Source organism: Phocoena phocoena, chromosome 10 (genome assembly GCF_963924675.1).
Source record: "Phocoena phocoena chromosome 10, mPhoPho1.1, whole genome shotgun sequence".
In the NCBI taxonomy this organism is placed as follows: Eukaryota; Metazoa; Chordata; class Mammalia; order Artiodactyla; family Phocoenidae; genus Phocoena; species Phocoena phocoena.
Window position 1 is genome coordinate 93,353,180 of NC_089228.1, and position 576,716 is coordinate 93,929,895.

The window sequence follows — 576,716 nt, forward strand, 5'->3', positions numbered from 1 at the left end:
TTCTCTAGTTGTGACGAGCGAGGGCTACTCTTCGCTGTGTTGCACGGACTTTTCACTGCGGTGGCTTCTCTTGTTGCGGAGCACGGGCTCTAGGCGTGCAGGCTCAGTAGTTGTGGCTCGCGGGCTTTAGAGCGCAGGCTCAGTAGTTGTGGCGCACGGGCTTAGCTGCTCCATGGCATGTAGGATCTTCCCAGACCAGGGATCGAATCCGTGTCCCCTGCATTGGCAGGTGGATTCTTAACCACTGCACCATCAGGGAAGCCCAGTAAAACCATTTTTATTAATTTATTCCTGTATTTCTCTTCCTCCAACAGCAACAGCACTTCTCCTTCACTAATTGTCCCACAGTAAATTGCTGGGAAGGGTCAGCCTCAGGACTCCTTAGTGAGTTAATGTTAACATTTCCATAAGCCATGCAAAAAACAAATATACACTGTGAGATTTTATTGCCAGTTATAGCACCATCCCCACAGACCAAGCATTGTAGTGTCCAAGGGTCATGGAGAAGGAAGCCTCAAGAATGCAGATGTGCCCAGAAACGGCCTCGCTACTGGGTCCATACACCACTCATGCCCACTAGCATGCTTTCAGAACTTGACTTAAGATGCTGTTGTAGGCAGAATTCTCATATGTGGCCTGGTGTACACACCCCTTTGCCCAGTTATTTGATCAGACACTAATCCAAGTGCTGCTGTGAAGGGATTTTGCAGATGTAATTAGATTCCCAGTCATTCGACCTTAGGAAAGGGAGATTACCTTCAGTGGGCCTGACCTAATCAGGTGGTCTCTTCAGTGTGATAGGACTATTCTTGGCCAGAAAGATTTGAATCATGAAGGACATTCTCCATCCCTGACTTTGGAGATGGAGGAGACCACAAGGCAAGGAATGCAGGTGGCCACTGGCTAAGAGCCAGCAAAGAAATAGGACCACAGTCCTACAACTACAAGGAACTGAATTCCACAACAACCTGAATGAGCTTTGGAAGCAGAACCTTCCTTAGTCAAGCCTCCTGATGAGAGCACAGCCCAGCCAATACCTTGATTTCAGCCTTCTGGAACCCTGAACAGAGAACCCAGACACGCTATGCCCAAACTTCTGACCAACAGAACCGTGAGTTAATGAATGGGTATTGCTTTAAGCTGCTAAATGTGTGGGTAATTTCTTACACAGCGATAGGAGACTAACAGAGGTGCTAATAGGTAACAGCCCTCTCCTTCACCCTAAAATGTAGGTCTGCCCTTACCACACAGATACCTCATACACTCCACGCCTACCCCCAGTTCCATTCTTAACCCTGCCAGAGAAGGTTCTAGAAACACAAAATATAACAACTCCCCCATTATAACAGAAGGCAAATACAACATGTGAGGACAGGAAGAGACCAAGCTGTTCTGTGACAGACAGGATCACCCCTACAGTCCCTGCTTTGCCCCTGAGTGTGACTATCACGTGCTTTCTGCAAACAATCCATTATTTCTATGCGCGCAGTCATCTAGCATATAACCTCTCACCCTCACTCCAAAGCTGTCCTGTACTCAGTGCCCCGAAATATCACAGGTGGTGCCAACTGCCTTATGGCTTCCACGACCCTCGAAGTGTCTGCTTCATTTTACTGGCTGTAATAGATGGCCTGGTCTTGCTGCACCACAAAGTTGAGACAGGCCGTATCCTTCAAATTCCTTCCCGTGCACGCTGTTGGAAAGGGAGAGTCATTTATGGTCTATCCTACTGGATTGTCTGTAAATGATAGGGCTGCATTTATAGGTTAAATTTTCCACAGGAATATCCAGCTCAAGGCTGAGAAATTTCCCTGCAGGGCAGATTACAGGGAAAGTGTGGGTGTCTTTTTTTTTTTTAACTTTCTGGTCTTGGCAATTAACGTTTAATGTAATACATCACCATGAATCACTGGGGGAGGCTCTCCTACAGTACTCATTGGCTTATTAAAATGAACATAACTGGGCTTCCCTGGTGGCGCAGTGGTTGAGAGTCCGCCTGCCGATGCAGGGGACGCGGGTTCGTGCCCCGGTCCGGGAAGATCCCACATGCCGCGGAGCGGCTGGGCCCGTGAGCCATGGCCGCTGGGCCTGCGTGTCCGGAGGCTGTGCTCCACAACGGGAGAGGCCACAACAGTGAGAGGCCTGCATATCGCAAAAAGAAAAAAAAAAAAAATGAACACAACTGTTCTGGCTGATCTAAATTGTAGAATGATGATAAAAATAACAATAATAATAAATCTCATATCAATTTCATCCTGTCTTCTGTAATATTTCAGCTTGCCCTCTCCAGAGTCTGCGGGGTAGGGATGAGAACTTGAAACTAAAAGGGAGACCTACCACCACAGCCTCAAGACTGTCATCCTCTCTGCTCAGCATGGCTCCCACCTGGGAAGCTCTGCTCTGTACCTGAGGGAGCAGGAAGGGGTGAACACTCTCTCCTACACACCCCAGGCCATCACTTGGCCACTTCAACCTACTTCTGAGAGTCAATATAGCCTAGTAAGTCATTCCCAAAATTGCTGCACACCAGAAACAGCTGCAGGTCTCTAAACAATACTAAAGCCTGGCTCTCATCTGAGACACTCTAATGTCATCAAGTCTGGGCTGTAACCCGGGGATTTGGGGGGTTTTCAAAGCTCCCCAAGTGATCCCAATGTGCAGCCATATGTGGGAACCACTGACCCAATAGTCAAGGCACGCTTCGGGTTAAGGCTGTACCACCAATAGCAGGACAACTTTGAGCAAGTCACATATTCTTTCTACGCCTCAGTTTCCTAATCTGTAAAATGGACCTAGTCATGGTATCTACCTCACAGGTATTAGTAAATGAAAGCATGCATGCTGATGGTTTACCCCAGTGCCTAGCACACAGTAAGCAGGCAGTATGTGTTACTGACATTCTAATTGTTGCCATTATTATTATTTCTCTTGGCCTCTCTGGAGATCATGGAACCAAAGATTCTTTTGTTAGCAAGGACTTGAGGAGTCATCTACGTTCAGGAATTACTGTTCAAAAGTCCCCAGCAGGTGTCCATCCAGTTTGGCTTGCTAGCACTTTCTCCACCCAGTGGAGCTCATCGTGATTGTTAGATTCCCACATAGACAATTTGAGGGTATGATGGGAGAGGGGGGAATTGGGGGTTCAAATTTGACAAAGTAGGTAGTATCGTAAAGCTTCATTCACTCAACAAGCATTTATTGAACATCTGCACCAAGTACTGTGCCGGGACCACTAAGAGAAAGACATAAGCTCATGGCCCTGGTCACCCCACAGCCAGTTAAAGCTGAGAAGTCCAGATGATCCATTGGTAAATTAATTCTTTTGCTGGGGCTTTTCTGTTTGCTTGGAATCCCTCAGAGCCATGGTGGTGGCCCAGTTCTTCAGCCATCCCGACCTCTCCTATCCATCCCCTCACGCCCTACCTTGGATCAGTTTCTTCCCACTCCTTTCCCCTACCCTGTGCCTCTACTTTGTGTTCTCAGACTAGCTGTGTCATTCAAATATCCCAACTCTTGTGCCTCTTCCAGTACTACTTCTCTGCCTTTCCTCGTGGGTTACTATCTTTCTGTATGACTTGTTCATCATGACCACGCAATACATACCTGCTCTTCCAAAACAGCTCATATGGATGCCTGTCTAGGATTTTATCCCCTTATAAACTGATAATCAGTATTTTAGAGAAGTTTAGTATAATCCTGTCATCCCATTTTTCTGTTCCTCTTCCCAACAAAATGCCCCGAAGTTGTCTATTCTTGAGTCTTCACATATTTCTTGAAATTTTCTTCTAAACCCTCTATTCTCACGTTTCCACCCCTAGCACACCACTCATCCATGCTACTGGTGGACCCCTGCCATAAGTGCAGTTCTGATGCTAACCACCCAGAGTTAGTGCAGACACCAAAGTTAAGGGCTCAGTCTCCAGAAGACTGCTGCAAGATCAGGGGTCCCTAGGCCACCCACACTTACGACCAGTGGTGTGGTCATCAGTGTGACCCCTACACATTCAGGGGTTCCCGCAACTCTCAGGTTTCATAATTCACTAGAAGGACTCACAGAAGTCTGGAAAGCACTATGCTTGTGATTATACAATAGTTTTATTATGAAGGATATAAATCAGAAGAAGCCAAATGAAGGAACTCACAGAGCGAGGTCTGGGAGAGTCCTAAACACAGAGTTTGTGTGCCCCTCTCCATGGAATCAGGGCATGTCACCCTCACAGTACATCAATGTGGCCACCAACCAGAAAGTTCCAGCCAGCTTCAGTAATAGACATGACTGATTGAATCACTGGCCTCGTGATTAAATGCAACCTCCAGCCCTTCTCCACTCCCCAAGGTCAGAAAATTAGGCTGCTCTCACAGGGCTCAAAGCTCCAACCCTCCAAACACAGGGTTGATCTTTCTGGCATGGGTGACCCCCATCGTGAATCATCTCATTAGCGTAAGCTATCTAGGAGCCCACCCCGAGTCACCTCTTTAGCATAAATTATCAAGGCACACCATGAATAAAAAAGACATGCCTACCACTTGGATAATTCCAAGGAACCCAGGAGAAGGGCAAGCCATATTTTATTATACAGCAACGTCCATCTTGCAGATCCAAGAGTGTGGGAAGCCGGTGTTCTGCCATGGGAAGCCGTTGTTCTGCCATGTCGCAGATAACGCTTATCAGGGAGTAGCCCAAAAGGCTATGTGCCACACATGCGCCACGACGAGCCAATATGCTAATGAAGGATCAGAATTGCAACCAATAAATTGTGAACAGCACATATCTTGTTGAGTTAACCAGCCAACCACAGGTTGCCACGGGTTATAGTGCATTATAAAAAGCCAGTGCGAACAAGGCTCGGGGTCTTCCCTCCATCTGTCTGAAACCAAGCTGTACTCCAATAAAGTGTGATACGAGAAGAATCTAGCGTGTGGTGACTCGTCTTTCTGCTGGTCAGAAGCGGCTCGCCGCACAAGAGCAGTGTTGTACTTCTTAGCAGTGTTTGACAATTGATCACTTCTTTATTCTTGAGAGTTTTCTCACTGAGCTCTCTGGCCATGCCTTCTCCCTCACTGGAGGCTACTCCCCTTCTTAGCCTCTAAGTCTAGAGTGCCCAGACCCCTTCTCGAGCTCTACCTTCTTTCGCCCAGTCCCAGGCCTGTAATTAAAAGAAGTACATTGAGCCACAGCTGCGTCTTGTCATCCTGGGGCCTGTGTCACTGCAGCAAGCCCCAGAAACCCAGACCTCTGTTCTACAGGAGATCCGCACAGCCCAGCACCTCAGACACAGGTGCCACTGCTGCAGCAAGCGCACCTGTGCCTCAGGACCGAGGTGCTATGCCGGTTCGGCAGGCACCTCAATCCCAGCACCCTGACTCCACTGCCGCTCTGAGTGCCAACATGGCTGACCTGGTGCAAAGAAGAATCCCCTCGGCTAGAACTCACTCCCACGGGCAAAAAAAAGGAGACTAGGTAGTTCCCAGCAGCCTTTTCCTCCAAGGTCCCTAATAACTCTAGCAATCACTACCACCTGCAGGACCTTCCAAGTCTTGGCTAAAGAAGACGATGCACGCTTGGGGGATGTTGATTTTGGCTGTCACAGCTGCGTGGAGCCTACACCACCGTGCCCTCCCAGGAATCCCTGACGCTGACCCCACCCAGCTGGTGCCCTCTTAGCCACCTTCAAGAGAAGTTCTTTCCCCACTGAAGAAAGTCTCAGAAGACTGGGGGAGGTGACCGCTTCCTCGCCTTACTACTCTGGCTAGCAGTAAGCCTCTGAGGCTACAGGCTGCGCACGGTAAGTCAGCCCTGTTTTTACCCTAAATGTTCAAAGGTGAACCAGACACAGAACTGTATCAGCAGTCAACCCACCAGGCAGGTCCCCCTCATTGCATCTGTACCTCTTTTCAATTCCTTCCAAATATTTGTACAACCGCAGGCACTAGCGGGCCCGGGCAAAACTAAGAGGCCACCTAGAGCCCAGACAGGAAGAGAATCCAACACGAGTTGTTTAAAAATAGTGCCACAGCAACAAAAACTTGTGACTTCCATTTCTGTGACATCTCCAAATTGTTTTGGAATTTATCAAAAACACTTGGAAGATGTAAACACTGGGCAAGTAAAAGCTATGGATGTGCCGAGCTGGCTCGAGTCTCCTGTAGACCAAGCTAAGCTGTTTAAATGCTCGTGGCTGGCTGCAATTGGGGACTTCTGTTCCTCTGGCAGGGGGGCTGGATCAGAACGAAAATTATGCCTTGACCTGACTCAAAGGTGTGCATTCCTAGTTCAGTGCCTTGGTCCTTGAGCTTATCTAGACGGTGAGATTTTTGAGGGCTGGGAGCTTGTCCTTGGCATCTTTGAAGCTCTTGCGATTCTTACTGCTCAGCCGCCTTTATAACTGGAGCCCCATAAACATGGACTGGTTCCTTACTGCACGTTACTAAAATGTGACTGGGCTTCTGGGAGCTTGACACGTTATCAAGTGGAAGTAGTATTTTGTATAATAATATGAATAGCTTATAGGTTGTGCAAAGGGAGTCTATAACAGGCAAAAAGAATGTTCTGGAAAAAATTTTAATTTATAGCACCGAAGAAGAGAAGAAATGGCACAATTTCAAATAAGGAAAACCAGGTGTCTTGCTGTTGCTAGTAGAACTGTTCTGACTGGTCCCAACATCAGTCTCTTTCACTTGGCTGGGGAGAGAGTCCACCCACAGTAGAATCACGCACTGACCCCTGGGGGTTCAGCAGATAGGACAGTGACCTAGAAGCCTGACCAGGCTGCAGGAGCAACCAGCAGATACTCTGCATGCTGGAAATGATGAGTTACTATAAACTGCGCCGCGAGCCACATACAGAAGCAATTTGTAAACGCTTCCTTACAAAGTTGGGGGACATTGAGGACAAGCCAGAACACACAGGAAGGATGGAAACTCACGTCATCCTCTTATGCCTCCAACCTGATGATGAGCTTTTATCCCGCAAGATGCAGAAGCTAGACCCCTTTGTCACGGAGCTAAACCGCCGCCTGGCCCAGGGGTTTGAAAAGCTGAGGGAGGGTCCCAGAGAAGGTGAGGTAGCTGCAGGCCAGCCACTGTCCTACACCAACAATACGTGCCAGCAGATAAGTGATAATGTGCGTGGGCTGCTAAGCACAAAGGCAGTGTGGATGTCTCCGGTCTTGCGTAAAATGGCACCGTGGGCCACCCTAACTGGAAATATGCAGGGAGGGGGACATCTGGGACGCACAGTGCAGACTAGCCACATTGACACATGGCAAAGCCACCACACTTTTCTGAGACCAGCTCCTCCCTGCAGGGCTACATGCGTCTTTGGCACAAGCAACCTGTCCCTGCCCTTCTCCGTCTTCTCCCGCAGTCCCCTTCCCACCTGATTCCCTCCTTGCTTCTTTTCATTTTCCCCATTATCCGTGAAGGTCAAAGTGTCTGATGATTGGATGTTTCAGAGACTGTTAGGATCAAGAAGGGCCCAAAAGGGCCCAGCAAATACCTAACCAGGCTGTGGGGACCACTGCTCTTCAGTGGGATGGAAACCTGGGGTGCAGACCCCAGACCCAGGGTTTCTGACACCCTCTAACCAGACTGAAATAGGCCTGGACTGTTTTTTTGGTTCTATCCTTCGGAGCCCAAGAAAATGAAAGTGAGGCAGATTATAATGGTAATTTTACTTTCTCATATTTGGAACCATATCTACCCAACATTGAACAATATTCTGGAAATGCAGAGGTTTTTTTTTTTTTTTCTCTTCTTTCCACAACGGGATAAGTATCTTATTATCACAAATGAAACCTTAACAGATTCAGAGAAAGGGCTGTACCACCCTTAGGAATCTAAATCCAGATCTTTTACACATTTTCCATGGATACAAATCTCAATTGTTCACCACCCCTCATTGATCATAATCAAAAGATAGACGAGACAAATTTCCAAGGGGAGGCTTGGTCCTTAAATAGAAATACCTGTTTCCATGGTGACATCCTATTAAGTTATAGTTTGGAACAGGGAACTGAAAAAAGTAGTTGACTAGAGATTCTGAATTTTAAATCCATATCATCAGTTAGAGCATTGAGGGATTTGAACGCCTCCAGAATAATTTCACACGCTGGGAAGGGTGAGTCACCAGTCATTTCATGAGGGCCATTCCTCGCTCAGGCAGGCAGCTTTGTATCTAGGCCTACCAGGAAGAGCTGAGGAGATACACGTGAGTTTAGTCACTGACCCCGAATTGGGAAAGTTCTTTGTCCACAGAATTTAAACTCCTCTGAAGCATGACTTAAGAATTAGTTATTCAACACGTGGATTTTCCTCTCCTGGGGTCGATTAAATACTCATTAGAGGAATGGTTCACAGCCTTGGCTGTAAGTTAGCATAACCTGGAGAGCTTCTTAAACAATACTGATGCCAGAGTCCCATCCCTAGAGATTCTGATTCAGTCCGATTGGACCTGGGCCCAGGCGATGGTATGTTTTCAAAGCTCCCCAATGAGCCTAAAGTGCATCGGGGGTCTAGGGTCTCTCTCCTCTCCTGGTTAAATAGTTTCCATGGTGGCTTAAGAAGAGGCAGGTCTCCACTGCTCATACTTCCATTTAATGGGTGTTTGTTAAGGAGCAGACGGAGGAATGAATTAACTTATCTGACTTAACCTGTCAGCAGCCCCCTGGGATAGATGTTATTATGATCTCCATTTTGTAAGTGAGAAAACTAAAGTGTAGAAAGGTTAAATTGTTGCCTGAGTTTGCAAAGCTACAAAGCATAGAGCTGGCTTTAAACTCTTACCTGGTGTCAACCAAGCCCATGCTGTTAGCCACCATTATACTTCCCGCCCCATCACTGGATGGTCCACCGGCCACTGAGAAGACACCCAGTTGCCCAATTCTCACCACTTCACAGAAGAGGCAGAAGCAAGGAGAGAAAAATAAATGCATCTCATAGGCTATACTTTAGAGGTCTGAGAATAAGTTCATAGAGCCTTAGTCCTGGCAGAGAAGGTCAAGGACACCAGGTGTAACCACTTTATTTTCTAGATGAGGAAACATAAATCCAGAAAGAGTAAGTGATTTCCAAGTTCATAAGTAGGTTGACTTAAGAGTCCCATCTCCTCGTTCTAAGTGAAGTCATTTTCTCCAGCACCCATTAGTTTCCTATTTACCATCTAGTAGAGGAGAGAGCACAAGGGGACCGGCCAACTCAACTGGCAGCGTGAACGTGAGCGAACGTGTTCGCAGAGGCTAGTGTGGTGTCATAGGCGGGGAGTACCGAAGAGGAGGAATTGCTTGTGGCCGGTGAGATTGGGGAAAACTTCACGGAGGAAGTGGCTTTTAAGTTGAGCACAAATCAGGTGGGCTTCCATCTTGCTGAACTGAAAGAACATTCCATAGGGAGGGAAGAGTGTACGCAAAGGCAGGAAGACGGGAGATTTGTTGACCATCAGGTGGCCTGAATTGTCTTAAGTGGAGGACACCTGTGAGGAAAAGAAACAAGAGACAAGATGAGGAAGTGGGAGCTAGGGCGCCGACCGAGGGGGCTGGACCCTAATCCAAGGGCAGTGGGACCATGGCTACTGAGTCCAGTGAGTGGAGACTGTGCTTCCGAGGCAACACAGTGCGGACTCAAGCGGACAGTGTCGAGGGTCAGAGACAAGTCATAGAATCCGGCCTCTCACAAGGTAAGGGAGACTGAGCTACTGATGAGGTCTTGGGAAAGGAGAGGATCGAGAGAAAGGGGTGGGGGGCAGAGAGCTGCAGCGGGGATGTGGGTGAGGGCGGGGGTGATGAGGCTGTGAGAGACAGAAACCAGAGAAAAAAGAGAAGGTGGGATGATAAAATCCTTCTGGTCAAGGTGAGAGCTGAGCGGGAGAGGGAAGCCCGCAGGAAAGGGGATGGGGCTGAGGTGAGCTGCGGACGGGAGGAGAGGAGAGGGCGGAGGTAGAGGGGAAGCGGCTGCAGAGGACGTGCGTGCGCCGGGAGGGGACGAGCGTCCGAGGAAAGCCTCCACTGTCCGCCCCGGGCCTGGTCGGACAGGTGACCAGAGTGGTCTCAAAAGGGACAGTAAGCGGCGAGAACAAAGCTCTGGGGGAATGTTATGAACCCAACTGCACTGAATCAAATCCTCTTGAACACAAGCATAGTCCACGGAATCGGTTGAGATCATGCCAAGAGAGAGAATTCCATTTAGTGAGGATTTAGCTTAATTAAAGTTTGATTTGCATTCAATTTATGTAAGGTATACTCTTGCAATCCTTATTGGGCAGGAGTTAAGTAAATTATACTTGCTTAGGGCTTTGAAGCCTCTTGGTCTGATCTCACCTAAACTCCTGTAGTAAGACGGGGAGTGTTGGTGTGAGAGGTAGGAGTATTGTGGATATTACGATTGCTGTTGGTAGAAGAGTTGTTCCTTTCGTGGAGTGAAACTGTCATTTTATTTTTAGGGAGTAGGTAGTTTAACTGCAGAGACTTTAAAGCAGGTGTGGGCATGGCTAAATATACCAACCCCCAGAGACCAGAAACATTAGAAGCCACACCACCCATGGGCCTGAGCAGAGAGCAATGAAGGCAGGGCTGCAGTCCCAGAGAGGACGGTCATCGATGCGCTGCCAGCGCAGGGATGGGCAGAGAAGAAACACCCTGACTTCTCTGCCGCTGCCAGGCTCCTGTGCGATTCCCATTGGCTGCTCACAACAGGAAGTGGAGGGCAGGGCAGCCCGGGTGATGATTGTTAAGGACCAGCCTTCCCAAGCGCAGAGTACGGCAGAGAAGTGATTTGGGGGTAGGGCAAATGGAGACAAACTAGCAAGCCCAGCAAGCAAACAGCCTTGGTCCTGAGTCCGTCAGAGTCCGCAGGCGTGTGACAGACACTGCTCTTCTCTCCGTGCCGGTGAATGATGGGCCGAACCTTCTACGGGAGGAGGGAACTCCGGGCTCCGCACAGCTTTGCTGCTGCAACTCACCAGCTGCTTCTTCCCAAATGTCTGAAAACTAGCATCTTTGGAATCTTGCATGAATGCTTTGTATTGTAAAAATGACAACCGGATGAGCATGAACCTTTTCTGTGATGGCAAACCTTCTCCTCTTATGCCCATATTTTCCATAAACTAAACTCTGACAAAGTATTTTTGTACTAAGTGTGAGAGGAAGCTTGGGAGATGTGGTTTGGCAGGTGAATTATGGGAATTCCCAGATATTTGGTCTTTGAAAATAAGAGGAAAATTATTGCATCCCTCATAAAGCCCTTTGCCACACCCAATACCAGAAAATTTAAATGGACAGGTTTGGAGCAGGAGAAAGGAAATGCAGGGAATGACTAGAGATCGAAATGTAAAGTTGTAAAGGATTAGAAAAGATACTTACAGCTGAAACGGTTTGTTGCAAAACCCGGGGAAGGTGAATTATTTGCATAATAACAGAAAGCATCCCTCCAGGACTTGACTTCACTCACTCCGCACTGCCCAGTTGCCCAGCCTCAGGAGATCAGTGCCCTCGTGACAGCCTCGAGCCTCCTTGGCAGGCCTGACATAACACCCCCAGGCCTGCTAGCCCTTCATCCTAAGTTTGACAGGGTGCTAAGATTCCATCAAATCAAAATTGTATTGTCAATTTAAAAACAGCTTTTTTTCAGGGGAAAAAGACATTACCAAATCATATGCTCACATCGATTTTCAGAAACATAAAACTAGAAGAAACACCTTCCATCAAATTTCAAATCTTCCAACTTCCAGGGTATCAGCTAGAAGTTGTTTTCCTGATCACAGTAATTCTCATGAAAGTACCAATGAATCTGAATTCACTTAAGGAGAATTTTTCTCTTCCAAAGAGGATCCTGCTAACCTAAATGACTCTCTCATTTGTGGAACAGGGAAAAGGAGATACTTTTGACCCAGGAAAAACGTCTTCAGCCATTTGGTATCCTATTTCCAAATATTATTGCCACCAGACTTTTGAGCTCAAGAACTCAAAAGAGCTTTTCTGAATCACCAGTTGTTTTCCAAGAATATCAGCTAAGGAAACAGTAGAAAGGGATGGGGTTCAATCCCTATTTCCAACTCAGCATCAGTGAGACCTCTCAAAGTCAACTAATTATAGGAACCACCTATGATTTTTGGCAAAATGACACTGATGACAGGAGAAATAAGTCCTCTTTAACGTAAAGTACCCCACTACCCTCTAAACTAAGACGAAGGCTCACGTGTGACCAGTGCTAAGGAGAGGAGTATACAATGCAGGACAGAAGATTAGGAGATTTGGTTTGTCAAAAAGGCCAGGGAAGTCTTTTTTCTCTTTTTTTAATTGAATTGTAGCTGATTCACAATGTGTTAATTTCTGCTGCATGGCAAAGTGACTCAGTTATACACATATATACATTCTTTTTTATATTCTCTTCCATTATGGTTTATCCAAGGGTATTGCATATAGTTCCCGGTGCTATACAGTAGGACCTCGTTGTTTATCCATTCTGTGTGTAATAGGTTGCATCCACTAACCCCAAACTCCCAGTCCATCCCTCCCCCATGCCCCCTCCCCTTTGGCAACCACAAGTCTGTTCTCTATGTCTGTGAGTCTATTTCTGTTTCATAGATAGGTTAATTTGTGGCATATTTTAGATTCCACATATAAGTGATATCATCTGGTATTTGTCTTTCTGACTTACTTCACTTAGTAGGATAATCTCTAGTTGCACCCATGTTGCTGCAAATGGCATTATTTCATTCTTTTTTATGGCTGAGTAGTAGTACCCCACTGTATATGTGTACCACATCTCCTTTATCCGTTCACCTATCGATGGACATTTGGGTTGTTTCCATGTCTTGGCTATTGTGAATAGTGCTGCTATGAACATAGGGGTAAGGCCAGGGAAGTCTTGACCTGAGATCTGAAGGATAATTAGAAGTCAACTAGGCAAAGAAGGTAGGGAAAGTATGTTCAAAGGCCCTGTGGTAGAAAGGACCATGGCAGGTAGGTGAAATTAAAAGTAGTCACTATTGACTGGGACCGAGATTGTGAGGAGGTAGGGAGTTTCTGGGCCAAGAAAGTCCACAGGTCCATGCAGCGTCTGTAGCCAGGGTTCAGGAGTTGTTTTTTGTTTCTTTGCTTGCTTGCTTATTTGTTCTCTATCTTTCAAGCAGTGGAGGGAAGGAGGGAAGATGGCACTCACAGGCTTGCCTTTTAAGACAGTCACTCTGACTATAGTATAGAGAATGGAATACAGGGGCAAGGGTGATGGGGAAGACCAGTTAAGAAACCATTGCAATAGTCAAGGCAAGAGATGATGGGAGCTTAAGCCAGAGTGGAGACAATGACCAGATCTGAGAGATATTTAGAAGAAAAAAATCATTGAACCTGGCAACATTGGAAATGGGAGTGTAGCGGGGAGGGATCAAGGATGGCACCTACATTTCTAGCTTGTGTAACAGGTGGAACCATTCACCAAAATTGGAAATACTGGAAAGAAGACCAGGTTGGAGGGGAAAGATGATGAGTTTGGGTTGAGGCATGCTGTGTTCAGATGCCCTTGAGAAATCCAAGAGGAAATATGTAGGAGGAAGTTGGGCAAGCAGGTCAGAAGAGAGGTCAAGATTGGAAGTGGAAATATGGGAATCAACTGCATGAAGTCAATTAAAGCTGTGGGTATAAGTAACAAAAGTATAGAATTAAAGGAGAAAATGGGGCTGGATAGAGTAGAACATGGTACGAAGGACAGAGTGTGGTCAGAGAGGTAGAAGAAAATACTGAGGGGCAAGAAGCCTCCCAGAAACCTAGTAAAGAGCATTTCAAGAAGGACATGGTCAATGTTTCCAGAACAATTGGAGAGGTCAAGAAAGGTAAGGCCTGAAAATAAGTGCTTTGAATTGGTTGATACAGAAACCATTGTGATCTTGGTCAGAAATAATACAAGAATACCTACGCACAGTTCTCTGATTGAAAAAAATATATATTATTTTGGAGAAAAAGTATATAGTCTGCAAACATTTGTTTTTCCTAAATTTGCTCTTACGGAAAAAAAAAAATCTGTACTTTAGCCATCTAGGGTCAACCAGATTGGAGGCTTGTAGGTAATTCAGTGGGTGATGAGGAGAAGGGTGGAACCAGCTGAGGAAAGAAAGGAGGTCTCTGGGCACTGGGTTGGCAGAGCTGACTCCTGGCAGCTCCTTACCCTCTGTCCTGTGTCCTGTCCTGTGTTGGTTTCCTAGGGCTCTGTAATAAATTACTACATGCTGGGTGGCTTAAAACAACAGACATTTATTCTCACAGCTCTGGAGGCTAGAAGTCCCAAATCAAGGTGTTGACAGCACCACGCTCCCTCCAAAAGCTCTGGGAGGGGATCCTTCCTTGCTTCCTCCAGCTTTGGGAACTCCCGGTGTCCTTGGCTCATGGCTGCTTCCATTATCATGTGGTCTCCTCTTGAATCTTCCCCCTTCTCTTCTTTTCTAATGACACCTACCACTGGATTTAGAGCCCACTCTATTCCAGGGTGATCCCATCTCAAGATCCTTAACGTAATTACTTCTGCAAAGACTCTTTTTCTAAATAAGGTCACAACCACAGGTTCCAATGGACATATCTTTGTAGGGACCACCATTCAACTCACTCCACCCTCCCATTCCTGTCTCCTGGAGTATCATTTCATCTAATCTGAATGTCCCCATCCCCAAACTGAAGAGCCAACAATCCTATCCCTGCCCATTTAATACCCAGCCCCAACCTTACCCAGCCAGGTCATAGGAGCCACCAAATTCCATGTAGAGCTGAGTGTCCTCCTTCCCTGGTCAGCTGCTCCAGACTATTCTTTTTTCTAGAGGAAGGTAGGTGTCCCAGACCCCAGAGCTCACTGCGGCTGGTAGGTAATTTTACTGTGCTGGATGTATTTCCCCATAGACACATTGCTAAACTGCATCACTAGGTTCTATCCCCTTCTTCATTCAAGACTTTAGGTGTCGCTTAGGTTAAATGGTATTTTATGGATGTGGGGGAGGGGAGGGGAACCAACGATAGTTTAAATACATTGTGTTGATAGTTTTCCAAGTTCCAAATGAACTTTTGAGACAACGTCCATTTGCACACCAGGGATTCTGTGAAGGTTTCCTATATCAGCTACTGAATCAGAATTAGAACTCAGGAGTATTGATGAATAATTGGTCACTGTAACCAATGAGGGAAAGACACGTGAGGCTACATCACATGTCTGTGAGGTGGGCGGGGGCTCTTGCTGGCTGCTTTCTCCATTGAGGATAGCGAACCATGCACGTGGCTCTAAGTAGTTTCCCATGAAAGAGATTTTTATGGGCTTCATGACTGAAGAACTGTATCTTCTTTCCAAACTGATGAAGAACAAAAAGTGGCACTTTATTGAGCTACTACAGTAAATGCTGTTTCAATAATGACAGGTGGAATTCCTCTCCTCCTAAGAGCTCATGTATTCTATTATGCATTTAACTTATCTTTACAAGAGTTCAGAAAAGCACTTTCAGATACCACTTCAAGGTGCATTTGGGGAAATCAAGGCACGGAGTTGATAAATGACTGCTGGGCCACGTTTTGCCCACCCATGAGGCAATTCATCCCTTCTCACCATCACAAAAGACTCTTAAGACTTAAAATTGTCCTTCAAAACTGTGTCTGTAGCTGAGAAAGAAATAGGATGCAGGCCTCATTTTCCAGGTTTTGTGTCTTATCTTGTAAATCAGTGGTTCCCAAATTGGGTAGTGATTAAATTGACTTGTTAAAAGTCTACTTTCTGTTCTGCCTCAGACCCACAGCATCAGAATCACCAGAGGGTGAGACTAGGGTGCTGTTGGCTGCATCCCTCCCCCCCTTTTCTGATACTCAGTCACATTTGGGTCCCCCTGCTATGGATCTCCTGGGAAGCTTTGCTCGGCTGTCTCTAGGCCCTCTGGTTTCTGGACCTTCCAGTAGTACAGGGTGCTGTCTGGAGACATTTGGTCTTTGGTAACCACATCTGGGCCCAAGTTGTCTCCTGGAGGATGAAGCTGTGCTAAAGAACTGTCCGTCTGTGAGCTTCCCTAGTCACAAAAATTAGAAGGTAATTGCCATGTAACAGGGTCTGCCTCGGACAAACTAATGAAGCCAGTTCTCTGTGTCCTAGCCTTCAGTCAGCATAGGGGATAAAGCATGGAGTCAGACAGCCATGTGAACTTAGGCAAGCCTTCAATTTCTCCCTGGGCTTGAGCCACAGTTTCCTCATCTGTACAATGGATGGGGTTGGGGCTGGGTAGTGGAACAGCAATGTAAAATGAGGGTTACTAAAAGAATCAAATGGTATCTGTTAAATGCCTGGCATGGTTTTCAACAAATGGCAATTCTCTTTTCCTTTCCCTAGAAGGTCTCCATTTCTGTCACGTGAATTCTGGGAATCTCTGTTCCTTCTTTCTATTAGAACAAGGGTGTGGCATAACTTTCTGTGTGTGTGTACATTTAAGTTTTTTACCTTTTTGCAAGTTTTTAGCTTTTTAAGTAAAAAGTTAAGTTTTTAACTTTTGCATTTTACAATTAACTACCTGATTTTCCCATGTTGGCTGAGGAGAAGCATTAACTGTAGTTCCTAGTTAAATAAGCAACTCTCTACGATTCTCACCCAGCAGAGTTAACCAGGTGGGAAGTAGTTTGATTGCAAATCTACTGCAGTTTGGAGCGTCATTCAGGAGCTTGTCGGAGCCCATTGTTTATTGCTTTTGTTTGTGAGGTTGTATCTGTGGCATTGCTTTTCCAACCAATAATCACAAGGCTTCTCGCTATATCCAGGTTGGGGCTCATTTGAGCGTCCTCCTGCCCCAAAGCCCCAAAATGAATTTTGGATACTCCACAGGCATCTCTATTTTGCAGCCAACAATCTTAAACACAACCTCCAAATTCGATGAGGTAACATCTCAACAGGCAGAGATGTGATTTTATTTATATTGTAGATGGAATGGAAGGCTTATCTGCCCAGATACAGAGATTCAGAGCTCAGGAAACTGTAGTGTGACCAGCCATCCCAGTTTGCCTGGGACAGTGGTGTTTGCTGAACCTGGGAGTTCCAGGTTTAAAACTGACAACATCCCAGGCAAATTGGGACAAATTGACCTCCCTAGCAGGGAAGGGATGGGCACAATAGAAGACCTTTCCATCCTCTTTCAACACCTGGAAGTAGGTGAGGTTCTCATCAGCTGGTCTTCCACCCCCACCTATGGGTAAAGTGGTCCAGGTAAGGCGTGCTCCTTGGCAGTCTCTGGTACAACTGCACCTTTGTGCTGGACTCCAGGGTCTAGAGAAATCCTCACTCTTTGAATTCTAAAAATTGTTGGAGAATAGCAAACAGAGCAGCTGGGACTTCCCACTTCTGGAATCCTGGGAATTCGCTCAGAATTATCTTTCAGTCAGACATTATGCTCCACGGCCAGTCTTACTGCAGACAGAGAATGGGGAAGTTGACAGACTCTCCCATTTACTAGCAGTGTGGCTTGGGCAAGTCCTCTCTAAATGTGAATTTCCTCACCTGCACTTTGGTGATGACAACATCTCCTTCAAAGAGCAATGGTGAAGGACTTCCCTGATGGCGCAGTGGTTAAGAATCCGCCAGCCAATGCAAGGGACACGGGTTCGAGCCCTGGTCCAGGAATATCCCACATGCCGTGGAGCAACTAAGCCATGCACCACAGCTACTGAGCTCATGTGCCTAGAGCCCGTGCTCCCCAACAGAATAAGCCACTGCAAGGAGAAGCCTGCACACCACAACGAGTAGCAGCCCCCGCTCGCCACAATTAGAAAAAGCCTGCACAAAGCAACAAAGACCCAACACAGCCATAAAAAAATTTTTAAATCTTAAATAAAAGAAGAGCAATGGTGAGAATCCTGCAGGTACCAAGCACTCACTAACAAAGGCATTGAACTCATGCCCGTTTCTCTCTCCATCTCCGTGCCCTTGATGAGATATATATTTAGGGATGGTGTGATGACAGCCTCCAAACGTTCCTCCAGGAGTTTAGATTCTAACACTCACTGTTAGAATTACAGAACATTGAGTTGGAAAAAAATTTTTCAATGTTCTGCTCTCCTCTTCTCCAAAATGAGTATCATTAATGATCCATGAGCCTATGAGTTATAAAAATCCAGATTCTCCAATTTAGCCATCCAACAGATAAACTGAGGTCCAGAGTGGACGGGTGGGTGACACACCTGCTACATAGCAGATCTGGAATCCAGCCCTCTAACTTCTAATCTTCAGATTCAGTGGCTCCTCCATCACACTGTCTCCTAATCCCTTTCCTCAAGGATTTGGTCTCTGGCAATGGAAAGAGTTGGGAGAACAAGAATAAAAGCCTTAAGAAGATACTAGCACTTTACTGATTCTTGATTAAAGGGGGCAAAAGCTGGTTTTACTAGAAGAAAGTGGGAAGGCCAATGGGGGAGGGACAAGAAGACAGGGTTTAGAAGAAACACTAACTAGAAAGAAGAAAGCAAACTTTACCCAACTAGTCTACGTCAAGGTGACCCCGATCAAGAGACTCTGCCTGACTGCTTGATGATAGTGACCCAAACGTGGCTACTTTTTTTAAGGGGTCCAATTCTAGCTCCTGTGACAATTACTAAGACATAGGACTCCCTGATGTGGAAAAGTGGAAACAGCAGCCCCCTCATAAAATGGGGTGCTGGCACCAGCTTTCCCAGGCTATCAGACGAGGCTCTTTTGTATCTAGGGCACAGGTAATAGCAGGCTCACCCTGTTTCATTATATCTGTGATTCTGCAGTGCTTCTGCTTTCACCTCGGGGCTGCCTCTGTAATTTAGACTTGTGTCTTAAGACGGCTCTCCCCTTGATAACTTGTGCTGGTGATGTGAAATCACTTTGTAAGCTGGGAGCGAATGGAATGCATAATCGAAAAGCTGTACCCAATTTGCCCAGCCTGAGAATCTGACAGTTGGAAAGGTAGAAAGTGCTTCTTGCCAAGAATGGATTGTGAAATGGATTAGAAAATGAAGGCTGTTTGGCATTCACCCCTTTGCAGCTCACAGGTAGCCTTGAGGGCTGCAGTGTAACCCCACCACTTTGCCCAAGAGGGAACTATGACTATGATTTCAAGTTACTTTAACTGTAGATTATTTTGTCCTACACTGTAGATAAGAATTAGGATTCAGACTTAATTCCCACCTCCTTACTAATCTGTGGAGAAAAATAAGCCTGTTTATCAGGTCCTTGGGAAGTTGGAGATTTAGCTAGATTTAGTCATGCCCTATGACAAAGATAAAGTCTTTCCAAGAATAATAGAAGCAATATAGAATGTGATATTCTAAAAAGTGTGTTCAATTATGCATTAGATTAAAGTGGAAAATAAATTATAGGTGAAATTGCACATAACAAAGATTTCTGAGCTCTGTCCCTGACCCAGTTATTAAGAACTGTATTCAGTGGGTCAGAATTTCATTAAAACCAAAAGAAGTTAATGATTTCTTGAAGTTTGTCAAAATGGGTTTGACACGGAGTGAGAAAATAATAATAATATCAATAGTAATAACTTATGTAAATGCTTATCTTGTGTCAAGGGAGAAACCAGTCACTTCCATGCATCTTATAGTTGACACAAAAATAAGCATACAATAAATGTTAGGTATTGTTATAGTCATCACACTTAACCATTACAATCCTATAAGTTATGTACCTTTATCATTCCCATTTTGTACATGAGCAAACTGAGGTCCCAAGACATCGGTAATTTGTCCAGCCTCCCACAGATGTATGTGTTGGACATGAGGTATTAGTTCATTTCTATCTAACTGGGAGGCCATGCTTCGGACTGCTATGCTTTAGTACCTCCCTGCTGTCCACATTGCCCTTGTTTATGGCCTTTGTCCACGTGGCAAAATCAATTATGCAACTAAAGATAAGAAGCACATATAGGTTACATGTGTGAATTTTTAGCATTGTGTATGGATAAGAGTGTGGGCTTTGGAACCAACCCTACTACTTACCAGCTGTGTGGTAAGTTACTAGAATCCCTGTGTCTTGGTTTCCTTGTCTGTAAAATGAGATAATACCTCACACACAGGGCTGTTGGAGGGAAAAAATTAACACCAGATAACTCCTCTGTAAATGTTACCTATTATTATTACTAAATGAACCTGCTATCTTTTTTTTTTTTTTTTAATTTTTTGGCCGTGTGGCACGTTATGTAGGACCTTAGTTCACCGACCAGGGATCGAACCCACACCCCCTGCGTTGGAAGCACGGAATCTTGGCTACTGGGCCACCAGGGAAGTCCTGAACCTGCTATCTTAAATGAAAATAGCCTCTCGATGACAATACTTGCCTACACAATTTTTTTTACACAATTTTAACACAATATCTTGTAAAAAGTGTAAAAGTCTTGAGATATTTTTCCAGCTAGGGAAGACACCATCGTCCTAGCTGACAGCTGTAAATCCTAGGACACTGAGCTTGCCCCAGCCCTGTGAGTGATGGTTCTAGAGTGTCTTAAACCACAAGGAATGGAGAGTCAATTGTATCAAGTACTTTTTCCCTTTGCGATTTGCACACACTGATGATTCCGCGTTGTGTGAAGGTGACTGAAATGATCAGAGTCCTTTTCACATGGAGCAGGTGTGAAGCTGTCATTGCTGTCGTGGCCACAGCTACTGTTTTCAGAACAGCCAGGTTGGTCAGCTTCCGGTTAGGCAGGAGGCTCCTGCTTTCATTGGAGAGACATGAAACTCCCCAGACAGGCTCTCCTGCCAGAAAGTATGAACTCCACATCTGTCGTTCCACCATTATAGCTTCATCTCTAGCTCTCAAAGGCCCTTTCTCCTGAAGAAGCCACTAATAGGATTTAAATACACCTGGAGGGTTCCAAGATTTTAGCAGAACCCACCCTGATTGCCAAATCAGTTGACACCTTCTGCAAGCATCCACATGAAAGGTAAAATACGCCTGACTGGACCCTGGAGGGTGAGGGAGCAGGCAGTTCAGCCAACCTAAGAGTCTCTGTCCTGGTGGGTCTCCAAGGCCCTTGAGGCACTAACAACCTGTCTTGCCCTTAAAGAGACATCCATTAATTGAATTAGCTGTTTGTGCCTTTGTCTACAAGATTATACAGAAAAGCTTCTGAGATGCATAATTCCCACAGTCTTTATTTGCCTTCACTGAAGGGCCTGGTTATTAAATTATGTTTGTCATTAAACCATTAGTGATTCGCACATTTAAGTCTAATTAAAAATGGGCTACTCTGCTTAATGATTGTTGCAAAGGAGATAACTCCTCAGTAATTCTAAACATTTACCCTCCATCTAGTGGGAAATACAGTTTTTACCAGGGGCTGAGCCACCAGGAGCTTTCTCAGTACATGCAGGTCCCTCTCAGGCGGGTTGAACTGTCCTCCTGTTAAGGACACTATCTTCAGATGTTACTCAATTATCTTCAAGGCGAGGAGACAAGAGGGGAAATGAGGTCAGTGCATAGGACCACAGAAGATGGTCCCTCTCCACTTCTCTGTAGTTCAAATGAAAAAATTTCCTTACTCAACAACGAAGGATTTAAGATTCATACCTAAATGTTAATTTTGTGAAAATCAAAATTGTTTTATCTTCCATTGTATTGTATTTGCTTCCCCCCCCCCCCAAAGTATATTTACTTATTTTAAAATCTAAAGTGTCGTAATTAGTTTTCACAAAAAACGTACTGTCTTTTGGGCTTCGGGGTTTTTTGTTTGGGTTTGTTTTTTTTGTTTTTGGTTTTGGTTTTTTTTTATTTATTGAAGCAAAACTGATTACAAAATTGTTATGCTGATACCTTCATACATCCTTGCTCAATCCCCTGCCCTGGAAAATCACATTTGGATTTTTCAAGCCTGTCCTGCCTGTTCAGTTCTCTAGTTATGGAGATACAACGATAGTGATAATGCATAAAGGTGGGTGACAGAGAGGACCACTGTTCAAAAGTATTTCTTTCTTCTCCTGTCCATATATAAAATCCAGGAATTATTAGCCTAGACCAAGGACCCAGCTCTTGCCAAATCCCTAAGAGTTCTGTACCCTCTTCTCCCCGGGGGAGCCCAGCAGAGGGAGGACACAAGCATGTGCTGGCTCAGAGGCACCAGATGTACCGGAGATCCCCTGTCCTGCTAGAGAAGCAGCACTCTTGGTGAGACAGGAGCCAGAGTTTGGCCTTGAATCTTGGCTCAGCTCTTAGTATTTGGTGGGACTTGGGAATGTTACCCAGCTTCTTGAACCTCTATTTCCCCACTTACAGAAGCAAAGTTTAAAATAGATTTGTAATGAGAATTGAATGAGACCACGTTTCAAAGCAAATGGAAGAAGATATTTTAGCCAACGTTAATTTCCTTTCTCTCATCTAACTATTGATTATGAGTTTCTAACTCCCTCTATAAACCATTCTCCTTTTCAGAATTTTAATCTAGTCTTATCTTTGGCAGCTGTCCCCAGAGGAGTTATGATTTATGAAGTTTCAGGACAGAATGCTAATTTTAAAATCTTTGTAGCTGCTAGCAAGTATGACTTAAGGCACACACAGAGAACAATAAATATTTGATGTGTAGTGGGTTGAATGGTGGCCCTCCACAAAGATATGTGTTTGCCCTTATCCCAGGAACCTGTGAATGTGACCTTATTGGGGAAAAAAAGATGCAATGAAGTTAAGGATCTTGAGATGAGATCATCCCGGATTATCCAGGGAGGCCCTAGATGCCGTGGTAAGTGTCCCTATATAAGTAAGACTTAGGGAGAGAACACAGACAGAAGAAGAGGAGGCGATGTGACCATTGAGGCAGAGACTGGAGTCTTGTGACCACAAGTCAAGGAACACTGACAGTCACCAGACACTGGAAGAGGGAGAGAATAGATTCTCCCCTAGAGTTCCCAGAGGGAGTTCGTCCTGCTGGACTTAGAGCTTCTAGCCTCCAAACTAGAAGTGAGAGACAAAATTTCTGTTGTTTTAAGTCACCAAATTTGTGGTGCCTTGTTACAGTAGCCACAGGAACCTAATACAACGTGCTACTATTATTAATAAATATAGATTTCCTTCCTCTCAATTTTGTTGTAAACCTAAAACTTCTCTAAAAAGTAAAGTCTTAAACATATATATGCATATATATATGTGTATGTGTGTGTATATACATATGTTTTTTATTTTATTTTAAACCATTACTTTTTTAGCTTTGATACAGAGAAGTTAGAAAAGCCCCTTCTCTTGGTATTTTTCTAATAACAATCTTTACTAAAACAAAGGCAGTCAAGGGTGGAAGGAAGAGTTTCTCGGGACATTGAAGTCCTATTAAGTCATTCTGCTTGTAATCCCCAAAAATGTGCCGTGAGTACTATGGAAAAATCAGAAGAGAAACCACTTTTTAAAAAGTGTTTGCCTTTATACTCTTGCATGTCAACACTGACGGTGCCAGGGAGCCGCAAATACCAATGCACTTGACGTTGTTACCAGTGGGGGACTTCCCATCCTCACCCTCACAGCCACCCCAAATCCAGTAAACAAGCATAATGAAGACATCTGTTGACTCCATCACCCCTCTTGCAATGCTTGCAATGCTGGTAACCTCCAGTACTTTATGGACAAAAGTAAAACTTTGGCTCAGTTCTCTGTTCTTTAAAAAGCCCATATATCACCATTTGGCATCTCGAGGTTTGACTCATTCAAGATATTGTATTCTTTTCATGAGTACACAATGAGCTAAAGTCCTCTCAAGGGTACAGGTGTGCATTCAGGAAGAAAAGTTTATGAGATTTTCTTCTTAATTCTGATCACTGAAAATTAGGTTTCTCATAAAAAAACAATATCCCTTTTTCCTAAGGGTGTTGTACAACTGGAAGATCAGAGCACATCATGAACAAAGTATCAAATTGAATGTAAAATGGATTAAAGGTGATTTAGAAATTTGAGCAGCAGCAGGGAAGCTGTGGTACCTGTGATAGTATTAAGACTCGAGTTTGGGGCGATTATCTTACATCTCAGTTCAAATGAGGTTAATGGGCTTTCAAATCATCACTGGGGGAGGGCAGGCAGAACCAGCATCTTTCATGTGAGAAGTCCAAGTTCCTTGGCTTGTTTTACAAATCCTTTAGTATGTGACCTTTTACTTAAGTCAATACTCCCTTTTTTTTTTCCCCATTTCTTCCACTTATTTGGTACATTCTGTTGCTCTCTTCCACAAGAGTAAAGAAAGCATTGCATAGAACAGAATTTTGACCTAATTTTGCCTTTCTTCAGGAAAAAATTTATGCAGTCATTTCCTGCTTTTAAATACAAGCTATCCCTGGAGATTAAGTGGCTCATTACGGGACAGAATAGTAACTTCACATATTCCTGTATCTTTGTTCCCAGCACATAGTAGGTACTCAATAAATACTGACTACTGAATGAATATGTTTAAATGTACATTTTTGAGCATCATAAGTAAAAAGTATCAAATGAGTAAGTCATGAAGCAAAAATAAGTCCTTATTAGGCAGCATGGAAAAAGAACCAATAAATGATCAATATTTAATCAGCACCTACTACATGTCAGGCACTTTTTAGGCACTGGGAATGCAGTGAATGAAACAGTCTCTTCCCTCATGGCACTGTCATTCTAGCTGGAAGAACAGACAATAAACAAACAAGTATAAGGCAAAGTTATGATCTCTACTTGAGAGGCATATAGGCATTCACCCAAAGCCAAACCTAAGTGCTGGTTAACTTCCAGGTCAACTGACTCTGGTCCTTTTGACTCCTTATTTTACCCCCCAACCATCACCAAATTTTAAGTGCAGTATATTTTAACTGGAAAAGGCTCATGTCTGCAAACCTGCATTTAGAGCTGCCATCTTCCTAAGGCCTTTTCAGGCTCTATATCACTGCCCAGAAGCAGATAAACCAGCTTCCTAAGGGGTGTCCTGCAGATCTAAGAATGAGAGTTATTTATTTATTCAGTTCTTCAACAAAACATTTATTGCATGCCACATAGTCTCCTAAATACTGATGCTGAGGATACAGCAGTAAATAAGTCAAAATCCCTCTCTTCTCATGGAGCTTCTGTGCTGGTTGGGGAAGTGAAGGGGGCAGATAGTAAGGAAATACTTACACACACGTTCACAGTGCTATGGAAAAACGCAAAGCAAATATATTTTAAATAAGATGGCCTAGTGAGTGGTCATTTGAGCTGAGACCCTAAAGAAGTGAGGGAGTGAGCCATGCTGATGTCTGAGGAAGAGCATTTCAGGCAGAGGCAGGTACAAAGGCCATAAGACAGGAGGTCCATGTGACTGGCACACAGTGACAGAAGGGGTAGGTGGTCGGAGATGAGGTCAGAGAAGTAATGGAGGGCCAGATTAGGTAGCGTCTCACAGGCCACTGTAATTGTCATGCTACACTCTCTGACGTGTAGAATCAAATATCGAGAGTTAGAATAAGCAGCTGGTAGAGCGGAAAGGAATCCTCTTTGGAATCAGAAAAATGTGGGTTCAAATTCTATCACCACTATTTGTAGTTGAGTAATCTTGGAGAGTCACAGAAACTCTCTGAGCCTCAGTTTCCTTGCCTGTAGAGTGGGCTGGTCATAGAAGCACACAGGGCTGCTGGGGGCATTAAATGATAGGACCTTTGCGATGCACCTAGCACAGTGCCAGGCCCCATCAGGGATCTCAGCATACGGTAACACGGTACTTCCTTTGCCTCTTTTATCTCAAGCTCTTCAGCTTTTACTGTGACTGAGATGGGAAGAGACGTTGGAAGATTTTGAGCCAAGGAATGGTGTGACTTGACTTGAGGTTTTAGAAGCTGCGATGTGGAGGGTAGATTATGGGGAGTGAGGGTGGAAGCGGGGAGGTAAGTGGCTAACGCAACAATCCAGGAAGAAGATGGTGGGATTTTGGACAAGGATGGTTGACGTGGAACTGGTGACAAGTGGTTAGATGTGGGATGTGTTTTCATGGAGCTAATAGGATTTGCTGATTTTTGCACGCAAAGTATTAGAAAAAGAGAGGTGCCTCCAAGATTTGGGGACCAAGAAACTGGAGAGTGAAGTTACCATTGACTAAGGTGGGGAAGATTTGAAATCGGCTTGGAGAGGCAGGTGCCAAGAGTCTGTTTCTGAACATGTTAGGTTTGAGATGTCTGTTACATACTCAAGAGGAGCTATCAATTGCACAGATAGACGAGGCCAGGCCAGAAGTGAGAGCTGGTATCGTGGGTGAGAGAGCTCCATGGCAAAGGACTTAGGGATGCTGGGCTAGGGGTAATGGGTTGCTTTACTCTAGGGCTCCTTACAGCTTTTAACACAAGCGTACTTTGTGAACATCCAAGAGAAGGATTTAAGGTTTACCAAACTTATTTAACTTACTTATTAAGTTTTACCGCACTTAGTTTAGGGAGCTTCCGGTCACACTATTATTCTATAGGACACCCTTTGGAGAATACTGTTGAAGACAGTAAGTATTAGTTTTATAATAGAATGATCTCCCTCTTGCAGCAAGACGGCACAAAAAACAATAAGAGTTGGAAATGTGTATCGTTTAATCAGTACCTGACAACTTTTGTGCTTCTTCGCATTTTCCCTTGTGAATTAATAGAACCCCATTCTAGTTTGGAAAGCAGATTGCTTTGAGGTTGGTTATATGAATTAAACCCTAAGATCTTGATCAGCTCACCCCTTGGGTGAACTAATAAACTCAGGTTTCTAAACCTGCAGGGCTAAGGGCTCAACCTTCTGAATTCCAGGCTGAAATAGTTCAACTTGCCTTTATCCTTTACTCTTCTTCAATTCAGTGGGTCTTATAGATTCAGGCCACCACCTCCTATACTCCTCTCGATCAATTTTAGCCTAGAACCTCTTATCCGATCACCATCACAGTACTCTTCCCTGATGATCTCGTGTTTTCCCGTAACTTAAACCACATACAGACTGATGGCTCCCAAATCCACATCTCGCACTTCCAGCTTTCTCCTGAATCCTAGGATGGTATTTCCTACTGCTGTCGGCATCTCTATTGTGGTATCCTAGAAGCATCTCCAACTCAGTGTTTCCCAAACTGACATCAACCTTTCCCTCAAAACTTGTTCTTCCTCCTGCAATGTTTACTTCCATCTACAGCACCACTGTGCTCCTGCTGCCCTACAGAGTAGCCTGGAGTCATCCTTCCCTAGTGGCCTCCATCTGCTTTCTGCTGCCCCACCCAGGCCCCCAGCGTGCAGTCATTCATGAAGTCATGTCATCACTACTTTCTAAATCTCCCCCAGGCTTCATCCTCTTCGCCCTCCGCTGACACCTCTCATTTCAGGTGCTCATCCTGTTCTACCTGAATTGTTTCGTTAGCCTCCAGGTGTCTTCCTGCCATCTACATGGGGCCACCACCACCACCAACTGGTCCTCCTCGCTGCTGCCGAGGTTACCTTGTCAAACGGAAAACTAGTCACGTGACTTCTCTGGCTAAAAGCCACCAACGGTGTCACACTACCTTCAGAATAAAACCCGTGTGTTCAGGGCCTTTCACAGTCTGGTCCAACCCACCTCACTCCCACTGTGCCCCCAGGACACACAGAACAAATCTTTCTCCCCATGACATGACCTGTGATACCTCGGTGCCTTTGCACGCGCCAGAGCCTTGCCTTTACTGGGAGCGTGTCCCATCTCTCTTCACCCCTATCCAAAATAGCATCCCCTATCAGGCTTGTCGAAAATGAAGCCTTCTTTGAGAGCCTTCCTAATGGACCCCTCAAGCAGGCAGATCTCTTTGGTACTTAGAACTTTTATATGTAACCCAGATTTCCCTGGGCCTTGGCAGCCTGGAGGAACAAGGGAAGAATACGGTAAACTCAGTGAATGTTTCCTACCAATGAAAGTTAGGCATTTGCAGCTGGGATGAACTCTCTGTAGGTGAGTGTTTTTAAGGCTAATGATACAATGATTCTTAACAGCTTTCCAGGCCGAAGAAGCAAACCCATGGAGAACTGAAAAGAGCACAGCGAGGTCCTACAGAGACTGGAGTTGAGAGTTCGTTCAGGAACCGAAGGGAGCTGAGTTGTCTTTTTGTCCCACAGTAGCTAGAGTTCATGAAGCTTATTCTACTTTTTCTGTCTACCTGTCTCTGGAGCCATCCATATCTGCTGCTCTACCGGTTGCCAGATATCTCTCTATCTCACATTCATACTCAACAACTGAGACTCTGACCTCAGAGGCCCCTGGAAACCCTTGAAAATGCTTCCCTCGGGTCAGGCACACAGTTATAATCATAGGGGTTACAAGCACAGAGCACTCAGAAGTGACTGGAGCCGTGACAAGTATTACAATGGCTTGTCAAGTTCAAGTACCTTCCTTGTGTTTCAGAAATCCCTAATGTGTCCACATGTGTTGCCAAACACCCATGATGGTCTTCTGCATCCACATTTCTCTTTCCCTGTTACCCAGAGGCTCCATCTCTGGCTCCTTGGTCTGTGCAAAGATAGGTGTCTCTTTCCTTACACAGATGGTGTCCTGTGGTCCCTGCCTTCTCCAGCCTCACTGGTATTAGTTTGGTCTGCAACCATGCTTGTGTCAGAGCACAACTGTCCTCCTCCAACTCATGCTAAAACCTGTTAGACCACAAAAGGGAGTTTCTAGTGGCACCTCTTGTGATTCGAGTCTTTTCCTTTAATTTGCTTGTTTGCTTTCTGACAGCTCACCCCTTCACAAGGCACCTGACAAACTCAGGAGGTGAGACCAGAAGACACTTTGACCACCACCCTCAAAAGCATTCTTCCTTGCCAGTATCCCAAACCAGACTGTACGTTTCAACTCTCTCCTCAGGGTGAGTTCCTTCTTTATCAAGTGCAGCACCAGGGAGTAAATCGCTTATAAATCTTAGCATGAGACCAAAGCCCTTGCCAATTTCTCCATGGAGTTATTGTCTGTCCCAGGAGGCTCATCGAACCCCCATAACCCATGACATTAGCACCCTATGGCCCAGGAAGCTTATCAAATTCCCATAAGCCATGACATTAGCACCCTACGGCCCAGGAAGCTTATCAAATTCCCATAACCCATGACATTAGCACCCTGTGACCCCAGGAAACTTAGCAAACTCCCATAACCCATGACATCAGTGCCCCATGTCTCGCCTATCCCACCACCACGCTCACTGTGCCCCTGGGTAGGTGGAGGCTCAGAGCCCAGGTCCTCTCTCTTGCTCCAGGAATATACAATTCTGATTATCCTAACACTTGCCATGTTATACTGTAATTATCAGAGACAGAAGGAAACCAATATTTACTGATAACTAGTATGACCCAGATTTTTTATTAGATGCTTTACATGCATGATAATCTTTAATCTTCACGTCCACCCTTTAAGAAGGGAATAATTATCTATATATTACAAGTAAGAAAGTAACTCAGAGAAGTGACATGTCCTATCACAAGATCTCACGGCTAATGAGGGCCACCCTCTCTCCTGCCCCCAACTACTGTGAACTCCTCCTTGGCAGTGACGGTCTGTAATTCATCACTGTATCTCCGCGGCATCTGTCACACTCTAAGTAGGGGCTCAAACAACAGTTTTCTAAGGAAAGAAGTAAGGGAAGGAAGAATGGAGGAAGGAAAAATAAAGGCTTTGATTTCACCTTGCACTGAGTAAGCACTTAATATATGTTTATGAATGAATACTAAGGTTTGAGAGAAGCCCTCCAAGTTTCCCCTGAGGCAATCGAGTGATGTGATTGGCAGGACTCAATTTATCAGCCTCCTCCAGGCAAGCTTGTGAAACAGAGCAAGAATGATGGGGCTGGAGCTAATGTAATTTCAGATGAATCCATTAGAGTCCCTGTACTGCTGAAAACTGGGACGCAGAATTAAAGTGCCCTTTATAATTTATACTCAAACACAAATGGGATGTGGAAAGTTGAACCTTTGCTTTATATTCTGATACCTTTTCCTCTGGCCCTCGAATCGGTTATTAAATGAAGAGAGCTTCAATAAGGGCAGAAAGCTGGGGTGATTTAGGAGCGATCCTTACCCCAGCCCAAGAGCTAGATGAGCTGACTTACCGAGCTGTTCTCCAGTCTCTCAATTTTACGATTATGTTATTTGGGTAACAGGAGACAGGAGAGAAGAGACGGCCACACTGGGGAAGTGCTGTCTGATGAGAAGATGTCAGGTCCGAGGGAGTAGAGAGAGAGGCTGGGAGTCTATTTCATCATGGCCCTACACCCCGTCACTGAGACACTAATAAATAAACCATTGGCTATGAATGTGTCGATGTTTCCATAGCCTCTGTGCATAAGAGGGGTCAGCTGGAAAAGTACGAGGTCCGCAGCCATGGAGTTCTCTTATTTATCATTCACAAAGAGATAAAGAGGATAGCCCAGGGATTTCTGCTTGGGGCAGAAATGGAGAGAGAGTGAGAGAGGGCATATTTTAAATTTATACCATTATCTCATCTCTAGGAAGAAATCAGGGGGATCAAAAAGTTAAAGACTGCAATGCGAAGCTCCATCTCTCCAAACCTCAAGGGTTTTAGGATCCTAGGATTTTAGAGCCAGAAGAGCTCTTCCGGGCATCTGATTATTCTGTAGGTGAGGGAGCTGGGGCCTACCAGGTGGAGGCTGGCGTCAGTGAGAGGCAGAGCCCAGGTCACACTCAGACCACCTGGGGCCTCCCTGGTCCTGCTCTCTTCCTCTGGTGCAGGAGAGACTGCCCGTTCAGTAGTTTTCAGTTCATGGTATTCTATCTCAGTTCTACCAGCATCTCAGGATTCAGCACCCTCCACAAAATAAGCGTAACACTGCCTGCTCTTTACAGACTTGTTTTAACTTATCAAATGAGATAGTACATGTGGAATGAAAACGTTTTGCAAACTTTAAGAATCAAATGAGATAACAGATGTCAGATGAGAATGTTTTGCAAATTGTAAGCCCTGGAATGTGCTATCAACCTCTGTGTGAATAAAAGCATCATTAACATTGATGACATTAAAAAGTATCTACCCCATCGTATAGCATCAGGGTAAATAATAATAACAGATTTCCAGTCTTTGTACATGACTTTTCAATTGACATCTCCTTTTCTTTTTCTTTTTTTAACATCTTTATTGGAGTATAGTCGCTTTACAGTGTTGTGTTAGTTTCTGCTGTAAAACAAAGTGAATCAGCTATACGTATACATACATCCCCATATCTCCTCCCTCTTGCATTTCCCTCCCATCCTCCCTATCCCACCCCTCTAGATGCTCACAAAGCACGGAGCTGATCTGCCTGTGCTATGTAGCTGTTTCCCACTAGCTATTTTACATTTGGTAGTGTATTTATGTCAATGCCACTCTCTCACTTTGTCCCAGCTTGCCCTTCCCCCTCCCCGTGTCCTCAAGCCCATTCTCCTTGTCTGTGTCTTTATTCCTGTCCTGCCCTTAGGTTCATCAGAACTTTTTTTTTTTAGATTCCGTATATATGTGTTTGCATATAGTATTTGTTTTTCTCTTTCTGACTTACTTAAACCTGTATGACAGACTCTAGGTCCATCCACCTCACTACAAATAACTCAATTTCATTTCTTTTTATGGCTGAGTAATATTCCATTGTATATATGTGCCACATCTTCCATATCCATTCATCTATCGATGGACACTTAGGTTGCTTCCATGTCCTGGGTGTTGTAAATAGAGCTGCAGTGAACATTGTGATACATGTCTCTTTTTGAATTATGGTTTTCTCAGGGTATATGCCCAGTAGTGGGATTGCTGGGTCGTATGGTAGTTCTATTTTTAGTTTTTTAAGGAACTTCCATACTGTTCTCCACAGTGGCTGTATCAATTTACATTCCCACCAACAGTGCAAGAGGGTTCTCTTTTCTTCACACCCTCTCCAGCATTTATTGTTTGTAGATTTTTTGATGATGGCCATTCTGACCCGTGTGAGGTGATACCTCATTGTAGTTTTGATTTGCATTTCTCTAATGATTAGTGATGTTGAACATCCTTTCATGTGTTTGTTGGCAATCTGTATATCTTCTTTGGAGAAATGTCTATTTAGATCTTCTGCCCATTTTTGGATTGGGTTGTTTGTTTTTTTGATACTGAGCTGCATGAGCTGCTTGTATATTTTGGAAATTAATCCTTTGTCCATTGCTTCGTTTGCAAACCCTCTAATAAAAATTCCTCTAACTTTTTTTTATAAGTTCTTTTTTCTCATTAGACAAAGTAATATATGCTCATTATAGACCATTTTATAAATAAATTTATTTATTTCTTTATATTTTATTTTTGGCTGCATTGGGTCTTCGTTGCCGCACGGGGGCTTTCTCTAGTTGCAGCGAGCAGGGGCTTCTCTTCGTTGTGGTGCGCGGGCTTCTCATTGCAGTGGCTTCTCTTGTTGCAGAGCATGGGCTCTAGGTGTGCGGGTGTCAGTAGTTGTGGCATGCAGGCTCAGTGGTTGTGGCTCGCGGGCTCTAGAGCACAGGCTCAGTAGTTGTGGCACCCAGGCTTAGTTGCTCTGTGGCATGTAGGATCTTCCCAGACCAGGGCTGAAACCTGTATCCTCTGCATTGGCAGGCGGATTCTTTTTTTTTTTTTTTTTTTTTTGCAGTACATGGGCCTCTCACTGTTGTGGCCTCTCCCATCGTGGAGCACAGGCTCCGGACTCGCAGGCTCAGCGGCCATGGCTCACGGGCCCAGCCGCTCTGCAGCATGTGGGATCTTCCCAGACCGGGGCACGAACCCGTGTCCCCTGCATTGGCAGGCGGACTCTCAACCACTGCACCACCAGGGAAGCCCAGCAAGCGGATTCTTAACCACTGCACCACCAGGGAAGTCCTAGACAATTTTAAATACCAAAAGACATAAAGAAAAAAATGTCACTCATAGTCCCAAAACCCAAAGATAATCACCATTAATCTTCTGATATCTTTCCTTCCAGTTATTTGTCATGCGTATTTTAGTGAGTTATCATCATATTGATTTGAATACTCTCTTCCCTGATTTTTTTCATTTAACATTATAACTTAGATACTTTTCCATGTTACTAAAAATCATTAAAATGTCTTAATGGTTGTATAACATTTTATCCTATGGATATACCATAGTCTATTTAATCATTCCTTCTTATGAGCTATTAGGTCGTTTCCTTTTGAAAGATATTATACATAATGCAACAATTGTGAATAAATCTTTCATGTATCTCAATCTATAAACAGTATTTTAGGATAGTTTAGTAGAAATAGGACTCATGAGAAGAGGAATTTTTAAAGTTTTGATACATTTGTTGAATTATTTTCAAGAAGATTTTATCAATTCACCTTTGCCCATCAGGGATGCAGTAACAAACTACCACAAGTTGGGCGGCTTAAAACAACAGAAATTTATTCTCTCCTAGTTCTGGAAGTCAGAGTCCAAAATCAGGGTTTTGGCACTGCCTTTTCCCTGTGAAGGCTCCAGGGAAGAATACTGCCTTGCCTCTTCTAGCTTCTGATGATGGTCAGCAGTTCTTGGTGTTCCTTGGTTAATGGCAGCGTAATTCCAATCTCAGCCTCCATCTTCACATGGCTTTCTTCCCTATGTATCCGTGTGTCTCCAAATGTCTCTTTCCTTGTAAGGACACCAGTCTTTTGTCTTCCACCCTAATTCAATATAACCTCATCTTAACTTGATTGCGTCTGCAAAGACTCTATTTCCAAATCTGACCCCATTCACAGGTTCTTGGGTATCAGGACCTCAACATGCCTTTTGAGAGGACACAATTTAACCCACAACAAATGGTACATGAGTGTTCCCATCCCATCCTGTGGTCCCCAGCCATATCACTTCACATTTTAATTGTATTATGTATATCCTCAAAACAGAAATAGATTTCCATAAAGGTCTTCACCAATGTTGAGCATGGTGGAGTGATTACTTTTCAGGGTTTTTTTTTTTAGGTTAGTCTTCTTTACGTAACCAAGATTGATATTTATTTATGTTAATTTTGGGAAGAGCACTGATCTGCTTTTGATGTCCCCCTGAGCTATCTCTGCTATGGGCCCAGGCCTCCCCCAGAACCTCAGGGAGGGAACTTTTATCAGGAGCCACCCTGAAGAGGGGGAAGCTCATGAGCTTGGGAATAAGACAGATCTGGGTTCAAATCCCAGCTCTGACACTTAGCACTGCATCACCTTGAACATGTACTTCGTCTCTCTATTTTCTCCTCTGTTAAATAAGGATAGAAAACATGGAAGGGTCAAGCACTTAGCCCATTACATGGTAGTTACTCAGTACATGTTAGCTGTGGTTATTCATGTTGATTAAGGTTGTAGCCATTGGTACTATTATCATACTGCTGTTGGTCCTTCCCAGTTTTTATGTAATAGGGTTCTGTCTCTCTGCCTAGGTACCTGTGTCTGGGCACTATTCCTGGAGCTCAAGCATTTTCTGACTATGTCTCTCTCCTACCCAATCATTTATTGTGTGGATTCCTCAAATGCACATTGCATGCCTGGATTCTACCCTGATGTCCTTAGTTCCCTTGCAGGTCCTTGCTTACTGCCACCAAATTGTCCCCTCATGTCACGGCATATCCTCTGCTACAGAGCCAAGTCCAGACAGTTTGGTTTCCCCTGGTGCCCCATCACATTTCAGTCCTTCAAACCTGACCTGCATATCCAGAACTTGCTTTTCATATGAGCCCTCTTGCACAGCCTGACATCAGATATTGCATGGCATCTCCCTTTAGCCAGGCTTCTCTTCCATCAGTGTGGTATATAGTGACTTTCGCATAAGTGATAACCTTTTCTGGACCACCCCAGGCCCAGCTCCTTTCTCTTAGCCTGTCCAGTCTCTTCTGTTCAAGTCCTGGTTTTAAGAATTAACCTTATTAGAATCATCCACCTTCTCCTCTTCAAAAAGATTCTTCAGTACCATATGCAATGATTCTTAGAATACAAAACCCATATGACATTTCCCTCAAATTCATTAGTTTTCTGTTCCTCAAGTATTTTGTATTCAACAGGATCAATCATGGGGAATGGAATGGGAAGAGAGGTAACAGTCAATGCTAAAGTGGTCTGGGGCACATTTTCTCCCACTTCTAATCGGGTGGCAAATTACTTATTCCACTTAATATGGTAAGGGAATTATAAAACTCATCTATACGTATTTTGTCCTGTGTATTTATGTTACTTTGGGGTGCCTGCTTACAGTAACCACAGTCAAATCCATTAAAGATGACTTTTACCTCTTAATGTCAGAGCCATCTCCTTGACCCACCTTGATGCATATTCATGGTGTCATTAACAGCTGGGCCATGCCCTTCAAGATAGCAGGCATAGAATAATGGGTCCTCCATGACCTGGAATTGCGTGGTAAAATACCACACTTTAAATGATGTTGCACGCAAGCAAGATTTAGTCCTATGAGTCAGAAATAGCCTCTTTGCCCTCCAGCACTACGAAAGAAGTTCTCCTGAACATTGCAGAACATCTTCAAGCTGGCAGACAGCAGTGCATTCTTTGTCCCCTCCCGCATCTCACAGGAATCAAATCTCTTAATTCAAGAAAACAGCCAAGACTTTGGTTCTGATCAAGGCAAATCTCTAGAGGCAAGGGAAGATACCATACTGGGTCTGATCCAGTTTCTCTAGTTGTACAGCTCATTTCCATGATTTGTAACTCATAGCTATGAATGTTATATTACATGCCTATATATTGGCTTACGTACATGTGTACGCCTAGTGAAAACCTCTAATGTGACATTCCCAGACTCAAATTCACTAACTGGCAATGGTGCTGTTCAAGGACCTGATCTTATCGTATTTTATCAGGTAGGGCAGTGATATAGCTCTAGGAATGAGAGAACCTTCCATCTGGGCCCTTGGAGTCACTCAACCTTTTTAATTAGGAGAGAGACTTGGGACCTTCTTGGGGTAGCAACCACTACCTACGGGGTTGCATCCAACATGGTGCTGAGTTCAAGCTCAGGTTAAGAAAATGACTCCAGGGTAGAATTCTAGGAAACTGGGAGCTTAATTCATAAAGGATAGCATCTCATGGGAAACCAGATGCCATGGGAGACTCACACGACTGAAAAAATATAAGCAGATGAAGGAATGTAAGGCAATTGGGAATGAAATTAGAGTCGCCTTAAATCTGACTGAGGTTAACAGCTAGGACTTGATAATTTAAAGAATATTTACTTTTATTGCCTTAAAGGAAATGGAGTTGTGCTGAAGTACAGGCAGTCAAGGAAAATCTTATTCACGGCACCTACAGCGCGGCTTGACATACGTGAATTATTTGCTTCAATCAGGGAAATGCAGGGAGAGATGGCAATGGAGTGAAGGATGCTGAGCTCTTCACCCTTTGGAAGACGAGGACCTCAGAGCTGAGCTCCACAGCCAAGTCCAGCTATGATTTGGTTTTAGAGAAACTTTGAGACTAGGTAGGAATCAGGTCTCCAACTCAGGGTTGCAGCCCTTACGTCAAAGGGAATTTTGTTCCCTCCCCAATATACTGATGGGCTCATAAGTCAGTCACCCTTCCCCCTCCTTTTTTGGGGCAGTCTGTCTGGACTGAATCCCAGGGCTCTCACTGGCCTCTTGCCTCCATCAAACGCTGGAATGTTGCGCTTCTCAACAGCAGGGGGCAACTTATTGTCATTTGCTGGAAAGTGGGAAAAATTATTTTCTCATGCTTCTGGGCCTCTCAGCAAGGGTGACAAAATGAAACATGAGTTTCACTCTGCTTCTGAATAAATAAAAGCTTATTAGCCTACAATTCTTAATTAAATTTTTTTCTGCATCATATTCTCCCTACCGGGAATTGAGACCTATTTTAATCTCCCCTTTCCTTGAAACCAACGTCCATCCCTTCATTCTTGAGGGTGTTCCTTATGTCAGAGAACTGTCGTCAGTTCACTTCATATTGCTCAATAACTACTGTGCATTGACTTAGCTGCACTGTGCGTGAGACTGAAAAATGTGTGGCTGGTCCTAAAGTTCAGCCCCTATTCGTTCATTTGATCTTTTAGCCAACATTCCTTCAACTCCCCCTCGCTGTTCTGCGGATTACAGATTCAGTGCTACAGATACACAGCTGACACCCTCAAAAAGTTCAGATTCGTACAGAGAGGGTGGGGGGTAGGAAAGTTTAAAATAAATCAGAAAGGTTATCTACCAGATATGCAACATAATTTCAGGAGTCTCAGAAACCATATAAGAGCCTTAATTAATGCCCCAAATTCCTACATGTCCTCAAAAATACTTTATATTATGAAAATAAAGAAAATTCCCTATAGGCATTCAGAAGGGGGGGAAGAAAAAGGAAAGCTTGCCCAAATAAGAACAGAAATCAGACTCCACAGTAACAGAAGATAATGGTGCATCCTTCTCAGGATTTTGACAGGAAAAGCTATAGCCCAAGAATTCTATACTCAGTCCAAAAAACAACAAAAACAAAACAGTAGGGTTGCCAGATTTAACAAATAAAAACACAGGACACTCAAATTAAATTTGAATTTCAGATAAACAATATGTTTTTAGTATAAATATGTTCTATGCAGTATTAGGGACACACATACTAAAAACATGTTTAGTGTTTATCTGAAATTCAAATTTAACTGAGTGTCCTGTATTTTATCTGTCAACCCCAATATAAAAAACATTTATACTTCAGACATTTCAGACATCAACGAGCTAGAAGACTTAGCACGCCCCGTATTTTCTAAAACAGTTGCTTGGGATATTCACAATGTAAAGAATTTTAAAATTTGAATAAGAAAGTCACGATTAAAGGAGACTAATGACTAGCAGTGAGCACCAATTACTAAAAAATTTTAAATTGGTGTAAATATGGTTAAAATTCTAGGAGAAGCTACATAATATTAAAAAGTAATGATTTAAAACTAATACATATACTAGTCATTCGAAGTCTATAATCTTAGATAGTATTACCAAGAAGTGGATGCAGTCAATGGCTGGGGACAAATTTTAAGCATATTCAGAGCACAGTTCACACAGCGTAGCAAGGTTAGAGAGAGGAATGACAACACACCTCCTTATTTTGTAGAGTGCTGTTGTATGTATGATGTCATTCGAACATGATCTCATTTGGGTCTCACATGACCCTGGGAAAGTTGAGAGAATTAATAAGGTCAGTAAGCACATGTTTCTCATCTATACCATTGGAAAAAACAAGGCGGAGGGAGCATTAATGGATCACCCCATATTTAGCCACTAGCCAAGTAGCAAGATCTTGTCTCCAAGTTCAGAGGGTGATTCCAGACCAAACTGAGGTGTACTGTCGGGTTTGTCCAACTCTCAAATCCAGTTTATTGCTAACTACGAGGTCAGAGAAGCCACTCCCACTCAACATTTGTTGATTAATTAACATTTTTCCAGTCAAGTCAACTGATTATTGATTGAGTTTCATGTTCTCAATCATATTCTCTGGGGTACGTAGAAACGGTGTGAAACATGACCTTTGTCTTCTGGATTTAAAATCTACTTAGAGAGGAAACCAACATACATGGGACAACCTGATAACTTCAGGGGATGGCTAGGTTTCTGAGCTAGAACATTGCAAAATAGTATAACAGAATGCTTCTAATTTTTAAAATCTATATATTTTTAGTTATGCTTAGGAAAAAAACCTGGAATGTTGGAATACTGGGGAGTTTTATTTTCTTCTCTGTAATTTTCTGCATTTTCCAAGTTTTTTACAGGGAATAGAAAATACTTTAGACATCAAGAAAAGACATCTTGTTTTGTTGAGTTTAAATTAGATATTTCACAGAAGACCAGAACTTGGAAATGTGGTCTTCTAAAAGGTTGTAATTCCAGACCTGCATTATCAGATATGCAGCTGTTGGACACCTGAAATTCAGCTAGCCCACGTTTCCAGGTGGTGTGAGTATAAATTACACTCCATATTTTGAAGACAGTACCAAAAAAAGATGTCTCAATCATTTTTATATTTATTACATGTTGAAATGATAATATTTTGGATATATTGAGTTAAGGAAAATACACTATTGGGTTAAATAAGATAAAATTAATTTCACTTGTTTCTTTTTACTTTTTAAATACAGTCACTTTAGAAAATTTTAAACTTACATGAGTGGCTTGCATTTGTTGCTCAGAGTGCATTTCCACTAGACAGACAGTGCTGCTGTAGATGGACAGAACACCTACGTAGAGGCTACATGGAAATCAGATTTTCTAGATAATGCCATCAGTGTACCTACACAGCCCAGAGAATTTTTAACTGGACACGTTACCAAAAAAACGTGAGTTAATTCTATTTAAAATTAGGGAGAAATCTCAGTAACAAGAATCAGTGCTTCCTCAGAATCAGGAATCACTGAGTAGGGTACTTGGGACTTGTTTTTGTTTTTATTAATCTTCCTCTACATGGTATATTCTTTTCCAATAATGTTTTGAATTTTAAAAATTACAAAGCAGAATCTAATTTCTACAGTTTGTGAAACAGATTCTGCCTACAATTTACAAGGCGTTCAGAGGCAGGTGACAGATAGGTATGCAAGAGAGGCTCGTGGAGAAGGTGGTACACACGTGGAGTCTGGAAGGATGGTGAGTTTTACACAAGCAGATGAGAGAACAAGGCTCTCAGACAGCCCTGCTAGTGTCGTAGCCGGCGGACACACACTGAGCACTAAAGCCTGTGGCTGGGAGCAAGAACATGTTGCTCAGACAGGCAGCTCTTTAACTTCTTTGGGCCTCAGTTTCCCCATCCGTAAAGTAAGGATAATAATGCCCACCTCAGTGCAGTTGTTGCAAGGGTGGAGTGTAATACTCTCTATAAACTGCTCAGCAAAACAAAGCACTCGAGTGGTTGTTATCATTACTGTTATTATTACTAACGGAAACTAAAGCTGCACTGGTTGGAGAGAGGACCAGATTATAGAAAGTTTTGAAACCCACGCAGAGGAGTTAAGGAAAATTAAGTGTGCAGGGTGGGCTCGAGAGGCAAGAACTAGTCTCCCAAGAAGTCAGTTGTGAGGCTGATGTGATGAGGGTGAGAGGTGGTGCGATTCGTTTTCTGGAGCTGCTGGAACAAATGACCACAAACTGGGTGGCTAAGGACACTAAGGTACTGTCTCAGAGTTCTGGAGGTTGGGAGTCAGAGATCAAGGTATTAGCAGGGCCACACTTCCCCCCCTGAGGCTTTAGGGGAGGATCGTTCCTTGCCTCTTTCAGCTGCTGGTGCCTCCAGCATGCTTTGGCTTGTGGTTATGTCATTCCAAATGTGAAGGCCAACATCTTCAAATCTCTCTCTGTTGTCTTCACATCGCCTTCTCCTCTCTGTATCATCCGTCAGATCTCCCTCTGCCTCCCTTTTTTTTTTGTGGTACGCGGGCCTCTCACTGCTGTGGCCTCTCCCGTTGCGGAGCACAGGCTCCAGACGCGCAGGCTCAGCGGCCATGGCTCACGGGCCCAGCCGCTCTGCGGCATGTGGGATCTTCCCGGACCGGGGCACGAACCCGTGTCCCCTGCATCAGCAGGCGGACTCTCAACCACTGCACCACCAGGGAAGCCTGAGATTATTTCTTGATGATCTTTTTCTGATATTTATTAGACATCAGTACAAGGTTCAGTGATCTAGCAAATCCACGTCTGGTATTTTCAATGAGAAAATGATATGAATGCTCATTAAAAGTGCATAATTTGACCCAAAGGCCAGGAAATTGAGAACTAAGTTCAGCAGACCTACTTAGACTCCCTTCTTTGCATAGATAGATGAGTAATCATGATGAGGACTCTAGGCTTGATCAGAACCCCTCTGGTGAGCATCACAGAAGAAGAATAGCATACGTGCAATTTACCCTTACTGCAAAATTTGAGTTTGCTTTTGCCATAAACATGGGATTAGCGATAACAGGATGTGGTAAGGCCACGCCTTGTCCCACCCACCCCAGCCCCAACATGATCAATGTGAATTTATTTATTTTTGCTGTTACGCAGCCATGGAAAGAAAGCTCAAATCCCAGTGGATTCACCACCAAAGAGCAACCAAGTCCTGCTCTGTACCACACCCACTAAATGTCACACAGCTTCAGAAAAACAACCCTTGCCTTCCAGGAGTTAACAGTTTAACAGTCCTCAACTTTTCCTTGCCTAGGCAAAAATTATTTCCATTCATTACGTTCATTTGTTACAGAGGCTTACATTTGATTTCTCAAGAGAATAGGAATAAAAGACGGAAGAAAATGCTTCAACCTGTATTTTCTGAATCCCTGTCGTTAGCAAATCCCACACTTCCCCCTTCACAGCCAAATGCTTCGTTAGTTTTGTTTTGTTTTATTCTTAAGACATGTGTAGTAAATCCCAGGAATCAGGACTGTTTAATACTTAGCCAAACACTTTTCATGAAGTGCCCTAAGGTTAGTCTAATTGCCTGGGCAAACAGCAGCTCCACCTGCTTGCCTGTAGACACCCCGGAACAGCCTTCACCTCCAAGCATCCCCACCATCTACTCCTGATAAAGCTTGTCCTGACTGAACAGAAACCAGTCACTGGACAGAAGAGGTACCTCAAGAAGGCTCCTGGCCTTAGTTATTTTTCACACTCCAAAAGAGGAAGACGGGCTGAGTCTGAGCCCTGATCTGAGCAACAAATGAGAATGAGGGAGCGCAGCAGCCATGAGAGTGGCCCTTCAAATCTTCTTCTGCCGGGAGTGCAGTTAACCGAGGGCCGGACGGTTGTGCTCCGAAATCCATCTCCAGGGTTCCCTGCAGGCTGCACTTCCCAAGGCTGCTCTGGGGTGGCTAGGCACAGCAGGGATACTAAGGCCGGTCTGCCTGTGGGAAACGCGGGACTCTTCAGACAGGAAGCTTTGCCGAACTTTCTGTAGAATTGGATTGCAGTCTAAGTCACTTCTACCCACTCTTCATTTCTTCCTTCTCTGGGGTCAGACTTGCCTCACTGTCTTTTCAAGCCCCTATTGGCTTTCTCCACGTTTTCTTTCACAGTTTTTTCCCCTAATAAATTTCTTGCACCTTTAACCAATCTGGGTGTCTGCTTCTCAGAGGACTTGGAGTATCAAAAGCCGGGATCCGCTAAGAGAAGCAGAAAACAGCTGAGGGGAGGAGAGGAGGGGGAGCATGGTATTGATTTAAAGACCAGACTCACTTCTTGAGATGTGGGCCGTGAGGCCTCAGTGAGGCTTCACTCAAAGCTTATAGTGATGGCTTTGTAATGTGCCTACTTGGCCAGGCTGAACTACATTTCCCAGAATTCCTTTTTCTCGTGTGTTTCAGGTTAGGACAGACTCCAAGGAATATTCTCTCACGAGAGTTGGAAGGACGCATAGTAGCGGCCTCCAGTTTGTAGTGGGGCAAAAACTCGCTGCTGGTCTGCTGAGTCGCTACATTGAGATGAAACAGCTCTGGGCCTGCCATTACCACCCATCCCCCAAATCTTCCTTCAGTTTCCCTGCACCCTGGGCCAGGTGTCTACGTGTTCAACAACATGACACAGGGCCTCAGCTTCTGCAGAATACCCGCACCAGCAAGGCCAGAGGGAACAAAAAAGGATGTGGGTTTCCACCTGCCCACGCGGGGTTCCAGCCCCTGCTCACACGAGCTTCCCTTCCGTCTGCTTCTGGACTTCGGGCTCCAACACTTGTCAAGAAGACAGCCTCGTGGAGACTGCCATAATTGTGTAAGCCAATGCCTAATAATTCATATTTTTTCAGTCATATATACATGTAAATATTCTTCATGGTTAAACCCTGAGTGATGCACTGATTACGTGCTCTCTCCCCAGTTTCCTTCCTGGCAGGGGTTCAGAGTAGGAACTAGGGTAGGCGCTGAGGCTCCGAAGAGCTCGCAATGCCAACCCTCTGCTGCTTTAGGTCAGAGCTGGACATCTACAACATGAAGATGAAACTGCGTCATGCAGACAGGTATGCATTCACAGCCCACCTGGCAGAGGTGGAAGATGGATGATTTGGTTTTGTTTTTTAAATTATACCCAGGCTTTGTGGCCCCACCTCCCCGCCTGGGAAACCAGCCAAGAACAGTTGTTATTGGGACACCTACTACCACCACTACTTCCCTACTGTATAGAACAGGAATCCTGGGGCTCTCAGAAATGGGGTGGCGTCTAGCCCTTACACCAGGGAGGTTGCTAGCCCTTCTCTTCCTGATTTCCCAGTGCCATTGTTGAGACTGGTCTTCTGTCATCTGTGGAGCATAGCTGCCAGGGAGAAGCCTCTGACATTCCAGTCTGCCTCAGCGTGGGTGACGAGGCTCCAAAGCCAAGAAGTCCAGTGATGAGTTCCAAGGAGCCATGTACTGCATCATCGGAGATCCTGACACCTTGAGGGGTGCATGGGACAGGTACCATCCTCTCCACTTCTGTCCTCTAAGTCTCAGAGAACCCAGTTCTTCCTGGGTCCAGCTACTTCTCTACCCGCTCTTTACCTCCTGTAAGTGTCAATTATTCAAAATAACAGCCTCTTTATTCCCCCTGGGTTTAGAAAAACCCCAAGGGGATGTGTTATCTTCTACTTCGCTCATGGTAAGTCTGTAAATATTTATTTCTTTTAAAATTTTAATCGTGGATTAAGAATCAGTCTAACTTTGGGAGGAAGGATGGAGGTAGAAATTGGAGGGGTCACAAGGTGGGCTTCTGGGGTGCAGACAATGTGTTATTTCTTGATCTGTATTCATTGAGCTGTACTTTTATGTTTTGTGTGCTTATCTCTGTTATACTTCAGGCTTTAAACGTTTAAGACAATCCAAATGCTATCAAAGTTGCATACAGTAAAAAAAAAAAAAAAAAAATCCCTTTCCCACACTTATTTCCTATACGTCACTTACCCTCCTCAGGTGAGTAGCCCTATTTAGGAGCCCCAGTACCTTGTAGGCTTTGCGGTCATTAGTGCTGTTCCACAGCTCCTTCCGGGCACCTGGTCCATTGCCTCTGGCATTTCCCGGCCCTCCTGTGGTTGGACAGGACTGCATGACTAGTTCTGGCCAGTGAGTTGTAAGCGGAAATGATGCATGTCACTTTGGGGCCAGGGCATTCCATCGCCGGTATAAGGTCCTCTGGACTTCTCTCTTTTCCTCTGCCGCAGTGACATGCTGCGTTTTTTGGTTACTGTTCCCCTTCAGCTTTGGTCTCAAAGGAATTATGACAAAGAGCCACTTCACAATGGATGCGGGCAAGAGACATGAGCAAGAAGTAAATGTGTGATGTTTTTAAGCCACTGAGATTGGGGGCATTGTTGGGTACTGCACTGACTCATAGTGAGACCTCCTGTGTGTGTGTGCATGTGTGTGTGTGCGTGTGTGTGTGTTCTGCATGTGTATATCTCTGAAGAGTACCCCAAGACAAGAAAGTTGAAATAGAAATATATGGGGAAATACGAGTATAGTTAATGTATCTGTATCTGTTAAGATATTTTCAGCTCCAAGTATAGAAACCCAAAGTGGAAGTTACCTACACAATAAGACTCTTGCTTATGTAAGAGAGGTGTGGTGATTCCAGGATTGGTTGAGCTCAGCTGCTCAGCTGTGCCATCAAAACCCCAGATTCTTTCCCCTCTGCCATCCCCAGTGTTTTGGCTGCCTCCCCTCTTGGCGCAAGATAGATGACTGCAGTGCATTCAGTCGTGTGTCTCCCTCGGGCTCTCATAATCTGTCTGTCTCAGACACACACACCAATACACACAGATAGGCAGACACAAATCAGAGACTATTCAACATGTTCAGATTGAAAAAGGAAACAAGGCTTGAGCCATTATGATCATTTTAGCAGTTCTCTGACGGTGATTTCAAAGCTCTTTGAATGGTGTGGTGTGTTTATTATTAGAGTTTTTAACGCAACATAAAGTGTTCTTTTGTTAGTAGGCCACAAAATCAGGTAGGACCTGTGGCAGCCAAGAACAAAGAAAAGTGATAGAATGACACTTGCTATTTCCTGGTACCTTGATTTTGCGTGATGCTGAGCTTTGTAATCTTAAGCAAGTTTAACTTCTCTCAAGCTCACTTTCCTTCTCCTCCCTGTAAAGGGGTTAACAATTGTACCTTCATCACAGATCTGCTGTGAGACGTAAATGAATTAATACATATAAAGTGCTTAAACACTTTCTGGCCCCTAGTAAATACTATGGAACCAGTAGCTATTGACATTATAATAGGGTTTTGGGAGAATTAAATGAGTCAATGCATGTAAAGGACTTAGAATAACATGTAGTGAGCACTCAATATAGCTTTGCTACTGATGCTACCACTACTATTACAGTTTTAAGCAAGAAGACTGAAGAAGTTAAGGAGAGTAAAACATATAGTTAATTCTTTTAAACTGAATTTATCAGTACGAAATACCATTGTCATCTTCTTATTTATCATGATCCAATAATAAAATGTCACTGACCAGCTACAGCGTAACTGATCCGTAAGAAAAGAGGTCATCATCCTAAATATGCTCTGGCAGTTTTCTAAGAGACCTGAATTGTGCAGACTGTCCCTTTAAAACCTTTCTATGAAAGATAACTAAAGCTGCCCAGGAAATACTTAATTGATTCTTATTGCCATCAGCGTACTTCCTATTGATTAGTTATAATACTGGATTTAAAAAATGTTTTTACAGAGTTTACAGTTCATTAGGGTACTTTATATAATCTTACTATTTTTTAAACTAGATCTTGGAAACGTACCATTTGGGTTGAACATCTAGTTTGTAGCCTTGGGGTTATACAAGTATTATTTAGTGTGAAGCCCTGGTATCTGTTGTTAATGGGTTAAGAAGGCTCTGTGGCCCATAGGAAACTGAAGGAAACAAGGACACGAGCATTTATTAAGTGCTTCTGTGTGTGTTTATGTCATGGTTATTTATACATTATTTTATCTAATCCACACCACAACCCTGCTTTGTGGTATCATCATCTCCATCTTCCCAGGTGAGGGGACTGAGACAGAGAAGTTATGTGACTTAAAAAAAGTAGGAACCAGGAATTAGACAATGGAAGACCAGAGATGGGAGAGCGATCAGGGTGTAGTCCAGGTGACTAAGGGATGGGTGTTGTACCCAGCTGCCTTTTAGGGGATCACAACTCTGCTGTGCTTGAAAGCCTTGACATTTAGAAAATGGGTTTTCTGTAAATCCACCCTTTATAAGGCAGTGTCTAAAAATATACCTACAGGAACAAATGTGAATTTCCTGTTTTCTGAGTGGACATATAATAAATGCTAACTGGCATTGCTTACAGGTGTAAAATTAATAATGGAGTTGGATCTGATTAGGAGAACAAAATCAGAGCTCTCAATTTCCTGTGGCTACAGCCCAAGAAGCCCAGCTTAGGAGTCCCACACCGACTTAGGCCAGCTTGAAAGAAGATGGTTTGTCATTTCTCCACCAAAAAAGCATTCATTAACCACGTCAAGTAACTTAACATAGTACATTGTCATCTAATGAACAAACGAGTACAATAAACCAACAAGAGCATTTCCTGAGTGTGCGAGCCGTTGTGCTAGGCACCCGGACCACTAAGGCAAAGATTCATTGTCTCATGGAGCAGAAGTGAGCAGGTAACAACTGTGAAAAGGCCTTTTCTGTTTGTTTGTTTGCTTTTTATTTTTTGGCCGCACTGCATGGTATGAAGGATCTTAGTTCCCTGACCAGGGATCGAACCTGCGCCCCCTGCAGTGAAAGTGTGGAGTCTTAACCACTGGACGGCCAGGGAAGTCCCTGAGTACAATACTACTAATTAAACAATAAACCTTATTCCAGTTTCATGTACTTTTCCATAAAAAAATTGAAATGCACAGGGACAAAAACTTGAAGAGAGTATGCAGAAATGAAAATTGTGTGTGTGTGTTTCAAATGGTCAGTATTATGCACTGATTTTTTTCCATGAAAAACTGTCTTTAATATCTTTATTTTATTGTTCAATTTTTAAAAAAAAACATAAATTACCAGGATTCTTCTCTTTTCTACTCAGTAGGCTTAAGTAGGCACTTTCCAAGGGAAATAAGGTCATCAAATTTAGCAAAAATTAATATAGGATACATAATTAAATTTGAATTTCAGATATATTAATACAGTGAATAATATTTTTTAGTATTAATATGTCCCATACAGTAGTTGGAATATGCTTCTATTAAAATATTATATTTTTTCTCTGAAATTCAAATTTAACTGGGCTTCCTATATTTTATCTGGCAACCCAACAGGAAAATGACACATAGGGACAAGTGTAGCTTAGTGTACTGCACCTGGGGTCCTGTGTCATGGGAAGGGAGATGGCAGGATGTCTTGCAGTAAGAAGATGCAGAAATTATTTTTCCACCATTCTTACCATGTTCTGCTAGAGAGAAGATTTCCCTAAGATAGAAAGAGGCTGCAGGGAAAGGGCACCCATTAAGCTATTTCAGAAGATGTTTAATGCAGCTGTTACCTTGGCCTGACCCACCTCAACCAAACCTAATGTTGGGGGAGGGGTATGAAAGGGTAAGATGGGGGGGAATGGATGTGGGCCAGGGTTAAGCGTGGGGGCCTGAGAGTGCAAGGGGAGAAGCAAATGCCCTCAGAATCAAAAGCAAGGTAAAGAGACCTGTCTCTACCCCCCGGCACCCCTACTTCTCCCACGCCCACCTCCACCTCCCTCGTTGGCCTTAAAATGAATAAAACCGTGGGCCCATTTGAAGTGAAACTTGAAATATATGCCCGTCGGGGCCAGTGCCAGTTTTCTGTTACTGCCTCTGGGACCAAGCTGTAGTCCTAAGCAGACTACTCAAGATCTATTTCCAGTGAGCTTGCTGCAGTGCCTAGTTCCAGTATAAAATTTCTGGAATCCAAAGCAGTAATTTAGGAAGCACCATAAAAAGCACCTTGAGGCTTTAACCAGTGAAAATCCCGTAATCTGACAGGTTTACTTTGCATGGGAAATGTTGGCTGCTGCCTTACTTAAACTCTCGCACCAGCAATGCATGGAGTGTCTGTGCTCTGGCCAGGAAGGGTCTCTTCCCCTCTCCCATCACTGGTCCCCTGTCCAGCTCCACTGTACTCCATCCACCCTGGATGAGAGGCACATGACAAACGTAGAAATTCACTACGGTGCCCTTGAAGGCCCCTTTAGTTACCACATGGAAGTTGCTGCTACCACCTGAGAGCTGCCCATCATTTGGGAACCATCTCCTACCAGGCTATTTTTCATTTCAAATGAAAAATTTCCTGGGGCTTCCCTGGTGGTGCAGTGGTTAAGAATCTGCCTGCCAAGGCAGGGGACACGGGTTCGAGCCCTGGTCCGGGAAGATCCCACGTGCCGCGAAGCAACTAAGCCCGTGCGCCACAACTACAGAGCCTGCACTCTAGAGCCTGTGAGCCACAACTACTGAAGCCCGCGTGCCACAACTACTGAGCCCATGTGCCACAACTACTGAGCCTGCACACCACTACGACTGAAGCCTGCGTGCCACAACTACTGAGCCTGAACACCACAACTACTGAAGCCCACGTACCACAACTACTGAGCCTGTGCTCTAGAGCCCATGAGCCACAACTACTGAAGCCCGCACACCTAGAGCCCATGCTCCGCAACAAGAGAAGCCACCGCAGTGAGAAGCCCACGCACCGCAACGAAGAGTAGCCCCCACTTGACGCAACTAAAGAAAGCCCTCGTGCAGCAACAAAGACCCAACGCAGCCAAAAATAAATAAATTCATTTAAAAAAAAATTTCCTTACTGTGCCGCAGGTTTTCCTTTCTGTATATAAATTCTGTTTTTCTTCCTGCTTCTGCTGCTTCTCTTGGAAGCCCTAAATTTTAAGTGATTTGCTCCCACCATATATGAACACGTGTTGACATCTAACCCTCAGAATAGTCCTTGAAAACTATTCCTCCTGCTTAGAGGATCCCAGAGGCATTGTGGGTAGTAGGATCAACACAGGATCTTGAGGCAGAAAACCTGATTTATGCACTAGCTTTTTCCCTCACTACCTGCATGACTGTGGGCGACTCACTTAAGCTCTTCAGATTCCCTGTCTGTTGAAGTGGACACAGTTCCTCCTGCTTATGTCACAGCTTGGTTATATGGAAGAAATGGAAGGAAATGAGACTGGTTTATAAACTATAAACCTGCTGTGCTAATAATAGCAAACATTTCTCAGTGTCTATTATGTGCTAGGCGCTGAGTTTTACATGCTTATCTCATTGAATTCTCACAATAACTTCACAGGATAAATATTATTACCATTTTACAGATGACTATACTGGGGCACAGTCCTTAAGTATCTTCCCAAGCATCATACTGGTAGTAAATGGTGGCCTTGGGATTTGAACCCAGGCCATCTGGCAGCCAAGCCTACTTTTTTGCCACAGGGCTGAGTTACTTCTCAGTTTCGTTACTGTATTAAAATCATTGTTAGAAAGTGAGGCTAAAGATGCTTCTGTCCTGGCCTCACTGGGGTGGAAGGCAGTGCCATTGCCATGGGCACTACTGTGAGTCTTTCCTTTTGAACCCTTCACTGTAGATCCCCTTGTGAGGCTGAGTTGGAGGAATCAAAACTACTCGCTGCTTAAAATGTCTTTTCTGGGGCTTCCCTGGTGGCGCAGTGGTTGAGAGTCCGCCTGCCGATGCAGGGGACATGGGTTCGTGCCGCGGTCCGGGAAGATCCCACATGCCGCGGAGCGCCTGGGCCCGTGAGCCATGGCCACTGAGCCTGCGCGTCCGGAGCCTGTGCTCCACAACGGGAGAGGCCACAACAGTGAGAGGCCCGCGTACCACAAAAAAAAAAAAAAAAAAAAAGTCTTTTCTGTTTCTCCCTGTGATGTTTCAGGGGATATATCTGGCTAACAGTATATCCTGAATTGAATGCTAGTGAGGGTGCTGTAACAGAGTCCTCCTTTTCTAAGACAACAAGGCAGAAACAACATATTTATGGCTGTGAAACTTCAGACAGTCAGCTGGTAGCTGGGCGTAGCATGGGAGTCCTCGAATGTCAGTAAGTAGGACATGTTCTAAAGGAACAGTATTCTCGTGGATCATGAAGACCAGTTCCATGGACCCCCAATTTGAGAGATGCTGTTGTGTACTAGAAAGCACCGCCGAACCTGCACTTAGGAAACCCAGGTTCTCCTGCCATCACCACTACCCAGCCAGGTCAATGTTGACTAAACTGTAAGATGAGATCAGCCAGATCTGCGCTCACAGAGGCCATCAGCCCAAATGGGCGGGCAGGTGACCAAATGAGTGAGTGCCCGGAGCTGGTGAGGGGCCACGGGGAGCAGCTGCTTGGCCTCTGTGCACCGCAGCTGTGAGGGATTGCCTGTGCCGTCTCTTCCCAGTTTCTGAGTTTTGAAGAGGAGCCTGACATTTCATGCCTTTATGAAAAATCTACTGATTTTTGTGTTTGGATTCTAAGTGTTGGAAATGAATACAACAATGCTTAAAGTACTGGGAGAACCAGACAAAAAACAGCTCTGTGAGCGAGAGCCGTGGCTGGAAAACCACCAGCCTGAGACCCTGAACAAGGTCAGGAGTTTTGCAGTGACGTCTGTCAGAGTGCCTTAGAGCCTCGGTGAGGCTCCGGCAGGGGGTCCGGGGCAGCTCTTCCCCCATTTCAACCAGAACACGTCTGTCTGCTTCTCTAGTGACATCCCGCCGATTTGTTTTGAGAAATGCTCCCACTGTTAACAACTGGAAGAGTTGAGATTTAAGAGCAACTCTAGTGGTTGGTGTAGATAGAACTGTGTAGGTAGAAATGGTGTGCTTTTTAAAAAAGAAACCATTCAGTGGGTCCAGCGGGCTGGAGTGAGGAGGTGTCATCCCTCTCCAGGGAGCAACTCACTGCTTCTGCTTCTGGATTCACTGGGTGGTTTCAGTTTTAGCAGGAACCTCTTCTGCGCCTTTGCGTTTCACCAAGACTGAAGCATGAAATAGCGGTTCTAGAAAGAAAAGCCTAGCTCAGAAGAAGTGCCAAGTTCAGCCAGCCAGCCTGTTGGTCCCACTTTAGTTCTCTGAGCTTATTTAGCAGCAAAGGGTGGTGGTGTTACTGTCCCGGAAATGCCTCTGTAAGAGGCAGTTCGTCTCGGAGTGCAGTCTCCCCCTGGTAAAGCTTGTCTTAGACCTTTCACTGCCTGTGTGTTTATTCTGTGGAGAAAGAGGCTGTCGTGTTCAGGATTGCACACAGCACAGGAGCTGGAAGTGACACAATAATACAAGAGTTTGGGAGCCTCCCCTGAAAACATGTGAGGGAGTTTTTGCTGCATTCGACAGTTGAAAAGATGTAGGGTGTTGACAGTCCTGGCAGACCCAACAGATAAAAACCGCCACTTGGATATGGCAGGGAACCAGTGTGTGTGTGTGTGTGTGTGTGTGTTTGTGTGTGTGTGTGTGTGTGTGTGTGTGTTGGGAGGGGTGGTGGTTACAGACTTGTCTACCTTCATTCTCTCAGTGATAATTCAAGTGGTTCAATGATTATTTTACCATGTTATCAAACCTCTACCCTAAGCACGGGGGAGGATTATTTGGAATGTTCTAAGGAAACTAAAGGGAATGTAAGAGAATATAAATGAAGGAAAGATATATGAAGATATCAGCAGGAAAATCTCTTGATCACTGCAGTATGATTTAGCTTAATAAGTTTCTCAAAGGGAAAGAGCTGGAAGGTCCATCATAGAGAATGGTGCACACCTGAGAGACAACCGTCCCCGGGCGTTTCATTTGAACAGGGCTTTATGTGGAGAGGGTGGGAGGAGAAGGGAAAGGGGTATGTGACGTTTGCCTAAACCTGCACATGCCTCTGACCCTCAGCCCTGCAAACCTGGAACGTCAGTCAGTGAGATTTCCAGGATTTGCTTCACTTCCCACAGCAACTTCTCTGAGAGGGAAGCTGTGCTGACTCCCTGTATCATCTTTCAGTTTGATACAGCTGGTCCCGCATCTGGCCTGAGGTGGACACTGCTTTCCAGCACTGGGCTGGTCTTCTACACTTTAGCGTCCGTTCAGCTAAGTGAAGCCTGTGGTGGCACAGATATCACCAACTTTCCTGAAGGTCAGGCTAGATGGTGTTCTTTTTTCAGAGGGACTCATGTATCTGGTAATAGAGACATTACAATGACGCCTTTGATAATTTTCTGTACAGAAATCCTCTCCCACAATGTGGCATGCTTTTCATTCTCAAAGCCTTTGAGACTGTTGTGCTTCTAAATGAGATCAACGGCATAACCTTTCTTTGCTTTTGATGCAAACTCATAACTATAGGCAGTCTCGGAAGCAGGAGGTACGCCTCGCTTTTCTGTCCTCACTGTTTGGGATGACACAAAGGCAGCACTATTAGTGTGTCGTGAACTGGAGCTCAAATGAGAGGACTCTAACTCAACCCTCATCTCTTCCGAGTTCCTAGACGTATGTATTTTAAGTATAAACCTAAGCACAGAAGTTGCTGAGAAAAGCACTGTTATTTAGATGTTCTTTGACAGGCTCTGTATATTAGATGTTCTTTTGCCATTTCACACAAATTGATGTTTTGACAGGTGCCATTTTATTTAGTTGGCAGGACTCACTTGACTGTTTTTCTCTTCAGCTCTCTTTGAATTTCCTCTACCAGATGCAAATACCAAGCTGGCGTTGGCCAGAAGTGATCATATAAAAGACAAAATTAACAAGTTCTAGAAAAGACCCCAACCATTCTTGTACAAGCTGTTTCATGGTGTTTTACAACGTGGTTTAAATTTACTTTATTTAATTCTTTTTCTTTCCTCTGGTGAATTACTGATTCCTAGGCCTTGAAATGGAGATTCAAATAAGTACTTGGCAAAGAAGATTTGATGACTGTCCATTATACTGGAAGGGAAACAGCATCCTTTCTCTAATAGCTCCGTGGGCTTCACTGAAGTGTTATTTACTAGCCTCTCTGGAGAATCATTAACACTCACTCGCTCAGCTATAATACCCTGAGGAGAATTCTGCTTCTTTCTTTCTTTTAATGTAAGGAGATGAATGTCATGGAAGAATGGTTATTTGGACAACTCTTGGCCTCCTCAATTCGTTTAAGACAAAGAGAATAGGTACATTTCATTAGTAATATCTCTGGGCACTAAAATGTTCTAAGTTTCTTTACTAGGGGAGAAAGAACCTAGAACCCCCTTCCCCCCATTTTTCTAAGCTTTTCTCTCGCAAGAAGGTGCTTCCGTTTGCATTCTGCCACTTAGGTACTTAATTTCTCTATTTGAAGCTACACCCTGAATTCCTAAGTTAGAATGCACCACCTATACCCTCATTTGCTCTCATAATCTTAAAGATCTTGGGATATGGTCATGCCTGTGGAACTTGATAGACTTCAGGTCTCTCAGAGCTTGTACTTTTCATACATTTTCCTCTATCGGTCACCCTCAGCCTTTGCTCAGGTTCTTTTGACAGTGTTGTAGGGAGCTTGTCTGCATTCTGTCCTTCTCCCCTGATTCATTTACTCAGAGGTGGGAGATGCTTTTCAGTCGGGAACAAGATACCTCCTTCTCCCTTACAAATCATTGTATACCTTCCTTACAAATCTCTCAATCTTCCCTAGGAACTGCTAATAAAAGAATTAGAAGGAACTTGATAATGTGACATTCTCTGTGTCTGGAAAGGGAGGAAAGCCACCAGAGAAAGAGCTCATCTTCATAGGATGTGGTGCATAGACAGTGGTACCCGGCCCAGACCCCCTTCCGCGGAGGAGGTCAGGGATTCCTCAGCTGCGGAGAACCCCTTGACTAAGGCCACTTCCCTTCCCACGTGCCTTGACTGATGGATGTGGGAGTGTCAAGGCCAGGCCGTCTCAGCCCAACTCGGGATGATTCTGAAGGGCCTTCTAGCTCCAGGACTCCCAGTAGGCTGAGGCTGCCGTGAGGCCTGCATCCCAGTCAGCTTCTCCCTCAGCCCGCACCTGCTTCCTTCCACAGATACTGATCCAAGGGCAGCTCCTAATGTACATCCTACACACTAAACTCTGGGGAGCCCAGTCTGTGACAGAGAGTGATGTTACTGTCTGCACAGAGGAAAGCACGTCCCCACGGAATTTCGTCTTCTTTGTCATCATCAGATGTTAGTCTGTTACAACTAGCAACAGTTCTAACTGCTGAAATAACACTGAGATGAAACTGGACTGAGAATAAGCTAATTATGAAGGAGGAAAATCTGTAGATTCTAAGTCCATTAACAGCAGTGTCAATGACGTTAAATTAGCAGGCCTTTCATTTCTATTATTTTATTTAACCCTCACAAGAATTCTGTGAAGTAGACATTATCCTCATTTTGTGAATAAGGAAATGTACTTGGAGATGTGAAATAACTTGAAAATATTACAAGGCCAAACTGGATCTGAAACTCCAGTCTGTCTGACTGCACACAGCTGAATTCTCATTCTTGCCTGGAATGTCCCTCCTTCAGCCCCTCCTACTCATTTGCTGCCCAGCGAAAATGCTGCTGTTCTCACCTTATAGTTAACTCAGAGAGTGCCTTAAAAGTGTAAATTTTGAAAACTGAGCCTTGCCTAAGAAAGATATTGCTCTCAAATAAAGCTATATTCTACTGTACTAGTATAAGTTTATTTCATGGTTTAGGACAGTATCTAATTAAAGTACTTAAATGAACCTCTCTGTGTAATGTGGAAGTCTAATCCGGTTGAATCCTGTAAAATCCATTGAATAGACAGGATATTCTGTCTCTATGCTACACTGTCTTCTAGTAATTAACCAACAAGCTACATATAAGGATTCATCAGCATACTTGTTCTCAGAACTCTTTCGTAAAAATGTGGCTCAATGTTTTGACCCCTTACCTCTGGCTCCCCCTTTATACCTTTATTGTTGCTTTGTTGACTTTCCTTCATTATTTAATTATTTGCTTCATCTTTTAACATGCTGTATATGTTCCTCTCAGCTGTTTTAAATCCTTTTTAGAAAATCAGTTCCATCTTCTTTATTATTTAACTCCATCTTTTCCCTGGTCTCTTTTCCTGTGATAATGGTACCATAGCTGTAACAACCATAATGGGATATAAAAATATCTCTGATTTCTGTTAGTAATCGGTGCTCCAGAAACTACTGGGGATTGTTTCCTACACTCAGAACTGAAGAAAATGCTAAATTTTCCCTTAGAGGTTAGTGAAAATAAAGATGTAATTTTTTTGCACTCTAGTTTGTGGGCCCCCTGAAATCTCCCCATAGACCCCATGGTAGTCTGTGGATTCCAAGCTGGGGACTCGCAGAAGTAGACTGACTCCTAAAAATAATTTCATACCTTTACCTTTGCATTACCTTCCATTTGTTCTATACACATTTATTGAACACCTAGTATATGCTAGGCATTGTGCTGAGAACTGGGTATGCCAGATTTGAATAAGACTATGTGCCTATCCCCATTGCCCACTAAGAGAATCCAATGTATAAACTGATAATATACATTACAATATAGTACCAAAGTATAAACAAATTATTGTGGATATGCTTGTTTTTGATTCCTAAGTATAAACTGTAGTCTGTATACTCCCTCTATTCCCTCTGTAGAAGTCTGAAATAGACTTCTACAATTATATCACTTTTCTCTTTTCTTTCATTTCTCATAAATGTCTTCCACTATGCATCCATGCTAAATTTCGGGGTTTTCCATTAATCATTCATTAGGGTCTAAGTATCTAAAAACAGAGGATATTTAATGCACGGAATTGGTCACACAGATGATGGAAGAGCTGAGAAGACAATAGGGAATAGTGAAGCAACTGAGAGATTAGAGATGGAAACCCTTAACCCTGGGTTGGCTGGAGGAACAAAGGCAGGAGGTCATGTTACCAGAACCCAGAGGCTGGGATAGCCCACTCGAAGTTGGAACCATAGTGCCTCAGCATTCAGCAGGAGTTGGAGCCACAGAAAATACACAGCCATGGCAGAGAGAGAGGAGAAGAAAGATACTTTGGCTTTTTTATTCTTCCTATCTTCCAGTCTCCTGCCAGTGCCTCCCACTGGACAAATCCAGCTGGAGGACTGCTGACGTGACAGCCTGAGAGGTGCAGAGTGAGAGCCGACCTCTTACTGTATAGATTAAAGCTGGGGGAAAGCAAGGGGTAGATCCAAAGGCAGACATGCCCACGAGCAGCATAGTTGCCTTCCTTCTTGACAGGCAGCTCTCCTTCCTGTCCCTTCTCCTAGATATATGACTTCTATTGAACTGTCTCAGGTCTACATTCGATCGCCCCCAGAACCAATAGCAAACACCAGACTGTGTGTCTTTTTGTTGCGTCTGTAAGAGGATATCTCAAACCTGTCAGTGCTTGTGAATCTTCATTTTGCTCCAGAACCTTAGGTACTACTTCCTTTTTTGAATATCTGAAATAACCCACTATGGGGCAAGTTTCTCTTCTGTTCTATACTCCAAAGCATGTATTCCCAAAAGGGGTGATATCACCCTCAAAAGGGCAAAACTTAATTCTTGGGGGAGGGCAGAGGAACAGGTTTTTAAAAGCCTTAGATTTGATAATGCTTTGGGATCCTCCAAAGCTCAACCTATCTGACATCTTATTCCTTAGTATTTAATTTCTTTTGTCAGGGAGATATTTGATATAATTTTAAACTTTAAATAATTAATTTCCCCCCTCAGGGGGGCAAGAATGAAAGAAAAAAAAGGGGAAAAAAAGGTAGAGAAACATTGCTCCAAAGGATGAAGAGTAATTTCTTCTTAACTTTCATCTCCTTGACATATTCTTATACCAATAGAATTTTTTTGACTTCCCTTCTGAATTTTTTTTCATGTATTATTATTTTCATCCTGCTTAGAAACTCTTCTTTAAAACTAGAACTATGAGTTCTGTTGTAAACAATAAAAATCAGCTTTGGTGGATTTAACCAAAAAAATTGTTTTTATTAATAGGTTATTGGGATCTTAAGAAAATTTCCAAATTACAACAAAATAATTTGAAAGAAACCAAGAAAAATAATTTGATAAAGAAAAAAAGCAAAAATTTATGAAAATAAGAACAAGTTTTAAAAAATAAATCCAAAAGCCAGTTTTTTGAAAGGAATGACAAAATAAACATTTCTGAAATTAAAGGAGAAATTAAATAGAATTATAAATGAATACTACATGCAACTCCATCGCATTTTAAAATTTAGAAGACATGAATAATTTTCTAGAAAAATTAAAATTAGAAAACTCACTAATAAGAAGAAAGCTTGAATAAACCAGTTACCATAACAGATACTGAAAGGTAATTAGAATCTACCACTGGACAAAATACCAGAACTAGATGGCCTCATAGCTGAGCTTTATCTAACCCCTTAAGAACAAATTATTCCAATGTTATTTAAAATATTCCAGTCCTTGAAAAAAGATGAAACCCCCTCCAATTTATTTTATGAAGATAGCATAACTTTAATGCCAAATCCAGAAAATAATTACAAAAAAAAACCTTTTGGATCAAACTCATATGTGTATAGAAGCGTATAAATTCGAAATAAAACCTTAACAAATAAAATCCAGCAAACATGTCAAAGAAATAATAAATGTATAAAAAAGCAGAGCTAATTTTTAGAAAACCTAAAAATAATAAAGCAGGATTTGTGTAAAGTGCAAATGAATATTAGGAATGGTATTAACGTAGCCTATTACATGAGCAGATTAGAGGGAAAAAGGCAGATGTTTAAAGGTCTTTTGATGAAATTTATCACATAACCTTTATAAAAAATCAGAATAAGGTAGAAATAGAAGGAAATAACAAATGTAATAAAAACTAATTAACAAAAAATACTATCCTAAATGATAAAACACTATAACCATTTCTATTAAAATCAGAAACTAGACTGCTATGTCACCATTGCCATTTTTATTTAATACTGTCTTGGAAATTTTAACAATTGAAATAAGATTAGAAAATGAAATAATTGATATAAACATTGGAAAAGAAGAAGTAGAAGTAAAAAACCCAAGAGAACCTGTTACCAAAAAAGATAGATTTACCAAAAAAAAAAAAAAAAATCCAGAAGCTATCCTGGAAGTAAGCCTAAAAATAGATATGAAAGAAATTATTCCATTCACGATAGAAATAACTAAAATGCTTAAGAATGGATTTTTAAAAAGAGAGTATAGGAAATTATAAAAATCTTAAGGATATAATAAGCTAAGATACGCACAATTGGAAAGGTAAACCATGACTTTAGGATGGATAAAATTTTAATATAATAAAAACCTCAATCCTCCTAAATTAATATATAAATTTAATGAAATTCTAATTATAATTTGAACAGGAATTCTTTCTCAGCGAAAGGAAGGAGGAGAGGAAAGGAGAATTAAATAAATAATATTAGGGACTTCCCTGGTGGCACAGTGATAAGACTCCACGCTCCCAATGCAGGGGACTCGGGTTCGATCCCTGGTCAGGGAACTAGATCCACATGCATGCCTCAAGTAAGGAGCCTGCCTGCAACTAAGACCGGGTGCAACCAAATAAATAAATAAATATTTTAAACAATAATAAATAAAATAAATAATATTACAGTCTATACCAATGGATAAGTATCCAACAATAACCAAGAAAATATGAAAAGTAAAATTGGTGAAGGGGAGAGGACATGCTTTAATGGTTATAAGAACACAACATAATCTGCTCTAATAAAATAAATATGTTATTGGCATAGAATAGACAAATCAAAATGCAACAGCACAGACAACCCATAATTTAAATCCAGTTACGAATATATGATGGCATTTCATTTAAGTGGGAAAAAGTGAGTTATTTAATAATTGGTGGTGATACAGATATTTATCCAACTGAAAGAAAGTAAAATTGGACTGCTATCTTATACAGTATATAGAAATAAAGTCATACGGCTAAAAGACTTAAATGTAGAATTTTTTTTAAATTCCACAAGAAAATCTAAGAAACAACGTGTAGGCAAGACTGGAAAAATAGACATAAAAAATAGACATTTTATTATATATAAATTTAAAACTATTTTATAGCTAAAACACAAAGTCAGTAACATAATAAGCTTAGGAGACTACTTGCAATGCAGAGAACATATGGGAGTTAATTATACTCTGAAAAAATCTCTTTCAAATTGGAAGAAAGGAATCAACAACAACAACAAAAACTAGGCAAAAGATACAAAGAGATCATTCATAGAGGGCAAGTTCAAATAGTCAATAACATATGGAAAGATCAAACCTATTAACCATTGAGAAAAGTAATAATAAGGTATCATTTTACACCCAACAGAATGGCAAATATTTTCAAGTATTGTAACACCTATTGCTGGCAAAAATGCTGATAGAAAAGTGAGTTGTTTCAGCTTTTTAGGAAAGAAGTCTGACAACATCTATTATATTTCAATACACACACACACACACCTGTTTTGACTATTTATGGGGGGAAAAACAGAAAACCTCATGCTTAATGGGAAAACATTGAAAGCACTCCCTTTGAAATTTAAAAAAAAAACCCAAGGATTTCTGATAATACTTCTCTAGTTGAGCATTATAATAGGTTCTAGCCAGACTAGTAAAGCAGGTAAAATAAGAGAAAGTTGTAAGAATTGTCAGAGAGGACTGTCATTATTTGTAGATAACAAAATTTATGTCTAGAAAATTTGGAAGAATCCTCAGAGAAATTACAAGCATTAAAGTTTAGCAAGTTTGCTTGATACAAAATTAATATATACAATCATATTTCTAAATGCTTGCTACTAAATAGTTAAAAAATAAATAATTTTAAAAACTTATAATAGTATCAAAGATACTAGATGTCAAGGAGATATCTATCAGAAAATATGCAGGACTATTATGCAGAAAACTAAATTTTTGAGAGAACTTAAAAACTACATAGGAGAGGGACATACTGTTTTTATGGTTTGGAATACTCACGCCATTTCTCCTCAGTTTAATAGATATGGTGTGATCTCAGTCAAAATTCAAACAAATTTTTTTTCATAGAACTTGGCAAGTTGATTCCAAAATTTATATAAAAATACAAAGGCCCAAGAATAGTTAAAACCCTCTTGAAGAAGAACAAGGTGAGTGGCTAGCTCTTCCAGATATCACAAATTTTTATAAAAACCAAGAATGTGTAGATAGTGTTGGCATAGAGATAGACAGATAGACTAATGGAATAGAATAGTCTAGAAATAGAAGCATGCACTAGAACTCATTATCGAGTTACAAATTTTTCTCAAAAGAAGAATTATTACTTGCCCAGAGAGGTGTGGCTTTGTTTAAAACGCAAGGGTCCTCCACTGTAGTTCTCCTAACATATATCCCAAAGAATCCATACAATGTATTTTCTGGCTCTAGCACTTTGAGCACCTTTGGATATTCTGGAAATGGGAGCCAATGGGGAAACTGCCTGGACCAACGCCTTGACAAGGTGGAAAGGTTTGCTCTGGGCCCCAGCTCAAAGCTAGCAGCTTTTCTAGCCACCCATTAAGTGAGCAGCACAAGACGTTTGTATCAGCTAGGAATTGTATTAGGGACGGGAAATCCAACCATAATAGTTTAACCAAATGGGGGGTTATTTTTGTCAGGTTAAGAAGTATGGAGGTAAACAGCCCAGGGCTGGTGCAGTGGCTCCCTATTATCAGTAGTGTCTCAGGATCCTTCTATCTTTCGGCTCCACCATCCTTCACCTGTGATTTGTGCTCATGCATATTGCCTCATAGTCATGGTCACAGGTTGGCTACCACAGCTCCAGATAGGAAGAAGGAGGGAAACAGAGGTGGTACATTTTCCAGAAATCCTGAGCTTTGTGCCACAGTAGCCAATTAGCCATGCGCTGATACTTGGTGACTCTTAGCTGCAAGGGAATCTGAATATTTTTAACTGGACACATTGCTACTCAAACAGAATTAGGGTTCCATCAAAAAAGAAGAAATCCATATTGGTAGACAATTAGTAGTGTCTGCCACAGCATCCAAATGTGGTACATATGATTTCTAAAATTTAAAAAGGCCTATAAAGCCTTGTGCCTCTCTTGCTCAGTGGGAAGAAGGGCAGTTGACAGCTACTTTCATTTTGTAGGAAAAGATCCCAACATCCCCCAGTTCCCCAGGGTGCTCATTCACTCGTGCTCGCTCTCTTTCTCTCCCCCGCCCCCCCTTCCTCCGTCCCTAGTCCCCCCACCCCCCCCAATGCGCCTGCAAACACATGGAACTTTAGCAAGATAACAAGCCCCATAACTCCATGGGACGTATTCTACCCCCCTCACACACATGATATACCAAGGCACCCAGGTTGCATGTTACTTCCTGTTTCCAAGTTTATCAGTATGATGTCATTAATATAGTGAGCCAGCTCCATGTTCTGTCGACTACATTTGATATAAACCCAGAGAACTGGCATAAGCTTGAGGCCCTGTGGTGAAAGTATACTGCTGACTCTGACAAATGAAAACAAATTTCTTATGATGTCCCTTATTATAGGGATAGAGGGAAAAAGCAAAGGGCACTCAATGGGGATTCAAGGATATTGTGAGCAAACCAGGGTATACTTCAGAGGCTGGTCTAGATTAAAAACTAGTGAGAATGACTATTCAGATTTGGATGAAATTATTTTAACTTGGGTTTTGTTTTTGTTTTGTTTTTGTTTTTTTTTTTTTTTGCGGTACGTGGGCCTCTCACTGTTGTGGCCTCTCCCGTTGCGGAGCACAGACTCCGGACGCGCAGGCTCAGTGGCCATGGCTCACGGGCCCAGCCGCTCCGCAGCACATGGGATCTTCCCAGACCGGGAAACGAACCCGTGTCCCCTGCATCGGCAGGCAGACTCTCAACCACTGAGCCACCAGGGAAGCCCTAACTCAGTTTTATTATTTCGCAGGAGTGCAAAAATAAAATTTTAAAGTTTGCAAAAAGTTAGAGTCTCAGTAGACCTCATGGATAAGGATTTTGATCTGCCATTTATTCTGTTTTGCTCTTGTAGAGGCATGGAATAACACATTAGTATTCAAGGGTTCATCACATCACTACGTAAGGAAATTATGTTCCACAATTACACACTCCTGTGTTCTATTTTTGAATTAGGTAATTGGGTCTTTTCATGAGTTCAGTCCAGCATGCCCTGCCATGGCCTACATGAATCATCTAAATCTTCCCACTGAAATTCTCCAGGCCCTCACTTCTCCTATCAATGGTCTGACTTTCTCTTTAGAGACCAGCTGAGGATGTGACTTCAGCTCTTTTTAATTCAGAAACTTTCAGGATCAAACTGTACATTTGATATTTGGCTCTCTGCACACTTCAGTGGCAAGCGATAAATTCTTCTGACAAAGCCATGGAAGCCTCTGGTTTTCAGCATGTGCTTTGAACTGAGAATTTGGAAATTTGAGCATGTCTTTTTATTTAAGCTATCAATTATCATTAGAAGATACCACCTCATCCCGTAGTCCTTGAATTCCCTGTGACCTTCATATTCCATAGCATTGATCTCTCAGTTCCCCTAATCTTAGCCTTCGGTGGCAATTCAGTTTAGGTGCGCACAGGTGATAATCTGATTAACCACTTCACCAGATCGTGACTAGAACCCTTAAGAAAATCATCTGGATTTTCATTGCCCTCAATTTCAAAGCCAGATAACAGATATTTCTACATACATCCCAATGTTTCTCTGGAATATTCACAGTTCTTAGTTGCAAAGACTAGAATCCAGCTCTGTCTGATTGAAGCAGAAAATTAATTTATTGAAGGATACTGGGTGGCTCATAAAATTTCTAGAAAGGCTAAGAGCCAAGTTTGCAGTGAGGTAGCCAGGAAATATACTCCTGAGAAGGGACGTGATGACTTGAATAGTCAATAGGCTAATTGAGCCCCTTTAGCACTGCTACCCCAGAACTTGATCACTCTGCCACCTCTGACCCTGAGAGACAATGGAGGGTTTCTTATGGTTCCCCCAACGTCAAGACTTCATCTCATAAGTGGATGCTGTGACTCAGACCTGCCTCTCTCAGTGGAGACTGGGAAAGCAAGTATCTGACATTTCAGTTTCTATAGTGGAAGATGTGTTCTGTCTTTCACTGATACAAGATAGGAAAATCCAAACATGCAAAAGGGGTTCTAGATACGGAACAGCCAATAGGAAAGACAGATGTTCATTTTACCTTTTAATAAACCAGAAGAAGGAGGAGTATTCAAACCTCTTTCTCTTCTTCTCCAGTAGGGAGACAAGATCATATCCAGCAAGAAGACAAACACAGCACACATCCTGGAGGTCACTGAAACGCCTTCATAACTGTGCCTATTTCCTGGGTCTCATGTTAAATTACAGCATTTTGAAGTCTCCCCCATTAGTGTCAATAGCCAAGTCACCTCTTCTCTTCACCGGGGATTTGTCATAACACAAGAGCTTACTTGGCCGCTTTCATCCCTTTGGGTTCCATCCAGTTCTGATCTACTAACTATTAGTATTTCACACCAGATTTTACCACAACCTTGCCTTTCTCTATACTCGATCGAGTTTTTATTTAGTCAACACTTATTGAATATCTACGTATGCTAGGTGACATGCTAGTATTTGAGGACACATTCTCCAAAAAGGAAGAGTTAAGTACGGACAATTTTTGATTAGAAAAATGTAAATGCTCAGATCCTAGATAGAAACATTCAACATTTAAAGTATCTGTGTCTGAAAACAAACAAAAATAACTAAAACTAAAAGCCCAACAACTCCAGTGAACTCCCCTTGCATTAGAATAAGCCCAAACTCCGAACCATGCTGAGCCTTACAGGCCCTACAAGAGTGGGCTCTGTCTTTCAGCTGACCTCATCTCCCACTACATTTCTCTCCTCACTGATCCAACCCCCTCAGCCTTCTTTCTCTTCCTTGAACAGACCAAGTTCATTCTCACCTAATTCTGCACTTCTCCATGGCTGGCTTCTCAGAGAGGACGTCCCTGACCACTCTATGTAAGACAGCCACTCTCTCTTCCCAGTCACTCTGTCTGATTACTCATATTTCCATTATGTTATATACCTACCACCCACTTGCCCAGTAAGAGCCTGTGCTAACAGAGAGCAGGACCTTGCCTGTCACGTTCATTGCTATCCCCAGCACCTGCACATTGTAAGCCATCAGAAAAGGTTTAATATATGAATTAAAGTAAGGACTGGCAGAGTCCAAACTAATAGCAAGGACAACCATGGGCCTATCAGTAGATCAGAATACTTAATGGTGCAGATCTCCAAGGTATGCTAGTACATCTTGGATTTTCACATTTTCTGCAGATCTCTCTCCCCCTTTATAAGTTTTCCCAGAAGGTAGAAAGGAAAAACGGAAGTATCTTTGGTTCAATCTAGAAGGATCACAGGGACACTGTGGCATTAAATGCTGGGGAGACCTGGATTTGGTTATCATTTAAAAAGGCGATTTTTTCCAATAGAAGGAAAGTACTTGCCTGTTAGGTAAATCTCACCAAAAGGGAAGGTAAATTGGGAAGACCCCATTCTGGCTTTTTCTATGTGGTCAGATATGGCAACATCCAGCCTCTTATCTGGTCGAGTGAAAACAACAACAGTGTACTCAGTCTCAGTAAATTTCAGGACTAACAGCCAGTAGCGGTACAGACTCCAAATCGGCTGCTTCTCTTGTCAGTGTAGCAATAGCCTTGGCAACTTCCTTTTTATCTCAGTACTCTAAAGCTATTTATACACTGGCATAGGAAAACATATTATTTGCAGAAATGCCTCCGGATCCTATGTCATTTATACAGGGACAGAAGACGTTTTCAAAGGACCATATTTCTGTAGTATTTTTTGCGGCAAAGACTGTACAGCAATGATCTGCCAGGTTGTGTGGGTGTAAAAACAGCCTCCGGTAACTAACCTTCAGTTCTACTTTGGCTCTTTAAATATCTATTCAAGTTTTTCAGTCTGCCCATATTTAGATTTGGAATTTAGTCATGATTAATTTGCAGGCTTTAAGAATACGAGTGCCTAGGAGTTCCTTTCTCAATCCTCTCCTCCTCTCTGTTGGGTTATTGGAATCGTGCCAATATCAGTGCACTTTGGAACTCTTACTTTAGCTAATCTGGAAATAAGGCAATTATAGGGATAATGCTGCTTCACTTCCATAGACTCTTGTGTTAGTTCGGGTCCTTCTAGGAGCAGATGCAAAGACAGGATTAGACATGCAAGAAATTTATCAAGGGAGATGCCAATGAGGGAAAAAGGGGAGGGAGCTGAAGGAGGTGAGGATGGCTGGGAAGGATGAGAGGGAAGTAATAAGGCGGGGCCGGATGGGCAGTCTCAGATCGCCCCAGAGCCTTAAGAATGTTTCAGACAGGTTGATGACAAGCCTTTGAGCCGACGTCGCCCATCAGAGGAGTCCCCCATCTTGCAGGAACAGGCCTGCATAAGCAACCCTGTCACATTCAGTCGTTGGCCAGAAGCAGCCCACGGGGAGTAGGGACTCACGCACACGCTGTGCGAGTCCCCATCTGTCACTGTGCTCTCTGTGGCAGGAGACCTGGGCGGTGCGTTGTCAGTGCCGCCACAGCTCCCACCCAGTTTTCTTAACACAAGTAAAAGGTGGTAGCTTTTAACTTTCTTGAAAGCTCTGGGGTCCTGAAGTGGGCCATCAGTCTACACAGGGAGGGACCGAGAGGTTAGGAACTACTGCAGGCCCTAGGCCTTCTTCACCCAGAGAGGCTTTTTACTATTGTATGCATTGGGGGTTCTACGTAGGACTTCCTTAGGAGGAAAATGAGTCCACTGCTTTCTAAATAGTTTCAAAAGAGTTAAAGGAATATCACTGGTGCGGAGGTTCCCCTTTGAACACAAATCCTTGATTTGTGGGTCGTTGGAAGAAAAAAAGATAATTTCTACTTAATACTTATTTCCCCAGACCATGTTCTTCTACACACTGGGCTTTCTATATGCTGTTCCATGTGCCTACAATGCCCTTCTCCCCCTTTTCTACCTAGAAAATTCTTCATCCTTCATGACCCATATCAACTGCCATGTTCCTCTGAAGTCTTCCCTGGTTTCCTGAGGCACAGAAAACAGTTCCTACCACTGTTCCCATGGTGCTTTGTATCTTGATTACAGCATTTATTACATTTTATAATAATTTATTGATACATTTGTGTCCTCCACATTGTGAAGTTTTTATATTTTATTCTTTCCCTCTTTCTCTAAAGAGGGAAACATTGGCATCATTCCATAAATATAGTGGTAAATTCTCTTGTTTTACAACTGTGACTAATATCTCTAGCTGGTCAAGAGAAAGCCATGTACTTTCTAAGTAATTTTGAATTTCCACTGCATGTTTTTAGAAGGAATAAAACCCTGACAAAAGCAAAAACAAAAAAAAAAATTGGGCATCCAAAAGGTGGCTGTAAACTGATCATCAGTATTAGATCATTTGTATTACAACTTTGTGAGAACTATAAAAAGCAAACATGAAAAGAAAAACTTACCTCTAATTAATTTATCCATTTATTCCACACATACTTATTGAGAAGCTACTGTGTGCCAGGCAATGTTGCAGGTGCCACCATAGCTAAAGCCTATGATGAAAATAAAAGAGTGAAGTGGGGTGGGGGTGATAGAGAGGCTACTCTAGGTGGGTGATCAGGAGAGGGGCTTCCTCTGGTCTGTTAGGACATGTACAGCTTCAGGGGGATAACATCCCTTGCAGAGAAAACGGCTAGTGCCAATGGCGCAAGATGGACCCACACCAAAGCCGGGGTTATGAGACTTTGGTCTCAGGGAGGCAGGCAGGAGTCAGGTAGGTAGGGCTTTGAGGAGCAATATATGTATTTTGAAGTTTTTCTTAGGTGGAACAGGATGTCATTGGAGGATTGTAAGCAGGCAGCTGATATGATCTGATCATATCTGGTCATATCAAGCTCACTATGGATGCTGTGTATAAAACGGATTGTAGCAGGTTAGGACTAGTGAGGAGTCATTGGAGAAGTCGAGAAGAGGATGAGGGGTCAGCAGTGGAGTGTTAATAAATACCGTATATGGACACAAGCACATGTGTGTGCAAGTACATATACACAGAAACATACACATCATAATGAAAGCAAAAAAAATTAATTCTGTGACCTCGGACCTCTATAATATCCCAGTCATGCTCACATGAGAAACAATTAAACATGGCTTATAAACGCACTTCTACCCCTGCTCTTTGCTCTCCGTTTCCTAGTTTATAGGAAATGATTAAACTGAGCAGAGAGGGTGGGAATTTCCGGTTGAGGGTCTGGAAGGACACAGGTGACAGAAACAGGAAGTCTGATCTGTAAGGCTGCTTTTCTTTTTTACTGCCCAAGTCCGCATCCATGAATTAGAGGTGATATATAGTCGTGTCCCCTGAGCAAACACTAGTTAGAATATTCTGACAGAATTAATGAGGAGGCGGGGGTTGAATGTTTAATTAGTTGACCATCTGTTCTATTAAATCATCTCTTACCTTGACAGAGCACAGGTTCTTAAGTGAGCTCCCTCTCTCCAGTGTAAGCCTCCCAAATCCATTCACCACATTGTTGCTAGAGTACTGGAGCTAACAGACAACTCTGCGCCCCGCCCTGCTATGAAACCTCCAAGAGCTCTCCATCAGCTGAAGGATGGTTTCAGCCCCTTTCCTGCACGCGAGCCCCTCTGTATCGCTCGCATCCGGGCTCTGGCACGTGCCCTCACTGCACTCTTTGCTTGACCAAAACTGAGGAAAGGAGACCTGCTGTTCCCACCTCGTGCCTTCGCTCCTGCTGTTGCCTTTGTCGATACAGCAAGCCTTTACTCACACGTGTGTCCATGGAGCCTCAGCGCAGGCTTCACTCTCAATAAAGCCTCCAGGTATCCTTCCAGGTTGCCCTTTTGTACCCTTAAAGCAATGATTCTTAAAGCGTGGCCCGTGGAACCCTGGGAGGGAGAGAGTTCCCTAAGTTATCATGGGGAGTCCACAAGGTCAAAACTATTTTTTTTCATAATAATACTAGGATGTTAATTGCCTTTTCCATGGTTGTTGATATTGGGTGACAACAGTGCAAGAGGAACGGTGAGTTAAACTGCTGGCATCTTCACATAGGTCAAGGCAGTGGCACCAAGGTACATGAGTAGACACCGTAATTCTTCACCACCACACACTCGCAACAGCAACAGAAGGCCAGTTGCACTTAACAACGCCGTTGATGAGGCAGCAAACGATACTGATTTTATTAAACCTCAGCCATTGAATACGCAACCTGTTAATACTCTACGCGATGAAATGTGAAGTACAAACTCAAGCACTTCAGCTGTACATCAAATAACAAGGGTTGTCCCAAGAAAAAGCACCTGTGTTTGAGTCGTGAGCTGAGCTAGCTGCTTTTCTGTTGTTGTTTTCACAGAACACCACTTTCATTTGAAAGAACGACTGACAGACAAACTAGGATTATCAGGCTTGGTTATTTGGCAGACATTTTCTGAAAAAGGAACCAAGTGAGTCTGTCACTTCAGGGAAAACAACTGAAGGTATTAGTTGCCAATGATAAAATGTATGCTGTCCCGCAAAATTCTGAATTTTTGGAAAGCATGTATCTGCCAGTGATATGAAGTTGACAGCTTCCCTGTTCTTATAGATGTTTCTGATGAAATTGGTGGAATTATTAATGAATAACGTTTTATTAATATATTATATAATAAAATGTGTAAACATTTGGAAGATCTGCATGACCCAGTGAACCAGTATTTGCCAAATGACCAATGCATGATGTTACAAAGTCACGTGTGGGTGAAATCCATTCACAGTACAAGATAACCAATGTATTTTAATGTAACAAAGTATAGAATGTCTATTGCTATCACCCAAATGGATCTATAGAATTAGTGTAATATCAGTCAAAATCCTAATAGGCTTTATTTTTGTAAAACTTGAGAAGCTAATTCTAAAATTTATATGGAAATGCAAGGAAACTAGAGCAGCCAAAGCAATTTGAAAAAGAAGTTGAAGAGGGCTTCCCTGGTGGCGCAGTGGTTGAGAGTCCGCCTGCCAATGCAGGGGACACAGGTTCGTGCCCTGGCCCGGGGAAGATCCCACATGCCGCGGAGCGGCTGGGCCTGTGAGCCATGGCTGCTGAGCCTGTGCGTCCAGAGCCTGTGCTCTGCAGCGGGAGAGGCCACGGCAGTGAGAGGCCCGCGTACCGCGCAAAAAAAAAAAAAGAAGTTGAAGAATTTTCTACCTGATTTTAAGACTTATGATTAAGCTATAGTAATCAAGATAGAGTGATATTGGTATAAAGAGAGACATATAGATCAATGGAACCTATAGAATAGAGGTTCTAGAAATAATTCTACACATATGTTGGCAGAATATTTTTAACAAAGATGCCAAGGCAGTGCAGTGGGGTAAAGATAATCTTTTCGGCAAATGTAACAACTGGATGGTCATTAAAAAAAAAAAAGGAACCTCAATCATTATCTCATAATATATACAAAAATTAACTCAAACTTAATTTGAGTATCCATGTCTTGAATGTAAGAGTCAAAATTACAAAACTTCTAAAGGAATTCATAGGAGAATTTAGTTTCTCAAGGTTTGCAAAGATTTCTTAAATAGGAAATAGGAAAAGCACAAACTCTTAAAGTCAATAAATTAATCAAAATGTAAAGCTTTTGCTTTTCAAAATGCCATGAAAATGAAAAGGCAAGCCATAGATTGGAGGAAAATATTTGCAAAACATATATTTGACAAAACGCTGGGATCTAGAATATATAAATAGCTCTTACAGCGATAAGAAGACAAGTTACCTAATGAAAAATAGGCAAATAGTTTGCACAGACATGTCACTGAAAAAGATCTATGAAAGGCAAGTAATACATGAAAAGGTGCTCAGTGTGATCAGTCATTATGGAAATGAAAATTGTAACCACAAAGAGATATCACTGTACATCCAGTAGAATGGCTAACGTTAAAAAGACTGACAATACCAAGTATTAGAGGGGATGTAAAACATCGGAACTTTCATAAGTTGCTAAGGGAATGGTAAATGGTACAGCCACTGTGGATAACAGTTTGACAGTTTTATAAAAAGCTGAACATATACTGCATGACCCAGCCATCTTACTCCTAGGTATTTTCACAAGAGAAATGAAAATATATGTCCACACTAAGACTTGAATATGAAAATTCATAGCAGAGTTATTTATAATAGCCAAAACCTTGGCCAGGGTGGGGAGGAAGTAAATGACCATCAGCAGGGGAAAGAATAAACAATTTGTGTCATATTCAAACAATGGAATACTACTCAGCAATAAAAAGGAACAAACTACTGATACATGCTAAATCATGGATACATTTCATAATTATGCTGGGTGGAAGAAGCTAGACAAAAAAGACTACATACTTTATAGTCCCATTTAGATACAGTTCTAGACCTGTACTGTCAAATGTCGTAGCCACTAACCATATATGTCAGTTGAGCACTTGAAATGTTACTAGTTCAAATTGAGAGATTCTGTATGTATGAAATACATACCAGATTTCAAAGACTTCATATGAAAAGAAAGAAAATGTAAAGTATCTGTCTTAGTCTGTTCAGGCTACTATAACAAAAACACCATAGACTGGGTGGTTTATAAACAACAGAGATTTATTTCTCACAGTTCTGGAGACTGAGAAGTCCAGGATCAAGGTGCCGGCAGGTTCGATGTCTGGTGAAGCCCTGCTTCCTGCTCAATAGGTGGCAGTCTCCTTCCTGTGTCCTCACATGGTGGAAAGGGCAAGGAAGCTCTCTGGGGTCTCTTTTAAAGGGCACTAATCCCATTCATGAGGGCTCCACTCTTATGATGTAATACCTCCCAAAGGCTCCACCTTCAAATACCATCACATTGCAGATTAGGTTTCAACATATGAATTTTGGAGAGGACACAAACATTCAGGCTTTGGCAATATCTCAGTAATTTTATGTTGATTACATGGCAAAATGGTAATATTTTATATATTGTGTTAAATGAAATATGCAAGTAGAAAATTTACAATTGTACATGTGGCTCACATTTGTAGCTCATGTTATATTTCCTTTGGGCAGTGCTCTTATAGAAAAATACAAAGTAATCTGTAGTGACAGAAAACACATCAGTGATTGCCTGGGAATGGTTTGGGGGACATAGGAAGGAGGAATGGACTACAAAGGGACACAGAGACACTTTTGAAGGTAATAAAAAAATGTTTATTATTTTGACTTTAGTGATATATACATGAATGTATTCATATGTCAAAACTCATCAAATTGTACATTTCAAATATGTATGACTTATTGTAAGTCAGTTATATCTCAACAGATCTGTAAAAAATCTGTTTATTGATATGTTTTCAGATTGAACATTGCAACTAACCTTTAAGAAACTATCACTTAAAAAAAGAAACTGTCACTTGTCAAGCTTTTGTGTAATAGTAAAGAATAGCCACAATTATTTGGAAAGGCTATTAAGATACTATTCCCATTTCAAACTATATATCTATGTGTGGCTATTTTTTTTTCATATACATCACAAAAACAACATATCTCAACAGATTGAATGTGAGGCATATATGAGAATCTAGCTGTCTTCTATTAAGCCAGATATATTTTAAAGATTTGCCAAATTTTAAAATATGCTAGTCTTCTGACTAAATATTTTGTTTTGGAAAATATAATTATTTTCCATTAAAATATCTGATTTATATTAACACATAATAAGTTTATTATTGGTTACTTTTTACTGATTTAATAAATACTTAAAACATTTTCTGTTTAACTCATTGTATTTTAAAGATGGAGCCAATGAGACTTTGTTTATACACATAAACACTGTTTTTTAAACATGTCATTGGAATCATATAGAATGTCTGGATGCATCACATGATTTACAGGAATAGGAATTTCTACAAGAAGCTTTTATGAATGTAAATTTTATGAAAAAATTTACATGTGTATTTTTTAAATCAGCTAGATAGCTGATTAAATATGTTTATTTCTAAATTAGTTTCTATATAGCCCAGTCAGTTGAGCTTTAGGAAAAGTCTCTGAGCTAGAAACAAAGAAGTAATTTTTTTCTCTTTTCTGTAGGAAGTAATCAGCAGCCAGCCTTGTGTATTTTATGAGGATAACATTGACCCCAATCTTACTGTTCTAGAAAGCTGTATCATTACGATCCAGAAAGAAGACAGAAATCACACTAGCTATTTTAACAGAGAAAACGTAATGTAAGGGATTGCTAGACAGATCCTGGAGAACCAAAAAGGCAGAAAAGGAGCAGTTCAGGTATTGTGGAGATGGCATCCACAGGATGCAGCTACTACCCCTAGGACTGAGGAATGAAAGATCAGTAATAACATTTCCTGAGGACATATTATGTGTATACTCTCTGCTGTTCTCTACATATGTTATTTCTAAACCATGTGGTCAATGAGCTATTACTATTCCCATTCTATTGATGAAGAAACTAAAGCTCAGAGAGGCTAAAGCTGGGATTAGAACCTAAGTCTGTCTCATTCCAGAATCTAAGCAAGCTTTTATTTTCTTTGTAGTTGTTTTAATAAAATGTGACATACATACAAGCAGCACATAGAAATATGTGACATGAGAAAATAAACACCATTGCACTGTCAATTTACCTATACCTTAGAAGACCCCTATGTGCTACTCCTTATGGCATCTCCCCTACCTCCCAGGTTGCCTCGCTTCTGAATTCTGTGTGACTAATTTGCTTCCTTTTTTAAAATAATCTTATTTCATATGTCTGTATCCCTAAACACTATATTTTAAAGTTTTGTCTGCTTTATATTTTATCTATTTGGAAGTCATGAATAATGTCAGTCTTTCTCAGAAAAATTCCTTTGACAAAGGAATTAATCACAGACCTCTTACTGTATCTATAGTTCTGGAGTTTTAAAACCAGAGTAAGTAGAAGGTCTTGATTCATAGTTTTAAGGTAGGACTGCCAGATTTAGCAAATAAAAGTATAAATAACAATTCAGCATGTGTACTTCATGTAATATTTGGGACATACTTACACTTTAAAAGTATTTGTTTTTATCTAAAACTCAAATTTAACTGGGCATCTTGTATTTCATCTGGCAACTCAGTTTTAAGAGGACTTACTACATCAATCTTGATAGCCAAACACCACGCACTGGCAACGCTGGGGGGTAATCAGCATTGTTCTAGTCGCTCCCACAACATAGGGGTGGAAATTACACGGATTCTAAACTTAGAAGACGCAAGTCCTAATTTCTACTTTATCGGTTCTAGGTTATGTGAACTTGAACAAGTCCCTTAAACTTCCTGAGCTTTGGTGTTTTTATCTTCAAACCTGGGATCATGAGAGGCTTCCTTAAAAAAGCTAAATTCTCATCTATTATTAAAGAAATTCAATTGCTAACATTTAGGCTTGATAAACCAAGAAATAATAGCATAAGAACATTACTTAGAGATATGCGGGGGGCCCCGAGAAATCCTGAAAATGGTAGCAGTTCAGAATTCCAAATGGTCGCCTCTGAGTTGCAGAGCCAGGGGTGAGTGTGGGAAGGGGTAGAGAGGGAGAGCTGCTTCTCGTGATCAGATCGCTAGTGGCATTTCATGTTTTTAACGTCAACTTTACTTGGGAAAACTTTTCATTGTTAAAGTAGAAATTGCATGGAAAAAACTGAGATTGAGTTTCAAGGTAATAAAATCGTGATAATCCTCATAGAATTGAGGATACAATGAGAATATATGTGTAAGGATTCTAAGAAAATTCCAGAGCTGATATCATGCCTGTCTTTTTAGAAAAAGGAAAGGAATAGAATCACCCTGCTGTCCCTGAAGAAATTGACTGTTAGCAGGAGAATTTCCCCCAGCGTCTTTTGATAAATCACTCAACCTTGACCAGCCAGCGAGTCCTGGTTAGTCTTTCTAGTTCAATGCTCAGAAGAGTTACGGCACCCCGAAGGACTTTGTAAGTATTTTTTATGACAGTGATGAATTCAAGTTACTGAATTTAATTCCACAAAAGAAAACTCCTCCTGGGCTTCTGATGCCGGGCAGTGTCTTGAAGAAGATAAGTCGCCCCTCCCAACTTTGCCTCTGAAATAAGGTAGACTTTCACTACAGCTCAGATGAGGAACCTGCAGGGAGCTGGGGCTGGCAGCGCGAATGATCAGGTGTTAGGCAACTTAAGACAGCAGCAGCGCCTTCTGGGGACACACGGGAGATGCGATGAAGTGACTGGTACTGCAGCTGAGGAAACTACATCCTCAGGCTTAGGTCTGCCCTCTAGTGGCTTCATATGCTAATTTCTCTCCAAAAATGCTTGTTTCTCTCCCACAGGAGTGAGAACTTTGAGTTCCAAATAACTAAAGAAGTAACTAGGGAGACAGAAATGACAAACAGTTCAGACAGCACATGTTGTTGAGATGCGGGTTAGAGATTGGGTTACGGCTTCTTTGGATGCCTCTCCTCTGAGCTAGTGGTTCTCTAGAAATTAGAAAAATAAGGCCAATAGTCAAAGCAAAAATGCATTTAAGTTAAAGGATCGTCTTTCATTCTATGATCTTTGTTCTGCCGAATTTGGGGCACTTTATAAAATGATGATGATTGTAAATGGTAATTTTCTTTTAATGTCCCATGTCAGCTTCCAAATGTTTTGGAAATTTTTACTCATTTGTTACATCTCTCCTTCTAGGAACCATTGTTCCAAGTCACCTTTCAAATTCACACTCACAGAATGATTTTTCAGTTGGAATGGATGTCCAAGATCATCATTTTCCAGAAAAATTAGGTATTCTCTCCATGATACAGATTTAAGACCTAAGCAGGATAAGTGATCTGTTCCCATAATTTAGTACCTGCACATGGCAGGAATTCAGTGGGGAATGCTGAAAAGAATGAAGTTCTTAGGTGATAGGCATGGCCTGGAACCCAGATATTCTGCCACCTAGTATGGTGTCCTTTTCACCACACGAGGCGATCTGCTTGATTGAAACACTGCTAGGTTTTCATAACAGGAAGGGGTTGGCCGGTGCCCGGAATAGCAGGAATCCAGCAGGGAGAATCTGTGTTTGCTGTGCTCAGGTGAGCCTTGGGATGTTTCTTTAGAGAGTCTAGACTAGACTAGGGGAAGTTTGGGGCCGTTGGTAACTCCTCTGGTGGCTTTTCCTCCTGGCTGGCATATGACTGAGACTGGGGGGTTGGGTAGGAGTTACTGGGTGAGGGTGGGGACAAAGGCCTGGTGTGCTGCAGGGAGAAAATAGGGAAATAAAGGCCTATGTGAAAATGGGAATGTTCTACAACATGGAGAGAGCAAGGAGGGGCAGAGGGAGGTTTCCTTAAAAGTAGCCGAGAGATCAAACACATGGGGCTCCCAGAATAACAAGGTGCTCTGAGTACTACAGAGAAGTACCCAGTAACTCTGCCTGGATAACAACTTTAAAATCCAAGCAGTGTGTCAAAATGTGCTCAGAGAAAGTTCTGTAAATTTGAACTTTCATAAATTCTGTCTTAACAGCTCCAGAAAAACTATTCTCAAATATATATTTAATGATGTTGGTGAGGACATAGAGAAATTGGAATCCTCGTGCATTGCTGATAGGAATGTAAAATGATGCAGTCCCTATGGAAATCCATTTAGTAGTTCCTCAAAAGGTTAAACATAGTATTACTATAGGTGACCCCTGAGCAGTACAGGTTTGAACTGCAAGGGTCCACTTATATGCAGATTTTTTTCGGTAGCAAATACTACAGTACTGCACAATCCACCTGTTGGTTGAATCCTCAAATGCAGAACCATGGATACAGAGGAACCTCGGATATGGTGGGCAAGTTATAAGTTAAACTTAGAATTTTGACTAAGAGGAAAGTCCACGCCCCTAACACCCATGCTGTTCAAGGGTCAACTCTATTTAATCCAGCAATTCCACTCCTAGGTATATACCCCAAAGAATTGAAAAACAGTGCTTATAGTAACTCTATTCATAATAGCCAAAAGGTAGAAGCAACCCAAATACCTACCAACTGATAAATGGATTAGCAAATTGTGGTATATCCATATAATGGAATATTACTCAGCAGAAACAAGATATGAAGTACTGACACATGCTACAACATGAATAAACCTCAAAAACATTATGCTAAGTGAAAGAAGACAGACATAAAAGGTCATATGTTGTGTGATTCCATTTATATGAAATAGCCAGAATAAGAAATTTCCATAGAGACAGAAGTCAGATTAGTGGTTGCTAGGGGCTGGCGACAGGGGAGAAAGGGGAAGAGACTGCTTAATGGGTACAGAATTTCCTTTTGGGGTGATGAAAATGTTTTACATCTAGATAGAGGTGATAGTTGTAAATGTACTTAATGCTGTTGAATTGTATACTTTTAAATGGTAAATTGTATATTCTGTGAATTTTACCTCAATAAAAATACGATACATTTTTAAATGGTTTAAAAATATATTTAATGACAAGACACTTTATTTTTTTTAATTTTTTAAAAATTTATTTCATTTATCTATTTTGGCTGCATTGGGTCTTCATTGTGGTGCACAGTCTTCTCATTGCAGTGGCTTCTCTTGTTGCAGAGCACGGGCTGTAGAGCGCAGGCTCACTAGGTGCGGTACACAGGCTCAGTAGTTGTGGCTTATGGGCTCTGTCTGGAGTGCAGGCTCAGTAACTGTGGTGCACAGGCTTAGTTGCTCCGTGGCATGTGGGATCCTCCCGGACCAGGGCCTGAACCCGTTTTCCCCTGCATTGGCAGGCGGATTCTTAACCACTGCGCCACCAGGGAAGCCCTGACAAGTCACTTTAACTAGTTACTAGTTAAAGAGATAATGAAAAGAAGATTGAAGTCTAATTTTCACATGTCCTGCTTGGATTAAAATAATCAAAATTTTAAAATGTTCTTTTCTCAACTGGTTGTATTTAAATTGTTATCAACTGTTAATAATTTTATGATTACTGCTGCAATTCACTTTCATGACCTGTGGTTATCATTGTGCAAATATTGAGGATGAATGTAAATGAAAAGATTTCTTGACCTCCATGTGCTGTAGACGAATTGCCATAGTTAATAAGATTTACCTATTCCACAATACTGGAGAGAAAGAAGTTAGAATTGGTTAAAAAAAAAAGATCATTAAGGCCTTTGGAAAGGGGTGTGTCATCGCATTCCTATTTCATTGATTCTAAGCTGTACATTTTTTCACATTTTAGTATTGCTGAAATTGAGATGCCTCTTATAGCCACTGAGGCCAGGTGGCTGTCAGGATGCAGCTATCACTGCCTGCACTTGTATATCAAAAAGTGCTAACTGGTTGTCAGAGACCTGGGGAAAAATCCGAGACATGAGTGTGGGGCAGTCTTTTAAGAACATTCTTATTCACAAAACATGGACACTAATGACTCATTGTAGTAAAATGATTCCAAAGATTTGGATTCATTTCAATTCTATTTTTTAATATTGTACAAACATGATATAGAATAATATCTATGCTAAAGAAATCTTTAAAAACCCTTTCAATAAGTGTAAAATGAAAATTCAAGTGATAAAAAAGCATTTTGTTATAGTTATGGACAGCATTTTGTTATAGACAGTTATTTTGTTATGTTATAGACAGCATTTTTTCCCCGTCTCCATAGAACATAAAATAATGGTGTGTTATATATTCAGTGATGTCTTAGATTTATCAAATGTGGTAATTATTTTCTATAAAAAATCTTAAATATTTGCATTATTTTAGAAAATTATCCATAGTTCCAAATATTAACACTAGTGCACCTTCTTATTTTTAAAAGTGAGCATATTTTAATTCAGTGGAATTTATCTCCTTCAATAGATGTTTACTGAAAACCCTCGAAAAAAGAACTGTATTAGCTTCAATGTGGAATATTAAAATAAATAAGACAGCCCCTGAACTAAAGGAATTTACAGTCTAGTAGATAAGTGATATTACTCCTCTGGTGTGTTTCATTCCTTTATTCATTCAAAAAATATTTACTGAGCAATTTCTTTATATCAGGGCCTGTTCCAGGGGCTGGAAATGTAACAGTTAACAAAACAAAATCCTCCACCCTCCTGGAACATATATTCCAGAAGGAAGACATTCAATAAAAAGGATAAACAAGTAAATGTATATTATGTTAGATAATGATAGGGACTAAGGAAAACAAAAGAGACGAGAGGAAGGCTATGAAATATTGAGAGGAGGCTGAAGTTTTATATCTAGAAAGCCCTCACTGAGGAGGAAAACCTGATGGAAGTAGGAGCTAACAATGAGAAGATCTGGCTAAAGAAGCGCCTTCCAGGCAGAGGACACAGCAAAGGCCCTGAGGCAGGAATGATGAGGAAGGAGGCAGACAGTCTGAAGCAGTGGAGAAAACAAAGAGTAGGCGGTGGGGACTTCCCTGGCGGTGCAGTGGTTAAGAATCCGCCTGCCAGTGCAGGGGACACAGGTTCGAGCCCTGGTCCAGGAAGATCCCACATGCTGCAGAGCAACTAAGGCCATGCACCACAACTACTGAGCCCGCGTGCCACAACTACTGAAGCCCGCGCGCCTAGAGCCCGTGCTCCGCAACAAGAGAAGCCACCGCAATGAGAAGCCCACGCACCGCAATGAAGACCCAATACAGCCAAAAATAAATAAATAAAATAAAAAATAAAAATAAAAGAGCAGGTGGTGGTGCAACGAGAGAAGCAGGAGAGCCCAGATCTACAGAGCCTGTAGGTCAGGAGCCTGTAGGAGCCTTTTCTTGTGAGTGAGATGAGGTGTTTGAGCAGAGAAGTGACACGATATGATTCATCTTTAATAGGAACGTTTTGACTGCTGTGTTGAGAGAAGGCTGAAAGGGGAAGAGCAGAAGCAGGGGAGCCAATTAGGAAGACGTTGAAATAACCAGGTGAGAGGTGAGGGTGTCTTGGATCCGAATAGTGTGAGTGAGCACGATGAGAGGCAGTGGAATTCTGAGTAGATTCTGAAGGTGGCACTCACAGGATGTGTAGATGGACTAGAGGCGGGGCGTGAGATAAAGAGGAGTCACGGAGGACGCCGTGGTTTTCGGCCTGAGTGAATAGAATGGAACCGTCATGGACAAGATGAGGAAGAATCTAGGAGGTAATGACAAGACCTCAGCTGGGGAAATGTTAAGCTTGAGATTCTCTGAGAGTCCACTCTAGAGAAGCACACCTGCAGGGCACTGGCCCCTCCTGAAGACAGGACACACACTGATTGCTTTGTAACCATGGGTCCATGGGATTTCTGGACAGTTTGTGCCAGCCGGTCAACATTGTTCAGTGATCGTGGTGAGGTCGGTGATTTGCATCTGGTCTCAGTGAGACCCCCAGAAGGCTCTGCCATTGGGCCTGGTTACATGGGGGCACTAAGGCCATGTGTGAGGCCTGCGGAATGTAAGAAACCCCAGCCATTTGGGGCTGCCTGGTTGTAAGGTGTCCCACGCACACATCAGTGGCTCCTGCTCCAAGAGAGAAAATACGTTCAGCACAGCCCTTAGGGAGAGAGCCTGTGCCTGGCCTCTCTGGGCCCCCAGCTGTGAGGCAGCCTTCCGTGCCCCTAGTTTAAGGCTGTTGCTGCATTGTGTCCTTTTCCGGCGATAAACTGTAGATTTGTAAGCGCTGTCATTCTGGGTCCTATGAGTGTGCGCCAGCTCTCTGCCTGTGGTGATAGAAGTGCCTGGAAATGTACTCCTCCCCTGGGACAACCCTTGACCAGTGGCTGACACACGTGCAGGGCTGGGGGCTGGGGGTCATGTCTAAGAGCCCAGCTCCCTTGTCTCTGGAAAACTCTGAGGCATAACTGAAGCCGCAGTTTCCTCACACCCAGGATCGGGTTAAAACTACCCTCTACAAGAATGCCTGAGGTTGTCCCTTTGCCTGGCTTCCTCTCCTCCCACTTTGTGTCTCCCTCTCCAGTCCTGGGAGCACCTCCTCACTAAATCATCTGCATGCGAATCCTTGTCTCAGTATCTGCTTCTGGGCACCCAACCTAAGACAAACACGTAAATGATAGTTGAAGCCGTGAGTCTGGGTGAATTGTAAAATATCAAGAGACTTGATATTCATAGTTACTCTCTATATTTAATGTTTTAAGGGATTTTGTTGTTACTGTTTTTTTTTGGAACTAAAGCAATTCTGAATGTTTCCAAGTTTAAAGTCTGCCCTTGCGTTGCTGCATTTATGTAACAAATATTCAAGATTCAGCTGGAATAGGATCTCCTAACGAGGTCATCACCCCTTGATACATAAATACTGGCTTCTGGATGCAAATATAAAAATGAATAGAGGAGTATGAGGGTATGAGTGTGTGTTTAAGTGTGTGTTGATGTCGGGGTACAAGGCAAGGACAAAGGAGTCCTATGTGTGTTGTTGGCCATCAGGCAAAGTGAGGAACGGCCTCAGTGGAACTAGACTAGAGAATACATTCTGGAATGTTCTGCCCAACATTAAGAGTAATATGGTCGGGCTTCCCTGGTGGCGCAGTGGTTGAGAGTCCACCTGCCGATGCAGGGGACGCAGGTTCGTGCCCTGGTCCGGGAAGATCCCACGTGCCGCGGAGCGGCTGGGCCCGTGAGCCATGGCCACTGAGCCTGCGTGTCCGGAGCCTGTGCTCCGCAACGGGAGAGGCCACAGCAGTGAGAGGCCCGTGTACCACAAGGAAAAAAAAAGAGTAATATGGTCATGCTGCAAAAAGGGAAAATGACCATAAATACATATCATTATTAATTCAAAAATATGTATTTTAGGTCATTTATGACATGTCTGGAACTGTGCTGAGGGGGGATTTGTGAACTGGCAGGTATAAGCCTGCCCTCACTGCACTTAAAGTTTGAGGCTGGGGAGAAGGAGAGATGGACCTTGAATGATTACCTAAATAATTATCTTCTTAAAATTATTTGTGTTAGAAAGAAACAGTACAAGGCATTATTAGAGTAAATAACTGGGGATTGGACTAACAGGAGAGGCCTCTCTGGAGAGGTGACCCCCAAGCTGAGCCTGAAGGATGGATAGAGCTCAGCAGACACAAAGAGTGTGTGCTCTGGATTTGGGGCCAGGAAAGAAGGAGTTCTCCTCAAACTCAAGTCCTGCACATTGTTAAAGTTGTGCTCCAGCCACAAGAACCATCCCACCAAGATCCTGTGTGCTTTGCCCCCCACCCCCGGGCCCTTTCTTCTGAGCATGGACTTTGTCCTTGCTTGAAATTCCCCACTTGGAGGCCTTCTGATCCTCTCAAGATTCAGTTAATGCCTCTTCCTCTTTGAAGCTTTTGCTGACTCTGGGAAACGTTAGACACTCCGGCCACCATATGCCTTGAACATTCCTGGCACATCATAGGTACTTGTGAAATATTCTTTGGGTATCTAGTAAATAAATATAACAGCACATTATTCAGTAACTTTTTGTAAATGTTTAACCCATCTCCAGACTCTGAGCTCCCTGGAAGCAGAGGCTGTGTCTTGCTTCTCCATCCAGTGCTTGATTCTGCAGCACTCTTTTTTTTTTTTTTTTCCGGTACGCGGGCCTCTCACTGCTGTGGCCTCTCCCGTTGCGGAGCACAGGCTCCGGACGCGCAGGCTCAGCGGCCATGGCTCACGGACCCAGCCGCTCCGCGGCATGTGGGATCTTCCTGGACCGAGGCACGAACCCGTGTCCCCTGCATCGGCAGGCAGACTCTCAACCACTGCGCCACCAGGGAAGCCTTGCAGCACTTTTAAAATGTTTATTAAATGAATGTATGAGGTTAAGGAATTGGGGCTGTGATAACAGAAACCTAGGAGGTGAAGTTTCAACGTAAAGTGAGGTCAAATTATGGAAGGCCTTAAATGTTTGAAGGAGTCTGGACCTTGGGTAGGATGTGTGGGGCCACTGAGAGTGAGCGAGAGACTGGCTGTTTAGACCTGTGCTCTACTAAGATGGCTGTCAGCAGAGTGCGCGACAGACGAAAGTGGGGCGAGACTGGAGGCGCGCAGGCCAGGTGGGAAGGTCCCTAGATTAGTGCTAGTAGAAAGGGACAGGAGGGAGGAGACGCTGGGAAGGGAGAAATGGCTACGTCAGGACCTGAGAACTAATTTCACGTGGGAGATACACGCTGGGGCCTTTGCCACGAGAGGCTGCAGTTTGCGTGAACTCTCTGTAATGTTTCCTAAGCATTCTCCAGAGGCACATGAGTTTTCTAGTTAGGTAATTAAGAAACAGTATGTTCTCCAGAGAACAGCTGAATGCCCTAGATAATTTCTCCAATTTTGATTTAGCAAACGGGTGAGCTAGCTAGGCCATCAGTTTTTTGGGGTTTGGTTTTTTGGTTTTTGGTTTTTTGGTTGAATGCCCACAAAATAACCATGTACGTAACACCCCAGCAGCATCAGTAGCCCAAGTGACTGCTGGAAGCTTCACCATCTCGTCTCCTAGATTCTGGCTTCCCTTTGATAACTAGAGTTAATGTTTCATTTTTGTTGAATGAATAAAATAAATAACTAAAATAAATAAATATATATGAATGTATAAATAAATTAAAAATAAAATAAATTTTTATTGAATGAATAAAATAAATAAGTAAAATAAATAAATAAAATAAAATAACTCCCCCTGCAGCTTTAATTACCAATATGGTTGAAAATTCTGTGGGTTTATTTGTTCATTAAAGGTAAACAAAAGGAAAAGAAAAAAAAAAAAAAAAAAAAGGAAAAGAAAAGGGAGCTTACAAAAAACTTAAACTGCGTTACAAATTTTATACCAGAAGTCAGGAAATAGAAAATTTAAGATTCTCAAGGCATGTGAATATTAATTTATCTGCTCTGCATATGTTTTAAAAGATGTTTCAAATCTAATCCTGAGGGCAAACTAATCATCCATAATGTGGGTGGGTTAACATTAGCATAAGTTATCTTTTGATTTTTTTAACTTCCTGAACAAGTTTATGAGTGACTGTTCTGTATACCCCTAAACATTTATGAGGACCCATTGTATGTCAAGCACTGTATTTTATATCTTTATGTATCTAAAACTTTAATTTTGCAAAACTCGTGCAAGACGTTGTACTATTATCTCCATTTTGCAGTTGATGAAACAGGCTCAGAGTGGCTCAGTGACTTGCCTGAGACCACACAGCTCATAGGCAATGGACGCTGTTGGGATTTCAAATCTGCTTGCCTCCAGGCCTTCCCACCCTGCTGCCGCTAAGACTGAACCACAGAGCAGGTCGGCTGTAACATAGCAACACGACTCTATGAAAATGTTGAAAATTGTCCTAAATGGGCAAGAAGAATTAAAGCCGTCTTTCATGTTGTCCTGTGGTAAAAGCAGAGAATAAGCCTCAGAACGCTTAGTAGTTTCAATGAGCGAAAGAAACTGATTCCCAACAGCAAACAGTACAACCACCACATAGTGTACACTCGCTTTGAAATCATTTCCTCTTTCTAATATAACTGTTTTCTTAGAAGCCCGTGGCCCTGTGTCAAATGTCACTGGACAATACTGTTGCAGGAAAATGGGACACGAGAGGATAGGCATGTCCCTGGTCTCGGCTGAGTCCCTGGGCCGGGGCCGCCAAGTGAGGGTCCTTGGCTTCGCGCAGGAAGGACTTCAAGAGTGAGCCATAGTAAAGTGAAAGCAAGTTTATTTAGGGAAACACATTCCACAGACAGAATGTGGTCCATCTCAGAAGGTGAGAGCAGCCCCGAGATATGGGGTGGTTAGTTTTCAAGGGCTGGGTAATTTCATAGACTAAGGAGTGGGTGGATTATTCCAACTATTTGGGGGAAGGGGCGGGGATTTCCAGGAATTGGGCCACCGCCCACTTTTTGGCCTTTTATGGTCAGCCTCAGAACTGTCCCGGCACCTGTGGGTGTGTCATTTAGCTAATGCATTATAACCAGTGTATAATGAGGCTCAAGGTCTACCTAAGTCAAATCTTCCACTATCTTGGGCCAAGTTGGTTCTAACCAGTTTATATCGTATCCTCAACGGCTCTGTCATTCTTTTAAAGGTTGTGTCCTGCCCCCTTCCCTCCTGTCCCAGTACTACTGTAACAATATTTCAGGCTTCAGTGGACTGTTTCATAAGAACTTTCACACTTTACAGATAAAGCTTTTTCTCTGTGTACATAATGATAATTTTTTTATTGTGCAGAACAATTCTCCAAATCATGTAAAGGTAATTGATCGCTTATTAATATTTACAGCAACCCTACAAGTGGTTTGGAGCTGAATGTTGCCATTTGTATTTTCTTTCCGGTGATGACTGACATCTAGAAAAGTCAAGGAGTCCCAGCTGGACTCTGAAATTAAATGCTGGCCTGTGGCTCCAAGCCTAGTGCCCTTTTGTGCACTTGAAGATGATCATTTGCTAGTAAATCTAAGAAAATAATAAGCATAGATATGTTCCTTAAGACTGCAGGATGGAATTGCTACCCTATCTTCTTTTCCACCTCTGAAGTTAGGAGGAAGGGAACTCGTGGCTTCTTGTCCTCCTGCTATGTATGCCGCGGGGCCGGACACAGACTGTCATCCATTGTGTAATTTGAACCTTCACAACAGCACCTGCTGTTGGTGTTATTACCTCCATTTTACAGGCAGGGAAACAGAATCTCAGAGACATTAAGGAAATTTCCCAACCTCACTCACCTAGCAAATGATAGATCCAGGGTTTAAACCCAGGTCAAGCCAAGCCCATGCTTATCCCACCCCGTCTGTCCCACCTCTCTTACTTTTTTTTTTAATACTGACATCTGTCAGGAAATTTTAGAAACAGGCATGAGAAAATACGAATAGTTAAAATTCACAGATAACTGCCAATTCTTATTTTAGCATTCTGCCAGATCTTTAATTAGAAAGTCAAGACTGTTACGTTGTCAGATTGGCTGGTTTGAAATTCCCTGCTTTCCCCAAGCCTCTGCTCTGCTGGAGGTGAAAACTGCCAAAAGGTGAATGTCACGGCACACCAGGCAATATGTTTATGTATGATCAGGATATGCTTTTATATATGTGCTCCTGTTTAAAGAGTACGTTCCAGATTTCATAATTTTACATTTTAAACAGGAAATTCATAATATCACTTGGAAGCAACATCGTCTTTTTTCTTTTTTTTTTGGTCATGGAATTTCAGGGTGAATGTTTTGAATCATCTAACAGACTAACTTCTCTCATTTCTCTCCCCAAAGCATACCTGCATTATGACACAAATGTGCCAGGAGAATGCTAAATGGTTTTGTTCCCTTTTTAAAAGGAATATAGATAAAAAGCTGATCAGGAAAGGTTAGCAAGCAACTGCTGGCATCAAAAAGAGAGAGAAAGAATCAGAACCCAATCTCCTTTTCTTGTCAAGTATTTTGTACCTGGCTTTATAATACACAGAAGCATCCTTTATTATTAAAAGGTATCGTTCCAAGATAGCCTTTGAATGTTATCTTCTTTGTAGGTTCTGTCAAACTAGTTGCTTTAAAGCTCGATAGATCACAACAGAATTGAAATTATAAAGGACACATAACCAAGTTTTAAGAAATTACATTATCTGACACTCATGTGTGCCATTTTTTAAAACGTGCTTTTAGAAACTGTTAAGAAACTCAGGTTGTGGTACATTAACAAAACACAGTGAAGTATAGACTGCCTCTGATTTTTAAAATAGCTAACCTTACATGTACGAATATTTACTGCCTTGTCTTCCCCACTTTCACAGCCCTCTCAGGATCCCCAGTGACGCTGCCATGACATGCAATGAAGTGCTTCAGGAGCAGAAGAAAGGACAGTGCTATGAAGAGAAGTTACAGTACTAGGGAGCTGACCCAGAATGGTGAGGTGGAAATTCATGGGCTTTGGAGTCAGCGGGGCTGGATTTAAAAATCAGCCTTACTGCTTACTACCATATCACCTTAAACAAGTCACATAACCTCTCTGAGCCTTAGTTTCTAAATCTATAAAACAAGGACAATAATACACACCTCGTGAAAGTCTTGAAAGAATTAAATAGATGATACATGTAGCCATAATTGAAGCCATAAGCCATGTGGTTCAGTTCCAGAGGAAACAGGATTTACGGGCTAAATATCATGGAAAAGCAATTCCAATTTTATTCAAGTTTCTTAGCATTGAAGAGAATCCAATCATAACCGATTGCAGTATTTCTCATAGCTGCTTGATTCTTCTACCTAATTCACTTGTGTCCTCAGTGTCTGGAGTTCCTCATTTACCACCAAAGAACATTCTCTACCCCTCCTTGCTTTTTCTATCACTCCCACTTCACCTCCCACCTATCCAATTCATCTCTTTCCCAGACTTTATTACAAAGATGACTTAACTTCTTCTGAAAAGCCCTTTCTTATTAACTCCAGTCTCTCCAACTCTGTGTTTCTCTGGCCATTCTGCATCACAAGTATAAAGAAACCATTCTGAAGAAGAAAGCCCAGTGGTTTGTTTTGGGAGATAAGTTTGGTTGATAAGGTGGTTTAAATGAAGCTGGAACTTACGGGCTTTTTCCTTGTCGATATGGGAGAGTGATGTGGAAGAAATTGGCCAACATTCCATGTTGATAATTTTCACCCCATGATTTACGTGAAGCAAGTAGCACAGGGTCTGGTACAAAGTATGATCTCAATATTTGTCTCTTCCGTTCAGCATCTGTTCCAGATATCTCCTGCTGCATAACATCATACTATGCCAAAAGTAAGGAACTTAAAACTACAGTTACTCTTCTCCCTCATGGCTCTGTGGCTGGCTGAGCTCACCTGGCCAGTTAGCACTTGGGGCCTCTCACGTGACAGCATTCAGATGTCACCTAGGCCTGGAGTTGTCTGAAAACTCAAGTAGACACTCCGATATCTCGGCTGGGAAGAGTGGAAGAGCCAAAGGCTGGCCAGGTGTCTGTCTGTTTGTCTGTCCGTATGGTCCCTCTATGTGACTGACTTGGGCTTCCTCCCAGCATGGCCATCGCAAGGGGGTCAGACTACTTACATTGTGTCTGGCTCCCTCAGAGTGAGCATTTCAAGAGTCCCAGGTAGAAGCTACAAGGCTCCTTATGAAGTAGCCTCAGAATTTACACAGGCATCAAGTTTGCAAGTTAAAAGAAGCAAGTCTTAAAGCCAGCTCAGATTCAAGTGGAGGAAACTACACGAGGGCATGAAAACTGGGATGCACAGTTGATTGGGAGGCTGTCTTTGGAGACTGTCTATCACATAGCCCACTCAACTTACCCAGAAACATTTTTTTCCTCATTTTGGAAATGTAGAAATATTTTGTTACACTTTATAGTTACTTTTGCTAAAGAATAGAGAATTTGGGTCACACTGGCAGCCTCCTACATTAAGCTGACAAAGTTCAGTATTAAAACACCCAATCCCTTCATTCTTGGAGAGACAGTGTAGCCCTAAAATCAGACTGCCTGAATTTGACTGTACAAGACAGTCTGGTAAGGAAACACCTTAAGCTCACCCAGGAATTCTAGACAGTTGACAGTAGCTTCAAAAAGTATAGGTAGTGTAATTTGTAATGTGAATATAGTGAATAAATGGCAGGTTACTGGCAAGCATGTTTATGGATGAATGAAACTTGCACTTATTTGGATTTGTGGCATCTCCAAATCCTTTTGTCTTTGGCTTCATTGGGAAATGAATGCAAAGCAGCACCCAACTTGCCCTAAACTTTTAAAATTCATTTTATTATACTGGCAGGAATTCAGCCAATAACATATTCTTTTGGGTGAACAAGTGTAACCAAAGCTTTGCAGACAAACGCAATAAAATCTGCTAAGTAATTCTGGGAAGCATGGCTGGCTAGGAGTGAACAGAATGTGGGGGGACTGGTTTCCAAGGTGGGTGAGAGGCAAGGGAAGACCCTCCTCACCGTTCACAGGGAGGAGGCAGACCAGGCTTCCCTGGCCTTCCAGCAAACCTCCAGAAATCAAACAACAGAAGCACCAAAGGGGTCCAAAGACTTACGAGGTTTGGCCATGGGGTGGGGTATTAGGATAAGATTTGGGGTAGGAGTGAGGTACCTCAGTGGAATAAGAAGTATGTCATTCTTTTGAGACCTTGTCCCAAGTTCATGGTGCAGATAGAGCATGAGAGGCCGAGGAGAGCTGTGTCAGTCAGGGTTGTTTGTTTCAAGCAACTGAAACCAACTCTGGCCAACTTGAACAAAAGGGATTCTTTCAGCAGGATACAGGGCAGATTCAGAACAGACTGCCCCAGGCACCTCCAGAAGGCCTCAGTAGCAGGGATTACTAAATGGTCTTGTCTGGACATCTTCCCTAGAAAGGATGAATCCGCCCAACCATTTTTAGTCTTTTCATCACTAAGTTCAAGGAGAATGACAGCAATTATCCTCGCAGGGGTAGTTTGCCCAGCCATTGGCCAGAAAAAGGATGACCACCGTTTAAATATATCCCATTTGGATATATCCAATGGGAGAGAGGTGGTCCTTCCATATGAGTGGTTTTGCCCCAAGACAACACGTAAAAGTTTCTACTATAAAAGTCAGTATTGACACACAAGAACAATAATACCAGTAGCAAAATGAGGGGTCTTGCCTTAGAATAGTCAGGCAGGTGGATGGAGGGCGGGGTGTGGAGGTGGGCAGTAATGTGCTGATGTGCTGCTGGAAGTGGCTTGTTCTGCCCCAAGAGGCTAAAAGGCAGTTGAGAAAGAGGGATAATTACAGTCTGAGACAACATTTGAGAATAATAAATCTATTATTATCTTGTACCCTGTTTGATCCTCCAGACTCCTGCAGCCAGGTGAGATCCCAAACACAGAGCATCCTTTTCCAAAGGCCTAAACTCTCACAGAAAGGAAGGAGCGCTAGAAAATCAAATGTTAGTTTGAATGAATTAATTGCTTTCTTGTTCATCTCAGGGAGGGTTGAGTAAAGTGGTGGAGGAGGAGGTTGGGGATCTGGGTGTACTAGATGAGTCAGGCTGACCCAGGTCAAGTGCAAGGGCTCAGGGCAAGTGGAAGTTCAGATGCCAGGAGAAGGGGAGCTCCGAGGTGGAGGAGGACCGTGAGGACTGGCCTTGGACCCAGGAAAGGGGAAGAGCGCTCTTTCCCCTCCTGAACACAGAGGCCGTGGTTCCCCACTCCAGACCCAGAACTCAGGCTCCAATTGTCATTCGGCCACCTTAGGGGTTAACCAGCTTCCGTAGAACAGGCCTATCGACCAAACCACCATTTGTAACTTTGTGGTTAGGGGGAAGATCCATCTTGGGTTTCTAAACACTGATGTAAACCTTAGGAGCGTGGCTCTTTCAACTGCAGCGTTGTCTGTAACGCATCGTTTATACTCTGTGATTTTGTTGGTGGGATTTATTCTGAGCGATCTGGCCTGGGGAGTTCCGTCATCAAGTGAACATTCATCTCTAGCGAATGTAATTTGGTTAAGCCCTTAATAATGCACAGTGGCTTTTATCATGTCTGCCTGGAGTCTATTTAGTCTGCTGATTAACTAACTGGCTCAAATACCCTGCCTCTGTGGAGTACAGATAAGCAAGGGCTTAATAAACTCAAGGGTACCTTACAGTCTCCTGCGGGGCCATGAGAGATGTGGGGAGCTCCTCTGAGGGGTTCCCATCAGAGGGCTTTCTGCCGGGTAACCAGAGGCTAAGTGGGAAAGAGAGGAGTCGGATTGCCCAGGTCAGGGCACTGCCGGGGGGCAGGGGGTGGGAGGGGGACCTCAGGGCCTCTGGGGAGGATTATATCCATGCCCTGGTAAATAGAACATCCTTCCCCTTTCCTGTAGTTCATCTGCTGGCTCCCTGCCTGACCAAGGAGAACCTAAAAGCGGAAGGGGGAGGAAGAAGAAAAGTGAAAGCACAGACCAGCCCTTATCTGTCTGTCCATCTTCCTCTCTGTGGAGGGTCCAATGAGCCTAGGCCAGGCCTGCACCTCCGGAGGGAAGGAGCCAAGGATGGAGCTTTTAAGCTGGACTGGATTTGTGTGTGTCTGTTTGTGTGTGTGTGTGTGTGTGTGTGTGTGTGTGTGTGTGAGATGAAAGTTTTAAGAAAGCCACACCTATGACAACTTTATAATGTAAAAAATTGAAACTGTGTGTCCCCTTCAGTTAATTGATCTTATTGTTCTATCAATTTTTAAAAACTATAAAAGGTGAGAACACGGCCTGATATATTTTGACCTTAAATCATCCACATGACTGATCATGAGGTCCACTAAGAACAGTCAGAACATTGACGTGGCTCTTGGAAATTCAGCCAAAAATTATTCCAGTTTTGCAGAGTGAGAATTTTAAAAGTTCCAGTTTATGACATTCATCTTTCTGTACCTCAAGTTTTTGTATTGGCAAACACTGTAGATTTTTAAAATAAACATGAAGAGCTGTTTTTGGCAGCTGGCATGTGTGCACCCAAGGTGCAGCAGCAGTAGTATCAGTTCATCTCTACACGTCATCCTAGCTCAGAACTCCAAAACACTACTGCTGTGAAGAAGCATTGTGGCTTCCCAAATGCCAGCCTCCAGGCTGAGGGAACAAGGTGCCACGGGGTCACCATCTGGCATGACAGTGACTCAGATCAGGAGAACAGTAGATGATTTAGGTTGTTTGTTGTTGACTGTTGACAAATTGGCAACTAATAGTAGAGTTCTCCAGAGTCGTCTATGTGTCAAATGAACACTTAGACTAAAGTCATGACCAAGAGCTGTGCCTTTAATGTACCATCTAGAAATGAATTACTTAATTTTACTGCTGGGCAAAATAGAGGACATAGAACTAAAATATCAATGGGTAGTAAGTTTAAAAACAAAATCCAGACTCCCCCTTGACATTTGATCTTTTGCAATAACTTAAAACTTACGATCGAACCTTTTAGGTGACAGTCTTAAAAATACAAGGAATTGGGGACTTCCCTGGTGACACAGTGGTTAAGACTCCACACTCCCAATGCAGGGAGCCTGGGTTCGATCCCTGGTCAGGGAACTAGATCCCACATGCATGCCACAAGTAAGGAGCCGGCGAGCTGCAACTAACAAGCCTGCCGGCCACAACTGAGACCTGGCACGACCAAATAAACGAATGAATTAATTAAATAAATATCAAAAAATGCAAGGAATTGGATAGCATTACTATTACTATTGTATAGCATTACTATTCCTATCAAAATTACTATGGGATATGTGAAAAATGTTTGAAGATGACCTATTCTATGTGTGTGTGTACATGTAATTATTCCATTGAGACAATTTTTTACCTTCCTTAAGTCCATGGAAATATAGAAGTCAAGTATATGTTCTAGATCTTTTTTTTTTCTATGGCAGGGATCCCCAGTCTTTTCCTGGTGTTATGGACTGAATTGTGTTCCCCCCAAATACATTAAATCTACATTAGAAGGCCTACTGAATGCCAGTGCAGGGAATTCTACTGCAACCCCCTCGTTTCTCAGTTTCTTTAAATGATGTGTGTGTGTGTGTGTGTGTGTGTGTGTGTGTGTGTGTGTGTGTAGTTTAAGAATCCTGGAAATTTCAGTTTTGTGAGAAATGAACAAAAGACTGACATGTTATTTTGATTGCTGGAACGTAAGGTTTCATTTCAACAGGATGTATTTAGCATAAACCATTGTAGTTTAACATTTTTACTAAAAGTTGATAAGGCACATTGTACTGAGTTTATTGACAGGAAGCCTATCATTAATATTTGTTTTCTTTTTCAAAAAAATTTGTATAAGGTCAAAATTCCAAAGGAAAATTGGCCAGTTTTCCAAAACATTTGAGAGGGTGAGTAGTGCCCCACTGAGACTGTGCTCTCTAGTGTTCACTAATGTGTGTAAATTCTGATTGGGAAGAGTGGTGATGTGTCTGGATCCTGCCCCTCACAGGGTGGATGCAAAGGCCAAGCCAGGGTAGAACAAGGGGACTTTATTGGCCTTTAACATCAGTGGGTTTCTGATGACACCACAGCTGACACTGATCCTCGCCTGTGCTCTCATTTCAGCCCTGAGCTATTTTTAGGGCAAAGAACTTGAGACTTTACATCGGAGGTTAAATTTAGTGATGGTGAAATAGGGGATTAATGGAAACTCTCTCCCCACTCAAAACACATCATCAGGTTTGGCTAAAATGTAAGTAGAACATAAAGAAATGACAGTGAAGAGAAAAAAAGAGGTCCAGTTTGAAGGCTGGATCTGATCCTTGGCTGAATCCCATTTGGCCTGTAGGACAAGCTCCCAGATCTGATTTGATTTAGGGCTGCAATTGTGAAGATGCAATAAGGTATTGCAAACACTTAGTGACAATGCTCTGTATTAAAAGATGAAGACAGGATGGTTTATGTTCCCCCAAGGGTAGACAAGGCACTTCAAAAAGAGAAAATAGTCAGTGTGACCCATGTTTCCCAGACTGTACCCCACAGGAGCACAAACAAGGGGTGGGGACAGTAACGCATTTCTGACTTGCTACCCCTCCAAGATGCCAGGATATTCTGCTTCCCCAGCTTGGGGTAAAATTATTATTCAAGTCAGCCTCCAACTCATATATCACCTGAATGGTTCTTCTTCTCTCTGTAGGGACCCTCCCCTCATAATAAATCCCCAAACTCAGAGATCATCTTAGTTCAAGGAGCCAGATTTGCTTTATCTTGGCTGGAGTCAAAATTCAGCTTTACCCCCATGAGGCTAGAGGATAACCGCTACTTACTAGGTATTGGTTGTTCCTTGCTAAAGGCATCTGGGCTCCCAGCGAGATCATCTACGTGACTCAGGTCTCTGTTTACACACACACACACACACACACACACACACACACACACACAATCTCCACTGTGCCCAAAGTAGCCCTTTTTGGATAGAATTCAGGCTGTGCCGTGGGCCCAGGTGACCAGCACAAACCTCTCTTCCCCAGCCTCCCCCATTCCCTTTCCACCAAGATGATTTCCCCTGGGCTGTCTCTAGTCTGAAGTCTTTCTGTTATCTGACCTCAGTGAGATACCCTGACGCACCTGAGATGTTTTATAATGTCGGATGACTTTGAAAGGGAAGGAGTTAGGGGCTCTACTATATCTGCCCTTTCAGAGGCACCATAGATTTTATGCAAATTTGTGAACCTCTTCACCACAACCTTTAAGATCTATCTACCAAAATGTATTACACCCTTCCTCTGGAACAAGCGATGCCTGTTTGCATTGGTCTACATAAAAGGCCATGCAAATGATTCTTCTAGAAGACCTGCTCCAAGATGACATGCTGTCTCCACCATCTGAACCCGGGTAAAATGATACAGACCCTTGTGAAGCATGCCCAGCTCCTCCTGAAAATCCTTTCTCAGAGAGTGTGAAACAGGTAAAAGTTAGATGGGGATTTGGAGAGGCTGTTTATACCAGTGAACACTGGTGGGCTCTGTGTGCCCTGCTCAGATTCCCGTGCCATGGAGGGGACTCAGAATGCTGGCTGTCCTCCTGCAGTCAGATGGGCAGTGCCTTAGTTCTGTGAGTTTGAGGAAGTGAAGCTGGTAATGACCTGGGGTGACCCACTGTGTGTGACTAACGGCAGAAGCAGGGTGTGTCGGTTTGGCCAATAAGGAGGACAGATTCCCCAGCCTGGGCCTCCCTCCTCTCCTCCTTCACCCCCAGAGTTGGGACTCAACACCCACCCTCCCAGGTCTCTGATTCACATTTACCCTGGGAAGCCTTTTGTTCCCATTTAGGGGAGTCTCCTTCTCTCTGACCCTGAGTCTCTACAGTGGGATCCCAGGCAGGGGCTGTGTAACCCTCTCCCACTCCCTTCCAGAGGGCAGAGGGCAAGGGTGCCTGGCATGGGCAGGGTCCACCCCTCCCCTGCTCTGGTCCTAACACCAGTGGGCTCTCTGTCTTCTCTATTCTCTCCCTCTAGGGTCTTGCCAGTCTGTGAGGAAGGAAGTGTCACAGATCGGGCCAGCTGGGCTCAGCCCCCTGACGGGGGGCTGTAACTGCCACGTAACCTGGCACCATTTGCCAAGAGCTGCCCGGGAAGGCTGGGCCAGATGCCAAGCTTCACCAACCAATCACATGCACCTTCCAGGAGTTCGTGCTGACGCACCTGGATTTAAATTTCTCAGGGGCGCTCAACACCAGGCCCCCTTTCATGACTCTTTCTTCCAAAGCAAAGTCAAGGTGAGTCACCCTTCGTCTGGGCTGTCATCACCACAGGTAAAACGCTGATCGCCTCACCTAGATTAGAAACTCTTCACGGGTTTGTAGGTGCCTTATTGTCCTTCATTTCCTCATCTGCAAAATGGGCAAAATAATATGCGTAAAGTGCTTAGAATCCTGCCTAAGTGAGCTCTCAGTAGGTAACAGCCATCATTGTCATTACAGTAAGATAAAGTCAGTACGTTAGTATGTGATTGGCATCTGGTAGAGCGCCGGGCATAGGCAGGGCCTCAGCAGTCGCTCTCATTGAGTAGATAATGTTGCAGAAAACCACGAGGACTCAGCCTTGCAGGACTGAGGGGGGCACGTTAGGAAGCAGTGGGGAATCGGTAGATGGATGGCACTCCTGGATCCCCCAGACTGATCTTACTGTTAGCCTAAGAGCCCAGTGTTTCCTCTTCACGGTAGCCTCCAGGAGAGGAAGAATGGGGCTCCTGTTTGGGGTACTTTTCCTCCTGTGACATTTCCACTATTTTAAAAAGTTGAGGTTTCACAAAAAGTCTTCCATCGATGAGCTCATTCTCTCTCAATGCCGTGTTCCCTGGCTGGGTACCACCAGGTAATGAGTGGTGGCTAATTAGCAGTTGGACTCGCTTCAGGAACAGACTTCCAATAATGGAGGAAACAAACCATTCATCGTATGCCACGAGCTTTCCATTGGTATATACAATGGTTTATTAAGACAACAAATACATCTGTTCACTTGCATTTCTGTGAATAAACAGAGACAATACACTAGTTACAGCAGAGGAAGCCAGTGTTTCTGTACATGAGAACTACTTTCTTTCTCCCCCTCCCCTTGTCGAGATTCTCGGCACATCATAAAGGCAATGTTTGGAAACTTACCACTTATTATATGTAAACCTCGAATTGAAGCAACATAAGCAAAAACATTACCAGGTACACTGGGTACGTTTTCTCTAATTTAGCTATTAGAGGCTTATTGCCCCCTTGCATGGGTCTAAGAAATAGCCCCTCATAATCCCCTTCTAGGGGAATAAAAGGCCGAAAGCAGTTCTTTTTTTTTTTTTATTTTTTTATTTTTTGCGGTACGCGGGCCTCTCACTGCTGCGGCCTCTCCCGTTGCGGAGCACAGGCTCCGGACGGGCAGGCTCAGCGGCCATGACCCACGGGCCCAGCCGCTCCGCGGCATGTGGGACCCTCCTGGACCGGGGCCCAAACCCGTGTCCCCCGCACCGGCAGGCAGACTCTCAACCACTGCGCCACCAGGGAAGCCCTCCCCAAAGCAGTTCTTGCGCATGTTTTGTGTTGCTTGACCCTGCAACCTGGGTCACAGTAGATTGGGCTGGGGACTGGTACTTGGCCTACAAGCAGACATGTATAGCACGAGGTGGTCTCGTGCAAGAGCTTTGCTTATGTGAGGCATTTTCTGTTAAATGAAGGACTGGAGAAAGCATTTAGAGCCTTCTTCTGGTCACTCAGGGAGGGGCAGAGTTGGCAGCAATGGCAGTAGCCAAAAGGCATGGAGAGAGGGCTTTAAGCTGAAGTCAGCAGGCGGCATATGGTGGAGCAGAGCTTAGAAGGAGTGACAAACGAAAGCAGAGGGAGTCAGAGACAGAGAGATAAATGGGACTGGAAGAGTCACCAGGAGAGGGGACAAGGGACATTTTTTTTCCCTGAAATGACAGCTACTGAGAGCTGCTGGGACACTTGAACGTTTGTTGTTTCCTGAAAGGCAACAAGAAGCTTCCAGTTCCACCAGGCCAGGTCTCAAGACACAGCCAGCTCCTGGGGTTCCCTCCGTTCGCTGTGTAGCATCCTTACAGAAAGACCGCATGCCTTGGGGGTGGCCTGAGCACGCCAGACAGAGCCTGGCCTCCCCAGTGCAGTGCCCAGATTCACTCGCTCTCTCCTCCCCTTCACACCACTGCCTCCAGCGTCAGCCAGCGCCGTTTGGGCAGAGGCTGCAGGGGCTCAGGCCCACGTACCAAATGTTACAAACTAAGTGATGGGGCTGGTGCCTGTTTGAAGGAGCTGGGAGAGTGGGGACCAGCTTCAGCCTGGAATCCTGAAGTCAGGGAGAGGTCTGGTGGACTCTGAGGTCACAGTCACTGTTCTAGCCAGAGTTTCTGCTTCCTTTCCCTGCAAGCAGCTCAGGTTGCAAAGCTAAGCTCAGTTGTTCCCGGCCCAACTGCTGATTAGAATCAGCTGGGAAACTTTTGAAACAGTGTGGCTGCGGAGGTGTGGCCTCAAACCAGTTAAACCTGAGATTTAATCTCCAGAGATTGGGCCCAGGTATTGGTATTTTTTAAATGCTCTCCAAGTGATTCTAAAGTGCAACCAGGGTTGAGAACCATCCACTAAACTGCATTTAAAGGACTCTCTCTAGTTTCCTCCTAGAATCAGTTTCTCAGTATCAGTTTCCACTGACATGGGCAACTCCTGCGGACAGAGAGGAACTCTCAGGGCACTGGGACCTTATATTTGCCCTTCTCCTCAATCCTTTTCAATTATTAGGACTCCCCCCACCTATATTAAGCTGATACTTAACTATAGGTAATAATTGTCTCAATCATCTTTTTATAATTCTTATTAAAAAGTTTCCATTTGAGTTAAATTCTCCCACTTGAAGAGATTTCTATTCTATAATGGTTCAGAAGGTGTAACTTCTGAGATATACTTTCTCCAGGGAAAACCATTTATTTGTGGTCTCCTCTATTCATGTAGGGTCCCTACATTTTAATGAATGGAGTCACTTGGTTTTTTATGAATATTTCATAGATCATATAGATCCATACATAGATTAACGAAAAATAAAAGAGGTTTCCTCCTCTAATGCACTGTGTAGTACCTTTCTTTTCTCCATCTGAGCAAAAAGACGAGGTTAGGTGCCTGATTACATTTTATTATAGTGTGATAAAATTTCAAAACAAATAGATGCAGCTGAGCTGCCTCTCACTGTTCTCTCAATGTGGTTCATGTTGAAAATATTCTTTCCCAACTGCTGGGAGTGTCACTCCACACACTGCTTGCCTTCTTGGTCTGTTAGCTTCTGTCTTCAGACTTTGATTCCCACCTCACCTCAGCCTGCTCCCCCAATACCCTCTTCTTCTGTGTTCTTCAGCTGGGCTCTCATCTTTGCTCTGCGTGTTGGAATTCCCCTCCTCCACCTCTCAGGTTCCCGTCTGTTTTCCTTTTCAAAATGCCATGCTGATGTTACCTTCCAGCTTTATTTAGCTTACTTTATTCTTAGAAGGACTCATTGTTTCACAAGAAACATTTACAGCTTTTAATTGGTTTCTTTCTTCTGGCATCTTTAAATTCTTAAAGATATCAAAAATCTTGGTTTTTTAAAATTATAAATAAGTTAATAACAACACGTAGATGCCTTTACAAATCTGTTAGATTCCTGTAACTCAAATGGCAGTAGTGCCTTTCCAATTACTCTAAAAGATCTGTGCCAAAAAAGTGGTATGAAATCTGGGTCCTATGGCTTCTTCTTTAATAGCATCTTTTCTTTGGTTCCAATTCCACCAAATCCTCATTCATCACCTTATCTACTGTAAAAATCCGCTGAGACAAGGAAACCCCTTTCCTTAGCGAGTGTCCTAGAGCAGTGCTTCTCACATGTTAAATGAATATGAGTCACCTGGGGATCTTGTTCAGATTCAGATTCTGATTCAGTAGGTCTGGGTGGGGCCTGAGATTCCGCATTTGCAACAAGCTCCCAGGTGATGCTGCTGCGGCTGCTCCAGGGCAGCACCACCAGAGGGAGCTTCTTAAGCAGCTTTGGTGCTTTTGCCCCAAATGTTTTATCATCACAGGCTTCTCCCTGCTTAGCTATTATGTTCTCAAATCAACTCTCAACCAATTGCTGAATTAAGATTAGGTCAGTAGCCTCCACTATTGATGCTGGTTCAAAACTTTTTTTTTTCATTTTGCCCGTCAGTCTTCCTAGTTTCTGGCCGATTACTGTTACTTAAATTGACACAACGTGTCGCATGTTTCAACTCTTGGTCCTTAATCATTCCTACAAAACAACTCAGGTGCAACAGTAGTCATTTTCTTTCTCTTTACTTTCATTTTTACAATTTACTTTTGTTTCCTTGTAATTATCTCTTCTTATTAGCACTTTTAAAACTGTTACTGTTTTGGGGTTTATCAGACATGGGGTTAAGAATGTTCATAAAACACCTCAAAACGAAGGACAAACATGCCATAGACTAATGAACAATGCAATGGTCAAGATAAAAATGATTGGGCACAAGTAAATCTATTTTCTAGTGACAGGCATACACTTTTTGATCTGATTTGGTACTTTACTGGAATGTATGAAACTTAGTAAATTGAAAACATATGAGCAGAGGAGTTTATTTCAATTGAAAACAATGAAAAAGATTTATTACTTCTCAGTACATGTGGTTTCCACATCTACTAGACAGTGAGGGATCTGTCTCTGTAGACCTGATCATTTGATCGCTTACTCTGTACCAGGTACTGTTTCCGGGTGGTGGAAAAAGACCCAATAAACAGCACCCCTCTAAACCAACTTGTCTCAACCTACTAAGAAATAAGAAAGTCAGCATAAAGCACCCAAAACATCACTTTCGTTTCTGGGAAGGGTGATGAAGCACATAACTTATGTTCATGGGCAAGCAGAACTCCTATTACTGTACCTCAGGTTAAAACTTGCCCACCCAGTCACAGAAAGCACTGGGTCACTGCAGCCTGCTCACCTGGCAGCCTGTCCTTATGGAGTAGAATGGCTGTTCTTTACTGGATGTTTGCACCCAAGGGAAAGAAGAAAGGATGGGGCCAGGCTCCTTATTCCCTAGATCAGTGATCCCCAACGTTTTTTGGCACCAGGGACCAGTTTCGTGGAAGACAATTTTTCCATGGACTGGGGGCAACTCACCTGCTGCTGACCTCCTGCTTTGCGGCCTGGTTCCTAACAGGGCTCAGACCGGTACCAGTCCGAGGCCCGGGGGTTGGGGACCCCTGCTCTAGATCACTAATCAGAATAGTCACTTCTGCTCTGCCAGGAAAAGCCTATCCTCACACAGCTCATCTCGTTTGACTCATTCAATCCCAGCCCTATCATATCCTGTCTTCTGTTTTTTTTAATTTTTGGCTGTGTCGGGTCTTTAGTTGTGGCACAAGAGATCTTCCGCTGCAGCGCTTGGCCTTCTCTCTAGATGTGGCGTGCGGGTTTTCTCTCTCTAGTTGAGGCACACAAGCTCAGTAGTTGTGGCGCGTGGGCTAGTTGTCCCTCAGCATGTGGGATCTTAGTTCCCTGACCAGGGATCGAACCTGCGTCCTTTGCATTGCAGGATGGATTCTTTACCACTGGCACAGTCTTTAAAATAAAGACAGATCCTGTCTGTCTTAAAACTTAAAATTTTGTTCATCACAAAATTTTTCATTAATTTAAAGTTTTTTGAATATTGCATTAAAATATTATTCATCTTGATTACTAAGGGTTTTGGCTTCCCCTTAAGTTTTACACCTGAGGTGAATGCCTTGCCCACCTCAGCCTAGTCTCAGAGCTGGTTTTAAAATAAATGTGTAAGCAAATAAATAAACAACTTTTTCTTAAACAATTATTAAATAAATTATCAGACAGTGTTATGTACTAAGTTGAAAAACAGAGTGTATAGGAAGTGATTGGGCCGGTAACTGGAATGATCAGGGAAGATCTACCTGAGCGGATGATGTTTAAGCTGAGATCTGAATGCCACAAAGGAGCCAGCCATAGGACAATTTGGAGAAAAGGTTGTGAACAGGCCTCAAGGAAATGAATCCAGGATTTTCAGGGAACACACAACATACCAAAGGTTACTATGGCTTAAATGTCAAGGAATGATAGGTGAGTAGTACTTACTTTGGATAGAGTGTCAGGAAGCGTTCAAATTTTAGGACTTCATAAGCCGAGTAAGGAGTTTGACTTTTTTTCTAAGGGCACAGAAGGATTTAATGCAGGAAAGCAACACAATATGATTGCTCTTTTAAATAATTCTCTTGGCTGCTGTATCAAGGATGAGTTACAGGTGTGTGCATGGCAAAAGAGTAGAGTAAGGAGACTTGTCAGTATTCCTGGTGAAAGATGATGGTTCCTTGGACCAGGGTGATTATAGTGAAAAGAGGAGCAGGTTCTAGCAATACTTTAGAAATAGAGTTGATTGGACTTGATGAATTAATATTCAGCAGGTGGGGAAAATAGGAAATGGTAATTTCAGGTGGCTTAACTTGAGCAACTTGGTGTATGGTGGTGCCACTTACTGAAATGGAAGAGATTGGGATTAGGTTCGAAAGTGAGTTTGCAATAAAACTTTCAATTTTTGGTATTTTGGGTTTGAGATGCCTGTTGGATACAGGTGGAGTAAGCAACTGGTATGAATTGAAGGAGGGGGAGGGAGGACAGGGCTGAAGATGGAGATTTGGGCGTCACCGGTGCCTCAATAGAATTTACAGCATCGTAATGGATAGAATAACCTAGGAGAGGGCCATACATGGAGAAGAGCAGGAGCCTGCAAATGTGGCCTTGGGAGCAGCTGCTGAAGTAGGAGGAGGAGTGGACAGGAAGGGAGAGTGCATGAATGGAGTGCTTGAAAGAAAGAGAAGAACGTGTCTTGAGAATGGGATAAGGAATTGCTTGAGAGCCACCGAGAGGTCGAGAAAAAAATCAGGGCAGGTAAGTAACAAATGGTGTCGGCAACATGGCGGTACTGGTGACTCGACAAAGGCCACCTCCTTTGGTATGAAGGGCACAAAAGCTTGATGGGGTAGGTTGAAAAGAGAATGGAAAGTAAAGATGTCGGAACAGTTGATTTTTGCCACTTTATCAATGAAGAAACCGAGGCTTAGAATGGTTAATTTGCTCATCCAAGGTCAAAGCCAGCGGGGTCAGATCCTGGAACCAGAGTCCACGAAAGTGTTTGCTACAGGGGAGGTGCACGCTATGTAAGAAATTGATCAATCTCTCTTCCAAACTGTGAAAACAAACGCTGCACTCACTCAAAGAAGCGCTGGTTTTAAAGCATTCTTTCACGTGGCCACTTCAATTTTAAAGAGGAAAAGGAGAGGGCCTGGCTTTGGGCTAGGAAAAAGCATCCGAGCCGCTCAGTTTCTCGACTAGGAGAGAAGGACCGCCCTTTTTCCGTAGCCCGAGCCCGGCGGGGCCCACTGCGGCTGCGCGAGCCTGGGCGCGGCGGGGGCGGGGCGGGAGCGCGCGAGCGGGGCGGGAACGCGGAAGGGGCCGCGGCGCGGAGGCGAGAGCGGGCCGGGGGCGGGGCCGGCTGCGAGAGTGCGGGCGCGCCGTGACAGGTGTGGCGCGGTGTCTACGCGGGACTAAGGGCGGCGGCGGCAGCGGCGATGATGCTGGAGACCCTGCGCGAGCGGCTGCTGAGCGTGCAGCAGGATTTCACCTCCGGGTAGGTACACGGTGGGGGACGGAAAGGGAACCCGTGGGCCGGGCCGAGGAGCGGGGGGCACTGGGACGCGGCCTCCGCGCACCCCGGTCAGGTCTCTCTCCCTCCCTCTCCCCCCACTCCCCCCCCGCCCCTCACCTCCCGTCCCAGCCAGATCGAGGAAAGTAACGAACTTTCCGGCGTCTGTCCGGCCGCACAAAGTAACTTAGGTCCCACTGGGCAGGCTCTGACCCGCGCCCCGGGCCCGGAAGGGGGTCGGGAAGGCTGCGGGCGCGCCGGGGATCGTGCAACCCCCTCCTGGCAGCCCTGGCCGGCCCAGGGGTGTGTCTTGTGAGGGGCGAGCGCGCCTCCCTGCTCCTCTGCCCCGGGGGGACGGTGACCCTGAGCCCCCTCCCACGCCGCCGAGACCCCTGCCCTCTCGGGCCTCGGAGCTTCTGCGGCCCCGCCTGCAGCCGGACCGCCGCCCCTCCCCAGGCCGGAGGACGCGGGCGCGGCAGCCGTCACCCACCGGGGCCCGGCCGCGCGTCCTGTCCAACCTCGCGCTCGGTTCGCTCGCTGAACCTTTGCCAAGGCTTGGTGCCTCTTTCCCTTTTGCTTTCTCTCTCTACCTTTGCCTCGGGTTTAACGCCTCAGTGAAGAAACTCTAGGGCCACAGAAACAACAGAACTATGGCAGTACTATTAATGCCTAGTGGTGAAGCGCACACGGCCCAAGCGGTTCCCGAACTTTGCTTAGAATCACCTGGGAACCTTTAACCATCTTGATGCCTGGGTCGCAAACAACACTAATTACATCAGACTGGCGATGGGGTTTTAAAGACCCCCAGGTGATTCCTGTGTGCGGCAAACTCTGGGAACCGCGGGCATAGACTTTAACGCCAGAAACTCGCAACGTGTTTCTGCAAGTTTCTCTGCCTCAGTTTCCACGACTGGACAACGAGGGTGAAGATGGTACTCATAGGGTTATTGTGAGGATGAATGAATTAACATGTAAAACAGCGCAGTCACACTATGTCACTATTGTTATTTAGTGCTTAATTCATTTTAGTTTTTCCATTACTTTAGAAAGGGTGTCACTTTGATAAAGGATTTGTCTGTCACCTTTAGATTACGAATCCTTTGGAGAATGCTCTGAATATGAGGGCCTCTCCATCATATTTTAAATTTCTAATGAGAAAGATGTTAGCTAAAATTTTATGGGACAAAAATGTTTATATTGTTTGCCTCTTGGGTGCTGCATAGTAACAAACTGTCAAATACTTGCACACTTACATGTAAAGCATTTTTGGTAATCTTGGTTTGGTGTCCTTAAGAATATTAGTTGTAGATGCTGTAGCAGTCATTCACTGATGCTGTGCTTGCACACTTGCATTTCCTCCCCCCCTTTAAATTTAAAAAGTAACTTCCTTTCAGAACGTAAATTATTGTATTGAAAAATTGGGGTATAATGCTGGAATGATAGCGTGAGAATGATCACAGATAAACACATCTGGGACAGCCCTGTTGTCATCACCTCAAGGAATTCCTTGATGGCGAAACAGTCTATCTTTTGGGAGTTACAACTATGGTAACTCCCTAGGTCATGTGGTTGCCTTTGAACCCATTCATTCTCCTGACATTGGCTTGAGAAGGTTCAGCTTACCAAGGAATATAGATTCTGGACCCAAACCTTCCTGAGAGAGCTGGAAAACCTGAGTTTAGATAGGTAGAGGGTTGAGGGTAGAACGCCTTGGAAACGGACCTTACCTCTTGAAGATGCCATAAACTGGGGCAGTTTGGGATTAGACATCCTGAGAGGGCTTTCATTCCGTTTAGGCCCTTCATTGGCTTCCTTGTACAGGTCATTTTCAGCTGACAAAGCACTGGACTGTCAGTGTGTGCCATTAGCCTGTCACCTGGCAGAGAAATAACTCATCTTCAAGGGATGTCTGTGACTGGCACCTTTAAACTCTGATGTTCACCTTTGTCAGGTCCACCAATTCCTAGGCGATTCTTTTTTTTAATTTTTTTTATTCAAACAGTCACAAAAATTATAATCATCCTCATCAGTTCACTCAGTCCCATGTAATTAATTTTTTTATCTTGATTTTTTGTTAGCACTTTTATGAATTCATCAGTTTTCCATTAGAGTTCTGAAAATGCTTATTTATTCAGTTCAGCAGTACAGTCAGTTACCAGAAACCTGTACTTGTCAGAGTCTTTTCCATGAATTCCTTGAAGATGAAACCCTTTTACAGGAACATTTTTGCAAAAGCATCAGAGTACACCCAGAACTGTCTGTAAATGACAAAAGACTTACAAATGACCACGGTTAAAGATTTGATGAAAGTTCATAATAATGCAATTGACAAGGAAATTTAGTTATTTCTGAGATATACATTTTAAAGTAATACCTAGAATTATGACTTACAACATTATACCAGAACATATAAGATTTTTAGAAATTTCATGTGATGTCTGAAACATTTATATTAACATTTTCATAGAAATAACCCAAAGAAAGTTTAGTATTAGTTTTTTGTTTGTTTATACTGCAGGTTCTTATTAGTCATCAATTTTATACACATCAGTGTATACATGTCAGTCCCAATCACTCAATTCAGCACACCACCATCCCCACCTCACCGTGGTTTTCCCCCCTTGGTGTCCATACATTTGTTCTCTACATCTGTGTCTCAACTTCTGCCCTGCAAACCGGTTCATCTGTACCATTTTTCTAGGTTCCACATACATGCGTTAATATACGATATTTGTTTTTCTCTTTCTGACTTACTTCACTCTGTATGACAGTCTCTAGATGCATCCACATCTCAACAAATGACTCAATTTCGTTCCTTTTTATGGCTGAGTAATATTCCGTTGTATGTATGTACCACAACTTCTTTATCCATTTGTCTGTCAATGGGCATTTAGGTTGCTTCCATGACCTGGCTATTGTAAATAGTGCTGCAATGAACATTGGGGTGCATGTGTCTTTTTGAATTATGGTTTTCTCTGGGTATATGCCCAGTAGTGGGATTGCTGGATCATATGGTAATTCTATTTTTAGTTTTTTAAGGAACCTCCATACTGTTCTCCATAGTGGCTGTATCAATTTACATTCCTACCAGCAGGGCAAGAGGGTTCCCTTTTCTCCACACCCTCTCCAGCATTTGTTGTTTGTAGCTTTTCTGATGATGCCCATTCTAACTGGTGTGAGGTGATACCTCATTGTAGTTTTGATTTGCATTTCTCTAATAATGAGTGACGTTGAGTAGCTTTTCATGTGCTTCTTGGCCATCTATACGTCTTCTTTGGAGAAATGTCTGTTTAGGTCTTCTGCCCATTTTTGGATTGGGTTGTTTGTTTCTTTAATATTGAGCTGCATGAGATGTTTATATATTTTGGAGATTAGTCCTTTGTCCATTGATTCATTTGCAAATATTTTCTCCCATTCTGAGGGTTGTCTTTTCGTCTTGTTTATGGTTTCCTTTGCTGTGCAAAAGCTTTGAAGTTTCATTAAGTCCCATTTGTTTATTTTTGTTTTTATTTCCATTACTCTAGGAGGTGGGTCAAAAAAGATCTTGCTGTGATTTATGTCAAAGAGTGTTCTGCCTATGTTTTCCTCTAAGAGTTTTATAGTGTCCGGTCTTACATTTAGATTTCGAATCCATTTTGAGTTTATTTTTGTGTATGCTGTTAGGGAGTTTTCTAACTTCATTCTTTTACATGTAGCTATCCAGTTTTCCCAGCACCACTTATTGAAGAGACTGTCTTTTCTCCATTGTATATCTTTGTCTCCTTTGTCATAGATTAGTTGACCATAGGTGCATGGACCATAGGTTTATCTCTGGGCTTTCTATCTTGTTCCATTGATCTATGTTCCTGTTTTTGTGCCAGTACCATATTGTCTTGATTACTGTAGCTTTGTAGTATAGTCTGAAGTCAGGGCGTCTGATTCCTCCAGCTCCGTTTTTTTCCCTCAAGACTGCTTTGGCTATTCGGGGTCTTTTATGTCTCCATACAAATTTTAAGATGATTTGTTCTAGTTCTGTAAAAAATGCCATTGGTAATTTGATAGGGATTGCATTGAATCTCTAGATTGCTTTGGGTAGTATAGTCATTTTCACAATATTGATTCTTCCAATCTAAGAACATGGTATATCTCTCCATCTGTTGATATCATCTTTAATTTCTTTCATCAGTGTCTTATAGTTTTCTGCATACAGGTCTTTTGTTTCCCTAGGTAGGTTTATTCCTAAGTATTTTATTCTTTTTGTTGCAATGGTAAATGGGAGTGTTTCCATAATTTCTCTTTCAAATTTTTCATCATTAGTGTATAGGAATGCAAGAGATTTCTGTGCATTAATTTTGTATCCTGCAACTTTACCAGATTCATTGATTAGCTCTAGTAGTTTTCTGGTGGCATTTTTAGGATTCTCTATGTATAGTATCATGTCATCTGCAAACAGTGCCAGGTTTACTTCTTCTTTTCCAATTTGTATTCCTTTTATTTCTTTTTCTTCTCTGATTGCCGTGGCTAGGACTTCCAAAACTGTGTTGAATAATAGTGGTGAGAGTGGACATCCTTGTCTTGTTCCTGATCTTAGAGGAAATGCTTTCAGTTTTTCACCATTGAGAATGATGTTTGCTGTGGGTTTGTCATATATGGCCTTTATTATGTTGAGGTAGGTTCTCTCTATGCCCACTTTCTGGAGAGTTTTTATCATAAATGGGTGTTGAATTTTGTCAAAAGCTTTTTCTGCATCTGTAGAGATGATCATATGGTTTTTATTCTTCAGTTTGTTAATATGGTATATCACATTGATTGATTTGCGTATATTGAAGAATCCTTGTATCCCTGGGATGAATCCCACTTGATCGTGATGTATGATCCTTTTAATGTGTTGTTGGATTCTGTTTGCTAGTATTTTGTTGAGAATTTTTGCATCTATGTTCATCAGTGATATTGGTCTGTAGTTTTCTTTTTTGGTAATATATTTGTCTGGTTTTGGTATCGGGGTGATGGTGGCCTCATAGAATGAGTTTGGAAGTGTTCCTTCCTCTGTAATTTTTTGGAGGAGTTTGAGAAGGATGGGTGTTAGCTCTTCTCTAAATGTTTGATAGAATTCACTTGTGAAGCCATCTGGTCTTGGACTTTTGTTTGTTGGAAGATTTTTAATCACAGTTTCAATTTCATTACTTGTGATTGGTCTGTTCATATTTTCTGTTTCTTCCTGGTTCATTCTTGGAAGGTTATACCTTTCTAAGAATTTGTCCATTTCTTCCAGGTTGTCCATTTTATTGGCATAGAGTTGCTTGTAGTAGTCTCTTAGAATGCTTTGTTTTTCTGTGGTGTCTGTCGTAACTTCTCCTTTTTCATTTCTAATTTTATTGATTTGAGTCCTCTCCCTCTTGAGGAGTCTGGTAATGGTTTATCAATTTTGTTTATCTTCTCAAAGAACCAGCTTTTAGTTTTATTGATCTTTGCTAGTATTTCATTTATATCTGCTCTGATCCTTATGATTTCTTTTTTTTGCTAACTTCGGGGTTTGTTTGTTGTTCTTTCTCTAGTTCCTTTAGGTGTAAGGTTAGATTGTTTATTTGAGATTTTTCTTGTTTCTTGAGGTAGGCTTGCATAGCTGTAAACTTCCGTCTTAGAACTGCTTTTGCTGCATCCCATAGGTTTTGGATCATCATGTTTTCATTGTCATTTGTCTCTAGGTATTTTTTGATTTCCTCTTTGATTTCTTCAGGGATCTCTTGTTTATTTAATTACGTATTGTTCAGCCTCCATGTGTTTGTGAGTTTTACGTTTTTTTCCCTGTAATTTATTTCTAATCTCATAGCGTTGTGGTCAGAAAAGATACTTGATATAACTTCAATTTTCTTAAATTTACTGAGGCTTGATTTGTGACCCAAGATGTGATCTATCCTGGAGAATGTTCTGTGTGCACTTGAGAAGAAAGTGTAATCTGCTGGTTTTGGATGGAATGTCCTATAAATATCTATTAAATCTGTCTGGTCTATTGTGTCATTTAAAGCTTCTGTTTCCTTATTTATTTTCATTTTGGATAATCTGTCCATTTGTGTAAGTGAGGTGTTAAAGTCCCGCAATAGTATTTTGTTACTGTCGATTTCCTCTTTTATAGCCCTTAGCAGTTGCCTTATGTATTGAGGTGCTCTCCTAGGCGATTCTTAACAAGAAAAAATCCATGTAATTCCTTTTAGTAAACTGTTTCATATTCAGCCTAAGATCAACGTATTTTTGAATATTTTGCCAGGCTGAGAAAAGGTGACATTAAACACAGCTTCATGTATATATTGCATGAAGGCACTGAGGGATTCAGGGATGAAAGCAACATGGCCCTACCTCTCAAAACTACCCAACTGGACCTGGCATGCCTTTAGAACTTGCTGTTAGTGCCCGCAGAAGCCAGAGCAGCTGGCTTACAAAATAATTGGAAACTTCATCTGTTTGGGTTGCCCCAGGAGCTCAGTAGAAGAAAGGCCCGGTGCTTTCCTAAGCTCCTTCACGTGGATCTTCTCAGCAGCCCATAGCAGCGGCCTCTCCTCAGGGCTTTTCTGCTCATTTTCAGTTTCTGAAATTCGTATATCTGGAGCTGGAATGTAGGCAATTTTTTTTTTTAAGTAAAATAGGAATTTTCTTTATCAGCCTGTAAGAGAATGTCACATTAGTGATTAAAGCATATTTGATGGACATAAAAAATTTCAACTTTCCATTCAAACTTAGAAAAAATGAAGCTTGAGGGCCATGGAAAGATTGCTGCTGGCCTTCAAGGGACTGTAAATCGTCCATGGACTCGTGATCTTTCTTGTAATTTTTAATTTTTTATTCATAATAATAGCTATGTCAAAATCGAGATAAACCTAGAAATAATGTTGCTTTCTTTCTGGCCTAACTAGGTGGCCAGCTAGTCCAAAGGCCACGGGAGGGGACTGCCTCCCAGCTTCGCTCTTTCCCCCACACCTACATGAATCCTCATCTGATTTAACTCCCTCGGAGCTCTAGGAGCCTTTCGGAGAGTTCACACAGGACATCCACTTTTTAGGGACTGGCTTGAGCTCTGAGGGAGACTTTTGGACCCACCGAAGCATTTACTTCAAATCCACTCTGGTCTTTGATTTTTTACCTTCTGAGCAGTTGTGACCCACGACCTCAGGACTGAAGTCTGCAGGCGTGTAAAACCCTTCAGGAAACTGACAATCAGATCTACCAAGGGTTTGCAGCTGCCTGTCACTGCCTGGCGTTTCCTGTCTGTAATGCTCTGGGTGCTTTTGGATATGGATACAAGTGTTGCAACTAGATAGTGGGTGCTTCCTCCTCAAAGCCACCTCTGCCCTGACGTCCAGCCCTGCCCACTGCATTCATTTCCTCTTCTTCCCTCCTGTAGTATCAAAACCTCAAAGGAGAGGAGCTAACATTGTAATTCACAGTGTGGTAAAATGGTGAGGTTTTGCCTAAAATGTTGACTCTTCCATGATTACTTACCTTTAGCAGGAAAAAAAATCTCAATATTCAACTTGACTTAATAAACATTTACTGAGTTCCTACCAAGTGGCAAACACTAGGCTAGGAACTCAGTCTTCTTTATCATAGAAGCTTTTTTCATTTCTTAAAAAAAAAAAAAAAGATTTAAGAGGCCACAGGCTCAGTTTTGCCTGCTCTTTGCCAGCGTCTATATATTGGACTAGATCTTGGGGCTACAAAGTTAACTAAAACCGTTTCTGCCCTCTGGATGCCCTAGACTGGTGGTAACATAAAGCAAAGCAGAAGGAACTGAATGTGAAAGATGGAAGTGATGTGGTTTTTGAGCCCAGAGGAAAGAGTCATTAGTTCAGATGCATTATGGAAGGCTTCAAAGAGGAGGTGGATTCTAGACTGGGCCTTGAAGAATGAGGAGGATAGATTTGGGTGAGGGATTTCAGAGATGACGCTCTTGTGGGAGAGGAACCTAGAAAGGAAGTTTAGTGTCTGATAATAGAGGGTCTTCAGTGCTTTGCTAAATTAATTCATTTATGAAATATTTATTGAGTGCTTACGCGTTGACAGGCACTGGGGTTACAGTGGAGAATGCATACACCGGACAGCAGATAACGTCCCTGCACTCATTCTACTGGCAGGAGGCAGAATATCTAGAAGGTCATAAGTACTGTCGCTAAAAATAAAGCAGGTTAAGGGGTTTTGGGGTGGGGGGTTGCTATCTTATATAGGGTGGTCTTGCTTATTTTTAGGTTGACTGAATCTTCTGAATCTTCTGAAGGTTTTTGTGGAGGGGAGCAGCCTGAGCCTACCTATATTTCTGGAAGAATAATTTGGGAGGCGATGTGATGGGAGGTTTAGAGATGGGGAACAGGGAGAGTATTAAGAAGGCTATAATTAGGGGGCAGGCGAGAAAGAATAGAAATTGAAGGAGGGAATAGTCCTGACATGACAGGCACTGGTCGATTTCATAAATGTGAGACTAGGAAGTGAAAAAGGTGGAGAAATTGAGGATGTTAATTTTGCAGTATCTTAGATAATGATGTCATTTACCAACAGGAGAGAAGTTGAGTAGTTTTGAGAGAGAAGGAGCAGTTGACAGTGAATGTGCTGTGAGGTCCAAGAAGCAGCTGGAAATTTATGAAACACTCAGGAGAGAGGTCAGGACCGAAGTGGTGTGTCTGGGGGTGATTAGGATAGAGATAGGGTATAGTCCTCTCTCCTCTTCCTGAGTTTCTGGCTTTTGTGTGAATCTCTCAGCCTTTAGAGCTTTGGGGTCATGTGCACTCTTAGGTGTGGTTAATGCTTTCGTGTTTCCTGATCTTGGCTTTAGAAAAGAAAGAAAAAATGATAAACATTAATGGAAAAATATAATAGATTGGATTTTTATTCATAAACAGAATTTAAAGTTGGAATAATGGAGACATGAAAATGAGCCTTAAAGGACAAAATATGGTAATTAATACATTTTGTGGTGTTTTAAAGCAGCCATCCTCACCTTTCATAATAGCTGATGGGGTTAGATGAGTAGGAAATTGAAGTGAGGATAAATGGAATGCCGTCAAGTTCCCTCATGCCATCGAGTCAGGTCCAGAAAGCACATTTCCTGCTCATCAGTCATTGTCGTGCTCCACCTCTCATTCTGTGTAACTACTTTTTAAACTTTTTGTCTAAGCAATTTTGCTAGTTATCTCCATTTCGTAGTAAGATGCCTCCATCTTAGTATTTTCTGTAAAGTTTAAAAAAATAAATGTGCTGGGGTCAAATTAAGGTAAGTCTTTGCAACAATCTAAAAATAAAATATTGTGGTGTCATGAATTTGAAGGTAAGTGCTTTGAACTCTGAAGTGTGCATTAGTTGCTTCCGGTAGAAAATAATTGTCAGGTGGCTCACTTAGAAGTCTGTGTATTAATATACTCACACAGCAGCACTCACGTCTCCCTGGGGGTATGCGGGATTGTGAAGAAGATTAGGAACGGTGGAGAAGGCTTTTATGGGAACTGGTGCATCGGGGGACCTCTACTTTATTTTACTTTGACCCTGTAATGTACATAGCTTGTTACCTTTATTTTTTTTTTTTTTGGCTTCTTACCTTTCATGATGGTGATAATTTTTACTAAATTTGGAGATAGTTTTTTTTTTTTTTTTTTTGTGGTACGCGGGCCTCTCACTGTTGGGGCCTCTCCCGTTGCTGAGCACAGGCTCCAGACGCGCAGGCCCAGCGGCCATGGCTCACGGGCCCAGCCGCTCCACGGCATGTGGGATCCTCCCGGACTGGGGCACGAACCCGTGTCCCCTGCATTGGCAGGCGGACTCTCAACCACTGTGCCACCAGGGAAGCCCTGGAGATAGTTTTTATTATACTTTTTGTTTGAATTGGTTTTATAATTTACAATTATAGTTTGCTGCCAAAGTCATATTTTCTTTACTTATTGTGGCAAGTCATTATGGTAAGTACAATACTCCTATTTTATAGTTTAGGAAACTGGGGTATTTCACTCAGATCAGTATTTCCTTCTCAGTGTGTCAAGACATTGTGGGACATTAGTAGCGGGTTGTTTCCAGCACAGACTCACTGTGAGAAACTTAAATAGAGTTATCCCCAAATAAAAATGGTAAAAGCTACTTTCAGTTGAATTCTGTGTTTTGAGTATATAGTTCAGAAAGGACTGTCTTGCTTTTTTGGGGGTCTGACCTTATTTTTTTTCGACTTAAAGTGTTACATTGACTATTATTCTTATTTTATCTTTTTCTCTCCTGAACTTTCTTCACTGTTTCCAACATTGTTCTTGCTACTTTGTTTTCTACAGCAGTTTTATTCTGAATTTTGACATATTGATGATGTATATGGAGAAGGTGTGATGAGAAAAGATGAATATATAAGACTTTTTTGTTATTAAAACTTTGTTTACAAAGTTTTAAACATATACAGAAATAGAATAACACAGCGAGTCCCATATATTCATTATTCAGATTCAACAGTTGTCGACTACTACCACATTTGCTTTGTCTCTCCCTTATTTATAAAGTAAACCTCAGACTAAGCTCTTACATCTCTCATACATCAGCTTTCATCTCTAAAAAAAAATACATAAATGCAATGCCAATATCATACCTAGCAAAATTAACACTAATTCTTTGATATTATCAGTTCTCCAGTCCATAATCAAATTTCCTGGTTCTTAGAAATGTCTTTGTACAGTTGATTTGTTCAAATCCACATCAGATAAATTCCACACATTACATTTGGTTAAAGACCAATTTTTAAATTAGGTGGTTGTTAAGGAGCCACCTGGGGAAGCTCTTACTGACCTTCCAACAATTTTATTTTCAGCTCCCTATAAGCTTCCTCCTTTCTCTTTTATTCCAAACTATTTTTTTTTCTTTCTTTCTTTTGGGGAAGTGTGGAGGAGAACCCCACATTTCATATCTTACAATTGAGAAATTTAACATTTTTTTCAGAAATAAATACTTGAAATAGTAACCTAAAGATTTGCTAGGTCCTATAATGAATGGTTCAAAGAGGGTCTTAGCAGTGAGCTTTCAATATCCTTGTAACACCTAATGATATGGAATTGTCCCAAATCACTGAATATAATACTAGAATCATTTTGAGTATAATGCACTGCTGTGTCTGCCTCTCTTAGTATAATTCTACCTCGGATGTCACAACTAAGTGCCTTTCTCAGCTTTTGGAGTGGAAATGGTTGAATGGCTATTAAAATACCTTTCTGTAGCTGTTGCTTAATCTTAGTTTAAACCGGATTTACTAGTTTCCAAGCTAAGCTTGAAAATTTATATTGTTTTTCTGGGACAGGTTAGACTTTGTAAATTCAACTCATCTGGAGAGATATATACAAATAGTTTTGTACTAAAGAGATTGCTAAGTCTTTTTAACATCATATTGGAATTGATCTCATCAATAGTTTTGGCAAAAGAGCATAGAACAATATAAAAAAAATCTTAGTATGAAATTGACACTGCAACTTGTTTAAAAAAAAATGACTTGACACTAGAAGTCCCTTTCTGGTTTTAAGCCACGCATTATTGACCAAAAAGTTGTTATCCTCTGTCAGGGCTTGCACATACAACTGTGCACAGCAAAGCGTTGGGGCATTCATAGGAGAGTCACCTTGTATGCTAGGACAGTTTCTGACTGAGTGCAGTAAAGTGTCTTGAGAAAGGAGCACCTGTGTCTAGCTTTACAAATGCTTCGTGGAGCTAGCTGGGGTACTGTGGCCTATGCTTCAGACTCTATTTAGAAATGAATATTTGTGGAAGTAATCAGATTAAGAAGAACATGTCCAGATATCTCATTTTATGTGAGATTATCTCATAATTTAGCATTTGCTTTTTGGCAGTCTGTTATATGATACAGAGTCCACAGTTAAAGGTAGGTAAAAATTGGGCTGGTGAAGTGAAAAAACATAGAAGTTTATGAACTTCATATTTTATATATAGAAGAGCCTATTTATTTTATTTTACATATGTATTTCTAGCCCGTTTATGTTTCCCAGCCCAATAATTTAAAAAAGCAAATAGAATAGGGAGTAGGCTGCTATAGTTAAATAGCTAGCAGAAGCAGTAAGCGGTAGCTGATACCAGATGACCAATGGTAGAGATGGAAAATTTAAATTTTGAAGAAATAGGTGTAGGATCCTGAACAAACTCAGAAAACCACTTTAGATTGGTTTCGAGTTGGTAAATGAAGAGACATTCCTAGTTCAGAAACATCTAAGGAGAGTACTGTTTTGCCACGAAATGCAGTCACTGGTATTCATGATAATGATGCCGAGTTATCAGAAAATGTTCAATAGAATGTACCAAGACCTCTTTAATGAAGGAGGTTTGTAATGTATTTTAGAAAGCCTTTTATCAATAGCTAAAATTTCTCAGAATGTTGGCACTTAGTGCCTGGCATAGTTATCTACTTAAAAATGTGCTGCTTAAGACGCAAGAGGGAAGAGATATGGGAACATGTGTATATGTATAACTGATTCACTTTGTTATAAAGCAGAAACTAACACACCATTGTAAAGCAATTATACTCCAATAAAGATGTAAAAAAAAAAATGTGCTGCTTAGATATCTTTGTTGCTGATCAAGTTCACCTATGGAGACCACTTTTTTTTTCTGATGTTGCCAGAGTAGTGAGGTTTTCTAGTCCAGTCATATTTAGGAAATGTTTCTAGAAAAGGGATTTGGGGCAAGAAAAATATAAAAATATTTGCTATAAATTTTCCATTTGTGATGTCTGATATATAGTAAACAAATATTTGTTGTCTGTAGAGGTGCTTAATTCTTGCTAAAAAAAATTAGCTTATCCAACCCAAAGTTTTATGAGCTGTGAAATTTGCATTTGAAAGAAATCTCTTAAGCTGTAAAAATACGATATTTTATACTTGTTGAATTATAGGCTGAAGACTTTAAGTGACAGATCAAGAGAAGCTAAAGTAAAAAACAAACCCAGGTAAGCTTGTCCTGATTTAATTTACTATGACTTAAATTTCATACAACTTTTGGTTGTAGTCATGATAGCATAATTACTTTAATTGATTTTATATCTGTTGAATGCATCTGACTAAACAATTTATTGATTCTTTCTAAATTTTGTAACACTGGAAATTTTTCTGATAAAATTGTAAAATGGTTGAAAAATGGTGACATGTAATTGTTTTACTCCATGACAGTCAATGACTATTTGATCACAATTAATCATTTTTATTTGTATATTAAGAGCACAGTAAAAGTTCTCCATTATTGAGAAGCAAATTGATAATGAAACAGTACTTGGCAAGTGAGCCTCTTTAGCTGTGTTATCTGTTTTATATGAAAACACTAGTATAATTTGTGCAGTTTTTCATTTTTAATAAAGTAAAGCACATGACCAAATTTCACTTTAAACCTAGAGATTAGGAGCTTTTAAAAAATTTTCTTGTTAGCTAACATTCTATTAAAGTGTTTATTCTTGTGTGCTAAAAATCTGTAGGGCAGGGCTTCCCTGGTGGCGCAGTGGTTGAGAGTCCACCTGCCGATGCAGGGGATGCGGGTTCGTGCCCCGGTCCGGGAGGGTCCCGCGTGCCGTGGAGCGGCTGGGCCCGTGAGCCATGGCCGCTGAGCCTGCGCGTCCGGAGCCTGTGCTCCTAGGCGGGAGAGACCACAGCAGTGAGAAGCCCGCGTGCCCCCCCCCCCAAAAAAAAAAATCTATAGGGCAAATTGATGGTTGATAGTATATTGCAGTATATTAACTTTGGAATAACAATACATTTTTCTAAAAGTTTAGATCAGTTGCCATTAGTGATTTAAAAATATTCCACGTTATGATTGACAGCATCAAAATTATTATACGTAACTTTTTTTTTTAAGTTGGCCTAAATCAGCAGCAGTTTTTAATAAAACAAGTGTTTCTTTTGGCAGGACTGTTCCATATTTGCCAAAGTGCTCTGCTGGACTAGAATTACTTAGCAGGTGAGTGTTTTCATTTAAATAAAAAGGTTATACTTCTGACTGTTGTCTAAAAGTATTTTATAACCTTATAGAGAGAAACCTTAAAATAACTAAATTTTACCTTAACAAGGAGATTGGAAATTATTTACTTATTTGTGTTCCTGGAGGGGCTTTTGCATTTCACTGATTAATACAAAGGCCATTCAGACTTTGAGCATATTGATCACTGTTGTGTTTACTAATCAATAACTTTATCACGTGCATGTATTATGGTTTCTTTGTTGCAAGAAAATCAATTCTGGATTTGAGTCCCCAATAATTTTCTTTTCTTTTTTACTTTGATTCTTAATTTTTTTTACCATTTCTTCTCCAATCCATTTCTCTTGACATGCAGATTAATATTAAAATACGTGATTTTCTTAGATGACATCAAAAGCATGAGTAACAAAGAGAAAAAAGATAAATTGGACTTTATCAAAATTAAAAACTTTTGCTCTTTAAAGAACACTATCAAGAAAGTGAAACAACAGTCCACAGAATGGGAGAAAATATTTGCAAATTATACATCTATTGAGGTACTTGTATCTAGAATGTATAAATAACTTTTATAACTCAACAGTAAAAACACAAATAATCCAGTGAAGAAATAGGCAAAGGATTTGAATAGACATTTCCATAAAAAAGATAGGCAAATGGCCAATAAGCACATGATAAAATTCTCATCCTTAGTCATCAGGGAAGTGCAGACCAAAGTCACGATGAAATACCGCTTCATACCCACTAGCATGGCTATAATCAAAAAGACAAACAATAACAAGTGTTGGCAGTGATGTGGAAAAATTGGAACCCTTATGCTCTGCTGGTGGGATTGTAAAATCACTGCCTTGGAAAATAGTTTGGTAGTTTCTCAAAAAGTTAAAGTAGAATTACCATGTGACCTAGCAGTTTCACACCAAGAAAATTGAAAACTTATGTCCACATAAAAAATTGTACACAAATGTGCATAATAGCAGTATCATTCATAAAGCAATATTATTCATAATGGCCAAAAAGTAAAACAGTGTAGATATTCATTAGTCAATGAATGAATAACAAAATTTCATATCTCCATACAATGGAATATTATTCAGCCATGAAAAGGAATGAAGTACTGAGGTATGCTACATCTTGGATGAATTATGCACTTTAAGATTTTTTTTTTTTGATGTGGACCTTTTTTAAAGTCTTTATTGAATTTGTTACAATACTGCTTCTGTTTTATGTTTTGGTTTTTTGGCTGGGAGGCATGTGGGATCTTAGCTCCCCAACCAGGGATCGAACCCACACCTCCTGCATTGGAAGGCGAAGTCTTAACTGCTGGACCGCCAGGGAAGTCCTGAATTACGCACTTTAAAAGCATGAATTTTGGGACTTCCCTGGCAGTCCAGTGGTTAAAACTTCGAGCTTCCACTGCAGGGGGCGCAGGTTTGATCCCTGGTTGGGGAACTATGATCCCCTCATGCCACATGGTGTGGCCAAGAAAAAAAAAAACAACATGAATTTTATGGTGTATCAAACCTCAATAAAGCTGTTATAAAAATAAGTATATGGTTTGCATATATTGTTGCATATGTTATATGTTGTTATATGCATATATTGTTGTTGCATATGTTGTTATATGCATTTCTGTACCTCGTAACATGGCATCTGATGGATAAGTGGGAGCCATGTGTACAGTAGAGGGTGTGCTCCTTCGCCTTATCAGCTTGTGTTAGGACACAATCACCTATACCTACATTTTGCTTTCTCTTTTCTAACTTTTTATTCGGTTTCTTTTTATGGTTGCAAAATCTGGGGATTTTCCTTCTCTGAGTGCTTAATTTGACGTTAATTTCCTGCTTGGTTTTGTTGAGTGAGGAACATAAGTGAACATGAAAGGAGATATAGTAAAAATTAATCAGTGGTGTACTGTTTGCTTGATATCTTTATTTTTTTAATCTAGGAATTTAGTTGAAAGAACTTCATTGGAAGATTTACTTTAGACTTATGTGTATGGTAGTTTTGGGAAATGGGGTGCATTTGGGGACTTAACATGAAAAATTTGCAGCCATAGGAACGTCTGTAATGTGTCTATTCATTGCACTGAAGCACAGTCTTTTCTCTTTGGAACTAGTATTGAGTGGAGGAAAGACCATTTTAAATAGCATATACCTAAATCGTAAAATGTTTTTAATTGTTAAAAAATTGTGTAAGATACATATAGCATAAAATTTGCCATCTTAACCATTATTAGGTACAATTCACTACTACTGAGTATATTTGCATTGCTGTGTATCCAGTCTCCAAAACTCGTTTGATCTTGCAAATATCTGCCACTGGCAGCCATCATTCTACTTTCTCTTTCTATGAATTTGACTACTTTAGGTACCTCTTAGAAGTGCCATCATACAGTATTTGGCTTTTTGTGATTAGCTTATTTCACTTAACATAATTTCAAGTTTCATCCATGTAGCTTGTTAGAATTTCTTCCTTTTTGGTCTTCCAGTTTTATTGAGATATTGGCATACAGTACTGTATAAGTTTAAGATATTGCAACATAATGACTTGACTTACATACATCATGAGATGATTGCCACAGTAAGTTTAGTGAACATCCATATCTCATATAGGTACAAAATAAAAGAAAAAGAATTTTTTTTCCTTGTGACAAGAACTTAGACTTTAACAACATTCATATAGAACATACAGCCGTGTTAATTATATTCATCCTGTTGTATATTACATCCCTGGTACTTATGTTACAAACTGGAAGTTTGTACCTTTTCGCTGCCTTCATTCCATTCCCCTCCCTCCACACCCCACCCACCCGCCTCTGGTAACCATACATCTGATCTCTTTTTCTATTCGTTTGTTTGCTCGCTTGTTTTTAAAGTATAATTGATCTACAAAACTATGTTAGTACCTGGTGCACCACATAGTTTTTCCATATTTCTGTATATTATAAAATGATCACCACGAATTCAAAGGAATTTCCTTCCTTTTTAAGGCTGAATAATGTTCCATTGTATGAATGTACCGTATTTTGCTTATTCATCCATCCAATAATGGACATTTGGGTTGCTTCCATTTTTTGGCTATTGTAAACAATGTTGCTATGAACGTGGGTGTGCAGATATCTCTTCATGACCCAGCTTTCAGTTATTTGGCAGTATATACTGAAAGAAGGAAATGCTGAATCGTATGGTAATTCTACTTTAATATTTTGAAGAACCCCTATACTGTTTTCCGTAGCAGCTGCACCATTTTACATTCCCCTAACAGTGCACATTTCTCTGGTTGCCATTTCTCCACATTCTCACCAAAACTTGTTTTGGGGGTCTTTTGTTTGGCTGGTTGGGTTTTTTTGCCATTCTCATTGGTATGAAGTGGTATCTCATTGTGGTTTTGATTTTCATTTCCCTAATGACTGATGAGGGTGAGTTTGTCATGTGTTTATTGGCTATTTATGTATCTTCTTTAGAGAAATATCTATTCAAGTCCTTTGCCTGTTTTTGGATAGAGTGGTTTTGTGTTGTTGAGTGTTAGGAGTTTTCTGTATATTCTGGATATTAATCCCTTATCAGGTATGTGATTTGTAAATATTTTCTCCCGTTTTATTGGTTGCCTTTTTTTTTTTTTTTTTTTTGTGGTACGCGGGCCTTTCACTGTTGTGGCTTCTCCCGTTGTGGAGCACAGGCTCTGGACGCACAGGCCCAGCGGCCATGGCTCACGGGCCCAGCCACTCCGCGGTATGTGGGATCTTCCCAAACCGGGGCACGAACCCGTGTCCCCTGCATCGGCAGGCGGACTCTCAACCACTGCGCCACCAGGGAAGCCCTATTGGTTGCCTTTTTATCTGTTGATTGTGTTCTTTCATGCACAAAAGTTTCTAATTTTGATTAAGTCCAATTTGTCTGTTTTCTTTGTGGCCTGTGTGTTTGGTGTTATATCCAAGAAATCATTGTTAAATCTCATGTCGTGAAGCTTTTCCCCATGTTTTCTTCAAAGAGTTTTAGTTCTTATGTTTGGATTTTTTGATCCATTTTTAGTTAATTTTTGTGTATGGTGTTAAAATAAGAGTCCAACGTCATTCTTTTGCATGTGGATATCCACTTTCCCAGCACCCTACCGTATTTGTTGAAAAGACTATCCTTTCCCCATTGAATGATCTTGGCACAGTTGTCGAAAATTATTTGACCGTACATGCAAGTGTTTATTTCTGGGCTCTCTATTTCATTGGCCTATATGTCTCCCTTTATGCCAGTGCCACACTGTTTTGATTATTATTTGATTTTGATTATTGTAGCTTTGTAGTAAGTTTTGAAATCAAGAAGTGTGAGTCTTTCAACTTTGTTCTTCTTTTCAAGATTGTTTTGGCTTTTCAGGATCCCTTGACCTTCCATATGAATTTTACGATGGACTTTTTTCTACTACTACAAAGAATGCCATTGGGATTTTGATAGGGATTACACTGAATTTGTAGATTACTTTGGGTGCTATTGACAACATCTTAACCATATTAAGTCTTCCATTCCATGAACGTGGGACATCTTTCCATCTATTTATGTCTTTTTAAAAATTTCTTTCAGCAATATGTTGTAGTCTTCATTGTACAAGTATTCACCTCCTTGGTTAATTCCTAAAATTTTTTTGATGCTACTGTAGATGGAATTGTTTTCTTAGTTCTCTTTGTTGTCTCCTTCCTACTGCCAGCTATAGGTTCAGTTTGTTCTTTTCCTAGTTCCTTAAGTTGTGAAGTTAGATTGTTGATCTGAGATCTTTTTTCTTTTTTCTTAAGCCTGAACTTTTTTTTTGAGAGATAATTGACATATGACATTATATTAGTTTTAGGTGTATAGCATAATGACTCAATATTTGTATATATTGCAAAATAATCACCACAATAAATCTGCTTAACATCCATTATCACACATAGCTTAAAAAATATTTCTTGTGATGAGGACTTTTATGTTTTACTCTCTTAGGAACTTTCAAATATACAATATAGTATTATTAACTGTAGTCACCGTGTTGTATGTTATGTATAACTACAAGTTTATACCTTTGACCACCTTCACCCATTTCTCTCTCACACACACACCCCCACACCCAATCCCTCACCCCCTGCCTTTGGTAACCCCCAGTTTGTTCTCTGTACCTGTGAGTTCAGGTTTATTTTGTTTTCTATTTATTTATTTAAATTTTTTTTGTTGAGGTATGGTTGATTTACAATATTAATTTCAGGGGTACAACATCGTGATTCAAACTTTTTATAGATTATACTCCATTTAAAGTTATTATAAATTATTGGCTGTATTCCCTGTGCTATACCCTTGTAGCTTACTTATTTCATACATAGTAGTTTGTACCTCTTAATCCCCTACCCCTTTCTTGCCCCTCCCCCTCTTCACTCTCCCCACTGGTAACTACTAATTTGTTCTGGGCATCTGTGAGTCTGTTTCTATTTTGTTATGTTCATTCATTTGTTGTATTTTTTAGATTCCATATATAAGTGATAACATACAGTATTTGTCTTTCTCTGTCTGACTTATTTCACTAAGCATAATGCCCTCCAAGTCCATCCATGTTGTTGCAGGTGGCAGAGGGGTTGCTCCCATGTCCTGGCTCTTGTGAGTAGTGCTGCCGTGAACATTGGGTGCACGTGTCTTATCGAGTTATAGTTTTGTCTGGGTATGTGCCCACAGGTGGGATTGCTGGATCATATGGTAGTTTTATTTTTAATTTTTTGAGGAACCTCCATACTGTTTTCCATAGTGGCTGCACCAGTTTACATTCCCACCAACAGTATACTAAAGGTTCCCTTTTCTTCACATCCTCACCAACACTTATTATTTGCTGTAGTTTTGAGAATAGCCATCTAACGGGGGTGAGGCAATATCTCATTGTGGTTTTGATTTGCACTTTTTGATGATTAGTGAAGTGAGCAACTTTTCATGTACCTGTTGGTTATGTGTATGTCTTTGGAAAAATATCTGTTCAGAGCCTCTACCTGTTTTTTAATCAGATTGTTTTTTGCTATTGAGTTGTATGATTTCTTTACATATTTTGGGTATTAGCTCTTTATTACATGTATGATTTGCAGGTATTTTCTCGCATTCAGTAGGTTGCCATTTCATTTTGTTGATGGTTTCCTTTGCTGTGCAGAAGCTTTTTTGTTTGATGTAGTTCTACTTGTTTGTTTTTGCTCTTTTTGCCTTTGCTTTTGGTATCAGATCCAAAAAATCATCACAAGACCGATGTCAAGGAGCTTACTGCCTATGTTTTTTCATAGGAGTTTTATGGTTTCAGGTCCTACATTCAGGTCTTTAATCCATTTTGAGTTAATTTTGGGGTGTGGTATAAGATAATTGTCCAGTTTCATTCTTTTGCATGGGGCTGTCCAGTTTTTCCTACACCATTTATTGAAGAGACTCTCCTTTCCCTATTGTATATTCTTGACTCCTTTGTTGTGAAGTAATTGAGCCATATATGCACGGGTTTACTTCTGGCTAGTTATTTTGCAAAATATCCCTCATTTTGGGTTTATCTGCTGTTTTCTCATGATTAAATTCAAGTTAGTGCTTTTATGGTGAGAATAACAGAAGAATAATGTTGCGTCCTCCAGTGCATTGTATCAGTAGACACATGATGTTGATATGTCTCCTTACTGCTGGTGTTAATATTGACCACTTGGTTAAGGAAGTGTCTGCCAGGTTTCTCCACTTTAATACTGTTTCCCCCTTTTAAATTAATAAGTATCCTGTGGGGAGATACTTAGAGACTATGAAAATATCCTGTTTCTCTTTATACTCTCACCCACTAATTTTAGCATCTATTAGAATTCTTGCCTGAAATAATTAGTATTGTGTTTACCAAATGGTGATTTTCTATTTTTCTCATTTTTTTCTATCATTATTAATTGGAATTCTACTGCAAGGAAGAATTTTTCCCTTCTGCCCCATTCAACTGTTTATTTAAATCACTATGAACTCATGGCTGTTGGTTTTAGTCCATGAATCATAACCCATTTCCACCATTATTTGTTTTGTTGCTCAGGTTGTCCCAGATTTGGCAATTGGAAGCCCCTTGAAGTTGACTTCTGTGTGTTTACAATGTGTATCCATTAATTTTTGAGCTTTCCTTTCTGACACCACAGGGTGTAACAGGTTCATCTTTAGGTAGAATTTTTTAAATTAATTTTTATTGGAGTGCAGTTGCTTTACAATATTGTGTTAGCTTCTACTGCACAGCAAAATGAATCAGCCATACGTATACATAGGTAGGATTTTTTTAATGTGTGGTTTGTATTTTGAATTATTTTTTGCTTTTCTTAGGTATGAAGATACGTGGGCTGCACTCCACAGAAGAGCCCAGGAATGCGCAAGTGCTGGCGAGGTAAAGAATCGGCTAATCTTATACTCACGGGGAAAATATCCTTTTGCAGTCTTAAATGCTAGTTTTTAAGAAATTAAATTTGTAGTTGTGTTAAAACGTTTTGCAGGATATCTGAAATTAAACTTAGTAGTTGATTATGAAACTCCCTAAATAAAGCACTTTTTCATAATTTCTCAGTCAAGTAATTTAGTTAGCGTAGAGAGTTTGTAACTTTTATTCTAGAGTTGCAAGTAAATATTTGGTTCATCCAGGTATAATGCTTTGAATTTGAGTCTGATACCTTTGCAGTTTATGTAAATTATGTCATTTCTTTCTACTCACTATTTAAGAATTCCTTTTTTGGGGGGCAAAAGTTTAACTTTGCTCAGTCTACTTAAAATCATTAATTTGCTTATTAGTAAATAAATATAAAAATCTCAGGAGTCAACCTCAGTTACTTAGAAGAACAACCTGTTTTCTAGCTCTATAGAGTGTGTAATGAATAAAAGAGACTTGTAATTTAAATTATTTGGTATATGTACTTAAAGCTTTTTTAGCCAAGATGAAATATAGCCTGTGTTATTGATAGCAATCAAACGTTCTTTCTTTCTAAAAACTCTTCTGTGATTCTGACTTTTAATTAATTTAGACTGACTTCACCATTTACCTAATTAATGAAACTGTAATAGTTACATGTACAGAACATGGTAATACATATGATAACATTTAGACATTAATGTTTCTCTTAGAAATTACTGAAAAGGAAGGTTATAGGTTTCTGTTAGTAAGGCAGACTAGATACTTTGAAAAGCCCTTTAGGTGTAAAACACCTAAATGCTGGATAGATTTTTTTTTTTAATTTTTAAATGCAGTAAGTGTACAAAAATTAAAGGAAATCCTAAAGGCAGAAAACAAACAAAAACACCAGGGAACTGAAATGAGAGTGGTTAAAAAAATAACATGGAAGCTGGGGTCAAATAGTAAAACAAAAGCTTTAGAGATTTGGGTGACAGGAGATTTTCGTCTATGGGGAACTGAGTCTAAGACTCCTGCATAAAGCTCTTGGATGTTTGAAGTGACTACATCTCTTGGTGAAAGGGTAATCTAGGACATTTAAAAAAAGAAAGAAAAGATGAAAGAAAAGCTACTTGTTGGCAAAAGGAGACAACAAGGAAACTTGTCTTCATAACAACTTGGAATAAATATAGTCTCCATTTTGAATTTGTTTATATGGTCTTGGCCTCACATGAGTGTTGGGCTCTAGTTTATACTTCCTGCACGATCAAGGAACCACTAACTTAAGAAATGAAAGGGCTACAGGTGACTGTGTCTTTGACATTCAACAGAAACAAATACCAGTTCTTCATGGATGAAACTTGTAAACCCAGGCCCTTCAAGAGTCCCACAGATTCATCCCCTAACCACCCGCCTCCCCCTGCCAAAGATCAGCAAACACACAAAGAAATATATTACCAAAAGTTGGAGTCACTAGAACCAAAGAGTAAGATTTAGACCTGTAAGGCACTTTGGATATTGCACTCTTGTATATAGACAATTAAATAGGAACATACAAAGTTTTTTAGAGAGATGAAAGATGGATGAAAATGAGTAAGGAATAAGAGAGTATGAAACATGACTTTAAAACATGACTTTTAAAAGTCATTGAGATTAAAAACCCAAAGGATGTGCTTAACAGCAGGTATCTGTAGCTGAAGAGAGTACATTGAAGTAGGAGATAAAGTCAGACATTACCCAGAATGGATTTCTGAGATATGAAAATGGAAGAAAAGAGGAGTTAATAGAAAATAGTTATAAAAGGTCTATAGGTTGAACCAAGTAAGATTACCAATATGAGACCTTTTTGATCTGTAAAATTACAGTTTCATGTAGCTCAGCTTAATATATCTAATAATCTAGAAGGAGAATGAGGGAAAGACAATTAGGAAAATGTAAATGGCTGAGAATTTTCCAGAAATGAGATCTGTAAATCCTTAGATCCAAAAAGTATTACAAGCAAGCAAGGTAAGTAATTATCCACACCTAGACATATCATGTTGAAGCTACAGAACACCAAAGGCAAAGAGAAGATCTCAAAGTAACTAAAGAGAAAAGATAGATCACTTACAAATGAATGAGTTTCCATTAGACTTCTCAAACTGTTGTCAAGAATGAGGGCAAAGTGAGACATTTTCAGATAAAAATAGTTTTCTATCAACAGTTGTCCAATAAAGGAACTTCTAAAAAATGTATTTCTGGATAAAAGAAATGATTTTGGGAGGTAAGTCTCAGGTATAGGAAGGAATAGTGAGCAAAGAAAATGGTAAACCATAGGTAAATATAAACAGTGACTATGTATTTCTATCAGTTATCTAGTTTGTGGAATTAAAAATGATAGAATAAAAATGCTAGATAAGAATAGCATGCAATCTGGAAGGCAGATTATCAGAGTTCAAGTATTTTAAAAGCCCTTGCATTATTAATGGAGAGGGTATAGATATTAATTAATCTTAGATGTAAAGTTAAATATGGAGGGCAGAATTTCAAGGGTAACCACTAAAGAACAGAAATAGTGTATATCTTTTAAACCTGTAGAAGAAACTAGAATACTGAGAATGAATTAAATAGGAAACAAAGGATCACTCTATAAGATTCAGTTCCCTAAGGGGAAGAAGTCTAAACCTGTGTGTCTAGTAAGTCTACGTATATCAAAGACAAGTTATAAGGAAAAAATGGATAAATCTATCATCAAAATGGGGGGATGTTAATACGTTCCTCTTAATTGATAGGGAAAAAACCCAAATAAAATAAGTATGGATATAGGACATGCGACTAATGTGATTTACAAACTTGACCAGATAGGCAAATACAGAATCTGCCCCAACAAATACAGAATACGATTCTTCAAAGCACACCTGGAACACATAAAAATTGACCATGTACTGGGCCGCAAAGCGGTTCTCAAGTTTCACGTAAATAGACAAGTTTCATGTAAATCAAGTCATACAGAATATTCTCTGATCCTGGTGCAAATGAAGATGGAAGTCAGTATAGGTAAACAATTTTGAAAATTCCATACGTTTGCAAATTAAAAATATATATTATGCATTGGGACTTCCCTGGTGGCACAGTGGTTGGGAATCAGCCTGCCAATGCAGGCGACATGGGTTCGAGCCCTGGGCTGGGAAGATCCCACTTGCTGCAGAACAACTAAGCCCATGTGCCATGACTACTGAGCCTGTGCCCTAGAGCCCGCGAGCCACAACTTTGAGCCCGCATGCCACAGCTACTGAAGCCCACGTGCCTAGAGCCTGTGCTCTGCCACAAGAGAAGCCACCGCAATGAGAAGCCCGCACACCACAACAAAAGGTAGCCCCCTCTCCCCACAACTAGAGAAAGCCCATGTGCAGCAACGAAGACAACACAGCCAAAAATAAATAAATTTATTTTTTAAAAAACTATTAAAAAATATGCATAATTTATGGTTCAAAGAAGGAAATAATACTGAAAATTTTTAAATAGAACTGAATTATAATTACTACACATAAATTGTCTAATTTGCCAAAGACTACTTAGAGGGAAATTTTATAGGGGAAAAATTAGACTGAAAGTCAGTGAGCTAATCTAACCTAAGAATTAGAGAACAGAATAAATCATAAAGGAAGAATGAAAGAGATAATAAAGGTGAAAAAAGTAAATGAAATAGAATATAAAGAATACAATAGAAGCCAGACACAGCCACAGTTCTTAGAAAAGACTAATAAAATTTGGTAGATAGATGTCTGGTGATATGGATCAAGAAAAGAAGGATAAATAATTTTAAGAATTAAAGAATATAACTACAGCTACAGCAGAGTGAAAGATAAGAGCTTGTGAGCAACTCTATGACAAATTTGAAAGCTTGGACAAAATGGAAAAACCCTGGAAATTTTTACTAAAACCAATTTAAAAGTAGTACAAATCCTGAATAGTCCTATAGCCACTAAAGAAACAGTATTAGTGATTAATCTTTTAACTAAGAAAGCACCAGGTCCACAGAGTTTCATAGGAGAGTTCTATCAAACTTTCAGAGAGACTACCATTTCAATGTTAGACAAACTCCTGCAGCAAGTGAAAAAAGGGGAAACTGCCCAGCTCATTTCATGAGGCTAGAATAACTGATACTGAACCCCAACAAGGGAAGTATGAGAAGGTGAAATTGGAGCCCAGTCCCATTCATGAATACAGTTACAAAAATTACAAGCAAAATGGAGGCATTATCTCTCACTTAACTTTAGTTGTTCTGTGCCAGCACTCTATCCAGGAACCTATTTGTCACATTCTAAATTGGAAAAGTCATAATGTGTTACACGTCCACCCAAAGCCCTTAACCAATTTCTTAAATATATTTAAGAATATATTATAATATATATATACAACCAGCAAAACGTCTATAGATGGTAGCAATCTGTTAGGTAGTAAAGTGCTTCAAACATAGCTTTCTGCTTACCAAACCTGTGATACACTCGTTGACAGACAGCTGCCTCGTGTGTAGTAACGTGACCTCTCAACACTCACAGTATGCAGGGCTTGCCTCTCCTTTATAGATGGGCTCCTTGTACCGTCTTGTGATTCTCATATTCTACCAATGTTATTTGAAATTTCACTTGAGAATATTCTCACACATTGTTATAAAATGTGTATCAAGCTTAAATGTAAAGTTTTCCTGTATAACTGTTAGCCAAAACTTGGTGTATGTGTTTGTATATGTGCTTGTTCTGTGAATGTTGGATGATAAGCAAGAGGCATTCTGCCTGGGAGACATCCTGCTGTATATATGGCTGTGATGGCAGACCAAATCCAGCCAGGCATAAACACCCCAGATTTATTCCAGGATTATAAAGTTGGTTTGACATTAGAAAATCTTTTGTATGCCGTTGATCACGCTAACAAATTAAAAGAGAAAAATATATAATCATCAGATGCAGAAAATGCATTCAGTAAAATTATTCAGAGTAAAACGTTTTAGCAAGTTTCTAATAGAAGTTAACTTTTGTCCTAATATCTACCAAAACCTGCAGTATTTGACTTGTAGTATTTTGATCCCATGGTCAATCGTCTTGCTAAATCCTCTTATTCTAATAATTTGCGTTCAGGGATAGGAGTTGTTTTGTGTGGATGGAAGGGAAGAAGAAAAACCTACCAGTCTTTCTTCAGGTCTTTTTACAGTGGGTAGAACCTCCAATGTAATGTTGAATAAAAGTAGTTGAGGGGCTTCCCTGGTGGCGCAGTGGTTGAGAGTCCGCCTGCCGATGCAGGGGACACGGGTTCGTGCCCGCTCCTGGAAGATCCCACGTGCCGCGGAGCTGCTGGGCCCGTGAGCCGTGGCCGCTGAGCCTGCGCGTCCGGAGCCTGTGCTCCGCAACGGGAGAGGCCACAGCAGTGAGAGGCCCGTGTACCGCAAAAAAAAAAAAAAAAAGTAGTTGAAGATCGTGGTTCAGATTTTGGCTCCATCAGGCTTAAATGTGAAAGGAAAAATTATGTATCTTTTAGAAAATAGTAGAAAAGCTAAGACCTCAGGGTAGAGAAAGAGTTCTTCAACAAGGCGTAATAAGCACCAACCATAAATGAAAATATTGATAATTTTTATCAAATCTTCTGTTCATCAAACAACACCATGAAAAAGTTAAGCATTTCACAAAACAGAGGATTAGTGTTCAAAACATATGAAAAACCTCTACAAACCAATAAAAAGAGAACAATAACCCATTAAAAAGTGAGCAAAATATATGACCAGGTATTACACTGAAGAAAAAACATGAGTGACCAGTAAATGTGAAAATGTTCAAAATTGATTAGTAGTCAAGGAAATACAAATGAAAACCTCAAATTCACACTCGTTAGATTACCAAACATTTAAGAAGCCGTGAATTTTCTTTGCAGTCAGTCATTATTCACTGATGACAGTTGTCCCTTAGAAGAAACTGATGAGAACTAGGGAGTATAAATCCATTGGCACAGTCACATTAGAAAAACGAGCTTCCGCGAAGTGGAAATTGGAATTCCACATACGTTTCAAACAACAGTTTGGCCCCTAGGGATATTTTGTGGCATTGTTTCCCAAGCTTTCCCCTGGGGCTGCTGGTATGGCTCACATTTCAGCAGATAACATTGGCATGGTGTCATCTATTCATTATGTAACAAATAGATGAGAGTACTTGAAGTCAGAGGTGGCTAGGCTGGGGGAGGTCTACTTCAGCCCTGTGGAGCCTCCCCAGGGGGTGAGGAACTCAATACTTTAGATACATCGGTAACTAATTTGTGAAAATTGCTGTGTGCAACAGGAGATTTGTACCAGAACGTTTATAGCAGGTTTTGTTGCGTCTTTAGACAGTCCCAGAGTCCACCTATAGAGTAAACTATTAGTATTCATAAAATCAAATACCACACGGCAGTGAAAAATTAGTGAACTACTGTACCTACATGTATCAGCATGGATGAATCCCACAATATTCAGTGAAGACCATATCCCATAGAGGAGCTTTTTTTTTTTTTAATTTTATTTATTTATTTTTAGCTGCCGTTGGGTCTTCGTTGCTGCGCGTGGGCTTTCTCTAGTTGCAGCGAGCGAGGGCTACTCTTCGTTGCGGTGTGCGGGCTTCTCATTGCGGTGGCTTCTCTTGTTGCAGAGCATGGGCTCTAGGTGTGCGGGCTTCAATAGTTGTGGCTCGTGGATTCAGTAGTTGTGGCTCACTCCATGGCATATGGGATCTTCCCGGAACAGGGCTCGAACCCATGTCCCCTGTATTGACACGAGGATTCTTAACTGCTGTGCCACCAGGGAAGTCCTGTAGAGGAGCTTTAACAAAAATTATTATTTTTTTAATTTTAAGAAGTGTTTCATAATAAAATATATAGGAGAAAGAATTTCCTGTAAGATCTGTTGCTGAATGCTACATTTTTTCATAGTCGAGTATTTGGTTATTTTAAGACCCATATCTGATCAAAAGTGCCTCTGTTCATTTTCAGAAATATAGTTCTCAGCTTTAAAGATGGAAATTTATTTTAAAGCTCTCTGGGGCTTCCCTGGTGGTGCAGTGGTTGAGAGTCCGCCTGCCGATGCAGGGGACACGGGTTCGTGCCCCGGTCCGGGAAGATCCCACGTGCCGCAGAGCGGCTGGGCCCGTGAGCCATGGCCGCTGAGCCTGCGCGTCCGGAGCCTGTGCTCTGCAACGGGAGAGGCCACAGCAGTGAGAGGCCCATGTACTGCAAAAAAAAAAAACCACCAAAAAGCTCTCTGACGTATTGTTGAGACATATGTAAATATTTAAAATGTATATCTTTAATATGCAAAGTGTTTTATCATGTGTTTGTTTTGTCAGGCCATGCTCATGTGTCTTTAGTGGCCTTTAACCAAAGAGTATCAACCTGCCAGGGCAAATATACCTAAGGACAATTCAGTTTTCTTTGACAAATTATTTTATACTCAATTACTTTAAAGCTAATTCTTACTATATAGTCTTAAAATTCAAAGCAATATCTTAGAAAACAGGTTGGTCAATGGTAACTTTGTTGTCTAGACATTTTCCACAAGTTTTTTCTTTTCTTTTTTAACAAGTTTTTTGATTTGTTTTTCCCTCCCTTAGCAATATATAAATGAGTACATAATTGATAGTGACTTAGGGGTTAGATTCTGAGGGTACCTTTTTAAATTAGACTTCCAGTGCATTATTTGCTTATAATTTTTATTACTGTGAAATATTTGCCTTCAAATTGAACTTTTAAGATTCATGTTTTAACAATTTGGTGCGTAAGCTGCTTAAATTAGGCATGCTTCACTCTCTTTGTGTTCCAGGTTGGATCTCTTCTGCCTGTGGTGGGAAGTGAACTAAACTGGGTGTGGGAATGCCTACTTTCTGCAGTAATACATTTTGACCTTGGGCAGATAAACGGAGTCTCTCTATTTTTAGTTTCCTCACATATAAAATGGTATAACACCACTTACACTGCTTACCGAAGTTGTTTGAAAATCACATGAAATAACATGCCCCCAAAACACAGAACTGTTTTATACAAAGTAAGGTCCTAATGTTACCTATTTACTTGTATCCCTGCCTTTTCTTTGTTCTCCTAACTTCAGTGTCCACCAGAAGGAATTTTGGAATGACTTGTAATTTGGGCAACAAACCCAAACTGTGGGTTTGTCTTGCTACTTAAACTTGATTTCCTGGTGTTAAATCTGGATTTATTCAGAATTGTTTACTTGGAGGAGAAAAATTGGCCTTATGGAGATAGCTCCTTTCTTATTAAGTAAAGTTGAAGTACAGTTTTTCAGAACCTTTTCTTTTGCTAGCTTTTCACTTCTTCCTTTCATGTCCCCTTATACACAATCCCTAGAATATCAATTAAGGGCATGGGCTTAAGTGTCGAATTCCCTGGGATTGAATCTAGGTCTTCTGTGGCCCTTGGGAAAGTGACTCAGCTTCATTGTGCCTTGGTTTCTTCTTCTGTAAAATGGAAGTGGTAATATTGCTCTGTTTACAAGGTTGCTGTGTAGTTAAATGAGATAATATATGTAAATTGCTTAGCACAGGGCCTGGCACATAGAAATGCTCAAAATGTTTTATTATTCTTATATTACACTTGACAATGATTTCTGAGAATCCATTCAACATCCCATTCTTTTAAATTAAAATAGTATTTTGATGTATTCTGATATATTCTTTCTGTGCACGCTTCTTATAATTCTATATACAGAATATAATTTTCAATTTTGTGGAAGACATGAACTATACTGTACTTAAGTTTTAATACTGAAGTATGTTTCACTTTACTTTTCAGTAAGAAATGGTTCATATCTAAAAATTGTTTACTCTAGATTTTTCAAATTTTTAACATAATTAACCAGAGTAATTAAGATTTAACAAACTTTTTAAAAGATATGCCATGTACCAGGAAAAATATCTTTCTTATCATCAGTTCAGCCCTGTGATACAGGAATTATTTTTTCTTTTTTGGAATTTAAAAACTGCAGTTAAGAAAATTTGTGAGACCTACACCAGACTAAAGCACCAAGAGTGCAGGGATCTTTTTTTCTGTTTTGTTCACCATGGTATCTCCAGCGCCTGAAACAGTGCTGGGCAAAGAGCGGGCAGTCAGTAGAAACTTGTTGGATATTACAGATGAACCCTATGGGCACGGATCCTTGTTTCAAGCCCAGTTTCCTTACTATTGCATCACAGCTGTGTCTGTTAGCAATGCTCAGTATCTTTTAAACTCCTCTTCAGGATCTTTACAAAACCCGTTGGCACGGACATTTTGAAGTATACAGAATTAATGAGACATGCACTTGGAGTAACGCTTGGTGTCACCTCCCCAGCTCAGCTGAGGCTTGTATGAGACGATGTGGTTACCCCTCTAATGTGGGCTGACTGACAATGGGGAGGTGTGCGTTAAGTGGGGATAATGTGAGGAAACAGGGCAGCTTTCTAACCTCTTTATTGTAGCTTAATTTTTTTATTTCAATGTTGTGAATTCCTAGAATATTAAAATGTGGAAGCTAAAATGATCTAGCGCCACATGCAAATAATTTTGTATCTTATTTTGATATTTTTATTCCTCTAAAAGTTATTTCTGTAGTGAGATTCAGTAAAAATCAGTTGTATTCATGTTTCAGCTCTTAAAGAATCTTAATCTTGGGATGCGTAAATTGTCCCTTTTTTAATATAAGTTAACTATGAACTCTGATTTTACATATAAAATTCAAATACACTTTCTTCTTTTATATAATGAATTTTGAAGTCTTTATTGTATAAAATATGGGTATCTTTCACAGTTCTTATTATTGGTGATGTTTTCAAAAGATAACCTCTCCATGCTCCTCCTAAGTCTTATTCTAGGTCCTTTCCTCTCTCACCATGTTAAAACCAAAACAAAATTGACTGGGAGAAACCGCTGTCTGTCACTGTCTTTACAGTCTTCAGGAAAACAAGTTAGAATTATTTTAGGCTAGTCTGGCATCTCACCACCCTGCTGTTGAGAACCTTTCACCTCCGAATGTCTTTGTTAGTATAAATCCTTTTCTCCTTTTGCTGGAATTGATCAATTGCCTCAGTAATTCCTCCGTATACAAGTACCATTTATCTTACTTTATGCAGTGAGTGTTCCTGTTTAAATGGAAATTGAATCATAATATATTCTAAATGCATTAGGGAACTTTTCTTTTAAAAGAATTCCTTTTGTAAAGCAAATAATTACCCATTCATTATGTTTTGGGTTTGTTTTTGTTTGTTTTCTTTTCGGTTGTTAGTGGTTGTTTTTTGTTTTATTTTTTCTAGATTTGAATTTTCAAATACATGGTTTACTTAAAAATAGGGTATAGTTAGAAGTGACTTCTAAGGTCACTGATGACCTTCCTCTTTCCTGGGTTAAGATGCACTGATAAAAGCTGTAGTTTGAGGTTTTCTGCACTGGATGTTACGGAGGTTGTTTTCTCAGAAAGAAAACAGCTCCAGTCTCTTTAGAGTCTCCTGTTGTCTGTACTCAGTCGGAGGGTTTTTGAAGGTAACGTGGGCTGACTCTCATTATGCTGGCTGTAATCTCTGTGCCTGCGGTCTGGTTTTACTTTAACCCGCCTCTTCCTTGTTGCAGCTGGTCGACAGCGAGGTGGTGGTGCTCTCCGCGCACTGGGAGAAGAAGCAGGCGAGCCTGATAGAGCTACAGCAGCAGCTTCGGCAGCTTCCAGGCCTGAAGGCAGATTTAGAATCCCTGACGGCAAGTCTGAGTAAGTTCCATGTTTGCCTCTGCACATTACTTCTAGGAATGAAAATAATTTGGTGTAATTCCAAAGCTTTCTAAGACTACATTAAATTATTGCGTAACAGGATGTGGGGGGAAATAGTTCTAATTAATTTCATATTCTGATTAACTGATGATTTGACAGAAAACGATGATTTAAAGTGTAGAAGTGATTTCTAAAGTATACCACCAACTTTTTCTGCCTCATTTCTGCTCAGAAAACATAATTTTGTTGATTCTTTAAAGGGACTCAGGGTGGTCTCTGTGACTTTAGGTCTCTGTTTAAAAGTGTAAATGTAGGAAATAAAAAGGATTAGGGTGGCTTTGTTACGACTAAAGGATATACTCTGGAAGTTGTTGCTTTTAAAATTAGGTCTGCTCAGAGCTTCATGTCTTGAAATATGCTTTTTTTTCCTCTTTAAACTGATGAGAGATCAAACCCTCGTTAAATTAGGTTACCTGTTTGGCTAAATTTATACCTTGTGGAAATTTATATTTTTTTGTTGTTTTCATTGGGATGAATTATGCTGATATTTATTTCTTGAGTTTATATTCAGAAAATTAACTCTTTTTTTTTTTGTGGTACGCGGGCCTCTCACTGTCGTGGCCTCTCCCGCTGCGGCGCACAGGCTCCGGGTGTGCAGGCTCAGCGGCCATGGCTCACGGGCCCAGCCACTCCGTGGCATGTGGGATCCTCCCGGACCCGGGCACGAACCCGTGTCCCCCGCATCAGCAGGCGGACTCTCAACCACTGCGCCACCAGGGAAGCCCCAGAAAATTCACTTTTATGCTTGACAGTTGCCACATCTCAGGATTATATTGTGGCTTATTATTTTCTAACCAAGCTTAAGATCCTAGTGAAGAGGTAGGGATTATCTACATAGGAGTTGAATTTCTTGAGCTGATAACCTGACCCAGTCTTAATAGGTAAGGAGGTAAGGATACCCCACCATCTCTTCTGTTTTTCAGTACTGCCTTTTTGAAAGCAAAGCTGATTTACAAAGCAAGTAATTAGCAAATCATAAAACGTGTGTGTGTGTGTGTGTGAATAAAATAGACACGAATGGTATTTGGAATGCTGTTGCTGATAACAATAGCTAATGTTTATAGCACCCACTATATGTCAGGGATTGTTAGGCGCTTTACAAACATTTTCAATCCTCCCAAGATCCCTGCAGAGGTAGCTTTTATTATCGCACTTTACAGCTAAGGAAAGTTAGCCTTGGAGAGGTTGTGACTTGCTCAGGGTCACACAGTTAATAAGGTGTGAATCCAGGATCTCAGTCACGATGACGATGTACTCAGTGAGGGATGAGGCAGTTAGGGTGGCAGCTGTCAATAGGCCTCATGAACTGCATTCTTGAAACCCTGGCCTTAGTGTTCGGTTATTTCTGAAGGCAGGGTGTGGAAAAGAGATTCCGGGTCTTAGGAGGAAGGCCCTCCGCATTATTTCCCTCTTGCAAGTATAGGAATGATTCTTCTCAAGGCTTTGATAACTAACTGATGGGAAAAGCCTCCAAGATATTTGGAATATTGCTTTTAGCCACTTTCTTTTTAGCTTCTCTTCCTGTATCTCTCTGAGTCGCTTGCTTTTCATTGGTTATGTATTTCTTTGCAGAGATATTCACCTCTGATACCATTCCCCCTTTTCTTTCCAGCTGAGAGTAAATTCTGTTTATAAATGTTATTTGTTTGATACTACTCTTCTGATTAAATGCATTTGCCACAATTCTAATTATTTTCATAGTTAATTCTGCTTAGGACATGCAGTATATATAAGTTTTTCTTAAGGGAGAATATACTGTATTTTCATTCTCAATTAGGATTCTAATATCCTGAAAAAATAATAGTTAGTGACATAATACCGTCTTCTTTAGAAACTGCATTTTGGCTTCTTAAATGAATGGAGCAGGCTTCCCAAATGCTCGCTTGAATTTTCTCTCTTTACTAATCTGAGAACATTGACCACTAAAGGCAAATTAAAGCTAAAGGATTCTCTGAAGTCCTATTCTAGACGGTCACTTCCAAATAATTTGATTCTTTTTTTTCATTGAAGTGTAGTTGATACATAATATTAGTTTCAGGTGTACAACATAGTGATTCAACATTTATATACATTATGAATTGATCACCATTGTGAGTGTAGTAACCATCTGCCGCAATACAGTTATTACAGTATTATTGATGTATTCCTTTTGCTGTGCATTACATCCCCATGACTAACTTATTTTATAACTGGACATTTGTACCTCTTAATCCCCTTCACCTATTTCATCCAGCTACCCCACTGCCCTCCCCTCTGACAACCACCAGTTTGTCCTCTGTATCTGTGAGTCTTCTTCTGTTTTGTTTATTCATTTTGTTTTTTAGATTCCATATGTAGGTGAAATCATATGGTATTTTTCTGTCTGACTTATTTCACGTAACATAATACCCCCCAGGTCTATCCATGTTGTTGCAAATAGCGAGATTTCGTTATTTTTTATGGCTGAGTAATACTCCATTGCGTTTATCTATATATCATCTTTTCCCATTCATCAGTTGATGGACACTTAGGTTGCCTCCATATCTGGGCTATTTTTACTAAAGCTGCAGTGAACATGGGGGTGCATGTATCTTTCCTAACTGGTGTTTTCATTGTCTTCAGATAAACACCAAGGAGTAGAATTGCTGGATCCTATGGTAGTTCTCTTTTTAATTTTTTGAGGAATCCATACTGTTTTCCATAGTGGCTGCACCAACTTACATTCCCACCAACAGTGCACGAGGGCTCCCTTTTTTCCACATCGTCACCAACACTTGTTAACTGTCTTTTTGGTAATAGCTATTCCGACAGGTGTGAGGTGATATTGTGGTTTTGATTCTCATTTTCCTGATGATTAGCGGTGCTGAGCATCTTTTCATGTATGTTGGCCATCGGTATGGCTTCCTTGGAAAAATGTTTATTCAGGTCATCTGCCTATTTTTTAATCAGATTGTTTTTGGTTTTGATACTGAGTTGTGTGAGGTCTTTATATATTTTCAATATTAACCCTTTATCAGATATATCATTTGCAATATCTTCTCCCATTTAGGAGGTTGGCTTTTCGTTTTGTTGAGGGTTTCCTTTGCTGTACAAATGCTTTTGAATTTGATATAGGCCCATTTGTTTATTTTTGCTTTCGTTGCCTTTGTCTCAGGAAAATATTTTGAAGCCAAATCTGGTAGGTTGTATAAATATATATCTATATCACTAATGTATTTTGCGAATTCATCTTAATGAGTTTATGGATCATTCTTAGGTATTCGAATCATTTGGTTTTAAATGCTTGCTCATAAACTGTGGATTCCTTTATTTTTGGGTAGCTTCCAAAGACTCCTTATCATCACCTAAATACCTTGATACAATATTACAAGGTTTAGTCAAGCAATAATAAAAAATAAAAATAATTTAGAAGAAAATGGTAACTGACCTATATGTTAGGATTCTTTTAGCTTCTTTGAACTTTTTACCCTTTCACTGTCAAATCTAATACCATATCCAGTCAGTCGCTCCATTTCCCAGGCTACTTAATTCTTTTGAGTCTTGTCTTGCTCTCTAGAGGGTCTGCCCTTATTAAAGAATAAGGGATTAATATGATGTGAACAATTTGAACCTTTGGTGATGCTTTTAGCTGTGTTGTCCTATGGCTTAATAAATATGACTTCTGATTACATGCTCCCTCAGGAATTAAGAACGAACAGATAATCCACTCATGTTTTTTTTAATGGGGTGTGATCCATCCAGCTTACAAAAGCCTGTGTAATAGATAATTACTGGTAAGGCTTGTCATTTAAAAAAGAAATGATAAAGGTATGCTGGGAATTGGAAAATAAGGGCTGTTGGACTGACTCTCTGATCTGGATTTGGGTCTCAATTCCACAGCTTCCTAACTGTGAGACCGCGTGCAGGTTTCGTAACTTCTCTAAGCTTTAGTTTGCTCGCAGGATTGAGGGTGAGAGTACCTGCCTCGTAGGGTAGTTGGAGGGTTGAAGGAAGTGATGGGTGTAAAGCACTCAGCACAGTGGCTGGTGTATTAGGCATCTGCTGAGTGCCATGTGCCGTTTGTAGGCTCCGGGGATACAGCAGTGAACAAGACCGGGCAGCTTCCACCAGGGTGCTGACGTTCTACTGGGAGTCTCTCTAGCCTTTGCAAATTTACAAATCCATTGTCTTTGACAGAAGGGTTTGGATGGATGTTACGTAATTTAGCTTGTCCTGCAAAATAGAATGTAAAACCATAGCATGAAATGTGGTGAGAACAACAATGTAGTATTCTGTACATGGAAAGACAGTGTGTAAGGATAAAAGGGAATGTTGTCCTCCACATCCTGTACCCTTTCTTATTCTGTGCATTTTATCATAAAACTGGTCATATGTTTGAAAAGTATTTATTGAATTCTCTTGAACTTCCACTAGAGGGTAGTCTAATCCTATTCCTATATTGAAGTCTAAAATGTCAAGGGCTTTTCTGAGTTATCTCTGTTGCGTAGTTTATTTTGTATGACCTACTTAAAAAGACTGTTACCTTTGTCTAGAACAGATGATTCTGTTAATTCTTAGATAACAAAGTGCTGTAAGAGAATGACAGCCTTATACTGAGCTTGCATCTTTCTTTTGATCTGACCTGTTTTGCTTTCTCTGTACAGAGTATGAGAGTGCATCTAGCAGAGAGACTGTCCGTTTTTAGGGTTTCATGAAATATGTTATCTTATTTTCCAGGTTACGTTCTGAGATTAGACCCTTCAAGAGACTCATTAACTCTCTTTGGACACCTTTTAGTATATACTACACAGATCTCATTTGTTCCATGATGGCTTTTAAAGCATTTCTTAAAGTTCCTTATTATCATACCATCATTACCTTATTACACAAAGAGTAATGAAAGTATTTGTTGAAGACTCTTGTGGTCCTTTAGTACCCAGCCTCTGTGACCTGTGGGTTTACAGTCAAAGATTTCTTTGTTCCTTGAGGCTAATTATTTTTGCTAGAATATACTCATTTAAGTGTGAAATTACGAACTTTAACGTGCTGTTCCATTCTTCTGTCAGTGGTTACACTACAGATAATATGTATTCGAAACAAATGGCACAAAGGAAAATTCCAAACAGAATGGCTCTTCCTCTGGGATGGTCTCCTTCCGAAGATTTGTGACGTTCTTTCCTGCACAGCTGTCAGGCTCTCCCAAATGGCTTTTCCCAATAAAATTCCACCCATCTTTTCCACTGATCACTAAATGAGACATATGCTGTTGTCATAGGGAGCAAAATGGTGAGGCTGGAATTTCTTATAACAAGGTACATTTGTGTCCACGGAGGCCTGCTGGTGTTTTATGTACGTGCATTCTAAGTCTGGTTACCAGATTGACTCATGTCTGCAACTCGTTTCCTAACAGGAGATGAGCAGGGTGTGATGGGGAGATTAAATTTCTGCCCGTTAAAATTCAATATAAAATATTCAGAATACATACCGTATATATGCTTATAATTATTATTTAAAGAGGTTTTTAAAAAGTTTTTAATATAAAAAGGGAAGAAGATTTATGTTCATCAATACAAATCTTCGGTATTTTATTACTGACTTCAAGCCTGTTAAGAGTTAAAATGGAAAAGTTCCATTGCTTCTTCTGCTTTAACTCACTGGTAATGGGGCCTGATTTGATACACTAATAACAAAGTACCATCTTGTTTAATGTTTTAAAAGTTCTCTGCCCATGTTTAACTTAACTTGTTTACAAAATTTAGGGTAACCTTCTAATATTTAAATTAGATGAACATGAATCATAGATTTGCTTTCTTGGTTATTATTTTATGTTTTAGAGGAATAGAATCATTCTGTCTCCAGAAATCCTTTTTAATTGAATTCAGCAGACTAGGTATTAGGGGATACAAAGATGCAAAGATATAGTCTTTACGCTTAAGACGTTCACAGATGCCTGAGAGAGGTAAGAGTACACAACTTGTGGTAGAAAGTCAGAGTATAAGTCCTGGGCAGGGCTCATAGGTCAGTGGAAGCACAGAAGAGGGGAGAGAGCCCTGCAGGCTGGAAGGAGGGCGGGCTCTGACTTGAACCTGCCAGGGAGATGCAGGGCAGGGAGGCAAGCGGAGACCTCTCAGGAGAGGCAGAGGCAAGGAGGCAGGAACACACAGGACCCTTCTCGGAGTGGTGAGCAGTCCTGAAGGAGAGTGGTAGTGAGGTTGGAAAAGTAGGCTGTGGCCAGGGAGTGAGGGTCCCTGGCCACAACTTTTAAAGGGGAGAACATAAATACAAGTTTGGCAGCAGCCATAAAGTGACCACTGACTCTCCCGAGCATTTTAAATCTCGGTTTGCCATTCAGCACGGGAACATGACGCTGTTGGCCTACATATCAAAGCCTCACTGTTATCCAGCCCCCTCTATGCTAAGGATAACATGCGTGATGCTAAAGGAAGCAAGTAGCTTAAAGCTGAATGGATTCCATATTAAATGTAATTATTCTAGTTCTTATCACTTATCAAAGTGAAATAGCCTTTAAATAATCCTATTAGCTTTTAGAATGAGCTGAACATTGCTTCTTCAGGGCCGGTAACACTAGCTCCCAGGCTGAGGCTGCTAGTCATTTTTCCATTTAATATAATAACAAAAAATAATCTAAATAGCAACTAACATAATAGCATCATTTTGCCTGTTTCCCGCCACATAAACTCCTTATGTACCATTTATGACATTATTAAAATCTTAGATATAATTTTTCATTGATTAAAACTTAGATTTTGCACACTGTTTCTGGTTAGGCTTTCCATAGTCACATATATTAGTTGTTGTATGTTACCCCTGAAGATAGATTCCAAACCATTATGAACTGCATTATCAGTCTTTTCCAGACTTGCCATGATCTACAGTGATAGATCAGTATGATAAAAATCATTACCTAAAATGTCTTTGAAGAGGAATGCTAAACTACTTGTCATCACATTTTAACTTTTCAGTAAAATTTTATTTTCCCCCCAAATCCATGTCTTTAAGCCCTAGACTCTACCAAATAGAGGCGGGAGTTTTTAGAAGCATAGATATTTAGTAGAGTTAAAATTTAGGATATTAGAAAATGTGAACGCTTCTGGATTTAATAGATCTCCAGATCAAACAGATTAATTAAAAACAGACAAAATATGTATCTTAATAAACCTAAAACTGCAAGTTGAAATTTAGGGAATTTGAGCCTAGTGTAGGTGATACAGAAGCTAATTTAGAAAGTCACGTGACAATCTAGTGGATAAGGGAAGGGATTAGACACACCATCCTTGTATCTTAGCTATCCGAATGAAACCAAGGCTGGAAAGCTGCACAGCCAGCTTGCTCCCTCCTCGAGGCCCCTTCCTCCGGACGGCTGTGACTCCCAGACACAGGAGTCACATTTCTTGCTGAGTCTCACTCTCCCTCATCTCTGTTAGATGCCTCTCCTTTGAGTTGTCACAGCACCTCAAGCCAAGCTCTGTCAGGCAGTGTTGTCACTGAAATATGCCTGCCCTCTACTTTAAGCTCTTTGAGCGCAAGGGCTATCTTTTTCATCTTTGTACCCCAGTGTCTGGCCCATGTGGTGAGTATTCGGTAAATGGCCCTGATGCTGTTTGAGTTCTAAAATCTTTGACCTCTGAAGCTTTTCTGTTGTCTGAGAAAACAACCAGTCCTCACCCCTATAACTATGAAGTCTTGGTTTACTTACGCATCTACCAACTGGAAATCATTTTATGTAAGAGGGACTCAGTTTTGATTCCTGACTGCTCTTCACTAGCTAGGTGACCTTGGGCAGAGCTCTGAAATAATTTCTGCAGGCTTTGGCTTGAATCTTTTAAATGAAGGATTTGACATAGATTATCTCCATGTTCCAATGGAGCTGCAAAGCTCTGTGGCCTAGAGGCAGAGTTGAGCTGTTGAAAGACCAGTGGACAGTGAGAACTGCTTCCTGAGTGTTTGTACATCTGTGCAGTACCTTGGAGGTTTCTATATATCATGTGCAAGGCAAAACAAATGCTAAAGTAACTAGGAATCTCAGATATTAAATTGTGTCCGGCATAACGTGTTAATTATACTTTGCTATATTTGCATATGAAAATTGACTCTTCGTGTGTGGTATATGAGATCATTAGGATATCATACATTAGATTAATCAGGGTACTCTGTTTCCTCATCCTGGTTAATAAAGTATTTTTTAAATTGAAGTATAGTTGATTTACGATGTGTTGATAAAGTATTTAAAGTATTCTGGAAAGTTCTGTCTTAAAAATGTTCGAGATAGAAAAATATACTCAAAAAAGATAATTTGAAGTATGTTTTAATGTTAGTGCATTTTATTTTGCTTCAAGAAAGTTTAATAAAAATATTAGATAAATGCAGAACAATCTCAACGGTTCAGACTTAAATTTTGGACACTTTTTCTTTTCTCCATGATCAAGGATTCTGATTTTTGACGTTTGTTTCTTCTTTTGACCTTCTATACTTTCAGCTCATTTAGAGGCTAGTTTTGAGGAGGTAGAAAACCACCTGCTGAATCTGGAGGATTTATGTGGACAGTGTGAATTAGAAAGATACAAACATATGCAGTCCCAACACCTGGAAAATTACAAGAAAAATAAAAGGTGAGTTTGAAAAATTGACCATGATATTCATTTTCAGTCTCAAAGTTTTCCACAGTACTTTACATGCTACTCTTTATAAGTTTGGACTGATAAAAGACAAAGGTGTCAGGTAAATCTATTTAATAAGCTTTCCAAAACTTTTTTTTTTTTTTTTTTTTTTTGGTACCACTATCTGTTGCTATTTTATTGGAGATGAGTTCTGGAAAGCTAAGGCTGGGATAGGTGGTGGAGGGGAGAAGTGCAATGGGCAGAGCTTCCCAATCAAGTAGAACCCCCGACCTCATTTTCTCCAAGTGGCAGATCCTGCGCTGCTTTTTCCCCTTTTCTTCTCTTTTATTTGGAGCAGGAGGAAAAGGAACCTAAGCTCAGGCTATGGCAAGGGGCGCAGCTTTGTCACATGTTGTCTGTGAGACCTTCAGCAAGTTATTGAGTCTCCTAGCCTCAACATGTGTAGCCTGTAGTGAAGATAATATCGTACCGGCTTCCTAGAGTTGTTCTGAGGGTTCAGTGAGATGGTCGTTATCAGATGCAGTGTGTGCTCTGTCAGCAGTAGTTATTACGGTGATAATTTTCATTAGACTAACCTGAACTGGAAATGGGTAATAAGATTTGGAACTATGAAGTTTTATTTGTTATTCTTTTCTTCACTCTCACCCAGTGACTTAGATTTATTAGATATATAATTAGTACATTACAATTTATATGTTACAAAATGAAAATCAACTTCGTGTTTGGAAAACAGCCTCACCTTTAATTTGAGTAAAAGCCAAAGTGTACTGGACAAGTCTTAGCATGTTTCACATAATTGAAATATCATTTTAGAGGTATTTAGAGGAATTGTGTAGTAGAAGGAGCACTGTCATTAGTCGGAAGACCCAAGTCCTGGCTTCTACTAATTCTTTGCTCTTGGGCAAGCTGTTCACTTTCCTTTATACTTTATCCTGTTGTTAAGCTTTTCTTGGCAAGCACTTGAAAGACTTCTTAAAAAATTAAATAATTTTAGTAAATTTAGGTATGATAAACAGATTTGTTGATAGCACCTGTTACTCTGAAATAATGTAGGAAAAAATAGTGTGCCAGTTGAGGATTACCAGCTTATAATCAGTAGCTTGAAATCTATAGGTAAAATAATGGTAAATTTTTCATGTTCTGATAGGCCAAATTTTAAAAAATTATAAAATTTATTTCTCGAGGACTGCATGAGATTAATGTAAGATGTCATAATAGGTTTTAAACCTAACAGTTTCAGTGAGAAATACCAAAGGTGGGAAATTTAAATTAACTAGTACTTTGATGGACCTTCCAAGACTTTGAAAAAAATTATATATGTAGATATTTGTTAATGGTTACTCATAGCATCTTCATAAAATAAATATTTATTAATAAATGCCAAAGTATTTTGCATCTGATTGTCTAATGAGACATTAGACTTGTGACTTAGCTTGAAATCATATTTTTATCCTGAAATGATAAGTACTGATTTAATTCACAATTGTTAACAGTAATATGATTTGTTTTGGTTATTGTGAAAAGTCCTGGAAAACCTAAGCTTGATTTCCTTCTCTGGCACTTCCTACCTATATGACCTTTTGCAAATGACCTATCTTTGGCTTTCTTATCTGGAAAATAGAGATAATGATATACTTTCCTGCAAGGTTATGGAAGATAAGGGAGAGTTTTGTTAAAAGGGCCAAATAAAAGCTGGTCCATTTAGCTTACAGAATCGTTGGTGATTCTCAGTTCTAGTTAACTTGCCTTTCTAAATACAAATAGTGGAAATACTATGCAACATTGCTTAATTGTGTTTATCAATATAAACTGTAATCTTTCCAAAACTCTTTTTCCCAGTTTTGTTGAGATGTACGTTATATGCAGCACTGTATAAGTTTAAGGTGTGCGACATCATGACTTGACTTACATACATTGTAAACTGAGTACCACAAAAAGTTTAGTCAACATCCATCATCTCATTTAGATACAGAAAAAGGGTGGGGGGGATTTCCTTATGATGAGAACTCTTAGGATCTACTCTCTCTCTTTTTTTTTTTTTTTTTTTTTTACGGTACGCGGGCCTCTCACTGCTGTGTCCTCTCCCGTTGCTGAGCACAGGCTCCGGACGCGCAGGCTCAGCGGCCATGGCTCACGGGCCCAGCCGCTCTGCGACACGTGGGATCTTCCCGGACCGGGGCACGAACCCGTGTCCCCCGCATCGGCAGGCGGACTCCCAACCACTGCACCACCAGGGAAGCCCAGGATCTACTCTCTTAACAACTTTCATTTATACCACACAGCAGTGTTAACTGTCATCGTCATGTTGTACATTACATCCCTAGTACTTATTTATCTTCTAACTGGAAGTTTGTGCCTTTTGACCACTCTCATCCAGTTAACCTTCATCCCTTATCAGATTTATGATGGGCAGATATTTTTTCCCATTCCATAGGTTGTCTTTTCATTTTGTTGGTCACTTCTTTCTCTGTGCGGAAGCTTTTTAGTTTGATGTCGTCCCATTTGTTTATTTGTTATTTTGTTGCTTGTGCTTTAGGTGTATCGTATCCAAAAAATCATTGCCAAGACCCATAATAAGGAGCTTTTTTTCCCCTGTTTTCTTCTAGAAATTTTATCGTTTTGGGTCTTATATTTAAGTCTTTAATCCATTTTGAGCTCGTTTTTGTTAGTGGTGTAAGATAGGGGTCTTTACACATGAATATTCAATTTTCCCAGCACCATTTCTCGAAGAGACTGTTTTTGCTCCATTGAGTATTCTTGGCTCCCTTGTCAAATATGAGTTGACTGTATATGCATGGTCTTCCTGAAATTCTTATTTTATTCAGCATATAAGAGGATGAACTAACTTCTTCAAAGAAACCTTTTGGAATCAATTTGTTTAGTTAATACACACACAACACACACACAACACACACACAACACACACACACCACACACACACCACACACGTGGCTGATTAACAATCAGTTGTAGTGTAAATAATTTGAGTTGACAACACTGAGAATGAAGTAGTTTTATTCAGTCAAATGTAGATCAAAAAATATCTTTCCAATAATAAATTATGTAGAATATTTACTATTCAGAGATGTCTTATTTACAGTTTAAGCTTCTTACTTTTATTCAATCTAGAGGTTATCAAAACTGGGAATATTATGAAGGCTAGTGTCAATAAATGGAAAAAAATGAAAAAAAATGGCATATTATTTAGAAATAATGGAGGTAAATACCGGAAGAAATCTCTAGAAGAGTTGAATGTAGCTTCTTGCGAAAAGCAGGACAGAAAGGTGGGGAGAACTCAGCTGAGGAACTAATCTGCTTCATCATAAATCCTTGTGGGTACTATTTGACTTAAGGAATGTACATGTACTATTTTGATAAACATAAAATTTGAATTTAGAAATTTTTTATTAGCTACAACATTCCCTGAAGTGTTTTACAGGAACAGTGGACTGAGAAGATAGCCACTGGCATTCCATGATCAAATAAGTTCCAGAAACACTTTACCCTGTATTTGCCTCATGGAACTTTGTAGTACATGTCAGTTTATTAAGGGTTGTGAGAATTCCTGTAGTAGAGAAATTTGACTCAGCATTTCACAACTTACTTGCTTATAGAACCAATTCATCTCTAATACATATTAAAATTCTGTGACTTGATATTCTATATTACACCATTTGAAAAACTTTCAAAGACCCCAAATTAAACATTTTATTATGTGGTCCACAAGGGAAGAGTTTCTTAAAAATAAGCCTCTTTCCTCTTTAACAAGGGGCCCTACAAACTAAACTAATGATTTTTCTTTTCTTGCTCTGAAGAAGATAATGTGTAATACAAAGGTTGTGTGTGTGTGTGTATGTGTGTGTGTGTGTGTGTGTGTGTGTATTACAGTGTACCCACTCTGTAGCTTTCCAGAAAATCTGGGTCAGACAACTAGATGGGGATGGAGAGAGTGGGAGAATGAAGGATAATTTCTCACACACCTCCAGTGCTAATCGTGTGTACGATAGGCTCCGCTGCCCTTTCTCATTCTGCTCCCATCAGAGACTGGGGAGTGGGCAGGCAGCGGTTGTTGGAGCTGGGGAGGAGATTGAGTTACGTGAAATTATGTTACTGCTTAGGGGCCAGCATCAAGGCCAGGGTCGTCTTTTTTTTTGACTGTTGCATTGGAATAAGTGGACTCCGTCCCAGATGTTGGTATCAGTGCATCTATAGTTGAGAACGGATATACGATATTTTGTCATATATTTGATAGAAGTTCCCGGCACAGAATAAATTCCTGCCTCCTGTGAAAAGAGGGATGTGACCCATCCCAACAGTAATGTGGCTTACTATGGCAGATTCTCAGTGTGGGCAGAGGGAAACATAGAGCTTTAGAACACTCCTAGGGGTGTATCTACCCTTGAAAAACATTTGAATAGACGGTTTAACCTAAGTATTTCTGCATTGAAAAAGGACATCCTACTTTAGCTGGTTATCTAATGAAAGTGACATATAAGCAACTGTATAATTGTAGGGGGAAGATACCCATAAATAGCTTTTCTAATAACTCTTCTGCATATAAAGTGATATTGCTATTACTGATAGCTTTTTTTTTTTTTTTTTTGTGGTATGCGGGCCTCTCACTGTTGTGGCCTCTCCCGTTGCGGAGCACAGGCTCTGGACGTGCAGGCTCAGCGGTCATGGCTCACGGGCCCAGCCGCTCCGTGGCATGTGGGATCTTCCCAGACCGGGGCATGAACCCATGTCCCCTGCATCGGCAGGTGGACTCTAAACCACTGTGCCACCAGGGAAGCCCTACTGATAGCTTTTATGGACAAGAATAGACGCTGCCTTGATCAATAGTAAAACATGGTATAGTGCATGAAATATGGCTGTAGGCAGAGACAAGTACTGGTACCAGTAGTTAGGTTGTCATATGGTTCAGAAGATGAGTTAGCCATACAAGTGTAACTCCTAGATGCCTTGCATAGGTTTTCATAACCAATAGGAAATACATTTTTCATCAAGTAAGAAGCGTTAATATTGGATATATAAGCCAAAATAAAGAACCTAAGACCATTTACATTGTCTAGCTAGCAGTTAGAGAAATAGACTTGAGATTCGGGAGTCAGCTAGCATTTGTAGTCATGGGTGTGGGGAGAAACAGATGATAAGTGTGTACATGATTTTATTTATTTTTAACTTATTTAGTTTGGTTGTTTGGCTGTGCTGGGTCTTAGTTGTGGTACGTGGGATCTAGTTCCCTGACCAGGGATCGAACCTGGGCCCCCCCTGCATTGGGAGCGTGGAGTCCTAGCTGCTGGACCGCCAGGGAAGTCCCTGTACATGATTTTTAAAAAGGATAATTTCAGACAATTATATTGAAGAAAATAAAACAGAATAACGTTATAGAGGTGGGGAGGGTTGCTTCACTGGGGTGAGCAGGGAAGGCCCTTCCTGGAGGACACGTGAGAGCTGAGACCTGAATAAGGAGGCAGCCACACGGGGATGGAGGATGACACCGTTCCAAGCAGAGGAGCAACAGATACGTTTAGAAGAATGAAGAAGTAGAGCTAAAAAGAAATTCAGCCTTCTAAATTTGTAATCTTTTCAGTACCACCATAATATTCCTTAGACTGATTATTGAGATTCTTCCATAATAATTTAGTTAAAGTTATATGTGAGTGATTTAATTAAAATATTTCTTACTTCCGGACTTTTGGATCCTTTGTTTTCCCGTTCAATATGCAGCATACCATCAGAATTTCTCTGAAAATAGCTACATCTTGAAGAACAGTGTGATTTTAGTATTTCAGCTTAATTATAAATGACTCATAATTTTAACACAGTCTTCCATTGGACTTGAAATCTGCTTTGGGGCATACTAAACTCTAGAAGCATTTTTCACTGATTCATTTAGACTTTGAAACTTAATTGTCATCTCTTAGAAACTCTCTCCTGTGAGTGGGGGGCACTGCTTCTGTTGATAAGATTCAGTGCCCAGGCATATTTTGAGAGAGTCATTATTCCTTTTGCTTTATGAATTACAGCTAATGCTAAGGAACTATGCTCTTCTTTGTGTTTGTGTTTTATTTTTATGTTAATGTGGACTGTAGACAGTTTAGAAAATCTTTAAAGCAAAGCATAACTGATTTATTTGAGATGTTATCTTTAGTAGTATTTGACCAGCTTATGTTCTAGAGAATAACCCACCAAACTCCTGAGCTTCAAGAACTGGCTGTCCACTAGACAGGCTGTGGGCCACGGGTCTGAGCTGTTTTTCCATTTCAGAGTGTTGAGGATGGTGTGCCTGGGAGACTTGCCACAGGCCCGGCTTTGCTGAGAATAAAACAGAAGAAACCAGTGGCATTCTCCAAGGTGAACAACAGAGAAGGAGGTCCAACAGAGATAGGCAGAAAGGCAATAACTAGCTCCCAAGGTTCTGCATGGAGATCCATTTGGGTGCTGAATGGAAAGTAGATCAGGAGAGCTTTCCTTCGGGCAGTGCTTTTACAGAAAGGATCCTCCCAAGCTGGAATAACAGGGACCAGACTTACTCTCCCACCTGATGCAGCCAAAAAACAGACAAAATAAAGGAAATAACACTTTGGAAGACATTGGGCAAAGAAGAGAAGTGATCTCCTTGATCGATAGGAAACAGGTGGAACGAGCCCTGTGGTTTCCCCAGCATCCTGCCTTGAGCGTTTCCAGGCTCAGTGCAGGGAGGGGCCCAGGTAGAGCCTGGCAGACTCTGAACTGAAGAACAGCTGAGCGCCTGGGGACCCAAGGCAGCCAGAGTTCACAGGACACAGTACCAGGGAGAGAGGATACCGAAAATCTGCAGAAAGCTCCCCTGAATATTCAGCAGAGGACCGGTAATTCATGTGAGGAAACCACCTGAGGCAGGAGGAGGTATCATCAAAAAGGGTCAGTTAGCAGTGCCCGGCGCTCACGTCCTCACACTGTGCCTGAGCCCAGCGGCCAGACTGAAAAAGCTTAGAGTTCCTGGGGTACCAGGCAGAGCACTCAGGAGCGTATCCTCCAGCAGGGGTACAGTTAGCCCTTGACTGAACCCTGTTCCAGACCTGCTTAACTAAGCATAAAACAAGCATCAAAAAGATCAAACTGTTTCCAAATAAATTAACTGTATCCCAGAACAAAGCTGAGGAATATTTGTAGAAATACAAAAATAGCTAATAGCCAACGAGGTAGATCATTCTGACAGGTTGCTTGTGAATGGACAAGATGCATGGCACACTGAAGTTAAAATATTGTTCTAGAGAAAGATCGTATACAGGTTGTGTCATTGAGACGTTCATGGAGACCAAATCCATGATGCACTTTAAATATTTAACCTGTATTTTTCTTCTTAGTCTTTAGGTAACTAAGCCCATTGACAAATCAGTCCTTATTTACCTGACCTCTTGAAACTGTCCTTTTTTTTTACTTCTATAACACTCATATCCTAAATTTTCTTCTCTACTGTAGGTTAGTGTCTAGTTGCCATTGTAGATGCTTTAGTTCTGTTATTCTCTTGGGTTCTGTTCTTGGTTGTTGCCACCTCCCATTCTATGTATTAAAAAGATCTTGTTCTATAACACATGCCCCTCCACAGTACCTGTGTAAGGAGCAAATGACAGCAGGGACTTCTAAGATACAGTTTTGTGAAAATTACCTCAAGCAGGTAGGCCAGCTCTCCCCCAGCGCCACCTTCATCCACTTTATACCCTCTTAACCACAAACTCACCAAGTGCATAAGGGTACACATTTTCATGACTGTAGAATGCTAAGAAGCAAGAGATTGGGTAATAGTGAATAGTAGCCGGTCTTTTGTGAAAGAGGTCTTGTAAGATATTTCCTATGAACTTTCCTAGCCATCAGCCATAACAAAGGGACACTCTTCTACTGTGTTCAATACAGAACGTATTGCTGATCATACTTTTAAAAAAATTTCCCCTAAACATTTGCAAATACGAAGAAAAATGTGAGAGTTGATTTTGCACTTCACATTTTGAATGTGGTATTTTGCCATAGAGAATCATTGTGTAAGGTTTTTATCATGGATTTGTCCTGGGGAAGCAGTTTAGTGTTTAGAGAAAGTGTGCTTCCATCTGTGAGATGATTGTGTTTATGGAGACATTTATCCAGTGGTTCCAATCTATTAAGTTTGCATCTGTGGGTCTGATTTAGTTGATTTCTATACATATACAGATTTAATATACTTCTTGCAACACTCCATAGATTTATTTATTAATGTGATGCTTTTTTTTTTTTCCTGCCCTCATAACTCAGCCCCTGTAGAGAAAATGATTAAATAGCAGTTTCGCCCTTTGGAAATACTAGATTTTTGAGTCTGGTGTTATTTGGTGAATGTTTTAGTTTCAGGGTTGGTTATGCTAAATTTTGTGACGGTCTTTGCTGAATTGAGTAAAATTTTAAATATGGTAAAATCTGAAGGAAGGCATTTCAATTCTTTCTACTTATTTGATCTTCTGAAAATATTATTAAACTTTGAAAAAGAAGAGACTCAGATTTTTGAAATTGCAAGAGGCAAACACGTTGTTATCAGATGAGAGACTATGTGGTCAAACTTTTTTATAAAGAATAAAATCCTCCCTAGTCCTAGCAAAGGCTTCTTTGAAGAAGCAGCTGTTCTTAGTCATTCTGCAGCCACAGTACTTGATAATCATGACTTGCTGCTGAGTGTCTGTTGTGTCTGACTCTGTGCACATGTGTGATCAGGGTGGATGAGACATGATCTCTGCACTTCAGGATCTCTGCAGTGTAATTGTAGAGATGATACCTGCATGGAGATCACTGCATTACAAGGCAGTGCACCAGGTGTTATAAAACTGATGGACCTGAGTGCTATAGGAGTTGAGGTAAGGGGAGATGGCCATTTGAGTGTGAAGGATATCTTCATGGAAAAGGTGAACTTGGATAAGAGTTTGGAGAGTAGCCAGAACTTAGACATTTGGTTAGCTGAGAGTATGACGTAATAATGGTCAAGAGTGAAGCATCTGCCATGTTTTCAATCAGTGTTACCTGTCATCATCAGTTATACTTTCCCTCAAAACTCAGTTCAATCCTGGCTCCTCCAGGAAGCCTTTCCCAGCAACCCACAGTGTGTGAGTTGCTCCCTCCTCTGTATTCCTAGAAAATCCTCAGCATGGCTGGCATTATCAGAGCACTAATCTATGACATCAGTTTCTAACTGTTGCTTTACTTCTGTCTCTTCTCACTAAAGTTGCTTGAGGTTATGGAACGTGTATAACCCAACCTGAGCATTATTCCTACTGCTATTCCTAACATTATTCCTAGTGTCTAAGGCTCAGTACATTTTTTGTTGAATGAATGATCAAAGATTACATTCAGTATGAGAAAATGAATATTTATCCAAGACACGATATTTATCATCATGACAGTAGTGACGATGGGGAGAAATGGATGGATTCAGGATATGTTTTGAGATAGGATTAATAGGATATATTGATGGATTAGATGTGGCGAAGGAGGGAGATGGATAAACCAAAGCTTGAGGAACTTGGTAATGGCATGAGTTGAGATGAGAGAGACTGAAGGAAGAACAGGCTCTTTTTTTTTTTTCATTTATTTACTTTATTTATTTTTGGCTGCCATTGGGTCTTCGTTGCTGCGCATGGGCTTTCCCTAGTTGTGGCGAGTGGGGTCTACTCTTCGTTGCGGTGTGTGGGCTTCTCATTGCGGTGGCTTCTCTTGTTGCGGAGCAGGGGCTCTAGGCGCGCGGGCTTCAGTAGTTGTGGCACGCGGGCTCAGTAGTTGTGGCTCGCAGACTCTAGAGCACAGGCTCAGTAGTTGTGGCGCATGGACTTAGTTGCTCTGCGGCATGTGGGATCTTTCCAGACCAGGGTTCAAACCTGTGTCCCCTGCATTGGCAAATGGATTCTTAACCACTGTGCCACCAGAGAAGCCCGAACAGGCTCTTTTACAGGTATTGTTGGGAAGCCTGCTCCACTTTGAGCAGAGCTCTCAAATAGGCAGTTGCATTTGCGTCTGGAGCTCAAAGAAGAGATCAAGACAGGAAGTATAAATCAGGAAGTCAGTATGTGGATGGTATTTGAGGCTGCATAGCTGAATGAATTGCCTTGTGAGAGAATATAAGTTACACAGAGGGCCCAGGACCAGGCTGGCAGAGCTCCAGCATCTAGTGGTCTGGAAGGGGTAGAGAAGTAGCAGAAGGAACTGAGGGAGAAGGAGAAAAACTAGAGAAAACTTTCTCAAGGAATCAAATTCTGCTGAGGGATTCTGATGAAAACTGAGAGGGAGCATGGCCTTCGGCAGCTTGGTGATTGCTGGTGACCCTCACTGTGCAGTGGTGGGGTCTGGAAGCCAAGCTGGAGTAGGTTCAGGACTGAACGGGCAGTGGGGGAGCTGAATCCCTGAGTGGGTTTCAGGCGATGGGAGTCATGTCTTTCAGCATCACCAGCCTTAGGTTTCCTACCTTCCAGATTATTTCATTAAGTTCCAAACTGAACTCATGCGCTGCCCTCCAAAATCTGCTCCTCTTCCTAAGTGTTCTGCTAACGAATTCCCTTTCCTTCCAGTGATCCAGACTAGAACTCTCACGGTTATGTACCTTGTGCCCATGTCATCAGTTGCCATGGTCTGTTGAGTCTTCTCCATGGCGTTTTTCAAATTGGACTCCCTCTCTTCATGGCCATTGCCACTTATGTTGCCCTTTCCAGGCACTAGTTGGCTCTTCTTCAAACTCTTCTAATGGTTTCCTGAGTGCTCCCTGCTTCATGCTCCCCCTCGTTAGTGCATCTGTCCATCACGGCTAGAATGTTCTTCGCAAAGCACAGATTTGCTCAAGTTTTTCTCCAGCTAAAAATAAAACCAAATCCTTTTAGCCTGGCACTCAGAATCCTCTACCTCTTTAGCCTCATCTCCCACTACTTTCTCTTCATTCAGCCTACTCTTCTGAATTGTTCTTTCCTAAAGATAACCCACACCGTTCAGCCTCCACGGCTTCACTTTCACCGTTACTTCTGCTTGACGTGCCTTTCCCTCCCTTCTGTTATATCTTCTGTATTTCCAGATGCTGTTACCTCTGACATTGTGGAGTTTGCCCTAAAAATTACAACACTTCAAGGCTTTCAGTGCTACTGATTTCCTTTATCAGTTCTTTAAAAGTTCCGTAGTACTGACTTTTAGCTTAAACCACCGTTATCTGTACCTGCACTACCTCAGCCAGTCTTCTTTCTTAGGAATTGGGTACAGGAGTGGATTACTTCCTGAGAGGAAGTTTCTTGAACTGCCGTGGGTCATGACAGTGTGTAAGCAGAGGTGTCTAGGGAGAGCACCCGGCTCGCCTTTCCTCTTTTCTCATAGCAGCTTTCCGTTGCTTTGATGAAGCAGCCAGAAGGTTGGAAGGTGGGCATGGTAAGCTTCCCTTCCACGTGAAAGCTTCCCTCAATTGGGCAATGACTCGTTAATAAAGTAGACACTGGATTCTTCACTTTATGGTTTTTAGTATTCAGGGCGAGAGTAAGGGAAAAACAATGTCTGAAATCATTACTCCAAGTTTCACCTTTTTAAAACAGGAGGTGCTTTTTTGAAATTTTGTTTACTGCTGCATGTTCTAAAAGAAGGAAGGCAGACACTATCTAAAGACTGTAATCAGAGAGAAAAGAATTACTTCCTAAATACTGAACTGAGTGTTCCATCATCTTGTCCACCCCTTGGTAGCCTTAGGGGATTGCTCACACGAGGGCATCAATAAGAAGTAGAGGAAAAAAAAAAGTAGATTGAAGGTATCTCTTCAGGATATTCTCTTACAATACATGTTGCCTTTCCGCCAGGGCTATTTCGGCTTTCATCCCGTTATTGGAGTGTAAAGTAGGTTTTAGGCATGTTTACTTTGTACCTAGTTTTTTAAGAATGCAGCTGGGCTATTGGCTCAAGGGAAACAATTGCACTCTTTTTTTTTAAAATGATAGGATTGAAAATAACATTCTTTTTTCTTAATGAACTGTGGTGCTGGGGCAATATTATCATGAGTTGGTATTTTTAGGAAAAAAAGAGGGGTGAGATGACTATCTGATTTAAGAACCTTCACTTGGCTGTTACAAGAATATTGGCTTTTCAGTGGCACCTTGCCAGTTCCACCAGCCAGCTGTTCATTGTAGTCAACTGTTTTGGAGCGTGACGGGTATTGTAATTAGCAATGTGGAATACTGATTTGAGAATCTAAAATAGCTCTAGATTTTTAGTAAAACGTACATGCAAATAAAAGAAATATCTCATATTTTGAGTGGGATAACAAACCTTTACTAAATGAATTTGTCTCCTCAAAATTATTAGTACTGATAATGAGAAAAATATAATTACAAAATTATAAAGGAAAACCTGAAAAAAACTTGCTTTTGACTTCTTTGTCAAAAATGTTTTGTATTATGGGGACTTCCCTGGTGGCACAGTGGTTTAGAATCCACCTGCCAATGCAGGGGACACGGGTTCGAGCCCTAGTCCGGGAAGATTCCCACATGCCACGGAGCAACTAAGCCCGTGCGCCACAACTACTGAGCCTGCGCTCTAGAGCCTGCAAGCCATAACTGCTGAGCCTGCGTGCCACAATTACTGAAGCCCGCGTGCCTAGAGCCCATGCTGTGTAACAAGAGAAGCCACTGCAGTGAGAAGCCTGCACACCACAATGAAGAGTAACTCCCGCTCACCCCAGGTAGAGAAAGCTCATGCACAGCAACGAAGACCCAACACAGCCATAAATGAATGAATGAATGAATGAATGAATAAATAGATTTATTTTAAAAATGTTTTGTTATATGATTATTCATCTATCTTCCCTGGCTTTACACTTCCCCAGGAAACTTTGTGTTTCAGCATCGCTAATTGACACTGACAAAATTACAAACCAGAGGATTTCCTGGAGGCTTGGCCCTTTTGTGTCAGGATGACCTATGGACTTCAGTCCTTTGATATATGCTCCCCCCTTTCATTTAACAGGGGAAAACACTGCTCCTATTCTGGATGATTTTTAATTAAAGATTTAAAAAATCTGTTGTTTAGTATTTATCAGTGGAGGGAAAATTGTTAAGTGCTTTTATAAACTGATTCTTACATATACTAGATGGTTCCTAGCTGGCATTAAAATGCTGTATGTCTTCTTATAAGTATTTCAGTGTTTTAATAGTTTAAATTTTGGTAGAACTTTTTTGAGCCATTAATAGGGTAACAGCAGAAAAACTGAAAATAGTAGCTTTAGGCTAATTGTACTGGTAATTTCACTGAAGTATAATTGACACGTGAGCATCTAGAAATACCACTCTGGGCATTTGAAGTACTTAAAATTTTATAATCTAAGAGCAGTTTCCATTGGGAATAGATTAATAAATTTGTATCTTTTTTTTCCTACAGGAAGGAACTTGAAACCTTCAAAGGTAATTTTGTGTTTAATTCTTCACTTTAAAGTAGATGAGAGTTAATTGATGTCAGATGTTCTCTCTTGTTGATGATGAAAGAATGCATTCCTTTTTCTTTAAATCAGACAATTTACATCAGAAAAGTTTGCTTAATACTGTTTTCATAAATTTTATTTAATCACAGGTGGTTTTGATATTCTTTTTTAGCTGTAACACATGTACCAAGTGAGTTTCTGCTAATGACATTATAAGTAGTGTGTTAGGAGACACAGCGCTAACTTTGAGGTTGTTGAGAATCACAGTGTTTTGGGTTTTTTTTTTTAAACATTTATTTATTTATTATTTGGCTGTGCGGGGTCAGGTCTTAGTTGTGGCACACAGGATCTTGTGGACTCCTGTGCACACAGGAGTGCTGTGCACACACAGCAGTATGTGGACTCTTAGTTGTGGCGTGTGGGATCTAGTTCCCTGACCAGGGATTGAACCCTGGCCCCCCGCATTGGGAGCGCGGAGTCTTAGCCACGGGACCACCAGGGAAGTCCCAGAGAATCATAATTTAAAAAGATTCTGGTTTCTGTTGTGCTGAGCCTGGGCCACACGTAGAGGCTGTGGTGATAAAGGCAGAGAGGTGGCCCTGCAGTTGACCCAGAGTCACATGAACGTCCTGCGAGGTTTTCAGTGCTGGGTCATGCTCTGCCACCATCTTGTAACTTTGGATACATATCTTTATCTTTTTCAGCCTTAGTTTCTCAATCTGTAAAATTACAAGCTTTGATGAACTATATTCTGAGATACTAAAAGTGCCCAGCATTGCTTTTTAATTTTAGGGAACTGTTGCAGGTGGGCACTGAAGAATAATTCTTGGTCACGTTGACCCTTACTGGTTATGGGGAAACACTTGTGAAAAATAGGGAAAACCACAAACTTTCCAACAGCCGAAAGCCCTTCCAGTTTGCCACTTTTCAATTACTCATTAGCAATTGAGTAGTGAAATTTTTCTCAGAGAATTTCAGTAACCAAGAAGACTTTGAATTATTGCTTATTATGTTTCATATATAAGCTAGTATTGACTTTTAGAGTTACTGGTTAAAGATTTTCCATATATGATTTACAGTTGAATTGTTCACGTGTATGATTTATTTGGATGTGTTAGAGAAAATAAGTAACCCGCAAGGTAAAAGGTATAAAGGCTTATTCCTACTATGACTATAATCAGACAGACTTGTTTTGGCTGAGTTTCTATTTGACTGACTAGTTATAGTAAATGATTAAGTTCATGGCCAGTTTGTTGAGGGCCATGTTCAATGATAATGTGATGTATTATCATGGCTACATCCTTATTCTTAATCAATTTGTGAACCACAACTCATGTACATTATTTTTCCTCACTGGTTTAAAATAAGATTTGAAACCCTCATAAAATATTATTGTCCCTCTCCTTCTTTTCTTTTAGTCTGCTAGCATCTTATGTTAGGAGAAGAAAAAAAGCAACTTAATATTAAAAGACAGGCAGGAACACAGATTATGCAAAATGTCAACTTTGCTTGCATCTCATTACTGAGGCTTTTTTTTTTTCTGTATGACAGTATTCACAGAAAAAGAGGAGACCAGCAGTTTGCAAAAGGTTAGATAGTGTTACATATTACCTGATAGAATAATTCAGTTTATGCTGAAATATCTTGTTTACACACACATCCCTAATTATGCACAATATTTAACAGCACATCCAACCCACCCACAGGCCAATTAAAGCTCTCAAATTTGAACAGACCCTAAGCTGATTATTGTATCATATCTAGTGTTTTAAAGAACTAATATTCATTGAAAAATTTTTCCTCTTGTTATTTTTTGATTTTATTTTTTTATACAGCAGGTTCTTATTAGTCATCCATTTTATACACATCAGTGTATACATGTCAATCCCAATTGCCCAGTTCATCACACCACCACCCCCACTCCCCCGTGGCTTTCCCCCCTTGGTGTCCATACGTTTGCTCTCTACATCTGTGTCTCAATTTCTAGCCTGCAAACCGGTTCATCTGTACCATTTTTATACGTTCCACATATATGCGTTAATATGCGATACTTGTTTTTCTCTGTCCAACGTACTTCACTCTGTATGACAGTCTCTGGGTCCACCCACGTCTCTACAAATGACCCAGTTTTGTTCCTTTTTATGGCTGAGTAATATTCCATTGTATATATGTACCACATCTTCTTTATCCATTCATCTGTCGGTGGACATTTAGGTTGCTTCCATGACCTGGCAATTGTAAATATTCCTGCAATGAACATTGGGGTGCATGTCTCTTTTTGAATTATGGTTTTCTCAGGGTATATGCCCAGTAGTGGGATTGCTGGATCATATGGTAATTCTACTATTAGTTTTTTAAGGAACCTCCATACTGTTCTCCATAGTGGCTGTATCAATTTACATTCCCACCAACAGTGCAAGAGGGTTCCCTTTTCTCCACACCCTCTCCAGCATTTGTTGTTTGTAGATTTTCTGATGATGCCCATTCTAACTGGTGTGAGGTGATACCTCACTGTGGTTTTGATTTGCATTTCTCTAATTATGAGTGATGTTGAGCAACGTTTCATGTGCTTCTTGGCCATCTGTATGTCTTCTTTGGAGAAATGTCTATTTAGGTCTTCTGCCCATTTTTGGATTGGGTTGTTTGTTTTTTTTGATACTGAGCTGCATGAGTTGTTTATATATTTTGGAGATTAATCCTTTGTTGATTCATTTGCAAATATTTTCTCCCATTCTGAGGGTTGTCTTTTTGTCTTGTTTATGGTTTCCTTTGCTGTGCAAAAGCTTTGAAGTTTCATTAGATCCCATCTGTTTATTTTTGTTTTTATTTCCATTACTCTAGGAAGTGGGTCAAAAAAGATCTTGCTGTGATTTATGTCAAAGAGTGTTCTTCCTATGTTTTCCTCTAAGAGTTTTATAGTGTCCGGTATTATATTTAGGTCTCTAATCCATTTTGAGTTTATTTTTATGTATGGTGTTAGGCAGTGTTCTAATTTCATTCTTTTACATGAAGCTGTCCAGTTTTCCCAGCATCACTTATTGAGGAGACTGTCTTTTCTCCATTGTACATCCTTGCCTCCTTTGTCATAGATTAGTTGACCGTAGGTGTGTGGGTTCCTCTCTGGGCTTTCTGTCTTGTTCCATTAATCTATATTTCTGTTTTTGTGCCCATACTATATTGCCTTGATTACTGTAAGGTTGTAGTATAGTCTGAAGTCAGAGCGTCTGATTCCTCCAGCTCCGTTTTTTTCCCTCAAGACTGCTTTGGCTATTCAGGGTCTTTTATGTCTCTATACAAATTTTAAGATTGTTTTGTTCTAGTTCCGTTAAAAATGCCATAGGGGTTTCCCTGGTGGCGCAGTGGTTAAGAATACACCTGCCAGTGCAGGGGACATGGGTTCGAGCCCTGGTCCAGGAAGATGCCACGTGCCGCGGAGCAACTAAACCTGTGCACCACGACTACTGAGCCTGTGCTCTAGAGCCCACGAGCCACAACTACTAAAGCCCGCACGCCTAGAGCCCATGCTCTGCAACAAGAGAAGCCACCGCAGTGAGAAGCCCGCTCACCGCAACCAGAGGAAGCCTGTGTACCGCAACGAAGACCCAGTGCAGCCAAAATAAATAAATAAATAAAATTTTTAAAATGCCATTGGTAGTTTGATAGGGATTGCATTGAATCTGTAGATTGCTTTGGGTAGTATAGTCATGTTCCAAATATTGATTCTTCCAATCCAAGAACATGGTCTATCTCTCCACCTTTTGGTATCATCTTTAATTTCTTTCATCATTGTCTTATAGTTTTCTGCATACAGGTCTTTTATTCTTTTTATTCTTTGCATATAGCTATTTTATTCTTTTTGTTGCAGTGGTAAATGGGAGTGTTTCCTTAGTTTCTCTTTCAGGTGTTTCATCATTAGTGTATAGGAGTGCAAGAGATTTCTGTGCATTAATTTTGTATCCTGCAACTTCACCAAATTCATTGATTACCTCTAGTAGTTTTCTGGTGACATCTTTAGGATTCTCTATGTATAGTATCATGTCATCTGCAAACAGTGTCAGTTTTACTTCTTTTCCAATTTGTATTCTTTTTATTTCTTTTTCTTCTCTGATTGCCATGGCTAGGACTTCCAAAACTATGTTGCATAATAGTAGTGAGAGTGGACATCCTTATCTTGTTCCTAATCTTAGAGGAAATGCTTTCACTTTCTCAACATTGAGAATGATGTTTGCTGTGGGTTTGTCATATATGGCCTTTATTATGTTGAGGTAGGTTCCCTCTATGCCCACTTTCTGGAGACTTTTTATCATAAATGGGTGTTGAATTTGCTCAAAAGCTTTTTCTGCATCTATTGAGATGATCATATTGTTTTTCTTCTTGTATTTGTTAATATTGGTGTATCACATTGATTGATTTGCGTATATTGAAGAATTCTTGCATCCCTGGGATAAATCCCACTTGATCATGGTGTATGATCCTTTTAATGTGTTGTTGGATTCTGTTTGCTAGTATTTTGTTGAGAATTTTTGCATCTATATTCATCAGTGATATTGGTCTGTAATTTTCTTTTTTTGTAGTATCTTTGTCTGGTTTTAGTATCAGGGTGATGGTGGCCTCATAGAATGAGTTTGGGAGTGTTCCTTCCTCTGCAATTTTTTGGAAGCATTTGAGAAAGATGGGTGTTAGCTCTTCTCTAAATGTTTGATAGAATTCACCTGTGAAGCCATCTGGTCCTGGACTGTTGTTTGTTGGAAGATTTTTTTTTTTGTGGTACGCAGGCCTCTCACTGTTGTGGCCTCTCCCGTTGTGGAGCACAGGCTCCGGACGCGCAGGCTCAGCAGCCATGGCTCATGGGTCCAGGTGCTCCGCAGCATGTGGGATCTTCCTGGACCGGGGCACAAACCCGCGTCCCCTGCATCGGCAGGCAGACTCTCACCCACTGCACCACCAGGGAAGCCCTGTTGGAAGATTTTTAATCACACTTTCAATTTCATTACTTGTGATTGGTCTGTTCATATTTTCTGTTTCTTCCTGGTTCATTCTTGGAAGGTTATACCTTTCTAAGAATTTGTCCATTTCTTCCAGGCTATCCATTTTATTGGCATAGAGTTGCTTGTAGTAGTCTCTTAGGATGCTTCGTGTTTCTGTGGTGTCTGTTATAACTTCTCCTTTTTCATTTCTAATTTTATTGATTTGAGGAGTTTATTGATTTTATATTCTCAAAGAACCAGCTTTTAGTTTTATTGATCTTTGCTATTGTTCTGTTTCTATTTCGTTTATTTCTGCTCTGATCTTGATGATTTCTTGCCTTCTGCTAACTGTGGGTTTTGTTTGTTCTTCTTTCTCTAGCCCCTTTAGGTGTAAGGTTAGATTGTTTATTTGAGATTTTTCTTGTTTCTTGAGGTAGGCTTGTATAGCAATAAACTTCCCTCTTAGAACGGCTTTTGCTGCCTCCCATAGGTTTTGGATCATCGTGTTTTCATTGTCATTTGTCTCTAGGTATTTTTTGATTTCCTCTTTGATTTCTTCAGTGATCTCTTGGTTATTTAATAATGTATTGTTTAGCCTTCATGTTTTTGTGTTTTTTACGTTTTTTTCCATGTCATTGATTTCTAATCTCATAGTGTTGTGGTCAGAAAAGATGCTTGGTATGATTTCAATTTTCTTAAATTTACTAAGCCTTGATTTGTGACCCCAGATGTGATCTATCCTGGAGAATGTTCCATGTGCACTTGAGAAGAAAGTGTAATCTGTTTTTGGATGCAATGTCCATAAATATCAATTAAATCTATCTGTTCTGTTATGTCATTTAAAGCTTGTGTTTCCTTATTAGTTTTCTCTTTGTATGATCTGTCCATTGGTGTAAGTGAGGTGTTAAAGTCCCCCACTGTTATTGTTTTACTGTCACTTTCCTGTTTTATAGCTGTTAGCAGTTGCCTTATGTATTGAGGTGCTCCTATGTTGGGTGCATATATATTTATAATTGTTTTATCTTCTTCTTGGATTGATCCCTTGATCATTATGTAGTGTCCTTTCTTGTCTCTTGTAACATTCTTTATTTTAAAGTCTGTTTTATCTGATATGAGTATTGCTACTCCAGCTTTCTTTTGATTTCCATTTGCATGGAATATCTTTTTCCATCCCCTAACTTTCAGTCTGTATGTGTCCCTATGTCTGCAGTCAGACTCTTGTAGACAGCATATTATATGGGTCTTGTTTCTGTATCCATTCAAGCCTGTGTCTTTTGGTTGGAGCATTTAATCCGTTCACGTTTAAGGTAATTATTGATATGTATGTTCCTATTACCATTTTCTTAATTGTTTTGGGTTTGTTTTTGTAGGTCCTTTTCTTCTCTTGTGTTTCCCACTTAGAGAAGTTCCTTTAGCATTTGTTGTAGAGCTGGTTTGGTGGTGCTGAATTCTCTTAGCTTTTGCTTGTCTGTAAAGCTTTTGATTTCTCCATCTAATCTGAATCAGATCCTTGCCAGGTAGAGTAATCTTGGTTGTAGATTCTTCCCTTTCATCACTTTAAGTATATCATGCCACTCCCTTCTGGCTTGTAGTTTCTGCTGAGAAATCAGCTGTTAACCTTATGGGAGTTCCCTTGTATGTTATTTGTCGTTCTTCCCTTGCTGCTTTCAATACTTTTTCTTTGTCTTTAATTTTTGCCAATTTGATTACTATGTGTCTCGGCGTGTTTCTCCTTGTGTTTATCCTGTATGGGACTCTCTGCACTTCCTGGACTTGGGTGGCTATTTCCTTTCCCATGTTAGGGAAGTTTTCGACTATAGTCTCTTCAAATATTTTCTCTGGTCCTTTCACTCTCTCTTCTCCTTCTGGGACCTCTATAATGCGAATGTTGTTGCGTTTAATGTTGTCCCAGAAGTTTCTTAAGCTGTCTTCATTTCTTTTCATTCTTTTTTCTTTATTCTGTTCTGCAGCAGTGAATTCCACCATTCTGTGTTCCAGGTCACTTATCCGTTCTTCTGCCTCAGTTATTCTGCTGTTGATTCCTTCTAGTGTATTTTTCATTTCAGTTATTGTATTGTTCATCTCTGTTTGTTCTTTAATTCTTCTAGGTCTTTGTTAAACATTTCTTGCATCTTCTCGATCTTTGCCTCCATTCTTTTTCCGAGGTCCTGAATCATCTTCACTATCATTATTCTGAATTCTTTTTCTGGAAGGTTGCCTATCTCTACTTCATTTAGTTGTTTTTCTGGGGTTTTATCTTGTTCCTTCATCTGGTACATAGCCGTCTGCCTTTTCATCTTGCCTGTCTTTCTGTGAATGTGGTTTTTGTTCCACAGGCTGCAGGATTGTAGTTCTTCTTGCTTCTGCTGTCTGCCCTCTGGTGGATGAGGCTATCTAAGAGGCTTAAGCAAGTTTCCTGATCGGAGGGACTGGTGGTGGGTAGAGCTAGGTGTTGCTCTGGTGGGCAGAGCTTAGTAAATCTTTAATCTGCTTGTCTGCTGATGGGTGGGGCTGGGTTCCCTTTCTGTTGGTTGGTTGGCCTAAGGCGACCCAACACTGGAGCCTACCCGGGTTGTTTGGTGAGGCTAATGGCAGACTCAGGGAGGGCTCACGCCAAGGAGTACCTCCCAGAACTTCCGCTGCCAGTGTCCTTGTCCTCACGGTGAGACACAGCCACCCCTGCCTCTGCAGGAGACCCTCCAACACTAGCAGGTAGGTCTGGTTCAGTCTCCTATGGGGTCACTGCTCCTTCCCCTGGGTTCCGATGCACATGCTACTTTGTGTGTGCCCTCCAAGAGTGAAGTCTCTGTTTCCCCCAGTCCTGTTGAAGTCCTGCAGTCAAATCCCGCTAGACTTCAAAGTCTGATTCTCTAGGAATGCCTCCTCCCGTTATCAGACCTGCGGGTTGGGAAGCCTGACATGGGGCTCAGAACCTTTACTCCAGTGGGTGTACTTCTGTGGTATAAGTGTTCTCCAGTTTGTGAGTCACTCACCAAGCAGTTATGGGATTTTCTTGTGATTGTGCCGCTCCTACCATCTCATTGTGGCTTCTCCTTCGTCTTTGGATGTGGGATATCTTTTTTGGTGAGTTCCAGTGTCTTCCTGTCGATGATTGTTCAGCAGTTAGTTGTGATTCTGGTGTTCTCACGAGAGGGAATGAGAGCACATCCTTCTACTCTGCCATCTTGAACCAAGCTCTGCCTTTTGAGTGTTTTGCTAATATTTCAAAAGCGTGAATAGCATCTAACAAGAAAAGGAGAAATATAACTGCTCTTCCAAGACATTAGTGGAGGAAAAAAATTCATTCAAACATATTATAACAATTGCTTATTTTTTGAACATTGCTTTTGCCTTTCTTTTTCCTTTATATGTTGCAGGAAAACAAAAGGTTTTACTTCCTCCAATTGTTTTATTCTACTTGTAGTTATATTTAGAAGGTTCTTGCTAAGTTGGGGAAGAGCTAACTTTGGGGGACAAAAAGGGAAAATTAGTAACCCTCAAAGTTAGTAACGTAGAACAGTATGATCCACTGAGTTCTGGGTTCTTCCTTCTGTACTCCATTGAGGTTAATGAGTTAAGTTCACCTTGCACTTGTGAAATACTTAACAACTCTCTACAGCATTATTGAAACTAATTGTTTATTATTTGTTTTTTAAAATATTGGCAACAGGAAGGTTTTCTCTGTTCCCCCAAATACTGCATTCATTTAAACTCTTTAGTGATAGTCGCTTGAATATTATTACAATATAAAAAGGTGGGTAGGATCTTAAATGTCTTAATTTTTTTATTTTCAGCGGGGAAGGAAACCCATCATTGTAACTACATGTAGAGTAAGTAAGTTTTTCACAGTGCTTAAAGACATAGGAAATTGACCACAAATAGATGTGTCTGTTATTTAGGGATTTTCATCATTTTTCCAGTTTAATTTTTAAAATAGATTGTCATTTCATATATGAATCTTAATCACTCTTAAGTATAAGTCTAGAAATATCGTGGCACTGAAAAGAGTAGAGATGAGGACATCTAGGCTTGGTTACTGTTCTTATCTCCATAACATTCCCGACTTAACATGGCTTTAATATGCGAACTTGTTCTTTTTCTTTCACTTATGTGCCTTACCAAATTAACTGTCACTCTCCTTTTTCTCTGTAAAACACACTGACTGATACCACAGCGGGCTGAATGCTCGTGGCTGATAGGCTACTCGCCAGTACAACCAAATACTTTCATTTCTACCCAGAGTGAATTGTTTGTTCCCAAATTCATTTACCCTCGTTATTGTAATGTGCAGTGTTTTGGGTTTTTTTAAATTTTAGCTTTACTGGAGTATAGTTAACTTACAGTATTGTGTTTGTTTCTGGGGTATAGCAAGATAATTCAGTTTTACGCATACATATTTTCATTCATTTTTAGATTCTTTTCTCATGTAAGTTATCACAGAATATTGAGTAGAGTTCCCTGTGTTATACAGCAGGTCCTTGTTGGTCACCTATCTTATGTATAGTAGTGTGTGTATGTTCATCCCAAGCTCCTGATTTATCCTCCCTCCCCACCCCTCCATGTTTCCCCTTTGGTAACCATAAGTTTGTTTTCAATATCTGTAAGTCTGTTTTGTAAATGAGTTCATTTGTATCATTTTTAAAATTAGATTCCACATATGAGTGATATCATATGATATTTGTCTTTTTCTGTCTGACTTACTTTACTTAGTATGATAATCTCTAGGTCCATCCATGTTGCTGCTAATGGCATTATTTCATTTTTTATGGCTGAGTAATATTCCACTGTATATATGTACCACATCATTTTTATCCACTCCTCTGTTGATGGACATTTAGGTGGCTTCCATGTCTTGGCTATTGTAAATAGTGCTGCAGTGAACACTGGGGTGCACGTGTCTTTTCAGATTATGGTTTTCTCTGGGTATATGCCCAGGAGTGGGATTGCTGGATCGTATGGTAGTTCTATTTTTAGTTTTTTAGGCAACCTCCATACTGTTTTCCATAGTGGTTGTACCAATTTACATTCCCACCAAGAGTGTAGGAGGGTTCCCTTTTCTCCACACTCTTAATATGCAGTTTAATTAAATATCAGATAAAATGATGAAACCTCATCATTAAGGAGAACTGTTTGTAAGAAAATTAAGTAGACTGCTTTGGAAGACTTAATATAGGTAAATAGCTTTTAAAAATTGCTACAAAATGTATAATTAGGAATTAGAAAAGACTTGGGGGAAAATAATAAATATTCTGAAAGGTTCTATGTACAGATTGCTTCACAGATCTTAAATTCCTGCTCTGATTTTAAAAATAGGCTGGAAATTTTACCCAGTGCAGTATAGGTGGCTTATACAAGGATTTTTTCAACAAGTTGACCTATACCCAAAGAATTCAGGGGGAAAAGTATGGTTATATTTTAAATTAAAGTGGTTTTTAATGGATAGCTATATTAACTGCCTTTTGAAAAATTAAATGACCAACATGGGATCCAGTTGTATCATATAAGAGGACATCCAGTGTAATCTCCTCCTCAATACAGCATTACCCAACCATGTCAGAAATGTGACTGACAGTGTGAAAACATGCCAGGATTTAGGGGTTATCACTATCACAGTGGGTAGATCATCATGAGAGTATGTGGGGAAAGGCAGTTAAGACCAGCCTGATAGAGTGTGATCACATTTAAGGCTTAACTCTGGGAAGTGGAGCCAATGAAGGAGACAGGGCCAGAGTGGTCATTGAAACTGGAGGAAGACCAAGACAATTCAGTGACAGGAAGTCCAGAGAGGAGAAAGTTTAAACTAGAAGTGGTTATCAGTGCTATAAGTAATGCAAAAAAGTTGAGCAGAATGGGGATGAATAGACAACTGGTGACCTGACAGAGCTGTTTGTAAAGGGAGAATCCAGATTGTAAATCAGAAGTACACAAGAAATTAGGAAAGAGATGAAAAGGTCACTTGAGATAGAATCAGGATCAAGGTCAGGGGAGAAGGTGAAGTTGAAGATGTTAAGGAGTTGATTAAGATCTAGAGAAGATGGGAAAAAAGATCCAGATAGATTATCCTTGTAGAGGATCTAGGACATCTCTTTCTCTGAGACCTTAGAGGAGGAAAGGCTGGCAGGTAATACAGGAAAAAGAATCTGTGTATGGAGGTAGTCTGAATTTGCAAGGCTAGGCTCAGAAGTAGAAATATAAACCAAAGCAAATATGCTTTGGTTAACACAAAGCTGGGAGTTAAAGAGTATATATGGTGGATCAGCAGATCATGGTAATCTTGGGTGCTAATGAGATCATGATTAAAATGATTGGCCATGGAATTCAGCCCAGAAAGGAGAGGCCTGATGAGACCAGTAAAATAAGCCAGATACAAGGTACTGGGCATGGCGTATGCCCTAAAGGTAAAAAACACTTTGGTTGTTGAGGTGGATTTTGTGGTCAAAGAAGGAATTTCAGTTTGAGATCTTTGAGGTGGAACAGTTCCCAGTGATAATCATGGCTAAATTTGTGTTAAAAAGAAGAAATAAAATTAACGAGATTGTCTGAATTGGAGAATTCTGAGACCATTAGGAGGCTCACTTGTTTGGATGACTTGGGTATGGATTATGTGTACTGTTGGCTTGGCAGCCGTAGCATGTCACAAATTTGGATTTAATAGATAGATGGTAAACTTGGGTAGAATGTGTTGGTTCAACTCAAAGAGTTAGCTTAACATGTAAGACAAAACTCTTCAGCTGCCATTTGGTAATATTTAGGTAATGGAGACTCAGGTTGGGTAAGACAGCTGTCCTCTGTCCTCTGTCCTCAAGGAGCTAAAAGCACTGTGGCAAAGCTTATAGGATAGAAAGGCAAATATATAATTTTAATATAATGTAAAAAGTATTAAAATAAAAATAAGCACACTAAGGCAGGAGTAATGAACTATTTAGAGAGAGGCACTTGAGTGCTTGAGATGTTTATTTTATTTCAAGAATACAGGTTAAGGGGGAGACCTTCATGATGGTGGAGGAGTAAGACGTGGAGATCACCTGCCTCCCCACAAATACATCAAAAATATATCTACATGTGGAACAACTCATACAGAACACCTATTGAATGCTGGCAGAAGAACTCAGACTTCACAAAAGACAACAGAGGGTAACCTAACATGCAGAGGTGGGGCCAAATCCAAAGCTGAACCCTGGGAGCTGTGCGAACAAAGAAGAGAAAGGGAAATCTCTCCCAGCAGCCTCAGGAGCAGCAGATTAAATCTCCACAATCAACTTGATGTACCCTGCATCTGTGGAATACCTGAATAGAGAATGACTCAACCCAAAATTGAGGTGGCGGACTTTGGGAGCAACTGTAGACTTGGGTTTCCTTTCTGCATCTAATTTGTTTCTGGCTTTATGTTTATCTCAGTTTAGTATTTAGAGCTTATTATCATTGGTAGATTTGTTTATTGATTTGGTTGCTCTCTTCCTTTTTATATATATATATATATATATATATATATATATATATTTATTTATTTATTTCCTTTATCTCTTTTTGTGATTGTGTATATGTATGCTTTGTGTGACTTTTGTCTGTGTAGGTTTGCTTTTCCCATTTGTCCTAAGGTTCTGTCTGTCTGGGGTTTTTTTGGTTTCTTTTTTTGGCTTTTTAGTAGAGTTTTTAGTACTTGTTATCATTGGTGGACTTGTTTATTGGTTTGGTTGTTCTTTCTTTTTTTTTATTACTTTTTAAAATTTTAATAATATATTTTTTAATAACTATTTTTTTTTCTTTTTCTTATTTTATTTTATTTTTCTCCCTTTTCTCCTGAGCCGTGTGGCTGACAGGGTCTTAGTGCTCCGGCCAGGTGTCAGGCCTGAGCCTCTGAGGTGGGAGAGCCGAGTTCAGGACACTGGTCCACCAGAAACCTCCTGGCCCCATGTAATATCAATTAGCGAGAGCTCTCCCAGAGTTCTCCATCTCAATGCTAAGACCCAGATCCACTCAACGACCAGCAAGCTCCAATACTGGCCACCCCATGCCAAACAACGAGCAAGACAGGAGCACAGCCCCACCCATTAATGGAGAGGCTGCCTAAAATCATAATAAGGTCACAGACGCCCCAAAACACACCACCAGACGTGGACCTGCCCACCAGAAAGACAAGATACAGCCTCATCCATCAGAACACAGCCACCAGTCCCCTCCACCAGGAAGCCTACACAACCCACTGAAACAACCTTACCCACTGGGGGCAGACACCAAAAACCATGGGAACTACAAACCTGCAGCCTACAAAAAGGAGACCGCAAACACAGTAAGTTAAGCAAAATGAGAAGACAGAGAAATACACAGCAGATGAAGGAGCAAGGCAAAAACCCACCAGACCTAACAAATGAAGAGGAAATAGGCAGTCTGCCTGAAAAAGAATTCAGAGTAATGATAGTAAAGATGATCCAAAATCTTGGAAATAGAATGGAGAAAATACAAGAAACGTTTAACAAGGACCTAGAAGGACTAAAGAGCAAACAAACAATGCTGAACAACACAATTAATGAAATTAAAAATTCTCTAGAAGGAATCGATAGCAGAATAACTGAGGCAGAAGAACAGATAAGTGACCTGGAAGGTAAAATAGTGGAAATAACTACTGCAGAGCAGAATAAAGAAAAAAGAATGAAAAGAATTGAGGACAGTCTCAGAGACCTCTGGGGCAATATTAAATGCACCAACTTTTGAATTATAGGGGTCCCAGAAGAAGAAGAGAAATAGAAATGGAGTGAGAAAATATTTGAAGAGATTATAGTTGAAAACTTCCCTAATATGGGAAAGGAAATAGTCAATCAAGTCCAGGAAGCCCAGAGAGTCCCATACAGGATAAATCCAAGGAGAAACACACTAAGACACATATTAATCAAACTATCAAAAATTTAATACAAAGAAAAAATATTAAAAGAAGCAAGGGAAAAGCAACAAATAACATACAAGGGAATCCCCATAAGGTTAACAGCTGATCTTTCAGCAGGGACTCTGCAAGCCAGAAGGGTGTGGCAGGACATATTTAAAGTGATGAAAGGGAAAAACCTACAACCAAGATAACCGAGCCAAGGATCTCATTCAGATTCGATGGAGAAATTAAAACCTTTACAGACAAGCAAAAGTTAAGAGAATTCAGCACCACCAAACCAGCTTTACAACAAATGCTAAAGGAACTTCTCTAGGCAGGAAACACAAGAGAAGGAAAAGGCCTACAATAACAAACCCAAAACAATTAAGAAAACGATAATAGGAACATACATGTTGATAACTACCTTAAATGTAAATGGATTAAATGCTCCAACCAAAAGACATAGAGTGGCTGAATGGATACAAAAACAAGACCTGTATATATGCTGTCTACAAAAGGCCCACTTCAGATGTAGGGACACATACAGACTGAAAGTGAGGGGATGGTAAAAGATATTCCATGCAAATGGAAATCAGAAGAAAGCTGGAGTAGCAATTCTCATATCAGACAAAACAGACTTTAAAATTAAGACTATTACAAGACACAGAGAAAGACACTACATAATGATCAAGGGATCAATCCAAGAAAAAGATATAACAGTTGTAAATAGTTATGCACCCAACACAGGAGCACCTCAATACATAAGGCAAATGCTAGCAGCCATAAAAGGGGAAATTGACAGTAACACAATCATAGTAGAGGACTTTAACACCCTACTTTCACCAATGGGCAGATCATCCAAAATGAAAATAAGTAAGGAAACACAAGCTTTAAATGATACATTAAACAAGATGGACTTAATTGATACTTATAGGACAGTCCATCCAAAAACAACAGAATACACTTTCTTCTCAAGTGCTCATGGGACATTCTCCAGGATATATCATATCTGGGGTCACAAATCAAGCCTTACTAAATTTAAGAAAATTGAAATCATATCAAGTATCTTTTCCAACTACAACACTATGAGACTAGATATCAATTACAGGAAAAAATCTGTAACGAAACACAAACACATGGAGGCTAAACAATACACTACTAAATAACCAAGAGACCACTGAAGAAATCAAAGAGGAAATAAAAAAATACCTAGAAACAGGGCTTCCCTGCTGGCACAGTGGTTGAGAGTCCACCTGTCGATGCAGGGGACACGGGTTCGTGCCCCAGTCTGGGAGGATCCCACATGTCGCAGAGCGGTTGGGCCCGTGAGCCATGGCCTCTGAGCCTGTGCGTCTGGAGCCTGTGCTCCACAACGGGAGAGGCCAAAACAGTGAGAGGCCTGCATACCGCAAAAAAAAAAAAAAACCTAGAAACAAATGACAATGAAAACACAACGACCCAAAATCTGTGGGATGCAGCAAAAGCGGTTCTAAGAGGGAAGTTTATAGCAATACAATCCTAACTCAAGAAACAAGAAACATCTCAAATAAACAACCTAACCTTACACCTAAAGCAATTAGAGAAGGAGGAAGAAAAAAAACTCAGAGTTAGCAGAAGGGACGTAATCATAAAGGTCAGATCAGAAATAAATGAAAAAGAAATGAAGGAAATGATAGCAAAGATCAATAAAACTAAAAACTGGTTCTTTGAGAAGATAAACAAAAAAGATAAACCATTAGCCAGACTCATCAAGAAAATAAGGGAGAAGATTCAAATCAATAGAATTAGAAATGAAAAAGGAGAAGTAACAAGTGACACTGCAGAAATACAAAGGATCATGAGAGATTACTACAAGCAACTATATGCCAATAAAATGGACAACCTGGAAGAAATGGACAAATTCTTGGAAAAGCACAACTTTCCGAGACTGAAACAGGAAGAAATAGAAAATATAAACAGACCAATCACAAGCACTGAAATTGAAACTGATTAAAAATCTTCCAACAAACAAAAGCCCAGGACCAGATGGCTTCACAGGCGAATTCTATGAAACTCTGAGAGAAGAGTTAACACCTATCCTTCTCAAGCTCTTCCAAAATATAGCAGAGGGAGGAACACTCCCACATTCATTCTACGAGGCCACCATCACCCTGATACCAAAACCAGACAAAGATGACGCAAACATAGAAAACTGCAGGCCAATATCACTGATGAACATAGTTGCAAAACTCCTCAGCAAATTGCTAGCAAACAGAATCCAACAGCACATTAAAAGGATCATACACCATAATCAAGTGGGGTTTATCCCAGGAATGCAAGGATTCTTCAATATATGCAAATCAATCAATGTGATACACCATATTAACAAATTGAAGGAGAAAAACCATATGATCATCTCAGTAGATGCCGAAAAAGCTTTTCACAAAATTCAACACCCGTTTATGATAAAAACCCTCCAGAAAGTAGGCATAGAGGGAACTTACCTCCACATAACAAAGGTCATGTATGACAAACCCACAGCCAACATCTTTCTCAATGGTGAAAAACTGAAACCATTTCCACTAAGATCAGGAACAGGACAAGGTTGCCCACTCTCACCACTGTTATTTGACATAGTTTTGGAAGTTTTAGCCACAGCAATCAGAGAAGAAAAAGAAATACAAATTGAAAAAGAAGTAAAACTGTCACTGCAGATGACATACTATATGTAGAGAATGCTAAAGATGCTACCAGAAAACTACTAGAGCTAATCAATGAACTTGTTAAAGTAACAGGATACAAAATTAATGCACAGAAGTCTTCTGCATTCCTATACACTAATGATGAAAAATCTGAAAGAGAAATTAAAGAAACACTCCCATTTACTACTGCAATAAAAAGAATAAAATACCTAGGAATAAACCTACCTAGGGAAACAAAAGACCTGTATGCAAAAAACTGTAAGACACTGATGAAAGAAATTAAAGATGATAGAAACAGATGGAGAGATATACCATGTTCTTGGATTGGAAGAATCAACATTGTGAAAATGACTATACTACCCAAAACAATCTATAGATTCAGTGCAATCCCTGTCAAACTACCAATGGCATTTTTCACAGAACTAGAACAAAAAATCTCACAATTTTTATGGAAACACAAAAGACCCCGAACAGCCAGAGCAATCTTGAGAAAGAAACACAGAGGTGGAAGAATCGTGCTCCCTGACTTCAGACTATACTACAAAGCTGCAGTAATCAAGACAGTATGGTACTGGCACAGAAATAGAAATATAGATCAATGGAACAGGGTAGAAAGCCCAGAGATAAACCCACGCATTATGGTCACCTTGTCTTTGACAAAGGAGGCAAGGATATACAATGGAGAAAAGACAGCCTCTTCAGTAAGTGATGCTGGGAAAATTGGACAGCTACATGTAAAAGAATGAAATTAGAACACTTCCTAACACCATACACAAGAATAAACTCAAAATGGGTTAAAGGCCTAAATGTAAGGCCAGACACTGTAAAACTCTGAGAGGAAAACATAGGAAGAACACTCTATGACGTACATCACAGCAAGATCCTTTTTGACCCACCTCCTAGAGAAATGGAAATAAAAATAAAAATAAACAAATGGGACCTAATGAAACTTCAAGCTTTTGCACAGCAAAAGAAACCATAAACAAGACAATAAGACAACCCTCAGAATGGGAGAAAATATTTGCAAACGAAGCAACTGACAAAGGATTAATCTCCAAAATGTACAAGCAGCTCATGTAGTTCAATATCAAAAAGCAAACAACCCAATCCAAAAATGGGCATAAGACCTAAATTGACATTTCTCGGAAGAAGATATACAGATTCCCAACAAACACGTGAAAGGATGTTCAACATCACTAATCATTAGGGAAATGCAAATCAGAACTACAATGAGGTATCACCTCACACCGGTCAGAATGGCCATTATCAAAAAATCTACAAACAGTAAATGCTGGAGAGGGTGTGGAGAAAAGGGAATGCTCTTGCATTGTTGGTGGTTATGTAAATTGATACAGTCACTATGGAGAACAGTATGGAGGTTCCTTATAAAACTCAAAATAGAACTACCATATGACCCAGCAATTCCACTACTGGCCATATACCCTGAGAAAACCATAATTCAAAAAGAGTCATGTACCACAGTGTTCATTGCAGCACTATTTACAATAGCCAGGACATGGAAGCAACCTAAGTGTCCATCAACAGCTGAATGGTTAAGAAGTTGTGGCACATATATACAATGGAATTGTAGCCATAAAAAGAAACGAAATTGAGTTATTTGTAGTGAGGTGGATGGACCTAGAGTCTGTCATACAGAGTGAAGTAAGTCAGAAAGAGAAAAACAAATACCATATGCTAACACATATATATGGAATGTTAAAAAGAAAAAAAATATTCTAAAGAACCTAGGGGCAGGACAGGAATAGAGACACAGACATAGAGAATGGACTTGAGGACATGGGGAGGGGGAAGGGTAAGCTGGGACAAAGTGAGAGAGTGGCATGGACATATATACACTACCAAATGTAAAATAGATAGCTAGTGGGAAGCAGCCCACAGGGAGATCAACTCAGTGCTTTGTGTCCACCTAGAGGGTTGGGAGGGAGACGCCAGAGGGAGAGGATATGGGGATATATGTATATGTATATGTGTAGCTGATTCACTTTGTTATACAGCAGAAACTAACACACCATTGTAAAGCAATTATGCTCCAATAAAGATATTTTTTAAAAAAGGAATACAAGTTAAAATTTACCTTCTTGTTCAATGAGATGACTACGAACAATTAGTGCCGAAGCATATGATGTGTGGGTGAAGTAGTGAGGGCTGAAGTTGAGGTGTAGGCAGGGAACACGTGCCACACAGCTTACATGTCATGCAAAGGAGGTTAGGCTTTTTCCTTTGGACCAGTGGTCTGCAAAGAGGCAAGTGAGTATGCAGTGTAATAGTTGTGGAGAAGAAAACTGGAACTTACATTTCTTTCTTTTTTATGTCATCCTTTTAAGTTTTGTGTACATTCTATAATAAACTAATACAGGGATTGATGTATATGTTATATAAATATACACATTTGGGGTGCATGTTAAAAGCTTTTGTTCATGGCGGGACTGCATGGTCCGAAGAGCCCAGCAGTCACTGTTGTAACTAAGAGAGCCAGGTAGGGGTTTTAATTAGGGTAGCAGGATCTGACTTGCACTGCAGAGCACGTTTTCTGGGATCATATGGAAGATAAATTGGAAGACAGCAGGTCTAGAGCAAAAGGGGTTAGTTGAGAAACTGTTAAACATACTTGAATGAAGGCAGTTGTAGAATGGAGAGAAAGACCCAGATTCAAGAATCTAAGTGGGTAGAACAAAAAGAATTTCATGATTGTTGTGAGGAGTCTAGGATGACTGGAATTCTGGCTAGGACATGTGGGTAGATAGATTTTTCACTTACCAGGATATGTAATAAAGGCAGAAGAGCAGATTTGGGAGGGAACCATAGTGAATTCTGTTGGCTTTTTGGGGAGGAGGTAAAAGCATCAGTTTATTAATTACTGCAGGCAAGTTCCCAGTAATCCCACAAAAGTGCAAAACTTTTTGGTATCTGATAGAGAAATGCTTTTTTAAAACACTTTTATTGAGGTTTGATTTGTTTCATTTATTTTTAAGTGTACAAGTCAATGATTTTCAGTAAATGTATAAAGTTGTGCAACCATCATCACAATCCAGTTTTAGAACATTTTCGTCACCCACAACCATTCCTTTCTGCCCCCTTGCATTCAGTACCGTTTTGTATTCCCAGCCACAGGCAGTCATTAAGCAGTTTCTGTCTCTACAGATTTTCCTTTCCTGGACCTTTCATATAAATGCAGTCATACAATATATAGTGTTTTTGCTTCCGGATTCTTTCACTCATGTTAAATTTTTGAAGTTCATGCATGTTTTAGTATATATCAGTAGACTGTTTTTCTTCTATTGCTGAATTAATATCTCATTGTATATGGGCTTCCCTGGTGGCGCAGTGGTTAAGAATCCGCCTGCCCATGCAGGGGACATGGGTTCAAGCCCTGGCCCTGGAAGACCCCACGTGCCGCGGAGCAACTAAGCCCGTGCGCCACAACTACTGAGCCTGCGCTCTAGAGCCCACGAGCCACAACTACTGAGCCCACGTGCTGCAGCTACCAAAGCCCATGCACCTGGAGCCTGTGCTCCACAACGAGAAGCCACTGCAGTGAGAAGCCTGCGCACTGCAACAGAGTAGCCCCCGCTCGCTGCAACTACAGAAAGCCTGCATGCAGCAACAAAGACTCAATGCAGCCAAAAAAAAAAAAAAAATCCCATTGTATCAATTTATTACATTTTGTTTATCCGTTCACTGGTTGATGGATATTTGGATTGCTTCCACTTTGGGGCTATTGTGAATAATGCTGCTATAAACTTTCATATGCAAGACTTTGGACATATGTTTTCATTTTTCTTGGGTATATAGCTAAGACTGGAATTTCTGGATCATATGATAAGTTTATGCATAACTTTTTAAGAAACTGCCTAGCTGTTCTTTGAAGCAGTGGTACTGTTTACATTCCTACCAGCTATGTATGGGGGTTGTGGTTTCTCCTCACCCTTGCCAACACTTGTTATTGTAGACTCTTAGATTTAGGTCTGTGATCAATTTTTTTTTCCTATGATCCATTTTGAGTCAATTTTTTTGTTTTGAGTGATGTAAGAGTAAGTTTTTTTGTTTTTTATATATATCCAATTGTCTCATAACTTTTTTTGGAAAAGGCTTTTTCCCCCATTGAATTGCTTTGGCACCTTGCCCATAAATGTAAAGAGTTTATTTCTGGACTCTCAGTTTTGTTCCTTATTGCCAATACCACACTGCCTGGATTAGTGTAGTTTTGAAATTAGGAAGTATAAGTCCTCCAACTTTGTTCTTAAAAATAATTTTGGCTATTTTAGGTCTTTTGCATTTCTATATAAATTTTAGCATCATTTTGTCTCTCTCTACAAAAAAAATCATGCTGGGATTTTGATAGGGAGTGTTTTGAATTTCTAGATCAATTTGGAGAGAATTGCTATCTTAACAATATTGAGTCTTCCCATTCATGAACATGGAATGTGTCTTCATTTATTTATAGCTTTGATTTTTCTTAGCAGTGTTTTGTTGTTTTCAATATACAAGTCTCACACTTCTTTTGTTAATTGTAAATATTTTATTCTTGTTGAGTGAATTCTGTCTTGAGCATATTAAATTGGAGGTGTCTGAGATATTACAGGTAGAGGTGTCCAGTGGGTCGTTGGACGTCAGAAGAGAGATGTGAGCTGGAATTGGGGACAGTCAGCACACAGGTGGGAATGGGGAGCCTTGGGTTTGGATGCAGTTGCTCACGGAGAGCAGGCAGAAGAAAACAAAGGTGACAATGGATAGAAATCTGGGAAGATTTCTAGAAATCTAGAATTCACTAGACAGGCATAAGAAGAGAACTAGTTCCTTGTAACGGAGGCTGACAACAGTCAGCCACAGGGGTAAGGGGGAGAGAGTGGTGTCGCTCAGCGGAGAACATTTCAAGGAAATGCCAAGTAGCCGTGTCACGTGGTGGAGAGGACAGAGTGGAAGATGTCTGAGAAGGCCATCTAAAGGCTAATTGGTGATGTTACTGGGAATAATTTCAGCAGCATGGGTGTTCCAGTGTAGGGACGGGAGGGGAGCCCAGGTGGCGGACGATGAGGGGATGAGTGGGAGGTTCTGCCTCGTTCGCCATGTGACCCCAGGTGCCTGGCATGTTGGTACTTACTAAACATTTGAGTGAATGGGGAAGTAGAGCGGTGCTTTCAAAAGCTAAGGCTTAGAGGAGGAAAGAAGAGAGGAGAGGCTAGAGGGGAGGGTCAGGTTGAAGGGAGGAATGTTTTTTAATTTGTGAGAAATGTGAGTGCCTTTGTATGAAAAAGGAAAGGAGGCTGTAGAGAGGGAGAGGCTGAGGGCAGTGAGAGTGGCTGGTTGATGAAGCTGTGATGCAGAGCGGACCAGAGGGAGTGGGGTTCAGAGCATACGATTTGAAACAGGAAAAGACTGTTGACAAGTATCTGTAACTATTGGAATTGTGATGATTTAAGATACTTACTAAAAATACATAGCACATTCCAAGCTACTGGTTAGTGTTGCTGAATTTGAAGGAACCTTTAGGCTAAAGCCATGTTGAAAATGAATTGGGGGAAATTTAAAGATACCTTATGTGTTAGGAAACAAACTATATTCTTAATCTTTATTTTATTACTTTCAGATAGCAAGGTTTCTTCTCTTGTGGTATGTTACTAATGTGTCTTTGTGCCTACATGACAGATGCAGATGGTTTAGTATATTTTCAGCCTCCCTCCCCCTGTTTCTGAGCAGCATTTGGTATGGCCCCAGATCTGTGCATACATCTTTGCACACCAGAGCCTTCAGAGCTTGCATTTGGCTTTTATAGAGGCAGTAGATTCCTGTATATGTCTGCTTAAGCCATCAGCAGAAAACTAACAGGCTTAATAGAATTTCTTTGGAAAAACCTGCTTCTGGCTTCAGCCTCACTTCCTTTGTTCAACATCCCAGAAGATGCACATCAAGGGAGCTGCCTGGTAACTGGAGGTTTCACTTGACCAGCACTGAGCTTCTGTTTACTTGTTCAGTTCTCACATCCATGTCATCTCCAGGACTCACCGAAAATAATCAGAGGAATCCCTGTAGGTGGAACTTTATGTTTTTTTTCCTTCACCGCTTTTCTTTAAAATTTTTACCTCCATGCTTGGGTACATTGCGGTATTTGCATGGTATGCAGGTGACACATCACTGAAGAGCAGAAATTAAATTTCACCTTGATTTGAACCTACACAGTATATTTTAATGAAAGCATTATTTGTTTCTTTATATTACAAAGATGTGATAATTACTAAATTAATACCTAAAACAAATAAGTAAAAAATGTTGCATGGAAATGTAGGACTTCTGCTTTTATAATTTTGTGTCTTATCCATCAGGTAAAATTCACCAGTCATTTTTATGAGGCAGCACGTTTATAAGATAAATATAAAATGCCAGGAAAGCAGTGCCAGCTGTTAGAGTAATGAGTCCAGTACTAATGTACAGCTCCATAAAACTAACTCAGCATCCCTTGCTGCTAGTATGTTCATTTTCCAAGAAGCAGTTACTATAGTTAAACATGTGAGCTGTATCCAATAATAATGTAAAGTTAAAGTTCATTCCGTGCTACTATATTGGTTCCTGTAAAACGGATGATTTTCCAAATGGGTTTTGAAAATGTAATAATGCTTTATACAGATTAAAACCTATGTGTTATTTCCCTAATTATACAGAACTTCAGTGCTCCCTGTCACCTATTGGTGATGGTTTTATGATGTCTACTTGTGGCATTTTTATAAATAGCACATATAAGGATATTGAATTTGTGGAATTTACTGCAAAAATTATACCTTAGAAATTAATTGGTGTCTTTCTTTTTTTTTGGTTGAGTAATTCTACCCATGGAGATTACTGAGGAATAATTTTTTAATAATTATTGCATTTTTAAAAATTCTGTATTTTGCCTTTAAGGTGGCACATGTTATGACATTTATATATCATGCTGTCAGATGGAAGCCCACTTGTTTCCAAAGAAAAAAAATGAAAGAAGCACACATCGTCCCTGAGCTCTTTGTTACTCTATTGTGATTTTTCTGTTTCTGAGATTATGTATTAAAGTTGAACTTGAATTAAAGGGAAACTTCCTTCTTCTTCTCCCTTTCTCATGTCTATCTTTTGTGTAGTGTAGCAAACCCTTCAAGCTCTTTAAGCTTAGACGCATCAACCGAAGCGAAGTGATAGCTCAGGAATTCATTATAACACTGGAGCATCATGGAGTGAAATTCTAACTCGAGGTATTACCACAGCCTTATTCATTATTTGTTAAGTGTTCAGGAATAAACTGGTAAGAATGGAGGAAGTGAGAACTTCAGTGCTTATTTTTAAAGTGTTTATAGGGAATGTATAATAAATGATTTCTCTTCTTCCCTCAGTTACACTATCTTAACATGGTTCTAAGAGCAAAGATTTGAATACAGGTATAATCTGGTATTAAATTTAATTTTTTTAAATGATTTAAGAAATTACTCCCTGAAAATCTTGATTTGTTGGTGAATACTGGCCAGATTTTAAGTATCTGCTTTTTTTCTCACATGTCTATATGTGTAAGTTTAAAAAGCCGGTTTATGTTATATAACTTAGTATTTAAGTAAAGTCAGTATCTATGTCCTATACTACAGAAATATTCATATCCTCCCTGTTAATTTTGACTCTAAGACAGTTTATTTTTAAGATCTAGTTGATTCTTTATTCTAATACCTGTCATAAGATGTCATGCTGTGGCATGACCTAGAACTCCCAGAGATGACAGTTTATATTGAAGAGGAGTTGTAATTCTAACGGCTTGTGTAGGTATTAAACTACACAAAAGTAGGGCCTTGAGATCAGCGTTGTGATGCTTAAATGTTACCTTTCTGTAATTTCTTATAATGATTATATACTACTATCCTGTAAACAATAATTATAGCAATAGAGTCTTTTTAGGGATGTATCAGGACAACTTTTTGTTGTATATCATGTATGTTTGGTATCATGAATAAATACAGCTGTTCTATTTCATTACCTTTTTGCTGGAACATGGTATAAACTTGACAGCAAAAATTATACCTTTCAGAAAAACGAAATCTCAGTACCACAAAAAGGAGGGTTCTGTGAAAATTTTACCTGTCAGGCTCAAAAAGAGATTTTATTTGTTGAATTCATATGGAGCTGCATGATTTTTTTTCTCAGTTTTCTGGAGGTTTGTGCTGGAAAATAACCTATGGGCTCTTGTAGCTCTGCTGTTTAAACTGTTTTGGGCAGGTGATGGAGTTTGCACTTTCTCAGAAGACTGGTCCATACCTAATGAGTTTTATGGATTTCTGGGCCCAGTCAAGTGGCTGGCTAAACCCTGTTGGAAAACCAAATAGTCACGTGGCTTTCCTTGTAGAGGTGTGCCCATTCCATAAACAAAAGCAGACGGTGGTGAATCGTTTTGTTCAGGCTTCTGGCCACTTCCAAGAGGGAGTTTAGTGTACTTAATGATTGTGGGTGAGGATGTTACATATTAAGGATATCAAATTGTTGTCATATTTATTACAGGTATTTAAACTCTCAGCTTGGTTACTTGTCTTTTAATTTTGTTTGCATTTTTATTACACATGGAAGTTTAATATTTTTACGTATTTAAGTGAATATTTTAAAACGACATCCTCCTAGTTTTTAATGCCTAAAAAGTTCCCTCTCAATCCTAAGAAAGAAATGTTAACTTGTAATTTCTTCCGGTTTTTATTCCAACTCAATTATCATTTGCTCATTTCACCCTAATGAATCTGGAACTTATATGGATGTGTAGTATGAAGTGAGCATCAGTTTTTTGCCATAGAGGTAATTAATTTTTCTAGCACTCTGGAATAACGCTTTGCAGTTCTCAACCTCTTGTTGCCAAATTTTGTTGGCAAAATTTAATTGGTTAAGTTAAACTCTGCCTGCATGGTGTCTGATCCTGAGCAGCTGGATGTGGCTGGAAAAAACCTTCAACCTTCCCTGAGGTCTCACTTTAAATTTTGTCCACAGTTCACTGGAGAGCCTTGAGCACAGACTGGCACTCCTGCTGCATTTCACCTCCACTCCTCTTTGCTCAGACTGCCAGCATCCCACCTCTGCTCCTTGTTCTCAGTTGATTTCTTCTGACTCCTCCGAGGAGATAGAAGCAATCAGGAGAGAAACTGTATGCGTTCCTTCCACTGACTCTCCCCGCCCCTGTGTCTTGCTCTCTGCCACCTCCCTGATCGGTGGGATGTCTCCGCTTCTCTAGCTCTCCTTTGGCGCACCGCCTCCCATCTGCTCTCTCCTCCTCAAGGACTTCGCTCTGGCACTTTTTCCTTCTCTCTTCCTACATCGGCTGCTGAATCATTCCAGCACTTACTCTGATTTTCCCCGTAGTTCACTCTTCTCTCTCTCAGTTGCCTTTGCCTCACTGTCCTTTCTACTCCCCTCATCCCGGGTGGTGCGGTGTCTCCGGGCTCAATCCTTGGGCCTCTTCTCTCGCCTTCTGTGGTCTCATCAGTCCCCAGGCTTTAAATACCATCTGATGCTAATGACTCCCTGATTAAAGGGCTCCTGTCCCGCCTCTCCCCTAAATTCTAGGCTGGAAAAGCCAACTGCCAGCTCAGGATCTGTACAGCTGTGCTTACAGGCAACCTTGGCTCAACACGGCAAAGCCTGAAGTCTTCACACCCGTCTTCCCACCTTCCTGGCCGCTCATTCATCCCAGTGACGCCACCATTCATCTTGGGGCTTTGACCAAAACAAACACAGCCAAAAAATAAAATGCTGCTTGATTCCTCTCTTGCTTTCACACCTCACGTCCAATTCTTCAATAACTCCGGTCAGCCCTGCCTTCACACTAGATCCTGGATCTGACCATTCCTTACCGTCTCACCCACTGCCGTCTGGTCCAGCTGCCTCGGCCGTGTTTGGAAGCTGCGGTGGCTTCCTCGCCCAGTCCCTGCCTTGCTGTCACCCTCCGCACGGAGTATCACCTGCTTGCTCCAGACACCCTGCGGCTTCTCGTCCTGTTGAGAACAGCGCCCTTCTCGCTGCTTGCTTGGCCTGCGTCACCCAGCAGTTTGCCCCCCCACCCCCACCTCACCTCCTCCCACTCTTTCCTGGGCCCTCTGTCCAGCCCCAGCTGCTGCCCGCTGTTCCTCCCGAGGGCCCAGCACGCCCTGCCGTGGCCTGGGGCTTCTCCTAAGCCCTCTGCCTACACCATTCCTTTCTTCCTGCTGCCTTTTCAAAGGTGTCCATGTTTTAAGTTGTGCATTATTCTCTCTCTCCCTTTACCTGGCTTTGTTTTACTTATGACACACATTCTTTTCTTTCTCTAACATGCAAACCTGACATACACTTACCTGGCTTTTCTCTGCTGCATCCAGTGTGTCTAGACAGTGAAGGGCACAGGACTCAGTAAATATTCGTTGGATGGATGGAGTACTAAGACAGCATCCTATCTCCTTGCTTTCTGGATTGGATTCTTTTTAACTCTGTCTTCTAAACATTGTGGAGCCATCTAGCTATCTATCTAAAAATTCAAATCAGCCACATCATGAAACCTTGAAGTGGCTCCCTGATCCTTCCAGCAGCATTTCCTAACAGTCACTAGAGCTTCAGTCACAAATTTTGACATATCCATGTATCGGCTGTATTGCTTTTAACTGACTTTCTTTAAGTCAACTCATTTGAAATAAAACACGCTTCTTAGGGACTTCCCTGGCGGTCCAGTGGTTAGGACTCAGCGCTTTCACTGCCAGGGCCCCGGCTTCAATCCCTGGTTGAGGAACTAAGATCCCCAAAGTCATGTAGCACAGCAAAAAAAAAGAGAAAAAGTAAAATACTCTCCTTAGTATCAGTGGAAAACCAGTATCGCTTGACACAAATGGAAACAACTATTAAAACTGCCTGTGCCACCACAAAGTATCTTGCGTGCAGTATTTTGGAAAACTGAGCTTCAGGATTAAGTCCAAGCTCTCTAACAGGGAGGGTAAAATTCTTCTTGAAAGCCCATTGCCTCTCTGGCTTCATCACAATTTCTTTTGTACTGAAAACTTTAAGGATATATTATTCGCTGGGTTTATCTTGAACCAGACAGCTTTTTGAAAAGTGTTTTCCTCACTGATCAGTTAAAAGAAGTTCAAAAAGAAAGTATGTCACACTGTGAAAACAGTTTTGCCGAGAGGCAAACCTTGGTGGCGAGTCTCCCCCTCCTTCCTGCCCGGGACCCTCTTAGCAGGAGCACTTTTGCTACGACTTTTGCCAGTTTCCTCATTTGCACTTTTGTGGGACTAAATACCACAATGCTGATCACAGCTGGAAACGGCAGTATAAAATCAAGGAGGAGCTGTTCTGCCCAGGCTGTTTGAGTTTCTTTTTCACTTCTTGGTCTCCCTCGTATTCAGTCTTTTCTCAGATTGCCCTGTGCAGCATCAGTAACCACCTTGAGAGAATTTTGTATTCTACTCTAAAGAGCAAGTGTGTTTGCTCAGAACTGTGGTAAGAAGGTTTACATTACGGTGTCTCTTTTTTTCAAATTTAACACTGGAAAATCGCAAAGAAGTCTTTAAAAAAGACTCCATGAAAGTCAGATGGAGCTATGCCCTGAAATGGCTGATTTGGTTTGTGTAGATTAAAGGGTGAAAACATTACTGCTTTCTGGAGTTAGACAGTTGTGTTAGGTTGGCAATATTTTGTGCTTTGTACGGAGAGGACGTATAGCAGAAAATCATCAGTGTGTTTGTAGAATAAACCTGTTTTAAATTCTCTATTCAGAAAACTTAGTACTTACAGCCTCATGGTGGAAAGCACTCAACCGAGATCAGAACCCTCTCCCTCTTTTGGGGCTGTATTGAATAATACTAGAAAACTTGGTGACACTGCACTTGGATTGTGAGAGAAATATTAGAGGATCTAACCACTAACTAATAAGTAGACTTGCCTTTTTTCATGTCCAAGTAACTCCAGGGAAACGCTTCCTTTGAAAGGCTGCTTTCCTCCTTCTCCACAAACATCTTTTGAGCATTTGGGTGGAACGGCTTGCTGAGGCAGTGCCCTCTGTGCTGGAGGGTGTTTATTTCAGTGCTCATTGGAGAGCGTGACAGTGGATTCACTTCTAATAATTTTTGGTGAAAACAGTATGCTCCGAGTAGAATGAAATTCTCGTATGTGAGACACCCCACAGACACCCCACATTGTACGTGTGTTGAGTCTGAGTCTGTCCTTGGGTCTCAGGACCTGGACAGCTGCCCCATGGGGTAGTGCAGCCTCCTCTTCTGTGGAGGGCCAGGCTCAGCCTCAGTTTCTTAATTTTCTCTGTCTAAGGGAGCCTTGTTTCCCCCAAACCACCCCCTCAGGTCTTGAAATGCTGTTGGTTCACTTAGTAAACACCTGTGTTTGTTGTTCTTGCCGTCTGCTCTATCCAACACCAGGGATGTAGTGCCGACTAAGGAAGAACCCGCCAGTGCTTGCATCTCTAGCAGCTGATGCACCACCTGGCACACAGTGGGCCCTCGGTCAGTGTTTGTGGGAGCGAGGGAGGAAATAAGTCATCCACTTACACAGCATCTCTATCTTCTCCTTGTAACTTTGTTTTTGTGATGATTCAGAGAATCTACATGGGGTTCTGGTTTTGTGTGTGTGCCCAGATTCCAGAGATGTGGGCATCTCCAGAGACAAGATATCTTTGCACCTTTCAAAGATATCTTTGAAGTACTTAACCATGTGGATTCACTGTCTTTCTGTTGAAGACTTTGTAGCAATCGCGGCAGAGACTCTCCTTTATGATTTAAAATGGTGCTGAGAACTTATGTTAACCGCATAGAGCAGAAGGAAATGTTTACACAGTGACCATTTCTGTTTTTCATTTTTAAGAATTTTCCAAAGTTGACTTTTTTTATTAAATGAGTGTTTTTTTGATATATGTTTTCATTTCTTTTGGGTAAATATCTAGGATGATGATTGCTTGGTCATATGGTAAGTATATGTTTACTTTTTAAAAAACTGCCAAGCTGTTCTGAAAGTGGCTCTTCTGTTTTTCAACCCTACCATCAATATATGAGAGTTTCAGTCGCTCCACAGCCTTATCAACACTTATTTTTGTCCACCTTTTAAATTTTAGCCATTTTAGTGGGTGTGTGATATGGCAGTTTAATTTGCATTTCCTTAATTACTAATAATATTCAGCATCTTCCAATGTGCCTATTTGCTATTAGGATATCTTCTTTGACAATGGACTCTTCAAATCTTATGTGCTCTTTTCATTTTAATTTTTATTTATTTACTTGTTTTTTAAATTTTTACTGAAATAAAGCTGATTTACAAGGTGTTAGTTTCATGTGTACAGCAAAGTGGTTCAGTTATGCATATATACGTAAATACATATATTCTTTTTTTTACATTCTTTTCCATTATAGGTTATTACAAGATAGTGAGTATAGTTCCCTCCAAAGTTGGCTCTTTACAGAGGCTTGTAGTGAAAGCACCTTGGAGTTGACTAGCCCAGAAATGTTATTAATTTGATAAATCAAATTCTCGAGTCTATAAAACCTTTGCTTTAGTTTTCTCTTAATCTATACCATGTATCAGACATTTCCTATATGGTAGTAGGATGGAAAATAACAATATCTACTTTTGTAAATTAATGTTGACCAATGTAATTTTTCTAATTTTGATATTGAAAACTAGACTATGAAATATAGCTGGAAAAAACAGCATAGGTTAAAAAAAAAAAAAAAAGCAAACATGGTAACTTTGCTCCAGAGGATATACAAGGCTTAATCCTTAAACCACACATTTCAGGTTAACCCAGGTATATGTGTACCTATTCGGCAGTGGAGCAGGTGATTAAGAGCACTGAATCTGGAGCCACTAGGAGTGCTCACTGGTGTGTTGTGTAACCTCTCTGAGCCTCAGTTTCCTCTTTAAAAAATGAAGACGAGAATAGGACCTACATCCTTTAATTGCTATAAGGATTAACTGAGTTGGTACATGTGAAGGGTTTTCAGCAGTGTCTGGCATTTACGTAAGCGTCAGCTACTATTACTACAGAGACAAGGCAAACAGGATAAGTGACTTGTTTTCCATCACTTGCTTTCTCTGTCTTGTACTCGAAAGGCATAAAGATACAGAAAAAGAGAAAAATCAAGTCTAAACCTCCGTAGGTTGCAGAACTGAGTTTCTTGTACGTAATAAATACGGGTGGAGGTGTCTGCATTAGCTGTTCGACTCACAGGCTGGGTTTGAATCGGTTCATCACTTGCAGCTGTATGTCCTTGGCTAAGTGACTTAAACCTCTGAGTCTGTTTGCTTACCTATAAGATGGGAAAAATAGTAGTACCTACCTCATAGCGCTTTTGTGAGAATAAATGAAATAATAATAGTGCCAGCCATATAATAAGTTTGGAATGAATGTTAAGCTCTTTGTAATTATGAGTGCGTACTAACCATAATGCTTATTGATGGGACTCCTAGCTCTCCATTTTTTGACCAGCCACGGGCTGTCTCTTTAATGAAAACAGTGGCAGAGCTCTGTAAAATAAGGTAATTGTTCACATGCAAATATGAGTGGGCTATTTTTATCATAAGCATATCTTCAGGACTCAGACTTTGGTTTCAGAAAGTTTATTAACAAATGTGCATTCGTAAAATGCACATTTTTAGAAAAATGTCTTGAAATTACAATGTGAAAAATATCAAAATATTTAGAGTTCTAGAATGAGCTCCTGACTTTGAGATTTACAAACTTATTCTCTCATTCCTCGTTTATTCTGCTCCTGTTGAATCTAAGCCCAGGATGTAAAGATGAATAGGACTGCGTGTCTGCTACCATCAGGAAGTTCACAGTACAGCTGGGAGTCAGTCAGTGGCTGTAGGACCACAAGTGGACTATGGGATCACCATGGGCTGGTGCGGTGTTCCGGGGGCCTGCCAGACAGGGAAGACTGCCCAGAGGAAGGTTATCAGGCATGCTTGCAGTCACACGGCAGTAAGCCTGTGGCATTCCGGGCACCTGTCTTGTGAGTATGTACTGATCTTGAAAATGATCCCACACGGCTATTGAAACCCCAGGAGCAGTAGTTGCAGTGAAACTAGGAGAGAGAGACAGTGGAGGGAGCAAAGGGAGGGAGGATTCTTCACGGATCAGTGACTTACAGTCTTTAAAGAGATTACAGTGAGGTTTCATGTGACAGGTAATAGGACCTTATCAATCTCTTAATTTCGATTGACAGTTCTTTGAATAAATTTGAACTGTGACTAGCTGAAATCTTTTGTTTGATCAGGTTGACAGTTAAAAGAATTATTATGCTTCCCCCACCCCCTTTTTGTTACAGAAGTTATCAAATGTGTACAAAAGAGAGTATAATGAAAGTCCGTGTTGCCATCACCCAGCCTCAATGCTCAACACATGGCCCATCTGTTTCACCACCATCCCTGCCTGTTCCTCCCTCACTGCATCGTTTTAAAGCAAATTCCCTATGTGGTATAATTTCATCCATTAATATCTCAATGTGTACCTCTAAAAAATAAGATAACCACAAAACCATTATTATACCTAAAATAATAATTATATTTCCTTAATGCCATTAAGATAGAAAGATGTTGTTAGGTTTTTTTAGATTAATAAGTGAAATAGATGTTAAGTCATGTTATATCTCTCTAATACCTGGTTTACCAATTTCTAGTTTGCTAAGAGTATACTTTTTTTTTAAGAGTATACTTTTGAATTACTTTTTATTTTCATATTGTCTGGTATTCAATTCACAAACTGCCTTAGTTCACATTCTAATGTTATTATTTTATCAGAAACGTTAACCCTGTTTAAGCGGAAATTTACAAAAATCCGTGTGCATAGTTGGCTTACGTAAAGCACTCCCAGAAAGAACAGAGTAATAACTTTAGAAAGTCAAGTGTTTACTCCGCAAACAGAATCGGCATGTCTTGGGGATCTGCTGGAAGAAGAAGAAATTAAAAAAAATTTTTTTATTTGCCAGTGAGTACCCTGGTTTAGAAGGTGGAGTCTCTGGTGCTTGCCCAGAAAGGAGGCAGCGGGCAGGTGCAAAAATAGGGCATTGTTATGGCAGTGAGTTCATTGTCCTTACACAAGCTGACGAAATAACAATACATTTGCACAGAGTTTCTCTGCGTCATCCTTCTTTTGTTCTCTTGGGCAGCAAGGTTAGGCTAATGAGCAGGACTCTTTCTGCTATTTTTATAATAATTTTTCAAAAGTAGGCTATAAATGTCACACAAAAATTCCAGTAGTGCCCCATTTGCTATTTCAAGTTGCTGTAATGTGCTACACTATGACATATAGCTAATAAACACGTTTGTCCGTGTTAACAGAAAAGTAGTAACAACTCTTTCCACCTTAAAAAAATTTTATTAACCTCTATTACTACAAATATGTAGAATCAATTTTTTAATTAAGAGAAAGGGATATCTTGGTGTATCCAAAATTAAAATTTGGTGTACTGAGTGTATTCAGTACATCAAATAAAAAGGTGAAACAGCCAAAGAAAGCATTCCATACATCACATTTTTGCATAGAGCTGGTTTTTGCAGAAAAGTGATTTAAATCCTAGTTTCATTAAGTCTTTATTGGAAAATATGAAGTTCATTTTTATGGGAGTGTCTCTTGGCAGAGGGTGTGAGGCATGCTGTTTTTCTTTTGGCTTCTGCATCAACTTCAATTTTCACTTTATTCTATAAGGTTATTGTTAGTAAATCAGGAATTGATTTAGTCAGTCTCTAAGCCAGAGCAGGTCAGTACTAAAATATGGTTTGATGAAAGTATGGAAAGAGTATATAGCCATATGTGTTTTATTTTTAGATTTTTTAATTACAAAATTAATTATTTGAATGTAAATTACCTATATGTTCAAGTACATCTTATGGAAAGTGAAAGCAGGCTCTTTGGAGATGATGTAGCTGATTTGGCTTTCTGTTTCTGATTAACTATTAAAACATCAAAGTAAAATCAGATGGGCCAGTTGCATATTGGTACCTGTGAAGGTTGTCCAAATAAAAATAAGGTTTTTAAAAAATTTTTCTGCTATAATCAGTGTTTGCTGATTTAACAAAGATTTGTGCCTGTTTCTTTGTTAAGCATAATCAGTGTTTGCTGATTCAACAAAGATTTGTGCCTGTTTCTTTGTTAAGCATTGGGAATTCGAAGTTGAAAAGATTCTTACTTTCAAGGAGCTGATAGTCTAGTAGGAATAGATAGAAAAATAGTAAGACAGTATATACAAGTGTATTTGGAACAGAAAGGAATCCCAAAGTTGTCTTGGGGATGTTGGGAAAGGTACTTGGAAGACTCTGGGTTAACGGTCATTTTATTCTTAGACCTTAACAAAAAGTAAATAATAGGATTCACTTGTTGATTGACCACTGTGTGCCAGGCCCTCTGCTGGTAGTAGGTATACATGTATATAATATGTACACGTTCGTGTAATAGGTGTATGCACATATGTGTATGTACATACACGGTATACACGCACATGTACAGACATATACATGAGGAACGGGGGAGATGCCCTCATGGAGGTCGATCCAGCAGGAAGAGTTAGGCAGTTTACAAGCGATGACTCATTATCACAGGGACACAATTTAGACTGGGGAAGGGGGTGGAAAGGGCAGGGACTACCCGAGGTAGTGACTGTTTGAGACAGAAGAATGAGAGGAAGAAAACCAGTATGAAAAAGGGGTAGGGGGAGACATTTCTAGCGGCGGTAAAGAAATTGGCAGGTGTGAAACAACTGAAAGGCAGCCTTTGTGGCCAGATTGTGGCGAGGCTGGAGCCGCCGCAGAAGCCAGAGCCAGAAGGCCTTACGGAGAATTAGAAAGAGTTTGGATTTCATTTGTACTGCAGGGAAGGCCGACAAAGGGTTTTGAGTAGCGGGGTGTGTGTGTGGGGTAACATCTGATCCATAATTTGGAAAGATGACTCTTACTGGGTATGTGGGAAAATGAGTGTTGTTTTCTGGCTAGATATGTGGAAAACGGACAGTAGGAAGGGTTGAGTAGGAGCAGAGGCCAGATAGGGAACGGGACTGGAATGGGGACAAGTGAAAAGGGATCCCAGAGGTATTTTGGAAGCAGAATTAACAAAATTTGGAGTAATTAGATATTGGAGAGAGTGGTCAGCTTTGTCATCTTCTCAGAAATGTGAAGATTGAAATATGTCCATTGGAATTGGCAACGTGTGAACCGTTGACGACCATGAGAAGAGCAGCTTCAGTAGAGTGAAGGGGGCATAAGCCATGTTGTACACGTTGTTAATTCTCCAAGCAGCCGTAGTGTCCTTGTCCCTGTTGTATGAATTTGAGAGAGTTTAACTTTCCAAAATTACCCAGTTAGAGACTTGTGAAGCAGGCATTTGAACATTGTCTTCTTGACCTCAGAGGCTGTGCTCTGTGTACTGCGTTAGGCTGCTTCGTAGACAGATGGTGTTCATAGAGGACGCCCTGTGTTCCCTCTCCTGTGATTTTTTTTTTTTTTTGCGGTACGCGGGCCTCTCACTGCTGTGGCCCCTCCCGCTGCGGAGCACAGGCTCCTGACGCGCAGGCTCAGCAGCCACGGCTCACGGGCCCAGCCGCTCCGCGGCACGTGGGATCTTCCCAGACCGGGGCACGAACCCGCGTCCCCTGCATCGGCAGGCGGACTCTCAACCACTGCGCCACCAGGGAAGCCCTGTCCTGTGATTTTGATTTGGGCGTCTCCACTGACTCATGATGTTGAGCAGCTTTTCACGTGTTTATTAGCCATTCATGGATCTTCTTTGGTTAAATGACTACCGAAATATTTTGCCCATTTCTTAATTAGGTTGTCTTATTGAGTTGAAAGAGTTCTGTATTTTGGATACAAGCTCTTTATCAGATGTGTGATTTGCCAATATTCTCTTCCAGTTTGTGGTTGTTCATTTTCTCATTTGTATATTTTGAAGCACAAAAGTTTTTAATTTTGGTGAAATCCCTTTTATCAAAAATTTTTTTAATGAATTGTGCTTTTGTCATATCCAGGAACTCTTTGCCTAATTCAAGGCCATGGAGACTTTCTCCTTTTCTCTTCTAGAAGTTTTATCATAAGGGTGGGTTTCACTTAATTGTGGAGATCACGGAATCCTTCTTTGAGGAAGTGGAACTTAAGCTGAGATCTGGAAGCTGAGTAGGAGCTAAAAGGGGAGGGAAGAGATTATGTCCAGAGGAAATAGCACGTGCAAAGCTCAAGGCTAGTGAGATTCTGTCAAGTTTGAAGAGGTAGAAGGAAGGAGACCGTTCGAGCTGGGGGCAGTGAGTGCAGGTGGTGGTACACGATGAGACTGGAGAGGCGACGGGATCATTTAGGCCATGTGAAGCAGTCCTTGTAAGAGCACTGGAGTTCGGGAGGGTTTCATCAGGCAGGGCGTGACATGACCAGGTTTGCTATGCAGATGAGTCACTCTGGCTACCATGCAGACATGGATTGGAAGAGGGCCGGTGTGGATCTGGATTGACCAGCTAGGGGGCTGTTGGCCAGTTAGTGAGAGATAATGGAAGCTTAGGCCCAAGGGAAATGTGAAAATTAGGACGATTAGGGACATTTGAGGGCTTACCGGCCTTGAATTGTGCATGGTCAGGCTTCTCACCTGGAGGTGATAATAAGGGTGAATAAGCCAGTGTCTGTGGCTTCCAGTGTTCCCTAGCAGACACCTCTCTTTGGTTCTGTTCATTGGATTTCCTTTACCAAAAGGAGATGGTCCTGAAGCCCACACACAGCAATTGAGTTTAAACATCTTCACTGCTTTCATCCTACTTCACAAGACTTAGGGAAAAAATTAAAAGCAAGTTAGTTACTTATTCATACGTCCACTTCATTAAAAAAAAAAAAAAGTAAGTACTTATTTTATGCTACACACATAGAAGAGCAAGTACCTTTGTTGTAGAAAAGTGGCTTATAATCTAGGGTCGAATAGTCTCAGATGGACCCCCCTGCTGTTAATTCAGGAACTTATCAGGGGAAATGTAACTGAGTCTGGTGAATATGAGAGAACAATGACAGTGCCACAGACTGTGAGCTGTAACCCACTAATTCAACGAAAGATGATTGTGAGACATTTTCAAGCACCACAGTATCAACTTCAACTCTGAGCTTTTATTTTAGTTCTGAAATATGAAATGTGGAAGAATCTTTTCTACGATTTTCCCAGAGTATCCTTTAATTGACTCAGTGAATTAATAGTAGCAAATTACGATTTCTCAAAGGGATTACAAAAAATCGAATTCATTTTATCTTTCAAAATACAACAGAAAGGGCTTCCCTGGTGGCACAGTGGTTGAGAGTCCGCCTGCCGATGCAGGGGACGCGGGTTCGTGCCCTGGTCCGGGAAGATCCTACATGCCGCGGAGCGGCTGGGCCCGTGAGCCGTGGCCGCTGAGCCTGCGCGTCCGGAGCCTGTGCTCCGCAACGGGAGAGGCCACAATAGTGAGAGGCCTGCGTACTGCAAAAACAAAACAAAACAAAACAGAAAGTACTGGGATTTCTAGACTAATGGTAAGAAGTATCTTGCTCAGAAAACTAAAACATGTATTTTTCATAGTGCTTTCCATTCTGTCTGTGAAATTGATACCTGGGAACATATTTCCTCTTCTACGATTTTCTGAAGTATACAGAGGATCGAAGGTTTCTCTTGACTTCGGGTATAGAGAAAGAGAGGTAATGAAATGCTGATGTAAAGGAAGAATGACAACATGCTATTGAAATCCCTTTGCAGGAACATTTTAGCTGCTTACTGTCATAAGTGGTAAATGTAGGACCTTTTTGACCATCAAAATTAAGAGATTCTAGGAAATGGGAAAATATTTCATCTCTCGTGTGCGTACCCATGATCATAAATGGAAGGAATTAGGCTTAGGATAGGTAAGGGTAAAAAAAGAAAAAGACATAAGAAATTCATTGTCAGATTCTGGGGCTTTTTTTTTTTTTTTTAGATGTTGAAGGTAGGAGTTTTAGTAATTTATTTATTTATTTTTGCTGTGTTGGGTCTTCGTTTCAGTGTGAGGGCTTTCTCTAGTTGTGGCAAGCGGAGGCCACATTTCATCGCGGTGTGCAGGCCTCTCACTATCGCGGCCTCTCCCGTTGCTGAGCACAAGCTCCAGACGCGCAGGCTCAGTAGTTGTGGCTCACGGGCCTAGCTGCTCCAACGGCATGTGGGATCCTCCCAGACCAGGGCTCGAACCTCTGTCCCCTGCATTAGCAGGCAGATTCTCAACCACTGCGCCACCAGGGAAGCCCCCACCTATGTTTTTATACGCAAATTTAAGAACTGGCAAAGCTGCCTGAGCCAAAAAGGCAGAGCTACCTGTTGCCAAGAGCATTGTCATTAATTGCCTTGACCATGGAGAATAAGAAGTTCCTCTGCATACAAGGGAAGGTAGATAGAGGACAGTGAAAGGCCTGAACCACTTGTGCCAAAATGCTTATCAGATCGCTTCTGTCTCTGGAGTACTGTGTGGTTCTGTCTTACCTGAATTTAAAACAGAACATACATCATCTTACATAATATGAAGTTTGTGTCTTTAAGGGTTTAAAAATCTTGTATCTTTATCTAGGACCTTAGTTTATATGTTCACATATTCAAAGGACATGGAAACATAGGGCTGTTTCCCTGATATGTTACAAACCATCTCATACAGTCCACTCAACTTGTTTTACTATACTTTTAGGCAGACTTTTTCATAAGATGGCAAGCGTTTGGGTTTTTTGTTTGTTTGTTTTCTGTTTTTCTCTCCTCGTGATCTTACACGAAAACACAAAGTGATAAAGTGAAAATAATTCTGTTTGGCTTAAACTCTTTTCCTGGGTGGGTGTTTCTTGAATGCTCTGCCTTCTTACTCCTATCCTGTAATTAGTCATCGATTTGCTATTTTCACAATCATTCTTCAGTTCCTATTTTGTGCCTACAACAGGGAAAGACCACACAAAGTTGCCTAAGAAAACAACTTATTTCTGTGTATTGGATTGGTGGGCAAGCCTTCATTCTAAGGAATATTGACATTTTGTGGAGAGTTCATGGAAAGGACGCTGTCATGTCACATCCCAGTTTCAAAACACCATGGGTCTGGTTTTAGGAGTTGTAGCTCAACTTATAGACTTTCCTTGCAACAAAATAGGCTTCTTATCTATCTTGCTGCTGTTTTAAGTACATATCATTGAGTACATATAAGGGATTTCCCATAATCTCATGCGTGTATTGAACCCTTCATTGAAAGGATAAATATCCTTGCAGGTTGTATGCTTCTGGATAAACTCAATACTCCTTCAGTTTCTCTGCCTACTTTCAGTTGGCAGCCCCAAGGAAAAGTTCATTGCATTGTTTTGTAAATATGAATTTTGGGAAGTGATTCAGAGGCTATATTTTGTTGATCAGTTGGGAGTGGCATTATGTTTGGAATGCCATTTTTAATGCTTTACAGGTTTCTTGGCCAACTTTTCCGTAGTCCTTGGGTAATGGCATGTTTGCATTAAAGTGCATCTTGTTAAGCTCAGGTGTTTTTGGGTGGGTGCTACACTGATTTTATGGACCAGTTTGACATTGTCCACTGCCAGCCCCTGAAAGCCAGTTGCAGACACGTCCTGCTCCCACTGTTAGCCTTGGCGATGGTACATGTTTGTTCTCAGCGCATGCGATGGCGCGCCAGTGCTCCCCTTCAGCTGCGCTGCTTCCTGAGCTGCTGTGTCTGTCTTCTGCATGACTGCATCTTGAACACCTGGCCTGCTGTGACTGCCTCCTGAACCTCTGCAGTCGAGCAGCCGGTGGGAAGCCTGCTACCACCCACCTGTGCATGGTGCCCCTGCTCCTGGGTGTGTGGTATCGACTGTGCAGCCCCCATGCCAAGGCGGTCACCAGGTCATTCACCGGCCTCTCGCTGAGCACGTGACAGGTGCTGAGGCTGCCCGGCTGAAAGTGCAGGGGAGGAAAGCTCTCTCCTCCACCCCTTAGGTTTAGTGCCTATGCCCTGAACATTAAATTGACAAAAGACAGATTTTTTATTTGAGGGCAATATTTTAATTTTTGTGTGCACATGGAGGCCTTCATAGAAAAACAGCAAAGACCCAGAGCAGCCGTTAGACCCGGGGGTTTATATGGCATTTTAACAAGGGTGATAAGTTGTGAAGATATAACTAGACAAGGAGGGAGAGTTCAGGCTTCTAGGGGTGGTAGGCTGTGGGAAGGTGAGTATATGGGGACCTAATGGGAGAAGGGGGTCACTGAGTGACCTCTGTTACACAGACTCAGGCTGCTGCCTTCTCTGTTGATGCATCATCTCCTCTGCCTGGTAGGGGAGAGGGAGACAACTTTACAAACGTAAATTTATATTTCCTTTACAAAGGGAAATTTATACCCTGCTTTCAGACAGAGAGGGGAAGGCCAAAGAGCTTTTCCCATTTCTGCTGTTTCTATATTGCCTTCAGCTCAAAATAATCCTCAGACCAAAGTGGCATATTTTGGGGTGGCATATCCCGATCCCTTTAAAAGACATCATGTCTGCCCCCGAGGAATCTAGTGTCTGGTGGAGGAACAGAGGGTAACCATGTAGCAGCAGTGACACTTACCTGTTACAGTGGGAGGGTGGAGGAGAGAGAGCCTAAAGCTCCCTGCACTTGGCAGAGGGGGCAGCAGTTGAGCTGAGACCCGGAGGACGAGCAGAGGTGGGCTGAGTGCAGGCCTCTGAGCCAAGGGCAGTGCAGTCGCAGTGCAGTCACAGTCCAGGCAGGGGAGAGCGTGTGGCTTACCTGGAGCCCTAGGATGTCGGCTGTAAGTCATGTGTAACTGGGAAAGCGGTTTCTCAGCGATACCTCCTGAATAGTGGTCTAGTTTCCAGGCTGTTCTTGCTAAAGTCCTCACTGTCCATAATGTAGTTAAAGAGCCAGGAGAAAACAGGAAGAGCAGAGGGTAAAATCATCTCTGAACACCATCTTGAATCAGGAATAGTGCGTCTTTGACATTTCATACTTGTCTTTTTCACTTTCTGGTCCCTCTTTCTGCTGGGCCTTAATTACCCTCATGGCCAAAAGTCCCTACTGAGGCCTCCACCACAGCTGCCCTCTCCCCCTTTCTTCAAAATCGTCTACCTTTCTACCCATTTCTCCCCATATCTAGCATCTATATCTATTTTGAATGTTGCAGTTTTCTAAAAGCTCCCAAATAGAGTATTCTCGATTTGCTTAAAAGAGAAATGTAAAATATGTAAATTTCTAATGGTGAAATTTCAGGAAGTAGTTCAAAGGGAAGTGAGGAATTCGGTCTACCCCAAAGGCTGCCCCATGTGTTGATGTGTTGCTCTCCCACTGGTCCCTTCTTCATGTAACTTCTTCCTCTGCTTCTGGACTCAGGGATCTCCTCAGGGACCATCTCCTGCTATCCCTGCTGGCTAGTACCACCAGCCTGTCTGGGAAGCACAGAATCCATGTCTCATCCCCACCCTGTTAGCTGGCAGTGAGGGACTTATGGTAGGAGGAGGGAGGGGACCAAGGCAGACATTCATAGTACTAATTTATTCATAAGTCACTCATTCATAAGCTTCCAGCAGCTTGTAATTGAAAGGGATAAATCCCCATTTCTAAAATATTTTCTGGAAATAATGTGGTATGATTGGCTTTCAAGCATGTTGAGATTTGACTGTCACTGAACCTTCTAGAAGCAGAATGTTTCCAGCCTGTGGCATGAGGACATTTATAGCGAGAGGCTCTCGCATCCAAAAGCATGTTGAGCTATGGGTTCTGTGTGATGAATACCGTTGAAATATATGCAGTATTCTGTTGCAAATGTGTGTAAATGTTGTGCAGAATAAAATTCAAAGTCATTTTTGAAAGTGTTACGGAACTCAATAGATTTCTGTCGTCATGTATTTTCTCAGTAAATTGTCAGTAAAAGTACACCCACTCTTAAACCTGAAAAGGTTTGAGACCATTGTTTTAGATTGCAATTTTTGGACTACTTAATTTGAAATCAAGGCAGCATAAGTAAAAACGTTTCCGAAGGTAATTGTTTTGAATATTATTGAGTGTTCTTCAGTGATATTTAAAGTCTAAAGAAATCTAACATCTGAGTTATTCTATCAGCATAGAGAATCATTATGCTAATGTGTGATCTTAAGCTGAACATAATTTTGATCTCACAGCATCCCACTGGTGGAGTGTGGGAAGCTGCCTGTGTAACCAGGGGGTTCTCTCCCCTGTGGACAGGACACTTCCTGAGGGGGACTTGGGATTCGCCCACAGGAGCTGGCTCCAGGTGGTGTGACTTGCCCAGTCATGGGGCAGAGCCCCGGCCCAAAAACTTCCTCTCTTAGCTTTGTTCCTTGAGCTTTAAAGGCCTTTGGATTCTACCATGTCCTTTTGAAATGCAGATGTCCTTTCAGGGAGATACTAAACCTAAACACACAGCATCTTGGCTCTGAATTGCTGGAAGGATCTTGTCCTCTAAAAACTTTTCACAGACTTTAGTCAACAGCTAGCTGAGTAAAAAGGCTGGTGGGAAAGATAACACAAGCTAATGAGGGCAGGAAAACTAGCTCCAGGAGAGGAGGCCAGGTAGCCACGGAGACCCCGGGGAGCAGGGGGGACCGCCACCTCCTCCTCTCGTGGTGCCCACGCCAGCTGCGTCTTGTGGATCTCCAGATTCAGATCCCCCTTAAAAAGAAGAATATCATTTGTTCAGATAGAAGTGCTCAAATTGTAGACCTGCAGATGGCATTCCTTCGACACCTTCTTTGGGGTCACACATAAAATAGAAAGTGGTGTTATCTCTGACTGCATTTTATTTTTGATGTGACTCAAGAAAGCAACCAAAGCTTAAGTTTATTTCCCCATACTGATAGTGAGACTCATCTCAGGGGGCAGCTGTCAGAATTGGCCCACATTTGTCAAATTGTTGCTTGTTCCTGGATGAGGAAGATACAGAAATATAAATTTTATATAGTTAATGAAAATTTAAATTTAGTATCTATATCTGTAATGTTTTACTCATGACTTAAAAAAACCGTAGGCTTCAACACCAGGCCCAATCACCACCAGCAAGTTTGGTTTCGTTTTAATGAACATTGTCTCATTTTCAGATGTACTGAGACCTTATTGTCTTCTTTCTCTTTTTGCCCCCTCCTCCAAATTTCCTTAGACAGGCATGAGTCTAGTTTTTGGAGATTTCTCAAAATTTTCTTATAATATAGCAGCCAGTCTACATCACTGTTATCATAGATATGAGAACTGTTACTTGAGAAAATTCCACTGACGCTACTTTTGTACTGAAATTCAAATGTTAGGAGCAAGGGAGTGATTTTGGTTTTTGTGTTCTTTAGTTTTCTGTTTGCAAAAAAGTCATTCTTTCCTTACAAGTGTTAGAAGTGGGAAGAACTTGTTTTCTTTTGTTGTGAAAGTTTAGAATTTCGGAATAGAAAATACTGATGTGAAACCTAGGTGTGATCTGTCTTAATCCATGAACAGATTCTGTTTAACAGCTGGGAATCCAGAGCAGGTTAAGGTTCTCACATGTTTAATTATGTGATTACTTCTGCTGCATAATGAGCATATACCAGGTTTTCAAGGTTGAGAAGTTTGTTTAAACGTTTTATTTGCCATTTAAACCATTGTTATTTGCTGTTTAGTCTGTCCAAGATTACCAATTTTCAAAGCAGTAGAATGTATTATAAAATTTTTTAATACTTCAGAAAGGTCTTTAAAATCTCTTAATGTCTTAGGTTATCATTGTGATTAACTGCTTATATTAATGAAGCTCAAAAATGTTGATTAATGGAAATTTCTGGTTGTAAAAGTTCCAGGTAACACTGTATTGCTATAAAGTAGTCTATTTTAAATCATGAACAAATAAGCTATAAGGAGTTAATAGGCATGTAGTAAATATGCTCATTAAATGTATTGAATAAATTAAATTTGTGAATGATATTACATAAGAATAAGTGAATAAAGAAGAACATTCATACACTGAACTTTTTTTTTTTTTTTTTTTTTGGCGGTACGCGGGCCTCTCACTGTTGTGGCCTCTCCCGTTGCGGAGCACAGGCTCTGGACCCGCAGGCTCAGCGGCCATGGCTCACGGGCCCAGCCGCTCTGCGGCATGTGGGATCCTCCCAGATCGGGGCACGAACCCGTGTCCCCTGCATCGGAAGGCGGACTCTCAACCACTGTGCCACCAGGGAAGCCCATATACGCTGAACATTTTAACAGAAGGATTTTTTTTTATAACCACCCAAAACAATAAAGTATTAGTTGGATATGTCAAAATACATATTTATTATGATTATTGGGGAATGAAAATATATTTTGTGTGTTTATAGAACCTTATGCTTATTTGAATTTTTAATTCTAAAGCTATATAACATTACAAAAAATTTACACCATTGAGGGCCAACAACCATCCACAGTCTCACTGTGTTAACGAAACTAATCTTTCAGGAGTGCTTTACCCTTTTTCATGTGATAAGTTACACATATTTGTCTTTTATTCTTCTTTTACTTAATATCTTATGTCTTCACCATGTTTGTTGTTGGCTGCATGATGGCTCATCAAGTGGCCGAGTCATTTAATACAGAAATGAACTTCTTTGGGTAGGTAGTAGCTCTTTTATTCTTTCGGATTATGTCCTTAGCGTGTATCTTCAGATGCGGTATCACTAGGTGAAAGTATGTTAGAGATTTTTAAAATCAGATTGCTTTCTATGAGTCTTTTTAACAATTTATGCAAACACTAGTAATGAAAGTATCTCACCTCACTCTTGTTAGCATTGTTTTTATATTGGCCAATATGTAACTGGACAAAAATGGTACTTCAGTTTTAATAACATATAGGACTGAACAATTTTTGGCTTCTGTGAGCTGTTTTTTCTATTGAAAAATTTTATTGGCGTCGATTGTTTTTTCTTTTTCTTTTTTACTGTGGTAAAAATAATGATCTTTTGCTACTTGTGGCAATTCTTTTTCCTCAATCTGTTGTTTCCCTTTTTATTATATTTTTTTTAATATCCAAGAGTGTTTACTGTTCATGTTACACAGTATCTGTTGATCCTTGATAATTTCTTCTATAGTGTGTAAGACCCCTTATTAGTAACTTTAAAGGTTTAATTTGGTTTTCTTTTTCCATATATCATTTTTGGTTTTCAGTTATTTAATTTATCCTGTATGCCTCTAAATTGATTTTATAAATGGCCAATTAGTTTTCACAGTGCCACTTATTACAAATTTCTTTACTTTCTCCTTTGTTTCTGATATATCCTTTATTATATTTGTTTAGCATATGATTTGTTTATATTTGTTTAGCATATGATCACATCTCTTTTAGGGATTTTTCCATTTCAATGATCCACCCATCTCTTTTTGTTTTACGTAATGTTGGTGGTTTTTAAAAATTATTTATCTTGTCTGCGCTGGATCTTCATTGCTGCGTGCGGGTTCTTCAGTTGCAGCATGCAGAATCTTTTTTTTTTTTTTACCTGTGGCATGTGGAATCTTTAGTTGCGGCATGCATAATCTTTAGTTGCAGCATGCAGCCTCTTAGTTGCAGCATCCGTGTGAGATCTAGTTCCCTGACCAGGGATTGAACCCAGGCCCCCTGCATTGGGAGTGCGGAGGCTTAGCTACTGGACCACCAGGGAAGTCACTCCATAATGTTTAAATTGTTGTTTTGTGAAGTGTTTTCATATCTGGTGGGGCTAGGCTTCTCCTCACCTCTCACCACCTTTTAAAATAATACATGATCAAGTTTTGATTTCAGAATTACTACGAAAAATCCATTAGATAGCTTTTGATTCTTAACAATTTCATTTCCTGTGTTAATTTCTATAACATGTTTAATTTTTAAATCAGATTATTCATTTCATTGATGCTTCAAAATGTGTTAGCATGTATTTGGGCATGATAGTTAGTACAGGGGAGGAAAAAATGTTTTCCTCGATCCTCTTAGGGTCCTTGGCTAGGTCTAACAATTAAAATGACAGAGATTAACAGGAGAAAAGTGTACAGATTTATTTAATGTTAACTTTTACGTTAACACGGGGGCCTTCATAAGGAAATGAAGACCCAAAGAAAGAGTTAAGCTTGAGTGTTTTAAGCCAGGTTTGAGGAAGAGCAGATGTTCGTGGAGAAATGTCATTAGGACAAAGGCCCTGAGGTAAGGGTAGTGAACTGGAGGAGACTTAGCCAGGCCAGCATGTTGCACTCTTCTCTGTGTCCCTCCGTCTTGGGGATAAGGAGGCTCCTGTCTTCTGGGTACAGGGAGGGCACCTTCCACAGGAGGGTCTTAGGACCTGCTTCAGGGGAGAAGAGCAAGGGGCAGGTCAGAGTGAGCTTCCTGCTTCTGCCATTTCCTCAAACTCCTTCAGCTGAATATATCAATACGCCAAGTCCAGGACCCCATCACCAGTCACTTATTTTCACATCTCTTCTGCCTCCGTCGGCATACCTTCTTTGCCATATATCTAACTCTGGGTATATGTATTTTTTTCTTCTCTTAATTTTTATTTGACAGAGTTTGTCTATTCGTTTTAAATACAAATGTAATTTTATATTGATTACATTAATGTAAACCCCTCCACGTTGTCTCTGCAAATGGCGAGGATGAGGACCTCCCCCTTGGCTGCATCTGGGTTCAGGACAAAGAACAGATGGTCACAACATTTTTGTCTCCTGCTGTATGAAGCCCCCAGGCCATGAGCCAGGGACTGGTAAGGGATTCCACAGAACGGGATCCAGCGCTTTTCTGATCCTGAAGTTACTTGTCTCTTGTCGGTAAAGATGACTACAAGTCCTGCTTGTTTATGATTATACGTTTTGGCGGCTGCTGGAGCGTTTCCTTGTTAGATGATTTTGTAAATATTTTAAAGAGAGTTTAGGAGAGGATGTTTCTGTCATTTCCATGAATTGTGCCAACTTCCCCATCTTATATTTATTCTTTTCCATTCTATAAATATTTGTACAAAGTAAAAATCTGAATGAAGTGGATGCGCAGAAACAGTTCATTAAGAGCTGTGGTTCTCAAAGTCTGGTCCTTGGACAACAGCATCAGCATCACCCTGGAATTGGGTAGAAATGCGAATCCTCTGACCCTGCCAGTTACTGAATTGGTAGCTCTGGGCATGGGGCCCAGTGATCCAGCAACCTCTGTGTCACCAGCCCTCGAATTGATTTTGATGACACTAAGGGCCTGCTATCTCCATAACCCCTTTGAATGAACTCCGTAAGAGTTGATCTTCATACTGAGACACAAGCAGCTGGTTTGTACTTCTTTTTCCAGAGTGTTTAATGTACTAACAATAACGACGACAGCAAACTTTAGAGTTTGGAAGGATTCCTGTAGCAAAATCTAAACCCTTCCCATTTTCCCCCCAAATTTTGTTGTTAAGTAGATCAGTACTCTAAGTAAAATTAAGGAAAATGTCAGGACTTTAAAATTCTAGGAAATTGGGCTAAGTATTCATAACACAGAGCTTCTAGCCTGGAGTTTTTTAAATCTTTCTTACAAGAAAAAATTGGAAACCATCCAAAGAATGGGATAACATGGCATACGCTTGATACCTAACACAGATATTTCACATACTGTTTCTGTAAAACGTATCCTTTGTAACATATCATGGACTAGCCCTTTCCAGTGGAGTTGAACCACCCCTTTAAACTGACATCTTACCCATCTAGGTCTTTGTCGACCCCGGCAAGAAGTACAGCCGTCGTGACGCTACCTAGACTCACTTCAGGCCACGGGCCCTCCAGTCCGACCCCCGCCATGACGTTGGAACAGGTTCATAACTCGTGAAGCCTCTGGCCACAGTTTGAGTGCACTTCTCACTTACCCATTAATCTTAAGCTTTTTGTTCTCATCATTCTTTAAGCAGTAAAATGACCAGGAAGATAAATGCAAACATACCCTCAGCGTTTTGTTAATAGTTGAATCTGATTTTCTTGAAAAGTTACTGTCAAATTCAAAAGGTCCTAAATCCTTTACTGCTAATCTGATTTTCATTTTATCTTACGAAAAAAAAAAAAAAAAAAAAAAAGACAGGATTCAGGAGACCTCTTCCTGCCCCAGTCAAAAGGAAGTAAAAATAGAATTATAGCATCTAAGAGCTGGATGTGACTTTCTTATGGATATCATCCAACCCCACCCCCACCCCCGCTTCCTAACTGATGGGAAACTGGAGGCATGGCGGGATGAGTGGTGTGGCTCAGAGACCAGCAGCCTCATCAGGGGCTCCTAAGCTGCCTGGCTCCTCCCGCAGAAGATAAGGTACAGTTGAGCATTTCTGTCTTACTGCTTTGGGCAAACCTTGTACATGTCGTGTTTCTGCAGTGTCTATTTTGCTAGTACTCTAGATAGTGGTCATTTCCTTCAGGGTAATTGATAGAAATTTTTTAAGTGTTCCAAAAGTTTAGATACTAGAATAGTGTTTGTTTCCTGTGACATGGGTTTAGGAAACAGCTGTTGCAGTAGCTACTCTAAAGGAACTTTGTGGAGTCTCCTTAGGAGTTGCCATGAGTTGGTGTCTAAAGGAGTTATTTATGCAAAACCTGCCATCATTCTAAACTACTACATTTTAGGTAAGAAGTATCCTTTATTAGTTGCATGTAGAAGCAGTAAGTACCTTTTGATAAGTGTGTGTGCGTGCATGCATCCGTGTGTGTTGGAGGGGGCTGAAGAGGAGCTCTGTAAAGAGCCATTTAACTTTCTGTTAAAACATGTCTTGACTTTAACATGCACAGAATTTTTTTGTCCAAAGACCAATTCTGAGGAATTAAGGAAAGGGCTCTATAATACTTTCGAATACTCATAGAAATAATGTATGGTATAAAATAATTGTAAACCTGTCTTGGAAACTAATTGTTGATGAAGGCTAGACAGAAAACTTTTAAAAACTGTAGAAACATAGGGCACAGAAGTTGGTATTTTAAGTGAATGTTTAAAACCTACAATTCTAGGACAGTATTAATTAAAGGTCTTTTTTTTTTTTTGTCCTCCCTGAAACAATTTGCATTCATTTTTTAAGGCGGGGCAGGAGGTTGGGGAGACTTTAAAAATGGTTGAGTGTGCCTTATTTTGAAAATTAATTTGAGATAGAAATAAAAGGTGACTGTTAAATGGTAAAAATACAGAGTAGGTGGGTTTTAAAAATGGAAGGAAATCTTGTATATTTTGTCACTAACAAGTCCTCCGTTCCTGTATAGAATTTTTCTAAAATTAAATAGATTTTCCTATTTAAATCATAGCAATTATTGGAAATATTTAAGAGGAAGTTAAAACTTGTTTCTAACAGACATATACTCTGGGGAGAAGGAGGAGGGAAGGAAACAGATTCTGTATCACAGTTATTAAGTAGGTCTCACCAAATGCTGGTGAGGAAGGATGTGGAAGAATGAGGTCCCCCGTACACTGGTGACAGGGGCCACTCCGGAAAAGAGTTTGGCAGTTCCTTTCAAAACCAAAAAATGCACTTACCATATGACCCAGCAATTGCATTCTTGGGCATTTATCTCAAATAAATGATTTATTTTCATCCAGAAGCTGGTACACAAATGTTCATAGCAACTTTACTCACAGTATCCAAAAGTTGGAAGCGACCCAGGTGTCCTTCAGTGGGTGACTAGTCAAACTAACTGTGGTCCCTCCACACCGTGGACACAACTCGGCAACAAAAAGAAACAAATTATCAATATGAGCAACAGCTAAGATGAACCTCAAGAATATGCCAAGTGAAAAACGCCAGTCTCAGAAGGATATATATATACACATACCACATGATTTCATTTAGGTAGCATTTGTGAAATAACATGATCACAGATTTGGACTTAGGGAGGGGTAAGAGTGGAGGAAGGGGGAGGGGATGGTTACCAGAGGGCAACCGGAGGAGCCTCGTGGTAACAGTAATGTTGAACATCCTGATTGCGGTTGTTACACAAGCCTGCGTGTGTGATGAGCCTGGAGAGAGCTCCCCCGTCCTGTACACACACACACACACACACGAGTGCATGCATGACTGGGGAAATCTGAATAAGCTCTGTGGAGTGTACCGATGTCTGTTTTTTCGGTTTTGATATTGTACCGTAACTGGATAGGATGTTAGCACTGGGGAGACTCGGGATGGGTGTGTGGGACCGCTCTGTTCATTTCTTGACGACATCCTATGAACCTGTAACTATTTCAGAGTAAAAAGTTAAAAAAACAGCAACTTGGGCTTCCCTGGTGGCGCAGTGGTTGAGAGTCCGCCTGCCGATGCAGGGGACACGGGTTCGTGCCCCGGTCCGGGAGGATCCCACATGCCACGGAGCGGCTGGGCCCGTGAGCCATGGCCGCTGAGCCTGCGCGTCCGGAGCCTGTGCTCCGCAACGGGAGAGGCCACAGCAGTGAGAGGCCCACACACTGCAAAAAAAAAAACAGCAACTCTTCCAGTGGTACAAAAAGAGAAAAAAAGAGACTGACTATTGCAATTTCATATGGTTCAAGGAGAAGATAATGTACACCAGGTGCTGATGAGCGTACATCAGAATGTTAGTTGTGCTCCTCCACTTACGGTGATTTCAGAGGGATTTTCACCTTACTATTTGTGCCTATTTTTTTTTTTTAATTTATTTTTGGCTGCATAGGGTCTTCGTTGCTGTGCACGGGTTTTCCCTAGTTGCAGTGAGCGGGGGCTATTCTTAGTTGCGGTGCATGGGCTTCTCGTTGTGGTGGCTTCTCTTGTTGCGGAGCATGGGCTCTAGGCGCGCAGGCTTCAGTAGTTGTGGCACGTGGGCTCAGTAGTTGTGGCTCGCAGGCTTGAGTACAGGCTCAGTAGCTGTGGCGCACAGGCTTAGTTGCTCCACGGCATGTGGGATCTTCCTGGGCCAGGGCTCCAACCCGTGTCCCCTGCATCGGCAGGTGGATTCTTAACCACTGAGCCACCAGGGAAGTCCATGTCCTTTTTTATGATTAAAATTTTTTCCACAATGTACATGCATTGTTCATGCATCAAAAAAAAAACTTTTAAATAAATGGCAAATAATTAGAAGCATAAGAAAAATAATGGGTCCTATTTTTAAAATTCTGTCACAATGACAGAATTGTGTAGTAATTTAGTGATCATGTAGTTTGACAGCCTGTTGGCAGTTAAATTTTTGTCAAAAAACAGTTTAGGAAGGTACGTGTTTACCTACTTGTATTTAGAAATTTGTTTAGGAATTTACAGAGATTTCACATTTCTTCCTTGATCATATCATATGCATTTTAGTATCACAAAATTTGTATTCTCGATATAAAAACATCTAAATTGTAAATATTTAAATGATAGATTTAAAATCAATTCTTAGTCTTGCTTATTTATCTTGAATGAAAAATGTTCTCAACTTTAATATTATGTAGATTACCAGAATTTTTCATAACTCATATTTAATTAAATTTTATTGTTTTCTAACATTTTTGGATTAAAGATACTCTCAGTAAGTCCTTTTACGGAGAGGTTTGTCCTGGTTTTCTTCACATCATCCGTTTCTTTCTTCCCAGCAGCTCCAGGCTTTTTCAGTCATTCACACCTCACTGTCTTTTATTACTTATCAGCTCTGTTAAAAGGGCTTAGTTGTGGAATAAGTTGAAACTGTTCCTGAAATGAGCCTGATGGATTTTTTTTAATATCTCATATATACCTTTATGCCCCATTAAAACATATAATTGAGAATTGATTATAACATCTTCACTGGTAATGGAATTTTTTGTTTTGTTTTGAGAAATTATCCAATTGAAATTGATAGTGGAGGCTAGAGTGGAAGTTGCAGTCAGATAAAACTTGAGCAATGACCTGGAGTTGAAATAAAGGAGACACAAATCTGGGTTGATAATGGAATTAAATAATTACTCCTGACTCCTGATAGAAAAACTACAGCATCTTTTATCTAAATTTTTGGTGTGTTTGGTTTTTCTTTTTAATCTTAAGGCTATTTGTTGAAGTTCATTAAAATCTTTGTATTTGTCTGGCTTTCCCCGGTATAATAAATGACATCTTCGATGGGAACAGTGGGTCCTTTTTCCTTATAGAAAATGTTCTATAATTTCTATTTTTCCACAGTCGTTGTCCCAAAGTCAGATGCTCTTAAAACTTCTAGATTTGAAATATTCCCTCAGTGTCCTTCCATCATTTCTCCACTCCCAAATGTAGTTGTTTCTTGGCAAAAGCTGAACCGATGATTCCAGAACAAACGACACAATCAGAGCATCCTTGCTCAGGCGCGGAGCTGAGGGTGAATCTTCTTAGCTGCTGACCAGGACAGTTATCTTTAATAACTGCCATGTGCTTTTTTTCATCATTGTCCTGAGTGTACAGCTGGTATAGAGTTAACGTACTTAGTTCTGTGATTCTAGCTTAGAGGTCAGCACTGAGATGTAAGGGGGGGCTCTCAAATAAAAGTGAGAAATGACAAAAGGTGCTTGGAAATGTTTCAGATAACTAGTGTGTAACATGTCTTAAAACTTAAAACAGTGCTTATTTTCCTTTAAGTCATTTTAAGTTCCCTAACCCAACCGCGTCCCCCCTTTTGTGAGGGCTGGAACATGATTACATTTCATTCCAATGTAAAAAACCTAAGACAAAATCTATAGAACTTACAATTCAGAAACACGAGAATTGAACTCCTGAAGCAGAAGTCTTGAGAAGAATGAAAGTTTTCAAGTTGCATAACTATATATCTCTGTATCTATAGAAAATCTTAGTTCAGTTGAAACAAGATATTCTTTAATGAAAACCCCTTTGATAATTTCTGCATTGATCTTTGTTTCTGAGCTTCCTATTTTGGAATTTTTTTTTTTAAAGAGTAATTGAACTTCGTTTGAAGTGTGTGAAGCCTCCTTAATCTATTCTAGGGTTGACTTATTCTAATGTACCTGGCAGTCATGAAGCATTTGATCAGATAGGTTGATGGCTGAAGTGAAATAAATGAAAAGACGTCCTATTGAGTTCCCTTTCTCCCTCGTAAAAGTACATGCTCAGTTCCTTGCACGTTTGTTAAGGGCGTTGATAGGTGACCCAGTCTGAAGTGTCTGAGTGGGGCTGAGAGTTGGGGTGATTCTCAGGGTCGTGCGCATCCTGCCTCATGGTAATATTTCGTATCATTTCCTTTTCCTAATAATAATGCTAGTATTAATATTAGCTGTCAGCTATTGGCAATACTGTGTGCCTGGTGATTCACTTGTTAACCTCATGTACTCCTGCCAACACCCGTATGAAATAAGTTCACCACTCTTGTACAGAGGAGGAAGTTGAGACCTAGAGAGGTTCAGTTAGTTGTAGCTGGTAATAGATATCCCTGCTTGGGTTTCTCGGGAAGCAGAGCCCGAGATTAGGATTTTCCTGCAGGAAGTTTGTGTGAGAGGTGATCCCGGGAAGCAGGGGTGAGGGGGCAAGGAGGAAACGTCGGTAAAGGGATGCATTGTTGAAGTCGCTGCTGCGGTTCCACCAGGACCTCTGACAATTGTTCAGAAGGGCTCCTAGAATTGTCCATCCAAAGGATGGGAGCCTGGGCATTGATACACTGGCTTCTGTCACCCATTGGGTGAGAGCTGCCTTAATTCCCCAGAACTTCTGGGCTAAGCTGACTTGTAGGTTCCCTGGGATTCAGAGGATACTCTGACCACCCGCCCCCCCCCCCCCCCAATGAATTGAATTGGGACCTTGTGGGCATACAGATGAGCTCACACAGAGCTGCCTTTCAGAAATCAGAGGTAGGCTAAAGGGAGGTGGGATGACGTGCCCGAAGCATCTAAAGGCATCAAGGGGACGGGACCAAGCCCAGACTGCTTCCAAAACCTGTGCTCTTTCCAGACCATCTCCCTGTAAACAGAGATATGAGATGGGGGGCTGCAAGTCAGGGTGACATGAAAATTCAGAGAATGCCCATAGTGATTATCATAGTGTGAGAAGACTGCACGTCGTCATCGTTGTACATGTGATTACACGTCGTCGGGATGATTTACTTTCCCGTCTGTGTTGCTTTGCTTAATATTAGCATTCCTTGCATATATGAAGATTAGGATACAAGAAGAATATCCAGAATATTCTAAATATTGAGGCTGTAACTGATTTGGGATTAAAAATATACTCCATTATCAAGTTTTTAAGATCTACACATACAGGATCATGTTGTACCCGGGAGCTGTGACACGAGGTGTTGAGTATTTGTGGAGGGAATGACTAAGGTCGATCATGTGGGACCTCCAAGACTATTGTTCATTGTAAATTCTGGGGGTTTTTTTTTGGTTAAAAATCACTTGGTAACACCATGAAGACTTTCTTATTAAGATTTTTTATTTAATTTTTAATAGATGACGTATAGCATTGTGTACGTTTAAGGTGTACAACATGTTGACCACTGTGGAGTCGCTCACACCTCCATCATGTCACATAATTACCATGTCTTTTTTGTGGTGGGACCATTTAAGATCTAGTCTCATAGAAACTGTGAGGAATATAATACGATGTTGCTGACTGTGGGCCCAGTCATACTCCTCTTCTACCTGCAGGTTTGCGCCCTTGGACCAGCATCTCCCCAGCTCCTCCACCCGCTCTCCCCCAGTAACCACCACTCTGCTGTTTCTGTTATGAGTTCAACGTTTTTAGGTTCCATGTATAAGTGAGATCATACAGTATATGTCTGTGTCTGACTTATCTCACATAGTATAATGTCCTCAAGGCACACCTGTGTTCTCTCACAGCAGGATTTCCTTCTTTCTCATGGCTGAATAATATTCCTTTGTGTATATGTACCACATCTTCTTTATCCATTCAGATACTGACAGACACTTAAACTGTTTCCGTATGTTGGCTATTGTGAACGATGCTGCAGTGAGCACGGGAGTGCAGATTTCTTTTTGATGTCCTGTTTTCATTTCCTTTAGATAAATATCCAGAAGTGGAATTAATGGATCATATGTTCGTTCTATTTTTAATTGTTTGAGGAACCTTCATGCTGTTTTCCATGGTGGCTGCACCAGTTTACAGTCCCACCAACAGCGCATGAGGGCTCCCTTTCCTCTACATCCTCACCAACACTTGTTATCTCTTGGCTTTTTGGTGATGGCTGTTCTAACCTGTGATGGGGTTCTCTGCTCAGGGTCTCACAGCCTGGAATCAGGGGTTGACCAGGCTGCAAGGAATCTGTTTTCCAAGCTCGTTCAGGTTGTTGGTAGAGTCCTGGCTCCTTGTGGTGGTAGGACTGAGGTCTCCATTTTCAGGCTGGGCAGTCAGCCTGGGGTGGCTTTCAGCTCCTGGACACACCTTCAGTCCTTGTTAGGCCTCTCCATCTTCAAAGCCATGTCAGACCCCTTCTGTGCTCACATCTCTTCTCCTGGAAAAGTCCAGGCCCACCCAGACGACCTCTCTCTCATAAAGTCAGCTGTGCCACAGAGAGTACCCTAATCACGAGTCCTGGGGTCCTGTGGGCTGTGCATCTGGGGGCAGAGTTCCTGGGGGCTGTCTTCGAATCCTGCCCACCGCACCCCGTGAAGAACAAAGGACTGGAGAGTTAGAAGCAGATTCAGAACCGACCCTCGGCCCGTGTACAGGATGAATAGTGCTTGCATCATCTGTCTTCCCCGTGCAGCCTGGGGAAGGGAGAGCCGCCAGTGGGCCACCTGGGAAGGTGAATTCAGGCTTCCTGCTGGCGCCGAGGCTCAGGCTCATCGTATTACAGCTCTTCCTGGCGTGACTGACGCAGCCCTCGCCGGGATGTAAAGTTCTTATGTTTCACGTCAGTCCTGGGGTAACATGTCTATCCCAAATACAGTATGTGGCTCAGCAAGGTTAACTGACTCAGCCAAGTGGCTGGTTCACGGACAGCAAAGCCACGACCAGGCGCTCTTCTCACAGACTCCGGTGGCCACGTGCTGGCTCCGCAACCAGCGTTTACTGAGTGCCTCCTGAGGCCGGGCTGGGTGAGGTTAAGGTGGACGGTGGTCACGGTCCTCCAGGAGCCCCGGCTCTCCACCTGTTGTGCTGCAGTCAGGGGGCCAGATGTGAACCCGTGAGTCGGTATTTATACCCATTCCGGTCTCAGTCCTTTTCCAAACCCTGCCTGACCCCAATTATTCTGTGTCCTTAGCTGAACTCGATGCGGAGCACGCCCAGAAGGTCCTGGACATGGAGCAAACCCAGCAAATGAAGCTGAGGGAGCGGCAGAAGTTCTTTGAGGAAGCCTTCCAGCAGGACATGGAGCAGTACCTCTCCACGGGCTACCTGCAGACAGCAGAGAGGCGAGGCAAGTCAGGAGCGGGCCCCGCGCTGTGTGTGGCTAGGGTGCTGCCTCCAGAGCGGGGCTGGGACAGAGGCTCAAAGGGGATGCGTCCTGCCGTCTTTGTCTTGCCGTTGCCTCTTCTTGTAGTTCTAGGCTTTTGTTGAAGATATTTAGAAAACATGGAATACATTTTTTTAAAACATTAAAAAGACAAAACAAACATTGGCCATAATTCTGTAGCACAGAATCCCTAATCCCTGTTACTGTTTTAGGGGGATTCTCTCTTGTGCCTATTTATATAGACTGTACACATATCTGGCTTTGTATCTAACTTTCCTTCATGGTGTATGGGGATCTTTCCCCTACATTATTAAAAATCCTTTGAAAGGGTATGTTTTAAAAGCGGCATCTTCATGGTCAGGACATATCCTAACAGTTTCCTAGCTGGACACTTAAGATTCTTTGCCTCTGTAAGTCGTGCTGTGATGTACATCTAGATGCATCTGATGGTTCCCAAGGACACGCTGAGGGGCACAGGAGTTGGATTCCAGGCCCCTTCACCAGCCCCTCCTTCCCAGGACCTGGTGCCTGTGGAGGAGTGGTCTGGGCAGGCAGCTGACGTTTCCTCTCTGGCCAGCGCAGGAGCAGTGGGCAGTGTGTACAGGCATCCTGGGCTTCCCCGCTTACCTGCCCTCCATCCTCCTGGAAGCCCCTGCTCCTCCCAAACCTGTGGGCTCATTCTTCCTCTTTTGCCTGGCCCTGGCCTTTGCTCTGCATACCCTGCCCCTCATGGAAGCTGCTCCCAATTTATCTGTTACCCTCCCTCTGTTCCTTCCTTCTCTATGTGCTCCCCAAGGGGAGGTTAAAGAAATCAAAGAATGAGGAAGGAAAAGAATGTAGAGAAAACGGACTAATAGGCGTGACTTAGAATGACTGACGGATGCGCTGACAGTGCTTCTTGAAGTGAGGGGATGGTACAGATTTGTTCAACTGCTTCATCTCCAGTCAGCTCGCCCTCTGTGTGTCCCACTGATGGAGAGTCTGTCTTCATCTGGGAAAGTCAGACTGCATGTTCCCTCAGAGTACGTGTGCTATTCAGTTTCTTTAATGTTTGGCGCTGGTTATGGAGAGAGCCATCCCTGTTCACTCCAGGGATCTGTGTCATGTTGTGGGCAGCAGCTGAGAAGGACACCACCCTAGTCTGCTTGGGCTACTACAACAAAACAACACAGACTGGTAGCTTATACACAACAGGGCTGGAGGCTGGAAGTCTGTGGTCAAGGTGCTGGCTGATTTGGTTCCGAGAGGTCTGCAGCTGGTCCTCACTTGACAGGGAGAGCATCTCTGGTGCCTCTTCCTAGGACAGCACTAACCCCATCCTCAGGGCCCCACCCTCATGACCTCTAGAATAATCACCTCCCAAAGGCCCACCTCCAGAAACCATCACACTGGGGTTAGGGCTTCACCATAGGAATTTGGGCAGGTGGGGGGGCACCCAAACATTTAGTCCATAACACACACACCCTGGCAAATCTGACCCACAGATCTGAGCACAGTGAGACGTTATGCCGAGAGGGCGTGGGGAGGTGGGACAGTGAAGAAAAGAGCAGTAGAGACGCTGATGCTTGTTCAGTTTAGTTCAGCAGACATTTCCTGAGCACCTGCTAAGTACTCAGCAGAGGCAAAGAATATGAAAGTGCCTCTTAGGAGAGCCCGTCCTCAGGGGGTGAGGACACAGCAGAAGCTGCAGCTCCAGAAGTCCCGTCCTCAGGGGGTGAGGACACAGCAGAAGCTGCAGCTTCAGAAGTCCCATCCTCAGGGGGTGAGGACACAGCAGAAGCTGCAGCTCCAGAAGTCCCATCCTCAGGGGGTGAGGACACAGCAGAAGCTGCAGCTCCAGAAGTCCCATCCTCAGGGGGTGAGGACACAGCAGAAGCTGCAGCTCCAGAAGTCCCGTCCTCAGGGGGTGAGGACACAGCAGAAGCTGCAGCTCCAGAAGTCCCATCCTCAGGGGGTGAGGACACAGCAGAAGCTGCAGCTTCAGAAGTCCCATCCTCAGGGGGTGAGGACACAGCAGAAGCTGCAGCTCCAGAAGTCCCATCCTCAGGGGGTGAGGACACAGCAGAAGCTGCAGCTTCAGAAGTCCCATCCTCAGGGGGTGAGGACACAGCAGAAGCTGCAGCTTCAGAAGTCCCATCCTCAGGGGGTGAGGACACAGCAGAAGCTGCAGCTCCAGAAGTCCCATCCTCAGGGGGTGAGGACACAGCAGAAGCTGCAGCTCCAGAAGTCCCATCCTCAGGGGGTGAGGACACAGCAGAAGCTGCAGCTCCAGAAGTCCCATCCTCAGGGGGTGAGGACACAGCAGAAGCTGCAGCTCCAGAAGTCCCATCCTCAGGGGGTGAGGACACAGCAGAAGCTGCAGCTCCAGAAGTCCCATCCTCAGGGGGTGAGGACACAGCAGAAGCTGCAGCTCCAGAAGTCCCATCCTCAGGGGGTGAGGACACAGCAGAAGCTGCAGCTTCAGAAGTCCCATCCTCAGGGGGTGAGGACACAGCAGAAGCTGCAGCTCCAGAAGTCCCATCCTCAGGGGGTGAGGACACAGCAGAAGCTGCAGCTCCAGAAGTCCCATCCTCAGGGGGTGAGGACACAGCAGAAGCTGCAGCTCCAGAAGTCCCGTCCTCAGGGGGTGAGGACACAGCAGAAGCTGCAGCTCCAGAAGTCCCATCCTCAGGGGGTGAGGACACAGCAGAAGCTGCAGCTCCAGAAGTCCCATCCTCAGGGGGTGAGGACACAGCAGAAGCTGCAGCTTCAGAAGTCCCTCTTTGTTGGCTGTGAGCACACTGAGACAGGGATGGGCTGTTACTGTCAGGTCTTTGTGGGCAAAGAGAAGGAAGGGCTCAGTCAAGACGTGTTGAACAGATAGCAATTAAGTATTAAGGAATTGAATTTTCATGGTTTCAAGCACCTAAAAAAATGTCCTTCAAGTTTCAAAAAACTGTTGAGCTTTTTTTTTTTTCAAGGTAAAAGAGAGGGCCACACATACATTGCCAATATGTGTGGTTTTGAAAGCACTGAGGAAGAAAATTGGAGGCCTTAGGCTTTTCAGCTTCCTGCTTCAGCTGGAGCAGAAAAGATGTTCACAGATAACAAACAGGCCTCTCCACACAAGGCTGTCCAGGGCCATCCCTTAGACTTCCCAGCCTGGGAGTCACACATCCCTTCCTTACAGCACATTCCTCTCCAAGGATGAACATTCTTTCATTTAGAAGAATCAATCAAAATAAGAATCTCTACAGTGAACCTGGTATTTTACACTCATTCCACTAAATCCGAAATAGCAGTCTGAATTTTTCTCTCTTTCCAAAGCATCATTTTTTAGTTAAGACAAAGGCATGGAAAGTTTTATCCAGAAAATGATCTAAGGGTGAAGGGACATCTGTGCCCACTGGGATTGGAGCAATGGGGACCTGGGGCCCACGCATGCCCAGCAGCTCCAAGTGCCATTAGGACGTGATGAGGTGTTTTGTAAGACCCTGATGCAGGTTTTCTCTTCCACCTGACAAGACTCCCATTTTCTCAGAAAAATATCTATTGCTTTCACTTTGTCGCTAAGCACCTGGGTATCCTGACAGTGTGTAGTTAGTTGTGACCACATCCCTCGCCTTGAAGATGTCCTGTCTGTACCTGTGTGTTCCCACTGTTAGACCTTGGGTTCCTGGCATCTCTGCTGGGCTGGTAGTTGTCAAATCTTGTGTGGCCAGGGGCGCCCCCTGTGCCCTCAGACACTCTGACTCAGCCCCTGGGTGTCCCAGTGCCTGGGGAGGGCAGGAGGATGTTTGGGCTAGTGATAAACCCCGTAGGTCTGGGGTAGGGCCCAAGAATGTGCATTTCCCACAAGTTCCCAGGTGATGCCGAGGCTGCTGGTCTGGGGTCCACATCTTGAGAACCACTTCTTTAGGGCACAGAACGAGGACAGTCATAGGACAAGCATATCTAATTGTACTGGATTCTGTCACAAATACCCACACCAGCTTACAGTCTCCCAGAAGCTGTATGTGCGTGCTCTACTCACTCCACAGCTTTGTCAACACTTGGTAGTGTCAGTTAAAATTTTTCACAAATTTAGATGTATGAAATGATACTTTATTTTGGCTTTAATCTGCAGTTCCTTGATTGTCCGTTTTTCTACTGGTTGGTTGTCTTCCTTTAGAGTCTTACACTCGTGGTATCGGCCTTTTCTGATGATGTCTGGTGCAGATACCTTCTCTCAACCTGTGGCTTCTCTATTCTAGTGTGGCCTTTGCTGAATGTGTTTATTTTTAAGCTTTGCCCACTTTATTTTCTTACTTATGGTTTGTACTTGTGTCTTGTTTAGGCAGTCCTTCCCTCCAAGTTATAAGGATACTCTGCTGTGTTTTATTCTAAAAGTTTCTATGTTTTCCATTTTATATATTTGGGCCCTAAATCCACGACCAGTTTGTTTTTGTGTGCATTGTGAGGTAAGGATCTGACTTTAATTCTTCACAGCAGTAACGGTCTATCTCAGCACCAGTGTTCTCTCCCCTGCTCACATGGTCTTCTGTCAGTTTCAGGACAACTGAGTCTTTTCTAGGCTTTCTTTTCTATTCCAGTCTTCTGTTTGTCTGGCCTTGAGCCAAACCTTACTATCTTAATTTTAATTCTTCATTAAATAGTGGTTCTCAACCAGGGGCAACTTTGTCCCCTCGGGGACCCATGGCAACGTCTGGAGAGTTCTCTTTGTTGTGATGGGGGGGGGAGTCTGTAAGTGTCCGTTTCAAAAGGCTTCTAAATTGGCTTGTTCAGATGTTTCCTGTTAATACTCAATTTTGGATTGCTTCATCATCAAAGAGGTACATTAGATCTTCATTTCCCCCATGATTATGGACTTGTTACCATTTTCCTTGTGATTCTCCTGTATTTTGCTTTATAAAAACAACCACAAAATATATAGTCACATAGAAATTCTGAATTACCTTCCTGGTGAATTGAACCATTAAAAAAATCACTAAGCGGGGGCTTCCCTAGTGGTGCAGTGGTTAAGAATCCGCCTGCCAATGCAGGGGACACGGGTTCGAGCCCTGGTCCGAGAAGGTCCCACATGCCGCGGAGCAACTAAGCCCGTGCGCGACAACTACTGAGCCTGTGCTCTAGAGCCCGCAGGTCACAACCACTGAGCCCGTGCGCCTATAGCCTGTGCTCCGCAACAAGAGAAGCCACCGCAGTGAGAAGCCTGCGCACCACAACGAAGAGTAGCCCCTGCTCGCTGCAACTAGAGAAAGCCCGCGCATGGCAGCGAAGACCCGATGCAGCCAAAAATAAATAGAATTACTTAATTTAAAAGAAAAGGAACAAACTACTGATACATGCTGTAGTGTGGATAAACCTCCAAAAAAAAAAAAAAAGCCACTAAGTGCTGTATTTTACCCCAATAATGCTTTTGTTTCCCCTTCAAGTCTATTTATTTGGATATTTATATAGCCATGTCAGCTTTCTTCAAGTTAATTAGTTGTTTGCCCACTTCCCATTTTTCCTTAAATTTTTTTTAATGTTCCTGTTCTTATATTTTAGGAATGTCTCTTACAAACAGAATAACTAGATTTTATCACTTACAGGAAATATTTCCAGGAAAATAGAAAGCACCAAATCAGATGACAGTAATGAAGCCTGGCAGGCACTGATCGCAGCAAATGTAAAGGAACCAAATTTGACACGTATTATAAAACTGGCTTCGTTACCATCTTATTTGGTGCTATTTTCCTGCAAGTGTTCCCTATGCTTTTGGTCCAATTATTTTTCTCCCCTCTTTAAGAGAATGGCATAGACAGAAAAAACGGGAGACTCTGCTCCTTTCAAAACTGAAGTTAAAGCCAGGCTGAAACACCACGAAGGACTCCACAGTCACAAAGAAAACCCGCGTTTTCCCCACCTTCTCCCCGACAGGAGCGCAGCCCCCAGAGGCACGACCTTGACCCCTGTGCACTCATGTCCCCCTGACGGGTCAGCCTTGCAGGAGCCCCGGGGCAACACCGCCCCGGTGTCCCCTGTGAAGTGGCCGTGATTCCTGCATGGCCTAGGGTGACAGTGATGGCACATGTCACCCGGCTCCTCTGCCTTGGATGTTGCCACCTTGAGTGCGATGTTGTCTCAACTGCAACAAGCTTTACTTGCTGTAGTGCTAAGCCTTCATGATTTCTTGTGCCCAGAGACGATCAGATTCCCACCTTCCTGCCAGACACAAAAGGGATCTGGCTCTCGTCAAGCCGCCTCTCCTGTCATTATCGTCCAGTCTTTCCAATTCAGCTGGAGTAAATTCCCCGAATTTGATACTATTATGATTATTTTACTCAGAGTTTTATATATACTCACAGACTTACATGTCTCTTCCGTGCACTTCGGCCTCCCTCCCGGGACCCATGCCCTCTTCCCTCCTCCTGTGGTCCGACCCTTGCTGAGAGCAGGCGTAGGGGGGACTTGTATCTCACACTTGATCTTAAGAGATATTTACTTCACCTCTTTGAATTTATTATTCCACTGTCTTCTGACTCCGGTTGCTGAGCTGTAGGTCTAATTATTTCCTGATCTTTCCTAATCTGCTCTTTCTCTTTGATGGTCATCATTTCGCCGCAGTGGATTAGGTGAGGGTCTCTTTCATCTGTCTTGCTGGAATATATTTTGTTCCTAAACCCTGCGTGTCTGATCCTTCAGCAAATCTGGACGATAATCAGCCTCAGCGAATACTGCTGGTCCCTAGAGTCTCCATTCTCATTCTGCAACTGCCAATATGTAAACTTTTGCATTTTCCATTTCTCTTAAGCTCTTTCATACTTCCCACTTATTTCGTTCACTATTGGCTCTCACCTCTTTAACTTGTGCCCGAAGTTCTAAATTTCAGTGATTTTTCCTATTTGGAAGTTATTTGGCTTTTTTTCAAATGCCTGACCTGATTTTTGACACCTTGTTCATTGTTTGATTCAATCTTTTCTTTCTTTAAAATATTTAAAGCCACTTTGAATTCTCGGGAAAAGATGCTAATAGTCTTTGTTTCTGCTGGCCCTCACTCATAGTGACATGTGTACTGTAAATTCCGGATTGGATTGGATTTTGTGTTGAGTTTATGTTCCTTTGAGACCCTGGGTTAAGGATGTGTCCACATCCAGAAATTTCTATTTGCTTGTGACAGGCAGCGTCATGCCTGGGATGATTTGAGTTACCTGGCTTGTAGTTTCTGGACCACAGAGGCAGTTTAAATATGAATGCCAGACCCTAGAGGCACCCCTCACTGTGCCCAGGCTCAGACTTCTAGTCCTATAGTGTCTTTCTGCTGGTGGGCTGATTTTTTTTTTTTAACATCTTTATTGGAGTGTAATTGCTTTACAATGGTGTTAGTTTCTGCTTTGTAACAAAATGAGTCAGTTATACATATGTTCCCATATGTCTTCCCTCTTGCATCTCCCTCCCTCCCACCCTCCCTATCCCACCCCTCCAGGCGGTCACAAAGCACCGAGCTGATCTCCCTGTGCTATGCGGCTGCTTCCCACTAGCTATCTACCTTATGTTTGGTAGTGTATATATGTCCATGCCTCTCTCTCACTTTGTCCCAGCTCACCCTTCCCCCTCCCCATATCCTCAAGTCCATTCTCTAGTAGGTCTGTGTCTTTATTCCTGTCTTACCCCTAGGTTCTTCATGACATTTTTTCCCCTTAAATTCCATATATATGTGTTAGCATACGGTATTTGTCTTTCTCTTTCTGACTTACTTCACTCTGTATGACAGACTCTAGGTCCATCCACCTCATTACAAGTAGCTCAATTTCGTTTCTTTTTATAGCTGAGTAATATTCCATTGTATATATGTGCCACATCTTCTTTATCCATTCATCTGATGATGGGCACTTAGGTTGTTTCCATCTCCTGGCTACTGTAAATAGAGCTGCAATGAACATTGTGGTACGTGACTCTTTCTGAATGATGGTTTTCTCAGGGTATGCCCAATAGTGGGACTGCTGGGTCGTATGGTAGCTCTATTTGTAGTTTCAGGACCCTCCATACTGTTCTCCACAGTGGGCTGATTCTCTTTCTAGTCTGTGCTTTCACTGCAGGGAGCTCTTGGTTGCAACTCGCCGGCTTGCAGATGCTCAAACTTTGCTGTTAAGATGAAGAGGTAGAGAAATGTCACAAGGGCAGAGAAGACTTCAAATGGAATTGTAGTAAAGCTGGGGGCAACCACAGCCAGAGGTGTCTGGCAGGAATGTCAGCCTCTCTGAGTCAGCGCCCACCTCCGAAGCCAAGAATTGTCTGATGCAGAAAGGGTTACCTTCGGCACCTGCAGCAGGAGGGCTGGGGGTGAAAAGGAAAACTGCTGTGGCAGGTGTAAGAGGTAATAGTAACCAAGGTTAAGCCAGGATGGACTTAAAGTACCAAACTGGGACATGTCAATAATACACTGCTCCAAAGTCTATTTTAAAAGTCTGGAGTAGCGGGAGATATCTTACACCTAGAAAACACAATGTGCTCTTAGCCTAACACAGTGGAAGCTCACCTTTTAAAGTGTTATTAAATGACAGATGGTCTAACCTCTTCCTGTGCTGGTCTCCCCAGAGCCCATGGGCAGCATGTCATCCATGGAAGTGAATGTGGACCTGCTGGAGCAAATGGACCTGGTGGACATCTCTGACCAGGAGGCCCTGGACGTCTTCCTGAACTCCGGTGGCGAGGGGGGCACTGTGCTGTCCCCTGTCCCAGGTAGGGGTGACTAGTTTGCACACACTGAGTCACACCTAGTTCCATGACTTCCCTGCACGTGGAGAACCGATACAGGGCGGTTCGGTTGCACAAGGCGTGCGCAGATCTTCTTGCCCCACTAACCCATTCCACGCACAGTCTGGCCTCACAGAAGTGGACAGATGAAACACTGGCTGTTGTGGTTGTGAATTTCTCAGCGACTCTCAGGGCTTTACCCAGACACCTTCAGTGAACAGGGAGCTTTCTTAAATTGTGTGTTCTTTCTCCTGAGTGTGGTTTTTGTGGCTAAGCACTAGAATTTGGGGGAGGTGGGAGCTCTCCTGTGTGGCTTCCCCTCCCCCATTCGGCAGGTATTTGATCTCTGCTGTGGTCAAGGCCAAGGTTTGTGTTCAGCACTCAGCTTGTATTTTAAAAATTAGTCGCAACCCTGTGGGCACGTTACCTCCATTTAATGCCTTCCCGAAATTCCATGTTCATTCGATGTGTACTTACTGAGGCTTTGGCCCTATACCTGGACTCAATTTATTTTAAATTTCGGACCATTCCTTCTGGGTGGGTGGTCTTCGCAGACGCCATTACAGAGAACGCGTTTAAGTTTCTGCCACGTACAAAAGAGGGAAAGGCCAGCCCTTCAGCAGCGCCTGCCCCTTCACTGGTGGCCCCACTCCATGGGCTACCATCCTCACAATTGAGGCCCGGGGCTTCCTGTCCACATGTGTCTCTAAGGTCCCCACAAAGCAGCTCCGTCTGTCGTCTCCCCTTCCCGGGAACTGCGTGAGCAGTGCCGTCCCGGGGAGGGAGGCCCTTGTCCCGCCGAGAAGGCCGGCCCCTTCCCTGGGTCAGGAAGAGACGCCATCACTTGCGTATGGTTTTGATTCCTTGAAGAGGATCCACAAGGGTTTTCTCCTAACGTCCATTTCTTTGCATTATTTCAAAGGATATAAAGAGGTAAATCTAGATTATCAAGGTTACCAGGAATGTTCCTCAAAGAAATGCAGTGTTCACGGTTTGGCCTTGAGCACAGTGCTTTACTGGATGCTGGAAAGGGTTCGGGATCTTTCCATGTGTCACAGGTGGCAGAAGGGTCAGCTCGGGCCCTGGGCTGCCTCGGGCGTCACCTAGCTCAGCATTTTCTGGGGGCAGTTCCTGCACTGCCGTGGGGCCTGGTTCTGCAGCCTGCATGTCACAGGAACAGAGAACTCCCACCCGCTTTATATTCTATGCAAGTTCAAATGACCATCTTCAGGGGCAGTTCTCAGATGCAGCACTTTTAGGACAGGCTCGCCTCTGCTTTATTTTGCAGGGCCTGAAGTGAGCCCCGGTCAGGACGAAGTTACTCTTCAGGTTCCAAATGCCTCCCGAGCCACCCGGCTGTCCTCATCTGCACCCTGCACTGACCCAACTGCCCAGGACCCCAGCGAAGTAGGGGAGTCCCCCGTGGTCCAGTCTGACGAGGAGGGAGTCGAGGTGGACACCGCCCTTGCCACCTTACACACTGACGACAGTGACTCCTAAACCCGGGTGTCCGCGCTCTGGCCACCTTCAGAGGACGACACAGCTGTGCCCAGAGGCCCGCGGGGAAGGCAGGTGGATTTAGGGAGGCTCTCGATTTTTACGCAGTTGCCAATGACATGTGAGAAAACTGACTGAAACAACAGCTACAATAAAGTTAGAGGACCGCAAACACAGCCAGTTTGTACAGAAGGGCTGCTAAACACGCGCGTTCTGCGGGCCTCACCGTGCGGGCTAGGCAGGAAAGTTGGTGTCCACGCCGGCTCGGCACTGAACGGCGAAGCCCTTTACAGGCAGGAAGCTGTGCTTCCTCTCGGCTCTAACCAAGTTTGGGTTTTCATCTGGTCATTACAAAAATTATGAAGTCCAACAAGCACGGCCTACCTTAATAGAGCACACACCCGGGCCCCGAGGAAGAGAGAGAAACCGAAGCCAAGCCCACAGGCCATTGCTCCTGGCGGGACCCCGCTCCCCCAGGGACGTGTTTTCCCCTCTCCCTGCTCGCTCACAGCCCGCAGACGAGGGGCAGGCTGGCACGAGGAGGGGCGGCTGCGGCCCTGCACCCTCGTGGCCACGCTGCCTGCTGGTGTCCAGGGGCCCCACAGAAAATGAGAGGCAAACAGCAGCCATTTGGTTTTTGTTCAGAGGCCATCCAGGTAACTACCAGCTGAGGGAAAGTGAGATTAAGATTCAGTGTTCACTCTACTCCCTGGCCAGTGGGACAGACCCCCTCAGCCCGTTTATCAGAAAACACCTCATTTCATTCACTCTCTTCCACAAGACAAACAAGTGTCCAAAAAACTTTGTTTTTATTATTAAACCTTGTAGTACAAACCTGAAAAGTAAACAAAAAACTGGCAATAAACAACAGGAAGTCTTCCCTCCCGGGGGAGGGGTGCAGAGCAGCGCTAATAAATTAAAGGTCAGACCGTAAGCCGGAGGCAGAAGCTCACTGTCCAGACAGAGGGCAAGAGCACACAGCAAGGCCACGAGACCCAGACAAGCACATTGGAAAACACGACTCTGCTCATGTCATTGTTAAATATTCCAACACAGTTCAGTCTTCTGCCAACGACAACAGACAAAGTGTCACAGGACGCTCCTGACAAGACAGCCCCACCGGCGAGCTCAGTGCAACACGGGCAGCTGCGGGATTGGTGCATCCAATTATGAAACAAAGAACAGCTTGTGAAAACAGTTTCCCTTTTTTATTCCACACATACTGTACACACAACCGGAGAAGGGCAACAGCTACTCCATTATTATTTTTGTTGTTGTTGTTCAGTGATGTAAGCAGCACTTATAAATGTTACAAGAAAAACCCTGTAAGCATCCAATCCAACCGATGAAGAAACTGAAGTGTAAGGCTTTTCTTCATCTCGTCTTCTCACCCCTCCCCTCCCCACCCAGAAAAAGGCTCAAGTATTTAAAACAATTTACAGGCGTATGTACAAAAGGGATGGGATTTTTTTTTTTTCTTTTTGTTACAACATGAAGAGAAAAAACAGACCAGATGAGCGCAGATACATTTTCACATTCAAAAAGAACGGCAGACCTCCTAGTGGCTCTAGATGTGATCGCCAACAGAACTGAGTTTAAAAAGAAAGATTAATGCTGACCTGTGAAGGCGTAAAACAACAAGCTGTTGCGACGAAGACGGAATGTTAGGAAGATTGCACATCCATGACAAAGAAGCACTTAACGGCTTCGATCACTTTTTTCCTTTTTTTTTTTTTAAGGATGCTATTGAAGGGTTTTTTGATAAAGTAGCCAACAGCACCAAAAAATAACAGAATGGATTTCCTAATGAAATCAGGCACGGGTTTCCCTCACGTGACCCCCTCCAAGGCAGGCAGTCTTTTTCTTCTCTTTCCTTTTTTTCCTTAAGCAGATGCATAGTGATGTGCTGGTAAAGAGAACCTAGTCACTCCGACCTCATTTTGCCTATGGTTAGGAAACAACGTCCACCTTCAGCTGCCATAACCACCCAAAGAAACAAAATGGGGATTCTCCGGTTTTAACAAACTCGTCCTGCGCACGACAGAAGAAAAGACAGCCAAAGTAAAGCCATTTCTTTCAAGTTTTGTGTGTGTGTGTGTGTGTGTGTGTGTGTGTGTGTCTCCTATCCCTTTTCCTCTCTAGAAAAAAATCTGCTCACATTACTGATGGTTTTAAAATTTGTTCTCCAAACTTTACCCTCTTCAAAACTGGGTTAAAAAAGCCTTTTTTTCCCCCAACAATTACAAAAAAAAACAAAAAACAAAAAAACAAAAAAAAAAAAAACCACAAACAAAAATCAAACAAAAAAGGCTTTTGTCAGCCACAAGGGGCGATACAAATTAATAACAGCCCCTCAAGGGTTTTAAAACAGTGAATATACGGCAGTTTCAAAAATCTGACTGCAGTATCTAGGTATTCTAAGTACAAAAAAAGTTCAACAGTTTAATGCTAAAACAAAATTAGTTCTCTAAAACCAGAAGAAAATCTTCTTCAGAGCTAGTGCAAAGACAGCTTGTATCCTACAGCCAGTACTCCAAACTAGAATATAATAATTACAGAAAAATATCTATCCCCAGCCCAGGGTGCTGGCGTCTTCACGAGGAGGAGGCAGCGGCGAGCCGGGAGGGCGGCACGTCCACCGTCGCTCTCTTGCGGGGCCCTCTTTTTGGTGTGGGTTTACCGAGACAGTTCTCAATGCTGCCGTTTTTACCAGATACCTTGCCACAGATCTGATTGACCAGGCTGATAATTTGTTCCTGTTTCGGGTTGAAAGGAAGACACAGGATTAGCCAACGGAAGAGCGTCGCCAGGACCCCCCAGGGAGTCACCTTCATCAAACCACGTCAGAGCGGCACCGAGGGGGTGGGGTGGGGAGGGCTGGGTGGCCTTGGAAATCCGCCCCGAGGTTCCCGGGTGCGGCGGCCTGGGAGCTGGTTAGGACAACAACTTCCCGAGACCGAGGTCCCCTGGACAGGCACCTAAACGAAACACTCCTCCTCGGGGAGAAACCTGCCTTTTCTCATCTGGAAGCCAAGGAAACGGTACGCCAGGTCCTTTCCTGATGGGCAGCTTCCTAACCCCACTTCCCCCTCCAGGGAGCCCAGGAGCGCCCCCTGGTGGCTGTAAAGTCCAAACGTTCACGAGCTGAAAGCCCTGAAATACCTGCAGCCCCCGAAACCAGAGTAAGTGTGGGGCTGTTTCCTTAGAGCTGCTTTCCCATCTGGTCTGTACCTTCACCCGTGTCCACGAGGTCCCTCGCCGCCGAGACAACACAGCAGCAGGCTTCCTGCTGCCGCCACCTGGGCGCCTCCTCGGGGCTGAGAGGCCGCCCGGGGCCCCAGCAGGAAGGGGAGGGCTGGGAAGTGAGGGCAGACTCAGGCCTGAGGGCCCAGGGCCCCTCACCTGGCTCCCTGCACGGTGACAAATGCCTGGGGGCTGCTTGTTGCTCTCTCTGGCTACTCTGGAACCTACTTAACCTGCTCTTGCAGATGAATACAAACACGTGTCTATAAACGTTTCTCATTCCCTCCTCAGCGAAGGGGAGAGAACAAACGCACAAGAGAACCATCTATCTGTTGGCGTCAAAAATACATCTGTAACTTTAACACAACTCGCAACCATCCAGTTTTAAAAGAAACCACGTGGAGGAGTATTAAAATGGCCCATGTTCTGACATACACTGCGGAGCACCTGCTGGAGCCAGGGACGGACAGACCAGGAGGACACGGGGACAGGAGGCCACTCCTTCACTCAAGCCTGAGGGTCAGCCTAGTCCGGGCCCAGGCCTGCTCCCAGGCACTGCAGACAGCGTTGGGCCACTTAAAGCACTTGGGATACCCATGCTAATGAAGAACAGATGAGCTTCAGTAAAGCCCAGTTACCTGCGGCTAAAGCCACCTGGGCAGCAGGGGGTCCGAGGAGGCAGCCGCCCGCCCGCCTGCACCTGTGGGACCGAACAGCTGGACAGAGGGGTCTGACTGCCGGGCACCAGGGCTCAGACCAGAGCTGTGCTCTCAAAAGCCATTTCTGAGATCCAACCCAGAGCTGAAAATTCCCCAATTAAAAAAAAAAAAAAAAAAAAAAAAATACAGTTCAACTCAACAGGGAACTGACTTGTGATTTTCATTTACTAAAACAGGCCACTGGCAAAGTAGGAGGCTGACAAAACCTTTTCCCTATGCGTGAGAACCAATGATTAAGCTTCAGACCGACAGACCCTACTACATATGTGATTCTTTTCCAGGATTTTGGTCACATCAAGACACCTAGCTCCAAGATGGGCTGGAGGTGGAAACTAACCCACGTTTTGTCGAGCTTCAGAATCATCTCGAGAAGCCCCAGCGCCGCCGGCTGTACCCTGCGAGTTGCCAGAGATGCTCTGACTCAGACACGAGGGTTTATTTTTAACCGTGTTCTGACATTTGCTGTTCAAGTGAAGAAGCAGGGAGGGGAAAGTGGTTATTGCCTTCGCTGAACATGCTCTTTAAAAACAAAGAAGATGCAAAGAGATCTATTTTCAGCTTTCCAATCTTACAATTTAGCCAAAGGCTTCTGATCAAGTCTGACCACAGCCTGAGACCCCACGGGTGCCCCCATCGCCTCCCGGGGCACCCGGCCCAGCCCTGCCCGGGGCTGCCATGTGTGATGGCCGGATGAGGCCGCCTTACGTGGGACTGTCGGCCCCAGGTTTCGGGGGCAGTGGGGATGGGAGAGCCGGCAGGTTCCACCCTCAGAGAGGGGCTCACGGCCAGACACCACAGGGAGGAGGACGCTTCTCTGGAAGAGGGTGGGCCAAGAGGGGCAACGGGGTCCCCAGAGCAGTCTCCCAAGGTGACCCCCCCCAAAAAAAGGGCCACGTGTCTCCGGAGCTGCGAGCTTGTACCCGGAAACGCAATCGCAGAGCAGCCTGGAAGCACGTAAAACACACGTGACGAGACAAGAAAGGCTGCTCTGGAAGCGGAGCCCTCAGTGCTCCGTGCCGGCTGAAGAAGCGCCCTCCCCATGGGGGCACCTAACGGGCAGTGGAGACCAGCCAACACAGAAAGCACCTCATACGGACCTGCCTCTGCGGACGGCTGCGGTTTTCAGAGAGGGTGGAACTGGGATTTATTCAGAAGTTGAAGCCTTCAGGAGCAAACAGTGAAAGGCTCCGCGTCTGCCGAGGCCCCGGGGTAAGGACAAGGGCGCGGGCGCTCCCAGGGCCGCCCCCTCGGGCGCTGCCCATAGCTCAGCAAGTGGCCGCAGGCTCTGAAGTTCACCACGCGCAGACCCACAGCAGAACCGCTGGGAGCTGCGGGGGAGGGACGCCGACACGGGCAGACGGGCACGGCCCCGCGGGGCTGGGGCCAGGAAGGATCCTCAGGCCGAGTCCCGGGCTGCTCTGAGGACAGAGACCAGAGGGACGCAGCCGCAAGGCCCCCGAAGCGGCCCTCGGCCTGGAGGGAAGGGGAGCCCTGGCTTGGCCCTGCCGATTTCGGTCTCGGTCTGTTCTGGGCCCCGACTGGAGATGAAGGCACGGTCCCCTCCAGACAGTGGGGCAGCCACGCCCTGAAACCGAACTCCTTATGAACGGAGGCACCGAGGCCAGGAGGGAAAGCAGAGCTGAGCGCGCTGCGGACGGGCTCGCTGGGGCACGACAAAGTGCGGACAAGGACAAAAGTCCCTGCAGCCTCAGCTCCTGGTTTCTCCAGGCCAGTGGAGCTCGAGCCAGACCTGCCCACTCCCCCACCTTGGCGCAAGGGGCTACCTTCCCACCACGTCAGGCACCGTCCGGCCAGAAGGCACCTGGAACCAGGCCGGCTGCACGCGGTCACGACGAGCTGTGACACGGACCACGCGGGCGGGGGGCCGCTGCCACCCGCGAGGCACTGACCTCGTCGTAGCGGTACATGAGCTTCAGGCCGCGGCAGGACTTCTGCTTCTCCACGTGGCGCAGGGCACACTCCAGGCAGAAGACCACATTCTCGTTCTCCTGCACGACCTGCGGGACGAGAGGCACCGAGGCTGAAGGGACTCGGGGATGGGGGACAGGGAGGTGTCCCGGGAGCAGCGTGTGCCAGGCCACCGCCCAGGCCAGGGGCGTCTGGGACCCAGAGACGTGGGATACTGACGAGAACAGCCACACGTCACCGGGATCGTCAACCAGGAAACAAGTGAGTGACCATCTCCAAGCTGCACCCAAAGGCCTCGAGGGCCCCCTTGGCTGCTGTGCACTTTCCCGCCAGAGGGTCTGAGCGCGGCGGGCTGGTGGACGGGGGCTGAGGGTTCTGAGGGCTCCTGAGGCTTCTGGTTCAAACTACGCTGGTACAGGAGGTGCCAGAATGGTCACACCCTGGACGCTTCGGCGACAACGCGCGTTCCTCCTGCTCTTGGGCGGCTCGGTTGGTCCAGCTGGCTTATACCACCTCGGGAGGCAGCACCCCTGTCCACACTCCAGCCAGCACGGTTCCTGATCCTTGCCACGCAAGCCTGAATCTCCAGTGCCCTGAGGATGCACTGGCACCAGGGATGGGCCGAGGCCCCGCAGATGCTCAGAGCTGTGTGTGTGTGGGCAGGGGGGGCATCCCTCACCCCAATCCTGACTCCCGGTCCTGGTCTCCCTCAGTGTAAACAATGCAAAAATGCTGCCTTGACACACCAGATGCAAAGAATCACAGGTCTTTTCATAAGGATTCAACGGGAAGAACTAGGTTTCTTATCTTCATTGATGCTAAGCAAAGACAAGAAAACAAGCTGGGGACTTCCCTGGTGGCACAGTGGTTGGGAATCTGCCTGCCAATGCAGGGGACACGGGTTCGATCCCTGGTCCGGGAGGATCCCACATGCTGCAGAGCAACTAAGCCCGTGCGCCACAACTAGTGAGCCCGTGCACCTAGAGCCCGTGAGCCACAACTACTGAGCCCACGCACCACAACTACTGAAGCCTGCGCGCCTAGAGCCCGTGCTCCGCAACGAGAGGCCTGCGCACCGCAACGAAGAGGAAGCCCAAGCGCAGCAACAGAGACCCGATGCAGCCAAAAATAAATAAATAAATATAAGTAAATAAATTTATAAAAAAAAGAAACAAAAAAAAATAAGCTGTAGGAATAAGGAAATGACACTTATTGGCACAAACACATCACCCGGGGCTAAGGACGGGAACAGACATACATACGAAACAGTGAACAAAAACATATAAACCCCTTAGTACCTAAGCAATGAAAAGCGTATATAAATAAAACCTCAATTTTTACCTATGTATTCAGGATATGTGCTTTTTAACATACCATTCTGGCTAAGAAATCCTGGTGACAACTCTCAAGGTACAGCTTTCGGAGGGAGAGCCTAAAAATGAGCCCACACCCTGCCGTTTCTGGAGCCCACGGGAAGGGACCAGGGCCACATGAGGTCACAGCAGAGTCACCCAGGCTCATGGGAAATACATGATGATTGTTTCCCACGAGAATAACTCCATTCTAATGCAAGAGGAACGAACACAGAACTATGCAGCTTTTATGAGCGATATTCACAAAACATTTTTAAGATCTGGGGAAATTCTTATGACTTGTTTGTTTTAAAGACAGCTTGATTCTTGACTGTATCCTCTAAAAAGCCTCTGGGAAAAGAAAGCTAGATAGAAGAAAATATGTAAAGTGGGATGCGTGGTTGTTATGGACGGAATTATTAACCCCCTCCCCAAATTCAGACATGGAAGTCCTAACCCTCAGTAACTCCAGAGGTGACTTATTTGGAGAGAGGACCTTCAAAGACATAATCAGGGAAACTGAGGTCGTAAGGGTGGGTTCTAGTCCAATATGACTTACATCCTTTTAACAAGAGATTAACACACAGAAGCACACAGAGGAAAGGCCCTGTGAGTCCCTGATGGCACAACCACTGTGCCACAGGGAAAAGCGACCATCTATGATCCAAGGAGAGGCCTCAGAGGGAGCCAACCCTGGTGACACATTGATCTTGGACTTCCAGCCTCTAGAACTATGAAAAAAGGGACTTCTGTTGCTCAAGGCAGCAGTCGGTGGTGCTCTGACATGGCAGCCCTAGCCAACTATTACAGTATTCCTCCCGTGCTCTGACGTCTCATGTGTGACAAAGGGCATCTGGCTCAGCGGGAGTGGCCACATAGTCCCCTCTTCTCTGCAGGGCAGCCAGAGGCATGCCGGGGACGCAGGGCGAGGGGGTGAGACGGCATCACAGTCACGCGACACATGGCCAGGAGGCCAAGGGTCAGACCTGGGACACGCTTGCCACTCTGCACCTCGGTGGCCACGTGGGGCTGGTGGGGATGCACGAGTGGGACATTGCGCAGGGCATGGGGCGGGCACTTACTACCTAAGCTTCTCTCTGGGGAGGGGGATTCTGCACAGGCAGGTAGAGGGCAATGGCACCGGCTGAGGCCACAGCAGCGGGGGGCGTTCCTGCGTTTACAGAGACCTGTGTCAGGGCAGCTGCCCACGGGAAGCGAGAGGTGGGTCTGCACTGTCCAGATGGCCGTCCAGCAAGGCTTCTGGACGGGGTCGCCTCTGGCCTGGGATGGGGTCGGCACAGGGGACGCTAAGCATGTAACACAGCCCCAGGCTGGGCTGGGTCAGCCCCTCAAGGAGGCTGCAGGAGCGACCAGGAAGGAAGGCAGACGGGCTGGACTGTGGCAGTTCAGGGGGCCGCCTTCCAGCCAGGAGCAGGCACAGGGAGGCTGGGGATAGGAGATGCTGCTTGAACCAGACAGATTTCTGAGTCCATGGGGCAGCAAGATCAGGGCTGAAGAGAAGGTAAAAGAGACAAGGAAAGAGACCGGGGCGGGGCGGTCGGGGGAACACGTCTCCGCAGGGCAGCTGCTTGAGGGAGGATGGGCAGGGGACAGAGAAAGGCAGAGCTGGGGGTCAGGGAGATGGCGCAGCGGCCGTGAGGGAGGCGTGGGCTCACCATGGACAGGTAGCACAGGTGCTGACAGATCTGACACCTCCTCTCCGAGGTCTCCAGCTGCAGCCACTTCCGAGGCTTTTTCTTCCCGTCGGGCGCGGCACTGCTGCCCTCGTGGCTGCCGTAGCGGGCGGAGGAGTGGAGGCCAGCCTCGAACAGCTGCCGCCGCTGCCGCAGCTCCGTGTCCCTGTCCAGACACACGAGGCTCAGGGTGCCGAGCGGCTGGGCCGCGGGACCTCGGGGCCCAGCTTCCCCACCTGGGGCCTGCGCACGAAGTTGAAAGGCCAGACCACCCCCAAGGGCTCTCGGATGGCCGGGCCCTGCCTGCGGTGACCCCGGGGCAAAGCGCCCAGTGCCAGCCAGGGTGCCCCCACACCCGGGCCAAGGACGGACGTGACAAGCTATCTGCCGACGTCAGAATCAGAGGGTCAACAAGCGCGTGAAGATCGTGTGCCGTCCAGCAGCTCCGCTGAGCCTCTGCAGGCCACATGGGAAGCCACGCAAACGGTCACTTCAATTCCTGCCCCGTCTGCTCCTTCCCAGGGCCCTTCCTCGCTGGCGAGGGGCACCAAGGACCCGTGAGGCCAGGGGTTCAGGAGCCACCTCCTGTCCATTTCCACAAAGAGGGTGCACCTCCTGCAGCATCGGCACCCCGAAGTCTTCACCCGCTGGCCAAGCCCCAAGCGGGCCCTGCAGCTCCGAACCAGTGGTCGGCGGTTTCCCACAGAGGACGGGCCGCACCCCCATCCCGCCCGGCCTGGGCCCCGGCGGTCCTGTGTTACCTGAGCTCGTCCAAGAGGGCTGAGATGGTACTGAGAGTGGGACCGTTTTCCTTTTTCGCTTCCGCTTGTGCGATCTGGTAGAGTAACTTCTCCATGGAGAATGGCTTAGCTATGTGGCGACGTTTCATCTCCTGCAAGGGGCAGTCACGTCCCTTTAGGGTAGAATTTTCAACGCTAGGCAGCTGTCAAGGGCTTTCTTTACTGGGGAGGGGTCGCTATCTGAATTTTCAGATGTTGAATTCCATCTGGATTCAAAGCAATTGAAAACTGTACGACAATCGTGTCTCCCTGGAGAAAGACACCAGACACCAGGTACTCGTTCGTGGCTCCGCCAGCCGAGAACAGTGTTTGCCTTCAACGCCTTCAGTACTGACCTCCCAGTACCGCAGTGGGTCAGTGACAGAGCTTGACGGCTTTCATGATACAGTCAACCTCGAACAGCTCTCCCTCTCTAAAACAAACTCTCAGCCAACTCAGGTTTCCAAGACTCACTGAAATTAAACATTATCTACACACAGACACACGTACGGGAACGCGTGCCAAGGGCCGCCTGCCTACCTTGGCTGTCTCGAAGCCCATACTCGTCCACTGGGTGGTGGCGAAGTGCACGGTCTCGGAGACGCTGTAGCCGCAGCAGACTTTGGACACAAAGGATGCCGGGAAGCAGACGACAAACTGGCCGCACTGCTGCACGGTCCTGTGCACCTTGATCCCCTCCCTGCACAGCACCTCCGGGGAGATCTGTGGAGACGAGGCCTGAGCCGCGCGCCCACCACGGGCCGCCCTGCTGGGTGCCTCCCTCCCACCGTCCGGAGCGCTCTCCGCGACAGCCTGCCAGCCCACCTGCCCCTCCAGACGGGGCATCGGGGCTGAAGCCTGCTCCGGACACAGATTACGTTTTGTATGAAAGACGTTTTGTTTCTCCTTTGGAAAATAAAGAGACGTAACTCCTACACAAAGGAGTAGGAAGTTCTAAACAGGCCCAAGAGTGACGACGATTCAGGCAAAGGCATGGCCGCTGTGAGTGCCCCGTGTCCCCACGGGCACTGACCGGTTGGACCGGGATCCGTGTGCACAGCACGGGGGCTGCTGCTTACCTTCTCCGAGCCAAACCCAGAGTGAGGCGGGCCCAGAGCGAGAGGAGACCCAGGCAGGGTCAGCAGAGGCCGGAAAAGCCTTGAGCTCAGGTTGTCAGAACACAATTCTAGGCTAAAGAGGTTCCCGGCAGCTCAGCAGGCTCATGACTGTCTGAAAATAGGGTCAGCAGCCGCTGTGCTTATCCCTGAGTGATCCTGACCAGAAGCCCAGGTGGCCCAGTCATCCAGCTGCCCAGCCCAGCCCAGTCACCATTTACAAGAAAAAAAAAAAAAAAAAAAAAGAGTCAAAGGTCCCCATGAGCACGAGCCCCGTGTCCTGGGCCATCAATCAGAGGAACGCACTTCAGTTTGGTTTTCCTAAGAGAGGACATTTTGCTTATGCTGGATCCCTGGAGGACTGATTTTTCATTGTCCTCTTTACCTCTGAGGGGCAGGTCGACAAAGAGGGTGAGTTAAGGAAACCACTGCGTTGGCCCCGCCACCTGACGCAAGCCCAGCCTCCACCACCATCTTGGCCCCGTACCATGACGTTGCTCTCCAGCATCTGCAGGCCGGGGGTGCCGTTGGCTTGCAGCAGGGTGTGCACCACGTCCTCGAGCTTGTTCTCCTCCTCAGCAGGAATGCAATACCTGGGTGGTTTGGAATCAGCGCAGAAGGGGTTGACAAGGACCCTCTGCCCGGGAGCCCATCCTCCACGCTCCCCCAGAGATGAGCAAACAGCAGCCTGGAAACTGGCCTTGGGCGCAGGAGGGGAGGTGGGCCCGCTCGTAAGCGTCCCAGGGTCTCTCCTCCCAGGGCAGCTCTGTGGCCCCTGCAGCAGACAAGCATGCTCAGCTTTTATATGCAGATCTGACCTATGCGTGAGCCAAAAAGCCTTCAAACCAAAAGCAGATGTTTAAGAGCCCCTGTAAATCAGATCCAGACACACCCGCACACTCAAAAGCCTCTCTCGTGAGCCTCCCAAGCTGCGACTTATCGCTGGGCTGGCACCTGACACTTTTCTGTAGCAGACAGAGGACGCTGCAGGACCAGGATGTGGTGTGGAATACACAAGAGACACGCAGGACAGCCAGCACCACGAGGGCCTGCGTCAGGTGAAGGGAGCGGCCGCACAGGGGCTGGGGCTCCGACAACACGGACCCCGCTCTGGAGCCAAGGAGCCCGGGAAGATGGTGGGAGAAAACGCGGCCCGAACTCAACCAGAAGAACCTGGACCCTCAGTGCGATCCCAGGGCTCAGGAGAATGGGAACTGCCACTTACGTCCCAGGAGGACCCAGCAAGGACGCACCTTCCACCTGTAAATCCTGAGATCCTGGTGCCAGTGGTCAGCACGCGAGGCAGGCACATGCAGACTCCCCCAGGCCCCCTCCTCTGGGGCCTCCTAACCCCGCCGTCCACAGGCTTCAGTGGGACATCTGACACCCCCGGAGCCGTGTGACAGGTCTTCAGGCTGCCCAGGCCTGGTGGGGAGGGTTCAAGTCCTGACTTCCGCTGCCGAGTGAGAGGAGGCACTCGCCACGTCCAAGGCTCTTTTCTTCTAAATGCTCGTTATTTCAATGCCAACATATTCTGTTAGGGATTTGTGATTTAAATCCAGGGTTTCTAACCTCAATCACATGTTTTAAGAAAAACCACACACCATGAAGTTCTCTGATCCTATCCGGCCGCCTCTCTACCCCCCATCAGTGAGGTTCCAGGGATTAGTTTTCACACAGCCCACAGAACCTAGGGTTTCCCTGCCTCTCACTCAACGGCCAAGCAGAACAACGACCGCCGGGGCCACGAACTTTCACCCCATCACCGTGCGGGGCGCGGGCCACGTCACTCCACTTTCTGATGAGGAACCAGGGTCCGGTGGGGCCCGTCACAGGCCTGCGTGGGACCCTGTGACTCTCAACCCAGACTGGCCGGCACTGCCCGGCAGCATCTCCGTGGGGAACGGCGCTCAGGGCTCAGTGGCTCCTGGAGGAGACCCACAGCGCCCACGCGGCCAGCCGCCCTGCGCAGGACCGTCCGGCTGTCCACCCTCAGCTCTGCCCGAGACCCCAGCCCCACCGCAGAAGATCAACCACAGGGCCTGACCGCCTCTACACCGACCGCCACTCGCCCTGACACAGCCGGAAGGCAGGGCGAGTCCTGATGGCCAGACTGCTGCCCACACTGGCTCCCTGGAGGGAGAACATTAGTTCTAAGACTTTGTTTGTTTTAATAAACGATGCTAATCACCCCATTAGGACAATAAACACAGTTAGTGTGGGATGGATGCGGTGCCGGTAGCCCGTGAGACGACAAGACATCTGATTATTTGCAGTGATTTCCCATCTGCCGTTGTAAACAAAGGAGCTGAAGAGCCAGCTCGGATCAGGGCTGGTGAGCCTTACAGTTAAGGATCACGCCTGGGAACCGGGCAGAAGGCTTCCTGGGAAACAGACAAACTCGGAAATCTCCCACGGCAGAACTCGACTTCCAGTAAGACCTACTCTCTTCTCTGCAGTCGGTGGACTGGGCACCACTCCTGGCCAGCTTTCTGCTGTACTCTGTTTCTGACCCTGCTATGAAACGAACTCCTGGAAATCAACCACCACCAGGGGAAAGCCTCACAGGAGAAAACCCCTGTGTTAGCAGGCCACTGAGAACAGACGCTCGTCTGTTTCTGAGCATCACCTGAGCAAATTCAAATATTCTCCACCAGCTCGACTTCTAACACAGCTCCCCAGGCTGGTGAGACATGGAACACGGGACAAACCCGCAAAGTCAGTCCTCCAAGGCTGTCAGCCATCAGTGAGCGTGAGGTGGCATCAGGAGGCCTGGGGCCGGCGTACTCACCAAATGCAGTCAGCACCAGTGTGTAAGTAGTCAATGTAGGGAAGGTGGTTTTGGTCTCGAGACCAGCATGAGGTAGAAAAGACCATGCCAATATTTAGCCAGGGAATTGTCACTCCTAGAACACAGGGGACAGGGCAGGATGAAGACCAATGTCTCAGGGGGACAGCAAGAGAAATTGCATCTTCTCCCCAAACCAGAAAAAGAAATGGGATTCAAAACCAGACAAAAGCCAGTGATTAGAAGGGACTTGCTCTTTCCTGCTTCTTACGCAGAAACCAAGATCACGTGACAAAAAACAGTCGTGGAAGCACATCTTAACTAGTGACTTTAGGCAGGAGGCAAGATGCCCAAGGAACACGACCACGACTGTTGTCAACTGGCCACCAGCCAGGAAGCGGGGCCCCTTTGTTCGGGGTAACCCCTCCCCGCCAGCGTGGAGTCACCCACGCTGGTCACCTCCTCCAGGGGCCCCTTCTTCCCACAACACCCAGGACAACTGGTTTCTCTCCCGGCTGTGAGGCAGTAGCCCCACAGAGTCAGAACGTTAGCTCTGAAATTGGCCAAGGTGGAAAGCTTGGCCATTACACATCTGCCCAGCTTCTAGATGTGCGATTTGGTTTACCTTTCCGCATTTTTACTGACTTCAGCCATGATGCTGACCCCTCTCTCTTCTCTAACAATCCCAGTTCTCTCCACGCGCCGTGCGCCGCAGTCCCCTCCCCTCTAGCTCTTGACGGGGCGAGCTGGGTCCACAGCCACCCGAGGCAGGCTTACCAGGCACAGCACCAAGGTGACGCAGGATGGAGCCCGTGTTATTGGGGAGGACGGTGAGGTTCCATCCGTGTCTGCAGAGGAAAGCACAGGAGCGTCACTGACGGACGTGGAGGGGCACTGTCCAGTCCCCAGGACACGGGCAGGAGCGTCCGACGTTACCTTGAAAACGGTTCTGATTTTCCCACCGGGAAGCCGCTGCCGTGGGTGTTGGTGTCCACCTTGCCACAGTGCACGGCCACATGGCAGTCCTTCTCCTCCACGAGCCTCCAGTACTCTTGCTGCGGGGAGAGGGAGGGCTGTCAGCACCATCTCGCTGCCCGTGGCCGCAGGGCCCAGCTCAACTCAACGATGCGAGACGAAGGGACCGTCTTCGCCTAGAGCAACAGCCACTAGGGAGCAGGGGGACGGGGCTGCAGACAGACGACCGCACGCCCACGGTCACGGCGGCCACATCCATAGTGGACGACTGGATAAACACAAGGTTCAACGTCCACGGAACACGCCTCAGCCTCAAAAAGGAGGGCAACTCGGACACGTGACAACACGGATGAACCTCGAGGACTTCACGTGAAGTGGAATAAGCCAGTCTCAGAAGGACAAATACCGTGATTCCACTCCCATGAGGTACTCAGGACAGTCAAAGTCGGAGAGGAAGAAGAGCAGCGGTGTCACGGGCTGCGCAGAGGGAGGACGGGGGCTCAGTGTTTAACAGGAACCGAATTTTAGTTTGGGAAGATGGAAAAGTTCTGGAAATGGATGGTGGTGACGGTCACAAAACAACGTGAATGGACTTCAGGGCCACTGACCTGCACTTAAAAACGGCTAACATGGTAAACGTTACACATATTTTACCACGATTAAAAATCATTTATACGAGGGGCTTCCCTGGTGGCACAGTGGTTGAGAGTCCGCCTGCCGATGCAGGGGATGCGGGTTCGTGCCCTGGTCCGGGAAGATCCCACATGCCGCGGAGCGGCTGGGCCCGTGAGCCATGGCCGCTGAGCCTGCGCGTCCGGAGCCTGTGCTCCGCAACGGGAGAGGCCACAACGGTGAGAGGCCCGAGTACCGCAAAAAAAAAAGAAAAAAAATCATTTATACAAAAGGGAGGGAGAAAGCGATAACAGCAAAGGGGCTGAAGACATCCGGCCACCGTCCATAGGTATAATGACCACAGCCCCAGGCAGGCGTCTCAGCAGACACACGCTGCTGCATGTGTCTTGAGCGGGCTGCAAGCGAGGGTCGGAACCCCAGGCTGTGACCCAAGCCAGCGAAACAGATGGGGGAGGGATGGGCGTGACCTAAACGACTGCAGGGCAACAGGGGGTCGGGATGCGCTCTGCTAGCAGGTGAGAGGTTCAGTCCCCCCTCACTGTGTCTCCGCTCATCATTCCAGAAGTACAGCATCACCCACCCCTGCTTCCTGGAACCCCACTTCGAGGAGGAAGCCTCACCCACGAGCCCCCGGTGTCAGCCACCACCCCACCGTGTGGCTCCTGCAGCAAAACCAGCCTGGGGGCGGCCAGATGCCCCGCGTCAAGGAGAACGTCGACAGCATTAAATGCCCGGGTTCCTCAAACAGGCGTCCTAGCAGGCAGCGGATGACGGAGCAGCAGTCTGTCTGAGGGGACCGGTTCAGGCCAGTCCCGCCTAGACCCACACCAACCTCTGCTGGGTGAATAAAGAGGCAGGGGAGGAAGGGGGCCGTCCGCTACGGGGTGGGGGGGTGGGGGCACTCAGGATGGTGACACCGGCCGAGGAGAGGGCCCAGGCTCTCTGCAGGATCTAGAAGTCAGCCAGACTTAAAGGGTGGAGTTTAGCATATCTTCCCTTTGTGTTTAGATATTATACAACTGTTAAAGCGAAACCTGGGCTTCCAGAGAGAAGTAATTCCTGAGTAGGAAGCGACAGACAGTGACAACCCTACCCTTCGGGGACGCCCGACAGGGACCTGCGCTGTAAAGCAAAGGCCTCTTTTTCCACCTCTGGTGTTCAGCCCCAGAGTCGCGTTCCTTTCCTCTGACGTTTCTCCCACAAATGGCACAGGCACTCGGGAAGCAACTGTGACGGCCACGTGTCGCAGAATCAGGGCACCGCTGGCGTCGCGGTAGATGGAACATGGATTTGGCAGGGCCAAAGGTCAGGCCACTGTGTGGTGTTCACAGATACCGCCCAGGGTACAGACCCGGGGCCTAAAAGCAATGACGGTGATGCCAAAATCGAACACGGAATCCACCAACCTGGGAAACCAAGGCCGGAGCACCAGGGCGGGACCTCCTGGGCTTCTGACGGCTACCATCAGAGGCGGGGTCCCACGCGGCACAGATGCAGGGGACCAGGCGTCCTGGTGACCCAGACTGTCCTGAAAGGCCCACTCCCGGGAAACCCGATCATATCAGGGCCCGGGTGCCCTGGTGGTCAGCATGGTTTCACCGAGAGGAAGAAGCACATATCTTCGAAGAAAAAGATGTGCTCTGAGACCAGCTGTTCACCAAAAGCCAGGCTGCAGTCCGCATCACTGCATGCTCCGCCAGCAGCCGCCCTGAACCAGCGAGAGGAGTCGGGCCTCTCCCTGCACAGGCCCACCTACGTCAGCATCCGGGCGCCCCGGGCCACGCCTCACGCCGAACTGCCGCTCGCCAACCTGGGCGCAGGACGCACTTGCACCTCTCCAACCTCACACAACTCAGAAGCACAGAAATGGCAACCTGCCAACCCCGTTAAATGAAAAACAGGAGAGAGCAAAGAGCACAACTGGGGTTTCAAGGGATTCCAAACATTCTCTTGCATAACGGGACAGGGTGAGAAGGGTTGAGAGGCGGCCAGCTGGGCGGGGCCTGTCTGGGGCTCTCCCCCGGCCACAGCCTCGGCTCCAGGGGAGTCAGGGCGAAGCTGGGGAGGCTCGCTTTCTCCACTACACCTTTGCTAACCCTGCACAAGTTGGGGTCGGCACGAGTTGAAACTTCTGGCTGCCCCCAGCACCCAGACGATGGGCTGCGGGCTCACGACCCCTCCGCCTGCCCGCCCCCAGAAGGCCCAGGGGCCCCATCCCTGGTTCCGAGCAGAGCGGGGGGCCGGGGCGGCCCAGCGCACGCACCTCGATTTCAGCTGGTGCGGGCTCCTTGCTGAAGCACATGTTCAGGATATTTCTTGCTGTTCGGTAAAAAGTCGTTAGAGAAACAGACCTCCCCTGAAAAGAAAACAAGAACAGGAGTCAAGTGTAAGAAACAAAGAAGAGCCAGGACCCCAAAGCAGGCCACCTCGTCACGGGCCCCTGTGACCGGGGGCTGGGCCACGTCTTGAGTTGACACGAGCAGAGGCGGCGGAAAAACTCCCCGAGAAAGACCCTCGGTGCCAACAAAAGAGTGGGAGGACCCCTGGCCATCCAGCGCCGGGCCAGACCCCCGCTTCAGCCAGCAGAACGGGGTCCCACAGGAGCCCTGGGTGCGCTGCAGTGTGCCCCGCTTAAAAGCTGCTTTCACTCCCTGGAGCAACGGGTGCAATGTGGCAAGGGCAGGAGAAAGTCTGTGGCCAGCGGGGGAAACCAACAGCATCAAGTCAGACACTGACTGAACCTCGGGACCGGGGACCCCGGGAAGGAAACTTGGGCGACGCCTACACCCACTCTGAGGGTCCTCACGTGAGAGCCGGCCAGATGAGCAGCCTGGCCTCGTAGATGTGCAGGGGACAGAAGGATCCGGCCCTTCTCTGCCACGGAGCCACTCCCCGTCCCCCATGCCTCCCTGGGACAGCACACAGGCCCTTCAGATTATCTAACGTCCCCTCCCCACCCCTGCACGCCACCCCTTCCTGGGAATGTTAGCAAGGGCAAGCTCACTGGGGTGACACATGGCGGACGCGCTTTGTCCTAAAGGCAAGCACTCCACTCATCCCTGACCAGCCATGCTCACCCCCTGACTGTGGAAGTACTTACTGAGCACCTACTGTGTACACGCCTGGTTCTAAGGGCTGAAGATAGAGCAGTGCTCAAAACAGACAAAGCCCCTGGCCTCGTGGCGGCCTGGGGAACTCTGACTCACACAAAACAGCTGGGAGGTGGCACTAAGTGCGAAGAGCCGAAGCAGAGGGGCAGGGCTGCAAGGCAGGTGGTCAGGGAGGGTCTCCCTAATGAGGCGATGCTGGCGCATCCCCGTGAACAGAGCTGCAGGTCTAGGAAGGGGGCAGGCCCTTCTTGCCTTTGGAAGGACAGTCAAAGCACTCAGCTTGCAGACCCTGCCCTTTGCTTTTACTCTTCGGCTCTGTAAGTAGGGCTCTCACTAAAAGGGAAACTGCTGCACAAGTCCAAACGCCCCTGACGTGCCGTTCGTTACACGAGGAAGTTCCAACTGCTACAAGGAACCTGATTTTGTGTCACCTAAAGCAAGGTGCCTGTAATTCAAGGCGATGACACCCAGCACACAACAGTCAATGCCCCCAGATGCTGAGGGGGCTCAGAAGCTGGAGCCTCGAGCTCCCGGCCCCTCGGCGCACAGAGGTGCCATGGAGCACTGTCACGGCCACCAGACCGTGGCCACAGCTGTGGAGACCCGACCCTGGCTGGGTCCGGTAACAGGAAAAGCTCTAGGCAAGCAGGCATCTCTCTCCAGAAAGGAGGGCAGGACTCAAGCCTAGGAGAGAATGAGAAGCGAGGCAGAGGGTGGCCAGAGGTGGGACCTCGGAGTGGGGACTCAAAGGGAAGAGGCCAAACTCAGGGCAGAACCGCAGATGCCCGACGCGTCTCCAGACCAGGCTCGTGCGGCGGGAGCATGACCACCAAGGCCTCCACAGGCCCCCCCAACCCCGGAGCCTACGGAGCAGATCGCTGCCGGAGCGGTGCAGGGGCAGTGCCCAGTCTGTGCGCTCTCCCAGCCCGGGTCCCCACCGCCCTGCAGACACAGAGCCAGGACGCCACTGCGCTCCCCAGAGGGCGCCTCCTGGGAATGGCTGGGCGGTTACGGGATGCGGCAGAAGCAGGGAGCCTCCCCTCCCCCTCCCTGGGAGACCCGTGCTGGCGGACAGAAAGGAGCCGGCAGAGCCAAGCTGGGCAGGCTGGGTGGCAGTGGGGGCGTGTCCGTCAGGAGCTACAGAGGGCCTGGCCCCTACGGGCAGCCACTCCAGGATGAGGGGGTGGCTCCCAGGCTGCACCCCTGGCACATGGGCACACACGTGCGCACACAAACCCATTTAATGGACAGGAAGCCCCAGGCCACGGTGGGCAAGCGACTCCCCTGGCTGGGCGCCCAGTAACCTCGACCGGACACCCAGCCCCCTGCAGACTGCAGACGCCTCTCTTTGTGAGGAACGGAGCCAGAGCCGACTGCCGGGTCTCGGGAGCCTGACGCAGCAGACCCCCGGGCCCGCATGTGCTCCCGAGGCCCCACGCCCAGGCCCCGCCCAGGGGCCCTACCTTGTATATGCACTTGTGGAAGTCGCTGAGGATGCCTCTGTCGTCCTCCTCCTTCACCACCTCCTTTTCCTGAGCAAAGAGTCGCCGCCGCCCCGTCTTCAGCTGTGCAGGGCCCACCTCCTTCAGCTTGCTGCGGAAGCCGTTCCTGTGGGCCACGCCGTTAATGAGCCCGTTCTTGGGCTCGAAGCGGGGCAGCGGGTGGAAGCGGTTGTAGTCCTGCTCCGTGTGGCCCTCCAGGGGCCCCTTGCGCCTCTCCAGGCTCTCCTTCTCCATCAGCACCTCCTTCTCCAGGCGCCGGTGCTCCTCGGGGGACAGGGAGTCATAGGAGAGCAGGTACTGGCAGTAGGCCTCCTGCAGCTTGGCCAGCCGGTCCTGGGCGGTTTTGGGGATGCGCAGCATGTCTGCTAGTTTGTTCCATTTTTTGAGGTCAGTCACTTGCTGCATGCCGCCCATCTCGTTAATCAGCCGGAAAAAGCAGGCCAGGTCGAGCTCACAGCCTCCTGGGACAGTGAGGGAGGAAAACACAGGGACAGTCAGTGAAAAGGCCCGTCAACAAGACCATCCTCCATCACCCAAGAGTCCATGGGTGCCCCGTGCCAGAGATGCCGCCAGGCCCTGGGGTCAGCGCAGCAAACAGAACAATCCAGTTTACAGGGAGACAGGGTTTAGACCATCTTGGGCACTAGGACGATAAACAGAGCAGGACAGGCTGAGAGGCGGCTGTCTTAGGAGGGTGGTCAGGGCAGGGAGCCCCGAGGAGAGGACACTTAGGCAGAGGGCTGAATGGAAGGAGAGACGGCCGAGCAGATCCGCGAGGAGGACGAGTCCAGCGTCCCCTGGAGCAGGGGCAGGGTGCACACCTCTCACAGCCCAGGAGGCAGGGTGATGGAACAGGGCATCCCGGCTGGGGCTGGCAAGGCTTGAGTAGACAGCCCCACCCAGCCATACCCACGAGCCAGGGTCACCCGGAACAGCTGCGATGTCGGAAAGTGTACACACTCAGCATGTGTTCTCACTCCCAACGCCCCCCCCACACCCCCAGCGCACGCGCACACACACACAGTAACTTATTTTCAACCCCCCGCCCCAGGGTTTCCGGGCAGCAGGCAGCACCCACCTCAGGGCAGGCGGTGGTCTGTCCCTCAGCTACTCCCATCACCACTCACACAGAGGGCTGCTTATCCCAGGTGTATGGGCTCGTTTTCACTACGCCCCTTGATCACACTGTACAAAGCATGTCAAAACTCAGATGTGTCTGAATGCCCGCCAAGTGACTCTCTCAGCGGGACCTGGAAAATCAACCTCCCTTTGGCCAATAAATGCGGAAGAAAATCTTCCAGAATAACCGTCCACTGGCTGTTAGGAGGTAAATACTCCACAAAACGGTAGGGGAGCAAAGCAAACATTAAGAACGTTTAGCTCTTTAAAGGGTGGGGATACGTTTATATAAGATAAACGAACGGAAAAGCAGCGGGACTCCTGAGAGCAGCACGTGCACGCTGGCGGCCGGGCAACTCAGGGCTGCCTCAGCCAGGGAAGGGCGAGCAGCAGCCCGAGTCCATCTACTGTGCTGGTGGGACGCTGGCGCTGCTTGTGGTCAGTGCAGTGGGGGCCACGTCGAGGAGGAAACTTGCCCCCAACCCTGGCCGGGAGGGGCCTAAAGCCCAAGATTCCAAGATGCACTCCAGGCCCTGCTCTCAATTGGGGCATCTCCTGGGGCTGCCCGCACACCACCCGGACTTGCCGAGGTGAAGAGGGATGGGAGTTACCCCAAGGAGCTCAGACCACAGGCTGACCAGAAGGGAGGCAATCACTGCTATTCAACAGCACGGAGAAAACTGACCCAGTACGTGCAAATCCATTATTTCACTCCTCACCTGCTATCATCAACCCGTTCTCAGGACTACGAGGATGCTACGTGACAAAGTGCCGCCTTCCCAGAGAAGGAGCAGCCGCTCTGTGGATTCTGGGAAATTCCTTCAAAACTACCAAGTCTCGGGCTTCCCTGGTGGTGCAGTGGTTGGGAGTCCACCTGCCGATGCAGGGGACACAGGTTCGTGCCCCAGTCCGGGAAGATCCCACATGCCGCGGAGCGGCTGGGCCCGTGAGCCACGGCCGCTGAGCCTGCGTGTCCGGAGCCTGTGCTCCGCAACGGGAGAGGCCACAACAGTGAGAGGCCCGCGTACCACACACACACACACACACACAAAACTCCCAAGTCTCTCACACTGCAAGGAGGCTGAGCTCAGAGCCACAGCCCGAGGCCTCTGCGGTTAACGGTCCAGCTCAGCTCCTCTTCTGGAAGCTGACGACGCTTCACAGCTGGGGTAACAGCAACGGGTGTGAACACACACACCACAGTGTCAGGTCCTCGCGGCTTCTAGGGCCACGGGAGTCAAGGTTAAGGAAACCCACTCTGAATGGAAGATCGCTCTCTGCCCTCATGACATCACCTGAGCACACCACCTGTCCCCAGAAGACCTGCCGTCCCCCCCTCCCCCGGGCAGGCTGGGGGACCCAAGACGTCCCACTGCAGCCACGACTTGGTGAGGTTCTTGGTCACCCACGCGGCCAACGCCAAGCTCCCGAGAGGCTGGCACCTCCTCAGCCTGTTCCCACAGCCCTGTGTCACCTTTGACCACATCCCCGACAGTGGACCACAAACCAAGAATTCTTTCAATTTAAGTGATTCTCACCTGCTGAGAGTAATAATGAAACCTCCATCTTACAAGGAACCCTATCTTACTGCCAACTCTTGACACCTAAATGACCGATAATATCTCCTCTGCTCCCTGCCTTTAAAAAGTTGTCCTCTCCAACTGGAGGAAGGACATGCCCTGTTCCTGTCGAGGGTCTAGAGCCAGAAGGGAAGCACGTGACTCACCTGGCAGACCCAAAAGGAACCCCACTCCGTAGAACTGCACATCAATGACAGAGTGAGTTAATCCTGGAGGCTCAATAAGGGGAGAGGAAGAGGGAAATGCGGATTCCAAGAGCCATCCGTGGGCTGTGCCTGGGGGCCAAGGGTCTTCACAATAGCTGGGTGTATGTTCACAAAAGCAGTCACCAAGGAGAGCTCTGCTTCAGTGACAGCCAGAGCTGTGCCTGCTCTCAGAAGTGTTCCCGGACCCGTGGGCTCCACGAGGGCCCAGTAATCACCAGAAAAACTGAGATGCAAGGACAGATAAGCAGACAGAGATAAATGGGCTGAAATGTACCCTACCCACAAAGAGTCATATGTTGAAGTCCTAACCTCGGGGCCACAAAGTGTGGCTATATTTAGAGACAGGGTCCTTAAAGAGGTAATTAAAGTAAAATGAGATCACCATCATGGGTCCTAACCCAATATGACTGGTGTTCTTGTAACAAGAGGAAGGGACCTCAAGAACGTGCACACAGACCAAAGACCACGTGAGGACACAGGAGAAGGCGGCCATCCACAAGCCAAGGGGAGAGGCCTCAGGAGAAACCAACCCGGCCAACACCTTGCTTTCAGATTTCCAGCCTCCAGACTGTGAGAAAAAACTTCCTGTAGGTCAAGCCTCCCAGCCTGCAGAACTCAGGTAAGGCAGCCCCCAGCAGACAGATGCATGGGGGCAGCGTTCCTGCCCCTCTCGCCGGACACTACTCTGGCCTCAGCAAGGCGGCCGGCAGCTCGGGGCAGCAGGGGTTGCCGAGTGTGAGAGCGGGGGTCACAGGACCAGCCCTCCTCCTGTCATGAGCACCCTGCACCTGCAGAAAGGGGGGCCTCAGACTCCTCCCGGGCCAAGAAGGGCCTGGAGAAGCTTAAGCTGGGGCAGACACCATGGGATGTGTGTGTGTGTGGGGGGGGGGGGGGGGGGGGGGGGGGGTGTCCTTACCTATGAGTGGGAGCTCGTCCATGGTGATGCCCTGAGATCTGAGGTGCTTCTTGATGCAGGCCAGCCGCTGCACATTGGGGCCCCAGCGCCGACCCAGCTTGTGGATGTGCTGGATCTGCGTGACGAAGCGCATCTCGTCGTTGAGCTTGCACTCGGGCCGCCAGTCCGGGGGCGGGATCACCCTGCACATGCCGTACTTCTCCACCTGAGGGCGCACCGACTCGATGTAGACGAGCGGGTCGTGGAACTCCTTGGCCGACGGCCTCAAGACGGGGATCTCGTCCATGGCCGCCCACCCGGCCCTGCCGGCCCCCTTCTCGGCCTTGGCCGCCGCCTCGTGCGGCCGGGGCAGGGGCTCCGATTGCGAGGTAGAACGATTTTCACAGGGGGCGCCGTCCGGCTTGCCGTGTGCTTGTCTGCCCGGCGGGCCCTTGCCGGCCGACACCCGCTTCGGCCGGTTCCTCTCCAGGCTCCGCTCGGGCACTTCCTTCTTCCCATGGCCGCCAGGCGGCGCCTTCTCCGCGGGGGCCGGGGCCGCCTTCCTGCCGGGACCCTCCGCGGCACCCGCCTCCCCCTTCATCTTCTTGGGGGGCGACTGCGGCTTGTCGCCCGGGGGCGCCTCTTCCAGCCTCCGCTTGGAGTTCCGCAGACCCTCCCTCAGCTGCCGCCCCCCGCCCTCCTTAGTGCATGACTTTGGGTTCAACCTGCCACTGACCTTGAGGCCATTGACGGTGTGCCCGGTGGACTTGGACGCCCCCCCGAGGGATAGCACCTGTTTTCGGGTTTTTGCATTGCTACTTTCAGTTTTCCCTGAGATTGTGTGGTTGACAGCTGAACTGGGCTTGTGGTGATTAGGTTTGGTTTCCTTGACCAGTTCCCTCTTGGCTTTGGTGTATGTGACAGTCCCCTTCGTCACCGTTGCAGTGTACTTCACAGTTTTGGACGGTGAAGGTCTGACTTCGCGCATCTTTTTGGCACTGGCTGCACTTGTACCCAGAGATGACATTCGAGTGACTCCGCCGACCTTAGAAACCTGGGAGGAGCAGAGGGGGAGAAGGGGAGTTAGCACCTGTCAGTGGGGACCACTCCACGCCGGGACTCAGCAGCCAGCACCCGCTTCTGGGAGGCAAGGCAGGCAAAACACACAGGCCCGAAGCCAGCTCTGAGATACTCGGGTTTCAGGATCTCCGCAGGACTAAGGGCCCATCCTTCCGTGCAAAAACACGCAGCCAACCTGGGTGCTGCCCAGGGGATCTCCTGGGTGTGCTGTAACATGCACGTTTGTCGTTTGAAACTAGATGTTTCCCAGTGAGGACCCTCAACGTGCCTGCCAATCACCTGCCACAAGTTAACAACAACACCCGACAGCAAGGTCTTGCTGGTAAGGGGGCAGACACACAGATACACGCCTGTGCCAAGAAAAGACGTGGCTGCAGTTTTTCCTGTGCTCCCTACAGCAGCATGATCTGCCCGCAGAGTTTTAAAATCCATGCTCAGTAAGTAAAAAACAAAACAAAAATGCTACGGAAACAAAGGAATAAGAGCGCTCACGTGGCTGAGGTGCCGGTCACGTGCCACGCCCAGAGGTGTAGCCATCAGCTGTGGGCGTCTGCCAATCAGTCACCCATGAGACGGGCCCCAGAGCACCTCACTGGATGCACCTCGCCTCTCTGATGAAGCAAAACAGGCCCGACCCCTTCTGCACAGACGGCTCCCATTTCCCACCCCTACAAGCGTCCACATTCGGTCCTACGGGAATTTGGTAAACAATCAGCCTCTCTTCACAGCCATCTTACAGCTTGGACACCACAGTAATCTTGTGACACACAAAGGTCACCCTCATGTATAAAAAGAAGCCAGCGAGTGACAAGGGTGGACACCAGAAAAGCACTGATTTCCAAAGGATGACAACGGGCCCAGGGCAGGAGCTGACACCACGTCACAGCTCTGCCTCTCAGTGGCCTCTGACATGTCATTTACCATCCTGGGCATCGAGTTTTCACATGCAACCAGGGATGCCAGGGTTACCTGAGCAACACCACCTCCCCAAAAGGCAGACTAAACATTATACATGCTCACTGGGAAACAGAGCAGAAACAGCAGCTGCCTTTTCTCACCAATGGGCCCAGAGAAGAAGGTGACCAAGAGGAGGAGCTGGGCTCCCCAGCTGGGGAAGCCATGTGGCACCTAAAGCAGCTCATGCCTCTCCTGTCCACACCCGATGCACCCACCCCTGGGACCAGGTCCTGGAGGGCAGGGCCTGAGTCTCAGCGACCTCTGCACTAGGCCCAGGCCCAGCCCAGGTCGCTGGGCCCCATCCCCACAGTCTCCCATCCAGTAGATCTGGGATGGAGCCCGAGAATCTGCATTTCTAATGAGGTTCAGGGGATGCTGAGCCTCATCCAAGGACCTACTTTGGAAACCACGGCAGCAGTGGTTCTGACTACCAACAGAAGGTTATGAAAAACAGAAAAAGGAGAGAAGCCCCCAGACCTGTATTTCTTCATTCGCCAATTACACGCGGTCCAATGAAAGCCGTGAATTCTTGGTGTGAGACTGTGTTCCATGAGCCAAACCCGGGGCGTTTGGTAACCAGGTTTCTGGGGAGCCAGCCTTGACTTCTGGACTCAGTGAGGTCCCAGACCCCACTGGGGAGGGAGAGGCCAAAGAGAAGGCCCAGGAACTACGGCCTGGATGCACCACTGCCGGCCACTTGAGAATGAAGCAGGACTGACAGAGCAGGTGGTCTAGAATACGTAACAGGAAATTTAAAAACAAAACCAGAACAGAACTAGCAGCCTGGCAACAATAAATTAAAAGCAAATTTATAAAACCAGGGGCAGGGGCAAAGACAAAATTTCCATGATAAGTACCACTAATTTGGAATAGGATGTACAGTGAGGGATGCAAATATCCATTAACTAAAAACAAAACAAACCGTTTAGAAAACTAAAGGAAACAGTAAAACCCTGCAGAGGCTCACAGAAAGAGTTTTCCATCAGCAAGATGCTCAGGGACCCGCATCTTCAAAAAAGACACCCCTCGAAGCCCTCAATCTGTGGTTAACCTGCTCCGACTCTCACCCAACTTACACATAAGCAGACGCAGGGCACCGTTAATCCCTTCTTGAAGATAAGGATCCGCCAGCAGAAACGGCAACCACTGCGCAGTGGACACCACCAACCAGCTCCTGCCGGCAGAGCCCGCCGCCAGCCGTCACGTCTTGCCGAGGTTTAGGTTCAGTGCCTCCCAAACCCGGGAGCCAAGAGAACTCCTGGGGAGCTTGAAAATAATGCTGATTCCAGTCTAAAGCCCTCCCCATCCAGATTCTGACCTAACCGGTAAGGATGGAGAAAGGGGCTCAGTGTGTGCGCTCCCCCGACACGGCTGTAAGCCTGCTAGAGGCCGGGAAGCCAGGCTTCCACCCTCCCCGATTCTGCCTGGAGGAAGAGCGCAGGGCCCCGGGCCAATCCAGTCCAGCTTCTCGGGGCCACCTGATCTCCTGGCTACTGTCGTACAGGAAATTCCAAATTTTCACGTGGTGGAATTCTGCATAACTATTGCACCATCTTCAATGGCAAAAAGATCGTCTTCTTATTTACCTATTTCTATAAACACAGACGCCTAGTCATTGGCCTGTGCTTGCCTCCGGGGTCCAATGAGTAATTGGTACCAAAGGAGACAAAGCTATGGACCGAGGCACTGTCTCACCTTCACACTGGGCGTCTCCCCAGCCACCGCTCTATTCCACCATGGAATAGAGCCCAACACTAAGTTTCACCTCAACACACGCCCAGGTCACCGGGCCAGCCCACCACACGGGCCTGCTCTCAACTCTACACATCTGGAGGAAGTGCTGACACAGGGAGAGGGGTCACTGTAATTCACTGGAGAATCAACACGCAGGAGGCAGGAGGCAGGAGGCAGAGCCCTCTGGGGGGCAATAAAGGCCCTTCAGCTGAATAACTTAACGTCTCTTCAAGGTGTTCCTTCTCAGCTCAGGTGTGGGCTTCTGACGTTGCACCCCACAGCTGTCACCCAGCTCTGCAGGAAGTGGGGTGTCTCGACCGACCACCGCCCACCCGGCACCTGTAGCTCAGGTTACCTCTGTCACACAGACATGAAGCGGTCCTCAGTTCAACCAGAAAGTCAACTACCAAACTCCCATTTCCCACTAGAGGGAGTCATTGAGTCAAGCGGCTCTGCCCATCCTCTCAGAGCAGCAGCAAAGATGCCCATGGGAAACATTATTGGTTGGGGACAGTGTATTTGGACTTTAAAATTCAAATTAAATAGCAAAAGAGCCTAAATGAACAGAATCCACTGGACAGGCAGCGAGTTACGGACAGGGAAGGCAGGCCTGCTGGTGTGGCGGGCACCTGGAAGTTAGTGAGCAGAGGCACATGGCTGACGCAGCCCTGCTCTCCAAAAGGAACACCTGGTCCTGGTCGGAGCCCCGAACCTTCCCGAAGCACCTGCCCCCTCCCCTCTGCAGGCCACCTGACCCAGTCACAAGCACCACGGGACAGAGGCGCAGTTCAAACTCCCCGCAAGACCTGATGAAGAGCTCGGTCAGACCTTCCACATTCTTCTAGCTAAGGCGAGTCTCTCCATTTCTCTCTGGATGCTCATTTTTCATTTTCCAGAATGTTAAAGAATACGCCTCACTCTTCGGTCTGAACAGCTCGGCCTCCTCTCTCCATCCGACTAGGCCAAGACTTTTTCCAACTGCCGTACATTTGAGTGTGAAAACCTCTCCTCAAATGTACCACAGCCCAGCAGACCCTCCACCGGGCGTGTCTGCCCTGCCACACAAGCGGGTGGCTTTCTCCCTCACGTTACGGCTCAGCCTCAGCGCAACAGATGAGAACGGGAGGTGTGCCAGCCGGGGGCAGCCTCACCACCCACGCCTTCCACATCCTGGCTTACCAACCACACACACTTGTCTGCAAAAGCCTCTTCACGACACGCTTGGAAAACACCTCCACACCCTCTCTGGGTGTAAGAACGCCTGTTCCTCCATCCTCCATCCTCCATTTGTCATTTTTACTGCACATTACGGAAGCACTCGACACCTACCGCACGTCCAAATCATCACCCAGGGCAGCTGCAGGGCTGCTACCCATGTGGGGGTGTCACCTGGCACACCTGGAGCCTTTGGGAGAATAAAGGCTGGAGGACTAGGGAGGCCCCTCACACCGAGTTCTCACGCTGAGTCTCAAAGGCCGGGGCTTTTATGAAGCTGACCACCCCAGCCAGCACCGAGAGAGGCGATGTCCTCACAAGAAGAGTGAGCTCTCGGTGCACTGGGGCCAGCAGGGCACCGTCACTTCTCAGCAGCACCCCTACATAGGGCATCCCTCCACCCTGGCAGCTGTACTTCGTACAATCACTGATCTTTTCTTTCAGGCCGACAGAAAAAAAATTAATCATATCTGACATTAGAGATCCGAGTATTCTCTGGGCCTCCCACCTTTTATGCAGTTGAAAAGATGAAAGGTCAGATTCTAATCACTTGCATCAGGCCATTACAAAGGAATCTACAATGGGCTTCTATTGACCTTTTTTCTTAGAGTACTTAACTAATGGGATTTGATGGTATCAAAATTATCCTTTCATTTCTCACAATGTCCCTGGGGGAAGAGTTGGCATCACTGGCTCCAAATGAACAATAAGGCTCAGGAAAGTTAACTATTACAGCTTAAGTCTCGGGTGAAGGTCGTGGTCAGAGCCCAACTAGACCTGGGAGTCCTGGGTCATCCCACCCGGCTGGATTAGACAGGGGAGGGCGGGCAGGCAGGAGGGGGTGGGACGGGGACGGTTACACCCCACCTGCAAGACCTGAACCCAGAAAGCCGGCCAGGCTCCTACAGTCACTCAGATGACAGTCTGCCCTGCTACCTAGGTGTCCCCTCCATCTTCTACACTGTGTGTAAAAGGGGCCGCGTGAGCCTGCTGTGGATCAAGGGGATGGGGCCATCCCAGGGAAGGGGTACCTTCTACTCCCCTCAACTCTCACCTCCAACTGCGAGAACTCCTCTTGTTCAGTTACAAAGGGAAATCCTGAACTGAGGGGCAAGCGCTGGGGGCTGAGGATGAGCTTGGACCAACTGAGATAGGGGTTTACTCAATCCAGCCTCACGTGTAAAAGAGAGAGAGAGAGAGAGATTATGGTTCTATGTGAATAAAGTCACACATTCATTCCTCACTGAGATTCCTGCTCCACAGGTGGATCCCTTCCCTCTCTAGACCCCCTTCTGAATTGTTCTCTTTCATAAGCAAAGATCTGGAGGAAAGCTCTGCACAAAGGCCTGTCCGGCCAACAGCTTTGGAAATGGAATGGGGACTCAAGACACCAAAGGGATGGTGCCTCCTATACTTTATGTCCTGAAAACCGGGTACCCAGCTCAGGGGCGGCCAATTCCACAATCAACGCTCAAGTGTTCTCGTGAGGAAAACCGTGAGGTTTGTGTTTCAGGAACAGTGGGCAATGTTTAAAATATGCAAAAACCACCTGTTTAATCTCAAGATAACACTTCAGAAGCACTAAGTGGCAATCTGAGGACCGGAGAAACATTCAACAGGAGGATTCGTGCCTTGTCCACTCCAGCTGGAGAACTGAGTAATATCTGAAAGCTAAAGGTTAAGACTAATATTACATGTGTATACACACAATCCTATGTATGGGCGTGAATACAGCTACGTATTCAGAGACAATGGTCCCCAACGTCATCAAGAATGAGAAAGACCATGGACAAAGAGCCATTCAACAGGAGGAATTCCAACCTTCACACCACAGTGACCATCTATCTATCTATTAGTTCTCTCCACAATGGTGCGCGTCAGGGAACCTCCAGGCCACCCACGCCTCGCCCAGAATCAATCAGTCTTTCCAGATTAGAATCCTCAGTCTATTCTAAGGAAAGTTTTAACTGTATGTGACAGAATTCCCAGTGTGGAGAGCGCATCTCTGATCCCCATGGCTCAGCCACTCTCAGATGGAGTGAGAACAGGAGCAGAGCGCGTAACGAAATGCCACTGGACCCGGGTGAGGGCCTCACCGAGCTCCACACCCCCTCCCAGGTGCTGAGAACTCTGTCCAAGGGCAGGGAGAGGCGCCCACAAAGGATCTGCATTCTGGATGTGACCCCGAAGTCGGGGCGTTTGGGGGGGGTGGGGGTGGCGCAGAGCGTGTGCAGCCTCCGCTAACCCTGAGGGCGCAGGACGGAGTAAGTGTCCCCCGCGGCTGCACCCGTCTCATCACCGCCTGGAGGCCTATCAGAAGTCCTGCCGCGAGCCACCAACGTGTCCGTCAAGAAGCACAGGGGAGGGGCTTCCGGGGTGGCGCAGTGCTTGGGAGTCCGCCTGCCGATGCAGGGGACATGGGTTCATGCCCCGGTCCGGGAAGATCCCACATGCCACGGAGCGGCTGGGCCCGTGAGCCATGGCTGCTGAGCCTGCGGGTCCGGAGCCTGTGCTCCGCAACAGGAGAGGCCACAACAGTGAGAGGCCCGCGTACCGGCAAAAAAAAAAAAAAGAAGCACAGGGGACACTCCAGGGCATGTGCAGGCCTGTTCCAAGGTACCTTGTGGCTCCCGGCCTCACCTGAGGACTCCTTGCCTCACCTGGTGCCTGGGGCGCTGGGGTGGGGGAGGGGTAACGAAGGAGTGTTCCCTCCCTACCCTTCTAGGGCATCCCAGCAAGCGAGGGTCCACTGCTGGTGGCATTGGGTGCTGGCAGCACCCTCCAGGGAGGGATGCAAACCCACCAACAGCCCCGCCTAATCCATCTCCATGGTAGGAGAGGCGTGTGCACTGGCACCTCTGTGCCCAGGTCACCCCCTCACCTCTGAGCATCCTTTCCTGCCTTCTGAGCTCTGGAAAGATGGATCTCTCAAGGCTACTACTCACATTCCCCCTTCAGTTAACTTGATGAAACGCGGTGGTGGCATCTGGCAGGAAGGCCGGCACCCTCCGGGCCAGACCATGATCCCCTGGCGGCAGGGCTGGGCTTTACCTGTTTCCGTAAGTCCTGAGCCGACCGATGCAGAGGGGGGTGGTGGTGAGCGGGGAGCCCCCTGGCAGAGGAGCCCGCGGAGGGGGCCGCTGGGGGGTGGCTCGTGGAAGCCTGCTCCCTCCGGCCGTCGGCCCGGGGATCACTGTGCTTCTCCTTCGCCGGAGTGGCCTCTTTGCTTTTGTGTTTCTGAACAGGTTCCTTCTCCCGTGATGACCTGCTGGAACCATTGAAAACTGGAAAGTAAGGAGAGAGGAAGAACAAAGTCACTACAGAGGATGCTGCCTGCTGCCAGGTACCCTAAATCCCCCAAAGACAAAAGGAGAAAGAAAAGGAAAACATTCTGGACAAACATCACATCTCACACGCTCTCAAGACCCAACCTCAAGTCAAAACAACCACCACGAAGGACAGGAATAATCCCAAACACAGAGAGACTAAAAAATATAACTTTTTGTTATAACTTTTTTATAACTTTTTGTTATAACTTTTTTATAACTTTTTGTTATAAACACATCCTAGGAACTATCTGCTTTGGTTGAAACCACTGAAAAATCCATTTTAAAAAATCCCTACAGGGACTTCCCTGGGGGTGCAGTGGTTAAGAATCCACCTGCCAATGCAGGGCACACGGGTTCGAGCCCTTGTCCGGGAAGATCCCACATGCTGCGGAGCAACTAAGCCCGTGTGCCACAACTACTGAGCCTGCGCTCTAGAGCCCGCGAACCACAACTACTGAGCCCGTGCACAGCAACTACTGAGCTCACGCGCCACAACTACTGAAGCCCGTGCACCTAGAGCCCATGCTCTGCAACAAGAGAAGGCACCACAATGAGAAGCCCGCACACCGCAACAGAGTAGCTCCCGCTCGCCGCAACTAGAGAAAGCCCGCACGCAGCAACGAAGACACAACGCAGTCACAAAAAAAAAAGAAAAAATCCCTACAAAACAAAAATATAAACACACACACACACAAAATACACAGCAGCCCTGAGAATATCAACATAACACCTTAAACAAAAAGAGAAGAATTAAAATGAAGAAACCAACACAGGGGCTTCCCTGGTGGTGCACTGGTTAAGAATCTGCCTGCCAGTGCAGAGGACACGGGTTCGAGCCCTGGTCCAGGAAGATCCCACATGCCGCGGAGTAACTAAGTCCGTGTGCCACAGCTACTGAAGCCCGCATGCCTAGAGCCTGTGCTCCGTAACAAGAGAAGCCACCGCAATGAGAAGCCCGTGCACCGCAATGAAGAGTAGCCTCCACTCGCCGCAACTAGAGAAAGCCCGTGCGCAGCAACGAAGACACAACGCAGCCAAAAATAAATTAGTTAATAGGAAAAAAAAAAAAAAGAAACCAACAGTCACATTCCACGAACAGGACCACCTCATGTATAAAGATACAGGGGATCCGAAAAAAGAATATATTCTTCAGTTTAAAGTAATGCATTTAAGGCTGCAGATCTGCCGACGGATATGGGTCAGGACACAGCTGCCTCACCTGACCCCTCAGTGACCAGAGAAGAGGGACAGAGAGGCACAGGCGCTCTGAGCCAGACCCGTTTCTATCCCAGGAGTCACAACACACGTACAAGTATTAAGTGTTTGCCGACAGCCCAGGGGCCATGGTCAGGCGAGGAAGTCACAGCCTCTGAACCCAAAGGGACTGGACCTTATCCTCATGCCCATTTTACAGAGGACGCCAACGGAAGGCGAGTGCCGAGCCCAGGCCCTGCTGCCTCCCAGGCCCACCCTCCTGGTCCCCGGGTTGTGCTCAGTGCTGGTTCCCTGTGTGCCTGCTGCACACCTCCGGACCCGCTTCAGGGAGTTGAGAAGGGAACAGCGATGCTCAGGGTCCTTACAGTAAACTTCATCACGTTGCTGCCCTGAGGTTTCTCCTCGGTTCACAGCCGGGACTCGCACTCCAGGAAAGACCTGGTGGGCCCGGCACTCCTCCACGGCATCTACAGGCCCTTCACATCTGCTTCTCTGGTTCCCGTAGGTCCCCCCCACACCCGCATCCCAAACCCCCTGGGAAGGTGGCCTATTTCTCCAGGGAAGGAGGAAGGATGCCCCAGGCTTGGCTGCCCGGCCCCACGAGCTCCACGCGGAACAGCCAGGGAAGCCAGTGAGCCCTTGCAGCTGTCATTTTAAAAAGGCTCCTGGGGCTTCCCTGGTGGCGCAGTGGTTGAGAGTCTGCCTGCCGATGCAGGGGACACGGGTTCGTGCCCTGGTCCGGCAGGATCCCACATGCCGTGGAGCGGCTGGGCCCGTGAGCCATGGCTGCTGAGCCTGCGCGTCCAGGGCCTGTGCTCCGTAACAGGAGAGGTCCGCGTACCGCAAAAAAAAAAAAAAAAGGCTCCTGGAGTATTTCCTGACAGAAGGAGCCTTAAAAGGTCACTGTGCCCACCCGCCCACTGGGTACCTCCACTCCAAGGCTACCCACCCCCCAACCAGGCCTTGCAGAATGCCAGGCAGAAGTCACCACAGGACCAGGCAGCTGTAAAAAAAAACTTCCTCCTCCTTTGAGTTGAAACCTCTTCCTGAAGCTTAAAGACTCAGAAGGCAACCCCCCTCTCCCACTGGTCCATCAGACAGTAACGTATGTCTTCCAAGGACGCCCTCCCCAGTGCCATCAATGCTTTCTTTGTCCCCCCATTTGTCTAAGTGGCCTTTAAATTACATTTATGCCTTGTAGATTGCAAATATTTTCCTCTTTTTTGCTTTTCCATCTGTTATGTTGCTAAATCTGCTAACCCACTTTTTAAGTTTCTTAGCTTCGAAAGTTCTCCCATGAAGCTGGTCAGAGGCGGGGACTTTCTTACACGCAGCCAGCAGCACCCCGCAAGAAGAAGAAGAAGAAAAAATATCCAAACATATTTTCAGGTGGTATGACATTCCTCTAAGTCTCCCCCTAATTGTTTCTGATTCAATCGCTTAGATTTGCTTCTTTAGTGCACTTGTTATTACATCGTATATGGTGTAACACACAGAATCACATTTTCCATATCTGGATGGGCTGTGAGCCCTGATCTCTAAAGCTGCTCGCAGCCCCAGTGATTACACACTCTAAATAGATGTTCAGTACAGACGTAAAGACCACGCCACAGCAAAATATGGTATATGATCCCGTGTTGTGCAAGGCTCTGCTGTTTTTGTTACAGAAAAACGGAGCACTTCAAATGGTTGGCATTTATTCTAAGTGTAACTAACTACACGTTGTCAGAATCCATTCATCATACCCAAGCTGGCGCTATCTGCACTCGCTTTCCAGACAAATTAGAAGCAACATCCATAAGAAGTCATACTTCAACGTGATTAAAAATCAAGCCAAGGAACATGAATCTAGGCAATTCTTGACCGTTCACCAATTTTCTCAGGCAGTGAACATAGCTCCTTTATTGAAACAAAGCACAGGAAGCTTCATCTTTTTATTTTTAATCTTAAATACTCCATACTTTCCTGACCTTTGCTACTGCCACCAAGATGAGCCGTGTGCTAATACTAGAATTACTTACTTCTCTGTTTGGTTACCAAAAAAATTTATTCTGGGGGTTGGTTCCCTTTCACAAGATTGTATGAGTGCTTCAATTCCCAGCCCTACGGCCTGCACCTGGGCAAGCTGTGTAAATCCTCAGCTTTCTCGCTAAGGCTGAGGATCACACGCTCCTACGTGGAGAGTGTGCAGTGCCCTGTCTGGGTTCAGCAGGCACTCGGCACTGGGGAGACCTTACTGCTGCTGCCTCTTTAAAAGGACCATCTCAGGTTATTACACACAGATTGTGGCAAGAGCTCTTCTTCTGGCCTCCCACCCTCCCCGCAGATGCAGTAGAAGAATGGGCTTCAATACAGCCCAAGGGCAGGCCTAAGCCGACTCACCATAACCTTCTACTCGACCAGGCTGCCTACCACTGCCTCCCAATATCCATTTCATGGGAAAACACAGGCGGTGCCAACATCCTGGCCAAGCAAGGAAAAATATGATGCTGAAAACACAGCCCTCGTTTCTGCCAGCTTAACGAGCGACCCACAGACCCTTCAGGGGATCCCCTAGGTCAAAGTACTTTCTTAATTATCCTGAGAGTATTACCTTTTTTACTGTGTTAACATTTCAGTGATGGTAATGGCTAAAGGTAGATCAGCCATCAGGGTAATGCAAACCAACATGACCATGAAATACCACTTCATATCCCCTAGGACGGCTATGTTCACAAAGATGGATAAAGGCAAGTGTGGGTGAGAATGCAGAGTGGAACCTTCAAACACTGCAGGTGGAAATGTAAAATGGTGCAGCCACTCTAGAAAACCATCTGGAAGTTCCTCAAAATGTGAAACAGAGTCACCATATGACCCAGCAACTCCACTCCCAGGTATGAGCACAAGAGAAATGAAAGCTATGTCCACATAAAAACATGTATACGAATGTTCAGAGCAGAAATATTAACAATAGTTAATAACGGGGGGAAAAAAATCCAAAGGTTCATGCACTGGCATTTAGCTAAACAAAATGGGGTGTTATCTATCCATAAAAAGGAATCAGGAACAGATACGTGCTCCAGCATGGACGAGTCTTGCAGACATTATGGGACGTGAAAGAAGCTAAGGACAAAAGGTCACCTATTATAGGATTCCATTCCTATGAAATGACTAGACCAATACATAAGAGACAGAAAGTATGTTAGTGGTTGCCAGGGGCTGGGGAGGGTTCAGGAAAATGGGAATGACTCCTAATGGGTACAGATTTTTCAGGGTGAAGGCGATGAAGATGTTCTAAAGTTGACTGTGATGATCATTACACAACTCTGTGAATATACTAAAAACTACGAAATTCTACACTGTGGGTAAATTTTATGATATGTGAATTACATCTCCATAAAACTAAAAACGGAACAAAACCAAAAGAAAACATCAACAGGTAGCAAAATTCAACACAAATCAATGCAGTGGCACCAAACTAAATGAACAAATATTGGTAATCTTCATCACCATTTACTAGCAGTTTAAAAAAAAAGTTTCACTTTGGAAAGTGATAAAGCAACAGAAATTGTTAACAGTATTAAATCTCAACCCTGGAATACACATACTTTGTGTGACAAAAATGGAACCACAGGACTTCCCTGGTGGCGCAGTGGTTAAGAATCTGCCTGCTGATGCAGGAGACACGGGTTCGAGCCCTGGTCTGGGAAGATCCCACATGCCGCGGAGCACCTAAGCCCGTGAGCCACAACTACTGAGCCCACGCACCACAACTACTGAAGCCCGCATGCCTAGAGCCTGTGCTCCACAGCAAGAGAAGCCACCACAATGAGAAGCCCGTGCACCGCAACGAAGAGTAGCCCCCGCTCACCCCAACTAGAGAAAGCCCGAGCGCAGCAACAAAGACCCAATGCAAGCCAAAATAAATTAAATAAATAAATTTACTTCAAAAAAAAAAAAAAGGAACCACACATAAGGCATTTCTCCTGAATACCAGTATGACGACTATTCCTAGGGAAAAGCACTTGTGAGATCAAGTTCTAAGCTAGCTGCTTTTTCACGGAATGCTATTTTTATTTGAAAGGACAACCAATGCAGTTATTTGTCAGCCATTTTCTCAAAAATGAATAAAGTGAGGCTGTCAAGGAAAAAGTAACAATGTTTGCTGCCAACGACAGAATTCACGATTTCAGGCAAAAATTACAATTCTGGAAAACGTGTATCTGCCACCATGAGTTCGACGGCCTCTCAACACTTAAAGACTTGCCCGATGAGTTCAGTGCCGAGAGAAGATTCTTTGAAACAGCGTTAACGGAAGGTGCCGACGACTGGTGGGGTGGATAACCCAGTGAACCATTATTTTCAAACCATCAATACAAGACATTACAAAATTCTGTGTGGGTCAGAGAGCCATTCGAGGGAGAAGGCAAACCAATGGATGTTAACGTAACAGAGCAGGAGAAGCTCACCGATGTGGGTTCAGATGATGGTAACAACTGACCCTGAAGAAACTACCACTGGTTGAGTCTGGGTGTGAAATCAAAGAATAAAATCTTCACAAAGGCTCCTCCCTCCTCCAACCACCTCTTTGTCTGAGACTGATTTTCTTCGTATATGACTGAATGCAGAAGCAGACCTAAGCATCTAGCCATCATCTCCTAGGCCAGACTTCAAGGACATCTGCAAAAATGGAAAATCATGCAACCCTCCTCTCCTGTAACTTTTGGGGTTTGGAATATTGTCCCTTTACATGACAGTGTTCTTTGTGTTAACATGTAACGGGGGTTTGTGTTATTTTTAAATGAGTAAATATTTCTAAATTACCTCAGTCTTTAATTTTAATATGGTAAATATCAATAAAATACAATCCACAAAATAAAAGCCTCCTGGGGTCCCTCAATAGTTTTTTAAGAGCAGAAATGGGTCTTGAGACCAACAAGCCTGAAACCAGTAGGCTGGATCATCTTTTCCGTGGTTATTAGCTACACCGTGATTTACTAGAGGGTTTGAGGGCCCCTGTACTTATGTCTAGACCTACAAAGCCCCCAAAAAGCTCAGGCTCTAAAATGAAGCTACTTAAAGTTGAATCCAGATAAATCATTTGCTAACTATCTGACCTTGGACTGGTTTCCTGTCCAAGCCTTAGTTTCCCAATTAACTACTTATCTCATAGGGTCGCTTGGAGGATTCAGTGAGAAGATATTAGTCTAGAAAGGATCTTTGCAGCAGCAGTGGGCAAGCGTTAGCTTGTAAGGGTCACCACACCATGACCAGGTCAATGCCACATGGGCATCAGGGCACCAGTGCTCACAGTTTGTCACTCTTTTCTTTTCCAGGTGAACCATGGGGGCAAGGCCAGTTGCTAGAAAGAGACTTCAAGGAGCTTAGTTAAAAGCTGGCACTGTGGTTAGCCAGCAACATCTTTCTGAGATCCGGGGGCGGGAGGACAGAGCCTTCACTGTCATTATCTGTACCTGAAACAGAATGCACAACTCTGCTTCTGTTCTAATGCCCTGTAGGGGCTCTGACACCACAAACACCAAAAATGACTCCCTAGGAAAACACTGTGGGGAAAGGGGACCCTGATCACAGACAGGAGAGGCAAGAGGGAGGCACGCGCCCTTAACGTAATAAACCAAAGCGGCTGCTCTGTGAACTGCAGCACAAGTTTCTACTAAAGACTATTTTGATCAGATGATCGGGAAAGGGGAAGGTTTTCAAAAATACAAAAATTAAAAATTGAATCAAATTTACTTTGATTTGCAAACAAAGGGAGAGTTCTCAAAGGAATCCGCATTCTGTAATCGCCTTGCTGTTTACAGCAGCCGTCCACCCAAATGGCAAACACAGCCAAAAAGCCAACTCACGTGTCACTGGGAGGTGGATGGGGGGGGCGCTTGTTAGGTGAAGATGATGGTGCCTGAGACGAGGTATGTTTTGTCCTCAACAGCTCATTAATTTTAAGTGTCGTGGGAACCTGCAGTTTTGCTCCTCCAAGTAATTATCTTTTGTCTTAATTTGTAAGATTCTCCAGAAGAGGAGAGAAGGGGAAAGGAAAAAATATTCACTCTCACAGGAAAAGCCTAAACCCTGTGAACATAAGAGACAGAAAGTTCGAGATGTACAGAGTACACACACACACACACACACACACTGTCTCCAATTAAAAGAAATAATTGGACTCATTTCTTTAAGCAGAGGAAAAAAGCATTTATCATGGTGAACCATATTAGGAAATTGTTTTGTACTCAGATACAAACACCTCTGCATTAATGAACAGAGACAAATATATTGATTTGTATATACATACTCTGAAAGTTAAATGGTCTGTAGACAAGGGTTTCCACACCACAGCGAGCAAAACCTTTAAATCCAAAGGCTGGTATTCTGTCTTAGGGTCACTTCAGAAGGTAAGGTTTGCTCCCAGAAAGAGTTGAAAAAGAAACAGGCAAGAAGGCACTTTAGAAACATCTTCACCAGCAAAATCCCGCGATCATCTGTAAGGTGGAAAGCGATGCTTTCCAAGGAGGAACTCACGTCTACAGCTCCAGAGTCTGTACTAAACGGTGTTCCCCCATCTGACTCTGTCCACACAGATCCGGACGAGATTCCTGGGGGATCCACAAGGCAGTCGATAAAACGCTGATCATAAGGTCTTTAAAACCCTCACTCCATACACAACCTCTTGCAGGGACAGGGATAGTTTGGTTGCGATTTCTAGCCACCAGGTCCAAACACATCTATGCCTGAATTCCCACAACTACAAAACAAACCAGGTGCCTGCCCTTATCTGCCCTTCAGGAATCGCTAAAGTATTCAAAATAAAGTATGTAAAATGCTATCCGTTCTTCAGAGAAAGGAGCTGTGCAAATATAAGAAAGTTGGATCTTCTTAAAAGCGCCTGCTATAACAGCAAAGACCCACATGTGAAAACAGTCATTCCCTTTCAACAGAGCACACAGGTCAGCAGTGGCACTTCTGCCTGCCCCCTTCCCCTGCCAGAGCCAGGCGCCCCAATCTTGCTAATTATTTGTGCTGCCAAAGGCACCTCATCTGAATGACAGCAAGTTTTTTATTAGGTGAGCAGGAAAGAGGACTCCTTTCTTGGCATCTGGCAAAAGTCCTATGATATCCTGAGATGACCCAGCACATCTAACCTTCACCTTGAAGGAGAAATACAAGAGCCATTACCGAAAGCTGGGCCGGAAGGTCTGCCAGCAGACACATGATGCACAGGAGGAAGAAGCAGGAAGCTGACCGTGGGACTAACCCCCAAATTACCTAAAATAAGACCCGTCCCACCCCCAAAACAAATCGAAGGGACAAAAAAAGAATCGTTGTAAATAGAGAAGACTGTGCTACAGAAAGGAAAAGAGAAGCACGCCAAGTTTCTGATCTGGAGCCAGATATTTAAATGTAAGCTTCGTGTCATTACAAGGCGTCCTGACTCGGGGAAGACAGACTCCATCAATCGGCTGGCACTGAATCCTTGTTACTGTACAAAAGCCGCACTTGCTCCCTGGAGCCAGTTCAACTTTGAGTCACTATTGTCTGAAAACAATGGAATGTGTCTGCCAACCTGTGCCAACAGTTCAAAAGGGTTTTAATGCCGCCTGTGTTGAGTGCTGTAACCCAGTTTGCCCTGGGTAAAAACGGCTCCACTGACTTAGCTACAGCAATCACGTGTCAAGGTAGAGAAAGCCAGGACTTGTAGGTCAGCATAAGCCCCATGAGGATCTCACTCACGCTGGGAGCCCACAGCAAGGGCTGAAACCTACAGAGGCCTCCAAGCACCCTGAGCCAGTATCACAAGCAAGTTCTACTGGTTTACACAGAATTTGCGAAAGCCCTCTGGAATTTCCACTCAGTGAAATCTTATCACTTCGCTTACGTGTGTAACAGGAAACAAATCTCTTGAAAAGAAGTTTTAAAGCAAATTGGATTTTCTTCTCTTTGTAAGAACCTGAATCTGTAAGTCATAGAATGTTTTTCCTATCAAAACACTTGGTTATTACCAGGGTTCCAAGATCTAGAAATGTGAATACATTATGGATACTGATGTAACGTACCTGACAGAGTTAGATAGATTTGCCAATTAAACACGTTTCCTACATAGGATCCTAATAACTGCAGACACCAAAGTTTGAAAATGGCACATGACCTTTATGAGAATATAAAGGTCAGGGCATCAGAAAGACCATCAATCCAAATGAATGGCTTCTGTCATTGAAAAATGGTTTCTTGGCCCCCTTGGCCCCCAAAGGAGCCAAGGAAAGGACAAGACGGATGGCCAGATGGTGACTGACCCCCTGCCTGTCTGCGATTCAGGTGGCTCCATGGCTCTTGCATTCTCCAACATGCCATGGCAGGGACAGAGGACTGCCTGGGCTGAGGGCCTGTTGGGAGGGTGGGCAGTGGTCCAAGAGGAATCTCATACTTTCTCACCCTCCAGAAATAAGACAGAGCAGAGAACTATGGGTTATACTCATAGGGGGACAAGCGTCAACTCTGGAAGAGCAAATGAATGAACTGTTTTTGTAGCTCAGGGTTTCATAAAGCCCTGCGTTCAAGGATATGAATTCTAAAAGGCCAACCACTTCTGAAGTGAATGGCAAGACTCTAGCCCCCCTTCGGATCTGAACAAGGAAGCTCTAACTATTCCCAACAAACTGGGGGAGAGAGATACCTTGAATGTGTGCACAAGAGTTAAACTGGAAGGCACTCCATGTACACAGTCACTCTACAAGTTATAGAAGAATTGGTTATTTGCAGAATAAAAATATTAGTACAGAAAACCAAATACAGAAATATCTGCATTGTAATAAGGACTGTTTTCAAGGTTCTCCAAATAAATTCTGTAGATCTGCTATGGTACCACACCAACCCTCCAGCCAGGAAAGGAATGACTTTTGGAAATCCTATACTCACACTGTATACTCTGGGAACAGCACAACTTCCCAAGTGACTAAAAAGTCCCCTTAAGACAAGCCAGATGAATTTAGCTGGAAATACTAAATACTGAGCAGCTGGGTGAACAGCTCAGCGATACAATTTGTAATATGTATGATGTAAAGGTATCCCAGGCAAGTATGGACAACACAATTGTTTGAAGATTCTGAAAACCGTTAATTTCTTCAGAACTGCAGAGTATCACAGTTCTTTAGAAGAGTCATGGGGCCTGAGGCCAGCAACAGGACAGTAGCCAGCACCCCCTTTCGGAGAACTCAATCAAGCACCGGGCACTGTGCTGAGTGCACCTGTCCCTCACTCATTACTAGCAGACCTGTGCTGCTCTTCAGTAAGCTATTATTCACATAGCATGTGACCCACCCACTCAAGGCGCGCCGTCCAGTGGACTCTGGCATATTCACAGAGTTGGGCAACCATCACCACAAAAATACAAGTTTAAAATGTTTTCATCACCCCCAAATGAAACGCCATCCCTACCCACTCCTGAACCCTAATGGAAAAGCCAGGTGTCCGTCCGCACACCAAACTACCAGGGGCCAGAGCAGTCCTAGATGTGTGTGTATATCCCCAAGGTCCCGCGTGGACCGAGAGAGCAAACGCTTCAGCAAGATGAAAAGAAACAGGGATGGGCTGGTCATACTGGTGGACGGGTGTCACCGGCGACCATCTACCACACTCGGAGCAACTCCCTCAGATGCGGTCAGTAACGTCACAGTGCTAACAGCAGCCCCCTCGGGCAGCCCTCACTGCGTGCCAGGTATTTGAAACGTACTAACTTTCCAGGATTCTCTTATCAACTGCAAGGTTGTTGTAGACTTCAAGATCTTCTCACTCACACGTGGAGTTAACAGCCAATACAGTGTTCTCTACCACATAGGAATAAAACCTATATTGACTCATTTGCCAGTCACAAAAACCTATGAAAGGACTTCGCTGGTGGTGCAGTGGTTAAGAATCTGCCTGCCAATGCTGGGGGCATGGCTTTGAGCCCTGGTCCGGGAAGATCCCACATGCCACGGAGCAACTAAGCCCATTCGCCACAACTACTGAGCCTGAGATCTAGAGCCCGCGAGCCACAACTACTGAGCCCGAGATCTAGAGCCAACGTGCCACAACAACTGAAGCCTGCGTGCCTAGAGCCCGTGCTCCGTAACGAGGAGCCACCGCAATGAGAAGCCCGCACACTGCAATGAAGAGTAGCCCCCGCTCGCCACAACTAGAGAACGCCCGCGCACAGCAACGAAGACCCAACGCGGCCACTAATTAATTAATTAATTAAAAATAAAATAAAAACCTATGAAAAAGCACTCCTACTACCTCTTTAAAGATAAGAAAACTAAAACTGCCCAAAGTTGCAACCACACATGGGCAGACAAGCATCAGTGTCCTGATCTCAACCACTAGGTCAAGTGGCCCCAAATGGAAGAGGGGTGGAAGGTAAAAGAAAAAAGCATTCCTCAGCTGGAGAGCATCTCCCCGTGGCACATGGGGGGACCCTGGCTCAGCCCACACAACCGACCCCTCCACCACCCAGACAGAAGGGCTGCTGAATGCACCTCAAAGGCAATCACAGGGCAGAAATGGGGTGAAGTCACCCAAGCAACCGCTTTTCGGCCCTTACACAACTCCCCCACCACCACCATGTCAATCCAAAAGCAATGAAATTATTCCAGCTGGGAGTCCGATAACATGTTGTTTAAAAAACACTTGGTGGGGGGGGGGGGGGGGGGGGGGGGGAAGACTTGTGAGAAATGTCCTTCTTCAGAAACAGAGGAGCACACAAAGAAACAGTGGTCTCTGCTATTCCTTCCACTTTTCATTAAGTGCAAAACAAGCATGTGGAGAATATACAACATGGGGCTGATGGGAACAATCCACCCTCACTGAGTTCTCCTGTGCAAAGGCTAAGGAATGCCTCACCACCCAGGAAAAACCAAAGCCAGCATCATTCCAGACAAAAGCATTAATTCCTCTACCCTACCTCACTTACCCTGCTGAAAAACAATTACCAATGATGAGAACTTCTCAAAAACCGAGCCACTTCAAATATCAACTTGTAACACAAATACAAGAGCCACGTTTTGATTGTGTTGTTTGATGGCCAAATACAGAGATTAGCTAAGGGCTCTACTGTTAGGATCATTTGAGGTTCTGTATACTGAAGCACATTCTGGAAACTCTGAAGAGCCATCGAAATAGAAGCCGCTGGAGGCATTGTTACTGTAACCCTTGAGTGTTGGGCCAAGGTCAAAAGCACGTGTGATGCCATCCTTGTCGTTTCAGATTATGCATTTTAATAAACACATCCATTTCCCTTAGGATGTGCAGTGGGTTATAAACGAGAACATCTGAGTCCTCTGCAATGTTTGTGCAACTAAACATGAGCCTGGGGTCACCAGGCTCTGGCAGGGGACTACTGGGGTCAGGGCTCCTATCCCTGGGAAGTTGAGCACTGCCCCAGCCAGGCCCCATTAGACACCTACGGGGAGGGCAGGGGGAGCGAACATTCTCTCCTGGCATCAGCTCCCACTAGCTCCACTCCTGCTCTGTAGGGAACCTGCGGCTTCACTGGGGTTCAAGTTTAGGGGAGAAACGAGATAAAGCAGGACACCATCGGCAACTTGGGTTCTCGTTTCTTCAGACCAACACAGCCTAAATAAAACTCTGGACCTGCTGCCAAATCAGGGTTTGGGGCCAAAGCTACCCCGTAATAAAGAGTTAGTTTTCCCCATTTTGTTTTCTGTGCATTTATTTCCCCAAATTTCAGTGAGGGTGCTGCGCCTGGGGGGGGGGGGGGGGTGTAGATGCTGCTGCATTTCCCGACATCTCCAGCATACAAAGCGGGGCGGGGGGGGGCAAGCACCGCTGGACAAGAGAAATCCTGTGTCAGGGAGAAGAGCCCAAAGGCAGCTTGCTTCTCCACTCTCTCATGTGGAAAAATTCCGCAATTCTGAGGACCTGCTTGACCACGTGGTGATTATGGCCTCATACAGGTTTTCCCTGTTAGAAAATCTATTTTCACACTTGGTACACTCTTCACCTGAGTCCAAAATCAGAAGGAAATGGAGATGATCTGTCTGCAGATTTTACTTTTTGGAAAACGAGGGAGTTAAAACTGAGGCAAGTATCAATCAATCAGTCAATCAAAAACTAAGGCAAGGGCTGGGAAAAGGAACGCCCTCGTCTCATTCACGAACTGAACCCCGCCTTTTCTTCCCATGCAGTCAGAGAACTTCCTTTACTCTCCAGAATGATTCTCAGCTCATGTTCACCAAGTGCCCTCTAAAATCAGGGAGTGGGGGCCGAGACGTGGGAGGGCCACATGAAGGAGGACAAGAGCATCCCCGGCCTCCCCGTGGCACAGGTGTCACACCACAGGGCCTTCTCATCCATCCTGGGGAGCGGCAAGCCCAAGTGGTCGGCCTCATGGCTCAGGAACCCTCTGACACCGGCCTGCTGCTCACTAGGAAGCAAGCAGTCATCAGCGCCTTGCAAATCTCATCAAGCTTGGGGCTCTGCAGGTGCTCTCTGAACCTGAACTGCAGAAGTTCAGTTTTCTGAACCTGAAGGAGGCCCCCTCTGAACCCCAGACAGAAGAAACAAAGTCAGTCAGGGCTGGTCCTGGGTGAGCCCAAGCAGTTTCCTCATATACATAATCACCGACCATCTATCTGCTTTCTTTACCGATAAAGCCACTGGCCCAATGCCATGCCAACAGACCAGGTAAACACCTTCTGTACTCCCGCAGAGAACTTTCTATTACAAGTGAACCCTCTTTAGGAATATCTGTTTCATTCTGTTGACAGATGTCATGTTTAAACAATTATCCGCTTTTATAACTGATAGGTACCCAAGATGAAATCCCATTTCAAGGAATTTCAAGAAATTCTGCTCTGTATTTACAGAGAAAAGGGTCTCAGTAAAAACAAAGCAGGAAAGACAAGCGCAAGCTGCCACGGGAATTCTGCCACTGTTTGATCTGTGTTTGTTAATCATGGAAACAGAGTTCTCACGGATCCCAGCCTGACTGCTTGGAGGATTCTTGTGAAAACCACTAGAGTCCTGGGGTTCACTGCTGCCATTCTGCAACTCATACTCTGCGGGAGACAACAGGGTACCAAGTTTCCTATGGGCCATAATAGGGACAAGAAGATATAGTATAGATGGGAATGAGAAGGAGATGAAAACACGGTGGGATATAAATGTTTTTAATCTGAAAATGGTACTAATGTCTCAGGGAGGAAAAAAATGGATTCCAGGAATAAAATTTTAGTTAGGAATCTTCACCCAGCTAATCAGGTCATCCTGGAAAAGCCCTTCCCTTTAACACACAGCAACGCCCACCAACCACCATAACAGATCTCAATGGTAACGATTCCTGTACCCGAGACACACGCAGTAACTATTTCTTTATTCCGGGATATAAATGAAGGAAGGAACAAATGAATGACCATCTACACTATCCTGCTTGTTTCATAGAAGAGGAAATTAACACTCAGAGAAATTAAATGCCTACCCAGCAAGGCACAGCTAATTAAGCCTTAAAAGGGGCAGGAAATGAAGTTCCTGATGACTAGTGGATGCTGATAAAGACCTTTATGGGAACAGAACTGGGGCGGGGAGGAGAACAAACGTGTGTGTTAGCAATTGGGTGTTGCAGTGTAATTTCAATTATCTAGAAATGGCTGGGAAAGGAACACTATTCCACAGCTAGATGTTCAGTTTTCAAAGATGATTACATTTTCGTTTTACCACTTTTGGGTGACGGCCCTCTAATCTCTGCTGCTGAGGACAGTACCTTCAGGAATCTCCTTACGCCCTCCTGTCGGGGCGGGGGGGGGGGGGGCCTTACTCCCCAGTGTCACTAAGTCTTGCTTTAATAACCTGCTGGTGGCAGCTTGCTTCCTTGTCATCGGCCTTCTTCACGTCACAGAGGATGTAGAACAGGGCAGGTAAGTAAGCTCGGCTAACTAGGTGTTGAGAACTCAGTGTTTTTCTGAAATACCGAATCTGAGGCAGAAACTGGCCTTCTCCAAAGCTGACTTCTCTTTTTCAACAAAACTCTCATCTTCCTCTGGGTCACTCAAAACTGGAGAAGCTTTCCTAATGGCCTGTGCATTTCCGAGCTGGCTTCAGCCCAGTCCTTCCACTGGCCTCGCAGAGAAGCAAGCACTGCCATCCTTTGGGTTTTTAAAGACATGAAACCTCCAAAGACATGAAAGCCATGTGGCAACAGCACAACTGGAGACCCACACAGAGCTGTGTCTCCCAGGCCATGGCCTGTGGCACTGGCTCTTTGCTGCTATCGACCAGATGAGAGTGGTAGCTCCACCATCACAGCACAGGCTGGACCCATCGCAAAGCACACCTGTTCACACGCTCGCCCTTACAATAGAGTAGTGTCTAGCGCGGGGGACATTTCAAAAATCTTGACTGCAATCTGCCACTTTGGGTGACGGGTGCAAGACATCAGATCTTCCATTTCTTCAACTGTAAAGCAAGAAACACCTCCTGCCCTGACCATCTCCCCATGACTCTGCTGTAGAGTAAGTAGATGGAATCAAAAGAGAAAACGTAGATGAACCCATCCTGAAAACGCTCATATTTTTACTGTCATTCATGGAAAACAGCCCTCAATCCACCCTCTCACAAAGGGGATTTCTGAAAGACCACCCACTAAAAGGAAATTAGAGAAGCCACCCCTTAACTATGAACATGTCTACACACACAGCTAACAGAGGCTACACTAACACTTCACTTAATCCCTACCTTACAGATGAAGAGGCGGAGGCTGAGAAATACTGAGTTATGCACTGAGATTATTAACCTCATCCCCCCGACAAACTGTCAGGTCCTGAACTCACATTTTGTCATGTCTCTGTGCCCCGTAAACAAGCAAGAAGCAGGACAGATGAATCATCACTCGGCTGACAAGGCAAGAATGCCCAACAGTGGCGCAGGCGAGATGGACTCCTGTCACATCTAAGCGATGCTGGCCCTGCATCTCTACTTCCCATTGGATCCAGAAAGACAAGGAGTAGTTCAGTACACAGCCGTGGAGGAAGAAAAATGAGAAGCTTTCCTCTGCCTCAATCACTTACTGGCAGCACTGGTTTTCTGCCATTTGTAGATGGGGACGCTCGACCTTCTAGGGTCTCTGTGAGTCCCAACGGAAGTATAATCTCGAGCAAAGAATCCGGTTAAGAACTCACAGAGAACAGCCATCACCTCTCCCAACCTTATGCTCTTTGCTCCACTCTCCTTTTCGTTCGTCTTTTCTTACTTCCTTCCCCCCACCCCATGCTAATCCAATTAGTCATCAAGTTCTCTCAATCCTACTCCCTGCAGTATTTCTTTATCTACCTACACATTTTTGTACTTATATCCTCCCAGTTACATTGCCATGATCACCTTTTAGTCCCTCGTTACCTTTGGCCAGGTAATTGCCTACAATTACAGCCTGTCAATGTGTTTCCTCTTCTTTAAATCATTTCCCTTTATGAAATCCTCTTAATTGATGCCAACTTAAACTTTTCAGAATGTAACTCCAATTAAGTCACCTCCCTGTTGAAAAACCACTGAGCACTTTCCACAGCCAACTTATTTATACTTTTCTCTCTCTCACATTCAACGCTTTTGTTCCTGTTTTGTGGGCTACGTGTCCTCCCCCACAATGTTAACAGTCGAGGGGGGGAAAAAATCAGTCTAGTTCACAATACATATGCATGTACTTGATTTCACATACTGGATAACACTTTCCTTTCTTCACTATCTCTGCCTGCTAAAATCACAACAGTAAGTTGATCACAATAACGTCTTCACAAAATCATCTTGACCATCTCTGTTTAGATGTGACGTCTTCCTCTTCCAGTTCCTACGTCTGCCGCTCTTATGGAATTTATCATCAGCTCCGCAAACATAAGAATATGTATCCTCATCTTAACAATTTATTTGTCTAGGACACACTTGATTGGACTGTGTTACACCAATGACTGCTAAGTGCCTGGTACTTAAAGAAGCATCCAAAACTAGCTTCGCCACCAGCTCCGCAGCCTTCATCTTCTCAACATAGGATCGATTCTACGTTTCACCCAAAGCTTTGGATTTTAGCTTTTTTAACCCAAATTCAACAGCGGGCCTACCATGTCCATTGTGAACATGCTTGTGGGCTTTTCCTTTCCTGGGGGTCGACTGGCATGAAGATGAAGCATTGTTGGTGGCTGTTTTGACGTCTTCTGTCTCATCATCTTCCTCCTCGACGTCCTCCTCGTCCTGAGAGCTTCCGAAATATACCATGCTGTTGGGCAGCGCAGGAGAACCTAGTGGGTTTAAAAGAAGGTGCATAAACACAGGCCTGGATCCTCACCCCTTCCAGAGGCACACTTCAAATGGAGCCATTCGTTAAGTTACAAACTGAAATCCTCATGACTGAGCAGATAAAACAAAGCTATTTATCTCTACTGCCATTTTAAATTTATTTTTCAAACATGCCCCGGGAAATATAACTCCATCTGTGTCCTTTTAACAGATTTCAAGCAAAATCCCCCAGCTGGGGGGTGATGCCATTCACCAAACATGACAAAGGAAAATTTTTAAAATCTCATTTGAATAGTTCCTAAGAAGGGAAGGGAAAAACCACCAAGGACTGAACTGAGCAAGAAAAATTAATAAAAATTTTATTTTTAAATCTACCCACGGCGTCAAGGACAAGAGACTATTCTGGGTTGTGTCTTTAACTTTCTAGACTTAAAAAGTATGAATCTGAGCTAACGAATTTAAAATGAAAGAGGAGACAATCAGAAGCAAGTAGTGAAAACAAAATATGACATTTCCTTATAGAAGGAAACTATCTCCTATTCATATGGGGTGAATGACAGGGATGGGTTCCCAAAACCCACAATATATTTGGAAGCTACTTTGATATGATGATCAGGTTAACAGCATGTAAAATTATGAAAAGAAATTCCTGCATAACACTAACTGAAAGGCTGGTTTAAAAAAATAAAAAACCCTCTTCATACACATCCCTTACTCCTTTCACACCTTAACCGCCTCAGCCCCAAATGGTTTTGTTTCTGAACATAAGACAGAACAAAAACACCAGAAAATAAGCTCAATATTACAAAGAAGCACACTACAGTTCTTCTTTATCAAATCATGAATTTTCAGAAGGAGATCTGTCAATTAATTGGTATACTGTTTGGGACCCAAGGCTGTTAAAAATCCCTCAAATTAATTGATTAACTGATCAAAATTTTTTTAAGCCCCTGAGTTAATTTCTGGCCCCACGTCAAATCTTCTTTCCCATTAGGTATCTTGAGGAGAGCTACTATCAAGTAATGGAAGAACTAATAAATGTGAAGTTAATTTCTTCTCGACAGTTTCCTGTGAATGAGCTAACACTCCAGGAACACCGGTCAAGATTCAAGTAACCAAATTTGCTCTCCTTCCCAAATAGGGATCTCAGACTTCGTCCACAATGGTTTAAACCATTCCTGTCCAACTGCGGGGCTGCATGTTCTAACAAGGAGACCGACATGACTGAGTGGTATCACGGCACTGAAGTGGGAAACCCAAACCGCCCAGCTCCCAGAAACACAAAGGCAAAGACACTACCTTCCTCTTGCTGTCATCAATGACCTACCAATACTCAAAACCCTACAAGTTATGTGGGTCACACCACTGAACGGAAATCAAACTCCAAAGGGATGTATGTGACAAAAAATCTGTGGATAATAGAATTGGATACACTCTGACAAAAGCCATTTCCTTTGTTTTCTCCCCTTTGACCACTTCCAATTAGAAGCAGGCTCTCAACAGAAGGAAGGTCTGACACAGGCTTTGGGGAAAATCGTCTAATCAAATAGAAGTCAGAGATGAAGTTTTTCAAAAAAAAAAAAAAAAAAAAAAAAGAAGAAGGAGGATATCTGGCCGTATTTCCACTGGAACAATATATTTACCCTTGTACTAAGTGGTTTTACAATTGGTACAAGTCTGAATAGAAAAAGAGGAGACACCACCCTTATTAGCTTCCTTCTTCGAAGTTTTCAGCTGGAACTTACCATCCACACAGATATACATTAAGTACCTCCACAGCCAAATATACCCATACCGTTAGATCCTTTCCTAAATCTAACCTTTTAAGTACTTAAGAAAAAGCAGGAGAAACCTTATTTCAGCACTCAAAAGAGGTTCTGAGTGAAAAAAAAAAAAAGAGAGAGAGAAGAAAAAAAAGAGAGAAAAAGAAAAGGAAATTTACCATAAACAACTCATCCTAGCATGTAACATGACACGAGGTAACACACTACATGCTGCTAGACAGAGCTGGGGACTCAACACCCGGAAGTTACAGACTCAGCCACTGCATTTCCCTCTTCAGTAGAGTGAGAAGGAATAGGTTAAATAAATAAATCTCTTCAAGTTCCTTCGAGATCAAAATATCCACATCTAACTTCCTTTAAAGAAGAACCTTCCTACACACTATCATGGATGCACTGACCAGCGGCTGAAATCAGAAAATGGGTTAGTACTGTGAAGAGCAGGTTTTCAGGTAGACCCTGCAGTAACTTCCACAGCCCACTCTGCCCTCTGTCGGAGGGAAGCAGGATTAAAGGCTATAATTCCAGGAAGTAAGCCATTACCCTCTTCACCTTCCTCTTTCCCGCCCCCACCCCAGGAGAAAAGGCAATAAACTGCAACAGAGGCCATTGGGAGTAACTTCAAAAGGGGGAAAGTAAATCTATGTTTCAAACAGAATCAGGTAAAATCTACATGAAACACACGAGAAATAATTAACTGCCACCTACAGAATCTGTTGAGGAAGAGTTTTTGCAACTCAAACCCAATGTATAAAGCATCACATTCCTTACATTCAAGATTCTGAGAATGGGGTGAACATTAAATTTATGTTCCAAAGAACTAAAATGGAGGGGATGTTAGGAGCTCAGTTCAGAATCCAAGTTTCATTAACATCTTAAAGACAGCATATGGGGTAATTTCTTCAACAAAAGCAGAAAACAACCAATCTTATGAATCCATTTTTTAAATATAGATTTATTTATTACTTATTTATTTTTGGCTGCGCTGGGTCTTAGCTGCGGCACACGGGATCTTCGTTGAGGCACGTGGGATCTTTTGTTGCGGCGCGCGGGCTTCTCTCTAGCTGTGGCGCATGGGTTCCAGATCGCATGGCCTCTGTAGTTTGTGGCACTGCGGGCTCTAGTTGAGGCTTGCGAGCTCAGTAGTTGTGGCCCGCGGGCTTAGCTGCCCCGCGGCATGTGGGACCTTAGTTCCCCGACCAAGGATCGAACCAGAGTCCCCTGCACTGTAAGGCTGATTCCTTACCACTGGACCACCAGGGAAGTCCCATGAATCCATTTCTTTAAACAGCTTCTCAGCAAATATAAACAAAGTGATGGAACCTGTTACATATTCTAAAAGACAGTCAGAGGCTAAGATAAAAGTGAAACAGAAAACAGAAGACTAGTAAAAGGGGAGGTAGAGGTGTGTGTTTCCTGAGGGACTCACTCTCAAACCAAAACTTATAATAATACAAAATCTTTCTGACGGGACTGGCTCTGCAGTCAGAAGTGGGAAAGGACACGATTTCTCTAAGTATGGAGGCACAGGGGATAAAAGCAGAATGCTTTCACCCTGAAAGGTGACTTGGGTTCTCATCAGATGACTGACATGTCGGTCTGGACCTAAAGATCAAGCATGAACAAAATAAAAGGCAATGAGGATTCTCAAACCAGCTGGGGAATGGAGAGGCTCGTACAAAGAAGGGAGAAGTGATAAGTGGAGGAAGAGGACCAATGCCCAATAATAAGGATCCTCAGGTGGAGAGGTCAGTTAATTACTAACAGAGGCAAGATGCCCTTGGTTCAAATATTAGGCTTGTGCCAGTTCTCCCCTCTGCAGGTGCCACTCATCATGGACAGCACTCTCCCCAAGCCTGGGTATGGCCTTACTATTCTCCAGGCTTTGTTCAAGAAGCCACTGCCAATCTATAACCTGCCCCTCAGTAGTGGCCTCATCAACTACAGCCTTCTCCCCCAGAAAAACCAGACCTCCAGAATTTTACTGGGAACCTGCATACCTGTGCCTCTCATTAACCTTGTAGTCAAACTGAAGCAAGGAGAAAAGACTAAATCCAACAGAGTACAACGCTGCATATTCCAAAGCTCTGTCACCACGTAGCTACTGGAAATCCCTCTAAGACCCCGCTGACATGTCCATCTGCAAAGCCACGGAGAGGCCAAGCCAACATTCCAGATCAGGAGAAAGCACAGCACGAGGGGAAAGGCAGCAAAAACAGCTTCTTTCTTTCTTGTTGACACAAAACCAGTAAGATCACCTCAAGCTCAATTATCTAATTTACAAATAAGTTTAGAGGAGGAGGAATCTGCTAGACACACACAAAAAAAGAAAAAGATGAAGGAAAGGATATTTTGAAGCCCTAAAATCAACCAGAAGTCTGTGCTGTTTATCACTGGTGTAAATTATCCCACATTCTTCAGTATAAAATGGGTGAACAGGAATAGTAGATAATCAAATTGAGGCCGTGTGAACAGAAAGTTAAATTAACATTTCGTATTTGAAAACAGAAGACTATACGTGTTTTTAGAATTTTTCATTAAGAATAGTTGGCACCTTATAGATTCTCGCACGTAAGAGGTAAGCTTCCTCTCTAGAAAATTTATTAGGGAAACGTCTTCCCTCCAAATGTCAGATGAGGCAAATTTTTGAAAAGCTCATTGTGGGTTCAGCATTCAGAAAAATGGGCATGGATCTACGGGGATGAAAATAACCTTCCCTTTCTACAGCAGGGCTCTGCGGCAAAACACAGGCGAAGGAGGTGAAAACAAGGGGTCTGAGAAAGGAAGGGCTCTGCAGCACCCACACCTGGTGTCCTCAGGTGGGCTCTCCCCATCAGAGGTATAAGCCCCAATAGTGCAAGTCAGACGGGATGCTTATCACACAAAATCACACCATCTTGCTCCCTTACAAACTCTGTAGTTTTAAAGGAGTAATCAATGAAAAGTGAATGCTTTTAGTGTTTTAAGAGCATTAAGGATTGCATAGGGTATGAGGGGGCGGGTAGTTATACGTGTGTATTTAGTATATACAGTTTTCTATTAAAATCGCAGGCAGATTTTCCTCTCCTGATTATTCAAGCAAATTAGCAAACGTGAAAAAAAATCTGAACTTGGATCAGTCGGTGGAATCGGGAGTGCAGAATGCATCTGCGCTTTGCCAAAGCCGTATTTCATTACTTTTCAGAATTAGCTGGCAATGTCTCCACAATATTTACTGAAGTGAAAACCAAATGTTTTCATCTGGACAAAAATCAAACTGTGGTATGTTACAACCACAACAGAAATCATTTTAATCCAAAAGCTTGCTTTCTCTAATTTGGGCTGTGGTTTCTATAAAATTGGATTCTTCTCCATGAATCATGTACACATACAAGCCCTCCTTCTCATTATCTTCCCTCCCCCGACCAGTTCTTTATCTTAACATGCTAAACATAGCTCAGCTCTGTTTTGCAAAGACCCTAAAGGGATTCCTTGCCCGCTGGCATTAGCTGGGGAGTCAAATTCTGTAGCTTGACCTAATAACCTCTGGGCTGTTCCCCTCCCCCGATTTGGTGTGTCTGTAATTGATCTTCAGGATACACAAACAGAATGAAAGCAATCAGCCCCTACTATCATATTAAATTAAAATACAGAACTTCAAAGTGACCTGGTAGGGCCTGGGTAGGGGGAGAAAGGGATAGTTATTTACTGATTTCCCAAGTTAGAGGAGAGGAGAGAGCTCCATCCTTCGAAACTGGAGAGTCAAGGGAGAAAGTGGGTACAACTGTCTTGGTCCATTCATCCCGCTGTCTATGTAGCCGGCACTGAATCAGGCACCAGCAACCCTCATAGACCAGACATCCGAACTCACCCTGAACACTCAGGCACCCCACACGTAAACACCAAGTGCCCTGAAAGACTGGGACAACTGTAACACACTGAATGATGACCTCTGTCTCTTCCAGGTCGGCCTTTACAATTTACCAGGGAAGCAGAATTTACACCAAGGCTTCCCAAACCTCACCCACTTCCATCGGCCCCGAGACTATGTGCCATATACACCTGCTATTTTCTTTAAAGTGATTCCTATTCATGATTTAAATGGATTCTATTATCAGTAGAAAATTAACATCACATGCCCTAAAAAAATGTAGTTAATATTACAATAAAATTTTTAAACATGCAGCTAATGTCATTTCTGGCACCACCAGGGGCACATTTAGCAGGGCTTGGGAAACAGCCCGCCAGCCAAAGGCCAAACACCAAGGGAGCCCCTAATTCCTTATGGGATAAGGAGGGGCCTGGGCGATGAAGCCCGTCCTGGAACTGCTCTTCCTTATAATACACACGCTATCCAATCATTGAAAAGGACTCTACACGGAATCCAGAAGTCCAGGACGAAGCATCACCTTGGCAGTCACGTGCCCGTTGTCAGGAGCCTCAGTTTACTTGTCTGTACAATGAGATTAATGTCTTCAGACATAACATCTGTGATGACCCCAAAGGCCTACGAGGTAGCATACGCAAAAGCACTGTCAACACCCACACTTCAGTGCATTAGGCTGACACATGGTTTCAGTGACAAAAACAACTCGAAACTATAAAAGCAGGCTGTCACTTTCCACAGGTGAGAACAAAGGCAATTTCTTTCCTCTCTGCTTTTCTAAGTGGGAAAGTTAGCAGACTGGCAACAAGGGGAGGGGGGCAGTGAGGTGCACAGAAATAGGATGGAAACACAAAATGAACTCAACAGTTAGAATTTCTGGAACTTGGGCAGAGTAATGCGTTGTGAGAGCTGGAAACCTTCAGTCCATAAGAGCCTTTTTTCAGGAAGAACAGGGAGGAAGTGACGATATGACGGTCACTTCAGTGTCCCCCTCTTCAGTTACGTGCTCCCAGGTGTGCCAGTCTGACCGCACGTTTAGGAAATGCCCCACGGCAGGGCACGTGTTCTAAGAGCCCTGACATGAGGGACTTGGCAACGAGAACCACTTTCCCTCTGGACACGTCGGCTCACGTGCCGACCTAGCCGACCACAGCAATGGGAGAAAGTATCATTTAATTAACAGCTGGAATAATCTGCGTACTGTCTTTCCCATGAGGCTGTCTACACCTGTGGCTTGAAACGTACGCAAACGCATACACATCCAGTCAAATGCAATGAGGTCTCTGGATCTCCTCCCAGCAAGTGAATGTGCAGATCACACCACACAGCACACTCGACCTAGCAGAAGTGGAAACAAGTCAGAAACTAACTTCATCAAGGCCACACACAGACTACCCGAACACCCAAGTCTGTGCTCTCTCCACCGCGAAAGTGTCCACAAATCCTATCAGATGTAAATACGGTAGAAGGGGCACCTTGCCTTTGGGACAGGGATCCTTGCTGCCAGCAAGGTGCTCTGTAAACAAAACAGGACTCTCCTTACTTCCATCTACCTTCTCTAAATGGATTTCAGAAAGGACAAGAAATACTAAGGGACTCTCCAGAAACTAAGGGGGAGGCCACAGGCAACTGTGAGAAGGATACTGACTCCGCGCCAGCAGCCACTGGCAGGGAGAAGGGAGCCGCTCTATCTGCAGGGAGGGCAAAGCCTGGTCGGAGGCCAGCTAGTCTGGAGTGGGGCCAACCCTCTGAGCAAAATGTCTTGGAGTCTTAACGACTGATCGAGGTCACAGAGCAATTAAAGGGGATCCATCCTTCCCCTCCTTGGCGCTTAAGGACACGATGGTTTCGTATTTCTTCGTAACTAGCCTGATAAACTATCCTGGCAAGTAAACTGCTTGCTCAGCACAACTAAGCCAAGTACACAGACTCCTGGAAAACCAAGCATATGAGGAACATAAGGCCAGTCTGATCTGGAGAAAAGTGAGGGTGGCCACTGAAATTCTCAGGGTGGCAAGAATACCACTTTGTCTGTTACCTCTCTCAAAAATTAAGAGGCGACACCTCTCAAAAGGATCCATCAAAAAAAAGCTGTGTATCACCGTGACAGAAGGCCTTCCTCCCCAAAGAGTTCACGTAAAGTATTCCCGTTTTGCTCAAGGAAGTTCATTACTAGTGCCATAGTGTTCCTTGCAATTGGAGGATTACTTAATTGCTTTATAGCAGGTTAATCCCCTTTCATTCTGTGACCTCGAAATCACCCCAGGCTTCCTCAATACCCAACGCCAGTACTCTTATCAAAACATGTGCTCCTTACCAATAAAGCCAATGAATGCCTTTAGAGAGAGTTCCACGGGTGGTCTGTCTCTTCTGGTACCTGCACTCTCCCCAGCTGGTCTTCTACATCGTTCCTCTTCAGTTGCAAATGGAAGGCTCCTCCAATACCCTCTTCGCCTGCCTAAATTCACTGGGAAACCTAAGTTAAGTCCACTGGATGGTCACCACAGGCACTGGCCTGCTTCACACCCATGACTTTAACTCCACAGCAACTGTGTGCTAACTACACACCTATTTTACAAAAGAAGACACTTGGACTTAGAGTGGTTTAAGTCATCTGCCCAAGATCCACTAGGATCATTCAGCCTCCGGCCTGAATGATCCGTTCCTACAATAACCCGCTAGAGAGCCCTTCCTCTAGCCGAGATCATCTTACTCAATAAGGGTCTGGACGTGTTATGTCTCCTCTCTCAGCTGAAAAACCTTGGTGAATATCCAGCCCAGGGCCCACAGAATCGGACACGTCTAACTCCCCTGCTTTAACGAGAGGCCCTCCAAAAAACAAACCCAACACCATCCCAGGCCTTGGCAGGGGCTCCTGCAGAACTTTCTCCTTCTACAAAGCCAGCTCCATCCCAGAGAGCCTTGGGCAGAGTCCCTTCCTGTTCCACACGCGCACCCTCTACCCTGGCATTGCCTAGTTGGTCTATCGCACCTACCACAGGGATACTGCTTTCCCGTTGCTGATCTGTTTTCTAGTGTCTGGCATATAAAAAACGTTCAATAAAGGCTTGCTGAATTAATTAGCAATTGAATGACGGCTGATCGCTGAAGATTCTCTAAGACCTGCGAAACAAAAGGCAAGCAGTCCCAAAACAGAAAGGACTGCTTCGCCATGGCTGACAGTGTGGGTCTTTCCTAAGAGCGCCTCCTCCAAACTAGCTCTCTTTCCTCTGAACTGTGACACTGGACTGTGACACCCACGGTCAGAAGAAGGAACCATGTGTAGATGTGTATTTTCAGGGATGCGCCTTGGGAATCCCCCTTGTTTGCAGAGCCCCATAAAGAGAAAAATATAAATAAGAGAATCATTTAACCTGCCACTGCTCTGCTGTGTTAAGCTTTTTTAACCTGCTAATAATCATAGTCAGGACAAAGAGAAGAAGACAGAACTCATTAAGAATAAGGAGACCGGTGACAGAAAATGCAGCGATGGTTAGAATCGATGATGCACGCTGCCCAGGGCACACACCCCTCCCCCTTCTCGGCAAAAGATGCTAATTATGCCTCTGGCAGGAGCCATGTGGACCCCCTTCAAAGCAGCCATTTAAAGATAAATACACTGCAGGCAAACACTTCGGGCCGGCTGCACTAGTCACTCTTCCGTTCCTTTAGAGATTTTAGGTCATGATATTAAATAGGAAAGGAGAGAGCCCTGCCAAACTTAGCTGAAAGGTCTATGCGTGCCTTACGACAGATTTTTTAAATCTCTAAAGCTTCTTATCCCTGAACAACTGGCTGCTGTGTTGACATGTACACACTAATCCCAGAGTTATTAATGGTATCATTTTTCCCCACCCCACGCTTTCGCTGAGGATACTTAATGGAGCTGTGGGGAGAAGGCTGGGTCTTGGGCTTGCTGAGTGTCACTGATGGGTAACGAACACCAAGGCTTAAAGAACTCTACTTGCCGGCTTTTCCTCAGTCTCAAGATCATTCTCTTCCATATTCCAAATTAGCGCTGAGACTATTACGGGTAATAACGGAGGACTGGAGAAAAGGATGATCTGTAATCCTTGGCAATAAACATCGTTTCCAGGTCTTTGATTCCTTCACGATTTCTGCAGCCAGGCTTTCTTTCCCACCAATACTGAAGCCTATCAAGACTGTCTCCTTTACCCCAGAGACTCCTGTAAAGGGTGATAGAGTGGCCGGGCTCTTGAGGCTGAGCATGAAGTTTGGGGCTCAGACAAGCTCTGTTTGGTGTGGAACCCGAACGAAAAAAGCAGCGGCAGAATTAGAATGCAGGTATAAAAGAAAAAGTTAATCAAATTCCCAACTATCAACTTTGTCTGTTAAGATGCCAGATGAGGCCAAGACTTAAGTGAGGAAGTGTCATCAGCAGTTGATACCTAAAAGTTAGAAATACATCTACATGTAAATCAAGAATTAGATACATGATGAGACATCCACAAGACGGAAGGGGTGTTTACGTGAGAGTGTGAAATAGGAAAACCAGATTGCAAAAATAAAAATATAATGCAATTCCATTTGGGGTGTGTGACTTGTATTGTATATGCACAGAGAAGGCTCAGTAACATTTTCACCAAGGAGATGATAAACAGCGGTAGTCTCTGGGAGATGAGAGGGAGGGGTATTTTGATTTTTTTTTTTTTTTTTTGGTCTGTTTCTCCATCTTTTCTGCTGATCTTCCCTAGAGGAACATGAAATACATTTATAACTAAAAAAAGTTTCAACATTTGAAACTGAAAGAGAATTATTAAAGTACCACTACAACAGGCTTTGTCTATTTAACCCCTGTACACCTCAAAATACGAGTTGTTGTTTTTGTTTTTGTTTTGCGGTACGCGGGCCTCTCACTGTTGTGGCCTCTCCCGTTGCGGAGCACAGGCTCCAGACGCGCAGGCTCAGCGGCCATGGCTCACGGGCCCAGCCGCTCCACGGCATGTGGGATCTTCCCGGACCGGGGCACGAACCCGTGTCCCCTGCATCGGCAGGCGGACTCTCAACCACTGCGCCACCAGGGAAGCCCAAAATATGAGTTTTAACTAGCTCAAGCAACTGCATATTGAAGTATGCCATCTAAGGCCACCAAATCCATCACATTTCCAATATCACGAAGCACTTAGCGAATCACCTATCGTTTGAGGCTTTTAGAAAAGCCAGATCAGGTAAACGCACCTGACCTCACACAGCCCTGGCTTTTAAAATAAAATACCTTAAATCTAAAAAGCACAGGAGGAAGAGTAAGAGAGTGCAATACTCTGTGTCAAAACCTTATTGCACATCAGCTAAAATAAACAACGAAACCTATTTTTATTGTCTGGCTCATGAATGTAGGAATAACTTTCCAAGCCTCAGAGCATTTTTCCAAAATTAAACATCTTATGTTTCACTTACTGAAACTTTTGTTCCATCTGACAAGTGACAGAAGTAAACTGTGTCTATGAAAAGACACGATTCTCTTGTGTCTAGAGCCTGGAAATGTCAAAGTTGGGTACTTGGTAATGTTTTCCCTACGTGCCATTTACTCGAGTAATAAGCATGCCTCTCTAAGCAAGGTCCTCCCTAAATCACCCCAAACCAGAGAAAATATGATTTTTTAAAAATTATGCATATATAGGCACATGGCACAAACATACAAATTCCGCTCTAAAAACAAGTCACACCCACTCCATAGGTAAGAACTTTCGTAACTGAATTCCGTAATCTGCAGAGCAGTTTTCTGACTTCCTAATAGAACACGATCAGTGAATCTTCCTAAAGAGAAGAGTTAAGGCATGGCTCCAAGGTAAATGTGGCTCCAGTGGGATTAAAAAGACACAATGAAGAGTCTTACCAACACAGAGCTTTAATTATTCACCTGAACCATCTTGCTTCTGATGACACTTGTTGACCCTTCAAAGATCCCTTTGGCTCAAATTCCTTCTTCTGAGCACCTGGTCCCACTCACTCTCCACTGCTCATGACACCACCCCACCGTCTACCAGCCGGTTGGTCACTCTCATCTTTCCTCTTCCTCTCACCCTTCACAGCCAATCCTGCACTTGATTCTTTGCTAGTGGGTTTTTACACCTTCCTTTCCATCTCCACCCTAAACACCTAGGATCACTAGACTCCTTCGGCAAAGAGCTATGTGAAACCCAAGGGAGATGCTGGCAGGAGGCCCTGCTACCCACCCCACCTCCCTTTCGAGAGGGAGAAGTGGTCCGCACTGAAATATAGTTATTCTCCTCCTTTATGTCTTGAGTCTCCCAGGACTATCATATCAGTAGCCTGTAATCTCAAACAAAAACCTCACCCTTCATTTTCCCTTCCCTAACAATTCAGTCCTAAAGCAAACTGGTACAAGGGGTGTGTGTGTGTGTGTGTGTGTGTGTGTGTGTGTGTAATGACCACGGCAGCCCCTGTGGTGTGCGAGAGCCAAAGGAGGATGAAGAGGTAGGTGTTCACACACAGGTCAGGCCGTTCACAGGGTCCCAGCCAAGTGAGATCAGAAGGGCTCCATGGGGAGGGTGGCAGAATAGATGGGAGGTGGGGCACACTGGAAAAGATGGATCAAATAAACAATTTATGGATAACAGGACTCAACTTTCTCACTGTTTAATATAGGAAAAAAAAAACAGAAAACCAGAAGGAACCCTTTGGTGCTAAACTAAAATTAGGAGGTACTGGTGCTCGTTCATGGATTTTAATAGACCTAGAGACATAGATGTGCATACTAAATGAGCATGCGTGTACATGTGCACATACATGCCCTTGCACATGCCCCCCCCCACACACACACACAACACATTTCCCTCTGATAGCTATGAGCACACCTCAAGCCTAGACCCTGGCTTCTAAAGAGCAGCTGTTCCTTAAAATGAACAGCGCTCTTGGAAGAAATGGCTGATTCCGGGGCTGAGGGAGGGAGTACACAACAAGAGTCCAGGACATTCCACTGCGTCAGGGAGCTGGGATGGGAGCATGACAGGGACGTGTCAAAGGGCAAGGCAGCCAGCTTGAAGGGGCTACACTGATGGGATCTGGGACAATCAAACATCAAAACAGATAAGTAACAGATTACAACCCTCTGAACAAAACAGGAAATGAGTCCATCCAGATCCCCAAAAAATGAGTAAATCGAGTTTGATGAGAAATGAAATATGGAGTTTCAAAGAGCCTCGTGGGCTTCCCTGGTGGCGCAGTGGTTGAGAGTCCGGCTGCCGATGCAGGGGACACGGGTTCGTGCCCTGGTCTGGGAGGATCCCACATGCCGCGGAGCGGCTGGGCCCGTGAGCCATGGCCGCTGAGCCTGCGCGTCCGGAGCCTGTGCTCCGCAACGCGAGAGGCCACAGCGGTGAGAGGCCCGCGAACCACAAAAAAAAAACAAAAACAAAGAGCCTCACAATGAAATATGTATAATCACAAAAGCTGCCAAGGGTCCGCTTTCCGTGGGAAAGCCTGACAGACCTGCCGCAATTCAGTGACCAACATGAGCACCATCAACCAAAGAACAGACTGAAATGCTATGGCCCAACAGGGCAACGAGAAGCTCGAAGACTCCCTTCTGTGATGCTCCTACCTGAAACGGAGAGGCCCCTCAATCTCCCTCACCATTTTCTGTGTTCTTCCCTCACTTAGTTCCTACAGTAAAGACTTCCCCAAAATAAGGCCATGTAAATCCAAACCCATCCTTCATTACAAAATTGTAATTTTGTAATTACAAAATCCCCTCCGTGCACTCGGTTCGTTGGTCCTGTTCGTATGGACAGACCAATATTTCCACTGTTATCTACACCTACAAAGCACTATTGTTATCTTTCCTAAAGTAGTATGGCGGGGGGAGGGAGTGGACCCTCCATTAGCGAGGCTTATTCTCAGACCTCAGGAAACACTAGGAAACGGGAACTAACACCCATCCACAACTACCCCACCAAAAAAAAAAAAAAAAAATTACAAAACGAAAAGCCAAGTTTGCAAAGCATGTGTGTGACGGTGATGCTGGGGTGGTAGAGGTCCTAAAAGGATGTCAGGGAGAAGTCAATTATAAAAATGTAAGACTACAAAAAAAAAAAAAAAAATGTAAGACTACAAACTGTGACACTGTGTGTTGAGATGCCAAGAAAGGTGATTCAGGAGTCAGAGGAAAAGGGAAGGAGAAACAGGAAGGCTCAAGCACCCTCTGGGTGGGATTCCTCACTTTACACTCTCACTCCCTCAAACCAGGCTGGGAATTCAAAGAGGTTGTAGAGCAGAGACCAAAGCCAACAGCAAAACTCCTGGGGACAGGCCTTGCCCCTTTTTCCTTCAACCAGGCTGCTCCCTCCAAAATAGCAACACAGTCTTACCTCGAAGGCAGAGAAAAGTAAGAAAATCTTCTGTCTTAGGCTTCCTTTTAGAGAGGTCAGAAATTTGAGTAGCTGGAGGGGGTAGCAATGGCTCCACTATCTTTACTGGAGTTGTGCTGGGACTATTCGGCTGGGATTGAGCAAACTTCCTTTGTGCTTGCAGCCTGGGCCTGTAAAAGCAAAAGAAAATTAACAACAAGCAGAGAGATTGGAGGATATAGATCTACCTGCAGCAATAAAATCATGACACAAAAGGGAAGAGAGACCTTATTTCAAGCAAACTCTTTCTTTCTAATTAAGGTTCTCTATATCTCTCTCACTCTTGTAAACCACAAGCCTGCTTTAAAGGGCAATAAACTTGCTTTAAAGGGCTACATTTTCTACACCGATATAAAATATGCACAATGAGCATGTGTGTACGTTGGCACACAAGCGCGTGCCTGTGCACAAACCAGTGTGTGCCTGGGTATTTCCAAAGCGGCATGCGGTATTAGGTGACACGGTATTAATGACTTTTGTGCTTTTTCACAAATCATCTGCCACATTTATTTAGCATTCTGTGCTTTAACACGATACTATCACAAACACATGCACAACTGCCTTCATATTGTGTAAGGACACCTCGTCCACCTTAGCCTGTCACTGACCTGGTCTCACACCCCCAGAGGAAGTAGTCTCCCCATCTCTAAGCTCTTCTAACTCCAATTCAGCCAAATAAATCCACCTGGAATTAAAGCTTGTAATGCAGGGGGTGGGGGGAGGGGGGGGAAGACCACTTCTCTAGTCTATTCAAAACCCCTCCTTCATGACCAAATTATGGGTTACCTTCTGCCCACACAAAGAGTCCAAAGTCCTTAGTTAGGGATTTGAAAAACTGGCCTTAACCTACCTTTCTCAGGCCTCTCCCCTATTACCATCCTACGTAGATACCAATCCCCTAATTTATCCTTTGGTGTCTACAAATCACTTCAATCTCCTTAACCAGACATTGTTCACTCACACAATTTTACATGTCAGACACTCTATTAGTTTGAATCCTAATGACTCTTGGAAAGGTTTCTTTACTTTTTTCCTAACGCTGTAGCCAGTAACCGTTTTCCTTTATCTACCTAAGTGTTTTTAACCCCCCCCCCCCCCCTATAACTGGCTTGACCTTTACCATAAATTGCCTCCTATTAGCTCTTCCTTGAATTTTCAAGATCTCAACAGCCTAATGGAAAATAAACACCTTTGAGGGTGTGAACCTGTAGTGTCCTGCTTTAAACCACCTCTCTGGCCCTGCTCATAAAGATGTTCAAGAAACAGTATTTGAGAGCAGGGAAAAAACAAGAATCGAAAAGCAGCCCTACGGCACAGGGCTTTAAACGGATCTGCTCAGAACCCCAAACTGGAGTCAATCACTATGTGGGTGAGGCTGATAAAGCCACCCCAGCTCAAGGCTGCTTTGAGTATTACATATATTTATAATTCTATAGTACAAACAAGCCTTCCCTTAACTATCGCTGAGATCATGTAAAACAGTAAGCATAGTATCTTTAACTGCCGGTGCTCAAAATACCCTAACATTTTAAGTTAACATTCTAGTATTTAACAAAATAACCCCCCCACACACACACTGGTTTTCCACTTTGTAAAAATTAGCTCCCTTAAGTTTTAACCTCCCGTGTCCTGCCCAGACTCAACTCTTGCCTCCCTTACGACCCACCAGAAACACTCCTGAATAGGTCATATTCCCAATATGAACTGACATTTGATCAACAGGGAGACAGCATGACTGCTGCATACTAACTGGGCAACAACCCTCAGTCCCTAAAATCTTACAAACGTCACAATTAATCAAAAGCACTTCAGAACCCAGGAATAACCAGAGGAAAACAGCCATATAACAAGGTTTAACAGAAATTCCAAACGTCATAAATGGTAAGGGAATAAAACAATGCTCCCATTCCTGTGTTGTGAGGAACAAAGACCTCTTTTTTTTGCAACCAACTGACTGTCCAGAAGATGAGAGAGCAGAAGTGTGTGCTGGGAGAGCCTCCAAGCCCAGAGGACTGACCTTCAAGGAGGATCAGATGGAGGTGGGGTGTGTGTGAGAGACGGAAGGAGCGGTGCTTCTCAAACCATCGCAGAAGAGGATCCGTTTTGCATTTGGTTCCCCCTCACGGTCCCCTTTAGATTTTCTGTCTTTTACAAATGGATATTTTTATAAGATAATTATTGTAGGGGGAAAATGAAAGACATAAACTACAAGCTCAAATTTATTATTAGACTCACAGACATAAAATCACCCTGTTCAACTGCTTTAACATGCTCACTGCTCACTCTCCGTTTCTCTATTCAGCTCAGTGGCACCAGGCAGCAAACAGCCCATGCCTTGAGCAGGATCACTTCAGAGAAAGGACAGGATACAGAAAAGTAGACAGCGGCGCCATGCCCTGCCACCCTCAGGGTGCACTGAGCCCAAGAGAACTACCCTCCTCTTCCAACAAGCTCCTTCTCTCCTCCAACTTGCCCTTCCTGTTTAAAGAAAACCCCTGTAATGTTTTCCTACTGAACAGGGGTTTTAATTGGCAATTTTCTGATTTGTACATCTTCATTTAAATGGACACAACTCACACTCTGGGCATTACGGGGGCTTTATGGAATCACTGCTTGTACGTGAACAGGATGTTCAGTGTTTACTGCTTTCTCAAAAGTCGGCAATGACAAATGCCACACATAATGAGAAGACGGCACAGCCTGAATGAAAAACAAACACGCAAACACAGATGACAGAGCAGGACACGGAAAAACATTCTACAATTTCATAACCTCAAAGATAAATGCTCCGACCGTTGCTCAAATAAAAGGCGCTTTTTCCCTGATGACTTTCTCAGGGAGGCTATGAAAAACAAGGGCATAACAGATTAAAAAGCGGCAGTAAAATAAATTACCCCTCAGAGGACTAAGCCAAGCTCCCAAGTGATTAAGTATTTGTGAGACCCAGATGAAAGCAGGACCTAAAGAACAAGACAAACCAATATCTTGTTTTAAAGAGGCCAGAAGAATCCGTACTTTGTGGAAAGTGCAGGTCTGCGGTTTGGCTTTGTGTGTGCGGGTCCCAGGGGATTACAAAGGTGTGACTTTGCTTTGCTGTCCCCACGCAACAAAAGACCTTGAATGACACAACTCAGAGGCCAAATCCACGGAGGAAGCACTCTTAGCCATTCGGGGTATGTTTGTGGGATAGGTGATTCATTCTAGAGTGTCTGATACGAGGAAATGAGTGTATGTTATTTAAAATCAGTACAGAAAGGGGGCGGGGAGGTCCAGATGTGCTGAAGACCTGGGTTATCTGCACCCGGAAGTGCTGGGGAAAGAAGGAGGCTGGCGTGCAGGAGAGGACAGGCATGATCAGACACCCACCAAGGGCGGTGGAGCTCCAGGAGGGCCTGCACTCAGCTGCTGGGCGCCAGCCGTGATCAGGCCAGCAAGATGGGAGCCACCCATCCCTCCACCAGGAACACCCTCCAGTCCATTACCAGGGCGAAGATGCTTTAAATGGAAATTTAGGTTGAACTAAGGGAGTTCAGAGCCACCCAGGGGTGGGGCTGGAGAGAGTGTGGAGCTCCTGGGCATCAAGGGAAGAAACAAGCAGAATGTAGGGCCTCCAAAGGCTTTTTTACCTGAAGTTTAGCCAGGAGGGCCTTTGCTTCGCGTTGGTAATGCACAGCAAGCCAGAATGCAGAAAATACAGAGGGCGTCTGTCCCACACAAACCACAGAAGTGTCAAGTGGCACAAGACTCACTTCTGTGTTGATCTTTTATTAACTGATCCAGGAAGGAATTTCCCTTACAGAGGACTCCTCCGTGCCAGGAAGGTCAAGGAAACCAACTAAAACCAAACTCTCCAGCAAGCCGAAGAAACTTAAACCAACTGAGGAGGAAACGTGCAAATACATGTATATATGAATAAATACATTGAGGGTAACCTTTTATTTACAGTGTGTTAAAATCTAGGGTTATAGGGCAGTGAGGCTTAGGGAATAGAAGTGGTTTCAGATCAAATCATCGCTGTTCCTCACCTTCCGTGGTGTAAATGTGTGTATGTGAATTAAAAGAGTAAAAAATTCAGAGAGCAAGTTCAGAGAATGCACAGCTTGCTATCTGAAGCCCTTGTCGTGGGTAAGGCCATCTGGGGTGTCCCTTCTCTAGAAGGGACAGGAGCCCCATGGCAACCCAGTCACAACAAAGCTCAGCTCTGCTGGTGTGAATCCCATTTAAGCAAAAGTGCCTCTTTTTTGGGGCGGGGGCAGGGAGATGTGTTGATACGAACGTTGCTTTACTGATCTGATCCCCCCAGAGTGTCACTCTATGTAGAAATAAATGCTCTTAGGATAGAGGCAAAGGTTCTCAGGGGACCCTGCTTATTCCAGACTGCTCCCTCTAGCTGGAATGCTTCTCCCCTTTATCTCACCATGGCTGGCTTCTTCCTGTAATCCAGCGAGGGGAACATTCCAGCCTGCTGCTTTTTACAGAATCACGTTTTCCATGTCTCTGTTCAAAAGTCACCTCCTCAGAGAGACTGAGCCATCCTCAAATAGCACATCCCCCAGGACCTACCGCTCGACTCCATTTCCATTCCTCTGCCCTTAGATGGCCTACAGAGTGGGCTCTCCTGCCAGGGCCTCCTTATGTCCTATGTCTGCATGTACAGGCTGCCGTGTGTCGAGGGCGAGCCCTCCGTAGGTGTTGAGAGAGAAGGGCAGGAACCTCGCGCTGCTGTCCCATTTATGAACAATACCACTTCCTCACTCATTCCTTAGGAATCACACGTTTTTTGAGCAGAGGGGCAGAGGGCATGGCAATCCGGAGGTGGCAGGGAGATGGCTGGACAGATCTGAAACGGACCCAAGAGCTACAGGAGAGGCCTGTGGTTCTGCCACCAGTAAAGTTATTGGCCATCCCAGGATACGGCTCTGCGAAGGTCGAGTGGAATCCAGTTTCACTGAGAATCAGTTTCGGAAGCACCTGCCTGTTCGGTCACAACCTCCTCCGCCACCACCGGCACCGCTTATTGAGAATTCACTGAGCCACTTGCCCATCCGGAGCATCATCGAACAAAAGCCAATTAAGGTCGCGTTCTGGCTGTCAACCACGCTGCGTCACAAGGTACCCCCCACCCCAAGGCACGCGGCTGCACCCCACGTGTCCACACGCAGGACACCTGTCCCTGGGCCACAATCCACTGGCCCAGGTGTGGAGGTCCTGCCACGCGCCCCTGCACACGAGACCACCGCACGTCAGAGACGGCGCTTCCTGACGAGCTGCGTGAGCTGGAGGGGAGGGCATCCGTCTTCTCCCTCCTCTCTTCCACGCCCCACGGTTCACAGTGAAGCCTTCTCTCATGTGGGATTCGCTGGCATCGGGGCCAACAGCCAAAGGAACGTCTCGCTTGATCACATAAAATTTTACCCCAATAAGTCTTCAAATATATTTCATATTTAGGTTAAAAAGAAAAAAAGTACAGCACCTTTATGGGAATAGAGAAGCAGACCCAAATAAACACTAGCGTTATTTTCCAAGTTAACAGATAAATTCCAAGACAAAGCTTGTAAAGAAAACCCACTGGTGGCTGACCAAGTCCTGTGCCAAATACTGTTTGTTCTGTAACACTCTCCCGGTGCCCTCTCCTGCCCTCCTCAAATCCTGCCTTTGGAAGCTTCCGGGCAGCCCGCCATCACTGTGGCACTGTGTCTCCGGGTCTCCTCTGGGGTTACGTACAGGATAGAGTTAACCGGCTTATTGCTATCTGTGTGCTCAATCTCTAGGGCAGCCCTAAATATGGCACAACAGCAATTTCTAGGTTAATTAAATTCCATTTCTGCCCAGGATTTCTGATAGTTTACAAACCCATGGAGGACAAGCGGTATGCACGCAACGCAGCTGGACAAGGCGGGAGCGAGGGGGACGAGGGGGTCTGAAGCAGTGCCCAGCCGGTCCTTGTGGAGGGCCGTGTATGCCAAACACCATCTTATTAACTTAATTTTCCAATATTAAAAACATAAGCTGGTAAATCCAGTTATTTAGATTACACCCCAAGTCTAAACAGAGAGCAATGCATGGGTGGGAGCGCAGGGTGTGTGTTCACTCAAGAAAGAAAATGCGTTATATCCCACAAATGCAGAGGGACCCGCATAGCCAGGCTCTTTGTGCCGGTGTGGGAGCTGGCCCTGAAGCTTTGCCAACTTGCTGAAAGGCCTATTCAAAAAAAAAAAAAAAAAAAAATTCCTGTGTTTCCATCTCCAAAATAAGTACCCACTCTATTCTACCCCCAGACACACACACACTACAGACCTGGCAGCTAGTCAAAGAAACAAGGGCGGGTGTGTGTTGGAGATTGTATGGGTCGGGCAGGGGATATCCCCTGCCCAGGGCAAGCTGCCCACCAAATTCAAATGCAAGTGCAGTTGCGGGCAAACCACACAGGATGGCTGTAAACATCCTGTATAGTAAAGAGAAAATAAACACATCCTCAAGTGAACCCGGAGGCTAGCAGAGACCAACGCACAGAAAACTTGGTAACAAGGAGCCCTGGCAACAGGCTCCATCATCCTTCTGCGCTCACGTCCCACCCTGCTCCAGAGTTACAATGGGTGTTTGTCTCATCGGGGTGTAGGGACTTCACCCAGTGACAGAAAAGGGAGGTCTGCAGCTCCATGAGAAGAGAAATGCCTGCTTTCAGGTGTTTCTGGAGATCTTGCCATACTGGTTCAGAGGCCTCATTTCTTGCTTGACATAGAAAGAGATGAAATCGTTTATGCTAAAAACCGCAGGATGTTAAATATTTGCAGCACTTGTCTTAAATTAAATTACACAAGCAACTAGAGTAAAAGTTTGCTATTAACCTGATATACCGAAAGGAACTTTTTTTGCTTGAATCTCCTGGAGATGAAACCGTGTAAAGTTCTGCTTGGTCAGAGTGGTACAAGGAAAAGAACCATGGTATCACAAAACCTGGGCTGCTTTGGTTCAACTACCTTGTGACCTTGGGCAAGCTGGGACTCTATTTCCTTGTTGGCAGAAGCAGTGGGGTGGGGTGGGGCGGGGGGGGGGGGGGGGGGGGCGGGGGAGGGCGGAGAACCCCTATGAAAAGGAAACAACTCAGGGTCCTTCTAGCTCCAATCTCCGCTGACCTCATCTATAAAACCTAAATATAGTCGTTCCTGTAATAATTCCTCTTGCATCATGATTTCATAATTCTGGTGACAAGTACTGATCTTAGCCTGTACCAAGTGGGAAATAAAAACCTCCAAAATGCCTGTGTTGCTAAAGATTGCTAGCGCCTACTTCCCAACTACAGGTTGTCAGGTAAAACAGCGAACGTGATAACTTCCAGATCTTGAGATATGCATACCGCCTTGCACTTTAGAAGGCAGAGGTGGAAAAACGTTTAAATATAGATGTTTCCAAAAAAAAAAAAAAAAGATGGCACAATGCCAAACGTTGTTCCATATTCCCTTAAACCACTAACTACTATGCTGTCTATACTCTGCCGCCTTAAGACTTAATCCTTCCAATTAGGAATAAATCACTCACTTAGGAAAACACATGAACTTCCTTCAGAACCCTGAGATATCCTCAGGAAGGCTAACCTAACCACTTAGTATATTCATCAGCTCTACCCACCAAAAGGCCAGACGAAAGAGAAGGCAAGTACTGCAAACCCAAACACCACCCCGCCTTCGGAAGATACTCCAAATGCTCACAAATAACTGCACTCCCTCAGAAAGTGGGCGGGCATCAGAGAGAAAGGTGAGCCTTCATTTTCTTTACCTCAGGTAAAAAGGGTCAGGGGAGAGAAAGGAGAATACCAAAAGTACTAAATATCTACAAGATACACGTGGTGTCTTCCCAAGTAAAACATTTGCTGGGCACACAAATCTCAGGCTGGTGGTGGGAGCCCACACAAATGGTATGAAAAGTAATATGCAGAACTGCTTTGGATCCCATTAATAAAATGATGCAATTACTATTTTTTTAAAGTCTGATGCAGCATCCTGAAATGTCAAAGAACTAAGGCTGCCTGGAAATCCTGACTCTGTCATGATCAAGGAAATATTTGACATTGACTTCTTTTGTGTTCTAGAAAGCAACCATGTCAAATTCGAGAGGGATCATCATCATTAATCAACAATTAAAGCGGCAACAAAGCCCTTTTGTTCTGTCACAAGTGTCACATGTGTTACAGTTTACCACCAATGGAAAGCCGCAGGTTTCGCCACCCCCAGGCCGCATAACCCTCTCCTTCTCGGGGATCCACCTCCAAACCCAGGATCTAGGAGCCGCATGTGCTCCTCTCCACAAAGACAGTTGGGTTCAGGGCAGTCTTGAGCAAAAACTGGTTACAGCAAAAGTAACAAAAGGATAACACGAGTCAGAAGACCAACACATGGAAGTTAAAAGTCTTAATCCAGCATGGATCTGCCAAAGAAATCCCTAATACACTACTGTAGTTACAAGGTGTGAACAAGTTACCTAAAGTACGCTCATCTGTGAAAGCCTCAGAGAACCAGCTGAAATGCTGATCTGCCTTTCCATTCATTCTCTCTTGAGGTGGGACTGCCAATTTTGTTTTTAAAAATACTATTTCAACAAGAACCCCAGCAGTTTCTCAATTTTAGGTTACTCAATACCCGGCTGCGAACTGCCAGAAAACTCCTCGAATCCTGGCAGAGACGATGGCTGGGAAGGGAGACCGAATGACTCTGTGAGGCAGGAATCATGTTTTACTTCGTTCTTTGAAGGAGAGAAGAAAAATACACGAAGAAATTCATCCTGCAATGTTACACAGTTCATTCATTAAACAACAGAACCCAGTGGAACCCTAGCAGTATAACTGAAAAGTCAATCCTATGGAAACTTCCCACCAGAAACATTCCCCATGGAGTTGTGCACAGGGCGAGACTCGAAAGTCCACCCGCACGTGATGGACCAAAGCACAAAGGCAGTGCTGGGAGAGCTAACCAGTCCCTGAAAGACACGGACGGAGCAGGCTTACTTCAGCTTCTCACATCCTCGGCCTCTTGGACAGTAAGTCGGCTAACAGGGATCTGCTTTATTTAAAGGACGGCAAATAGAAAAGGGATTCTGGACAACTTCCCCGCCCACTGGAAATCCCATGAAGTAGCCAACAAGCACCAATAGGTGGCAGTAGACAGTCTTTAGACACCAGCTCTGGGATCACTCCTGAAAGGGGAATTCTGACTTTCGCAGATTTATGATAAGCCTGGCATTAACCAATTTTTAGTACCTGCACTAAAATCTGACGCCAGCTAAGTAAGAAACCAGCCACTTTTCACAGAAAGTAAGAGATGAACAATGTTAGCAAAACCGTTTAACCCAACAACTCAATTACAACTCAAGTTCCTTGCTTGCATATGGAAAATACACAGCAACTCACAATCCAACATTTTATATCTTGAAAATATACCTAGGGCTAAAATCCACTGGATTCCCTCCCCCAAAAGTGATTTTTTGCCACGCAGAAAAGTAAGAAAAGGCAAAACTAAAGTAATGCACCATGGTTCTAATATGCTTCCTTCCCTGGGAAGCCCAGAGTATTCATTTTGGGGCTCTGATAGAAATTTATTTAGTAGGCTGAAACATAATCACGTGTAATGTTCAAAGTATGGGTGTTACTTAAGCTATCACCAACCAAACTGCAGAGGGAAGTCTGTTCTGTGATAAAGGGATACGCTACAATCCACACACATTGTCTCTTCCTGAATGTTTACAAAAGAGGTCTAGGATTTTATGACAACTGCTAAGTTAAAAAACATGACCATAATTAAAAAGAATCTGCTAATCACTAATGAACATAAGAGCCATTATCCTCCCTTCTTTTCGCTGTTTGTGCTCTGTGATCCTGGAGGTACGGCACGTTCTCCCAATGAAAAACAGGAGCTCACAGCATCCCACACTCGGAGACTCAGCCCAGGCTCAGTGTCACTGGAGGCTGCCATGACGGACCCAGCAGACACAACAGTGGCACAGAAATTTAAATAAAAACCCAAGAACCTGTATCAATTCAAAGGAGGCAAAAGAGAGTCATGGCATAGAACTCACCTTCCTTTCTAACAAGGCCTAGGATACCCTCAAGCAATGCTGAACTTCTACCAACGTTCAGGGTTGCAGAAGGTAACCATATGTCAGGCCAGGAAGCAGAAACATTTATCCAAATGGCATCGCTATATAAAACCAAACCAAGTGGCCTTTTAAACCAGACGGGCCAGGAGAATGGAGGCCAACTCAAACCTTCCAACCCAGCCAGGATCGTCTCTCATTTACACTCTTAACACCCATTCTGGGATCTAGGAAGCCTCTCCCCAGTATAAAAGTCCCCTCACTTCTTCCTTGTCAACCACCTGGGAGTCCCAGATGGACTCTGCAGGCCCTAATACCTGAGGTCAAGGGAGCACTAAGTGGAAAGGGGTCACGTCTGTGGGCGGCAGCAAATGACAAGCAGAGACTCACCAAACATCTGCAGGACACACACATCCACCGTAACTGTGTGTGGCTCAAAAGATCCCTCGCAGGGGTCTAGTGACAGTGTCTTCTGACTAGACCTCACTTACATCACAAAATGAGAATTTCTCCAAGAGGAAAAAGTTGGTCTCTGACTCACAAGGGGCCCTGTCATCAAATGTTTTCTTACACCCATTTAACCAACAAAACCCTGCTGTTAATAAGATGAGTGACTTATCACTCCTTTCCAGAGATACTATATTTGAATTTGCTGAGATGCTATAAAAGCAGCTCAAAGGACTTTCAAAGGCTTTGAGCAAGGCCAGCTGCAGAAAACCCCAAGAGGCGAGACTGGCAGTGCACAGAAATCCAAACAAGCCCTCCCCTTCGCCCAGTGCTGTCAGTGACTAGTTATTGCTTTTCCGTCTGCAACATTCAAATGCCCTGACAAGTTCTGATCCTCACCAAGTTCCAGAAACGACCACAGGAAAGTCCAACCTCTTATATGGGACTCAAGATAAACACCCAAGCTGTATGCACCACTTCAGCAACTCCGAAGGGCTGAAAGACTTCCTGTTCAATTAAGCCCTTCATTAATCCTTCCTGCTCGAGCCCATTTTCGTGTCCATAAACAGGAAACAATGAAGCCACAGGTCAGCCTCCTTCACTGCAGCTCATATATCCTCCAAAGAAGGCCACAGGTCCACCTTCCGTCCTAGGTGCTGTCACGAAGCCTTGGCATCGCCTGGCTCCTCTCATCTTCTCTGTATGGCGGTACAAAAGAGGACAGAGAACAAAAAGTAGAGAAAAGAGGGAAAGAAATGGGAGTGTTCTCCATGATCCTAATAAACTGTGAAAATGGCGTGCAGGGGGGAGATAATTCAACCGATGGAAACCTCCAATAATCAACAACATTTATGAACTGAAAGTTTAAAAAAGTGACTAACCTCTAAACACTTATTTTTTTAACCCCAAACTCCAAGCTAGTTTCCGTGGGTCCTCCCACACCAGGAACAGTCAGTCTTTGTGATGCTTCCCATGGGCAGACGTGTTGTTTTCCCACGGCCCCATTCTCTCCCATTCCACTGCCCAGCCCAGAGGAGAATGTAAGCCCCTTCCCCGGAGTGGCGAGACACTTGGCCACGGGAACCTCCCACGTGGCTCTTCTCGCTGCGCTGTACCGCCACCACCAGGCAAGCCAGCTCTGGAGGAAAAGGAGAACCCCAAGGTGCAATTTAAGGACGGGTGCTGGTAGGGGCCCCATGAAGGAGGGGACGCGAGAGAGAAAACTGTCACATCTTCCCAAATGGTCCGAACCCATGACGTGCTGAGGCATCATGGAAACAAATGACATCCTCCCCTTCTCTCTAACCCACTGATTAACTCAAAGAAACAGAAGCTACTTAAATGCCAGCTTCCTCACAGTTAGCTTTAGCAAAATGCCAGGGCTGCAAGCCGGATAAATCTGAATCCTGTTCGTAAAGATGCGGGTGGCAGGCCATGGGGGCCAGGAGGCGCGGAACTACTCCCTTTAGAAGAAGTCTCTTCAATTCTACCAGCCTAAACATGCCTTAATGGTCTCCCTTTGATCAAAGAGACATCCATCTTCCACTGTGTCAATACGATGCCAAACACCACGCTCCCAGCCATCCATCAGCCCTGGGAAGGGTCGGAAGGCCCCGCCTTCAGCAATTTGTAAATGAGCATATGTAGGAGAACATTTCCAGCTGGACACTTCAAAGTTTTCTGCCTCCCCCAACTCCCTCCAAAATACCCCCAGAGACCAGTGATAACAACCTCACTCCCAGAAAAGACCCCCAGAAGTTAACCCTGGGAACCCACTGGTTTGCAGAAGGATGGTCATTCCCTTACCCAGCTTAGTCCCTCAGCTGTGCTCTTCCTCAGGTTTCTCTGTGTTTGATTCTCCTATTTCACACAATTCCAGGTATCCCAGGTTTTACCCAGTGCTTTCTGAAATGGATTTATTTCATCAGAGATGCAGAGCACAGCAATGTAACGTCACAGGGGTTTCCCCCCACAAATTACTGTTTTCTTTGTGTTACACAATTTTGAAAGCAGATAATGTTACACGAATTAATCCTACAGGTAGAAACAGGGTGCATTGCTGGAGTTGTTGGTGCCACCAGGTGAGTCAGACCTCCCTGTCCTAGACTTCTACAATCTTTCAGCTCTGGGATTATAAAGACACCAACAAACTTGAGCAAGGAGTCATACAACGGAAATACTACTCAGTGAGCTCTGAGGATTCGCTATCAATCTAAAACTCAGAATATCCATCCTCTCATCCCGCTCCCCCTTCAACAAAGGAGAGGCAACAGGCAGGCCCAGAACTACTGACTACGCCGGGGAAGACCCCTCAAACGTGAGCACATGCAGGAGTACACCAGAAAGGGAAACTGAGGCCGAGAATCCGTGAGCTGGACGGAAAGGAACCTCGGTGAACCAGCAAACACACGCCCTGCCTTCCGCGTCTGACCATGAAGCCTGGGTTCCATGAAGCGCAGCCTAATGGAGCTGCAGCAGGAGAATTACAAACCAGGACCTGGTACTCCGCCATTAAAACGAATGAGACTGAGTTATTTGTAGTGAGGTGGATGGACCTGGAGTCTGTCGTCCAGAGTGAGGTAAGTCAGAAAGACAAAAACAAATACCATACGCTAACACATATATATACGGAATCTTAAAAAAAAAAATGGTTCCAAAGAACCTAGTGGCAGAACAGGAATAAAGACGCAGACATAGAGAATGGACTGAGGACACGGGGAGGGGGAAGGACAAAGTGAGACTGAGTTATTTGTAGTGAGGTGGATGGACCTGGAGTCTGTCGTCCAGAGTGAGGTAAGTCAGAAAGACAAAAACAAATACCATACGCTAACACATATATATACGGAATCTTAAAAAAAAAAAAAAAATGGTTCCAAAGAACCTAGTGGCAGAACAGGAATAAAGACGCAGACATAGAGAATGGACTGAGGACACGGGGAGGGGGAAGGACAAAGTGAGACTGAGTTATTTGTAGTGAGGTGGATGGACCTGGAGTCTGTCGTCCAGAGTGAGGTAAGTCAGAAAGACAAAAACAAATACCATACGCTAACACATATATATACGGAATCTTAAAAAAAAAAAAATGGTTCCAAAGAACCTAGTGGCAGAACAGGAATAAAGACGCAGACATAGAGAATGGACTGAGGACACGGGGAGGGGGAAGGACAAAGTGAGAGTGGCATGGACATATATACACTACCAAATGTAAAACAGATCGCTAGTGGGAAGCAGCCGCATGGCACAGGGAGATCAGCTCGGTGCTGTGTGACCACCTAGAGGGGTGGGATAGGGAAGGTGGGAGGGCATATGGGGATGTTGCATACAGCTGACTCACTTGGTTATACAGCAGAAACTAACACAACATTGTAAAGCAGTTATACTCCAATAAAGATGTATTTAAAAAAAGAAAGAAAAAAAAAAAAAACAGGACCTGGGCCACACAAGGGAGTCGGCCCTCGAAACAACTTCCCTCTGGGATAGAAACAGGCTTGGGAACCAATCATTCAAGAAAAGAAAACTTTCCAGGAAGAAAAGTAGTTTATTCCTTCCTGACCTCCCCTTCTCAAAGCAAACAGCTACAAAGACAACCTCACACCCCTGGGCTTCTAGGCTGATTAGCTCAACAATGAAACAATAAAACCAGTGTGGCCTGAGGGCTGGGTTGGGTCCGTTTAGAGCCAGACCTTTGCGGACAGGAAGGCACCAGGTGAGGACTCAAACTCTATCTCAGGAGGACAGCCCACCAGACTCTCATTCTTCCACGAACTGAACTCATTTTAAGGGAACGTAAAAACATAGAATACAAACATTATACAGGGAAAAATGACATGAGAAAGACATATGCTGGGGAGTATGCGGAGAAAAAGAGATCCCTCGCACACTGTCAGTGGGAGTGTAAATTGGTGCAGCTAACTTTGGAAAACGGCATGGAGGCTCCTCAAAAAATTAAAAACAGAACTACCACAGGATCCAGCAATCCCATTTCTGGGTATTTATCCGAAGGAAATGAAGTCACTATCTCGAAGAGAGATACCTGCAACCCCATGTTCACCACAGCATTATTTACAATTATTTACAGCCAAGATACGGAAACAAACTAAGAATCTGTGGAGGGATGAATGGATAAAGAAAACGTGGTATGAATATACAATGTAATATTATTCAGCCATAAAAACGGAAATCCTGCCATTTATGACAACAGGGATGGCCGCCGAGGGCGTCATGTTAATAAGTCAGACAGAGAAATACTGTGTGATCCTCATTTGCTGTGGATTCTAAAAAAACCAAACTCATAGAAACAGACAGTCATTATTAGCAGGAGTGTGTGTGTGTATGTGGTCAAGGTAGAAACTTCCAGTTATAACATGAGTAAGTTCTGGGGATCTAACGTACAGCATAGTGACTTAGTTAATAACACTTTACTGTATATTTAAAAGATTAAATTTGAAAATAGAAGTACATGAGGTGACAGATGCGTTAACTAACCTTACTGTGGTAATCATTCTTAATACGGGTATACACCAAATCATCAGGTTATACACCTTAAAGTCTACACAGTGTTATATGTCAATTATATCTCAATAAAGCTGGGGCGGGAACCACAATGACTAACATTCAAAAGTAGGGCTTCCCTGGTGGCACAGTGGTTAAGAATGCTCCTGCCAATGCAGGGGACATGAGTTCGGGCCCTGGTCCGGGAAGATCCCACATGCCACTGAGCAACTAAGCCGATGCGCCTCAACTACTGAGCCTGCGCTCTAGAGCCCGAGGGCCACAACTGCTGAAGCCCGCACGCCTAGAGCCCGTGCTCTGCAACAAGGGAAGCCACCACAATGAGAAGCCCGCACACCACAATGGAGAGTAGCCCCTGCTTGCCACAACTAGAGAAAGCCCACACACAGCAATGAAGACCCAACGCAGCCAAAAATAAATATAAATAAAGTAATAAATTAACAAAAGTAACCTAACACCCCGGAAATTTGAAATAAACTAGCCAGAATTAAGAGATTTAACTTGGTGGTAACTTAAAGCATTTTTCTTGAAAACAAAGCCCAAATCAACTTATGGCGTAGAAAGAAAAAAATTCAGTTATATACGACCACAAAACTTCAGAGAATGTCCCAGCACAGAAAAGCCCCAGATACAGGAAGCTGAGGAACCCTGTTCTGTTGTTGACCATCCTTCTTCTCATCGCCCCCTGAGAGACAAGGAAACGGTGCCTCGAGACACGTATTTGGTGACTTGAACAAGATTAAGCCACTACTGAATACTTTTAGAGAACACACAACAACATTCTGTCAAAATACTTGGGTTAACAGTCCATGGAATGCACATAATGGAATTTTGAGACACTTGGATAAATGAATGGGTTCGTTGCCTGTTGAGGAGCAGGGAGTAAGTAGCCTCTGTTGTCATGGTGACTGTAAACCAAAGCATTCCCATCCACACTTGACAGTGGGTAAAATAAACACAGATGAGAAGTGACCCTATTTTGCCCTTGCAAGAATTTTGTGACACTCCCTCTCCCCAGCACCTCCTCAAGGGAACTGGCTCATCCCAATCGCTGTGCAACACTCTCTGGGAGACACCACCGCCCCCGAAAAGAAACCCACAGGCTAAAAATACAACAAATTTCATTTTAAAAGACAAGCTACTGAGAAAATGTTGATCAGTATATGGAATTGCCCTTCACAGCAAACATGACTAGAAGGATATGAATTCTGTGCACCAAGGGACAGCTACAGTGTTATTTAGTGTCATCTCTCCTTCTCTGATCTAAAACACAACTTGCTTTGTAAAGCACTGAAACTGGGCACACAGTGAAAGGTGGAGACAGACTTATGGAGGTGTGTGTGTGTTTTACGGGCAAATTCCCCCGCCGGGTATAAATTAAATTAAATCCTCTGCAAGCTGAAACGTGTGAAATCAGAGAAAGAATGAGAGGTGCGCTGGCACCTCCATATGTACATATTCTCACTCCCACCCGGGCGCACACATATTCACACACGTGCCCTGGAAGGGCTGTGGGGAAAGGCCTGGTAGAATCCTAAGAACGGAGATGTGACGGATATTGCACTGGCTCCCTGTCAGCCGAATACCATCCATGAATACTAAGTAGAAAACAAAAGAAGAAATAACTTGCAGGGACACAGTACCATTTCCAATTTCTCCTCTCCACAGCCCAGAAAGAACAGCTGGAAACATCCCCAGACCTAGTACTGTGCCATCAGTATGGGTGCACCTACCGGGCCAAAGGGTGCACCACCCACGATGACCTACAGGGAGCTGGAAATCATCCTACAGATGGGGAATTAAAGCCAGCCCACGACAATCGCATGCAAAGGCAATCCAAGATGAAATCATATTGTCCGCTTTGGTGAGTTGTTTGTAGCAGGAAAATACTTCCACTCAGACAGTGTGCCCTTAGGTAGGGCACACTGCACGTAAGCAACTACCTAAAGACAAATTACAGCGGGGCCTGGGGGCTGGGAAGGAGGCGGCATGCAGCCAGAGACCAGTCTATAAATAATTTCAAATAAACCACAAGGGAAGGAAAGACATCATTGTTCTGTTTCTGCACAAAGCAGATGAACAAGCTGCGGAAGGAAACGTTTGGGGACATATCATGAAAAAGGTCTCGAAAGCCATCATCTCAAGCAGGCATGGGAAGAGCGGCTAAGGCCTAAACTCAACATGTATGAAGGGAAGAGGAGGGGGGCACAAACCGATGAATTCGAGCCACGCGTCACCTGTTGGGCTGAGTAAAGGTCTGTTCAAAGGAGAACCCAAACCAGAGAACAACAAAATGATCACAGCTCACCAAAGAAAAGAAAAATTAATTCATCTAAATTCTTACCTAAAGGAGTCACCCAAACTAACAAGCGGCGACAAGGGGAGAATACTGCTCTGAGATCAAGTCTTTCTGGAGCAAAGGCTGCATCTACCTGATAAAGGCTAACGGCTCCCAGAACTCGTAACTGCGGGGTTATCACGGTCCATTTACACAGCGACTCAATAGAAAATGGATATTTAGTATTTGTTGAGGAACAGTGATATGCAAGGTGCTTTAAATCATGAACAGCGTTTAGTCCAGTGGTTACCAGAGCCCTGGTTATCAGAGTGTGATCCTCCAACCAGCAGCATCAGAACTGCCTGGGAACTTATCAGAAATGCAAATTCTCAGACTAACTGAATCAGAAACTCTGGGGGGTGGGACCCAGCAAGCTGGGTTTTAAAAGGTCCTCCAGGCGGTCTCCTACATGCTCAGGTCGGGGAACCACTGGGCTAGAGCCAGCTCCGTAAGGTGCTGTGGTGCAAATTTATCGGACAATGCAATGGAGGCTCAGCGACTTTACCTGGCTTTTAAGAACACAGATGCCAAGCGAGTATCTACATTATTCCAAAGCCTTTGCTCTCTCCACTGCACCACATTACAGAGGCATTCTGTCCCTAGTACTGGACACGAAGGCCCGTGCTGACGCAGCCAGCATCAAAGATCTACTTTACATCTTAAATGAACAAAACCAGATTTAGTCCAGAGGGATTTTAATTCTGGATTTGTCCTCTCAATTTTGATAAAGTCTACCTTCAAAGGTAGCACCATAAAGGGTGCTACACTGGTGCCATGTGTACTGTAGGTCCTAGTTCGCTTAGCAAAAATATATGGGGACTGCTCACGGCAGGTTTAGCCTGCTTACCTAGCCAGGCATGCCTGGGAACAGGCTCCCTACTGGCTTTATTTGCTAAGAGAAGTGTGTCTACTCCCACTGTCATGCAGTTAGTGGCTACTGGCTCAAGGGGGTTTCAACAAAATCAGTTTCTATGTTCCTAGATTAAGGGTCAACAATGGAGATAGAACCTCTTTGGGAAATCCGTGGGTGTCACTGTCCAAACTGACATCTGTGAGCCTCTTCATTTCTCAAATTGCTTCAACGAAGGAGAAAATTATATCAACAGTCTTAAATACTTCCTTTGTACACAAATTTCATTGTTTTAAGTATAAATTTTAAAATATCTGGGCAAACACAGGAGAGTGGTGAAGATGGGCAAAAATGTTTGTCCTCAAACAGGGATTAAAGTATGTCCTGCCCATCTGAGGGCTGAACCAAGAAATCTGAATAACATGGGCAAGCCCTCGTTTGTACCAAAGGTAGTGGGAGTAGAGGCGGTGACGGTGATGGAAAGGGCCCCGCAAAAAGCAGTCCGAGCGAGCCTTCCGTGTGTCTTCTGGCACCACTCTTCCTGACCTTCGAAACACCCAGGTCTCCAGCACCCAGGGAAAGCTGTACTGCCGTACCTTCCTCTGGCTTCGACAACAGCCCAAGCTCATAGCAGGAGGGCATCTTTCAGAGACGTAATACAGATTTTGGCTGTATGGACAAGATCAATGTACATTTTGATTTGGTTCTAAAATCACTTCAAACATTCACAGACATTCTCACCGTGAGGATTCCCAGTGCCCAGTCCTCCCTAAGCCTTAGATTTCTCATCTGTGCACCAGGATGATCTGACATTCAGATGATCTATAAGGGCTCTATTTATCCCGGCCTCGTTCCATGAGACTGGACGGTAGGAGGCCTCAGAAATGAATATAGGGAGAGAAATCCTGGCCAGAGCGGCTCAAATCCCTACAAAGGGGAATAACGACAAGCGCCAGAAAGGCCAAGTGCCAGTCCACATTACACAATGGCATTTGCCAGACCAGCACGCAGATTATAGTACAAACAGTCTGCAGGCTGTCACAGTGGATGCAAACATAGTTCTTGGGGGCAGAATAACAGGCTGAACAAATTTATAATTACGTTCTAGAGAAAGAAGGACTGAAAACTACATATATTTTAAAACTGCTAGAATCCCATCCTGCACAGTTCCAAGTTAACAGGGAAGAAACAAAATGTTAAGTAATGAATACATCATAGGGCAATCACGAAGAATCCCCCAGGATTGACCTGAATCGTGCTCATGGTTACTTGAAGCATCCTCTTCAGACCATTCATTCCCCAATAGTTTGCAGGAGCCAAGGTGGGCTTCGTCCTGGAAACAAGGCCCCAGTAATCCTACCATGCCCAGATAAGTAGGCACTGACAAAAACAGCCTTCCCACAAGATAATAATCAATAACCACTAAATGGATATACATGGTAATACATCAGAGCCAATGCTTGCTTCGTGTTATTTTTTAATTATATTATCAGAGAACAATTTACTTGACCCAGTCAAGTAAAGCACCTGGCCTATTACACTTATATACTCAACAAAACAGTACTTCCTATGAAAGAAGCAACATCTCAGAAGGCCTCCATTCATTTCCAAATATGTCTGAAACCAAGTATGAACAACAGGACAAAGATTCATTTCTAAGACCCAGCTCTCGTTTTCCTTTTAAACGTTTTCAATCTTTCTGCATTTTATATACAGTAGACAGCAGGAATTAACATTAATGCCAATTCTACATAGTTGAAGCTTTTTATAAAGTGGTCATATATGCTGTTCAAACTTTACAGAGTAAATTTTCTTTAAGAACTAAACTCCAAAAACGCAAATAAACAAAGGCTAAGTCTTCTTTGACCTCTGGGAAAACCAAGATCTGAGAGGGTAACAGGAAAAAATCCCAGATATATTTGTTACCATCATAATGAGAATAATGCTTATTATCACGGAATTCGATGATCTGGTTAAATATCTCAAAATTCTACCAGAAAACAGTAGTCAATACTAAGCTAGCACCACAGGAAAAACCACATGGCCTTCAGACAAGAAGGCATTTTCCCCCTTCACTTGGCATCACTAATTAACAATGCCTGATGGAAATGCAGAAAACTTACACTGCAGTGGTTTGAGGACTCCACAACCTGCTGTGAAAGCAGAAGTAGGTACTTGCTTATATCCTAATCAGAGGTCACAAGAGAGGCCCTGACGAGTCATTTTACAAGTTATATTTTGGTTTCTATATAGATGGATGTGGAATTTTGGACCCAGGAAGTATTACGGAAGCAGAGGAGAGATAAGAAGGGAGGAGAAACGGCTGGGGAGGTGGGGGGGAATAAAAGAGCAGAATAATATATTACTACCAAAAAACAGCTCCAGTCTTTCCTAACCCTCTAAAATAAATAACTATGGGCAACACTTCAAAAACACACAACAGAGAGACAGACACACAAGTACACACGCACCTACCTTCCAATATGATAAGAGGGTGTGTAAGATCTGGACAATTCTAAATAGGAAAATATGCTTCTCAAATAGAACAACTCCTCTAGGAAGATTTCCTTTCCTTACACTTTATTTGGCTACTCTTAGAATTTGTTTACCTTCACAAAAACATACAAACATACCAGATACTCCGCCAGCCACTGGGGATACAAAGAAAAACAAGGACGATCCCATCAGTGAGGGAGCTGAGGGCCAAACCCTTTTAAAGCTTGAACATGGAGTGAGCACAGCTAGATAGCGATGATCACCCAATTCCCTCCCTGCCCAAACACACTCCAAAAAAAAAAAAATCACACAGATGCTGCTGACTCCACACTCATCCTATGGGATGGGCTTTAAGCTAGCGGGAGAGATCTATCAAGGCATTTTATGAGGCCGTGATAGATTCTATGTTTCTAGATCAAAGCAACTGAGCCTAAAGCAAGTGAGAAAATATTCTTGTCCCACATTTACCTTATTCCAAGGGGAAAAAACCCATCTATTATTATGGTCTCTTCGTTAAATTTCTGAATTTCTAACAGCAGAAATGAACCAAAAGCTTGCCCCTGACAAGTGGTTTACCTTGCTGCCTTCCCTCCTCGGCCTGTCCTTTAGGATCTCTCTAGCGCAGTGCCTCCCTCCACCCAGCCAATTCTACCATCAGAACGAAGAGGAGGGAAGAAGAGAGGGAAAGGGTAGGGCGGGGGTGATGAGAACACTCTATCCTCATCTTAGCAGCAACAATGTGCACTGCTTTTAATTGAGCTGCTAAACAGCCAAGGGAGACGCTGACATCAGGGAACATTCTGCATAAAAAGCCAAGTCTAACAACCCCTGCAAAAGCACTCACATGTGAACCCCAAGTGACACTAATGGCTGTCACCCCCTTTGCAAATGAGGTGACTCCAAACCCCACAAACCCAGCATCTAGTGCCTTTCATGTGAGACGTATGGAACCAGTGTCATCTGTCTTTGTGCTCGCTCTCAATTTCATCAAGGAAGACTTACGAACTGATAAGATGTTTCCGGGAGGGTCAGATACCACTGAAGAGATCAGGGATGCGTTTACATTTGTCCTCTGGGAGCGTAAAAGGCAAGGAGGACAAAAGCACGTGACAGAGACGTTCATATCGAAAATACAAGGAAGAGCAGTGCTAGAAGAGGAAGGAAGGAAACTGGTATCCAGTTTCCGTGGCAACCACAAAGCATGCATGCTACACCATCATTTGCATAGGAGGTGGAAGTGATATCCCTGCAATCAGATCTCTGAGGTAACAGAAAAAGGAAATGGCCACAGCGGTAATAAAACTGCCTCAAATGAAGTTCTACCATTTTCCTTAAACAAATAAATGCAGCAGAAGCCTGTGTGCTTACCAGGAACCTTAAGCGAATTCTGGGAGCAGCTGCCCATTCTCACAAGCATCCAAAAATTTGTCCTCAGTAACAACTAGTGACCAATTAAATCAAAGGGATTTTGCCAATCTCTAACCCTGCAGAGGACACACGTGCTCTGGGGCAGGCCCCGTGTTTCCCATTCCTTCCTTCACACTAAGACCCATGTGCACTGACCTCTCAGGAGGGTGGTACGTCTTTATGGAGAAGAACTGACTATCTACGAAGACTTCTCTAAACAGAATCCCTCTCTAGCAGGAAAAGTAATGTGTTAAGGAAAGAGGAGCCCAGTTTCACTAATGAAAAAGCTTAATACACGATTCCAGGAAGATCAGCATTAACAGTAAATCTGAAAATAAACTGCAGTAATGCCAGAAGGATACACCTCTCCCTGCTTTAGGTTCCTACACTGTGTTACTCCATATACAAGGTGCTACCCCACCCCAAATGAGCCAGGCCAGATATGTGGTGCTTTAAGAGACACTTAAAAACGGAAATTCCAATGATAACTTTAAAAGTCAAGTAAGGATGGAGCCAACATAAATTTATTCTAAAAGTCTCCTAATCAAAACCAGAAAATGACAGTGATAGCTTTCAATTACCAAAGCCCCCCCCAGCCCCGCCCCCCGCCAATCCCTTTCTGATTATCCAAGAACCTCTATGTTTAAGTCAATTCATCCTTTGGTTCAAAAAAAGAAAGAGATCGCGACTGGGGTTTGTTTTTCATTTACTAAGGTGAAGACAGGGAGCCCATCTGTTCCCTCCTCTAATCAAAGGAAGCTAACTAATGCTATCGTTCAACACGCATCCAACAAACATCAATTCCCGTGCCTCTCAGCACATCTTGGCTTGGAGTGATTTGGGGACCAAGGCTACAGCATAGCAGGCGCCTACCTACTGCTGAGATACGTTACCGTGTTTAATTCGAAGAACCACCTGGGTTGTTGGTTACTGCAAGGCTGCCTACCTGGGCTGGTCCAACTCAAAGCCTGCACAGCTCCCAGACCACTGCAGGTCTCTGCAGGCCCAGGACAGGCAGGGTGGGGTGTCAGGTGCACCCTACTCTCACTACAGGTGACTGCTTAAATCAACTACAATAATGCGTCAATCCTGACGATGGATTCTGCAAGACAGAAGAAAACTGGAGTGGGACCTATATTTTTGTCCCAACAAACACGTGTGCCCCTTCAAAATATCAACTAACCTTCTTATCTCAAACGTGCTGTACAGAAAAGTTAGTAAATAAACCCTGCCCCCTTCCAGCCCTCTGGTCAAGTCAGTTAGAGAAAGTACTGAAGTACACCAGGCCTTCCAGAAACAGCCTGCTACAGAGCACACTGACCACGTCATGTGTCAAGGCTCAGCCTCTGCGAAGAAGCTCCCAGCATGGAGCGCTGGCCCTCCATGCTCTGCAGCACCCAACATGCTCATCGCGTGATTAATGCGGCTCCAACACATCCAGCTACCGGGCCGACCGCGCCCCCGGCACTGGGCCTGTCTCTCCGTGTTACCTTGCCCAAGAAGCTGGCTCCCAACACCCTCCGTCAGGAAGTTACAAGAGCTTCTCCACGGAATCTAGAGCCTAGCAAGAGTGAAAGAGTCTACAAAAGGAAAAACTTAATGTTCCTGTCAGCTCACTGTAGGGTGCCCCAACTTCCCTAGACACCCCCTAGTGTCCCACGGACATGACATCTTCCATGGTACTCGACACACAGCATTTGAAATGATCTGCTTCTTTCCTTCTTCCCTCTGGAATGGAGATTTCCTGCAGCTCAAAATGAGGCTTAGTCGACCGTATCTTAGATCCACCCAGTACCTGGCAAACAACTCGAATCTTGATGAAGAAATCAGCATTCCTGGACTCTGCTTCCCTGAAGGTCCCACTCCTCTGAGGGTTAGAAAGGTATCGCTTGGCCCAGCCCTGAGAATCCTCAGACCTCTCCCAAAATTTTGAAAACAGAACTTCCATCCGTCTCCAACACCAGCACTCCATGGGGGCTCTGCACCACTCCACTCAAGGTGGGTAGAAACCATTTACTGAGTTCTGAAATCATCTGGGGGCTTTATCTCCTGGCAAAGTTCACCCAAGCCCCTCTGTGTGTCAGTGTTCTCATCTACAAAATGGGAATGATGTTCAAAGACCTATCCCAAAGGGTCTGCTGTGAGAATCAAATGGACTAATACACGTAAACAATTTAGAATCTGGCTGGCACACCAGGAGTGGCACATAAACATTTGTCGAAGCCACCCTGCAGAGGGGTAATTCTTTTGGAAGGCTGTCTTTCTCATGGAGAGTTAAGAGGAAAGGTTGAGTTAAGCAACAGAAAAAGGTTCTCCAAGGAGACGAAGTGTCAGCCCACACGATCCTGGAACCTCAGAACTTTCTCTCTCCCGATTTCTAATCAAAGGCCTAGATACAAGACTGCGCCAGAAAAAAACACGTCACTCCTTAAACCATCTGATAACTCAGAGGATCAATCAGGGATAAGTCTCCCACCCAGGTGTCACCTGCCATAAGATCAAGAGGCCATGAGGAATGGACACACAATAGTTTACACATGTTTGTATGCTACCCAGGGACCCAGCATCACTCCAAGAGTTTAGAAAATCTCATAGACACCAAGGCCCTGGAAAACTGTCTTCCTGTCCCAGGAACAATGGCCTCACGGACTGTATGAGAGTCCTGGTCCCGGGGATACACCTATGAACAGTACCGGGCCAGAGGCACTGAAGTCAGGAGGGGGGTCTCAGGAGGCTAAAGCCACGTGCCATGTCCACAGGTTCGAGAAAAAGAAGGGGAAAGGAGAGAGAAGCGACAGGAAGGCTCTCCAAGGAGGGAAGTGCCTTGAGAAAGCAGGTAAGGAGACTCCGTGCAAGGACAGGGAACCTGGAAAAGGACAGGAGCACCACGCAGTGCAAGCAGCAGCCGGCAAGCCCTGAACACTGCCCTCCACACCTGACCTCCCCCGGCCTCGCCACCACGGCCCTAAGGAAAAGCAGGCCAGTGAGAGTCAGCGGGACTGGGGATGAGAGGTGACGCCCTTCTGCCAGCTCCTGCCTCCCACGTACCCAACCCAGGACAACACGCAGGGGCTCAGCCCAGGGTGAAATCAAGCACACAGAGCACCCCTCAGCTGGTTTGGGCGGTAACAGTGCACCTCTGCTAAAGCTAGAAGCACAGGGTAGAGGGGAGAAAGAAAACATTCCAAAGGGAAGGGAACCTGCAGTCCGTCCTGCCATTTAGGCCAAACAAATCTACACACATTCCACACAGGGAACCCCAAATCATCAGCCCAGGTCTGGGCAATCACGAAGCAACCTCAACCCCCACCCAGTTCCAGATTCTTCCAAGCTCCACCCTCTGCGTCCTCCGCCCCACCTCCCAAAGCACCACCTAGACCTGGGCTTTCCTTCCTCTGATCCTCTGATCCGTGACTGGGCTGTGCTTTTAGTCCTCCATAAAGGGCGTTGCTCGTGCATTTTCACGTGCACAGTCAAGAGGGCGTAACGTGTGAGAAGGACCACACAGATGGACTCCACAAGATGCTTTGTTAAATGAGGAAAAGGGTCTGCTTCTTGGAAACCAAAGCAATGCAAAACATTGTCTTGAAACCCCCAATTCATGCCACACAGGTAACAATCTTCCACACAGTCAAAATTCCAAGACAGGAAGAGGAAAACAGGGAATCCCATAAACCAACCACCCATAAAAAATGTCATGTGCAAAACCAGTCAGACGTCATGCTGATTAGAGCGGCTTCCATGGTTCCACAGACACCATGGCCAGGCTCCATGTCACCATGAGGGACGGGACGCGGGAGGGTTCTCTTGAACAGACTGCCAGTGTCTTGGGTTACCGAGGGGACAGAACTCATGAGCAGGATCTGAGAGGTGTGAACAAAGCCCAGGGGATGCTGCTGCTGGAGAAGAATCTATCTAACCATAACCGTGGGTGATGACACTGAGAAGCCCTGGCACAATCAGAAAGGCTCTCCCAGCTCTCTGCTAGCCAACTGGAGTCACGTGACTTTCAGATTCACCTTGGTGGCCACTTAATCTGGGAAAACACTTAAGATCAGGGTTAAGGTGTGTAGAGCTGAGAGATGCAAACTCCCCTCCCAAACTTGAACAGCAGGGAAGGTGAAAGAGACCCACCCATGAGCAGGAACCTGAGGTGAGCCAACAAGAGTGAAAAGTGAAGTGAAAGAAAAGCACATTTTTCCAGAGGGATGTAGGAACAACCCACTATAATCACTAAGTCATCACGATCTATCTGGAACGGTCACTTGAAATAAAATAGTCAGTTAGGTCCTCAGAGTTCTCACATCCAGAATGACTTGTGCAGGAAAGCATGATCTCTAACCTCTAATACTGGAAGGCTCTAGAAATGATTTCAAAAGCAAAGTGTGTTTTACTCTAAAGATTCACCTGTCTTCTATCTACTGCTTGGTTTACAATGAACAAAAAAATTTCACTGATTACATTAAAGAAGGAATACAAGCACCAGCAGAGAAGAGAGCATTTATAGGCTGTATAATCTGAGGGGCCGCAAGAGTTGTCCAGTGCATGGAGGTGCTCAGCCGAGGGGGCGAGAGGCACAGTGAACCAGCCACGGGGTCAGCTCGCCAAGCCGGGCACTGCTGACCCAAAGGAGCACCCTTCTGGAATTTGTCCTGAAGGTACCTGAAAAAATAAGACCTACATCCGATACTCCTGATGGAAAGTGACATAGTGGAAACGTTCCAGGAATTAGAGATATGAAGAGCTGGGTTCAAATCGTGACTTTGCTATTTACACGAAACATGCCACTGGTGAAGTATTTTGAACATTTGTCGACTCAGCTATAAAACAGGGTAATAAAACCTTCCAGGTATTTCATAAGGATTAAAGTAAGAAAGATTTATTAGCACGATATGTTATATTCACTAAGGGACAGTTCTTTTAGAGACAGAGCTTCTGGAGCTTCAAAGAGTATGAAGGATGGATTTCTACTAGCAACATGCTCTCTTTTTTTTTTTTTTTTTTTTTTTTTTGCGGTACGCGGGCCTCTCACTGCTGTGGCCTCTCCCGTTGCGGAGCACAGGCTCCGGACGCGCAGGCCCAGCGGCCATGGCTCACGGGCCCAGCCGCTCCGCGGCATGTGGGATCCTCCCAGACCGGGGCACGAACCCGCGTCCCCTGCATCGGCAGGCGGACTCTCAACCACTGCGCCACCAGGGAAGCCCCAACATGCTCTCTTGTGGAGGGAGATTTTCTATTTATAAGTCAGCTGCTTCTTTATTTTGAAATTTTCTATTTCATTGCATTGGGGCCTTACTTAGGCAATTCACTTTTTTCTTTTTTGATGACTAATTAAACGTGAGGTTATGACCATGACTAAGATAAAGTGCAAACATAGTAGCTACATTTCCCATGTTGTGTTTCTATCTCATTCTCTTTCTCTCAGTCAACATTCAAAGGACAGATAGGACTTCCGCTTCTGGCTGAGACAGAGTAACAGGGACAGGATTCCCCTGCTGCCTGGAAAAACTAAAAATCCACACAAGACAATGGACATCACACAACAAAGCACCACAGTCCCTGGGAAACAAATGACTGCCCAGATTACGACCTTGAGAGAAATCCAGAGGAATCCCCGAGTTGAGGAGAAGGAATTGAGAGTTTGGGGAGGAAAAGAATGTATAGAGCAGAGTACTAGAGAGGCAAGAGCCACACAGAAAAGTCTGGAATCTGCTGAGGACCCTCCTCAAGTACTCGCTGAGCACACGTGTGTGAGGGAAGTACCCAAGGAAAAGTACCACAAGAAAGAATTACAGGGAACACTCCCCAAACCCCACACAGGGCTGGGAATCATGCTTTGTCAAAATGGTACACATAACTCACAGGGCACTGAGTAAAGCACTTATATGGGTTCTACCTGAATAGTTGGGAAAACCTACCCCTACACCAAACACTGCTCTCTGGCCCTACCTAACAAAGCTTAAAAGGTTCAATGTTCTCTAGTAACCTAATCACACCCTACAGCAATGCTTGAGAAGAGGCAGAGAAATACAAACATACCCAGAACCCAACAAAAGAAAACTTACGATGCCTGGCATCCAATAAGAAATTACCAGGCAAGCAAAATAGGAGGAAGATATGACCTACATTGAGTGCAGGGACATCAATCAATCCAAAATGACCCATACGTGATACACATGATAGGTTAGTAGACAAATACACTAATAACATCTATTATAATTCCATTCCATATGTTCGAGAAGGTAGAACAAAGACTAAGCTATGTTAGGGGGAGACACTAAAGATTATAAAAAGACCAAAATCTAGAGACGTCTAGAGACTAAAGACAACAATGTCTGAGGCGAAAATTATATGTCTGCAGATATTAGGTAGAAACTATCTACAATGAAACACAGAGAAAAAAAAAGACTGGAATAAAATGAACAGAGTATTCATGAGCTGTGGAACAACTTGGAACACCTTGATATACGTGCACCTGAAATCCCTACAGGGCAGGGGGAGGAACGCATGCAAAATATACCTGCAGAAATAACGGTTCTAATCTTTCCCAAATGAAATCTACAAAACTGAGAAGCTCTATGAAGCCCAAACACAAGAATCCTATATGAAAGCATATTGTATGATAGATTTTTTAAAACTTTAGAAGCAGATGTCTTGCCAGATACACCGCAAGGAGACGGTGGAGCAGTACCTTTAACAACCTCCACAGGGGAGTGGAGGAGGAGGAACTATTAACCCACAATTCTATACCCAGCAAAAATATCTTCCAAAACTGAATGTGAATTTCTCACAACTGCATGTGATTCTACAACCCTAATAATAAGAAGATTCTTTTTTAATCAGGGTGAAATAAAGACCTTATCAGATATAAAAAACCTAAAAGAGTCATCCAACACCAGCAGAAATTGGAAATGTTAAAGTCCTACAAGCAAAATCAAAAGGAAAATGATACCAGAAAGCCACATAGATCTAAAGGAAGGAATGAAGAGCACCAGAAGTGACAGCTGTGTGGGTAAATTAAAAGAGCAGATGGGCTAGACACAGCTAGGTTTACATTTTTTACATTTATGTAGCTCTACAGTTATTTTCTGTGGTTATTAAAGGTGCCACATAATATTCAGTTCATCAGTTTTGCACCTTTTTTACTTCCTGTAGGTAGAGAGTATGTTTCAGTCAAGATAGCTCTGAATTCAATAGTGCATTTAACATTAAACTATCCTACAAATGCATTTTGTTACACAGATATGTAAAACTATTTAGGCTTGTAAAATTCTAATTCCTAAGGATGGTCACGTTGAATAACTCCAATTTCTAACACTGCGTGCTGCCCAGTAAGACTCCTATGCATTTGAAGGGCCTGTCTTCTTTCCAAACTTGGAGGTAGCAAACTACTGCATGTCAACACAGCACCTCGGAACAGAAATAATAAGGAAGAGAGTAATATTTGACAATTCAGCTGTAAAAGGGATGCCTATTAAAAGCCTGGGAGAATTCTCATCATCTCAACATGTATTCATATCCAAAACCTGAACCACACCAAGTCCTCACCCCTAACACTCCACATTCAAAATCCAACCTTCTAGAGCAGGGCTGACTGTCTGAACTCCATCAAGTCTTACACTCCCAGAGGCTTAAATAACTAAAATACAGCAGCTCCTTGTTTAATAAAAAGAAAACACTTACATCCCTACAGAGGCACAGTCCACACTATTTTTTTTTTTTTTTACTAGTTCAGTAGACACTCGTGGAGTTTGTTTTTTAAAGTGTGTCAGGGATCTTACTATTAAGTACCAGCGAAATAGGGGCCACCCCCCAAGGGCTTAGGTGTGACTTACATGTGAATAGCCCAGATAGCATCTTCACAAACTACAACCTCACCCCACTCACACCTGCTCCTTGCAAGCAAATACCTGGTCACAGCAAGCTTTGTGGAAGAATTCACACTCCACACCATTAGGGTCCTTCCCGTGACTCAGTAAACTTCAAAAAAAAGAGGGACACAGGCCCACACTTTTCCATCTGCCCCATGGATGGTGGTGAGGGCGGCGCCATGGAGAAAAGATATAAATCACAATTTGCAGAAATCAAAATCACATTTGAGAAGTCTTCAATGAATGTGCATGTCCCCATGTAGCAATTCATGTGTCATACACGCTGATGACAGCTAACAGTAGTATCTCACACGGAGTCCTCATTATATACCTGGGAGCTCCTCATGAATCAATTTGCCTAGGACACAAAACCCCCCATGAGGTGGTTACTACTGTCACAGACATTTTACAGGTGAGAAAACCGAGGCCCAGTGATGTTACACAACGTGCCCAAGAGCACATAACAGACAGCTGAGCCAGAAGAGGCCACCACGGTCTGGCTCCAGCCCATACTCTTAACCACAAGGTGCCCATGACACGTCCCTGAGAACTACCACCCATCCAAAGATAAAATAAGTACATACGACACTTAATTCTGCTAGATATCTGAGTGGCCAAGTCCAGTGACCCCTGAAGGACCATGCATTTTGGATCTCCCATGCACTTACACCTGAAAGTATACCATTTCACCAACTTCTTTGTACACCTTCTTTCCACCAGCCAAACACATAATCCCTTATCCTGATCATAACCATCATTCCCAAGTTTCTCACAGTCTATCCACACATGACTGACAAAACTGGTCCATTCTGGTTTCTAAAAATCCTCAGATACTTCTTGCAGGAAACAAATTTTACAATAACCGAGTATCATGGGATGAGCAATATAAGGGGGGGAGGGTAAGGAGCTAGGCATGGCATGATTAAAGGCGGAAAACCTCTACAATGTTTCCATTCTAAACAGTAAGAACTAATTAATGTATGATTTTTTAAATTATTTATTAAACTCACCTACCACAGGGATCAAAAGAAAAAGAAAACCAACGCCTAGGAACTCCCACTAGCGCTGAGTCCTTCAGATCTTCAATGGCTGGGCTGCCCTGTCCATCAAACAGGCAAAGAGCTTCTAGAGAGGTTGGCTTTTCCTTTTACTAAGAGTGACTTTAGATGATGACCTTTTAATGACTAGGTAAAGAAATACCTTTTATTTTTGCCTCAATCAAGAAAAATAAATCCTATGGAACTCTGGATTCTACTGCTTCCTATATACCAAAAAGATCCCCAACTTAAGTAAAACCAATGGCAGCAAGTACACAGGACCAAACATAGCTTAGGGGGTTTCCGGTAGAAAAATAACACAGTGTAAACACATGGGATGTTTTGACTAAAGACTTAAGAAATGTGTTACAAGCATCAATCAGAAAATGGAATTGCTTCAACTTGCAGGCTGGAAATTCAGGGCAAGGTCTAAACTGAGGTTGGCATAGTCTCCACATCAGATTTCAATTTTTCTTAAGGAAGTCAAACACATAAATTCCCTTTCTTTCCCTCCCCCACCAAGACCAAAGGCATATTAACTGGTGATCCTAAAAACATGCACCTAGAAAGAGCAATTAACTGTACAAAAATAGCTAGCAATTCGTAACATTCTAAAGAGAGAGGGAAAGGCGGGGAGAGAGGGGGAGAGAGAGAGAGAGAGAGAGAGAGAGAAAGGGAGGAAGGGAGGGAGGGAGGGAGGGGGAGGGGGAGGAGAGGGAGAGGGAGAGGGAGAGGGAGAGGGAGAGGGAGAGGGTGAGAGAGAGGGAGAGGGTGAGAGAGAGGGAGAGGGTGAGAGAGAGGGAGAGGGTGAGAGAGAGAGAGCATTTTCCAAAACAAATACATAAATCATGACTGGAATTTTAGGACTCAGTGTTCTCACATAGAAAGTCTAAATGCCAAAAGAGAATGCAAGCGGTGCATCATAAAACATGCTCTTCTCGTGCATATTTATGGGAATTTCAGACGCTAGATAAAGAGTAAGATCGAGTCAACAATCAGTTCAATGTCGCTTCAGCGACATTTCAAAATCACCACTTTAGGTAGTTACTCTGGGCTTGGCTTGGAATCAGCAGAGACAGCACACTCGTCTGCTTCTTAGAAAAGGTACGTTACATGTAACATGAAGGAAGGTTGAGCGCTGAAGTCTGACAGTAACTGACAAAGCTCCGGGAATTCAGATTCCAGTTCATACCCTTACAAGGCAGGGCTCATACCATAGAATTTATACTAAACGTTTATGCTAAATACCAACAAGGAATCAAAATAAGCCAAAAATTATTAAAAGTTATTATTTTCTATTTGTTATGTACCCTGCAACACTTCAAGACATTTATGCCCTAACTACACTACCCATCCGTAAACTACGGATGGGTAGTGTAGCCCCTTTCTGCAACGCAGGCCACCCCAGAGTAGCCCTAAATCTAGCCTAACCTGTCAAAACCTTAATCTACACTATATGTCCCTGATAGTAGACTGTGATCGTAACTCCCCAAAATGCTGTCATGAATCCATAATTCAGTAAAACAAGGCACTTGGCACACTAATAATTAAAGCAGATTAGCAATGCATTAAGTTTTCCCTAAGTTCCCCTAAACAAAGTTTCTCTTTTTCACTGCCCTGGAGAATTAAAGTTAATTGACTGATTTGCACACAGCTGCCACACAGGACCACAGTCCCGTGCAAAGAGGAAGCCGCCGGCAGCACTGCCATCTGAGAAAGGCGCTAGGAGCCAGGGACAAAGGGCTCCCCACACCCACCCCAAGAGAATGAAGCCTAATGGCCTTTGTCATCATACCCCCATGCTGACCGACCTCACCAGAGGTGAGGGTGATGGATGGCCATGTAGCTGAAGGATGGGTACTGTCATTTCCAACCACAATCACAGACTTTTCTTCCCTTAAAAACAGATGAAAGATGATGCATGACCCCCCACCCATATTTGGAAACATGGAGAGTATTATTACACATTCCAGTATGTTTACTAATGTGGTTTTTCTTACGCACCCTTTAACTCTCCCTCTTGTGACGGTGCACTTTTCAAACTGGGGCAGAGTGAATGTTTGTCACAGAGCATCTGAAACATTAAAGGCTTACACTGGGACACTCAGCCAAATATTTTTAAATAGAGTAACATACAAAGTCCAGTACACTGGCAGAGATACTTCTTACATACGCGTGCTAATTGTACTAACAAATCCAATGACACCTTCTAAGACACAGTGCCGAGCATTAAGGGAAAAAGAGGATGGAAGTTAATACAGACTCTATGCCACGGGTATTCTAACTGAAGACACTGCGTGACAGAGGAAAATAAAGGCTTGGAGCTATGCATCTCAAATTTCAGATCTAAAGTACAGTTCTGTTAAGGATTTTAAGTATCCACACATGGCCACCCTTCTCCCTTCCTCTTAATTTGCCACCATATTCAGTTCTTCATTAGATATACACAACTAGATGGTTTCTGAAAAGTAACTGTAATTCTGTATATAGAAAGGGCAAACAACGAAGTCCAGACCAGGAGTTATTTTTTCCCCCTTTCCCAAACCTCTCCAAAAAACAGATTCTAAGAAAACGTAATTAATCTTGTCATCCAGGAAAACACTGAGTATGAGAGCAGAAAAGGAATGAAATGAAATATAAACTCTAAGGGGGGTGGCGGTCCGCGCAGACAACACAAGGCGTGAAATAAGGCTGATAACTAACAAAGGGTTTTTAAAACACCCAATTAAAAGCATTATTATATAACGTCACTGTCTGACCATGAAGCCACAACTCTTATCAAACTACCATAGCCAACTTCCTGACCAAGCTATCTGAAGCTTATTTAGGAAAGTCATTTAAAAAAATTAAAAACCTGCTGGTAAATTAATTTTAAGAACCGATTTCACACCTACTAACTTGGTTAACACCAAGTGGATTCTGCTTTCCTGACAAGGGGAAAAATTTTTCAGAAACACCACATTTAATTCTTCAAATTTTTAGAAACATCTCTTTAGAAATGGCGAAATACCATCTAATATACTCAAGAATACAACTGATGAAAATCAATTAAAATGAACAGCAAAGACAGGAATTACAAGTTGGCCACTCTTTGACCAATTTTTATGGCAGGAAAGTGTTTTCTTCTGGTCCACAGCATTTTTTTGCTTTATTCATCTCTAATAATAATTAGTGGACAATATTTAGAAACCAGGATATCTGATACAAAAATCCAGAATTCTGGCTCCTCTATGAAAAAATCAGGAGATTGGGTGAGTGGGCCCAAGTTTGTTCCCACACGGACAAAACTGGCACCTAGTGTGAAGTCCCTGGTTTAAGGCACCAATATTTTCAGCCTTGGGTACTAACCTTTTCCTCGACGGCCCTTCTTCAAAATCTGAAGAACTAACATCGTTGCTAGTTGAGGACACTTGGGATGCATCGTCCTTCTCATTCTCTGACTGTTCTGATGCTGGTCCTAATCCCTTAGACTGGCCATTACCAAGGAGCCCTACAGGTGAAAAAAGGGGACAAACACTTCAATACATGACATCAGGAAGCAGCACTTTACCAGTTAACCCTACACAGTGGCTGATGAGGGCAGACAAGAATCTGGATAGAAGAGAATTAGAAGGTACATATCCCTTGTGAATGGAGGGGGAAAAGTCCCACCTCAACCTACTTTAGACCTTACACGAGAGTGAAATGCCTACCAAAGAAATAACTCCAACAGTAAGAAAGTCAAGCAGAAATGTGTAATTGTAATAATGCACTGTGGCATTCTTTCTGAAGTGCATCAACATCTTTCAGGGCTGGGGAGTGGAAAGGAAGAAACAAACTTCACGTATTACCGATTCAAACTAGTTACCCTTCCAGGGCTAAATATTTACTCTAGAAACACTGAAATCCTTTTTGGAATTGCCTTCAGGAACCAGTACCTGCCACCCAAGAAAAAGCATCAATCATTACCTTGTGGCCATGTATCAGTCCTTAACTAGAGGTCTGACTGTACAACTTGCTCTTCATAGCAATCCACTGTATCAGAGTCACTGTATTGGAATCTGATTGTCTCAGAGGATAAGGATTCTCCACGACTCCATACACGGTACCATGCGGAAGAGGGAGTCTGGTGGCCCCAGGATGAGCCACTAGTAACCCAGACTGGGAAAAGGGCTATGCCAAGTGACATGGAAGCTGCTGAGCCACCAGCCAACGGGTCACAGCTGAATAAAAGCCTGGTCTTCTAGCATTCAGATGTCCTTGCATCTAGGGTTCTGGATACAATTTAGGTTCTACCAACGGGGGGCTTGTACCTACACAAGTGTCCACAGCCACCGGCCCCCAGTTCCACTGTCTAGTCACCAGCCTCTAGGCATCAGCAGAAATGCTAGCAAGTGTCTGCATTTTCACAGCCACGGTGTTTGGCTTTTAAGTGAAGCCAAAAGGGCAGGGTGGCCCCTTGATTTTTGTTCTCCCAACCCTTCCAGCAAGTTTGTAAGCACTTACGTCCCTGTATTAAATCCCTTTTTGGTTGAAGCACTTAAAGAGCGGTTCCTATTAGTTGCAGTAAACACTATATAGAACACAATATTCTACATATTGGTAAGATTTTCTGGAAGAACACAGTATACTGCAACAAAACCCTGGGACTTAGCCCGTTTACGCATGCATTTCCCCAGACTTAGCCTGTTTACGCATGCATTTCCCCAGTTATCTATTTTTACATCATTTCAGGGTATGAGTAATAACATAACGCTGGAAATCTAATACAATGCAGTAAATAAAATCCCATGGCTGTCACTCAGACTTGTGGCTTTGGGAGTCATGACTACAATATGGAAGTGAAAACACTAGGCAACTTCCCAGAGAAACAGAAAATGTGGGGAGTTTGCACTGTGAGGCAAACAGGAGACATAATTGCAGGGAAATCTATGAGTCTAAGGGTTGAAGTGTGGCCAACGTTTCAAAGATGAGAGCAGTGCTATCCATTACGGTAACCGCTAGTCACAGGAGCTACTGAGGACTTGAAATATGGCTATGTGAGTAAGAAGATGAACTATTATTTTTATTTAACCTTATTTAAAACTGACTATAACTAACACTTCTTTAATAATTTGATATTAATTCTTGAAATATTCCGGATGTATTATTAGGTTACGTCAAATACATTTAAATTAGTCTTACCTGCTTCTTTAAAATTTTTTAATGCAGCTCTAGAAAACTAACACTACATATGTGGTTGAAATAACATCTCTATTGACCAGCACTAAATTAGAGCACTGCAGCAATGTCATGGGCGGTGGGGAGCGGGGGGAGATGACCACGCAGCAGCCCACCAAATAGTAGGAAGATACAGACCATACTTATAAACGCAGATTAGGAAACTAGCCCAGGGACATAATATAAGTCACGTGTAAAAAACAGGCACTAATGGATGAATTACCACACTTGAAAAGGATGGTAAATTCAAAATAAAAATTCTGGTTATGGAACCATATATAAAATTAATTTTTAAGGGGGATTATCTCTAAAATAAAAGTGTACTCTTGGTTGAAATCAAATTTTTCTATAGTATGTAAGGACTTAAAGGAGAATAAAGCAAGAAAGGAGGAAGGAAATATAACTTCATTTTTTAACACCCACCATATGCCAGGGCACTGGGGATACAGGCAAAATCCAACAAAGTCTAAATTTTAGTAGTGAGAGGAGATGCTCCTGTATGTATCAGTTAGCAGTATGTACAAAGAAGAAACCTTGCACTTGCAGGGCAAGCAATAGGGGAGGGCAGTGAATATGAATCACTGGAGCCAGCAAGCAAACCTGCAACAGCAAAACCAGGAGAGCAAAGCTGGTATGTGCAATACACCTAAAAAACAAAAACCAAAACAGTGGTGGTGCTGGTGACAGTGAAGGAGGAAGAAGAGGTAGTTGTCTGAAGCTGTGTTTGGGACAAGGAGGAAACAGAAGTGCCAGCAGGCACTGCTCAGTGAACCTGAGGAAGAAGCACTTGCTGTCCCCTCTGGTACGCACATAACAAGATCTCAAGCATCTCCTGAGGGAGGCAAGCAGCTCATGAGTGAATGAGTAAGTAAGTGAAGGAATGAGTTAGCAGAGAAAAGTTCAGCTATTCAATGACAGCTATACCCTGGTCCTTCTGACAAAAAGAACCTCTGTAGACTGTAAAGAGTAGTGACCCTCAAACTTACACCCTGGGCATAACCCCAGTGTGTCCTCTTCTAACAAATTTCCAGATGATGCTGGTTCTGCTTTGGCTGGTCTAGGGGCCACACCTTGAGATCCACTATTGCAGGGGGAAGCAAGATTCAAGCCAGTAAGAGATCTAATTGCCCTAAGACACTATAAAGCTCTGGGCAAGTGTGCACTAGATCTCAGGAAACCAATTATGTTTGTACAAGCTATCATAATACAACTCACGTTAAGGCACCCAAATCCAAAGTTCACTCACAGTAAGGCGCCCAAAACCAAAGTTCTGCTGGGGCATTCTTCCACCTTGGATCATTAATTTTGTGACAGGAAATAAGGCTGCTTAAAACTTATCACAAAGCTATCAGACCCTGCTAACGACAAATAACAGTTAAAAAGTAACGCATGATGGGAAAAAAGTGTTCATATCTAAGAGGCATCAGTCTAGAACAAGGATATAATGTTTCTTTTCTCCCCAAAAAAAAAAAAAAATCAACTGCCCAAGCACAAATTCAGGGAAACTGGATTATCAAGTTTTACATGAAAAGGGGGAATTTTAATTGACTGTATGTGAGCTCAATGTCAGGCAAAAGGATGCGAATGCTCTGAAACACTAAGGCATGACCGAGCTCCAGTAAAAGGAATCGAAGTGCTGAGTCCACAGTCCCAAGCCCTCATCAGACTAATATCTTCAAAGAACACCAAAGATGCCTCCATGCCAAGGATTAACAATGTCTGTTACCTGAACTACGAGACAGATGGGCTGTCATTCACTTTCCAGATCAGGAAAAAGGGGCCCACACAGAGGGACTGCTTGCCTGTTCTGTGAACTAGAAAACCTCAGCTGTTTCCAGCCTTTACGGGGGGAGGGGGGGGCGTGGGGGGGGGGGGGGGAGTGACTTGTTCTGCGTATAACTGACTGTTTCAATTTGAGTACCCCCCTCCTGACATCAGCACAGAGAAAATGTACATTTATTTTTAGTTAGACAGTCTCCATGGTTGGATAAACCTGGGATTTTTTCTTTTCTGCACACCGCCCACCCCCTTATTCACATCTCCAGTGGACTGGCTACCCTATTTCAGTTTGAACGTTTTCATCCAACTCGTACCACCTGCCCAGTCCAGAAAAGCCAGGTCAGCAAGATGGAACACGACACCACGGGGCAGAAGAGCCGTTATCAGACCATCAGACAAGCCAATGAGTACTGCCTTTCCTTTCCCCTATGGAACAAAGCCCTGCCACCTATCTTTTACATTATTTTTAGTCAATGAGAAATAATCAAACTGCATCCTCTCCTCCAAACACACCAACTGGCTTTATCTTCCCACCCTCGCCCAAGCCCACCATCAACACAAACCTTTGTGGGGGGGGGGGGGGGGGAGGTTAAACAGAGGAGACGCGATGGCCCAAAGACCGCCTCCCCACACGAGCATTCGTTCTCCTCTATTAATATTCAGTAGGTTGAACTTAAATTAAACCACATCCATTGTCTTCCACAAGAGCAATAAATATGAGCTGGAAATTCCAAATCACTGCGGTAAAGGCAGCCCCTCGGCGAGTCACCGTCAGCTGACGGGGCGGCGTGCCACAGGCCACCACAAGGGCAGTGCCCATGCTCACGAGCTGAGAACCCCAAGGAAACAAAATTTAGGAGCTCTGGACCCTCATCTCCCAAATGAGCAAGCAACTAAAAGGCTTTCAAGGCAACATACCCGAACTGGTTCTTCCTAAGCCTGGAGCGGCAGCAGCAAAGAGGAAGGAGCAGTCCTGTTCTGGGGGGGCTGGAGATGTGCATGAACATCTCCCCCTGCCCTTAACATAACGGGGGCTGGGAAATTTAAAACACAAATGAGGCCAAAGATTCCTTCAGCTAAGTGATGATGAGAGCTACAGATTTCAGAACAGAAATGTGCACAGAGAAGGAAATTCTTTCCTAACATCTGAAAAGGGGGACGAGAATGGGCAGTGCTTACAATCTTCTGTTTTAGACACAAAGAAGTTTCGCCAGTCCTCCCATCAGCTACACGTACGTGATGGAATACAAAACTGAAGGAAAATCTAATGCCCTTATTTCACAAAAGAAGGGTTAAAGAGAAAGGAAAACAAGGGGACCTTTGAAGCTGTTCTCGAGCTTCCAAAACATCTGGAGCACACCAAACATATTAGCATATTAGGGAGAGTCAGTGTATTTGGCTTTGTTGTAGAAGAGATGCACAAAAGGTAATTCTGTATTATAGAGCCAATGCCCGTCTGTCACCCTGTCACTGCGAGACAAGGTATCACATTACATATTAAACAGTCAAGCATCCAAAGAGAGTTTTCATTTGCGGCTGCAGCAGTGTGTGTGTGTGTGTGTGTGTGTGTGTGTGTGTGTGTGTGTGTGTGTGTGTGTGTGTGTGTGTGTGTTGGAGGATGGGGGTGGCTGGCTGGCTGCACTTTGAGTTGAGAGAAAAATTATAAAAGCAGCCCCTTGGTTGAGGTAGGACCCTCTCTGAGGTATTCAGAATGTCAAGTTTGCTGCCACTACTAGTAGAAAATAAAGCCTATTTTCACTCAAATTTTGAAAGAAAAATTGGATTGTTTGCTTTTTGCATGTGGATGCCAGGGAAATTCTGGCTCGGGTCAGCTTCACAGGGTCAACATGAATATGTAGTTTAAACCCAACTGTACACACTCGGGTCAGCAGCTGAGCTTCTGGATCGATCGCAGGGTCCAGGAAAGGGGGTGAGCAGTGCAGAAGGGTTGCAAAGCTAAGCCCAGGCCGGTCCACTGACACCCTTTCCCATCTCAGAACGCTGAGGTGGCTGAGAACAAATAACAGTCGTGAGGCATGATGTCACTGCCACACTCATGGTCAACGAAGCACAAATGAGCGTGGTTTAATACCTCGGCTTATGGAAAATAATTATCCCTTTCCCTCGGGAGGATGGCCCCTGACAGACTAGGGCTCCCCTTTGTCTGCTCTCAAATCAGCTGTGCAGATTTCTCACTCCAGCCAAGAAAACGGGGTCCAAACATAGCCCCAACAAACCCTCAAAGGAGCCCTCAAGACACAGGGCAACACAGGTTTTTGTTAGTTTAACACCCAGAAAGTAGATAGTAGACAGACAGACAGACAATCCCCTAGAAGCCCTTCACCACCACCAGACTTTTTCCCCACAAAACCTTCTTGGGTAATCTAAACCTTCTTTCGCATGCTTGATTTTTTGAGAACAGATGTTAGAAAAAAATCTGACGCAGTGATAACATGGAAAAGTTGGGCCACTGGGCAGGCAAGGAAAATGTCTGACCTCATCCTTTCCTCCTATTTCAGAATCACGCAAATGACTAAATTCAAGAGACACGAGCAGGAAGAGACAAACAGAACCCTAGCCCAGGAAGCACTTCCTCACCTCGAGGCACAAAGGAACAAGCCAGCAGACAGGTCACAAGTACACACAGGGAGAGGGACCAGATCGCTGCTCTTACTAAACACCATAGGGGTCAGCACCAACAAGAGACAAAAGACCTCTCCTCCCCACGTCCTGACCAGGAGTTACACAAGGAGAGAAAACACTCCTCATGGAGAGGCTCCAACAACGACCACCAAAGAGCCACAGCGGAACTTCACTGGATACAAAATCCCTCCATGGGAAGGATCCATAATCTCTAGGAAAGATTTCTGGATGGGCCCAGAAGCTACTGAAACTCTGATGATGACAACAGTGAGCAAAACGTGCTGTGCATTTTAGCACAACTCCTCTACTGCTTTGGGGCAAAGGCACTTCCTCCCTATACTCTCCCGCATCCTCCCATTCTTTATCCTTGACATGATTTTTATAACGATCAGAACAGATACAGTAGCTTGAGCAGTAAAGATTACTAAAATATAAGCACCCACATTGCTCTACAATGAGAAGCTCTACCTAAATCCAATTATCCTAAGCCCTCTATCCCACGTCATACCTCCTCTAGGTCCATGCCCCATCCCAGTACCTTATGCTGGCAAACCAGTCAACCTAATTATGACTGTCCATCAAAAGCACGCATCTTGGAATCCCCTAAAACATGAAACTCAAGTCTCTATCAGCTAAGTAAAAGTATTTGCTGGACAGGTGGCCCAGTTCCGAGCCCCCCAGAGGTCGAAAACTGCTTTCTACATACAAAAGAGATTAAAGTCGATGTTGTGCTTAGGCTGGTGTGGAAATGAGCTGCAGAACAATGGACCACTTACTGCGGAGCCCGGGAACTTAAGAGGCAGACACAGTGGACAGGAACCCTGCGCATTTTTATAGAAATTCTTTTAGATAAACAAGACCAGCATGTCCAAAGTCTTCTGTTCAGATAAGCTGACATGCCAAAATCTGGTTTTATAAATCACGGAATTTGTGCTTCTCAAGGGGACATTTTCCATATGTGGTGCATGTTCCCAGATAGTGACATTCTACCTGTAAATAACTGAAGTGTGTGTGTGTGGTTGTGAGTGTAGGTGTGTGAGTGTGTGTATGGAAGGGGGGAGGGAGAGGGTGAGAGAGAGAGAGAGAGAGAGAGAGTTATCTCTAAAGCTTCATATTACATTTACCCCACCAAAAGTAAGTTACCAAAAGAAACCGGTTCTCCAGTATTAGCAAGTCTCTACAAAGTTAAACAAAGCTGGCTTTAACACAAATCAACAAATCCCATAAAGTTATTAGTTTGTGCACAAGTCGGTAATGATAAATGGGCACAACTCCAAACACTTTGTGTCCTAACATCATAATTCACAGAGAAGTAATGAGCCACATCCTTACCCCCAAAAACCTCTCTGGCTGCCTTTATTCCCTAAGCCCATAAAATGGACCACATGCAAGTCCTAAACTGTTCTGTTCATAAGTTTCCCAGTGCACTCAGTACCCCCCCTCACATACAGACAAGTCAACTACACACCCACTTCTCAGATGAATATAGTAAAGCATTAAGTGGGCTATACAAAGTCCAAAAGAAAAAGAAAAAAAAAAAACCTGCTGGCAGCAAGCAAGCTCAGAGAGGCCTACAGCCTCCCAAAGCCACCTTCATTCCCGTGCTGAAATCTAAAGGAAACAGTAAAGAAAGCAGAACTCCAGGAACGCGGCCACACAATCTGCAAAGATTTGAGGCACCTAAAATTGATGGCTGCTAAAACTCACCTGTGTCTCTATTTAGTAATACAAACATGGATCAATGCACAAAATATGGGAGCAGAAATGAGAGCACTCAAAGTTCAAAGCTTTAAGGTCTAACCTAGAATCACTCGGTCTCTGCTGACATGCCTCAGTTTCCTCCATCTTTCAAGGAAAGAAGAGGTGGAGAAGGAAAGTATGACAGGAAATGAAAACCATGCATGCTGTTTATAAAGGAAACCAAAGCTATGGTGGGGATGAACTAGTTAACTTTAATGAAACATCTATTTTTAAATGCTGGGAAATGATCACATAAATTGGCAATAAAATAAAGGGACCAGCCATAGCTGGATGGTGTTCAATCTCCAGAGAAAGGTCTAAACTCGTACAAGCCTGACTAAAACTGAAGATTTGGTCAAAATGGTCAACAGAGCTTAATGCTTTACGAGCGACATTAATTCTCTCTTGTAAATTTCCACAGTACCTTTGCAGGAGCCACCATTGCCCCTAGGGAGGATACCAAAGCTGAAAGAATATTAATATTAGGCAAATCGCAACACTTTTTACATAGTCTCATATATATATATATATGTATATATATGGCACCTTGCCATCCATAATGGATTTAATCAGGACCCCAATAGGGAAACCCACAAAAGGCCTATTTCTCCAACAAAAGCCACAGCAGCCTGAAACAAATCTACAGCTATTTGATTTTTATTTTATTTATAGGAACAGACCTTCTATCCCAGGTTCCTCAAGATAAGCCACCAAAAACTGCACCTGACAGACCCGTGGAGCAGCCATCCTCAGAGCCGGATCATTGCAGAGAGACAGAGAGGAAGAAGGACAGAGGAAGGGAGGCGGGAGGGAGGGAGAGCTCAGTGAGGCAGGCTCCAGAGCACTTGTCAACAATCCTCCCCCGTACGTAATGAGCAGGCGGCAGTGCAGATTCCGGCGGTGCAGATTCCACGCGGCAATAGGACAGCCAGGCGAGCGGCGCAGGGGCCTGGGGGAGGGGAGGCGTCAGGGAGAGGAGGTTATTTATGTGGCTGGGAGGGAATCTAACACCAAAGAGGAGGGGTCTGGGGCTTTTTTCCTTCCTGGTAAATTAGAATGAGAAAAAGGAAAAGATGGACTTGCTTTTCATCCTGCAATTTCCTCAACCTGCGATGCAGACAAATCCTTATCTTAGAATTTCTGACATGGGGTGTGGGCCGGCCGCGCGCCACTTTGGACGGGAGCAGTTCAATTGTCCACACTTCTGTGTGCCCAGTGTGCCAGACTGCCCCCCTCGTGCACACACTCCCCCCCACAGCCCGGCAGCGGGGTCCATGGCACATTTTCAATGGCATCCCTTTTTAATATCATAATCTGTGTCATTCAGCACTTGCCTTTTATTTATTTTTATTTGTTTTTTTGGCTGGGAAACCTGGGCAGCTCTCCAGACAGACTCTGCAGAAATCTCTTTCCACATGCTCTTCTCCAGCCCGCCCGCCCCCTGCCTCCCATTCCTGTTACCAGGGTGCTTCATCACTTCAGTGATGACTGCATGGGCCACCGCTGCCCTCCCCACCACAAGCACACAGACACCCCTCCCCCAGACACATAAATTCATCTAATCTAATAAAACAGAAGCTCTTTTCCCTCATTGCTTCTTGAGGATCTTTTACAAAACGGGCTCTGTGGCCTGGCAGCTGCCGAGAGGGATGAAAAAGGCAAGATTCCAGCGGGGCTGGCCAGCTCCCTGGCCTCAGATAACTGGAGCTCGCATCTCCTTTCATATGTCATAAGCTTTTTGATTGTTAAAGTTAATTCTCCTGAAGCTTTAGAACTTCAGCTGGCAATTATAATGTCCAAAACACATGCTCTGAACACCAGCCCACATTCTCCTCTTTATGCCTCTCCAGAGGGGAAAAAAGATGGTGGCAACACCCTCAGAGAACCCACGTGGTATTGAAAGCTTCACTCACAGGCTCATCCAAGGGAACTGGGGAAAGAATGCCCCCTTACTCTTACTTTTAGCTTCTTGTTGTTGTTATTTAACTACTGAATGAGCCCCTTCTGGGCTTCACGCAGGTGAAGTTATTTAGAATTCAAAAAACCCTGAAAGCAGACCTGTCCGCTTCACAGGGCCAGTGACTACTCTGTCCACTACGGCTGGTTCCTGTTTCCTAAATGACCATGGCATCTCCAGCTGCCTCACTTTCAAGCAAAAACTATCAGGAGGCAGGTGATGGTCTTCCCTGACCTCTACTTGATTTCCACCACTTTAAAACCAAAATATAGGTAGGGCCTTAAGAGATAATCTAGTATAATCCTTCACTCTACAGATGAGTAGACGAAGGCTTATTCGGGCCTGGTTCTTAACTGAGATCACAGTATTAGTTCCTTATAAGATCTCAACAAGCAGAAGGCCATCTATGAACCCTGAGGTCTCTGGGGACAGAGGTAAGCTAACACACCAGAACAATGTCATGGCACAAATCGCTGTAGGATACAGGGTTGGAAAAGCCTCTCCAATCATTACATGGCCAGTGTGAGCCCAGAACAGACCTTCATTCCGTTCTCTCCAGTGCAATATATTCCTATGATGGTGAACAACTGTTTGGCATGTGTCCCACTGCAGCATAAGTCATGCACAGTCAATTAAAGGACATTTAAGGGATGACTATTTGGCTTTTCCCTCTTCTTTCTACTGGGACTTGTCTTTAAGTGCCTTTACTAACCAAAAGCACCCAAAAGGGAGAACTGGAAAGAGGGTATGAGATAGATATTTGGATGTATGGTAATCCTGAGAAAAGGTTAGTAAGGAACTGCAAACCATAAGACATAAACAACCAGCCGGAAATGAAGCTTGAGGGTCATGAATGGGATACCGGTCATCCTTAACATCTCCACCTCTGACCAATCCGACACAGCCATGGCAACAAGGGCTCTGTGCTCTTTCCATATCTCTATTCTCCCTGGCTTCACTGCTGCTTCCTCTTCCCATCAACTAAAAGAGTAACAAGGTGTTTAAATTCAAAAAGATAAGGCATAACAGGATGTTGGCCCCAGGCTGCTCTTAACTTCCAAAACCATCAACAGCATGTGACCATGCACTCGGTATTCCCTAAGAGACACGCTTAGCGTCAACTCTGGCCTGTGCTCTCCTGCTGGATCAGGAAGGGGAACTGGAAAACTCTTGCCTGTGAACTTCCGTAGTTTTTGGAATGTTGAGATCAAACGTCGGTTTACCAAAGAGGGAACGTATCTTCAGCACCAGACAGACTAAAAGCACCAGCACCCTCTGGGAGACACACAACAACACTGAGAACTAGGTTCAGTTTAAGAAGAGCAACACAACTTTCAATATTTAAATTCTGAAAAGAGGGGAGGGCAGAAAAGGAGACTTGGCAAGGACTGTTTCTTGTTCAAAGATAATATGACTGACAGCATCACCAGCTAAGTTTCAACATCCAAAGATCAGAGCAAGCCTCAATTCTCAAATGAAGACAAGACTCCCCAAATACTAGCAACTCCATCTACCCCCATTTTATTTAATTTTTAATAATACAAAGAATATCTGCAAACCCAATCACTAAAACATTATCTATTGTGCTTCCCCCCACCTCATTTCATTATTTTTTAAGTTACAGCACAAATATGCATGCCTGAATAGTGTATTATTTATTTTGATTCTCTTGTTCGTATAAAGTTTTGCCTATTTGTTGCTTTCATTAACCATCTGCAAACATCCTTCTGTCTGTCCCCTGGAAAGCATGCACTAGAGTTTCCCTGGGATACATACCTAGGAGTGGAATTACTAGAAATCCTTGGATACACGAATACTCAAATTTGTAAGTTAGTGGCAAACTGGTTTCAGGAGTCAGCTTTTGCTAGTGCACCAGCAAGGTATCACTGAATCTCCAAATGTTTAAATATAAGGACCTCTCATTACTCAAGACTCCAGAGTACAAGTCACTCCAATTGCTACTTCAGAACAGAACAGAATTTCAGAAAGGATGTCCTATCCAAAGAATTGCTCTGCAGCCAGCCAGGTACATGGCCATCATCCACCTAATTATCACCTCAACACCAGGACATCTGAGGACCTATTTCTGCTGCTAAGAGCTTTAGAATCAAAGACCCACCTACGTGCACTACCATGTCATTACCTCTGAGCTGGGCCAACTCCAGCAGCCCACCAGCTGCATTCAGCATTTTGCTAGCCTTAATCAAATTTAGATATCTAATAGTACCCTGTGTTGATTAATTAAAGAACCTGCTGCCTCAGAAGAATTAAGACCTTGTTTTATTCATATATCCAATCAAGGAAGTCAGCTCATGTTGAGGGCTGGGATCCACCTCGTAAAGGAAAGACAAGCCTGCCAGAGCTAGAGCAAATCCTGGAGTACTTCTTACCACCCAAGATCAGTCTCCAAAAGCTCTCCAGTTCCCTGCTACCTATACAAGCTACTGCATACGAAGGAGGCACCTTAACATGTGAGTTAAGTGCTATGAACAGCAATTTACCAAAAATACTTAAAAAGGAGGGACAGGGTAGCGTGCGTTGCCCTGTGTGAGAGAAAGGCATAAAAGGTTGTGGGGTCTAGGAAGTCGAGGAAATAGAGGATTTTAATGAGTGCCCTGCATTAGCTATGTTCTCAAAGACATTTCTCTGTTATTTGGGCTGAATTACATGGTATATTGATCATATCACCTAAATTATCATTTTTAAAAACAAGCCAATATGATCCACTGTGCTAATATTTGACTTCCAAAAATACAGAACCATCATACTAATAATAAATATTGTTTAAATTGTATGTATTTAAATAAAATTTAAGACACTGGCAATATACCAAGCAGAATTAAGTACATACAGAGTCTGGCTTGAACCCTTTCCAAGAGGCCTTGGTAATTCCTGAAGGGCCAACAGCACTCAACTGTATAATGCATGTGGCTGGCCCTAGAGCCTATGTGACTTCAAGGCCACAATGTTCAATTATAAAATAATACCAATAATTACAAGAACACAGAAGGGAGATCTGGGCTGGGTGACTGTGTATTAACTAGTGAAACAAACTTGGTTGCTATGGACTTAGTCACTAATACCAATGAAATGGCACTACAATTAAACCAGGAAGTTCAAATTAATAAGCTATCGGAAAAATGTTCCATCAGATTTTTTTAATTTAGAAAAAGAAGAAAACTAGTTTATTTGGTAAGCGTCTAAGCCACTAAGAACCTTAGTGGTTCACAGCGCACATACTGTAATTTGGACGGTGTTGCCTGCTTCTAATCCTAGTTTTACTCCCTGTGAACTGTTCGAACTTAAGGAGAATCACTGAAAGCCCTCTGTGTCTCTCTGTGTCTCTGTCAGTTTCCTTATCTGTTAAATAGGCATAAGGAAAACACTGGTTTTAAGACATTAACGTAATTATACATATGTTGGGACTTCGCTGATGGCACAGTGGTTAAGAATCCGCCTGCCAATGCAGGGGACACGGGTTCGAGCCCTGGTCCAGGAAGACCCCACATGCCGCGGAGCAACAAAGCCCGTGCACCACAACTACTGACCCTGCACTCTATAGCCCACGAGCCACAACTATTGAGTCCGCGTGCTGCAACTACTGAAGCCCATGCGCCTAGAGCCCACGCTCTGAAACAAGAGAAGCCACCACAATGAGAAGCCTGTGCACCACAACGAAGAGTAGCCCCCGCTCGCCACAGCTAGAGAAAAGCCCATGTGCAGCAACGAAGACCCAACATAGCCAAAAAAAAAAAAGTAATTACACATACGTTAAAGTACCAATGGCACATGATGAGCGCTTTAAGAAGGGCTACCTATATGCCTTAATAAAACTTTGGTGCTAATGAAATACAATTTTTTGTTTAATATATACTTTTAATTATTTGATTATAAAAACAAATAGAAGATAATATATACTTTAGCTTTAAATATACGTTTTAAATGATTCAGATAATGGATTTCAAAAGGTAAACAAAGAAATGATGCCAAGTTAAAGAAGATTATCAACACTGTGATTTTGAAAATGAATTGCAATAATATTAAGTAAAATTCAACAAGAATCCCAACATGGCCATGTTACCAACTTCAGAATAAAGAATAATGGAAAACTATGTTTGAAAAGTACTGAAACCAAGAGCAGACTCAGGTCACAACTGAAGAGCAGTTGATCCCCTTTTCAAATCTAACTTTGACAAAGCCTATATAGTCTCATACACTGCAAGTATGGTAAAAGATTGATACATGGATGACAATTTTTTGAAGTCTTTACTTCAGCAATTTCACTTCTAGAAAGTAGTGCTAAGAAAGTAAATGGAGAAACAAGAATTTATTATGTGAAAGGATTTCGACACAGTTCATCTTTATTATTTTGTTGCTCCTTTTACTGGTTTAAATTCTATCTTTATTTAAAGAGAGAGAGAGAGAGGTCTCCTACATCAGCTTTCTGAGCCATGCAATAGACTGGATATCAGTGCTTTAGTCTTCAAACCTGGCAACACCCCACAATAGTCCATGAGGCGCTGGGGTAGCTGGCTTGAGGGCATGTGTGGCAAACGACACGTTCTCAGCATTCCTTGAGCTCTCAAGCCTTAGCATCCTTGCATATGGCGCTCCCTCTTTTGGAAGACTCTCTCCTCTGTCGGCCCAGAAAGTTCCTGGTCCTCTGCCTGGTCAGCCTTTAGTGACACACACCACCTGCTCTGCAGGTGCTATTCAATCTCTAATACCTGACTGTCAGGGGACTGACCAAGAGGATTTAGTCTTGCTCATCTTAATAACCCTCGAAACCTAGCATAAGCCTAGAGAAAGTGGTTGAGGCCTAATAAATGCTGTCGAAAGCATAAGTTGTTTCTTGAGGCCATCTCAGGGCCTTCATAAGCCTGAAGTGCTCTTATTGCCTTGGGGGGGCCTCATTCTACAACTTACCAAGCTTTCAAAGGCATCCCATCCCTGCTTTCTTCCTAGAGAGAAAAATGTTTCAAATAATTATCTCTTTGTGCTTAAAAGTATTTTGCTAGGAATGCCTTGTGTAATCTGTAATACACTGGTTTCCTGGCATTCACCGATCAAAATTAGGAATTATTGAGAAATAACCTTCAAGTTTTCAGGTGAAATAAAATTAGAGCTCTCATAAATTTGATACTTACTAACCTTCACATTATGTTTTATACATATTTAACCCCTAAATGATTTTTTAAAAGAAATGGAGCCAATAATTTATTTCTACATGTAAAGCTGTTCTGTGTCTTCCTCAAAGTATTTATTTACCTTTTATAGCCTGCTAATTTTGATAAACTCATTCTGTTACTAACAATTTTAAATAAAAACCAAAACTATAATCCTCCTATCTTTTTTATAAGGTGAAATTACATCAATCACTATTAACAATTTTGTGTATATTCTTCATGGTATTTTCCTTAAAAGTATCATGTACCATACTAAAGACTAATGCTAAACATGGAACGCAATTTTTTTAACATTACACATGATCTTTAAAAATCACATTTTCAAACACTTAGTAACATGAGGAAGGACTTACAATGCAACTTAAACTGTAGAAATTCCACCGCATAAAACAATTACGTTGTGCTTAAAAAATATAAATGTACAGAAAGCAGACCAGAGAAAATAAAACTAGTAATAAAAACTGGTACTCTCCCCAGCAGAATCTTCACAATTTTCTGAAATTTCCAAATTTTCCACAATTAAAATGAATTTATTTAAATACAAAGTCAAAAGGAAATCTTAAAAATTATTTAAATGGTATCAGAGGAAAATAGGTGTGTTGCCGTCATAGAAGCAGCACCTGAACGCAAAAGAAGTAATTAATGAAAAAAAAGCAGCTATTTTAAACATTACTGATGTCGTGCTAATAAGAAGACCTGGATAAGGTACATGAGAACGGTAGACAATTTTTGGAGCCAGTGATACACTGCTATATGGAACTCAAGGATAATATGAACATTGTGACATTAATACCATGGGCAAGAGTATTCTGAAATTGCCCAAAACACTAAAAGGCATTTGAAACAAATATTAATATTGTTTCACTTTCTCAGGACTTTTCTACATAACATACCAAGATAATGTTTCTGAAATTGACTACACTGACTATCTAAAAAGACTTCCAGCCAAAAACAACAACAGAAGATAGAGCGTGAGGATAAAAGAGAAGAATTTCACCGCTATGCTCATCCTGTCTCTATAACTGCATGGTCTAATTTTGTAGACTCTAGTTACATGCGGCTTTTAAAATTAACTAAAACTAGCCAGACCAGCTAGGTCTCGAGGACTCAGGAGTCACAACTGGCTAGTGGCTACCGTACAGGACGACGCAGACATGAACACTTCCATCATCGCAGAGAGCTCTCCTGGCCAGCGCTGACCTATAGAATTTTCATGCCTTTAGTCTCAAGACCCAGCAGCCACAGCAGCCCCTGTGTCTGTGTGCTGTCCTTTGCTAGGAGTTAAGACCCAGTACACAGGGCAAGTCGGACAGACCGAACTTCTTTTCAGGCAGCAGGGTGAAAGGACAGGAGGGGCGAACAGAGCGGGAGCTGATAAATCCCCTCCAATGCAGCACAGATGGCTCACAGTGTAAGTGGTCTAGCTCTTACAGGAGGGGAGAAGGGAAAACGGAGGTTGGAACCATTCAAAAACCACAAGCTTATTCAGAAAATGAAGAACTGTAGAAAAACTTTCTCTGTGCCAAGCAATTACACCAAAGGGGCATTTTTATCACAAACAATTTTAGGTGATCCTATTGTAGCTTGAGGGTGAAAGGTCAGCAAGCATCAACGAACAAAGTGCCACACGAAACTGTTCCGAGTTAGGCTGCCTCTTGCTACCCTCGAGGCTATAGGCACTGAGAGGTATAAACCCACAAAGAGAGGACTCTGGGCTTGCTGCCTCTGTTCCTATACATGCAGGAGACCTCCAGAGAGAAACCATCACCCCACATTCCTGTGTGCAAGGGAGAGGCGTGGGTGGGGAAGGATGCACACACCATAGACACCTTTCCTCTAGATTATCTCCTATCCACTCCCCTCCAAGTTCTGCAAAAGCCTCCAAATGCTTCCTGACCCAACAGTACACAGGGCATTGAGCGATCTGGAAGAACACGAGCCTGCCATAAACACATCCTGCCATCACTCATCACTAAAACAGAACCAAGTGAGACAAGGGATAGCCAGAGTTTTATTTTACTTAAGGAGGAAACCAGTGAAGGGATGACTGCTCACAGTGATACCCAGTTACTGGTAGAACTAGAATGATAGGACAATGTCGGTGCATATTACAACACATCAATTTTTTGATGCATCCAATAGTGCTTTAAATGGCTGGAATCCAAGAATTTGGGGCTAATATAATTTGACAGATTGCAGTGTGAACGGTTACATCACATAGCCTCTATCACTTCTAAAAGGCTGCTGAAAATACACAGGCCCCAAGAATTCTGTTTCCTTGACCCTGACCCAAAGTTTAGTCGCCATTGATGTACTCCAAAGCCATTCTCCCTCCGCCTGTCTTAGGCCTGCGCCCTCCACCCAGCTGGCACAGATCCATCCTCTTTCGTGTACCAAGTGCCGGCTCAGAGACTACAGAATCCAGCGCTCTGTGCCCAGGAAGGGGTGCCCCACCCATACAAACCAAATTCTCACTATTCCTACAGGGCAGGCTTCCCAACACATCTGAGGAATGACCTGCTGGGGAAAACTAAACAGGGATTGCTTCCTTTGAGCTTGGTCAGGGTTTCTGCTCTCCGAGTCCTAGGGTGAGGTCTAATTACAGGATGCTGGCACCCAAACCCAGGGAACAAAACAAACCGATTTTAATACAGTCCCTTAAGTATGCTGTTATATGACACAGCTACAGCTTTTATGAGAAGTGGTTAGGTAATGTATACCTAGAACCTCAATAACAACTGCCCTTTGAATGCCTCTTTTCTGCCAGGTACTAAGGACTTTAAATAAATCATCCCATTAATCACCTCTGAGAAAGAAATTATTCCTCCACTTACAGAGCTGGGAAACAACAGGCAGGAGCCAAGCAGAACGGCCAGATCAGGTCTGCTACTTCTTTTCACCTTGGTGGGACTGGGAGCCATCCTTTCACGGATGACAGCATGGTCCTCTCTGCCAATTTCCATGAGAAAAGTTGGAGGGCTTTGGCCTCCTGGCCCAGGGCTGGCAGGAGGATGAATGCCCAGCAGTTCTCTCCAGGAAGCCTCTCGATCACGTGCGTTCACGGCTCCAGGGCCCTGAGCGCAGACCAGTGCAACTGAGCCTGCCTCCAGTTCCAGAGTCCACCCGGGAAGGCATAATTCCGGTTCACACAGGTGCCTTCTCGCTGGGGATATACAATATGCAGACGTTCTGAGCTCGTTCTGCCCACCACCCGCCAAAAAAAACACCAGTCAGTTCCTCAGACAGAAAGCACCTCTTGACCTTGATTCTGCTTCACAAAAGGGCTAAGACACTGGAGGAGAATGCGTGACAAGTCAGCCCGCGGTGGTGGCCAGTATCCTTCCTTCCACTACCAAGAGTAGCCACTTGATGGCAATCTTAACCTATTCCCTTGGAATTCTTCCATAAAGGGAGACCCCAGGAGGGGGGAGGCACCAAGAGTGAGATGGCTGACCCTGTGGACACCGCTAGAAGACAGCACCTTTGCAGGACCTGCATCTGCAGCGGCAGAGTGTCCAAGGTGGAAGAAGAAACTAAGGCACCATGCTCCCTTGGGTTACTCGCCACAACACAGACTCCTGCGAGGGCCTAGGCAGAAGTGATTATACAGGCTCTGCAGTCAGACAACTCAGGAAGATGGATATCTCTCAGGCCCCGTGGCACGTTCACATCGGGCTTTCCATCAACAGACTGAAGTGCGAGGCAGACAGATGGTAACAAACAGGCTAATAAATCAACGGCAAGCTCCCGCCTCTTATCTCAGCACCTTGTCCCCTGAAACCACAGAAAAAAAGCCAATAATGAAAAAAGGCAACTTTCCTTAAAAGGTGTAACACTTGTTGAATAAAGCAGCCCAGCACTTTCCTTCTTATTTAAATTGTAAAAGAGAAGGAAAAAACAACAACAAAAAAAGCTATTTGCATCTTCTGCAGAAAAGGCTCTCCAGAAAAAAAAAAAATAGAAACACACTGTAAATTGCATTCACTAGACACTTCTATTTTCAGTGGCAGGAAGATAAACATCAAAATGTGGGGAGAAGGGGGAAGGAAACGGGACTGTTATCAGGAACCAGTTGGCTCTCTCAGCTTGGATGATGACGTGCCCCCATCCCAAACACACACAAACACACACACACACACGCACGCACGCACACTGACCTGGCCCTGTGCTTCCTAGCGCTTGGCTTCTCGATTTATAAGGAGGGTTCAGGCGGAGAGCGGAGTGTATGCCAATATGTTCCTCTGAGGGATTCAGAAAGTACCAGCTGAGAGGCTTCCAGCTCACCCTTTACAACTGTAACGCTTTCCAACTGAGTTGACTGGAAAGGCCCTTTTCAAACAGTACTGGTTGTCTGAAGTCAGGTCAAGGACTGCGTGAGACGGGATAAAGCCACTAGGGCTTAGGCAATTTGCAGTGCAGATCCCACTAGAAATGAGCAGGCCCCCTGCATGCCAAAATGGAATATGCTGCGATATTTCCACTGGCATGTCACCCGCCCTGATGGTGTCTGAAGAGGATTCATCAACCGTGTAGAGGGTAGGATGCAACTTTCAAAACATGGATTCAATGAGTCCCTTTCACAAACACCCCAATCATACGGGAAGGAAGGAGAATGTCAGAAATAACAGTTAAATGTTTCCGACGTGGAGACCTTGAGCTGCCTTCACGCATCAGAAGGCAGAGCTGTGAAAACCTGGAAGGAAACCGCCACTTCAGACAGCACCGCAAGCTGGCCTGCGAGTCTCGAGCGCAGATGGCGTCCCCTGTCATCAAGACCAGGTGCCAAGTGTGACCAGGATGCCCACCTACCTGCCAAAGAGAAGTGCAGACCTGGTTAAGGAATAACCCAGAAGACAAGGGCAGGGCAGCCGGGAAGAGGCCCTGTGTGCACAAAGAGCTGACTCGTTACATCCAAGGTGTGAATGAACCAAGAACACCGGCGACAGGTCAGGGAACGGTGCAAAGAGAGGGGACCTGGGTCCCAGGACGTCAGGAACAAGGAGCCCTAAAGCTTTCCCTGGCACATCACAGGGACAGCCTGGCTGACAGGCCAGGCTGACACTGGCCACTCCTCCCCTTGAGAGGCACGGCTACGGTTATGAAATAGCTCACATTTCCTTCACTGTCCCCAAACCTCCTGGAAGGCGAGACCTGTACTGTTTTACAATCTTTCGGGAAGAAATTATGAGGAAGCCAAATCTGGGGACTCTGCAGAAGGACCCTGAAAGCCATGGAGAAAGCTGGAAGGATAGACGAGATCTGGCAGCGGGGAGATTAACTAACGCATTCTACATGAAGGGATGTGTGGACTGCAGGGCAATTTCCCCAAAGCCTACCCAGTTAATCACTCTTCTGGCTTTAAATATACACGGTAGAAGGCTCAAGTAACAACAGGTTATTTCCAGAAATTAAGATAAAAGGTCCTCTAAATTTGGGGGAATGGGATCTAAGAAATTCAGAAGCACAGCAAAACTGCACTAGTCCATTGTGGTAAATCTGACAGTAATTGTAAACTCCATAAATATACATGTCACAGAACTCAAATCATGAAATGGGTAAGATTTAGAAAACACATGAGGCCTTTCTCCAAGTAGAAGGAGGCGGATGGCATTATCAGTTACAAGAATGAACACAGATAAATTCCATGCGTGGGCAAGCTACTTCGGGCTGACTGCAGCCCTATCTGGTGAATGCCACAGGGCCTTCCCCTTCCATACAAGTTGAGAATTTAAAATAATTGGAAAGCACTGCCCTAAATTACATTTACAGCATAATATTCAAGCAAATAAGATGAATTAACGTATAACAAATAGGATTCCCTCAACTTCAAATAATCCCATGATTTTTCCAAACTCAAGCCTAGAACCGTCCTTCCTAGGTCATCTCAATTGCCAATCCGCTCCCAAGCCCTTAGGGCCTACCCTCTCTTAGGGCTCTTGGCCTGGGATAGCTGCTCCCTGTGCAAATGAATCATGTTTCAATCCCCACTGAAGTCAGGGACTTGGGCTAATCCAAGTGGTCTCACAGAAGCAACAACTCAATAAATAAATGTCCAACTTTAATTCTACCCAATTGAGAGGAACAACATCTTCTCTAAGGTCAAACAGCCCTTACAGTTTCCTGACCTACCAGGAAATAGTTATAGTCTCACAAAAAGAAACATGGTACAAATTAACACAGCAATTAACTTAATCTACAATTGAAACAAACAGAACTGTCACCATCTCAAATCCCTACTGGACTGTTACAGACTTAATGCCCACCAGTCAAATTCTTATGTTTAAACCGTAACACCCAGTGTGACTGTATCTGAAGGCAGAGCCTGTAAAGGTGACGAAGGTTAAATGAGGTTGTAAGGGAGGGCCCCTAATCTGATAGGGTTGGTATCCTTTTAAGAAGGGGAAGAGAAACCAATGCGCGCTCTCGCGCGCGCGCTCTCTCTCTCTCTCTCTCTGCCAGGAACCAAGGCCTCACCAAGAACTGAAGTGGCCGGCACCCTGGATCTTGGACCTCCAGCCTCCAGACTATGAGAAATAAAGCTCTATAGTTTAAGCCATCCAGTCTGCGATATTTTCCTATGGCAGCACAAGCTGACTTATATATAGACTTACACCACAGCCACAAGAAAATGGAAAGAAGTCAGCAATCGCACCACACTGCTGCCTCGTGTTCTTGCATCCGCAAGGCCATCAAGCTGATCATGGGGTCCTCACAAGAATCAATCTAACTGAAAACACACTGTATTAGCAGAGAAGGCACATGACTTATAGATGCCAACTGCCCTTGGGGAAAAGCCAAGTCTTGAACCCCAGTTCCAGAATGTCCTGAATTATAACACCAAGGCTGAGTATTCTAAACACGCAGACTAAGAACAGTGCCACAAAGGGGGCGGGGCAGGGGTGCCACAAGAGAAAAGTGACATGGAAGAGGATGAGGACTAACTGTTTAAAAGCCCACTTGGTCTGGACTCGCACAACCGCTCAGACTGAAAACTGTGACGCTGGTTTAGCATGGAGAACCTGGCTCCACGAGTGCCACCACGAGACGGTAAATGTCATCCTTGAGCACGAGTGCCGCCATGAGACGGTAAATGTCATCCTTGAGCACGAGTGCCGCCATGAGATGGTAAATGTCACCCTTGAGCACGTCCAACTGTGGGGTCCTATTCAAGCACTGCTTGAGGCCTCCAAGAGCTGCTTACTGGACACACCTGTGCCTCTGTCTCTGAGGCACTTTCAGGTCTCAACAGACACTCTCTGGCATCTGGTACATTCTGGAGAAATATCGTAAACTCATGTAACATCATAAAAGCTCCTAAAAACAGAGACAGCCATGTTGACAAACCACCAAATGAGCACATGCTTTAAAGAAGTCAAATGAACTAGAAGGGGCAGGTGAAAACTTTTCTGGGGCGACGGAAAAGTCCTGTATCGACACTGGAGCTCTGGTCATACGGGTAAATGTGCATCTGGCAACTCACGAAATTGCACACCTAAAGATAAGTGATTTCACAGAGTGTAAAGTCTTCCTCGATTTATTTTTAAAAAAAAAAAAAAGGGCTTCCCTGGTGGCGCAGTGGTTGAGAGTCTGCTTGCAGATGCAGGGGACACGGGTTCGTGCCCCGGTCCGGGAAGATCCCACATGCCGCGGAGCGGCTGGGCCCGTGAGCCATGACCGCAGAGCCTGCGCGTCGGGAGCCTGTGCTCCGCAATGGGAGAGGCCACAACAGTGAGAGGCCCGTGTACCACAAAAAAAAAAAAAAAAAAAAAAAAAAAAAAGTGGGGCAAGATCTGGATTCAGGAGTCCTGGGTTCAGATCCTGATTTGACCACTTCTTAGCAATGCAGCTTTGAGCATGCTGCTTTCCATCTGAGGCCCACTAAACAAACCCACAAAGTTATGATAGTAATCGTATAGTTACCACACTGTTATGAGAATTAAAAGCAGTAACTTTTATTTTCTTAAAAGGACAGTTTTATTTTAAACTACCAATCAACGTATCTTGCACATAGGTAGGCTTTCAACAAATGTAGTTCAGAAAGAAAGATAAAAGGGTGACCCAATTCCAAGAATGTTTATGATAATGAGACTTATATAAAGACATCACAGTTATGAATAAATGTGCGCTTTGGGAACAGGGAAAATAGCATGGGCTGTGACCTGGGGTGAGGGGGCGAGAGGGTCAAGGTGTATGCATTTTCAAAATGAAATCTGGAGTGAGCGATGGTACGAACCCCTGAACAGAGAGGAACACATCCACAGTGTAGCAGAGGGGTGCTGGGCACAGGGGCAGGTGACCACACACTCTACAGAGCACCCAGGAGTTGTGCATACAGCAGCAGTTAGCATGGATGAAGCTTTTCTCTCCTGACACTTAAAATCTACTGTGGAGCGAGAGCTTATAATAAACAAACAGAATAATACAATGCCAGGCAGTGAGAGAGTCTATGTCAAAAAATATTACAAGGTAAGGAGCCAAAGGGTAACGGGCAAAGGCACAATTTTTAATAAGATGCTCAAGGAAGAGGTCTCTGGTAACGGCACATTTGACCAGGACCCTGAAATGCCAACAGTGATCAATTCACACAGGTACCTAAAGCGAGAGAGTTCTAGACAGAAGCATCGGCAAGCACAAAAATTCTGGGGCAAGAGTATACTACCAAATGCACTTGGAACAGCAGGAAAGCTAGACTAGGTGAGGGAGAGATGGGCAGATAAGACCAGAGAGATGCTGGGGGACCGTATCAGTGTCCAGGGTAAGATGCTTGCCTTTCACGCTAAGAGAGACGGGGGGACATACGGGACACCGCGTGTGCTGATTCACACTTACAAAGGACTGTTCTAGCTGCTGCCTAGAGAGGTAAAAAGGCAGAAGTTGAGGGAGCTTTAGGAGTCTCAGCCCAAGATAGAGGTGGTGGACTCGTAGCAGTGGTGCAAACTTAGTTTCAGAACACATTGTGAGCTTAGAATAAACAGGTTTTGCAAAATTGGGGTGGGGTGGGGGTGGGGTACCAGATAACTCCCAGGTTTTGATCAAAGTCACCAGAAGTATGGAACTGGCATTTACTGACAATGGAAAGACAGGCAGGGGGGAGCAGATGGGAGGGAGTGGAGAGACAGAGTTGGCTTGGTAGACCTCAAGTTCATGAGACCTATCAAGAAAGCAAAGTGCGGAAGGCAGGTAGGCAGCTAGAGTTCAGGAGAGAATCATCATGTCAAACGCTGCCGGATGGGCAACTAAAGCTACACTGACTGATAACTGGATTTGGCCATCAAGGTCATTATTAGCCTTGGTAAATGGCCTGACTCTAGGGGCTCAAAAGAGAATGAGTGGGGAGAGGATATTAACATGAATATAAATACTAGAGGGAAACATTGTGTAGACATTTTTTCCGAGGAATTCTATAAAGTAAAAGAAATGAATAGCAGGAGGGAGATAGATTATTGGAGGGTTTATTTTATGGGAGAAACTACAACATGTTTTGTTTACTGATGGGAATGATCTAGTAAACAAATGACGAAGAAAAGAGGGATACTTTCCAGAGTGGTGTTCTCATAGAGATGAGAAAAAGGGATTTTGGTGCCCAAAGGGAGGCACTGAGCAGACAGACTCTTAGAGGCGGAAGAGCTTTAAAAAACATCCCAGGGGGGCTTCCCTGGTGGCACAGTGGTTAGGAATCCACCTGCCAATGTGGGGGACACGGGTTTGTGCCCCGGTCCGGGAAGATCCCACATGCCGCGGAGCGGCTAGGCCCGTGAGCCACAACTGCTAAGCCTGCGCGTCTGGAGCCTGTGCTCTGCAACGGGAGAGGCCACGACAGTGAGATAAAAACAAACAAACAAACAAACAAAAAAACATCCCAGGACACAGCAGGTTTCCATCCCCTCGGCTTCAACATCTCTCAAAGTTGAGCCATTCTAAGAACACGGGGAGGGAGGAAAACACTGTGGAACTGTCTCAAGCTCAGACATCACATGCACCCCCCACCAGGTGTCACTACCTGAGTGGTGTGCCCCTCTGACTACAGGGGTCCAAGCCAAGACGATGGGGCTGTAATCAAAGAGAGAGCACAGAGCTCGCAAAACTGCCAGAGGCGGCAGGCTGAGGTAGCTGGATGGGCAGCGGGCCTCAAGCACAAGTGACAGGAAAAGAGGAGCAGAATACATTCACCTCCAGAGGCACCTCCATCCTTAACGCTCCATGAAATCCTCACACGCAGCCATGCCTACTGGGAAGGCTGGTGTCTCGCCATCATTTAAATTGGATTTCTGGTTCCAATCAGCCTTCAGCATGATCCATTCTTTCCAGTTAAGCTCATCAGCAAGGTTCAAAATTCCTCATCTGTAAAATGATTAGCCTGACCTATGTACCTCCAAAAGTCCCTTCCAGCTCTAGCAATCCATAATTCTGTGGCCGAAAGGGCTGCAGGCAGGCTCACCATTCCCTTGGTGCCAGAGCAGTACAAGCAGGCTGGCCACTGAAACCGGCCATTTGTCCCACTGGACTGTGACATCAACAATCCCGGCCAATGTCTATTTGCTGGTCCACACCCCTGCCCCACACTACCCCGTCCCAGCCTCAGCCCTCGCTCAAACAGTCCCACAGCTTTCAAGGCCCACAGGAATGCAACTTCTTTACTGAAGCTCTTCCTGGTAGCTCAGCACTGGGCCTTTCACATCACCTGCCTCCCTGCTGGCCTCCTCACATCAAACCAGTCACACACACCTCTGATTTTTAAAGCATTTTGTTCTATTTTATTGTGCTTCATTGATACCAAGTCACACGTATTTCTCTCTTGTTAGAAAGCACCTCACAGTTATCGTGGCTTACACTTATAATTGGAAGCATTTTTTCTTTTCTCCCATAAAATAATGCATCACTTAATGACATCTTAGATGAGATGAAATAAGCTGTTCTGACTCCCCCAAAATTAGCAATTTCAGTTCCATCTTTATTACTCACAATAGCTCCTACATACTAAGAATTCTATCAAGTACTGATCAGATGGGAGCTCTATCTAGAAATTTCCCATCTGCATTACTCAGGGTCATGAAGACTGACGATAGAACACCTACAAGAGAAAGAAATCAAGCCTTCCCAACTCCACCATTATCCAAGATAGACGCAGCTTCATTTTTAAACAAAGAATAAATGTAGGTTGTTTTCAAGAAGTGTATTTGCCCTCACGGCCTTGCTCTCTCATGGAGTGCCGTCAGGGGACGCAGGTGACAAAGGTCTCAGACGCTGGACTGTTAAGAGAAAACTTAACTCCTGGCCCAGCCTGCAGAGGCCACAAGCACGGACACAGCAGCAGTTCAACCTGGAAAAGCCAATTTCTTCCGCAGGGGGTGGGGGGAGGTTGTCTTTCCTGTTGAAGTAGAGACTATCTTGAGAACTGCTGGACATCAGAGCTTCAGGCCAGGAGAAGGCCACCATACAGTCACAGCATTCATTTCAAATATGGCCAAAAATACACTTCCATTCATCAGACAAGGTGCCCAGACTTTGATTTTGACTCGAAAGTCACACTTTAATCTCATCCTATAAACAGTGAATTTGCAAAAGCTGGGCCCGTGTTTCATTCCACAGACATCAGTAATCTCAGAGAGAATCTTGAAGAGTCCAACAAAATTCTACCTTCTTAAAAAAGCAATGGGATGGGGGGGGTGCGGTTTGCACAGGGGGTCCTATATTTGTACTTCTAGCTTTGATCCTTGGCTACAAATGGACAGTTGTTGCCAGCAAGGCCACTGCCCTCTCTCACCACCTCATGGAGGTGAGTGGCAGCCCTCTGCCAGCTGGCTGGTTCCATAACAGTATTAAAAACACAAATCTGTATCCCTAGGTGAAGAAACAGAAAGAAATAATGAATGTATCTGTGTGGAAGGAGGGTGACCAATCAGGAGGAATGCAGTTTTTCGATTTCCTCTATCAATTCAATGACAAGTGCTAATAAAGCCCAGAACCATGGTCACATGAATAAATACTTGTACTGCCCCTCACTTCTGAGGTCTCTTTGCCAACGAAAGATTTTACAAATCTCCTTCAAAAGAAATTGCTATTTGAAAAAAAAAGTACTCCTACAATTTTGTAGTTTTGAAATCCTATCTTTACAGGGGGTTCCAAAACTACTTCTATTTATTTAAGTGGTGGCTATTATAAGCAAAGGAGAAAGCCGGGGTTTAAATCCTGGCTCTGCCCCATACTAGTAGTGAAGCAAACTGTTAATCCGCCCGAGTGCAGTTTCCTATATTTCTAGAAAATGGTTGGTTCTGAAAGTTAAATGAGCAAAACACAGGTGAAGTGCTAGAACAGTAACTGGCAAAAAGCAAGAGCTCAGTATAGGTTCCAGCTATCACAATTACTGTAAAATTCTAAGAAAAAAGAGTCCAGCTTCCCTTAAATCTAGTCAAGATGCTTTAGCTGGCCACAGGGTTTGCTGGATCTCAGATGAAATTTATAGGAAGCAAATGAAATTCAAATACAGCTAATAGCTCCCCTCTCTTACTGTGTAATTATGTGTACTCATTATTTGTGTAGCATGTTATTATTTAAATGTCCCTAATTTCAGCCCCAGCAGGCCAAGGGCCCTCAGAGTGGCCGAGGCCTCCGCCTCTGCCAGCCTTTCTGAAGCTTTTGTCAATTTATTACTGCCGGGAAAAGTGGCACCATCTACAGCAGAGAGTAGACAGAAGGCTCACATCCAGCAGAAGCCTTAGCACCGCCTCCCCTGAAGCCTGGCTACAGCCAACAAGCTGTGTAACAATGGCTTCAATTCCTACAGACAACCCACCGGGATGTCCCAGACTCAAGATTCGTTACCTCCAGTAGGACAAAAAAAAAAATTCTTCCCTTGTCACGTCGGAACCACAAACCAAGACTGATGGCAAACATGGATTTTATGACATAAAGTATGAGGTCTCTCTACTATCTTATGTCTGCTTGGCTTATTACGTCTCTACCAGACCTGCACAAGGGGCGCGGCTGAGCCCAGACACTCAGACAAGCTGATGTTGTTGGCACCCTGTTAACAGACACCAGCCCCCGACCCTCCTCACACAGGAGGCCAGGGCAGGGGGCTGCTTGTTCATCATCCTAGCATGCCTGTGATTTCACAGAAGTGATGTCAATTCATTTCCCAATTAGATAAAAATTATGTCAAGCCCATTCTACTGTGAACTCAAGATATTATTTTAAAATTGAATTTTCCCAGGAAACTCTGGCAAGACCAAGAAACATCTTTGCTTTGAAATACAGGGGGGGAAACAAAACACCTTGTTTTCAATACTACTGTTGCAAAGATAGGGTGCCATTTTCCTCCATTCTGGATTCTAAAATAAGTACTGAATTCAAAGTTACTTGAGCCGTAATTCCAATTCTGCTACTGCAGCATAAATAACCATGTGCCATTAGGAAGTTACTACCACAGAGAACACACTCACAGAGCCCACCAACAAGAATGTCATCTTGCCCTCACAGACAGAAACCCCACAGGTCTCAGAGGTTCCTCCCTACCCACGATCCTCAAGTCATGAAGCATGAGAAAGGGAGCACAGGGGGCAGAAGCCCCACCAACACCGCCCCAGCCGGGGTGCAGGCACCTACTCTCACGTCTGTCCCGTCCAGCTTCATACCACACCTCCCAGCAAGGGCTCTGTACTGCAGAGCTTCAAATTCTACTGTCAGATAACTTTCTGTCACAATTAAAACTAAAACAATGGAATTATTTCAACTTTTTTTTTTTTTTTTTTTTTTTTAATGCGTTACGCGGGCCTCTCACTGTCGTGGCCTCTCCCGTTGCGGAGCACAGGCTCCGGACGCGCAGACTCAGCGGCCATGGCTCACGGGCCCAGCCGCTCCGCGGCATGTGTGATCTTCCCAGACCGGGGCACGAACCCGTGTCCCCTGCATCGGCAGGCGGACTCCCAACCACTGCGCCACCAGGGAAGCCCTATTTCAACTTTTGAAAGGGAACCTCGAGGGGGTAGGGGACCGAAAAAAAATGAAAAGAGAAATGGAAAGGAAAGGCATGACTGTTAAAACCACTCTTCCCCCACCACTAACCTATCTTCACTTGCCCCACGATGAAGAACCCCGAACAGTGTGCTGTGATGTACAGCGCCAGACAAGGTCATTCTACTGCACAGCATACAAATGATGATCTGTTATAACGCATCCACTCAAACTTGAGTGATAAATGTAGACGCGCACTTATGTACACACGTATGTACACATGTGTACACACCTTCAGAGAGAAGGCTGCTTGCAGCCCTCACTACCCATCCCCACCAAGAGCCTTGGAGGCTGCCGGCTACTTCAGCTTTCTCTGGCTCACACCCCCCTAGGACAGCACCCCTGAGATTCTGGGACCTACAGAGAGGGACTTATTCCCATGGTAACGTGTCTGGTTTCCATGCTTTCCAGTAGCCCCCGAATAAGAAAGCACACATTGTTTAACATGCTAGCTGCCTTTAAGAAAATTATTCTTAAAACACACACAAGTTCTAAAACGAGGAGATGTATTTACTTAGAACTGCTATCGAAATCCAACATGCGGAATAACAAAAAGGTGGCCTTGGAATACAGCCTGCACAAACACCAACATGAACCAGAAAAGGGCATGCAGACAGCAACTTCACAACCAAGGGCGGGGGGTGGGGGGGGGGGGGGGGGGAGGGGAGGGAGGGAAAGACAAGTCAGTCTTCATCAGGGTGAAAGGCAAACTACCACGACAAACAACAAAGACCACCTTTTTTATGGAGGTGGTAAAAGAATGATTTAAAGTCTTCAACGATCCCAATAGAGATGTACGTGCCAACTTTTCTTAGAATTCCTTCCTCGGTATCGTCAAGCCCCGAGTATGCCAATGAAAACAAGAGCTACATTTGGCCAACTAGCTGGCAGCACTAGTTGCTTCTTGAGTGCTTTATTTTAGTTTTTGTTCTTTTACCCAAATTCCACCATTATTCAATCCTGGACACCTGGCTACCTCCTTGTCCTAAAAGCGGATTTTTCCCAGTTGGGTGGGTTTTTTAGTTGCTAAAAGATTCCTAAAGCACGAAGGCATCACCACTCCAGAACAGCAGAATGAGAGCACGCCTTGTCACAGCAGTAAAATCTAACCCCGTAGCAGCAGCCATTGCTCTACTATAACCCCAGGATCCAATGATATTCTCCCCCCATCACCATCCCCTCAAAAACTTAAGAGCAGAACAGTATGTTCAATGTGAAGCAATGTCAACAAGACTGATCACGTCAAATGCTCTCTAAAAAGACACATGGCTTAGCATTTACTCCATTACAGGCAGCCAAGAAATGGCAGGGTCCCTACCTGGTAGGAGACCCATGAACAGATAGGGGTCCAAGCTGTGTAACTAACTGTGGCAACAGATTCCTCAAATTATTTTGCTTCTGCACGTGTGAAAGATTCAAAAAGGGCCTTTCACATACACATTGGCTCAGACTTCAGGCGGTTCTTGTTTCAAGTCACACAGTACTAGAAGAGGGTGACAGAACCTGGGTGGATGGCAGGGCAGACCCCGGTGGTGTTCCGGAAGGCCACGTCAGAACACCCCGCCACGGCCTTGTGGAAAGGGAGCGCCAGAAGGTCCTGTCTGGAAGCACTGGTTCCAACAAGAGGCTCCCAGACAACTCACCTTACAATTAAGCAGGATGGAAAAAAACTGGACGCCCTAAGTCAGCCTGTCGCTCTGCCCCCTGGCAAGCTGTCAGGTTCCCCATGTGTGATGACTCTTACCGGAGGATCACAGCCAGAACTCAAAAAGAATAATAGGGGCTTCCCTGGTGGCGCAGTGGTTGGGAGTCCGCCTGCCGATGCAGGGGACGCGGGTTCGTGCCCCGGTCTGGGAAGATCCCACATGCCACGGAGTGGATGGGCCCGTGAGCCATGGCCGCTGAGCCTGTGCGTCCGGAGCCTGTGCTCCGCAACGGGAGAGGCCACAACAGTGAGAGGCCCGCGTACCGTAAAAAAAATTTTAAAAAGAATAATAGGATCTCCTCTTCCTTATCTCCTCATTCCAAACAAGTACAAACCAGAACACGGTCAATTCATTCACATTTATCTAAGATTCTAGGAGATTAATAAGAACAAGAGAGGCTGTGGAATACAGCCACAGCCACAACCCCCGAAATAAAATATAAATAGTAACCAAATGCTAGTTCTGAAATGGTGTTCACTGGATGATTTCATCCGAGTCACACTAACCCTGTTAAAAACAGACATCAGAATAAACTCAGACGGGAGCATGTTTCTCTCTAGGCTTCAAGGACCCACTTGATACCTATCCAGGATGAGGGACACTTCGGACGCACGGGAACTCTGCCTCCACTGCCCACCTGTGGCTGTGCGGCCACCTGCCAGCTTGATCAACAAGGAAGGAAGCAGGGCCTTAGGAGGCTGTTGAGCCAGAGAGAGAGCGGGAAGGGCAGCAGGCCCACAGGTTCAGGCTACTTCCTATATAAACAGGGCGTTAAGAACCAAAGTTGCCACATTTCAGCGAGATCATCAAAGGCTTCTTCTGCCCTCATACTTGGGTAGAAAGACAGATATTCACAGAAAAACCTGTAAGTCAGGCTCCACACTCAATCCAAGAACGGGCAGAAACCAGATCGCAGCCCTGGTCTTGTCTATAGGGCGCAGACTAAGGCACCTTGCCAATTATATTATGCAACATATAAAGGAGCATCAAAACAAATCTATAAACTCAGCGGGATGTCCAGAATAACTGCCGTTAGGGGCCCAGCCTGAGAAGCACGAGCCGCCCAAAGCACATCCATTTCAGAAACAAGGCCAGGCCCAGAAACACCATCCAAAACAACAAAACAGGCCACTCACCATTCACGGCTTTCAGGCTCCCAGCAATGCCTTCACCATGCTGCCTCTTCTGGGCATTCTTGAACTCCTTCAGAGACAAATAAAGGACTTTACGTACCACCCTTTCTTCTGACCATGGAATCCCATCACTGTCATCCTGGAGAAACAAGAAAGAATGGGGAGAGGGGATTACTTAACTGGAAAGCAAGCAAATGTTAATTAAGAGTCAGAATAAACTTTTAAAAAAAAAAAACAACGAATCCCAAACAAGTATTGAGTGACTGAGACCAAGTTCTGGAGCTCAGAACTACATCCTATAGTGGAGGGAGGGCACTGGCCCTCCCTGGAGAGACCACAAGCAAAGAGCCACCCCTCAGGCTGTAAAGGGACTGGAAGAGAGACACAAGCATCGCACTTCCTTTACATGCCCCGCACCCAAATCCCGTCATTCACTGGTAATAGTGAAGTTTTATATTCCTGGCAAAGTTTAGAAAAAAAGGAGTTACTGCAGCCACAACAGGAGGTGTAATGCATCACTGTACTGGAGTTCTTTAAAGCGAATCATGCCCGAATGTAGGCACCTTACAAACACGAGCTACACCCCTTTGGAAAGTTTACTTACTGTTGGTGTTGCGGTTTGGTGCTACTTTCAAGGAATTTACAGTTCCGTCAGAAGAAATGAAACTGGATCTGTACTGGCCTTTTAAGGTGATGAATCACAAAAACGAGAGAGGGACCACTGCAGAAAAGGGCAATGGATCTTTGTGGACTAGAGAACGGGGTGGCAGGGGGATGGGGGGATGATTTTTGAAAAAGAATACATACAATAGGTCTTGAAGATCTCATTTAAAAGTGTGGCTCCCTTATGTCAAAATAAAGGTGAGGCGGGGGGCACACTAAAGAACCAGAGGGCACTCCAGCAATTCCAGCAGCAAACACAGAAAGAAAGACTGCAGACCAGCAGGGATTGAGGCAGGACAACAGCCAAGTCTGGGAAGACGGAGATGGTCGATACCGGTGCCCCAAATGAGTTAACTGTTTTAGGGAACCAGCAAGAGAGTTTTTTATTTTAAGGTTTAAAGAGTTGCTTCACACAGCTTGGGAGACTCACAGGTTCTCTTCTGTGGATATCTGCCTACCGTTTGCTAATCTAACAAGTTCTTACAGTCACACACCTATTTCAAGACTTAAGCATTTTATGAGTTCAATTTAGAGATGGAAGGATTATGGGCTTCTCAGTTATTTGGGGCCTTAAGAGAATAAGGAAAACATTAATACCCCAGTAAAGCAGGATTTGGGATACTCAGGTTCCTTTTGTTCAAACAGGAGGCCAAATACCCTAGAGTCAGGCTGGTGCTATTACACTCAACATCCAACAGAACTGTTTTTTTTTACTCCCTGCCACTTACCCGGCCAACTAAACCCTCCAGGGGCCGAGATAAGGGAAATAGATTATCCAAGGTCTTCTCCAGCTCACAAATTCCTAAATGCTGCATAAACACAAACTACATCTTAGAAATCCAACCACACAGACTCTAAAACCCTAAATAACTGATGCGGTGCTCCTGTTAAGCTTCCAGGATTTCTTAGAATGACAGTGGTTCTCCATCTTCCGTAACCAGGGGAAGAGAAGGCCTGGGAGAAAAGAGCTAGGATTTCCACCTAGCCCGGATGTCCTTCACTTCTGCAGACCTGCCAAGCCGAGGCTTCCATCACCTCCAGAGGAAGAAGGCACATCCTGTGTCCCCAGTCGCTCTCCTAAGACAGACAAGGCATCTACAGACCAGGGTGGTGGTCGAGTCCACACATGAAGGCTGAAGGCAGACTTGGCCTCCACCCTGCGGGAGGAACACACGTTACTTCTTAACCACCACTGGGTCCGAGTCACCAGAGACCTGCCAATTGCATGGCTGAAAACCAGGAAAACGAAGCGCTCTGACCAGACCCCACCTGAGGAGCCCAAGGAACCAACCTGCATAAGAGGCAAATGATTCAGCTACACAACACGTGGAAAGCACAATGAATCACTCTTGGCAACAAGCAACTCCCCTCAGTGTGCGTGAAAATGCCTCTAGCATTTTGGTTTCAACTGAATGATAATCTTAACCTCGGGAAGAGTTCATGCTCATTGGGCTGAATTCCACCTTTCAGGATCCAGGGAAGTCTGTCGGGCAGAATTCTCTTCACCACCCCCAGGTTCCGACCCTCAGCATTCAGGTCTCCACAACAAGCCAGGCTGTGATTATAAATGATTATTTCCTACATACACAGAGTTTATAAATTGCAAAGCCCCAAAATAGCTTTCAATGTAAAATTCCTGTGACGATTTACTGCTTCCTGTTCAGACTGGTGCCTTCATTTTGGCTCCAGGCCTTCATATGGGAGAATTATACCCCGACAACTAATATCTAATTAAAACATAAACCATGTGAGAGGAAAACTCCTGCAAAGGAAGATGCATTTAAGGTTCACTTAGTTGACACCAGCAGCCCCATGACCCCTATAAAGTACTTTAAATACAGGAGAAGCAAATCCAGGACACAGAGGATGGGGTTTCCAGTTCTAGACATTAAAAGTCAAACAAAACAAAACAAAACAAAACACACACACACACACACACACACACACACACACACACACGAGTTCTTTTATAATCTAGAACGCTGGTCAAGACTTCCCTCAGTGTTGACGCAAGGTGCAAACCTAGCAGGTAAGAAGTCGACTCTGCTGTTTCCAAAAGCTCAGCAGGTAAGAATTCAGAGATTAGAAATCCAACTGCCATTCACAGCTGCAGAGTCACGATGAATCGCTACATCCCGCTTACACCCCTCCCTACCGGGAGGCTAGCAAGGTGGGCCTGCACCCAACCACGAGGCAGCGCAGAGCTGGGCAACCTAAGCTGCGTGTCCTGGAAAGCCGGAAAGAAGGTATTTCGGAGGCCTAACGCTTACCCACCCTTATCGTAGTTCTGAAGGACCAAGTACTGAGCGCTCTAGAAAACAACCCAGACGTAACTAACTCTCTCACCAGAAGTCAAGCAACTCAGGTGAACCCCCCTCTTCCCCGGCCAGCCCCCAGCCCCCAGCCCAAGAGCTTCTATGACCTTTAAGTCCGGCCCTCTGTTATACTGCCCCCTTTTCAGTAGCTGTCTTATTTAGAAGTAATGTCTCCATGGAGTCAGGAAATCGTTTCTCCTGCTCGGCACCTGAAACATGCCTGACAGAGAGAGAGCTCAGGATTTCTGAAAACTGTACAAACTCAGCCTCACACCTCCCATGTACCATTACCCACACTTGGCCTGCCAGTGCCTAACTTCCAGAATGGGTTAAGTGAAGTGCCTGAAATCACTCTAATTCCTGACTGAAATCACAGCTCCTCCCCCAAAACACTCCCCACAGTGACTAATCCAACAGGGCCAGGCGACACCTCACATTCTCAGCAGTAAGCGTGTCAATGTCCTAACACAGGGGCCACACCACCCCTTCTGCCACCACCTAGAGCTCCCAGGAAAAAACAGTGCCCATCTCCCATCTCCAAGTCCACATGGCCTTACGGGGCCCAAATCCGCGGCCCCTGTTGCAGTCCCTTACCCTCAGATAAACACCAACCAGTTCCATCACAAAATACCCCTTCTGAGTTCTCCCTGTTCTTCTTCCCGAGGAACAAAGTAGCCAAGCATTCAGTCCATTCTACTTTACTGGTCAGCTTAATAAAGGCAGACACAGGAGGAGGCATAGCCACTGATTTGGAGTCTAGCAGCCTCACTCTGATGCAAATTCAGCTGCCCAGAGTGTGTGTCTATTCTTGTGAACTGCATTATAGATTTAAAAACAGCTCTTGTCATTTGGAGTTTCCATAAGACCTCTAGGTTAACAGACCATCTAAAACTTGAGAAGAACAATCAGGCTCCCGATGACACACCACCTTTCCTCATTCCCCCCAAATCTCTTACTTGTTTCTCCCCAAGACCAAAAGATGCTTTGCAAACACTGAAATAAATAAAAATAATTGGGTCTGCTGGCTGTAGCGGGGGGGAAAAAATATCTTCACATAGATCTGGATTCACTTGGCTATTGACTGCGAAAAATCACTTTCTTTGGCAAATGGAAGACTGAGTAATAAGACCTTTAAAAGTAAAAGTGACAGGGTTTTCTTTGCATTTGTAAAATGTCTACCATTCTTTGAAATAACTTTGAAAATGGCAACAGGTCAGGAATTAAACTAGAATGTTTATGGTCATTACATAATCTTTTTATTAAAAGGAAAAATAACAGCATAACTTCATGCTGCCCCAAGTTTTATAACAGACATGTAAGAGAAAGGGGCACAGAAAGTAAGCACATGAAGACACTACACACCTTGCAGTAAACAGCACCATCTAACAATTCTACAAAGCCCACAGTCCAGGTTAGAGATACAACAAGCCTTGTACATCCTTCCATACCGTTGCAACTCCAAGTGTGCTCCAAAGACCACCAGTGCCTTAACCGCTTGGCATCTTGTTAGAAATGCAGGCTCATTTTGAGATCCTCTGGTGGTTCCCATGCACATTAAAGTTTCAGAGGCTCTGCTGTACACACTAGTTCCCCATCCTGCCCATTTCACGTCACTTTCTAACCTCCATCACGATACAGGCAAAGGTAAAGAAAGATGAGGTGAAACCCCAAGACGAATACTTCTAACATCCATCTAATTGTTGCCATTTTTACTGTCAGAATACAGAAGTCTATATTAACATATTCTGAGAACTCTTCCCTTTGACGTCTGTTCACTAAACTAAAACAAGCGACCAAAGAGCAAAAGCGAAATCAACAAAAAAGGTAAGACAAGTAGTGGATCGTTCCTTGAATCATTCTTATGTGACCTGATGTCTCAAACCCTCATTCTCTGATTACCCAGTTTGGAATGACTTCCCTTTAAAAAGGTGACATCCAGAATTAAACACACATTCCAACATGTGAATAATACTCTAGAACAACAGGACCCACACAGGCAATAAGATCATTTCTATTTCCGTGCACAATCCAAAAGCTGGGATACATTTTAGCAGCCACATTACACAGCAGGACCTCATTAAGCTTGCAGTTAACTATACCCTCCAAGGTGATTTCATTGGCGGGCGGGGGGGATCCTTTTTTGTCCCCCCCACTACAATGCAACAAAACCCAAAGGAAGCCTCCAATCCAGCAAAAATCACAGCTCCCAGTTGTAGAATTATTTTTCTGTGATGCTCTCCTGACCTCTAAGGTAAAAAACAAAAACAAAAACCAACACAACAGGCCACAGAGGGTCATGTGTGAATGAGACCATAAACCAAGTTGTCCTCCTTACCCAGGTTTACTGGACAGGACAGAAAAGAAGATACGGGATTTGCTGGGTGCAGGTTGCTGTGTCTTCCCCACACACACCGTCATGGAGAAGGGCTGGGTTTGTGGACATGGGCATGGCATGCATGACTGTTTTCAATGTGCTCGAGTGCCCAGCCCAACCTCCACTGACAGCATAAATTCAAATCAACGTTAGTTTAAATAAAGCCCAAAAAGGATCTTAATATAAATAAATTTGCTGACCATTCAAACTGCCCCTCTACGGCCCACACTTCAAAACACTGGGTTATTGATTTAACATGCTCTAACTACACCAAGAGCTCTTCTAATTGACTGTGTCAAAACTGATCAGGTCAGTGATACAGTAAAGCCATGCCCTCCATTCAGCCACAGGCCTGGGCCAAGCCTTCACGGGCTTCTGCTCTCCAGTGATGGCCAGCTTTTCACCAAGCTGGGCTTCCAATCCTCTTCTGAGCGCTCGGATGCTTTAGTGCAAGGAAACAGGGACGTCCCGGTCAGTCAAGCTTACAAAACAGGTGCCAGGCCGAGGACAATACCCCTCTGCAGTCATAAGGGAAGTATATAAAAAGCGATAATGATTGCAGTCATCCCTTGTTATCCACAGGGGATTGGCTCCAGGACCCCGCACAGATACCAAAGTCCCAGGAGGCTCAAGTCTGTTATATAAAATGTTATTGTCTGCATATAACCTACCTACATCCACATCCTTCCTACTGTACACTTTAAATCAGCTCTAGATTACTTGTAATACCTAATACAATGTAAATGCTATTTACATTTTTACTGGCGGGGCAAGTATTTACATATTTGCTGGTGGAGCAAAGTCAAGTTTTGCTTTTTGTATCTTTCTGGAAGATTTTTCCTGAATGTTTCCAATCTGCCATTGGTTGAATCCAGGAATGCGGAACCCACGGATGTGGAGCGCCAACTGTATGACAGTGGCAAACATCTCCTGGGTGCTCGCTGTGTACCAGACGCTGGGCTCAACACTCGCTTGCACAGTTAATGCTCATTATTCTCTGCTCGGCCTCCCCTTCGGACAGGGGCCACACCATGCTTTCTCCCTTTAGTTTAAAAGGGATGGGAAAGGACGGAATCACGAAACTCGTGGTTATCATTCAGAGATGAGTTTCAGGGTCTTGCCCAAAGGCGCCGTGGCTGGAGAGAAGCAGGAGCGCCTCAGGAACCCTCTATGAGTCCGCCGGTCCACTACGGGGCAGGTGCCAGATCAGGAAGCAAAATTCTAAACTCAGAAATTTGTTATTAAAGAGAAAACATCAAAAGGGCAACTCACATTGGCTCCTAAATGAAAGCACCATTAAAATTACTAATTTCGAGGGGTGAATATAAATGTTATATGACAAACAAACAACTCATGCATCAGCTAGAGCTGGAAACTACCAAGAGGAGAAGGCAGAGGAGAGGAAAGGAAGGAGGGAGGGAGTTCCTCTCACTGGCCGTTACAACCAGCTTCTATAACTGAAAGAATATCAATTCTATGGGCATCTCTCAAAGCATCCTTATGCAATTTCTCTATGTCTCCATTTTTTTTATGGTTTTAAATTCAGGCCATCTTGACTCAAGAGAGGGAAAACAATGATGAAAAAGCACAGGTTCTAGGGAAGCCCATTTCTGATCAAATTTAAAAAAATATTTTCTAACAATTACAACTATTTTAAAAATGAAATGGGTCCCCCCTGCCCACGGAAGGTAGTGAATTTCCCACTACTTGTGAGCAAACTGCATAAGAGTCTCATCCATCACAGGTAGAGTGACCAGTAACTTATCATCGCAGCCAAGGGCACTGCTAATAATGATGCTGGGACAACTGATAGAAAACTGGGACGTAGGTCAACCAGGGACTAGGCCCCTTCCAGCAGATTTGAATCCATTATTTTAAAAAAAGGTCTTCACTACCACACAGATCATTTTTAACAACATCACCACATAAAATAAAGCCAACATCCACGACATAGTGGGATAAAAGTGTGACACACACCTGCGTTTTTAAGTTGAAATCCAGAACCTCCCACCAATGTTTTAAATTTCAACCTGCGGGGGGTTGGGGGTGGGAGTGGTAACGACACACGGGACAGACGCAGAAGCCACCACGTTCCACGGAAAACACTCCTGCTTCCACAGAGAGGGAGCACAGCACGTCAAATGCTCTTCACAGCCTCCGGTAAGTAAACCAAGCAGATGGGGCTGTGCAGGTTGGGAGAGAAGAGAACATTCAGGTTCACAGGCAGGAAGACCTTCTCCTAACATGAAACCCCCTTATTAAAACTTATACAGGGCTTCCCCGGTGGCGCAGTGGTTGGGAATCCGCCTGCCAATTCGACAGGACACAGGTACGAGCCCTGGTCCGGGAAGATCCCACGTGCCGCGGAGCAACTAGGCCCACACACCACAACTACTGTGCCTGAGCTCTGGAGCCCACAAGCCACAGCTGCTGAGCCCACGTGCTACAACTGCTGAAGCCCGCACGCCTAGAGCCCGTGCTCCGCAACGGGAGAGGCCCGCGCACTGCAACGAGGGGTGGCCCCCGCTCGCCGCAACTAGAGAAAGCCTGCGCGCAGCAACGAAGACCCAATGCAGCCATAAATAAATAAAATTTATTTTTAAAAAACTTATACAAGTGCTAAGACAAACAATTATGTGTTTAGATTACAGGAGCTACTGGATGAGTTACTAATACCACAATATGCATATATCTCACTTCTGTCAAGGCTCTGGAAATGGAGGGATTTGTGACTTTCCACTTCCTTTTCTTAAAAAAATGAAGTGTGATGTCCAATTCCAGTGCTAAATTCCACCCTGGGATGGATTAACAGAAAATGCCAAATGGCAAGGCGGGGTATGGGGCGGGGAATTGATGGCTGCAAAGAGATGACCAGTAAGAAAAGCAAATTTAAAAGACTTGCTCCAGGAGGGAGGTGGGGAGAACGAATTCATAGCCCTTTCCTCCTTCCAGGGAAAAACGTCTGGAAAACTCTACATGAATGCCTTTTATTTTCTAGAGCACAAGTTTTGCATATACCTGCTATTAAATAATCCTACTTAAGGCAATTGGTTGCTGTCTGAAATATCAGCCTCTTCCATCAACAGTTTGAGAGAACAACAAAAGCATCGGAAATAATAATAATAACAGTAATCTGTTGGGGATGTTGATTCTTGGCACAGACTCCATACAAACGAGGATTTACAGAGCTAGAGAGAGAGGGAGAATACTGAAGGATAAAGTGAGAGAGAGGTACAACTTAGGCTAAAACTACTGTTTCTTCCCCTTTTAACAAAATATTTTCTCCATTGGAAATCAACTCAGTTTCTCAAATCGACTTGATGCTAATCCATTTTTTTAATTCCATAAAATGGTTCACCTGTCAATACTCAAACATCAAAGAGAAATCGGGGAATATTCACACCTAGAAATTAGATAAGTGGCCAGGAAGCCACTGACTTACTGAACTTGTGAATGATGTTCCTTTGCCTTGGTTTTACATTAAAAGCACTTCAAGCAGCAAATTTCCTCCGACAGACACGCTTCCCAGGATAAAGCAAACGGTCTGAAAATGCTTATGCAAGGAGAGTTTTACTTCTTCCAAACTCCCATTAAATAATGTGTACTTATCTTTGATTACCGCCTATTTAAAAAAAAAAAAAGCTACAGCTGAAATTGGATTAAGAACTTCTGCTGAAAACGGTTTATTGCATAACACAACTCTGACAGCCTGAATCTCCGGCCACCAACTGAGCCTTTATAAAAATCTGCTGGGCAGCTGCCAAGTCAGCCCTTTTGCCTCTGAGCGTGTCCAACACCACCGTTGTCAAGGCAGCAGCAGCACGGGCTGCGCCGGCGCACGTTCACCGTTAAACAGTGCAGTCAGGGACCAGCAGTGAGGGCCACGCAACACAGCACTCAACCCCCTGCAATTCTTGGTCTGACAGTTTGTTGTTTCAACATAATCAAAAAGGACTCAAGATCTAGAGCAGCATTATCTCCAAGAATCCAGCAGAAAACAGACTGGCAGTCTACCTTCAGAATGAGGGCGAAATTAAGTCAAATTACAATACTTGACCGATATCTTAGAAAAAGAAATCAGAATGAGGGACAATCCAGTATCAGCAATGCCAACGTGTGACTCCAAAATGGCCTCACTTGGGAATAAATTATTAACAAGTAGGTTCCCAAAAGAATTCTGACTGATTTGGATCTTTTAATCACTACAGCCTTTTCATGTTAATAAGAATACCCCCCCAAATCCCCCAAATGGCATATTCTAAGCTGAACTATCCAATACAGTAGTCTCCAGCCACAGAAAATTAAGTTCCTTAAGTTGTAGTGGACACATTTCAAGAACTCGACAGCCATGTGTGTCCCAAAATGGACAGGTCAGCTAAAGAATGTTTCCATCATCACTGCAGTAGAGCAACGCTTATAATTAATTGGACAGGGTTCCAATAGACTGTAATTCCTTGCTCGTGCATTTCATTACGTCCCTGAGACTCTTCAAAACACGTACCTTTATGTTCTACTCAGGAACAGGAAAATTCTGGAATATGAGACTACCTTGCACAAGAAAGCCAGAGTCTAAAGTAGGTAAGAACAGATATCCACCCATACAACCCTCAGGAAAGTGGTTCCAATTTGCTCTGCTACATGTGGCCTTTCAGATTTGCAGGGAATATACATGAAATTCAGGGGATGAAGTCTAAAATTCTTGTCTACAAGGAAGCCCTGAAGATGCACACTGCTTTAACATGCCTTCAAATCATTTTCTAAGGAATTCCCCTACAAAATTCATCCTCTGGATTAAGAACAGACAAAAACCAGCACCCCACCGGCCAGTCTCTCAGCACCAATAGGGTGACGCCTCCTGCCAGGGCCAAAGTTATCGGCCTATGAGCTGTGGTGAAGGCTTAGGGCAATTTTTACACTCCTGTTTCTTCCTCCAGGCCCTGGGACACTGCTGGGTCACTTTAGGGGCTCTGTCAATACCTGACTGACTTGCTGGCTTTTTTGGCTCATCAAGGACCTCCATCCTGGAAATAAGCATGTAAGTGTCCATACATTCACAGGGGACTGGTTGGTCATGCTACATTGTAAAACCATTAAGGGCTTGCGGGGGGGGGGGGGGGGGCATTTTATGAAAAATTTCAATTATAAAGTACACAAATAAACTTTGTCCTTGAATTTAACATAAATTGACAACGCATCACGTTTGTCCTTTCCCACTTTTTCTCATATCCTCCAGCGGTCCCCAGAGTTAAGGACCACCCTGGGATTGGTTTGCACCCTGTCATTACAGGCATGGGTCTCCAGAAATAATTTTAATGCCTGTCACCCCTCCAAACAGTGCTTCCCACTAATAGAGAATGCAGGTCACTGTGTAGCAGGCCACATACCACTTGTTTCTCATGCATTCTGTCCTCTACATTTTACAACTAGCCAGTGAAGCAGCATCACACAAACATCTCCAAATCATGCACATGAGGTTATGAGGCTGACACAGACAGCATCCTGACTAGCCTGTGTGACTCCAGAGGACCCGCCACGTGGTATTTTTCATCTTTGTGCTCCCAACTAGGTGAGTCTAGTATACAGCAGGCATTCAAAAATACTTCACTAGAATAAACACATATTAACAGGGTTAAGAGAGACCTGGATTCCAGTTCTGGAATTCTCTATTTACTGATGTACAAACAAATGACCAAGGGAGTGGCTCTCAACTTGAGTGCTTGTGAGCAACAACTCCGGCGCTTAATAAAGCACACACTGTGGCTGCCACCCAGAGCTCCCCCAGGAGATGTTGATGCTGCTGGTCAGGGAACACACTTTGAGAACCGCAAGTGTACACAGCCTTGCAAGGGACCTGACTCCCACCTCGCCTTTGCATGAAAACTGTTCTCACTGCCATGAAACACATTATAATTGCTAAATCCAATGCAATTTATTGGTAACCTGACTCTCCCCTGGTTTTCCTATTTCCTCTCCCCCACTACCTTCAACTCTGATTCCTCTGCCCTTCCCAATCTCTGATTATGATCTAAATAATAATTGCAATGCATTACTTTCTGGAACCATCAATCCAAGGGGCTCTTTCCCCTACTCAAAAGCTCTGTATAGCTCCCCAATGGCTACTACAGGGGGAATTTCCAAATTTCTTAGCATGGCCTACAAAACTATCATTAACCCAACTTACCGTAGAGGTTTCAAGTCCTTCCCCCTCTAGAGCTTCCAACACCACTACCCCCCAACAGACAAGGGGTGAGCATCTCAAGTAGAAACAATAGCTCTCATCCTTGCATCCCCATCTCAAGACAGATTATCAGGAAACAGGAGTACTGGTGTATTAACTAAAAATTGATCATGACTTCAACAATAACTCAACAGTAAACAAAGAACAGACTCTCTAGGGACTTCCCTGGTGGTGCAGTGGTTAAGAATCTGCCTGCCAATGCAGGGGACACGGGTTCGAGCCCTGGTCCGGGAAGATCCCACATGCTGCAGAGCAACTAAGACCATGCGCCATAACTACTGAGCCTGCGTGCCACAACTGCTGAAGCCCACCAACCTAGAGCCCATGCTCCACAACAAGAGAAACTACCACAATGAGAAGCCCGCACACCACAACAAAGAGTAGCCCCCGCTCGCTGCAAGTAGAGAAAGCCCACACGCAACAACCAAGACCCAATACAGCCATACATATATACATACATACATACACAGGAAAAAAAGATTTTCTAAATACACAAAGATAAAAGTCCAACCTCAAATCTCTTTCACATCAATACTTTAGTACCAAGAAATATATAAACACTCAATTAGGCTCAATTTACCAAGTATGTCTGTTTCAGTATTTTCCCACAGCTTTCAGTTTTCATAATGCATAGAATGCATGATCTCTGTGACCAGGACACTTAGTACAAGATATCAATTTTATTCAAACTGAGATATTTCCTACCAGTTAAGCCAGTTCCTAGTCCAATGACAAGGTTTAACCATATTACTATTTCACAATGGTTTGCAAAGATCACAATTATTTCTGCCACCTAAACAAAACTGGAAACCTTTGCTGGCTCCTGTGTCCAAGCCAGTTCTAGCATTGCTTCTTTCATGCAAAATGAGATTTCCTGCCATTTCTTCAGCTCCATAAAACAGCCTCATAGACCAGTGAATGATTCAATGAAAAGATTTACCTTACCTATAGATGGACAAAGCTCCTCCAAAGTCATGAGGGCGGACCCCCCCAAAAGGGGACATGGCATATGTGCAGTCTCATTTTCAAGCAAAGCTGTTAGGGAAAGCAAATATGGCCTTCTAGAAGCAACGTCATGGTCCTTCCTATGCTGACATTTCACAGTGGTAAGAGAAACAAAACTCATGTTGTGAGCACAGTGGATGTTAAGCAGAAGTTTCCTATTTACACTTCAGGTAACGTGTGTGAAAGAATAAAGCAGAAGTGGGGAGATGACAATTTTACTCTAAACGGGAAACCATGGGAGAGTTCTGAGCAAAGAAGTAACAGAATTTGTTTTACATTTGTAAAACCTTGCACAGGCTGCTGGGTTAAGAATAAACCAGCTTAGGGGGTGATGAAGGAAGGTTGTGACAACTGCCTACACAAGAAGTGAGAACCCAGGAGGCAGCGAGAGGCTGTGAGGACTGGTTACATTCTGGAAACACTTAGAAGGCAAGAAAAACTGGGTGCTGATGATCTATGTGACCAGGACCCTTAGTACAAGTACCCGTGAGAAAAGAAGAGTGAAAGATCAACCCCAAAATTATTCATCTCAGGACATTTCCTTTCCTTTCTGGAGGAAAAAAGGGCACTTCTGAAAAGAGTGCTCTGAAGCAGACAGAAGGGAGAGAGGAACCAAGAGTTTAGTTTTTAGACATGCTGAGTTGGAGCTGTCCATACAGACCCTAGAGGAGAGGTCAAAGTTCAGGCCACGTGTCAAAGCTGGAGATCTGAATATAGCTGCCGGTTCAACATCCAACCTAGACTCTGACATTAGGTACTTTATCAAAGGTTCACCTCTTCATTGCAAGTTAAGGGTGAAGTCAGGTAAAGGCTGGCTGACCCGGACAAGTCATTTTATGGCTAAAAGGGTTTTCAGAGACTTAGGGAAAATGAGGCTTTCAAATAAAGAGTGAATGAAGGCAGAGGAGTGAACATGGAAGGAAGAAAAGGAATGTTTCACATGCTCCAGAGGCATTCTAGGAACATCTACATTGGATGCAGCCCTAAATTAAGTTCAATAATATGGCAGAGGAGACCTCAGAAATCCATTGCTCAGCTCAGGCCGTACTGTAGCCCAACAGCTGCAGCTGGTAAGAAAGTTCTATGTAGCCACGTGAAGTCATAAATCACTCACACACAAATCCAGACACCCCTTCTTATATTTAGCTTCACGTGCAAGTGAGGAAAATGAGGACATCCACCCCTAGGCAGACAGAGGCAGGCCTGAGGCCCAAAACCTGCTCACAGGATACCCTGTACGGCAACAGAGACTATGCAGACAAGTTTTCAAACGGACACAAATCAGAAAGACTTGCACAGGGCTGAAAACAAAATACAACCTGTTTTCTCTCAAGAGAATCGCGGAAGGATCCAGAGCAGAGCAGCTCCTTCTGGATGCCCTAAGACTTGGTGGAAGAATACAGGAAATAATTCCCTCTAAGTGGTCAACTCTATTTTCTATCATACCCACCCCTGAGTCACATCCCACTGCCATACCCATGTTGTGCTTTCTCTTCGAATTTCTATTTTCTCTGCTGAAAACACACTGAACAGGGGTTCCCAGAAACCCATTTTCCCATCTCCCTAAGCAGTCCTCCACCTCCACTGCTGGTGACTAGTGTTCCAGTCTGCGCAGTACAGGAGGTTGGCTGCCCTGGAAATCCCCTGGGGAGCTTTATCGAGGACAGACCTCACCACCATCCTCTGACTCAATGGTCCAGGGTAAGGCCTGCACCCAGAGATTTTGGTAAACTCAGAACTCGGTCCCGGCACCACCCATCCATCGCCACTGCCCCCTTTGATGGAATCACAGTCGCACTGCATTAAAATCGTACATATCCTGACAATTCCCTAACAGCAAGCCTGGTACACATTAGGAGCTTAGTAAAAAACTGTTGAGGAAATGAAGCTGAAAAAAAAAGAAAGGATGGACGTAACTAAGGAAATCAGGTAACTATTTAAATAGAACACAGAGAATGTTTTAATACACTCTATTTTCTTGACATTAATCCTCTAAAATTGAGAATGCAGTATTCTCTAAACTCTAGAAAAAGTTTTAGCTGATACTAAAGCTTTCCTTTCTCTGAAATACAAAATGAGCCCCTACTACCTTCAAGGACTGAATCACACTGAATAAAGTACTCAAAGCTTCCTTACCTCCAACTGAATGAGGAAAACCAACCCTACACGTCTGTGAGTCACAGCCAAGTTCTGAATTGCCAGTAATACATACAAAAATACTATCTCAGTAATACTATCAGGAAACTAGGCTACGGTTGTTCACTGATTTAATTCTATCAGGAGGGAGAGATTGGAAAGGCAGATCATCTTTGACCCAATATCCCATCACTGGGAACTAAGAACTAAATTAAGGGGGAAAAAACCTTCAGATGTTCAATTTCTCCTTAACCCAAGACTCAAGCCGTTGCAGAATAACCCCAGCCCCTAAGTCAACTGCAGGACACGAATGAAGCTTTCGTTCCTCTTCTTGTGCCATCAGAACGAGGACTGTCGGGCTCTACTCTGAGATCTACTGCCCACGTTAACATATAATTCTATTTTTGCTTCCAGGTAAGTGGGCCTCTAGAGCACACTAGAGAGACCAAGCTGCCTGCCTGCCGCCTTCTTGCTAATATTCTCCAGTTACACAGCAGCTCTCAAAAAGACCTGTCCACCCCACGCACAAGAGAAACAGATCTCACCCTTCCAACACAACAGTAGTAACGGACTGATTTTATCCTTAAAGTTGATGAGGAAACGTTTAAAAGGAAAAACAGAAGATAGGAAAAAGGAAGGGGTGGAGCAGAGGTTATCCTATACAAAACAATTCTTTTTTATGGCCAGTTGAGGTTTGACAAACTTTTCAGACCATTTAACAAAAGCCCTGACCTCAAAGAAAACACTTTCCAATTTTAACATACGTGCCCACACAAAGAAACCCAGCAAGCACTCCCCAAGGGCCAAAATAAAATGCTCTCTAGTAATTACCATAAATAGAAAAGGAGAGATGGGCTTCCTGAGTGAGAGTACAGAGTACGAGAAAAACCACCAGAAACAAAAACATCATAAACAAAATTACATGGCCAACAATAAACTGGGAGGAAAGTAGACTTGCTTCTCAGTGAGATGCAAAGAAACACATCCGGGAGATGCTCAAACAAGGGAAGTGGACACGTCCACAAGCCAGCAGAGGCTACAAGGGTGTAACCTGCCAGCACAGCCCTTAAGTACAAAGAGAATCTGGTGACAATTCATTTTCTGTATGCAGTACAAACTGAAAAGTTTCCAGAAAATCCAACAAAATATAACTCAAGAAAATATTTGAGAATGGATGTATTTCTCATTACTCTCACTTATTCTTTCCCATACATTTGGCATAAAATTTCCCAATCTATTCCAATGTCTTGGAATTTCTTAAAAATCACTAAACAGAATTACTTAGAGAGATTCTCCCTTTAAAACAGCTTGAGAGCCCAAGTGCCTCTCAAACGTAGAAGGCATTTTGTCCATCAGTCCAACCACACTAGCTCCCACTGTGATGAGGATGTGATCAGTTTGCAATGACGACTGAAGTTCACTGACATGTACTGTTTAAATCATCTCCATAACGAACCTGTGACAAAAGATAGGAAGCACAGAAAACACTAATAATGAATGACGAACGCAAAAATAAGTCCATACACCTGCCTCATAATCCTCACCATTCTGTATACTGTACGCATCTGATCAAGAATTGTTCTATTGTGAAACATGATACCTTCAGTACCGCAAAATCCCATGCTATCTATACTTATGGTTGCCCTCTTTGAGCTTAACCATATTCTAGGCAACCTTCTAAGAGATGCTGGTGAAACAATGCACTGATGGGGAAACAAATGGCTTGCCTGGGGTAGGAAAGGAAGACGAGGCAGACGGAGGGTCTGTCAGTGGCTCCAGCACCACTGTTCTAGGACACTGAGCAAAAAGGCTTTGAGCAACCAGCAGTCTGAAGCCGTCCCTCTCATCTTTACCTGTTCAAAGAAATCTCTGAAACATATTCACTTTAAAATGGTTAAGATGATGAATTTTGTATTATGTGAATTTCACCTCAACAACCAAAACTTATACTATGATGTTAAATTTGCTAATCTCAAAACAAATTCTACTTAAAATTAACTTTGAGATATTGACAATAATGAAATTATTAATATTGTATTCCCATGTGAAAGTTCTAGAAATAATGTTACTGGCAAACTGGGTTTGAGTTTTAAAAGGCTTGTAAAATCATCCACTGATACGTGAAACAAATCCATAACCACTTTTTACCAAGTAAAAAGTTTAACAATTTCCAAATACAAAATATATCATTATATGGCACCCTAAGCAAACCAAAATATCAACTAAGTTGATATTTATCATGTTCATTAGAAACTTCTAACAAGGCATCATCACTGAAATTTTAAAAATCAATAGAATGTACAAGGAGACAATTCCTTCACATTATACACTTTCTGAGACCCATAAACTTCTTATCATAAGGGAAGGATGGGTTGGTGTGGGGTTCGCTCCCTCTATACCCAGAGCCTTGGTCTGACAAACATGAGTGACCAAATATACAGAAAGGGACAGAACCAAGTACTGATATAATAATCTCAACATTCTTCCGTATTTTTTTCCTTTGCATCCTTACTGTGGTCTGCAATGGTTTGAACCCATATCCCGAATAAGTCTTTTGGACATTTTTTCCCCCTGCAATTCTATTCCTCTGGATCTTCCCTTATCACAATATTCATTTCTCAGTCAAATGTCACCTTCTCAAAGAAGGCTCCTCTGACCACCCTACCACACAATCTAAATAACTGATTTAACTTTCTTCAGAGCATTTATCACCCATAAAATTCTTATTTGATGGGAGCACATATTACATGGTTTCCTAACGAAATTACTGGCTGAATTCCACCAATAATGTGGCAAGAACTCAAAGACTGTATATGTAGCCTTCAATACACTCACACTTGATTTCCTAGGGTGGTACAGTTAATTATTTTCTCATCTTGAAAAATTAATGAGGGTCAAAGCATAAGTTAACTCACATAAGCTAACAAAGTCAAGTCCACCCCTCTGTTAATGAGGACAAAGAAAAAGGATAACACAGCCTCCTTTCCTATTGCTGCTGCTAACCATTACCACAAATTAGTGTCTTAAAACACAAATATATTCTCTTACAGCTGTGGAGGTCAGAAGGTCAAAATCAGTTTTGCTGGGTTAAAGTGGAGGTATCTGGCTGGTTTCTTCCGGAAGCTCTGAAGGGAAAATCCAATTCCTTCCCTTTCCAGGTTCCCTGGCTTGTGGTCCCTTCAGCCGTCTTCAAAGAGCCTCACTCCAACCTCAACGTTCTGTTTTCACATCTCCTTTATCTCTCTCTGCCTCTGATGTTCCTACCTCTGTTTTGTAAGGACCCCTGTGATTACACTGGGCCCACCTGGACCATCTCCCCGTTGAAGACCCTTTCACCACATAAAGTAACAGGCCAGGACTTGAATATATTTGGGGGCCATTATGCAGCCTCCCCCCTCTTAAGCTGTACATGAGGAGGCTGAAAGAAAATGAGTCTCTGGATTTCTTCCCATTTGTTTTTCTTTTAGTGTACATAAATATACAATCAGTCCCTCAAGTCTTGCACTAATGAACGAGGAACACCCAAGTGGGTCGACAATAATGGGTGGAACAACCATCTCCCAAAGTTCCCTAGAAACAGCCAAGTAATTGAGTGTTTTGATTGAAAAGACTTTTCTTTCTGTATTGAAATCGCAGGGGTAGGGGAGTGGCAAACTGGTTGAAGGGTTTTACTATTGTTCTGATTCCTCAATAAAGAGGAACATGGGACACATGTTAGGCACAGTATCATTTAACGTGATAGGGTCTTACTTTCTAAGCCCGCAAATGATTGCTAGGATTTCAACTGTTAATTGACCTTATCAAATGGCATTAGATTTGGGGCTGGAACTTTACTTTTTTTATTTTATTATTCAAAAAAGCCCTTCTTAATTATTTTATTGTTTCCTAAAGACAAAGGTGTGCTTTTTCTGCAATCTCCAGACTGCTCTTTTCAAAACTAGCACTAAACTAGAAATTTAAAGAACACGTGATTATGCCAAAACTTTCTCAGAGGTAACAGGATGATATGAATTAACCTCAAGATTTCTATTCTAAGCTACACAAATGGATAATAAACACATGAAAATATGCTTGCCAGCATTAGTCATTAGGGAATTGCAAATCAAAACCACAATGAGACACCACTTCACACCCACTAGGATGGCTATAATCATAAAGACAGACAAAAGTAAGAGCCAACAGGAATGTGGAGAAATTGGCTCCATTACACATTGTGGTGGAAATGAAGAGTGGGACAGTGGTTCTGAAAAGCAGTCTGGCTACTCCTCATAAAGTTCAACCGGTGACCACAGTACCCAGCCAAGGCCACTGTGTGGTATATGTACCCAAGACAAACATGTGAAACCGTATGTCCACACAAAAACTTGCACATACATGTGTTCCAAGCAGCATCATGTATGATGGCCAAAACGTGGAAACAATTCACGAGTTGTATCCATCAAATCATGAGTGGGTGAGAGTGTGTTATATCCATAAATGGAATTGCTCAGCAGTGAAAAGAAAGTATTGCTGTATCTCAATAAAGTCGCCCTGCGCAAATAAATAACCTCTGCGGTGTTACACTGCATTTATTTGCAAAACCGGCTCTACTTTGCATATCTGCTGAGTGTTTACAGAGAATTTAGACTTCGAGTCACATCTACAGTGAAAAAGCTAGAGTTGCATCCTACCCTTCTACCGCTCCACCAGCTGGAGGCGCTCCATCCAATGTCTGTTCCGTACAAGACAGGACCACCATCCCCCTGAACAGATATTCAGACAACTTCATGTGTACAGCAGGTTAGGGGAGCAAAGTGAGAGAACTAAGAAGGGGGAGGGAAGGAAACCCCAAGATGCAGCAGCTTCCTGTCTCCCAGACAAAGACCTCCCACACCACTCAGTGATCTGTGACCACACAGAGGCAGGTGTGAGCCTCCTCGGGGCTGCTTCTTCAGGAGTCTGAGTCTGAGCCAGGACACTGACAGTGTGCGTGTGTTACTAGGAAACAACTCGCAGACAGAGGGCAAGGTGACATTAATGTTGGGGAAACGGGGGAGGGGCATCTGAAGGGAGTTCCTTGCTAACCATCAGAGAGCTGTAGTTGTTCAAACCTGGAGCCTCACAGTGTCTCGGCTAAGCACGATCGCTCAGATTTACAGCAGCCTTTAATGCTTTCTCTTACAAAGAGCTACACGTCAATAAATTAATTTGAGTGCAAGAAACAAACAGGATTTCAGGGAGGAGGGGAGCTGGTAAGATAAGCGGGCAGTAAAGACTGGGTTTATGGAAGGAAGACTCCTGCCTGTCTGTCCCGTGAGGGGCCAGTGGGCAAAGCTGAGTTCCTCTGCCACATCTGAGAGCACTGAGGGAGACTATTCATGGGAGGGGAAAAAAAGATAAAAAGAACAATCTACATAGACGTTGAATACCTCCTGGCCCCAAGATTCAGCACAGTGATTCTCCTTTTAAAAAAGCTTATCTACAGGAGTATCTGCTCCTTTTCACCAACTCTCCAGCCGAGGCCAGAGGAGTCTGTAGAGAGTCTCCTGGGATGCCATGGGCAGAGGGGAGCCAGGAGAGCCTGGAAGCAGCAGCCGGAGAGCGACTCAGGCCGCCTCTCTCCCCTGCCAAATGAAGCCGCCGCCAAAACATCCCATTTAGAACGCCGCACAAAAGTGTGTGTAGAGAGGGACCACACAGCAACTTTTCAGAAGGCCAGAATAACTTACAAGTTTAACCCATAAAGTGGTCACTCGCTTAAAAAAAAAAATCAGCAAATATGAAAGTAATGATCAATAGCAGGGGCCCCCAAAATTGCTGCTTCTCAGAGGGCACAGTCTAAGCAGGCTTCAGTGATACAAATGCACTACCTTCCTACCAACAGAACACTACAAACCTGCACCAAAATGTACATGTGAGGACCCGAGAGAGACCTAGAAGGCCTAAGTAACAGTCAGAAAGGCTTGTTAGGATTCCACCAAGAAAGGAAGGTATGAGAACCCAGACCTCCTGCTTCGTGAGGCCAACATCTTCTTCCCAGGACACCAGGCCACCCTGCGCCGGCAAAAGGGCTGTCTCATCTGTGTGACCAGCGAACAGGACAATCAATCCCCACCACCCGCGGCAGCCATCCGTGCCAGCAAGACAGCTCCACCAGCTCTCCCCCTAACTCCCCACGGTCACCTGTCAAGTATCGGCTGAAGATGTCTCTCTTCACCTCAGAAAAGCTTTCTTCGAACTCAAGAGTGTCAGTATGTGGTTCTCCTATTAGAACCACACGCCTGCTCAGAGATTCTACCCACTGCTTGACTCCCCCGACTACACGGGAATCCCACGAGGTGAGCTCAAGGCTCCTCACCCTGAGCAGTGTTCGTGTTTAGCAGCATCCTCTTCCTTCACCAACAAGTAAAAAACTCCCCGTTATGTTCTACACCACTAGGACGGAACACACTGTGGCACGATCTGATAATCACGCCACAAGATACCAGATTTTTTGCCCTGAATTTTAAGTCCAGTTGTCCCTCCTGCCTTCAGGTGCCCTGGAACAGGTGATCCTTGTGGACCTAACAGAACTTCATCCACTGAGGGGGAGCCAGCTTTCTTTTTTTAGGAGCCATAAATTTTGGCCACGACAAATATTTCCTTCACTAATAGCAAATTTACAGCCTGCTGCTTCATTTCTGTGCCTTTGTTTATTCAAAATAACTTAACGATATGATCCGGCATTGAAACGAAGTCTTTCCGAATCTTGTTTAGATAGGAGTTAATTCTAACATGTAAAGACCCAACGGTGCCTGTAACTTCACTGCAGTTCTGGTTATAAGATAAACCACCATGACCAAATCTGCTTATGCTCTGGCTCTGGAAACTATGTCACAGATGTCATCTGGTTATTTCTTGTTTTAAACATTTTAAAATATGAAAACCAAATACATTTCAGAATCAAAGAAAAATGATAATTACCGAGTAACACCAAAATCACTCCCAATAGCTACATGATCTCCATGTTTACAGTGAAGGAATATCTGCCAGGCAGACGCTTAATTCAATACAAATTTTGATAAAAGTCTCCAGATAGAGAGAGAAAGCCAGGGAGCTGGAAGCAGGAAGACATGCAGCCTGCCTTCTTCATGGATACAGCAAACCAGTGAGGTCACACCAGGTGCCTGGTTACTTCCCAGCATAAAAGAAAAGAAAAGCGACCCTACAGAGCGGCCTCCCACCCAGCAGACCTTGCTGGTGGCGATTCTGTGATCCCTTGGGTGTCTGCCTCTGTTCACGTCCAGAGCTGACCCAGCTCCCCAAACTCGGGTCCTGAGTTGTCAGAACAGATGTTGTGCATCCACAGAGCTGCATGAATAATCCAGAAGACTTAAGCAACAGTTTAGTTCTCAGATACAGAGGGGCCCAGTTACCACCTCTGAACCCATCTCTACAACTTTCACCATCTACTGGGTGATAAAAGTACGAATGGCCAGATGTGACATCTGTGACCGAAGAATCCAGGGTCAAGCTGTAAGAAGAAACGCCTACGTGGCTCGTGCCTTGTCTCCGAAACACAACAGTCCAGGATTCCAGCTAGAAACGATGCTGCACGCGTTGAGCTGAAGGCCGGGATAAGAAACCACTGGTTTGGATTCACCAGATCTTCAACTCTCCCTCAGCCTTCCTGATAACAAACAAAACTGCAGCCTGAGGAGGGTGAGTGGGGGACTTCATGGTATCCCTTCTTTTTTTTCTTCAGTGTTTCCTCGGGAGCTCCTGGGGAGCCAAAACCCATCGATGACCTTTTGCCCAAACCGCAACTATCAAGCTGCCCATGCCAAAGCCCAATCCCACTGCTAAAACCGTGCTCTTTAATTTGTCCTCTACCTCCAGACTGAAAAACCCTGTAAATAGAAATGGGAGTTTTCCAACCTGGAAATACTTCAGACTGAAAACTCTCTGCTCATTCTCTCTGGATAACCCGGTGCGGCCCACTGCACTCACAGGTGCCTAATTAGTGCACATGATGCGGTTGTGGCTATGGAGAGAGACACTAAAACTCACCCACAAGACTCCACTCTCGGAGCATTTTTACTTTTTGCTCAGTGTCTTCCATCACCCAAAGGAAATCACCATATCTTGGATTAGAGAATAAAAGCTAAAATAACAACTAGATCCTTCAGAACTAACCAGTACTAATCTACCAAGTCACCCACAGGTGACCTCCTGGACAGGATTTTGTTTTTTTGTTTTGTTTTTTTTTTTAAAAGAAAATGATAAGCAGAGCAACCTAAACTGCAAGGTCAAAGGGGGAGTTCGCAGTACAAGATGGTCTAAGAGATCTCACGGAAATGCTTTCCATCCCTAATGCAAAGACTACCAACGTGAAAAAACCTTTTCAACTGTGTCCCTGGAGCTCTTTTCATCTCCTCAATTAAGTCTTCGACTTCCATCCTGTAAGCTTCAGATGGTAGACTATAACCTGCCTCTTCCATTGAAATAAATTAAATATTTTTGTCTGATTAATTGGCTTAACTCTCCTCACCCACCCACCCAAAAAGGCAGTAAATAGTAAATGCTAAGCATTGGCAGCTATGTGTGCTCTTGTGGGCTCTGCCTGGTACAGCTGCTTCTCATCTAGCTGTACGATGTCACTGTCTGCAAAGGCTTGGTTGTGGGCGTTTTACCCTCTAATGGTTTCGATGAAGCATAAAGGATAACTTGGAGTTTGACATTTTTATACTTGAGAAGAAAGCAAGAGCAATTCTCTCTAACCTTTCAAGTACAACTAAAAAGGAGAAGAAAATCCACTAGTTAACATCTGGAACAAAATCTTAAATCAAATTAAAACTTTAAACCATTTCTGTGAGCTTATGGAAAGTTTGAACCAGTCAGTGGAAGTTTCCAGAATACATTTTAGAAAATACTGACTAGTCTCCCCCATGCACACACAGTAATCTGCTACAGTGAAAACTCCGAGAGAAAACAGCATGCTGAAGAGGCATAAATTCCCTTGTCCTGTAAAATGGATTAAGCCGCTGCCACCAACATATACAAAGTGTAAGTTTTAAAACCCCAACAGAATTATACCTTTTAAAAAGAGATTGGTGTAATTGGAGAATGTCTCATTCTCTGTCCCATCTTCATTCACATCCTCACAATGTATCTACATAATGAGAACTGAAACACTTCTCAAAAATGCAGCCACGTAAATAATCAGGGAAGGTAAAATGGATTCTGAAGGCTTAAAAGGTTAAACGACTTAGAAGAACGCTTCCTTGCTTAAATAACCCTTTCTCTCAGGAGAAGCATGCAGCTCTCTTCTCCCCTTCTCACCACCTCCCCCAACACACATTTTCCTGAAATCTTACGTTAAATCAACACACTCAAATCCTGAGTGCCAAATCCTTAAATAGAGTAGCTACTGAATGTTTAGTTGCATAACATGTGTCCAAGTGTACTCAGATTACTTAATCACCTAATCACTCGGGTTACAAATACAGCTTTAGGAAATCCTTCTACCTGGCTTTTTTCAGATATAAAATAGTTCAGTTACATAAACTTGACAACTATATTTAAAATCTATTTGGAATTACAAACATCTGAATGCTTATGTCCACTGGACCATATTCAGGACAAATGACATCAAGCACTGCTTATGGAGGTAGCCAAGAAGGCTTCTCTAGGCGATGACTAGACATCCCCCTCCCAGATAAAGGAAGGGAAATTCTTTTCTTAGAGTTATGTACACAGGTGCATCAACCAAATGCAGAAGAGCAGAAAGGAAGATGGAAAAAAGCCACACCAAAGCCAACTATCCTGCCCTACAAACCAGGAAACCATCAGCACTTTAATTGAAACCAGAATCTGGGAAAGCCGAGAAAACTTAAAAGGGGTGCAAACAGTTATAATAAGAGGAGGAGACTCATGGATTTAATTACTTGCACTACACATGAGAATTAAGAATAAATGGTGGAAAACCACAAGACAGCAGACTGTGAAGAAAAAAAGTTCAATGTTGATTGCCATTGGTGTTAACAGGAGTTTCTAACACCTGCTATAAACTACTGTGCAATAATAAATGAATTACTCTCTAAGAGAATAAATGAATACATTAACGTGAGCCAGGATCTCTGGGAAGTGCATTTAAACTCCTTTAAAACACCAAAGTAACATTCACCAAACAGATGCTTCAATGCACATTTAATAGGATGGAAAGACTGTGACCCTTTTCAAAGATTCCAGTCTACATATGACAAAAAAACACAGAACGTAGTATTTCCAAACAGGAAATTCACTTCATAAGAATTCATTATTTCAAATACAAATAGTTGAATAACAACAACAAAAACAATAAACACTTACTGAATACATGTACGACCACAACCATTTCTCAGAACCACCCCATGAAGGAAAGGCTAACCTGACCCAGACCGCACAGCGAGTTAAGAGGCAGGGGAGGACACAGATCTTCCCAAAGCAACCAAGCAAAGTGAGTATCCCCGAGGCACGATGGGACCCAAACAGAACACAGCAACTCAAGAGCTGTATTAAACCAGACCCTTACCCCGTGCTACTCTAGGAGAACATAAAAAAATGGAAATCCTCTTCAGAAAATTTCTTCTAAAGAAAATGAAGTAGTTATAAGAGAGAGTAAATTTATAAAAGCTATAAATGCACAGATGGTCTTACTTCATCCCCAAAACAATATGAATAAAATGTCAGCTATATTTAATTAGAAATTGAATTTCGATTGAATCCTATCCCCCACCCAGAGGTGAACTACTTTTCCAAGTACTGCCTAATTCCTATCAAAAGCTCTTTCTCAGGCTTCCCTGGGGGCGCAGTGGTTGGGAGTCCGCCTGCCGATGCGGGGGACACAGGTTCGTGCCCCGGTCCGGGAGGATCCCACATGCCGCGGAGCGCCTGGGCCCGTGAGCCATGGCCGCTGAGCCTGCGCGTCCGGAGCCTGTGCTCTGCAACGGGAGAGGCCCCAACAGTGAGAGGCCCTCCTACTGCAAAAAAAAAAAAAAAAAAAATCTCTTTCTCGATTACACAGACAAAAAACAGGACTACAACAGCTAGACAAAGATAAATTGATAACCTTGACCTTCAGACTTTCCGTACAAAGACAAACCAATTTAAAATGGTTCTCAAATTGGGATGCAGCTCCAATCATGATATCGGGGCTCCACTCCAAACCAGAGTAGCTGGGGGAAGTGCTGAATTTTTGTAGTTCCACAAGGGGTTTCAGATGGACATCCCTGGTTAAGAACATCAGACTATACCACATTCCTGAATCTCTTCTAGCCCCTCTTGACAAGGCCTTGAAAGAAACCTGTCTACACAGATAGATAAGCTGTGTGTAAGTCTCTACTCCAAAGCACAGAACTGCAAGAACACATACTAGAAACTTCTGACAAGTGTAGCAAGAAAGCAGTAGGAACACCCGCCAACTATCATCCCTGAGCCTGGAAGACAGCTGCAGCTTTGGGTGGGGGGGAGGAGAGGGGGCGACCGTGCCATACGAAGAGAAATCACATTTGACGCGCATTTTCTGATTTCTGCAACAGCAGCAAACTCACCTTTCTAATTAAATTAGGCTGTGGCCAAAAAAATTTAACGGATCCTCAACTAATATTAAAGACGGAAGCTGACAACCCAAAATAGTACATAATCCAAGTCTTCAAAACTGTACTGTAATATTAGCAGCACTTTACGGATTAAGTTATTAATAAAAATACAGAAAAATGCCCAAAGCATTACAATAGCAGGCAGTTAAAACTATTACAGCTAATTAAGAATTGACCGTTACAGAAAACTTCAGACCAAGACGAAACAGACAACGCAGGACTAGAAACCTTCTGCCAAGAATATAAAAAGATACACACAAGTAGGAGAGAATCCATCAAAAACCTGCAGTCAACACTGAATGATCTATATTCATGGAGAGAAACAATCACAGATAATTTACTTCTAAAATCAGAGATTCTGAGGGCTGGGAATGCTCTGGAATTATGTTACAGTGATGAATGCACAACCTTGAGAACTTACTAAAAACCACTGAATTGCACACTTTAAATGGGTCAACTGTATGGTATGTAACATATCTCAATAAACCTGTTTAGGAAAACAGCAGAAAGCTCATCAGACTTCCACACGAACCGCATTCAAAACAATCTTTCCAAAAATTCTATTTTTCAATTACAACCCGTGAGTCAGCCAGAGCTACACACACTCCACACTACTAAACCCCAATGTAACCAGGGAAATCTCTGTATGTCAAAGTATGTTTCATCTTTGTTACATGGAACATGACAGAATGGAAGAGAGGAAATTATATACTCAAGCACCACCCACTGAATTAAAACAAAACAAAAAACAAACAAAACAAAAAAACCCCACAAGGGCTTCCCCGGTGGCGCAGTGGTTGAGAGTCCGCCTGGCGATGCAGGGGACGCGGGTTCGTGCCCGGTCCGGGAAGATCCCACATGCCGTGGAGCGGCTGGGCCTGCGAGCCATGGCCACTGAGCCTGCGCGTCCGGAGCCTGTGCTCTGCGACGGGAGAGGCCACAACAGTGAGAGGCCCGTGTACCGCAAACAAACAAACAAAAAAAAACCCCACAGAATTAGTGAATGCCTTCCTCCTTCTTCTACTTTCCGAAATTGCTTTAGGTCTACTACTTTATATAGTCAAACCATGAAAGTGAGTTTCACAGCTACCGCTGGAAACTATAATATCACCACTTACTCCCCAAGTGTGAAAGAATTTCATGTACTTCCCCTAAAACTCAAGCAAACTTTGCATTCAATTCTATGATACATATGCATTAAGTTAACATTAGGTAAATGTTAAGTTAAACTGAAGCTCCAGGACAAATGCCAAACACTGAGGTATTACATAGCTGCAAAAACAACCCAATGGCTAGTTGTCTCCGTGATCTCCCTGGAGGGCTGAAAAGAAGGGCTGGCAGGAACTCTGATGCCCAGATCAGCAAGGTCAGCAGCACGGAGCTTAATACTCTGAAGCTATTTAAAAGGTCCTCTCGGGTAAATCTAAAAGCAGCATACATCAGAATGAATGACTATGAGTCCAAGACACCAAAGCTATTTCCCAATAATTAACTACTTTGTCTTTTCATCTAAATTCACCACCGCCGTTTCCTGGTCTAGCTAGCTCATAGTCTCTCCTGACTACTATGCCAAGATCAACGTGCATTAGTGTAAACAATCTGATCTTAACCAGACCCTGCTTCTGTCAGAGATAACGGAAGGGCCACATTAACTCACAGAACATCTGCTAACTGCTGAGGGCAGAGCGACAGGGTATCATGCTGCCCTTCCCCCTCGCTGACGGCACCACACACACGCACGCACACGCGCGCGCGCGCGCGCGCGCGCGCAACAGGTCTCTGATGTACAACAGCCCAATTTTACATGGAGAGATGATCATACTCTCCAACACGCATCCAACTCTTCGATGTAATCTCAACCCAGCTTCGGGAGAGCGTTTTAAATATGATATTCACCATCTCTGAATTCCACCAGCAATGATTATGCCCACCAAAACCGTAAGACTGATCTGGCTGCATCTAAGGAGAACTTAATGAAATCCGTCCTTTGAAGTTCAATGGGAAAATCCAAAAAAAAAAAATCAGAAAACCAAATTTGAAAAGCATGGACAACAGCATTTCTTCAGTCCTAACTGGGAAGGCATCACTGAAGCAGTTATTCACAACAATCCTCATTATTTCACTTGCCTAGACTCAGTTAACATATCTTAGAACACAGGCATAAATAAACTCTAAAATCAAAGCATCTAAATAATGAGTAATTTAGTACTAGTACTAAATGCCTAAGTAATGGGTAAATAAGGATACAAAGTAAATACTGGGACGAAAAAAGGCCACATTACATAATATGTTCATTTTGAAGTAGAAGAGTTTATTTGAATAATCCTGTGAAAAACACTTTGTCAGTAAAAACCTTCTATAATTTTAAACAACTATGAAACTTCACAGGGCATCTCCATGAATTTAAGAGTTATGTAGAGAATGAGACTCATCAAAAGACTTCTTAAAAGTGTCTTTTTGGGGGCTTCCCTGGTGGCGCAGTTGTTGAGAGTCCGCCTGCCGATGCAGGGGACATGGGTTCGTGCTCCGGTCCAGGAGGATCCCACATGCCGCGGAGCGGCTGGGACCGTGAGCCATGGCCGCTGAGCCTGTGCGTCCGGAGCCTGTGCTCTGCAACGGGAGAGGCCACAACAGTGAGGGGAGAGGCCACAACAGTGAGAGGCCCGCGTACCACACACACACACACAAAAAGTATCTTTTTGGACCCTTTTTATCCTAAGGAGATAATTATGAAGATGCACTAAACTCTGAGGATGTTCATTACTTTATCCCAAAGCCAGGTATTAATAAATTCTAACTGGCAACACAGAAAAGTGGCTGAGCTGGGCTGGCTGAAGATCTGGCTGTCAGACCACCTGGAGCTTGTGTGCACTCTGCCCCAGGTTCCCACATCCACACCCACCCTCTGGGTCAAGGAGGCACAGTTAAGGAAAGGGGAGGTAGGGGAGAGCCCAGCGCACAAAGCCTGGGAGAGGGGTGATTCCACTCCCCTGCACTGTAGAACACTATATAGCCGGTTACAAAGAAATATGCAGAAAATTATTTCAAATAGAAGACTTGTAAGTCTTCTGTGCAATATGCTTTGGGGACTGTTTCTGTTTCATTTCTTTGTGTTTCAGCACACTAAATGAAAAAGAAAGAAAAACTGATAAACACAAAACGTTAATAATTATCAGAGCAGTACAAATGTTGCTACTTTTTTTTTTAGCATCCAGAGTTTCTAAATGTTCTAAAATGAAAATAAAATACTGTGTGATATAAAAAGCTAATTTAAATAAATCTCACACAAAATAGGGTATCCAACTGTTAGCAAATTACACTCTTTCTTTTTCTGGAATTCCTAACTTTAGACATTCTCAGTACTGCACACCCTCCTGATAATATTTAATTACATAATTGCATTTGTTGAAAACATTTATTGACTATCTATCAGCGAAGGTACAATGAGGAAACTGTGATTCTGCCCATGCCTGGGCGCTGTTCCAAACCCAGCCTTTCATCAATGTGATTTCTCATCTCCATTTACTGAAGAATAATGACTAATCCAGCAAGCTAGTGGCAAAATTAACTGGAACCCCTTCAATAATTCCTAGAATACAGTATTACCCAAAGAAGATACTTTATATATAAACATAAACTCTTCTAAACACAAAAATAGAAAGTCCAGTCAATGAGGTGTGGTAAGTCTTATGAGCACTGTTTATATAATAAATGTGATGGGCCCAGAAAGAATAGGCGTTTCTGGCAAATGTCTATGTGAGGTTTGAGGCTGGGGCCTGCCCCAGACTGTGACCACTTCCCTATGTGTTGTAGAGAAACTAAAAGCCCATCTGCTTAAGGAAGACTTTGTAAATTTTATATCCACTGTCTCAAAGAAAAACCTTAACTATATTTTTTAAAGAGTTTTTTAATTTTCCCCACTCAAAATGTGGATGAGTTGGAAAGAACATATGGGAGGAAGAATTCTTCATGTAAATAATAGGTACATAGAGCAAGAGAAAAGAAATGGGCTAGGGAGAGGGTACTAATTCTGCTTGAATATTTCACACTTTTCCATTGAATAGGAAACATCTCAAAATTACACAGAAGAAACCATCAAGAACTTTTACAGAACAATGAAAATAACACTTCTAACATCACACAGGCAGGAAGAATAGCGGGGTATAGAAGACTTCCTTTTGCAAACAGTCTCCTCTGTTTCACTTTTTTTTCTTTTAAAGAGACAGAGGTCATTGGGTGTATGTGAAGCAAACACTTGCACTGCAAGCCTGCTCAAGGTGACCAGGACTTTGACAGTTTAAATTATCACAGAGAGACAGACATGTCCCAACAACGGCACGGAAGCAGACTTCAGTTAACATCCCACAGGTGACTTCAGGATTAGACAGTCACAAGATCACCTGAGATCTGGGAGTGTTACCTAAAACTATCTGACACTGACACTCACAGGAAACATATTTCTGACTTGGAAGGAACTAAGAAGGACTGGAATAAAGATCGTGGCATCAACACCATAAATCTACCTTCCCCATCACGGCTGGAATTGTAATAGACGTACAGCACACCACCAAGTCTTATGAATGGAAGTCTAGATAAATCAGATGTTTCCTACATACACATGAATTCAACAGCTCTCCAATACTCATCCACTAAAATGACCATTCAAAGCATGCTGGGGGGAGGAGACCTTACAGCCTAGGGGTTAGCACACACTACACAAGGAAATAAAACTCTAGCACCAGACTGAGTGGCCCTAACTACTCCCATTTAGTAGGTAAATTACACGCCCAACTAATGAAAAGCAAAGTATCAAAACTTCCATTCATGTCACATAAGTCACATAGTCAGAATCAGGCTCAGAAACCGGCCCATGATTTTATCTGCTGTGACTTCACTGGTCATCAGCTTCCCTCCTCTGTAAAGTAAGAACTACAGGAGAAGGCACAGGCAAAGAGGAAAGGACATGCCGGGCACTTTACAGGCGTGCAAAATTTGTTAGTCCTGACTGTTAACAACGTCATAGCCATGGCTTCAGAACACAGCATCCGCATTAAGAGAGAAAACCCTGTAATCTGGAATGCATATAAGAGGGGTGATTAGAAGTAACAAATTGATTTTTACACGTGGCCAACTGAACCACACTCAATAAAAATCAGTTAACCCTTGCCTGGCAAAAGAAATTTGGTTAAGTCCACTGCTGGTTCCCAATCCTGACTGCATGTCACAACCTAGAGAGCATGATAGGACACAGGATCCCAGTTATGTGTTAAAAATGTATAAAACATGCACCTAAAATTTTAACTTCACTTTTTTTAAAACGTAACCCTGTATTTTACTAGTGAACCAATGCTGAAACTAAACACAGAAGAGGGTGTGTTTTTAATAAGCTCCAGAGAGCAGTTTTCAACATTTGGGAAATAGTACAACATTCTTTCCCCAGGCAAAACGGTTCCCTTACAAAAGCCTTAGTATCTATCATTGTCTACAGGAATTTACAAATGTTGCTTTAAATGTATGCGTAAAAGTATACACTACAGCTCTAACTAAATGTTGGCAATTATTAAATTCTGAGGCTTACAGAAATAGTTCATTCCAAAACAGGAAAAAGCCAAAATGTTTCATCCTCAGATTCCTATTTTTTTAGCAAGATACTGAAATTTTAGAAATAGCATCATAAAACACACAAGTAGAGAAGTTAGACTTGACATACTCTCCCTCCCCCCCCCACCCCACCACCTAGAGGTAGTCTACTCCCTTTTTTAGAGTTTCAGGGATAGAAGCCCAGCCACGTTGATGGTGTCCTCCAGGACAATGAAGGGGCCATGCTTGGGACAAGCGCATCCACGGACAGGAGGAGCCCGTTTCTCACTGCTGCTCAGCAGGAAACAGAGGGCAGTCAAAGAGGAACGGCTGCGGCATGGAGAAGAGACTGTGGATAGAGAACTGGGGGCCCTCCAAGGACAGGGGACACCATGAGACAAGAGATGCTCAGGGACACCTCAACATCAAGGGGCGAGCAGAGAAAGAGGAACTGCAGCTAGAGAATGGTCAGAGACAGGAAGAGAACAAAGGAAGAAGAAAATGGTGTCCCAGATGCAAAGACAGGGGAGAGAACTTGCAGGAAGAACAAACGTGTCCAGTGCTGTAATAGGTGACACTATAGATCAGAGAGAGGCCTGTCCTAAGACATCTGGATTCAAAGCAGACCTCTGCCTTGTAAAGCAAGGTGACCCTGACGTCTCTGACGCTGCCGTGTAGAACACGAGGGGTGCAGACAGAGTACTCCCTGGGGCCCCCTCTGGTTGTCCAGAGCTAAGATGTACTGACTTTCAATTACCATTTACAAAATCAAGAGAGAAAAAATGGTTGGTGACTGGTTACTAGTCTGCATCAGGGAGAAATTAAATATACTCCACTGGTTTAATACCATTAACTTTTAAAAACTAAACCAATGAAAATAAATTAGTAGCAGCCCTTGTGAGCCTGCTCCAAGGTGTCGTACGCTATTATGTGCCAGTTCTTGAACTGGCAGTAGGAGTCCATTTTTCACAGGAACTAGAATTTTCCCAGTCCCACATTAGCCCTTATTTCACTGTTACTTCATGCAGAGTTTCAAAAAGGTCTTCTACTTCTACAGTTCTACACTATCCCAAGTATTTCAGAATTAAGAATCTAAGAAAGAGACATACAAAACACGATATAATGTCTACCAGACGCTCAACTGGTAAAAATAGCCAATACCTGCTTGATCCATCTGGTAGTCAATGGGCTCCAAATGCTGGTTGAAGGAGGGACAAAGAAACAAGCACTCTGTCGCATGAGCCTGCAGAAACTGCTGTGGACTTAAGTCAAGCCAAGCCCAGACCAGACTGGCCAAATTAAGAGGGGGTCAGAAAATCAGTGGCTGTGAAAATAGACAGAACAGGAAAACTCTATTCCCTTCAATGCATATAAAACGGTCCCTACATTTCAAGTATGTATCCATATAAAAAGCATCTTCATATAAACAGAATTATCAGGACGCACTCTCTTAAGATCTGAGTTACTCCAAGGTAACTCAAGTGTGGCTCACATTCCCCTGGGTAACAAGAGCCATCACCTCCGAGGAACCCCTGCGACTTACAAGGTCAAATTTTCTTCCATTATGCAGCACACTGACAATGCCTCTTAAGAGACGTGATCTGTTAATATATGATTTGTTGTAATTAAGCAACACAGTTTAATGTCATCAAGAGGCTTTAATTAGAGAAGGCTGCCATGTCTTCACACTGTCAGATCAATTCCTGTTTGCACATCGTACAGACTTACACACACTCCGAGAAACACCTCTGCTTGCACCAAGCAAGCCTTCCTTTGGGGCTATGGTTTTCCCACTGTAAAACGTTGTAGTACTTTAAAGGTCTGCCCATTTAATGGGTTTTGTGTGTTCTTCCATACCGAAAACCATACTTTCAAAAACAAACAAAAAAGTCCCTCTCTTCTCCAGAATGTCCTGCAATGATAACAGATTCCTCTGGTACTTGTTCAAACTCTGTGTTACCACCTCAGTGGTATGCTTCCCTTGACCCAAGATTCCCCAATCATTTGTACACTATGGCACCAACTCTGAATCTCATTTCTGTTGACATGTAACTCAACTTTGTTTCCTTTCTTTTTCACCTACACATTCCTGAACAAATCTGGATGCTAAGCTAGCTATAACCCTTTCTCAATACCAAAACACATTCAGAGGGATGTGAGAAAAAAGGGGCATCCAATATATCCCTATTTTCATGACAGTAGGGGATGGAATTATTGGTAAATCATCTACCATATAAGGGACCTGTATCCAGAATATATAAAGAATTCTTACAACTCAACAACAAAAATACAAAACAACCCAATCCAAAAATGGGCAAAGGAATACACATTTCTCCAATAAAGATGTAAAAAAGGGGCTTCCCTGGTGGCGCAGTGGTTGAGAGTCCGCCTGCCGATCCAGGGGACACAGGTTCGTGCCCCGGTCCGGGAAGATCCCACATGCCGCAGAGCGGCTGGGCCCGTGAGCCATGGCCGCTGAGCCTGCGCGTCCGGAGCCTGTGCTCCGCAACGAGAGAGGCCACAACAGTGAGAGGCCCGCGTATCGCAAAAACAAAAAAAAAAAGACGTACAAAAGACATAAGTAGTTACCATGACCAATCAATTCCACTGCCAACTAAAAAAACTGAAAACCTCTGTCCAGACAAATTCCTGTATACAAAAGTTCATAGCAGCACTATTTATAATGGCCAATAAATGAAAACAAGCAAATGTCATTTATGGATAAATAAAATATGGTTTATTCATACAATGAAATAATATTTGCAATAAGAAAGAACGAATTCTGGAAAATCAATAGTGGTGATGGCTGCCCAACAAGGTGAATGTTGTCAATGCCACTGAATTATATTCCTAAAAATGGCTAAAATGGGAACTTCTGTTATGTATATTTTATCATAATTTTTAAAACTTAAAAGGGGAAGGCATCGGGAATATAGCCAATATTTGTAATAACTGTAAATGGGGTATAACTTTTTAAAAATTATGAATTGTACACTTGTAACTTGTACACCTGTAATACTGTACACCTATAACTTACAGGTTTCAACAACTACATTTCAATAAAAAAATAATAAAGGGGGGGTGAAGTACTGATTCGTGGTACAGCATGGATGAACCTCAAAAACATTATGATGGGTGAAAAAAAGGCCAGGCACAAAAGGCCACATATTGTACAATTCCATTTTTATGAAATGTCCAGAACAGTCATATCCATCGCACCAGAGAGGACATGAATGACTGGTGGGGCCTGGAAGAGAGAGGGAATGGGCAGTGACTGCTAGTGGGTGTGAGGTCTACCTTTCAGGGGTGACAAAAATGTTCTGAAATTAGATAGTGTTGAGAGTTGCATAACTCTGTGAATACACTAAAATCCACAGAATTTTATGCTTTAAAAGGGTACATTTTATGGTACATGGATTATATCTCAATAAAGCTGTTATTTAGGGGCTTCCCTAGTGGCGCAGTGGTTAAGAATCCGCCTGCCAATGCAGGGGACCCGGGTTCAAGCCCTGGGCGGGGAAGATCCCACATGCCGCGGAGCAACTAGGCCGGTGAGCCACAACTACTGAGCTTGCGCGTCTGGAGCCTGTGCTCCGCAACAAGAGAGGCCGCAATAGTGAGAGGCCCGCGCACCGCGATGAAGAGTGGCCCCCGCTCGCCGCAACTAGAGAAAGCCCTCGCACAGAAACAAAGACCCAGCACAGCCATAAATAAATAAATAAATAAATAAAAATAATCTATTAAAAAACTATTTAAAAAAAAAAAAAAAGCTGTTATTTAAAAAAAATGAAGGGCTTCCCTGGTGGCGCAGTGGTTGAGACTCCGCCTGCCGATGCAGGGGACACGGGTTCGTGCTACGGTCCGGGAAGATTCCACATGCCGCGGAGCGGCTGGGCCCGTGATCCATGGCCGCTGAGCCTGCGCATCCGGCGGAGAGGCCACAGCAGTGAGAGGCCCGCATACCGCAAAAAAAAAAAAAACAGTGGGAAGAAGCTTAGGAAACATGTGCGTGTGTGTACGTGTGTATGTGTGTTAAGATACAAGAACATAGGTCTATTTCCCCAATTTGGATTTGTTTGTCTTTCAGGGCAAATCCACACAAAGAATTGTCCTGTTTCCCAACTCTGCAGCGGCTAAAGAGTGAAAGTCTCCAGTCTTACCACAACTCAGAAGGCCTACCAGGCAGGCAAGAGACCAAGGCATCCAGCAAATCTGTAACATCTTGGTCTCTTCTCCTGGAGCTGAAGTTCAGGTGTGGTCACTACAACAACATATTCCTTTAGAAGTACTGGGAGGTTATGCGTACTTCAGAAGAGGGGGTTTCAATGTTGCTCCTTCCAGTTAATCAAACTGTTTCTCCACGGTGCTACTGCAAAAAACCGCCCATTTAATTAAATGAAAATAAAGATTTGGATTTAACTTTAAGGTCTCTTACATTAACACTATTACACAATGTATTTTGATTCATTAATAAAAGAACTGTGTGACAAGTTTGAGTTCCAATTACTACTCAGGTGTATCTTAAAAATTAAACTCATGAGACAAATCGTCAATTTGTTTTTCTCAAATAACCACTTAACCCCATCCTGTAAAATATCAATAAATTATCAGCGAAGTAATTTCGCATGAATATTGTCATCCTTCTTGGCAGGCCTTTTTTTCCTAGGCCATTTTAATCCTCCCACTTTCTTCCTCCTTCTACACACTGATGAATGGCTAAGTTAGAGCTACTGGTTTTTTGTTTGGCAGTAGTTCTTTTTACCAGCCTTTCCAAATTTTTTAGGCCATGACCCAACTCCGGCTCTTATGCCAGAACATACATTTGTAGCAGGTCACCTTAGCAAGTATGCTCCCAAATCGCAGGGTGGTTCATAAACTCTTGCTCAAATGGACAACTTTAAATACTTTTGCAGAAGCTTTTTCTGCTTTCCTTTCCCTATATTAGACTACACATTTGTCGTGCTTTTTAAATGGGGAGTGGGGAGGACAGAACCACTACTGACTTCTCAAGACAATGAATATGTACGTTTCATTACCTATTATAATGAATATGTAAGTTGCATATGTAAGCACTTATCAGACTATCTTAAGAAACAATTACTTAATTACAACAACAAACACTATTTCACAGAACTCTGAATTAAGTCACCTTCTAAAAACACTGAAGCTTTGAAGTATTCAGCCCTCCCAAGCAGGAAAGGGCAGAATTTTTTAAAGCTTTTAAGAGATCTTTTGATGTCACTTTCCTAGTATTAAACACTACCTCTTTGCAATACTTGCATCTTTTGGCTGATTCATCAAAAACAGTGACTGAATGGAGATGCTTCTGACTACACTATTTCCATTATTCATGCTGTGGAGTGTTCAAAATGTGTTTTGAATATTTTCTTATTATACCAATTTTTGAAATGTACACCATATCCCTTTAATAACACCATGCACTAATCTAAGACTGCCAACCTAAGCCATTTATAATCATATTTCTGTTGAAAGAAAAATGTACTTAATTAACATTATTGGAGATTAAAACAAAAAAGAGAGAGAGAAAGAAAAAAAGAAAACCCACATACTGACACCACATTTCCTCTGGTAATTTTAAGTCGTGACCACTGTGTTGTATCAAGCGCTGGCCACACAAGTGGATCAACTTAACCATTCTGGTGCTGGCGCAGGATGTGGATGCGGCGGTATTAATGAGAGCGTGAGCTTATAGTGTAACCTCGCCAGACCAAATAACCTCCTGGCCACACAAGTAGAAAATAATTAAAACAAGCACGATTCCAATTTAGCTTTGTAACCAGATGGTGAATGAAAAAGCAGACAAAGACTCATTTTGTGAATAACCTGGGGAACAGCTCCTACAGTTTCTTTTAAAGTTACAGTCTGACTCATGAAATTTAAAAAAAAAAAGGCGGCCTGAGGGACAAAGGTTCTTACCAGAATTCACTCCCAGAGTAGATACATGTCATTTTCTCTAGGTCATGGCTAAAGAAATCACAAGGTATTCCTTAAATGAATGCCAAGTTTAATTCCAGCAAAACCCAAAAAAACACTGGGGAAAAGTTAAGTAGAAGACAAGATGCTGCTAAACATCTATTTCACCGAGATGTACATCAACAACTATACAAAGTAAATGTTTCGAATCATCAGGACTACAAAATGACACAAGCCTACACCAATATTCTACAAAAAAAAATTTTCCCCAAAAAATAAACAACATTTGCAGCCTAGCACTAGACTCATGTTCTTTATTTTCCTCCCCCAAGAATAAAGGTATTTCATGGGTAAGAGAAAGAAGAAAACGTCTTAAAATAAGACCCAGTAACTTTGCTAACACTGCATAACAACTCTAGAAACAGGAAGACAAATCTAAATGAGCTGCCTGACCTTCGCAAGGTAGACAGAGCGTAAGTGGTTTAGCCTATATATTAAAGATGGAAACTCTCAACCATGAAAGGGAGATGCTAGTTAATCTGAGCACATCCCCAAATGAGGATGGAACAGTAAAAGAGGCCATCATACCGTCCAGTATGTTCCGCCAACACACACACACCCTTCCCCTGGGGGACTGTGAGCCTGCCATGAGTGAAGAGGCAGAACCCTGAGGAGTTCGCTTCAACACATCACCTCCCTCGGGCTCAAACCTTTGTTAGATCAAGGCAGGCTGTCAACTCAACCTCTACACCCTGCAGACCTGGAAGCAACTGACTTCTCCAGGCCCATCCATCCCCAATTCCACCCACACCCATCCCCTTCAATCCCCTCCCCCAGGATCACTCGGAACCACAGAGCAGAAGAACCCCAGGCCAGAGTCCCAAGGGATGGTAAGAGGAAGATAAAGAAGGGAATTGCAGGGCTAAGGGGGGACCCCAAAATAATGCAAAGGACACTTCTTTCTGCCTCATTAAATTCAAGCACCAATATACGGATTGCTTCTCTGGGTTCCTAAATTGTTTCTGACCTAGTTTGCTTCCTTGAGTCAATGGATTCACAGTGGGTGTACAGATACTTCTTTGGTCCCAAGGGAAAGATGAGAACCTGGCAAAAATCCCATTTTGAGGACATCACATTTGGAGGCCTGCAATCACTTCTCCGGCTTTCCCTGCTGGCTTCTTGTACACCGGCCGTGTGTGTGTGCCCAGCCCATCGTCACTGGGCTATGGCCTCCAAGCTACAGATCTAATGGATGAGTCTCCACACTCTACACACCTGACAAGTAACCATCCTACAACAGCAGCAACCCCATCCCATAAAACCCACGCTGCTATCGGTTTGAAATGGGGGACGGGGTGTCTTGACAATATGAATCTCCTGCTTCGAGGTCACAGGGTATAGTCTCATTATGGCTGTACGTTGTGTTCTCACAGTCCCGGCTTTGGGGTAATATTAATATTACACTGGGCAACTTGGATGAACAGTCTCATGTTTCGAATCCCTCTTCTGTAAAAACGGGAGTGAGCCTTCAATGGATTTTAGCCATTTTCTAAGCACTGTACATATATAATCATGTAATCCTTTCATCAGCACCAAATAATGAGTTCAGAACACTGCAAGGTTTGTGTACCTTTTTGTGAGGACCTACAAGGACCCACATCATATGGAAAGGCCCTCCATGGGGAGTTGCAGGAGGGCTGACCCTTACACCTCATACCTCCTGGAATTTTCCCGGCATGAACTCTCTCACTCAGGGTGAGTCTTTTATTCTGCCAACATTTACTGAACAGCCAGGCCTGTGGTAAATAAATATTCACCAGCAATCTGCTAACAGCATGGATCAACAGGGGCCAGGGCAGCACCGAGGGGGAAAGGCACCTCTGAAAACAAACAATTAAGAGCCTGTGTGACTTGCGTTGTGACAGAAATGAGAACGAGTTAACACCAGTATGGAAGATACATCTAATTGGCGGAAGGGAGAAGGCTTCACAAAGGAAATGACACCGAATCTTGGAAGGGTAAGAATGTAAAAATAAAGAGGTTAGAAGGCCTCTTTTAGGCCCTGTTCATCTCCAAGTTTATATATATATATTAAAAAAAAAAAACCTGCCCTAGAACCAAATTTCTACCATCCAGCTGGGGCTGCTTCTCCAAGATCCTCCCCAGTGGCCTCATGGGTGCTGGGCCCTCTCTCCCTCCCAGTCCTCTTTTCTCCTCCCCAGCCCAGCCTCCCAAGCACCGCAGGTCAACCTGCATCAGAATGGAAGGGACCGTGCTGAACTCAGCCTTGCTCACACTTGCACCCACCTAAGACTCCAGGGGCCGATCCCACCCTCAAGGTGGGCAACCAGGATTTCACAGTCTGCTCTCTCAATCACACTACACACCCATGTGTGTCAGCACTCACAGACCCCGGGAGATAAGGATCTTGCATTAGTTTCCAGATGCCGACTGAACGCTACACATACCGTAGATCTGCACCCCCGAAACAGTGCAGCTGACGGACTGAAATGTGAAAAGGCACAGAGGGGGGAGTGGAGACTGGTCAGAAGGGAAAATGAGATGTGAAAAACCCAAGGCCAGGTCTCTCCTCAAAGCAAAACCCCATCCACGGCATTTCAGATCTCTCCCAAAAGCTGCTGGCAAGTGAGGCCACACACAACTGTGACCCTGAGGACAAAGGACCCTGTCCCGCAACAAATTACAAACTACAGGGGCGAGGGCTGGCGTATTAGATTAGTAATAAACTTATTTTTTAATCAACCAATCTCAGGGCACAGACCTTATTTTAAACCAACCTTTTAAAAAAAAAGGAGACAGTGTAGAGGAAATTTGAATACTGACTAATTATTTCATATTAAAAACTATTATTTATGTTATCAGTATCCTGGGCATGTCTTCTGTAAACAGAATCCTCATCTTTTAAGTTTGATAATAGAATGTTTACACATTAAATGATATGTTTGAAATTTGCTTTTACTATAATCCAAGGGGTAGAAGTAGACATTATAAATGAAACAGAATTGACTACACATTGGATACTGCTGGAGCCAGGAAATGGGTATGTGGTAGTGTATTAGACGGTTTTCAGTACTTCTGCATAGGTTGGCAATTTCCTATAATAAAATGTTTCTTAAAGGGGGAAGGTGGGACTTCCCTGGTGGTGCAGTGGTTAAGAATCCGCCTGCCAGTGCAGGGATCATGGGTTCGATCCCTAGTCCGGGAAGATCCCACATGCCACGGAGCAACTAACCCCATGCGCCACAACTACCGAGCCTGCGCTCTAGAGCCCACAAGCCACAACTGCTGAGCCTGTGTGCCGCAACTTCTGAAGCCCGCATGCCTAGAGCCGTGCTCCGCAACGAAAGGCCACCACAATGGGAAGCCCGCGCACCGCAACGAAGAGTAGCCCCCGCTCGCCGCAACTAGAGAAAGCCCGCACGCAGCAACAAAGACCCAACGCAGCCAAAAATAAACAAATATAAATTTGTTTAAAAGGGGGGGAGGGGAAGGTGTTTGCTCCTCTAGAAAAAAAAAGGTTTTAAACCACACAGCCTTTAAGTAGAGCAGCAAAAGTCTCACCCTGTTGTGTCTCAGGATCTCTTGGAACTCTGAAAAGTTACTGAGGACCTAGAGAGCTGTTGACTACATGGGATGTAGATATTTAGATACTGATAGACACTCAAATTAAGACTGAGAAAAAATTTTAATATACATTAATTCACTTAGAAAATAAAACCACTACACATTAACATAAATAACATCCTGATGAAAGTTATATTTTCCAAAATAAAAAAATTTACTGAAAAATGTGGCACTGTCTTCCACTTTGGCAAATCTCATTAATGTCTGGTGTAACAGAAGTCACCTGGATGCTCATAACAGAATTCAATCCGATGCGTTCGTTCTCTCACACCGTGTAGTGTTTAGAAAGCCCCGCTGCACATTTGAGAGAAACGAGAGTGAAGCAGGAAAGCAATGCCATGGTATTACTCTAATAATACTTTTTACCTTGCGAATTCCCCAAAAAGGAACTCTGAGAACCCCAGGGATCCCTGTGTGACACTGAGAACCACTGAGATGGAGGGGAAAGTCTGTGGGAAAAAGCAGAACTTCCCCTTACGACCAAGCCCAGCAAAGACCCTCTACTCCTCTTTACTGTGAAGTGAAATGAGGCACAGAGTTGACAGAAAAGAACACTGTGTCCCCCTAAACCCCTCCCACACACAGCACTGTTATGAGGAAGGGCCTCCGTGTAGCAGGGACTGGGAGAAAGTGGCTTAAACACATACATAAATCAAGGCAAGCGGTGAACAGCCAAGATACACTGTGCTCTAGACTGTTGATCCCTAATACGAAATCAACACACCGGGTCTCCTGACAAGCGTTCTTTCAAATTAAATCAGGAAAAACCGGACAGATCTAAGTACATCACCAATAGTAATGAACATAAGGCTAAGTTTCATGAAACGTGTTTCAACTGTATGCGTGTACGCACAGACACTGGGTCTCATTCAAACTTTCTTAGCACAGATAAAAGTCAAAGTTTACAAGAACACTGTGCTCAGGTACAAGGTATAGGTTCTAAAGTCTTCATAAAAAAAGGACAGGAAGAAAAACGGCCTTTCAAGAGGAAGCAAGAGAAGGTAGGGGGGCCTGTGGAGAAAACAGGAACAAAGCTGACTTCTCAGGGGACGAAACAGGATGAAGGGACCAGAGGGACAGAACCCAGAGGAGACCAGCTGTGGAGGAAACCCCATGACTCCCCCTGGAAGCATCTAGCCTATGGAGCTATGCACTCAAAAACTACAGATAGATTTACACAAATAGACCTGTGAGATATCCATTCAAGGACTGAAAACGGGAAGCCTGACAGTCAATAGTGAGGGAAAAAAAAAGAAAGATTAAGTCAGCTGTTGGAAAAAGAAGATGAAAGCTGAGCCATGCCCGGTACAAGCGATCTCCGCGACACACAAGCTCCTCTCCTTACAGACTTCCCACTTAGGATTTCAGTGTAAAACACAGATACCCAACCAGCACCAGCCAGCAGCAGCCGTCTCAACCTTTGGGAATGGAACCCAACACACTCAGGGGCCTTTTGGGATTAAGTGAAAAAAGCAAGTTTCAAAATTGTACTAAGAGGAAGATGAAATTATACACACATACAAATACAGAGAAAAACTTGGAAAGGATTTCCTCTAGAGAGAGAGAGAGAGAGAGACTGGACATGGTGGAGAATTTATAACTTTATTCCCTTCTGTGCTGCTGAAATGCTTTGTCAAAGGGCATGGGTTACTCTGCCAAAGAGCACAGAGTTTTAAAACAAAAACAAAAGGAGACTCATTTTAAAAAGAAAATCACCTTTGACCCATACTTTGCACCAGAAAAAACTCCAAAAGTGGTCAGAGCCCAAATGTATTGATAAAAAGAATATTATTGAAGTCCTAGAGGAAACACAGGAGATAATCCTTGCCATGAGATTTCTCAGGATACAAAAAGGAGGAACTGATAATTTGAGCTTCATTCAAATAATAACAGTTCTGTTCCACGGGTGAAAATGAATGTTAAGAGATGTCATGGCCTGAGTTGTGACCCCTCCCCGTCAGCCCGACCCAAAGTACCTCAGAATATGACTGACATTTGGAGACAGTGTTTAAAGAGGTGACTGAGTTAAAATGAGGTCATCAGGGTGCGGCCTTCGCCACTATGACTGGTGTCCTTATAAGAAGATGAAGTCTGGACGTGTACGGAGGAAAGAGGATGTGAACGTATGGGGAGAAGGCGACCAGAAACCGAGGAGGAAGGCCTCAGAAGACAAACCAGGTCTTCAATTTCTGACCTCCATAAATGTGAGAAAAGTTTTAGTATTTAAGCTACCCAGTCTGTGGTACTTTGTCAGCAGCCCTAAGCAAACTAATACAGAAAAAGAACATATGTACAAAACACATATCTAATAACAGATTCGTATCCACAGCATATTTTTTAAAAAACTCTCAATACTTGATAATAAGAAAACCCAATTTTAAATGGGCAAATACACACATGAAAAGATGATCAACATCTATCAGTCACCAGGGAAATGCAAATTAAAACCCACCGTGAGATTCTGCTACATACCTATTAAAATGGCTAGAATTGAAAAGCTGACAACACCAAATACAAAGGAACCCTCCAGGGCAAAACTGAACCCTCATACACTGCTTGTGGAATGCAAAAAGAGTACAGTCACTCTGGAAAAGATTGGCATTTTCTTAAAAAGTTAAAACATACACTAGCAATGAATACCTAGCAATAAATACTATAACCTCACAAAAACACACGTGTGTGTGTATCGGCTCCATTCAAAATTGCCAAAAGAGGCAAACAGCCAAACGTCCGTGAATGTCCATGATGAAGACACAAACTGGTATAGCCAACAAGAGAACACTCAGCAATAAACAGAAATCAATTTCTAATACAAACAACATGGATGAATCTCCAATGCATGAAGCAACTATACCATGCTCAAAGGCTAAATGCTATGCGATTCCACTTAAGACATTCCAGAAAAGTCACAGAAAATCCAGAAAAGAACTCACTGGTTAGAAAGGGGCACCTGACAAGGGCACTTGACTGTGATAGTTACATGACTCAAGGCATTTACAAACTTCACAGAAGTGAATACTTAAAATGGGTAAATTTTACTGCATGCTAATTATACCCCAATATGTCCCTTTACTCAGAGCATAATGACACAGGTGTGCCCCAAGATTCTTGCACACAATAGACCAGTGCTGTCCAAGAGAAATATAACACCAGCCACACGATAATTTTAAGTTATCAAATAGTCACATTAAAACTGCTAAACGGGTGAGGTTTCAAAAATATTTTGCTTAGGGGCTTCCCTGGTGGCGCAGTGGTTGACAGTCCGCCTGCCGATGCATGGGACACGGGTTCGTGCCCCGGTCCGGGAAGATCCCACATGCCGCGGAGCGGCTGGGCCCGTGAGCCATGGCCGCTGAGCCTGCACGTCCGGAGCCTGTGCTCCACAACGGGAGAGGCCACAACAGTGAGAGGCCCACGTACCGCAAAAAAAAAAAAAAAAAAAAAGTTTACTTAAATATGTCCAAAATATTATCATTTAAACATGGAGTCAATATAAAAATTAAGTGATTTAAGATCTAGAGAAGAAACTAACTAATGGTTGCCTGCGGGGAGAGGGAAGGGGGTGCCATAGGGGGGTCGGGGGGAAGGGGTTATTATGGGACTATATGAAATCGTGTGTGAAACTTTTGAAAATGTAACGACTCATTCAGTTAAAAAAAAAAAATCAAGTGACTTAGCTTTATTTTCATATTACTTAAGTCTTAGAAATCCAGCGTGTATTTCACACCAATGGCGCATATCAATACAGACCAGGCACGCTTCAATTGCTCACAGGTGGCTAGAGTGGCTCCCTTTACATTTGAAGTAACTTTGAGCTCTACAATGCCAGACAAAGCATGATCCCAAGGAAAGGCCACAAACGGAAGAAAGGCAAAGGGTGTCGGAAAACCTTTCCCCGGTTTGACTCTTCAGGGGTAGCAGAGAGTCGCCCGGAGATCTGTGAAAGCTGCTGAGTCGGGCCGGTGGGCGGGTGGGGGCAGGATTTCTCTAGTGCAGCAGCACGCCCAAGCCAGGCTACGGTGAGTCACTGACGCGCACACATGCATGCAAGCACGCACACACACCACCCCAGCTCGTTCGTCAGAGTGTAAGAAAGGAAAAGCGAAGAACACGAAATAGCTACACAATTCAGATACGCTTAATGGATGCAGAAAGCAAGGCGAGAAATGCATTTGGAAAACCAGGCTGTGCCGGCCTGCCTAGGAGGCAAAGCCCACCACCCACTCAGATCTAAGAGGTTCCTTACCACAGCCCAGGGGAGCAGAAAAGACAAAAAGCCAGAATGAATCTGTTGGAAATCTACCACCACCATGCTGTGGGGAAAAACAAAACTACAGTCCTGGTGCTTGATACCTTAGCATGTAACTGAGTTAACCGCACTGAAGTTCTAGAACGAGCCGGCCACGACCAAATCGCATAGTCCAATCTCAAATGAACCAGATAATTCAGAACAGCTTGGAATTTTTCTCTTTGGTTTAAGAGTATGCCGTTATGTTTATATTATGGTTATGTCTGATATTCTGGAATTTGCGGGGGGGGGGGGGGGGGAGAGTTTTATTTTAAGACATAATCTGGACATAGCCAGGAAATCATCTATCCTTCTCTACCCTGAAGTCTCCCCCGGGGGCGCAGTGGTGCCACCAACCCCCAGTGTTAGAGGTACCTCGTACAAAGCTATCTTTTTAGCTAAATGACAGAGAAAGAAAGTCTGGTTCGGCCTGTGGCTTGACGCAGGTACTCCCTGACTGCTGGCTGAAGATACTGCCCAGGATTTCGGTTTAGAAATAGTCCTTGAACACTTTCAACATATGCCAGGTACTATTCTAAGCATCTGTCGTGTGATTCAAACTCACTCAATACTTACAAGGTAGGTGCTGTTTTTTAGTATCTCCAATCCTGCAAAAAAGGAAAGGACTCAAGTGAAGGATGTTACTCAAAGCACATACCTCGGCATCTACCTGGAGCCTCTTAGGCACTGGAAAATACGCTCAAGGCTAATATATTTGGTAGGCCATTGCAAAGCAATACTAAATTAGTCCACAGAATAATGAATATAGCTCTTACTCTCTGAGCATCCTGTTCTTCAACCGGGTGTAAGATCACAACCACAGGTCCCACACACACCTTCCCCTTGTTCTTACTGTCTCTTGAAAACTCAGGTCCCACAAGCAATCATATTATTCTATCTGCTTCTTGGTATGTCTGAAATTACACTTTCGTATTTTTCATTCTACCAGTCTGGCCCCATGAAGATTTCCCACCTTCCCATCAACCCCTGGACACCAATTGTAATAGTTAAGAACCCTTCCAATTATAAAATTAGAGTTCTAACTCATACTCCATTATTACTAACTTCTCCTATCTTCCAAGAAAATATTTTGGCTTTTGTTACTTTGCTTAGCCATTGATCCAAAAAAGAACGCAGCCATTACTTTGTAAAGACAAGAACTATTCATGAGATGCCGAAGAAATGTGTCTTCTGCAGACAAGTTATGAAACAGTTAAGTCTCCTGGTGCCCAGTCTTTGGTTCAGAACAGACAGCCTGGTTTCATTGCCTCCAATACTTGAACGTAGAGAGAAAGCATAAGTAATAAAAAGCTACAGCCAAGTGCCTTGTGACCCAACCAAAAGGATTTTAGAACTTGTTAAATATCTCCTTGTCAAACATCATTTGAAGTGACTTAATCCTTGGGTAAGCGTGCATTTTCACAGTAACAAAATGTGTTCTGAAACTAATATTCTCAACACTCATGTGGTCACAGTTAACACACAGAGTAGACAACTCACAAATAACTATTAAGAATCATTTTTATGATTTCCTTTTTCTTGAGGTGAAAGATGGCACTGCCCTTTATCCCTACAACAAGAATGTGGGCGTGGGACTTCCCTGGTGGCGCAGTGGTTGAGAATCTGCCTGTCAATGCAGGGGACACGGGTTCGAGCCCTGGTCCGGGAAGATCCCACATGCCGCGGAGCAGCTAAGCCCATGTGCCACAACTACTGAGCCCTGCACTTTAGAGCCCGCGGGCCACAACTCCTGAGCCGGTGCGCCTAGAGCCCGTGCTCCACAACAAGAGAAGCCACCACTCCGCAACGAAGAGGAGCCCCCGCTCGCCGCAACCAGAGAAAGCCCGCACACAGCGACAAAGACCCAACGCAGCCAAAAATAAATAAATAAACTTGTTTTTTAATAAAAGAATGGGGATGATTATATCAATGACAGCAAAACTCAATGTATTCGGTTGGCCAAAAAGTTCATTCACTTTTTAAGTACAAATAAAAGACACATTTTTCGGGCTTCCCTGGTGGCGCAGTGGTTGAGAGTCCGCTTGCCGATGCAGGGGACACGGGTTCATGCCCCGGTCCGGGAAGATCCCACATGCCGCGGAGCGGCTGGGTCCGTGAGCCATGGCCGCTGAGCCTGTGCATCTGGAGCCCGTGATCCACAACGGGAGAAGCCACACAGTGAGAGGCCCGCGTACGGCAAAAAAAAGACACATTTTTCATTTTCAGCAAGAACTTTATTGAACAGTGTATTCACTAACCAAACGAACATTTTGGCCAAGCCAATCGTTTGAATCAGCCCAGGCTCAGGTCCTCTGTAATCGGTAACATTCAGAAATCAAAGGCAAATGAAATCTAGTTATTTTCTTCTCAAAATTATCTTGTAAGTTTCCGACAATTTCAACGTGCTCACAACAGGCAAAGGAGTGCCCATCATACTGCCTTGTACAACATGTACTCTCTTGAGTGAATGTTATTCATTATGATACACTGCCTCCCCTCCCCCACTTTCACATACTACAACTTCATAAAACTCCACCAACAGGATGGGCAAAGGCACCAAAACCATAAAGTAATTCCAAACTGCATATCATAGTTCACATGCAGATTTAAAAAACAAAACAAAAAAAACAGTATCGTATTCTTGTTTGCCATTGGCAAAAGATACCAGAGACTGCTCTTTGCTGGTTTTATCTCCATAAGCAGTACATGTTAAGAGGCCATACAGTTAATTCCACAAATGAAATACAGTGAGTAATTATTTCCTATATTATCCATTCTGAACATCATCTAATCTAGCTGCTCAAGAAAGATTCCTGATTAGATAAGGAGGAAACATTTTATGTCATTAGCTATACAGTTTCATCTTGTTGAGGAGATGCATTGTAATGAATACCAGATGAGTTTAAAGTACTGTAGGGTTCAAAACAACCTCCAGATCACGTTTATGTAGCCTTTTGATACTGAACAGTCAATATTTCACCTTCTACAGACCTCAACCCACTTACAAGGTAACACCCCTCACGTCCCAGATACCAATCCACTCTGAATTAGTATTTAGCATACAATCACTGAGGCTCTTAAACTGTATTTTTCCTATTTTCACCCAGAGGTCCTATGAGCTGCCTAATTAAATGCAAGGTTTTCCTTTTTCCTTATAAGTCAGTCCTGGTGGAAACAAAACAGGGTTGGCCTAACTTGGACTCCTGCTACATAACCAAGACTTGACCTGTGTCTTGATTAAATATTAAGTCACTGGGATTGCGGGGGGAATCAACACAGCAATGCATTTTCCATTCTCTTCACAAGCCTCCCCAAGCACAGTTTCTTCCTGTCATCTTTCTCCTTATATATCCACGCACGGGATCATAAGCGAACCATGCTAAAAAGGGGGCAACTACAGAGTTTTAATTATTTGAAACATACTGGAAAACATACTGTGAGAATGGAAGAATCTGGGGAGCTCAAATTAACGAAGCTCTGACAATATAGCTGTGTCTGCTTGAAATTACCAACTTGTAGATCCATAGATACACTCCCTAACTAGGGTGTGACTGAAATATCTCAGCACTCAGCTCCAGTTCACAGAAGGCAAGAGTCACAGTGCTGAACTTCTCTGAAATCAAAATGAGGCTGATGCAAGAAGCTTGATTATTGCATTAAATTAACATAATTTGCAGCTGTTGATTAGGTTTTTCCTCATAGAAAGTTGCAGGGCCATCTGCAGGTTATATTTTCCCTGCTACTCTCCAGTACAGACCCCATTTCCAAATTTTGTTGCATAAACCAAAGACAGGTAAATCCATCGCACTCACACACATAAAAGCCAGTCTGAAACCAAATAAAGGAAAAGGTTACACACAAGACAATGACTGTCAGAAGCATCCTTTGAAAATAATGTTTAAGGCAGCAGCCCCTCACTGGTCCCAGGTTTCCAAAAAGAAGGAAAAGGCTGAGTTTTAGTCTCATGAATCTCTTTGATGATTTCTAACACTCCATATATATCTCTCCACACACCCAAGAAAGTAAATAAGCCATAAAGCCAATCATCCTCTCTCTGACATCACCAAAGGCCTGATTTCGTTCTCCCCACTCTTAGCTCAGAAAACTGATTAGAACTGAATGTCTAGGCTGCTTCCTTATGCCCTTCTAATAAAGCCAACCACACAGCAAAGAAAACAGAAATTAGTGGCAAGCAGAGAGCCTTTTGCCACTGGGATTCACAGCAGCCGCTGGACAGGCCATTATGGTTGTCTGGCTCCAGCTCTCTTCCCAGTAACCAGCCCCCGCCTCTTGCCTGCCCCACACCACCCTCCAAGATCAAAGGCAGCACTCACTGTTTATAACATCCTGAGCAATCCGGGAATCCCAAGAGGTTTTTGTTACCTTTCCCATCCCTCACTGTCTCTGCTCCCAAAAATCTTCTCTAATGAGGCTGGCCAGCCCTGGCACGGTCATACCCGGGAATCAGGCCTGCCCCAAAGGAAGCTCCTCTGAGATGCCTCATATTAAAGAGGGGGTGGGGGGTGGCTCTGGGGAACATCAGGACAGGCTCTGAGAGCGTGTGATTCCCAGCCTCCACGTCCCAGCAACTATGCAGCAGCTAGAAGCGCTGAAAGCAAGCTGCTTCTTTCTACTCCTGTCGCCGGAAAACAAACAGTTCTTGCTGGGTATGAAAAAGTTCCCAGGTACCCTACAACAGACATCAACGTGCCTCTTCCAGAAGGAGGCATGGCTGGAGAGCACACCCCACCAGGGCAGCCGGGGCACAGCTCCCTATACCTTCCTTGTTCCTTTCTCCTTTTCCCTCCCAAAATGCTGGCTGGCTACAGCCGTTCGTCCCGTTCGTCCCCCGGCCCAGTCCTGGACTTCAGCTTTTCCTTTGTAGTTGAAACACAAAGGCAGAGCAAGCTGTCTAAGTAATTACTCCCATTCTCACAGCCGGAGCGGGCGGGGTGGGGGGGGTGGGGGGCAAGCTCAACGCCAGGGACCATCAGCGAGCCTCCACGCAGCCTGGGAGACCCCAGCTACCTCTGCCTCCCTCTGCAGCTTCTCGTCTCGTCTGCTGCTGAGACACAGTGGAGAGAGCAGAGCTGGGAAAGAAAGGCCTAAGCACACAAGTTTGGGGGAGCAGGACGGGAACTGAAAAGAGACCCGACGGGGATCAACACCCCCCTAGCCCTGCCCTCGGCCAGCTCTGCACACCCCAGCTTTATGTGGTGCCCTGAAGGTAATTAATCCCCACCAGGGGCACACCTACCCTGGGGGTGAAGAGGGGTGAATGAAGGGGGCATAGGTAGGAGGGCCTAGAACAAATACCCAGGCAGTCACAGCCATTTCAACAGCAGAAGTTAATTCAAACAAAATCCCAAAAACTACATTCCAACCCAACACCTCAGGGATTCAGAGGACACGATCTGGTTGGATTCTGAGCCCCCTGGTTACCTTTGGGAAAACTCATCTTTACTGATCTTGTAAGCAGGGCAAAACTTAAGTTCAAAAGGCAAACCTCCAAGTTTACTAAAGTAAAGGTAAAAATTTCCTGGGGGGTTTTGCGGGAAATTACTTTCAGGGCAATGTTTGCTGAGTATCTCAGATTTCAAATTAAAGTATATCTTTACTACAAATCCATTCATCACCTTCAAATGACTCCCAAAGCCACAGCAAACCATAACCACCTAAGAAGCCCAACTATCATCGTAAGACTTGCATTTTCAAGGAAAAGGGGAAAAACTGACACGTGCTACTCTCTCTACATTTCCCAGATAAGATTTATTTCTGAACTGGCTTCTAAGAGTTGTTTCTTCCCCCTTTCTGAAGGGGCTTTCATAGGGGGACAGGAAGAAATTATTTCTGACTTTAAAAATTCTATTGCTAATTAATAGAATCAAGTTAAATGCTGAGCAACGTACCATTTCTAATTATAAATAACTGGTGGGGAAAGGATGTATAAAATCACAACTGCTAACACTTAAGAGTGTCTACAGGGGTGCATTCTAAACCACATACACTCATCTAAATCCCACAGTTACGCTAAGGCAAAGGTCCTACTATTATCCTCTTTTTACAAGTGAGGAAACTGAGGTGCAGGCAGGCTAAATGACTTGCTCAAGGTCATTCCACTAGAGGCAGAGCTGAGATTTAAACACAGGCATCTGGCTTCAAGCAATCCTTTTAACCAAACCACACTGCTTCAAAGGTTTTTTAAAAACTGAACAAGAGGGGCTTCCCTGGTGGCGCAGTGGTTACGAATCCACCTGCCAATGCAGGGTTTGAGCCCTGGTCCAGGAAGATTCCACATGCCACGGAGCAACTAAGTCCATGTGCCACAACTACTGAGCCTGGGCTCTAGAGCCTGCGAGCCACAACTACTGAGCCTGCACTCTACAGCCTGCGAGCCACAACTACTGAGCCTGCACTCTACAGCCCGCGAGCCACAACTACTGAGCCTGTGCTCTAGAGCCTGCGAGCCACAACTACTGAAGCTCACGCACCTAGAGCCCGAGCTCCACAACAAGAGAAGCCATCATCGCAACGAGAAGCCCACACACCACATCAAAGAGTAGCCCCCACTAGCCACAACTAGAGAAAGCCCGCGTGCAGCAATGAAGACCCAACACAGCCAAAAATAAATAAATAGGTAGATATCTAGATAGATAGATAAAATCTACTAAAAAAACTAAACAAGAGCTGGGCTCTTTAAAGAGACTGATGGGGCTTCCCTGGTGGTGCAGTGGTTAAGAATCCGCCTGCCAATGCAGGAGACACGGGTTTGAGCCCCGGTCCAGGAAGATCCCACATGCTGCAGAACAACTAAGCCCGCGAGCCACAACTACTGAAGCCCGAGCGCCTAGAGCCTGTGCTCTGCTGGCCACAGCAATGAGAAGCCCGCACACCACAACGAAGAACAGCCCCCACTCACCTCAACTAAAGAAAGCCTGTACACAGCAATGAAGACCCAACACAGAGGGAGGGAGGGAGGGAGGGAGGGAGGGAGGGAGGGAGGGAGGGAGGAAGATTTAAAAAAATAAAGACACTAATGATGACCTTCCAAAAGATAGATAAACAGAGAGAAAGACAGACAATCTTTGCAACGAGGGAAATTCTTCATTTTCCACAGTCTCCAACAACGAGTCTCACTGATTTCAAGTGCTTCATGCAATAGCAATGACCCTATTGTGGCCTAGGGGTTCACCCCAAATTCACATGAGGTGCTGGTCTAGAGAAAGGCTGCAGGCACACCCATTCAGCACCTCTCCCGCTCTCTGTCGCCTGGCCCACAGGCACAGCAAACACTAAAACATGTGCTGCTTCTCTGGGAATGCTAGTCAGCATCTTCCAGTACTTGAAAAGGGGAAATAAAGGTGGCTCTCCACTTTTTCTGTCATACCACTACTATTACTGGCAAGAACAGTCCCAAATGTCTTCGCTTTTAAGCACTGCAAAGCATAAGGAAATCTACCGTCCTCAGCAACAAACCTGAAAATTATTACAGAAACAATCTTTCTTATAAAAGATTCCTAACTGGGACCCTTGGCTAAATAACAACAGAATCTGTATTTCATAGAGCTTCTCAAGCAAGCAGCTCTCTTTTTAGAATCAAAGTGTGTAGAGGTCACCGTTTTAGCTGTACTTGTGGTATTAGCTGAGAAAACACTTAACAAAATATTTATGGAATGGAACTGAACAAAAGCAGGACCCATATGAATGATCTCCAGCTCCAGCTTACTAAGTCCTCCATCACTAGGAAATCAATCTAAAGATAAAAAGAAAATTTTTAAAGCATCACTTTCTTCTTTCATAGATTTTGGAGCCATAAAGAAATCAGATTCCAAGTCAGAACCAGCAGGTGCTGGTGTATGGACAGCACACTGGGCCCAACTGGCATACACCGCAAGGGACTTGCTTCATTAAAGCCCTTTCCCACTTCTGGTTACAGTATTATACTCAAAACTCAAACTGAATTAGACATAAAAGAACTGGGCACAAATTCCACTTGTTTCTTCAAGGAACTCAGGACCAGCACAACAAATGGGGGGCCTGAAGCAGAAGAAGACACTTCATCTATTTTGGCCAAACCCCATCCTAATTATGAAGGTATTCCACCTGCACTCTGGACACACTGCTGCTCCAAAATACACAAATGGTGTAGGTCAAAATTCCAGATTCCACTCCGCACTCTACGGTTTACTGACTCTGCTATGCCTCCCCGGCTGAAGACCAAAGTTACGTTTGAAAATATAATGCTTCGCGATGCGGCTACACACAGTCGTTTCTCATTACCTTGGGAAGCCAGCTGACAACGACGGGGGGAAAGTAAGGCATCTGCTTTGCTAAGCCACCCATAATAGAGTCAAACAAAATTCTAAGGGACCAAACGCGCTGTTTCTGACCCTCTGTAGTCCTCCAGATTGTCCACTAGCTGGCGTCTTAAAGAAGTGATGAGTGTAATAAAAACATGTCTAAGCTCTTCTCTCCAACAGAATCAATCTACAAAAATACAGTGATGATTTTTAGACAAGCATGCCACTCTTGTGTTTCTTGTGAAAGGCTTTTATGGTGGCAGCCAGGATCAAACAAACTAGGCCAGGTACGCAGATGTTTTGCTTTACCAACACACGCTAGAAACCAGGAATAATAGTTCACAAATTATTTCTGCCAATTTATTTCACAGTCTCCAAACTTTTCCTCCAAGATCTATTTCTGACATCTCTGGGTTCCCTTTGGCATTTTGCAAATTTAAGCTTCCTCTTTCCTCCCACTCCAAGAGGCCTCAACTGTATTTCCAGGGGCCTCTCAGCCTCAACACACAAGTACCAAGCAAACCATATGAGTTACATCTAATGCATGGCTCTTACTTACTTCTCAATATCATTTACTGGATTAAAGCCCTGCCTATGAGAAATCTTACACCAGAAGTCACAAAGTAAACTACAGCAAATCTCAAAGTACTATGTACTCATTCACTCCCTCAACAAATACTTAGGAAATACAGTGCCGGCCCTGTTCTAGGTGCTTGAGGTAGATCTGAGCAAGAACAAAAAGCTTCCTGGGGCTTCCCTGGTGGCGCAGTGGTTGAGAGTCCGCCTGCCGATGCAGGGGACGCGGGTTCGTGCCCTGGTCCGGGAAGATCCCACATGCCCCAGAGCGGCTGGGCCCATGAGCCATGGCCGCTGAGCCTGCGCGTCCAGAGCCTGTGCTCCGCAACGGGAGAGGCCACAGCAGTGAGAGGCCCGCGTACCGCAAAAAAAAAAAAAAAAAAAAGCTTCCTACTTCTATATTATAAAACAACAAGTAAATAACAAGTAAGGTATCTGAGATAGTGGTACGTGCTAGAAATAAAAGGGCGATGTGGTAGAATACCTAGCAGGAGAGCAACACGAGTGGGGAGAGCATGGTGTGGACCAGCCAGGGAGCCACAGGCAGAACCCAGACTGCAGTCCGGCCAAGCCACTCACTGCCTCAGTGACCTTCAGCACGGTGCTGACCTCAGGAAGCCTCACAGGGGTCCTCGCCTGTGAACCCTACGGTCTGAATAGCTGTTACCCAGAATTAGAGTCACTTATATTGGCTATTCCATGAACCCAAACACAGCATTTTTTCCCCAAACAAGATAATGAAGAGGAAACAAAGAGGGGTTCCTCCATGAGGGCTTCCGGAGCAGCAGGTCTGAGGCTGTTTGGGGAGCTAATGACTAAGGTAATTAGCAAGCCTCACACCTGCCATTCAGGGAAAGGCTTAGATGACAAATGCACTGCGGGTACTGCTTTGAAAAAGCCCAAGTGGGATGAAATTAACCTTCTAATAATAAGTTCTTAAAATGCAGTGAAGTTCCTATATATCACCAGGGAGCATTCCCACCAAGTCCACTGACTTTCAAGCTACTTAACTTTCTTCCCCAGATTTGCAAGTCAAAAAACTAGTGCCACAGAGAAAAGACACACCACTTCTGCGAGTTCGAGCATCACCGCTCGAACTAGACAGACGTGGTTCTCAACGCTGCACCTGGACGTACAACATCCTGCTGAAGCACCGATAACCGCATGCTCTGACTTGAGCAGCATTCTGTCATTTCAGTTTTGACAGCAGATTTCTCAGAAAAGCTGACTCTCCTGAAAATGTGAGGCCACAATGAAGAGGTACAAATGCCAGCTCTGTGAGACCTGCGCCCCACTTCCCAGTATTTACGCAGAGGCTCCGGGGGTAGGTGGAGCTAGCACCCTTCCGGATTCCCAACCCAGCCACCGCCCAGTCCACAACCCCGCCCACGCCCCACACAGGACACCTGCTCTCAACATAGCACCTTCTTCGTATAAGAAAGAAAATGAGAAGTTACAGTGTACACCAACCAGGCATACAGATCCACCAGAATGGCACTTTCTCATTGATGAAAACTACTGCAGCAGAGATCAGGAGACTCCATGGTTCCTCTCTGTTTGGAGTCCCTTTGGCTCACTTCTCCCCTCTGATCAAAAGAAGGGACGTAAAGAGGTACAGACGTAGGAGACAGTTGCCCAGCACTGAGCTCTGTGACATTCAGCACTGAATTCTCTTCCCCAAAAACTAAGTTTCAAAACAGGTTAACACAAGCAAAAAAAAACATATTTTGTAGAATTGGACGCTGCAGCCTGATTTAAGGGAAAGATGCTGAAGGGAGAGTCAGAACTCCAGGGCTTACTCCCAGCTCTGATGCCAAGGAACAAAGGCTGGGTCTGTTGATACATTTGCTTGTTTTTTCCCCTCATCTGGAGGGGTGAGCATGGAATCTGGCTGGATCATCACTCCAGGTACTTGGCTTTTCCAGTCTGTGTGAAAACTAAAGCTTGTTTTAATGCCCAGTTAAGAAATGGACTCTCTGTGAAATAATGGAAGGACCAGACCATCTGAGAAGATAAGAGAAGACAAGAAAAAGAAAAACAGAAAGAACTAGACAGAAAAAGAAAGGCATAGAAAAAACAAAAACAGACTATTTAGCCATAAAAGGGAAGAACAGACTACTGGTACACACAACATGTACGAACCTCAAAAGCATTCCAGTAAGGGACCTAGATACAAGATTGCTTCCATTTATATGAACTTTTACAACGGTGGGTTTTTTTTTAATCTGAACTGATTTACAATTGTTTTTTAAAAGAAGAGGGGAGGGGCAGTTGTGACAACTCACTGGGTTAAACTGGAAGTAGCCACCCAAATTAAATACATGTCAATGCCAAAAGCCACACCTCTGGTGACACAATTCAGGGACCTGGTCCAAATGTGGGGAAATTTCCCCAAGTTTCATGCTGTTAAAAGTGACTTATTAAAGAAATATTTACAATACAAACTCCCTTTCAGACCTTGGGATATTTAAAGAAAAAGCAGATTTTATTATAAAAAAAAAAAAAAAGAAAAAGTTACTTTTTTGAAAAAAGTTACTTTTTTGCAAGCTGAATCAGAGTACCATTTGTGGTTTGCCTTAAGGGATTTGCTTCTGTGTTGGGCAGAAAAGCAAATCCCAATATTGACCTGTGCAGAGAAAAGGCTTGCTCATAAGTTTTCATGCTTTTTCAAATCCAGTGAGGTTTCAAACTGAGGGAGGCTCCCCACAGCCAGGACTCACACTAGGTGGGCAAGAAGCAGGCAACCAGCACTTCTTCCCTGGGGGAGGTGACTGGATTTCGGGTGAGGGTGGTATGAATCCCCTGCCCCAGTCTACCCTCCAGAGAGAAAAGTCTCAGAGCCCAACAACTTCTGTTACAGAAACACTACAGGAGTTATCGCACTGCAGTTCCAAAAGTGCCATGGCAAACCTCGGCATCCCAAAGGAGCCCAGGACCAGCGCTCACGATGGGTTACTCCACGAGGGTTCGCAAAAGGGGTCTTTGGGCAGGCGGCCCCTCAGAGACACAGAAAATCAGAACACGTTCCCAGACCTGGAATCAACAGCCCACAAACCAAAGTCAGCTCAGTTCCTGGCACAAAATGATTTACAAGTCATCCTGGCAGGGGTCACATCCAAGAGCTATTTTAAGACAATAATCTTGGTCTAAATCTGGTCAAAGGGTACTGAGTATTTGAGGTTAAATCCCATCTCCTAGGAAGATCAGTCAGAAGACTTAGGCCCATTTCCTTTCAGCACCTCCAGAAGCCAGGGCATCCCCAGCTCTCCAGAACAACCTGGCAAAAAATGCTGAGACAGCACAGGACAGAAACAGCATGGTTTATGCCATCTTGAGAATCCCTTCACCAAAATTCAGGGCCGTCTTTGTTCCACTCGCCTTCTGTTTTCTATATAAACCACCATTTCAGTTTTGGTTGCAGTAACATGGGAGGAGGGCGACTTATTAATGCTATCTATAAATGATAACTTCAGCAGACAGCGTTTTCCACTGTGACTAGTCATTTGTAAAGAATACTGATTTTCTCTACAAACAATAAATGCTGGAAAGGGTGTGGAGAAAAGGGGACCCCCTTGCACTGTTGGTGGGAATGTAAACTGATACAGCCACTATGGAGAACAGTATGGAGGTTCCTGAAAAAACTAAAAATAGAACTACCATATGACCCAGCAATCCCACTACAGGGCATATACCCTGAGAAAACCGTAATTCAAAGAGTAATGCACCACAATGTTCATTGCAGCTCTATTTACAACAGCCAGGACATGAAAGCAACCTAAGTGTCCATATACCCTGAGAAAACCATAATTCAAAGAGTAATGCACCACAATGTTCATTGAAGCTCTATTTACAACAGCCAGGACGTGGAAGCAACCTAAGTGTCCATCAACAGATGAATGGATAAAGAAGATGTGGCACACATATACAATGGAATATTACTCAGCCATAAAAAGAAATGAAATTGAGTTATTTGTAGTGAGGTGGATGGACCTAGAATCTGTCAAACAGAGTGAAGTCAGTCAGAAAGAGAAATATAAATACCATATGCTAACACATGTATACGGAATCTTAAAAAAAAAAAAAAAAGACATGAAGAACCTAGAGGCAGGACGGGATTAGAGACACAGACCTACTAGAGAATGGACTTGAGGACACGGGGAGGGGGAAGGGTAAACTGTGACAAAGTGAGAGAGCAGCATGGACATATATACACTACCAAATGTAAAACAGATCGCTAGTGGGAAGCAGCCAGGGATGGGATAGAGAGGGTGGGAGGGAGGGAGACGCAATAGGGAAGAGATATGGGGACATATGTATGTGTGTAGCTGATTTACCTTGTTATAAAGCAGAAAGTAACACACCATTGAACGCAATTATACTCCAATAAAGATGTTTAAAAACAAAAAAACAAAAATATAAAAATAAAATAACAACCAGATTTTCAACACTTAGTACAAAAATAAAGAGTAAAATATTTTCAAAAAAATACTGATTTTCTTACTTTTACCCTGCAAAGTGGCTACAGCAGAAAGCATCCCTTTTACACTGCTCTTCAGGGTTATGACAAAAACTAAAATATTCATGTATTTTTACATAAATCACATGCTTGTTTTGCTCTAATCAGTAGTAGGGGGCAAAGGCATTTAAGCAGCACTTCTAGATATTAAATTAGCTATCTGGTATTCATCTATTTCACCAGAGACATCCAGCCCAGCCCAGCCCAGCACAACCAGTCAGTCCGGGAAAACCTCCCTTGTCTCAATCCACAGCTGGATGAGCGGCTTCTCTTAAGAGATGGGGACTCTGTTTTCTCACTGCTTCCCCGACTCTCTCTTATTTGGACAAGGAAGATTCTAGATGCCAATTTTTTAAGTTACACTGCAATGCATATTACTTGAAAAAAATACAAATAAGCCTTATCTCTTAAGCATCCCTCCCTCTTCCCAAACTCCTGCACATGATTTATCACGAAACCTTACATTTTACTCTCAAACACAATGCTCTCCACCCCCATCTTCACCAGCTAATTCCTACCCTCCAAGTGTCTACACTGTGACATCCAGAAAGTCTCAGTTGTCCCTCCAAAGTGTACCCACAGCACCCTGGACACTTCACCTATCAAAGCACTTGTCTTGTCCCCTCCGTCTATAACATCACAGCCACTGTTCACTATTGAGTGCCTGGTATATGGTAGGAGATCAATAAATCAATAACTATTTCTCAGATAAACCAAAATTAAACTAAACTTATTTTGATCACTCAGATAAAACACCGTTGATTTGGGGGGGGTGTACCTATATACCTGTATACACACACACACACATATATATATCCTTTTATAGTACTCTTCCTGAACAAATATACTATTTATTTGAACTATTATAACAATAACAAAAGATTAAACTGTACATACTATTTTCTCACTTGCTACATTATGTCATTAAATATTCTTGCTACCACATCATTTTAATGATTGCATGGAACAGATGTTCACTAATTTAACCAATCCCCCATTGGTTACAATTCTTCACTGTGATACACAGTGAAATACACTTGATACACATCCCTGTGGCCAAGTCTAAATAAATTCCTGGAAGCAGAGTGGCTGAGTCCAATGGTATGCAAAATAATTATACTAGTTATAGTACACATGGAAAACTTAAAATAGGGGTTATTTTTTTAAGGATACCGACAGGATCTCCACAACCAGAATAATGAACGCAACTGGCTGAGGGAACACAGGGCTGTTTAGCCCAAAGAAGAAGAACAATGAGTCTGTTAGATGGGAGTCATGTTTATTTAGCTCCTTCTGAGGATAAAACGGGAACCTTTGAAAGAGAGGGAAAGAGTGTGGGATTTTCCCAAAGAGCTACCCAACAAGGACCGTGGGGTGGCTTTAAGAGTTGAGGCTGAGGCAGGCAGGGATCCTGGCAGGGGAAAGACCGAGCCAGCGTCACAGGAAAGGCAGTCAACCAGAAAGGTCACACTTGTTCAACTACTACTATGTCAACCCTCCAGAGGGCTCCTCACCGCTTTCTTCAAATGAACCTGGAGAAGAGCCATGATGAAACTTTCCTCTGTTACCCTAACAGCTATCAGAGCACGTGGCATATTGACTGCACACAAAATGCTCCTGAGAGAACCAATTTCCCTAATAAGCAAAAAAATCGTGGTCGACCAAATGGTGGATTCAGTCACAGACGACAGCATAGTGACATGTTTTATGTCTTTTCAAAATGGGGAGGGTCTAGCTTAGCCTCACAGCTTAAGGCCCTCACTGTAATATATGTAATAAGAGTAAGTGACTCTAATGATAACATCTGTTGTAATTGCCTAATCTCCCTGTTTTTTAAAGAAGGAAGGTATTCAACAGATCAACTGTCACTATTTAACCACAGGGGGGATAGGATTATCTCTTCCTCAATTTTTACCAACGTTCATATGTAAATGAAGTAAGTTTCTAAAAGACACTTTTTTTTTTAAAAGGAAAGTCAAAGATGGAGAAAAACAACGCTGTGCTTCTATTTAAACGTCTGAGTTTCTTTAGAAAGGCAGGGAGATGGATGAAATGATTGAATGTCAGCATCAAGTTCTGGGTGACAATAAAAAAGGTTCCGGAGCCAGACCACCTGTGAGCTTGGTCCCTCTGGCTTCTGTCTCCACATCCCTGTCATGGAGCTAACAGTACCATGCTGACACAGATGGTATAAGGATCAAATGAGTTAATACATGTAAAATGCTTAGACTAGTGCCCAGCGCACAGGAAGTGCCATTTAACTGTCAGACACTTCTTTTCACCATCAGTGTCATTTCCAAGTGTACTTGCAGAGGGACCAAACCCATGAGAATAATGCAGGACCCTCAAGTAAGCAAGAAGGGCTGGTGAAAAGTGACTTTAAAAATACAATCAGAGGGCTTCCCTGGTGGCGCAGTGGTTGGGAGTCTGCCTGCCGGTGCAGCGGTCACGGGTTCGTGCCCCGGTCCGGGAAGATCCCACATGCCGCGGAGAGGCTGGGCCCGTGAGCCACGGCCGCTGGGCCTGCCCATCCGGAGCCTGTGCTCCGCAGCGGAAGAGGCCACAACAGTGAGAGGCCCGCATACCGCAAAAAAAAAAAAAAAAAATTAACAACAACAACAAAAAAAATACAAGCAGAATCGACTTTTAAACAGTCTACCTTCTGAAAGTTCATTTCCTCACTGACCATTTAAAACTCAGGATGCACTTCATCATTAAAAGGCATGTTTCAAATGGTGGTTGGGTTCCCAAAACAACACAAAGGAGTTCAACAAGACTCACTTAGATAATAATGAAAAAGAGGGAAAACAACTGGAAACTGCTAGGGGACATTATGGGGGAGAAAAAAAAACAGAATTCTCTGTGCCGCTCCAAAAGACTGGAAAAACTCAAGGAGAAAGCACTGTCAACCACGCTATGGCAGGAACACTGGATGGAAACTCTTGATCTGAATGAGAAAAACCAAGTCAGGGTCTACAGTGTAGCAAGTGCTGGCTTTAGCTGTCCCTTTACTGGATCCAGAGAAAAATAATAAAGTTTTAAACTACACTGGCTGGGAGTCTGGATTTCTTGGACCTGATGAATTATGCACTATAATGAACTATGCAAATTAACTGAAACCAGGCTCTGCTCTCCTAGGAAATCTGGGCAATGAATGCATTTCTCATTGGCTACTAGTCTTAAGTCTGAAAGTAAACTAATCACATAATCAAAAGGAAAGACTAACTTACAGAAAGATACAAAATTTCGCCCAATAAACAAAAATGTTCTTGATTCATAGTAGGGCATCAGCAAAAAAGGGGGAAAAACCCACAGCAACCTCCAGCCTCAAACACTACATAATGAAATTACAGAATAGACCAGTCCAATTTCCTAGTGGGTGAGATACAGGTCTTTTGTAAAAACCACAACCCCTTCCTCCAAGCAGAGCTCCAAGGAATTTTAAAGTTTGAATATAAAAGTTAACTGCAATCGACTAAAAACAGAACAAAGAAAATAGTCACTTAAAATTCAAAGCAGAAGGATGAGGTCAGGAAAAAGGATGGCGTGTGGATCTTCCCCACCTTCTATTTGTTCTCCATCCCACTTGTCCCACTTGCCCCTCGTGCTTTTGTTCCTACATTCCTTGTACACTCTTTTGTTGTCCTGTTGTGAAAGGTCTTCCCAGGCCTGTTTAAAAGTCCAAACAGGGCTTCCTGGTGGTGCAGTAGTTAAGAATCCGCCTGCCAACGCAGGGGACACGGGTTTGATCCCTGGCCCGGGAAGATCCCACAAGCCGCGGAGCAACTAAGCCCGTGCGCCAAAACTACTGAGCCTGCGCTCTAGAGCCCGTGCGCCACAGCAAGAGGCCATGACAATGAGAAGCCCGCGCACCACAACGAAGAGTAGCCCCCGCTCACCACAACTAGAGAAAGCCCACGCACAGCAACGAAGACCCAATACAGCCAAAAATAAAAACAAATAAATTAATTAATTTTTTTAAAAAGTCCAAACAATTCAAAACTAAACTATGGCATTGAAGACAACTTTACTAGGGAGGGGCTGATAAGATTCTGTTTCTTGGGGCTTCCCTGGCGGCACAGTGGTTAAGAACCTGCCTGCTAATGCAGTGGACATGGGTTCAAGCCCTGTTCTGGGAGGATCCCACATGCCACGGTGCAACTAGGCCCATGAGCCACAACTACTGAGCCTGCGCGTTTGGAGCCTGTGCTCCGCAACAAGAGAGGCCTCCATAGTGAGAGGCCCGTGCACCGCGATGAAGAGGGGCCCCCACTTGCCACAACTAGAGAAAGCCCTCGCACAGAAACGAAGACGCAACACAACAAAAATAAATTAATTAATTAATTAACTCCTACCCGCAACATCTTCTTTTAAAAAAAAAAAATAGATTGTTTCTTGATCTAGCTACTTCACTTGTAAGTTTAAAGTTTCTTTAAAGTATCTGAAAAATCCATTTAAAGAAGACAGTATTCTTTTCAATTCACCAGAATTTGGACTAAATGGCATGATCCCTAAGGTAAAATGTTGCCAAGCCAACAACTCCTGCCTCTCATTGTTAATGAGAAAGGAGGCCAGTGGGCAGGTGGGCGGGTAGGGGGTCGTGACCGAGATTTTGCGGTCGCTGCTGCTAGGGTTGATGTACTCCAACTCCAAAAGACACTCAGGACACACCACATGACTGCTGACGGCAAAGCACGCAAAGCATCTGCCATTGGTGAATCTCAAAGTATGAAGAAAACTGAAGTTACCTGCCAGCAGAAACTCAGAACACTGTAAGCCTCGAGAAACTGCTGCTACAGCTTTGAAAAACCTGATATTTAGAAAAGAGATCGATTTGGTGCCACAAGTGAGCCTCTAGAAATATAAACTGAGCTCTTCTTTGCATTTAAAAAAAATGCAGCCAACAGAATAGTGAATACTAGTAAATTCTTAACTTGAAAATGTTCAGAATGACGTGTGTATATGCATAATGTGTACAGTACAATACCCTACAGGGATGGTGAGACCCCCCTTGTAAACATTCATACCCTGCCCAAGGAATTCCTGAGACTTCATCTCAACTGTAAGCACATCTCTTACAGACAGAATGTTAGGTATTGAAGGAATAATCCAAAGAGATCAGGGAAAAATCCAAGGCCAAGACCCCTTGAACTGTTTATTCTCAGTCAACAAGGACATCTGCTTCTGACCTATTACCCAACGACGACAACGAGGTCATGGTCCATGGGGAAATGAGCTGCTTTACTCACACATCACAACCCGCCCCTCCCCATTCTAGCCTGAACCTAAACTCCCCCGAAGATGGAAACACCACCAGAGAATGAAATCAGTACTAACTCTAAGCTGAACTACGCTGCAGGGAAAGACGGACGTGAAGGAGAATGGGATGCAGCGTGGTGAAACAGAAGAAGCCACCAAAAGCACCTAGCTCTTCGGGAGCAACACCACACAGTGGGGCCTTTCTGTCTCCAAAGTGGAGCAATGTCACCAGCCTGTACCCCTTCCCCAGCACAGATGTCAACTGCTCTCAGAGAGGAAGCCCCCTCGCGTGACATGACATAAGGGGGCATGTTCAAGAGGATAAGGAAACATAAGCAGACAGTCTTTAAATCATTCCTCAAGACTGCAACAACAATGCTAGCAGTACAAATACCGTTCCAAAGACAGAAGACCTTACAGAAACCAGCAGCCGCATCCTCGGACAGGCTCATTTTCCAGGTGCAAATTACAGGCCAGAAACCCTGAACAACTAAACCCCAGGTCTGTGCTCACTCTCAGAGGCCACCCCTCCACCCCTCCCACCAAGTTCCAAGAAGGGGCAACTCGGCTGCAGTGACCCCAGGACAGATTTCAGACGTTCCAGCCCAAGTGGTCCTAGGAAGCCTTTCGCTAAGAAAAAAAGAGCCAATCAAAGGGATGAAACAGTGTAAGAGTTGCTCAACGGCTCTCCCTACCGCGCCAGGCACACCTAGAACCAGGCTGACCCCACCAGCACGTGCTCTGCACACACACATGGTGATTCAAGGAAAGTGCTGAGCTTGCTCAGCTTCCGGCCATCATCTAGGAAACCAGACACCAAAGAAACTGTCCAGGGCTACTATGTAGGATAATGATCCTGTCCAGGGTAAGAGCAGGATTTGGGGCAGAAATCCACAGAACAGCCTAGGGACCTACGAGGAACCATTCAATAAATATTTGTTGATTGATTTTTTAAGAGATGATTAAAGGGCTAGAGGGGAAAAGGCCAGGCAACAAAGGTCAAAAGTAAAGCATCCGTCATCTAGAAATGGGAGTCTGTGAAGGGCCATCAGATGATGGTCTGGCTGCTGCACAGAGGGCTGTACCCCACACCAGCTGGCTTCTTCCAGTGTCTGTAAACTTGCTGTCCTGGGAAAGGCTGCCAGCAGACTGGGAATCCTCCAGTTTTAAATCATTCCTCTAAAGAATGAATGATCATTCATTGGGAGGCTACCAAAAAGTACAGGTTCATCTCCCCCAAATCACAGTGAGGATCACTAAACGATGTCCATCCTCTACCACCAACTTCAGGAGGCAGGGAAAAGGAAGCACGGTAGAAAAGGGCCAGGACAACTGAAGTGAAATCAAGGCTGGCTGGCTACCTAGTGGAGCAACCACTGCCTCCTGCTTACCTAGGAATGTTTACAAGCACCTGACATTAATTACCTCCAGGGCAACCCCATGGGGAAGATACTATGATCATCCCAGTTGAAGAAACTGAGGCACACAGAACATAAGCAACTTGCTGGAAGTCACACAGCTTGAACAAGGGGCAGAGTTGGGGTTCGGACAAAGCGCACCGAATCATAAATTATGCACTGGGGGTTCAGTGCTGGGTTCAAGATTACCTATCACTAAACCTACAGTCAGGATTCACCCCAGGGAAACTAAAAAGAAAGCACTCAACACTAACAATACACAGTAACGTCTGCACCCGAAATAGCACTGTCCAAACTTGGAAATATCTATTCCCTCAGCTACTACTGCCTTGTCCAATGAGCTTACCTTGTCTAATGGTGATTGGGTTGGGACTTTCCTGGGGCAGGACGTTGAGGCCAGTATTAAAAATAATACTAAAGATTTTAATCACAATTATTTAATCACAAAACAGGGGCAACTTTCTCCCAATAGATCTTATTTGATTGGGCAAAGAGGGCAACAAGCATTTTAAACAGTGCTTCCAATAAATTAATAAAAGCAAACGAAAGTGCCGAACTTAAGAAACATCAAGCCCTAAGGATAAAACGCATCCTAAAAAGCAAAGGCCAGCAGCTGCTGGGCCTGCAAGTGGGGCAACTGACAGAGCCCCTTCCCCAGGCCCCCTGCTCAGGACAGCCTGGGAGCCTGCCTGGTGCACATTCTCAGGCCCTGAACCAGAACAGGCATTGCAGCAAGACCCCGGGGTGATTCCCACGCAGGTCTGAGAAGTGCTGCCCTGTATGAGGATGTATGTGTACCTTGAGTCGCGATCACACTTTCCACCAGAAAGCAAGTGGAGGTAGAGAGGTGAAGGAACCAATCAAATGCTACAAGGCTATCAAAATCAGCCCCAGATTCCTATAACTTTCATTTATAAATTAGAATTACCATTTTATTCTAATTCTGCCATCAAGTGTGAACAAGAGGAAATTTACTGAAAATTTTTTGTGGTTCCTAACTATCACCTATTTTAAAAATTAACCACCAGAAATCCTGTGATCACAGTATGTGTATTATTAATGTTCTCTCATTCTTCTTCGCATTAAAATCGTCCATCCTGGGCAAAGCACAGGAAGCCCCGTTTCAGTTTTGTAAGTAATTCTACTTGAATTCTATAAGAAAAGCTACTAAAATAAGTGAATCACTATGAAATGAATGAAGCAAAAAGATAACAAAATATGGAAAAGTGAGTAAAGAAACAGGGACCACTCTAAATCACCCTAAATAAAGCACAGACATAAACCATCCTGAATATTATCAAGGCAAAAACAGAGAACTTATTACAGCACTAGGTTTTCAGCTACTAAAGCTGCAATATACACCTTTCTTCATCACTCTTGAAGTAACACATTTGTAATTATTGTAAAATGAAGGATTTGGATGTCATGAATTGTTACCCTCCTATGTACAGGGAGTCGTAACCCATTCCCCCCTTTCAGAGATATACTTTTCCCTAAATATCAGTGACTCAAAAAAACACATCAACATACAACTCACCAACACTGACAATCTATGTTAATCAAATTTTTACTACTCCAGAAAAATAAAGAGCTCTCCTTATTACAACCTGAGTCACCAAACCAGACATTTCCTTCACAGGCTAATAATAAAATGTGTCCATCAACACACCAAGAGGGCAGCCTCATTTCCTGATCTGAATTTCATATTCGAGTATCCATGTAATTTCCCCTACCTTGCAAATATACAGGACAACTATAGCTCTGCGTTCATTCTTCCTATCAAACCATGGTGGGAAAGAAAACAGAATCATCCCACACAAACCACTCTTTAGAGCTTACAGGCTGCAGTTAAATCTATACAAGAAATAAAATCTGGCCAACATTCTCCATTTAATGTGATCCTCTCACAATGGGAGATGGATTGCAATTATCCATTAATGTAACCTACCCTCCACAGTCAATAAATAAATGGCACTTCCCGTCACTCAGTTGAATCCTGAGTGAAAAGGCTAGAAAGAAATAAAGATATAAATGAGATTCTGTAGATATCTAAGGAACACACTGGAGACTGATTTCAAGCCAAAATGTCCAGAACCCATGACAGAAAGTGAAATGCCTGTGATTAATATGTTCTCACTTTTAAATGCATTAAAGTTATGCTAACATTCTCACCAGTCTCTGAAAACAAAAAAATTTAGAGTGAAAAAAGGGCTCAAGTTCCAATTTGCTAATTCAAGTCACACCCTATCATTTTGTAGCCCTCCTCCTTACAGGGCACCTGCTGTTCCTTTGGAATTTTTAAAGACCTGGGATTTGAGTAATTATAGCCATTTCAGAAATAGTTTCTGAAAACCTAGTTACCTATACACTGCTTTAAATGTTTGCCTTTAAGTCTTCACTTTGTAGGGAGACTACATAGGGAATGTAGTCTTATTCTTTTATACCCAGAATCTTCTCACCCCAATATATTCTGCTTCCTGGCTACCAAAACACACTCACTGAAGAGTTATCTACTGACTGGTATCCCTGAGAGGGTCTGGGTAACCCTAACCCTTCTTTAAAAACTATTTCAGATTAAGAACGCGAGATCTGGGGGCTTCCCTGGTGGCGCAGTGGTTGACAGTCCGCCTGCCGATGCATGGGACACGGGTTCGTGCCCCGGTCCGGGAAGATCCCACATGCCGCAGAGCGGCTGGGCCCGAGGGCCATGGCTGCTGGGCCTGTGCGTCCGGAGCCTCCGCAACGGGAGAGACCACAACAGTGAGAGGCCCGCGTACTGCAAAGGGGAAAAAAAAAAAAGAACGCCAAGATTTGGGAAAGCACCAGGGGACTGCCTGCTCCCTTTCTCTACCTCTCCCCTCCCCTCCGCCCATACACACACCACCAGCAGCAGTGACAACATGAGGGTGCCTGGTCTTTGCAAACAGGCTCCACCATCCAGTAACTGGCTCACAAATTTCATTCATAACTTGAAACAGAAAGGGCCCAAAATGAGCGATCTGTAATTTTAAATGATGCCATTACTCTCCTGGCTGCAAGCAGTTAAAGAAGGCCTTGCAAGCTCATGAATTACAGGTGCAGTTTATTACTCTCCATGAGCTCAGAACAAGAACAGCATCTCAGGAAGCTGGGCCAAGAGGGGGAGGAGGTCAGCTGCAAGCCCAGATGCTTCCATGGACTGAAGCTTCAATGTCACTGATCCCATCACAGTGGAACAAGCCTTCCTGCTCCCAGGCCCTCCCTCCTCCCTCACTGCCCACAGCACACTTTTAAGATGGAGAAATTTTTACATGTATATTATGCATCTTTTCTTAAAATATATTTCAGATCAGAACTTGCTAACTAGTCTTTAAGCAGAAGTTTTTACATGCTTATGAGATGAAAGGCACAGCAGTCAGATAATTAGGAAAAACACATCCAACCTTCACTGCTGAGAAGTTTTCCAACAGCTTTCAGTCTGCGTAGAGCAGTTCCACACCATCCAAACTCCAAATGGAGGTATAAACACACACTCTGGACTCAGTGGTTTATTCTCAACATATACTGGACTAATTAGAAATCACACGTCAGGACGATCTGGACTTCCACACATAGAGACAAAAGAAGCCGCAGGTTAGGGGCGGGGTGATGGTGGGGTGGGCAGCCATGCTAGGCAGTTACTCGGAAGCCCACGGCCTTAGGACCTGAGATCCTGGCAGCACTGAACTCTGGTTCTCTTAAGGGGCAGCAGGCAAAGTGATGACCAAGAGAAGACTCAGATCAGCCTCAAGGCAAGCAAGCCAGACCAACAGAAAATATGATTCAATACAAATGTCTTATTCCCCCATGCCCACGCCCACCCCCTTTGAAGTGAGGAAACTGGCAGAGGTTGCCTCAATAACTTCCGGCCAAATGAGGATTGCTCTGGAAACTGCAGCGAGGCCATCTGTGTGGCCCCCAAGCTACGGTGCCATGGAAAAAAAGGGAACCGAGACCAAGACCACAGGTTCGGGCAGAGCTAGGTGGACTTGTTCTTATTTCCCCTCCCAGGCCTAACTGAGCAGGAAACCAGCGCTTCTGGATGCCAGCTCCACCCGTTCTCCAGGCTGCAAGTTCCTTACTATAGCAAAGGGCATAACACCATCTTCTGAGCACTGATGGCAGGCTTAGTGAGTTAACGCAAAAAGCTGGGACTCAACAAATGTTTTTGGTTCCCTCTAACTCCACCCCCCAACCCCTTCCCACAGAAAGAATTTCATCTTTCTGCAGACCCTCTTCCTCATGACCCCAAAGAGAGAGAGACCAATGCCATTTCTTCCCGGTGTCAAACACACCTGGACCTCTGTTGTAGAGAAAGCTGAGATTTGATTTATCCTACAGACACCTTCATGTTTACAAATTAGTTGCTGGCAGGAGAGGCGTGATTAGAACAGTCGGTGCTGTTTACACTACTTTGGTCTTTCCCAAAGAGGGTTCCAGAGAACTCTAGGTCCACAGATATTATTCATAATTGGGGTTCACTGACCAACTAAGTTTGAGAATTGTCAGCTTTAAACAGGTTTCTTTCCTTTAGCTTTGTTCATGTGCACTGTGATTCTCTTTCTCTAAAAAATCTGACCACAGAAGCTTCCTTCCCCGGCCCCCTCAAAAGCATAACATATTTCTCAGAACACAGTTGGGATACACCATACTACTCTGTCTCACTCAATTTTGTTGGTGGTTTGATTCAGGTCTGTATTTGGGGAGGAGGGTGTTTTTCTAAGTAATATGTGAGCTTATAAGGTAAAAATATGCTTGCTCAGAGAAACTGAAAAAAGGCAACTGTCCTTATCCTTGGAGGTTTCAAGTGTACAAATTAAGTTATTAACGTAACAATAACTAGAGAAACTCATGGAGTTTCAACTTGTCATTGTAGTAGTGAACTCTTCAGACCCTTAAAAGAAATACGACTCCATTACAAATTGTCTAACAGAACCCAGCAGTCACTTTTTTTTTTTTTTTTTTTGCGGTATGCGGGCCTCTCCCATTGTGGAGCACAGGCTCCGGACGCACAGGCTCAGCGGCCACGGCTCATGGGCCCAGCCGCTGTGCGGCACATAGGATCTTCCCGGACCAGGGCACGAACCCGTGTCCCATGCATCGGCAGGCGGACTCTCAAACACTGCGCCACAGGGAAGCCCCCAGCAGTCACTTTTTAAGAAAATATTCTTACTGTTGGTAAAGATACAAGGAAAACAGATGGGAGCCCTGAGAAGCTATCTAATAAAGCACATTAACAAACTAAAAAAAAAATGACTTGAACTACAATTCAAATGTAGTTTTGTTTTTTTATTTTACTTACTTATTTTTGGCTGCGTTGGGTCTTTGGTGCTGTGCACGGGCTTTCTCTAGTTGTGGTGAGCGGGGACTACTCTTCGTTGTGGTACATGGGCTTCTCATTGTGGTGGCTTCTCTTGCTGTGGAGCATGGGCTCTAGGTGCCCGGGCTTCAGGAGTTGTGGCTCACGGGCTCTACAGCGCAGGGCTTAGTAGTTGTGGTGCACGGGCTTAGCTGATCCGTGGCACGTGGGATCTTCCCGGACCAGGGATCGAACCCGTGTCCCCTGCATTGGCAGGCAGATTCTTAATCACTGCGCCACCAGGGAAGCCCTCAAACGTAGTTTTGATTATATTTGATTACACTCTGATTACATCACTTTCTGTTGCCATATGTGAGGGAAAAGTTGGATTAAACCCCCCCAAAATGTCTTGGTTACTAAGTTTCCACAAAGAGTTCATGAGGAGAGTCCTGTAAGGTAAAAGTCTGACACTGTAAATGTGATTTAACTGTCATAGATCTATTTGTGCACAGATCTAGATTACTGTAAGAGAGCACTAATATTGTAGGTCTTACTCTTTTCTTACTTATTCCTTTTCTACTTTCTGAATTTCCTGTACTACATATATGCTCTCAAAAGGAAAAACATTAACATGTTACATTTATAGAGAAAATATAGGGTTCACTAAATAACCTAATACTGGATTTTTTTTTTCCAACTCTCCTGCCAATTCTTACAGATCAGCAGGGCTACCACTACTGCTATGTGGAAAGGATTCCGAAAAGGAATCAAAGAAGTCCAGGACTTGCTACAGCCGTGATCCAGAGGAAGGAAAAGCGAAATGACCAGCCCCGGTGAGTAAGGGCCAACCATCCATAACAAGACTTCTGTGCTGTGTGGGGAAGGAAAGTCCAAGAAAGGCATGACTTATAAAAGCATAAGCAGATAAACAGTACATGATGACGGCTGGAAAGAAACATCAGACTGAAACAACTCTGAAGATGCCTTAGTTTAGGAATTCTGAGACTTCCTACAGTTACCCAAACTGGGAGTGGACACTTCAAGGATGGAGATGGCCAGAGGACATAAGCAGGGAGCCACGATATGCACAAAACCCACACATGAGATGTTATGAATACTACAGTGTAAACCAAAATGGAAAATTCAAAAACAAAAACCATTAACAGCATGAAAACCATAAAATGGTCAAGATACCTAAGGGGCTGGGAACGTGCAAGATGAGCCTGGCACACCTTCCTGTATCAGAAAGTAAGAAAGTGCTTAAGGAATAATGGGGACGTGTTATAGAGACGCAGGAGACAGCTTAAAGGGTTCCCAATATTCATTTCCTCACTGCTAACTGTACTAAGGTTTTGTAAGAGAACATTCTTATTGTTAGGAAATATATACTTAAGTATCTGAGGATAAAGGGTTACTATGTCTGCACCTTACTCCCAAATGGTTCAGAGTAAAGTATGCGGTGAGGGAAAGACACAGAGGAGAGAAAATATAACCAGACATGACAAAATGTTAAATAACAGAAGTTCTCTGTACTCTTTTTGCAACTTTTCAGTTAGAAATAACTTTTAAAACCTACCACAGGGCTTCCCTGGTGGCGCAGTGGTTGAGAGTCCGCCTGCCGATGCAGGGGACACGGGTTCGTGTCCCGGTCCGGGAAGATCCCACATGCTGCGGAGCAGCTGGGCCCGTGAGGCATGGCCGCTGAGCCTGCGCTCCGCAAAGGGAGAGGCCACAACAGTGAGAGGCCCATGTACCGCAAAAAAACAAAAAAACAAAAAAAAACCTACCACGGGGCTTTCCTGGTGGCGTAGCGGTTAAGAATCTACCTGCCAATGCAGAGGATATGAGTTCGATCCCTGGCTCGGGAAGATCCCACATGCCACGGATCAGCTAAGCTCCTGTGCCACGACTACTGACCCTGCGCTCTAGAGCCTGTGAGCCACAACTACTGAGCCCTCGTGTCACAACTACTGAAGCCTGTGCGCCTAAAGCCCGTGCTCCGCAACAAGAGAAGCCACAGCAATGAGAAGCCTGTGCACCACAACGAAGGGTAGCCCCCGCTCACAGCAACTAGACAAAACCCGTGCGCAGCAACGAAGATCCAATGCAGCCAAAAATAAATAAATAAAATTTTTTAAAACTACCACAAAGTAAACAAAGTGCAAGAGTCACCAGGAGTTCTGAGGTGCGAGGAGATCTGAGTATCCCTGCTTTAGAAAGATCTGCTGCTCCTGTCTTCTTTGTCAAAATCTGTAGGCTCCAAGACTCCAAAAACGACAGCATTAGAACATACACTACAAATGCCCAACTGCACTAACTTATACCAAGAATAATTAAAAAAAAAAAAAAATAGCATTCACTTCAACCTAATGAAAATGTTACTGACAAAGGCCTTTCTTTTTATAAGTTATTTAAAAGACAAAAAGCAACTTCTCTTTGTGGACTGAAAAGAAGCAAGATCAAAAAATGAAGGAGATTGGTGGCAGGGGTTGGGCGGGGAGAGGGGGTTGGTGAACGGACACCTTTCAACATTAAGTTACAGCCTCACAAAAGGGGAGAAAGCCACAGGCCTGGCAGAAGTGGTCTCTCTTTTGTATGTTTATGTGAGACATAAAAATTTTTTCCAATATAAAACCCTAAGCAGCCAAAGAGCTATTCAACAATGAAATGTGCATCTCTTTAACTATTCACCGTCTAGCAATCTCCTCACAGCCAAGACTTCCAGCAACCCCAGTATCATTTTCATTACACCCAGAAGCAGGGACACCTAGAACTAGAGTTCAACTACAGAAGCTGAGAAGATGGTCAACTCTCTCAAATGTCTGCGGCTTCCTCAAGTCTGTCAGTTTAGTTATAGTTACGTCACACAGAAGCTGAGAAGATGGTCAACTCTATCAAATGTCTGCGGCTTCCTCAAGTCTGTCAGTTTAGTTATAGTTACGTCACACAGAAGCTGAGAAGATGGTCAACTCTATCAAATGTCTGCGGCTTCCTCAAGTCTGTCAGTTTAGTTATAGTTACATCACACAATCTTCATTTAAGAGCCACAGTAAAAATAGCGATTCAATGGAAAAAAATTTTCTCCAATTAAAATGGCCTGAAGTGCTAACTGCTTCACACTTCTTGAAATCTACTTGCATAAAATTAACTTCATTAATGGTAGCAAAGCCACCTCTGGTCACAGCAGTAGTCTGCATAATACGAGATGGTTCCACACCAGGGAGAAGCTAAAGAAGACCGCGGTAGCCAAGCTCCAGTTACCTGTTATGGTGCTTTCGAGTTATCTAAATCCTTGGAGCAATTTATAGGTTTCCTCTTTCAAGAAGTTATATTGCTTATACAAGAAAATGAAATGGTTCTCATTACATTCTCTCCCAAAACATTCCTGGCCCCAGGATCCTCCCTCTGTCCCAAGCTGCCAGATGTCTCTCCCTCAGATGACAAAGTCCTTCCCCTGTGTCTCTTCTCCATTAGGAGAAGTCAGGTTGAGGCCCTAACTCTGAGTCTACCCCCAGCAGAGTTCAGAATGTAGTTCACCATCAGCCCAGCTTAAAAGTCTTCAAGTTTGTGGCTCACTGATTCTTGGTTACTGGCAGGAACAAGCCCTGCCTCTCCGGGCTCATTTCCCTCCATGGCCGGCACTGACCTTTCCACTCCAGACACACCAACATACACAGGTGAGCACACATGCCCACGCTGCTCTAGGCCCTGGTGCTTTGCAGTGTTCTTTCTGACCCTGCTTATCTAACCATTCAAGCCCCAGCCTTTTACCTGACTAACTTGTATTCATCCTTTGTAAGAAACTGCCTTCCTCCAGGAAGCCCTCCCAGACCCAATACCTCACTCCCACAACAGTTAGGCACCTCCTTCCTGGAAGCTTCTGAAATGGCCTGTGGGTGTCCCTCAGTCCGCTGACACACTATAATCAGCAGTTTGTGTACCTGTCTCCCCTGCTAGACAATGAGATCCTTAAGATAAGGGACAATCTTACTGGAAAACACTATCAATGTTTACTAAATAAATCAAAGACTATTCCACAAAACCTTATCACAAACACTTAGTCTCCATTCAAAAGTAAAGCCCTCGGACTTCCCTGGTGGCGCAGCAGTTGAGAGTCCGCCTGCCGATGCAGGGGACACGGGTTCGTGCCCCGGTCCGGGAAGGTCCCACATGCTGTGGAGCGGCTGGGCCCGTGAGCCATGGCCGCTGAGCCTGTGCGTCCGGAGCCTGTGCTCCGCAACGGGAGAGGCCACAACAGTGAGAGGCCCGCGTACCGCAAAAAAAAAAAAAAAAAAAAAAAAAAAAAAGTAAAGCCCTCTAATTCCTTTGTTTACAAATTATTTGTCTATCAACTACACTTCAATAAAATTTTTTTAAATTGCCCTTTCAAAGAACCAGAGTTCTTTAAAAATGATTTCTAAAACGATTTATTAGTGGAAAAGATTAACAGATATCAACAGGTATCAAAACTTAGGTAAAAAAAGGGAAAGGGGGTTACCCCTGAAATGTGGCCAACTACTCTTAACACCATGAATTCATAATTCATGATGCCTAACGAGGTTTGCCATTACTACAGATCACTGCAACATCTGTAGGGGGAAAAAATGCAAGTGACCTAAATCCAAACCCAAATCATCAATCACAAAGGTTAGTGACACTTAGGGACACTCCAGTCCAGGGACCCCCTAGTGAACTAACGAGGGGCAGACTCAAGAGCATCAAATAGGCATCAGAGGACTTCCCTGGTGGTACAGTAGTTAAGAATCCACCAGCCAACGCAGGGGACACGGGTTCGAGCCCCAGTCCAGAAGATCCCACATGCCGTGGAGCAACTAAGCCCTGTGCACCACAACTACTGAGCCTGCGTGCCACAACTACTGAAGCCCACACGCCTAGAGCCCGTGCTCCACAAGAGGAGAAGCCACCGCAGTGAGAAGCCCACGCACCACAACGAAGAGTAGCCCCAGCTCGCCACAGCTAGAGAAAGCCCGCACGCAGCAACAAAGACCCAACACAGCCAAAATAAATTTAAAAATAAATCATTTAAAAAAAAAAATAGGCATCAGGCCCAGGAAGGGGAAAGGCATCCCTCTGTGAGGATCTTCAACTATTTCAAAATCCTATGCTTTTGGAGGTAGAAATAAGAAATCAATAAGCCTAGAACTAGCTAGGTAACCTTCTTTTACCCGATCAGTTTCTCAGATTGCTTTAGGGATACACAGCTTTCAAAAGGCAAACTGTTTTCGAGGCTTGATCACAAATCACAGTCCTGAATGGATTTCCCAGAATATTGTTGATACTTGCCACTGCACATGAAAATATTTCTAAAACCATGTCCTACCTTGAATTAATATTACAACTTAAGTTCCAGGTGACTCTGGATTTCACAGTGTTAATATTTAAATATCCCAATGGGCTCTGAGGTGCTGTATTGGAACAACACTTGCTGGGAAGCAGCAGTATCATACTTCTGGGGAATCATTTGGCAAAATACAAGAGATATATTTTTAAGACGTCCATTTCCATTGACCCAGTAATTGTGTATTTGGTCATATATCCTAAAAGAAACAATAAAAAGTAATAAAAATAATAATAAAATTTGGAAAACTGCACTTATACATACATTGAATAGATGCGCCCCCATTAAAATTGTTATTGTGGAAGAAAGAAAGAACAAATACAAAAAGAAGCTTCATCCCACAGGACAGGCAAACCCAGGGAAGACCTCAGACTCACTCATTATGAAAACCTCCAGTGAAGGGGTTGATGCAGAAAAGTTGGCAGTGAGGTGGGGCAAAAAATTGTTATTATGGAAAACATGTAATCACATAAGGAAATGCTTATGATAATACCTAGTGGAAAAAACAGAGAAACAAAACTGTATATACCACAGGATTACCAAAACATTTTCACAGAGGCAAAGAACAGCCGGCAAAATACAGCAAAATGTTTACAACAGTTGTGTGGGGCAGTTAAGCTAGGGATAACTTCTTTTCTGCCTTTCTGTGGGTTGTTTCTTTGTTACTACTTCAGGAAAAAAACATTATTTTAAAATACGCGTGTGTGTGTGTGTGCGCGCGCGCACAGTGTACGCAGGAAGGCGGCATCGCAGCCCTGAGAGGGGAGGTCTGCCTGCCCATTCAATACACTGCTCCAGGTCACTATTATTTGGGGTGTCACGGGCTCTCAGCTACACCCCTTCATCTGAGGTCGGTGCTCCCTTCTCCTTTAGTCCAAGAAATTCCCCGTCTTGACTTAACTGCTACTTCCTGTCTGATACAGGCCTAGAAAGCAGACCGTTTAAGTCACTGAGAGCTGTAGGCACAACAGCTCCTCAGTCTTCCCCATATAAAGGCAAACTGCATGTGAAAAGGGGGGTTTGGTATAGAGTCGAAACTTCAAGAAGATGAATAAAGGAGGCTTTCCAACCTAAGAGAAGATGAACACTCTGAGGTGCTACTTAGTAACTAACTGTACGAGCTGAATCTAATGTAAATTTTTAAAGCATTTTTAAACTCATTTGGAAACCAACCGTACATCACGGGAGCTTGATTCTGGCCAGATCCTAACACTACAAACCATTAAAAGAAAGCAGGGGGCTTCCCTGGTGGCGCAGTGGTTGAGAGTCCGCCTGCCGATGCAGGGGACACGGGTTCGTGCCCCAGTCCGGGAAGATCCCGCATGCCGCGGAGCGGCTGGGCCCGAGAGCCATGGCCACTGAGCCTGCGCATCCGGAGCCTGTGTTCCGCAACGGGAGAGGCCACAACAGTGAAACAGTGAGAGGCCCGCGTAGCGCAAAAAAAAAAAAGAAAAAGAAAGAAAGAAAGCAGGAAGACTGACAATACTGACGCTGACATGGACATAGAGCCATTGGACCACTCAGGATGGCAAGGTGGTACAAGCACTTTGGAGAACTGTGTGGCAGTTTCTTATTACATTTAAACATACACTTAATTTATGACCCAATTACATACCTAAGGAATGACTGACTCCTAAGAAATGAAAACCTACTGACTACATCCAAGCCTTGAACTGAAATGTTCACAGCAACCCTCAGCCAAAAATTGGAAATGACCCAAAGTCCCACAATGCGTAAGTAGATGCATGAGCTATATTTCCATACAATGGACTATTACTCAGCAATAAAAAAGGAATGAACTACTGATAAATGCAGCAGCACGAATCCATCTGAAAAAATCATGCTGTATAAAACAGGCAACGCTTATTATCTTTAGTGATAAAAATTAAAACAGTAGCTGGGTGGAGACAGAAGTAACTACACAAAGGGCAGGAGGGACCACTTAGGGTGATGAAAATATATTTTAATTGGGTGGTTACGTGGGAATATGTATATGACTGTCAAAACTCAAGGAACTATACACTTGAAATGGGTGTGTCTATGTAAATTATGTATCAAAAGACATACGCTAATTTGGCTACGATCCAAGCTAATAATTTTCATTTAAATTAAGATTATATACTTTTCTACCACATTACAGTGGTTGCAGACAGCATGAAAGAAATAGCATTTGCTATCACTGCCGTGAAACTGCCATAATTAAACCCACTGTTAGGGCTGGTTATTTAATAGAGGATTCACAAGTAAACACGGTTTACCATCTCACTAATTTGCTTTTTCACATTCTGATGGCTACATTTCAATGTAATAGGTTCCCTTTTTAATCCTGGATATTTTACTGTCTCAGCATTTGGAAGCATTTTAAGAAAAAGGGTCAAGAGACCCTTGCACCAGATTGCAAAAGGTTACAAGTTACAAGTGCCTTTGGGATAAGGAAAAGGGCAAGTGTTTGGGGAATGGGAACCGGAACAGCTCAAAAAATTTTTCTGGATTGGGGGAGGGGAAGTGCAGAGTCAACAGAAACTGGCTCTGAGCCCAGCCTTCTGGCTGAGCTTGCGAAGGCCAGAGGGCTTTAAAGTGATAATCTGATTCCTTTCACTGCTATCTGGAAAATGGGCAAATGACACAGGGGCAGGCAGCAAAGATAAGGTAGGTACAGGGAAATGAGCTGGGAGGCGAACACTTCTCAGGATGAGGTTCTAGTGGGCTGTACTAGGAAGGCAGCTTTCACAGAAAATAATTTCAGTAGGAACACTGTACTAGAAGGAGGAACTCCAAACTTAGTATAAACCAATGTATAAAGAATAACCTGGGACTCTTCCTTGGTGGCGCAGTGGTTGGGAATCCACCTGCCGGTGCAGGGGACACAGGTTCGATCCTTGGTCCGGGAAGATCCCACATGCCGCGGAGCAACTAAGCCCCTGTGTCACAGCTACTGAGCCTGCGAGCCACAACTACTGAGGCTGCAAGCCACAACTACTGAGCCTGCGCGCCTAGAGCCTGCGCTCTGTAACAAGAGAAGCCACCGAGAAGCCACAGCAATGAGAAGCCCACGCACCGCAATGAAGATGGGAGGGAGGAAGGGAGGGAGGGAGGGAGGGAGGGAGGGAGGAAGGAAGGAAGGAAGGAAGGGAGGGAGGGAGGGAGGGAGGGAGGGAGGGAGGGAGGGAGGGAGGGAGGGAGGGAGGGAAGGGGGAAGGAAGGGAGGAAGGGAGGAAGGGATGGAGGGAGGGAGGGAGGAAGAATAACCCTACTTAGACTTTGGAAGTTGCAGGTTGGTGAGTCAGCCAGCCTAAATCTGCTGTTCTTCCATCACGCAGGTTTTAATATGTAAGTCTGATACATAATGCATGCTTTATGCCAGCAAAAATTCCTTTATTAAGAGATTCTGAAGACTCTCCAAATTGTTTTACTGAAATATGAATTTTATGGAGGCAAAAGGTTAGAAACACAAAGACACTGCCTTCTTTTCTAGCCTCATTTACTAGGGACTATGTTAGAGAAGCAGACAATAAACAAAGGGTCGCTGAGGAACCAAAAGCAATTTCAAAGTTCACAGACAAAAGCAATGACACTTTACTTCTCACAGAGGCCCAGTTCCTTAATCAGGGACTTCTTAGCTTTACCTTATACAGCAATAACCTAGTTAACTGGTTTCCCCTATTATTACACGATGAAAACAGACTTAAAGACACATCCATGGTACCAACAGTAAGTAGCAAGTGTCAAAAGAAATCAGGAAAAACTCGAATTAAGGGAGAAAATCCAAGGCTAAAGCAGTTGTTCTAAAAAGCTTTTAAAGCAGTTCTATCCTTCAAAAGAAACCTGTGGATGGCAAATATGTACAACCGAAAGAGGCAAGCAGCTCAGAGCCAGTTCTCAAAGTGACTCTTACCAATGCAAATCTGACCGCAAAAGAAAGCTACTTTGTTTAGGGGCAGTCTCCTAGCTCAGAGCCAGTTCTCAAAGTGACTCTTACCAATGCAAATCTGACCGCAAAAGAAAGCTACTTTGTTTAGGGGCAGTCTCCTAGTTTTATCCGTTTTCTACCTTTCATGTGTATAACACAATGGTACAAAATAGATGTTACTCCTTTATCTCATCCTCTGTTTTGTCCTTTCTTTTTAAAGACTAGAAAACTCAGAATTGATGTAGATTTTCATGTATATTTAAATGGATTTAGAATCCGGAAACTGGTGCATAGGCCAAGGCTGTCTTCTTATACATCCATGGGAACATTAATATATTATTTAATACAGGATGATAGTCATGACAATAATTAAGTACCAACACTTTTAAAAGTACATTTTAAGCCTTTGGGTATATAAGTAGGGGATAAAGCCCAACATATCCATAAAATGTGGATGTCAGAAGAAGTCATTACTGGAAGATTCCAGAGACCTGAGTTTTCATACCATTTTAGTGGCTGATGTGAGAGTACAGAGAAGATTAAGAAACTGGAGGGCAGTATTTAACCAGATGGGAAATAATAAAGGAAGGAGAATTTCTCACAGAATATTTGCATATTCTTGAGGTCAGAAAAGCATTTCTAAGCAAGACACAAACCTGTAAAGGAAAACCAAACTCGACTACAGAAAAATTTTAAACTCCTATGAGAAAAAAGACACCATTAAAGGATAAAGGGCACAATTAAACACAATTAAAGCATAAAGGACAGACTGAGAGAAAATATTTGTCATATGTTTAATAAATAAAGAACATAAAGAGCTCTGGCAAAAAGTAAGAAAAAAATATATATATATAAATGGGCAGAGGGACTTCCGTGGTGGCGCCGTGGTTACAAATCCGCCTGCCAATGCAGCGGACACGGGTTCGAGCCCTGCTCCAGGAAGATCCCACATGCCGCAGAGCGACTAAGCCCCGTGCACAACTACTGAAGCCTGCACGCCTAGAGCCCAGAGCTCCACAACCAGAGAAGCCACCACAATGAGAAGCCCGCACACCGCAACAAAGAGTAGCCCCCACTCGCTGCAACTAGAGAAAGCCCGCACGCAGCAACGAAGACCCTACACAGCCAAATAAATATATAAATAAAGTTTGTCGTGGATTCTTTTAAAAAAAAAAAAAAGGGCAGAGGTCATGAACAAAAGAAATATGGACGGCCAATGAAAAATGCTCAGTACAGAGAAATGCAAATCCAACAACAATGATGAGTCATATTTGATTCATTAGCAAAAACTAAAGAAGTTTTATAATACTTGTTGGCAAGAAGGAAGGGAAATAAAGACTCTATACACTGTTGGTGAAAATACAAATAAATTGGTTAAACCTTTTCGGAAGGAAAAAAAAATATCTTCCTACTGTAAAAACCAAGCACGTACTTTTGGACTCAGTACTTGCAATGCAATCTGATGCCAATATGCCCACGCGTGTGAAAGATGTACAGAAAGAAATTTTAAGTAAACAAAACAGAGAAAACAACTTAAATGTCTACTGAGTGTTCCCTAAATGCCAGGCACTCTTCTTGGAAAGAACTCATAGGGTCCTGTCAGATACTGCACAGCACTTAAAAGAATGACATGGAAAGATCCACAAGACATAGTTAAGTGAGAAAAGGCTACATCACACAACATGACCCATGATTCCATTTATATAAAACAAGCCAAAAAGAAGAAAAAGGGGGGGGGGGGGGGGGGAAGCCTATATATATACACACATCTACATAAATATGCGTGTAAATGTACAGAAAGTGTACTGAGTACAAATGCATAAGGGACACAGGGGGTTTCACGTTTTGCTCTGAACATTTCTGAATTTGACCTTGAGTTCAAAATTAAATTTAAATTCAAAATCAATTTGAATTTTGCATACCATGATGTATTCGTATTATTTTTCTTTTGGCACCACGTGAATCACAATGCAGTGAAGAGTGAAAGACAGACAATCTGGGGCAAACCCAAAATGCCTTGGGCATGTCACCTGACCAAATCAGTCCCTTACTACAAGGGGTTTGTAGCCCGTTTGCCCTCCAAGTCCTGTGTGTGGACTAACTGGAAGTGGCCTCCCAAGTACAGATTACATTCAGCACTCCTGCACTTCCAAAAACTGAACACTGACACACTTAAAACTTTCTAACCTACTCACAGTCATTCAAATACCAGCTAATGCATGAGAACACTGAGTTATCACTTACATGGTGGCATGACTTGACGGCACTTGGATCTCCAGGCTAATGGTAACACACCTACATCGCAGAAAAGCAAAGATCTCGTGTTAAAACCAAGGGGTTGGGAATTCCCTGATGGTCCACTGGTCAGGACTCCGAGCTCTCACTGCCAAAGGCCTGGGTTCGAACTAGGATCCCACAGTCCACAAGGTGCGGCCACAAAACAAAACAAAAACAAACAGACAAAAAAACCGAACACTTATGGCCCTTTACTTCCCACGTTACTTACGGCTTAGAAGAAACTGCACTAAATGAACTACCTTCAATACAGGTTCAAGCACCCTATTTGAAGATTACCACCAACAATCTCCTGTAAACTCGGATATGCATTCCTCCCACTGACATCGTAGCCAATTCTTCGTGATCTTTTTTTAATGTAGAAGGACGGAAGAACCAAGAAGATGATTATAGGAACGAGAGGATCTGAAATCTAATTTCTTTTCCTAAATTGGAAGGCGAAAACCGAGAAACTAATTTCTCAACTTGGCCCTGCTATAGTTTAACTCGAACATGTTGAGAGAAGCCACAATACTACAGCTGAGCGAGAGCCAACATTTACAGCCACTGAATTTTTTTTTAATACTTCTAAAGTGCTACACTACTAAAGTCCTTTTTTAATGGATAAGCAAGAGCACCATTCAAATTTTCCAAAGTCAAAGACTTGGGAAGAAGAAAGAAGACGCTGGGTAAGGCACACACACGCCGCACGATGTTCATCTTGGAGTCTAGGTGAAGAGTGTCCTGGTGTTCATCATACCTGTTCCTTCAACTTTTCTATGTGAAATTTCGCATAATATAAAAAATTGGGGAAAGAGATTTTAATCAAATTTATCTGGAGGAGCCTTGGGTTAAGGTGGAAATGAGGATAACAAAAAACATTTACTGCCTGCCTACCAGTAGACATGAAGATGTACCATACAGGCCAGTAGACCCAAAGGTGAACCGCAAGAGGTATCTGCCTATCAACAATACTGCCTTTGCTCACGAGCTTCTCCCAAGAACAAGGCCAAGTGCACGGCACATAGTAGATGCTTATTAGCGGTATCAACACACAGAGGGAGCCCTGGGACCTTTCAGGGAAGGTAGAAGGTCACCAGTGGCAAAACGGAAGAAAGAAAGATGCAATACAACCAGAGCCTTAAAGGACCATGACCTTGACAGGAAAGAGACAGAAAACGAACAGGAATGCACGCTGCAGAAGATGAAACCGGGCTAAAGATCGATCTAACAAAGGGTTTTAGGTAACACTTAAGAGCTTAGATTTTATCCCATAAGCAATGGAGAGCTATGGAAGTTTTGAGCAGGAAAGTAACTTTGTTTTCATGAAAGAGGACTGACAACAGTAGGGAAGTTAGGAGATAGTACCTCACCCACACCAACCAATCAACTCAAGCGCAGATAAACATGGTATAAATTTAAGTACAAGAAAGTTGTGCTTGGAGAGCTAAGGGAAGTGACAGCAGAATTTTAATGCAGAATTTAATTTCAATGCAGTAAAGACTTTTATAAATTAGCAAGGGAGATAAAGAGTAATACACTTGGACACAAACATTCTAGACCCCAGAGTATCACTGAAAACGGGAAGCATGGTGTGCCATGAACTTCAACACATGAATCCATACACATTACAAGTCAGACTCATGACACTTTAAAAAACAAAACACCTGACAATATCCACTTTAGCAAGGACATATCTTGCTGGGAGGAGTGTAGCACTTCAATTATTTCAGAGAACATTTTAGTATTTATTAACATTAAAAATGCATACACCCTCTGACCAGACAACTGAAATCCTAGGTCTATGTGATAGAGAACTTCCTACAGATGTGAGTTGAGAGATACTAAAATGAGGGTCACAGCTACAGTTAGTAGCAAAAAACAAAAAAGCAGCTTATCATCCATCAGCAACAGGTATATAATAATTCGTCTTTCCCAGGGGGAAACAAATTCAATCTCAAAGCATTTCCTCCCTGAGTCCCATTCCAAATGTAAACTATTCTTCGCTTTCTAAGGTAGACAGCCAGCAGCCCTACAGCTTCTCTCGTCTTTGTCTGGGCACCTGTCACTTCCCCTCTTCGGCGTCCTCCTTCACCATCACACCCCGAACACACATACACGCACGCGCGTGCACACACCCCCAACGTGGCCTCCTGTACACTTTGCTGTGAGAAGACAAAAACCCTTTTCTGAAGTCAATAAATAAAAGCACCCCACAAGGCTAAGTTCTCATCTCAGCTGCGTTCTTCTCTCCTAGTGCTAGGTGGGACCAGCATCTCGGGGCATCAATAGGGTAGGCCTAAGTGATTCTTCCCCACACTCAAGTTTTGAAAACCAAAAGTCTCTCTTTCTCCTAGCTCTCAATTCTTTTTTATCCTCTAATTAGAATTCTTTCTTTATACTCTGAGAATCTCGCTTTCCTGCTCCTTGAGTTGAGAAACACTGAAATTCAACACCCCCCCTTCTCTTCCTCCCCACCTTCCTTTAAACCTTCCTCCCTCCCCTCCCCTCCCCCACCCCTCCACAAATGTGGATTCAGTCCCATCAGGGGAAAACCTCAGATGGAATGAGAGACTCTGCAGCCCAGGCGAGACTAGGCCTGGGGTGCTGGCGCCATCCCCCAGTAGCCACCAGCATCCACCAATCTGGGACTCTGCAGTGAGTTTACACAACAGCTGGGTAACCTCTGCCCCATCCCCTCCCCGCGCATCAATTCCCTCCTGTGGGTGTGGACCCTTCCTCTCCTGCACCTTCAGTAATTATGTCAGCCACACTGGTCTTCCTGAGGGCATACTTCTTACTGGGGTTAATTTTTTCCTTGCACCTTCTACAGCATGCACCGCCGGTGTGCTCTCTCCCCCAAAAAAGTTGTTTCTGCTTTGTCTCCATTTATCCATATTGTTCTTGCCAACTTTCTCCTGAAATTTCCCCAAGCACCTCTAACTAGATGGAATCCTTGTTTACATATTAGTAAGCTATATAGTATACATTCTTCCTGTTTTTCTTCTTGAAATAGATATAAGTGTAATGCTTCAGTAATAGCTACTCAATTTATAAAAATCATAATTTTACCTTATTAAGTTGTTATGTTCAAGAGTTACCTTAAAATGCAAAATGAGGCCTGCTGGACCTTGATTAGAGATTTAAGTTTAACTACTGGTTCCTCTTTTCATTTGAGTACCCTGAAAAAGGGGCTGGCCGACAACCCCGAAGACCTTTACCCAGGAGAGAGAAGGGTCAAAATCTGTAAGCCTAGACACCTTGGGGCACAAAAATACCATTACTGAAATCTATACAATGGAGAAAAGTGGACTCAACTCCAGCTCCGCCTACACCCCACACTGCTTCAGCCTCTTCTCTCTCAAAAGCCGAGACTCTTGATCGGTAAAATAAAAGAATAAACTCTGCTTTGCAGAGGTATGTGAGAATATATACATTTAGTTTACACACTTTAACATTTAAATCTGTTTTTTAGCAGGCCAGGCACTCAAAAGTGTGGTGCTTACTACCACGGAGAGAATTCCACAAAGACCTCTCACTAAGCACCCACATTCATGAAGAAGGTAAATTTGAAGGGACTGTAGCTTTCTAATGAAATACACAGTACTAAGATGTTTGCTTTGTCAGATGCGTTCCCTCTTCCTTAAAGCAGACCTGGGCTTGCCTGCTGATGGCCTTGTGGCGAAAGTCCAAAAACAATCAAAGTGTGCCAGGCCTATTACCAAGAAACTAGCATAGCAACTTTATGCTGAAGAGTCACTGGAGATGTCAGGTGGCATGGATGAAACACACAAGGACTACTCCTTACAGTGACACCCCAGCCCATCTGTCCCAGTCCTTGACCGTGTACACAGGCCAACAAAATCCCTTGCTTCATTCCACAGGGCCCCAGATCTCTGCCCCAATGCAGGACAGGAACAGGAGAAAATGCTAGACAGATCTGGAGTCTCTAGTCAAGGTGCTGACAACTAGGTGGACATCCTTAGGCAACCTCTGCAAAGACAGGGAAATGGAAGGACTCGGCTGGGTGGACTCTTGCATTGCTCCAGGGGTGACCTTCTACCTCCAAACAGCCAATCGCCCCTAGAAGTGCTCGGTAGATGATGAGCCAAATCCTATGGGATGCACTGACAGTGATTTACAAAGTTCCCTAAAGGCATTGACAAATACATGCTTTCTCTCTCCAGGGACACTTTAAACTCCTTTTGGACAGTAATCTTACCTCTTATGCCCTTTTAAAGGTTCCTGAGACTGCACAGAATGCTTAAGCATTGTAACAGGTATGCAAAATCGAGTGGGTCTGCATTGCCCTGGTTTTTCTGCGAGTCAGCTAAACTCGGACATTCAAGGGGAGGAGAGGGACCAAAACAAAATTAAATTAACTAGGACATTTATCAGGTCAAACGTTAGTCACCTTAAACAGGGAAAGGAAAGCAACATCCGATTACCTCCTTCCCTCCAGCACTGCCTCTTTTCCTCACTAGCATCAATGGAGAGAGAAATGCATAGCAATTTTTCCAGTACCTTTTTTTCTCTCAAAATTAAGGCAGTCGGTTTTTTTATCCCTACAAGCTGCTTGTTGAACATTCTGTATCTACACAGAAGCACTAAACAGCTTCACCATTGCACTCATTAACTTTTCTTCTTATAAGAAAATACCCCCAACTGCCCCAAAGCCCCACTATTCGTGGCTTAATTTGCAAACCCCATTAGATGAAAAGTACCAGAAAATTGCCTATCCCATTTCATGCAGCACCTTTCCCATAGCAGTGACACAAGCAATTAAGCTAATATGTCTGTATCCCAAGAGGAGGAAAGGGGACAAAAATCTCAACTTTTCTACATGGAATGGAATTTCCCCACTACAGAAGCAAGGTTCAGAGAGTGAGAGAAGGGAATTGCAATGCAGTTAAGTTCGCTATTTAATAATACAAGACCATAATCAACTGCAAGTCCTTGAACTTACGTTATGCCTTTCTACTGGGATGCTCTTGTAATTTCAAATATGTTACCATAAAACCCTGGCCATTGGAGAGACGAGACTGGGGGGAGGAGGGGAGAGATAAAATGGACTTTAATTAAAATATGAATAATCCAAGTCCAGCTAATTCAAAGCATCTGACTCCAACACCTAGTCAGCTGGGAAACAGCAGCTGCTTCCAATTACAAGTGATTTTGAATTAACCGCTATCAGTACCTAATGAAGAAGCTGTGGATGTAGGAAATTTTCCGACTCAGCTGTGCACTCCGCCTTTTGGAAGAAAAGAAAGGAAATGCCAAAGATCCAAAGGCCTGTCTATATGACCTCTTTCTAGATCAGGACAAAGTTTTCCAGCTTGTTCTTGTCTTTGCCTCTGACCCCCAAGGGCTAGCGTCTGTGCTGCCCCTTGCACTGTGCTTCTCCATTCTTGGATCCTCAGCCCAGACACGTCTTCACAAGGGAGACACGACAGCTCTTTCTGCTGCCTGCACACCTCCTGCTGCTCCGTGACCCAGAGGCTGTGACCTCAAGTCACAGAGCCCCAGGTAACCCAGCAAAACCCACTTTTAATCCTATCACACAAACTGGGAAGCCAGAAAGGCTCTTGCAGTCTGGTGGCCTCTCCAGAGACCATAAGTCAGAGGTCTAACCAAAACCTACTATGGCCCAAAGACTAGTACCAGCAGCCTCCTGTGGAAAGAACATTCCAGAAGGACAACCGGCGTCCAACTGCAGGTGGAGCTTTAGACCATCAGATTGTCAATAGCTTTTTAAGGGTTCCACTGATGCAATCAGGGAATGGGAAAAAATAGGAAAGGAAGGGCTTCCCTGGTGGCGCAGTGGTTGAGAGTCCGCCTGCCGATGCAGGGGACACAGGTTCGTGTCCCGGTCTGGGAGAATCCCACATGCCGCGGAGCGGCTGGGCTCGTGCACCATGGCCACTGAGCCTGCGCGTCCAGAGCCTGTGCTCCACAGCGGGAGAGGCCACAACAGTGAAAGGCCTGTGTACTGCAAAAAAAAAAAAAAAAAAAAAAAGGAAAGGAAGAGTGGAAACCACTAAAATCTCCTTCTTAGACCCTATGAAGACTAAAGATGCCAAGGATCACCATGAAGAGAAAAAAATCCAGAATCAATAGTGAAGCAACAGAATTGCTGGCTCTGGTCTACTAAATTACCCGCTTTCACACATAAAGACGCAAGTTCTAAAATCTTCCCTTTCCCGTCCTGGGCTGCTGTGTAATAAACCACTCTGGAAAGATCAGTACCAGACTGTGTTAAGTTACCTGAATGAAGACAAATTAATTTGGATCTCAGATCCCAACTGACTGCTGAACTGCCCTTTTCCCACACATTTCCTGTTTTACAAATAGCACACGTTTCTTCAGAACAAAATACTAGATAACACATAGAAACCTTTAGCTTTCCTGTGAACATAAAGAGAATCACAAAATTCTCTAGTTGACCAAAAAAAAAAAAAACAATGCACCAGTTTCTTCATTCACCTTTAAAGAAACATGCAAAACAGTAAGGACATCCCTGAAATTCTCATAAAATGCAAATAAATAAATATTTCAGGGCTTCCCTGGTGGCACAGTGTTTAAGAATCCGCCTGCCAATGCAGGGGACACGGGTTCGAGCCCGGGTCCGTGAAGATCCCACAAGCCGCAGAGCAACTGAGCCCGTGCACCACAACTACTGAGCCTGCACTCTACAGCCCGCAGCCCACAACTACTGAAGCCCACGCACCTAGGGCCCGTGCTCCGCAACAAGAGAAGCCACTGCAATGAGAAGCCCGCGCACCGCAACAAAGAGGAGACCCCGATCACCGCAACTAGAGAAAGCCCGCGCACAGCAAAGACCCAACATTGCCAAAAATAATTAAAAATTTCACGTCAAAAAATATTTTTAGGGGGCTTCCCTGGTGGCGCAGTGGTTGAGAATCTGCCTGCTAATGCAGGGGACATGGGTTCGAGCCCTGGTCTGGGAGGATCCCACATGCCACAGAGCAACTAGACCCGTGAGCCACAACTACTGAGCCTGTGTGTCTGGAGCCTGTGCTCTGCAAAAAGAGAGGCTGCGATAGTGAGAGGCACGCGCACTGTGATGAAGAGTGGCCCCCGGGCTTCCCTGGTGGCACAGTGGTTGAGAGTCTGCCTGCCGACGCAGGGGACACGGATTCATGCTCCGGTCCACGAGGATCCCACACACCATGGAGCGGCTGGGCCCGTGAGCCATGGCCACTGAGCCTGTGCGTCCGGAGCCTGTGCTCCGCAACAGGAGAGGCCACAACAGTGAGAGGCCCGCGTACCACAAAAAAAAAAAAAAAAAAGAGTGGCCCCCCGCTTGCCACAACTAGAGAAAGCCCTCGCACAGAAACGAAGACCCAACACAGCAAAAATTAATTAATTAATTAATAAACCCCTACCCCCAACATCTTAAATATGTATTTTTTTAAGATAGAGAAGGAAAAAGATATAAATATTTTGAAAGAGATACAAAAGGGGGGAAAAATGAAATAGTAAGTTCTTCAGTGAGTAGTCCCACAAGAATGAAATTGATCTTTCGGAATTCAAAACCAGGGTCCTACTAATTTACATTACTGCTGAAAAAAAAATGCTTCAAAAAAATCCTTAAAAACAATTTTTTAAAGAACACAACCATTATGTGAAGATCACTTCCTTACTTTTATAACTAAGAGCTGGTCCCAGGGGAGACACCGGTGGGGATAAATAATTGTAGAAGAAAAGATTATAAACACATCCTATTTAAAGCCTTTAATCATTTCGTTATTCAATTCAGCATGTTTACAGAGAACTCACTATGTGTATTCAATACTGTTAGCAAATTAAAAATATTTCTTAAAAGATGACAAGTGAACATGAGTGTGGTGGAGACCAGGAAATACAGTTACTCTTACTATGAGGAAGCTGCAATGTTTCCAGGCAGAAGGAACTCCCCCCCCCCACACACACACACACACACACTGGGAAATGGAGCAAGTAACAAATGAAGACCCACAAAATCTAGTAAACACCAACTGTGAATCGTCCAACTTCCTTCTCTGTAAATAGCCACTTACTAGGTTTTGTTTCATATACTGATAAAATACATAATAAATCTTAATGTAGTATCATACCTTTTAACCTGAGCGAAATATCATTAAAACTCTTCTTTTGGGGCTTCCCTGGTGGCGCAGTGGTTGAGAGTCCGCCTGCCAATGCAGGGGACACAGGTTCGTCCCCCGGTCTGGGAAGATCCCACATGCGGCGGAGCGACTGGGCCTGTGAGCCATGGCCGCTGAGCCTGTGCGTCCGGAGCCTGTGCTCCGCAACAGGAGAGGCCACAACAGTGAGAGGCCCGCGTACCGCAAAAAAAAAAAAAAATCTTAACACTTGAGAGAATGATTTTTAAGAACTACTATGGGGGTTTGGGGGGTGGTAGGATCTGGGCTTATGAATTCAGTGACGGTGTGGCAGCAATAATAACGTAGTAAACAAAAAAAAAAAAGTAAAATGGCCAGACACTCAAAATTAAATGACATACACATACTATACTACTTATGACCCCCATTTTGAAGATTAAAACAAAGTGAGACACAGAGAGATTAAGTAAATACCAGAAGTCAGAATTGAAACCCACGGCTCGGCTGCCTAACAGCCAGGCAGCACTGCCCGCCCAGAAGACAACAAGCACAGTCTTCAAAGCGGAACAAGAGTAGGATTCAAACCTCCCCTGGGGATGGGGGCCGGGGAGGCCGACCCTGGACCCCTTCCCCTGCCTTGTTTCCTCAACTGCAATTTGGGGGAAAATAGCCACTTCACAGGGCTATGGTAAGGTGTGAATAGATAAAACACTGTTTCATAAAACATTTAAGTAGGTACAAACCCATAGTAGCTACCATCCAATAGAGAGCTTCTTTTTTAAAAGACATATAAGCTTTCAAGATGAGTTCTGGATAGAAACCAGCAAAACAGCAAGGGCCCTACACAGAAATCCCTGAGACTGCTCTGTGTTTACCAAATGAGACATGACAGAGTTTGGGGAAACACATAACATTATACAGACAGTGCATTATAATAACTAGTCTTTAAGGAAACACCAGGCTTCCTTCCAGAATAAAAATTAAAGAACGGTCCTCAGAAAGGAGAGCGTATAGGACATTGGGCCAAAAGAGGCTGCTTGAAGCAATGCTTATGAGGCTTTACAATCCCATAACTGTTTTTAAACATCTTTCAATTGGGGGAGAATGACGAATGTGGTCTTCAGTCCCTGCTGCTTCAGCAAGCTGGATCCCCTAAAGTGAGGCTTTTAAACTTTTTTTGGTAGAAGAGATCTGATGACAACTCCCCAGTGCACAAAGAGCTGCTCTGGTTGCGACACAGATGTGAAAAAAATGAGAACCACTTGCACAAAATCAAAGCTGTCCTAAACCCTTGTGAGGACACAGGACCATCCGCTGAGAGCCTTCGAGAAATGCAGCATCGCAAACCCCACCGCAGACCTGCCGAACGAGAAGCTCCCTCGTAATAAGATCCTTGTGTGATCAGCGTGCAGCGGCCGAAAACCTCCTGGAACGTTATTTGGTCTCAATACTGGACTCCTTCCCACATCCTTCCCCACCACGAGAGCACAAAATACGTAACTGGACAAATAACACAAAGAAGATAATAAATACTTGTAGAATTAAAGCTGAATAAAGCGAAAGCGACGTCGGGCTACAAATGTCTAGGAAGACAGAAATCAGAATGTTCCCATCATACGTTACGACTTCTCAGCTAAGGAAAACTCAACTGTACGAAGTTCCACTGCTTTTCCAAGTCAGAGCATAAACCCAAACCAGAGCTGAGCACCTCTACAACACATTTACTGTCAAGTCCAAAAGTACGGTTTCAAGTTCCAGGCCCCAGGACACGTCAGCCTGACAGCACTTGAAACCGTTAAGCTTCTTAAAGCACCAATTCTATACCAATGAAATAAGAGAAGATTGTCAGACTACCTAATAAATGGTTAGGATCAAATACACGAAAACACCCAAAAAAGATCCTGAGTAAATCGTTTCCTCAGTCAGAAGAAAAGAAGCGCTAGAATCTACAAAAGTACGAAACAGTGTTTTCCTTTTGTACAGAATTCCTTGTCTTTAAGGGTCTCAATGCTCTACCGACTGAGCTCGCTGGGTGTACCAATACCTTGTGTCTTTAAAAAAAAAATTTTTTTTAATAAAAACACACACAATTACACAATTTCTGTGACTACTCAGGAATATCAAAGCTAAGCAGTCTCCTGGCAAAACTCAATTTAAGGCCCAAATAGTACATGTACCTCTCTTCAACCTGTGAGGTAAATTCCCAGTTTCCTTTCTGTTGACAATCCAGGCCTGACTGGACCCTGCCTGGGCTCTGGACCCTGCCTGGGCTCCAGTCCCTGCAGTCAGCACTGCAGACACACATACAGACCACCTGCATAACAGGGAGGGTTTCCTCCCAAAGGCACTCGCAAATGTACACGTTTGTGAACATGTGCAAAATCTCCAAGACCAAGCAAATGACCCATCACCCAAGAAAAGGCTCAGGAGTACCTCCAAAGTACACTAAAAGGTTAAAAAGCCAACGTGAGAAGGCAGTTATCAAGTCAGAAACTTCACTTTTTATAAGAAGTTTTACAGTCCAGGGGCTTGGTCTAGGGTTGGGGGTGGAAGCAGGGGTGTGACGAGACAGAGGCCACTTAAGGGTTTTCCTCCTCTAACAAGAAAGAGGCAAGCACCTAATAAAGGGGCAACAAGAGGTGACAGCGCAGCACATCTTCTGATAAACTCTAGGATGTTCCCCAAACACAGGCCAGACACAGAGGCCTCAAACTTCCCAACTGGGGGCAGCCACCCGGCACTTTCCACCTTGCCGGCCACGGGCACACGCCTGACTTGAAAAGACTTAACAAAAGAGTTATATAGCCCCAACTTCCTTGACTTTAATTAAACTTGGCTTCCACTTCTGAAAACCCCTCAAGTTTTTATTTTGTTTTGTAGCCCCACGAACGCTTTTCATTGAGATGCTGTGAAAAGGAGAAGCGAATTCTTTGCAGCTGCATGTGAGCATCCTGCCAACTGAAGCACAGGACGAAGCACTCCCATGTTAAAAATGTCCAACTGAGAGATTTACAGACCAGCAGGGGGGAATGGACGGAGGAGAGGAAGACGTGTGCGTGTGAAAGACCTGCAGAAAGCTCCCTTTTTTGTTTTTAAGTCCCAGGGGCCTCTGAAGGCTTGTCATGCTTCAGCGACTGTCACCCCCTCCCACTCTACCCCCTTTCTAAAGCCACCGGCCTTTCCAGACACATTCTGCACAACCACTTTTTAGCTGTTCTTTCTTTCACCCCCTTCTCCCCAGGCCTCCCCCAGCAGTCCAGCCGCAACTGGATAAATGGAGAGGAGAAGAGGGAGGAAGCGACCATTTTCCTCCGACCAGAGGAAGCCCAGACTTAAGCTGCACTCCTGGCAAGGAACGGACAGGACAGTCCCTTTGGCACATGAGCTTTTCTCGTTTCTATCAGCAGCAGCAAGATAACCACGGTCAACAACAATCAGAGCTCAAAGCTGACGAGCTTTTTGGTTGTGCTGCTGAAGTGCTTATGTAGGACACCCTAGCTGTGCCCTTTCAAAAAGCTAATTCTGGTCAAATGTGTCACCCTAGAGGGTCTGGAGGTTTTGGTTGAAATTTCTGCATCAAGGGGTAGGTCCAGAGAAGCGAAAGAGTTGGCGGCACCGCCCCTCAGCACAGGGTCCAGTGAGCAGATAGTTTCATAAGCAAAGCTTACACTTCCATCCACCAGCCACCCACCCTCTGAGTGGGGAGGAGTCCATATCCCCCCCATTTATACCGTGGCCAGAGTATAAATCACTAATCCCCCCTCTGTCGCTCTGGGGCTGAGACATAGGAGTTCTGACCCAGCAGCATTCTGGGAGGCCATGTGAATGTGCATTCCACGGAACCACTTTCCTCATTTGAACCCTCGGATGAATGGAGCTTATTTCCAGGGCCCCAAGTAACACGGCCACATCCTCGGAATGTAGGTAAAACACACAGCCCTCTGGGGGTCAGCATGCACACAGCCCAGCAACCTCTGATCCCATCCAGACGGATGTACGGTAACAAAAAACTGTCAGACTAACAGCCAGGAGGCCCCGTAAGGTCCTCAGTAATGAAACCAAGGTGAAATCTCCTTCCTACATCACAGCGGACTTCTAAAGGCAGGAGAGCCAATGAAATATCCTCCCATAAAGACTTGCAACAGCAGGGGTTGAAACAACCAACCAGAAAACGCCCCAGAATTGGCGCACTCCATTCTGAGTATTCGAGTCCATCCACGTTTTTACTATCGTTTGAAACCTGATTCTAACAACAACGTGCTACCTGGACTGTTTCACCACTGTCGCCCTGCCAGGGAGCAGGCGTTCCCTCCTCGGCACCTGAAGCCATCTACATCAGCTGGTGAGGATTCAGCCGCTCCCTTCCCAGTCGCTGGCATCCCCAGGCCTTTTGCTTCCCCTCAAACAGATCTCTGAACCTCTACATGGGAAAAGCAAAGCCAATGAATGCTACATCTGATGCTGGTGAGCTGCTCGCCTAAGATTTTTTTTTTGGATGGGTGGAGGGCGTTGAGGTCAGGAGAATGACACTCCAGGAAGCTCAGGCTCTGTGCTGAGCTCACCACCTCTCCCCACAGCCAAAGGAGAACGATTTAACTAATCATTTGCCATCCAGCAAGTTGCAATACGTCAGTATTAGTCCAAACCCTCCACCAAGCGGCTGTAAGAGAGCGACACTGATGTGCAGGCATAAGGGAACACAGTTACACCAAACAGAACACCTCGTCTTCCCTCATGGAGGCATCTGCATCCCATTTTACAGTGCAGCACACTGAGGCAGGCTCTCAGATGAGGCCCAGTGACCTCCCAGGGCACTCAGCTAGTATGGCAGGGTGGCATTTAGAGCAGTTTCCTAGGAGGCTGGCTCTCAGATGAGGCCCAGTGACCTCCCAGGGCACTCAGCTAGTATGGCAGGGTGGCATTTAGAGCAGTTTCCTAGGAGGCAGGCTCTCAGATGAGGCCCAGTGACCTCCCAGGGCACTCAGCTAGTATGGCAGGGTGGCATTTAGAGCAGTTTCCTAGGAGGCAGGCAACTGAGGTCTCCAGGAGTGGTGAGATGATGTTCACAAACACACACACGCTCCACCAGATTATGTACTCACAAAATTGTTTTAAAACAGACAATGCAGTACTTCCATATAAGCTAACACAAAAACACGTTTCTGCCTCATGACAATAAAAGCTTGTTATGGATAAGAGACTCCTAAAGCCAAAACATACAACACACACCGCAGCCAGGAGAAACGGGTGAGGCAGTGCGGTTCCTGAAGGGCAGCCAAGCACTCTGGGTGGAGAGCGAGGCCCAGGAAACTGCCGTTTCCTTCTGAGGCCCTAAGAGGTAGTTTTTTCCCCCAGGGGCAGAGGATGTGGAACTCATTGTTTGCTATTTTCCTTTTCATTACTACTGTTCCAGGGTGAGTGTCATGGTTGCTGGGAGGGGCTGTAGGAAGAAAGTAAAATATCTAGACTGATGCTTGACTTTATATGCAAGTTCACTGTAAGAGTTAAAATACGCTTGTCCAAGACCATCCTCTCCCTTCAAGAGAGCTCTTTTCAAGGGAGGACATACCAGGATCCCCAAACTCTGCTTAATCAGTTCAAATACCACATGGGATTCATCGGACCCATTTGTCCTCTTGGGCTCCAGACACTCTGTAGGGTAAAATGTAGAGACATAAAGGAATTAGGAAGAGTATATGTGACAGTTATTTGAGATAAAGCTGATCAGTACTGACCTTTAATTTGGAGACCCTGAGCCTCGTGCCATCTTTTTTATGAACATGGGACAGCACTTTGGGACCTTTCCAGCTGGGAGGAAGGAAGCACCGTTATTCATCCCCATTGGCTAAGAGACCTGACAAGCTCCACTTTTAAAACCTGTACAGACTGGCTACCACCAGTGCCCTCTGATTCCATGAGGCATGACTTTCAGACAGACCCCTGAGCTGAGAAGGGGGCTGAAAATCAATCAGGTTAAAATGAAAGGGACAATTCTACACTATCCTGTGACACACCATGGACGCAGGTCCCTAAAGGGACTAGACGTGCTGCCATGGCTACACCAGGTCCCTAGGGAAGGGGGTCAGCATCCACTGAGGAACCCTGCAGGGATACCCCCTAACTGGCTGGAAAGTGACCTGTCCACTGTCTCCTTCTGTAGCCAAGAAGTAGGCTCCACTTCTGTATCCACAGGGAGACTTGAGGACAATTCCCAAAGCGATATCACTTCACAAAGTAAACCCCATAGAGCTGGATCTGGAACATTGTTGCAAAGGTATCTGAAGTCCCAGCTGACAGTCCGATATCTCTTTGGAGCTAGGAGGATTATTAAGGCTTTAAAATTCAATTATGGCACTCTAAAACAACAAGAAAAACTCTAACCAAAAAAAAGAAGAAGAAGAAGAAGACCGCAAACCTAAGTCTGAGATGCAGAACGAAAGGGACATGAATTCAGCACCCCTGCCTTGTCCAAAAGAGGGTCAGTCCCACAGCACAGACGGGGGCAAGCAACTGTCAAAGACAAGGGCTGGGTTGGATCCGGCCAACATTACAAGTACAACCAACTGGTCCTGTCCCTTAGTCTTGTGCTTTTAAAGGGCGGTCGATGTGCCAACTATTTTAAAGCTCAAACACACTAATTCTGTAAACAATAATGGCTACAGCCTGCACACTGCGCACTGGAATGGATTCCTCAACTTGGCCTCATCACTTATGCAGCTGATGAAACAAACACTGACAGCTTTTTTGCATTTGTAAAGGCCCCACAGCAGCTGTGGTGATCCCACCATAGAGCAATGAATTAAGCCTGAAACCCAGCTGGGTCTGAACAGAAGCCTTTTTTGCACAATGCAGCGAGACTATCATTGTTAACCTAGGCATTATTGGGAAATATTCTGCATTACATTATAGGGCAGTTCTAACTCAATTCGTAAAATTAGCTCTAATAAGCAATTTTAGTAGGAGGGATGTGGCATTTGCTTTTGAAATGGCACAAGTATGTGTGTAGGTTATAGGTAACACCACACAAAGGCAGCCTGGCAGAACAGAACACAGATTTCCAGTTAAACAATGCAAAGTTTAAAACAGCAACTCCTTCTTAGATATTCACACACATATACACTCACTCACTCACACCTACCACCTTCTAAATTGAGGTGGGTATCTTACCTTGCAAATTCTTGGTTAGTTAGCCACTACAGAGAAAATAGTGAATACAGCCGTCTGCCCTTTAGGTAAGGCAAATCAGTGACACAAGAGTCAATCTGGAACCGAGAGCCGTACCAGAAAAACCGGGGAGTGGTGGAAAAACGTGATTAATCTCGTTATTAATGAATTTTTTTGACACTGAACTTGAGCAGTAGGTAATAAGATCCCCAAACGCTAACACACTAGCCTTTGGCTTCCTATCACCAGGAACCTCGAGGAAAGGCAGGGACACCCACACCAAGTCGTCACTCCCAGAGAACCAGAAGAACCCACAATGTCCAAGTCTCCAAAGGCCTCCAGCACCCTTGGTCATGGGGCTTTTTTCCATCCCCACCATTCCAACTATCTTCTATCGCCTCATACTTTCTACGAACACTTGAAAATGAGCCAGAAGTGCTCTACTCAAGTAGGAGACTGATCTCATCTCAACAATCTCACACCAACTTGGGAAAAATAAATCTGGGGAAAAAATCAGAAATATCCAAAGAAAACATGGCACCATCCCTCTTCCTTAAAAGAACTCCCATTTCTTAAAGGAGTTTGTTATGAGGCCCTTTTTTGATTTTTAAGCATTTTTCGTTTAGGTAAAAGGCGGCTTGGAAGGAGCAAGAAAATCAGGCGAATTTCTAGGTAGACGGTGGTTCTCTTCCCCACAGTCTTTTGCCAAAGCACGTCAACATCGGTAACCACGACAAAGTCAAAAACCAAAGGTAAGACAGAAAAACAGCCCCTCGATCCTACCCTGCCGCCCAGAGCGGAGCCAGGGTTTTTAAACCCCTGGCTCCTCCCAAAACTACGTGGTAAATGCTATGCAGAGATGCACCTGAAGGCCCAGAACGACAACCCAAAACACCTGAGCACCCACAAAGAGCCAATCATCCCATGATGAAATTCCAAGCCCCACCACTTTCTCACGCGTAACCAAGCGTTCAGAGCTTGCAAAGAAAAGGGGGAGGGGAAATACGACCACTGCTGGCCACCCACAAACAGTGAAGAGTAGCAGCCAGACAGGGAGGAAAGTGAGAACCCCACCACCCCAAGGCAAGGCAGCTGCCCCCAGCAGGAGAAGGTCCCATTCAGCCCTCTGCCACACAGAACACAGGAGGCTCTGGGACACAGGCTAAGAGGAACAGCTTCACAGGTGAAAGAGCAGTAAATAAATGTATCAGTAGTAATCACCTAGATGGGCAAGACGGTCTAGCTTGAGGTATTCCAAGAGAAATGCAAGCAGCATCCCCACAAAAACGTGCACACGAGTGTTCGCAGAAGCATTATGTACAAGAGCCAAAAGGTGGAAACAAGCCCAATAGCCATCAGCTGATGAATGGATGAGCAAACTGTGGTGTGTGCCCACCCAATCGAGTATTATTCAGCCATTAAAAGGAACCGAGTCCCGACACACACTACAACATGAAGGAACCTTCAAAACACTAGGCCAAGTGAAAGAAGCCAGTCACAAGAGGCCACATATTGTATGATTCCATTTACATCAAATGTACAGAATAGGCAAATTCATAGAGACAGAAAGTAGATTAGTGGTTGCCAAAGACTAGAAAAACTGGGGTGAGATGTGGAGTGACTGCCAATGGGTATAGAGTTTCTTTTTGGGGTGATGAAAAGGTTCTAAAATTGATCGCGGTGTTATTGCACAGCTCCAAATATACTAACAACCACCGAACTGTTAAGCGAGAAAAAAAAGAAAAAAATCACATTCACATCCAAGATCACTCAGGGAAGACTGAGATGCCTAGGATGCCTTTCTGTCTTGAACCACCAGTAGAACGCCAAAAGAAACATAGTTGAAGAACTGCCAAAGGAACTGGAATAAGTTGGGGATATGAGAGTTTTTAAAAAGAAAGGGCTAAAAGGGGCTGACACTTTGCTAAAGATACAGCAGCCAAGGACCGCAATGTATGCCAAGAATATATATATATATATATATATATATATATATATATATATATATATATATATATATATACACACACACACTGTAGTTAGACTGAAAAGTGTGATGAGGGGTAACTATAATCTCCCAAAAAATAAAAACTGCAACTGGAGGCTTCCTATTTCCCTGCAGCTATGATGTGGGCTTTAATTAAGAGCATGACAGCCTACCATATTTATCCAATGTCAGTGCCTACTTAGACAAGTCCCTTAAATTCATTTTAAAACCGTCTTTGGTTGGATTTGTAAGTTGGGAAGGAAGCAGTCAGAGGAGGGACTCCAAAAGTACATTCGGTCACTTATCAGCCTTAAAAATCTTTTCACACTCAGCAGGGAGGATTCTGTGCCATTGATGGTAGGAAAAAAGCAACCATGAAGCACCACCCCAGGTCTTCCCGGACCGTATGTAATGCCTGTCCAGAGAAACAAGCAGTTAGAACTGAGCAATGTGTTCTGTTCCATATTGAGATGACCTCCTCCGTGTATAAGTGGAGTAAAAGGACTCCTCTTACAATAGGTACCATTAAGGTCTTCATTTGTATTAAACTGTAAGCAAACAATGTTCAGCTGTAAAACCTTTTGCAAATCAAAGATTATGGCCTGGGACTTCCCTGGTGGCGCAATGGTTAAGGGCCCGCCTGCCAATGCAGGGGACACGGGTTCGAGCCCTGGTCCGGGGAGATCCCACATGCCACGGAGCAACTAAGCTGATGCGCTACAACTACTGAAGCCTGCGCTCGAGAGCCCGTGCTCCCCCAACAAGAGAAGTCACCACAGTGAGAAGCCCGCGCACCACAACGAACAGTAGCCCCCGCTCACGGCAACTAGAGAAAGCACACGTGCAGCAATGAAGAGGCAACGCGGCCAAAGATAAATAAATAGATAAATTTATTTTTTAAAAAAGATAATGAATGGTCTTCCTTGGTAAACTAACTGTTCTTTTTTTTTTTTTGCGGTACGCGGGCCTCTCACTGTTGTGGCCTCTCCTGTTGCGGAGCACAGGCTCCGGATGCGCAGGCTCAGCGGCCATGGCTCACGGGCCCAGCCGCTCCGCGGCATGTGGGATCTTCCCGGGGCACGAACCCGTGTCCCCTGCATCGGCAGGCGGACTCTCAACCACTGCGCCACCAGGGAAGCCCCTAACTGTTCTTTATAATCATCATTATTTATACTCCCAAGAGGCTTTGCCTACTGCTCCAAAAAATTCTGGAAGGAAATAACATGACAACTTCAGCAAGTCTCACATTAGATGCAAAGGAAAAAGGCTAGTAGTTCCAGAGTAGAAAATGTGTTTCATTGGGGCCGTGTCAGCATTGGGGTAGCAGCTCCATGTAATTGGAGCAGGGAGCAGAATTAGAAGAAAAGAAAAAAAGCCACTTTTCAGCTTCAGATATTTCCAAGTCAGACCCGTCATCCTCCTGACCTCCCAGTGCTTCCTAGCTTACCAGAGCCAGAAGAAAACCCATTTTTATAGCATCATTAGAGTTCTGATTTATCACGAGTACAAAAGAGTGTGCTTCTCAGGGCTCTGCAAGTCTATATTTGTATCAGGAGTTTCTGCAGGACTAAATGATGGTGTTTATATTGAGCTGGGGTGGGGGGCAGTCCAGGAGAAAGAAACCAGTACTCCCCAACGTTTTCCACCAGGAGACTAGGCCTGTGGCTCAGATATGCCCAGAGCCCAGAGCCTGGGACAATCAGGCAAGTCAAATGGGTTCTTCACTTAAGGAGATTTCCTTTCACTCTGTCAGCCACCTTTCAGATTCCAGCAAAGTTTAAACCACAATGGTTTGGAATCCTAACAGCAGTTTTGAGGATTATGGTACAGAATGAGTATTTGCAAACATTTTTAAAAACACAGAATGCTGGACCATGCAGTCACATGTACCAATCGCTTCCCCCAAAGAAGTTCATTTATTAAATCCAGACCCTCCCTGGCCCCCTGCATGGTGGAAAAAGGTGTTATTAAACTGCATTGGCATTTAAATAGAAATCTGATCTCTGCCATTCAAGGATGTGATCACCACTGGGGATTACTTTCATGCATCTTCAGAATTCTTCCACATTAAAAGTTCTCTCAGGGTGTCAATACCAATATTACTTAACAAACCTTGCCTTTAACTAAAGTTTTAAGTCATGATTTTAGAGCTAAAACAAAAGGCTACTCAGCCCAAACACTGGTGGGTTGAGGACAAGTGTTCGCTGCCCATATTTTAATGTGGTTGTCACTTTGGGGATTTAGAAAGTGAACTTCAAGTCAGATCAAAGCAAAAACTGTTTGCTCCCAGGATGACTGCTCATTATGGCCTTAAATCCTTTTCGGAATAAGGTTTGATGTATATAAGTAAATATATCAAATAAACCCCCCTCAAAAAATTGTAACCAACTACAAGTCCCAGTGAAAAGGCTGCAGAGCGAATGGAATCAAAAGTCAGACAAAAACCACACCACGAGAATCAGGCTTACTAGTGAGACTGTTTCCCTGTCCCCTGCTAAACCCTCCTAAATGCACGGGAATGAGCTCTTTACAGAGCAATGCCAAGTGTTTTCGTCATTTTCAAACGATTAAGAAACCAGGTTGACTGCCCGTTTGGCACCTATCAAAGGTGGTAGCCTCGGCCACTCGGGACCATCAGTTTGGAAAGGAGTCACGTGGCATGTGTCAAGTACCCGGTCCTGGTGGCAGGGAGCTACTGCAGGTGGAAGCCATGTGCTACCAATTTAACTGGGACTCCAGCCCACGGATCCTCGCCATCACATCGACTCTTTCATCCCCCAACATCAAGACGTTATCGCAAGCTGAAAACAGAACGCACAGCGTTTTCATGCTCTGGGCAACAGAAGAAAGGAAAAGGGGGCAATTTAGGTAAAACCAATAAACATTTAAGTCCTACCTCATTTCTAAATGGACATCTTGGGCTCCCCTGGTGGCGCGGTGGTTAAGAATCCGCCTGCTAATGCAGGGGACACGGGTTCGAGCCCTGGTCCGGGAAGATCCCACATGCCGCGGAGCAACTAAGCCTGTGCGCCACAACTACTGAGCCTGCGCTCTAGAGCTGGTGAGCCACAACTACTGACCCCATGTGCCACAACTACTGAGCCTGCACTCTAGAGCCCATGCTCTGCAACAAGAAGCCACTGCAATGAGAAGCCCGCGCACCACAACGAAGACCCAATGCAGCCAAAAACAAAAATAAATTAAAATTTAAAAAAAAAAGGTAAAGACATCTTTACTGAAGAATGAAAACGAAGGTGAAGAAGTTTATCCAAAAGTACTCTTAAATGCCAAAAAGTAATGCTGCTTCTTAGCAGTTCTGGGATATCACCTCATTCTCACATGGGGGGAGGGAGGATGATAAAAAGCCATCATCAGAACAACCAAAAAGTGTGTCTGATATAAAGATCACACTGCATTTCACCTTAAGTTTGGAAGAAAAAGCATCTATATTATTTTCAGTTCTATACTCTTCCTCAGACAACCCAGATAGGCTGTAATCAGCAAGGATGACACAGAAACATCGTGTTCCCTCTTCAACCTTGAGGCTGGAGAATTACAGCCACAAAGACCTGCAGGACCTAAAATAAGAATAATCTGGTCTAGATAGTTACAGTTTATAAAGCACTTCACATGTTAAAGTACGTTTCTGCCTCCCCCAAAACGACCTTGAGGGGCCAATACATGAAAGTCTAAGTCTCCCCATTTTATGCATGAAGAAACTGTGAGACTGAGGGGAAGTGATTTACCCAAGGTCACCGGCTCTCTTCCCACAGGGTTTGGCATCTCTGCTGTCAACTGAACTGTAAATTCTCTGAAGACAAAGACAATGTCATATTTTCTAACCCCTAACAGAGTCAGAGAATACGTCAGCTGTATGTGACTGAACAGTCTTCCAAGCCAGAGCCCAATGGGACCTTTGTCACCGTACAACACCCACCTCACAACCAAGGCTGAAATCACTTGCGAAAAGAATGGGATTCTGGGGTCATTTTAAAGTTACGTCACATCCTCACAAAAAAAGCATTTCATAAACATGAAGTATGTAATTGTACAATTACACAGACGCTTCTTCCTTTACTGCTACAGTCATCCTGACTAAATAACACATTGTGTTCTCAGAGCAATTTTCTTTTACAAAGTGCTTTCCCGTATCGTATCTCATTTAGTTCTAATGTCCTGAGAGAGGACAAGGAAAGAAAACAGAAACTTAAATAAAACCCACCTGACATCTTTACTACTTATTACAAGTGCCTGTATTGGTTTTTAAAAGCCAACAGACAAACCCGCTGGCACTACCTGGGGGACTGTAAATTAGTACAGTCTCTCTCCCAGAAAACAACGTAAAAGGGATCTGAATTGTAAACACACGTAACACAAAGTGGTAGTTCCACACTGAGGAGTTTGGAATTAAGTGCAAAAAGATACAGGAAAAGCGTACTGCACACATCACTGTGGACGACAGCCCCCATACTGTGAAAAGACCATCAAGAACAGGCAGGTCGGGCTTCCCTGGTGGCGCAGTGGTTGAGAGTCTGCCTGTCGATGCAGGGGACGCGGGTTCATGCCCCAGTCCGGGAGGATCCCATATGCCGCAGAGCGGCTGGGCCCGTGAGCCATGGCCGCTGAGCCTGCGCGTCCGGAGCCTGTGCTCCGCAGCGGGAGAGGCCACAACAGTGAGAGGCCCACGTACCGCAAAAAATTTTAAAAAAAAGAACAGACAGGTCAAGAAAACTGTAGTACAGATTGACCGAGTGCCCAGCAGCTATTAAAAATAATGATGCAGAATAATATTTTGATAATTGAAATGAGATATAAATGCAAAGAGGACGGAACAGAACATCTCTTAGGAGTATGAGCCCACATAGGTAAAACGACATTATCTACAAGTGCAGGAGCACCCCGTAGGTAACTGCAGTAGACTTTACCTTTGTGTTGCTGTTGGAGTTGAATGATTTCTTATAAGGCAAAAAGAATCGTTTTCAAAGGGGGACAAACCCTATTGGCCCAATTAGGTATGGGGATTACATGTGGATTTTATTTTCCCATGAAAATGAATCAATAACTGCAGTTACCATGGATAACTGAGGATCCATCTGGCAGGAGGAAGCATCTCTGAAAGCTGGTCCAAAGGCATTACCCCAGCTGGCCTTCCACTATATCAGGGGCTGGGTTTCATGCCCCCGCCATCACTGATAAAACGAGCAACCTTTGTTACTAGACACCTCAGGTTTTCTCAGCTGTGAAATTCTGATTAGTGAAGCTCACCTTTTTCCACTAGACCCTTACCAATTCCCTCCCACTAGTGGGTATTATTTGAAATGCTCCAAAAGCTTCAAGTCGACAAATATTTCCTAAACTGTGTGATGACAGAAAATTCAGCCTCTAATCGTGTGGGGTTAATAGGGTGAGACACATGTAAACACTAATTCCAGCACCTAGAGGTACGTGTGAGGAGTCGGGCCCACAGAAAAGGGGTGTGGCTCTGCCTGACTGGGGAAGGGGGTGGCAGGCTGCCCAGTCAGGCCTCAGCGTGGTCAAGGGGGGCTCCACAGGCAATCCGTCCCCTGAGCAACTTGAGCAACCAAGATGTGCAAAGGCCAAGAGGCTGGCTCAGCTGCAGTGGAACGGGTGGCCAGAAGCTCACGGTAGAGCAAGGGCTTTTTATGCTGTGCTGAGGACAAACGTAGCTTAGACTTGATCCACTGAAGGTTCATGGTCAGAGTTTCAAGTTCAAGGATTACTGCTCCGAGCCAGGTTAAACATCTTCGGTGAAACGTCTCTGTGCAAAGATCCAGTGCCGCTCTAATCTTCATTCTCAATCTGTCAGTCTTTCTAACTCACCACCCAGACATATTCAGAAGTCAAGTGTTGGATAATAGAGAAGAGATTCAACCACCAGAGAGTGGGGCTGGGAAGAGATGACATCACCTTCTAATCTTTTTTTTTTTAAATTATAGTTGATTTACAACATTGTGTTAATTTCAGGTGTACAGCAAAGTGATTCAATTATACATTTTTTATTTTTTATTCAGATTCCTTTTCATTATAGGTTATTATGAGATACTGAATATAATCACCTTCTAATCTTTAAAGCTTTGTTCTATATCCCAAAATGGGCTTCAGAATATCTGTTGCTATTCATTTGGCTTATTAAGAGGCAAAGTATAGAATTCATCTGATTCATTTATTCCTGAGTCAGCCTGGAAGGCTGCCAACAGACCTGATGTCTCCAGGTTGGTGATTTCCAACTGTGTAATCATACCTGCTTGAGCATTTGTGCATAGCATGCAGTTTACAAAGTGCTTTCACATCAAAAATCTTACTGACCCTCCCAACAAGCCTGTGAGGTGCATGGAACAAGTTTTCCAGGTGAGGAAGCAGCCCAGCGAGGTTATGTGGCTTGCTCAGGGTCACACAGCTCATATTCCCAATCTTGTCCACTATAACCACAGAGGTGCCCTACATATTCAAAACAAGCCTGTCCCAAGCTGAGGCATTAAATTCCCCAAGCCCACATACTAGCAATAGGCATGGACTCAAAGCACAAAACACTCCAAGTCCTGATTAGGTCAACATCCAACTGCTGCTTAACAGAATAAGTATTCATGCAGCACCCCTTCTGTAAACCTACGGAGGGAATAAATGCAAGAAACACATGCTCAGCCCTAATCCCTTCTCATTTCCTCCTGGCACCTGTTTCTGCCCCCAGAGGCACCAAACACTTCTAACAGCTGGCAGAAATAAGAACCAAGAGATAACACACACAACCATTGTAGCCCTAACCCAAATTGTGGCTGCGAAATAATGGAGAAAGAACCACCCAGATTTAAAAAGAGAGCAATAAAACAGGGCGCCCAAATGGCTCCCACATTCCCCTGGGTGATTCAGTCACTAGATACCTGGGCTGCTGTCACATAAACCAGAGAGTCTCCTGATGGAAAAGACACACACAACCCACCCCTCTCATGCCTCCCCACCCCCAGCCAAAACTATCACTGGAAAAGAACTCCTGGTTGTACTGGAGAAAATACGTGAGAAGAGCTGTACTGGGAGTACGGAGGGGCAAAATTTGTGGCTATGAATTTTATGACCTTCTAGGACTCAAGGTAACTAAACACTGCTGCCAGTATTTCAATGCTCACTGCCTTCCTCTTCATGGGTGGTGGAGCTTGACAGACTTAACAAAATTAGAACTTAAGATCCAATTTAGGCCTTCTAGGCCACACCAGCTCTCCAAAACAGCTCTCAAGAACTTCTGCCAGTAGCGTTCCCCTTTCTAAGGCCCTCATACACCCTATGAATATGCGAGTAATTATGTATAATGTTCCCATTACTCACGCTGCCTCATTAACACATCTAGGCAGCCTTTGTTTACTGCCCGGCCCAGACCCTGGTGAGGATTTGAGGGCAAATGATTTCCCCCAGCGCCCCATGGTACCCTACGCAGCAAAAGTCAGGGGCAACAATAAAGGTGCAAAAAAGCATCGAGGCTGATCTGTCGCAGCCCCTGCGAAATCAAATGAATTCGGAAGCCTGGAGAGCAAACACAGCCCAGGCCGGCCCTCAGATACACTGAAGAGCGTGGGGTGGGGGCACTTTTAAAATACAGAGCACAAACCAGCCGGGTCCCAGGACAACTGGGATCTCAGCTCTTCTTCCACTGAGGACTCAAGGAGACAGCCAGCGGGGGATAAGGGGGTAGCTCCACCAACTGGTGTTTAAAAAAACAACAAACACGCACTTGAGACAGATCCACTCCGGCTCCTGGAGGCTGACAAACTGCCTTAACTTCCCCCCTACTTTCTCAAGCCAAAAAACCTCTCCAAAGGCTGCCAAGAGCCCCCATTATGGCATTTTCCCCTTTTCGGGGCTACTCCGATCACTCCTTTTACCTCAAGTTCATCTGGACTAAAAAGTGGGGAGGAGATACAGCCTTTCACTGTCTGGCCAGGGCCTACCGGCCTCAGTTTTCCCTTCTGTAAAATGGACTGAACAGCCTCCTCCTCTCCTGTGAGCTCAGTAGGGAAACAATAACTGTGGGCACTTACTTCAGAACTGACATCTTCTCCTCATGATGCTAGAGCATTTCCTACAATCCAAGCTCCTCTGGCACATTTCTTCAAATGGCAGAGAGAAGTCCCACGAGGCATGGGAGGCCTCCTCGCAAGAGCAGTAAAATCTGTGGCAAGCAAGACAGACTGGTGGAAGTAGAAAGAAAGCCAAACAGAGATGCAAGGCCCAGGGCTGTGGTCCAGCTGCCCACTCAGATGTGCCTGAGACTTGGCCCTCAGGATAGGATCTACCTCTGCAAAACGTGGGCTCTCTCCCACCCCACACATCCTGACAAAGAGAACAAAAGAGACAAAAGCCACCTGCAAGAGGTGACAGGACAGGAAGTCCCGGAAGCAGGCAGGATCATTCAACCGGGAGCCAAAGGATATCCGGCAAGTCCTGCCACTTCCTGCTAGGTTCAGCTCTACTTTTAACAATTTTATTCTGAGTCAGAAATGAATGAAAATCCTTGATTGAAAAGTGTGAGGCTGCCAGAAGGCTACAGGGTTGGCTGAAGTCAAGAAAGATTAAACCCTAAAAGGATAACAAAAATCTCACTCAAATTGTCTACAAAAAGGTAGACCAAAGTCATGAGAGTTCCCACCTCCTGGAATGAAAGGGGCCTGCGACGAGGAGGCCAGTCTGGAAAAGGCTTTATGGACAGACAAAAGGGACCAGAAACACGAAGTCTGGGGCCGGGAAAAGGAAGCGAGGCTTGTGGAGGGGAGGGCAGTCAGAGAAATGAGGAGAAGAGGTACCTTGGGAGATGGAAAGAAACAAGAGAACTGAGTAGAAACTGATTCAAATGTGTCTTGTTTCCATTAACAGGTAGGCTTGAGGATTTGAAATGGAACAGATCTTTAGCAGGATCTCCTAAGTAAGACAAAATAATTAAAGTTGCTGGATTACAAGATACAAGCTTCTGAACTCCATATAAATGAGGTGTAAAATCACTCATCTTTCTGCCTCCGCCATCCTGAGAATGACACAAACTCTAAAAGTAATACAAATTACCTCAGCAGGGCCACTCTGACCCACATTTTATCTATGCTACCTGGCATGAACTAGATAAGCTAGTCTAGTTTAATATTTGAGGATTAAGGCTAAACACAATGGAAGCACTCTTATCAGAGCTGATAGGGACCATGAGTTGGTTAGCTAATATAAAGTTTATTAAGCAGGAAATCTTTAAAATATATATATATATCTACTTATACAGATACATAGATTATATACATATACGCACATACATGTAACGTAATGAACACATAAATGTGCTGTTACAGATATTTTTGAGAACTCTTGGTGCTCCATGTTATGCTTTTTTGTTTGTTGGGAAGGAAGTTTGGCCGTAAGCTTGGTTCTTAAAAGGGAACCACTTGTAAAGCAACGTGTGCAGAATCCTTACAGATTTTCCCCAAGCCTTTTAAATGGGGAAAATGGCGGGCCCACATCTAATTTAACCGTCTCATTTTTTTTTTTTAGTACTTCACTTTTATCAAGGGTTCTCAAACATTCAGCTTCAAGCTTTCATAGAAACCAACTCTCTTTTCACATTCATTCAAAGGTTTACATAATATTTAACCGAAATTGCAATAATAAGTCTAACTGGAATAACCAGATTTGGGAATAAACAACTGACACTTGGCAAGTCTTCTATATGGGAAGGAGCCAAAGGGGACAGAAGTACACACTTCCCAGGCCTGCCCACTGGCCAGGAGCTTCGTGCTGAGATATCACAGCCAGGATGTTCTGCAGCCAGGAGCACCAGGGAGGCTGGGTAGGTGGAAGGCGATTAATAGGAGTGCTGTTACTATAATCCTAGGGGAGACTGAGACCTGGACCAGTAACAGAAGCACCAAAACAACGCAAGCAGAATTCCAATAACTAAACTTCTTAGGCTGCAAAACTTTTAACCATCTGGATGAAAATGTCAGGAGTCAGGTCCTCAGACCATCATGATCAAGGGCAAACCTTAAAAATAGACCAGCTTTTCAGCATCCAGTCACGATTTTTAAAAAAACTCAGAACAAACTACAAAAGTGTGCATCTATCCAAAAAAACCCCGTAAAACAAACAAAGTAAACAATGCCTATGGCTAACAGCTTACTTCCATCCATACTACCCTGGCAATATTAGCTCTATTCTATATAAAAGACTGTCAGTATAACCACTCTTCACTCGAGTCTGAGCTGCCTGCCTGATTATTTCATGTCATTTTTCCAGATCCACATTACTGACTCATTACCGTTCACTTCACCGAAGTTATATGTTTTGAGTGACATGTTTCATCCTTATTTTTCCACTAGCCCTGTAATTTTTAGTGTGCGATTTTGTAGCACTTGAGATTTTTCACCAATGCAGACACCATGCTACATTACATACACCTCTGGTTACATAGATCTGCACTGTTCAGTAGGATAGCTACTAGTCATACGTAGCTCTTGAACTTTTGAAATGACTAGTCCAAACTGAGTTGCCCTGTAAGGGTTAAAAAACTACACCAGATTTCAAAGACACACGATAAAAACAGAAGGCAAAAGATCTTAGCAACTTTTGTACTGATTACATGTTACGATAATATTTTTATTATACTAAGGTTAAATAAAACTATCATTAAATTAAAAAAAAAAAGTCCAGCTTAGCCTTTACCGGGTGTTTTAATGTACTGGGCTTAATATGACTTTCCCATGTCGTCTTTGAAAGGAAGAAAAGGGTTCTATTTTGAATCTAAGAAACATTGGTTACATACTCCAAAAGATTTTCTCTTTCTGAAGGAGGAAAGTTTAAATAACCTTTCGAACAGGATATGTATTAGCACTGGAGTTATTTCCAAGACGTTTGTAAGTCAATAGCCCTCAGCCCAGCAACAGGAACTGGTCTAACCTCCTATGACAGAGGAAGCAGCCATTAAACCATCTAAGTACCAAATAATTCTAACTGGCTATTTGGGCCAATGGCTATGGGTGACACACAAGTCAGGTCTATAGTAAAGTAATAATAACCGAAGTAATAATAACTCAAATTGGATTATTTTTAAACATAATTTTTTTTTAAATTTCAGTGACACACTTTGGACTCTTAAGTTGACAATATTCCTTCTATAATCTCTCCAGACAGTGACAGTTGCTAAATTGTCTCTGCCCGAGACTATGTAACAAAGAGAAAAGTTTTCTCCACTACTAGAGACAGACAGAAAGCAAGCCACACGAACAGCTCAAAAAAGGAAAAGCTGGGCTTCTCTGGTGGCGCAGTGGTTAGGAGTCGGCCTGCCAATGCAGGGGACACGGGTTCGAGCCCTGGTCCGGGAAGATGCCACATGCCACGGAGCAACTTAAGCCCATACGCCACAACTACTGAGCCTGCGTGCCTAGAGCCCGTGCTCCGCAACAGGAGAAGCCACTGCAACGAGAAGCCCGCGCACCGCAACGAAGAGTAGCCCCGGCTCACTGCAACAAGAGAAAAGCCCGCTCACAGCAACAAAGACCCAATGCAGCCAAAACCAAAATAAAATTTTTTTAAAAAAAACCACCATTCACTTTATAGCAGTACACCACATATACTTGATAAATATTTGTTAATCGATAAATATTTTTTAAAAAGGAAAATTAACAATTTAGCAATTAAATAAATTAGCAATTAAATTAAATTAGCAATTAAATTAGCAATTAAATAATGTGTACACATTTTTCCCCCAGAACTGTAAAATAATTCAATTGGGTGTAAAATGGGGGGCGAGGGGGGCACCACGGGGGACAGAAGCTCATAAATCCTACCACTACATTTTGGTGTCGTTCTATTTTTTTCTTTACAATTTTATGTAATTATAGTAAATTCCACTTTTGAATCTGGTAACACAAACTTTTCCCAGTTTTTTCAATCATACTGCACCTTTAACTCAGAAAATTAGGTACTTAAAATATACAGCCTAGTGTTACAAATTCTGCTTGAGCTGTCCTAGGAATCAAACTGGTAATCTGTTTTCATGCTAACTGTATGAATCATACCTTCATGTGGCAGAGATTTTTATTTCAAACTCATACCTGCTATAAAGCATCAAAGATCAAATGCTTTTGCAACCTGGGTATCATCTGTTATTCTGCCTAGGAATAACCAACCAGTGGAGTGATGGAAATGGCATAAAATACCCATAGAGCAAAACATGCAACTGTTTTTATTGTCCAAGTGAATTAGGGCTTTGAAAGGCAAATGTCTTCAGTTATTTAAGGTATTGTAGCGGGAATCGTACCCAGCAATTAAGACAGGATTACAGTGCAATTTATGAGTTTCTCAAGGACGTCATTTAGTACGAAATATAACAATCATTTCTCCCAAAGCCTGCCATCTACAATCCCACCCCCAAACTCTGCTTTGCTAAAGCAATAAACTAAACGGGAACGCGGCAGGCATCTAAGGCTTTTGAGACTACTTGCAGGAAATGTGCTGCCTTCCACGAGCTCAAGTAATAATTCCACCTTACAATGAAAGAACATACATACTGTTTTACATCTTCCACGAACATTATCTCACGCACGTGACCTCAGATAAAGTGAAGTGGCAAAGGCACGTAATACTTTTTCCATTTTACAGAAGAGTAAACAGACCCAGATTTCCAGCCTCTTGTTCTCCGGTTCTCAAGAACTAAACCCAGAACACCTTAGACTCGCGGTCCAGTGCTCTTTCAAGCACGCGCATCAATGACAGTCTTTCCCCGTCTGCCCCACCCCCTAAAATACTCAATAGGCCTAGAGCTGGCACAGCGAAGAAGTGCCACTCTGGTGTTTCAAGGCATCCATAAAGAGCAACAGTTGATGCTGTGCAACATCACCCAGAAAGGCATCCCGCCACATCCTGCCGAGACACCCCCAACACGACTTAAAAGTGACAAGGTGGCCAAATCCACAACATGGTTCTCCTACAAAGCCAAGCTTCCCTGCATGAAGTTTCCCTGCTTTTCAAAAGCGTTGACGAGAGAACACGACCACCACCACCACAGTAATGCCACGGCATCAGCAGACCTGGAAACAGAGGAAACGAAAACGTTTCTGCAGACAGAAAACGTCTCCGCCCTGCTCCCCACCCCCTAAGTGGAATCAGCTGGGTCGGGGGCGCTCGCAGGGGGCCCACAGGCTCTCCGCGCTCACCTGGAGCGAAGCGCGGCGTTTCGCTGCGGAAGGCCGAGGCCGGTCGCATCCTCCTCCTCCTCCACTTCCTCCTCCCACGCGGCAGCCCCCGCCTCCGCGCCGCTCCCTCCTCCCCCGCAGCCCCGCCGCGCTGGAACCTCCCGCCCGACTTTTGACGTCACGGAGGAGGAGAAGGTTCCACCCGGGCCCGTCCCTTTGTGACGTCACAATGACAAAAGAACGCGGCCTGAGCGTCCGGGAACCCGGAGCCGCGGGGGGCGGAAGGAGGGAGGGGAGGCCAGCGCGAGGCAGGGGAGGAATCAGGGGGCGGGAAGGGGGCGCGCTGACGTCTCGCCGGCTTAACCTGTTGCTCTCGGGCCCGCACTGGAGCCAGCGGGCAGGGCCGCGGGGAGCCGGCCGCGCCGCCGCCGCCATGCTCCGCCGTGCGCGCGCTGGGGGGCGCCCGCCGCTGCCGCGCGCCGCCCGCCCCCTCCCCGCCACGCCCCCGCCCCGCGCGCCGCACCGCCCCCTCCCCAGGCCGACCGGCCGCACCTCCCCCGCGCCCCACCCACCCATCCGCCAGCCCGCCGGCCAGCGCCGCCCGCCCGGAGCCCGCAGCCCGCAGCCCGGAGCCCGGAGTCCGGAGTCCGGAGCCTGCAGCCCGCCCCCTACAGGCCGCGCGCGTATTCCGGGCCCCGGCCCAGCCCGCCGCGACCCCCGAGCGCCCTCCCCTTCGCAGCCGGCTAGAGCACATCGGGAACACGGGCTCCGCTCCCCGAGCGTTAACTCGTGCTCTGCCTCCCGCGGGCGCCGCCAGCCACGGGCAGGCGGCCGGACGCCAGGACTCGACACAATCCGCTGACCACCGGCAACAAAACATCCCACCCCACGCCGCTCCCCAACTTCGCGATGACTGGGGCGGGGGTGGGGGTGGCTCTGGTCCAAGTTCTACCCCTTTTGCTTTGTGGCTGCACCCGGATCGGATGTGCCCCGGGAAGGCGTCCACGCTCGCAGACAAGGTTGTCTCCCTGCAGTTTCTACTGCCCGAGTTTAAACTAGTCCTTTGCATTCTCCCCAGCCCTCTGCAATGCGGATGTATTTTAATTCTTAAATTCTTTAGGGAACAGCTTTTTAAGTTAGGCTTAATTATTTAACCTTGCATTTCTTTCATAGTTGAAGTTTACGTGTCTAGATTAGGATCAGCCCTTAAGAAGAGATATTCAGCTTTTCCATTAAATCTATTTTTTACAAAACCAGTGCCCCGAAGGTCATCTCCCATTACACACATCACACTGCTCAAAAAGGGAAAATATTAAGACCAATTTGTCGACCCGAGTTAAATAAAACTTTCTTATAACACTGCATTATTCCTAATGTGTGTTCATTTGGCCTTTTTTTTTTTAATGGGTTCTTTGATTTAAAGCATGCAGCTAATCACCGATCACTCGAGTGCATATTTGGTTAATCCTCGGACCCCTCTCCCCTCCCTCCCCCCAAACTTAAAAAAAAAAAAGCCACCACACACAAAACAAAAACACTCCCCATGCCAATCAAAACGTAGCTGTACTATGCACAAAACAAATTTAACTATTCCACACCAGTTAAATCTCTGAATAATCACCCAATTTCAGAAGGCCAGTTAACTGGGAGTAATTATTTGTAGTCACTTACATATGCATTCACATGCCTTCTTAAAAACATTAGCTATATTGTATGTCTTTTTCCCCCTAAAACTGGAAACCATGAATTTTTAAACAAAACCAGTCCCATTATTAAAGTCAATCCCAACAAATGCATTCGCTGTAACGCGATTCCCAATTGGTTTATGTTGCGAACCAAATAATCCAAAACGACCACATACATTAAATTTGATGTGCCAGTGCAAGGAACAAGATCGCCATAATCGGACCCTCGATTGCAACTTAAAGGGCTTCCAACACACATGCGTTACACGATTTCCCAAATAACATTAATAATAATAACACAGGCTCATTTGCATGCAAAGTGCAATAGGGGCCAAATCCGCCCGAGAATGCAGTTTAGTCACATTACCGCAGCCCCTACACCCCCACCCAGGCTCCACCAAAATCCCCTGCCTTTCATCTAAAACTAGATTATGGTTGTGTCATTCGAGGTCAATTTATTCACTGGAGGTATCGCTACACCAATCTGTTTTTTCGTCCAAACTAGGCAGACACGACTTTGCCTGAAAAAGCCTTCTTTCAGAAAAGAAAGAAACAGCCTTATCGGACGCTGTGTTTAAAACCCTTCAGCTGCAGAATTATCTATAAACTTGACATTCACAGCCATTGCTTAAAACTACAAGTCAAAGGATGTGTTGTTAGGAGCACTTACGTATTTCTTCTGAATGATATTCCTCTTGGGTCTTTCCTTGCTCATTCTGAGATCCAAATGCTGATTGCAAAAGGGGACAATTGCTTCATGAATTTAAAGCCGTCAGAAATTTGCAAAAAAATATCCTGGTGGTTTTTATTGTTGTTGGTGGTGGTGGTTGATCTTGGAATCCGACTTTTCTTCCTCTTCCCCCAAAGCCCGATTCGCCTTGAAATAAATCCGAAATTGGGAAGGAAAAAAAAAAAGCCAAAGACGAAGCAAACAAAAAAAAAATTTCACTTTAGTAAAACACTCATAATGGAAAATTTCCCCCGAAACACACACACACACAAAAAAAAACCGACGCCCTTCACTCCCCCCCCTTTTTCCTCCAAAAACTACATCAGCGAAACGTGAAGGTCCTTAGTGTCTGATCCGTAGTTACATCTTGGAAAAGAAAAAGGAAAGATAAATAAAAAATGTTGGAAGTCACGTTTGTGCTGCAGCAGCAGTGCGAGCAGAAGAGTCAACTCCAGCGGCGGCGGCGGCGGCGGCGGCAGCACCACAGCGAGGGCTCGCCGAGTCTCTTTTTTCCAAGCCCCCTAACCAATGAGAGAGAGGCTATCCAGCCCAACTTTAAATGGACTCTGCTTTTATACAAGTTAGGGCTCCTCGGATAATTCCCCGCCGGACGCTAGCCGAAAACTCCCACAGCTGGGCCACCAAGCGCCCGCCTCCTCCGGTGCCGACCGCCCCTGGCCGAGCCCAGAGGACCCCCGCAGCCCCGTCGACGAGACACCCGAGAGGTCTCGACTAACCCTTCCCGGGCTACCCCTCAGACATCGCTCCCACGCCGAGCCTAAGAGTGGAATTGAGAGAGGCTCCCTAGCTCAATGCATGGCACGCTCGGTCGCTCCACCTCACCCCCTTTCCCCAGCTTGCCACTCACCCCACAGCAGCCACACACTAGCCCCCGCCACGCCTCGTGTCTACCTGCAGCCGGGCTGCTGGGTGCCAGTGCCCCAGGACGGCCGGCCCCGGGGAGAGCCGCCTATTCCCGGGGCACCTTAGAATGGTCCCCTTGATCTTCTGGAAGTTGTAGTCCCCCGACTACAAAATGGCTATGGCCACGGGAGCTGGGAACTACAATTCCCAGCCTGCCCCGCAAGCCTGTCACTCAACTCCCCTCCCTCCTCCCCGCCCCCTCCCCCTCGCCGGCCCTGCCAACAAACGCCTGGACGTGTCCCGCGTGTGACACTGAGAGAGGCTGGCTCGGGATTGGCCCGCAGAGCGTGTGGTCCGCGAGCAAGGAACTCCCCACGCCGGCCCGCCCCCTGGCCCCCGGCCGCGGCCCCCCTCCACCCCCCCGCGGCGGCCGGCCCCCTCCCCGCGCGCCCCGCCCCCACCCGCGGCGCAAACCGCCTGTGGAATCGAGGAATCGCGCGCGCGCCGGCCCGCGCCGAGCGGTCGTTGTGGGGGGTCGCCCGGCGTCCCAGGGGAAGGCCTCGGAGCGTGGCGGCGCGGGGGGCGGTGTCGGCGAGGGGTTGGAGCCAGTCCTAAGGAAAACTGGGCCACGCACCAAGAGGAATCCTCGGTGCGAACTAGTTGATCGGCGGCGCCTGCTGCTTCGGCGGCGCAGCCGGTGTCACCTCAGGACACCGCCTTGCGTCGCCGCACGAAGCGTGCCGCGGTCGGACTCGGGGGAGCCCGAGGTCACCTCTGCCCGCGGCCGCACGCGCCTCCCGCGCGAAAAGGCCACCTCCCGGCGCGGCACGCGGCCCGGCGAGCGAGGACGGCGTCCGGGGTAGGGGGACCCCAAAAGGGAAGCCCCGGCCGCCGCCTCCTACAAAAGATCACCGTCTTTAAGGAGATCACGCTCGATCTTGGCTGCTCCCGGCGTCTTTTGCGTCTGGGGCGCCTGTGAGCGAGACTAAAACGTTGAGGGGGAAACGAGTGGAATATGGAGCCCGAGCCACACAGACACGCACACCGTAAGGAAGCATCTGGAACGCCGAGTGCCAGGAATGTCAACGGCGGTAGCCACGCGAGAGTCCGCTTTCTACCTGCGTCTGCCCCCTGTTGTGCTTATTTAATCGTCAGTATAAATGAAGTAGGGAGGGCCTGGTGTATCTCTTCGGCCTTCGCATTATTAACAACTTTGTCAAGTCTCTCGTAGCCTTTCTGCATTGTTAATTTCCTCGTTTTCACCGTGGTTTTACAGAAGTGATGTTCTAAAGCATCTCCTCTCGGGCAACCCTTTTAAGAAATGAAAAAGTGTAATAAATACACCCTCGTACTCATTCCCATACCTTCAATTCTCCTTCCCGTTCCTCAGATTCTCCTTACTTCGAAAGTATCACAGTTGTTAGGTTTTACCTGCAGCAGTCTTTGAAGAGAGAACCTGGTGTCTAGAAAGGTCTCAGGCACGAGGTAAGAGACCTGGATTCAAACCACCCCTGAGCCCCTTCCTAAAAGGTACCCGATGGCCTCTCTGAGCTGGTCAGCTTCCTCATCAGCACATTAGTGACCGTCAAACCTTGTGGGGTGGATTATATAAGAATGTGACCCCAGCCCGAGAACCAGGCACGTTGTTAGAAGCTTTCGATAAATGAAATAAAGTGCTGCTTTAAAATGCTTTTTAAGTATTACTTTTCCTTTTTTAAAAAAAGAAAATCTGCCTTCTAAATTGAAATAACGCATCCTATGTCCCTTTCACAATCAGAAAAATAAACGACCCGCTGAGCCTTCACATGGCGCCTATGCTGAAGGACCCCATAGAACAGACTCCACGTTTCCATATTAGCCACCCACGTGACTTGATGGTTAGGTTACAACGAGGTGGTTTCAGAAGACTTTCTGATCATTATGACCTGTGTTCTGGTGGTCTCCAGGTCTCCACACTCTTAGGGTTTTCACCAGCTTTCAGGAAGTTTAATGTCAGATCTGCCCATCCCCAGGCAAAATACTAAAGAACAGAGCTGGGTTTCTTCTAGGTTCCCTCAGCTAGCCCCTGAGGCTGGGCGTCTCTGTCCCCAGGCCGAGAGAACTCCGCTGCGGGCTACTGGCTACTGTCTCCAGGTCACCACATTTGAAAACCCATTCTCATTGAGGCTTGAGGGCTGTTTGCTCGTTTCCAAAAGATGTGTAAAACATTAGCTGTCGCTTTCCCTGAAAAGGAAAATAGGTCGGCCTTTTTAGCCCTTGGAAGTCTTTCCTGTTGTGGAAGTCACTGTCTCCAGATGAGCTTCCTTTCCCTGCCATCTTGGCAAAGCCATAGATTACCTTTTCCTCCTCTTCTTCATTTTCTGTAAGTGAATTATCACTCTCCTGACGATTTTTACCTCTCACAGCAGGTCTCTCGACCTCTTCCAAGTCGTGAAGTAGGGGATGAAAGGTGGGGGAAGGAAGACCTCACTAGGTACAGTGCTCCTACAGGACCTGTGTGCCAGCACTGGTCTCGTTCCTGAAGACACAGAGAGAGAGAGACCGAAAGTTCTTTGTCAAGAAACACACAGCTCAGTAGAAAAGGCAGACTCTACGACCAATTATGATACCTCTAAAAAGTACTGTATTTGCATTATAGAAAAGGTGCTAAAGGGAATGCTTAGCTAAGGTGACCAGGAATGAAGGAGTTTGGAAGGATGAGTAGGAGATCAGCAGTTTGAAGTCTGCGGAGCAACTTTCCCGCATTAAAAAACAGACAAACAAACAAACCATGAGACCTAAAAAAACAACCACACTTATGGATGGGACTCAGTTTGGTTTGGGAGTGACCAAAAATGAAACTGAGAGGTGAGCAGAGGCCAGGACCAGAAAGGTTCTGTGCGCCACTTTGGACTTTGCCTGTAAGCAAAACAAGAAGCTCCGAAGGATTTTCACTGGCCGTAGAAGGCAGATTTGTGTTTCTGAAAAGTAATTCTGATTGTGAGAGATGAAATTGAGGACTGAAGAAAAGAGAGGCAGGGAGAGCTGGAAACCAGTTGCAATGTTATTGCATAAATGAGGTGAGAAATGGTTATGATCTGAATCCAGCAGCAGAGGAAATAGCAGAGAACACGTTGAGAAATACTTAGAATGTCAAAAGTCAATAGGACTTGGGAACTGGTTAGCTGGAGGGAATGGTGACTAATAGGGCAGAGTCTAAAGATCATTCCTTAATCTTACATTTTATGCCCTTAATTAGATCAATTATCCACTGTAGGAAGCCTGGGAACATGATGGAAGTGAAAGAGGAAGAGGTAGCAAATCATCAGACATAAATAAGAGCAGGCACTTACTATTCTGGGTCCAAATCTGCGTGGGCAATCATATTTAACCAAGCATTCTAGTCCACCGTTTGAGTTCCTATGAGAAATGACAAGGGGCCTTCCCTGGTGGCACAGTGGTTGAGAATCCGCCTGCTAATGCAGAGGACAGGGATTTGAGCCCTGGTCCCGGGAGATCCCACATGCCTCGGAGCAACTTAGCCCGTGCACTGCAACTACTGAGCCTGTGCTCTACAGCCCACGAGCCATAACTACTGAACCTGAGCGCCTAGAGCCCATGCTCCGCAACAAGAGAAGCCACTGCATTGAGAAGCCCTCGCACCGCAACCAAGAGTAGCCCCCACTCGCCGCAACTAGAGAAAGCCTGCGCGCAGCAACGAAGACCCAACCCAGCCAAAAATAAATAAATAAAATAAACTTATTTAAAAAAAGAAATGAGGGCTTCCCTGGTGGCGCAGTGGTTGAGAGTCTGCCTGCCAATGCCGAGGACACGGGTTCGAGCCCTGGTCTGGGAAGATCCCACATGCCGCGGAGCAGCTAGGCCCATGGGCCACAACTACTGAGCCTGCGTGTCTGGAGCCTGTGCTCCGCAACAAGAGAGGCCACGACACTGAGAGGCCCGCGCACCGCGATGAAGAGTGGCCCCCACTTGCCACAACTAGAGAAAGCCCTCGCACAGAAACGAAGCCCCAACACAGCAAAATTAAATTAATTAATAAACTCCTACCCCCAACATAAAAAAAAAAAAAGAAATGACAAGGAAGGAATTAAAAAGTAAAGACCGGGCTTCCCTGGTGGTGCAGTGGTTGAGAGTCCGCCTGCCGATGCAGGGGACACGGGTTCGTGCCCCGGTCCGGGAAGATCCCACATGCCGCGGAGCGGCTGGGCCCGTGAGCCATGGCCGCTGAGCCTGCGCGTCCGGAGCCTGTGCTCCGCAACGGGAGAGGCCACGACAGTGAGAGGCCCGCGTAGCGCAAAAAAAAATAATAAATTAAAAAAAAAAAGTAAAGACCAAGGACAGAAGAATAATCCGCAGTCCTACATTATATGCATATTGAAATTTTCCTCTTAATGCAGGGATGACACACGTTATCCCACGTGCTTCCACACATGAATCACAGCCATGGTTCTCCTAAGAAGTAACTCAAGTTTCGTCTTCTCCAGAAATCCTGCCTTAATAGCCCATCTTCCCTGCCCCACCGTATTATATCCATATATGCTTACATTCTCCAATTTTGTCTTATGTTCCCATCTCCTCTCCAAATAAAAAATAAGCTTTCTAAAGTCAGAGACCATGTTGTCTACTTCTCATCCCCTCCCCAAAGCTCCAGAAACTTCTTAGAATTTGGCAGGGTCCAGTAAATGCTTACTGATGAATATTTCACCCAAACTATAATGCCTGACTATTTAGACTTTTGCCAGCCATTTAGTCTCTTGACTATCATCTCCAATTGCGTTTTGGAGCACTACTGTTTCTCCTCTTCCAGTATCCAAATCCACCATAGTGCTGTATACTCTTTAAGGGCCCAGCTCCAGTCTTATCTCCAGTTCAGCCTGGCTGCTGGGCTTCCTCCTCTTGAATTCTCATTGCCCCTGTTCCTTCAGCCACATCTTTTAAGAATAAAAATTACACGTATTTAAGGTGTACAGCGTGATGTTTGGATATGCATATTCATTTTTTAAAGAGGTGTGGAAACTTAACCACTCAAGTGTATATATATATATTTTTTTAAATTTATTTATTTTACTTATTTTTGGCTGTGTTGGGCCTTCGTTGCTGCGCGTGGGCCTTCTCTAGTTGCAGCGAGCGGGGGCTACTCTTCTTTGAGGTGCGCAGGCTTCACATTGTGGTGGCTTCTCTTTTGCGGAGCACAGGCTCTAGGCACACGGGATTCAGTAGTTGTGGTACGTGGGTTCAGTAGTTGTGGCTCATGGGCTCTAGAGCGCAGTCCCAGTAGTTGTGGTACACAGGCTCAGTTGCTCCACGGCGTGTGGGATCTTCCCGGACCAGGGCTAGAACCCGTGTCCCCTGCACTGGCAGGCGAATTCTTAACTATTGCGCCACCAGGGAAGCCCGTATATTCATTATGAAATGGCTATTATAGTCAAACTAATTAACATATCTCTCACCTCACATGGTTACCATCAGCCCCATTTTTTGAGCTTCAAAATTTTATTCCATGTTGTCTTTGTTTTCTGATTATGTCATTTATATATCTTGTCTCTCCTATTTAGATTGAAAATCTCACTGGAGCCATGATTTGTCTCATATTGAGCAGCCCTTGGGCAGTGAGGCCCATCACTGGGTGGGAATCAGATGTTTCTAATGTTAACTCTCTGAGTGACCTTAAGCCATTCATTTGACCCCTGTGGGCCTCTGCTTCATCATCGATAAAATGAGAGGGTTAAATTCAATTATCACCAAAGAAATTTGTGGATCCAACATGCTCTAATCCTACTTTGACCTTTGTACTGTGCTTCCTTGTTCCCTTCTCAGTGCTGGCCCCCCTAAGTAGACTTAAATACATAATTGTTGGGTAAGGATTACTAGGGCAGATTTCTTTATACTTGTATGTTATTAATGGCCTAATACAACCTTATGTTTCTCTGTGATATCTAATGATACCTTTCATTTATATAACTTCTTATAGTGTTTAAAGCACAGTCATAATAATATAATTTAACCCATAAAACAACCCAGATTAAGATAGGTCTTACCATCTTCACTCTTCCAGTGTGAAAATGAAATAGCAAGAGGTTATGATTTGCTCAAGTTCATATAACTAGTAGGGTGGCAGAGCCAGGAGTCAAAGCCAGGCCTCATGTCTCTGCATCCCTTGTGCAGGCCACCTCCCTGGTTTTCTAAAATGTGATCCAAGACACACTATTCCATGTTACCAGATACTGAAAGAAAAGGATGTTTGAGGAGATAGATTTGGAATTTCTAACTTACCCAAAGATACTTTAGAGTTGAAAATCCCTAAGAGGCATATAGTTTTCCAAACTACTTTGGCCACAGAAGCCTATTTTTAAGGAGCTGGTATCCATGGAACAGTCTCAGAGACATGCTTCACCCAATATGATGAATTTATGCTTCGAAAATGATTGCTGACTGACAATAATTCTTACCTAAGTGACTGAATATGTGAAGTTTCTAATTTTATATAGGTCTATCTTGGTACGTAGGGGGAAGGGAGTTAGGAGGAGGGATGTAAAAAATAATCTTTGACTCACATCAGGTTTATAAATAACTATGAGCCAGTGTACTTAGAAGGTAGGGGCTTCTATTGAGAGAAGGTAGAACAGCTATTTCAAGCTGAGATTTGCCAGAGTATTTTAAAACACTAGAAGGTAAACCGAGAAGTAAACAGCCTTCTTAAGAGTGAGTGATGTCAAGGAGACATTAGTTCTTTTTGTTATTCACTGCTCCCTGTCCCTGACTTTATAGTCTTATTTGTCAAGCTTCACTTAAATGCCACAGCACAAGCCAGATACAGTAAAATAATATTTTATACTGGTTGACTGTGGACCTCGTTTATACAAGTCACTGAAAGTCCCTGGTTCTTTGGATTTTCTAAAATTTTTGGACTATCATTACTATTCTGCTTAGATTATGTCTTGTGTTATTGAAAGTGAGGTGGCCCCGATTCAGAAACTCTGGTAAGGCAGCCAAGATGGGAAACCTGCAGTTCCTAAAAATAGAAGTTACTGTTTATAATAATACCGGTAATCTGTGTTTGGGGGGGGGAAAATCTATCAGTAATTAACGAGACCACAGGGGATCATTATGAGGAAACTGAGGCATAGAGATTCCAAGTAAGCAGGGAAAGAGGAAAGGAACTGTATTAACCAGGACATCTTCTGTCGCTGATGAACGAAGCCCACATGAAAAAAGCTAATGGAAAAAAAAGGGGTGGAGAGGTTTGCTTCATCTAACTGGGGAATCAGGAGTCCTAGTTTTAGGGCTACAAATGATGTCATCCTCTCCCCCATCTCCTTGCTTCTCATTCTCTCTCCATTCATCTCAGCATTTCTTTCTTCTGTCAGCAGGCAGCGAAGGTAGCTCCAAAGAAAACTTGTTTCCCACCATGGACATAGTGGTGGAGCACAATTTGTTACCAGAAGGAGTGGGAGAAAAACATTCTGGGCAGCAAATAAGCAACAGCAATCACAGCCCACCACAGGAATCATTAGCTCTTCACTCTGTCAGGGCCACAAAAGGGAGTAGCGTAGGAGAAAAGTAGCTTTCACCAATCAGAAGCCCAGAGGTGCGTTTGATTCCAGACTGGCCCGGCTCAGTCCAGGGCTACACTTTCTCATTCACCCCAACTTCCACATTTTGAGGTTTTCACAGACACATAATCCAAGATGCTGGTTAATCTCCATCCGACCCTCTGCCCATGGCTCCTATGAATCCATGTGCTGCTAAACAAAAACAGAGCCCATCTCCTGCAAAACTGTAACATCTGCAGAGTTTATGTTCTTTCCTGAAATCTTAATGTTTCCAAAACCCCAGATTCATCCATACCTTTACAGAAACCCGGGACCATGTTCCTTTCTGATCTCACACACACACACACACACACAGAGTAAAACAGAAGAGATTTGGACACTTGCAGTTATACTGTGACTAGAAATTAGTGGATTATTAATTTCCAGATGTCTGTCTTTCAGTTGTCAAGCATTCACTGAAAAAAAAAAAAAAAAAAAAAACATTTGTTGAACATTTACTAAGGATATGAAATTGAATAAAACAAATCCTATCCTCAAAACATGCATACAAAGCACTGAGTTTTCCCTCATGAAAGGAACGTCAGCGAAGACATCTGAAGGAAGTAGGGGGCCTCTCTAGGCTCTACTCAGCTGAGGGCTGGCCATGAGCTGCTCTGGTTGAGCCTCCCGGGAGACTGCAGAAGAGGCCCCATTCCTTAACTCCACCCCCGTCTACCCATCCTCAGCCCCAAGAATCTGGAAGCTCAGCCTCCTCTCTTTTTTTCTTTTCTCTCCTTTTAGCTTTCATTTGTTCATTGATTCATTCATTCATTCATCCATCCAAAGAGTACCCAGTGCCTGCTTAGAATGCTCCCCTTTCTCTGCACTTTCTGGATCCTTGCAGCCCTCCTAAGTGAGCAAAGTGGAGCCCAACAGTCCTCAGACAGGAAGGGCACCTGGGCTGAGAAAAAGGTAGGAGGCACTGAACCCAGGTGAAGTCCAGAAATGCAGGACAAGGCAAGGGGACCCACAGTGTCACAATCAGGCCTTTATTACTACAAAATGGCAAAGTCTTTTTGTGTCCACGTGTGCATGTGCATAAGATAAAGGAGGTGAGGGCTTTCAAACAGTGTATGGGGGCTTCCCTGGTGGCACAGTGGTTGAGGATCTGCCTGCTAATTCAGGGGACACGGGTTCGAGCCCTGGTCTGGGAAGATCCCACATGCCGCGGAGCAACTGGGCCTGTGAGCCACAACTACTGAGCCTGCGCGTCTGGAGCCTGTGCTCCGCAACAAGAGAGGCCACGACAGTGAGAGGCCCGCACACCATGATGAAGAGTGGCCCCCGCTTGCCACACCTAGAGAAAGCCCTCACACAGAAACGAAGACCCAGCACAGCCAAAAATAAAAATAAATAAATTAAAAGAAGGCTCAACATTAAAAAAAAAAAAAAAAAACAGTGTATCGTATCTTAGAGGGTTTTGGGCATTTATGATTGTAGACAAATACAGATACAAAGAGAAAAACTATAACATCAGGGTGGTTATTCAATATAGTATAGTTTACAGGTGAGATTATACTGGGAATCTGAAGGCTTGGGGTTTAGTCTCAGTTTTTTGTGACGTTGGACAAGTCACTGTGCTAGACGTCACCTTCTTCACTTGTAAAGAAGGAGACTGTGGCCTGAACACCCTCCCAAATCTACTATTCTATGATTCTGTACAAATCAATACTAACCTGGGTAGTTTGTGATCATACCAATTTTATACAACATGGTTGTGTAGATAGAAAAATACATAGATAGATAGATACATAGATTGTCACAGCCCATGATTAAGGCACTCTGTTTGGGTCAGTATGTTTGAAGAGGAGACTAGGGTCCTGACTGGTAGGAGAATCCTTATCTCCCAAGCAACTTAGGATCCCAAATGGGTTGAGATTCTCTCAACCTAGAGGATAGGAGAAACCAGGAGGAAGGAGGCTAGATTTTCTGAAATTACTATAGAACAGATCCTTGGACATTTCTCAGCCATGTCAATATGGCTGCAGCTGTCCCAAACTTTTCCAGGTCTCAGACAGTCAGAATCACATTCCTCATACTCTCCATTTACCCGCTTACAAAGTACCTAGTACTTACCTAGCAAAGTATCTCCACATGGTAGATAGATGCTTCTGAAATAAATGAATGGAATTTGGCACTGTGCCAATGATTGTTTTGTTCCCAAATAATTCTCTGCATCTGGAGTGCTCTTTCAAAGAGGTCAGCTCCCACCAAGGAGCTGCAATTATTGGGGAAGTGAAACTGATTGACAAGTGGTACTTAAGAGATCTCCATTTTGCTTCCCAGCCAGCACTTCTCTTGTGCAATGTCCAAAGAAGAGAGGACGAAATGAAACATTTCATGTTCCTTCAGTAACATAATACACCCAGACATTTTCATAAAGTGAGTCTAAAACTCAAGATCGGTGTGGATGTATTCATCTGACAAATGATATTTGTCTGCTGCTGTTATGGACTGAATTGTGTCCTCAACAAAAATTGCAATGTTGAAGTACTAACTGATAGTACCTCAGAGCGTTGTCTGTGTTCGGAGATAGGATCTTTAGAGAGGTAATTAAGTTAAAATGAGGTCACTACAGTGGGCCCTAATCCAGTATAACTGGTGTCCTTATAAGAGGAAATTTGGACACAGACACACACAGAGGGAAGACCATGTGAAGACACGGGGAGAAGTCAGCCATCTACAAGCCAAGGAGAGAGGCTTCAGAAGAAAATAAGTGGGCGGACACCTTGGTTTTGGACTTCTAGCCTCCAGAGATGCAAGGACATAAATTTCTGTTTTTTAAGCCAGCCTGTACTTTGTTATGGCAGCCCCAGCAAACTAATACAGTTGCCTTGTAAATTTAACTTTTCAAATGAAAATGACCAGTGCCCAAAAGGTCCTGAGGTTGAGGTGTTTGTCTGGTAATGGGGATAGGCTGTGTGGCTCTCTGGCATCCACTTCCCCTGTGACATGAATTTACAAGATGAGGTAAATGAGATTAGGATACTCTATAGATGGCACTCCCAGCATCTGATCTCCTAGCCACGGCCTACTTGATCCAAAGATTCACAAGTTTCTGGGGTACATAAGTATGGGGATTGGGAAAAGGTAGGGATGGGGAGGAAGGGATGAAGCTTCTCAATTTTCAGTATTGTGGCCCAAGGATGGGTCCAATATCCACATCTGGGACAAAGGCGTCCCTTTTGAGAAAACTACCTTGTCCCCTCCAGCTTTCATCTTAGGTTCCTGCTTTTTCCCAAGATCTAGCACCATCAATCAGCTGAGAGTTCTTTGTCCTAAAGAATGGGGAAAGATGAGTTTCAAGAAGGTTGAATGTCTTTTTCTGCCTAAAAATTTTTCTTCTCCTCCCCAAACTTTTAAATAAAGAAGCAGCCAAAGTATTGACTTTGCTGGCTTAGCAGATGGGCTTATACTGTAATAGAGTATTATTTAAGCCCAACTTCAATTTTTATAATAGTCATCAATAATTTTAAGGGAATTCCCTGGCAGTCCAGTGGTTAGGACTCCGTGCTCCCACCGCCGGGGGCTCGGGTTTGATCCCTGATCAGGGAACTAAGATCCCGCATGCCACGTGGCACGGCCAAAAAATTAAATTAAAATTATGGTTTAGAAAAAAAAAAATTGTGAAAGTCCAACATAATGACCTTTACATCCACAAAAGTAACTGACTTATGTTACTTATCCACAGCCCAAATCATTATCCAGGTGAAGAGAGGCACTTAAATATCTCCTTTCTCAAATCTAAGGTCAAGGTTGACCATAGATCATTTGCTGCCCTTTTAGGTAGTAAATTTGCCCACATAGTTAGAGTTCTACCATTAGAATATCATTCCTGAAAAGAAAAGAAAATTTCTCCCTTTGGGATAAGGCACTCTAAGATCTAGGGATCTATTTTTAAATGAAAGTTCTACAAGAGAATTATTACACTGTTATCAGTCATTAATACGTTATCAGGAATTAAGCATTAGAGATTAGCAAACCAGACTTCTAGCAAGGCCTCAGGAAACAAAATAAGGAAGTGTTGATATGTATGATACTTTTAATAAAGTATCTTTTATATCTCAGCTTTCTTATCAACACAGTGGAGCAAATTGTCACATACTCTAGTACGGATTTTGATGAGGAGAAAAAATTAGAAATAAAAAAGCCAACAGAAAGGAAAAACCATACAGAGACACAGGTATCATTGTAGATATCCTTTAGTATGTGACACAGATATATTTCTGAAATTTTTATTATGAAGTAGAGTCATTTATTATGGATTCTTGAGCCTAAGATCATGAATGACAGCCCTGACCAGGGAATGGTGGGTCCAGGTAAGAGTCTACCTTTCGGTTTGTCTGAGACTTTCCTGGTATTAGCACCGAAAGTGTTGAGCAAACCATCAAGGATGGTCACCCCAGCTTAGAAAGATATTCAAGACCGCAAACTCCAAGAGGGTAGAAGCTCCAAATGAAGGGTGGAACCGGTCCTCAATCAATATTTTTGGAGTGACGCAATCAATGAATGTCCCTGAACAAAGACCGTTCTCACTGTACCCATTCCTCTGAACACTTGGGGGGAAGGCATGACATAAATCCCAGATACCAGTGACCATCATACATTTGGCCTCTCTGGTCCACAAAGGAGTCTTTCTTCAACTGAGTTACCTTTCCGGGACCCCCAGGAAATTTTTCCAATTCTTGCCAGTCTTAGCCAAACACATAATTCTCAGAACTGACCTGGAGGTGAATCTTTCACAGCTATGATGTTAAAACCAGCTGCAGAAGAGAATCATGGGAGTGGCACACCTTCCAAAATCCAAGGTTAATAGGCTGTGAATTGCCACTTTCTTCACTTCAGCAATTCCTGAAGTGGGAGGAGAAGAAAGTGGGGCAGCACGAGCTATGAGGGGGCAACAGACAACAGCACTCTCTGCTCCCCTCGTCCCACCCCTCCCAACCCTCTTGCTGCCCCTCCCAGAAGCACCAGGCATTCAGTTATATGGTACTAGATATTTATACAGCCTACTCAGTGTGAATTCAAATTTATTTCCAAGTCATTAGGGCCAATTACTCACCTTTGGGCCCTGTAATATCATTTGTTTCCTGCCAAACAGATTGTTTTTTCCTATTGCAAATGTGATAAATCCTTTAGAGCGCTGCTCAGTCATGTTTAAACTGATTCAGATTGGTGCCGGGTTGGGGGTGAATGAATGAGTGGATGAGTCATGATATACAGATCTCATTGATGATCCTTTTAATTCGAGAAGGATTCAGTGCTATTGAGGAGAATGGGCTGACTTGGAAGGCACTAGTATGAATACTGGTACTATTTATTTCCTTTAATTGGACCAAGACTTGAAAGAATGAAAATATTTTCTTTTGCCTTTATTTTGGCCACGAAGGATCCAATTTCCTTTCTTCTCCAGCTTTCACAGATGTATTAAATTACACGCTGTGTCTAACTGTGCTAGGATTTGAGGAGGTTAGAAAAACAATGATAAAATAGTCCCTGTCCTGTGGGAGATTGCAGTCTATCTGAGAGAAAAGATAGGCACACAAGTAAAAAAAAGTATCAACCGAAAACTTAATAATCTCCGTGATTAGGTTCCAAAATGGTCCGGTCTAGTGATTCTCCACGTGTGTGTGCTTCCCCAGACTAGCCCTATGAGAATCACTTGGGACTTGGAAGAACTGCAAATTCTTGGGCTCTCTACCCCAGCCCCAGTGAATGAGAATTTTAGGGGCAGGGCACAGCGATGTGTGTTTTAACAAGCCCTTTGGGGGGGTGTGATACTCGTGTAGTTTTGAGAAATTCTTTTTTTAAAAAATTAATTAATTAATTTTTGGCTGCGTTGGGTCTTCGTTGCTGTGCGCGGGCTTTCTTTATTTGCGGCGAGCGGGGGCTCCTCTTCGTTGAGGTGCGTGGGCTTCTCACTGCGGTGGCTTCTCTTGTTGCAGAGCACAGGCTCTAGGCACACGGGCTTCAGTAGTTGTGGCACGTGGGCTCAGTAGTTGTGGTGCACGGGCGTAGTTGCTCCGCGGCACGTGGGATCTTCGCGGACCAGGGCTCGAACCCGTGTCCCCTGCACTGGCAGGCGGATTCATAACTACTGCGCTACTAGGGAAGTTCAGTTTGAGAACTTCTTGTGTAGATGTTTTAGTGCCCAGAGGTTTGGGAGAGTGATGTGGAAACTGGAAAAGGATCTGAACTGAGTTTGGCCAGACAGCTCCTCTCTTGATTTCAGTTTCCCAAATTACCTAGTAAATCTCTATATAAATAACTCTCTTTACAACTGTAGTTTTTTTTCAATCACTTGTGTTAATAGGCATTAATCTGTGATTGTCTTAGCTACCTTCATTAAGATGTAAACCCCCTGAAGGCAGGTCCCTCTTTTCCACTTCCTGTCCAACTCTTGACTTCATGCTAAAGATAAAAGTTTAATATTGTTCTTGCTGGACTGTATATTTCCGTGATTTTATATCTTCCTATGATTTGTTAAATATACATTAAGGGCCTGTAATGTGCCTGATAATTGATATTGACAGGAGTAAAAAGTCCTGTAAGAAATGACCCTTGCCCTAGAATCTAGTTGGAGCAAAAATATACCCTCAAGAAAGAACAGCATGAGGTCGCATACCGGTGAGTACAAATAAAGATTTAGATTAGATTAATAAAGACCACAGGATTCAGAAAAGAGGGATCGAGAGCCAGCCAGTGGGTGGAGAGGGGGTGGAGCTTGAGCAGGATTTCAAAACCCTTGGAGAGGGTTAGCCTAGCCTGGAACAATGGGGAAAGGGAGAAGAGGGCTGGAACAAGGGGACTGGGTGGCCTGGAGCAAGATATGGACAGAGTCAAGGAGCCTCAGGGTGATAGCCCTGCTATGTGGGCGCCTGTGAAGTGGGGAGAGGGTTAGAGTGGAAAGGGTTGGAGTAGGTAGTTCCCGGAGAGCCATGAATGGCAGCTTTGCTAAGAATTTTTCCCTTAAGTGTAGGCTTTGTTTTGTTTTATTTTGTTCTGCGGGCAGGGCGGATAGGGGTAGATTGTGAATCTTGTGCAGAAGGAATTGGAGGTGGGGAAGGAGAGAAGGAAAGAACAGTCAGAAGAGGCTCAGTCGTTCAGCCCCACTTATGGGCTCTTCCTCTGGGTCCCGAGATGGAAGAGAGCAGCTCTTCCCTGAAGGAGCTCACAGTCTAGTGACAGAGGCAGAATATCCTAACACAGTGCCATCAACAACACGGTAGAAAAGTTGGGGATTTCTAGCCTGTGCTATCAAGGAAGGCTTCCTGGAGCAAGGGACACTAGAAGGACTGAGTGGCTTTAGTCAGGTGCAGAAGTGGACAGAGGAACAGCAGGCGCAGAGGCACCAAAGCAAGAGGGAGCAGGGGGCAGTGAAGGGATTACAAGCAGATTGGTTGGATTTGGCAAAGGTGGACATGAGCAAATGACCAGAGGTGAGTCTTGGAGAGACGGGCAGACGTGAGATCATGATGGGATAATGGGTGGGACGTAGCCAGGGTAGCAGTTTGAAGAGGATACTCTAATGGGAGTCTGAAAGGAGGGGACATGCCAGCAAGGCATTTAGAAGGGTGAAGGGTGAAAGGCCAGACCCTGGGGGAGAGGAGGATTTTGGGAACGTCACAGAGCTTTTGAGTCGAAGGACCAGCAAGACTTGGTGCCTGTAGTTATGTGGGTCGAGGGACAGAAAAGGGTCAACATTTAAAATATACAGTTTTTTGAGCTTGGGCAGCTCAGAGAATGCTGTTACTGTTGAGAGAAATAAGGAAGTTCGGAGGGGAAACTGGGGGTGGGGAAAAGATGATGATTTCAGTTTTGGACACATTGTTTGTTCTCTTGAGCTGCTTTGTTTGGTTTCTATAGCTGTTTCTTCTTCCCTTAAAATTTAGTTTCAGTGCTTAGAAGAAAAAAAAAAAAAAGAGCCCAGTTTTGTGTCTTGCACAAGATCGAGGTGCATCTATTTATACAACCTAAAATGACCCAAGAGCCTAAGGGATCAATAAACAACCGAGTTGTTCCAGATTTTCAGTGCCAGGTGCCAAGGTGAGGAGGTGCGCTGAGGGACGCTGTTCTACCCGATGTTTCTGTCTTGTCATCCTTGCCACGGGGGAAGGGGAAGCTTGGGAACCTCACCTGGCTGGCTGGACTTCTTCTGTTTTTCTCAGCAGTCCTTGCTCCACAAATCAGGGCTTCCCAACGGACCTGTCGGAGGAGATCACAGGTCTGACATCCCGGGCCTCCCTGGCTCAGTTTCCTAGAGCAAAAGCTTTCTAAACAGACTCTTGCTCTCTGGGGACAGGAACTAAAGTTTCTGCAGCCTCACTGACACTCACCGACCTCAGATATTTTCATGTCCTGCTCGGGCTGGTGGCTAGGGCTACCAGTGAGAGAGAACATAGGTCAGCCTGACTCTCCCGCTCGCTCAAGTGTGGAAAGCCTCACAGTGTGGGATCAAGGAGAGAAAGAAAAGCCTGACCCTGGCTCCTCTCCACCAGAGACAGAGAAGCAGTGGGTTGAGGTGAGGCCAGCTGACTGCTCTGCCTCCCATAGACTCTTTCTTTTTCTTTCTAAAAATTTATTTATTTAATTTATTCATTTTTAGCTGTGTTGGGTCTTCGTTGCTGCGCGCGGGCTGTCTCAAGTTGTGGTGAGCGGGGGCTACGCTTTGTTGAGGTGCGCGGGCTTCTCATTGTGGTGATTTCCCTTGTTGCGGAGCCCGGGCTCTAGGTGTGCGGGCTTCAGTAGTTGTGGCACACGGGCTCAGTAGTTGTGGCTCGTGGGCTCAGTAGTTGTGGCATGTGGGTTCAGTAGTTGTGGCACGCAGGCTCAGTAGTTGTAGCACATGGGCTCTAGAGTGCAGGCTCAGCAGTTGTGGCACATGGGCTCAGTAGTTGTGGTGCACAGGCTTAGTTGCTCCATGGCATGTGGGATCTTCCTGGAACAGGGCTTGAACCCGTGTGCCCTGCATTGGCAGGCGGGTTCCTAACCACTGTGCCACCAGGGAAGCCCCCCATAGACTCTTTCAAGCCACCAGCCACGCTGCCTCTCTGATGCTTGCACGTATGCAGAGCGTCCCTGCCTGACCTATTTAAGCACAGTTCATCTACCTTGATTTCATGGAGTCAAGCTAACCCTACCTGTGTGACCTCCTTAGCCGGACTGAAGCACTATTGAAAGATAAAGTTCATTTAGGAATAAGAATAACTTTCTTAAGTTGGGGTTTCGTGGAACAAGGGGCAGCTGTTCTGAAATCGAGGAGCCCTGGCGTCACCTGACTCTTCCTCTTGTAAAAGCATCCTGCAAACCCATTCACTTCTCTCCGTCCTCACCATTAGCCTAGACCTTCAACTCTTGCCTGTTCCACCGTAATTCCCTCCAAACTGGCCTTCCTGCCCACACGCTGCCCAGCTACAATCCATTCTCTGCAGTGAAGAGAGACTGGTCTTCCCGCAACCCAAATCTGATTCTGTCCCGTGGCAGATCACCTGCGAAGGCGGCCGCCAACACTTCCTCCCATCCCCATATGCACGCTCTTCCAATGAAAAGTGGAATCTATTTCTCCTCCTCTTGAGTCTGGGCCTTCTGACTTGCTTCTACCAACAGAATGTTGTTAGTGATGAAAATGGCATTCTGGGACTTCTAAACCCAGGGGTTAAGAGCTTAGCTTCTGTTTTTCCTCGCTTGGGAGTCAGCTGCCATGGAAAGAAACTTGGGCCAGATAACCAGATGATAACAGACCAGCTGGAGAAACAGAGGACCAGCCGGCCCCCGAAGGTTGCAGCCAGAGGAATGAGTGGGGCCATATGAACATTCTAACCCCAGCCATCTCGGTTCTCCCATTCCAGTCAAATCACCCCAGCAAGCACCCCGGGGAGCAAAGAAGAGCCCAAATCGCAGGATCATGAGTAGATAAAGGGTTGCTGTTTTTTAAGCCACGAAGTTTTGGCGTGGCTTGTTACAGAGTAATAGATGTTCCATAGCAGTGATGGCTGAAACATACCTTACTCTCTTTTTTTTGCGGAATGCGGGCCTCTCACTGTTGTGGCCTCTCCCGTTGCAGAGCACAGGCTCCGGACGCGCAGGCTCAGCGGCCATGGCTCACGGGCCCAGCCGCTCCGCGGCATGTGGGATCCTCCCGGACCGGGGCACGAACCCGTGTCCCCTGCATCGGCAGGTGGACTCCCAACCACTGCGCCACCAGGGAAGCCCATACCCTACTTTTAAAGTACACTTTCCTTAAAATAGTGCTGACTCAGCTGACTAGGTTAGGGGCCTTATGTACAATATCATATAAGTTTCGGGTGTACAACATAGTGATTCACAATTCTTTTTTTCTTTTTGGCCACGCCTCACAACTTGCAGGATCACAGTTCCCTGACCAGGGATTGAACCCAGGCCATGGCAGTGAAAGCCCGGAATCCTAACCACTAGGCCACCAGACAACTCCCGTGGTTCACAATTTTTAAAGGTTGTACTCCATTTACAGTTATTATAAAATATCGGCTATAGTCCCTGTGTTGTACAATCTACCATTATACTTTTAATGACGTATATACCATGAAGGTGGGGACTTTCTGCCTTTCTTGTAAGTGTATCCCATATTCCTCACACACTATCTGCACAGTAGGTGCTATTCAACGTTTGCTGAATGAATGAATGAAAGGCCAGCTGAATACGAGACTAAAACTATGGAGTATTCTTTTTAGACTTGATTATGTCATCGTTTCCTCACACCACCCCGATCATCCCCAGCAGATATTACATTCTGAAAGCTTTCTTTCAGCTTCTCTGAATCTTAAATTTCTTCCCTCTATCTCAACTGTCTCTGAAGGGACAGTAACCGGTATTCAGGGTGATGAGCCTGGGATATGAGGAATCCTTGATGTGATGAATTGTCAGCGATTAAAGGTTACTTTTAACTTTTGAAAATTGAGTGAGTCAATTTATAACAATCTACGTCTCTAACTCTTCATCAACCCCAATGTTAAAAATTCCCAAACAACTCCAATGTTTGTCCCTGCTGGGTAATAAAAACAAATGCCTTGCTTTTGTAAATGTTTTTACTTTTTCAGGGGGGATTTCATGTCTGGGTTTCATATCCATTTGATTCTCACCACAGTTCTACGAGATGAATAGGAAGGTGGTCGTGGTATGTTTCTATGTTACAGGTTTGGAAGCAGAGGTTGTATAGGCTTCCAGGGCTATGTAGCTCATTGGAGAAACAAGGGAGACAGGATCCATTCTGCTGATGACGTACCAGCCTGCTGCTTTTGCCCCATGTGGTCTCTGGGACAATAGTCCAGTTTACTGAGAAACTGAAAGTTGTACTTGACATTTGTATTTTTCTTTACAGTATTGAGCTATTAAGATTTCCTTTTTAATTTTTTAAAATTTTTATATTTTTTGCGGTACGCGGGCCTCTCACTGTTGTGGCCTCTCCCGTTGCGGAACACAGGCTCCGGACGCGCAGGCCCAGCGGCCATGGCTCACAGGCCCATGTGGGATCTTCCCTGACCGGGGCACGAACCCGTGTCCCCTGCATCGGCAGGCGGACTCTCAACCACTGCGCCACCAGGGAAGCCCTCCCCTTATTTTTTACTTTTTCTGGAGAATTTAAAAATAAATCCCAGACATTGTTCCATTTTACCCATAAATACCTCATTATATCTATCTAATAGATAAGGCGCCTTTATCTAAAACATAACCATCATACTATTTCACACCTACCAAAATCAGCAATAATGCTTTAACGTCAGCTAATATGCTGTCTATATTCAACTTTTATAGGATTTTCTTTCTTCAGTTGGTTTATTCAAATCAAAACCTAAACAAGTGCCACACGCTGCTTTTTTTTTGTTTTTTGTCTTTTTTAAAAAAATTGTACTTATTTATTTATTTTTGGCTGTGTTGGGTCTTCTTTGCTGCTCACGGGCTTTCTCTAGGTGCAGCAAGTGGGGGCTACTCTTCGTTGTGGTGCGAGGGCTTCTCGTTGTGGTGGCCTTTCCTGCTGTGGAGCATGGGCTCTAGGCACGCAGGCTTCAGTAGTTGTGGCCCGCAGGCTCAGTAGCTGTGGCACGTGGGCTCAGCAGTCGTGGCTCACGGGCTCTAGAGCGCAGGCTCAGTAGTTGTGGCGCACGGGCTTAGTTGCTCCGCGTCATGTGGGATCTTCCAGGACCAGGGATCGAATCCGTGTCCCCTGCATTAGTGGGTGGATTCTTAACCACTTTGCCACCAGGTAAGTTCCTTTGAGTCATCTTCAATTCTTCTTTTCTCTCAGTCCCCCAACAGCCAATCTCATCAGGCCCTATCGTCTCTACCACCAAAATATACCCTGAAGCAGAATCTGTCCACTTCTTTCGATGATGCCTATTGCTATTGTCCTAGTTAATCTACCTTTTACCTGGATTACTGGTATGCTAGTTCTTTAATCCATTCTTCTGTTTAATCTGTTTAATCTGCTTGTTTCATCTATTAATCTATTTCTTCTGGTTAATCTATTCTTCAACAGATGGTCAAAGTGGTCTTTTTTTTTTTTTTTTTGGCCTGACCAGGAAATGAACCCAGGCCACAGCAGTGAAAGCGCTGATTCCTAACCACTAGACCACCAGGGAACTCCCAAAGTGGTCTTTTAAAAATATGAAAGTCAGATGATGTAATTCCTCTCAGTAAAAATGAGTTCACATACCATTTGTTAAAGTAACCAGACTGGGCCCAAGATGAAGTCGCTCATGGCCAGCCCAGCAACAGCAAACCAAAACGTCACTGTTTCTACGCTTGGCTCTCCCAGAAAAGGAAGGCCTGGGTCAACCCGTGAGTGCTTGTCCGCTCAGCACAAGTCACCTCACTGGCTACAACACTTCCCTTCCCTCCATATGGCGAGAGTTCCTCGCTTTAACCAATCAGCAAATGCATCGTTCCCGCTCATTTTGGTCTACAAACCCCTCTCGGATTGTACAGCTCTTTAGAGTTCCTTTCTATCTGCTAGACTGGATGTTGCCTGATTCAAAACTTCCTGAGTCAAGCCAGTAAGATCTTGAAGATTTACCCAGCTGAAATTTTGTTCTTTAGCACATGTTTACTATAACTTTATCTGCTACAACCTTCTCCCTTGCTAATCAGCTCCAGTCACTGGAATCTCCTTTCTCCCTGTGGTGAGCCGAGCTCCTGCATTTTCACTTGCTTTTCCTGGGGAGGACTGTTCGGACTTCCCCCATCTGAGACCTTCCCACAGGTCTTAGCATAGATGCCACTTTCTTGGCAAGACCGTCTCTGACCTCTGTCCCAATTCTCATTCATTGCTCCGTGTGGATGTTCTGTGTTGTAGCCATATCTCATTTATTTGATTACTGTTGGTCTCCTTCAGCCGAATGTAAGTTCTACAAGTGTAGATGCCTTGTCTGTCATGGGGACTGCTGTAAATCAAAGGCCTAGAATAAACGCCTGGCAGACTGTAGGCGCCTAGGCCAATTAAAAAATGTACTTATTTGTTTGTTTGTTTATTTTTGGCACAGCATTTGGGATCTCAGTTCCCCAACCAGGGATCAAACCGGTACCCGCTGCAGTGGAAGCGAGGGGTCTCAACCACTGGACCACCAGGGAAGTCCCCCCTCAATTTTTTTTTTTAAACTTAACCAGTAAATGATGAAAAGAAACCATCCAAGACTCCATTCCAGGCTCCAGCGCTGAGCTCTTTTGGTTAACTGGATAACCTCGGACTCAAACCACCTCTGGAGGCGAGTTGGACAGAGAGAGGGAAAGCAGACTCCCTCCACTGCGCTCTGATCCTCATCTAGGGGCACCCAAAGGATTTCTGCTTTGCTTAGGCTTTCTCAAGTTTGATGCCCGCCTCATCCCCCATGCCGCCCCTTGCCTCTTTCACCTGAAGGGTGGAGGAAAAGCAAGAAGTACAGATGTGACACCCAGCCACAGGAGACGTGTTACGGCGGGCACTCCATTCAGCCTTGGAAACAGTTCTAGGGAGAATTAAAAATACAGCAGCACTGAAAGAAAGTGCGTGAGGGTGGGGCAGGGAGGGAGGTGCATTGTTTGTTTTTGGCAGCATTTAGGATGAAAGGAATAGTTTAGAAATCAGAGAATAGCCATTGTTTTCTGAAAGAAGCCCCAGAGGCCCCTACCTGTGGTCCAAAAGGAGAAAGTCTTAACAAAAGAGGCAAAGGGGGAAGAAGATTCGGGGTAGTCTCCTGTTTTTATAATGTGCTGCTTTTGCTGATCATGGAATAAGGTATTTCGGAGGGTTTTTTTGTTGTCATTTATTTTGTTTTGTTTATCATCACCTTTGCTAATCTTGGAGACTTCCCCTTCCTTTGGGTTTCTATTGCCAGAATATTTACGGAAAGATTTGAAGAATTTCCCCTTCCCAACCCCAATTCTTTGAATTTTTCCTTCGAATGCAAATAAAATCATTTACCATTTGGATACACTGTAATTAAAGAGAGGAAGGAGCAGTTTTGTGAATCTAAAACAGACTTCCTTTTTTCTGTGTGTGGGTTCTGAGTCATTTAAAGGCAACAGGAGGACCCGCTGAGGGGGGCTGGGCAAAGGGTGTTGGAGGTGAAGGTGGGATGGAGGTGCTGAAATCAACAACAGAACATAATGAAGCTGGATCAAATGATAAGACATCAAATCCCACACAATTTGACATTAGACAACTCTTTATGGTAAAATGTTAAGTACTTAATAGTTTACTTTCATTGCAGGTCGTCTTGCATTGTATCCCAAAGCTATTTGTTCCTAGAACAAACGTGAATATGCTCTTTAGATTTAACAATCCACTGCTTCCAGTTAGTAAAGAGGTCAGCCTAAACCTGGCTCTCTTGAATGAATGAGCCTCATTTGCACTTGTGGTGACCAATACAGTAGTTCTCAAACCAGAAGGATGAGATGTGGCTGGAGAGATCGTATATCAGTAATGCTGATTCAATCCTTTTTTCTTCCTTATATTTTATTTTCATGTATCCCTGTGCCCGTGGATGACTTACCACCCTCTTCCCCCTGTGTTTAAGGTTGAGACTGGTTTATCACCTAAGAAGTAATCAAGACAGTCAAGCCAAGGTGAAAAGAAGCAGCCACTCAGCCTCCCTCCTTCACCTACCTCTCTCTTTCTATAACTGGCTTTTATTGATTATTCGATTGGGTAAACGCCCAGAACGGGAAATAACTTAGTTGAAAAGTAGTGTTATTTTATCCATTCTGATATTTATCGGTTCTGAGAAAATTTGATTCATTTTCCTAGATCAGTACTAACTTTTGGGTTTTCTCTCTTTCAAAAAAAAAAAAAGAAGAAGAAGAATAAAAAGAAAGAAAGAGGGACTTCCCTGGTGGCACAGTGGTTAAGAATCTGCCTGCCAATGCAGGGGACATGGGTTTGAGCCCCAGTTCAGGAAGATCCCACATGCTGCGGAGCATCTAAGCCCATGCGCCACAACTACTGGGCCTGCGCTCTAGAGCCCATGAGCCACAACTACTGAGCCCGCGTGCCACAACTACTGAAGCCCGCGTGCCACAACTACTGAAGCCCGCACGCCTAGAGCCCGTGCTCCGAAACAAGACAAGCCACCACTATGAGAAGCCCGTGCACTGCAATGAAGAGTAGCCCCCGCTCACCGCAACTAGAGAAAGCCCACGCACAGCAATGAAGACCCAACACAGCCAAAACTAAAATAAATTAAAAGAAAAAACAAAGAAAGGAAGAAAGAAATGAAAAAGAAAGGGAGGGAGGGAGGGAGTGGGAGAGAGAGAGAGACGAAGGAAGGAAGAAAGAAAGATCATGAGCTAAGTAGGAGGTGGATGGACGGACACAGCTGACTAACTGGGCTGTACTTCCTCTGCTCTCCCAAACACCTTGTAACAGCCCTTCTCTGGGGATGTGAGAGTGAAATTCTGCGGCTGAGGCTCACTTCCAGTTGATGAAATGCTTCGTCATCGGCTGGGACGAAGACGCCATCTTCAGTAATAAGGCATGACTGTAATTCCTCACCCCCTGGCTATTATTAATCATGACTCATTTCATGAAAGAGGGAATAAAAGACTCTGTAGGCCCAAAGCACATCTAAGCTGGAAGGATTTCAGGCTTGGGCGTGTGAGGCTTTTCTCTTTATAAAGGGGGAAATGAGTGTGTTCTCCTAAGGGAGAGAGGTCTGGCTCTCGCAAAGGAGACTGTCAGATCGGCCCCTTGCATGGGGAAAGGTCTTACTCATAATCCGGAGAAAACAAACTCACCCTGATCTGACTCTCCATTAACAGCCTGCATTGATGCAATGGTCTGCAGCAATATTTGCCCTGTTTTCTCCTTAGAAAACAAGACATGTCCAAGTGCCTTGGGCCATATACTTAGTCCTGACTTAGCCTGGAATTATTTGGGGGTTATTCACCCTTGATAATGAATAACTACATAGCTGGAAGGAATCTTAGAGATCATTTCATGTGTCTCCTCAATTCAAAGATAAGGGAGAAAAAACAAGGTTGATAAGATTTACTGGGACCTGCGCAGAACACTATTCCTCGACTCAGAAGTGAACTGGCACCCAGGGCTTTGGGCTTTTAGGCCTATGCTCTATCTATTGCAACAGAACCTCAACTGAGTGTGGACTTCAGCTGAGTGAACTCTGGAAGGTTCATGTGTCACACTGGACCTCAGTAAGAGGTGTACCTATTACTAACTTATTACTAACTTGCCACAGGGGTAAGATCTTCTGAGATTAAGAGCGCAGGCTGTTGGGAATCAGAGGACCTGGCTTCAAATGGAGTCCATGGGCTTCCCTGGTGGCGCAGTGGTTGGGAGTCTGCCTGCCGATGCAGGGGACACGGGTTCGTGCCCCGGTCCGGGGGGATCCCACATGCCGCGGAGCGGCTGGGCCCGTGAGCCATGGCCGCTGAGCCTGCGCGTCCGGAGCCTGTGCTCTGCAACGGGAGAGGCCACAACAGTGAAGGGCCCGTGTACCGCAAAAAAAAAAAAAAATGGAGTCCATGCCTGTGCTTGACTACACAGTCTTGGGCAAACTAGTTAACCTTGTCACACTAAAATAACTAGGAAGTCTCAGTTTCCTCATCTCTTAAATGGGTCTAATAGCATTATCGTCAAGCAATGGTTGTTGTAAAGATTAAGATTGTGCACTTGAAGTGCTCAGCACGGGACATAGTTAGCTCTTGGTAAACGTTGTTAGGAGTGAAATGGTTTCCTTAAGGAGGGCCCAAATAAGATTAGAGGGTAAACGATGTGTGGCTTTCTCCCAACCATGTTTCTTTCCTTCCTTCTCAGTAGGACGGCTTTCTTTGCCAAGGAGTCCCGTCCCCAGCCTAGCAATGGTGAGGATGTACATGGTGGCAGTTTGTCCGCTCTTGGGAGACAGAGTGATGCGAGTTCTTAGGGTTCGTTGCTCCCCCTTAGACCAGCTCAGGTCCACCTCCGAAAGCTGGGGAATCACAGAAGGCTGGTTACTGCAGCTTCTCACCCCGCCCCTCCTAGTTTACTCTTCTTCTCACCCTTCTCTGCCTCCTGCACCTTCCTTTCCTCTCCTTCCTCCCTTCTATCTTCTCCATCCTCCCTTCTGTCTTCTCCATCAGTTGCTACCACTGATCCAGCACTGGGAACACTAGGAAATCCTCCAACGTCCTTTTCCTAGTGTTTTTTACACTTGATCTTAGCCAAAAGGCTGAGAAGCGACTTCCTAGGTTTTTTTAAGAAGCATTTTCTAGCGTGTGTTAAAAATAATTTCGTTTTCAGAGGCATGACAAACCAGAGATGCGCCTTTAAGGAAGGACAGGCTGCAGGGCTGAAAGTCCCTAGCTGTCTCCTCTGGGACCCATCTCAGCTGGAGGCTGGCTTCTCCTGGCAGCCCAGGGTCACAGACAGAGCCCGGTGGTGTTCCAAGGGCTGGGCTCTTTCTGCCCCAGGAGGGACTCCTCTAGTGGGTGTTCTCTGCTCCATGGCTCCCTTGGCTTGGAGAGGGTCTGTCACATCTTCATTCTGATCTGAAGACTCCCCCTGCCCCGTCCTGCTCCTGCCCTTTTCTTTCATAGGTTTTTCCCTGTGAAACCCCGTACCAGCATCTGCTTCCCGGAGAGCACAAGAAGCCTTGCTACTCGTCATCCCATCCCTAGGGCCATATGTGTGGGGCACATATGTGTCTGGAAGGGGAGCAGATGACATGCACTGGGGAAAAAGGGCTCAGAGGGCAAGAAATGCCTGAGCACCAGATACGTGCTGGGTACTGAGCCAGGCCCTCTGTGTATGAGATTTCCTTTAGTCTTCATAATGAAACTGATGTTGGTTTTACCACCTCCATTTACTGTTAAAGACACTGATGGCTCAGAAAGTTTAGAAACTTGCCTGAGGTGCTTCGAACCCATCCAGGGATGCCAAAACAACAAAAACAAAACCAAAGACAAACAAAAAAGAAACTTGCCTGAGGGCACCTGACTGCTCAGGGGTGGAACCAGGATTTGAACCTAGACTGTTCGACTCCAGTGTTTGGACTCTTTGGGCCGCTGGGCTGAGGGTGAGGCAGCACAGTGGGCCCCGTTCCCTTCTGGAAACCCCGCAAGCCAAGCATCTTCATCAGTACTCAGTAATTCTGTCAGAGCTATCAGAGCCCAGAGTCATTCGGAGTGGTGTGCAGGAGAGAGACATTAGAATCCTTCATTTCACTCTAGAAACATCTTCTGAATCTCCTACTGTGATCCACCCCTTTCCCCACCTTCAGCTTCAGACAAAGAGCTAAGCCCAATAAAGGTAAACATCATCGTAATTATAATAAAGTAATAATAATACAACGTTAGCTCACGTGATGAGAGCTCTCGCGACACACACTTTTTCATCCACACACATCCATGTGTTTTCTTGCTTAATATTTGTTCTTCCATCTGCCTTGCGAAGAACTTTCTTCCCTTGTGAATGTTCTTGCCTGTCTGTCCTCCTGCTGACCCTGAATTTCAAGGAGGGGGCAGATGCTCAGCTGCTGCTCAGCCCTCTGGCTACACTTTGAGCCTCAGAGAGACAAGCAGGTACATGATTTTCTGCCATGTTACAAATAGGGAAACATGAAGGAGTAAGTTGGGTTGTGCACATTAAGGGAGTATGGCTATATGGGGCCTGACTGTCTTCCTGTGCTTTGGCTCAAAGGAAATTAAAAAACGTGATTAAGCGTCTGTTATCTCTGTCTCGTGGGAATTTCATTTAGCCCCTTGATATATCAATGCTGGATCTGGCCTGCAAGAAGAATGTTAGTACCATTTATTGATGATTTACTCGGTACCAGGCACTGTGATGGGTACTTCACAGGCAACTATACTTTCATGGCTTTCGAGCCATGATGGTCCCATTTTACTTAGGAGCAAACAGATTCAGAGAGGTTAAGCAGCTGGCTTAAGATCACACAGCTAGGCAGGATTAGGTTTCAAACCTAACCCTTTCTGACTCCAAAGCTTGTTCTGTGCACCATGCTGTGTAGCTTTGGGAAGAAATGGGCTTAGGAGGCCCTGAAACTTAATGTTTTAAAATAGATATTAAAAGTATTTGATATTTGTTGTATCCTCAAGACAATTTACTGAGATAGATGGCAATATTTTCCATCTTAACACATCCTTCCCTTTTTTACACCTCTTTTGCCTCCCAACCACCCCTTTCAAGGCCAAAGCTCTAAAATAAAATTAGCCCACACTTCCTCACATCCTATCCTTTCCTCCGCGTACTTCCCCCGGGGCTCCATGCCCACCTTGTCACAGAACCTGCTCTTGTCATCATCCTCAGTGACCTCTGTGTTGCCAAATCCACTGGACTCTCTCCCCTCCCAATCTTTTTCAGATTCTTTAGGAATATTTGACCCAGTTGATCCCTCCTTCTTGAAAGAATGTCCTCCTTTGGTTTGGGGAACATCACACACTCTCAGTGTTTTTTTTCCTTTCCCCTCTCTCACCACCATGCAGGCCCCTTCCCGGGTTCTTTCTATCTATTACCAGCTGTTTATGCAATACTCCGTCCTCCCTTCTTCCTGACAAATACAACCCCAGCGTTGTTCAGGTCAGCAAACTGCCCAGCTAAAAAGACTCGCTTTTCTGGACTCACTTGGAGCTGGGAGGATATGTACTCTGATCAGTGAAGAAGCTGGCTGCGTAAAGGCTTCCAGGACAGCTTTCATTTCTTGATTAAAAGGAGAGGGCTTGCCCTGTGTCCCTCCTGCTTCCTACCTGGATTGTGGTCGTGTGCCCAAAGGTACAGCTGCCATCTTGTGACCATGAAGTCACAAGCTCGAGGATAGAGACCTACATGCCAAAAACCGCAGAAGAGGAAGATAGAAGAACTTGGGTCCCCAAGATATTATGGATCGGCTGCACCATCCTTGGGCTGCCAAGGTCCAGATTTCACGTTATGTGACAAGAATACACCCTCACCTAAACACTCAACAAGAGTTTTCTGTTATTTGCCATCAAATAAAAACATTCTGAATTGATACCGTGCCTCTGAATCTTAGAAACCCCCAGGATTTTAGTCCTTGGACCCTCTTCTTTTATCTGTCTAATGATATACAAGCTCTGGGAGAAGGTAGCTCTCACTAGGGGACTTTCTACACTTCCTTAGTTTTAAGTAATAATTTTTTTTCTTTTAAATCACTGTAATTGTTTTATTTTTCAGGTTCACTTTGAAAGGCAGTATTCGTTAGGGTGTGTATTTTGGCAGTTTTTAAGAGGGACTTTTTTTTTTTAATGTCTATTTATTTTTGGCTGTGTTGGGTCTTCGTTTCTGTGTGAGGGCTTTCTCTAGTGGCAAGTCGGGGCCACTCTTCAGCGCGGTGCGCGGGCCTCTCACTATCGTGGCCTCTCTTGTTGCGGAGCACAGGCTCCAGGCGCGTAGGCTCAGTAGTTGTGGCTCACGGGCCCAGTTGCTCCACGGCATGTGGGCTCTTCCCAGACCAGGGCTCGAACCCGTGTCCCCTGCATTGGCAGGTAGATTCTTAACCACTGCGCCACCAGGGAAGCCCTTAAGTAATGATTACCTGCTACTGATATCCAAATTTATGCCTCTAGCCCAAGCTTACTTGGCACCTACATTGCAGTGTCTTAGTGAGATTTCTAGGTGGTGGTGTTTCTTCTCCATATCTCACAATCTGGCCCAACAAGAGGTTCTGTATTTTCTGCCTCTTAAATATGTTGAGAATTCATTGACTTCTCTCCATCCTCAGGGCTCCTCCTTTAGAACAAGACACAGAGAAGGGAAGCTGTCCACCCTCACAGAGAACCAGGACTCAGAGAACTGAAAGACCCTTCCTCTCCCAGAACTGTGCACATTAATATGAATTTACTATTCCTTTGTCTTCATTAGCATGACTTTACTTTTCCAGGAGATACTTCCCCAGGCAAAGAATTTGATTGTTTCTTACGGGAACCTCCTGGAAGATCCATCGAATTTTCGCTATAAAGCATCAACAGACATTTCATGCCCCCATATTCTTTGAACCCCTTGCCTTAAAATTCTCTCACCTTGCTAGTTTCTAAACCGTTATATCATGATCCTAATCGAGCCTCCACGCTGAAAGATCTACCTTAAATAATGAGCCAAATTCTCCATAAAATTCAACCTTGCTTTTTCCCTTCCAAGACACTGCCAAAATCCTGTTCTGCTTCACCGCAGAAAGCAATAAACTCAGCTCTGTCCCATCAACACACTGTGTTGGGAAGTTAGCATTTGACCACACCGTCACCGGCTCCATTTCCCCTCCCCACCGGCAGTCCTCGAATCTATTCTCCAAGTAGCAGGCAGAGTGGTCTTTTTAAAAAACACAGATTGGGCGTTGTGACCTTTCTTCATAAAACCCTCTGTATCGGTTGCCTCCTCCCACTTCTGATCTCAGTCACTTCTGATTTCAGCTGTGGGGTGGGCGGTCCCAAGTGGGCTTCAGGTCAAGTCATAGGACAGCGGCTACCTGCTGTGCACACCTGGGTGGGGGAGACCTTTGCTTCCTGCCTGGGGATTCCTCCACATTTGCAGCCGCTAGGAAGCTTGAGGCAGAGGATAAACAGTCCCACCTCTAGTCCATCAGGAGGGCCATCCGGAGGCTCGCTTTATGCTTCTCGGGAGATGCAGGGATGAAGCCCTACTGCTTCAGTTGAAGCGGCAACCTGACGCTTGTTTTTTTCCTCCTCCTTTGTCTTAATCTCTCGCTCTTGCCTCTTTCCCAGAATCATTTCAACTTGCACAGAAGTTTTCGTTTCAGGCTCTGTTTCTCAGGAAACACAAGCTAAGGGTCCCTACACTAAGTTTCCCGTTTACCTGGAATAATCCTCACTGTGCCAACAAATCGCTGCTCACCTCTCCTCTCTCATCTCATTCTGTTCTCCCTTCTTGTTCCACACTGGAGGCACGTTGGCCCCCTTTTAGTTTCCTGAATACATAAAAAAGTAATAATGGCACTGAATGGGGAGCAGAATATGCCACCCCAAAATACCCTTCCTTGGCACGAGGATTATTTTGAGCTGATCATTTTTGAGGAAAAACAGACACAGGAGAAGCTCTAAAAACAGTAGAATTTTGTATTTATATTTATAAGGGAAATCTCCATTTGCAGTGTATCTCCCTCTCTGTACCCGGAAGAGAAAGAGGACCCTCAATCACCAAAACACTCTCATCACTGGAGACGGTGCCAGATTTAAATCTGCATAACAACCTTCCTGTACTCTTCCTGGTAACCTCCCATAACTGGCCTCCCCACCCACCTTTCTTTTGTCTTTAGCTGGAGATGGTATTTAAGGTGGTGGCTTGGGCCATTTCATGCAGTTGTTTGGTTTTCCTGGGTATCTCCCATGTATACAGGAGGGATATGTGTTATTTTATTTTTGGGGGTTGCTCTGGGTCTTCGTTGCTGTGCATGGGCTTTTCTCTCATTGCGGAGAGCGGGGGCTGCTCTTCGTTGCGGTGTGTGGGCTTCTCATTGCGGTGGCTTCTCTTGCTGCGGAGCACGGGCTCTAGGCACACAGGCTCAGTAGTTGTGGCTCGTCAGCTCTAGAGCTCAGGCTCAATAGTTGTGGCGCACGGGCTTAATTGCTCTGTGGCATCTTCCCGGACCAGGGCTTGAGCCCGTGTTCCCTGCACTGACAGGTGGATTCTTTTTTTTTTTAACATCTTTATTGGAGTATAATTGCTTTACAATGTTGTGTTAGTTTCTGCTGTATAACAAAGTGAATGAGCTATACGTATACATACATCCCCATATCCCCTCCGTCTTGCGTCTCCCTCCCACCCTCCCTATCCCACCCCTCTAGGTGGTCACAAAACACAGAGCTGATCTCCCTGTGCTATGCAGCTGCTTCCTACTAGCTACCTATTTTACATTTGGTAGTGTATATATGTCAATGCTACTCTCTCACTTCGTCCCAGCTTACCCTTCCTCCTGCCAGTGTCCTCAAGTCATTCTTTACATCTGTGTCTTTATTTCTGTCCTGCCCCTAGGTTCATCAGAACCTTTTTTTTTTTTTTAGATTCATATATATGTGTTAGCATACGGTATTTGTTTTTCTCTTTCTGACTTACTTCACTCTGTATGACAGACTCTAGGTCCATTCACCTCATGACAAATAAGTCAATTTCGTTTCTTTTTATGGTTCCATTGTATATATGTGGGCAGGTGGATTCTTAACCACTGCGCCACCAGGGAAGCCTGGGATACATGGTGCTGAAGTTATGTTTGTCTCTTGTTAATTTGTCTTTTATTACAGGGGGATCTCAACTCCTGAACCTAGGAGGGTAGAAGGAAAATCATTTTTCTTCCCCTACACCAGTCTGTAGATTTCAGAAGGAATTTATCCCGGCTGGAAAGCCAGGCTTTCCAGTGGGAACTTCACAAAACCACCTTCCCCCTTTCCCCAGGCTTCCCCCTCTCCCCACTTCCATTGTATCAGGACAACTCTGTCTCAGATGTATTACAATTAATCACACTGTAGATTGGAAGTGACCCATATACTTTCCTATGTTTCACGTGGTTTGAGATGTATTCTAGACTCCCTGATGAAAACTACATTTCCTGGTTTCATCGGCATCGGGGTGAAAAAGTCTTCCTTCTATCCTTCTAGGTCATTTGGCTGGTCTAAGAATTAAATTGACATAAGACATTAACAGGGGAGAAACTTTAATACTGTATGTATGGGAGTCCCATAAAAATATGGGATACAGAGTTAGTCAGCCAATTGAGGCTTCTATGCCATCCTGAGCTCAGGAATGGGAGACGGACTTGAGGCTTCAAAGGGGAGGAGGGGGGACTTCACTGGTGGCGCAGTGACTAAGAATCTGCTTGCCAATGCAGGGGACACAGGTTCGAGCCCTGGTCCGGGAAGATCCCACATGCCACGGAGCAAATAAGCCCATGCGCCACAACTACTGAGTCTATGCTCTAGAGCCTGTGAGCCACAACTACTGAGCCCACGTGCTGCAACTACTGAAGCCCGTGCACCTACAGCCCGTGCTCTGCAACAAGAGAAGCCACCGCAATGAGAAGCCCGCACACTGCAACGAAGAGTAGCCCCCACTCGCCCGCACGCAGCAATGAAGACCCAATGAAGCTAAAAATAAATAAATAAAATAAATAAATTTATTAAAAAATAAAGGTGGGGGAGAAGGGTAATTCACAGGAAGATAAGACGGTAATCAGCTGTTTGCCCTGTTGTACAAGTAAGTCTTTCAGATAAAGAATTACCTCCAGTAATAGCTCTTTTTCTGGGCCAGGCCCCCTATCTAAATTCTTTTAGGCAGTAAGGGAAAGGTAAAAGTTTTTATTGAGTCGGCTGGGTCTTGATTGCCTTCAGCTAAAAATAATCTACATGCCAAAGGGGCACATTTGGGGGGAGGGGTTATATATCTACTTCTCTTCCTCAGCAACATATTTTCTTCCTCTCGTTAGTTTCTGTAATTTTAATCCCTCATTGTCAGATTAATACAGTTCCTTATGGAATGTTTGGAAATATACCAAAAGGTGTAAAGAAGCAAACAAACATACCATAATTCCAGTGGAAATAAAGTAGTTTGGTATATGTCCATAGACTTTTTTTCTATATACAATTTCCCTGTACATAAAACCAACTACATGCTTTAAAACTCTCCTTCCACAGATGACTGCTTTCATCCTATCCCCACCACCTACTCAGGAGACACTCAGGCCAGCAGGCTGCCAATCACTCTGGCAATGGAGGTGGAACATGACCCAAGCGGGTCCTATCAGAGTCCTTCCCTGGGAATGATATACGGACTCTGGGAGAAGGGAGCTTTCTTCTTCAACTTGAACTGCTGGGCTGGGCTGTGAAATCCTGGCAGTGGTGGTGGACATTTTCTCAGGATGGAAGAAGCCTACTGTAGAAAGAGAATGAAACCACTACACAGAAAAAGACTAGCCAAGAAACGAAAAGAGAGCAGACAAAGGGTAAGAAATGTTGTTCACATGTAAACACCTGTATCTTCTCAAGCCAGTCATATCCATGGAGTTCTCAGGGAGCTAATCAATCCCATTTAAAACAATTAGCTTTGGGGGACTTCCCTGGCTATCCAGCGGTTAAGATTCTGCACTTCCACTGCAGGGGGCATGGAATCAATACCTGGTCGGGGAAGTAAGATGCCGCAGGCCACGTGGCGGGCATGGCCAAAAAATAAAAAAAATAGGGGCTTCCTTGGTGGCGCAGTGGTTAAGAATCCACCTGCCAATGCAGGGGACATGGATTCGAGCCCTGGTCTAGGAAGATCCCACATGCTGCAGAGCAACTAAGTCCATGTGCCACAACTACTGAGCCTGTGCTCTAGAGCCTGCGAGCCACAACTACTGAGCCTGAGTGCCACAACTACTGATCCTGAATGCCACAACTACTGAGCCTGCACACCTAGAGCCCCTGATCCGAAACAAGAGAAGCCACCGCAATGGGGAGCCCATGCACCACAACGAAGAGTAGCCCCTGCTCGTCACAACTAGAGAAAGCCCGCACATAGCAATGAAAACCCAATGCAACCAAAAATAAAAATAAATAAAATAAATACATTTATTTACAAAAAAAAAACAGCTTTGGGAGTTTCCTGGTGGTCTTGTGGTTAGGATTCGGCACTTTCATTGCCATGGCCCAGGTTCACTCCCTGGTCTGGCAACTGAGATCCCACAAGCTGTGCTGTGTAGCCAAAATTTTAAAAAAAGAAATTAGTTTTAACTGGGTTTCTAATATTTGAACCAAGTGAGTCATGATCAGGTCAGGGCTTGTAGACATCATCTCACTTCATCCTTCAACAGTTCTGTGAACTGGGTTTTAACCATGTGTTACAGATAAGCAGGCTGAAATTTAGAGAGGTTAAATGTGCTTAGAATCACTTGGGGTGGTTAGAATATGGGGTTTCTATACCCTCTTAACAAAGGGTGATGAATCTATGGAGAAGTGATAAGACAAAGGAAAAAGATTTGGGTGCTGAGGGCTGATAAATTGTGGGAAGGTAGATATGTGGGGGAGACTAAGAGAAGGTAAGGGTTATTTTAATAAGGTTTGTTTACACAGACCCAATTCAGTCCTGATTTTCTGTCTCTAGTGACAATGGGTGTTTTCCTCCTCCACCTACAGGAAAGCTGAGAGTGAACACCGGGGAAAGAGCTCTTTCTGTGTTTGCCACTGATTAATTGCTTTCAGCTCAAAACAACCCTTATGCCAAAGTGGCATATTTGGGGTGGCATATTCTGATCCCCTTCAAAATAAATCAATTGATAAATCATGTCAATTACGTTTCTCGCTGTAGAACTGCAGAGGTCTAAGTATGAAAGGACTTGAAAAACAATTCCTACATACTTATTCTAGAGGAGGGAGACCTGGGGCCCAGGGACATCCAGAAACTTGCTCCTTCTTTGCCCCTTGCCCCATGCCCTTTATGGCTCCTCCTCAGTACACAGAAAATAAGTTCTAAACATGGCGTACAGGTTCTTCAGGTTCTGTCTACTTTCCAGACTGATTTCCAACCTGTTCACTTCTCTCTTTTGTTGCTCTCGTAATAGCAAAGTTCTTATAAATCCCTCTGTGAATGTCATATTTTATGTCTTGGTGGCTTTGCCCGTGCAGGTTTCCCCTCTTTTTTAAAAAAAATAATTTAAAAAATTTTTATTTATTTATTTTTGGCTGCATCGGGTCTTCATTGCTGCGCATGGGCTTTCTCTAGCTGCAGTGAGCAGGGGCTACTCTTCGTAGCACTGCACGGGCTTCTCATTGTGGTGGCTTCTCTTGTTGCGGAGCATGGGCTCTAGGCACGTGGGCTTCAGTAGTTGCGGCACACGGGCTCAGTAGTTGTGGCTCGTGGGCTCTAGAGCGCAGGCTCAGTAGTCGTGGTACACGGACTTAGTCGCTCCGTGGCATGTGGGATCTTCCCGGACCAGGGCTCAAACCCGTGTCCCCTGCATTGGCGGGCGGATTCTTAACCACTGCACCACCAGGGAAGCCCCACTGCCCTCCCCGACTAACTCTTAATCAGGCACCAGCTCCACCCAACAGCCCTCTCTAAACCCCACCACTCCACCTGCAGAGAATGTTGTGCATCTAACTGTAGAACAATTGCTCTGAATATTGAAACCAATGGAATCTCCCAAACCGTAAGTACCATTAGGTCAGGGTCATGCCATGCCATGTTCATTTTTGTGACCCTCAACCTAGCACAGTGTCTATTACATAATAGATACTCTACTAACGTTTTTAAATTAAGCTGAATTGTTTTTACAGGTTAATGGAATAATCAGGATAGTAACTGTGCTTTATCTACTCTGTCATATTCGGTTTTAAAAATGTTTCTTCTTCCAGTTTTATTGAGGTGTAATTGACATACAGCGCTGTATAAATTTAAGGTGGATGGCATAAAAATTTGGCTTACATACGTCATGAAATGATTATCACAACAGATTTCGTGAACATCTATCATCACATACAAAATAAAAGAAAAAAATCTCTTTTCCTTGTGATGAGAACTCTTAGGATTTACTCTTTTAACAAGTTTCATATATTTTTCTCCCCAAATCAGTTAAGATTGCTAAAATTTGTGAGTGGACATTTTCCTTGTTTTTCATTTACTAAGTTGTCTTTTATTTAAGAAAACACAATTTCCTTCTTAAGTCTACAGACCACCTTGTTAAGTTTATTTCATGCATGTATGTGTCTGTGAAGTGAGTTGTCCTCATGTTACCAGGCATTTCTAATTTATTTACGACACGATTTAGTTCTATGGAGCACACACCCAGATGGGGAACATCAGAAACTAATAAGAGGTTTCCACCATATTTTATCATTATTTTGAGGAAACTGTTTCTTCTAATATTTCTTAGAAAGGTGTGGTTTAGAGTAAAGAAATCTTATTACATCTTACCTTTTTTTCTCTTTCTATTCTATCAATAACTAACAGAAGCTAGAAAGCACCTAAAATTCCTTCTTCTCCAAACCTCATCATGCTATCAATTTCTAGAAAATGCTTACAATTCTGAGACTTCAATAGCTTTGGCAGCAAGAACACATAAAATGAGCACACAGTCTGAATGCCAAAATATTACTGAAAGCCTTAGTTTAAGTCATTAAATTTTTATTCATATTTTAAGATAACTGATTGCTATTCAAATGCAATCAAAACTGAAAATAAAGGTAAGATGTTTCTAATTCCCACTAAAAATGGAGAAAACACAATAAATTGGAATCTAGAAATTACAGTGTTTGCTTTTGCTATATATCTAGGGAAGCAAGAGCCCCCCCCATTTAAAACACTCAGAAATTAATTAAAACTGAATGATTTATCATTATCTCACTTTTTATCATCAGCATTAATTCAAATGGGTGAAAAAGAAAACCTTAAAAATGAAATATGAAGTACTATAAAATACGGATGATTGAAAAATAATTTGGGGATGGAGAAATATTTTCTAAATATGCCACAAAATGTTGAAGCAAATTTGGAAAACTTTTGGCAAAATATGTGACAAACATAAGGTTAATATCAGTAATACACAATGCACTCTTTACCTATTAACAAGAAAAAGCAGTCCAGTGGTTAAGACTGTGCTTCCACTGCAGGGGGCACAGATTTGATCCCTGGTTGGGGAACTGAGATCCTACATGTCGCACTGTGCAGCTCCCTGCCCCCCACCGAAAAAGGCAGAAAAGAAAAAATTGGCAAGGGGTATAAGCAGGCAATTTCACAAAAGACATAACCAATAATAATCACATTTATATACTTATTACTGAGAGAAATAACTTTAATAATCTAAGAATGCAAATGAAGCGTCATTATTTCTATCATACTGTTAGAAATGAAAAATTGACAAAAGACTGAAAAGAAGTAGAGTAATGGGACTTCCCTGGTGGTCCAATGGTTAAGAATCCTCCTGCCAATGCAGGGGACACGGGTTTGAGCCCTTGTCCAGGAAGATCCCACATGCCGTGGAGCAACTAAGCCCATGTGCCACAACTGCTGAAGCTTGCCCACTCTGGGACCTGCGTGCTGCAACTACTGAGCCCACATGCTGCAACTACTGAAGCCTGTGTGCCTAGAGCCCGTGCTTCTCAACAAGAGAAGCCACTGCAATGAGAAGCCCACGCACTGCAATGAAGAGTAGCCCCTGCTTGCCATAACTGGAGAAAGCATGCGCGCAGCAACGAAGACCCAGTGCAGCCAACAAAAAAGTAGAGAAATGAATGTTATCATGTGTTTATTGATTGTAGTTGAAATTTATCTAACCTTTCTGGGTCCCAGTTGTGTAATATGCACCAAAATTTAAACTATGCATTTTCATCGACCCCCCAATCTCAGTTTTTGTAAATTATTTCTCACAAGTGCAAAGATATACACATGAATGTTTATTGTTATTATTTTAATTTTTCTTCTGCTTTTATTTTTATTAAAATTATCCATGCACATAATTTTAAGAGTGAAATAGTTCTACAAGGCTTGTTACTAAAAACAGCAACCCCTGATCAACCCTACCTATCTCCTGCTCCCCAGATACTTCCAACACTTTTAGTCAATTATTTCAGTATTAATCTTCATAATTTTTAATAAGTTGTATGTTTAGTTTTTGAGTTTTCAGTTTTAGGAATTATCAGTTGATTTCCCAGTTATGGATGAGGCCATAACTCTCTCTCACAGCCCAGTCAAGGATTCACACATACTTCTTGGCCCCATTCTCCCAATAAAGTTTAGTGTGGATCAATACTAAGTATGTACAGTATTATTACCATATAAATGTTCATCATAACTTAGCCATGTGGTATAATGTGATAAATTTTCATTCCCTGCACAAAATTTGCTTTTTCTTTTAATAATTGTCCCTTCACCTCTTCATTTTCTGTGTACTTACACCACTTCATCTCAAACTTGTTTTTCAATTTTGTATTTCAGCAGCTCAAGGGAAACTCATCACATGAACACTTCGGGGGAATAGTGGGGTGTTCTAAACATTCTGCTACAGATATTGGTCACATAGTAAGTTCTCTCAGAGGAGAGAGCAGTGGTCCGGATTAGGGGATTCAGTCTTTCGATTTCCAGCTAGTAAATTTTTTCGCCTCTCCGAGCCCCAGTGTCTTCATCTGAGAGGTGGTGATAACAGCAGAACCTACACTATAGTTTTATTCTAAAGAATAATGATTAAATGAGTAGCAGTGTTCAGCACGAAGTAAATACTTATTAAGAGTTGTTTTAAATTATTCTATGAGAGTAAAAGTAGTAGGAATTTAGGAGGTTAATTTCCATCCAGAAATTTATTACTTAGTTTTCCCTTATTTTTTTTCCTGATTTAGCAATACATATTCATCAATAGAAAATTTGAAAAGTACACTACAGTGTAAAGAAGCACAAAAGAAAGCCTCTCATTATGCCACTATACGAGGCAACTGCAGTTAACGTTTTGGCATATTTTGTACCAGTTTTTCTTTTTTTAATAGAAAATTTTAAAATAATTTACTTGCTTATGATTTTACTGCTTTAGAGCATTTTGAATTCTGCTTTTTTTCCCGTGGCTTGATATTACATTAAAAACATTTCTAACATCATTTAAAAATCCTTACTAGCATTTTTTAAAAATGAAAATTGCATAGTATTTTACTATATTGCTATAGGGTGACAAACCACCTCCATTTGCCTTGGTCTGGAGAGGGCTCTCGGGGCACAGAACTTTAATTGGGGAGTCCAGGGCAAACCAGGATTGAGTTGGTCATCCTACTTTTACACAACCTTTTAATTGGATAATTAGGCTTTTTCCATTTTTTAACCTTATAAACAGCAATGATGTAATATTTTTAGCATTTAATGGTCTTTCAAGTTGTTTTTATAGTAACTGCTCTTTTCTAAATCCTTGAGGGCAAAAAATCATCTTTGGCCTAGATTTCTTTGTTTAACCCAGTTATGTAGCTGCTCAGTAAATATGGTACTAGGACTTCCTTGGTGGTGCAGTGGTTAAGAATCTGCCTACCAGTGCAGGGGACACAGGTTCGAGCCCTGGTCCGGGAAGATCCCACATGCCGCAGAGCAACTAAGCCCGTGTGCCACAACTACTGAGCTTACTCTCTAGAGCCCGCAAACCACAACTACTGAGCCCGCGTGCTACAACTACTGAAGCCCACGCGCCTAGAGCCCATGCTCCAAACCAAGAGAAGCCACCCCAGTGAGAAGCCCGCACACTGCAACAAAGAGTGAAGAGTAGTCCCTGCTTGCCACAACTAGAGAAAGCCTGCGTGCAGCAACAAAGACCCAACACAGGGCTTCCCTGGTGGTGCAGTGGTTGACAGTCCACCTGCCGATGCAGGGGACACGGGTTCGTGCTCCGGACTGGGAAGATTCCATATGCTGCGGAGCGGCTGGGCCCGTGAACCATGGCCGCCGGGCCTGCGCATCTGGAGCCTGTGCTCTGCAACGGGAGAGGCCACAGCAGTGAGAGGCCCGCGTACCTCAAAAAAAAAAAAAAAAAAAAGACCCAAAGCAGCCAAATAAATATTGTACTAACCAATGGAACGACTGACTCTTTAGTGTTGTTGTAGGTTGTATTGTGTCTCCCCGCCCCCCCAAAAAAGACATGTTGAAGTCCTAATCCCTGGTGCCTGTGACTATGACCTTATTTGGAAATAGGGTCTTTGTAGATGTAATTAAGATGTAAATTAAGATGTGGTCAGAGTGGATTAGGGTGGGTCCTAATTCCAGTATGTCTGGTGTCTATATAAGAAGAGGAGAGACACAGAGACAGACCCACAGGGAGGAGAAAACTATGTGAAGACACAGACACACAGAAGGAAGATGGTCATGTGACTGGAGGCAGAGATTGGAGTGATGCAGCTGCAAACCTGGTGTCTTAGTTCATTTGTGCTGCCATAACAAAATACCATAGACTGGGTAGCTATATACAACAGAAATTTATTTCTCACATTTCTGGAGGCTGGAAGTCTAAGATCAGGGGGCCAGCATGGTTGAGTGAAGACTTTTTCTGGGTCTCAGACTTGTTATATTCTCACGTGGTGGAAAGGGCTTGGATCTCTCTGGAGTCTCTCTTTTTCTTTTTTTTTGCGGTATGCGGGCCTCTCACTGTTGCGGCCTCTCCCGTTGCGGAGCACAGGCTCAGGACGCGCAGGCTCAGCGGCCATGGCTCACGGGCCTAGCCACTCCACGGCATGTGGGACCTTCCCGGACCAGGGCACGAACCCGTGTCCCCTGCATCGGCAGGTGGACTCCCAACCACTGCGCCACCAGGGAAGCCCTAGAGGCCTCTTTTATAAGGGCACTAATCCCATTCATGAGGGTTCCACCCTCCTAATAACATCATAGTGGGGAAAATAGGTTTCAACATATGAATCTGAGGAGGGACAAACATTCAATCTATAGCACTTGGTAGTTTCCATTTCCTCCTTTGCTCCTGGCTGTTGCTCCAAATGTGACTCAGATCTGCCCTCATTTGTGACGTGGCCCTTCCTGTAGTGAGGACAAAAACTAATCAACTTCCCGTATTACACTTTTTAATATTCTAAATGATGTATGACTTTTTCCTCTGGATGTTCCCTTATATTAATTATGAGGACTCCTTAAATATTGCTAAACTTATGGTTTTGTATTTCATGAGTGGCCATAAATTGATTGGTCTGATGGGTATTGGTCATATTCTGGAAGCTTTTCTCAAGCAGCAGTGGCCATTTCTATTTAGATAAATTCTATGAGCATCCTCTTGCTTTCCCTGGGAACATCTGAGGTACCTCATACTCACATCTTGATTAAGGACCCTTAATAAAGGTTAATATGTTAGACCCATCTTTAAGACTTTGATGAAAACACATTAGATAAGTAGACAATGGGGGCTATTTTTCCTCATGCTTATTCCCCAATTAATCAACAGTAAAATCCTGCCCTTCTCCCACCTCACTCTCAGGGTTGGAGACCACCTAGGGTGACCCACTTCGATATTTGAATCTGGCTAATTCTCTGATAGTTATATACATAGAAATGCCACAAACACAGTTTGGCCTCACTTTTGTGGTCTGCTTTAATTTTTTAACAGAATATTAATGGAAGAAGGTATTTCAAGAATTGTGGTTAAGACCTTTGCCTTAGAACATCTGAGAACATAAATTATCCAATAGTGTGGTAGTCTATTCTATTTTTAGTGCTCTCTAGGGATGGAGATTACAGAACTTTCCTTAGTTGCCTATTCTAGTGTTAAATGACTATTATAGTTAGTAGATCTTCTTTGAGTCTTCTTACCATCTTTGTTGAATCTAAAGTTTTTTTTTTCCTTGACTAATGCTTTAATTTCAAAATTATAGTTTTGTAACTTTGGAATAAAAGAGTTCGTGATTGAAGTTTGAGGAGAAGGCAGAAGGAACAAAAACACTTGGGAGGCACATTAGTTACCTTATATTCTTAGAATATTGTGATTTGGATTTCTGTTTCTAGAGGACAATCCTAGAGGACAATCGTAGATTAGAGCTTCAGTTGTTTAGGAATCCCTGCCAGTCTTTAAAACAGCACGTGTTAAACATAAATGATTCTCAGAGACAACAAAAACACTGTATAACTGGATGCCAAGAGTACATGGCCTTCTCTGGTGAAGTCCATTATGTTTTAAAACCAACAGACTATTTTGTAACGTATGTTCTTGTAATGTACTCCCTGATAGAGCCAACCTAGGACGTGCAAAGAGAATTTTTAAAAAGCAGCTGTGGGACTTCCCTGGTGGTGCAGTGGTTAAGAATCCGCCTACCAATGCAGGGGTCACGGGTTCGATTCCTGGTCCGGAAAGATCCCACATGCTGCGGAGCAACTAAGCCCATGAGCCACAACTACTGAGCCCACGTGCTGCAACTACTGAAGCCCGCGTGCCTAGAGCCTGTGCTCCGCAACAAGAGAAGCTACCGCAATGAGAAGCCTGCGCATGGCAACGAAGAGTAGCCCCTGCTCGCAGCAACTAGAGAAAACCCACGCACAGCACCGAAGACCCAACATAACCAAAATAAATAAATAAATAAATATGAAAAGGAGCTGTATTATCATTTGTCAGTTAACGGATTATGCAAAGTCTTATCCAATCAGGATTGTGGGGGGAAATGCCTTAGTCTCAGCTGATCAAAATAATAACATCAATCAATAGTAACTTATGTGATAGTCAAGATGCCCATTCTTCCCCAGGAGAAGTAGATAAGCAGCTCCCGTGTACATAGACCAACACTACCTTCCAAGCTGAACTCAAAGGTAGGGTCTTCCCTGTGTGCTGTACACCTCATAACACTTCTCAACCCCATTCAATACTGTAGTCTGCATCTCCTAAGAAAGGAGATATTCTTCTACTTAACCACAATACTATTATCACATCCAAGGGCACTAACATTTACTTAATAGCTGTCATCTAGTATATAATCTACACTTACATTTCTCCCATTGTTCCCCAACTACTTTTTATACGGTGTTTTCTTCCCCTGATCATCTAGAATCCCATGAAGGTTCACATGTTACATGTGATTATTCTGACTTCTTCTTTTTTTTTTTGTTTTTTTGCGGTACACGGGCCTCTCACTGCCGTGGTCTCTCCTGTTGCCAAGCACAGGTTCCGGACGCGCAGGCTCAGCGGCCATGGCTCACAGGCCCAGCCGCTCCGCGGCATGTGGGATCTTCCCGGACCGGGGCACGAACCCGTGTCCCCTGCATCGGCAGGCAGACTCTCAACCACTGGTCCACCAGGGAAGCCCTGACTTATTCTTTAAAAAAAAAATTTTTTTGGCTGCGTTGGGTCTTCGTTGCTGCACGCGGGCTTTCTCTAGTTGCGGCAAGCGGGGGCTACTCTTCGTTGCGGTGTGTGGGCTTCTCATTGCCATGGCTTCTCTCGTTGCAGAGCATGGGCTCTAGGCACATGGGCTTCAGTAGTTGTGGCTCGTGGGCTTAGCTGCTCCATGTCATGTGGGATCTTCCCAGACCAGGGATTGAACCCGTGTCGCCTGCATTGGCAGGTGGATTCTTAACCACTGTGCCACCAGGGAAGTCCCATATTCTGATTTATTCTTTTTTTTTTGTGGTATGCGGGCCTCTCACTGTTGTGGCCTCTCCCGTTGCGGAGCACAGGCTCCAGACGTGCAGGCTCAGCGGCCATGGCTCACGGGCCCAGCCGCTCTGCGGCATGTGGGATCTTCCTGGACTGGGGCACGAACCTGTGCCCCCTGCATCGGCAGGCGGACTCTCAACCACTGTGCCACCAGGGAAGCCCTGATTTATTCTTAAAATCAAAATGAGTTTAAGCAAATTGTTTTGCCCATGATTGGGAATCTCTTGATGAACCCCCGTGACTTTTTCTGAGATAGGAGCTCCTTGGGTTTGGAAATAAAAGCATTATTATATTTTGGTGGCAAGAGAAGTGGGCTGAGCCTTAAGCATCCTGGATTCCAGGCCTTGTCCTACAACTAATTATCTGCACAAGTTCAGGTTAGTGACTTTGTCCTTCCGGCCCTCATTTTGTTAACTGGAAAAGCTGTGTGGTATGATAAGAAAAACAAACGAGTTTTAAAGACCCAGTTTCAGTCTTGGTTCTGCACTAATTGTGTGACTTTGAGCGCACCCCCCTGCCTTCCCATTCATTTATGAATTGATTTGAGAAATTTGCTTTGAGTGCTTACCAGGGGGCCATGTGACCATTACAGGTTCAGCCCCTGTCCTCACAGAGCTCAGAATGCCATTCAGGAGGCAGACATGACATACATAGTCATATCAGTGCGTCATTAATTTCAACTCTGGCATGTTAAAACACTGAGATGAGTGCTGTTGACAGAGAGTAACAGGGAGACCTCCTCTAGATGGGGGCCACAGAGGGTGAAGGAAAGGAAGGGGAAAACCCCAGGTAGGCTTCTCACAGGAAGTGACTTTTAAGTTGACACAAGACGAATGAGTGGGTGTTGACCAGGTAAGTTTGGGGGAGTTTTCCCTCTTTGTGAATCAGTTTTTCTTTTTCAGTTTAGAAAAAAGAAAACAGATGTGGCAGAGATTGCTGGGGGTCCCCCAGAAGATGCTCTATCCTTCTTCCTTATCATAGAACCCCAGTGTTACTCATGGTAATGACATTGCCAGCAACCTTAGCACCTTCTCGTGGCATTGTGATGAATTCTGGCAACTGGAATTCTGACCACTTCTGGGATGCATTCTTTTTTTTTTTTTTGCGGTATGCGGGCCTCTCACTGTTGTGGCCTCTCTCGTTGCAGAGCACAGGCTCCGGACACGCAGGCTCAGCGGCCATGGCTCACAGGCCCAGCCGCTCCACGCCATGTGGGATCTTCCCAGACCGGGGCACGAACCCGTGTCCCCGGCATCAGCAGGAGGACTCTCAACCACTGCGCCACCAGGGAAGCCCTGGGATGCATTCTTAAAGGGAGGTGATATACCCCTTCATCTCACCTTCCTCTGCCCTGTGGCTTGTAACAAGGACTTGGTAGTGAGTGTTCTTTGGCTATGTGGGCAGGGCAACACCCAGGGGTAGCGTAGTGGTGACTCGGGCCACCCCACCATTCCTAACTGTCTATAGTTGTGCTTATATCTAAGGGAGAAATAGTCATCTTTTATTTTTGGCCACATCGTGCAGCTTGCGGGACCTTGGTTCTCCAACCAGGGATGGAACCTTGGCCCTCGGCAGTGAAAGCACGGAGTCCTCACCACTGGACCACCAGGGAATTCCCAAAGGGAGAAATAAACTACCATCTTGTTTAAGCCATTTTGGACTAGTTGAAATGGAGCTCTATTATATGAAGTTGAACTTAAATTGTAAGCAATACAGTGTGCCTATCAGAACATTCACATTTTAAAAGAATATAATGTAAAGTAATGCTTATTGCCTACATGCCTCACAGTTGCTTTAAAGCGTCACAGTAATCAGAGTTGAACATCAGACTTCGAGTGTGAAGTGACTAGTCTCTAAAAGATTAGGACCTGGGACTTCCCTGGGGGTCCAGTGGAAGGCTCCGCACTTCTACTGCAGGGGACACGGGTTCGATCCCTGGTTGGTGAACTAAGATCCCGTATGCTGTGTGGTACGGCCGAACGAAGAAAAAAGGATTAGGACCAGACTCTCCTTTGCTATGATTGCACCTTCATCAACGTATTTGGGGGCATCCATCCCTCACCTGGTGAAAGGTCAGTTCATATTGCTGACTTTTTGTATTGCTCTATGACATCTAAGGTCACTTCAAAACCCACCTCCATTGACTGAGCCATGTTGCAGGATTTCTGGCCCAGAGCTCTCGCTTGATAACACCGTGGGGTCTGTGAACCATGTTACAAGGCAACAACTGAAGTGACCTTGGCTGTGCATCCTGCCCCGCCCCTTACAGGACACTACCCCCCCTACGCCCCGCCGACCAAATCTTCATTAGATGAACGACTTTTGTTGAGAAATCATTCTGGTGATTCTTCATTTTTACTATTATTTCACACTACATACCAAAGCATCAACATGCATACCAGAAAAGTTAAACACACTGAAGAACACACAGGCATGACTCACGGATCCTCTTGTGAGCAGCTTGTCCATTCATGGTGGCAGTGTTTATCAGCATTGTGAGAAATACCCAAATGTCACCCGAGTGTTAAACGGACCCACACGCACACGCACACGCACGCACACACACACAGCATGCCATCTATTTCTCTGAAGTGTAACTGGGTTCACAGGGGACTAAGGCTCTTCATAGAAATGAATAGATTACGTATTGCATTGTCATAAAATCATTCTTAGCTGCGTGGGGCCCCAAGCTTACCTGGTACGATTTTCATTACAGCTCAAGGGATTCATCCTGTGTTAGGGAAAAGCAAGATGGAGAGTTGAATGCAGAATCTCATAAATGGATCTGTGCTCTGGCTTAGTTGATTCTGAAAAGAATCAGTCAAATAAAAGCAGGGCATTAGATAATATTATTTTAAGCAAAAGATTTCATGAAATAACATCAATCCATTGACCATAAATAGTTGGTCTGTTGAGCGCTCCATTACTATTTATCGAACACTGGTAGAGTGAGGGGGCCTGTTGTCAGGGAAACAGAAGAGTGGGGTCACCACAATGCCTAAACATCTTCTAGTGGTCATTTCCAGTAGGGCCCAAAGTCTTTCCTGTAAAAACATTGTTTTTGAATATTTGCTTAAAATTACATTAAAGTAGACACTTTAAGAATAGCAACGAAAAGAGGGATTTGATCTCAGTTCTGCTTGTAACCCCCGTTGCCCGTTCCCCACGGTATGCAAGGCCCTTACAGTCTAGTGCCTGGCTCTCGCTGTGGCCCTGTATCTCACCACCCCCCTCCGCTCTCTAATCTTCAGCTGAACTTAACAACAGCTCTCTGTGCCTTTCCACCAGTCACTGGCTCTTCTTGGAGTGCTTCTGTTTGTTTGGTTTTTTTTGCCTTAACACCTTCTCATTCTTCAAAACTGAACATAGTATATACCCCAAAGAATTGAAAGCAGGGTCTTGAAGAAGTATTTATCCACCCATGTTCATGGTAGCATTATGCATAATAGTCAAAGGTGGAAGCAACCCAAGTGCCCATTGACGGATGAATGGATAAAACAAAATATGGTCTATACAATTGTCCCTCAGCGTCCACTGGGGATTGGTTCCAGGAGCACCCCTGACCCCCACCAATACAATACCAAAATCCTCTGATGCTCTAGTTTCTTAAATTGGCATAGTATTTGCATATGACCTATGTACAGCCTCCCGTATACTTTAAATCATCTCTGGATTACTTATAATACCTAATACAATGTACATGCTATATAAATAGTTACTGTTGCACAGCAAATTCAAGTTCTGCTTTTTGGAACTTTCTGGAAATTAAAAGAATTTTCTTTCACTCCACAGTTGGTTGGACCCTCAGATGCAGAATTCATGGATACAGAGGGCCGACTGTACGTATAATGAAATGTTATTCAGCCTTAAAAAAGAAGGAAAATTTGACGTATACTACAACACAGATGAGTCTTGAGGACATTATGCTAAGTGAAATTAGCCAATCACAAAAGGGCAAATATTAATACTATACGATGCCGTTCACCTGAAGAGGTTAGAGTAGTCACATTATACTGACAGAAAGGAGAATGGTGGTTGTCTCAGGCTAGGGAGAGGGCGGACAGGCTGTTAGTGTTTAATGGGTACTGAGTTTCAGCTTGGGAAGATGGAAAAAGTTCTGGAGATGGATGGTGGTGATGGTGGCACAATGATGTGAGTGTATGTCATGCCGCTGAACTAAACACTGAAAATGGTAACTTTTACATTGTGTTTGTTTTACCACAAGTAAAATAAATTAATTCAAAAAGACTTAATACAGACACATCTGACCCCCTCAGTCTGGGATGGGTGTTCCTCCTACTTGACCCCAGAGCACACAATACTATTTATTTATTTATTTTTGGCTGCATTGGGTCTTAGCTGCAGCACGCAGGATCTTTATTTGCAGTGTGCGGACTCTTAGTTGTGACGCGTGGGCTTAGTTACCCCGTGGCATGTGGGATCTTAGTTCCCAGGGATCGAACCCGAGTTCCCTGCACTGGAAGGCGGATTCTTAACCACTGGACCACCAGGGAAGTCCCTCATGATACTATTTTTATTATTAAACCATGTCATGCTTTTTCTATATTGTAGGGATGTAAGATATCAATAATGTAAAACCTTTACCATCTTACCCATGTAGTTATTGTTCAGTAAACAGCAGTTATTATAACATTTACCAATTGGATTATAACCTGTCTTACTAGTCTGTCTTTTTAGATCATAAAACCCTTGAAGACAGGAGCTGTCTCTTTAATCTGTGTCCCCGAAGACTATAGCAAGATATCTGGCATATCGGTTCATCAAAAAACTAAATGAAGGTGAAACGGATAATTCGTGGAACCCTAGAACCAGAAAGAAACCTTGGAGACTAAGGACAACATTGCATCCACCCTCCCCAAAACTGAGATCATCTACATCTAGTGCACTGCCCAATTCCTGCACATAGTAAGCATTTAATAAATGTTAGTTCTTGCTCCCTTTCCTCTCATTTTACAGAGAAAGGGATTGAGGTCCACAGAGGTGAGGTAATTGGCTCAGTTAAACAGCTTAGTCACGGAAGAGACAAGCGCCACATCTTCTGGTCCACCGAATCTTTTTCTATAACATGGGAAACGTGGGAGGTGGGAATGACCCTTGACCTCAACAGTAATAGGTTCACAAGTAACTTTTTATTACGGGAAGATTCAAACGTACAGAAAAGTAGGGAGGATAGCATTATGAGCCCTATGTGCCCATGACTCAGCTCCAACAACTGTCAACGCTTTGTCACTCTTTTTGCATATATAGCCCTCTACGTCTCACCTCTCCCCTCCCCTCCAGAGTATTTAAGGCTAATCCTAAACATCTTATCTAATTCTAACTGTATTTTTCATGGAACTCTTTTTTTTTTTTTTTTTTTTTTGTGGTACGCGGGCCTCTCACTGTTGTGGCCTCTCCTTTTGCGGAACACAGGCTCCGGATGTGCAGGCTCAGCGGCCATGGCTCACGGGCCCAGCCGCGGCATATGTGGGATCTTCCTGGACTGGGGCACGAACCTGTGTCCCCTGCATCGGCAGGCGGACTCTCAACCACTGCGCCACCAGGGAAGCCCCATGGAACTCTTTTTCATGTGTTTCATCTCTAGAAAGGGTCAACTCAGTTGGAAAAGATTTCCATGAGGGAAAAAAACCTCAATTCTTCTACTAAAAGATACTGGAAATCAGCTTCTCAAAACACCCATGACACTTGCAGACCTTTAGAATCTTGACAAAGTATGCACCTCAAAACAGAAGTAACCTCCGATTTGCCTTAGTCTCTAGAGATCTTCCAATTCATATAATCTGCTGAGTGTTCCTGTCTTTGTGCTATCATTCCCAACCTGTATGAATCATCCTCTGTACCCATCCCCAGTAGCAACTTCTGTGCTTTCCTGTTTTTTTTTTAATAGTTTGTATTATTATTTTTAAATTTTATTTATTTATTTTTGGCTGCATTGGGTCTCCATTGCTGTGCACGGGCTTTCTCTAGCTGCAGCGAGCGGGGCCTACTCTTCATTGCGCTGCGTGGGCTTCTCGTTGCGGCAGCTTCTCTTGTGGTGGAGCATGGGCTCTAGGTACGCGGGATTCAGTAGTTGTGGCTCGCGGGCTCTAGAGCGCAGGCTCAGTAGTTGTGGCGCATGGGCTTAGTTGCTCCGTGGCATGTGGGATCTTCCTGGACCAAGGCTCAAACCCGTGTCGCCTGCATTGGCAGGCGGATTCTTAACCACTGCGCCACTAGGGAAGTCCCTGTGCTTTTCTTTGTATAGTTTTACTTCCCCAAATGCCTTCTTCTTTCCAAAATCTATCAGTCCTTCAAGACCCATTTCAGGAACTTAGACCTAAAACCTTTTTTAGATGGTCCCACCCTTGGAATGAGATGGCTTTTACAGTCACAGCATAGTCTTAACTATTATTTAATTGTTTCACTTCTATCAGTTTTGCCTCCTTAACAAGATTGCAGATTCCCTGATGGCAAGGATTCTGTTAAAACATCTTTTTGGTATTTCCTCTCATTCCTTCTGTCCCCATCCCAAGGCCATTGGCAGTGGAGAGCTCATACTAAATTGGTTACGACAGTGTGTTGATTAATCTTTGCACACTCATATTTTGATAATATAGTCGAATCTATGCAGTGATCTTGCCTGAAACATCAAATTTGCATCTGATCTGCTCCTTTTTTTTTAACATCTTTATTGGAGTATAATTGGTTTACAATGGTGTGTTAGTTTCTGCTTTATAACAAAGTGAATCAGTTATACATATACATATATCCCCATATCTCTTCCCTCTTGCATCTCCCTCCCTCCCACCCTCCATAGCCCACACCTCTAGGTGGTCACAAAGCACCAAGCTGATCTCCCTGTGCTATGAGGCTGCTTCCCACTAGCTATCTATTTTACATTGGGTAGTATCTATCTATGTCCATGCCACTCTCTGATCTGCTCTCTTGATCCAACTTCCAGTTTTCAAGAAAACAGAACAGAGGACATCACAGGGATGCAAACTGAAAAATCTGCATTGTGGGAAACTTTCTAGGAAAAGTTCCTTCAATACGTAAATTGCAGTGGGAAAAAAAGAAAAAAAAACAGTTGGAGGGACAACAGATAAGAACTGACAAACAAGCACAATCTGTGAACCTTGTGTGGATTCTGATCTAAGCAAACAAACTGAACAAACATATGACATTTATGAAATAATTAAATGCTTAATGGATAGCTTATGATGTGAAGGGCTTTATTTTTAATTTACTATTTGAAAAAAAAATGGTGGTGAAATATATAAACAATATAAAATTTACTATTTTTCAGTTCATTATCCAGTTCAGTGGTGTTGAGTACGTTCACATTGCTGTGCTACCTTCGCCTCCATCCATCCACAGAGCTCTTTTCCTCTTGCAGAATTGCAACTGCACCCCATTCCCACCTCCCCTCAACCCCTGGCCACCACCATTCCACTTTTGTCTACGAATTTACTACTCTAAGAACCTCATGTAAGTGAATTACTCAGAATTTGTCCTTTTGTGACTGGCTTGTTTCACTTGGCACAGCGTCCTCAAGGTTCATCTATGTTGTAGCACGTGTCAAAAGGGGTTTTCTTTTTTTTAGAGGCAGTAATTGTTTTGTGTTTTGTTAAAAAAAAAAAAAGAGTCCTTATCTTTTAGAGATACACACTGAAATACTTATGGATGAAGTGATAGGCAGTCTGGGATTTGTTCCAACACAACCTGGTGGGGGACTTGCTGGGGGTACAGCGGAAATAAAATTAGCTGTAAGTTATTAATTGTTGCAGCTGGGTGATAGGTACATAGGGGACCATTATGTCTATTTTAATCTATGTTTGACATTTTTTATAATAAATTGGTTTTTTAAAAGTAGTATCTAGAAGGGAACGTGTGGATCATTTAACACTTCTGGCCCTCTGTGCCTCTTTCTCAGTGAGGACATTTGTGGTCCAGGCGGGTGATGGCGTCTGTTCTCCGTCGGGCCAGGACTGGAGCCTGTGCACCACTGCTTACAGGGCACTCTGTGCCCAGTGACACACTGCAAAGGGTGCATGTAAATCAGGCATCTCTTAGCGACTCCTGCTGATAGATTGATCTGGCTACACTGTTAGAATCTGGGTAGGTGTTTAGAATCCAGACACAGAGTCAAGGGATTTGTCCTCGTGCTTGTTCCTTGCGTGCACGGATTTATTCAGCATTACCCGGCCGGCCCTTAGGCCTAGAGGGGCCTGTACTGGGGAATGAGAGGAGACCCTCCTGGTGAGCCCCATCTTGGGCTTGTCAACTGTCAGGGGGCCTTCAGCCCAGAGTAGAGGGGAGGGCTGAGGAAAAACAGTCTCATTGTGCTAAGCTGGGTGAGAGGCTGGCTCATCCTGGGGAATAGAAAGTACATTGCTTCCCTCTAGGAGTTGAATTAACTCTTTCGGGCCAGTAGAATTAGCTCAGTAATGACTATCCTGTTGCCTTCGGGTTTTCCCGAATGGAGTTTTTAATGAGCTGCATCCACCCCATGCTACCCATGCCACAATTCAACAGAATTGACTGGTAAACTCAGCCAACAACAGGTTTGACTAATGTCTTTTTCCTGGAATAGCCCGAGTGTTCTTGTGAAGGGATCAGTTGCTGCCTTCAGAACCGAGAAGGCGCAACCTCATTAGACGCTGCGGGTAGACGAGCCCTCTAATCTTCATTCATTTCCAGAGCAGGGATTGTAGTTTCTTGTACCACAGCCCATTCACGGGCCTTTTGTGTTCCTATCAAGTCTTAGTTCCTTGTTTCCAATTTGCTATATAATTTCTCTTCAGGCTTGTAGCTTCAGAGAAAAGGAGTAACAGTAAGCAAGTTTTAACTGACAGGTTTTGAAACCTGAAAGTTAAACATCTAGACAGGTTAGCAGCTGCATTGAAAACGCTTTAAAGAAGATTGCAGTTGAATTGATTTCCAGCTTTGCAGGTGGCGGTGTTTATAATTGAACGGCTCTGAAATGCGAAGGAAAGGTCTACTATTATTTGCAAAATATCTCATCTCCACATCCACAACCCCCAGCAGCACAGAAGGTTGGAGAAATAGGAAAAATAAGGATTAGTATTTTTTAATTAAAAGCCATCTTGGGAGGTTTTAAGGACTTCTCCCCACTTTCTTTTAAGCCGAAAAGTAGTGATGTTGCCTGCAACTGGCCTTTTAAAGAAAAGACAAGAGAATTGATACCTAAGTAGGTTGGACAGTGGCTCCATTTGAAAGATAAATTTGCTCTGTGAGACAGAGTGTCTTCAGTACCTTGGAAGAGATAATTAAACCAAATATTAGCCTGGAGTCTTGAAAGGGTTAACTCATCTCTCAAGGCCACTCAGTTTACTTCTAGAGAACACATGTTCCCCTCAGCCACTTCCCCCACACCCCAGGATGGAGCCCTTTGTTCCCTGGTCCTCTGCTGAGCTGGGGCTGTGCAGCTGGACTCCCCAAAGAATTAAGCACCTTCAGTGTCAAGCTCTCCTTGCGCAGTTACCCCAAGGAGTCTACAGTCTGTTGGATGCTAGCACACAGATTTGTCCTTTGTGGCTGCTGTGTTAGTTAACTCAATAAAACAATCCATGCTTACAGCCGGGAGTGCATCTGCTGTTCCTCAGGGCATCAACTTTGGAGTTAGGCACTCTTGGGTTTGGATCCTGACCCTAACCTTTACTAGCTGGGTGACATAATTTAGAACTCTAAACTTGAGTTCTCTCTCTATAAAATGGGTTTGAGGGCTTCCCTGGTGGCGCAGTGGTTGAGAGTCTGCCTGCTAATGCAGGGGACACGGGTTGGAGCCCTGGTCTGGGAAGATCCCACATACCACGGAGCAACTAGGCCCGTGAGCCACAACTACTGAGCCTGCACGTCTGGAGCCTGTGCTCCGCAACAAGAAAGGCCGCGATAGTGAGAGGCCCGTGCACTGCGATGAAGAGTGGCCCCCGCTTGCCACAACTAGAGAAAGCCCTCGCACAGAAACGAAGACCCAAAACAGCAAAAATAAATAAATTAATTAATAAACTGAAGGTGCCCTGTAGGCACAGACTATTAAAAAAAAAAAAAATGGGTTTGATGGGGAGCATCTATGGAGGGAGACACAGTGAGTACTGTCACTCAGGGCCCGGTTCGGGGTGAGTTCTCAATCCTTGTTAGCTTTTGTTACTATTGTTATTATTACAAAGTCCTTACCCGCTGGGCCCTGCCTCCTTCTCCCTCTGATGCAGTTCTCCGTAACTTCTCTGTGAGGTCTCTACAGGTTCTCCGCCTACAGCGTTTCCAGCACAGCTTGTGGGTGCGTTTGTTATAGCCCTTTACCATATTGTATTGAAACTGCTTGTTTACCCCACCTTGCTTGTGGTTGTAGGCATTACAGTAACGTACGTATGTGTCTGGCACAGGGTAGGCAATCAGTGAAGTGTAACTTCGTTTTACTTATTAAGTGTCTGGCTCACTAGACACAGTTTTATTCAACAAATGCTCACTGAATGTCTACTGTAAGCAGGGATCTCATGGAACCCTTACAGCAATCCTAGGAAGTTGAGGAACTTCCCTGGTGGTCCAGTGGTAAAAAATCTGCCTTACAATGAAGGGGACGCTGGTTCGATCCTGGGCAGGGAGCTAAGATCCCACATGTCCATGCACCACAACTACTGAGCTCGAGCGCCTCAACTAGAGAGCCTTCGAGCTGCAAACTACAGAGCCCATGTGCCCTGGAGCCACAACTACAGAGAGAAAACCTGCATGCCACAACTAGAGAGAGGCCCACGTACCACAACTAAGATCCAATGCAGCCAAAAAAAAAAAAAAGCCTAGGAAGTTGATACTATTATCTTCCCTGTTTCACAGCAGAGGAGGTGGTGGCTTGGAGTGGTCAAGTCAGCTACCCAAAGCCAACTAGAAGGGAATAGGGCTGGGATTCAAACAGAAGATGGTGAGAGCTGGGACCATATGTTCTCTATCTTTGCATTCTCAGAAGCTAGCACAGGACTTCCCTGGTGGTGCAGTGATTAAGAATCTGCCTGCCAGTGCAGGGGCCAGGGGTTCGAGCCCTGGTCGGGGAAGATCCCACATGCTGTGGAGCAACTAAGCCCGTGAGCCACAACTACTGAGCCCGCGCGCCTAGAGCCCGTGCTCTGCAACGAAGAGAAGCCACCGCAATGAGAAACCTGCGCGCCGCAAGGAAGACGCCCCGCAACTAGAGAAAGCCCGCCCGCAGCAATGAAAATCCAACACGGCCAAAAATAAATAAATAAATAAACAAACAAACATATAAAAAAAGAAGCTAGCACAACTCCTAACACCTGGTCAATGCACTGTAAATACTGAGTGGATGAATTGGAGTCAACTGTCACTCTTTGGCCTACCGAGCTAGAGAGGATGCCAGTGAGTCTTACTTAGTTCAGCTCTCTGGGCTGGTCATTTGGCTGTTTGTTCTCAGATCCAGGCCTCATAATTCCTCTGATCTGCTCTGGACCTTGCACAAAGGGCTGATCTGCAGAGGCATTTCCCAGACTCCCTTGCCAACTGGCTTCCAACTCAGTTCAGCCAATGCGAGGCTGCCCGGCGGGGAGCCGTAGGGGGTGCAGCTTCGGCCAAAGATGCTGCCTAAAACAGAAATGAAGGGGGAAAGTTCTCTGACTTCTCCTTTCCTCCTGCTCCCCAGTCTCCATCCAGTGCCCCCACTGACTGAAAGGGGCTGGATGCCAGGGGCAAGGGGGCCTGAGAGGTGGAGTTTGGGCGGGTCAGTCCCCCTGTGATGCAGAACAGAGAGGTAGTGAATAAAGCTGACAACCACCAGGGAAACTGTCCCTCCTTCTTTCTAGGTGAGAATTTCTTCCAATCAGGAACTTGGCTGAGATACATATAGAAGGTCCTAAGTTGGGAGAGGTTTTTTGGAAAGGGAAAAGGGGTGGGGGGTGGGGAGCACAGACGTTTCTTTGGGTGTTCTATTATTGGCATACATTTTTTATTTGCTGGCTGATTGGGGCTTGTGGAACAATTCAAAATGTAAAAAAGTCAAAGTGGTATGTGTTTTTAACTTTCACGATTAAAAAAAAAATGCCTTTACCTTGTGACAAATGGCCACTTATCCTGAAGATGCTGTATTCAGTTAAGACTCCCGCTAGGGTGGTCATGGGAACATCGTTCATGGATTTGTGGCAGAATGAGACTCATCAATAGGTTGCTTAGTAAATATAGGTTAAAGGATATCCCGTATCTGCCTTAAACCCACAAAGGAATATAAATTTGCAGCAAGAGATCAAAACTGTAATGAAGGTAGCAGAAGATGGCTTTAAAGACAATTCCCTGTTGCAACTTGATGATGAAAATCAGTCTTAACTGTGCATTTAATTTCTTCTGTGGGTTCAAAGCACATCCTTAAAGTCTCATCGGAAGAAGGTTAATCATGATAGTCTTTGGAGCCTACAAAGCTTCTAAAATTGGGTAGAGTTAGTAAAAGATACTTGTGTGAATAAAAACGTTTTGCTTATTTTAAGTGAGGTGTTTCTTTTTTTTTTTAATTTTAATTAATTAATTTATTTGTTTATTTTTGGCTGTGTTGGGTCCTTGTTGCTGCACATGGGCTTTCTCTAGTTGCGGCGAGCGGGGGGCTACTCTTTTTTTTTTTTTTTTTTTTTTTGCGGTACGCGGGCCTCTCACTGCTCTCACTGTTGCGGCCTCTCCCACCGCGGAGCACAGGCTCCGGACGCGCAGGCTCAGCAGCCATGGCTCACGGGCCCAGCCGCTCCGTGTCATGTGGGATCTTCCCGGACCGGGGCACGAACCCGTGTCTCCTGCATCGGCAGGCGGACTCCCAACCACTGCGCCACCAGGGAAGCCCGGGGGCTACTCTTTGTTGCAGTGCGCAGGCTTCTCATTGCGGTGGCTGCTCTTGTTGAGGAGCACGGGCTCTAGGCGCCCAGGTTTCAGTAGTTGTGGCGCACAGGTTCAGTAGTTGTGGCTCACGGGCTCTAGAGCGCAGGCTCAGTAGTTGGGGCACATGGGCTTAGTTGCTCCGCGGCATGTGGGATCTTCCCAGACCAGGGCTCCAACCCGTGTCCCCTGCATTGGCAGGTGGATTCTTAACCACTGTGCCACCAGGGAAGCCCGAGGTGTTTCTTTAAAAAAAAAAAAAAGAAGAAGAAGAACCTGATAAAATACCATCTTTGTAGAAATCCCTGAAGAAACTAATATGGGAAAAAATATGGGATTAGTGAGTACAAAGCATTCATTTGTAAAAAATACCTTTCTTACTCTCCACAAAACCCATGTTTCCATAGGAAAATTCTGTGTGAGTAAGGAAAGGAATCATTTTATATAAAAAGGAAATAAAGGGGCTTCCCTGGTGGCACAGTGGTTGAGAGTCCGCCTGCTGATGGAGGGGACACGGGTTTGTGCCCCGGTCCAGGAAGATCCCACATGCCGCGGAGCGGCTAGGTCCGTGAGCCATGGCCGCTGAGCCTGCGCGTCTGGAGCCTGTGCTCTGCAACGGGAGAGGCCACACAGTGAGAGGCCCACGTACCGTGCGAAAAAAAAAAAGGAAATATAAAAGGAAGAGCCACAACAAAACTCCTTCCTTGATGAGGTGGCCAAGACCTATTTAATGCAGGACAACATTTCAGAGGCCCATGGCAGGTCCATAAAACTTGTGCCCTCTTTCCTTTCTTTTTTCTCAGTGATTTTACTTTTTGGCCTTCTCTGTGTCTTCCAAGATTAGCTTAAATTCTCAAATAGGCCATACTTTATGATGTTTACCTTTGATTCCACATACAACCCTGGTCCCACATCTTCTGTTCTTGCTTCCTCCTTATTTCTCTCCAGCTCTAAGTCTGAGGTTCTTTTTTTTTTTTAACTATTTATTTATTTTATTATTTATTTATTTATCTAGGCTGCACCAGGTCTTAGTTGTGGCATGCTGAATCTTTTAGTTGTGGCATGCAGACTTCTTGATTGTGGCATGTAGGCTTCTCAGTTGCAGCATGTGGACTCTTAGTTGCAGAATGCACACTCTTAGTCGTGTCACGCGAACTCTTAGTTGCGGCATGCGGGATCTAGTTCCTGGACCAGGGATCGAACCCGGGTCCCCGGCACTGGGAGTGAGGAGTCTTACCCACTGGACCACCAGGGAAGTCCCGAAGCCTGAGGTTCTTACATGTTACTGTGCGTAAGGATCAAATGAGAATTTGGGTTAAAAATTCAGATTCCTGGGCCTTGGTGCCCAGGATTCTCATTTAGTGATTCCGTGTTGAAGTCCAGGAATCTGGAGTTTCACCAAACACCTTAAGTATTTATGCTGTAGGTGTTGAGATATGCTGTCATGTTATTGGATAAGACGTGACCTTTTACCAGGGTATTTTCATTGTATTGAGGGAGGAAGGGATCTTTAATTGTGGACGTAAAGGCATCAGCAATCCGTGTGTCTAGAGAGGTTCTAGGTGGAACACAGCTTCCTGGCAAATCCTGTTGTCAGGCCTGTAGTTTTCTTGCTTTTCTTGCTCTTCCCCCTTTCCCCTGTAGCAGTGGGGGTGAGGAGGGCCCCCAGAGGTCAAAGGGAATCATCTGTCTCTGGTTTGAAATTCAAGGACTTGGAGAGTCCATGACCCTTATTCTTTGGTAGACCACTTTCTAGCTTTGCTAGGTTTTAAAATTTTAAGACAAGCTAAAAAATAATCAAAACCTGTACTCAGAACTTGCCTTACATATAAGAAGTTACTTCTGTAACATGAATGGAGGGGAATGGACTCTGGTTTCAAAGACGGTCCCCCACTATCCGTCAATGCACCTGAAAACCTAACCATTACAAATGATGGCCTTTGGACCCTGGAAAATTGTTAGACCTCAAAAGTCTCGCTATTACAATGCACATACTTCTGGGTCAATATTACCTTAAACTGGAGTCAGTGAGCATTTTGGGGATGGTCTAAGATGACTGGAATTGGGACCAAAAAGAATGCGGAGAGGATAGAAGAAAGAGTTTTGCTGGATGCTGGTTTTGCTTTCAGGTGAGAAAAATGTCAGCTCTTCCCCTTCCTTTTACTCTAATCACTCATACTGTTAGCAAATAAGAAAATTTAAGTTGCAGGAAAAAAAAAAACCCAACCCCCCTGCAAAACAAAACAAAAATACCAAACAAACCAAGTAGGAGTGGCTCTTTGGATGAATTCCAGACAATGGAAATAATTCCTACAACACTGCAAATCAATTCTCCAAACTCTGAATACACTGAGTAGTGGAAATGTCTTTTTACTGTATATGATTTTTGATAATAGCAATATTTAAGAAAGTAACAGTATACTTATGTCTGTATGACATAATACACATTGAAATCATTTAAAAATGTTACTTTAAAATGCTGAAGGTGAGGGCTTCCCTGGTGGCGTAGTGGTTAAGAACCTGCCTGCCGATGCAGGGGACATGGGTTGGAGCCCTGGTCTGGGAAGATCCCACATGCCGCGGAGCAACTAAGCCAGTGAGCCACAACTACTGAGTCTGAGCTCTAGAGCCCGTGAGCCACAACTACTGAGCCCACGTGCCACAACTATTGAGCCCGCGTGCTTAGAGCCCGTGCTCCGCAACAAAGAGAAGCCACCGCAATGAGAAGCCCGTGCACCGCAACGAAGAGTTGCCCCTGCTCGCCGCAACTAGAAAGCCTGTGTGCAGTAACGAAGACCCAACGCAGCTAAAAATAAATTAATTAATTAATTTAAAAAAATGCTGAAGGCGCCTGTTGTAAGTTTGAAACATTAGGTGAAAGTATTCAATATAATTTTAAATTCTGCAATTAGAGAGGGGAAACTGGGGTCAGAGATAAATTAGGAGTATAGGATTAACAGACAGAAACTACTATACATAAAATAGATAAGCAACGAGGATTTACTGTATAGAGCAGGGAACTATATTCAATATCTTGTAATAACCTATAAAGAAAAATAATCTGAGAAAATATGTATAACTGAATCACTTTGCTGTATACCTGAAACTAACACAATATTATAAATCAACTATACTTCAATTAAAAACAAAAGAAAGGGGAAACTTTTAGAAGTATGTATTTGAGTAATGCAAATTGTATTAAATTATGTCTTAAATTATGTCAAACTTTATAAGACTGAAACATGGTCTCTCTCTTTCTTTAAATTGAAGTATAATTGATTTGTCTCCTTTTGAATAATTGTAGAAGTAACTTCTGAGGAGTCGCAGATCAGCCTTCATTTTCCCCTTCATTCCTTTTCCCTCTTGCTTCACCACTTCCTTCAGTCAGTACACTGTCTACAAAAGTTACTCCTAGCAATACGCATACAAAGTTGATTTCTGAGCAGCATTTGCACTATTAAGGGTTCTCTTTTCTGGTGGTGGCTCTGGGGAATCTTATGACCCTGGCAAGTTATCTTTGGATGCCTTGATTGCCCCACGATAAAGTGGAGATAACCATGCCTATTGTTCAAAAAGGATTCATAAGATACCATCTATGAACTTTCCCGAAGTCTGGGATAAGAGCATATTATATGTGCCCTTGTTTCTGTTCTCATTAGCAAGATTGTAGTTATACCTGGGGACTTTAACTTGCCTTAACACCCTCTTCTATGGAGCTATTTTATAAGAAGTGCTTGTTTTTGTCATTTGCTCTAAGACAAGGGGAAGGAAAGTCCCCCCACCCCTCAAAAATAATCAAACTAGGGGCTTCCCTGGTGGTGCAATGGTTGAGAGTCCGCCTGCCGAAGCAGGGGACATGGGTTCTTGCCCCGGTCCGGGAAGATCCCACATGCCGCGGAGCGGCTGGGCCCGTGAGCCATGGCTGCTGAGCCTGCCCGTCCAGAGCCTCTGCTCCGCAGCGGGAGAGGCCACAACGGTGAGAGGCCCGCGTACCTCAAAAAAAAAAAAAAAAAGTCAAACTAAGAACCATCTTATAACAGATTGAAACTTTCTGTTAATGTATTGTAGTTTTCTTCAGCTTTAGTAAAAGTCATTTTCTGAATAGAGTCTCCTGTTTTGATAGTCTAAAACTTTGTGCATCATTTTAAACTCTACTTCCTAGCACTTATTTTAGCTTGAAGCAAAAGTTGCTAAGCTGTGAAGGATTCTAGTAAGATACGGCGTAGCCATCGTAAGCAAGCAATTCTGATTCAGACATTAAGGCTGCAACAGTTTGACCCACACATGTTCTCCCTAATCAGGTAGGTCCCACCGCCACCACCAAGAGGTTGAGGGAGTTTTCTTTCTCGTTGTCTAGGCTCCAAGCAATGGCAATAAGAAGTGCAAACAAGTATTCAGCAGTGGATCTGTTTTTGATACCCTATCCAAGTCACCAAGTGTGTGCATTTGCTTGGAGAATGGCACACTCTGTGGCGGGCCCTTGCACATTTATACTCGTGCAGGGACTTAATGGGAAACATTTGAGTCTGGTTGCAAAGATTCGCTCAGTGTGAAATCTGTTCCTAACACAATGGTCAGATTGAAAGGAGTTTCATTACATGGCTGGGCATTTCTTTTTTCTTTGGGGAATATAAAAGGTGAATGCAATACTTTCCAGTTTAAAGTTACCACAAACTTCATAATCTTAACCTCAAAATCAACTCCAAAATTTATACAGAGAACCAGAGGCCTTGGGCTGGCTGCAACTGCCTGTTTGATCTTGGTTAAGTTCCAAAAAGCCAGGGAGAGTTCAAAGCAAGGCCAGGGGCAAGTCCACACTCTAATCCATGTCCCCTTTTCCTTCCGTCTGTAATCTCCCTCTCCATCCTCCGGTATGAACTACAGTAGATATCCATTTCAATAACCCTAGACACTGTAGATTCTAGAACAATGAGGAACACATCTTTCCTTATTGATACTGACAGACCCTTTGGTCAGAAAATGTCCCTCAACAGATGTTAGAGAATGTGGTTATAAACCAAAAAGGTATCTGTTACAACTTTTAAGGCTGTTTTATTTCTAGCTCTGTAAATTCCACTGGATAAGGTTTAATTTTTTTCACCCCTTTTTCTTCAGAAAGCCCTCTTGAGGGTTTAGGACACAGGAAAGCAGTTATGGCGTAAATAAGATGCTGCCTCTGCTTTTGCATTAGCCACCCCTCCTCCATCTTCCCACAAAGAAAAAGAGAACTGAAAGGACAGTTACGAAGCCGTACCAGTAATAAAGCAAGAACGAGTTCTTCAAATTCATCATTCGAGTTACTGTATTTGGAAATTGAATAATGCCATTTTTTCCAATCTAAGCACGCTGGATGTTATCTCATTAGAATCATACTGTTGGAAGATGGTTTTAGATTATTTTAACTCTGGTTAAAGAATACATCCATTGATATCAAAAAGAATTGAATTGTACCCTGACTTTGAGGCGAATGACTGCCTGAGTACTGACCTAGTCTGAAATTCACTTCCTATCAAATGGGCCACCCGGCATAAGTGACTTCAGCTTAAAATTCCTAATGAGGCCACAAGCATTGGCATAAATACATGAAAGTGGAGATTTAACAATGTACGATAATGTCTTCTTTCCCAAGATTTATTCCCTATAACATAAACACCTATGACAAATAAACAATGAAAGAGAGGAGTGAAAGGGACAGAAATAGTATGCTGACACAGGTGATAGCGATGACGGTTGTGTGTGGCTTTGCTCCCAAGTCACCCAGAGCCCAAGTGAGTCCTCTACCTTCTGAGATAAACATTCCTAATGTCCCACTTTTGCACCCCTGTCCCCCAGTCCTGAGTTTGGGCAGGAGTGGGAAGGAGAGCCGTTCTGTTCATATTTTCCTTGCAGAGCTCCTAAGTACTGCACGAAAATGTGCAGGGCAGAGTGCCAGATGTCTGATAATGTAAAATCAAGGGAAGGCTTGGGTGTCATGGCGTGTATATATATATCCCTCGGAAAATGCAATCTGCCATATCTTTTTCACCCCACATGTTTTGTTTTTGTTTTTTGCAATGTGATGTTGACATTCCTCCATTGAGAAGGTATGTTCCCTACCTTTGAACTTGAGAAAATCTTTGTAACTGCCTCGACAAATACAATGCAGTGGAAGTGACAGTGTTTGACCTCTGAGGCAAGGTCACAAAAGGCCACGTGGCTTGTGTGCGGCTCCCTGTCTCTCAGGACGCTCACCTTGGCAACCCAGACACCACACAGTGAGGAAGCCCTGGCCACTTGGAGAAGCCACTTGCAGGTGTCCCAGTCGCAGCCTTAGCTCAGAGGTGGTCCTAGGCAGGGGGCGGGGGGGAAGGAGGGCTTAGGCTGGCGGGGGTGGGGGTGGTGGAGACGGAGGGGGCCGGAAGTGACTATACTGCTGCTCACTAACTGACCTGAGGAATATTGAGTTTCCGGCAGGTCGCGCGGCAGGCCTGCGGATCTGTCTCTTGCTTCAACAGTGTTTAAAATGAACGTACCAAGGGATGCCCCTTGTTCCAGCCTCCGACCGCCCTCCAGCTTTTTTTTCAGTTGCAACATTTGGAATCAGCCACTCAGCTACCCTCGGCCACTGGAACCAACCAACACCAGTTTTTGAGGTTAACTCCTTATTACCAATCAACCCTGAGCTCCCAGATTCGTCAGAATTTTTCTACCAAGGTAGAGGTCGCCTGGTCAACCTGCATCTGCAGGCCTTCTATACCTACCTCTCTCTGGGCTTCTATTCCGACCACGACGATGGGGCTCTTCAGAGTGTGGGCCACTTTTTCCGTGAATTGGCCAAGGAGAAGCGCCAAGGCACTGAACGTCTCTTGAAAGTACAAAACCAGAGCAGCGACCGTGCCCTCTTCCAGGACGTGCAGAAGCCATCTCAAGATGAGTGGGGTGAAACCCAGGACGCTATGGAAGCCGCCATTCTCATGGAGAAGGACCTGAACCAGGCCCTTTTCAATCTGCATGCCCTGCGCTCTGCCCGCACAGACCCTCACCTCTGAGACTTCCTGGAGAGCGGCTTCCTGTATGAGCAGGTGAAACTCATCAAGAAGATGGGTGACCACCTGACCAACCTCCGCAGGCTGGCTGGTCCTCAGGCTGGGCTGGGCCAGTATCTCTTTGAAAGGCTCACCCTCAGGCGTGACTAGGAGCCTCTGAAACCCAGCGGCCTTTGAGGAGCCCCTGTGGTCAGAAGGCCTGAAGCCTTCTCTGCAGCCACAAGGCAGCTTTTTAACTACCCTGGAGCCCTCCCGCAAGCCTTGGACCAAATGGAAATGAAGCTTTTGGCAGCCAAAAAAAAAAAAAAAAAAGGAATATTGAGTTTCCCATTTGTGCCGGGCAGTGTTGTAGAAGCTGGGCTACAGCTATGAGAAAAACAGACAAAAATAGCCCCCTTCTCAGCTCCTTCTGTAGACTCTGTAAATCTACCTTCCTGAGCCTTCCACAACTGGGAGAACCAAGCTCAGCTTTTATATAATCCTGACCAAGTTTTGTAATTACAGTGAACACATGTCATAGGAATTTTCTTTTTCTTTGAAATAGAGTTCCCCTTTGTTACAGGTGAATAAAAAAGGCCTAGGGAGGTTGACGGTGACTCGCCTTCATACGACTCTTGGGGATGACAGCTAAGTCATCTTCGCTCCTTATGTTTTACTATTTCCATAGAACAACCAGGGTCTGCTTCCCCATAGTTACTTACACAGCAGACACTCCTGTCCAGGAGGCACTTGGGTGGGAAATGGAGAAGATTCCTGCCCCCTTTCCCCACCTCGGCTGGGTGAGGGGCCCCTCCCTGTCGCACAGCACCCTGCATCCCCCCCACCCCCCCACCCCCCTGCGCTGTTCTTTCCGCTCTCAGAGTACTCACTGTGGATGGATGTCCTTTGAGGGTAGGGAGAGTGTGAGCCTCCTTTCTAGATCCACAGTACCTAGTAGAGGTCTAGGTGCAGAATAAGTGAACAGTGAAAGTTTGGGGAATATAGAATGAATGAACACGTGCCTGGGTGGCACCACCCCTGACTCCATTCGCCGTTAGTACCCTGTGCTACGTTTTCTTGGCCGCCCCTGCTCTGGGAAATAGGGAAATGCAGGAACTAGCTCCTCCTTCAGGGAAAGGTTTGCTGCTCAGCTGCAGGGAGTGTGGTCAGAAGAAAGCCCTCGGCTGTCAGCTCTTCCAGAGTCTGCTTTATCTGCAGAGAGCCACCTTGCACAAGGTCATGCCACATTCTGGATCCCATGACTTAATAGAAAGGATATAAAGTAGCTATTTTGGCCCAATGGGGGACAACTCAGATGGGTACTATGTTACTCTAAAACTCCCTGCCTTGTAAACTGAAACTTTATTTGGCCCCCTCTGCCCATTCCTTCTTCCCATCTTCCTTTCATAGGTGCTGGTCCTAAAATAAACATTTTATACCCCAGACTCCATCGCAGCATCTGCCTCTGGGGGACCCAACCTGCAATGACTTTCTCTTGCCTTTGGTTCCTTCGTAAGACTCTTTACCTTTGGTCAACTTGGCTATTCACCGAGTTAGCTTAACAATGTTTGTTTTGTGAAGGTGTTAAAGTATTCAATTCTGATTATGGCTCAGGAGACAACTGACAGCTCCAGAGGAAGGCTGGGTTTAATATCCAAGGAGTGCTCACTTGGAAGGGTTGGTAATGCCTTTCTCATTGCTGCTTAGAAACATATATTCGGCTGAAATTAGACATTTTTATGAAATCGCTGCATCAACTGATAATACACAGGCTGTAGATTTTCTTTTTTTCTTGTTTAGCTTCAGCTGACAGATACCAGTTTCACACCAAAGATTCCCTGCCCTCTGGAATTTTGCTCCCTCAGGTCCTAGGTGCCTTTGTACCTCTCTGATGCCCTCAAACAGACTCTTCTTCCCCATCTCCATTTTCTTCAATTGTTCTTAGGGGGAGTGTTAGTCTGTTACAAATTAATCTGCCACAGCTAGAGGCAGAATTGTCCAGGATCACCTTCCTTTCAACCCCTTAATCTTAACTAACAGAAGTGATTTGAAAGAGTAGATGTTATCTTTTGTAGAGAAGAGGAACTAAGATCAAAAGGTTTTTAGAGGAAAAAAATGTAAGATTGAGCAGGTTCTGGAGAAGCATGTGTTGCTTTTTCAATCAGAATTGTATTCCTTAGATTCATCCTTTTTTTTAAAAAAAATTATTTGTTTATTTATTTGGCTGTGCCCGATCTTAGATGTGGCACACAGGATCTTCGTTGTGGTGTGCGGGATCTCTTTTTTTTTTAGTTGCGGCATGCGGGATCTTAGTTGCGCATGCGGGATTGAACCCAGGCCCCCTGCATTGGGAGCTCGGAGTCCTCCCCTCTGGACCACCAGGGAACTCCCCCTTAGATTCATCCTTAATTAGGAAAATGTGACTTTCATTTACCCATAAACACATTCAAGTTTCAGTTCTTCCTGGTATTAGTTTTTGTTTCCTTATGTTAGTTTTCTCAATTCTACCACTTTAATTGTACTTAACAGAGAGTTACCATAAGTTAAATTTTTGAGTTAAACTCACTCCTTTGTTCTGAAAAAACTTTAAATCTCAAGTTAACTCTCAATTATTTACAGTAAAATGTAAGGGGAATTAGTATTCATAATTCAAATGAATGAATAATTGAAAAATTTTATCTTTGGCTTCAGATGCAGGTCATAGTTTGCTTGTTAAAGATTCATCTTCCGGGTAATATTTTACTTAAACAAATATATTGACTTTTAAATCTATCTTTCTTGGCTAAGCAACCTTTCCTTTTTATCCGTGTGTGTCAGAGTTAGCATGTACTTTTAAGATTTTGTACATCCTTCATCAGTTGTATGGCATTCCATTGTCTTCTATAAGGTACTCCACAACAATTATTAGGGTAATTGGAGTCCTTTGTAAATAATGATGTTTTCGGCCGTGCATACAGTTAAATTTTCTTTACCTCCTTTCTGTCTATAATAGATAATAACAATACTTTGAGTCTCCATTGTGTTTGTTTCATATTCAAGGAATAGAAAAGATTCTACAGTCACAGTGCCAAACCCCTGATGGCTAGTTGGTGAAGATCTCTACTATCTAGGTAGAGATGAGGCAATGCTCAGAGGGGAGGAAAAACCAAACAAAGGAAGAGAAAGCCTCTCTGAACAGATTAGAGCAAAATTCAGGTCTATTGACAAATGCTGCTGGAAGAATGACCTTCCCCCCAAGCACCTGCTGGGATTCTGTGCCTTTGAGAAGAATTTGGAACAAAAGCGATTCAGTTAGGTGTTCAAGAGAACACTTTACCTGGTCAACCAAGGCAGCCTTGCTCCACTGGATCTGACTCTTGCCAAGACCTTTATTTTCTTAATCTGAAGACACTATGATTTTCTGATCTGTACTCAATTTATGTCTAGTTGGTTGGTGGTTCGTCCCGTAATTAATTCATTCAGGGATTTCAGACCTACTCTGTGTGGGCACCACCCATTTGCCAGTGCTCTGTCATATACAGCATATAGGGTCTTCCCTTTTTATTTTTTATATTTTTGCGATACGCGGACCTCTCACTCTTGTGGCCTCTCCCGTTGCGGATCACAGGCTCCGGACGCACAGGCTCAATGGCCATGGCTCATGGGTCCAGCCGCTCCGTGGCATGCGGGATCCTCCGGGACCGGGGCACGAACCCGTGTCCCCTGCATCGGCAGGTGGACTCTCAACCACTGCGCCACCAGGGAAGCCCAGGGTCTTCCCTTTTTAAAACCCACCACTCTCCTGCCTTCCTCTTCCCTTCCTTGACCAGTCCCACATTTCCTCACTGGCACCCCATCAGATCCTAGGGGAAAAGACTGACGATGACTCAAGAAAGGAAAGGGAAGCTCACTCCCGAAGCTACTTCAACTGCTCTTGGTTCTCCAGCCTCTGTTCTGATTTGTGTTTTAGTTCACAAGCTCCCCTACCTTTTCTGTTGAAGGACCCAGGATATATTACCTAATTTTTCTTTGCAAAGTAGATGAGTTTCACTTTGGACCTTCAATGCTTACCTTTAATACCTAAACTGTATTTGGCCTTGTCATTCCATACAGAGACAAAGTGAATGAAGAGAAAGGAATTGGAGGAGAAATGTTTTTGTTCTTCATTTCTTATTGCTCTAAGCAGTGAAGAGCGTTAGAAAACTTCCAAGGGACTCTATACTTCAGAGGCAGGAGGTTAGGGAGAAGTTATTGGACCATATCGTATTCCGTAGCTGACTAGGGAGACGAGAGACTTTGGTCATAGGAACAGATGGTGGTGATGGGATAGAAGGTCTAGGGCTAATCCTGGGACCATCAGAAGAAAATAAAAGGCTTATGGAGTACCATCTGTACCAGCTCGCACATGCATGATCTAATTTAGTGTTTCCAAATGTCTTCCTTGGAACACTAGTCCCAGGAGATGTTCCACAAGAAAAGGGGCCTGGATTTAAATACGTTTGGGAAAAGCTTTAAATCACATTCCTGTCTGAAGATGTCCTGCAATAAGAAATCAGTTGAATCTCTCCCCCTCATCTCATTAGCAGGATTGCTGTATCAAAAGGTATGTGCATTTACAATGTTGGTAGATACTGCCAATTTGCCTACATATGAGACCTTATTGTGATCCAGCATTTTCCTATTTTGATAACACTTATTAATATCCTATAGAGCTTATGTTCCAGAAAACACAGGTTTGGTATACTGGTCAATTTTTTTTTTTTTAATTTATTATTTTTGGCTGCGTTGGGTCTTCGTTGCTGTGCACGGGTTTTCTCTAGTTGCGTTGAACGGGAGCTACTCTTCGTTGCGGTGTGTGGGCTTCTCGTTGCGGTGGCTTCTCTTGTTGCAGAACACGGGCTCTAGGCACGCGGGCTTCAGTAGTTATGGCACGCAGGCTCAGTAGTTGTGGCGCACGGGCTTAGTTGCTCTGCGGCTTGTGGGATCTTCCCGGACCAGGGCTCGAACCCGTGTACCCTGCATTGGCAGGCGGATTCTTAACCACTGTGCCACCAGGGAAGTCCCACTGGTCAATTTTTAATCTTCCAACTTGTATACAGTGTATATTACTGTCCTTTTTCTACAGATGAGGATCTGAGGCTTAGACACGTGACCACTACTTATGAGGTTGACTCTCTCTCTACTCCCAACATACTGGATACCCACCCTCTCCACCCTACCCTGGTGCAGATTCCAACAGAGGCTGTATTTGCAGAAGCACTGACTCCTACTGCTGGGGATTGAACTCTGGACATTCTCCTCTAGAAGAACTGTGCAGTGCACAGTGGTTAGATTTCTACGGTCTTTTTAGGACAGTGCTTTATATTTCTGGTAGGTTATTAGCTATTGCGGTTTTCCCCTGTGATTCGAACTTGCTATATATAGCAGAGTTTTAATGATAGTAATAATAATAACCACCATAATTTATTGAGCATCTACTGTATGCAAGGCACTTAAGACATATCATTATTTGTCACAACAATCCTGCACTAGAGAGATACTTCTAAGAGGGTACGCTCATCTTCATTTGAGGCTCTGAAAGGTTGTAACTTGACCAAGGTTACATCGAACCCAGATTCGCTCGGTTTTGTCTGACTTCTCTGAATCATACTGCCTTTTTTTTGAAAATGTATTTTGAGCCCCTACCAATAACAAATGTTTAGAACACATCTGGTTGCATAACTTGACGTGACCCTGATCCCAAATCTCGTTGACAATGATTGGCTGCCTTTGTCTCCAGATATGACTCTTTTTTATCCCTCTTTGCCCACCCATTGATGAAGGTCTGCTTTGGTTTAAACACAGTTAAGCTATGAGATTATATGTTCTTATCCTTCACTCCCTGTTATCCCCTGACGCTTTCCCTCTCTTTTTTCTTGTCCCTCTGTTCTTCTCTTTCTTCTTTCATTTTTTACAAGACTGGTGAGGTTTGGTCTTCTCCCAGAATATAACACCTTTGCCTTCTGCCCTGTTGGGCACCAAACAAAAGACCTTGAGAAGTAAATCAAAATGGCAGGAGAAGGTCGGTGATTCTCAATGTTTTCATCCGGCAACGTTCTTCCCCCACCTTTCACCTCCTTATCCCGTAACCAAATTTTTCCTGCATCTTCCTTCACCGCTTACTTTCCCTTCCCCCTGGTAGGGAGGTTTTCCTTCCAAGGGGCAAGGGATAGGGGAGGATGGTAAAGGTAAAGCATAGACCAGGTATGGGAGGGGTGTGAGGTGGGGGACAGTGGGGCCAGGAAGGGAGTGAGCGGAAAGGTCCTTACATTACAGAGAGGGCTGAGGATATGCAACAGAAATCTCAGGGACGGGCAGTGAGGAAGCAGAGGAAAGAGCAACGGAAAGAGGAGACAGATTAGAGGGCTGGAGGGAGCCTGCACTAGAGTAAGACCAGGGAGCTGACAGGATCAGGTGGAGGCAGGTGACAACACAGACATTTTGGAGAACAGAAGGGCATTCAGGGAGGAGAGCCAAGGCCACACAGGGTCGACTGCTTTTTTTTTTTTTTAAGGATTAAGGATGAATCACTGTTTTCATCAGCATCAGTGCACACGCCATATGTTAGGTGTTGCTGGAGTGGAAAACACGTTGCACTGACAGAACAGGCTCCACGATAGCCTCCCACTCCTCCCTGTTGGAGGCCGGGGAGAGCATCCTGGGGGTTTAGACTCCCCCAGAGGTGAGGTAATGCTTCCCAGGCGTGTCTTGGTGCGTGACCTTCACCCATTCCCTCCTATAAAGTGCAACCCAAACCGATATAAAGTCTGTAAACCTTCCTTGACGGCTCAAAGGTTAGAAGAGAATTGGGGGTTCACTGCACCACTAACGACAGATCCCATGGTAAAGGCTCAACAAACACTCGGTAATTAGTTACAGAGAAAAGAGGAACAGGATACTAATTTAGGTCAGAGACTCCTCTGAAAATCTGATGAAAGCTATGGACCCTCTCCCCAGAAAAAAGCACGTGTGCCTATACATAACCCGATTTTATTTATAATGTCAGGATGTTCACTAAAGTCCTGAAGCCCAGGCCAAGGGGGCCTACGGACCCCTGGGTGAGAAGCCCTGACTTGGAGTATATGAAATACCTTTGTGTCCATGAATCACGGATCCGACCAAAACCCCGGAGGTAGAGCAGATGCTGCCAGCATTGGACAGAGGAGGAGACTAGGTACAGAGGTGGGCGACTTCCTTCCACTTCTGCTACGAGGCAGCGTGGGGCTAAAACTTAGAGCTCTAATGCCAGGCTTGTTCCATTGCCCGCTGAACATTTGCAGCCTGCTGTTAGAAAGACAGACTTTTTATTTTTTATTTTTAAGTTTCTGGTAGTTATTATGGCTTTTAGAAAAAGGAGAAGTTAGATTACACTTCTCTTTATCCTTTGACTGAGCCAATAGCAGATTTTCCAGCTCAACTACACATATGGTTGCTGCATCTTTCCCTTTGTCAGAAAAAACCTACCTGTCATGGGGTCCACGTATGATTGGATGACACATACGGCAGGTCACAGTTAACAGGAACCGCAATGCAACCCGATGTGCTGAAGTCTGGTGCAGCCTCCTAAACCAACACCTGGACCAGGTAACATTCCAGTCACTTGCTAGTCTGAAAACTCTTCTTGTCAAGCAGGGCATCCTTCTCCTGCAGCGTTTAATGATAGAACAATGTATGCTGGGAAACGGTAAGCCATGGGAAATGAGTATGATACTGCACGGAAGTTTCCTTTCTTCAGATGATAAGCTAGTGTGAGTTTATATATTGTTTTGTTGGGATTTTAACAGGGTTTTTTGGTTTTCTTTTTGGCTCTGGAATATCCCTATTAGAATATTCTGCATATTCAAATCTCAAGAATTTATCACTAGAGTAGTAGCTCTCAATATATGATGTGCATGAAATTCCCCCTTGGGGAGCTTGTTAGAAAATCTTGGATCCCAAGCACTAGGCTGAATGCTTGATTTTATAGGTCAGGAATGGGGCTGGGGGTCTGCGGTGTAAGAAGTTCCAGGAGTGGGTTTGTTGCAGAAAGGTGGAGGATGTGCTCTGAGAAATTCTGACTTAGGGGATCAGAGAGGCACCTAGTCTGTATCTCTGGTGTACAGAGTCTCATCTTGGAATTCCTGATTTATTTTTCTACCCCTGACTTATCAAGGATGATGAGCTCCTTCCTGGCAGAGATAAATCTCATGCTCACGTTTCTATTCCTGAATCCTGATGCAATTACTGGTTGTTGACTGCATGAGAGAATAGAAATGGTAGTTAAAATGTCAGAGGATGAATATTGATATGTTGAGATATTTCAATTTAATACTACTATTATGAAACAGAAATCTTTAGTTAACCAGTAGAAATCCCACATGCCATAAAATCCTAAAAGGAAGGAGTTTAAGCGCTCAGGGTAATTCACAATTTCCTTTCTCCCTACTTTCTGGATGTACATCTGCTTGAAGTTAAGACATTTTCTGCCGTTTTGGAAAACATAATTTGGAAAACAGCAACTGTATGTAAACACACACTTTGTAGGTAGGTGTTGTGGTGGATAAAAAGCTACAAGATTTGGTTCCCTTTCCAAGTAATTACAGTCTGGTAAGGGAAATGGGATGTCCAAGCACGTGGGTATCTACACACCAAGGCAGATGCAGTGAGAGCCGGGAAGCGGACGGGAGCTGGGATCCGGGCTGCCAGTTAGAATTGTCTGTGGGTTGAAGAGGTTATTCCAGGTTTGAGCAAAAGCAGGAATGTGCGTTTGTAAACATCTGACTGTTTCTTTTCAGTCTAGCATTCTTTTTCCTTCTTCTGGGACCAGCACCTCCTTTTACTTTGGAGGACTCCTCCATCTCCGCTGCATGTGGTCTCAGTGGTTCTGGCCTTTCTCCAGACAAGGAGTGGTATCCAGTTAGACTAAGCAGACTGCTTCCCTGAAATTTGGAACTTGAACCCATAGTTCCGAAGTTAGGAAACCACCAGGCCTGATTTCTCATGATAGTCGAATCCTAAAACCACTGTTCTTGTGCTCCCGCACAGGAAAAGATGGAACATAAACAAGTGGAGACCAGACTGAAGGGACGTAAGTGTTTGGGAAGCAAGAAGTTCCCTGTTACTGGAGGTATTCTGGTCGTGGCTGGATGGCCACTTGGTAGGGATGTTACCTAAGAGATTCAAGCATCAGATGAAATGACCTTGAAGTTCATCTTCAACCTAAAATTCTAGAACTCTTGTTAGTCATATACTGTCAGTGACTGATCCCCAGAACATATATCCCTGGAATCCAGGACAGTTATAGCACACAGTGACGAGGAAGGCATGTATATGTGTTGTCCCAGGCTTATCTGTGGTACCTTCAACAGCACCTCTGCCGTTACAGGATCTCAACACTAAACGTGTAAACGTTCCCCTTAGGGTTTGGGCAAGTGCACGTCTACTTGGATAAAAGGCATTTTGCTTTCCCTACATGAGGCAATAATTTGTAAGCCATATGTGTTACGACTGGCTTTTAAAGCAGCAGTCGCCGTAATAAAAAATTCAGCTTATGGGAAATTTCAACCATCTCTCTGCTCAGTTCTTTCATTTCCAGTGGGGTTTGGCTGGGGCCTTGAGAAAGGAGGAAATTACCATAGTAGTAGAATTTTCAAACCAAGCCGTTATAGCCATGAATGAGGTTGAAGTAAGAAACAGGAAATAATGAGACAAATTTACGATTTACTTCAATGCCTTCCATTTTCAAAGTGTGTTTTTAAATATTTTTTTCCAGAATAGCGACTTACCTACCCACAAAGCTTGTTGTCGTGTGCTCCTGGACTGGCAAAGAAAAACATTGTAAGGGCCTGTTTTGAACCATTAAGGCTCCTAGTGATAGGTTACAGATCAGCTTTTACGTTTACTCTCTGCAAGTTACAATCCCCTGCCGAAGATGACCAACAGCAGACCGTTATTCTGTTTCAGCACATCCGTGAGGACATACATAATATATAATAGGATACATAATCTCTTAAGTTTCTGTCTCAAGATGGGCCACCATTCGGCCAGCACATGGGCATTTGCAGGATGCTAAATGTGGCACAAGTTAAAATTTGGTGGGATGTCACATAAGCCACATGGCTTCTTCTGGAATCTACTGAAGATGTGAAAATGACAAAGAGCATGGAGCTAGTGTTAATGTTGATTCAATGAGCATTTATTGAGCACATAGCATATTCTGGGGGATAAATAAACATGGTCCCCAATCTTGCTGGAGAGACCAACACATATAAACAACTAATTACAATTCCAGGTGGTTAAGAATGCTTATGTAGAGTGTGATAAACAAGCTCTCTCTTTGCTGAGTGCTAAGACGGGTGCTCTAATGATTTCTACAGAGGAACTGAAATTACAGAGAATTCACGGAGAGAAGGTGGGAAAGAGTATTGTAAGCAGAAGGAATTATAAGAGCAAAGGCTTGGAGGTATGACCGTGTGGGACTTGTTTAGAGGATGACGGGTAATCTAGAGCCATGCTACTCGAAGCATGTATCATCCCCAGACTAGCAGCATTTTCATCATCTGAGGATTTTGTTAAAAGGCAGATCCTTATTTAGTACATCTGGGAAACGCCCAAGGTCATGCATTTCTTACAAGTTCCTGCTGATGGTCCAAGCACACAGTCTGAGCAGCAAGAACTAGAGTGTCTGAGTGTGAGGTGTGTGTTGTGGAATAACAAGACACAGGCTGTGAAGGTCGTCCATGCAGTTCCGAGGAGTGGGCAGCTGATCCTTTAGGCAATGTCTTTGGGGTAAGGACACCTGAGTTCTATTTTTACCTTTGCAATTCTCTCCCCTTGTGCATAGACATCATTTCATAGGACTGTTAATTATTGTCACTCATCTTGAACTACTTTGAATTCCCTGGCTAAGAGGTGTTATTGAACGACTGTAAGTACACTGGTGCTTGGGGGGCTTGGAGGGACCTAAAAGAAATGACTAAGAGAAACACCGTGTGGTGTTAAGATACAAAGCAGATGGCCTGTGTCCTAGCACACTTAACACGGTGCCCAAACCTGCTGGAACAATTGTTCATTTATTCACTCAATCATTCAACCCCATGCCTAGCTCTGTATGCTCAGTCCTGGGGGCCTCGAGAGGGGCTTGGTGGTGGGATGGTGAGGAGGGGAAAAGGTACCATTTTGACCTGGATTTGAACCCAAACTTGGAAAGCAGTTTTCTTTATCTGGGTAACTCTGAGACAGAGCGAAAGAAAAAGCATGGTCTGGGTTATATGTAGAATTTGAATAACTGTAGGATAGGAGTTCGATGGAGAGGACGGATGAGGTGTCACTGAGAGGTGGATGGATGATGTACACAGCTGTGGGCAAACCACAGCCTGAATGTCTATTTTCTGAGCCGTTTTGGAAGCACAACAAGAGGTCATCCAGATAAGCATTAATGTAATCAAGACATGGCTCCACATATCAGCCCAGAAGAATGACACAAGTTTAGCTTGACCCATACTTGGCCCAATTTATAACCTTAGAAGAATTAATGATACCTAGATGGATTTCTATCTGTTCTTTTTTTGATTATTATTATTTGGCTTTCAGCCTGACTAAGATGGAAAGGACCTGACTGTTTGCCAGAAAATGGATTGCTAGCTGATGGGAAGAGAAATAGAAAAGTGATTGGGATTTCCCCCTACCCATCACTCTTCTCAGACAAAATAAAGCAGAGAGTGAAAGGAATAAACTCTGAAATCCTCTACCTCGTGAGAGGACTCCCATTCGTTTTATTGAATAGCAACTTCGGGCCAGGTACTTTTTATAGGATATCCCACTTAATCCTCAAACAGCCTTATGATCAACTACATTACTAGTACTTACAGTTAAGTAAGTTGAGACTCAGAAAAGTAAAGTAGTTTGCCCAAGGTGTCACAGCTTTTAAGTTGCCGAGTCAACTTTGAATCCAGCTCTCCCTGGCTACCCAATTCTACCTGCCCTCTGGTGCAATGCCAATCTGTGCCATGCACACTTCCACTTGACTTGAAAGACATAGGATCTAAAGTTAATGATTTAATTAATTCACGGTCCCTGCACTAGTGGACCTAATGATGTCACCTGTCTCAGGGATGAGGGAAATTCTCAGTGAATTCCTGGAAAAGTTTCTGAATGAGAAGGGTGAATGTCATCTTGAACCCCTTTAGAGATTTTTATCCCTCCAGGAAAGGGTAAGACTTTTTAATGTCCATAGTGTCTTAAACCCTAAGGAAGCTGTATTCAGCCCTCTAGGAATAGAGAATTCTCTGTTAGAGAAGTTTTTCCAAAAGGATTGGAGATGGCTCATGAAACTCTCATTAGACATCTGGAAAATTAAGATGAATCAAAGATCAGGCATATTCTTGAGGCTTCAGACCCTACAGTCTTCTCCTTTCTGAGAAGGCTCCAAATGGAAGTTAAGAGAAGGATTAAGGATTAAGGCCCTGGCACAGGGTGTTTTCCTATTTTATTTGGGAAAGTCATGATGGTCCATTGGGAAGTAGAACCTGAAGCAGGTGGGTGATCGTAAGGCTATTTGTGGGCCTGGGAGAAGGCTCAGAGCTAGTGTGGTCTGGTAGAGACAAACAAACAAACAAACAAAACAGCTCTGGAGTAAGTGGACCTGTTTTAAATTTTTAGTTCAACCACTTAGTACCAAGTGAGCTTGACAAGTTGTTTAAAGTCTCTGAGGATCAAGTTCCCCAGCTATAAAATGAGACTTCTAATACCCATCTCTCAGGGATGGGTGATAAATGAGATGATGTATATGTAAAGAGTCTAGCATGATGGCTAATGTCTAGTAGGTGCTCAGAGCATGTTGCTACAGTAAAACAGTATTTATCTAGGAGATTAAACTTTGCAGTAGGGAAACAATGAAATCATAAAATAGCTCTCAAAACATTTACAAAAATGATCCTCCATCAAAAATAACTAACTAGCTAAAAAAAAAAAAAAAAATAACTAACTAGCTAACTAACTAAATAAAAGCATTGTGATAACTGAAGAACCATTCGTCATGATCTTTGGGTTGAGATGATGGTGAGGTGGTGGGGACCCCATCTGTGAAATGCAGACAGTGGATGACGCATGGATGCCATGGGGGCTTTGCGGGTGCTCGTACAGTGTGTTTGTCCTCACTGACTGGTCTATTTTGATGGGTAACAGCTGTTTTAAAGCTTAAACTACAAGTGGGCAAGCATGTACCATAAGAAATGAGTTTGAATTTGCTCATTTCACACATGGATGTAGGAAATCTCACTTATTTAACTTTTCTAAATCAAATTGAATATTTTTCTTTGGGAGCCACCTCCCAGGGCTGGTAATTTGGCCTGTATTACCTGTCCATGGTAGGCTTCTTCACTTTCCTAGGTTTGTACAAGACCTCTCTATCTGTTATGGACTGAATGTCTGTGTTCTCCCCCAAATTCATAAGTTGAAATCAACTCCCAAGGTGATGGTATTGGGAGGTGGGGCTTGGGGGAGGTGATTAGGTCATGAGGGTGGAGTCCTAATGAATGGGATTAGTGTCCTTACAAAAGAGACCCCAGAGAGCTCCCTCGCTGCTTCTACCATATGAGGACACAGCGAGAAGGACCAGGAAGCAGGACCCCATCAGACACTAAATCTGCTGGCACCTTGATCTTGGACATTCCAGCCTCCAGAACTGTGAGAAATAAATTTCTGTTGTTTCTAAGCCACCCAGTCTGTGATATTCTGTTATAGCTGCCTGCATGACTAAGACACTACTCAAAGTGTATCATCAAAAGCTTGTCGGTAACACAGAATCGTGGGTCCCACCCCACACCTACTAAATCGGAATTTGCATTTTAACAAGAGACCCAGGTGATTCATGTACACATTACAGTTTGGGAAGCACTGATGTGAGAGACTTGGAGTCCTGTCAGTCCTGAACATTTATGGAAGGGTCACTGGTCTTCCTTCAGATCTTCATGATCATTGCTGTATTACTTAGTGACCAGTCTTCTGAAGTTGATTAGAAGGCAAGCATTTCCACTTCCTCTGGGCCTCTGTTGCTCCATCAGAGGTCCGGCCACCCCTGGAGAACTGGGTGGGCAAGTCCCTGCCACTCTCAAAGCACCAGCATCCTTTTCCTACCCCCTGAGAACCATCACACCCCAGACACATAGGGCCAACAATTTTCTCTTGCATCACTGTTGCTGTTCCTAAGGAGGGATGGAGGGAGCGCCTAGAAGAGGCCACACTTTTCTTCTGCGAGGCTCTGTGAAATGGGTCTCAGCTGTGGTTGGCCAGTGACTCCACCCCCCCCCGCCCCCACAACCAGCACCCGCCCCGCCAATACCCAGTTCTAGCAGCGAACCAGAGCCAGCTGTCAGCAGCTAATCCACAACATGGGGAAACACTAGAGGAAGCCAGTCCCAATTTAGCTTCAGGGGGCTTGGCTGTGTTTTTGTCCCGTGAAATAATCCAGGTATGAGTGGGCCACTAAAACTCTTTCTCAAGGCTTGGGCAATGAGTATATTTCCTGAATCAATATCAAGATATGCCAGCTAACACAGGGTTTCAATGCCATTTAAATGCTTCCCTCCTCCCAGAACAAACAAACAAACAACTAAGAATTTCAAGGACATTTTAATTACTTATTGTGAAATGGCAACAGAAAAAAAATTTTTTAAATAAATTTATTTATTTATGGCTGCGTTGGGTCTTTCTTGCTGTGTGTGGGCTTTCTCTAGTTGCGGCGAGTGGGGCCTACTCTTCGGTGCAGTGTGTGGGCTTCTCATTGCGGTGGCTTCTCTTGCTGCAGAGCATGGGCTCTAGATGTGCGGGCTTCAGTAGTTGTGGCACACGGGCTTAGTTGCTCTGCGGCATGTGGGATCTTCCCGGGTCAGGGATCGAACCCATGTCCCCTGCATTGGCAGGAGGATTCTTAACTACTGCACCACCAGGGAAGTCCCTGGCAACAGAAAATTTGAAATTAAGGCTGATTCAGGAAATTCAAAATCTGAGTCTTCTTTTGGGTAGGTAATTGATGTTTTGGGAAAAATAATTTGGTTAGAACCTCGAATCCACTTTTATTGTCATTGAAAAGAACGAAACAGGGGCTTCCCTGGTGGCGCAGTGGTTGAGAATCTGCCTGCCAATGCAGGGGACACGGGTTCAAGCCCTGGTCCAGGAATATCCCACGTGCCACGGAGCAACTAGGCCCGTGAGCCACAACTACTGAGCCTGCGCGTCTGGAGCCTGTGCTCCGCAACAAGAGAGGCCACGACAGTGAGAGGCCCGCGCACCGTGATGAAGAGTAGACCCCCCCGCTCGCCGCAACTAGAGAAAGCCCTCGCACAGAAATGAAGACCCAACACACCCCAAAATAAATAAATAAATAAATTTATATATATATATATAAAAAGAACAAAACAGATGCTGTCACTGCAGGGTTTAACTGACTAAGCTTTTGAGAATTCATTTATTGTTACAAGGTAGCACATCTTAAAGGAACAGAAAAAAATGTTGCTACAGAAACTTAGCATGAAATACGTTTCATAATATATATTCATTCGGTTCCAGGTTTTTAAATTTTTATTATTTATTTATTGCAAGTAAAGGTGAGATCTTAAAAATCAGCTTGAGCCAAAGCTCAGGTGAATTGTGCCCCATTGCCCTGATCTAATCTCTACTGACCTTTTGTTCCTGTAGTTAGAATCCCTGCCTACATCACTATTAGTTTAGGAGACTTAATATTTAGATAGGGCTGTTTTAAAATTGCTATTAATTAGGTGCAGTCAGGTTCTCCTGTGAGCTCACGAAGTCTTCAGAGCCAGGGTGAAGGCTGTTTCTCGTTTAAACATTGTCAGCCTAAGAAGACTGATTTGATTGCTCCTGAATTTTGCATATGTCAGCATAGTAGAAGCTTAGTCATGCAAATCCCTATTACTTAGCATGTCCCTAGCCCAGAAATACAGAACTGCGTTTCCATATTTTATCTGTGTTTGTAGTTGAATGCATGCCTTCTATTGTGCTTTCAAAGAACAGATGTCAGGACAATGTTTAAAGCACATAACCCGAGTTTTGAAAAATGTTTTTTCTACTTTAAAAGAAAAAAAGAATCCACAGTAATGAATTCGGTCTGCCAGTTTGTATTTTCAGGGAATATTTTAACTGTTGAGGCACTTCCCAGCTCCTATCCTTTAAATACTGCCCTCAGATCGCCAAAGAAGGCCAAAGCCATTTTGGACTAACAGTTTCTTTTACTGACTCACCAGGACAGCAATATATATGTCAGTCTTTCAAGGGTTGAGTCTCCCTTAGAACTTCAGGGATCTGTGTTACATTCTCATTTTTTGAGCAAAATAATGCGTGGGGGAAGCAGTAATGGACACACTTACTTTGAAGACCTAGATGAGGATGAACCAGAGACACGTGAGAGCTTGGAAGAAATCAGTTGCAGGGCCAGTGAGGGTTGGAAGAGGGCCGAAGGCCGAGGATGCACCATCTCTCTGGGGGAAAACGGTGGGTGAATTGGCAGGAACTGAAGGAGTAGTGGGTGGAACAGATGGTCCAGGGTCGGGAATCAAGTTCCATTCTGTATAGGGTGGCGATAAAGGGTATTCAAACAGGGAAATGAAGCAGGAGGCAGAGCACGCCCAATAGGAGGGTGTATAAAGGTCACGAGCCTGTTTGCCCACACCTGGCAACAATCTGCAGCATTTGTCTGAATGCAAAGCATAGTAAGATTGGAACAGTTCCCAGCAGGGACAGGTGAGGTTCCTTACCTTATCATCTCACAGAGATACAGTTTATGGCAGGGAAGAAGGTTAAAGGCAGGGAAACTGCAGTCAAAAGCATGGAGCTAGAATAGACTTTTGACATTGACTAGAATAGTTCTCTCTTTTTGGAGGTGAGGGACTAAAGCCTCATTTAAAATGTAGGTTAGGGCTTCCCTGGTGGCACAGTGGTTAAGAATCCACCTGCCAATGCAGGGGACACGGGTTCGAGCCCTGGTCTGGGAAGATCCCACGTGCCGCAGAGCAACTAAGCCGGTGAGCCACAACTACTGAGCCTGTGCTCTAGAGCCCATGGGCCACAACTACTGAGCCCATGTGCCACAACTGTTGAAGCCCATGCACCTAGAGCCCATGCTCCACAACAAGAAGGCACTGCAATGAGAAGCCCCCAACTGCAACGAAGACCCAACGCAGCCAACAATAAATAAATAAAATAAATAAATTTGTCTTAAAAAAATTAAAAAATAAAAAAATTAGAAAAAGGTAGGGTTTTAAATAATTAATTTATTTTGGCTGCGTTGGGTCTTCGTTGCTGCGCGCAGGCTTTCTCTAGTTGCAGCAAGCGGGGGCTACTTTTCCTTGCGGCGTGTGGGCTTCTCATTGCAGTGGCTTCTCTTGTTGTGGAGCACGGGCTCTAGGCACGTGGGCTTCAGTAGTTGTGGCACGTGGCTCAGTAGTTGTGGCTCATGGGCTTAGTTGCTCCGCAGCATGCGGGATCTTCCCGGACCAGGGCTCGAACCCGTGTACCCTGCGTTGGCAGGCGGATTCTTAACCACTGCGCCACCAGGGAAGCCCAAAAGGTAGGTTATTTAATGTCCCTGGGCCTCAGCTTGTCTGTAAATTAAAAGACTCCATTAGAAGCCTGCCATAGTGCTGGCACAGTGGCAGGACCCAGAGTCAAACCCAGACCTGTCCACTGCACTGTACCCACGTCTAACCTCTCTTAGGACTGCTCTGCAAATTAGCACTCGTCCATATCGGGGGTGGGGAAGATAGACAGGATGTGGTCTAAAAGGCATGATGCTATGAAGGAGCAACAAGCGAATAATTTTAGAAAAAGACTCTCCAAGTTATCTGTATAGTGAGTGGCTGTCAGGTGTGGGAGAAAAGTTACAAGGAGGAGCAGCACAAGTCTGGCGCTTGAACCAAATGCTTCTGCCCTTCATTATTCTTTGAGAAACGGTACCTGTGGGATACACATGAGAATATGGTCATGGGATTCCTCTATCCAGAAAAACAAAGTAGCAAGGTCTTCAAGAAGAACCCTTTTTTGTATCCATTGAAGGAGGAGTAAAGCAAGTGATTTCAGGGGCGTCTAAATGAATCCCTAACCGGGTAGAGACTTGTTTCAGGACCAAGCTTCACAGGGGTAGGAAGTGTGCAGGGCAGGGAATGAATGGGCAGCAGGCACTGTGCCTGGTCGACAGCACAATCGAACTTGATTCCTGACCCTGGACCATCTGTTCCACCCACTACTCCTTCAGTTCCTGTCAATTCACCCACCGTTTCCCCCAGAGAGTTGGTGCATCCTTGGCCTTCGGCTCTCTTCCAACCCTCACTGGCCCTACAACTGATTTCTCCCAAGCTCTCACTTTTCTTGTGCGATTTTTTCCTCTTGACCATTCACTTATTCAGCAAGAATACATAAAACATCTGCTGCATCTCCAGAGCTGCAGGGGACGGAGGCATTCAAGGTAGGTCGCTGCCCTTAAGAAACTTATGCTCTATAGAGAATCCAAAACATATACTCGAAGTACTTGGGAAATAATTACCAGGTAGCTCACAATTTCTCCTCCTTTGAGGTAGAAGATCAAAGGGGCTGAGTTACAACAGGTCATCGTGTTGGTGCCTGTCTGAATTGCCCAAGTGTTCCAGAGGAGCCAGGACTCCGTTCTAGTGGCTCTTGGCTTTCCCTCCCCACCCACCCCCCCGCCCTGGACTCTGTGACCTCACGGAGCCTGGAAATTACAGCCCTGGCTCTGACTCACCAGGATGTCATAAAGATGGGCAAGACAAGTCTGTCCTGCACCTTCCACCCTTTGACAGAAAGGCACCTCTAGAGATGAATACAGGGTGTTAATGCTGATTATAGCAGTTTCGGTTTACATTTCCATATGCTAGACAACCTAATCTACCCTGTCTAAACATGGAAATCCTGTAACTCTGCCCAACTCATCACTCCATTAATCCACTTAACCCCTGGCCAATACATAATCTAAATATTTAATTTTGTCTATTTGTTATCTGTGTTTATTCCATGTTAATTCATGGTCTGAATCTCCTCTGTTTATTCATTTCAGTGGAATCTAATGTCAACTAGGAGTACCCCAAGGAGGGGAGGGAGTGTGTCATATCCATTTCTTTCTTTTTCGGTACCCAGTACTGAACTTGGCACACAGTAGGAGCTTACCAATTGCTTGATGTTGAAGGGCAAGAAGCTCTCAGAGTAACTGTTCTCTTTTCGGCACCTACAGAGAGATCTTTTATTGTTGCCATGGAAGAATCTTGTTGTTTCAAACGCCGGCCCCAGTGCCTGGCGCACAGTGAGGATTTAATGAGAAGTTGGATGAATGATCTTTGATCAAACTATGACAGCAGTAGAGTATAAAAAAAGAGGATTAGGGGCTTCCCTGGTGGCGCAGTGGTTGAGAGTCCGCCTGCCGATGCAGGGGACACGGGTTCGTGTCCCGGTCCGGGAAGATCCCACATGCCGCGGAGCGGCTGGGCCCGTGAGCCATGGCCGCTGAGCCTGCGCGTCCAGAGCCTGTGCTCCGCAACGGGAGAGGCCAAAACAGTGAGAGGCCCGCGTACGGCAAAAAAAAAAAAAAAAAAAAGAGGATTGCTCTAGAAGGCAGGAGACCTGGAAGCTGTTTTTGGTTTTGTAAGAAGCTGGTATATGAGGTTGGTCAAGTCCTTTAAAGCCCCCAGGCCTCCGTGTTCTCATGTCACATGGACAGATCGGATTAGGTGACCTCCAAGCTGCTTTGACTCACGCTCTGTCTGGGTCTGGGTATCGTGGTCTCGGGAGAGGCACAAGGTGGGGTCACAACCTGCTGGAATGAGCACTTCTTCCCATCATTGGCACTCAGGGATCAGGGGAATGGGCAGTGAAACAGGGTGCCTACCCACCTCTGAGCCCCCCTCCTCACTCTCACTGTCTGTCCCTTACAGCCTGGGCTTGGGACGCCAGACATCTGCTCATTCCATCTGCATCAGCTAATGTTTATACCGTGCCCCTGGAAGCCTGGGCCTGGAGTCACCTGGGGGAGGACCTGTGCAGAGAGGTGGGGCGGGGGTGTGTGTGTCTTGATTATGCTGAAGCCTCCATATGGACTGTGTTGTTTCCCTGCAAAACCCAAGCATGTGGGAGGTAGAAGGAGAGTGAAGGAGGTCCCAATTTATTGCTCAGTCATGGTTATTTTCACTCTTGGCTGGTTTAGGGCATTTTTCTTAATGTATTAGGGTCACAATTTTATCGACTTCAAGGATGCTTGAAAGCTCTGTGTGTGTGTGTGTGTGTGTGTGTGTGTGTGTGCGTGCGCGTGCGCGCGCGCACGCAAGAGAGAGAGAGAGAGAGAGAGAGAGAGAGAGAGAGAAGAGAGTCTGTGTTGAGTTTCTCTATTTTTTCTCATGAATCTTTTTTCCAGTAAAAGTTTGATTTTTAACCTAAATAATTAACCATCCTAGCTAAATGTGATTTCCTTCTCATAGATCATTACACCTGTCACCATTCTATTATGATTAGTTTAATTTGCCTAGATCAAAAATTAGGATCTGATTTAGCTACTTTTAAGAGGCTCCCTCTAAACTATAATGGAAAAGAATCAGAAAAAAAAAGAATATAGACATACACATATATATATAAGTATAACTGAATCACTTTGCTGTACACTTGAAACTAACACAATATTGTAAATCAACTATACTTCAATTAAAAAAAAAATAGGCTCCCTCACCTTCTACTTCCTCCATGAATCCACATTGCTGGATTCCTCTGTCTTTAATAATAAAAGTACCAAATCCTATTTATTAAGCACTGTGCCAGGCCCCATGTTGAGTAGTTTATATAACTTGATGTAGGAAACTGTTCCATTTTACAGATGAGGAAATTAAGGTTCATGGAGGTTAATTGGGATTTAAACACAGGTTTGCTGGATTTGTTCATCTCCTGCAAATTGAGTCCTAAGAAAATAGGATTTAAAGCATGTTTTGGAGAGCCATCAGCAGGGTGAAAATGTACATGAGTTGAGAGTAGCAAAGTGGGCAGGCAAATTTAAGGCTCTTAGGCATGAAGGCAGCAAAGAAGAAGAGAAGACTACATTCAAAGAAGATTTTTTTTTGTGGTATGCGGGCCTCTCACCGCTGTGGCTTCTCCCGTTGCGGAGCACAAGCTCCGGACGCGCAGGCTCAGCGGCCATGGCTCACGGGCCCAGGCCCTCCGCGACATGTGGGATCTTCCCGGACCGGGGCACAAACCCGTGTCCCCTGCCTCGGCAGGCGGACTCCCAACCATCTGCGCCACCAGGGAAGCCCGAAAGAAGATGTTTTAATGCTCTGTTGTTTTTCCTGGTCCCTAGTGGTCGATCGAGTCAACTTCAAGTCTTAGGAAATAATGGTTTTTACTGTTGCTGCCGTGATACATGTTTCAGCATTGGAAAACTTACCCTCCGGAGGGTGCAACTTCTGATAGTGTTTTACTTCATTCATCCACAGTGTTAGGCCCTGTGCTAAGTGGTTTCAGGAGGAGTAACACCTACTCTCTCCCCCCAGGCGCTCACAATTGAGCCCATCAAGGTTCCTCAGCACCTCCCTGGGTTAAGAACATGGTGCCTAGTCATGGGTGTGTGGCCCCTGTGGGCCTAAGTGAATCTCAAGCTACACAAGAGCCATAACCCAGTTCTCTTTCTAAGCTCAGAGTCCTGCAATGACCCAGATACAGCTAAGTGAGTGATTTCAAGTTTACCCAAATTCACGCACTGCTGGTGTCGACTGCAGAGCAATGATTACTTTTTTGAATGTGTCCCATTCAACAGCCATTCAGTAGTAACTTGTTCTACAGCCCCTGACAATGCTTTCTGTGTTAAATTATGCTTTTTGAGAAAGAATGGTGTCAAGGAATGTCCAGGGTGGTACTTATTTTTAAAATCATTTTTTGATGGTTGTGGAAAAGAAGTCAAAATTTCCTAAGTCTTGAACTGTTTCCATGATTCTTTTTTTTTTTTCTACTGACTTTTCCCCTCTGACCTCTTGGAAATAGCAGGAAGGGAAAGGAATGTTAGGAGAGCAGTTTGAGGGTGATAGAGGTGTGGTTACATGTATAGCCAGGGGACAAATTGGGCATTTAAATTAGAAATGATTCTGAAATATTGGCCAAAAATTTCTTATTTATAATAGTCTATTTTTTTTCAGTTGTATTTCATCAAGAAAGGTGAGAATGATTGAATTTTTGGTTCAAGAGAATTTATATAAGGAAAATTGTTTCATTATTCCTATATATAAGCATGTGGGGAATGGTTCCCTATGGTGGTATTAAGAACTGGTTCTAAGACATTGGGTGGGAAACTTATTTGGGCAACATTTAGATGTTTGTTTTGGTTTTGTGTCTATGTGGATGGCTCTGGGGACAACTTGGCCAAAGGACACTTACAGTATTTCTTCCTATACAGAGGATGCTAAGAGACCATGCAGGAACTCCTCTAAAGCACGAATGGGGCACAAGGCCTAAGGAGAGGGGACTCAGGGTTTGCTTAAGAAACATTGATTTGGGGACTTCCCTGGCAGTCCAGTGGTTAAGACTCTGAGCTTCTACTGCAGGGGGTGTGGGTTTGATCCCTGGTCGGGGAACTAAGATCCTACATGCTGCATGACGTGGCCAAAAAAAAAAAAGAAAAGAAAAAGAAACATTGGTTTTGGAGCTGCTATGTGCCAGACGTGATAGGTTCTTGACAAATTGTTAAATAATTGTTTGGTCAAATGACACATTTTCCACTTCAGTGCTCCCAATCTGTCCATCAATGAGAGGTAAAGCAAGACTAAGTCACTGATTAGTTTCTGTGAATAACAATCACACTGTAATTTTCATATCTCTGAGCCTATTTATTTTGAATTTTTGAATTTTATTTTATTTATTTTTTATACAGCAGGTTCTTATTAGTTATCTATTTTGTACACATCAGTGTATACATGTCAATCCCAATCTCCCAGTTCATCACAGCCCACCACCACCACCACTTTCTCCCCTTGGTGTCCATACATTTGTTCTCTACATCTGTGTCTCGACTTCTGCCCTGCAAACTGGTTCATCTGTACCATTTTTCTAGGTTCCACATATGTGCGTTAATATACAATATTTGCTTTTCTTTTTCTGACTTACTTCACTCTGTATGACAGTCTCTAGATCCATCCACTTCTCTACAAATGACCCAGTTTAGTTCCTTTTTATGGCTGAGTAATATTCCATTGTATATATGTACCATGGAATATTACTGAGCCTATTTAAAGACCATGGAACCTTGCTTTCGGAAACAAAAATGCACAGATACAGGTCAAAGCCTTAAACTCTGGCATGCTGATCGACTCAGTAATTTTGCCTGTAAAATTTATCCTAAAAATAATAGTCATAGGTGTACCCAAAGCTTTAGCTGCAAGGATGTCTAGCTCAGCATTGTTTATAATACTGAAAGTTGGAAACTACTTAAATGCCCAGCAATAGGGGGTTGGTTCAATAACGTGTGATAAATCTACATCGTGGGATACTATACTATCATTTAAAGTAGTGCTGAAGAAACTTGTGTGACAGGGAACAATGTTGACCCTTAAGAAGAAAACGATTGAGGGCTTCCCTGGTGGCGCAATGGTTAAGAATCTGCCTGCCAATGTAGGGGACACGAGTTCGAGCCCTGGTCCAGGAAGATCTCACATGTCGTGGAGCAATGAAGCCTGGGTGCCACAACTACTGAACCTGTGCTCTAGAGGCCGTGAGCCACAGCTACTGAGCCTGCGTGCCACAACTACTGTATCCTGCATGCCTAGAGCCCGTGCTCCGCAACAAGAGAAGCCACTGCAATGAGAAGCCCGCGCACCGCAGCAGAGAGTAACCCCTGCTCACCGCAACTAGAGAAAGCCCGCGCGCGGCAACAAAGACCAAACGCAGACAAAAATAAAATAAATAAATATTTTAAAAAAGGAAAACGATTGAAAAACAATATGCATATTGTATTGTCATTAAGGAATTTATAGTCACACATAGAATAAAGACCATAAATTATGTGGCAAAATGTTAATGGTTGTCTTTGGTTGGTGAGATTATGGGTGAAGTTCTCTTACTTTTGAGTATTTATAATGATCACATTTCTTTTGTAGCCAAAAAAAAAAAAAAAACTTGAAAAAACTGCATAGAAAAGCATTCAATGAAAATCTCTTTGTATCAATAGATGAAAAGCTCAAATAGATGAGTGGCTCTACATTACCCTCCAGCAGCTCAATTTGATTGTAACTCAAATGGTGATAACATATGTTTAAGATGTTATGAAGGGAAGATGTTTGACCTTGGAGTCTCTATATTTTCTAAAATCCAGAGTTTAATGTTGATTTAAAAAAAAAAGTTACCTGGAAACAATTTTTCTTCCCTTACAACTCTGAAAAGCACCCAGGAGTTAACTCAGCTCCAGTCAGGCAGGTAAATGGTCATGCATGCAGCTCTCATGATTATACCTAGTGCAAAGATGGTGCCGGTAATATGACAGATGCTAACAGAGAAGCAGAGAAGAATAATTTTGTTGTATCAAATGTGTTATTTTAAAAATCTTTATTTTAATTTTTAAAATTGAAGTATAATTGATTTACAATATTATATTAGTTTCAGGTATACAACATAGTGATTCAATTTTTTTTTTTTTTTTTTTTTTTTTTGTGTTACGCGGGCCTCTCACTGCCGTGGCCTCTCCCGTTGTGGAGCACAGGCTCCCGACGCGCAGGCCCAGCGGCCATGGCTCACGGGCCCAGCCGCTCCGTGGCATGTGGGATCTTCCCAGACCGGGGCACGAACCCACGTCCTCTGCATCGGCAGGCGGACTCCCAACCACTGCGCCACCAGGGAAGCCCATGATTCAATATTTTTATACATTATGAAAAGCTTACCACATGCACGTGCTATTTTATTTCCTTTATTTTCAGGACATGAAATGGCAATTCTCACAAGAACTTCTAAACAGAGAGGTATTTTTTTTTTTTTTTTTTTTTTTTTTTTTTTTTTTTTTTTTTTGCGGTACACGGGCCTCTCACCGCTGTGGCCTCTCCCGTTGCGGAGCACAGGCTCCGGACGCGCAGGCCCAGCGGCCACGGCTCACAGGCCCAGCCGCCCCGCGGCACGCGGGATCCTCCCGGACCGGGGCACGAACCCGCATCCCCTGCATCGGCAGGCGGACTCTCAACCACTGCACCACCAGGGAAGCCCCAGAGAGGTATTTTTGAATGTACCATATGATTCTGATGTTGCGTTTTCATGAAAAAATGTTTTAGCAGGTGTCAACTGCAAAGCCAGTATTAATGGACTTATTATAATGAGAACCCTCTTTTGGTAGGGGGACTACCCTTTGTTTCTTTCAGTGGGGTTTTTTGGATGGTAAGAGAGGTGCAGAGGCTGACAGATGTTTTTAGTAGGGCTGGGGGGTAATTGTACCCCACTTCCCACACCTTACTCTAGTTGAGAGTAGGTGTGGTTCACTATTTACAACAGCCAAGACATGGAAGCAACCTAAACGTCCATTGACAGATGAACGGGTAAAGAAGATGTGGTATGTATATACAATGGAATATTACTTAACCATAATAAAGAATGAAATAATGCCATTGACATCAACAGGGATGGACCTAGAGATTATCATAAGTGAAGTTAGTCACACAGAGAAAGACAAATGTCATATGATATCACTTATATGTGGAATCTGAAAGAGATGATACAAATGAACTTATTTATGAAGGAGAAATAGACTCACAGACACAGAAAACAAACTTATGGTTACCAAAGGGGATATCGAGGGCGTGGGAGAGGGATAAATTAGGAGTTTGGCATTAACATATATACACTACTATAGATAAAATAAACTACAAGGACCTACTGTATCGCACAGGGAACTATATTCCATATCTTGTAATAACGTATAATTGAAAAGAATCTGGAAAAGTATATATATATATATCTGAATCACTTTGCTGTACACTTGAAACGAATACAACATTGTAAATTAACTACACTTCAACAAAAGAAGTTGTGGTTCTTGACTAACTAGCTGGATGGAAGAAGAATGGTTTGTATACTAACATAACAGTTAGTATTTCCATAGCATTTTGCTTCCACGTACATTATTACATTCAATCCTTTTCACAACCTGTGAATATTATTATTTAGAAATGAGGAAAGTGACTTGACTCATATGGAAATCTGCAAGTGATGTAGCTGAGATTTAAACCCAAGTCTCTGATACCAAATCCTACTCTTTTCCACAATTTTCTGTTGGTTGGAGTCTCATTAGGAACAAAGTACTATATTTGGCCAGCAATTCCCTGGGTTAAGTTGACATGGTTAGCTTTTATGGGTTGAAAAGTAATGTAATAGATATTTCTTTTACATGGTATGGTATGTTTTAAATAAATATTTTTAGATCTTTTTCATATACTTATTTTCCATTATCTTTAAAGGTAAATATTAATGTGATATTACTTTATAATTTGAACAAAGCTTTAAACTTATAGCATCCCTAAAAACAATTGCAAACATTCTTAATGGAGTGAATTTTTAACCCATTTTGCAACTTGAGAATCTGTGATTGGATAAATAGATAACACTCTGATGGCAGATAGTGGAAATAGAAAACATGCATCTTGAGTACCTAATTCCATGTGAGAAAGTATCCATTTGGCAGAGTTACAGTAGATTTTCTGTGATTGAGAATCAGTTTGGATAACAGATTTAGCGAGTAGTGAGGGGTTATAGTTGGACTTCTTGAGAAAACTCTACATCTTTACAGTGACATCCTTTTTGGAAATGGATGTCTCTAGGGAATTGACACACATAATCTCACTACTCCCCAAATTACTTTTGAGGGCTAGACATTCCCTTTGTGTCACTTGTTACTATCATTATGACAATGACAGTGTTAAGGAGAAATTGAGGCCCTGAACTGAGGTGAGGTGTTTGGGGCCACATAGGTAGAGAAGGCTCCTGGCGTATACTCTGGATGAGGACGTTTAGGACCTGGATGGTAGATGACTTAAGCACTAGAGTCTTAGGAGTGGAAGACAGCCTGGAGGAATGACTCTCAAACTTTATAAGGGTGAGGACCCCTTGTTCATATCAAAGAATTTAATGAGCCTCATGTGATAGTCATTATACTTTTAATTATCTTATTGTTGGAAACTACTTGGCATTGCAAACCACTTGCAAAGTCCTTGAAATTACCTCCCTGGCCTACGGAGTAGGAGCCATTGGAGAAGATCAGGGGACCCTGGCTTTTTGGTGCCCCGATAAGTACTAACACTCCAAATATTCTTGTTTTTCATTGCCTTTCTTTGCTTTTCCTACTCTCTTTGCTCTGAGAGTCTGGAATGAAGACCATGAAAGTGAGTTCTGTAGGCAAACCTTCTATTATGTACGTGTGGCTCTTGCTCCAAGAAAACTGCAGTGGGTCCTTCACACCAGATATCATGCTCTTCATTAAAGCTCCTGGTGAGAGACTTTTTTTTTTTTTTCTTTTGCGGTACGCGGGCCTCTCACTGCTGCGGCCCCTCCCGTTGCGGAGCACAGGCTCCAGACGCGCAGGCTCAGTGGCCATGGCTCACGGGCCCAGCCGCTCCGCAGCACGTGGGATCTTCCCGGACCGGGGCACGAACCCGTGTCCCCTGCATCGGCAGGCGGACTCTCAACCACTGCGCCACCAGGGAAGCCCGGTGAGAGACTTTTGAATGATGAATTTGTTCTCTGCGTTAGTGAACTTCGAGGTAATCGTTGGGAAGCTGTATCTTGCCAACTTATCTTTTGAAATAAATCATGCCGAAATATATGTTAGTTTCTAGACCAGGGAACAAATTCCCTCCCTCCCTCTTATCTGTGTCTTCTAAATTTCCCATAATCATGTGTATTGTCTGCATAATGAGCACGAATTCAAAAGTATACCAACTTTGACTTCTCTACGTGGGACTCCATTTTTCTTTTTTTCTTTCTTTCTGCCATTCTTATTCTTCTTTGCTGACGCTAAGAGAAGCAAGCATGCTAGTAATTATGATGTTTGTGTAAGACCACAGTGGCCTGGAGAAGCCTTGTGTGCCCTTAGGGTATGGTATGCTTGCATCTAACTGGACGAAACTGTAGAACATGTTTGTGGGTTGGTGGATGTTTTGGAAACTGTCTACCAAACGGATGTGTATTGTGTATAAAAATAATAATTTTCCAGGCAGGGCTTTTTGTTGTTGCTATTGTCTGTCAAGCTCAGGAGTGGCCCAGCGTGGGCTCCTCAGCGATAAGAAGAGTTGACAACTGGGACAGAAGAGGGAAAGGCTCGCCTCTGATGCGCCGTCTCTGTGGGAAGTTGGGGGTTTGTGCAGCACCCACGTGATAGAGATTCTCCACCGAGCTAGGCTGCTTTCTCTCTCTTTGAAGGAGAAATTAAGCTGTTTATTCTTGTGTTGTTTATTAGCCCCGCCTGACCTGATTTCCATCACCCAGAATATGGAAAATTCATGTCTTAAGTTCTCTGGCCTAGGAGTCACTGTGTCCTGAAAACAACATTATTTCACACGAGTCTTATTTTCTTTGGTTTACGGCGCTTTGCTTTCTTTGATTTACAGAGCGCGGAAGGAGATAGAAGGAAAGGCCGCTGAACTTCCGGCAGAGGCCAAGTTCCATCTACTGTGGGCTTTTGCAGGCAGGCCATGGATCTCACTGCTCAGCTGTCCGGTTTCTTTAGGAGAAAGCCTTCTAATCTCAAAAGAGGCTAGAGCCAGAGATTGGCTCCAAGTGTCTGACATTCGTATCTAACCTAAGTCAGAATTGTGATCCATTCACGTTATCTGACCTGAATGTCTGTAGGTTTCAGTGCTTGAGGGTACAGAGTAAATTCCGCTGCTTGGTTGCCCTTGCTTGCCTTCCAGCCGGTACTCTCCGGCCGGTCTCCATCCTCCTGTATCTCTGCTGGTGCCTGCTTTCTGAGCATCACTGCCTCTGGGTTGCTGCCTTGCCGTGGCTGCTGGAGCCATGCTCAGGCCACCTTGGGCTGGTCCTCTTGGACCTCAGCATTCCCTTGCTGCGGCTGTGCTCCTGGGCCACCGTGTCATACCAGCGCCCAGATTCGTGTGAGTTTAAATTTTATATACAACATATGTTGTATTTCTACCCAGCAGTGCTGTGCTAGGGTGTTTATAAATTGCCAAGGTGTGGCATTGAGTGGCTTCTGATAAAGGCTCGGAAACGCTGCCCTCGTCTGCCCCTCAGGCCCACTGCTGGTCCAGTTTGTGGGACCCCTGCCTCCTCCCTGCTGTCCCAGGGCTCCTGCTGTTCTGTCCGCACTGCTGCTGCTTGCAGACCCCCAACTTTCGTTACTGTGAAAAGTCTTCTTAAGGAATGCTGGGAATCTACAAACGTAATTGCAAGGCGCCGGATTGGTGTGGCAGCAGGTGAGAAGGATTTTATCTTCTCGAGTCAGAGACCCCCGGCCTTGACTCTGACCTGGCTGGGGGTGGGGCTGTATTTGGGCTGTGAGGTAGGGCTAAGGAGTCACACCTGGAGGATGGAGGACTTTCCCCTGGGTGTGCAGCTGGGACACAAAGCTGGGTCTTCGACTCCCGAATTGGAGGAAAATCTTTTTAGAGGGCAATTCACCCCAAGGAGTCTTCCATTTTATTTTTTTACGTAAAGCAGCGTTACCTTGGGCTAAGGTTCTTTGGTTTCTGAAAATGCTTCATAACCCACTTTGGTCACAATGAAATGTGGCCAAGAACTACGTGGGGAGCCTGACATCATTTCTGCTTGTTGTGTGGAAGAGGACTGACACAGACACTCAGCAGAAAATAGAATCAAATGGGACTTCCTTGGCAGTCCAGTGTTTAGGACTCCAAGCTTCCAGTGCAGGGGGCACAGGTTTCAATCCCTAGCTGGGGAACTAAGCTCCTGCATGCCGTGCGGCCAAAGAAAAAAAGAAAAAGAAAAGAAAATAGAATAAAGTAAATCTGTTTCTTTCCTGGACCACATTGGATCACCTCGCACACATTCTGAGCTGTGGATACTTTGCTCTGGAGTTATAACACACTTTTAAAAGTGTAAGGATGCCAAATCCCAGGAGTGTAAGTAATTTGTTCTGCTCTTATTAGTGGTAGGGCAGAATTATTACTACAGCTGAAACTATCCATTTACTTAAACCAAAACCTACAACAAAGTATTAGAAATACTGTAAAAGTTGTATAACAGTTATCTACAGCTGTTTTTTTCCCCCAGATGAGTATTACACTGGCAAAAGGACAAGATGTTGACAACATACTTTTGTTTTTTAATAAATTTATTTATTTTTTATTTTTAGTTTTGGCAGTCTTGGGTCTTTGCTGCTGGGTGGGGGGTTTCTCTAGTTGCGGCGAGCGGGGACTACTCTTCCTTGTAGTGCGCGGGCTTCTCATTGCGGTGGCTTCTCTTGTTGCGGAGCACGGGCTCTAGGTGCGTGGGCTTCAGTAGTTGTGGTACGCGGGGTCAGTAGTTGTGGCTCGTGGGCTGTAGAGCGCAGGCTCAGTAGTTGTGGTGCACGGGCTTAGTTGCTCCGTAGCATGTGGGATCTTCCCAGACCAGGGCTCGAACCCGTGTCCCCTGCATTGGCAGGCGGATTCTTAACCACTGTGCCACCAGGGAAGTCCCAACATACATTGTTTTCATTGTATTTCTCAAGGTAGACACTCATTTACTATCATTCATCATCATCCCTATATGAAAACTTCCCGGCTGGCAATGTTACCTACAGTAAGACATAGACGATTTTCTTTCAGACTCTGGTGGCAAACACAGAAATCATGGGCCAAAATGGTGGGATCAAGGCCAGTGGGTTACTCACAAGACAGTGGCTACGTCATCCCCACACAGAAAAAAAAATTCAGACCTCAGTACATGTGTCTATCTGACACATTATTTGTGCTTTAAAAAAATGATACGACCACTTAAGAACTTTTTCAGATTTTGGAAGTTTCTAGGTGCAGCCCTCAGCAGGGAGTCCTCCCCAGCCATGGACAGGAATCTGCTTAGATGGCGAGCTCCACAGTGGAAGTGGCCTTTCTCTGCTGCGGCCCCCCTCCCCCCAAGTGTTGGGAGGATTAGTGGAATTAGAGCCTGTGCTTGTACAGCACTTTGACATTCTTAGATGGAAAGTGCTAGATGAGCGTAAAATTTTATAACTGTAATGGAATCCAAGCAAATAGCATTGTAATAAATGGGTCTTGCTGCTGATACTGCCTTTAAGAATCCCTTCTTTATTATCTCATTTACTATATGTGATGAACTGAGGTGATTAATAACAATGATAATAATTACTCCTGCAGCATTTTATGCTTTCAAAGGGCTTTGCAACTGGTTCATTATGTAATCTTTAATCTCTGCAGTGGCTCCTGTGCTATGTCAATATCGCTTGTTTGTTTGTTTAAACGTTTTCATAGAAAGGGAGACATCGGAGGAAGGGGTGGGGTGAGGGAGCTGGAGTTTTCAAGTTCTTATATCATGGCCACGTGGAGCTTCCGGATTTCAATGTGGAAAGTGAAGATGGATAATGAGCTGGAAAGGAGGATGAGGTGGGAGGGAGGAGAAGAAAGGCCGGGTAACAGTGGTTACCGATCGGGGCTGGGGGCCAGATCGCTGTGCTTGGGGCGTGAGGAACCAAAGCAGGGGTGTTTGGGAAGCTAACCCAAAGGACAGCTTGATCCGGAGTTTGGGGGTTGAGGTTTCCACCCCAAGGGCTCCTCTGTCAAGGGCCTGAGTGCGCCGGTGGAATTTCCGTGGTAGCCTGTGTTCACTCAGCTGGTCCTAACACCTGGTCAAGGTTGATATGGGGGAGGAGGGCTTTATGTGGCAGCTAATTGGGTGCAATAAGGAACGGACCCCCAAACTGAAGTGTCAGCAACTGTGCATTACTTAATCAGCTGCTTGGAATGGCCACTTGGGGATCGGCCTGCGGTAAGCGAGCACTGTAGGTATTTGCGAGACTAGCAGTGTGTCAATTACTCCGCGGATGGCCAGATTTATGTGCTTTTTGGCAATGCCGCTGAGCTATTAATCATGTCTCATGAACAGGCCCCGTGTAAACCATAAGCAAATGGCACATCTTGTGGACCATCCTGGCAATACAATGTCACTTTTCCCCCTGTATCTTCTGCTGACGTCTAAGGGACTGACAATGAGGATGGATACGCAGAGGCATGGAGCAATAATGAAGTACCGTCTACCTTTGTTTTCCCCTTTCCTTTTTTTCAAAACTAAAGGCCAAGCTATGTTTTCTGAGCTGAGGAGACCAGATTCTTAGCCTCTGGAAATGGCATATTTCACGTAAAAATGCATCCATTAGACCATTGTCTTTTAATGGCAACGTGAGGGTTTCGTGGCTTTTCTTTATTTTTATTACATTGCAGTTTAGATTGGCCATACATGTAGATTTCTTATTACTTGCTAAGCTACATATCTCAATACATCTAATGTCATAATTAAATGTCATCAGGCTAATGTGTGTGAGTGTTTTGAGCTTTATCGCTAATTGCTGTGTTAGCATGAATTAGACAGTGAAGTAATCAGAAGCCCCAATGTATCTGTGTCATATGGTGCGGTTTCTGGGATGGGCTGTGTGTGCACGTGACTGGGAGGGTGCTCGAGTGAACCGTTCTCCCCTCTTCCCCCCCATTTCTGATCCCCTCAAAGCGCTCGCTGGTCGCTCCCATCAGTGCAGAAGTCCCTGAAACCAGAATGGAAGCCATTGTCTGCAGAAGGGATTCCACGTTTCTTGAAATAAGCAATTTTCTGTAATCAGTCACCAGGGAAAGCTTCACTCTGAGAAGCAGAATTAATGGAAGACAGGTTTTAGGGTTTAAAGAAAGCATGTTTATCTTCAGGACAGATGAGTTGGGACTGGGGTGTATGTGTGTGTGTGTGTGTGTGTGTGTTGTGAGAGGAATTGGGTTTGTATAAAGGAGAAAATAGGAAGACATTTGTTTGCAGCTTGAGATCTTTTCGAATCTTCCTACATTCATCAAATCCTTAAGGACCCATCCTGCTGACATGTGGCAGTTGAACTTTCCTTCTGCCTCTTCCCCTCTGCCCCCCATTCCTCCTTGGTTTTGTACTAAACAGGAGTCAGAGGAGAGGCCTATGAAAATCACGTTCTGGCTTCCGGCTACCCTGGCTCTACCTAGGGAAGCTAAGGACGCAAGGCCAGGCCTTCGTCACTAAGGCCCAGGGTCCAGGAGAGTCCCTTCACCCACCTGGCCTCCTCCAGGCCAGGGCTCCTCTGCAGCACCTCTCTGCCCCTGGACCTCTTTTCTCCCGCTGTGGAGCTGAGCAGGACAGAGTCACAGCCTCAGGGGAAAGTCTATCCTCAGATAACTTTTATCTGCCAGAGAGGCCGTTACCACCTGCTTGATTCTCAGGCAATTTTAATTCACTTATGCTGGGTGATAGGGAATCTGAGAGAGAGAGGGTCCTTCCCTCTGCTGAGTTCCCCACAGGCTGTTCCCACAGCCCTAAGATACACTGCGCTCTTGCCCTGTACCTGTTTTGTTCATCCAGATATCGTTTTATATGATGAATTTTTGCGTCTGCCCCGCTAATGTCTGAGCAGCTTTTCGCTGTGGTTTCAGCTCTTGTCCTAGAAGGACTGGCGTAGCCCACGGAGCCGTTCCCCTCCCAGGGCAGGAACAGGAGAAGGAGAAAGCGTGGCAGCTCTGACAAGCCTTGTCAAATCCACATTCCCAGAGGGGCCTCCTGCCCATTAGGAGGCTGATTGCTCACAGGGCAGCCTCCTGGATTCCAACAGAGACAAGATCAAGGCCTAGTGCACCGCCAGAACACCGGGCCTCCCTTCCCTTGACCAACACATTTTGACAGAATGGCTTGTCAACAAATAGGCCTGGGGTAGGAAGATAAAGAGTTGTCATTTAGTAATAAACGCTGTGGGGCTTCCCTGGTGGCGCAGTGGTTGAGAGTCTGCCTGCCGATGCAGGGGACACGGGTTCGTGCCCCGGTCCGGGAAGATCCCATATGCCACGGAGCAGCTGGGCCCGTGAGCCATGGCCGCTGAGCCTGCGCGTCCGGAGCCTGTGCTCCGCAGCAGGAGAGGCCACAACAGTGAGAGGCCCGTGTACCACAAAAAAAAAAAAAAAGAAAGAAATAAACACCGTGATTTCTCTTCACAATTTGTAGCCTCTTTTTCAACTCTTTTCCTCCGCCTCTCCCTCTTCCCCACGCTTTTGCACACAAGCAGAAAATGTGCATACGGGTCTCATGCTGGGCGCTTGTGCCCTGGAGTTTACTCCTGCTGGGGGCTTCTTGCTCCTTACCTTCCTAAACAGCTCTTTCCCTGCTTAAAAAAAAAAAAGTCTCAACGCAGTGTGAAAGCATGTCAGAGGCAAATTGAAACACCCATTGCATGTATCTCTAAAATGGGCAAGAGATATCTTCAATTCCTCCCTCTTTGCTTGGCAGGCCGTGTTCACCATTCCTTGAGTGTTTGGCAATTTTTAATTTAAATCATTTATGTTTAATACATTTCCATGAACTCTTGTTCACTTGGCTACTCATCTCTCAGGTCTCATACCCTGCCCCCAGTACACTCTTGTATTATTCTGTATCCTCCCCCAACTCTCACCCCCAACCCCATCAGAGTATTCACCACCTCGAGCTGCTCTTGGCTGTTTGCTTGTTTCTATGCCCCATAAAACTTCACACTTCACGGGGGCAGAGACTATGTCTATCTTGTTCATTGTTGGATGCCATTCACTAGCATTGGGCTTGGCACACAAGTGATGCTCCATAAATATTTGTTGAACGGATGCGTGAATGAATGTGTGCTTTGCTATGCATAAGACACTGTGCCAAGTTGCTGCAGAACTGACCCTGATTTCAAAAAATTATTATGTGGTAGGACAAACGAGACCCAAGTGCACAAATCCTGATAATAGATTGTGGAGTAAGAGAACTGCCACAAGAGAGAGTAAAACAATCTTCTATAGTGGTGGAAAGGCAAGCAGGGACAAGGAAAATTTGTTTGGAGGACACAGAGATTAGGTTGGGCTTTGAAGGATGGTTGCAGTCTTGACAGACCTAAATGGGGCAGAATGGAGGCTTGGGGGAGAAGTCGGATGTGATGGGAATTTGTCATTTGGGACCACCCAGATCCATTCACCCTATTTTTTTTTTTTTTGGCTGTACCACACGGCATGCAGGATCTTAGTTCCTCGACCAGGGATTGAACACGTGACCCCTGCAGTGGAAGCACAGAGTCTTAACAACTGGACCGCCAGGGAAATCCCCACCTTACATTTTGATCATAGCTCTTGGCTTTCTTTTGGATGTCCACCCCTGATGCCTTTCACTGGTCCAGCTGGGCTGATGCCTTGGAGGTGGCAGGGGAGCAGGCCTGGCCAGTGGGGCTCAAGACTAAAGATGAAAGAAGAGTGAACAGACACTTCAGAAAAGAAGAGACAGCAATAGCAAATAAGGAGATGAAAATATGCTTGACATTGTTAGTCATCAGGGAAATGGAAATTAAAGCCAGTGAGGTACCACCATGCATATATCATAATGTAAACAATTAAAAGTAATACCAAATGCTGGAGAGTATGTGGGACAACCGGAACGTTCATACTTTCATACCTTGCTGATGGGAGAACAAAATGGTACAATCAGTTTGGAAAACTATTTTCATATATAGAACCCAGCAATTCTTCTCTTCCTCTTTTAGAGATTTACTCAAAAGAAATAAAAGCATAAATCTACAAGAATGTTCATTGCAGCTTTATTCCTAATAGCAAAACATCAGAAACAAGCCAAATGTCAACCAACAGGGAAATGGGTAAACAAAATGTGTTATATCCATTCATTGGAATACTACTCAGCGAGTAAAAAGGAATCCAACAACTTGGGTGCATGTGAAAAACATTATTTTGAGTGAAAGAAGCCACATACAAGAGATTACACACTTGATCTCATTTATATGAAGTTCAAGAACAGACAAAACTAATTTAAGGAGATAGAAATCAGAACAGTGGTTGCTATTGGGCAGAGAGATAGATTAATAAGAAAGGGGCACAGAGGACTCTTTTTGGATATTGGTATATATATTTGTCAAAACTCATTGATTGTACATTTAAAATCTGTGCACTTTATTGTAGGTAAATAACACTGCAATTTTTAAAAAGCCAGAACATTTAGCAAAAGTTAAAAGAAGAAAAATATTTTAATAGTTCTACCACCCAAAGAAAATCACTATTGATGTTTGGCATAGTTCTTCCTTATATATATATATATATATTTTTTTCCTCCTAATATATTTTAATCTTTTTTTTTTTTTTTGGCCACGCTGCACTCCTTGTGGTATTTTTCTTCCCCAGTCAGGGATTGAACCTGGGCCCTCGGCAGTGAGAGCCCAGAGTCCTAACCACTGGACCACCAGGAAATTCCCCCCTTCTAATATATATATATTTTTTAATAGATTTATTTATTTTTTAAACTTTATTTATTTATTGTTTTGGGCTGCGTTGGGTCTTCATTGCTGTGTGTGGGCTTTCTCTAGTTGCGGCGAGTGGGAGCTACTCTTCGTTGCGGTGCATGGGCTTCTCATTGCAGTGGCTTCTCTTTTTGCAGAGCACAGGCTCTAGGCACGCGGGCTTCATTAGTTGTGGTACGTGGGCTCAGTGGTTGTGGCGCATGGGCTTAGTTGCTCCGTGGCAGGTGGGATCTTCCTGGACCAGGGCTCGAACCCGTGGCCCCTGAGTTGGCAGGCAAATTCTTAACCACTGCGCCACCAGGGAAGTCCTAAATAGATTTTATTTATTTATTTATTTATTGCTTTTGGCTGCGTTGGGTCTTCATTGCTGTGCGCGGGCTTTCTCTAGTTGTGGCTTGCGGGAGCTACTCTTTGTAGCGGTGTGCGGGCTTCTCATTGCCATGGCTTCTCTTGTTGCAGAGCACAGGCTCTAGGCGTGCAGCCTTCAGTAGTTATGGCGCAAAGGCTTCAGTATTTGGGGCATGCGGTCTCAGTAGTTGTGGCTCACGGGCTCTAGAACGCAGGCTCAGTAGTTGTGGTGGTTAGTTGCTCTGTGGCATATGAGATCTTCCTGGACCAGGGCTCGAACCCATGTCCCCTGCGTTGGCAGGCGGATTCTTAACCACTGCACTACCAGGGAAGCCCCCACTTCTAATATTTGTAATTTACATGTGCTTATTTTAAAAATAGAGTTGTAACCAGATTTATATTTAACATTTGGTCCCCTTTTCAGTTAATGTTATATTGTAGGCATTTCTCACGTTATAATATGGATTTCAAAAAACACCACGAACGGCTGGACCGAGGTTCACTGTGTCCCCATTTCTTGCCTGCAGCAGTGTTCTAACCAAGTGATGTTCAGGTTTCTAGCTTGAGCCACTGAATTTGCTTCATGACAAATTCTCAGAGAGAGACTAGATCAAAGAGAATGAGCGTCTTTGTGTTTCTTTTTTTTTTTTTTTTTTTTTTTTTTTTTTGCGGTACGCGGGCCTCTCACTGATGTGGCCTCTCCCATTGCGGAGCACAGGTTCCGGACGCGCAGGCTCGGCGGCCATGGCTCAAGGGCCCAGCCGCTCCGCGGCATGTGGGATCTTCCCGGACCGGGGCACGAACCCGTGTCCCCTGCATCGGCAGGCGGACTCTCAACCACTGCGCCACCAGGGAAGCCCCGTCTTTGTGTTTTTTGACACATATGTCGTTTAAACATTAGTTTTAGTGTCTTAGGAAGATTCAAGCACATATGTACAGAGCTAAAACAGCGCACGTCAGTCCGTTTTGCAGTGTTTCAGTGGGTATTCTGTATTACCCATAACCCAAATTCACTTCTGATCTCTGCTTTGCTTTGTTGTCTATACTGGAGTCATAGGGACACATGTCCAACCTGAAGTGAATTATTCCCTGGCATGTGTGGGGAGAGTTCAAATACTGTCGATCTCATTTGAATTTGTGGAATTAAAAAATATATATGTCAAGGCTGTTAGACTAGCGTTCCTGAGTCCCCATTGCCTAAGAGCTGGAGGCTTAGTAGCTCAGTGTGTAGCTTGACTCCTCTCTCACTGAAATGTCTTACCTCTGCTTCTGGTCCCATTCCTGGAAATGCTTGTGACCTTGGCTGGACCCTTTCTTGTCTAGGATCCTTTGGCTGCATGACTTGCAGCATCAAGGGACTCCTCACGCCAAGACTCTGGCCAAGGCCAGAAAGGGGAGGAGCCCACCGACCTGTTATTCAGTGTCAAACATGACCCAGAGGTTTCCTCATTTAATTGACACAACTGCCCTCTGAGATGGATGTTGTTTCTATTTTACCCAAGAGGAAACTGAGGTCCAGAGAGTTAGGTAAGCTGCTTGCTGTAGAAATGGTTGTTCACGGAAGTGGTGTTTACGGCTTGAAGATAAAATAGCAAGTCATATCTTGCTCTCATTCCCCACTGTAGCAGCCCTTCCCTGGAAAGGCCCGAGGCTCTGTGTGGAAGGAGATAAGATGCCGCAGCTTCCAGGAAACCTGCATTAGCCAGAGCAATGTCAGGCACACTGTGTCCAGTGGGTATTTGAGAACAAAATATGTGTGGGACAGGCTGAGACGTAGGTCGAATCAACACCAATCACTCATGGTGGCACCTTTCAGTCAAACTGTGGTTCCATTAAGATGGCCGGTTTCCCACTAAGTTACTTAAAGACGAAGAGAAAACAGCTGACTCTGTGTTTTCCCCTTGAGCTGCCCCTTCACCATGAATGGATGTTTTCAGCAGGAAATTAGGATGACGGAGGATGTTGGAAAGTGTCAGGTCCAACTCAGAGAGGGAATGGACACACAGTGAGTTTGGTGACATTCCAGGTCTAGATTTTGGACTCTTTCTCTATCCTGTATTTTTCCCAGAAGAGGACTGAGTATCAGTGACCTCTTTGGACACCTTAGGTTTCGGGGGAGTGTTTCAGATTCCTCTATCAAATGATTTTTCTGCCTGATGTGTGGCTCCTCACGTAAGACATGCAGAGCTTCCTAACCTTTCTCATTTGGAGGGACTCAATCAGAAAGGGAAAAAGGCTGCTCTTGGCTGGAGGTGACACATCCTGGGACTCTGGCACCGTGGCTCCGCCTGGCTACCCTGAGATCTGAGGGTATCACCATCCCCACTGTGACCCAGGCTTTCAACACACTGATTGGGAAACTGGCTAAAGTACCAGCAGAAGCATTGCAAGTACGACCTTAGCCTTAGGGTAAATGGTTTTTGGTATAAATTCCAAGGGTAAACAGAAGTTAAAGGATATGTCTTTATAATCTCTCTGTCACTCTCATTCTCTCACACACTCTCTCTCTTTCTCATACATTAAATTAAATTTCTCATACATTAAAAAACAAGTTTGAACTAATATCTTAGATTTATAATCTTATCTTTATATTGATGGGAATACTGTCAAGTGGGGGGGGAAGGGAGAGGGACAGAGACACAACCAGAAAGAGGAAGACAGATGGAGGAAGAAATTGCATTTCACCAGTAATATTCGGAATCACTCATCCATGGGTCATAAACCGTTGAAAAACTTCCTTGGAATTGTCTAGCCTTAAATAATGCTCTGGGTACTATTAACACAAATCTAGTAACTAAGCTGATTACGAAAATAGATAACAACATGAAACAATGTATAAAGAAGGAATTTTGGTGTCAGTGAGATATGGATATGAATCTCGGCTATGCCACTTATTAGTTCTGCGACCGTGGGACGCTGTTGAAACTTTCTGTAAAATGGGGATAATAATACCAACCTTATGAGGCTCTTCTGTTAATGGAGTGAGCTAAGACATGTGAAAGCCTTCAGGGCATACATTTAACTGGATGCTTAACTCACATTAATTCTCTGCCTGGTAGCTTTATCCTAATATGGTCTCATGCTGTGGCATCAGTCTCACAGTGACACTTACAGTTTCTCTTGGCACTTCGGTAATTGCTACTAGTCTTTAAAATGGTGTCCGGAGTAGATTCATCTCACCATGAATTTTATGGTTCAATGAAGTCTAACTTGACAATGTGCGAGGGTAGCAGGTGAAGGTGTCCTATTTGTAAATGTAGGCAAAATACGTTGCTCTCATGAATGCATCTGTTCCTTTAGTATATTCATTCCCTGAATGAAAAGTGCTCTCCATGAAACATTGAATCTCATGACCATCCCATGAAGTAGGTAACGTTTGTCCCACGTTACAGACAGAGAATCTGAGGCTGGGAGATTAAGTGAAGTGTCTTGGGTGACTCTGCTAGTTAAGTGGCAGAGCTCGGATTCCAAGTAGGTTCCTCCTGACTCCAAAACCTCCCCATTGTCCGGGTTTATGGACACAGCGTATGAACACAACAAAATAACATCCATGATCCCAGTGACGTTGCTTGGGAGTCAGATGTTGTCTTCCCTTCCACATGCTCTTTGGGTACAAGGTTTGCCTGAAAGCTGAGTACTCAATCCACCTCTCTGATCTAAGTTAAAATGGAGCCTTGGAGCAAAAAAAAAGAACTCTCCCGTTGCGGAGCACAGGCTCCGGACGCGCAGGCTCAGCGGCCATGGCTCACGGGCCCAGCCGCTCTGCGGCATGTGGGATCTTCCCGGACCGGGGTGTGAACCCGCGTCCCCTGCATTGGCAGGCGGACTCTCAACCACTGCGCCACCAGGGAAGCCCCACATTTTAATTAAAAAAAAAAATTTTTGTTTTGTTTTGGAGGTTATTTTACCATTTATTAGCAGGAAGGAACGGGACAATACGGATGCCAGAATCTTCTTACAAGGTTCTTACTTCTTGATCCATAGCTGGTTTTCTGACTCCATTTCAGAAAATCTTCCTGGCTGTCTCTTTTACTCCTCAGGGGCGAGGCTGTACCCAGGTCACACCCCTCTTCCCCACCTGCTCAGGAAGCATCCTCTTGTCTCACAAGAGATAGCCCTTCCTTGGCATCTCTGAGGACCTAAAGGCTGGAATTCCTACCTGCCCGGGAATCATTCCTCTGGACATTTACTAGGAATTATCTCTTTTGTAAGCCATGGGAGTGTACAGTAATATTTGAGAAAAATTCTATTTCAAACGAATTAAACATTTAAAAAGATTTGGCTTTAAAGGGGTAGGTCTTGGATATCTGAAAAGTTTACTTATGTCGACCACCTAAAGCACCTCATTCCCAAGTAAGGGGAGTTCATTCATGAGAATGGGAAACAACCCAAGCTTTGTCTTCCAGGGAGGTCTCTGGAACCCTAGAGACCAGAGTGTGAAACCCCATTATAGGCCAAGACACATGAGGCGTGCTCCTTAACCGCTCCGTTGCTCCATCTTCAAAATGGGATGAAAATATGGACCTCACGGAGGTTCTGCAAGGATTAAATGAGGTGGTGTATGCTGATATCTTATGGCATCAGGCCCCGGCAGCTGCTCAAAAAACAGTTCCTCTAATCAGAGCAAGTAATGCAGAGGGCGAGACTGGCCATCCTCTCTTCCAGGAAACACTTGGGTCTAAGTGTCTGAAATGGTAATTGTTCGTTACTCGGCTGTGTGAGTTTTAAATTTGCTCTGTAGAAAGGACACGAGGAGTTCAACAGGAATACCGTTTTTAGCAGTTTTGGAGTTTTCCCTCTGTTTAACATCAAAGTGGTCTGCAGTCCCCTTTGCCAGTTTATACATATTCTTGTACTCAGAGAAAGCCTGGAGGACCTGAGCTGGTCACCTGATTAGCTGTGACTCCCTTGCAGGCTGGCTTAGGAGGCCAAATGGACTCTACCCGTTCAAGGTTTTAATGATAAGGGAGTGGAGGTGGGGTGAGGAGAAGCTCCTTCCCTTTTGGAAGGAGACTTTGTGGAGGCCCCGCTAGTAAATCATTTGTTCCCTCCGAATGCACTCTTGTTCACATAGGCACAGCTCAGATGGTTCCCACTTGAAATTTCTCATCAAGTGCAAATAGCTCCCAGCCGGGAAGGCTGAGCTGCTTTCCAGCCCCTCTTTGTGAAGAGGCTCAGCTTGTGAGCAGCTCTGAGGACTCACGTGTGGGTGGACAGAGCCCGGCCGCACAGGAAACAAAGTCAAAGGCTCACTTTGTCCCCTCCCCATCCCACTGCGACGCCCCCCACCCCTGCCCACCCCCACCCTGACCATCCCATTCCCTCCTGCTCTCTTTCCCGCTCCGCTCTGAATTTCAGGACAGGAGAAAACCAGCAACAGCAAGGGTTTAGCAGTTGGACCTGCTCGCCCAATCCTTGAGAATCACCCTGAAGCCTGTTATGCAGGAAAAAAGCAACAGCAGGAAGGAACTTGGCTGGAGAGCTGGGCATTGCCCTCACCTGCCCGAATCTAATTCTCCTGCTTCTCCTCCTGCCTGGCTGGGGAGAGCCGGGGGTGCCACATGGCCGCCTCCAGTTGGGCTCCCCTGGGCCTGCCTCCCTGCCCCTCCGTCCAGCCCGGTCCAGGCCGGTCCAGCGTGCTCCGTGGGCTGAAGTCATTTGGAGCGCGCCGTACGGGTGTGCAGCCGGGATAACGGTGATGAATGCACGTGTCTGGTGGAGCCTTCAGGGTAATTCGAGTTGCTTGATATCTAGAGTGATCGCCCCTCCTTCCTGCCTGCTCCCTTTCAGCGTTTACCTTCGTTGGTGTTTTAAGGTGATGAATGACACTTGTTTCTGGTGTTTGTTTCCGCCCAAGTTTTAATTAAATTTTGCACGAGGCTTCTGTAATTATGGATCTGGGTCTCTCTCCCTCATCTTTCCTCTCCAAAGTTACTCAGCGTTCAGAACTTTTCCCCAGGTTTCCTTTCTCTCCCCCTCACCATCTAACCCCCGTGCTGATGGGCTCCCTCCCTGCAGCCAGTACCTTTGGGTTCTGTGTTCTGTGATGCCAAAAGCCACATCCTGCTCTGATGGCTCCCATTAGGTTGGAGGAGGGAACAGGCTCCCAGAAAGGGGAGCTCGCTCGCTGGAGGAGTTCCAGGCTTTGCCTTAGGTAATGAGACATCTGCAAACTCACCCCCTAAGCAGATGATACCGGGCCCGCCAAGAGGGTTCTGTCTCTATCACAAGTGAGGTGAAGCTGTGTTTCCTTGTTCTTTTCCTTTTTTCTTTCTAAGAGCTGTGTGGAGGGAGAAGCAGCCTCTGTATGTTCCACCTGAGAGAATGCCCACACAGCCGAGACAGCAAGAGCGATGGAGTAATGGTCTAGGAAACAGACAAAGTGAACCAACCCAGGGCAGCTCTCTGCCTGCAAAGTGGAGATAAAATGAGAGCAAGTATGTCTGGTTCGACTTATGGTGGGTCCACAGTTCAGGCTAAGACGTAAACTGAATGTGCTTCTGAGGTGGCAAAAGTTGGCTATGTTTCTTCAGTTATTATCCACCTGCTTTTGTTTTGGTTTGCCTAACTCACTCTTAGAAAACTCATAAGGAAGATATTCCAAACTGGAAGAGCAGAAAAAGATCTTATTCTTTTTTAAGAAACCGTTAAAAGAAATTTTAGGCCAGAGCGGTTAAGGGGATGACCTAGTAACACCTTTATGGTTTCAACATGGACTTATTATTAAGACCGTGCTCGGGATTTCTCTGGCGGTCCAGTGGTTAAGACTCCGCATTTCCACTGTAGGGGGCATGGGTTCAATCCCTGGTCGGGGAACTAAGATCCTGCATTCCTCGTAGTGCTGGGTGTTGTGAGGACACAAATGACAAGGAGTGTGGTCCTTGCCTGCCCTGACGTAGCTTCAAAACCCTGTTGGGGACAACAGTGAGGTTAACACATTTAAAATAGTTCCGAGAGGCCATGTGGTGCTATGAAGGAGAGGATGGAGTAGATATCAGGACAGGGATTCTCTTCCCTCCTCTGCCACTAAGGCATGCCGAGGCCCCGGGCAAGTCATTGCTCAGGCTTTGTGTCCTCGCTGTGTATTAAAGGAGTCAAAAGAATAATCTCCTAAAGTTCCTTAGAGCCTGAATCTTCAGAATCTAATTACCACCACCAGTGCCTCTGTTGTATAACCAAGCAATAAAGGGACGGATGCCGTGAGCCCCGAGTTCAGGAAGGGCTTGTGTCTCCGTGGAAGGGAACGGCTGAGGAGGGACCCCTGAGGAGCTGGGGCTCAGGATGGACATTGACACGCGGGCAGGAGATGCAGTGGCGTAACTGTAAGGTGTGTTTGGAGAATGGGGCATAGGCCAGACGGTCGGAGCAGTTTGCGGAGGTTGGTAGTGAGGGGGAAGTTGGAAGGTTGGGCTGGAGCCAGATGGGAGGGTACCGAACTCTGACCTAAGGAGTTAGAACTTGAGCTTGTGGGTAAAAGGTGGTTATGGAAGTGTTGATGTAACAGAGGGGAGGCTGTGCAAGGTGTGTTTCTGGGATAGTGTGGAAACAGACCAGCCTTCGTTTTTGGCATAAGAACTGGCCTCTCCGTGGTCAGAAGTTTCACCTCGCCGGACTCTCCTTGATCCTGGACACGGCTCTTCCCAGCTTGGTGGTGCTCAATCAGCCAATGACAGAGCACAGGGGAAAAGACAAGTGATAGCCTGGGAGAGTGGTAATTGCTTAAATTTTTTTTTTTTCTTTTTTTTGTGGTACGCGGGCCTCTCCCAGCTGTGGCCTCTCCCGCTGCGGAGCACAGGCTCCGGACGCGCAGGCTCAGCGGCCATGGCTCACGGGCCCAGCCGCTCCGCGGCATGTGGGATCTTCCCGGACCGGGGCACGAACCTATGTCCCCTGCATCAGCAGGCAGACTCGCAACCACTGCGCCACCAGGGAAGCCCAGAGATTTTGTTGGTTGTCAAATGGATTCCAGCATTTGACACTCAGGCGGAGGAGGTGCGGGGCGTCTTTCCTGACCTCCCCCCCTTGCTGTAAACCACTCTAAGGTGCTCTCTTCCCCACATGCACCGTTTGGGCCTGAGGAGGAAGGTATTGGCGCTTTTGCGAAGGCTTTGCCCTCACAGGAGGAGTGGGAGAATGGACCAAAAACCCAAAGGATGGAGGAGCATCCCCTCGCCTTTCTCCTGCTTGTTGCCCCCTCTGCCAGAGCGAATCCAGGTGCTGTCCTGGGGGTCTATGCAGAGTCTTGCGGTTTTGTCCACTTTTCTGGGATGGGGACAGTTGGGGGGCATGACTCCCTTTCTGTGGGGACTACCTGGAGAGTTTAGCACTGGAGAAATTTCCCTAAGTTAGTTTCACAAAGCATGACTGAGCTGCCGGGATGAGGGGTACTCCGGCCGTTTGCATGCACAATTGCAGGTGATTCAGAGATCAGCTTCTCCGCGTGTTCTGACTGCCAGTGCAGGCTTCTGGTGATGAGACTCACCTCAGGGGTTCCCACCCTGCCTTCACATGTCCAACCCCTGGGACTCAGAGGAGGCTTGTTCTATCCTGGGAAACGTCACGAAGCAGAGGTGACAGGAGCTGTGATTTTGGGGTGCGTGTGCTTCAGCATGGCGGAGCAGACAGAGAACAGCCTGAGCAAGCGACCGCTGTGGCAGAGGGTGTGTCAAGGAATTTGCAGAATCCTTTCTCTTTGGACACTAAATAAGGAGGACAAAGGTGGTATGTGGCTATCAAAAATTCAGTCAGCTAGTCAGTCAACAAACATTTAATGGGTACTTCCTATGTACTGGGCGCAGGGGATAAGGAGATAAAAGAAAGGTCTGTTTTCTGTGTGAACAAAGTCCAGATGAGGAGAAAGGCAAGTACATAATCAACTATAATACAGAGTGTGAAAGATTGTATTTCCCTCAAATGGCCACTGTATTTGTTCTAAAATATGGTATATTAATAGGAAATCTGAGGCATAGCCAAGAGATCAGGAGATAGTTACCACTGAAAAGAGAGT

At 44.2% G+C, this 576,716-nt stretch overlaps 2 protein-coding genes and 1 pseudogene across 2 annotated transcripts; 2 read left to right on the forward strand and 1 right to left on the reverse strand.

Annotated features, from left to right (window-relative positions):
• The first annotated feature begins 101,154 nt into the window (after positions 1-101,154).
• Positions 101,155-221,681, forward strand: DTNBP1 (dystrobrevin binding protein 1). Its single transcript, XM_065885278.1, has 10 exons — positions 101,155-101,349; positions 114,245-114,298; positions 115,246-115,296; positions 122,628-122,688; positions 133,294-133,426; positions 141,942-142,074; positions 155,476-155,498; positions 211,099-211,254; positions 219,850-219,993; positions 221,297-221,681. Exons 1-10 carry the CDS (start codon positions 101,291-101,293, stop codon positions 221,506-221,508), a joined length of 1,026 nt encoding a protein of 341 aa, XP_065741350.1. The 5' UTR covers positions 101,155-101,290; the 3' UTR covers positions 221,509-221,681.
• A 2,418-nt stretch (positions 221,682-224,099) lies between these two features.
• On the reverse strand, positions 224,100-351,509 carry JARID2 (jumonji and AT-rich interaction domain containing 2). Its single transcript, XM_065886008.1, has 17 exons — positions 351,380-351,509; positions 319,369-319,510; positions 284,938-285,107; positions 270,766-270,942; positions 253,182-253,414; positions 245,166-246,198; positions 241,306-241,805; positions 238,996-239,088; positions 236,061-236,179; positions 235,902-235,972; positions 235,128-235,242; positions 232,824-232,929; positions 231,762-231,944; positions 231,204-231,334; positions 230,425-230,608; positions 227,378-227,485; positions 224,100-224,261 (listed from the first exon to the last, which is right to left on the reverse strand). The coding sequence occupies exons 4-17, from the start codon at positions 270,917-270,919 to the stop codon at positions 224,100-224,102; spliced, it is 3,192 nt and encodes a 1,063-aa protein (XP_065742080.1). The 5' UTR covers positions 270,920-270,942; positions 284,938-285,107; positions 319,369-319,510; positions 351,380-351,509.
• Positions 351,510-529,566: 178,057 nt separating this feature from the next.
• LOC136129700 (ferritin light chain pseudogene) lies at positions 529,567-531,018 on the forward strand (annotated as a pseudogene).
• Positions 531,019-576,716: the final 45,698 nt, after the last annotated feature.

Excerpts from the sequence above, each read along its gene's own strand:
- DTNBP1 (XM_065885278.1), top strand. The coding sequence starts at position 101,291 with ATGATGCTGGAGACCCTGCGCGAGCGGCTGCTGAGCGTGCAGCAGGAT. Across the intron at positions 142,075-155,475 it reads AATTACAAGAAAAATAAAAG|GAAGGAACTTGAAACCTTCA; the intron begins GTGAGTTTGAAA and ends TTTTTCCTACAG. Across the intron at positions 211,255-219,849 it reads GCAGACAGCAGAGAGGCGAG|AGCCCATGGGCAGCATGTCA; the intron begins GCAAGTCAGGAG and ends TGGTCTCCCCAG.
- JARID2 (XM_065886008.1), bottom strand. The coding sequence starts at position 270,919 with ATGGTATATTTCGGAAGCTCTCAGGACGAGGAGGACGTCGAGGAGGAA. Across the intron at positions 246,199-253,181 it reads CTCAGGACTTACGGAAACAG|GTTTCTAAGGTCGGCGGAGT; the intron begins GTAAAGCCCAGC and ends TGCTCCTCCCAG. Across the intron at positions 231,335-231,761 it reads TGGGCTTCGAGACAGCCAAG|GAGATGAAACGTCGCCACAT; the intron begins GTAGGCAGGCGG and ends TGCCCCTTGCAG.